General features: G+C 46.6%; 3 protein-coding genes across 8 annotated transcripts; 2 read left to right on the forward strand and 1 right to left on the reverse strand.

Annotated features, from left to right (window-relative positions):
* Window positions 1-2315: 2315 nt before the first annotated feature.
* Window positions 2316-31408, reverse strand: LOC119977325. 2 transcript variants are annotated; one of them, XM_038818104.1, is made up of 5 exons: window positions 31258-31408; window positions 17015-17193; window positions 16210-16293; window positions 8764-9020; window positions 2316-3472 (listed from the first exon to the last, which is right to left on the reverse strand). In XM_038818104.1, exons 4-5 carry the CDS (start codon window positions 8794-8796, stop codon window positions 2720-2722), a joined length of 786 nt encoding a protein of 261 aa, XP_038674032.1. In that variant the 5' UTR covers window positions 8797-9020; window positions 16210-16293; window positions 17015-17193; window positions 31258-31408; the 3' UTR covers window positions 2316-2719. The 2 variants fall into 2 exon arrangements, with proteins under 2 accessions (XP_038674032.1, XP_038674033.1); XM_038818105.1 differs by lacking the exon at window positions 16210-16293.
* Window positions 31409-45315: 13907 nt separating this feature from the next.
* spata13 (spermatogenesis associated 13) lies at window positions 45316-471092 on the forward strand. 5 transcript variants are annotated; one of them, XM_038818100.1, is made up of 15 exons: window positions 45316-45555; window positions 101925-101960; window positions 294423-296222; window positions 343076-343114; window positions 343853-344224; window positions 353191-353335; window positions 417499-417635; window positions 418070-418249; window positions 421832-422023; window positions 431757-431936; window positions 446043-446275; window positions 448134-448263; window positions 451871-452243; window positions 466316-466390; window positions 469996-471092. In XM_038818100.1, exons 1-15 carry the CDS (start codon window positions 45541-45543, stop codon window positions 470007-470009), a joined length of 3921 nt encoding a protein of 1306 aa, XP_038674028.1. In that variant the 5' UTR covers window positions 45316-45540; the 3' UTR covers window positions 470010-471092. The 5 variants fall into 5 exon arrangements, with proteins under 5 accessions (XP_038674028.1, XP_038674026.1, XP_038674027.1 ...); XM_038818098.1 differs by having other exon boundaries at window positions 45317-45555; window positions 469131-471092; XM_038818102.1 differs by lacking the exon at window positions 45316-45555 and adding an exon at window positions 72795-72911 and having other exon boundaries at window positions 469131-471092.
* A 26384-nt stretch (window positions 471093-497476) lies between these two features.
* Window positions 497477-505678, forward strand: c1qtnf9 (C1q and TNF related 9). Its single transcript, XM_038818554.1, has 4 exons — window positions 497477-497618; window positions 499065-499272; window positions 500892-500954; window positions 504866-505678. The coding sequence occupies exons 2-4, from the start codon at window positions 499107-499109 to the stop codon at window positions 505633-505635; spliced, it is 999 nt and encodes a 332-aa protein (XP_038674482.1). The 5' UTR covers window positions 497477-497618; window positions 499065-499106; the 3' UTR covers window positions 505636-505678.
* The last annotated feature ends 1779 nt before the right edge of the window (window positions 505679-507457 follow it).

Below are 507457 nucleotides of genomic sequence, written 5' to 3' on the forward strand. Positions count from 1 at the left end.
AGCGCTTAGGACTTCAAGGATCTGGAGGGGGCTGGTTCGGGGGGCGGGGGTAGCACCGGGTTTCCCTCTATGCGGATGATCTGCTGTTGTATATTTCGGACCCGCCAGAGGGGATGGGGGAGGTCATGCGGATCCTGGGGGACTTTGGGATCTTCTCAGGGTACAAGTTGAAAGTGGGGTAAAGTGAGTTGTTTGTAATCCATGCGAGGGGTCAGGAGGAGAGACTGGGGGAGCTCCCGCTCAAGATAGTGGAGAGGAGCTTTCAATATTTAGGTATACAGGTGGCTAGGAACTGGGATGCCCTAGACAGGCTCAATTTATCTCAGCTTGCAGAGCAGATGGAGGGAGACTTTAAAAGGTGGGACATGCTCCCACTTTCTCTGGCGGGAAGAGTGCAGACTGTGAAGATGACGGTTCTTCCCAGATTCCTGTTTGTTTTTCAGTGCTTCCCCATTTTCATCCCCAAATCCTTTTTCAAGCGGGTGAACAGGATTATCACGGGGTTTGTGTGGGCAAATAAAACCCCGCGAGTCAAAAGACTATTCTTGGAGCAAAGCCGGGGGGGATTGGCACTGCCAAACTTCTGTAGCTACTATTGGGCGGCTAATGTGGCCATGATTAGGAAATGGGTAATGGAGGAGGGGCTGGCGCGGGGGCAGCTAGAGGCAATGTCATGCAAAGGCACCAGTCTAGGGGCACTAGTTACGGCACCGCTGCCGTTCTCGTCGGCACGATACACCACAAGCCCGGTAGTGGCGGCGGCACTGAGGGTATGAGGTCAGTGGAGAAGACACAGGAAGGAGGAGGGGGCCTCAGTTTGTACCCCGATACGGAACAACCATAGATTTGCTCAGGGCAGGATAGACGGGGGGCTTCAAGGCTGGTATAGGGCAGGCATTAGAAGGATGGGGGATCTGTTTATAGACGGGACTTTCCCCAGCGTGCAGGCGCTGGAGGAGAAGTTCGGCCTGCCCCGGGAAATGCTTTCAGATACCTCCAGGTCCGGGACTTTCTGAAAAAACAGGTGGGGACATTTACACTGCTACCCCCTCGAAGGATACAGGACAGGGTTGTGTCTGGCATCTGGGTAGGAGAGGGGAAGGTGTCAGACATATATCAGGAGCTGCAGGAGGCGGAGGAAGCCTGAGTAGAAGAGCTGAAGGGCAAGTGGGAGGAGGAGCTAGGTGAGGTGCTAGAGGAGGGCCTGTGGGCTGATGCCTTGGGCAGGGTGAATTCGTCCGCATCATGTGCCAGGCTCAGTTTAATTCAGTTTAAGGTGGTGCACCGAGCTCACATGACGACGCTGAGAATGAGCAAGTTTTTTGGGGTAGAGGCCAGGTGCGCGAGATAGAACATAGAACAGTACAGCTCAGAACAGGCCCTTCGGCCCTCAATGTTGTGCCGAGCCATGATCACCCTACTCAAACCCACGTATCCACCCTATACCCGTAACCCAACAACCCCCCCTTAACCTTATTTTTTTATTAGGACACTACAGGCAATTTAGCATAGCCAATCCACCTAACCCGCACATCTTTGGACTGTGGGAGGAAACCGGAGCACCCGGAGGAAACCCACGCACACAGGGGGAGGACGTGCAGACTCCACACAGACAGTGACCCAGCCGGGAATCGAACCTGGGACCCTGGAGCTGTGAAGCATTTATGCTAACCACCATGCTACCCTGCTGCCCCAAGATGTGCAGGGAGTCCGACGAACCATGTCCATATGTTTTGGGCATGCCTGGCGCTTAAAGAATTCTGGCAGGGCTTTGCGAGGGCTATGTCCAGGGTTGTGGACATGCGGGTGAAGCCGAGTCCAACAATAGCGATCTTTGGGGTGTCGGAGGATCCGGGAGTGCAGGAAGCGAAAGAGGCCGAAGTGTTGGCCTTTGCCTCCCTGGTAGCCCGGAGACAGATCTTGTTAATGTGGAGGGACTCGAAACCCCCGAGCGTGGAGACCTGGGTTAGAGATATGGCTGGGTTCCTCAGCCTGGAGCGAATAAAGTCTGCCTTGAGAGGGTCCTTGATGGGGTTCAAGGAGGCAAGCAGCAGCAACAGCTGGCGGTGGCAAGCAGCAGCAACAGTGGGGGGGGGGGGGGGGCTCAGGTGGGGGGAACTGTTGATATAATGTGTATTTTCGTTTTGTATAATGATAGCAGCCACCTTGTTTTGTTAAATATTTTTCGTTTATTTTTTTTGTTATGTAAAAATTTTGGTTGAAAAAAGCTTTAATAAAAACAATTTTAAAAAGATTCAAATGGCAGAGATTTTACATGTTTCAGGTGTGAACTGTTTTGCTGGTGATCATTTTAATGTGACAATTATCCATTCCCCATGCTATGAATAGTGACCTCATCAGTGCCCACTCAATGCTCCTAAAACTTGATCCTCTGTGGTCTAATACTTCGTTGAGGCGTGTCCGCAGGATGCACATCAGAGGTGGAAACAGCTTGCTGTCTTCCGCACGCTGTGGCCTTTGATGCCCTAGGTGGTCATCCCCTAGAGGTGTCACAGGTGTTGCCCTGCCACCCTGCTTTGCCCGTTCCCCGTGAAATGCGCTGGTGTCAGGAGGGGGGAGTCAGAAGGGTTGTGGACTGCCTGAGTGTTCTGACTGGAAGTCCCCGGGATGAACTCCAACGCTTGCTGTAGGGCCCGTAGGGCCCTGGATGACTCCATGGGATGGAGGGAAAGCTGGAATGAGTCCAGAAGCCTCGGAGTCATCTGGCTCTACTAGTCCTGGAGGCCCCCCAGTGTCTGCACCATGGTGTCAAACCTTCAGCGATGGTCTTCTGTGGTTTGACAAGGCTCTGGAATGCCTCAGCAATGTCCACTTGTGTCTGGGACACATCCCTCAGCGAATCGGGCATGCCCCTCAGCGAATGGGAGAAGATGTTGAGGCCCTCAGCCATGGTCGTCAGAGACTGAGACATGCCTTGGACACCACCACTTATGGCTCGGGTGCCGTGCTCTCGGTTTTCCACTGTGGTCATCGCCCTAGCACTGTTGACCTGGATGCCACGCATTGCCAGCACCATATCCTGGGCCTGAAGACTTTGAGACTCCTCCAATTGGCCTTGCAGTCGCAGGAATGTCACGGAAATCCCCTCCTGAATCTCATGGCCCTGGCTTACCATCTGCAGCAGCTCAGGGAGGCTTGGCATCTGGAGGCTTGTCCAAAGGCTTGGCATCTGGAGCCCATTGAGTCCTGGGATCCAGCAGACCCCTGTTGTCTCCCATTGATGTTCCTGCCTCCACCTGATGTGCATCAGCAGCGATGTGGTGCTCACCAGATAGTGCACCCGAAGCCTGTCTACCCATGGTATCCACTGAGGTGTCTGTCTCTGTGTGAAAGGTGCAGGTGATAGCCATAACGTATCTCCGGTGTTCTCCTCAGAGCTCTCCACCAAGGTGGTCTCTTGGGTGGGAGGGGAGCAGCATATCTGGATGGCCCGACTCATTAACTGGTGATCCTGTAACACAATGGAAATGGGTTTAGTGAAAGGGAAGGATAAGTCTGTGACATCAACAACTAACTTGACACAGGTCAACTGGATGAAGGAGCAATGGATTTTCATTTCTTTGGTGCAGGCCAACCTTGCTGTCAGTCACTGCTTTCTCCTCAGGCAACCCCGTGATCTCCAGGGTCTTTTCCTCATAGGGGGTGAAAACTCTGGGCCGGGATTCTCCCCTACCCAGCGGGTCGGGGGGTCCCGGCGTAGCGGAGTGGCGGGAACCACTCGGGCTTCGGGCCTCCCCAAAGGTGCGGAATTCTCCGCACCTTTAGGGGCTAGGCCCGAGTAGGATTGGCTCCCGCTCCCCCAACTGGCGCCAACAGCCTTTGGCGCCATGCCGACAGGCGTCGGGGCTGGCCGAAAGGCCTTCGCCGGTCGGCATGAGTCCGCGCATGCGCCGGAGCGTCAGTGGCTGCTGACGTCACCCCGGCGCATGCGCGGTGGAGGGGGTCTCTTCCGCCTCCGCCATGGTGGAGGCCGTGGCGGCGGCGGAAGAAAAAGAGTGCCCACGGCACAGGCCCGCCCGCCGATCAGTGGGCCCCAATCGGGGGCCAGGCCACAGTGGGGGCACCCCCGGGGTCAGATCGCCCTGCGCCCCCCCAGGGCCCCGGGGCCCGCTCGTGCCGCCTGCTCCCGCCGGCACCAGAGGTGGTTTAAACCATGTCGGCGGGAGAGGCCTGACAGCGGCAGGACTTCAGCCCAGAGAATCGCCGCGGGGGCCCTGCCATCCGGCGGGGAGCGATTCCCGCCCCTGCCGATTCCCGGGTGGTGGAGAATTCCGGCCACGGCAGGGGCGGGATTTACGCCGGCCACGGGCGATTCCCCGACCCTGCGGAGCGTCAGAGAATTCCGCCCCTGATGTCTGGGATTCCGCCTCCCGTCTTTTCCGTTTCTTTCCTATTATGGGCGATCTTCTCCTGCGAGTACAAAGAGAGAACATTGTGAGCCTCACGCTTGATGGGTCGGGGTCCATAGCAGGTGGCATGTGTGGGCACAGCACCTTGACATTAAGAGGTTGTGATGGTGAGTGCCAGGTGATACTGAGGAAAAGCTTGGAGTCGAATGTTAGTTGCAAGGTGGCAGCTGGTGGATTGGGCGGTGGGGGGTCGGGTGGGGGTAAAATGTTCGGGAATTGAAGTGTCGCAGGAAAGACTGATGCCAGGAAGAGAGATGTGGTAACTTACCCTTGCAACTCACAGGAGATGGTTCACTGCCTTCCTACATTGGACGGTGGTCTTCCTGGTCATGCTGCTTGCACTAATTGCAGCAGCCATTGCCTCCCAGGAGGCATTTGTTACTGTTCTGTTGGTTCTCCTACACCCTTGGCAGCACAGGGACCTAACCTCTCTTTCCCAGAATCCAGAAGCCTGGCCAGATTGGCATCCCCGAATCGAGGAGCTTGGTCTCCATTCTGCCATCCTCCAGCCTTGACTGGGAGTGAGTGATGAGGGACCATTTAAATGATGCTCCCCCTGTTAGCTGTGAGCAGTTGAGGTGAGTCGGGCGAATCAGACGCCTGGGGACACAAGCATAGCGAGTTTCACATGGGAACTTAATCTTTCCACTGAGTATGAATGAATACCTATCTCAGTCGTGCCATTACAGGTGGCTCAATTCACCCTGCAAATCCCGCCAAAAATTACTCTCAGTCATTTTTCGAGTACATTGCACCATTGGGTGGAATCCTACCACAATTTGCCAAAGTGTCAGGCTCAAGCAGGAAAGTGTTGTATAACTCTCCAGTTGCACAGACCAGCTTTCTCACGGAGCCAAAAAATGATAAATGGGCATGGTTTACGCCCCCACGCTGCTGGGCGGGACCTTGAGCTGGGAACTGGATCGAAAGAAATCAGGGCAACATCTTTAAAGAGCGCCCCAATTGGCACTGCAGTATAACAACCCCGGTCCCCATCAGGGAGGTATCGGGGGCTCTCCCCACACTGATATTCATCGATGGCAACCCCCCCCACATTCATCACCGGCAAACAGCCCCCCCAGTACTCGCTGCCATTCCCCCTCTGCCTCAGTGTCTGTCTCTCCCCTGCCCATCACACAGCAAGCACCATCCCCATAGGGCTCCCAGTGGGGTCTACACCTGAACAGGTTGGCACCAACCTGGCAGTGCCGACATGTGTTGAGTGAAGTGCCAGAAAAGTGCCCAAGCATGTCTCTCTACCTCCCGGCGGGGGGGGGGGGGGGGGGGGGGGGGGGGCTATCCTTACCCCTGCGCACTCGGAGGGATCCCCTTCACTGCCTCACGTCTGGCCAGACCGGCGGGAATTGCGTTTCCCGATTTTCACAACATTTCCCCCCCTGTGCCACCGATCCCATGGATGGGGAATGCTGGCTCAAGATCGGGTCCAATATAATTTCTTCCCCAATAAAGAAAATGTTTGTAACTCGCCTGTAACCACCAATGTCAGTCAACCATTTTTTAAAAATAAATTTAGAGTACCCAATTCATTTTTTTCCAATTAAGGGGCAATTTAGCGTGGCCAATCCACCTAGCCTGCACATCTTTGGGTTGTGGGGGTGAGAATCACACAGACATGGGGAGAATGTGCAAACTCCACATGGACAGTGAACCGAGGCTGGGATCGAACCTGGGTCCTCGGCACCATGAGGCAGCAATCGTCACCATTGCGCCACTGCGCCGCCCCTAATGTGAGTCAACCATGATGGGTGCCAGTACATGTAGCTCTCCAACTAAGCTAGCCTCAATAAATGACAGGGATGCACGTGGAAAAAGTGAAACCAATGTAATGGTTAATGTTTAAACAAGTAGGCCAGGGTTCTCCGCCGGCGGGATGCTCCATTTTGCCGGCACCTGGGGGTTTCCCGACGGCGTGGGGCTGCCCCACGATGGGAAACCCCATTGACCGGCCGGCACAACGGAGAATCCCGCCGGCTGGTCGGGGCAGAAATGTGGTGCGGCGGGGCGGAGAATCCAACCCGTGATATTTAAATCTGAGAGAGCACCTATACCACTTTTATGTTTTCAATAAGTTTTCTGTTAATGGTTATGGAGTTGGGCAGGGAAGTGGTGGCCATGTGCAGAGCCACCTGTCTATTCAGGATGCTCTTTTATAGCCCACCCATACCTGCTGCATTGTCAGCAGATGCTGGGTTTATTAGTGAAAAGCTTTCCCCACTGTGTGAGTGCCCATGACTTTTAAGCCCCGCTACCAACACTTTACATTTTAATTTGGAGTGTGTGGGAACTGACAAAATGGAAGGGAGTGGATATGCCGCCCACCTCCTGTCGTCAGAAATGGCGTGCCATGGATAAAATCCTGCCCATTTGTGGTATGGGACTTGTTAAGTTCGCTGTTTTGCAATTAATGCTTTTTTTTTCTTTTAGATCTCTTATTGCTGTCACTCCCCTAAAACTACTTCCTTTACTTACAGCGAACACAGTAATGGCCATAAACATTCACACAGCTTAAGGTGCTGTCATATTAAGATTAATCAATCAATGGAAACTGTTAATTTGCAAGATACATTATTAGCCTGTCTTTCCTTTCCCTACATTTCCACAATTTTTCCAACTGCATCCATAGACTCCAACTCATAGTAGGGTTTTACTGTCAGTCAGGATGGGAATTGAAACTCAGAACATTATGATTAGGAGTTCAAAAAATCTGACAGCATACAGTTGTATCCACATTTAAAAAAATGAAAGTACCCAATTATTTTTTTCCAGTTAAGGGGCAATCTACCATGGCCAAACCACCTAGCCTGCACATCTTTGGGTTGTGGGGGTGAAATCCCCACAAACACGGGGAGAATGTGGAAACTCCACACGGACAGTGACCCAGAGCTGGGATTGAACCTGGGACCTCGGTGCCGTGAGGCAACAGGGCTAACCCTCTGCACCACGGTGCTGCCCTTCCCACAACCCAAAGATGTGCAGATTAGGTGGATTGGCCACGCAAAATTTTTTTTAAAATTTAGAGTACCCAATTATTGTTTTCCAATTAAGGGGCAATATAGCGTGGCCAATCCACCTTACCTGCACATCTTTTGAGTTGTGGGGGTGAAACCCATGCAGAATTGGGGAGAATGTGCAAACTCCACACGGACAGTGACCCAGGGCTGGGACTTGAACCCGGGTCCTCAGCATCACAGTCCCACTGCTAACCCCTGCGCCACAAGCTGCCCTTGGCCACGCTAAATTGCCCCTTAATTGGAAAAAACATAATTGGGTACTCCAAATTTTAAAAAAAGAATTGTAGAGTCACACAACACAGAAAGAGGCTGTTTGACCCACTACTCTCATGTCAGCTCTTTTGAACAGCTGTTCAAATAGTCCCACTCCACTTTTCTTTCCCATAGCTCTGCAAATGTTTCTTGGTTAAAGTAGAATTGAAGTCAGAGTTAATGTTGATCACTCAAGTGTGTGTTTCATTTCACTCATACAATCATACTCTGTGATAAAGGCAGATAAATGAAAGAACTTTTCTAGGTATTTTTAAAAAACTCGACGTTGAACTTTAGTTATATATTAAATAGTTATTCATACATGTCACAGTGATAGTTTGATATATAAATAGTTTGTGAAACACTACACTCTAAATATCTTGGAACCACATTATCTTCCCAAGTTGAGGCTGAGTTTCATCCCTTCAGGCTTCACTACATACACACTGATGGACTTTATTTACCAGTAGTACATGGACAGGAATGCTGCCAGTCCTACTTAGTAAACTGATAGGTTAATACTGGATAGTTTGTTGAGAAAAATATTTTTCCTCCAGTATCCCTACCATGAAGCCATGAAGGCACTTCTGTGCTTCCAAGTTGGCAGATACTCCAGACTGTCTGCTGAGTCACGACAAGTGTCCCGGTTGAAATGGAAAGGAAAATATAAATACATATTTATATCAACTGGGCTATTCTGCAAATGTATCATTTTAATTTAAAAAATAGACAAGGCTTTACCTGTTTAGACTAGCCATGACTCATACCAGAGGAATTTTAACCTGTTTATTTATACCAAGAACTATCATGAAATTGCAGTGAATACAATTGAAGAATACTGGCTAATACCTACTACCCACTGTAACTGTCCCATCCTCTACCCAAATACACAAGACAGACAAACATGGAGGTGGGGAGGGGGCAGGGGTAAACATAATTAGGGTGAAGGTCAAAAGAAAAGAGTCTTTGCTTCAAATGATGATTCTTCAGCATGGTTGCCTCACAGCACACTTGTAAATCACAGTCTTTGTTTTGTAGCATGTACTCACAACTTTTTCAGAGAAGCTGTGTCCCTGCTTCATCAAACTTTGCTTTCATTTTGCGGCCAGTCTTCACCTCTGTAGTTTCAGGAATCCAATACCCACAGGCTTATTGGAGAGAGAGGTTGCTGACTCTTTCTGGAAAGAATTAGCAACAGCTTTCTGGAGAGAGTTAGCAGATTCTGGATTGTGCCTGCACAGCCTTTAATGATTATCCTGTAGTCAGATTCATCCAGGCTCTCTGCTCGTTCAGAAACACAGCCTTTCTGGAGAGAAATGGAGGGAAGGCAAAGAGTTGGTGTTCTCTCTAAGATGCCAGGAGTCAAACTAAAACCAAAATGAAATCCTTGGATCTCTAAAAAATATTCCAATGTGATCAGATGCAATCACTACCTGTTACCAGGCAGAGCACAGCCTTTTGGGCCAACTCATAGGCCACCAGCCAAATCAATCAAATTGAGTCCCAGCTAACCTCTGTCATTGGTGCCGGACAGTCTACAGTTCCAGTTTGAACCAGCACAGACTAACATAGTGGTCTCTCCTGCTGCTGGAATCCTCTGCATTGGCACAGGCCACTGCTTTCTTCTGCTTGAATTAGAGATACAGGCTAAATCATTCTGGGGTCAAAAATGTAATGGCAAAAGTAAAAGAATGGGGAAATACGGTAAGAAATCGGAAGGACCCTTACACTGCTCTTTACATTTCTAAATAAATATTCTGCCCACCAGACAAAGGCAGCTCTGTTTATGATTTCTAATATTCAATGTGAGTTAATGGCCTGGCCATTACCTGCTCCAAAACACAATGCTCTGGCACCCTGATGATGGCCCCCTGGGGAACCATTTCGAAATCTACATGCAGGATCGTCGACGTGGTGCTGAAAAATGACCCCAAAGATTTCTCCAACTTCAGGCAGGACCAGAACATGTGCACATGATTAGCTTTTCACAAGTATCCTCTACCCCTCAAACAGTCGACTCATTCTTTTAAAAAATAATATATTTAGAGTACCCAATTATCTTTTTCCAATTAAGGGGCAATTTAGCGTGGCCAATTCACCTAACCTGCATATCTTTGGGTTGTAGGGGTGAAACCCACGCAGACACGGGGCGAATGTGCAAACTCCACACAGATAGTGACCCAGGGCGGGGATTCAAACCCGGGTCCTCAGCGCCGTAGGCAGCAGTGCTCACAACTATACTCCTCAGCCAGCTCATTCTTGACTTCGCCTAATGTGCCCTCTGCACCACCTTCAACTGTATCAATCCCAGTCTCACGCATGAGGTTGAGGCATTCAGTGTCGCAGCAGCTTGGAAAAACCTTTCTAGCAAAGTCCTGCACCTGCATATACCAAAAACTCTCCTCATCGTGCAAACTTCCCCTCAACTCCTCCATGCTTGCGAACCACCCCTCCAAAAACAAATCATTCATCTCCTTCATTCTCTCATCCCCGAAACCTCGCATCCATCCTCCTGAGATCAAATCCATGATTCCCTCTGATCGGCATCAGCCTCGATCCCACTCCAGACCTAAAGTGCTGCTGAAATTGCCTCCAAATCTTCAACATGACAACCACCACAGCACTTGCCGAATACTTCCCTGGGGCAAACGGATGCGATGCCATCACCAGCGCCCACAACCCCGGCCCCCTACAAGAACCCGCCTCCAACCTCACCCTTAAATTCTCCAGCCCTGCACCTTCACCACGTTCGCTGCTCAATGATAAAACAAGTTCGGAAGGCCAGCCCCCAAACAGCCAGCCCATCTGAAGTGCCACCTTCCTTATCCTGGCCACCTTCCCTGCCCAAACAAACAACGAAACCAACCTGCTTAAACCCTTAATAAACAACTTCGGCAAAATGATTGCCAGGCACTGAAATAAGAATAAAAACCGAGGCAAAATGTTCATCTTAACTGCCTGCTCCCATCCTGCCAGCAACAGGGGAAGACTATCCCACCTCAAAAATTCCACTTTCATCACCCTCCCAACCAAACTCCCCCTCCCGCACACACACTATCCCCTTCCATAAATCCGAGCACCTCACCGGAACAGCCAAGGGTTCTATCGGCAGCGCAAACAGAAGGGGGGACATGGGGCATCGCTATCTCGTTCCCCGATGTGGAGAAAAATACCCTGAATTCATATCAGTCATTCTCACACATGCCATCGATTCCTTATATAACAATTTCAGCTATGCCACAAACTTAGGCTCAATCCCAAACTCCTCCACTCCAACCGATCAAATGCCTTCTCCGCATCCAACACTACCACCACCTCCAATTCCCTTTCGTCTGCTGCGAAAGTACCATATTCAGCAGTCACTGTACTTTCAATGACAATTGCCTACCCTTAACAAACCCCGTCTGATCCTCCCCAATCACTTTTGGAAGGCACTCACTCCCCCAAACTCAACGCCAACACCTTCGCCAATACCTTTAACAGAGATATGGGCCTATATGACCCAAACTCCACCGGATTCTTATCCATTTTAAGCAACAACGAAATGGATGCCTGACCCATCGCATCCTCAAACATTTCTACCAACAGCGACTCCAACTTATCCTGTTGGGAAAACCATCCAGCCCCAGTGCCTTACCTGTCTGCATCTTCCCGATCACTACTTGCACTTCTTCCATCCCCACTGGCTCCTCCAATCACCCCCTCTTCTCCTCTCCTACCAGTGTGGGGCCTGTGGGGGGCGGATCGGGGGTCGAGCACCACGACCGTGCTTGGGAGGGGACGGGCCCACGATCGGTGCCCACCAATCGTCGGGCCAGCGTCTCAAGGGGACGCACTCTTTCCCCTCCGCCGCCTCGCAAGATCAAGCTGCCACGTCTTGCGGGGCGGCTGAGGGGAAAGACGGCAACCGCGCATGCACGGGTTTGAGCTGTCCAACCCGCGCATGCGCGGCTGACGTCATTAGGCGCCGCCGCAGCGTCATTCTTGGCGCGCCGGGCCTTGAAGCCAGGGACAAGGCCCGGCGGCCGAGTTTCCCGGTACGGCCCTCCTATCCCCCCGGGGAGGGGAGAATAGGGGGCCGGGAGAGGCTTCCGACGCCGTCGTGAACCTCTCCGTGTTTCACGACGGCATCGGGCCTTGCGAAGAATTCCGCCCATACTATCTCCCTTGCTGCTACTTGCCTTCCCAGCTGGCCCACCAACATGTTGCTGGCCTTTCCCCAGTGCTCATAAATTACCTCACTTGCCCTTCTCACCTGCCAAACTGCCTTCCCCACAGACAGAAGACCCGAATTTAGGTCTTCCGCGTACCTCCAATCTACTTCCAAAATTGCTGTTCCTACCTCGCCTCCCTATCCACATGTGCCTTAAACAAAATAACCTTACTGCTCACTGCCTTCAATAACACTGACGATGAAACCTGCCCATTAAAATTAAACCCCACATAATCTTCGATCACCCACCCCAATCTTCAATCACCTTCCCATTTTCTTTTTTTTAAATAAATTTAGAGTACCCAATTAATTTTTTCCAATTAAGGGGCAATTTAGCATGGCCAATCCACCTATCCGGCACATTTTTCAGTTGTGGGGGTGAAACCCACGCAGACACGGGGAGAATGTGCAAACTCCACATGGACAGGATCCGAACTCGGGTTCTCAGCGCCGCCAGCAGCAATGCTAATCACTGTGCCACCGTGCTGCCACCTTCCCATTTTAATACAGAAATTCAGGTCTGCCAACAGTCCCACATTAATCTCCACACCGGCCTCTGAACTGACCTGTGGACTGACCACATCCACCCAATGTGGAGCATGGTCTGAGATCATAATCACTGAATACTCTGCCTTCCTCTGCACGGCTAATAGCAACTTCCCCATTACAAAAGTCGATCCTTGAGAACCCCTTGTGTACAGGTGAAAAAAAAACAAGTAATCCCTGTCCTGCGGATGCAAGAACCTCCATGGGTCCATCCCTCCCATCTCCCTCATAAAGCTAACCAACGCTTTTGCCCTGCCCCCCCCCCCCCCCCGACCTCTCTATGTCATCAAATATGGCTGGGACATGTCCACCTTCGGCGCCAACACTGTGTTCCAGTCCCCCCCCAATGAGTATCCAAATTCAGAATGGCAGCTAGCATTTTCTTCATAAACCCATCATCAGGGCGGCATGGTGGCACAGTGGTTAGCATTGCTGCCTACGGCGCTGAGGACCCGGGTTCGAATCCCGGCCCTGGGTCACTGTCCGTGAGGAGTTTGCACATTCTCCCCGTGTCTGCGTGGGTTTCACCCCCACAACCCAAAGATGTGCAGGATAGGTGGATTGGCTACGCTAAATTGCCCCTTAATTGGAAAAAATAATTGGGTACTCTAAATTTAAAAAAATAAAAAAAAATAAAAAAAATAAACCCATCATCATCCCAATTTGGGGCATATATGCCAACCAGCACCACCAACCTCACCTCCAACGCACCAGTTACTATCACATACCCATCCCCCTGATCCATCACCACCTTCTCCATTTGGAATCTCACTCTCTTTGCCACCAGAATTGCACTCCAGGTCCCTGCTGTCAAAGCCCGAGTGAAACCTGGCTCACCCAATCCTTCCTCAGTCCCATCTGGTCCTTCACCCTCAGGTGGGTCTCCTGTAGCAGCACCACATCAACTTTCAAACTCTTCAAGTGTGAGAAAATTCTTGTACTCTTCACCGGGCCCACCAGCCCTCGCACATCCACGTCACCTCCCTGAACACTGCGTGGGATGTGGTGGCAGAGATAGTCAGTGCTTCCAATCTCACCAGGAGGATACAGCTAGTGGTCTGGAGGGGTGGGTGTCACTGGTGAGCCCTCTGCTCTGAGAGGAGCAGAGAACCAGGAAGTGTTTCAAAGGCTCCAGTGCAGGTGGCCTCTGGTTGGGGTGAACTCTGCTAACCCCTGCAATAGGGCAGAGCTTCTGAGAAGTGCCTACACCTGTTGGGCTCCTGATTGAGCTTGGCCCTTGATGATACAGCTAGAGGATGAGGATGTTCAGAGAGGTGGCTTAGGTGAACTCCCAGATGAACAGAGGCCTTCTGAGCATTTAAAATTTAGAGTGCCCAGTTCATTTTTCCAATTAAGGGGCAATTTAGCCTGGCCAATCCACCTACCCTGCACATCTTTGGGTTGTGGAGGTGAAACCATGTCATGTTAATCACCCTGGGGTAACACGGACTGCAACTGGATGCAGTTGTACTTGAAAGTAGACTCCAAACTTTGATGTTAGTTCAATACGCTTTATTGAACTGGTTAAGCAGTGCACACAGTGCTGTGGGTTTGACACTCTAATAATCTAAGTGTGCTTACTATAACGAACTAGACCAGACTAGCTCTGAGCCACGTGTAGAAGGTGCTAACTGATATATACAGCCTGACTGTCACAACAGTTGTCACCAGTGGAAAGAGGCAGAGTGTTGATGCCTCGTGTGTTTTATAGTGCGAGACCACCTTCTAGTGTTCTGCCTGATGATTGGTTGTGTTCTGTCCTGTGTGTTGATTGGCTGTACTGGGTGTCTGTCGCTGCCTGTCTGTATCTCATTATGTGCATGAGTGCATATCATGACAAAATCCACGCAAACACGGGGAGAATGTGCAAACTCCACATAGACAGTGACCCAGGGCCGGGATTTAACCTTTTTGAGGGTTTTTTAGCCTCCCTCTCCCCCTCCGCAGCCATGGCAGCCAGTCCACATTTGTCAATACTTTTAGTAATTCACACCCGCGAAACTTCCACCTTACAGGGGCAGAGAAATGTGGAGACCCGGAGTATACTTCGTCAAATGCGCTAATGACATTTAAAGCACAGTGTTTAGCACTGTTGCTTCACAGCGCCAGGGTTCCAGATTTGATTCCCAGCTTAGGTCACTGTCTGTGCGGAGTCTGCACGTTCTCCTCATGTTTGCATGGGTTTCCTCCGGGTTCTCCGGTTTCCTCTCACAAGCACCGAAAGACGTGTTGTTAGGCGAATTGGACATTCTGAATTCTCCCTCAGTGTACCCAAACAAGTAGCCAGAGTGTGGCGACGAGGGAATTTTCACAGTAACTTCACTGCAGTGTTAATGTAAGCCTACTTGTGACAATAATAAAGATTATGGGCGGGATTCTCCGACCCCCCGCCGGGTCGGAGAATCGCCGGGGGTCGGCGTGAATCCTGCCCCCGCTGTCCTCCGCATTCTCTGGTCCCCCAAAAGTCGGCGAAGCGTGAATCACGCCGCCCACCTTGGAGAATGGCAGGGACCGGTGCAACTCAATGGGCCTCAGTGCTACCTGAATGCTCCGGCCGCGATGGACCGAGGTCCCGCTGGTTTTTTGCCGATCCCGCCGGCGTGGATCAGACTAGGTCCCTTACCGGCAGGACCTGGTGGCGTGGGCAGGCTCTGGGGTCCGGGGGGGGCGCGGGCCGATCTGGTCCCAGGGCGTGCCCCCACGGTGGCCTGGCCTGCTATCGGGGCCCACCGATGCGCGGGGGGGCCAGTGCCGTGGGGGCACTCTTTTCCTACGTGTCGACCGTGTCAGCCTCTGCGATGGCCGACGCGTAGGTGAACCCTCCCCCGCCCATGCGCGGGGATGATGTCAGCAGCCGCTGATGCTCCCGCGCATGCGCGGACTCTCGCCGGCCTGCGGAGTCCCTGAGGCCCCGGCTGCCGTGGCGCCAAAGGCCTTCCATGCCAGCCGGCGGGGCGCAAACCACTCTGGTGCCGGCCTAGCCCCTGAAGGTGCGGAGGATTCCGCACCTTTGGGGTGGTCTGACGCCAGAGTGGTTCACGCCTCTCCGTCCCGCCGGGACCCCCCGCCCCGCCGGGTACGGGAGAATCCTGCCCTAGATCATAAATGCATGCAAATGCTGGTTTTGCATGTCGCCATGGTCACGAACCTTGTTATCACCACCAGCGAGGGATCAGAGCCTGGTGTCAGATCCGACGCCGGGTGCAGACCTTGATTTTGGCTGGATGCCCGATTCTCCACCCGATCGCGGTTCGTGGTTCTAACGTCGCGAAGCACAGAAATTTGTCCCATGTTAATTGTGAAGTTTGTTTTAATATACCATATCCCTATTAGTGTGTAAAATCGCTGATGGAGCGCAGTATACTTTCCTCACCGCTTACAAATTAAATAAAACATTGGAGTTTCTGTCCGGTATTCTAGCAACTGTTGGGGTCTGATCCGCGATCGTAATAATGGATGCTCTGCTGAGGCTTAGAGGTTTACTTTGACTTTGAAATTGACTACAATAAGTGCAATAAATATGGTCTATCTTTCCTGACAGTTTGAAAAGCACTGTATGCTCATTACTATCATCCCTCAAGTGAATGAGCACAAAACAAACAAAACAAAGGGAGCACAAGAATTAAGAGCCCTGTTACTGGGATACATTAATCATTATCATATTTTATCATGTCTGTTGAGTTTATATCAAGTTCACTAAGTATACATGGCAGACATTTAGACTATTTTCACTGACCAGTGTGTACATTATACAGTGATGCGAGAAGCCATGGCATCTTATTGCTGAATTCTCTGTCTTGTGTCAAATTGTTTAGGTTGTCTGGATGAATTAGAGCATAAAAATACATTAATTTGGAGAGTCACGGATGATTACTAGAAGAGCAATAACTGCTTAGAGCAAGTAATATCCAACAGGAACCTTTCAATCTTGATAAAAATAGCAGAACGAATGAGTCACATCATGTAAATTAAATCAGACTAAAAACTGTCAAACAAGCTACAGTCCAGAGTGACGAACAATGACATACTATTATAAGGTTTTATCTTTACAGTTATTTTTGATCATCTGTCTGTTCTTAGGGAAGAAAAAATGTATTGTGAGAGCAGGCAGCAGTCACTGGTCTGTATGCCAATTTCACACCTCAACGACCAGGAACATTAATTTCCCATTGCACGAACTGCTATTTCAGGAGGGCTGCGAAATAAGTATAAAGCTATTTTTTTATTAATTGAATACCCAGTTTTTTATGAATCTTCAACATTTTCTTCTGAACTACGTCTGCAAATAAAAATTTTGCAACGCCAGTGATTTCTGCACTATGAGTGTCAATTGAGGTTAAAAATGTTGGGGGAGCTTCTCCTGACCAAGGCCCGTTTTAATTGCCATTTTGTGGAGGGCTGAAATTCTGTGAGTGTGCAGAGTGGGCAGTTTGTGAAGTCAGTCATGTGTCCAGCTGTACAAAGGACACCCCCACCACTAAAACTACTTGAAATCATCATCATCCAACTTGCAGATGAGTAGTTTTTAACTATTAACTTACAGTTGCAGTTTGTGGAAGTACTGGGTTGTTGGTGGAATTGTTAAAAGTTGGTTCAGTCAGCAGAGACGTTTGTAAGAATTTGTATGCTTCTAGAAGACTTTAGAGTACATCACTTCCTTCCATTCATGGATACTGTGGTTGCAGTTCCCCTTGGTCTGCAGCATCTCAGGGACATGAAGCTGAGGCAACAAAGAAATCAAGTTGTTCACTGAGGGAGCAGCAAATGAGCATTTAACAGGAGGCCTTTTCCCCTTGGGTCTTGGGGCAGCATGTCTCTTACCTGCGTACGGCAGGAGCAATGTTCTTGGTTGCTGCATTTCATTAAGGAACTGTAACCGTAGCTTCAGCCGCAGAGCAGACCAAGGACAGGGCTGCCAGTGACTGCCAACATGACCATTTGCCTGAATGTTTATGTCAGTCATTTCTTCCAGACTAGAACAGGTAGCATAGCCGTCATATTGTTAATCACCATCCATCACTGCTTCCAAGTGGCTACAGAGGCTTTATATGCCAGGGCAGAGGACTACATTTTATTCTCTCTCAACGGGTAAAAGCAGGAGGTGTGGGGACTTGGTTTTTCCAGTACGCCAGACTTCAAATGCACCCGTGACCTTGCAGGCACTGCATCTCAATGAAAGAAATACACCCAAACTGCAACTCACTCAACAAGCACCCATCTTACAGAGGGAAGAAGGGCAAAGGAGAAAGCAGCTGGCACATGCGCAGTCCAGACAGGATGTCGATGACTCTGTCATTGGACATGGCTTCCTCTAAACAAATCCCCAAATCTGCCTTGCTAAACACTTCGGCACCTTACAATCCCTCTGTAATGGACTATCACTCTCAGCCACAATAAAATACACCGAAGAACAATCATTTTTTAAAAATAAATTCAGAGTACCCAATTCATTTTTTCCAATTAAGGGGCAATTTAATGTGGCCAATTAACCTACCTTGCATATCTTTGGGTTGTGGGGGTGAAACCCACGCCAGCACGGGGATAATGTACAAACTCCACACGGACTGTGACCCAGAGCCGGGATTGAACCTGGGACCTTGGCGCCGTGAGGCAGCAATGCTAACCACTGCGCCACTGCGCTGCCCTACCGAAGAACAATCATTATCTAACAACTTTAACCAACAACACCTCAAATATGCCATAAAATATGCAATTAATTACTCTTCTGCATTGTTCAGTGCCTGTTTAGTGGGTGCCTTTGCCTGACCCATTGCTACTCAGCAGTGCTACCATTGGCTGCAGCACTGGTAGTAGGCTGCAGCCTCTCAATGGGGAAGACTGCAGGTGACCTTGCATGATGCCGTTGAACATTTTTGGACTGTAGTGTCTCAGCATGCACGGCAGCAGTCTAGGCTAGCTGGCTGAGAGGCAACAAGAAGATCGACTCTGGGAGTAACAGTAGTGGGAGCACAAATGCTGCCATCCCTAAAGAGGACAACAGGCTCATGCTCCAGAAAGCCATTGACAGTCGCAGCTATTATAATTTGGACTGCACGCTATTATTTGAATTTTGCTTGCTGCCTACATTGCCATGAACTAGCATTGATTAGCTATGTGCCTGTTTTCAGGCACAATCATTGTATCCCTCTTTATCATTTAAATCAATCCATATTCTCATCTTTCAATCTTGTATTTTGTCTAAATATTTATCCATAAATTAATTTTATCATGTTATGAATTACAATACTATTTTTGTGATGTACCTAATTTTGAATTATTCCTGATTTTAACAATTTTTTTAAAGAGTACACAATTTTTTTCCCCCAATTTAGTCGCAATTTAGCAATCCACCTAACCTGCACATCTTTGAGTTGTGGTAGTGAAACCCATGCAGACGCGGGAAGAATGTACAAACTCCACACGGGATTGAACCTCGGACCTCGGCGCCTTGAGACTGCAGTGCTACCACTGCCACCGTGCTGCCCTTATCTAAAACTTTTTAAAAAATAATAATAATCTGCCTTCCTATTTTTGCTGCCGAAGCGGATAACCTCACATTTATCCACATTATACTGCATCTGCCATGCAAATGCCCACTCACTCAGCCTGTCCAAACCCCACTGAAGCATCTCTGCATCCTCCTCATAGCTCCCCCCTACCCTTAATGCTCCTTCGGTGGAATAAAAATATGGTGGCACGTTGACATTGGATAATACAGAGGATAGACAAAGGGCTGGATTTCATGGAGGTAAATTGGACAGGCATCAATCCATACCTTCATAAAATATGACTGCACCAATTGGGAGTTTTATTTGCAATCTACGCATTCTTCACACCCAGACAACCTTTCTTTATAGCCGGAGTCATGCAAGATGTTGTGGATGCTGAATACCAACTTTTAGCCATGGCTCAAGTCCTAATCCAGTCCCCAATTGCCATACATTACACACTACCACTGCAAACCACTACGCCACCATGCAGCCCAGCCCTGCCCTGATCATGTGATTCACCAGGGAACCTGTTGATGGAACACTAATTGGCCGGCTGATGCTTCATTGCATCATAGATATCCATAGGATCATGAGTGAGTTGACCACGTGCTTCCCCTTCTTGCTTTCTGACCCTGCCAACCAATGCAAAACCTAGCCCAATATTGTACCACTGGTGATGTGTAACGTAATGACTTTCCTACATTTGGAACCTTGTTTGAGACACAAATAAGGACTAATCTCTGGAATTATTTGGCTCGGCCCACAGATGATGCTGATTGAAGGATCCCAATCGTTCTATAATTAGGCTGATCCCACACATTTGCATGAGGCTGACACACTGACGGTCAGGTGAAAGATTTCTATGCATGCTTGGTTGGGCATATACTCTCTTGGTAAACATAGACTATTGTGCGTAGTTACGTTTGTACAAATCATGAATGATAACCATTTTGATTTTCTCTGAAGGACATACAGCTACAACACAACATACAAACATAGAAAATAGACGCAGGAGGAGGCCATTTGGCCCTTCAAGCCTGCTCTGCCATTCATTATGATGATGGCTGATCATCAAGTTCAGGACCCTGCTTTCCCCCCATATCCCTTGATTCCCTTTAACTCCCAAGGGTTATATCTAATTCCTTCTTGAAACTACACAACATTTTGCCCTCAACTACTTTCTGTGGTAGCAAATTCCACAATTCACCACTCTCTGGGTGAAGAAATTTCTCCTCACCTTAGTCCTAAAAGGTTTAGTTACCCCATTTCCTTAAACTATGACCCCTAGTTCTGGACTCCCCCACCATAGGGGACATTCTTTCTGAATATACCTTGTCTAATCCTCTCACTCTTCTAAAGTCAAACAAATATAATCCTAGCCGATGTAAGCAAAGCAGCATTGTTCAGTGTACCTCCAGCAACTAAAGTAGTGCAATAGTAACATTCGGCAACCTAAAAACGTACTTTCCATTGGCCAGGGATTTGCCTTTTAAAAGATCTCACTCTCTCTTTCCCGTTAATAAATGAAAATTCTTTATTTCCCTATGGTATCTCCTGATCAAGAGTCCTTCTTTAGTTATTTTCAGCTTGGAAGTCAAATCTGTGCTCTTGAAAGGATATGGGCCAGGATTCTCTCAGCCCGGGGCTGGGTCGGAGAATCCCAGTGACAGTCGCGAATCACGCCACACAGCCCCGATGCAAGCATGCAATTCTCTGCAGAGCGGAGAATCAGCACCATTGGCAACGGCGTAGTTGGTGAGGTCGGAGGCTGCTCTATGTGGCCGGCCCGCCGATTCTCAGCCCGGGCTGGGCCGAGTGGCCGTCGTGAAAGTCCCGCTGGCGCCGTCCACACCTGCTGTCAGCCAGCGGGACCGCGGCGTTGAAGGGTCGGGGGGGGGGCGGCCTGTGCGGAGGGAGGAGTGGTCCGACCCCGGGGGGGCCTCCGATGTGGCCTGGCCCACGATCGGGGCCCACCGATCGGCGGGCTGGCTTCTCTGGCTGGGCGCCTCGTTGGGGCTGGCGCGTTGAAGGAAGGCATTGCGCATGTGCGTGTTGGCGCCGGCGCCACTGCACATGCGCGGATCCCGCGGTGCCTAGTTCACGCCGGGATCAGCAGCTGGAGCAGCGTGGTCTGCTCCAGTGCCGTGCTGGCCCCTTTTGCGGGGCGTTTACGACGGCGTGGACACTCTGCCGTGGGATTAGAGAATCCCACCCATGATTCTTTGTTCATGAAGTTGTAATACTTTTCCAACTTTGTTAAAAAAAAGCATTTGGATTTGATTTGTAATGTTGGACATGGAAAAAATTGTCAAAATAATTATTAATGTCCCAATTATATAATTAGCTTTTGAGAGAACTTCTCACTGTGCAATAGAAGATTTGTGTGATTGGGTTTCTGTGCCATCTTATGGTAAAATCCCTAAAAAAGTATTTAATTTAAAAAGTGAACTTTCTTTAAATTAAAATATACATTAAAATCAGGAATTAGGGCAGCACGGGGCACAGTGGTTAGCACTGCTGCCTACAGCGCTGGGGACCCGAGGTTTGATCCCAGCCCCAGGTCACTGCCGTGCGGAGCTTGCACATTCTCACAATGTTTGCGTGGGTTTTGCCCCCACAACTCAAAGATGTGCAGGCTAGGTGGATTGAACACGCTAAATTGCCCCTTAACTGGAAAAAATGAATTGGGTCCCCTAAATTTAAAAAAATATATTTTTTTAAATTAATTTTTTAGAGTACCCAATTCATTTTTCCAATTAAGGGGCAATTTAGCATGGCCAATCCACGTAGCCTACACATCTTTGGGTAGTGGGGGCGAACCCCACGCAAACATGTGGATAATGTGCAAACTCCATATGGACAGTGACCTCGAGCTGGGATCAAACCTGGGACCTCGGCGCCGTGAGGCTGCACTGCTACCCACTGCGCCACCGTGCTGTCCGTAAGGCAGATTATTATTTGAATGGGTGTAAATTAAGAGAGATCAGCAAGACCTTGGTATCCTCGTGCATAAGTCTCTGAAAGTAAGCATTCAGGTACAGCAGGCAGTAAAAAAGGCAAATGGTATATTGGCCTTCACAGTGTGAGGATTTGAGTATAGGGTTAGGGATGTTTTTCTGCAATTATATTGGGCATTAGTGGGGCCACACCTGGAGTATGGTGCAGAGTTTTTGGGCCCTCCTCTGAGGGAGGATATTTTGTTATGGAGGGAGGGCAGCAAAGGTTTACTAGGCTGAATCCTGGGATGGCGGGACTGTTGTATGAGGAGAGACTAAGTCGGTTAGCATTATATTCATTGGAGTTTAGAAGAGTGAGGGGGGATCGCATAGAATCTTATAAAATTCCAACAGGATTAGATACAGAAAGAATTTTTCCGATGGTGGGGGGGAGTCCAGAACTATGGGTCACAGTTTGAGGATAAGGGGTAAGATTTTTAGGACTGAGGTTTCTTCACCCAGAGAGTGGTGAATCTGTGGAATTCACTATCACAGAAAGTAGTTGAGGCCAAAATGCTGTGTAATTTTAAGAAGGAATTAGATATAGGGCGCGATTCTCCGCAAATGCGGAGAGTTGTGAAGGCTGCCGTGAAACTGGCCGTGTTTCACGGCAGCCTCCGCGCCCCCTCCCAGGACCCGATTCTGCTCCCCGGTCGGGGCTAGCAGCGGGGCCCCGTGAACCTCGGCATCGCAGGCTTAGCGAACTTCGCTAAGCCCGTGCGCCAAGGTTAACGGCGACTGACGCAAATTATGACATCAGCCGCGCATGCGCGGATTGGACAACTCCAAACCGCGCATGCACGGATGACGTCATCACGCATATGCGTGAAACCCGCGCATGCGTGGGCCGTTATGCCCCTCAGCCGCCCCGTGGACTGATCCAGCGGGGCGGCGGAGGAACAAAGAGTGCGCGGGGTTCGGACCCGCTGCCCGCGATTGGTGGGCACCGATCGCAGGCCCATGCCACCCTTGGCACGGCTGTGGTGTGCCGTGCCAATCGGTGGCATGGTTCTCCAGAACGGCACTTTGCGGCCATTTTCACGAACTGTGATAGCAGGTGTGTTGGAGTTCGTGAAAACGACCGTAAAGGCCTGGGAAATCGGCCCATCGGCTAGGGGAGAATCGCTGCTCGCCGTAAAAAAACGGCGAGCAGCGATTCGTGTCGTGGGGCGGCCGTGGGGGGGGGGGAGGGGAGAATAGCGGGAGGTCGGAAAAAATGTCAGGAAGGCCCTCCCGCTATTCTCTGACCCATCGTGGGGGGCGGAGAATCGTGCCCATAGCTCTTGGGGCTACAGGGATCAAGGGATGTGGGGGAAGGTGGGATCAGGGTATTGAACTTGATGATCAGCGATGATCATAATGAATGGCGGAGCAGGCTAAAGGGCGGAATGAAATCCTCCTGCTTCTATTTTTGATGTATCTATGTATATGTAGACACGTATGGTCTCACATTGTATCCACAATTTCTCCACTTGTGCTTGTTCAGCAGAAGTGGGATTGTGAAATAAAATGTTCGGATTGGCAATTAAAATGCCCATCACAGTAATACTAGTAATAGTCACTGAACCAGAAAACAGATTATTGGCAAGGATATTTTTGTCCTAGTGGAATTCCATTAATCCATTCTTATGTTTTTATTCAGTCACTATTAGTATATTGGATACATTTTCTTTAAATTAACTCAACCCTCATTCTTCTTGCATTCTTCACCAATGTGTAATTGCAACAGAATGTGTGAAGTCATTCTCCCTTCTCACTATTGAATTAAGTTTCTTTTCTGGGTCATTCTATTGGAACACAACACTTAAAGGATATGCTTCATTTTCCTAACCACAACTGAAACAAATGCAGATTTTGCCTTACAAACTGTACAATTCCTTTTGTTCAAATGACCACACCTATCAATACTATTCCTAAAAGGAGAGATTGAATGTAAGTCCATTATAAGAAAAAATTTTCAGTGGACCCACTGTATTTCATAATTCTTCATCAATGATAAACCCATAGGCCAATCTTGATGAGATCACCATCACTGAAATGCAGTGATTCAATTACCTCATTATACTCATGAGACTACTTTATTAGGGTCTTTCATTGTTTCATTATTGCTGCTGCATTTAAATCTTGTCTCCTAGCATTAATTTGCTCCAATAAACAATCCTGCCACGTTAACATGTTAATTAAATAACAGTGTGCTGCAAAGACGTCATCCATTTTCAACCTTTCAGATCCATGCAACTTAATAAATTTATTTAAACATTTTCCAATAAAATCTAATGGAAGTGACAAAACAGGAAGCAATTCATGTATCAGAATCTTTGCCATGGCTGAAATAATTTTGCTCATGTCAAAGCTCTGGTAAATCTCACAATTTTGGTTTAGCTCACTCAGCTAAATCGCTGGCTTTTAAAGCAGACCAAGCAGGCCAGCAGCACAGTTCGATTCCCGTACCAGCCTCTCCGGACAGGCGCTGGAATGTGGCGACTAGGGGCTTTTCACAGTAACTTAATTGAAGCCTACTCGTGACAATAAAGCGATTTTCATTTTTCATTTTCATTTGTATCATTGTCATTATGGGATAAATTCCTCAGGCGTCGCCTCCTGCACCACAGGCTTGTCAGAAATTCTATGTGAAAGTAAGGGAAAGCTGAAGCATCCACTCCCATGCCTAATTTTATCATGTTAAAAATTCTTATATGTAGCCATTTAATGCTGTGGAGACACAGTTCCATTTAAATTCACTTTAAATGAAACTTACTAAAAATAAAAAGGCAACATCCATCAGAGAAAAAAAAAATCAGTTGAAATAACACAAGCTCCAAGTATCCCTCACCTCCAATTTAGTGACAATACTTTAATCCTATTTGATCTACAGAAAGAGTTTAATGGCCTTTGTCTTCTGAGGAATGATGTTTATATGAACAAAAATAGCACGCTGTAACCATGATCAAGAGTATGTGAAGATATTCTAAGCCACAAAAGCAATCAGGGCCCAAGATTGTGTTACGATGTGTAATATACTCTTGCCATTGCTCATTTCATATGTGTCAATTAGCAACACACTTGCCTGTGGATCTAAAAGTTTTGGCTTTATGTATCATTGCAGAACTTAAGCACATAATAATTTTCATGGAGGTGTATATATTCTCTGAATGAGATGTTAAACTATTATCTTATTTGCTTATTAAAAGGAATATTAAAGATGAAATAAAAAGTACTTTCATTTATATTCTGCCTGGTGTCTTTCAGAAATGTTTTGAGGAATTTCACATGACAAAAACTGCATGAAAATACAATATTGCACAAACAAACCTGGCAACCATTTTCCTGAGAATAATATCTCAATAACATCTCATGGAAAGCCATGAGCAGAATGATGAGCAAATCTATCTTTGGTGGTCTTGGTTGAGCAAGAAAGGATTGGCCCAAAGAGTACATTTTACTTTTCAAGGAACTTTAACGCATCTTGAAGGGTTTCAAATTGATAAAGAAGCAATATTAGATAGGTTGTCTGCACTGTATCTCGTCTGGCCCGGGTGCCTTGTCAGCTTTGAGTAACCACAGTTTATCCAAAACCTCTTCCTCATCAATTTTAAACCCTTCTAGTAGCAAGAGTTTCTTTCTGTCACCATGTCCTGGGTAGCATCTTCTCCCTTGGTAAAGACATGCAAAGTATTCATTTAACACTGCAGCCATGCCCTTTGTCTCCATTTTTCCTGTCAATATTTGGCTCCTTTCCATCTGGTCCACCTCCATTCTTGCTCCTTTGAAGTCAGTTCTTCCCCCAGTTTACTATTCTTACTTTGAATTGTCCATTGTCCTTTTCTGTGGTCACCCTAAGCCTTGGGATACAACGATTACGGTCTCCTAAATGTTCCCCCACTGACACTTGATCCACCTGGCCCACCTCATTTCTAAGAAATGTCTCCTGCTTATTGCCAGTGTGTCATCTTCCCCAGGGTCATGTTGACTGGAGCGGCACCCCCTGTTTCTTGCTTATTCCTGTGAATTCTGAGCTTTCTTCCGTGCAAGGAGAGAAAGAGAGTTATGAGTGTGAGAAATTTAACTTGTTGAGAGGACAAAAATGCAGACTTTGTGGAGGGTCACAGTGGGGGACAGGTATGAAATGATAAAAAGATGAGGGTGAGTGTCTATGGTGGCTGATCAAATGTGCGGATGGCCTTGAAAGAAAGGAATGGACGCACCTGCAAGGTGTGCTGAGGAATGCTTGAGGTATGCTGTGCAGGAAAAGGCTGGGGAAGTCAGAGTGAGGGGATTTGCACTTGAATGTGGCATACCACTCACTCAGCTTTCCTACCTTGAGGAGCTCATTGGACCTATTGTGACATTTTATCTATGAATGACAGACCAGAGTTGTGCTGCTCACTTCCTCAGCCAATTCAGCTTCATTTCCAAAGCAGGATTCCTCCTCTTGTCTTCTGGAAGCAAAATGTCTCTGTGGTCTATTGTCTACAGAATGATGTCCAGAGATGCCTCAGAGAATGGTGGTACAACCTTGCCTCTTTGAAACTCCATTGTCTCATTGCTGTCTCATATATACCTGATGTAAAATGGTTCTATTTTGTGCCTTGCTGGGGCCCCTTTAACTATAGAAGCTTCAACAGGAGGATCTGTTTACCGAGGTAGTGTGGGCTGAAGTTAGAAATAGGAAAGGAGCGGTCACTTTGTTAGGAGTTTTCTATAGGCCCCCAAACAGTAACAGAGATGTGGAGGAAAAGATTGCAATGCAGATTTTGGATAGGTGCGGTAGTCACAGGGTAGTTGTCATGGGTGACTTTAACTTTCCAAATATTGATTGGAACCACTATAATTCGAATAGTTTGGATGGGGCTGTTTTTATCCAGTGTGTGCAGGAGGGTTTCCTCACACAATATGCGGATAGACCGTCAAGAGGCGGGGCCACATTGGATTTGGTATTGGGTAATGAACCGGGCCAAGTGTTAGATAGGTTGTGGGAGAGCACTTTGGAGATAGTGACCACAATTCGGTGACTTTCACTATAGCAATGGAGAGGGATAGAAACATACGGCAGGGCAAGGTTTATAACTGGGGGAAGGGTAATTACGATACGATTAGGCAAGAATTGGGGAGCATAAGATGGAAACAGGAACTGTCAGGGATAGGCACAATTGAGATGTGGAGCTTGTTCATGGAGAAAATACTGCGTATCCTTGATATGTATGTCCCTGTCAGGCAGGGAGGAAATGGTCGAGTGAGGGAACCATGGTTTACAAAAGAGGTTGAATGTCTTGTCAAGAGGAAGAAGGGGGCTTATGTAAGAATGAGAAAACAAGGTTCAGTTAGGGCACTTGAGGGATACAAGATAGCTAGGAAGGAGCTCAATAAAGGGTGTAGGAGAGCTAGGAGGGGGCATGAGAAGTCCTTGGCGGGTAGGATCAAGGAAAACCCCAAGGCTTTTTACACTTATGTGAGGAATAAAAGTATGACAAAGGTGATGTTAGGGCCAGTCAAGTGGGAACGTGTGCATGGAGTCTGAAGATATAGGAGAGGCCCTAAATGAATTATTTTCTTCAGTGTTCACAAAGGAGATGGGCCATGTGTTGAGGAGGATAGTGCGATACAGGCTGGTAGGCTGGAGGAGGTAGATATTCGGAAGGAAGATGTGTTCGAAATTTTGAGAAGCCTGAGGATAGATAAGTCCCCTAGGCCTGATGGGATATATCCTAGGATTCTTTGGGAGGTGAGGGATGAGATTGCAGGGCCTTTGGCTTTGATCTTTATGTCCTCACTGTCTGCAGGAATAGTGCCAGAAGACTGGAGAGAGGCGAATGTTGTCCCTTTGTTCAAGAAAAGGAATAAGTATAACCCTGAGAATTATAGGCCGATTAGTCTCACTTTGGTCATCGGTAAATTATTGGAAAGGGTCCTGAGGGATAGGATTTATGATCATTTGGAAAGATACAGCTTAATCCAGGATAGTCGGCACAGATTTGTGAGGGGTAAGTCTTGCCTCACAAGTTTGATTGTATTCTTTGAGGAGGTAACTAAGTACATAGATGAAGGTAGAGCAGTTGATGTCGTATACATGGATTTTAGTAAGATGTTTGATAAGGTGCCCCATGGTCGGCTCATGCAGAAAGTAAGGAGGCATGGCATAGAGGGAAATTTGGCCGATTGGATCAGTAACTGGCTATCACATCGAAGACAGAGGGTGGCGGTAGATAGTAAATTTTCAACTGGAGCCCAGTCACCAGCGGTGTACCACAGGGATCAGTGCTGGGTCCTCTGCTATTTGTGATTTTTATCAATGACTTGGATGATGGAGTTGAAGGTTGGGTTAGTAAATTTGCTGATGACACCAAGATTGGTGGAGTAGTGGATAATGTGGAGGGCTGTTGTAGGCTGTAAAGAGACATTGATAGGATGCAGAACTGGGCTGAAAAGTGGCAGATGGAGTTTAACCGTGATCAGTGTGAGGTAATTCATTTTGGTCGGACAAATTTGAATGCGGATTACAGGGTCAACAGTAGGGTTCTGAAGAATGTGGAGGAGCAGAGAGATCTTGGAGTTCATATCCATAGATCTCTGAAAGTTGCCACCAAAGAGATCCGTGAAGAAAGCTTATAGTGTGTTAGCATTTATTAACAGGGAGATTGAGTTTAAGAGCCGTGTGGTTATGCTGCAACTGTACAGGACCTTGGTTAGACCACATTTGGAGTATTGTGTGCAGTTCTGGTCACCTCATCATAGGAAGGATGTGGAAGCATTGGAATGGGTGCAAAGGAGATTTACCAGAATGCTGCCTGGATTGGTGGGTGGGTCTTATGAGGAAAGGTTGAGGGAGTTAGGGCTTTTCTCATTGGAGCGAAGGAGGATGAGAGGTGACTAAATTGAGGTGTATAAGATGATGAGAGGGATAGATAGAGTGGACGTTCAGCAACTTTTTCCTCGGGTGGATGCAGTTGTTACAAGGGGGCACAACTATAAAGTTCATGGTGGAAGATATAGGAGGGATGTCAGAGGTAGGTTCTTTACTCAGGGTGGTTGGGGCGTGGAACGCACTCCCAGCTATGGTAGTGGAGTCGGACACTTTAGAAACTTTCAAGCGGTTATTCGATCGGCATATGGAGTGCACTAGAATGATTGGGAGTAGGTTGATTTGATCTTAGTTTCAGACTAGTTCGGCACAACATTGTGGGCTGAAGGGCCTGTACTGTGCTGTACAGTTCTATGTTCTAACATCCAGGTGTGGGTGTCATTATGTCCACCCCACAACAAATGAACGAGAATTTCATCCCCACAACCCAAAAAATGTGCAGGTTAGGTGGATTGGCCATGCCAAATTGCCCCTTAATTGGAAAAAAATAATTGGTACTCTAAATTTATAATAACAAACAAATGAACGAGAGAACCTGAACTGGGATGTTAATGCAGTGGTTCAGTTAAAATGCACAGAAGAGAGAGTAGCACGGTGATGCAGTGGTTAGCACTGCTGCCTCAGGGCACCGACGTCCCAAGTTCGATCCCGGCTCTGGGTCACTGTCCTGTGTGGAGTCTGCACATTCTTCCCGTGACTGCGTGGGTTTCGCCCCCACAACCCAAAGATGTGGATTGGACACGCTAAATTGCCCCTGAATTGGAAAAATTAATTGGGCACTCTAGATTTATAAAACAAAAATGCACAGAAAAAGTGCCGCTGAAGTGTACAGATTTCAGTCATTCTGCTGGTATGTGCTACAATGGGTGGGATAAAACCATTAGAATTACGTCCATGGGCAGCACGGTGGCGCAGTGGGTTAGCCCTGCTGCCTCATGACGCCGAGGTCCCAGGTTCGATCCCGGCTCTGGGTCACTGTTCATGTGGAGTTTGCACATTCTCCCTGTGTTTGCGTAGGTTTCGCCTCCACAACCCAAAGATGTACAGGGTAGGTGGATTGGCCATGCTAAATTGCCCCTGAATTGGAAAAAATGAAATGAAATCAAAATTACGTCCATTATTTCAGTGCAATAGGAACAGAGGGCGGGATTCTCCCCTACCCGGCGGGACGGGCCGTACCAGCGCCGAGGAGTGGCGTGAGCCACTCTGGTGCGGAAGGGCTTGGTGCCACGCCAACTTGCACCGAAGGGCCTCCGCTGGCCGGCGCGAGTTGGCGCATGCGTGGGAGCGTCAGCATGTGCCGGCATCATCCTGGCCCATGTGCAGGGGGGATCTTCTCTCCGCCGGCCATGGCGGAGGTTGACAGCAGCCAGCGTGGAGGGAAAGAGTGCCCCCACGGTAGAGGCCCACCCACGGATCGGTGGGCATCGATCGCGGGCCAGGCCACCGCGGGGGCACCCCCGGGGCCAGATCCCCCCATACCCCCTCGAGGACTCTGCAGGCCGCCCGTAGAGCCAGGTCCTGCCGGTACGGACCTGGTTTGATTTACGCCGGCTGGACCGACCAAAAACGTACGGCCGCTCGGCCCATCGCAGGCCAGAGATTTGCCGAGGGGGGCCGCTGTCAGCGGCCGCCGACTGGCGTGGGGCGATTCCCGCCCCCGCCAAAACCCCGGCGTCTGAGAGTTCGGCAGCCGGCGGTGGGGCGGGATTCACGCTGCCCCCCCGGCGATTCTCCAACCCGGTGGGGGGGTCGGAGAATCCCGCCCAGACTCTCTAATAAGACAATGGAGGGAGACAGTATTGATTCATTCAGATGCAAATTGGTTTGATTTCTTTCAGAAAGAAATATTTTGTGATATGTTTTTTGAGTAATTTGAGACATGCCATATAGTAAATGTAGTTTGTTTGGGAGGAACAGGTGACTTTAAATCAATGGTTCCCAAAGCTCTCCACCACTGTTTTTTTTTTCCTGTCTCATGTCTGGGTCGATTGCAAACTCATTGATAGAGTTTGATTGCATTAATTAATCAATAACTTCATTACCATTGGGGTGGCACGTGGCGCAGTTGTTAACACTGGGACTACGGCACTGAGGACCTGGGTTCAAATCCCCACATGGGTCACTGTCCGTGTGAAGTTTGCACATTCTCCCCGTGTTTGTGTGGGTTTCACCCTCACAACCCAAAGATGTGTTAGGTGAATTGGCCACGCTAAATTGCCCCTTAATTGGAAAAAACAATAATTGGGTACTCTAAATTTTTTTTAAAAACTTCATTACCATTGCACCATGTGACTACCATGATAGCAGAAGACATTTTGGATGGACCTTGGTTTTCTTCCAGCTAGCAAATTCTAAGTTTATATGTGCAACGTTGCCCAAGCAGGTAGATCCAATTCACAAAAAATAAGATAAATCTAACCTGGCTAATTACCAACCTTTCAGGTTCCTCCAATCATCGTCAAAGTGATAGAAAGGGTCATCAATAATGCCATCAAGGGGGGCAGCACGGTGGCACAGTGGTTAGCATTGCTGCCTACGGCGCTGAGGACCCGAGTTCGATTCCCGGCCCTGGGTCACTGTCCGTGTGGAGTTTGCACGTTCTCCCGTTCCTGCGTGGGTTTCACCCCCACAATCCAAAGATGTGCAGGTTAGGTGGATTGGCCACGCTGAATTGCTCCTTAATTGGAAAAAAATAATTGGATACGCTAAATTTAAAAAAAAATAATAATGCCATCAAGCAAAATATGCGCATGGATATACTGCTCTTTGACATTATCCTGCTCATTGACAATCAGTTTGAGGTACACTTGGCTCCAGAAGTAGCATTCAAGTACATTGGCACCAAGGAGCACTGAAATCAGTAGGGATTAAAGGAAAAAAACCCGAGTGGCTATAGTTACACCTAATGGAAAGGAAAATGTTGTTGTTTGTCGATGCCACTCGCCATAGTCTCAGACCCATCACTTTCGGAGATCCTCAGGGAACTACCCTTAGCCCACTCACCTTCAGTGACTTCAAGAGTACATTTTCCTCCATCATATGGCCAGAAATAGGACTTGCAATCTGACAATGTTTAACTCCATTCAAAACTCTTCAAATAGTTAAGCAGCCAATGCCAGTCCACATCAGGGTCTTGATAACAACAAGGCTCGTGCTGACAAAAGGCAGGTAATATTTGAGCCGTGCCATAGTCAGGTAAAGACCATCTTGAATAAGAGAAAGCCTGGATCTGTGTCTTTGTTTGTCTGGAGTTGGTGGTTGGGTTGGGACTGCGGTTTGGGAGCTGCGTTGGGGGGGTGGGGCAGTGTGAAAGCGCGGGCTTTTCTCTGGTTTCCCGCGCTGCGGGACGAGGGGGTGGAGCTGGTGGCGAGGGGCGTGGCTATTAGACCGGGTTTCCCGCGCTGAAGCGGTGCCCAGGAGCTGATGCAGGGGAGGAGGGGGGACCTCATATCGGGAGGGGTCGGAGTTAGAGCGGGAGCTGCCGGGGTCAGCAGAAGTCAGCTGGCTCACAGGAGTACAGTGGAGGGAGAGTCGCGGCTAGGAGGGGTCCTAGCCTGTGGGGGGGATACCGGGTTGCTGCTGGATTGGCCAGGGAGGGGTTCGGGGGGGGTCGGGGTTCGGTTCTATCGCCATGGGAAACGGGCTGAATGGGTGATGGCCAGGGCGAGCAGTCGATGGGCTATGGCTAGTCGACGGGGGAGGGGGGCGGGGTGCCCCCTGATCCGGCTGATTACGTGGAACGTGAGGGGGTTGAATGGGCCGGTTAAGCGGGCCCGGGTGTTTTCGCATCTGAAGGGGCTGAAGGCGGACGTGGCCATGCTCCAGGAGACCCACCTGAAGGTGGCGGACCAGGTCCGTCTGAGGAAGGGGTGGGTGGGGCAGGTTTTCCACTCAGGGCTCGACTCGAAGAACCGGGGGGTGGCGATCCTGGTGGGGAAGAGGGTGGCGTTTGAGGCATCTGAGGTTGTGGCTGATAGTGGCGGCAGATATGTGATGGTGAGCGGTAAGCTGCAGGTGGAGAGGGTGGTGTTGGTGAATGTGTACGCCCCAAATTGGGATGATGCTGGTTTCATGAGGCGTATGTTGGGCCGCATTCCTGGCCTGGAGGTGGGGGGCTTGATCATGGGGGGGGGACTTCAATACGGTGCTGGATCCCCTACTGGATCGTTCTAGTTCAAGGACAGGCAGGAGGCCAGCGGCGGCCAAGGTATTGAGGGGGTTTATGGACTAGATGGGAGGAGTGGATCCCTGGAGGTTCGGGAGGCCGAGGGCTCGGGAGTACTCCTTTTTCTCCCATATGCGCAAGGTTTATTCCCGCATTGATTTCTTTGTTTTGAGCAGGGGACTGGTCCCGAGGGTGGAGGAGGCCGAATATTCGGCTATCGCGATTTCGGACCATGCTCCTCATTGGGTGGATCTGGAGATGGGGGAGGCGCGGGACCAGCGCCCGCTTTGGGGTCTGGACGTGGGGTTGTTGGCTGATGAGGAGGTGTGTAGGAGGGTTCGGGGATGTATCGAGAGGTACCTCGAGGTCAATGATACTGGGGAGGTTCAGGTGGGGATGGTGTGGGAGACTCTGAAGGCAGTGATTAGGGGGGGAGCTGATCTCCATCCGAGCCCATAGGGAGAGGGGGGAGAGGAGGGAGAGGGAGAGACTGGTGGAGGAGCTGTTGAGTGTGGATAGGAGGTACGCGGAGGCCCCGGAGGAGGGATTGCTGGGGGAACGGCGTAGCTTGCAGGCCAAGTTTGATTTATTGACCACCAGAAAGGCGGAGACACAGTGGAGGAAGGCGCAGGGAGCGGTCTATGAGTATGGAGAGAAGGCGAGCAGGATGGTGGCGCACCAGCTGCGTAAGCGGGACACGGCTAGAGAGATTGGTGGAGTGAAGGATAGAGATGGGACTGTGGTGCAGCAGGGGGCAGAGGTCAATGAGGTCTTTAGGGACTTCTATAGGGAACTGTACTGGTCGGAGCCGCCAGTGGTGGGAGGGGGAATGGAGAATTTTCTGGTCAGGCTCCGATTTCCAAAGGTGCAGGAGGAGCAGGTGGAGGGACTAGGGGCGCCGATCGAGTTGGAGGAGCTGGTCAGTGGGATTGGCCACATGCAGTCGGGGAAGGCGCCGGGACCGGATGGGTTCCCGGTTGAATTTTATAAGAAATATGCGGACCTGCTGGGCCCCCTGTTGGTCAGGACCTTTAACGAGGCATGGGAGGGGGGTGTTCTGCCCACGACGATGTCTCGGGCACTAATCTCCCTGATCCTGAAGCGCGATAAGGACCCCTTGCAGTGCGGTTCATAGAGGCCAATTTCACTGCTGAATGTAGACGCCACGTTGCTGGCGAAGATCTTGGCCACTAAAATAGAGGACTGTGTGCCGGGGGCGATACATGAAGATCAGATGGGTTTTGTGAAGGGGAGGCAGCTGAACACTAACGTGCGAAGGCTGCTAAATGTGATAATGATGCCGGCAGCAGAAGGAGAGGCGGAGATTGTGGTGGCATTGGATGCGGAGAAGGCCTTTGACAGGGTTGAGTGGGGGTACTTGTGGGAGGTGTTGGAGAGGTTCAGGTTTGGGGTGGGGTTTATTAAATGGGTGAGGTTGCTGTACGGGGCCCCGATGGCAAGTGTAGCGACAAATGGGAGGAGGTCCGAGTACTTCAGGCTCCACCGTGGGACGAGGCAGGGGTGCCCCCTGTCCACCTTGCTTTTTGCGCTGGCAATTGTGCCTCTTGCCATGGCTCTTAAGGAGTCGAGGGGGTGGAGGGGTTTGGTGCGAGGTGGGGAGGAGCACCGAGTGTCGCTGTATGCGGACGACTTGCTGTTATATGTAGCAGACCCGGTGGGGGGAATGCCGGAGGTGATGGAGATTCTTGCTGAGTTCGGGAGTTTCTCGGGATATAAATTGAACCTGGGCAAGAGTGAGCTGTTTGTTGTACACCCGGGAGATCAGGAGGAGGGGATTGGTAGGCTCCCGCTAAAGAGGACAGTGAGGAGTTTTAGGTACCTGGGGGTTCAGGTGGCTAGGAGCTGGGGGACTCTGCACAAGCTCAATTTTACTAGGTTAGTGGAGCAGATGGAGGAGGAATTTAAAAGGTGGGACATGCTGCCGTTGTCGTTGGCTGGTAGAGTACAGTCCGTTAAAATGACGGTGCTCCCGAGGTTTTTGTTTTTGTTTCAGGGCCTCCCCATTTTTGTTCCGAGGGCCTTTTTTAGGAGGGTGAACAGCAGCATTCTGGGATTTGTTTGGGCGCACGGGACTCCGAGGGTAAGGAGGGTCTTTTTGGAGCGGGGCAGGGATAGAGGGGGACTGGCGCTGCCCAACCTCTCTGGGTACTATTGGGCGGCTAATGTCTCGATGATACGCAAGTGGGTAATGGATGGGGAGGGGGAGGCATGGAAACGCCTCTTATTATTGGGGGAGGCACTCTTTCCACTCCGCCGCCCCGCAAGATCAAGCCACCACGTCTTGCGGGGCGGCTTAGGGGAAAGACGGGAACCGCGCATGCGCGGGTTTGAGCTGTCCAACCCGCGCATGCATGGCTGACGTCATTAGGCTCCGCCGCGGCGTCATTCTTGGTGCGCCGGGCCTTGAAGCCAGGGACAAGGCCCGGCGGCCGAGTTTCCCGGTACGGCCCTCCTATCCCCCCGGGGAGGGGAGAATAGGGGGCCGGGAGAGGCTTCCGACGCCGTCGTGAACCTCTCTGGGTTTCACGACGGCATCGGGCCTTGTGGAGAATTCCGCCCATGACTTTTTAAAAAGAGACGCATTTAAAGATCGGGGATCAGACAAGGTTCATAGAATTATCATAGAATTTACAGTGCAGAAGGAGGCCATTCGGCCCATCGAGTCTGCACCGGCTCTTGGAAAGAGCACCCTATCCAAGGTCAACACCTCCACCCTATCCCCATAACCCAGTAACCCCACCCAACACTAAGGGCAATTTATCATGGCCAATCCACCTAACCTGCACATCTTTGGACTGTGGGAGGAAACCGGAGCACCCGGAGGAAACCCACGCACACACGGGGAGGATGTGCAGACTCCACACAGACAGTGACCCAAACCGGAATCGAACCTGGGACCCTGGAGCTGTGAAGCGATTGTGCTATCCACAATGCTACCGTGCTGCCCACACAATGCTACCGTGCTGCCCACTTCCACCAACCACAAGCCCCTCCGCCAGGTCCTCCGCGACCTTAGGGTCCGTGCTGCAGGTTGAGGAAGGGTTGGGTAGGGCAGGTCTTCCATTCGGGATTGGATATGAAGACGAGGGGCATGGCGATGTTGGTAAACAAGCGGGTGGCATTCGATGTGGGGAACATTGTGGCAGGGGGAGGTTTCTGATGGTGAGTGGGAAGTTGGAAGGGAAGCCGATGGTTTTGGTAAATGTTTATGCCCCAAACTGGTACGACGTGGAGTTTATATGGCAGGTGCTGGGGAAGATCCCATATCTGGACTTGCACCGTTTGATTATTGGGGGGGATTTTAACACAGTAATTGAACCAGGCTTGGACCGGTCGAGCCCGGGGTCAGGGAGGGTGTAGGCAGTGGTGAAAGAGCTGAAAGGGTTTACGGAACACATGGTGGGGTGGTTTGACCCGTGGAAGTTTGGTAGGCCGAGGGCGGAATTGCGAGTAGACTGGGTGGATTTGCGAGTAGACTGGGGGGGGGGGGGGGGGGGGGGGGCGCGGTGGCCAGCGCCAGCAGTGGATGCTGGATGTGGGGTTGTTAGCAGATGAGGAGGTGTGCGAGTGAGTGAGGGCAGCCATCAGGGGGAATGTGGAAGTTAACAATACAGGGGAGGTTACGGCCACCACACTATGGAAGACGCTTAAGGTAGTGGTTGGGGTGGGGGGAGGTCATTTTGACCTGGGCACACAGGGAAAAAGAGGAATGAGCAGAAATGGCAAGACTGGTGGATGAGATTTTGAGGGTGGACAGGAGGTACTCGGAGGCCCCAAAGGCAGGATTGTTGAAGGAGAGGCAGATGCTCCAGATAGAGTTTGGGTTGGTGTCCACGGGGAAGGAAGTATGGCAGTTGCAGAGGACCGGAGGGACAGTGTTCGGGGAGAAGACAAGTATGATGCTGGCCCACCAACTTAAGAAGCAGGAGGTGGCGAGGGAGTTTGGAAGAGTGAAGGATGGGATGGGAAGGGTGGTACTGGACCCGGTGGGCGTGAATGGAGTATTCGAGGAATTATATAGTTAGCTACATGAGTTGGAGCCCCCGGCCGGGGGAAGGGAGGCAATGCTGCGTTTTTTGGATGGGTTGGAGTTTTCTAAGGTCGCGGAGGACCTGGCGGAGGGGCTTGTGGTTGGTGGAAGTGCTGGAGAGTATGGGGGAGATACATTTAAGGGAAGGCCCGGAGCTCGGATGGTTTCCCGGTGGAGTTTATAAGAAGTTAGGTGGGGACTTGGGACCTCTGCTGGTGAGGACATATAATGAGGCTAGTGAAAGGGGGGAGCTCTTTGGCATTGCCAAATATAATGAATTATTACTGGGCAGCTAACATTGTTATGATGAAGAAGTGGGTAGTGAGGGGCAGTTGGAGGCAGCTTCTTGCAGGGAAACAAATTTAGGGGCATTGTTGACGGCGCCTCTGCCGTTCCATCCAGCCAGGTACTCCACAGCTGTGTTGGTGTCAGCCTTGAGGGTATGGGGGCAGTGGCATCTGAGGCTGGAAGGTGCCTCGGTGTGGGCACAGGTTTGCACCGGGGGGGCTGGATGCGAGGTTTCAGAGGTGGCATGCAGGGATTGAGCGGTTGAGGACCTGTTTGTAGGGGGCAACTTTGCAAGGTTAGAGGACCTGGAGGAGGAATATGAGTTGCCCAGTGGGAATGGGTTTAGATACTTACAGGTCTGGGACTTTGTGAGGAGGCCTGTGCTGGCCTTTCCTGGGTTTCTGCCCTTGGGGTTGCAGGATAAGGTGCCATCGAGGGAGGGAGTAGGTGAGGGGAAGGTGTCCGAGATTTATAAGGAGCTGATGGACTGGGGGGAGCTGCAATAGGAGAAGTTAAACGGAAATGGGAGGAGGAGCTGGATGGGGAGGGGGAGGGGTTGGAGGTCAGGATGTGGGAGGAGGCCCCGAGGTGGTTTAATGCATCCTCGTTGTCTGCAAGGCTTAGCCTTATCCAGTTCAAAGTAGTTCATAGCGCACATAGGGCGACGCGGTAGCACAGTGGTTAGCATTGATGCTTCACAGCGCCAGGGACCCAGATTCGATTCCCAGCTTGGGTCACTGTCTGTACAGAGTCTGCACGTTCTCCCAGTGTCTGCGTGGGTTTCCTCCGTGTGCTCCGGGGGGGGTCGTGTTGATTATTTATTATGTTGTACCAGTTTGTTCTTGCTCTTATTTGTGTGTTGTTGTTTTTTTTAATACACATTTTATTGAGGTATTTTTGGTATGTTAACAACAAAATAAACAATACACATGAAACATTAAACATACTGCAAAAGCTATTTACCTTTCGTACAGGTCCCACCCTTATTACCCCCCTACTCTAACCTAAACAACTCCCCCCCACTCCCTTCTGCTGACGATTCATTTTCCGCAAAGAAGTCGACGAACGGTTGCCACCTCCGGGTGAACCCTAACAGTGAACCTCTCAAGGTGAACTTAATTTTCTCCATACAAAGAAAACTCGGCATGTCCGATCGCCAGGTCTCCGACTATGGGGGCTTTGAGTCCCTCCATGCCAATAGTATCTGTCTCCGGGCTACCACGGAAGCAAAGATCAGAACATCTGCCGCTTTTTCTCCTCCTGGATTCCTGGATCTTCCGACACCCCAAAAATTGCCACCTCTGGACTCAGCACCACCCTTGTTTTTAACACCGTGGACATGATGTCCGCAAACCCCTGCCAAAAACCCCTAAGCTATGGACATGTCCAAAACATGTGGACACGGTTCGCTGGTCTTCCCGCGCGCATTTTGTGCACCTGTCCTCCACCTCAAAGAATCTGCACATCCGGGCCACTGTCATGTGAGCCAGGTGAACAACCGTGAATTGTATCAGGCTGAGCCTGGCACATGTTGCGGACGCATTGACTCTGCTCAACGCGTCTGCCCATAGACCATCCTCTATCTCACCTCGCAGCTCCTCCTCCCACTTGCGCTTCAGCTCCTCGGTCTGCGTCTCCTCCGACCCCATAAACTCCTTATAGATGGCCGAGACGCGCCCCTCCCCTACCCACCCTCTGGAAATTACCCTGTCCTGAATCCCCCTTAGGGGTAAGAGCGGGAAGGTTGACACCTGTTTACGAAAGAAGTCCCGCACCTGCAGATACCTGAATTTGTTTCCCCTCGCCAACCCAAACTTTTCTTCCAACGCCCTTATACTCGGAAAGCTCCCCTCTATGAACATATCCCCCATCCTCTCAATCCCCGCTCTCCGCCATAACTGGAACCCCCCATCCATACTCCCTGGGACAAACTGGTGATTATCACAAATTGGGACCCAGACTGATGCTCCCACTGCTCCCACATGCTGCCTCCACTGGCCCCAAACTCTCAGGGCCGCCACCACCATGGGGCTGGTGGAGTACCATGCTGGCGGGAGCGGCAGCGGCGCAGTTACCAACGCCCCCAGACTGGTGCCCTTACAAGAAGCCGCCTCCAGACGCACCAATGCCGACCCCACCCCCCACTTCCTGATCATGGCTATATTAGCAGCCCAGTAATAGTTGCTCAAATTTGGCAGCACCAGCCCGCCCTCTCCTTGACTCCCCAGACGAAGCACGTGATTACTCTGTTGACCCGCTTAAAAAAGGACCGCGGAATAAAGATGGGGAGACACTGAAATACAAATAGGAATCTCGGGAGGACCGTCATCTTCACCGTTTGCACCCTCCCGGCCAGAGACAACGGAAGCGCGTCCCATCTCCGAAAATCGTCCTTCATTTGGTCCACTAGCTGGGCCAGATTCAATTTACGCAGCCGGTCCCATTCCCACGCCACTGGATGCCCAAGTACCTTCCCCCAACTGACCTAAACGGCAGTTCTCCCAGTCGCCCCTCCTGTCCCTTCGCCTGAGCCACAAACATCTCACTCTTTTCCATATTTAGCTTATACCCCGAAAACCGGCCGAATTCCCCTAGAATCTTCGTGATTTCTTCCATCCCCTCTACTGGGTCCGAAACGTAAATCATCTGCATAGAGCGAAACCCTGTCCGCCCCGCCACCGCCGGCGCATATTTGTGTGTCTATTATTTATATAAATGCTTTCATAAAATATTTTTAAAAAAGTAAACGTTTCTACAAATCCTGCTAACTCTGACACGAGTTAACAGCATTTAGGAAGGTAAAGGAAGGGGCAGCACAGTGGCCTAGTGGTTAGCACAACCGCCTCACGGCGCTGAGGTCCCAGGTTCGATCCCGGCTCTGGGTCACTGTCCGTGTGGAGTTTGCACATTCTCCCCGTGTCTGCGTGGGTTTCGCCCCCACAACCCAAAAATGTGCAGAGTAGGTGGATTGGCCACGCTAAATTGCCCCTTAATTGGAAAAAATAATTGGGTAATCTAAATTTTTAAAAAAAGGAAGGTAAAGGATATATTTGCCTTCATTGCAAGAGGATTTGAGTACAGGAGCAAGGATGCCTTATTGCAGCTATACAGGGCCTGGGTGAGACCACACCTGGAGTATGGCTTGCAGTTTTCGTCTCCTTAACTAAGAAACAATATACGTGATATAGAGGCAGTGTAGTGAAGGATTATCAGACTGTTTGTTGTGATGGCACGATTGTTGTATGAGGAAATGAAATGAAATGAAAATCGCTCATTAGTCACAAGTAGGCTTCAAATGAAGTTACTGTGAAAAGCCCCTAGTTGCCACATTCCGGCGCCTGTTCGGGGAGGCTGATACGGGAATTGAACCCGCGCTGCATGTCTGCATTGGTCTGCTTTAAAAACCAGCAATTTAGCCCTATGCTAAACCAGCCCCAGGAGAGATTGGATTGACTAGGTCTGTATTCACTGAGGTTTTGAATGATGAGAGAGAATCTGATTGAAATGTATAAAATTCTGACAGGGCTGGACAGACTGGTTGCAGAAATGATGTTCCTCTAGCTGCGGCGGGGCTCTCAAACAAGGGGTCATAATCCCAGGATACAGGTTAGGAAATTTAGGATTGAGATGAGGAGAAATTTCTTCACTCGAGTGGAAATAGCTACCACAGAAGACTGTGGCGGCCAAGTCACTGAATACATTTAAAAGATTTCTAGAAGGCAGCACAGTGGCGCAGTGGTTAGCACTGTTACCTCACAGCGCCGAGGACCTGGGTTCGATCCCGGCCCCGGGTCACTGTCCATGTGGAGTTGCACATTCTCCCCATGTCTGCGTGGGTCGCAGCCCCACAACCTAAAAAGATGTGCAGGGTTGGCGAATTGGCCACGCTAAATTGCCCCTAATTGGAAAAAAAGAATAGGGTACTCTAAATAAATTTATTTTAAAAAGATTTCTAGACTCTAAAGACTTCAAGGGGTACGGGGAGAGAGCAAGAATATGGCATTGAGATATATCAGCCATGATCATATTAAATGGCGTAGCATGCTTGAGGGGCCAAATGGCCTGCTCGTACTCCTATTTCCTATGTTTCTATGAGGAATATCAGGTATCATTGCCATTCTTAAAAATCAAACAGATTTGATGTCTAGTTTTGTGTTGATCTAATTGCTGTGATACAGGATAGAGGTGGAGCTGTTCCTGTTTGGAAGAGCAGAATGTGATGAGGGGAAGAAATAATCCAATGGTTCTACTCATGGTATTTGCTTTATTTTTATGATGCAGGTTGCCAGTACCATTGCTGTAAACTAACTTTATTGCTAACACATTTTTAGAACGTGAATACACAACTGCAATGCATCTGTTAATATCTCCTCTTACATGTGCTATGTGACCTTTGATCTCCAAGTCAGGTGACCCCCCATGCACTATGGAGAGTACCATATTATATCTAATACTGGAGTCCACTACCACAATCACCCTATTATCATATTACGGATCCCTGCTGTAACTGCGTTAAAGCAAATTCCAAATGAGGACAGCATTTAAATCGGTGGTGACATCCCCACAATCAAATAATCCATCACTGTCAAAGATAAATAACAGACACTTGGACATGGTATATTATATGAACATACGAAATAAGAGTAGAAGTAGGCCATTTGGCCCCCGAGCTGCTCAGACATTCATTAAGATCATGTCTGATCTGTCTGTGTTTCTAATTCTACATTTTCATCTACCCCGATAACCTTTGATTCCCTTGCCGAACAATCGAAAAGAAAGGTCTGAAGGTAGATAAATCACCTGGACCAGATGGACTACATCCCAGGCTCTAAAAGAGATAGCTGAAGAGATTGTAGAGGGATTGGTGGTAATTTTTCAGAAATCACTGGAGGCAGGAAGGGTTCCGGAGGACTGGAAAGTGGCTAATGTAACACCGCTGTTTAAGGGAGGGAGGCAGAAGACGGGGAATTATAGGCCGGTTAGCCTGACTTCAGTCGTTGGTAAGATTTTAGAGTCCATTATTAAAGATGAGACCACGGAGTACTTGGAAGTGCATGATAAAATAGGACTGAGTGAGCATGGCTTTGTCAAAGAGAGGTCATATCTGACAAATCTGTTAGAGTTCTGTGAAGAGGTAACAAGGAAGTTAGATAAAGGAGAATCAATGGATGTGATTTATTTAGATTTCCAGAAGGCCTGGACAAGGTGTCGCATAGGAGACTGTTAAATAAGTTAGGGGTCCTTGGTGTTAAGGGTAGGTTCCTGGCATGTATAGAGAATTGGCTGACTGGCAGAAGGCAGAGAGTGGGGATAAAGAAGGCAGCCAGTGATTAGTGGTGTACCTCAGGGGTCTGTGCTGGGACTACAACTTTTCAAAATATACATTAATGATCTGGAATAAGGAACTGAAGGCACTGTTGCTAAGTTTGCAGATGATACAAAGATCTGTAGAGGGACAGGTAGTATTGAGGAAGCAGCGAGGGCTGCAGAAGGATTTGGACAGTCTAGGAGAGTGGGCAAAGAAGTGGCAGATGGAATACAATGTGGAAAAGTGTCCGTGTGGCGTTTGCACATTCTCCTCGTGTCTGCATGGGTTGCACCCCCACAACCCAAAGATGTGCAGGGTAGGTGGATTGGCCACACTAAATTGGAAAAAAAATTGTACAATCTAAATTGATAAAAAGAACATTCAGGATCTTATATACATCAATCAAGTTATCCCTCACTCTCCTAAATTCCAGTGGAAGCAAGCTCAGCCTGTCCAACCTATCCTTAGTTGGAAACCCACTTATTTCCAGTATCAATCTAGTGAAACTCTTCTGAACTGCCTCCAATGCATTTATATTCTTCGTTAAATAACATACCAAAACTACACACAGTGTTAAGATGTAGCCTCAGCAATTCCCTGTACAACTAAAGCAAAACATCCTTACTTTTATGTTCAATTCCTCTCAGAACAAAGGATAGCATCCATTAGACTTCTTTTTTTAGAAAACATTTTATTAAGGCATTTGTAATTTTTTAACAACAATTTTAAAAGCAAACATTTTTTTATATAAATTTAGAATACCCAATTCATTTTTTCCAATTAAGGGGCAATTTAGTGTGGCCAATCCACTTACCCTGTACATCTTTTGGGTTGAGGGGGGCGAAACCCACGCAGACACGGGGAGAATGTGCAAACTCCACACAGACAGTGACCCAGAGCCGGGATCAAACCTGGGACCTCAATGCCGCGAGGCAGCATTCTAACCACTGTGCCACCGTACTGCCCTTTCAAAAACAAACATAACAGTGAATAGCACCCCCTCAACCAACAACCATACCCAACCAATATGGCTTACACACACAGTTCCCCAGTCCCCCCCCTCCACTCGCTGATCCCGCCGAAGCTATCTCCCCCTCCTCCACTCGCTGATCTCGCCTAAGCGATCTCCCCTACCGCCTCCCTAACTCCTTATCGTATCTGCCGACAGCTCAATTTTCTCCAAAGAAATGCATTAGAACACCTACATTCAACTGCACTTCTGAATTCTAGTCATTTTCCATTTAAGTAATCTGTTTTTTTAATCTTCCTGCCAAAGTGAACAACTTTGTATTTCCCCACATTGTACTCCGTCAGATTTTTTCCTACTCACTTAACATATCTTCGACCTCCTATGTCCTCTTCACAACATATTTTCCTACCTATCTTTGTGTCATTTGCAAATTGAACTACTGTGCCTTCACTCCCCTCATCTAAGTCACATTGTAAAATGTTGAAACCCCAGCACAGGCACCTGTAGGACTCCACATGATAAGTACTGCTAATCAGAAAAAGACCCATTTATGCATACTCTGTTCTCTACCAGGCAGCCAATCCCCTATCCATGCTAATTTATTATCTCCTACACCATGATCTTTTATTTTCCCCAATAACCTTTGATATGGCACTTTACCAAATGCCTTCTGGAAATCCAAGTACAATACGTCTAAAGGCTCCCCTTGATCCACAATGCATGTTACTCCTTCAAAGGAACTCCAATAAATTGGTTAAACGTAATTCCCTTTCATGAAACCATGCTGACTTTTGGGAAGCGTCTGGCAGGTGTGCAACTACCAAAGAGAATGACCAATTCTTACAGGAAGAAGAAAATCAGACATAACAAAACAAAGCTACTGGACTAGCAATTTTATAGAATCTTTGAAAGGTTGTGGTCTGACAAGGTAGGTTCTCGGTCTTGGCCTGCTGTTGACCTAGTATTCAGGGCAGGAACCTGTGCGTCCAGTGGCACAGTCAAAACAGCAGCTCCAATGATGCACTGTTCTGCTCCAACAGGTTCGGGATAGGGGACAACACTTCAAAAGTCACCCATCAGGGATAGGCTTACAACGTGGCCATCTCCCTCCACAACAGCTTACTGGACAAAAGCAAACTTGCAAGAGGCAGAAATCTGCAACAAATGGTAGCCCCACCCCACCTCGAGCTGACCAGAATTGTACCAGTTTCACTCTCCTCCCCCGCCCATCTGAATTTCTACCTTCTGATGGGGGGGGGGGGGGGGGAAAGAGAGAGAGAACAAACACAGTCAAAAAAAAAGTTCAATTCATACTATCAAGCAAAAATAAATTTGCTCAAACTCGGAAAAATTTAAGTATTCACATGACTGACTGAACATAAAGCAGTTTTTTTTAAATCTGGAAAACAGAAGGAGCAAAGATTAAATCTGCTCATTTCAATGTTATTTCCTCAATACAAAGAAGCAGATAACACTCGATCACCCTACACAACGATACTGATCACATTTCATACGGAAACATTGTCTCCACCCTCCGATGAAAAGCAGAGGGGGGGGGGGGGGGGGGGGGGATGTGATTGCTTTGAGGCAGGAGGTCATCTGATTTATCGTCAACTTACTAACAACCTGTCAATCGCATGCTTAAAAAAATAAAGCAGTTTGGTAGTTTTATTTGGGGGAAGGTGGGTACACAACAAGCAAAAGTGAGTGTTCCTGAAGTCCTTCGCCAGAGCAAACTTTTCACCCTGTAACATGCAAATGTAACAGCAGTGCCCAGGCTGACTCTCCACCCACCAGCGGGCGGCCCCCATTACCGAGCCGTGGGAATCGCCTTTTGAATCGCTTCAATTAAACCGCACGTGAAAGGAGGAAAAGACGGTCATGTGTGGCGGGGCGGGAAGAGCCGAGGATTGAGCCGAGTCCGCCCGCCTCCGGGATGTGGAGGCGCAAAGTAAGTTTATTTTGAGAGAATGATTGTGGTGAGTAATACCAGGGAGAAGGGAGTGATAAAAGAACAGGTGGATTAAGGGGATGTTCGGGTAGATCCGGGGGTGAGGTAAGGCGGACTGCCCTCAGCTGCCGGCTCGAGGCCTGCTCGGTGCCGGGTCGGGTCAGCCCCCCTCCCGCGGCTGGCGATCACCAGAGCCACTTTCACACCAGCTGCAAGGGCACTTTAACCGTCGGCTGTTCGTGTGCAACAAAGTTGTTATGGTTCCTGACGGCGGCTGTGGCTCCATCTCTCAAACTCACCTGCGGCCCTGAGACCGACTCGTTCCGTTAACGGTCACCATGGCAACGCCAACTGCCATTCCGGCTATGCGTCTGCTTAATTACAACAGCTAGTCTGATCGCTTGATCTAGACTTGTCTGTGTGTTTTAAAACCTGCGACAAACTCTCTGATATCAAAGGACTTGAATTCGATGGTGCAGTTTTTATCTGTTTTAAAAAGTCTTCAGTATTTTAGATTGTATAAATAAGGACATTGCAAACTTGGGGCATGCCTCCGTGAGCACAAACAATAAATCACAGCACAACACTTGGGATGAAGTTGTAGCGTGCCTTTTTAATGTAGAAAAACGGGGTGCTTCGGAGGTGCAAAAAGTGTTGGCAAGTCGAAGAGGGAGAGCTTGGTAGTATTGACTAAAAGATGGAAGAGGATGTTAAGTTTTAAGGAGAGAATTCCAGTGAGTGGGTGAATGTCCACGACTGTATTTGTTGTGATGCCATCATTGAAGGCTGTAATTAGAAAAAAAGAGGTATAGTTAGCCGGCAAGCTTGTTGGGCTGGAGGGAAGCGTGAAATAATGGAGGGATTTAAACACGAGGTTTAAGTGCTTTATTTTGAAGCATGGGGACAACTGCGCCGTTGTAGGTCAGTGAACACACAATAGACAACAGTTCGACTGCATTTGTTGTAGATAACAAAGTGAAACTGGCTTACAATCCATTCCCGGCATCCTATTTTGAACAAATATACCGTGCTTATTAAGGCTCTATGTTTTATGTTTGCTGTTTTTAGAATCAGTGTTTTGTGGAATGAAACCTAAAGAGAAAATGCTGGATTTATGCTCACACTGCTATTGACACATTGATGTTCATAATGTAGGTTGAGGAAGCTTCCCTTTTATAACTAAGCTTCAAAATAAGTGATGCATTATTAACATTTTGTTTTGGCACTAATAATATTACATTTTAATGTGGTTTTCATGTTTATAAATAATGGACTTCTGCTTGTGACCATGGAGTGATTGGTCACTTACAAGGCTGGTTTAGCACACTGGGCTAAATCGCTGGCTTTGAAAGCAGACCAAGCAGGCCAGCAAGCACGGTTCAATTCCCGTACCACCCTCCCCGAACAGACGCCGGAATGTGGCGACTAGGGGCTTTTCACAGTAACTTTATTTGAAGCCTACTCGTGACAATAAGCGATTTTCATTTTCATTCATTTTCAAAGTCACAGAAAAGGGCTCTTTTTACCCAGATCCGAGTGGAATGTTGATGAAAAAGCAGAGGTGAATGTTAGAGGAATAGTTTACCCCTGGAATCACCGGACCCGGCAGAAAACTGAGAGATTTGGCTGGTATGTTGAAACAGTCTTGTGCTTCACAGACAGTCTCTTCCAGCGTGCAGGCAGGGGAGGGGCAAGCTGTAAGGCCCCAGATACAGGAACTGATGACTTTTATCAAGGAGGAATTCCATAAACAGAGGAAAGAAATGCATGAAGATCATGCAACGGCCATTGCAGAAGCTGTGGCACCCCTGAAGAGTAATTTGGAGTGGACGGAGAGCTGTTTGGAGGTGCAGGGGTCACAGATTCGGGAGATCGAAGGAGTGATCTCGGACCACAGTGATTGTGTGGTGGCTCTGGAGGTGGAGTTGGGTCTCCTGGGAGACCTTTGTAAAACGCTGAGGGCAAAGGTTGAGGAGCAGGAGAATACCTCGAAGACAGAACCTGCGAATAGTGGGCCTGCCTGAAGGTGTGAGTGCCATGCGGTTCGTCTCAAGGATGCTGGCAGGACTGGTAACAGAAGGGTTGCTAGATACGGCACCTGAAGTGGACTGAGCATAGGTCTCTGAGGCAACAGCCTAGAGCTGGGGAGCCGCCTCGGGCGGTGATCGTGAGACTCCATAAATTTGTGGAGAAAGAAAGAATTCTACGGTGGGCCAGGGAGCAGTGTAGCTGTGACTGGGAGGGAAATAACGTCCGGATTTATCAGGACATCGGAGCCGAGTTGGCAAAACGGCGGACAAGTTTCAACAAGGCCAAGGCGGTGCTGCACCAGCGGCAGATCAGGTTTGGGGTGCTCTACCCGGCAAAATGATGGGTGACATTCGGAGGCCGGGAGTATTATTTTGAGGCCCCAGAAGTGGCCGAAGACTTCATTTAAGGAGCATAAACTGGGGGAGAACTGGCGCTTTCAGAACCCAGGGGGAAGGGAGTATTCCTTCTTTTCACATGTCTATAAGGTGTATTCGAGGATTGATCACTTTGTAGTGGGTCGGGAGATTTTGGTTGGGTTGGAGGGGGCAGAGTATGCAGGGATAGTTATCTCGGACCTTGCAACCCACTGGCTGGATATTCGGTTCAGTACGGGACGAGAGCAGAGGCCGGGGTGGAGGTTTGACTAGGGGTTGTTGGCGGATGGAGGTTTTTGTGATGAGGTGCAGTTGGCGATTACGGATTGTATGGAGTTCAATCAGAATGGGGAGGTATCAGCGGGGATTTTTTTGGGAAGCACTGAAGGCAGTGGTCTGGATTCATTTGCAGTTCGTGTGAATAAGGAAACGAGGACGGAACATGACCGTGTAGTGAGCGAGATAGTTGAGGTAGACAGGGAATATTTGAGAGTGCCCACCGTGGAGGGATTGGCGGGGAGGAAAAAGTTGCAGGGACAATTTGACAGGCTGACAACGGGGAGGGCGGTAGGGCAACTGCGTAGGGCAAGAGGGATGCAATAAGAGTATGGGGAGAAGGCGAGCCGCATGCTGGTGCACCAGCTGCGGAGGCGGGCTGCATCCAGGAAAATACTGAAGATCCGGGCTGGGGATGTGGTGTCAGAGCCAGGGAAGATAAATGAGGCATTTAGAGAGTATTACCAGGGACTTTGAGGCAGACCCAGGAGGAGAGGAGGGGGACATGGGGTGGTTTCTGGACGAGTTGGAATCCCCAGGTGGAGGAAGCAGAGAGGCAGGTGTTGGAGGGACCCCTGGGGCTGGGAATGGTGCTGGATAGTATCAGGGGTATGAAGTCGGGAAGGCCCCTGGGCCAGATGGGTACCCAGCAGAATCTTTAAGGAATTTGTGGCGGACCTCGCACCCCATCTGTTGGGGGCGTTTAGTGAAGCACTAGAGAAGGGGGAGTTGCCAGAGACGATGAAGCAGGCAGTAATCACACTAATCCCTAAAAAAGGGAAGGATCCGGTAGAATGTGGGTCATATGGTCCCATATCACGATTGAACACTGATGTGAAAGTATTGGCTCTATGGCTCTACAGTTGTTGTCGGGAAGGATGGAGGATTGTGTCCCGGGGGTGGTTGCAGAAGATCAAACGGGCTTCGTGAAGGACAGACCGCTCGCGAGTAATATAAGACGGCTGTTGAATGTGGTGATGAATCTGTTGAGAGCTCTGGTACCAGAGGTGTGGTGTCCATGGACGCGGAGAAAACATTTGATCGGGTGGAGTGGCGGTACTTGTTTGAAATTTTGGAAAGGTTTGGGCTGAGATTTGTGGCATGGGTGCGGTTGCTGTATGTGGCGCCAAGAGCGAGGGTGAGGACGAATGATATGAGCTCGTGAAGCTTTGACTTACACAGGGGTACAAGGCAGGGGTGCCCGCTGTCGCCGCTGCTGTTTGTGTTGGCCATAGAGCCATTTCCGATGGCTCTCGGGGTCAGCAGAGTGGCAGGGGATAATGAGGGGACAGAGGGAGCATCGGGTGTCGCTCTATGCTGATGACCCCTTGCTGTATGTTTCGGATCCGTTGGAGAGTATGGGAAGGATTATGGGCCTGTTGGGGAGGTTTGGAGGGTTCTCGGGATACAAGCTGAATGTAGGGAAAAGCGAGGTATTCCCGGTGAATGAGCTGGCACAGCGGGCTAATTTAGGAGGAAGCCATTTACGGTAGCGAGGGATAGGTTTAGTTACTTGGGCATTCGGGTATCGAGGGAATGGACGGGGCTCCCTAAGTGGAACTTAACGAAGCTGGTGGAGGAGGCCAGGGAGGATCTTAAGAGGTGGGATACACTGCACTTAATGTTGGCGGGGAGGGTCCAAGTGGTGAAAATTAATATTCTGCCGACATTCTTGTTTATCTTTCAGGCTCTCCTGACCTTTATACCAAAGGCCTTTTTTCGGAAAGTGGACACAATCATCTCGGACTTTATATGGGCGGGGAAGGTGCCGAGGGTGGGGAGGACCCTGCTGCGGAGGCAGCAGGGGGGCTGGCGTTGCTAAACTTGTTTCATTATTATTGGGCGGCGAATGTGGACAAGGTGCGACGGTGGTGGGAAGGAGAAGGGGTAGAGTGGGTTAGGATGGAGGGGGAATCTTGTGAGGGGTCTAGTTTGAGGGCTATGGTGATGGCAGTGTTGCCAATGGCTCAGAGTAGGTATTCGGGGAGCCCAGTGGTGCAGTCCACGGTGAAGATATGGAATCAGTTGAGGAGGCATTTTAGGGTGGAAGGAATGTCGGTGCTAACGCCACTGTGCGAGAATCATGGATTTGAGCGGGGGGGGGGGGGGGGGGGGGGGGGGGGGGGTGGAGAGTGTATACAGGAGGTGGAAGGAAGTGGGGCTGGTCAAGGTGAGGGATTTGTATTTGGAGGAAGTGTTCGCCAGTCTGGAGGAGCTAAGGGAGAGTGTAGAGCTGCCGAGGGGTAGTGAGTTCAGATATCTACAGGTTAGGGACTTTGTACGAAAGTTCTGGAAGGGGTTCCCTAGATTGCTGGGATACACCCTGCTGGAGCGACTGCTGCTTCCAGATGTGGAAGGGGAGGGAAGAATTGTGGATATTTACATGGCTGGGGGAGCAGGGAAGGGAGCGTGTGGTGAAGATCAAGGAGAAATGGGAAGCAGAGTTGGGAATGGAGGTCAATTGGGGAATATGGAGTGAGGCACTGTGTAGGATAAACGGGACCTCCTCTTGTGCAAGGATGAGCCTGATACAGTTTAAGGTGGTGCACAAGGTGCATATGACTCGGGTGAAAATTAGTGGGTTCTTTCAGAGGGTAGCAGATGAGTGTGAGAGGTGTGGACGGGGGCCAGCGAATCATGCGCACATGGTTTGGGGTTGTGAAAAATTGGGAAGATTCTGGGTGGGAGTGTTCGCGGTCTTAGCCAGGATAGTGGAGGACGGAGTGGACCCGGACCCTTTGGTGGCGATATTTTGGGTTTCAGAGAAGCCGGAGCTCCTGAAGAGGAGGAAGGCCGATGTCTAGGCCTTCGGTTCTCTGATTGCACGGCGACGAATTTTGCTGGAGTGGCGGTCGGCATCGCCACCGGGGGTAGCAGCATGGTTGGGTAACCTGTACGACTTCCTGCGGTTAAATAAGATAAAATGAGTTAAGGGGCTCAGCAGAGGAGTTTGAGAAAAGGTGGGGGCTGTTTGTGACCGTGTTTGAGGAGCTGTTCGTCGCAGGGGGGGTGGGGAGGTTGGGTGATGGGGAGGGGGTGGTTGGAAAAAGGAGAAAAATCTGTATACTGTAGTTGATTCTTGGGAAGAACGTTTCCCAGGGTGTTTATTTGCTCTAACCTACTTTGATGCAAGTTTGAATAAAATGCGTTAAAAAAAAAACAATGTTTATAAATAATGTAATTTGCATCAAAAATGCACACTACATGGCAAACGTTTTCAAGTGGCAATCATCAAGCATGGCCTCCTTTTAAAATCTTTTTTTTGGTGGTACCTTTTGTACTGTAATTATGGCAAGTTGAATCATTTGCTGTTAATTATTGAGGAAATTCTGTTGTTTGTATAAATATATATTAATGCTTCGTATTGAGTTACAAGTGAGTAATCAAATCTCAGATTCTGCAACACCATAACCTGCAAGAATGAAACTCAAGTGGGTTGTGACAAGTCATAAACCACTGGGGATTAAGTTACTTGTCTCCAATAAATTCATTGAGTATCTGTGAAATTATATTAAACATAGTTAAACGCTGCCAGAAGCTAAGGTAAATAATTGGATGAAAGCATAATAATCAGGATTATGTAGCTGAAAGAAATTAAATCATTTGACAATTTTATTAAATTATGTTGAGAACAGTTTACTGAAATTATATCATATAGTCTGTACACTACAGAGTTCCTGAACCAAGTCACTTGACATTCACTGTCAGTGAATATAATGCAGTACCCTTCTGCAACCTTTGATCTTATTGACAATACCATCGTCCCAGTCATTAGTCCCAGTCATTATCCAGATCAGTGAGCTATAGCTAGTTCCAAACTTATTTATCTGATCACAAGTTATTGCACCCCAGAAATTGCTTCTCGTCACTTCTTATGGAATCTATGGAATTTATAGATTACTTATGGAATCTATAAAACATACTCCGGATCTACCCTCTGCTCTCATCTCCAGTATAGGCTGCCTTTAGGTGAAAGCATCCATAAACATGGATCAACTTCCACATACGAGATGACACTCGCCACTATCTATTTCTCCATCTTTCTTGATCCTTCCATTGCCGATGCATTGTCAGACTACTTATCCAGCATTCCAATTTGGATGAGCCACAATTTCCCTCTGTTAAGCATTGGGAAGCTCAAAACCATTTTCAATAGCCCTGCCAGCAATTCCATCCATCTCGCCAAACGTTCTTGGCTGATTCAGACTGTTCACAACATTGATTCAGCAAAAATGACTTGGATTTAAAAAAATATATCAAATATTTTTATTCTCCTTTTTCACATTTCATCAAAATTTACACCCATCAACAAACAATAAGCAGTAATGAACACAATGTATTTTTAAAAAATCCTCTTATCCTCATTTTCATCGATAAACAAACAAATCAAACACAATATCAATCCCCCACACATACCGCCTCCTGCTCAATATACAGACCAAAACATGCAGCCGTACATTCAAGGTAATAAAAAACACAAATTAGCAATCCATAAAAAATTTAACCAAAGACAACAATACTGGCAGCCCCCCCACCCCCCACAATGTTCAATGGCAACAATTCCCGGTTAACCTCCACCCCACAGGACCCGCCTCCAGGCAAGCAGCGAGGCAAAGGCTAACACCTACCCCCGCCTGAGCCAGTCCAGTCTCCTCCTCCCCCCCCCCCCCGGGCCCTGGTTGCAAGAACATGAGCGCTCCAACAGACCCCTCACATTCCCTTAACTACCCTAACTGGGGATCTCTATTTTTTCCATTGTTACCATCGAGCTCCTCCACCCCCTCCCAGAATCCTCTTATTTACTTCCTCTCAAACACCTCACCCAATATCGGAACACTCCCCCAACTTTTCACACCTCCTAGGCCCATCGAAACCTGTTCTACAAGGCTCTGTTGGCTGCAGCCCCCCCTCTTCCCCCCCCCCCCCCCCCCCCAACCACACTCCCGTTCCTGCAGCATTGCTACGTCTGCCTTCAAGCTTTTAAGCTGCACAAGCACCCATGACGTCTTTACTGGACTTCCCAACCCCCATCACGTTCCACGTGACTATCCTAACTGGGGGTCTTCTCTCCTCCCCCCCCCCCCCCCCCCCCCCCCCCCCAACCATTCTTATCTACCATCATCATACCACCGAGCCGTGCCCAAAGAGCCTGACCCGCCCCTCTTGAAAAAACCTCACCCAGTATCGATTCTCCGTCCCTCCCCGCTCACCTTGTTGGCCCATTGTAATCTGCTAATCTGATAATTTGTAACAGAACATTAACAGCATTAATCAGGCTCCAAAGTCTGCAGCCCACCTTGCCTCCCGTTCAATAACCGACTTTAGTTCGCTAGTGCAAGGGCCCCCCTGCAAGTAAGTTACAATGAGCAGAAAGTCATAACATCTATACATTTTCCAGCTCCCCAATCACAGCCCATGACCTCTCTGCAGTTCCACTCCTTACTTCTTCTGTCCCAAGGCTTCTGCCTTCTCGAACGCCTCAGCCGCCTCCACAGTCTCAAAATAAAAATCTTTGGTGTTGTACATCACCCTAAGCTTTGCCGAGTACACCATACCAAATCGCACCCCAGTATTGTAGAGTGTTGTCTTTACTTGGCCGAACGCCACTCGTCTCTTCAAGTCCTGGTATATTTGAACTCCAGCACCAGCCCACTGCACCTCCCGGTTCTGCTTTGCCCAGCTTAACACCCTCTCCTTCATGTGGCATTTATGGAAGCAGATCATTACTGCTCTTGGTGGCTCAGTTACTTTTGGCTTTGGCCTTAACGACTGATGCGCTCAGTCCAGTTCACACCGGGAGGGCTTCTCACCCTCCCCCATCAACTCCGCCAGCATCTTAGCGAAGTTGGCCTCCAGCAAGCCCACAATCTTCAAATTGTGCTGCCTCGAGCGGTACACCAAATCTTCGGGCTTTGCTTGAAGCCCTCTGCGCTCCATCACCCTCCGCAGCTCGTTCTCCATCGAGGAGAGCTGGTCGCTGTGCTGTGACACGGACTCCTCCACTTCCTTCATCTTCTCGCCCTGCTCTTTCATCTCGGCTGATGTCTGCCGCAGCTATCCTCACCGGGGAAATTGCCTCCTCCACCAACGATTTCAGTGCGACCGCCATCTCCTTCCTTAAAAAATAAAAAAAATTTTTATTCAAATTTTCAAAAAATATCAAAAACAGAAAATACTAAGAACAGAAAGAACAAACCCCCCCCCCCCCCGCCATGTATACAAAAAAGAAGAAATAAATTAACGCCCGTCATTAGCAAAGAACATATATACACACGTCCCTTCAGCCTAAATGCTATCTCCTTCCTTAACGCCTCCATGTGCCTCGCAAACTGCTGTTTTGGCTCCACAGCCATCACGTCGGTCATCTTTTCTACCGTAAGCAGTGCAGTCCCACTATGTGGTCCAGCCTCCGCCATCTTGCCAGCCCTTTTGCTAGCCCTCTCACTCAATGGCGAACCCTTGTTTCCTCCCCTCTTCTCAACTGTTTCTTGCGGTCCTTTTCGCACCCTTTATCAAATTATTATCTCTCTTTCTTCAATCCTCCAAAAATTACCCCTGGGACAGGACTTCAAACCTCCTTAAAAATACATCTCAAGCGGGAGCCACCCAACCTATGACTTCCCCTCTACATGCCGTCACCGGAAGTTCAACGCTTGGATTTATATGGTATCTTTCACGTAATAAGATATCACCAGGCAGTTCACTGGATCATAACCAGACAAAATTGACACACAACCGGGGCAGCGCGGTAGAACATTGATCAGCACAGTTGCTTCACCGCTCCAGGGTTCCAAGTTCGATTCCCGGCTCGGTCACTGTCTGTGCAGAGTCTGCACGTTCTCCCCGTGTCTGCGTGGGTTTCCTCCCACAGTCCAGATGTGCAGGTTAGGTGGATTGGCCATGCTAAATTGCCCTTTGTGTCCAAAAAGGTTAAGTGGGGGATTACTGGGTTACAGGGATAGGGTAAATACGTCGGCTTGAGTAGGGTGCTCTTTGTAAGGGCCGGTGCAGACTCGATGGGCTGAATGGTCTCCTTCTGCACTGTAAATTCTATGAAATTTGATCAATCCATTTTAACCATATATAATGTAATTTTAGTGTGACTTTTGGAAGTTTAGATAAATATGACTTGTATCCATATAAGGGTTCAGTTTTCACTTTGGGCACGCTCTGCCAACTGAGCAAAAAGTAAAGTTATGGTTCAAATTTCTAAATAAACCTAATGTATTCCATTAACTGTTCAATTTGTCAACATAATAAAATATTGTAAGGCCCCCTTAGCATAACTGAGACAAGACAAAACGTGAGGGCTTAAGTGGGTCGGTGAAGGTTTGATGGGCCGAACTGCCTCCTTCTGCACTGTATGTTCTGTTACAAGTTATCAGAATTTCTAAAGTAAATGATTGAACAGAAATACTCAACCCTTGTTCCTTGAAGCTGTCTCTACGCAGGTGATGTTGTCTTTGTTCTCTTTTGATGCCTTCTATTATCTTGCTCTTCCTCCTTTGCTGCTGTGTGCATCGAGGTTTCTATTATCATACCCTCCCAAGGTAGCATGGTGGTGCAGTGGTTAGCACTGCTGCCTCAGGGCGCTGAGGATCTGGGTCCGATCCCGGACCTGGATCACAGTCCGCGTGGAGTTTGCACACTCCCCATGTCTCATGCGTCTCACCCCCACAACCTAAAGATGTGCAGGGTAGGTGGATTGACCATGCTAAATTGTCCCTTAATTGATGTGCAGTTCTGCATTTGGATAAACTATTTAGATTGACTTGGTAAGCTAGGAATGTGTGTGGATGTTTTGAAACATTAAGCTGAATAAAAATGTAACTATGAAACAGTCCTTTGAAATATGCTAAGGTAGCAGGTCAGGGAAGTAATGGGTGAAGGCCGTGAAGGGCATGTTAATATAAATGGGAGTAATTATTTATTTACAGAGTTGTCAGTTGGAATGGGTTGCCAGGAAAAGTGATCAAGGGCATGACACTGAATTCATTTACAACTACATAACCGGATTGGTATTCTGGAAAGATGAGTTCAAAGAGGATGAATGGCTTTCTTTCTTCAAACTTATTTAGCACAGTTTTAATTTTTATTTTAATATATTTTTATTATAAGTGCAATAAGGTAACAAAAGAAATCCGTGCAAAACAGGAACAGAACAGAAAACTAGCAATTGCAAGACACAATAAATTCAGGACATTATGCTTAAGCTCATTAGCACAGTTGCTTCACAGCTCTAGGGTCCCAGGTTCAATTTCCTGGATCACTGTCTGTGCGGAGTCTGCACGTTCTCCCCGTGTCTGCTTGGGTTTCCTCCGGTTTCCTCCCATAAGTCCCGAAAAGGCGTGCTTATTGGGTGTTAGGTGAATTGGACATTCTAAATTCTCCCTCTGTATACCTGAACAGGTGCCGGAATGTGGCGACTAGGGGCTTTTCGCACTAACTTCATTACAGTGTTAAAGTAAGCCTACTTTGTGTCAATAAAGATAAAAATTATAATAATTAAGGAACGTGTATCTCTAGTTTATATAATTGATTAATTCTACAACAGATTAACAAATTGAGCGTGGGGAAAAAGAACAGTTCAGCTCAAGATGCATGTCTTTATACATTGTGATATCAAGACAAATGAAATGAATTAGCTCATGCAAATCCCAACGGGGTTAAGTCAGCCAAAGTGGAGCCTATGAATTTAAGATAGAGGTTCCATACTTACAGAATGCATCAGACTTAGAACACCTGTTAAGAATTCCATAATTAGCCTATGCCAGTTTTTAATTGAGGAATATTTGCCACTAATCCAGAAGCATAGGATATTCTTGCGAGCTGCAATGGTCAGGATATTATAAAGCCTCTTTGTTAGAATCAGTAATTCACCCACCTGGAAGACCCAGAATCAGGATCACAGGATTAGGCTCTATTAAAAATCCTCTCCAGTTCCCTGAGTGCACCAGACCAATAGGATCACAGGTCCCTTAAGCAATGTATGTAATCACTCTTGACTACATGGCACAGCGGGGATGTAGCTGGATCAAACCTTTTCCCTACGTGTTGTTTGTTTGTGTAGATGGTGGGGGTAGTTGGGAAAGGGGTATTAAATAGTGCAGTTACATTTTTTGTCAATTTAATGATCCTGTATGCAATAAAAGGTCATTTGTGTTTTAAATTTTAAAAACTGGTGACTGTAGTTTGGTGCACTGAGTGCTGAATTTGGGTGCATTTGAGTGCTATAGTGAGAGTTTGGTGACTGAGGGATATTAAGGGTTTATTTTATTTTTATCTAAAGTCTAGTCTTTTACTTAGTTAATTAACTTAAAAGTTACTGTTTGGTTGAGAAGGTGAATTTTCAATCAGCTTTAAACAAAGGTTCTACTTGTAACTACTTGCAGCTGGAGCTTGTTAATTCGATTAGGCCAATTTTCAGAGGCTAGACTCAGTGTAAAGGTGAGCCAGCTTACAGTGCAGACTTTGTTTGCACTCAGTGCTGAATTTGGTGCATTTGAGTGCTATAGTGAGAGTTTGGTGACTGAGGGAGTAAGGTGCTCCTTTCATTTCATTTCCTACATTTCCTAAAAGAGCGTGAAGGGAGCCGGGAGTTTACAGAGAGTACAGCTGACTGGGAGCAGAGTCAGAGGGCGGAGTTCCAGTTGGTCCACAGTGCATCTGTATTCTGTAAGGTAAGAGGGGATGGAGGCTAGGGCAGCTGCATGCTCCTCTTGTAGGATGTGGGTGGTGAGGGATACCACCTTGTGTCCCCACTGACTATACCTGCGGGAAATGCACCCAACTTCAGCTCCTCGGAGACCGTGTTAGGGAGCTGGATGAACTTCGGATCATCCGGGAGGCAGAGGGGGTAATAGAGAAGAGTTACAGGGAGGTAGCCACACCCAAGGTGTACAGGACAAGAGTCAGGGGAAAGAAAACAAACGGGCAGACAGTGCAGGGATATCTCATGGCCGTTCCCCTTCAAAACAAGTATACCATTTTGGATGCTGTTGGGGGGGATGACCTACCGGAGGAAGGCCCTAGCGGCCAGGTCTCTGGCACAGAGTCTGGCTCTGGGGCTCAGAAGGGAAGGGGGGAGAACAGAAAAGCAATAGTGATTGGAGACTCGATGGTAAGAGGAATAGATGGAAGATTCTGTGGTCGCGAGCGAGACTCCTGCAAGGTATGTTGCCTCCCGGGTACCAGGGCCAGGGATGTCTCGGATCGTGTCTTCAGGATCCTTAAGGGGGAGGGTGAGCAACGAGAAGTGTGGTGCACATTGGTAACAACGACGTAGGTAGGAAAAGGGGTGTGAGTGCAATAAACGAACTTAGGGAGTTAGGCTGGAAGTTAAAAGCCAGGACAGACAGACAGTTGTCATCTCTGGTTTGTTGCCGGTGCCACGTGATAGCAAGGCTAGGAATAGGGAGAGAGTGCAGTTGAACATGTGGCTGCAAGAATGGTGTAGGAGGGGGGCTTCAGGTATTTGGATAATTGGAACGCATTCTGGGGAAATTGGGACCTGTACAAGCAGGACGGCTTGCATCCGAACCAGAGGGGCACCAATATCCTGGGAGGAAGGTTTTCTAGTACTCTTCGGGAGGGTTTAAACTAATTTGGCAGGGGAATGGGAACCAAACTTGTAGTCCAGCAACTAAGGTCGCCGATGTTCAGGACATAAAAGCGTGTAGTGAGGCAGTGGGGAAGGTAACACTGACAAAGGAGAGTACTTGCAGGCACAGAGATGGGTTGAAGTGTGTATACTTCAACGCAAGAAGCATCAGGAATAAGGTGGGTGAACTTAAGGCATGGATCGGTACTTGGGACTACGATGTGGTGGCCATCACGGAAACTTGGATTGAAGAGGGGCAGAAATGGTTGTTGGGGGTTCCTGGTTATAGATGTTTCAATAAGATTAGGGAGGGTGGTAAAAGAGGTGGGGGGGATTGCATTATTAATTAGAGATAGTATAACAGCTGCAGAAAGGCAGTTCGAGGAGAATCTGCCTACTGAGGTTGTATGGGTTGAAGTCAGAAATAGGAAAGGAGCAGTCACCTTGTTGGGAGTTTTCTATAGGCCCCCCCAAAAACAGCAGAGATGTGGAGGAACAGATTGGGGAACAGATTTTGGAAAGATGCAGAAGTCACAGGGTAGTAGTCATGGGTGACTTCAACTTCCCAAATATTGAGTGGAAACTCTTTAGATCAAATAGTTTGGATGGGGTGGTTTTTGTGCAGTGTGTCCAGGAAGCTTTTCTAACACAGTATGTAGATTGTCTGACCAGAAGGGAGGCCATATTGGATTTGGTACTTGGTAATGAACCAGGGCAAGTGATAGATTTGTTAGTGGGGGAGCATTTTAGAGATAGTGACCACAATTTTGTGACTTTCACTTTAGTAATGGAGAGGGATAGGTGTGTGCAACAGGACAAGGGTTACAATTGGGGGAAGGGTAAATACGATGCTGTCAGACAAGAACTGAAGTGCATAAGTTGGGAACATAGGCTGTCAAGGAAGGACACAATTGAAATGTGGAACTTGTTCAAGGAACAGATACTAGGTGTCCTTGATATGCATGTCCCTGTCACGCAGGGAAGAGATGGTCGAGTGAGGGAACCATGGTTAACAAGAGAGGTTGAATGTCTTGTTAAGAGGAAGAAGGATACTTATGTAAGGCTGAGGAAACAAGGTTCAGATAGGGCGCTGGAGGGATACAAGATAGCCAGGAGGGAACTGAAGAAAGGGATCAGGAGAGCGAAGAGAGGGCATGAAAAACCTTTTGGCGGGTAGAATCAAGGAAAACCCTCGAGGCCTTTTACACATATGTGAGAAATATGAGAATGACTAGAGCGAGGGTGGGTCCGATCGAGGACAGTAGCGGGAGATTGTTTATTGAGTCAGAAGAGATAGGAGAGGTCTTGAACGAGTACTTTGCTTCAGTATTTATGAATGAGAGGGGCCATATTGTTGGAGAGGACAGTGTGAAACAGACTGGTAAGCTCGAGGAGATACTTGTTAGGAAGGAAGATGTGTTGGGCATTTTGAAAAACTTGAGGATAGACCAGTCCCCCGGGCCTGACGGGATATATCCAAGGATTCTATGGGAAGCAAGAGATGATATTGCAGAGCCGTTGGCAATGATATTTTCGTCCTCACTGTCAACAGGGATGGTACCAGGGGATTGGAGAGTGGCGAATGTCATGCCCCTGTTCAAAAAAGGGAATAGGGATAACCCTGGGAATTACAGGCCAGTTAGTCTTACTTCGATGGTAGGCAAGTAATGGAAAGGGTACTGAGGGATAAGATATCTGAGCATCTGGAAAGATACTGCTTGATTAGGGATAGTCAGCATGGATTTGTGAGGAGTAGTTCTTGCCTCACAAGTCTTATTGAATTCTTTGAGGAGGTGACCAAGCACGTGGATGAAGGAAAAGCAGTGGATGTGGTGTACATTGATTTTAGTAAGGCAATTGATAAGGTTCCCCATGGTAGGCTTATGCAGAAAATAAGGAGGCATGGGATAGTGGGAAATTTGGCCAGTTGGATAATGAACTGGCTAACCAATAGAAGTCAGAATGGTGGTGGATGGCAAATATTCAGCCTGGAGCCCAGTTACCTGTGGCGTACCGCAGGGATCCGTTCTGGGCCCTCTGCTGTTTGTAATTTTCATTAATGTCTTGGATGAGGGAGTTGAAGGGTGGGTCAGTAAATTTGCAGACAATACGAAGATTGGTGGAGTTGTGGATGGTGAGGAGGGCTGTTGTCGGCTGCAAAGAGACATAGATAGGATGCAGAGCTGGGCTGAGAAGTGGCAGATGGGGTTTAACCCTGAAAAGTGTGAGGTTGTCCATTTTGGAAGGACGAATATGAATGCGGAATACAGGGTTAACGGTAGGGTTCTTGGCAATGTGGAGGAGCAGAGAGATCTTGAGGTCTATGTTCATAGATCTTTGAAAGTTACCACTCAAGTGGATAGAGCTATGAAGAAGGCCTATGGTGTGCTAGCGTCCATTAGCAGAGGGATTGAATTTAAGAGCCGTGAGGTGATGATGCAGCTGTACAAAACCTTGGTAAGGCCACATTTGGAGTACTGTGTGCAGTTTTGGTTGCCTCACTTTAGGAAGGATGTGGAAGCTTTGGAAAAGGTGCAAAGGAGATTTACCAGGATGTTGCCTGGAATGGAGAGTAGGTCTTACGAGGAAAGGTTGAGGGTACTCGGCCTTTTCTCATTCGAATGGAGAAGGATGAGGGGCGACTTGATAGAGGTTTATAAGATGATCAGGGGAATAGATAGAGTAGACAGTCAGTCTTTTTCCCCGGGTGGAACAAACCATTACAAGGGAACATAAATTTAAGGTGAATGGTGGAAAATATAGGGGGGATGTCAGAGGTAGGTTCTTTACCCAGAGAGTAGTGGGAGCATGGAAGGCACTGCTTGTGGAAGTAGTTGAGTCGGAAACATTAGGGACCTTCAATCGGCTATTGGATAGGTACATGGATTACGGTAGAATGATGGGGTGTAGATTAATTTGTTCTTAATCTGGGACAAAAGTTCGGCACAACATCGTGGGCCGAAGGGCCTGTTCTGTGCTGTATTTTTCTATGTTTTGTGTCTAAGACTAGGTGTTATATGCAGATGGTATGTTAGCATGAACTGGGTCTCCTTTATTTTATTACAAACCAAAGTTTTACCGGCATAGAATTACTACAGTGCAGAAGGAGGCCATTCGGTCCATCGAGTCTGCACCCACTCTCTGAAAGAGTATCCTACCTAGGCCCACTCCCCGCCCTATCCCCGTAACATATGTTGCACGTTTTACTATGGGCGTAAAACGCGTTTATTGGGGTGTATTAACTTCCAAGTGCTTAACACCGCTAGGCTCTGTTGTATGTATTTATTCAGCTTTAGGAGTCGCCAGTTGCCGTATAGACAACGTCACTAGTATTCCAAGGTCAAGTTCAAAGTAATAAAGACGATACACCGATTAGTAAGGTCCAAACGATAATATTTATTATACAGTAATAATAAATATTCATGCACACACTAAGAGACTAAGCTATGACTAAACTAAAGTAATCAGAATACTTATCTAACAGGAACAGGCAAGGTCAGGGAGCGAGGCCTTCGTCCTGGTCTTGGGGCTGCAACCTTCAGCAAGCGTTCTGGTCACTGGGGGTTCTAGCGGGCTTAGTTCGCGTAGCGAGCGTCGTACTGGCACTTACGGTTCGGCGGCTGGTGCTCAACGGCTGGAGTCAGTGGATCTTCAAAGTAGTGGTCAGAGCCGGAGCACGGAAAAACAGACCGGACAACACGAGGTCCCTATCTTTTATAGGGGTTCCATTGTCCTTCCCTCTTCTCGGGCGGGCTCTACCTATTGGATCAATTTCTTATCGATACTGGATTAATTCCCCAATGCGAGGGGGTCTCCGTGATGGAGGGGGCGTTTCTTATGTCCTTTTGTTTGGAGGTTTCTGGTGCCTCGATGTCTGGGCCTTGATTAGAATGTGTCCATTCAGAACCAAATGTATCTATTGTGTGGGTGTTCAAGTCTGATGGCCTCATTAGCATGCAAAGCGTTTTGCCATTTGCACCTAGCTAAGGTCTTCTCACCTGAGCCCAAACTGGTTTCTGCTGCTGCAGAATGCAAACTGCTCTTTGCAGACTGCTGTTCTGGCTAAACTGTCTGTTTCCCAGCAGTCTTAGCGGTTGACCTATTTTGTAGCTCAGCATCCATTTTAGGTGGCTACACATAACCTGCACGTCTTTGGACATTAGCATAGCCAATCTACCTAACCTGCACATCTTTCAACCATGTGAGGAAACCGGAGCACCATAGGAAACCCACACAGACAAGTGGAGAAAGTGAAAACTCCACACAGACAGTCACCCAAGGTTGGAATTGAACCTGGGTCCTTGGTGCTGTGAGGCAGCAGTGCTAACCACTGTGCCGTCCATAGTTCCATATATTACACCATGTTTCCTAATCAATATTGATTGCTCAATCCTTGCTAATGCAGGATGTAGAATTAAAAAAATTGTGGAACTTGCTAATTAATAGTTCGGGTGCCACAGAATTTAAGATTCTTTCCATTGGGGAAATTGAGGAGTCAAGACGCAAAGTTGTCATCTTAAGGACGAAGTCTCAAAAAAAAAGTGGTTTGGGATGTCAAATTGTTGACCGTTGCCCAAAGGATGATAAGGAAGCATTTCTGAACAAGTCTCCTAGCTTACAAATGCCTCTATCTCGCAAAAGTGTCAAATCCATAGTCAATTAGACAGGGTGGAATGTCGGGGCTGCCCTGCATAGGGGAGAGAGCAGAAGTCAGTTTAAATCTCCATTCTAATAAACGGACTAATCTCCATGTTCTAAGAGTGTTAATAATAATAGGATTATCACACTTGACAGAACCTGCCTTAAAGTAACCAAAGAACAAGGCCTGTAGATGCAGACGGTAAATGGACTGGTCTGCTTCAATATCGAGCCAAATAGCTGAAGGGTCTCGAGCCAGATAGGTGAAGGGGCCTTCTTAAACACAATCCCTTACTTTTATTATTTTTTTAAATTTAGAGTATCCAATTCATTTTTTCCAATTAAGGGGCAATTTACCGTGGCCAATCCACCTACCCTGCACATCTTTTGGGTTGTGGGGCAAAACCCATGCAAACATGGGGAGAATGTGCAAATTCCACACAGACAGTGACCCAGAACCGGGATCGAACCTGGGACCACAGCGCCGTGAGGCAACCATGCTAACCACTTGCGCCACCGTGCTGCCCAACACAATCCCTTATTAATCTTAAATGAGAGATCCAACTGATCTAGTCTAATACCCGGGTTACCCAAACCTCCCTTAATCCCTAGGAGCTGGATGGAGCTAAACAAATTTAAGGTGAGACTTCTTGTTCCAAACAAATGAACTATTGATTTCCTTAACAAATCTAGCAGACAGTGATATAGGCAGCATCTGCAGGGGATACAACAATCTAGGCATCATGTTCATTTTTATTAGGGCAGTTCTTTTCTGCCAAGAAACAGGCAGGGCTGACCAACGTGCAGAACTTCCTCTCTGCATCAGTGGTGCCATTGTAGTGAGAGGTTGAACAGTTTAGGCTTGTACTCTAGAGTTTAGAAGAATGAAAAGGAGGTCAAATTGAGGTATACAAGGTGATAAAAGGTGTGGATAAAATAGACATGGAATGGGTGCTTCCTCATGTGGGGCATTCTAGAATGAGAGATTATAGACTTGGGGTAAGAAGTAGCACATTTAAAACTGATTTGAGGAGAAACTACATCTCCCAAAGGGTTGTGAGTCTGTGGAATTCACTATCCCAGATTGCAGTGGATGCTGGGACAGCGAGTACATTTTAAGGAGGTGTTCGACAGATTTTAAATTGGCAATGAATTGAAGAGTTATGGAGAACAGGCAGGACGGTGAAGTTGAGGCTCGGATGAGATCAGCCATGATCAAATAGCGGAGCAGACTCGATGGACCAAATGGCCTAATTCTGCTCCTATACCTTTTGAACTTGTGGTGGAGAGGATTGACAAATTTCTAGGTGTAAACATCACCAACAATCTGTCGTGGTCCACCCATATTGATTCACATCAGAGCCTATACTTCCACAGGAAATTAAGGAAATTCCGCATGTCCACATTGACTCTAACCAATTTTTATAGATGCACCACAGAAAGTGTCCTATCTGGCAGCATCACAGCTTGGTATGGAAACTGTGTGGTCCAAAACTGTAAGAAATTACAGAGAGTTGTGACGACAGCCTGGCCCATCACGCCAACCCACCTCCCAGCCATTGACTCTGTGTACACCTCCCGCTGCCTTGGGAAAGGGGGCTGCATAATCAAAGACTCCCTTCCGGGCTATTGTCTCTTCCAACCTCTTCCATCGGGCAGAAGATACAAAAGTCTGAGAACACGCTCCAACAGATTAAAAAACAGCTTCTTCCCAGCTGTCACCAGACTCCTGAAAGGCCCTCTTATTAACTGAACTGATCTCTCTACGCATCTTCTCTACAGTTTCAGCACTATATTCTGTTGTAGCACTTCACCCGATGTTTATGTCTATGTTTTACATGTGTATTTATCGTATGTGCTATGTTTTTCATGTATGGAGCGATCTGCCTGGACTGCACGCACAACAATACTTTTCACTGTTCCTCCGTACACGTGACAAATCCAAATCAAATTCAAAGTCCCACCTAATAGATGCAAACAGGAGCAGCACGGTGGCACATTGGTTAACACTGCTGCCTCACAGCTCCAGGGACCCGGGTTCAATTCCGGCTTCGGGTGCCTGTCTGCATGGCGTTTGCACTTTCTTCCTGTGTCTGTGTGGGGTTAAGTAGGATGCTCTTTCCAAGGGCCGTTGCAGACCTGATGGGCCGAATGACCCTCTTCTGCACTGTACATTCTATGATTCTATGAACTGCCTCATAAAATATATTTAAAAAGTGTATTTAAGAAAAAATAATAAACGCTAGCAACCGAATTGTTCCCATATAGCTGCCTGAAGGAAAGAGTAATTGAAACACCCAGATACTTAAATCCCAAGGGGGGAGCATCTGAAAGGGAAATTAGCAAGAGGAGGAGGTTTACCTCGACTCACCCACCAGCATAGCCTCGGACTGAATAAAGTTGATCTTCTAACCAGGCACTATAGAGGGCACTAAATCTATCCACCACATCAATAATGGCAGGAACCAAGACACCCGGATCCGATACAAACACCAGCATGCTGTCTATATAAAGCATGATCTTGTCTTGCCTTCCCCCACATTCTAATCCTGACACTAGAGGGGCTTTTCTGAAAAACTCCACCAGTGGCTCAATAGCCAACGCAAACAACAAGGGGGGATAGAGGACACTCCTCTTTGGAGCCCAAAGTTCTTTGACTTGAAACCATTTTTGAGCACAGCCGCCACAGGTCTATGATCCAACATTTGAATCCACTTAATGTAATCCTCTCCTAACCTGAATCTAATGTATACATTAAATAGCTCCGTTCAACCTGGTCAAAAGCCTTTTCTGAATCCAGGAAGATCATCAACCCATCTAGTGCCCGCTTCTGAAAAGCCTGAATCACGTTCAGCAGTCTTCTAACATTATTACTGGAGAATCTCCTTTTAATTAAAAAAATAAAGAAATTTAGAGTATCCCTTTTTTTTTTCCAATTAAAGGGCAATTTAATGTGGCCAATCCGTCTACCCTGCACATCTTGGGGTTGTGGGGGTGAGACCCACTCCTACACGGGGAGAATGTGCAAACCCCACACACCAGGATCAAACTGGGTCCTCCGAGCCGTGAGGCAGCAGTGCTAACCACTGCACCAATGTGCCGCCCAAATCTCCCTTTAATAAACCCAGTCTTCCTGAACAACCGTTGGAAGGACATCTTCCAACCTTCTTGCCAGAACCTTCAAAAACAATTTTCAACATTCAGAAGAGAAATCAGCATTTACGAGGCACATTCTTCTGGGACTTTACCTGCTTTCAACATCAAAGACATATTAACCTCTCAAAATGTCGGCGGCAACAGCCCTTCCTCAAAAGGGCTGTTGTAGTTATTAGTAAGGATACAAGAAATTTTGACCCTGTTAAAATATTAAAATTCATACATTCACATCTCTTTATGGCCACACCTCTCCGCATGTCTGTAAACTCCTCCAGCCCTGCAACTCTCTGATATCTGCGCTCATCTAATTCTGGCTACTTGAGCATGCAGGTACAGCAAACAATTGAGAGAATGTTATTGTAGGGGGACTGAAATACAAGAATGAGAAAGTCTTGCTACAACTGAAAAGGGCTTTGGTGAGATAGATGGTCTGGAGTACTGTCTGCAGTTTTGGCCTTCCTTTTTTAAGGGACCTTACACTTGCAATGGAGGCAGGGTTGCAAACTGTGATTAAATGTATTACTGGTCTTCCAGTAGCGGTATGTAGGAGAAGGTTGCATTCTCGGTAGCTCCCGCCAGTGTATTTGGTTTTATTTGGGGGGGTCCTTATTTGCCCAGTTCCCGGGAAATTTTGGTGAACTCGCTAAAGGTTTAGTGAACCCGTCGACAAAATGCTGTTGAAAATTTGAAAAAGAGCTGGAGGAAAGAAACTTGCTTGGGGGGGGGGGGGGGGGGGGGGGGGTTGGGGTACCAATGTGGAAAAGGGGTAATGTTAAGGAAATGTCAATGGAAATACATGGCCCCTGGTGGGAATTTGAACATTGTAGGGGTGTTGGGTTTTGTTTTATTATGTGTAACAGGATGAGCATGGGAGCTTTTTTTCTCTTTGTTCCTTAATATGTACCCTGAGTGGGGGTGACGGAGCTAGCAGCTAGGCTTTTGCATGGTCGAATGGGAATGTTGTGGGGGGCTGGAGCCTGTTGGACCTGTTTAGCTGAGGTTCAGTAAGCCTAGCTTGTTGGTTTGGTGGTGATGGAGGTGGGTGGGGGGAGGAGAATGGGGATGGTGAGGAGAGAGCATTATTCTCAATTAAGGGGCAGTTTAGCATGGCCAATTCACCTACCCTGCACATCTTTTTGGGTTGTGGGGGTGAGACCCACGCAGACATGGGGGTAATGTGCAAACTCCACACGGACAGTGACCCGGGGCCGGGATTGAATCCGGGATCAAACCGTGGCACCGTGAGGCAGAAGTGGAGAGCATTGTTCTCCTAGAAGGTTGCCACCAGGTTATGTGGGGTTTGGGGGGGGGGGGGGGGGGGGGTGTGGTATTTATCTAATGGTCACTAGAGCTGTTTCTTTGTCTCAACTTTTGGGTGAAGCTGGCAGCCACCTTGGGTGGGCCTTGGGCTTAGGTATTTGGTGTGCGTGTGGCATAATTCTTTGTGGTATGGTTGGTTGATTTTGGTTTGGGGAGGGTGGGGAGACTACGATCAGGGTGGTCACATGGACTGTGCGGGGGTTGCGGGTGATCCAGTAAAGAGATGAGTTTTCTTCTCGCCTGAAGCATTTAAAGACCAACGTGGTACTTCTGCAGGAGACTCATTTGCGGGTAAGGGACCAGACCAGACACCGGAGGGGGTGGGTGAGTCAGGTATTTCACTTGGGCTTAGATAGTCGGGGCGGGGGCATTTTAAATTAACAAGCGGATGTGCTTTTTAAAGGTTGAAATGGTAGCAGACCTGGATGGCAGGTATGTGATTGTTCCTGGAGCATTGGTGGGAAGTATTGGAGAATGTCTATGCCCCAAATTGGGATAATGGGAACATTCCTGCCTGGCGATTGTCGCGCAATGTCCATTCATCCATTGTCGCAGTGTCTGCATGGTCTTGCCAATGTACCACGCTTCGCGACATGTTTTCCTGCAACGTATGAGGTAGACAACATTGGCCGAGTCGCACGAGTATGTACCGCGTACCTGGTGGGTGGTGTTCTCACGTGTAATGGTGGTCGATGATCTGGCACGTCTTGCAGAGATTGCGATGGCAGGATTGTGTGGTGTCGTGTTGTGGTGTCTGAGAACACTTCAGCAGTCAAGGGCATTCAGCCTCTGATCTCCGGGTAAGCATTCTCCAAGGCGGCCTTCAGGAAGCTCAACAACGCAGAATCGCCAAGCAGAATCTTATAGCCAAGTTCCGCACACATGAGTGCAGCCTCAACTGGCACCTTGGATTCATGTCGCATTACATTCATCCCCCACCATCTGGCCTGGGCTGCGAAATCCTACCAACTGTCCTGGTTTGAGACAATTCACACCTCTTTATGAAATGAAACTAAATGAAAATCGCTTATTGTCACGAGTAGGCTTCAAATGAAGTTACTGTGAAAAGCCTCTAGTCGCCACATTCCGGTGCCTGTTTGGGGAGGCTGGTACGGGAATTGAACCGTGCTGCTGGCCTGCCTTGGTCTGTTTAAAATCCAGCGATTTAGCCCAGTGTGCTAAACCAGCCCCTTTAACCTTTAACCTGGGATTTGCATTTGTATTGTCTTTAACCTGGGTTTACCCCTCTCTCTGGCTCTGTAAAGACTTAAATACCTGCAAATGTATGTGTGTGTGTATATATGTATATATATATATATATATATATATATATATATATATTTTAAAAATTCTGGAACTTGCCTCTTCATTCACCTGAGGAAGGAGCAGTGCTCCGAAAGCTAGTGATTTGAAACAAACCTGTTTGACTTTTAGGGCAGCACGGTGGCCTAGTGGTTAGCACAACCGTCTCACGGCGCTGAGGTCCCAGGTTCGATCCCGGCTCTGGGTCACTGTCCGTGTGGAGTTTGCACATTCTCCCCGTGTCTGTGTGGGTTTCGCCCCCACAACCCAAAAATGTGTAGAGTAGGTGGATTGGCGACGCTAAATTGCCCCTTAATTGGAAAAAATAATTGGGTAATCTGAATTTATTAAAAAAAAAACCTGTTTGACTTTTAACCTGGTGTTGTAAGACTTCTAACTGTGCTCACTCCAGTCCAATGCCGGCATCTCCGCAAAATGTTGAGGCCCACCAGTTCTTCCAAGGAACTCTGAGGTAATATCTGCACTTTTTTGGACAAATATTGCATGGTATTACCATAAAATAGGCAATCTCAATATTAGGCATTTTACAGCTTTCCAGACTCAACGTTGAATTCAGCGGGCAGCGATTGCCCTAATTTTGTTTGCCCCTTTTGAACTGAAGTAGTATGGTAGGGGAAATTGAAATGAAATGAAAATCTGTATGAAAATGAAAAATGAAAATTTGTAATTTCTTTAAAATGTCTATGAAATCTGCAATTGATTTTAACAGTATTTGGAAAGGCCTTTCAGGAGTTTGCATCAGTTTGAAAAGAGATCATTTTTAATTTTCTTGGGGTAATTTGAAATACTGGTCCATCTGACCTGGCGATCCTTGACCTGGAACTGGTGCCGACAGGAAGGTAGTTAAAATACGAAAGCCACAACAAGGAAGAGAAGCTACTGCAACTAACAAGAGTTGGAGGGGGCGAAGATGCTGATGCAAAGACAGAAAGCAGCAGAGACTGAAAGAGAAATACAGAAATGTTGGGAAACACATTTCTGTTTGGCAGAAAAGGAGACTAGCTCTTAGAGGCGCTGTGCAATCTGGCTAAATAGTCTGAAACCTGGGAAGGTGTGTGACTTGGCGTTGCTAAAGTACTGGATATTTTACCAGAAATTTGCAGACTGTGAGCTGGGGTGTTGGTTGGTTGAAAATGAATTTGTACCATCAGGACTGTCATGACCTGAGAGAGGGAGACAATGATACCTGTGAAACACTTTAGGGTGGTGCAGTGGTTAGCACAGCTGCATCACAGCGTCAAGGACCTAGGCCAATCCTGGCCCCGGATCACTGGCCGTGTGGAGTTTGCACATTCTCCCTGTGTCTGCGTGGGTCTCGCCTCCACAATCCAAAGATGTGCCTGGTAGGTGAATTGGACATGCTAAATTGCCCTTTAATTTGGGGGGAAAAAAGATTTGGTACTCAAAATTTATTTTAAAAACCTATGAAATTCTTTTTTTTTTTTTATAAATTTAGATTACCCAATTATTTTTTTCCAATTAAGGGGCAATTTAGCGTGGCCAATCCACCTACTCTGCACATTTTTGGGTTGTGGGGGCGAAACCCACGCAGACACGGGGAGAATATGCAAACTCCACACGGACAGTGACCCAGAGCCGGGATCGAACCTGGGACCTCAGCGCCGTGAGGCGGTTGTGCTAACCACTAGGCCACCGTGCTGCCCTACCTATGAAATTCTTGAGGTGAAAGCTGTTGTTGGACACGGCCCCTAATCAGCATGTTTTGGAACAGTGACAAGGCAGTGTCACATGTCTGCAGAGAGTGACGCCAATGCTTGTGGCCAAGTAAAAAGTATCTTTGTATCAACTTCTTCAAATATAAATATAAATTTCACTTGAAGTCATTTGCCTGTTCTTGTAATTTGCACTGGTTCAGATCGTGTTGAAGTAAAAGCTACAAAAAATGAATCCGGTTGGCAAATGTTTAATTTGGTAAATTTGAATTTTTTTGTTTACGATTCCCTCACTGGGATTGTGACAATTGCAGGTTTTTGTTTTTACTTTCGGACTGCAGCTGTTCATGATCATTCTACCACATTCACCTCTTCCTCTAGAAGCATCTTTTTGTTACTTATCCTGTTTCCTCTCCTCCTTTTGGCCTTTCAACACTTTTTTTTCCATTTAATCTATTTTGCCATCCACCCTGATGCAAATCTTTCCAAATTTTTGTTTTCCCAATTAACCACTATCTTTCCCCCCCACTCCCCTTCACTCGCTTAAGACCCATTAGAGTTCTAACTTTCCAGTTCTGATATGAAAGGTCACCTTTCTTCTTTCTCCTTTGAGGCAATGACCATCAGCGTTCTTTCGTAGGGCTCTGATGGGTAATTTATATTTCAGTTTAAGAAGGATAAGGTGGTTTCAGTTTCATTTGGATTGTTTGTTATGCTTAGTGTCTGAGAGTACAGGTAGGCTCGTGGCTAAATGATCATGTCTTTTGGGGTTGTTTGTGTATATGTACATTTTAACGAGGTTTTACAACCCGGGGCGGGCGGGGGAAAGGGGTGTCAATTGACAGACACAGAGAAAAAGACAAAAAAAAGGAAAGAATTCAGTGTGTGTCAGAGAGGGCAGGAATTCTAAGCTCTCTGATAATCAGGACCAAAAGACTACTGGGGACAATAGTTGACCGAGTAGTCAGTTTCTTGAACTCAGTACAGTGATCAGTTTAGCAGAGGTGCTACTGGAAGATTGAGGGTGGAATTTTCGAAGAAATTGACAAAAGTTGATGGGAGCGGGAAAAGTGGCGTGAGAAAGCTCACAGAGATTATGGGATTTTGTGCCATAGTGTATGGCATTTATTTAATTTGATTTATTGTCACGTACCGAAGTACAGTGAAAAGTATTTTTCTGCGGCCAAGGAAAGATGGAATTCGGCTGGATCGCTGGAGGCCGACCTCTCCTTTGCCCATCCCACCATGCATTAAAGGCTTTCCCAGTGCTCTCCAGACACTTCTCCTTGGTCAACGGCAACTGATGGCTGCAAGGAAGGCTGCCCCCAAGTTCTCTGACGCCTCCTTTCAAGACACTGCTGGATGTTGCGCCTTGATGTTCTGTACCCTCGTACAGGGAGGAGACCATTGAGCCGGGACACCAACCCAGCATGGCAGGCAGTGGTAAGTGCCAATGCTCTGCAGAGGAGGACAGGCATCCAGTGCCAGAAATGGATGAATAGCTCCTCTGTTCTGCCAGGGTAAGGCACTCTTCTCATTAATCTCCACTTTCTCATCAATCTCAACTTTTGCACTCGCATACCAATTGCAACTGCACAGGGAATGCACTCGCTGCCAGCTCTAGGGGGCCATCACTTGCTTTCCCACACAATCTCTCCTCTGGGTCATATCCTCGCCACCTCTGCTCCCACTCACCATCCACATGCTAGGCATCCTTAACTGTCCTAGCATATGTCCTGTTTACACTCGCTACATCTGTTTTCTTGCAGGGCAAGCTGGCATTTAATAAAAGGGAGAGATCCCAGACGGCAGAGGAATGCCTGAGATTAAAGTCCTTGCAGACTTCAAAGAAATAGCCCTCCAGCTGGCTGGGGAGGAAGTCGACCACCCTTTGCTGACGATGATGTGGGTGGCGATAAACCAAGTGAGGATCCAACACAGCATCTTCCATCACACAACACTGATGTGAGTCATGTGTCTTAATTCTAAAGGCCCCTGTCAAGCACTAATGAAATCTTCTTTCTTTCACAGGCACATCTGGGAAGCAGCCCAGGACATCCTCTAGCCTGCTCCAAGATAGTTCTTGAGACCATAGAATTTACAGTGCAGAAGGAGGCCACTCAGCCCATTGAGTCTGCACCGGGCCTTGGAAAGAGCACCTTACCTAAACCCACACATCTACCCTATCCCTGTAACCCCACCCAACCTTTTTTTGGACACTAAGGGCAATTTATCATGGTCAATTCACCTAACCTGCACATCTTTGGACTGTAGGAGGAAACCAGAGCACCCGGAGGAAACCCACGCAGACAAGGGGAGAAAGTGAAAACTCTGCACAGGCAGTGACCCAGCAGGGAATCAAACTGGGGACCCTGGACCTGTGAAGCAACTGTGCTAACCACTGTGCTACCGTACCCCCCAGCAAAGAAGATTTCGCCAACATCTAGATTGAAGTGCTTTCACCTTCGCCCTCTACCAGCGCACAATAGGACACCTTGGTGGGACCTAGTTTTAGCCTTGAAGTCAGAATCTGGTGAGCACCTCACTCTTTCTGATCTGGAGCAGGCAGAGGCAGGGATGACCCAGGGTGCTGGCACTCGGAGGATTACTGGTGGCCAGGAATCTGCTGGGCCATAGTGAGATGATGTGTTTCTGGACTCTTGTCATGCCTCAGTTGCTGAAGCTCCAAAGGTAAAGTTGGGAACATCAGGAAGGGGTGTCAGCTACAATCTGTATTGAAATGCAGAATGAATATTGCCTTCTGTCTGAGGAGGTACTGCCGACACTCCCAATACAATGAGGTAAAGGAAAGTGGGAGTGGCAGCCATCATGGAGACCCTGGTGCAAGACTTTGTCCTGCACTGCTATAGGACCTGCACTCCATGGTGCAGACATTTGTGGGGATCCAGTAGTGCCAAAGTCGGAGGATGTCAGGGCTTCTCGAGCTCACTCCAGCTGCCCCTCTATCCCAAGGAGTAAACCAGGGCCCTTGGACACCCATAGGAAGGAGGAGAAGCTGGTGCACTGCCTGGGGCCATCCAAATCCATTCTCCTGTGAGCGCCTCGGCTCCAACTTCACAGGCTGTGGAGAGTGGCACTACCACACAGCAGGATCCTGAAAGCAAGCCGGAGCCTCCAGGTTTTGACCCTCCGGAGGATGCCCACCAAGTAATCACAGAGAACAGGATGTGACAGACAGCAGGCTACCTCCATCTCCGCTGTGGGTATTGGGGATGAACCATGATGTAGCGGCAAGGTTAGAAAGGTGAAGAAGCTCCTGTTTCACAGTGTGGGCATGGGTATTAAGCACTTGTAGATAGCATTCACTTCTAAATAAACTGTCACTGATTTCACCCTTTCTAAGGGTCCTTCTTCTGTTGAGCTGTGTTCCTGTAGTCCCCACCTGAAAAATTGATTTCTGCACCAGAAAAAGGCAGGTTACTCAGTTCAAAGCTTCCCACATATGCTTTGTACAAGGCTTCCAGCACATTGATGGCATCCCTTATTAGTGAGAACACATAGTTGTGCCTGTTTCTTGTCGGGAATGAGGCTGTATCCCACAATGAACAGGACGAGCATCACTCATTTCAATCAATGTCCATGCATGCTCTCTGCCCATTTTGACCTGCTGCTGGCCCCATGTTCCATTTTCTTTAGCCTTCGGCTGAACTGAACCTCGGGGTACTTATCACCAAGGATAATGAGCTTGGATCAGGAGAGGTGAAACTACATGTAACATCACCATGATATGACCTAAGTCATGAAGAGTAAGTGAGTTGCCATCAGGCAGACAGGAATCAGACATTAATTGTAGCTCTTTGAGGATCTATGCACTGTTCCCACTGCAAGTCATCATCATTCTCTTGCAAAGTAAGGATTATGGGCAAACACTCCTTCTCTATGCTAGGAACCTTATCACTGGGCAGCACGGTGGCTCAGTGGGTTAGCACTGCAGTCTCACGGCGCTGAGGTCCCAGGTTCGATCCCGGCTCTGGGTCACTGTCCGTGTGGAGTTTGCACATTCTCCCCGTGTTTGCATGGGTTCCGCCCCCACAACCCAAAGATGTGCACGGTAGGTGGATTGAACACGCTAAATTGCCCCTTAATTGGAAAAAAATTAATTGGGTACTCTAAATTAAAAACATTTAGAGTATTTTAATTTTAAAGATGTGCACGGGTGTGCGCTGCCAGCTGAGTCAAGGAACAAAAGGATAATGTCCTCACTGGCTGTCCTCATCGTACTCCATACTTCATGAATCTGGTGGGGGCAGCACGGTGGCACAGTGGGTTAGCCCTGCTGCCTCACGGCGCCGAGGTCCCAGGTTCGATCCTGGCTCTGGGTCACTGTCTGTGTGGAGTTTGCACAGTCTCCCCATGTTTGCGTGGGTTTCGCCCCCACAACCCAAAGATGTGCAGGCTAGGTGGATTGGCCATGCTAAAATTGTCCCATAATTGGAAAAAATGAATTGGGTACTCTAAATTTAATAAATAAATAAATAAATAAAAGAATCTGGTGGCTGTGAGCGAGTTCCAAGCTCACCTGGCTATTGAATTACCTCATGACCGACATCCTCTTCCTCGAGGACCTCCTCATCTTGTCCAATTCGCCCTCTTCATCCAAGGATGTGCCACTTCCCCATCTCCTCGGGCAGTTCCTCTCCCGATTGTAGCATCAGATTATGCAGGGCACAGCAGATCACAACAATGCTTGACACCCCATATGGATTGTTCTGCAGGGCTCCACCAGCCTGGTCCAGGCACCAGAACCGCAACTTCAACATCCTTATAGTCTGCCCCATTAAACCGTGAGGAGCAGTATGAGCTTGATTCTATCTTGTCTCAGCTGCACTCTGTGGCCTCTTCACAGGCATTATTAGCCACGTCCTCAATGGATAACCATTGTCCCCGAGGAACCAGCCCAGTAGCTGCTGTGGACCCTCAAACATGTCCGGGATCTGAGCGGCTTGGAAAATAGGAGTCATGCACACTCTCAGGAAGCCAAGCACACACCTGGAGTATTTGCTTTGTGGGGTTTTAGTCCAGCTGAATGGAAGCCCCTGTGGTTGACGAAGTGCACCCCTTGATGCCCTGGGACTCTGCAAGCCACCCGAGTGCAGTCAATGGCACCCTGCACCTGTGGAAAGCCAAACACAAAGTCCATGGCTCTTGCATCCTGGCTTGCCTGATCCCAGTAGTCCACCACATGGACTGCAGCGGTTCAAGAAGGCTATTCACCACCACTTTCGCAAGGGCAATTAGGGATGGGCAACAAAGTCTGACCCAGCCAGTGAAGCCCACATCCTGTAAAAATGAATTAAAAAAAAAAAGTTGAACTGGACAAAACTGTGTCCTCGCCTGTCTCACTTGTGGAACCCTGGAAGGAGCCACTCACGTAAATGTTGAACACAGCTGTGACTTTCAGCACTACTGGCAATGGATGAGTCTGGTGCCAAATCGTGCAGAAGGTGGCATATGTGAGGAACCAGTTCCCTTGGCATGTGACTCCTTTGGTGACACTGTCAGTATTTGCAGGAATGTCAGGCACAGTCTGTACACTCTGGATCTAGAATGTCACCGAGGAGAAACCACTCTCTGGGTCCCTCCTCTGCCTGTGGAGCAGGCACTGCCACCCCTTCTTCCTCAGAGTTTTGTGCATGTCTCTGGTGAATCAGGCGCCTCTATTAATATCTTCTATTCGTGCTATAGCCAGGAAAATGATTGCCAGTTTTTCCGATTCAATTTCTCCATCCAACTCCTCATCGCAATATCAAAGTTAGAGACTTAACAGTTAGCATTTGTCTCCGAGGGCTCATTGTTTGCCAATCACCATCAGGAGCTATCACTTAACAGCCAGTGACTCGTGTCCAGGCCATCACATTGATGTCTATTCAGCAAGTAACTGAAGGATTGTCAAGACCCCACACCACCCTTGCCCCACTCAACGTAACTGCATGGCCACAGTTTTCATCAGGCGGGATCAGTAATGGCTGTTTAAAATATCGCGAGACCACTCTACTGCACCTTGAACTCTCCTCTCTGGCGCAGGCATTGTCCCAAACTTCACTCCAAGGATTTGTGCTCAACCCAGTCTATGGGGGGTCACTTGTCAAAACACACCACAGCACACAGTCATTGGGTGGGATTTCCAACGCAACCCGCTGCGTATTGTGCGGCTGCAGAGGTGGCCCATATTGACCAGCAATGGGATCTTCTGATCCTGCCGTTGTCAATGGTGTTCCCTGTTGAATTCACCCATTGCTGCTGGAAAACCTGCAGCAGGGGTGTGCCATCGGCAAGACCGGAAGATCCCACCTGGGTAAATGGCTGGAAAACTCCAGCCTATGGTTTGGTGTGCTCTCTTTGGGCATTGTGCCCTCGCCAACTGTTTTAAGGAGATGTATTTGCTTACTCAGTCAGCCAATAATGCAGGGAAACCAAAGCAGTTAGTGATTTTGGAGGTCAGCACGCCAAATGTTAAATACTGAGTGGCAATCAGTGACATTTGCACTCATCAGTGATGATATAATGGGCATATTGGGTGAACAGTAAAACTCCAGGCATGTAAATTTAATTATAGTAAATGATCTCTGCTACAATGGCATGATCATTACTGACTTGGCTTACCAGTAGACTTGCCCTTGTCAGTAATGAGCCTGCAGACCACCTCCACTCCCCACAACATTTTTTGAGCGGATGCCATCAGTCGATGATGTCTGGCCACTCGCCCACCACATTGGCCCCAGCTTCCCTTCCCTCTGAGGGCTACCCAAGAAGGCTGAGGCCCAACTGCAGAAGGCAGACTCTGGTAGGGTGATTTTAATAATAATCTTTATTGTCACAAGTAGGCTTGCATTAAATTATTGTGAAAAGCCCCTCGTCACCACATTCTGTCGCTTGTTCAGGTACGCAGAGGGTGAATTCCGGAGAACGTGCAGACACCGCACAGACAGTGACCCAAGCCGGGAATCGAACCTGGGACCCTGGCGCTGTGAAGCCATAGTGCTAACCACTATACTACTGTGCTGCCCACGATTTTGATACTTGACTGTTTTCTTCCAGTGGTTTGAAGTCCCCACCTCCGAACTCTCCTCTGCTCACCAGGTGCAAACCTTTTGAAAGCAGTCATGATTCGTGTTATTTAAATCATCCTGCCGTGACTGGAATTGTTGACTGGGAGAGGGAGATGATTCCTGCGTAAAGACCAGATGTAAATCTATGAAAATTAGGTTCCTGACAACACATGGCCCGCCACATATTAGGGAAGGGGACATCTCAGCCTGCTTTCCTGCAGAGGTAAAACTCCATTTGGGCCATCTCGCGATAATTTAAACTCCCATTACCAATCTCGCCTGATGAAAACTAGAGTGGAAAATTCAGGCATAAAATGAAAATCGCTTATTGTCACAAGTAGGCTTCAAATGAAGTTACTGTGAAAAGCCCCTAGTCGCCACATTCTGGCGCCTGTTCGGGGAGGCTGGTACGGGAGTTGAACCGTGCTGCTGGCCTGCCCTGGTCTGCTTTAAAAGCCAGCGATTTAGCCCAGTGTGCTAAACCAGCCCTGCGTTTAGGGAAATCATTACTTTGCATTTGAAGAAACAGAAACTTTGTGGATTTTGGCTGCCTGAGACAGAGAAACGAGTTGGGTGAAAAGCATTGAGTGAATATTCAGGAATTCACCAGAAGAAAACTTTGCTACTGTGCCAGTCCCAAGCACAGAGCTGCTGTGTCAAGCTAGTGGTAACTCTTCTTTGGTTTACGTATATGTAAAGATATTGCCTAGATAAAAGAATAGTGTAAAGAGCTTTGAACGAGCTGTTGGCTTAGGATTTTCTGTGTTTTTCTCTCTGCTTCTGGTATGCTATCTTTTTTTTGAAGGAGATCGTAGTGTTTATTTGGTTGTGCCTGATCCAGTGATCTTGGGTGGGTTTCTCCCAGTACTCTGAAGTCTATCAAACTCCTAAATGAATTCTTCAGTGTCCTTTTGTAAGGTTTCCTTTAACTGTTATGAGTTTGACCCCAGACTCGAGCTCTCTATAGAAGATCTGTCTTGGTAATAAAGTGCCAGGCATTCTGGTCACATGGCTATCACAACTTCATACACTCAATATGGTGTGGATGTTTAACATGCCAGCTTGGGTGAGCACCTCCATCTCTTTTGTCCTGCCATTTGATCTTCAGAAGCTTCTGAAGGCAGCTGAAGTGAAAGTGGTTGGGCTTCTTGGCATGGTGGTGGCACACAATTCAAGTCTCGCATGCATAGAGCACAGTGGGCATTGTGTATCTCTCTCACTCTCTCTACAATTGCTGCCTGATTTACTAAATATTTCCAGCATTTCTCTGTTTTTATTTCAGATGCACGGAATCCGCAATATTTTGCTTTTGCATTAATTTGCCTTTTCTTGTCACTGCATGCAGAAACACTGACGTTAATTGTAATACCCTTCATTGCTGTCACAGCTTTCACCTAACTCCTCAAACTGTCATTGAATCTTTTTTTAAATAAATTTAAGAGTGCCCACTTTTTTTTTCCACGTAAGGGGCAATTTAGCTTGGCCAATCCACCTACCCTGAACACCATTGTGTTGTGGGGGTGAGACGCAAGCAGACACACGGAGAATGTGCAAACTCCACACGGGCTGGGATGGAACTCCGATCCTTGGTGCTTTGAGGCAGCAGTGCTAATCACTGAGCCACCGTGCCACCCTACTGTCTGAAAACCTCCATGGATGATCTGAGCTACCACTATCACAATGGTTTTTGAAGGCATGCAACAAACGGCAAGGTAACAACATGAATGGGATTGAGCTCTTTTGCGAAGCAAACATTAGATGTCTCTGCTGGAGCAGATGTTCCCTTTACATTGGTTCTGAAGGTATAATATGAATCTGCCTCCTCTAATTTTTGTTACTTAATATTTGGAGGATCTATCTATTGGCATGAATTATATCTTATGATTCATTCTGTTCCAAGTTAGAGGTCTGATGATTTTGAAGGAAATGAGGGTGTATGGTGGGAAGAAAATAATTATGTCAGAATATGAAGGCTGCATTTGCAAAAAAAACATGTGGATTGGTTAGTGTGTGTGTATTTGGCAAGTGTGACAATGTGCTGGATTCATTTTTGGATTAAATGTGGCATATCAGGTTTTTACTTTTGGTCATTGGAAACCATAATATTGTATTCAGAATAGATTATGATCAATTTACATGAATATTGGCTCAGGTTGGTCAAAACAGTAGCTGTCTGTTTAACAAGTAAATTTTTGCCCGAGCACCAAACATTTACTAAGGCCTGAATTGATATGTCTGAGACTTGGAACATTTTGAGGCCAAGAGCAATATACATTTACATGTCTGCAGAATCTAAACACTACATTCAGACAAAAACTTCTTGCACGTTCTTGGAAAAATAATTTATGTATAAATCTGTAGCAGAAATCTTATGAAAGAATTTCCCCAAGTTTTTAATGACTTGACCATAAATTTATAAAGTGCCAAGGGCATGTGCAGACAAATCCATGAATGGGAATCTTATGTAGTTTTCTAACATCTCATGTCATTGTCTGTAGATAACATCATTCCAAAAGTAGATAACATCATTCCAAAAGTAAATCAAATAAAAAAAAAAATCTATTCCCAGGCAGCACGGTGGCGCAGTGGTTAGCCCTGCTGCCTCATGGCGCCGAGGTCCCAGGTTCGATCCCGGCTCTGGGTCACTGTCCATGTGGAGTTTGTACATTCTCCCCGTGTTTGCGTGGGTTTCGCCCCCACAACCTAATGATGTGCAGGTTAGGTGGATTGGCTACGATAAATTGCCCTTAATTGGAAAAAATGAATTGGGCACTCTAAATTTAAAATCTATTCCGGAGTGGTCACGTGTGTTTTGGGGGAAATGCAAACTGGATGGGTTGGAGTTTTCCCAGGGTGGACGAGGAGTTGGTGCAAGGTTTGGGGGCCGCTATTGGGTTGGGGAGGTGATGGAGAGAATGGGGGCAATGCAGGCATGGAAGGCCCTGGGCCCGGATGGGTTCCCGGTGGAGTTTTATGAAACGTGTGGGGTGGCACGGTAGCATATTGGTTAGCACTGTTGCTTCACAGTTCCAGGATCCCAGATTCGATTCCCGGCTTGGGTCACTATCTGTGCGGAGTCTGCACATTCTCCCGTGTCTGCGTGGGTTTCCGCTGGGTGTTCCGGTTTCCTCCCACAGTCCAACGATGTGCAGGTTAGGAGCATTGGCCATGCTAAATTGACCTTGGCGTCCAAAAAGGTTAGGCGGGGTTACAGGGTTACGGGAGTATGGTGGAGTTGTCGGCTTAAGTAGGGTGCTGTTTCCAAGGGCTGGTACAGACTCGATGGAGCGAATGGCCTCCTTCTTCACTGTAAACTCTTTGATTCTATGACCTGGGGCTGTTGCTGGTGAGGGCATACAACGAGACGAGGGAGAGGGGGGGAACTCTTTTTTTTTTTTATCCCCCCCCCCCCCACACCCGCATCAATCTCCCTGATACTGAAAAAAGAACAGTGTGGATCGTACCGTCTGATGTAGTTGCTGAATGTGGATGCTAAGTTGTTGGCGAACGTGTTGGCTTCGCGAATTGAAGTCTGTGACCCGGGGGTGATGGGTGAGGACCGACGGGGTTTGTGAAAGGTAGACAGTTGTCGGCAAATGTGAGGAGGTTGTTTAATGTGATTATGATGTCCCTGGAGGAACAGGGAGTGGTAGTGCCGATGGATGCGGAGAAGGCTTTCAACTGGGTGGAGTTGGAGTATCTGTGGGAGGTGCTGGGCAGGTTTGAGTTTGGGCAGGGCATTGTGGACTGGGTTCAGTTGCTGTACAAGGAACTGGTCGCAAGTGTGCGGATGAACCGGGTGAGTTTGGGATATTTTGGGTTGCACTGTGGGACAAGGCAGGGGTGCCCGCTCTCCCCGTTGCTTTTTGCCTTGGCTATAGAACCATTGGCAATGGCGCTTAGAGCGTCGAGGGATTGGCAGTGTGCGTGTGTGCGTGCGTGTGGTGGTTGAGCCATGTCGATGACCTGTTGTATATTTCGGATCCATTAGGAGGGCATTGGCAGCATTATGGGAATTTTGGAGGACTTGGTCGCTTCGCCGGGTACAAGTTGAACATGGGAAAGAGTGAGGTGTTCCCGATAAGACCAGAGGCCAGGAAAGGAGTTTCGGGAACTGCCGTTTAAGGTGGTGGGGGCGATCTTCAGGTATTTGGGCATCCAGGTGACGTGGGGTTAGGCACAGTTACGTAAGTTAAATTTGTCTTGGCTGGTGGAGCAGATGAAGGGGGATTTGAAGGGACGGGACATGCTGCCACTGTCGTTGGCGTGACGGATGCAGACAGTGAAGATGATGGTGCTTCCAAGGTTCCAGTTTATATTTCAGGACCTTCCGATCTTTGTCCCAACATTCTTTAAGAAGGTTAATGTGTTGATCTTGGTGGTTTGTATGGGCGGGGAAGACCCTATTGGTCAAGAGGCTTTTTTTGGAGCGGGGGGGGGGGGGGGGGGGGGGGCTGGTTGCCGCTGCCGAATATAATGAATTACTACCGGGTGGCTAATATCACTATGGTCAGTAAATGGGACGTGGTGGAGGGGTCGGTATGAAGGCGGCTTCTGGTAGGGGATGGAGCTTAAGGGTATTGTTCCTGGAGCGAGTAGAGGCCAGGTGTGGGCAGTGTGCGGGGAGGCCTGCGAATCATGGCCACATGTTTTGGGCATGTCTGAAACTGCAGGGGTCTGCAGACGTAATATCCAAGGTATTGGGGGTGAAGATGGCCCCCCAAGTCCAGAGGTAGCGATATTTGGGGTGTTGGAAGACCCAGGAGTCCAAGGGGCAAGAGAGGCCGATGTCTTGGCCTTTGCCTCCCTGATAGCTCGGAGACGGAATTTGCTTGGGTGGAGGGAGTTGGAGCCGCCAAAAGCGGGGGTGTGGGTGAGTAACCTGGTGGAATTCCTGAGGTTGGAGAGGATCAAGTTCGTCTTGAGGGGGTCGGTCGATGGGTTCGCTCGGTGGTGGAAGACGTTCATTGACTTCTCTCAGGAGGATTGAGGTGTCAGGAGAGGAGAGGGGGGTTAATCTGCCCCACATCACATAATTTAATGCTTTAAAATTTCCCAATTTTTCTATTTTATTAACTGACTCCCTGATCTTTAAATATCTGTTCTCACAATACAGTACCTCCTGCTTGCTCTCATAATTTAAAACTGACTTCCAAAAGGAATCTTTGTTTCACAAAACCCCTTCAAATTAATTTTATTAGCAGCTGGAAGTACCAATAGAACTGGGAGAGGTCATGTAGAATATCAACTCCATGCAGGCGGGGTAAGCGCCGGGATATCTCCTATGGGAGATGTTCGCAGATTTGCTAGCGAAGGGCACCTTGCCTCCAAAGCTGACACAGATCACCATATCGCTGATACCCAAAAATGACAAAGACCTGACGTCGCAGGGGACCAGACGGGCTTTGTCGAGGGTAGACAGCTAACTGCGAACATCAGCCGGCTGCCGAATGTGATACTGACCCCATCCGGGGAAAGAACACCAGAGGTGATCGTCTCCCTGCACACAGAAAAGGCCTTCGACAGAGTTGAATGGAAGCACCTCTTTGAGGTACTGGAGTGGTTTGTGCTCGGAACAGGGTTCACCTCATGCTGAAACTCCTGTACAAACACCCCCAAGGCAAGCGTTCAGACCAACACCACCAGCTCAGAATACTTCCAGTTGCACAGACAGCAGACACTGTCCCCACTCCTGTTAGCCCTGCCAATTGAACCCCTGGCGATCGCCGTGTGATACCCAAGAGGTTAGAAGGGTATGTCCAGAGGAGGCACAGATATAGAGTCTTGCTCTATGCGGATAACCTGCTCCTCTACATCTCGGATCCGCAAAACGGCATGAAATAAATCGTGAAGCTTCTGGAGAAGTTTGGGGCCTTCTCGGGCTACAGTGAAGTTTTCTCGGTGAACCCGAATGGGGGAAGGGCAGAGCTGGAAGGTCTCCCATTTAAAATAGCCCAAAACAAATAGCCCATGATTGGACATGGATCCACAAATGGAATCTGACCCAGTCTGGCAGAAGGAGTTAAAAATGACCTACAGAGATGGGATGCACTCCCGCTTTCTCTGGCTGGAAGGGTGCAGATGATCAAGATGAACGTACTGCCAAGGTTCTCTTGCTGTTTAGATCCATACTGATCTTCATCCCCAAGGCCTTTTTCCAAAAAAGTGTCTGTGTCCTATTAAGAGTATTCATTTAACATCCTAGAAATGATAGGCGTCTTCACGCAGATTGCCCCCTTGCTCTCCAATGGGCCCCACTCTTCCCCTGGTTAATCTCTTCCCTTAATGTATTTATAGAATATCTTTGGGTTCTTGGGAAGTCCTTTTACATGTCCCCTTTTTACTCTTGTAATTTCCTGTTAGGGTGGCACGGTGGCGCAATGTTTAGCACTGCTGCCTCATGGCGCCAAGATCCCGGGTTTGATCCCGGCTCTAGGTCACTGTCCGTGTGGAGTTTGCACTTTCTCCCCATGTCTGCATGGGTCTCACCCCCACAACCAAACATGTGCAGGGTAGGTGGATTAGCCACACTAAATTGCCCCTTAATTGGAAAAATAAAAAATTCTCCCTGTTATAGCCCAAGTTTAATCAACCAGCAGTCACTATCCACATTTGTACATCTATTGCCCAAAACGAAGGGCTCTGAACTGGCGCTCTTATTTGCTGATTTCTTGGTCCTTGTTTCCATCACAAAAAAGTACTTCTAAGATGTCATGGACTATTTCTCAGTTGCTTACAAGACGTTTGGCACCTCCACCAGTCTGATGACAATGCAAGTTTTAAAATATATATGCTACCCAATTTTGCCATTGAAGAGTGCTTGCTGTACATAATTACATCTATCTCGGAAGCACCATGTCATGTGATGTGAACCACAGGTTGGTTAAAACCTGTATGATCCCCATCGGTGTGTTGGCAATGCAGTTTGCCCACAATGTGGTGGCCACTAAGTGAAAATTAGAATGCAGACATGAATCTGAATTTTTGTATTGGGAATCTGAAGCTACCCTGGTGTGGTGAATATTAAGATACAGAAGCTGGATTGACCTCTGTGCAGAAAATGGTTGGCTGTGATGTTGCTCCACAGGCTGGAATGTTCACACATAGTCTGGCTGCTGACATGGTTCTTGGTGGAGGATACAATTTGGGAACAGGTTGAAGGAGTATTCCAAGTCAGCATATTCCAGTTGGAGAAATGGTGATTTAAGAGTGCTGTGTTTTCTGGGATCCAAGTCTTTTCATGCCCAATCTCTTTCAAGAATTTAAAACCCTGGAATTCTTTAAGAACCAGTCAGATTGTGAATGGGGTGGATGAGAAGGTGCCTGGCCTCGTTTCTTTTTTCTCTTGTCATGGTAGGCTTATAATGGTGTATTGCTGTAATTTTAAGCAGACCACAAAAAATTGAAATTTTAATGAAGGATAGGCTGGTTGAAGTCCTTGGAATAACCTGTGAGCTTAATATGTTTATGCAGTGCCGTTGTAATGAATACCTATGTCAATGGCAAATTTTTCCAATTTAGGAGGTTGTTGTCTCATAGTGTTAAGGGGTGGGGATCTGGTGGCACTTGTGTGCCCCATCCCTAATTGCCCTTGAGAATGTTGTGGTGAGCTGCCTTCTTAAACTGCCTTATAAAAATTCTATGATAAACTAGGGTTGTTTCGCTTGGAACTTAGAAGGTTAAAGGGTGATAAAAAGGGCAGCACGGTAGCATTGTGGATAGCACAATCGCTTCACAGCTCCAGGGTCCCAGGTTCGATTCCAGCTTGGGTCACTGTCTGTGCGGAGTCTGCACATCCTCCCCGTGTGTGCGTGGGTTTCCTCCGGGTGCTCCAGTTTCCCCCCCCCCCCCCAGTCAAAAAGATGTGCAGGTTAGGTGGATTGGCCATGATAAATTGCCCTTGGTGTCCAAAATTGCCCTTAGTGTTGGGTGGGGTTACTGGGTTATGGGGATAGGGTGGAGGTGTTGACCTTGGGTAGGGTGCTCTTTCCAAGAGCTGGTGCAGACTCGATGGGCCGAATGGCCTCCTTCTGCACTGTAAATTCTATGATAATCTATGATAAACCACTGCAGTCCCTGAGGCGTAGGTACACACAATGCTGTTGGGGACGGAGTTCCAGCATTTTGACCCAAATACAGTGAAGGAACGGTGCTATATTCCCAAGTCAGGATGGTGAGTGGCTTGGAGGGGAACTTCCAGGTGGTGGTGTTCCCAGGTATCTGCTGCCTTTGTCCTTTTAGGTGGTAGTGGTCATGGGTTGGAATGTGCTTCCTAAGGAACCTTGGTGAGTTCCTGCAGTGCATCATATAGATGGTAGACACTGCTGCCACTGTCCACTGGAGGGATTGAATGTGTGTGGAAGATGTACCAGTCAAGTGGGCTGCTTTGTCTTGGATGGTGTTGAGCTTCATCTGTGCTGATGGAGCTGCACTCATCAAGGCAAGTGGAGAGTTTTCCTCCACACTCCTGACTTCTACGTTGAAGATGATGGACAGACTTCGGGGAGTCAGGAGGTGAGTTACTCGCCGCAGTATTTGAGTCTCTGACCTGCTCTTGTAGCCACCGTATTTATATGGCTATTCTAGTTCAGTTTCTGATCAATGGCAACCCCTCGGATATTGATAGTGAGGGATTCTGTGATGGTGATGGCATTGAAGGTGTGGTGAATGAGATTCACACGGTATTATAAGTTCCCAATGTCACTCTGTTCTGACATGCCGATATTGTAATTGCAGTTGCACTACCTGACCACCAGGGGGAGTAGCTCTGGGAGTACTCGAGAGTTTGTACTGAGCTCCCCCGTGGCTCCGCCCAGAACTCCTCCCCCTGGAGCTGCTGTATAAAGATCTGTGCCACAGAGCCAGCCGACCAGTTCATCGGAAGTTCAACGGCGAACAGGCTGGCTCTGTTGTAAGTATATTAAAACCGCTATTCTAATCCTACAAGCACGTGTCTGTAGAATTGATGGTCCCATCAATTTAATATACTTACGAAACAGTCGAAGTAAATCATGGAAGCAGCCCTCAAGCCTGGATGTCTAGAACTTGACCCGCAGGATGCAGAGGCTAAAGATATTTTTTCCCACTGGCTGAGATGTTTTAAGGCCTACCTGGCAGAAGCCAGCACCTCTGAAACAACGGAGGAACAAAAGCTCAGCCTACTGCACGTGAGGGTAAGCCACAGAATCTCTACACAGCTAAATCCGGCCGGTTCTTACACCGCAGCGCTGGCGATATTGGACAAAATGTACGTTAGGCCCATTAACGAGGTTTATGCACGCCACGTGTTTACGACTCGGCGTCAGCGGCCTACAGAAACGCTAGCCGAATTTGTACGTGAACTGAACAATCTCTCTAATGACTGTAATTATCAGGCAGTTACAGCGGCTGAACGTAGGGAACATTTTCGTAGCGGGCCTTAGATGAAATGAAATGAAAATCGCTTATTGTCACAAGTAGGCTTCAAATGAGGTTACTGTGAAAAGCCCCTAGTCACCACATTCCGGCGCCTGTTCGGGGAGGCTGTTACGGGAATTGAACCATGCTGCTGGCCTGCCTTGGTCTGCTTTCAAAGCCAGCGATTTAGCCCAGTGTGCTAAACAGCCGAACTATGTGCGCCAAAGACTGCGAGAAAAGGGGGCCCAGGACTTAGATACTACTATGGAGGCTGCTACCACTATGGAAGTCTCCTTCCGCAGCCTCACCTCGTTTCCCACGGACCCCGTGACCTCATCGTGGGCCCCCGACCAACAACTCCCCCAGGCCTGTGCCGCACGGCCCCCCAGCTACTGCGCTGCCAAAGCCAGTCACTCTGCCGCCCCAGCCAGTCACTCTGCCGCCCCAGCCAGTCACTCTGCCGCCCCAGCCAGTCACTCTGCTGCCCCAGCCAGTCACTCTGCTGCCCCAGCCAGCTACTCAGCTGCCCCAGCCTGCCATTTTTGTGGACAAAGCCTGCACCCGCGGCAGCACTACCCAGCCCGATCCGCGACCTGCAGCAGCTGCAGGAAGAAAGGCCACTATGCCAGAGTGTGCCTCGCGAAAAGGGCCCCAGTTTCTAACTCCCCAGTAGAGAGAACAAATCGCTCCCAGCACCAGCGGGCCCGCGGGGCCCGAAACGCTGTGGCCTACGCCCTGACTCCGCCCCCTCCCACCACGTGCGATCCATGGGGGCCGCCATCTTGGCAAACCCCCACCATGCGGCCGGCCACGTGCGACTCATGGGGCCGCCATCTTGGACGCCATCTTCCTCGCCGCGATCCACGTGTGATCCACGGGCCCCATCTGCATCTCCATGCTCAGATACCTCATCAGAAGACTACGACTTCCCCGGGCACTCGTCACGCGGCCCGCAACTCAGCGCAGCGATCCTGCACCAAGCTCGCCAGAACGTACCGGCATCGACTCGACCGGACGTCCACTCGGAAGACTACGACTTTGCCGAGCACCCATCACGCGGCCCGCAACTCAACGCGGTCACCCTAGATCAATCCCACCCCAAGCACCTACGAAGTTCAATGGCGGAGGTCCAGATCAACAGGTACGGCACGCCATGCCTCTTTGACTCCGGGAGCACCGAGAGCTTTATACACCCAGAGCTGGTAAGACGCTGTTCGCTTACTATTTTTCTTGTGAGCCAAACTATCGCCCTCGCTTCGGGCTCCCACTCAGTCCAAATCCAAGGACGCACCGTTGCTACACTCACAATTCGAGGCGCTAGTTCTCGAAATTTAAATTTTATGTCCTGCTCGACCTCTGCGCGCCACTCTTTTATTAGGCCTGGATTTCCAGTGCAACCTCAAGAGCCTCACCCTCAGCTTCGGCGGGCCCCTGCCCCCACTCACTATCTGCAGCCTAGCCCCTCCTCTTCCCCCCCCCCCCCCCCTTCGCCAATCTCACTCCAGATTGCAAACCAGTAGTTACTTGCAGCAGGCGATACAGCCTACAGGATAGGGTCTTTATCCGATCGGAGGTCCGACGGCTGTTCAGTGAGGGGATCATAGAGGCCAGTAATAGTCCCTGGTGAGCTCAGGTGGTGGTCGTCAAGACCAGGAAAAAATTTTGCATGGTCGTCGACTATAGTCAGACCATAAATCGCTTTACGCTCCTAAACGCGTATCCCCTCTCCAGAATTGCAGACATGGTTAACCAGATCGCCCATATCGGCTATTTTCCACGGTGGATCTGAAGTCTGCATACCACCAGCTCCCAATCCGCCCGGAGGGCCGCCACTACACGGCGTTCGAGGCCAATGGCCGCCTCCTCCATTTCCTCCAGGTTCCCTTCGGCGTCACTAACGGGGTTTCGGTGTTCCAACGAGCAATGGACCGAATGGTAGACCAGTACGGGCTGCGGGCCACGTTTCCGTATCTGGACAATGTTACCATCTGCGGCTATGACCAGCAGGACCACGACACCAACCTCCACCATTTTCTCCAAACGGCACAGAAATTAAACCTCACTTATAACAAGGAGAAATGCGTTTTCCGCACAAACAGACTGGCCATCCTCGGCTATGTCGTGGAGAACGGAGTCCTGGGCCCAGACTCGGACCGCATGCTCTTAGAACTCCCCCTCCCTTATTGCCCCAAGGCCCTCAAACGGTGCTTGGGGTTCTTCTCATACTACGCCCAGTGGGTCCCTCAATATGTGGACAAAGCCTGCCCACTCTTTAAGGCCACACGATTTCCCCTGTCAGCTGAGGCGCGCCATGCCTTCAGCTGCATCAAGGAGGACATCGCCAAAGCAGGCATGCGGGCGGTGGATGAATCCACTCCCTTTCAGGTTGAGAGCGACGCCTCAGAGGTAGCTCTAGCAGCCACTTTAAATCAGGCAGGGAGGCCCGTTGCATTTTTCTCCTGTACCCTATCCGTTTCAGAACTCCGACACTCTTCAGTCAAGAAGGAAGCACAAGCCATCGTGGAGGCTGTTTGTCACTGGAGGCACTACCTTGCGGGTAGGAGGTTCACCCTCATCACCGACCAACGATCGATTGCCTTTATGTTTGACAACTCGCAAAGGGGCAAAATAAAAAAACGATAAAATCCTTCGGTGGAGGATCGAACTCTCCACCTATAGTTATGATATTAAATATCGACCGGGGAAGCTCAACGAGCCCTCGGATGCCCTATCCCGCGGGACATGCGCCAGCGCGCAGATCAGCCATCTGAAAGCCATCCACGATGACCTCTGCCATCCAGGGGTCACCCAGCTCGCCCACTACATCAGAGCCCGAAACCTGCCTTTCTCCAACGAGGAGGTAAAAGCGGTCACCAGGGACTGCCCGATTTGTGCAGAGTGCAAACCGTACTTCTATAGACCAGACGGGGCTCATCTGGTCAAGGCTTCTAGGCCCTTTGAACACCTTGATCGATTTCAAAGGGCCACTCCCCTCCACTAACAAGAACATTTATTTCCTCAACATCATAGACGAGTTCTCCCGATTCCCTTTTGCCATTCCATGCCCTGATATGACCTCCCACACAGTCATTAGGGCCCTGCATAGTGTCTGCACCCTGTTCGGTTTCCCCAGCTACGTGCACAGAGACCGGGGTTCGTCCTTTATGAGCGACGAGCTGCGTCAGTACCTGCTCGACAAGGGCATCGCCTCGAGCAGGACTACCAGCTACAACCCCAGGGGGAACGGGCAGGTGGAGAGGGAGAACGCGACGGTCTGGAAGACCGTCCTACTGTCCCTCCGGTCTAGAAAACTCCAAGTCTCCCAATGGCAAGAAGTCCTCCCCGACGTGCTCCACGCAATTAGATCCCTCCTCTGTACAGCGACCAATCAAACCCCTCACGAGCGGCTCTTCATTTTTTCTAGGGGCACTACCACGGGGGTCTCACTTCCGGCGTGGCTAAGGACACCAGGCCCAGTTCTCCTGAGGAAGCACGTCAGGGCGCACAAAACCGACCCCCTCGTTGAAACGGTGCGCCTCCTCAATTCCAACCCCCAGTATGCATTTGTGGAGTTCCCGAACGGTCGTCAGGACACAGTATCCCTTTGGGACCTGGCACCCGCTGGATCCAGCCCCCCCCCCCACCCCCACTGAGGAACCCCTTACCCCATTCCCTATGCTGCCGCCCCCTCACGCCCCCGATCCTGTAAGCTCGCCCCACCTGCTCCATGCGCCAGCACCAGCCCGCCCCCAGCGCCCCCAGTCTCCGGTCGAGCCAGAGGTGTATGAAGTTTGGACGAGACCCGCCCCGGAGTCTGCCATCGTACCCCAGCTCTCAACACCCACCCAGCCACCGCAAGAGGCTGCAACCCTGGTGCTCCGCAGATCGCAACGAACAATTTGTCCACCGGACAGACTAACTCTGTGAGCCACCACCCCCGCCGGACTTGATTTTTTCACATGGGGTGAATGTGGTGAATGAGATTCACATGGTATTATAAGTTACCAATGTCACTCTGTTCCCATTGTATATACGTACCGATATTGTAAGTGCAGTTGCACTATCTGACCACCAGGGGAGTAGCTCTGGGAGTACTCGAGAGTTTGTACTGGGCCCCCACTTGGCTCCGCCAAGAACTCCTCCCCCTGGAGCTGCTGTATAAAGATCCGTGCCACAGAGCCAGCCGGCCAGTTCACCGAAAGTTCAATGGCTAACCGGCTGGCTCTGTTGTGAGTATATTAAAACCACTATTCTAATCCTACAAGCACGTGTCCGTAGAATTGATGGTCCCATCAGAAGGTCAAGGGGCAATGTTTGAATCCGCTCTTATTGGAGATGGTCATTGCCTGGCACTTGTGCCACTTGTCAGCCCGAGCCTAGGTATTGTCCTAGTATTGTTGCATTTGGACATGAACTGCTTCAGTAATGAGGTTTAATGTTGAAGGGGCAACTAAACACTAGGTCTACAAGGCAATAGTTAGCACATTTTACACTATTTCTAGTGATTATGCAACAACTGGACTAATTACAGTTACTACGTCAAAACCTCAAATCATTTCAACTTAAGTTGCCTCTGAAGGATCATGAAATGTCAATAGTGATACAAGATTCTGGATAAGGCAGTCCTCAGAAGGAGAAATGTCGTAGATGCCAATATTGTGAAGATTGATTGATAACTTTGTTTGGTAGTATCATATAAGAAGTATAATATGAAACTACCTGATAACATGTTGAGTTGAAGGTTGGCAAATACTTTCACGAGGGTCAGCTCAAAAGGCATAAGGATCGGCTGCCGACCAATCCTAAACTGATATATGGGCACATGCTGTTTGTGGTGGTAATAAATCAAAGGCTGTCATAATTGACAATAATGGATAAACCATCATCATCAAACAGACAAAGAAAAGATAATTGTTCAGATGGACGCAGAAAAAACTGTTGGTGTTTTGTGTTGAATTACAATCTTCAGTTTGTCTGGCCAACAAAAAGGGGCATTGTATCCCTTTTGTCAACTGTTTGAATAACTGGCACCCTGCAATGATAACATTGCATTTAGAAAGAGTTTATTGTTTTCTGTATACTGCATGTTGTTTTCTTCTGTTATTTTTACAATCATAAAATTGCAGAGCTGTGCCTCTGAAGGAAAATACGACTAATTGTTAGTGTGAAAGCAACATAGTTTTTTTTTGAGATATGGATACAGTTGGTTATTGTCGCAACTTTCTCCAAACTAATACAAAGTTTCCATTAACTTTCATGGTGCAGGAAAAATGGCTCAGATAGCAAGAAATTAGTTGACATTCATGAGCTTAACAAAACTTAGTGTTTCACCAGTTAGGAAACTGGTTGGATGGTGGTTTATTTAACATACAGTTCAAACATGCTTGATAGAAATCCAAAACAATGTAACCATAATAAGACTATTTTGCATGTATGCCTTTAATTAGGTGTTGAGATTCATAATCTGCCTCAAATGTGTATTTTCTTTTGCCATAATGCCAACGAATGGTAATGCTGCAGAGTCGGGTCCAAGAGTGGACCCCGGCTTGTCAGAATCTAACTTTCTTTTGTTTTTATTTTTGTTTTAGAGACATGGGTGAACAGTCACAGGCCTATCAATTATCTTTTAAACAAAAGAATAAAACATTTATTAAACCAGAAAATATTACCTATCATACACTACTTCACCAAGCTCTATATTTACCGGTAAACACAAGAGTTGTAAGGTTAACACAAGTTACAAACCTACTCTAAATGTTTCAAGTAAGTACACAGTCCATGTAAACCATAGGTGAAATGTGGTCGTACACACCACACTCTGAAACCCAAGTAACAGATGCCACCCAATACAATGTGGATTTCTCCTCAGATCCCACCCCAGATGTTTGTCATGCTGTGAGCCAACTGGTCACACTGAAACTCTGACTTCGCCATGAGGGTTTCCACACTTTGAAATATTCTCTTACACAGGGTTTTTTTCCTATAGCCTTCACGAAGAACCCACTTCCAGAATTTTTTTTAAAAATAAACATTTTATTGAGGTATTTTTGGTATCGTAACAACAAAATAAACAATATACATGAAACCATAAACATAGTGCAAAAGCCATTTACCTCTCGTAAAGGTCCCACCCTTATTGACCCCCTACTCTAATCTAAACTACTTCCCCGCCCCCACCCCCTTCTGCTGACTATTAATTTCCCGCAAAGAAGTTGACGAGCGGTTGTCACCTCCGGGTGAACCCTAACAGTGACCCTCTCAAGGCGAACTTGATTTTCTCCAAACAGAGAAAGCTAGCCATGTCCGATAGCCAAGTCTCTGACTTTGGGGGCTTTGAGTCCCACCAAGCTAATAGTATCCGTCTCTGGGCTACCAGGGAAGCAAAGGCCAGAATGTCTGCCTCTTTCTCCTCCTGGATTCCCGGGTCTTCCGACACCCCAAAAATCGCCACCTCTGGACTCAGCGCCACCCTTGTTTTTAACACCGTGGACATGATGTCTGAAAACCCCTGCCAAAATCCCCTAAGCTATGGACATGTCCAAAACATGTGGACATGGTTCGCCAGCTCATCCGCACATTTTGCACACCTGCCTTCCACCCCAAAGAATCTGCTCATCCGGGCAACTGTCATGTGAGCCCGGTGAACAACCTTAAATTGTATCAGGCTGAGCCTGGCACATGTTGTGGGCGCGTTGACTCTACTCCACGCGTCTGCCCATAGACCATCCTCTATCTCACCTCCCAGCTCTTCCTCCCACTTGCGCTTCAGCTCCTCGGTCTGCGTCTCCGCCGACCCCATAAACTCCTTATAAATGTCTGAGACGCTCCCTTCTCCTACCCACCCTCTCGAAACTACCCTGTCCTGAATCCCCCTTAGCGGTAGGAGCGGGAAGGTTGACACCTGTTTACGAAGGAAGTCCCGCACCTGCAGATACCTGAATTTGTTTCCCCTCGCCAACCCAAACTTTTCTTCCAATGCCCTCCTACTCCGAAAGCTCCCCTCTATGAACATATCCCCCATCCTCTCAATCCCCGCTCTCCACCATAACCGGAAACTACCCCCATCCATACTCCCCGGGGCAAACTGGTGATTATCACAGATTGGGGCCCAGACCGATGCTCCCACATGACGCCTCAACTGGACTGGCGGAGTACTGTGCCGGCAGGAACAGCAGAGGCGCAGTTACCAACGCCCCCAAACTGGGTCCCTTACATGAAGCCGCCTCCATACGCACCCATGCCGAGCCCTCCCCCACCACCCACTTCCTGATCATGGCTCTATTAGCTGCCCAGTAATAGTTGCTAAAATTTGGCAGCGCCAAACCGCCCTCTCCCCGACTCCGCTCAAGCATTACCTTCCTTACTCGCGGGATCTTGCCCACCCAGACGAAGCACATGATCACCCTGTTGACCTGCTTAAAAAAGGACCGCGGAATAAAGATGGGAGATACTGAAATACAAATAGGAATCTCGGGAGGTCCGTCATCTTCACCGTTTGCACCCTCCCAGCCAGAGACAACGGAAACTTGTCACATCTCCGAAAATCGTCCTTCATTTGGCCCACCAACCGGGCCAGATTCAATTTATGCAGCCGGTCCCATTCCCGCACCACTTCCCAGTCGCCTCTCCTGTCCCCTCGCCTGGACCACAAACATATTACTCTTTCCCATATTAAGCTTATACCTTGAAAACCGGCCAAATTCCCCTCGAATCCTCATGATTACTTCCATCCCCTCTAATGGGTCCGAAACGTACAGAAGCAGGTCATCCGCACAGAGCGAAATTCTGTGCTCCACCCCCGGACCAGTCCTCTCCAGCCCCTCGAGGCTCTCAGAGCAATTCCCAACAGCTCTATAGCCAGCGCAAACAACAGTGGGGAGAGGGGGCATCCCTGTCTCGTCCCCCGGTGCTGTCTAGAATAGTCCGATGTTGTCCTATCTGTCCGTACACTTGCCACAGGAGCCTGATACAGTAACCTGACCCAGTCAATAAAGCCCCGCCCAAATCTGAACCGTCCCAGTATCTCCCACAGATAGTCCCATTCTACCCGACCAAAAGCCTTTTCTGCATCCATTGTGATCACTGCCTCCAGCCGCCCCCCCTCAACTTCCAGGGGCATCATGATCACATTTAACAGCCTTCTTACATTGGCCACCAACTGCCTGCCCTTAACAAACCCCGTCTGTTCCTGCCCAATAACGTCCGGAACACAATCCTCGATCCTGGAGGACAAGGTTTTGGCCAGCAACTTGGCATCTACATTCAACAGGGAGATCGGCCTGTAGGACCCACACAGCTCCGGGTTCTTGTCCCGCTTAAGAATCAGCGAAATCGTTGCCTGTGATATCGTCGGGGGCAACACCCCTCTTTCCCTTGCTTCATTGAACATCCTCAACAACACCGGCCCCAATATTCCCGCGAACGTTTTATAAAACCACTTCCAGAATTTTAACCTCTCAGTATTCCTCTGCCCTGGATTGCCAGATGCATTCAAGTTTCCATGCAATCTCTCAGGAAACCAACCACGGCAACAGAATGCCACTGCTTCATAGGTTATAATGACGGTGTCACTAAACTTCGAATTACTTCAGATGTCTTGCTTCTCGTTAGCTGACTTCTCCAGGTCTGCACCTTGGGAGTCTCTCTCTGTTCCTTTTAACTTCAGTGAACAGTATCTTGTTCAGATTCTTTGTTCTTTTGACTTCAGCCATCCTGCGACTTTCCTTGTTTTCCATTCCCTGGTTTGAATTTTGAGAATCCAAGTTGCTCATGCTCATCACTGACTGCGGAGAATCATGAAAAATACAACAGCACGATAGCATAATGGTTAGCATTATGGCTTCACAGTGCCAGGGTTCCAGGTCCGATTCCTGCTTGGGTCACTGTCTGTGCGGAGTCTGCACGTTCTCCCAGCGTCTGCGTGAGTTTCCTCCAGATGCTCTGATTTCCTCCTACAAGTCCCGATTGGACATTCTGAATTCTCCCTCTGTGTACCCGAACAGGCGCCGGAATGTGGCGACTAGGGGCTTTTCACAGTAACATAATTGCAGTGTTAATGGAAGCCTACTTGTGACGATAAAGGTTATTTATTTATTTAACTGTACCCGATTACCAAATACGTCAAGTATTTTACTACAGTGAATGTCAATGGGAGATATTTTCCTACTGGTCCCGCTGAGAGCGCAGCACTGCTGCAGGTTTCCGGTGGCAAGGGGTGCATTTACGAGAAATCCCGTTGATAATGCCGAGACCATGGGCCAATGTATTATGTATTCTCATGTATTTTCTTGAATTCTGTTCAATTCCCTTTTCTTCCCATGTACTGAATGATCTGTTGAGCTGCTTGCAGAAAAATACTTTTCACTGTACCTCGGTACACGTGACAATAAACAAATCCAATCCAATCCAATCCAATGGTAGGCCGCTTATCTATGACCTCTTGAAGTTTATAACCTTTTTTTTTGAAAAATATATCAAACACAACCAAAAAAGAAAAGCAAGCAAACAGAAATGCAAATAATCAAAACAAATAAAAACCTAACATCCCACCATCCCGCATCCTGCTCCCCAACCTTTTTCAACCACCCCCCCGCTAGCACACGAAGAGGATGTGTTCACCCGCCTCCTCCCACACCCCACCCTCCACCTCTCTCCCCAACGCTTCACTACCCCTATCTCTGCTCCCTCATAATCCATCAACTCCTTATAAATTTCCGACGTGCTACTCTCACCTACCCCTGTTTTTGACACCATCTTTTCCTGGGGCTGCAGGTGGGGCAAGGTCGGCACCTGCTTCAGGCTACACAAAATCCTTCACCAACCCCTCCAAGCTCGAAGTTACCCCCAACAAATGGATCCCCAAACCACTCAATCTCTGCCCATTACCATCCCTCAAACCCCCCATCCAGCCTCCCCGGAGCAAACCTATGATTCCCGCCAATCGGTGCCCAAATGAAGGCCCCCTCCAGCTTCAGGTGCTGTCGCCACTGACCCCACACCCTCAAGGCAGCCACCACTACCAGGCTTGGGGAGTACCTGGCCGGCGAGAACAGTAAAGGTGTTGTTAACAGTGCCCCTAAACTCGAGTCCTTACATAAAGCTGTCTCCATCTGCTTCCATACTGACCTCTCCCCCGCTACCCACTTCATAACCATGGCTATATGCCGCCCAATAATAATTCATCAAATTTGGAAGAGCTAATGCGCTCCCACCTCGACCCCGCTCCAGCAGCACCTTCTTAACCCGCGGGGCTTTACCCGCCCAAATAAAACCCCGATATCAGTGTGTTCACCCTCCTTGGGGGAGGGGGGGGGGGGACTTCGGAATGAAGATTGGAAGATTCTGGAACACAAATAAAAACCTCGGGCGAACCGTCATCTTCACCGATGGCACCCGTCCCGCAAGCGACAGCGGGAGCACATCCCATCTGGTGCAAACAACAATATCAACAGTCAAAGACAGAAAGAAAAAACACAACCCCCACAGAAGAACAAAGGACAATAGCCCCAGAGAATAAACAGAGCCCAATGCACTCAGACATGACTCTCCCTCATCCCACCCGCCTCCCCAGGGGATAAAAACCCAAGAAGAAAGAAAAGGGGGGGGGGGGGGTGAAGAGGGAGAACCAACCTCCCCAAACACCTCCAAAGTTCAATGTCCTCCTCTTTCTGCCAATCAATTGTCTCTCAAACTCCTTGCTTCCTCCGGCGTCCCAAAGCAATATTCCCAACCATTGTAAGTCACCCAGAAGTGGACCAGGTACAGTATCCCGAACGTCACCCCCTTAAAGAGGGTAACCTTCACTCTGCTGAAACCCGCTCTCTTGGCCAGCACCACACCGAGGTCCTGGTATGCTCGAAGTTCGCTGCCCTCCGAGGAACACCACCTTGTCTGCCTCGCCCACCTCAGGATCCATTCCTTATCAAGGAACCGGTGCAACCACACCACCATTGCCCTCAGTAGCTCGATGCCATCATGAGCTTCCTCATCAGGGTCCTGTGCGCCCGATCCACTTCCAGGAGCCGTTTGAAGACCCCCTCTCCCAGCAACGCCTCCAGCATCATGGCTACATATAGCCAGCGTCTGCTCCCTCAATGCCCTCTGGCAACCCCACAATCCTCCAGGTTCTGCCTCCGGGATCAGATCTCCAGATATTCCTCCTTCTGCTGAAGCTGCTTCTGGGTATCTCGGATAACCCCCATCTCGGCCGCCAACAAAGTAAGCTGCTCCTCATGCTCCCCCACCATCTCTTCCACCTTCTGGATTGCCTGGCAATGAGTCTTTAACCTTAGCTCCACGCAGTCGATCCCCGCATAAGCGGATCGACCGTTCTTGCCAGGTCCTCCAGAGACTCCTTTCTCTGCTGGGTGAACGTTTCGTTCAAGAAGCCCATCAGCTGCTCCATAGACCACTGAGATGGTAGGGACGATCCTTTACCCTCTGCCATCTGCCCCTGTGACGCAGGAAAAGTTTATCGCTCCGACAGCTCCTTTCGCCTAACACTACTTCTGGTCCACCGGTAGAATAAACTCTTCCTCCACCTTTTTCCATTAAAATATCCCCCCGTTAATTGGGGAAAGGGCCCGAAAACACCGCCACAAGCGGGAGCTGCCAAATGTGCGACCACGCGCACCATGGCTGTCACCAGAAGTCTCCTTTAAGTTTATTTCTATCCATCTCCGTTAACCGTATTTCAGTTTTTGAGTCATCTGCAAATTCAAAATTACCCCCTGCACATTGAAATCCTGGTTTTGAATAGCGATCAGGAGATGGCCTGTGATGTGAGATGCTCTGGAGGGTAAATGCCTCAACCTCGTGCAGGAAATTGGGGGCTGATGCAGTTGAAGGTCGTGTTTTGGACGAACCTCATGAGGGCAAGGGTGAGCCGAATCTTTGAGGGGGTGGAGTATGTATGTGAGCAGGGAGGGGCCCTGCAAACCATGTTCACATGTTTTGGTCCTGCCTGAAGCTGGAGGGGTATTGCAGGGAAGATTTTAAGGTTATCTCGGGGTGGTACATGTGAGTTTGGAACCAGGGTCCATGGAAGCCATTTTCGGGTTGTTGGACCAGCCTAGGTGGGTGCGGGGGTGAAGTTTTAGCCTTCGCCTCGCTGATCGCCCCGGAGGCGGGTCCTGCTGGGGTGGAGGTCAGCTTCTCCGGCCTCTGCTTCGGCTTGGCGGGGGGGGGGGGGGGGGGGGCCTGCTGGAATTTTGGATGCTTGAGAAGGTGATGTTTGAGCTGAAGGGGAGAATGGAAAGGCTCTAAAATTCATGGGCATTGTTTATCTTGCACTTTCAAGAATTGGATGCCATCGAACATTAGGGGGTGGTGCTATTGGGAGGGGGTTGAGCACATTGTTTATTATTTATGGGATGACCATTGATTCTCTTTTGGTCTTTTTGTTTTGTTGTATTTGGAATGTATGGGTGATGTTTTAGTTTGTATGTTGAAGGGGAAGCTGGTTGGAGGATTGATACTGTATTTGTTATTGTTGGTTATCTTTTATTGTGTATTTGATGAACATGTGGAAAATGAGGACAGTTTAAAAAAAAATGAATAGAGATCAAGAAAAGCAGTGATCCTACTACCAACCCTCTGGGAGCCCCACTGTGTACCTTCTTCCAGTCTGGATAAACATTCAGTTCAGCACCACTGTTTCCTGTCCTCAGCCAATTGTATATCCATGCTGCAAAAATCCCTTTTATGTCATGTGCTTTAGTTTTGTTGACAAACATGTTATGTGGCACTTTATCAAATGCCTTTTTGGAAGACCATGGTACATCACATCAGCTGCATTACCTCATTGGAAAAACTCAATCTGGTTAGTGAGCATTATTTCCAGAAGATTTCTCACCACTGAGGTGACCACTGACTGACTGGTCTAGTTGCTGGGTTTATTTCTGTCCTTTTTTTAACAAGGGTGTAACATTTGCAGTTTTCCAGCCCTCTGACACCAACCTCTTATCGAAGGAAATTAAGATTATAGCCAGTGCCTTCACAATTTCCACCCATGCTTTCTCATTATCCTTGGGCGTGTCTGCTCAGGTCCCTGGCAATTTACCAAGCTTTTGCTTTTGAAAGCGTTAGATTTTAGTTTGTAACAAAGGCATTGAAACTAATTTTCATATTAAAATCCCAACTGCTAGGATATTCTCCCATATCTGATCACATTTTTTTGCTTTTCTCCTTTATCAAGTCAAACAAAAATAACTTGTTCTCTAGAATGAGTTATTGGTGAAATAATAAATCATTAAATTATGTCATGCTTGTTTGTTTTGAGTTTTAAAATCCCTTCTCTTTCAATGAATGAAAAGCAGATATGTTATTATTGCTATTCTTGGATATATAAATGCTTCATATCTGTGAATAATGTGGACAAATGTGAGGTTAGCCACTTTGGTAGAAAAAACAGGATGGAGAAGGGAATGTGCAACGAGACCTGGGTCCTTGTACAACAGTCGCTGGTAAATAAGCATGCAGGTGCAGCAGGCAGTAAAGAAGGCAAATAGTATGCCAACCTTAGTGAGAGGAATCGAGCATAGGAGCAGAAATGTCTTGCTGCAATCATTCAGGGCCTTGGTGAGTCACACCTGGAATATTGTGTGCAGTTTTGGTCTCCTTATTTGAGGAAGGATGGTCTTGCTGTAGAGGGAGTGCAGATTCCTGAGATGACAGGACAGGCCTCACAATGCCAGGGACCCAGGTTTGATTCGATCTTGGGTGATTATCTGTGTGGAGTTTGCATGTTCTCCCCGTGTCAGCAAGGGTTTCTTCCAGGTGCTCCGGTTTTCTGCCACAGTCCAAGGATGTGCAGGTCAGGTGGGGTTACAGGATAGAGCGGGGCAGTGGGCATTGGTAGGGTGCTCTTCTGAGAGGTCAGTGTAGACTCGTGCCGAATGGCCTCATTCTGTAGGGATTCTATGGACGTATGAGGAGAGATTGATTCTGTTAAGATTATATTCACTGGAGTTTAATCGAATAAGGAGGGATCTCATTGAAACCAATAAAATTCTAACAAGACTAGACAGGGTAAGGTGCAGGAAGGATGTTCCCAATGGCGGGTGTGGCGGCGTGGGGGGGGGGGGGGGGGCAGAACCACGGGTCACAGTCTAAGGATATGGGATAAACCTTTAGGACTGAGATGAGGAGAACTGTATTCACCCAGAGAGTGGTGACCCCATGGAATTCTCTACCACTGAAAGCAGTTGGGGCCAAAGCATTGTTTGTTTTAAAGAAGAAGTTAGATATAGCTCTTGGGATCAAAAGTGGGGGAGAAGCAGTTGGATGATCAGCCATGATAATGAATGGCGGAACAGGCTTGAGGGGCTGAATGGCCTACTCCTATTTTCTCTGTTTGTACTTGGGCTCTCTGCAGGCCAATTTCATAGGTGAATTTATAGAGCTACTGTGACCACTTAATGCCTTTTTCAAATGTTCACCTCTAATCTGCATTTAATTTTTGTGCAACTAGACTTGATTCTGATCTAAAAAAATTACTTATTTTCATTTTCAGGGTTTCACTGGTCGTGCTGTCAGTGCTCCAGACTTGGTAAGGTGAACTTGAATTTGAGATTATTGACAACTAGGTACATATAATGGATCTGTTTTCCATTTTAAATCAGGGAAAACTGCTTTATCCAGTCTGTTTTATAATCCTCTTATTGTGGCTCACTTGATGGTTTTGTGTATAGAAATCTAGTTTTCCGATGTCATTTTAAATCAGTGGTACTAGCTGATTTCAACTGGCATAGGTTGGCATTCTACCCGACTGGCACAGGTTGGTATTCTATAATTTGGGCAAGAGAATCAACATTAGTATAGTCCTACTCCTGATGATTATTCACTGACACCCTCCTCCATCCAGCCTTGAAATATAAACATAGCGTGTGTAATGGGCATCAATATTAAGAAAAAAAATGTAAACTGCCCAATTCTTTTTTTCCAATTAAGGGGCAATTTAGCATGGCCAATCTACCTTCCCGGCACATCTTTGAGTTGTGGGTGTGAGACCCATGCAGACAAGGGGAGAATGTGCAAACTCCGCACTGACACAGTGACCCAAGGCCGGGATCGAACCCGGGTCCTTGGCGCCGTGTGGCAGCAGTGCTAACCATGGGTGCCGCCCATGGCCACCAATATTAACCGCATTGTTAAAATAGTTCATGCTTAATGGTCCCTTGGGCAATTTACTTGAATCTAAATATAGTTATATCAATTTATATTTGATACGATTTTGAATTGTATCAAAATATGATTCCTGTTCTGTCCTCATTCCCACTGAGTGGAAGAATGCATTATCCGCAGCCTCCATGCATTTGGAGGAGCGAATGGGAATACGTTTTGGCTTCCAGTTGTTTCCGCCATGTGTATGGCTAATTGCCCATTTTGCAAGCTGTTCAGGAGGTTTGAAAAATATCTCGGCACAATGCAAAAGAAAGTAACAATTAGCTGGTCACCTTAGTGTTCAATTAATCATACAGCACATGGCCTTTATTTGCCACTCTGTATTTCTATGTGTGTGACCCATGCCCCCAGTGGGTTTCAGTGATGAGCATATTTGTTTGAGTATAAGCTATCATAATGCTGTTTTCACACTTTTTTATTTAAAAATTGATGCATCTTTAACTGTAAATTACTTGTTGATGTATTGAATTGTAACAGTTTCGATTTCAGTTTACAAATCTCGCAAAATACTGATCCCTTTAAAGGTAACCACATTCTTTAAGTCTGCTCTACATTTTAAAAACATTTTCCTTGTTGACTCTGCATATCTCTGCTCAGTACTGCTCTACTAATTATTGAAGTAACCAAGGGCACCATTATTTGTCTTTCTGTGAGTAGCTGACTCAGGAAAATGTGTTACTCGGGGAGCTAATAAGTAACTTTGAAAAAAGGAAGCCAAAAGTTCGGTACACTGTTTTGGGTCTGGTCAGTTGCTTATTGACTTGCTTCAAGTATGGCAGCAAAGTGTTTCTAAGACTGCATTAAGGGAATGACTCGCTTGCATTAACATGTCCTCATCCGAATACAGGGATGAGTGCTTGTAGCAGCTGGTGGTGAGCTGATCTTACAAGTGAAGCAAACTACCCTGCTAAATAATTTGGTTGTCACATACATTGAAGTGACTGAAAACCTGAATAATGGAGCATGATAGGCTGAATGGCCCGTTTCTGTCTTGTGATTGTTGTGCGAACAAACGTGTTGTGTTTAAAGTTTAAATTTCCATTTTATTGTTTGAATTTTGGGGTGACAATCAAATCAGATTTAATTGAATGTCTTGCCACCTTAGGTGCCCGTAAAAGATCGGTTCAAGTTTGATTTCTGTAAGAATGGATTCTATAATTTAGGACCTCAGTTGTAAGTATTATTGCTGTTTTGAAGATTGGAACACTGAGATTTGGATCCCAAGGCTCCTTAGGGCAAATTTTTCTCTACTGTGATGAAATAGTTTGCTTCCCTTTTTATGCACCTCATGCTCTCTATTCCTAGTTCCATCACCTTATAACTAGTACCTTTTTTGAGTGGGTGCCTCTGGGTTGTGGTAAGTGTTTGAACACCCAAGATGCGATTTGTATTTATTCTTACTCTGGACTATCTGTTTAAATTTTTGTTACCTTGCGTGGCTATTAAATTTAATCTCTAATTTTCTTCTATATTTGAGTTATGCTGCAATTGTGTAAGGTGTTAGTGAGGCCACACCTGGAGTATTGTGTTCAGTTTTGGTCTCCTTACTTGCGAAAGGACTGGCACTGGAGGGTGTGCAGAGGAGATTCACTAGGTTAATCCCAGAGCTGAAGGGGTTGGATTACGAGGAGAGGTTGAGTAGACTGGGACTGTACTCATTGGAATTTAGAAGGATGAGGGGGGATCTTATAGAAACATATAAAATTATGAAGGGAATAGATAGGATAGATGTGGGTAGGTTGTTTCCACTGGCGGGTGAAAGCAGAACTAGGGGGCATAGCCTCAAAATAAGGGGAAGTAGATTTAGGACTGAGTTTAGGAGGAACTTCTTCACCCAAAGGGTTGTGAAACTATGGAATTCCTTGCCCAGTGAAGCAGTTGAGGCTCCTTCATTAAATGTTTTTAAGGTAAAGATAGTTTTTTGAAGAATAAAGGGATTAAGGGTTATGGTGTTGGGGCCGGAAAGTGGAGCTGAGTCCACAAAAGATCAGCCATGATCTCAATGAATGGTGGAGCAGGCTCGAGGGGCCAGATGGCCTACTCCTGCTCCTAGTTCTTATGTTCTTATGTGTGCGCCTCCAATTAGAGTTTGTGGTTATGTCAAGCAATTTATTAGGATTTAGTTTGTATTGGGAACAATTTATCTCATTCCAATGTTTGCTATAACAGAACAGCATAGGGTTTATCCATTCTAGAGATTCTAATGTACTTTTGTGTTAGCACATTTCTCCACAGACGCTGTGGATTTCCTACCAAAGTTGCAATGTTTTATTTGTTGAGTCATTTTGAATGCATGTAGAATGTACTGCAAGTGACTCCTAATTTTGGGGGGAATTACTTTAAAATATTCCTTTTAGAACAATGACACAAGTTGAATGATGAAGTAATTCTGCACCGGCATTATCACTCTAATTTTAAGAATAGCATGGATGGTCATCAACTTCAGGAAGCGTAGTGGGGAACATGCCCCCGTCTACATCAATGGGAATGAAGTAGAAAGAGTCGAGAGCTTCAAGTTTTTAGATGTCGAGATCGGCAGCAACCTGTCCTGGTCCCCCCCATGCCGACACTATAGCTTCGAAAGCCCACCAAAGAGAGGGGGCGGGGCCTGAGCTCAGAGTGGGTAGCAAGCACGTGGAGGCTCTCTACTACAATCAAAAATACAAATATTTTGAAAAGTTCAGAACTTGGCATAAGAAGGCACTTCTGGGGAAGGAAAAAAACAGGACTATTGGGTGAGCGACTAAGAATTTAAGAGAAGACAGTACCAGCATCGTGGGTGGCTCCCGCACTGGTGCCGGCAGTTTGGGCTGATCAAAGGAGAACCCTGTCTTTTTGGAGCTGTTTTCTTTCCTCTCTTGTTGTCTCCTCTCGTGGGTCTTTATTTTGGGCTCTCTCCCCTTGGTTCCCGTTTTATTTCTCTATCCATTTTCGTTGTACTTTGCCTCGTGGGTCTCTTTCTCCATTTCTCATTTTTTTTCGCCTTCCTCTCTCTCTCTCTCTCTCTCTCTCTCTCTCTCTCTCTCTCTCTCTCTCTCTGGGGTTGGGATGATTGCTGGCTACATTGTGGGTGGCCTCCCACGGGTGCTGGCACTTTGGGCTTATTAGCCCTTTCGGAGCAGAACTCCATTTTAGGCCAGCACGGTGGCGCAGTGGGTTAGCCCTGCTGCTTCATGGCGCCGAGGTCCCAAGTATGATCCTGGCTCTGGGTCACTGTGTGGAGTTTGCACATTCTTCCCGTGTTTGCGTGGGTTTCGCCCCCACAACCCAAAGATGTGCAGGTTAGGTGGATTGAACACACTAAAGTGCCCCTTTTTTGGAAAAAAATTAATTGGGTAGTCTAAATTTATAAATATAAAAAAAAGAACTCTGTTTTGTTTTCTCCTCGCGGGGTTCTTTTTAAACACGTGGTTTTTAAAAAAAAAGAAAATGTTATTTTTCAGTGGGGATTTTGATTTCTCGGTTCTCTTCTCCTTTTTTGCTTTTTTTTGGGGAGGAGGGCTTTTTTGTTTTCATCTTTTCTTCTTTTTTTTCTCTCTCCCTGGGGGGGGAGGTACCCTCTTTTTTTTTTTCTCGCTTTCCTCCCACAACACCATGAAACGATCACCCGTTTAAAAAAAAACTCGCCAAAACTTCCACCGATCTGTTCCCCGAACGTGAAGAGATGAAAGAAGGAGAAATAAAATGACGGGGAAAGGCCAGGCCAGAAGCTGCACGTGGACCAGACGTGCAAGGGATCTGGAGCGGAGGCAATTGGATGAGTGGACCAGCGCACAACGTAGCAGAGCGCAAATCTCACCGGAGCGAAAAAGGTGGAAAAACCAAGTACAAAGTCCTCCCTCACTGGGAGGGCACTGAACAGTGGCATCCTTCTCAGAGGCACTGAAAGACCACCGTCAAGAAATTAAAACGGACATACAGGCCGCGATGAAAGATGCATTTTCTGAAACTCTGGTGCAAATACAGATTGCTCTGAGGAGGGCTGAAAAGAAACTGGAGGCCCAGGAAGCCACCACCAAAAACCTTGAAAGAGTCGCAACCGACCCTGCAGATCGTGGGCCTACTAGAAGAAACCGAAGGCAGAGACCCCACTAACTACATGACCTAAATGCTGGGCAACCTGGTGGGCAGGGTGACCTTTCCTAACCCACCAGAAAAGGGGGAGGGGGTGGAGAAAAGAACCTTGCCCCTCCACCACCTCCCAACACAAACACAACCCGACTGATGAACTATGAACCACCACCCGAGGGCAACAGCAGAGAGAAGGTGGAGGAATAAGTGTCGGGCAAGATGGGAAAAGAACAGACAGAAACCACAGAGTGGGTGGGAGGATAGCGGGATAGTAACTCCCGGACCAACAGCGGGTTAGGAAGGGCTGGGTGGGACAGACTTGCCATTCCTGCTATGGTACGAGGGCCAGGGGTAGCGATTCTGTTAAATAAGAGAACGATGTTTAAGGTGATGAAGACAGTAACAGACCCAGGGGCATGGTATGTCATGGTCAGCGGTGGACTGGACGGGTACCAGTAGTACTTGACAATGTGTACGCTCCCAACTGGGACGACGCAAAATTCATTAAAAAGACCATGGCGGAAGTCCCCAACATAGCAATGCACCGACTGATCTTGGGGGGGGGGGGGGTCTTTAACTGTGTACAGGACCCGCGGACAGACGGGTCGAACCCCAGAACTGGGAAGACCTCAAACATGGCGAAGGAACTCGGTCACTTCATAGAATCATGGAATTTACAGGGCAAAAGGAGGCCATTCGGCCTATCGAGTCTGCACCGGCCCTCGGAAAGAGCACCCTACCTAAGCCTATCCCCGTAACCCAGTGACCCCACCTAACCTTTTTTGAGACTAAGGGAAATTTATCATGGCCAACCCACCTAACCTGCACATCTTTGGACTGTGGGAGAAAACCCACGCAGACACGGGGAGAACGTGCAGACTCCACACACAGTGACCCAAGCCGGGATTCGAACCTGGGACCTGGTGCTGTGAAGCTACTGTGCTTCATGGGGCAGATGGGGTCGGTGGACCATGGAGGATTCACCCACCCAGAAGTTCTCCTCCTTCACCCCAGTCCACAACGTATACTCGAAGATTGACTTCTTTGTGGTCGGAAAATCTGTGCTGCCAGGGCTGGTCAAGGCAGAGTACTCTGTAATCGTAATCTCCGACCACGCTCCACGTTATTTAGATGAGACCTTGGAGACGGGCAGTACCCAACGTCTCACATGGAGGTTGGACACGGCACTACTGGCCGACAAGGCCTTCAGCGAGAGGGTATCACCGGCCTTGGCGGAGTGCACGACAAACAACCAAATCTGGGAGGTCTCCCCCTCCACGTCTGAGAGGCACTAAAGACCGCGATTAGAGGGGAAATTATCACCTTTAAAGCAAGAAGGGATAGAGAGGACAGAATGGCTAAGCAGCAGCTGGTCGACTCCACACTGAAGGTAGGCTGCAAATACTCTTGAGGCCCTGACCGTGGAACACTTGGGTGGAGAGGAAAAAGCTACAAATGGATTTTGAACTGCTCTCCACGAGGGAAACGGTGCACGGGGGACCCTATACGAACACGGACAAAGCCAGCTGTCTGTAGGCGCAACAGCTGAGAAAGCAGGCAGCCACCAGAGATTGTGCAAATTAGGGACAATAGAGGCACGCTAGAAATGGACCCAGACAAGGTTAACAGTACCTTCGAGGACTTTTACCGGGGACTGTGCACCGCAGAGCCCCTAGCAGGGGACTCGGGGATGAAACAGTTCCTCGATGGACTGGACATGCCAGTCGTGGGGGAGGATGGAAAACGGTGCCTGGAAGCACCGCTAGAACTGGGAGAGATCATGGGAGAGGATAAGCTCCATGCAGGCGAGGAAGGCGCCGGGACCAGATGGGTTCCTGGCGGACTTCTACAAAACATTTGCGACAGCAGTGGCCCTGCACCTGCGGGAAATGTTCACAGACTCGCTGACAAGGGCCGCAGTGCCACCTATGCTAGCGCAAGCCTCAATCTTGCTAATACCTAAGAAAGACAAAGACCTGACTGAATGCGGTTCATACAGACCCATCTCGGTACTAAACGTAGATGCCCAAAATATTGGCCAAGATCCCAGCCAAAAGGCTAGAAGACTGCGTACCAGAGGTGGTCACAAAGGATCAAACGGGGCTTTGTCAAAGGTAGACATCTAACATCGAAAATCGGGTGCCTGCTGAACATGATCATGACCCCATCCGGGGATAGAGCACCTGAGGTGATCCTCTCCCTAGATGCAGAAACGGTCTTCGACAGAGTCGAGTGGATGTACCTTATAGAGGTGCTGGAGTCGTTCGGGCTCGGAAAAGGATTCACCTCATGGGTGAAACTCCTGTACAACGCTCCCTTGGCAAGCGTACGGACAAACAACACCAGCTCCCAGTACTTCCAGCTGCACAGCAGCACCAGGCAGGGATGCCTGCTGTCGCCGCAGCGACCGAATCATTAGCGATCGCTCTCAGAACAGCAAAGAAGAGGCAGAGAGCAGAGGGTTTCTACGCGGATGACCTGCTCCTCTACATCTCGGACCCACAAAGCAGCATGGAAGGAATCATCACGCTCCTGAAAGAGTTTGGTGCCTTCTCAGGCTACAAACTCAACATGAGCAAAAGTGAGATTTTCCTGGTGAACCCGCAAGGGGGCGGGGCAGCACTGGTAGGGCTGTCGTTTAAACAAGCCCAACACAAAATCATGAGGGATCCTAATCGCTCATGACTGAAAGGGGACCCACAAATGGAACCTGACCAGTCTGACAGAGGAAGTCACAAAGGACCTGCAGAGGTTGAACACACTCCCACTCTCCTTGCCAGGAGAGTGCAGACGATCAAAATGAACGTACTGCCCATGTACCTCTCCTACTAAGACCTATCCCGATCTATGTCCCCAAGGCCTTTTTCAACTCCCTGGACAAATTAATGATGGCATTTCTATGGGTGGGGAAAGAATGTTAGGATCACAAAGAAGGTCGTACAGAAAACAAAATCCAGGGGAGGACTAACCCTCCCAAACCTACAATTCTACCACTGGACAGTGACAGCGGAAAGAGTGATGGGATGGACAAAGGAGCCAGAAGGCGAGTGGGTGCGCTCATCTGCAATAACCACAGGTTCACACCAGCACTCACCGGTGCCAGCTTCAAAAGATGGAGACAGGGGGACATTGACAGTCAGGGACCTATACACTTTTTTTTTCTTTAAAAAAAAAAAAAAATTTAGAGTACCCAATTATTTTTTCCAATTAAGGGGCAATTTTAATGTGGCCAATCCACCTAACCTCCACATCTTTGGGTTGTGGGGGCGAAACCCATGCAGACACGGGGAGAATGTGCAAACTCCTCACGGACAGTGACCCAGGGCCGGGATTCGAACCCAGGTCCTCAGCGCCGTAGGCAGCGATGCTAACCACTGTGCCACAGGGATCTATACACTGATGGTAGGGTCACAACTTTGGAAGAACTGATGCAGAGATTCCGCTAGCTAAAGGCAACAAACTAAGATACCTGTAGCATAAAAATTTCCTACGGGAGGAGACAAGGGCAAACCCGCGACCACCACGACAGACACTATTAGAAGGGCTACTGGAAAGGGTATCACGGTGGCGCAGTGGTTAGCACTGGGACTACGGCGCTGAGGAGCCGGGTTCGAATCCTGGCCCCAGGTCACTGTCTGTGTGGAGTTTGCACCTTTTCCCCATGTCTGCGTGGGTTTCACCCCCACAATCCAAAGATGTGCTGGTTAGGTGGATTGGCCACACTAAATTGTCCCTTAATTGGGGGAAAAATAAAATTGGGTACTCTTAACATTTAAAAAAAGAGCTACTGGACGCAGACATCCTAGGCAGAGGGAACTGTAATGACATGTACAAACGACTGTTAGAGAGGGCCGACACCGAACTGGACGTGACAAGGTGGAAATGGGAGGAAGACTTGGGGTTCAAAATAGGGTGGATTCTGGAGCGAGCACTGCACAGGGGCAACTTAAGGGCAGCACGGTAGCATTGTGGATAGCACAATTGCTTCACAGCTCCAGGGTCCCAGGTTCGATTCCGGCTTGGGTCACTGTGCGGAGTCTGCACATCCTCCCCGTGTGTGCGTGGGTTTCCTCCGGGTGCTCCGGTTTCCTCCCACAGTCCAAAGATGTGCAGGTTAGGTGGATTGGCTATGATAAATTTCCCTTAGTGTACAAAATTGCCCTTAGTGTTGGGTAGGGTTACTGGGTTATGGGGATAGGGTGGAGGTGTTGACCTTGGGTAGCGTGCTCTTTCCAGGAGCCGGTGCAGACTCGATGGGCCAAATGGCCTCCTTCTGCACTGTAAATTCTATGAACTCTACCTCCACATGGGCAGCACGGTGGCTGCTTCATGGTGCTGAGGTCCCAGGTTCGATCCCGGCTCTGGGTCACTGTCCGTGTGGAGTTTGCACATTATCCCTGTGTTTGCGTGGGTTTCTCCCCCACAACCCAAAGATGTGCAGAGTAGGTAAATTGCCCCTTAATTGGAAAAAGAAATTGGGTACTGTAAATTTATTTTAAAAACTCTACCTCCACATGTGCGAGGCTCAACCTAATGCAGCTATAAATGGTACATAGAGCCCACTTGACCAGAACCCGGATGAGCAGGTTCTTCTGGAGGGGAGGATAGATGTGAACGGTACCAAGGAGGCCCGGCCAATCACGCCTACATTTTCTGGTCTTGCCCCAGAGTTGCTGGGCACTGGACAGCCTTCTTCGAGGTAATGTCCAAAGTTGTGAGGATGCGGGTGGAGCCATGCCCAAACGTGGCGTTCTTCGGGGTATCAGACCAGCCAGATCTCTTCATGGGGAGGAGGGCGGACGCCCTTGCCTTTGCCTCCCTGACCGCCTGCCGTTGAATTCTGCTCGGTTGGCAATCAGCAGCACCATCTAAAGCTGCAGACTGGCTGTCCGACCTATCGAAATTTCTCCAAATGGAGAAAATCAAATGCGCCATTCGTGGAAAACATGGGAGCCATTCACCCGACTGTTCCGAGACCTGTTTGTGGCCAACACATAAAGAAATAAATAGCCAGTAGCCAGGGGTAATAGCCAGGACAAGACAAAAAGAGGACAGCGAGGGATGACTGTGGGGTGGTTGGGGGGGTAGCAAGGTGAGATAGCAAAACCCAGCAAGAAAGAATGGGGGGAAGCAGTGAAGAACGGAGCAAGGGGGAGGGGGGGGGGATGGGGTTGTGTGGTCAGGGCGAGGAGCTGGGGGGGGGGGGGGGGGGGGGGGGGGTGCGGGGTGTAGGGAGGATTGTATGCTGAGCCAGATGGTGACAAACTGTAAATGGAGAAACCTAAGAAGAAACCTTTGTGACTGAAAACAAATGGCAATGTACATAATTTTGAAAATGCCAATAAAAAGATTGATTAAAAAAAATAACATGGATATTTTTCTTTACATGCTGCAATACTTGCGTAGTAAAAAAGGTTGGATAAAAGCATGGTCTCTGGTAATAGGACATGACAAAGGTGCAAAATATTTATAACACTTTGCATGCTATTGTGCTCTTTAATTCTGTCATCGAAGTCAAAATTTCCAGCTATATTAGCTCAGAACGTCAAGTGAGAAAAGAGTATAATGAGCAGGTCAAGTAGACAACAATATGAGGAAGAGAATGAATGCTACAGATGTGAGCAAACCAATGAACATAACAGATTTGATTCAGGGGAAAAGTGATGAACATTTAGCTTGAGACATATAAGAAAGAGGATACGCAATGTGCTTTCATTAAATCTTGTTCAGTACCAATTTCAAAGAAAAGTACAACATCTATAGTTTCATCAAAGCTTTTGAATTGGTAGTTTACTACTTATAAATGTAACAAATACATTTGATTTGATGCTCGGTGTGAAAACTCCCGAATTAAAGAAAAGTGAATGATGTGTAAAAGATGAAGCATTTTGTCTTGACGTTTAGTTTGGTATTGATTTCTTCAATGCTGTCATGGTGTAAAAGGGTTGAAGGAACAAATTAGGTGACTTATTTTGTGAGGCAGGATAAGGAGGTGACATATTCAAAAATGATGAAATAAATTAGGTAGAGGATGTCAGGGAATACATATGCATAAAACCCAGCTACTAAATGTAGCAACACAAGTTAATAAAGCCATGAAAAGAGGGGGTTCATGGCTGAAGGACTGAAATACAAACACGCTGAAGTAATGTTGAATACATAAACCACACTTGGAGTACTTCACATATTTGTGGTCTTCATACTACAAAAAGGGATATTGAAGCACAGTGCAGAAGAGATGTACCAGAATTGGGAGGTTGCCCTCAAGATTGAATAGGCTGCTAATCCTTACCTGGGAATGAGAGGACAAAGGAAATCTGATGGAGGCCTTTAAAGTTTTAAAGGGCTTCAATGTGAAAAAAACATTTTCACTGGTAGATTAATCCAGAACAAGGGGCATAATTATTAGATGGCCGCTGATGGATCAAATAAATAATTTAAGAGGATTTTTCTTTTTAAATTTAGAGTACCCAATTCATTTTTTTCCAATTAAGGGGCAATTTAGCATGGCCAATCTACCTACCCTGCACATCTTTAGGTTGTGAGGGTGAAACCCACACAGACACGGGGAGAATGTGCAGCTCCACACAGACAGTGACCCAGGTCCTGGACTTGAACCCTGGGTCCTCCGCGCTGTACGCAGCAGTGCTAACCACTGTGCCGCCGTGCTGCCCCAAGAGGAATTTTTTTACATGGATAGTGTGCAGAATGTGAAAATGGCGGTTGTAGCAAGCCCCTGCTGACAGCCTTCCATTTGCGTCAGATGAGTGTCATGTAGCAAATCCAATCCGTTTAGGACGGGGTAGTTGCAGCAGATCACATTGACATGTTTAAAGGAAAGTTTGATGCATACTACATGAGGCAAAAGGGATTAAGGGAATGGGGCAGGATGAAAAGACTTGAGTAGAAGATGGTTTACTGTGGTATAAACACTGGCATAGACTAGTTAGACCCAATGGCTTGTTTGTGCCATACATTCTATGTAAGGGAGGATTGTATGTCTGGAACTTCTGAAGAGAATTTATTGGCTAGATAACCTCTGTGGTCAATAAAAGGAAAAGAGATTAGTCAAAGCAATTTTTAAAAATATGTTTTTATTGAACTTTTAGCATTTTATATCAAAAAATTAACAAAACTGACACGAGTATCAAAAATTACAAACAATGATTGTAACCCCAGAAATACAACCCAAATCCATCCCCGTTCTATAACAGCTAATAGTTACCAATTCCTTAAAGTGCAATATGAAAGGCCGCCATCTATGGTAGAAACCTTCGAGCGACCCCCTCACTGTAAACTTGACTTTAAAAGGTGCAAAAACTCCCATCCAAGTCTAGCCATGTTGAGGCACAAGGTGACGTCACCCATCTCCAGCTCAGTCGAATTTGCCTTTGCATAATCAACGAGGCGAATGCCAGGGCATCGGCCTCTGCTCCGGCTGGTCCAACACCTTAAACTAGCGGAGCGGGCTGTAAATCAATTCTTAGGATTGCCAAAATGGTGCTGAATAAAGACACCCAAAAACCTACTAATTTGGGACAGGACCAGAACTTGTGTGTGTGGTTCACAGGCCCTCTCGAATATGGCTTGCACCTATCTTCAAATCCCGTAAAAGAAAAATCGACTCATTCTGGCCTTGGTAAGGTGCATCCTAAACACGACTTTGAGCTGGATAAAACTCAACCGTGCACAGGATGACGTAGCATTCACTCTGTGGAAAGGGCTCACTCCAACTCACCTTCTCCAATATGGGTCCCAGCTACCCTTTCTCACCTGGCCTTCACCTCTTTTTAAAAATAAATAAATTTAGAGTACCCAATTCATTTTTTCTAATTAAGGGGCAATTTAGCGTGGCCAATCTGCCTAGCCTTCACATCTTTGGGTTGTGGGGCGAAACCCACGCAAACACGGGGCCTTCACCTCTTCTACCAAGGTCAGTTCCTACCCCAAGATCCGTCCATATATCCTGGACGTGCTGCCCTCTTCAGACCCTGCGCAGGTGAGAATCCTCTCCAATAAAGTGGGCGGCAGTGTTGCGAGGAATGTCAGAAGTATCTGCCGAACAAAATCCTGTACCTGAATTTATCAGAACCCGCAAGTCCTGCTTTCTCTTTCAAACCTCCAAGCTGGCAAACCACCCCTCCAAAACCATATCCCTCACTCAAAGTCCCTTAACCTTTCCACCCCCTAAATACAGCATCCAATTTCGCTGGCTCAAACAAATGATTCCTGCAGATAGGAGCCCATCTTGACACTGTCCCCAGTTTAAAATGTTGACTAAGTTGCCGCCATATCTTCAAAGGTGAGGGACAACCACTGGGTTTGAACAAATTTTGCCAAAGCAAACGGCAGAGACCCTGTCACCAGTGCCTCCAAGTTATACCTGTTGCACGATCCTGATTCCATCCACAACCAGGTAGATTCCTGGTCACCACCCCACCCTAATACCTTCTCCACATTGGCCCAGTAATAAAACATCAAATTCGGCACCGCCAGCATCCCCCTTCCTGTTTATCCATCTGTTGGACCCCCCTCTGAATCCAAGGAGTTTTGCCCGCTCCTATAAAACTTGCTATGAGCCACTCTAACTGGTGGAAGAACGACTTGGGTTGAAAGACTGGGAAGCATAAATAAAAACCAGAATTGTGGCTAGATGTTCATTTTAATAGATTGAACCCGGCCCACCAACGACAATGGAAGGCTGTCCCCCCTCTGTAGATCCGCCCTAACCCTGCTTGCCAGGTGTAATTCAATTTGCGAAGCTGTACCAAATCCCACGACACCTAGACCCCCTGATTGCGGAAACTAGTCCCAGCTCCTCCCTTGAAAGACTAACCAAAAAGAAAATACTCTTCTTGAAATGTAACTTCTACCCAGAGAAGGTGCTAAACCTCTTCAATGTACCCATGATATCCCCATAACTGGCCCCGGTCCCTTGCATACATCTGCATACACGGACACCCGGTGTTCTACCCTGCCCTTCACAATTCCTCTCCACTTATTGGAGACCCTCAGAGCAATAGCCAATGGCTCAACCGCGAACATAAACTGGAGAGGAGACATAGGACACACTTGCCCCGTCCCCCTATGCACCCAAAACAACCCCAAACTCATGATGTCAGTGTAGTATGCATGCTGGCAGATGGAGCTTCGTACAACAGCCACACCCACGACACGAACCCAGCCCAAACTTTTTCAGAACCGCGAAAGATAGTTCCACTCAACCCTATTGAACACTTTTTTTCGAGTCCAGTGACACGATTATCTCAGTTCCTGTCCCACCACTAGGGTGAGAACTACATTGAATAGCCACCTCACATTGGACAACAGTTTTCTATCCTTCACAAAGCGTGCCTGATTCTCCCTCACTACCTCCGGGAGACTGGGTCCAACCTCAACACTTAGCTAAGAGCAGCGAAATTGGGTGGTACGACCCAATTTCTGTGGGGACCTTATCCTTCAGGAGGAGGGAGATAGACGCCTATCCCTAACATCTCTGGTAGAGAACCCCGTGCCAGTGAATTGTTAAAAGATCCCCAACACGAAAGGGGCCAACTGATCCACAAACTTATAAAATTCTACTGGGAACCCATCTAGCCCTGCGTATTCCCCATCTGCATCTTTCTAAAGATATTCAAACCTCCTCCAGCCTCATGGTGCATTCAGCTCCTCCTACAATTCTTCCCCCACCAGGAGGAACTCAAACCTCTGCCATCCCCCACTCATCCTCTGGCAGTTCCGATCTATAAAGCTCCTCATAAAAGGTTTGAAATTCCCCATTCACTTTTTCTGGGGCAGAGACCAACCTACTCCTTGGCCACCACACCTGCATAATCTCCCTAGCAGCTTCCTGTCACCTTAACTGGTGAGCCAAAAGGCGGCAAGCCTTCTCCCCATATTCATACACCATCCTCTTTAAGCGCCTCAGCTGACAGACCGTACAACCCGTGGACAACAGGTCGAACTGCATTTGCAGTTTCTTCCCGCGTGCCCATAACTCGAGCGTTGGGTCACTTGCATACTTACACATATTATGCTCGAATCTCATCCACAAGCTCCTGACGGTCCTTACTGGGCTCTCTATCCATGTATGCATCATACAAGGTGATCTCCCGCCCCTAATCTCTGCCTTTAATGCTTACCATAAAGTAGAGGGCGAGACCATCCCCTTCTCATTCAATTCCACATACTTCTTTATGGCCCTAGAGTACTTCTTGCAAAATCAGACAACAGTCCTACATCCAGCCTCCATCTTGTGCGCTGCATCTGGCCTGCCTCCAACACCAAGTCCACCAAGCGGGCCGCATGGTCAGAATTTAAAAAAAAAATTTAGTGTACCCAATTCATTTTTTTCCAAAGGGGCAATTTGGCGTTTCCAATCCACCTACCTTGCAAACACAGGGAGAACATGCAAACTCCACACGGACAGTGACCCAGAGCTGGGATCGAACCTGGGACCTCGGCGCCGTGAGGCAACAGGGCTAACCCACTGTGCCATCGTGGTGCCCACCGTGGTCAGAAATAACCACCACCAAATGCTCCACATTTTTTTTACCCCAAGGAGCAGGGTAAAAATTGTGCCTCGCCCAACTCCTCCCTTCCCACTCCACTCCTGTTCACTAGCCATTCCTTCCGCTAATGAGGGACCACTTCCAATACCCCCCTGAAAATCAACAACCACTCAATCCCTGCTGACCCACTCCCCACTCTAAGTGGCATGTCAGTCTCCCCTTATAGTCCCAACCTCCACGAAAACAAAATATAACAAAAAGAGGCATGAATACATTGTGCAAACACCAACAGTCCTCCTCAGGTTGGTCCCAGCTTCTTTCTGATGAAGGCCTCCACCAGCTCTGGCGTGTCGAAGAAATAATCTTTGAATCCATTGTGACCTGCAGTTGCACCGGGTACACCATCCCGAATCGCACCCCTTTACTATAAAACACTGCCTTTGCCTTGTTGAAGGCCGCATGCCTACACCTCTTCACCACCTCAGTCCCAATGTCCTGATATATCCGCTCAGTGTGCCCATCCAATCAATATTGCATTTCTTTAAGGGCGGCCTGTGACGCAGTGTTTAGCACGGTAGTGCCAATCCACCTGTCCTGCATATCTTTAGGTTGTGTGGGTGAAACCCACGCAGACACTGGGAGAATGTGCAAACTCCACATGGACAGTGACCCAGTGGCCATGATAAACTGACCCTTAATTGGAAAAAATTATTTCCAATTTAAAAAAAATATATAAATTGAGTACCCAATTATTATTTTTTTCCCCAATTAAGGGGCAATTTAGCGTGGCCAATCCACCTGTCCTGCACATCTTTGGGTTGTGGGGGTGAAACCCACACAGACACTGGGAGAATGTGCAAACTCCACACGGACAGTGACCCAGTGGCGCTGAGGATCCGGGTTCGAATCCCGGCCCTGGGTCACTGTCCGTTTGGAGTTTGCACATTCTCCCTGTTTTTGTATGGGTTTCACCCCCACAACCCAAAGATGCGCTGATTAGGTGGATTGCCCACGCTAAATTGTGCCTTAATTGGAAAAAGAAAAAAATAATTGCCTACTCTAAATTTATATTTTTAAATTGCATTTCTTTTTTGCCCACTCCAAGACCCTCTCCTTCCTCTGGTTGCTGTGAAAGCAGATAATCACTGCCTGAGGTGGCACATTTGACTGTGGCTTCTGCTGGAGCACCCGATGAGCTGTATATACTCAACGGCTGAGGAAACACAGCTCTGTGGAGCAGAGAATTCCAAAGATTGACAACCGACCGTGTGAAGAGATTTCAGTCCAAAATGCGTTCCTATTTTTCTCACTGAATTGTTCTTTGCTAATCCCCTCCCACCAGCCGAGGGAACCTGTCCGAAAAGTACTCGGTCGGGTTCGAGCCCTCCACTCCATCTGGCAGCCCATCATTCTGAGGTTCAACTGCCTCAACCTGTTCACCAGATTTTCCACTTTTAACCTCAGGCCCTTATTGCTCTCTGCCACGAGCAGCAACTCCACCTCACACAAATTGAACCACCCCTAATGCTGCAACAAGACCTCCTCCACACCCTTCACGTCTCACAACGTCTCTGTGCTTTCAACAAATTCAAGGTCTTTCCTAGCTGTTTGTGAATTGAGCCTCCTTGACAGCGGCATTAAATGATTCATTTTAAAATTTTAATTTTAAGTGCCCAATTATTTTTTTCCAATTAAGGGTCAGTTTATCATGGCCACTGGGCCACTGTCCGTGTGGAGTTTGCACAGTCTCCCAGTGTCTGCGTGGGTTTCACCCCCACAACCCAAAGATGTGCAGGGTAGGTGGATTGGCCACGCTAAATTGCCCCTTAATTGGGGAAAAAAAATAATTGGGTACTCAATTTATATATTTTTTAAAGTTTAGCATGGCCAATCCACCTACCCTGCACACCTTTGGGTTTATGGGGGTGAGACCCACGAAGACATGAGGAGAATGTGCAAACTCCACACGGACATTGGCCCGGGACTTGGATCGAACCCGAATCCTTGGCGCTGTGAGGCAGCAGTGCTAACCATTCCTTGCCCTGCCACCCGAACTGCCTGTCCATTTACTTGCTAAATTTTTCCAGCTGCTGCACTATCACCATAGCCAGTGTGTCTAATGCGATGGGTGCAGCAGCCATTTCCCCACCCTCCCCACCCTCCTGTCAGGTTTTTTTGACGAGCTACCCTCCTGGGCTTTCTAGACATTGGGCTTTTTCGTTTACTTTTTCGACATGCCTCCATTGGGAAAAAGTTCTCTAAATCAACTAACTGGGTTTGGATACCCAAATTCCCCCCAAAACTGGTTTAAAAAGTGTCAAAAACTCCTGCTGGGAGCCACCTTTCGTGTGACTTGCTTTCGCATGACGCCATCTGAAGTCTCAGTGCAATATTTTAGCTCCGTCAAAAACTATATTTTACTGAATTAGAAAATCTCAACTATTGTTGTAAAAATGTGTAAATTATTATTCCCCCTAATTGTGCATTCTAGTGCTGTTTGTTTAGTTGCCAAGAGCCCATTATTTTGATGAAGGGTCTGAATGAGAATTTTGATGAAAGGTCACTGACCTGGAATGTTAACTCTGCTTCTTTCTTCGCAGGTGCTGTCTGACCTCCTGTGTATTTTAGCATTTTCTGTTTTTTATTTCAGACTTTAAGCATTTTGCTTTTGCACTCGTTGGCCAGTTAAATCTAAACATGGCTGAGTACGGTGTCTGTTCCTCAGAATAGTTTAAATAAATTCAACTTAACTGTTTCGCTTTTCACAGATGCTGCCAGACCTTATATTTTTCTAGCACTTGCTTTTATTTCAGAACTTCAGCATCTGCAGTTCTTTAATTTTATTTGAGTATAGAGCTTTTCTGCTTCCAAAATGAGAAGGATCTATTGAGGGAACAAGCAGATGAAGTAATTTTAACAACAAAGAAGCTTTTTATTTTGAACATGTTGCAATATTTTAATCTGATCACAAGGCATTTGGATATACCCCTAAGGATGTAGGAGCTAGGTTTCTGAGACACAAATGAAAAATATCTACATAAGGGAAAAATAACCTGTTTTTCTATTGTCAGTATTCAGAGTTGATTGTTTAAATCTTGGTGTTTCTGATAGTGTGCATTTATTGCCTATTCTGAATTGCCTTGAGTCAATCATGGAGTGTGTGCTGGAGTAACTTGTAAATCAGACTCTGCAGGATGATGGGTTCATTTCCTTGAAGGTCATTAATCAACAAGATGCATTTTCACGCCTGACTAATAGTCAAATACTCAAATATAAGTATATACCAAACTAACAACTTGAAAATTGCTCTTGGTCCTTGCTCAGCACCAGATTTTTCAAAGCTATTATAACCTGAAGGGATCCTTTTTTTAAACTTGGGTCATGGAGATGGTATAACTGACAAATGCCTGTGTGATGCATATGGACAGAAGCTGCATTTGGAGATGTCTCATTTATTATATGTGTTGCTTAGTTGTAACGAGTGCATTAACCAAGTTGTATCAATATTTGTTTCAATCGAGCTTGACCATAATGGGATTTTCATGCTGATCTTTATAGAAAATGTAAAATGTTGTACAACTTGAACGTATGTACCTTGTCTGTTGTTTTTCCAATTAAAAGTAAAATGTAGCCCACATTATTGTCAGCTATGTTTATCTCTTTAATGTGTGAAAAGAACTATTAGGTTTCAAAAGCTCAGCCTTTCTTATAATTATAAGATCAATGTGGTTAAGGAAGGCCACCCTAACTCATTCATCCAGAAAGTTTGCAGTTTCCCATTACAGCTTCCAGCTGTAACTTAAATGATTCCAGGGTTTTTGTCTTTAATGTATCTGGAAGCTATTCAGTGTGCGGTTCCCTTTTTGTGTGAAGAAGTTTCTAAGATCAGTTTTAAAGTTTTCCCTCATCAGTTTGAGTCTTGGCCACCCCTATCGTCCCCAATCCTTCCTCTGAGTTTTAATTCTGGACAAACCTTTTTATATTTACCACTTAATATAGGGTATGCTTCTGAGGTTCTCTTGATCATCTCCTTTTCAACTTTCTCTCATTTTGCTTAAAGGCTCTTGCTTCAGAGCTTCAATCTTGAACAGAATTTGACACAGAACTCAAGCTAATGTCTGAGCAGATCACTCATCATGAATAAGTAATTTACAGAAGTGTCAGATGTTCCTTCACATCATGAAATACTGGAGTTAAAGAATTCTTGTCGCTGTCTTTTTCAAGGAGGCTAAGGTGGGGCAATAAATGCTGGCCTTGCAAATTATGCCCATATTCTGATAAGTTTATATCAATCATGTTTAATTATATATCAATTGTGTTTAGTCATATGCAGCCAAGGGCATTAATTTAGTGTTTCACTTGCGTTGATATAAAGAGATGCGCACTGAAACTGGGGTGTAGTTGAGTTAGAGGGGTATGCTTGTAATAGTTGACTGTTAAATAACAGACTGAATAAAGATTGGTTCTAGCACTATCCTTCACCAAGTGGCTTTCTTGAATCTTAACACTGAGGATAATTTTTTTTTTAAAGACTCACCACCAAAACTATTTGTCCTTCACTTGCAAATAAGACTTTCTAAAACAGATTGGTTACTATGCTATTGTATAACATAAGCTTCCCCTCCAGTTCTTCAAGACTGCAAGTGTTCTTTCTGCTTGTGCCATTTGTAAATAAATGATTCTCTGCGATGGCCAATTTGTTGTTGTTTGAACTAAAGAATTTCTGGGGGTGAAACTGATTAAATTCATACTGTTCGATACCAGTGGTTGTCCCTCACCTTTCATAAGTCCGGAAAGACGTGCTGTTAGGTGAATTGGATATCCTGAATTCTCCTTCCGTCTAGCCGAACAGGCGCCGAAATGTCGTGACTAGGGGCTTTTCATAGTAGCTTTATTGAAGTGTTAATGTAAGCCTACTTGTGACAATAAATATTATTATTATTATTATACGGTCACCCAACCAGGCCGAGGCACTAGGTGGAGTGGACACTGTCCATCCCAGCAGAACTCTCCCTTGGGCTAATAGTGAGGCAAAGGCGAGTACATCCATATTCGCACCAGTCCGCAGACCTGGTGAGTTTGATACCCGGAAAATGGCCACCAATGGACAAGGCTGTAGATCAATGTTAAGAACCGCAGACATGGTGTTAAAGAAGGAGGCCCAAAAGCTCACCATCTTTGGACAAGATCAGAACTTGTGTGTATGGTTACATAGATATATAGAAGAAAGGAGTAGGAGGAGGCCTTTGGACCTTCAAGCCTGCTCCGCCATTCATCATGATCATGCTGATCATCCAACTCAATAGTCTAATCCTGCTTTGGTGAACCCATGAGAACACCACTTGCACCTGTCCTTCACTCCATCAAAGAACCTGCTCATCCTACTTTTGTTTAGATGAGCTCTATGAGCCACCACAAATTGGATGAGGCTGAACTGCGCGCAGGATGAGGTGGAATTTACCCAATAGAGGGCCTCATTCCCCACATCCTCATTTAAGATGGGTCCCAACTCCATCTCCCATTTTGCCTTCACCTGATCAAACAATGAAGATTCCAGTGAGATAATTAATACTAATGTTTATTGTCACAAGTAGGCTTACATTGCAATGAAGTTACTGTGTCTTAGTCGCCACATTCAGGCACCTGTTCAGGTAAACAGAGGGAGAATTCAGAATGTCCAAATTACCTAACAGCACGTCTTTCGGGACTAATGGGAGGAAACCGGAACACCAGAAGGAAACCCACCCAGACACTGGGAGAACGTACAGACTCCGCACAGACTGTGACCAGCCGGGAATCTAACCTGGGACCCTGGCAGTGTGAAGCCACAGTGCTAACCACTGTGAGATGATTTGCTCGTAAATGTTCGCGATCCAGCAGCACCCCCCCCCCCCCCCCCCCAAATTCCTTGGCAACCATAAGATTTCACCCAACAGGGAAGGCTGTGATGCTAACGGAAATGCAGGACAAACTCTGTGGACTAAGTTGCGCAATTGAAAATATCGAAACAGGTGTGACGCTGATAGTTGGAGTTCCGCCGAGAACTCCTCCCAACTGGTGAACCGTCCACCTATAAACAGGTCTCTAAAGTATGGTGTCTGATTCTCTGTACGACCCCAACACCTCCACGTTGGCTGCCCAGTATACATGAGGTTGGGTGCTTAAAACCCCCCCCCCCCCCCCCCCCCCCCCCCAGTACACCCTGTGGATTCTCGGCGCCCTACCTGGCCATATAAAGGAATCCGCTAACTGGTTCACTCTAGCAAAGAACAATTCAGTGAGAAAAATAGGAAGGCAGGCACCTGGCGCTGCTTCCTGGTTGCAAACAGCTCTGTGGTAGGAGCTTCCGAATAGCAGCGATCGTTTTGCAGGAGCCAAAACTATTGCATGTTTAATGAGAGCTATTAAACAGATTTATATTTATTTAAACATCCAAAATGTTTAAACATTGCTACTGTAAAAGAACAGAGCGATGAGACATTAATCCAAGATTCATGTCAATAAATTTTAAACTGTGATGGATTTGACCGTGAACCTGTTTGAAAGGACAATTCATGTACTAGTGAGACCTGACTAATTTGTTTCATACTGCATTAAAGTTACAAGATCCCATTTTATTTCCCTTTGGCCTGGCACAAACTGTACATTGCATCTATAAAGAAAGTAAAAGTAACTCAAATAACTTGGCGCTCAATATGATTAGTTGTTATCTCCACTTTATTCTCTCCTAGTTCTAATTTTGGTTCAGTTGATAGCATTCTTGCCTCTAAATCAGAATCATGGAATTATAGAACTTGCAGTGCAGAAGGAGGCCATTTGGCCCATCGAGTCTGCACCGGCTCTTGGAAGAGCACTTCTTTTTAAAAATAAATTTTGTCTGGTAGCGGACGTTGAACTCGAACATGCTTTTGTGTTGCTGCAGTTGGCGATGGCCGTGACCGGGGTACCAAGGCCAAAAGAGAGCGAACATATGACAAACTCTTCCTTTATACTCGGGGAGGGGGGGGGGGGGAGGGGGTTGTGCTCTTTCGCGCAGTCCTTCGATTTGGGCCTTTCTAATTGGGTGATCCCTGATCACTCTGTTCGATTCCTTAGCCAATAAGTAGGCGGGGATATGGATGGCTGGGCGTGTCCTAAGAGGTCACTGACCGCGTTGTTTGCGTTTCCCTTGGACAGGGAGTGGTGCCGAAATGTCTGGGACTATCCAGGTTGCTGGAGTACCAGTCCTTTGTTTTGGGGGAGATGGGCCATCACCTGCTAATCGGCCTGATTAACATGCTAATGGGACGGAGTTTCAATGCCGTCTGGACTTTGCTGACAAATATACATTTCAGGCCCTGAGCCTGCCTGATTCTTGGCTTATTCATTTTACCCATCAGTCTTTGCGAGTTGCTCCTAGTTGGAAGTGGCCATCCCAGATGGCTACACCCTATGCAGCACTGTTGTGCTACAGTGCTGGAGGTGCTGACTTTCAATTGCAACATTAAACCAATCCTCCTAGCCTAATCTGTTCTTTCAGATGGACAGAAAAGGGGCGAGATTCTCCAGTGGCCATTGCCGAAATTGGAAAACGAGATTGTGCAAAGAATTGGTTCCGATGCCGAAATCGCAGTAGGCGCCGATTTGGCGCCAAATTGCAATTCTCTGTTGCGTCAACAGTAGCGTCAATGCATTACGGAGTGCATTACGGAGTAAACGTCGTTTGTATATCATTAGCGGGCCCGACCGGTATTCTCAGGTGACTGCACAAGGCCGCTGAATAACGGGAGAGACTGAAAATGAGAACCACGCCAAACACCAAATAGTTGGCGATGCAACCCGCCCGCTCCCGTAGACGAAATTGGGATCTCGCTGTAACGTGTGGGTGGGCCATGTAGCATGTGGGAGTCATTGCCTAGCATCCCAATCAGACCGTGATGCCTGGAAGCTGTGCCTGAATACTGCGGGAGGCAACATCACACACGCAGCAGCCAATATCCGAAGACCCAGGAGATGGGACATAGCTCTGGAGACCTGTCCACGGCTGGAGGGTAGGTAAGTGCTACGGGGAGGCGACCAGCACCTGGTCCAGGTGACGTTATGAGTGGGTGTCCAGGGTACAGGATCTGGGATCCTGTGAGGGTGGCGTGCTGCGGCCGGGTCTGCATTGGCAGATCATTCCGGGTGGGGGGGGCTATCACTGGGGGAATGGAGGAAAGCGCGTGCAGCAAGAGACTCCACAAGGAGGCGGTGCGGCACCTGTGCCATGTCCTCGCAGACCTGGCACCGCGTTGAAGAGGAGTACACCAGCTCCCTGTGGCCGTCAGGATTTCCGCTGCTTGAACTTTTGTGCCTCGTGATCTTTCCAGGGCTCAAGCGGGCACTTGTGTGGCATCTTACAGTCCACAGGTGCATCTGACAGGTCATGGATGCCCTGTTTGCCCGGGCGGAAATCTACATAATCTGTGACATGGATCAAGCCTAGCCAGGTACCTGGACAGCAGGTTTCTTTGCCATCGCCAGGATGCCCAGATGCAGGGGGTAATAGATGTCATGCATTTTGCCCTGCACTCACCGGGTTAATATAAAGGGGTTCTACTCCCTGACCATACAGCTCATGTGCAACCACCAGATCCGGGCTCGAAAGTCAGCTTGGGTCACTGTCTGTGTGGAGTCTGCAAGTTCTCCCGGTATCTGCATGATCCACCCACAAGTCCTGAAAGACGTGCTTGTTAGGTGATTTGGACATTCTGAATTCTCCTTCAGTGTACTCGAACATGCGCTGAAGTGTGGCGACTAGGAGATTTTCACAGAAACTTTATTGCAGCGTTAATGTAGGCCTACTTGTGACACTAATAAAGATTATTATCATCGCTCCAGCAGGAGCATGCAACCCAAAACACTCCCATCCTTCATCGACCCAAACCAATGCAAAACCAACATGTTCAAAAGATAACTGAACACTTACAAATATTGCATATACATATCACTCCATAAAAGAAGAAACAGGAAAGTTCCCACAAAAAGAAACCCAAAACTCTGAACCATCACCTCATCGACCCACCCCAATACAAAGCCAACAAGTGCAAAATAGAAAAAACATGTCAATTACCAAACTTTTAAAAAAATAAATAATTTAGAGTACCCAATTCATTTTTTCCAATTAAGGAACAATTTTAGTGTGGCCAATCCACCTAGCCTGCACATCTTTGGGTTGTGGGGGCGAAACCCACGCAAACACGGGGAGAATGTGCAAACTCCACACGGACAGTGACCCAAGCCGGGATCGAACCTGGGACCTCAGTGCCGTGAGGCCGCAGTGCTCAACCCACTGCGCCACCGCACTGCCGTCAATTACCAAACTTGTATATACATGAAAAGTCTCAAAAATGCTCCTTGACAAAGTTGTCCTCCACCTCTGGCGTCATAAAGTAATGTTCCCGTTGAAAGTCACCCAAGGTTTGGCCGGATATAGCACCCAAAACCAGACCTTGATCCAAAAGTGCGCCGTCTTGGCCTTATTAAACCCTGCCTGCTGTTTGGCTAGGTTAGCACCAGTGTATTGCTAAATCCGGCTCTGATTCCCTTCCCAGCTACAGTCTTGAATTGCCTTTGTCCACCTCAGAATCTTCACCTTCTCCTGGAACTTTTGCATATGCACAAGCACCGCCTGTGTCAGCTGTCCAGCTCTCGGCCTCGGTCACAGTGACCGATGAGCACAATCAACCTCTGGGGACTTCTGGAAGACCCCGGCCCTCAACCAGCTGCTCTCAAGTCTTTGAAACGTAGCCCGTGGCACTCGTTCCCTCAACACCTTCTGGCAGACCTACAATTCGCAAATTCTGCCGCCTGAACCGATTTTCCTGGTTGTCCTCCTTCATCCTCAGCCCTTGCAGGCCTCCCATAGCATTGCCATAACTGCCTCCAATGACAGGATCTGGTTGCTGTGGACTGACACTGTCTTTTCCACCTCTTGGATGGTAACACCTTGCGACTCCTGGTGCTTCTCCGCCCGATCCAAAGTCTTGTGAGAGGGGTTACAGCTCCCTCAATTGCCGAGGACTGGTCCTCCTGCATTTCTTTTTGCTGTTGCCGAAACTCTCCCTCAGCTGCTCCACAGGCAGTGTTGCAGACAACGCCAAAGTTTCCCCCTTCACCTTTTTCTGTTAGTGCTGCGTAACGCGTGTCCTCCAAATCGTGAGCTCGGACTCTTATCGGCTTTTGCCGGGTGTGATTACCAGCTGACATTGCACTCTGAGGGAGAAACCAACACCCTCCATTCACTTCGCACAAAAAACACCCATTAACTGGGTAGAAAGGGCCAAAATCAACTCCTTCAAGCAGGAGTCGCCTTGTGTGCTACCAATCAGCTTATGGCTGCCACCGGAAGTCCACAAAATATCTTGATTTATTAGTTAAAGGTGCTATATAAATATAACTTTGAAAATATTTTAATTAATTTTCTTTACTATTGTAATTGACATACTGCTAATTTTCAAATTGCAGTTATTGATCTGAATTTTATGTTGATATAAATAGGGAGTAAATTATTTATATCAACTTATTCATAAATAATGTGATCAAATATTCAGAAGTTTAGTGTTAAACATTGGCTAGCACGGCTAACTCACCTTACCAACGTTACCGGAGGCTTGCGCCTCCAATCCCCTCTACCGTCCGTCATCTTCCTCACTTAACTCCTGCCCCTTTAATTCCATTCTGTACCTAGCCCATCCCAGATAGCCCCTTTCGTCGCCCTTGACCATGTCATCTCTCAGCCCCTGCCACGTTGCAGAAACCCCCCCCCCCCACCCTTGCTTTTCCCCTTCCCCTTCTTCCCACTTCCCTTTTCCCCCGGCCACCCCTCTTGGCCTTCTCCCCCACCACCTCACTTCCGTTCACCAGCATAACCTGCTGTCGCGGCTGCCCCTGCCCAAAGGCACATCCTAATGACCCCCCTCCTCTCTCTCTCTCTCTTTCCCCCCCCCCCCCCCCCCCAAAATCCTCAGCTCAAAGAAGAAGGCCTCCTGTTGGCCTTACCCTCCGCCACCCAAACAAGGACTTCTGAACTCCAGGTAGCCTTCTCCAAAAGCAAACAAACAGATGTTAAACACAAACAGTCCCATAAAACAGGAGGGGGGATGAGAACATCCATCCCCAGATAAACGTTCCACCCCTACAGCTCCTTACAATCTCACCATTGAACAGAAACCCCCCCCCAACCACAAAAAAAGGCGCAAATCCCCCAATCCCTCCACACACTTCAAACATGCTCCCGACCTTTACATAGTGCCAGCACCCCCGGTTCCCAAGCATTGTCCATTCAGTTCTCCCCTAGTTTATGGTCCTTAATGAAGTCTTCGGCCGCCTCTGGGGCCTCGAAATAATACTGTACAGCACCGCCTTGGCCTTGTTGAAATCTGCTCGCCGTTTTGCTAACTCGGCTCCAATGTCCTGCTAAATCTGGACGTTATTTGCCTCTCAGTCATAGCTATGCTTCTCCCTGGCCCACCGTAGAATTTCTCTCTTTCTCCACAAATTCATGGAGTCTCACGATCACTGCCCGTGGCAGCTCCCCAGCTCTAGGCTTTTGCCTCAGAGACCTATGCGCTCGGTACACTTCAAGTGCCTTATCTAGTACCCCTTCTGTTACGAGTCCCGCCAGCGTCCTCAAGACGTACCTCATGGCACTCACGTCTTCCACTCCTTCAGTCAGGCACACTATTCGCAGGTTCTGTCTTCTCAACCTTTGACCTCAGCATTTTACAACGGTCTCCTAGGAGCCCCACCTCCGCCTCCAGAGCCACCACACAATCACTGTGGTCCGAGATCACTCCTTCAATTTCCCAAATCTGTGACCCCTGCACCTCCAAACAGCTCTCCATCCACTCCAAATACTCTTCAGGGGTTCCACTGCTTCTGCAATGGCCTTTGCATGATCCTATTGGGCAGCAGGGTAGCATGGTGGTTAGCATAAATGCTTCACAGCTCCAGGGTCCCAGGTTCGATTCCCGGCTGGGTCACTGTCTGTGTGGAGTCTGCACGTCCTCCCCCTGTGTGCGTGGGTTTCCTCCGGGTGCTCCGGTTTCCTCCCACAGTCCAAAGATGTGCGGGTTAGGTGGATTGGCCATGCTAAATTGCCCGTAGTGTCCTAATAAAAGTAAGGTTAAGGGGGGGTTGTTGGGTTACGGGTATAGGGTGGAAACGTGGGTTTGAGTAGGGTGATCATGGCTCGGCACAACATTGAGGGCCAAAGGGCCTGTTCTGTGCTGTACTGTTCTATGTTCTATGTTCCTCATGCATTACTTTCCTCTGTTTATGGAATTCCTCCTTGATAAAAATCATCAGTTCCTGTATCTGGGGCCTTACAGCATGCCCCTCCCCCGCCTACATGCTGGAAGAGACTGTCTGTGAAGCACAAGACTGTTTCAGCATACCAGCCAAATCTTTCACTGTTTTCTGCCGGGTCCGGTGATCAGAAGACATACCATTCCAGGGGTAAACTACTCCTCTAACATTCACCTACGCCTTTTCATCAAAATTCCACACGGATCTGGGTAACAAGAGCCCTTTTCTGTGACGTTGAACAGGAACAGCCCTTTGTGACCAATTACTCCATGGTCACAAGCGGAAGTCGATATATAATGGAGGAAATGAAGTGATCATTTAAAAAAAATATATATTTTTTCAACAAATTTTCAACATTTTCACAGTACAACACTCAAACAGCCCTAAGCAACCCCAAACAAATAAGACATCCCCCACCTCCCCCCAACAGTCAACGGTAACCAATTCCCGAAAGTGCATAATAAACAAACCCCAATACTCATAGAACCCTTCCTTCATTCCCCTCAGTTCGAACTTTACCTTTTCTCGTGTCAAAAACTCCAGTAAATCTGCCCGCCACACTGAGGCGCAGGGTGGAGGCTGATCTCCACCCCAAAAAACTGTTTTTCGAGTATCAATGAGGTGACGGTCTCTGCACCCGGCTGCAGCTAGAGCTGGTCCGATACCTCGAATGTAGCTTCTAGGGGACCGGGCTTCACATCCATATGGAGGAAGCCTGCTATTGTCCTGGATACCGACCTCCAAAAATGTTCTAGTTTCAGTCAGGTCCAAAACATGTGAACGTGATTTGCAGGGTCCCTCCCACAACACTCACAGGTATCCTCTACCCCCTCAAACAGCTGGCGCATCCTTTAAAAAAAAATTTAGAGTGCCCAATTATTTTTTTTTCCAATTAAGGGGCAATTTAGCATGACCAATCCACCAAACCTGCATATCTTTGGATTGTGGGGGTGAAACCCACGCAGACACGAGAAAAATGTGCAAACCTGACACTGACATTGACTCAGGGCCGGGATTCGAACCTGGATCCTCAGCGCCGTAGGCATCAGTACAAACCAATGTGCCACGTGCCGACCCAGTCGGCTCATCCTTGATTAAGTGAGGTGTGCCGTATACACTATCTTCAGCTGTATCAACCCCAACCTCGCACAAGATGTCGAGGCATTCACCCTCTGTAGCACCTCACACCACAGTCCCTCTTCAAGCACCATCCCCCATCTCCACTACCCATTTAATCTTGCCCTTGAAGAACAATTTAGGTAGAAAGACCGGCAGACTCTGGAACAGAAACATTTTCACAGCCTGTCCCCGGCCTGTCAATGACAAAGGGCGATTGTCCCACCTTGCCAAATCAGCCTTCGCCCTCCCCACCAAACTGTTAAAATTAAACTTCCGGAGCTGTACCCAGTCCCGAGCCACCTGCACCCCCGGACTTAAAGTGAGACGTCGCCAAGCGGAATAGCAACCCTCCCACCCTCGTCCCACTCCCAGTGGGGAGACCATGAAAACCTCACTTTTGTCTTGGTTTAACTTGTACCCCGAGAACTTCCCAAACCTCTGAAGCAGCTCCATTATACCCCCTATCAATACCTTCGGCTCTGAGATGTATAGGAGCAGACCATCTACATATAGGGACACTCTATGTTCTACCCCACCCCTCACTATCCCCTTCCACAACCCCAAGCTCCTTAGAGCAATAGCCAAGAGTTCTACAGCCGATGCAAACAAATGGAGGGGCAAAGGGCACCCCTGTCTCATACCCCGATGCAATGAGAAATACCCAGAGTTCGAATTAATTGTACGCGCACTTGCCTTTGGTTCCTTATATAGCAGGCGCACTAATGCCCCCAAACTTTGGCCTGATCCCAAACCTCTCCAGCACCGCCACCTGATAATCCCATTCTACCCGATCGAATGCCTTCTCTGCATCCCACACTCCACCGGGTCCTTATCTTTCTTTAGCAATAACGAGATGGAAACCTGTCCCATAGTTTGTGGCAAGACACCCCTGTCCATCGCATCCTCGAACATGTCCACCATCTGTGGAGCCAGCTTGTCTTTAAATTTCTTATTGAATTCAGCTGGGAAGCCCTCGGGCCCCGCATGCCTGCATCCTCCCAATTGCCTCCTTAACCTCTTGCACCATCACCGGCTCCTCCAAGCCTGCCCTATACTCCTCTCCCAACCTTGGGTACTCTAACCCATCCAAGAACTCACTCATCTCTCGTTCCTCATCTGGAGGATCCGACTTATATAGGTCTCTATAAAATTCTTCAAATACTTCATTCACCTGCTCCACCACCAACCAACTTCCCCGCCTTATTCAGAATTATCCCATCTACTTCCAAAATCTCCTCTATCAGTCTTTGGCATTTTCCCCTCTCCAACCTGTCTACCTTCGCCTAAAACAAAATCACCCCCCCCCCCACCAACTGCCCTCCACTCCTCCCAGACCACCGATTTGCAAGACTTCCCCCATACAATTAAACATCACATACTCCTCGATCACCTTTCCAATCTTCTCACAGAAGCGAGTAACATCCATTCTCCACCCAGCCTCTTGAGCTATCCCCTTTTACAGTACCACATCCATCCAGTGCTGGGCATGATCCAAAATCACGATTGCTGAGCACTCAGGTCTCTGAATCCCAGCCAATTGTGCCTTTCCCACCATGAAGAACTCCATTCTTGAGTACACCTTGTGTACTGGGGAGAAAAAAAAAATACTTCCATACCTCTGGATGTAGGAACCTTCATGGATCTACTCCTCTTAGGTTCCCATATGCCCAGCCAGTGCTTTTGCACCCCCCCTCACCCCAGTTTGGGATAGCGAGCGCAGCTGGGACTTGCTCAACCAGATTTCGACAGCCGGAGCCCCACCCCCCACCACACTCGCGTTCACTAGCCACGGCCCTACACGAACCCCCCTCCTCCCGTTCCCCTCTTCCATAGCCCAATCCCAGAAACAAAAAAAAAACCAACCCACCAACAACTCCTCTCTCCCCACCCCCCCAATGCCCGTCATCTATCCCCACCAAAGCTAGTGCACATATCCCAAAATACTTATAACAAACTCTAAACACAGGCAGGCTGCCCTCACACATTCAACCAACTCCAAGACCCCTATGTTCCCGCCACACAGTACGGAACTGTAAAATACCATATACGAAAAACAAAGCCCAGTCCCCTCTCCCTCAGGCCAGATCACATTTCCAGTACCGTCTTTCATTCAGTCCCAATCCTTCAGCCTTCACGAACTCCTCTGCTGTCTCCACTGTTCCGAAGTGGAGATCCTTCGAGTTGTATGTCACCCTCAACTTTGCTGGATAGACCATTCCAAACCGCACACCTTTGTTGTAGAGTGCTGCCTTCACCTGTCCGAAAGCCACCCGCCTTTTCGCCAAATCCATTGTCAAATCTTGGTAAATTTGTATACTGGCATCCTCCCATTTTACCTCTCGCAGTTACTTCACCCAGTTTAGGACCTTTTCCTTGGTACGATACGTGTGGAAGCGAAGTATAACTGCTCTTGGCGGCTCATTCGGCTTTGGTCTTAGCGACCTATGTACCCTGTCCAGCTCGTATCGAGAGGGTTCTTCTCCCTCCCCCATCAACTCTGCCAGCATCTTTGTGAAGTATTTGGTCGGCCTCGAGCCCTCCACCTTGTCCGCCAGACCCACGATTCAGAGATTTTGCCTCCTTCACCTGTTCTCCAGGTCCTCCACTTTAGCTTTGAGCCCTTTATTCGTCTCTGTCACCCTCCGCAACTCCTCACCCATCGAAGAGATCTGGTCACTGTGTTGTAACGTAGCCTCCTCCATCCCTTTCAACTTACCTCCTTGCTCTCTTATCTCAGCCACATTCTTCGACACAGCCACCTTTACCAGAGCCATCATGTCCTCCACCCAAGTTTTCATCACAGCCATCATTTCCCTTTGCATAATCTCCATATGCTTCTTGAATAGCCTTTCAAAATTCACTGGATATCACTTCGGTCAAATAATCCACCGTGAGGGGAGCGAGGCCACATTGTGCTCCTTCCCCCGCCATCTTTTTTTCCGCGTGAGGCGCGACTCCTCGATGATGGATTTCCGGTTGCCCCCTTCTTTCCGCCGGTCTTTTTCTGGGCCTTTGACATCGCATCCCTATCTAAAATCTTCAACACCAATTTATACAAAAATCGCCCCTAGGATCGGACTATAAAGATCGAAAAACCAAAACTTCAGGTAAGAGCCTCCCCACCCATGACCTCCACTTACATGACATCACTGGAAGTCTGGAGGAAAGATCATTAATGAAGCAGCTGAAGATAGATTATGTCCTGGTACTGAGATGGTTGACCCACCACAACATATTCCCTTTGTGCAATGTATGACTCCCAACAACGTAGTCCCTCTCCTCTCCCTCCCTCATTTCCCATTGACTCCAATTTTGCTAGGGCTCCTTGGTGTTACACTTGATCAAATACTGCCTTCATGTCAAGGGCAATTGTTCTCATCTCATTTCTGGAATTCAACTCTTTTGTCCATGTTTGAACCAAGGCTGTAATGAGGTCAGGAGCTGAGTGACCCTGGCGGAACTCAAAGTGAGAGTCAGTGAACAGGTTATTGCTAACCACATTGACTATTGATGACCTCTTTCATCACTTTACTGATGATTGAGAGCAGATTGATGGGGCGGCAGTTGGCTCGGTTGGATTTTCCCTGTTTTTTGTGGACAGGGCATACCTGGGCAACTTTCCACATTGCCATGCAGATGTCAGTATTTTAACCGCGCAGCTAGTTCTGGAGTAGAAGTGTTTAGAACTATTGCTGCATTGGTGTCGAGCCCATAGCATTTGCAATATCCAGTGCCAGTAACTATTTCTTGATATCACATGGAGTGAATCGAATTGGCTAATATCTGTGATGCTGCGGACCTCAGGAGGTCACAGAGATGGATCATCCACTTCTGACTGAAGATTGTTGCAACTGCTTCTGACTTGTCTTTTGTGTTAGGCTCCCTTATCATTGAGGATGGGGATATTTCTGGAGCTTCCTTCTCCTCCAGTTTGTTGTGTCATTGTCCAGCACCATTCATGACTGAGTGTTGCAAGACTGCAAAGCTTAGATCTGATTCTTTGGTTGTGAGTTTTCTTAACTCTGTCAATCACATGTTGCTTTTTCTGGCATGAAAGTGGTCCTGTATTTTAGCTTCACCAGGTTGGTGATTCATTTTCGTTATACCTGGTGCTGCTCCTGGCGTGTTGTCTTTATTGAACCAGGGTTTGTCCCTTGGCTTGGTAGTAATGGCAATAGGATGGGGATATATGTCAGGCCATGAGGTTACAGTGTTACATCTCAAACTTGCGGACAAAACACTCAAAACTCTTAAATAATTAACAATCTCCTTATATTGTACTGTACCAAGTTACCCCAAAAAGTATCAACACATCACTGTAAAGGGTATCAGAAGCTTTGTACACAGTATCATAGCTCTGTTCCACAAATGTTTTCAAAACCCGCAGCTTGGACATAAATATCACCTGTTAGGAGGCGCGATGATCAGACTCCCACTTGGTGGATCCTGATGTCCTTTTTGGGTCCTGACCTAGGGCACAGCTTCTTACGATGGTTATTCCTGCAAGTTAGCACTTCAGAAGTCTCTTTGTCTCTCCTTTTTATACAGGTCATGCTTCCCGTCACGTACTCTCAAGACGGCACTCAATCAGCCTTGAGATAGGGCGGCATGGAATGCAGTGGTTAGCCGATGACCCGGATTCAATTCTGGCCCTGGGACAGTGTTGGTGCGGAGTTTGCACGTTCTTCCCGTGTCCTTTTTAAAAATAAATTTAGAGTACCAATTCATTTTTACCCAATTAAGGGGTAATTTAGCGTAGCCAATGCACTTACCCTGCACATCTTTCGGGTTGCGGGGGAGAATGTGAAAACTCCACACGAACAGTGACCCGGGTTAGGGATCGAACCAAGTCCTCGGCGGCGTAGGCAGCAGTGCTAACCACTGTGATTCTCCCCATGTCTGCGTGGGTCTCATTCCCTTAATTGGAAAAATTAGGGTAGATGGATTGACCATGCAAAACTGCCCCGAATTGTAAAAATTTAAAGAATAACCAATGTCCTTGAGTAACAAATGTTCAGAGTTGTGACTCACCCGGGGGTCATATTTCTCTCCGGAACACCACACACATGAGTCTGTGTTCAATAAATTGTTTGTTCAAGGCGTAACAACAGCAACTCGCCAATCAACTCCTCTGCTCACTCCCTGGCTGTACATCCTGTTCTTCACTGCAGACTCACACTGTTTATGTTGCTTATGCTGGTATAGAGTTAGCCTTTTTAACCATTATTAGCCTTTGCTGGTGTCTTTACGAATACCCATCAGGCTAGAGCCTGATTGTATACATGGTTGTATACAATTTTGCTGCTGCTCATGGCCTAGTGCCTCATGTAGCAACTGAATTATATACAATTGTATATGATTGTACATGTTCTACCTACAGAGGGTCACAAAGAACAAGAGAGTTGGGAGGAATCATGAGAGTCTAAACTGGCTGGTTGGAATGTGAGTGCAATACCAATATTTACTCCAAGAGAAGTGTGTCTAAAATCAGTTTAAAACGGAGTCAGGCGGACCTGTCTGATGAAGTAGGTATTTCCATAGAGCCATATAGTTCCTACAGAAGGAGGCCATTTGGCCCATTGGATCTGCACCAACCCTTTTGATTGACGGTCAAGAGCAAAATAAGTATTCATTGGAGAAAACATCTCCGGCTCAGGCCAAGATAGTTCAAGCTCCCTCCTTAAGTTTTGAAAGTTTGGGTCAAGGATGGTCAGGAATAGGAAACAGGTAGTTAAATTGGATTTTTATACAAGTTGTACGGAATTTAAACTTTTGTGTAGCTTTTGCATTAAGGAGAGAATGGATGTGTGAGGTATCACAAGACTGACATTTTTGAGGTCAGATTATTGAGGAAGTTGCCCAGAAATGGCATGCAGATGTTAAATCAAAAGGGGACCAAGGATACGTGTCCTCAATGTGTTATGGGCCAGGGTTTAGAGAACACCAAAGTGTATCATGGACTTCACCTGACCCACAACTTTTAATAGATTTTGGTTATGGGGAGCACAAGGACCCAGTCTACAGGTGTGATGCAACAGAGAGCTAAAGTACTTTTAAAGCAAAACCGTGTTTATTCTATGAATCCAGTCAACATTTTATAAACACACAATAAACATCTCAGCAACTATCAATTCAAATACTTCCTCCAAAGAATACAGTACTCTATAAGTAACCCTTAATCTTTCCTAGCAACATCCATAAGACAAATGCCCTCTTTAACACAGACATCAGGTTTAAATTCTCTACTGAGAGCAGTCATCACTTTTAAATTAGCAAGTGATCTGAAGGCATTTTTTTCATATAGAGAGATCAAAATTACACCTTGTTTGGCTGGATGCAGCTCCAACTCCGAAAATGAAACCAAACACACACCCTAGCTGCCAGCTCAAATACAAAAGTGAAAAACAGTCAGCCCTGCTCCACCCTCACTCTGACATGACTGCAGCTATTTGATAAACACCCATTTCGTAAAGATACATCCACTACAGCTATTTGATAAACTCCCATTTCTTAAAGGTACTCTCACATGACAAATGGCAAGTATGAAGGTAACCAAGAAACTGTTAAAGGTAATTTAACTGTTGGGAGGATTAACCTTGGACTGAATTTTTGAGGCTAGCGTCAACAGATTTCTTTAGGCAAGTATATCAAGAGGTATAGATCAAATGCATGTCAATAGAGTGAGGCACATAATCAACCATGATCTAATTGAATGGTGAAGCAGGTTCGACAGAGTGAATGTACAACTCTCCTTCCTACTGGGCAGCACGGTGGTGCATTGGGTTAGCCCTGTTGCCTCACGGTGCCGGGGTCCCAGGTTCGATTCCGGCTCTGGGTCACTGTTGGTGTGGAGTTTGCACATTCTCCCTGTGTTTGCGTGGGTTTCGCCCCTACAACCCAAAAATGTGCAGGCTAGGTGGATTGGCCGCGCTAAATTGCCCCTTAATTGGAAAAAGCGAATTGGGTACTCTAAATGTATAAAAAAATCTCTCCTTCCTACGTTCCCTTACAGATTTTAGCACTGGTATAAAGAAAATCTGGGAAATGCAGAGGAAGCTAGAAAAATCCATTTTGCCCACAGATCAAAACTGATCAAGATAACATAATCACAGATTACCTAAAACACTTGCTAGAGTGATTAATGGCTAAATTTACTTGGTCCCCAATGCTATAGGTAAATGTGGATTTGTTTAGATGTTTAGGTTAGTTGTGGGTTACTTGGAATGTTTGTTGTGGAAATAAATATGTTTTATTTTGACACAAAATAGAATTAATCATATAGCTGCTAATAGGAATGATATGTTGAGTTGAAATTCTATTGTACTATGTCAAAACTGCATGGAAAACTGCATAACGTGGAGGGCCACTGATTTAACTTGGGAATGGTGAATTATCTACATGTGTCATTATAAATATTTTTGAAAATCTGATACCTTGAAAACTACTAAAAGTTCAGATTTTTAATAAATGTGTTACATATTCAGGATTTAGTTCAGTGATTTTAAACGTATGCAATTTAGCCTTGGGCTTTAACAAAGTGATGACTTTGTTCCATACAGCTGCAAAACATTTTTTAAAATGTAAATTTAAAGTACTAACCACTGTGCCACCTCGTGCAAAACTTTAACCGACAGAGACCAGCCAGACACACAATGGAACATAAAAACAGGAGTGCACCATACAGCTCTTGAGCCTTTTCTGACGATCTAGTAGGTTATGAGTTGATCTGTATCTCAATTCAATTTACTTGTCTTTGATCCATACCCCTTTGTCTTTGTCTAACATTGCACAACACAAGTGCCAGGCAATGACTCTTTCCAATAAAATGGAGTCTAATCACATTCCCCCATGATATTCAGCGTTATTACATAATTGAATCCTCCACTGTCAACATCCTAGGGTCACCATTTACTAGAACATTAACTGAGTCAGCAACAAAAGTGCTGGTTATAAGAGCAGATCTGAGGCTGGATGTTCTGCAGTGAGTAACTTGTCTCCTGACACTCTAAAGCCTATCCAGCACCTACAAGGCACTAGTCAGGAATGTAACGGAAACATTCTACATGTCTGGATGAATGCAACTCCAACAGCACTCGAGATGCTCAACCCTAACCAGAACAAAGCAGCCTGGTTCACTGACACTTCATCACCCACCATAAATAGTAATTCCCCCCACCACTGGTGCTTTTGTGTACACCATCTACAAGATATACCTACAGCAACTTGCCAAGGCTCCAACAACACCATGTAAACCTGCAACCCATACTGTGATGACATTGTTGCTTCCAGGTTGTCCTCCCAGGTTTCTCAATATCCTGATTTGAAAATGTATCATTATCCCTTCGTCGCAGCGTGAAATTTAAGGAAAACATTGCCTAACGGCATTGTGCACGTACCTTCGCCACACAGCCTACCGAGGTTCAAGGGAGTGGCTCACCACCACCTTTTCATATTGCCACTACTTGGTGGGTGCAGAAGGTCTTTCTGGTGCACAAGATTCTTTCTGGTTTTGCTCCTGAATGGCCTGGCTTAAATTTTTAAAAATATCCCCATATGTTCTGGATTGCCGACCAGGTATAATAGTTTCTTTGTGTCTGACCTGGCGAATGCCTTATTTTAAATACCTTGATTGGATCAGTTCCTCAACCTTCTAAACTCAAGGGAACTTATGAACCTACCATCATGATTTGATCCATTAAACCACAGTATCAACTTTTATTATTTTAACTTGATGGAATTTAGCCATTTTAATACATTTAATTTACTTTTTTTAGGTTACCTTGCACAGCTGGTATTTTGTTCTCTACCTCCACTGAGGGGCATTGAGTATTAAAATTGACAAGTCATGTTGCAGCTGTATAGAACCTTAGTTAGGCTACACTTGGAGCATAGTGTTCAATTCTGGTCCCCATACTACCAGAAGGATGTGGGGGCTTTGGAGATGGTGCAGAGGAGATTTACCAGGATGTTGCCTGGTATGGAGGGCATTAGCTATGAGGAGAGATTGAATAAACTTGGTTTGTTCTCACTGGAACGACGGAGGTTGAGGGGCGACCTGAGAGAGGTCTACAAAATTATGAGGGGCATAGACAGAGTGGATAGTCAGAGGCTTTTTCCCAGGGTAGAGGGGTCAATTATTAGGGGCATAGGTTTAAGGTGCGGGGTGCAAGGTTTAGAGGAGATGTATGAGGCAAGTATTTTACACAGAGGGTAGTGGGTGCCTGGAACTCGCTGCTGGAGAAGGTGGTGGAAGCAGGGACGATACTGACGTTTAAGGGGCATCGTGACATACTGAAAAAACTCTGGAAATTCTTGGATTGCATTTGTGGAGAGAAATAAGTTAGCATTTCAGATTGACGATCTTTCATGAAAAATGTAGGCCAGGATTTTCAGCTGGTGTTCGCCCCGGGTGAAAATGACACTGCCGGCGGAAAATCCCGTAAGACCACTGAAATGAGGATCTCCGCAGCGAGATCTCATTTTCTAATTTTCTCCACCCCTTACCGGTAACATAACCAGGTTCCTGCCTAGAAAGGTGAGTAACCACCTCATTTCCAAAAATTATCATTGAATTAAAGGGCTTCCTCATCATATGTTTTCCCCTCTCCGGTGTGAACACACGTGGGTGAGGTTTACATCTGCTTTTGTAAGACCAGAACCAGGCGAAGAGAGCCTACTGCGGGTGCACAGGTAAGTATAGCCCCCGGGGGAGAGGGACATGTCCGGCCATTGCCCTGGTACTGGGTCAATGGTAGCCATGATGTGGAGATGCCGGCATTGGACTAGGGTGAGCACAGTAAGAAGTCTTACAACATTATGGGCGGCACGGTAGCACAGTGGTTAACACTGTTGCTTCACAGCGCTAGGGTCCCATGTTCGATTCCCTGCTGGGTCACTGTCTATGCGGAGTCTGCACGTTCTCCCCATGTCTGCGTGGGTTTCCTCCGGGTGCACCGGTTTCCTCCCACAGTCCAAAGATGTGCAGGTTAGGTGGATTGGCCACGCTAAATTGCCCTTAGTGTGCAAAATGTTAGGAGGGGTCGGAGGGGTAGCAGAGGTTATGGGGATAGGGTGGAAGTGAGAGCTTAAGTGGGTCAGTGCAGACTCAATGGGCCGAATGGCCTCCTTCTGCACTGTATGTTCTATACTAGGTTAAAGTCCAACAGGTTTGTTTCAAATCACTGGCTTTCGGAGAACAGCGCCATCTTCACCTGAGGAAGGAGCTGTGCTCTGAAAGCCAGCGATTCAAAACAAACCTGTTGGACTTTAACCTGATGTTGTAAGACTTCTTACTGGTAGAGGGGTAGTGCCAAAGGGAAGATCCAGAGGGCCCCTTGGAGAGTTCCGTGCAGTTGGGGGGTGGGGGGGGGGGGGATGGGGAGGGACAAGCTCCCCTTTGTCTGTGCGGTTCCCGTTATCCCGGTGGGGGGGGGGGGGGGGGCGGCAGATTTTCTTTCACAATCTCCTCTATTAGACCCCAGCGTGACAGCGTCAGAGACCCCTGCAGCATTTCTTTGGCACTAAGTGCTGCATTATCTGGTGAGAAAAGCCAGGGAACTGCATGCTGGTTTTTCTCGCCAGAGCCAGCATTTCGAAAAGTCAGAAAATGTTGCCCAAAAAGTTATGTGAAATGGGATTTAAGCAAGTACAGAGGCATGGTAAGGAAGAGGGAAGGAAAACAATAACAGGGAAGGTCTCTGATTAATGGCAAAAATGGTTTGATGGTGCAAGGCAAAATGAGATAGTAAGAAACAAAAGATGGGTCTGCTGGAGGTATATGTAGGAAGAGCAGAATAATCACCATAGCTGCTTTCCAAAACAAAGAGGACAAAGGTTATGATGTCAAATAGTTGAACTTGGTGATTCTTGAGGGTTGTCAAGTGTACATTGAGAGATGTGGCTGAGCACTAGCTTATTTCTGGATACCCTGCAGCAATGAGGATGTACTCTGAGGGGAATGAGTGAAACAGCAGATCAAGAGGAGCAGGCAAGTAGTGCAGGACTACCCTGAAGGTATGCTGTTAATTTAGTGTACTAAATTTGCTGTTCACCATACAGTGTGCCCTACACTGGGCAAACCAAATTCAGATTGGATGTCTGCTTTGCAGAACACCTAGGTTCTGCCTGCAAGCACAACCCTGTACTTCTGATAGCTTTCCAATTTAATTCTCCACCCATTCATCTCTTTGTCCTTGCTCTTCTACATTTGTGCGTCACAAACTGTTTTCCAATAAGATCTCATTTTAAACTGTGAAAATATCTGAGGATGCGCTGCCTGAGTGTGGAGGGGCGACAAGTTCAGTCGAGATATTAAGAGGGAATTGGATTACTATCAGAAAAGGGAAAATGTCTGGGATTGTAAGGAGAAGGTATTGGGTGAATGGCATCAACTGCATTGCTTGTACGGACAGTTGGTGCAGGCACAGCAGGCTGAATGGCTTCCTTATGTGCTGCAATAATTCTGAATCTGACTCCATGCTTCCATTGCCACCGTTCCAAAAAGTGGCTCCAGGGAACTTCTAACATATTTAATCGACACATAGTTACATCAAAGTCCGCTTTTCAGCACCATCAGTACAATTCAAAGTGTCCAATTCCCAGAATTTGCCTTGAGATTGGTTACTTTCCACTTCCAGGACACTATAAGGGGACAGGAAATAATGTTGTTCTATTCATCACAACCCCATTCTCTGATTCACTTGTGTGGCACTAATGTTGCCTCTTATCAGCCCAAGCCTGAATGTTATCCAGGTCTTCCATATGGGTACAGGTTATTCAGTGTCTGAGGAGTTGTGAATGGGGCTGAACATTGTGCAATCGTCAGCAACATCCCTGGTTTGATCTTGTGATGGGGGCATGTCATGATGAAGCAGCTGGAAGGAGAGTGTGTGCAGTTCTAGATTTAGTCTTAGGAAATGGAGCTGAGCAAGGAGGCAGTTCCGGATGAAGTAGCAGGGAGGGACCATTTTGGAGATGGTGACCATAATGTAGTTGTTTAACATCATTATGGAAAGGGCAAAGATATAACAGGAGTAAAAGTTTTAAATTGGGGAAGACAAATTTTACAAAGTTGAGAGATGAACTGTAAAGAGTGGACTGGATGTAGTTATTAGAGGGAAAAACTCAAAGCAGTGGGAGACATTCAGTCGAAACTCTATGGGCACAGTGTAGGCATAACCCCACAAAGAAAAAGAGGGGTTCTGCTAAATCTAAAGCACTCTTGTTATCCAAAAGCATATAGGCCAAGATAAAGTAGAAGAAAGCTTATGATGGTAACAGAAGACATAATATGGTAGAACGCCAAGAGGAGTATAGAAAGTACAGGGGTGAAGTAAAAATGGAAATTAGGAAGCAAAGGGAGGATACAAAAAAATTGGCAGGTAAAATAAAAATCAAAAATCCTAAAATATTTTACAAATGCGTAAGAGCAAGAGAACAACTAAAGAAAAGGTAGGGCCTATCAGAGATGTTCATGGTAACTTGTGGGGTTAATTCAGAAGATATGGGGTTGGGTTCTCAAGTACGTTGTCTCTGTCTTCACTAAGGAGAGGGTTGATTCAGGCAATCTAGTTAAGAGGAAGGATGTTGGGGTGGCACATGGTGCAGTGGTTAGCACTGCTGCCTACAACACTGTCCATGTGAAGTTGCACATTCTCCCCGTGTCTGCGTGGGTTTCACCCCACAACCTAAAAATGTGCAGGTTAGGTGGATTGGCCATGCTCACTTGCCTCTTAATTGGAAAAAAAAAATAATTGGGTACTCTAAATTAAAAAAAAAGTGTGAAATATTAGACACAAAGAGAGGCAGTTCTGGAGAGACTGGCGTAATTGAAGGTGGATGAGTCACCAGGGCCTGATGGATTGCGTCCCAGGCTGTTGAAGGAAACCAGGGAGAGGAGGATCATTGTCCAATCCTCACTTGATATATATGAGGTACCAGAGGATTAGGGGTCTGCGAACATTTTACCGTTATTTTATAAGGTGCAAGGGATAGGCCAGAAAACCTATAGGTGCCAGTCTGACTTCAGTCGTGGGCAAATTATTAGAAACAATTTGAGAGAGCAGGATAACTGTCGCTTAGTGCCGCTTGATTTCACTGTTGAACAACACTTTCCCATCACTTTGCTGATGATCTAGAGTAGACTGATGGGGTGGTAAAGGCGGATTGGAGTTGCCCTGCTTTTTGTGGTAGGATATAAATGGACAATCGCCACTATGTCAAATAGACATAGAAATAGGTTGTAGCGTGGATAGAGCATGGCTTTGTACTGGGAACAAGCCTTCAGTAATATTGTCAGAATCATAGCCATTGAGTATCCAGTGCCTTCAGCAGTTTCTGATCTCACAAGGTGAGAATTGAATTGGCTGAAGACTGGCAACTGTGATGTTGGAGACCTTGGGAGGAGACCGAGATGCATCATCCCTTGACTCTTCTGGCTGAAGCTTGTTGAAAATGCTTCGCTTCCTCTTTTGCACTATGTGCTGCCCCCCCCCCCCCCATATTTAAGGTGTGGGATATTGTGGTGTCATGTGATTAATGTAAAAGTAGTTATATATCTCGTATGTCTGTTGCAGCAGTGTTTTTAAAAGCCTGGGTTATGTATATATTTGTTGCAGTAATATAATAATAATTAAAAACATTTTTTTATAGAATACCCAATTTTGCTTTCCCAATTAAGGAGCAATTTAGAGTGGCCAATCTACCTACCCTACACATCTTTGGGTTGTGGGGGTGAAACCCACGCAGACACGGGGAGAATGTGCAAACGCCACTCGGACAGTGACCCAGGGCCGAGATCGAACCCGGTTCCTCAGCGCCGTAGGCTGCATTGCTAACACTACACCGTAATATAATATTAATATTGTCACAAGTAGGTTTATTATTAAAAGATCCTTGGTTAAGGTATCCAAATTGTAACCTGAATTCTCTGGCCGTTCATTGGCGGCTGGATTCTCTGGTCCTTCTGGCAGCACACCCCTGCCGTGCACACCCCTGCCGTGATGGAATTTGAACCCGTGTCCTCCGATTCCAGATTCCCAGGTTTACGAGGACACGGGTTCAAATTCCATTATGGCAGCTGGTGGAATTTAAATTCTATGATTAAATCTGGAAGTAAAAGTGGATCTGAGGAATACTGACTATGAAACCATTGCCGTAAAAAAACATTTAGTTCACCTATACCTTTCGGGGAAGGGCAAGGAAATCTGCTGGTTACCACTTAGTGTCCAGTGACATTACCGCAATGTTCCACCTTCCCCATAAATTTCACCGTCTTCCGGCCTCCACATAAGTGTTTCCCCTGCTTATCCCACCACCTCTCCCTCCCTCATCGGTCATGGCGCCTGGTTCCCGATTTTTAAACTCACCGTCAGGAATTCTCCCCCCGGCGGAGGCGGAGCATCGTGGAAGCCCTGCAAATGATATGCAAACAGTGTTTACTGTACATTCTGAGTAGAGTGCTTTGATGCTGCTTTTGAGGCACCGGAGCATGGCATTCTGGCGTGTGCCCGGTGCCCGTCACAATTTTGGCATCATGATCGCCCAGTCGTATTTCACGATTCAGACGGCACTTGATGGAGAATCCCACGCATGTTATTTGATTTTTTTTTTTGATTTGATGAATTTATCTGGACAACTTTTACTGAGACCAGTTTTGATTTTTACACACTTTTAATTTTTAAAGTTTTCTTGTATTTATTTTATTCAGTTGAACCTATCTGCTGTGTAACCCTGTATGTATTGAAGTATTCTATTATTATATGATGCACCAATGGTATGGTACTCCTTTAATAGCATTATATAATAATGAAACAGAATCCTCCCAAACAGCAGTGGAATATATGGCTGAATTAATGGAAAGTAATTCTCCAGACTGAAAGTATTTGAACTCTGTCAACACAATAACTGAAACTTTTTTTGTGTGTATAAGTTGTCATCCGTAAAAAGTACACAGTACAAGATTGAGGTTGCATTTTGTTTTGGCAAACCGTACATCTGTTTTGGGTCAGGGTGAAGCAGAGAATGCAGCACATTCTTTAGATTAGAGAATCTTGGAATAATTTTGAGTCAATGTTAGGAATGCAGTAGTTTCAAATATAGTGGTTAATTGTAACTGTTCTCTTAATAGCAAGCCATTTATAATTTAGAACTTTTTCAATTGCACAGGCTGAAGGTGGAAGCTTTGAGACTGATTTAAAAGTCTTTACAAAAGAAGGAATGAATTAAACAAATATTTTTATTTTGAATTTATAAAATTCCTTTATGGGCTCAGTACATCTCAAAGTGCTTTAGAATCAATTAAGTACTTTTAATGCATTGTCACTGTTGTAATATAGGGAACGAGGCAACAAAATTGTGCAGAATGATCTCTCAAATAGCAGTCTGCTAATACCCTCATAATGTTGTTTGTATTGGTTGCAAGATAACTTGCCCAGGCAGCACGGTAGCATTGTGGATAGCACAATCGCTTCACAGCTCCAGGGTCCCAGGTTCGATTCCGGCTTGGGTCACTGTCTGTGCGGAGTCTGCACATCCTCCCCGTGTGTGCGTGGGTTTCCTCCAGGTGCTCTGGTTTCCTCCCACAGTCACAAAGATGTGCAGGTTAGGTGGATTGGCCATGATAAATTGCCCTTAGTGTCCAAAATTGCCCTTAGTGTTTGGTGGGGTTACTGGGTTATGGGGATAGGGTGGAGGTGTTGACCTTGGGTAGGGTGCTCTTTCCAAGAGCCGGTGCAGACTCGATGGGCCGAATGGCCTCCTTCTGCACTGTACATTCTATGATTCTATGACTTCAGGGGAACGCACCTATTTTTCTTCAGGTAGTGGAGTGAGATTTTTTTATGCCCACTTGGCAGGGGCAGAGAGACCTCAGTTTAGCTTCTTATCTGAATAATGGTAATTCTGACAGTGCAGCATTCATAGATTGATGGAACACTCAGAGGAAATTCAACCCATTATATTTGTGCTGGTTGAAAAAGAACTGTTCAGCCTAATGCTACTTTTCAGCTTTTGGTCTGCGGTACTGAGGTAAGTGCACATTTTTAAAATGCAAGTTTGTTTGAATCATAGAATACCGATAGTGCAGAAGGAGACCATTCAGCCTGCACCGATCCTCCAAAGGAGCACCCTACTGGGCCCACCCCTTTGCCCTATCCCCATAACCCACCTATCCTTTTGGACACTAAGGGGTAGGTCAGAGTGACCGATCCATGTAATCTGCACATCATTGGATTGTGGGAAGAAGCCGAAGCACCCGGAGGAAACCCACGCAGACACTGGAAGAATGTGCAAACTCCACACAGTCACCCACAACCGGAATCAAAATTGGGTCCCTGGTGCTGTGAGTCAGTGGTGCTAACCATTGTGCCACCCTGCTGCTGTTGCTCGTTCTGGTGAGTGTGCTTTACACTCAATTGGCTCTGTTTTATTACCTTGCTCTAGAGTCGCCAGGTATCCTTAGGATACCACCACGAGGTTCAAGTTCAAGTGCTGATCAATAACTCGGTACACCAATTAGTAAGGTTCAAATCAAAAAACGTTTATTATATACACAGTTAATCGCTACTCATGCATAAACACTACAAAACTAGACTATCTCTACCACTACAGGCCAATACTTATCTTTGTAAAAGAACCCACTGGGTCAGGGAACAATGGCCTCTTGTTCAATCCTGGGGCTGCGGGCTTCCAACTGGTACGGACTAAGGGTCAGGAGCGCCTATCTCGAAGCGTGCGTTGACTGGACACTTGTCGGTGTAGCTGTTAGCTAGGCCTCGCCTTCTCACAGTCAAGAGTTCTTCCAAGCCGCTAAGATGTTCTGCTGGGAGGGCCGGCTAAGAGACTGAATTGAACTTGGGACCTGTCTTTTTTAGGCCCCAGGGGCTTCGCGACCTTTCTGGCGGACCCCGCTCCTGTCTCCAATCGATTGGATCACGTACCAATCGATCGGTTTGAATTCCCCAATACTGGGGCTGTTCCCTGATCACTGGGCGTTAATTGGGTGCTCGTTGGGGCAGCAGGGTAGCATGGTGGTTAGCATAAATGCTTCACAGCTCCAGGGTCCCAGGTTCGATTCCCGGCTGGGTCACTGTCTGTGTGGAGTCTGCACGTCCTCCCCCTGTGTGCGTGGGTTTCCTCCGGGTGCTCCGGTTTCCTCCCACAGTCCAAAGATGTGCGGGTTAGGTGGATTGGCCATGCTAAATTGCCCGTAGTGTCCTAATAAAAGTAAGGTTAAGGGGGGGGGTTGTTGGGTTACGGGTATAGGGTGGATACGTGGGTTTGAGTAGGGTGATCATGGCTCGGCACAACATTGAGGGCCGAAGGGCCTGTTCTGTGCTGTACTGTTCTATGTTCTATGTTCTATGTTAGCCTCTTTTGTCTTGGACTCCTGCTGGAGCCGAGGAGTCTGACTTGTTATTGAGTATCTCAAATGTAGCTAATTGTTCCCTGGGATCGCTCATCAATATGCAGATTACTGCTGGTTTCAGTGCTGTCCGCTTTCTACAGACTGAATACACAAAGGAACTCTGCAAAACTGCTTGTTTTTGAATGCTGTCCATTTTTCCCTGCGTTCTTTGCGACTCTCCATTTTAAACTAGGGAAGTGGCCAACCCAAGTGGCTACACTGCCCAAAGGCAAGTGGTGAAAAGTATAGCGAGGTAGAGGCTTCGTCAAGGGGGGGGAGGGGGAGGAGGAAAAGTGTCATCACCCATCAGCCAATTTCTCTTCAAGACTACGATCAATACAGTCATCTACAGTAGAGTCATGGATGGCCTTGGTTGTAAGTGAATGGACATTCTGGGGGGAGTTGCAGAGGAAGCAATGATTGTGGACTCACTGTAAGAACACACAGGATTGCTATTGCAAAGAGTATGTGGGGAATGAAGATTGGTAAGATTAGTCACCAGTGGGCGAAGTGAATGGTTGATAGATTTGGAGAGGCATTTAAGTTATTATTTGTAAGGAGGCAGTGATCCGTATCATGATAGATCCTTCCGAGAATGCTGAGAGAGGCAGAGGGAAGTTATAGTCATTTTCAAGAGAGAGTCAAGCTTGGGACAGTGGCAAGAGATTAGAAGGTAGAAGAATATTTACATGCTGGGATGAGAATTTGGGAGGCCACAGTAACCAAGAGGGATCAGTTGAAAGGAGGCGTGTCTGGGGAAACGGGCCAAGAGGAATGAAGAGAAAGGAAAGAAAAGGACATAAGTAATTAGCTTGAATGGCAACCAACGATTCAAACAAAATTGGACTCAGCAGAATTAATGCCATGATGATGTGCCATGGTAGCGGTTCAGCAGAAAGATGCTTGAAACACTAAAATTATGGATTCTGAAACAATCTAAATTTTCTGCTTAAATAATGGGAATGATCAGGGCAGCACGATGTCTCAGTGCTTAGCACTGCTGTCTCAGTTGTTAGCACTGCTGTCTCATGGCGCCAGGGTCCCAGGTTCGATCCTGGCTCTGTGTCACTGTCCGAGTGGAATTTGTACATTCTCCTCGTGTTTGCATGGGTTTTGCCCCCACAGCCCAAAGATGTGCAGGGTAGGTGGATTGGCCACGCTAAATTGCCCCTTAATTGGAAAAACTCAATTGGGTTCTCTAAATTTATTTTTAAAATACTGGGAATGATTAGTTTAAAATCTTGCACGAGTAATACCCTTCCAAAAGCCTGTTCAATGAAGGCACAAGTCAGGAGTGCGATGGAATACTCTCCATTTGTCTGGACAAATGCTGCTCCAACAACTCAAGAAACCCAACACCATTCAGGCCAAAGCAGCCAGCTTGATTGCTCCTCCTTCCACAAACTTCAGTCCATCTACCACCGGCGAACAGAGGCAGCCGTGTTCACCACCTAAAAGATGCACTGCAGGAGCTCACTAATGTCCCTTTGGCAGCATCTTCCAAACTCACAACTGTACCATGCAGAAGGACAAGAGCAGAAGTTACCTGAAAACACTACCTGGAGGTTCCCTCCAAGTCACTCAACATCCTGGAATCCCCTCCCTAGCAGCGCTGTGGGCGTACCTTCACCTCAGGAACAGCAGCAATTCAAGAAGGCAGCTTACCAACACCTTCTGAAGGGCAACTAGGGATGGGCAATAAATGTTGGCCGATCCAGCGAAGTCCGCATCCCGTAAATGAAGAATGAAATGGACACTGGTACCAGTTCTGGGACAGCAAAGAGCTGTGCTAGTGGGGATGGGTTCCACCTGAACTGGGATGGGACCCATGTTCTGGCAGAAAGGGTAAATTGGGAATAGTTAAAAGCTTCAAACTAGTAAAGGGCGGGGGTGATGGGATGAAGGAGGAATCTGCAAGATATGTAAGCAGCCTAAATGTAAACCAAACAAGACAGGAGAACATACGAAAGAATAAAGTAAGGGAATCGATGGCAAGGAAATAAGTAAGAGTTATAGAATGTAAAGGTAGTTCAACGTAAAGTGAGACAAAATCCTAAAATAAATTAAAATGTACAGGAATTCCTTGCTTCCTTAATAAGAAGTTTTGTTAATAAAACAGGGAAGCTGGAGGCAATCATGTATTGGGAGGAATTGCATGCAAGGGATTTTTGAGATGTGGCTATAGAAAATTAGGACTGGGAATTAAACTTTGAAGGGTGTAACATAGGGCGGGATTTAACTAAATGTTAACAAAGTCCCAACGTGAGCACATTTAGCCGTATTTTTCCCGGCGAGTAATACAATGTTATAAAACGGCATCCACGTTAGATAGGGGGCCTCAGCAGGGAACACGTCGCCAAGGCCGCACATAGCCCCGTTTTGTGCACTGAGGAGCTCCACTTGCTGGAATACTGCCAATACTGAATGGCGCTTGCCTGAGGTCACTGTGGCGAAGGAGATAGAGATCCCAGTGCCTCTGGTACCTTGGGAAACTGCACATTAAAGTGAGACTGGCTGTCTCACTTTAATATGCAGATTTGCCAAAAAGTTATCCCGCCCACAATGGGTGCAGAAGGAGCCCATTCGGCCTGTCGAGTCTGCACCAACCATCTGAAAGACCTCCCTACACAGGCCAAACCTTGCCCTATTCCCATAACCCCACCCAATCTTTGAACACTTACGGGCAATTTAGCATGGCCAATCCACCTAGCCTGCACATCTTTGGACTGTAGGAGGAACCGGAGTACCTGGAGGAAACCCACACAGACATGGAGAGAATGTGCAAATTCCACACAGACAGTCCCCCGAAGTCAGAATTGTTAGATCTCGTGAAGTGTTGCAAGTCTGGTAGATCCCGGGAAAGAGGTCTCCCGGCTTCTATCAGCCACGCTGCACCCGTTTGGGCACAGCATGGCTGTTCAATCACGCCATGTTTAGAAAATGGAGGGGAAAGGGGAGTTGAAGAAACTACTTGTTCAGGATTTTGACAAGAAAACTGAAACTGAAGGTGGTTTTCCCAAATGTGGCAAATAACCTGGGCGTGGTAAAATAGCTTTGCTCACGTGATCTCTGGAAGGCCCTCCCAATCTAGTTTAGTTGAGGGAGGCCTTTGCAATACATTGTGAAGTTGTTAGTGGCGATTGAGTTTTCCAGGTCGTGTCTGGAAACATCAAAACAAGACTGAGTAGGCCTCCCAGCAGTCATGTGAGAAAAGTTATTTCAGGGACTGCACCCTTTTTTTATTCCATCCTTAAAGTTACAGAGTGGACAAGGCAAGCCCTTAATCCATCTAATTGCTTGCTCCAAAGAACAATTCAAATTTAATCCAATTGATAGTCTCCACAAGAGAGACTTACAAAATTCAAGCTGACAACAAAAGGCATTGCACCTCAACTTGGGCTTGATCTGATGGTTGATCCTAGCTGAAAGGCACCGTTATTACTCCCAAGCCCCAGTCAAACAAACTGCACATCATCAGACTCTAACTAGCTGCAAGTCATCAAACAGCCGAAGTACTTAAACTGTTCCAGTTTCAAAGTTAGCTTGTTCGCACATGTGAATTCCACAAACAGCTTTGAGGTACTCTCTCACCTCATATCCATATTTAATTAGATATTCACTTGAGTCCTGATGCCATCTGGTCTAAATGCTAAAATGTCATATGATTCGAGGCCACTGTAATGTTCTTGTCGGATGGCCTGATTTATATTACAAGAACACTTAGAACAGTACAGCACAGAACAGGCCCTTCGGCCCTCAATGTTGTGCCGAGCCATGATCACCCTACTCAAACCCACGTATCCACCCTATACCCGTACCCCAACAACCCCCCCTTAACCTTACTTTTATTAGGACACTACGGGCAATTTAGCATGGCCAATCCACCTAACCCGCACATCTTTGGACTGTGGGAGGAAACCGGAGCACCCGGAGGAAACCCACGCACACAGGGGGAGGACGTGCAGACTCCACACAGATAGTGACCCAGCCGGGAATCGAACCTGGGACCCTGGAGCTATGAAGCATTTATGCTAACCACCATGCTACCCTGCTGCCCCTTGTAGTTTAAGCTATAAATGATTTATTAACATTAACTGTGGGTCAACTATATACAAAACCAGCAAGTGGGAGAACTGTGAGTTGCGCATTTATCAGGACCTAGGAGCGGATTTGGCCAAGAGGCGAGCTGGGTTCAATCGGGCAAAAACGACCCTCTTTAAGAAGGGGCTGAAGTTCGGGATGCTGTACCCAGCCCACCTGTGGGTCACGCATGAGGAACGGGACTTGTACTTTGAAACGCCAGACTAAGTATGGACCTTTATTAAAGAAATGAAGCTGGAGGCAAATTAAAAGACACTTAAGCCTTGGAGAAGTACTGTGGCAGCGATTTGCCGTGCTGGATTGTAAAAATTTAAGTAGCTCTATGTGAAATAATGGGCTGTGTGGATGTTTAAAGGTTGATCTGTCTTGCAGGGACCTTGTTAGAGGGGGGATGGCTTTGAATTTAGTTCTGCTTTTTAGGTGACTTTTTAAAAAGTGATTGTTTCTTCACTGTTATTTTTCTGTTGCTTGTTTACTGGGGAATGTGATGCTTTTAAAATGTTTATTCATGAGGGGGGAGAGAGGAGAGTACAATAGGGAGACAGACTGCTTGGTGCCAGGGGCGGGAGCTATTAAGTCAGCATGGGTCAGCTGACGCTCAGAAGCGCAGTGGGGGGTGGACAGGTGTTAAGCTGGAGCTTGACTTGGGGGATTGGGTTTTTAGTGTTGTTGCTGGGGGGGGGGGGGGGAGCTGCTTTGCTGACAGGGGAGGAACTGTTACTAGGGGACAAATAGGAGGTCGGGAACGGCGACAGCCCGAGTGGGGACCAGAGGAAGCGGAGGGCGCGAGCTCGAGGCTGGCCTAAAAAGAGTGATGGCTAGTCGGTAGGGGGAGGGGGGGTGTTGGAAGCCCCCCGTCCAGGCTGATCACATGGAACGTGAGAGGACTGAATGGGCCGGTCAAAGGGGCTCCCCTTCAGGGAACTGAAGGCGGACATGGCAATGCTACAAGAGACACACCTAAAGGTTACAGACCAGACAAGATTGAGGAAAGGGTGGGTTAGCCAAATGTTCCACTCAGGGCTGGACTCAAAGACTAGGAGGGCAGCGATCTTGATCAGCAAACGAGTGGCTTTTGAGGCAGGGAGAATCATATCAGACAAGGGGAGCAGGTACATAATGGTGAGTCGGAAGCTGGAGGGGTACTTGCGAACATATATACTTCGAATTGGGACAACGTGGAATTTATGAGGCGGGTGTTAGGTAAGACCCCAGACTTGGAGTCACATAACCTGATCATGGGAGGGGACTTCAACTCAGTCATTGATCCAGAATTGGACCAGTCAAAATTCAGGACAGGGAGGAGGCCAACTGCGGCAAAGGAATTGAAGGATTTTATGGAACAGATGGGGGAGTAGACCCATGGAGGTTTGCACAGCCGAGGACAAAGGTGTTTTCCTTTTTTTCACATGTCCACAAGATATACTCTCGCATCGACTTTTTTGTTCTGAGCAGGACGCTAATACCGAAGGTGATGGATACTGAGTACTCGGCAATCGTAGTGTCGGACCATGCCCCGCACTGGGTGGATCTACGGGTTAATGTGGAGAGAGGGCAACGCCCGCTGTGGAGACTGGATGTGGGGTTGCTAGCAGACAAGACTGTCTGTGGCCGGTTAACAAGTCCATCCAGAACCACCTGGAAACAAATGATACGGGGGAGATCTCTGCAGCGATGGTCTGGGAAGCTTTGAAGGCAGTAGTCAGAGGGGAATTAATCTCGATACGGACCCACAGAGAAAAGGTGGCACGGGCTGAGAGGGATAGATTAGTGGAGGAGATACTCCAGGTGGACAGGAGATACTCGGAGGCCCCGGACGTGGGGCTACTGAGGGAGCGGCGGAGGTTACAGGTGGAGTTTGGGCTGTTGACCACAGGAAAAGCAGTGGAACAGTTGAGGAAGGCAAGGGGGCGATCTATGAGTATGGGGAAAAGGCAAGCAGAATGTTGGCGCACGAGCTCAGGAAAAGAGAGGCGGCCAGGGAGATAGATAAAGTAAAGAGTAGAGAACTTCTTGGTTCTCAAATGGTTTTGCATCTGATACTGGTAGTAGCGTGGAAATAAGATTGACATGCAGATCTACTTCTGCAGCAATTTCACTACTGATATTTTGTGTTACCACTCTCGATAATGCATCTGCAAAGAACAAATATTTGCCCGGCATGTAGATGAGATTGAAGTCATAGCATTGTAACTTCATCATGAACCTATGAATGTGCGGAGACATCTGGTTGAGATTTTTCTTGATGATAACCAAAGGATGATGATCTGTCTCAACTGTGAAAGTTGGAAACCCATAAACGTAGCTGTGGAATTTCGCCAAGTCTACAACTAAACCCAGGCATTCTTTTTTGATTTGAGCGTACCTCTGATCTGTTGTTGTCACGGATCATGATGCACATGCGACTGGTTTCCAATCGTCATGCTCGAGTTGCAGAAGATGTGTCCGTTGATACTTCAATCTGCTTAGATGGTCAAAAAAATGTGAGAACTGGCGTGGTGGTTAGTCAAGTCTTGAGCTTCTTCCACTCTTGCTCATGTTGCTCAGTCCAAGTGAAATCCGTTGTCTTGTGCAGGAGATCATGTAGATGTGTTGTTTTGCTGACTGGTTTGGAATGAATTGCCCTATAAAATTGCTTTAGTTGCCAGAAACCTTGAGATGCATCAAGTTATCTATTTTGGGGCAGCATGGTGGCGCAGTGGGTTAGCCCTGTTTCCTCACGGCGCCAGGTTCGATCCCGGCTCTGGGTCACTGTCTGTGTGGAGTTTGCGCATTCTCCCCGTGTTTGCGTGGGTTTCACCCCCACAACCCAAAGATGCGCAGAGTAGGTGGATTGGCCATGCTAAATTGCCCCTTAATTGGAAAAAATTAATTGGGTACTCTAAATTTATTTTAAAAAGTTATCTATTTTGATAATCTTATTAAGATCTTTCGGATTCATGCATATCCGAATATCGCCATTCTTTTTCTTTACACAGACCATGGCGTTTAGCCAATCGGTAGGTTCTTCTATCTTTCTGATTACTTTTAATTTTGTCATTTGTCCAGCTCCTTTTTGAGGCGATGCTGAAGAGGTGCTCCTCTTTGTGCCTGTATAACAGGTTTTGCATCCTCTTTGAGTTGTATCTTGTAGGTGAATGGTAGTGTAACAAAACCTGTCAACACATCGTTGAATTTGCTGATATTCTTCTCAGAATCGTTGTAGTGTTAATCCAATCCTTTGTGGATGTTATATACCAGTGGCACTAGACCTAATTCTTCACAGGACTGATCACCTAATAATGAATCCAAGCCCACGGATACAATACAGAATGGGACGGAATAAACTGTGTTCTTCACCACCACACTCGCGTCACGAGCACCATAACGTTTAATGCTTGAACCATTATAATCTCTCAGAGATGTTTTCTGATTTCTTCTAATCAGCTGAATTTTTAGGTTTTTGCAATCAGCCATGCTGATTCAATTGGCTGCAGCAGCCATTTGTCAACATCAACCACACTTATTTTAAATGGTGTATCAGGTCACATTTTTATAAGTGCTGGAGAATTTTTTGATGTCTCCAAAACATTATTCTTCTCTGTTATTACTCCAACAAACAATGGCGTTCATCACGGGAGAATGTGTCTTTCACTGTGCTGACTGATCTGCAGTTTAGCTTAGAGTAACAATTCTGAGCAAAGTGATTTTTTCCTTTACATCTGGAACAAAATTTGCCAAATGTTGGACACTGCCTTAGTTTGAACCTTTGACCACATCTTTTACATAGAAATACATTGTCCTGATCTTTAACATGTTTGTTGGTGTGCGAGGAGCTGCAGGAACTTTCCGTTTTGCACCTTTTTGGAAAAACGGCGTCTTTTCCTTCAAGAAGACGCCGCCATTACTGAGAAACATTTTAGAATTCTGTGCTGCTAGCTCATGAGCCTGACAAATCTTTACTGCTCGTTCCAGTTCTGATTCCCTCAGCAACCATTCCGTCAGCTTATTTTCATTCACATTAAACACAATCTGGTCCTGAATCATGGAAGATTCCAGTGCAGAAAATTACAGGTTATAACTTTTAATTTTAAATCAGTGATGTAATAATCTATGGACTCTTCTGTCTTTTGTAAACGTGATCAAAACATAGCGTTCAAAAATCTCATTCTTTCTGGAGGTGCAATGGGCATCAAATCTTCAAATTACTTCGCTCAAATTTTTATTATCTTCATTGTTTGCAAATTTAAACATATTAAACACAGCAATTGCTTCGGACTTGGCCACTGTTAGGAGCATTGCTACCGTATGCAAATCTGATTGATCTCCTACATTTACTGCGCAAGAAACAGATTAAATTGTTGTTTAAACACAGGCCAGTTGCTGTCCACATTACCATTAAATATGAGACTCATTGGTGGCTTCAGCGACTCCACATTGTTAATTCTGGCAATCTGCAAAATCTTCAAATCTCTTTGGACCTCATGGCAGGCTGATAGTTTTGTTTCTCAGTATTTAATACAATCGAGCCCTGGTACCATGTAATGTTCTTGTCGGATGGCCTTATTTATATTACACTTGCAGCTAAAGCTATAAATTATTTATTAACATTAACTGTGGGTCAACTATCTACAAAAAAACGGATGAGTAAAAGTATGATCATGCACAAGCAAACTCTCTCTTCCAGCTCTTCAGTCAGTCTGAGGTAACCTGGCTCTACCATTCACTTATATACTAATGAGACTCCTAGTGGCAGTCGGTGAATTAAAACACAACCATGATATCGCAACAGCTGCTACAGTAACAGCTTGTTTGTGTCCAATTATTAAAAGTATTGACTGCAAGTTCATAATATGATATGTCTTTACTGGGCATGACAATGCTTTGAAGAACTATAGGATGAATTCATCTGGTTTTGTCAGACATGTGAACAAGTTTTTTCTGATAATTTTGAGGGTGGTCACGTGGATGCTTATTTCTCACCAGAAATGTTTTGTAAATGTTATCACACACTGACTCAATTCCTAGGAATGCAAATGTTTATTTATAATGATAAGAAAATATGCTACCCAGACTTTAATTAGCTTTGTACAGTTTTCACAACAAGGTCTTGTTTTCATGACAGCTCAACAAGTTTATCTAGTAAATAGCTGATCCATGCTGACCACAGTGGTCCCAAATTAGCTGATCTTTATGCTGATGTTAGCAATGCTACAATTGGCCTCGGTGCCCCTGGTTTAAGGATGTGAAAACCAGCTGCGTTGCTGCTTGACAACATATCCAGGAATTTCTGGATGTCAGATTAGTGCAACATTGAGTCTGGCTGTGGTGTTTTATTTTACTCTCCTCTTATCCTCCTTACCGTCAGGCAACTTCCTATTTGTAGGGCGGCACAGTGGCGCTGTGGTTAACACTGCTGCCTACGTGGCGGAGGAACTGGGTTCGATCCGGCCCTGGGTCACTGTCTGTGTGGAGTTTGCACATTCTCCCGTGTCTGCGTGGGTTTCACTCCCACAACCCCAGGATGTGCAGGGTAGGTGGATTAAATTGCCCCTTAATTGGAAAAAATAATTGGGTACTCTAAATTAATTTTTTTAAAACTTCCTATTTGCAGAGTTATGATACTGGAGAGTACTTGTTGCTCGTGAAGCCATTCCCAGCAAGCAACTGATGCTTTTCGAGTAAGAAGGAAGGCAAAAAGATTTGAGTAATGATTCTCACAGATATCATGCTTGTTCAAAAATGTACACATTTTAATTATTTTGGTAAAAATGTAAGTACGTAAAACAAATTGAGGGTCAAGAAGGCTCAAGAAACCATGTACTGACCACATATAATCTGCTTTGACTCCACCCCACTTGTACAAACATACAATAAAGACAAACAACAAGGATATCAACCATTGCACCAGATCCATCATATTCAAGCCCCCCAAGCTTCCACACCACCCCAGTCGCTTAATAATAATCTTTATTAGTGCCACAAGTAGGCTCAGATTAACACTGCCATGAGGTTACTCCAAAAATCCCCTAGTCGGCCCATTCTGGTGCCTGCTCAGATACACTGAGGGAGATTTCAGAATGTCTAATTCGCCTAACCATCTTAGAGGAGATGTACAAGGTAAGTTTTTTTACACAGAGGGTAGTGGGTGCCGGAGGAGGTGGAAGCAGGGACGATAGTAACATTTAAGGGGCATCTTGACAAATACATGAATAGGATGGGAATAGAGAGATATGGACCCTGGAAGATTTTAGTTTAGATGGGCAGCATCATTGGCGCAGGCTTGGAGGGCCGAAGGGTCAGTTCCTGTCCTGTACTGTTCTTTTTTCTTTGTTCTTAACAGCACATCTTTGGACTGTGGGAGGAAATCGGAGAACCTGGAGGAAATCCATGCAGACACAGGGAGAACGTGCAGACTCCGCACAGATAGTGACCCAAGCTGGGAATCGAAACCGGGACCCTGACACTGTGAAGCAACAGTGCTACCCACAGTGCCACCATGCCGCCCCTGGCTCATTAGTTCTTCCACATTTGTACAAGTAATTAATTAAATAGGGAGAAAGGTGGATGAAAAGGAGTATGAAGTTAGGAAAGCGTGTAAAAATGCTTTTAAGAAGCTATAAATGAAAAATTCAATATAAGAAGGTATTCTTTAGGTAAATAAGTAACAAATACACAATTTAAAATGTGGGTGAGACCATAAAGGGGTGTGCAAAAGAAATCCACAGGGGATTATATTGAAATGGCGGGGATACTGAATAGATATATTGGGCGTGGTCTAACGGCCATGCTATGCCAGAAAAGCAGCTTGCCGTGGTGCGAGGTGGCCACTGAAAGCTGGGAGACCCTGCTGCCGGGATCTACCCAGCGCGCCACACCTCGCGAGATCTAACGCGATCTCACGAGATGGTGCAATGGGTGGGATAACTTTTTGGCAAATCTGCATATTAGACTGCATATCTGCACTTAGCCTCACTCTAATGTGCAGATTCCCAAGGTATCTGAGACTTTGGGATTCATCTCCTTTGCTTCAGACCTTGGGTGATGGCTGTTCAGCGCTGGTCCCGACAAATGGGGAGCAGAGAGAATGGCATACATGAGAGTCTCCCAGGGGATCGGAGGCCCCCAGCTGCATGCTCTTTGGGTAAGGTGGTGCACCAGCACTGGCTGGTGCCATCTGGAAATCCTGGCAGTGCCAACCTTGTGCTTTGGTGGTGCCATCTGGGTGCCAGTCTGGCACTGCTTGCTACCAGGTGCAATGTCAAGGTGCTAAGCTGATATTTTGTGCATGCACTATTGGGCAGGGAATACCCAGCATGGGTGTTGGGGTGGGGGGGGGGGGGGGGGGGGGGCATACTGCATGGTTGATGTTCACTCTCCATTGTTATGGGCCAGGATTTAGAGAACACCAAAGTGTATCATGGAGTTCACCTGACCCACAACTTTTAATAGATTGTGATTATGGGGAGCACATGGGCCTACTTTACAGGTGTCATGCAACAGAGCGTTAAAGTACTTTTAAATTAAAACAATATTTATTTATGAAACCAGTTAACACTTTATAAAACCACAGTAAACATCTTAACAACTATCAACACCAATCCTCCCCACAGATACAATATTCTTTCAGTAACCCATAATCTTTCCTTGCAACATCCATATGACAAAATATCCTTTTTAACACAGTGATCAGGTTTAAATTCTCTACTGAGAGTAGTTATAACTTTGAAATCACCCAAATGATCCGGAGACAGTCTTTAGATTGCAGAGAGATCCTTATACAGCTGCTTGCTTTTCCTACAGATATCCAGCTCTCAAAACAAAACTTAAAAACACCCTGTAGCTGCCTGTTCAAAAACAAAAGTGAAAGACAGACAGCACAGGTCCACCCTCTCTGACATCACTGCAGCTATCTGACAAACACCCATTTCTTAAATGTACTCGCACATGACACCATGTGCATCGCAATACATTGATCAAAATTTAATTTGGATCCAATTCCCTCATCACATCTAGATCCAAATGTAATCTTCCAGGCTTTGATACTGACAACTTGCATTTATTAAATGCCATTCAAAGCTCCAAAACCTAGGACTTGGCTCCTAGCTCTCCTCGACTTTCTAACCCACAGCCCACAATCAGTAAGAATAACCAACAACACCTCCTCCACAATAGTCCTCAATACCAGGGCCCCGCAAGGCTGCGTACTTAGCCCCTTACTATACTCCCTGTACACACACGACTGCGTGGCAAAATTTGGTTCCAACTCCATCTACATGTTTGCTGACGATACGACCATAGTGGGCCGGATCTCGAATAATGACGAGTCAGAATACAGGAGGGAGATTGAGAACCTAGTGGAGTGGTGCTGCGACAACAATCTATCCCTCAATGCCAGCAAAACTAAAGAGCTGGTCATTGACTTCAGAAAGCAAAGTACTGTACACACCCCTGTCAACATCAAAGGGGCTGAGGTGGAGATGGTTAGCAGTTTCAAATTCCTTGGGGTGCACAGCTCCAAAAATCTGTCCTGGTCCACCCACGTCGTCGCTACCACCAAGAGAGCACAACAGTGCCTATACTTCCTCAGGAAACTAAGGAAATTCGGCATGTCCAAATTAACTCTTACCAACTTTTACAGGTGCACCATAGAAAGCATCCTATCTGGCTGCATCATAGCCTGGTATGGCAACTGCTCGGCCCAAGACCGCAAGAAACTTCAGAGAGTCGTGAACACAGCCCAGTCCATCACACAAACTTGCCTCACATCCATTGACTCCATCTACACCTGCTGCTGCCTGGGGAAAGTGGGCAGCATAATCAAATACCCCTCTCACCTGGCTTGCTCACTCTTCCAACATCTTCCATTGGGGAAGAGATGCAAAAGTCTGAGAACACGCATGAACAGACTCAAAAACAGCTTCTTCCCCGCTGTTACCAGGCTCTGAAATGACTCTCTTATGGACTGACCTCATTAACACTACACCCCTGTATGCTTCACCCGATGCCAGTGTTATGAAGTTACATTATGTTCCCTGTGTTGCCCTATTATGTATTTTATTTTATTTCCTTTTCTTTTCATGTACTTAATGTTCCGTTGAGCTGCTCGCAGAAAAATACATTTTACTCTACCTTGGTACACGTGACAATAAACAAATCCAATCCAATGTAGAAAAGTATCTTGTGATGCTTTGCGGAAGTACTATTGAACAAAATTTGAGACTGGCCAATGTAAGGAAATATCAATGTTGAACCTGGTCAGAGATGTGCATTTTAAGGGGTGTCTTTAAGGAGGAAAGAAAGGTAGAGAAACCAAGGATTTTCAAGAGGTATTTCCAGCGATTAGAACTTGGGCAGCTGCAGGCACGGCTACCAGTGGCGGAACAATGAAAACCGGGGATGTGCAAGAGGTCAGAATTTGAATGAACCAAGTGATTAGAAAGTTAAAGGATTGGCGGAAGTTAGAGATGGGGGTAGTGGTTGGATTTGAAAACCAGGATGAAAATTTTACTATCAGTGGTGGTACTGGATTGGGAACTATTGTAGGTCAGCTGGCATAGTGGCGGATTGGTGAATGGAGCTTGATGCGGGGAATGATATAGACTGCAGAGTTTTAGATGCCCAAGTTTATGAGACTGGTCAGCAGTACATCAGAATATTCAAGCTGGAAGTAACAAAGGCAATAATGATTGTTGCTGAGGCAAGGTCGGAGCTGGCCGTTGTTACAGAGGTGGAAGAAGGTAGTCATGGTGATGGAGAGAAGTAAGGGCAGAGACTTGGATCAGATTCAAATAGAATGCCATGATCTGATTCACACTTGTGCACTATCGGCTTGTGGCAAGGATTTAAGATGATCTCTTTTGTATCCCCAATATTTTTCTGCTCAATATTTTTGTGCTACCTACGAATATGTAGATAGCATCTCCCATGCCATCATCCAAATCATTTAATGTATGTTATGAGGAGTAATGGCAAAAAATCGATTTTGTGGGTCCTCGCTTATAACTGGTATCCATGCAGAGGAAATTCTGCAGCGTAGCACAAGGCCATAGTAGTTTCATTCTTAAAATTCTCCAGCTGTTGCATGCCGATCAGATGCATATTGTTTCAGAATCAGGTGGAACAAAGCGCTCTTGTGGAGAACTTGAGCATCCCTGTTGTTATGTAGGCCTATAACCATTAACCAAACCCTTTAAATATTTTCTCTTTTTAGAAAATAATTATTGATGAGAATGTCTTGGAGGGTATACTTCATGTAGGAGCTACTAATACTCAGTGGCAAATCCATTTATCATTTACCAGGAAAGACATTATTATTTCTTTTCTCACTAACTTCAACCAACTTAACTAACTTAGATGGACTTGTCATTCCTTCCAGGTGTGAATTGTTCACGCTACGCTGGTCTTTCTGCATGTGATTGTCAATTATTGACAGATTACGAGTATTTTGCTCTATGAGCTTGTGCTCGTAAATAAATGAGTTGAGATGAACTAAGTTCATTTCATAGAGTCGCTTAAAACTGCCTTTGAATTGAGTTCAGAATGGAGATTACAGTTTGTTAGTCTAGTGTATCATTCCATAGAATTCCTAAAGTGCAAAAGGGGGCCATTCGGCCCATCAAGTCTGGAAGAACACCCTACCTAGGCTCCATGACCCAGCTCTATCTCCGCAACACCTCCTCACCTGCACATCTTTGGACATGAAGGGACAATTTAGCATGGCCAATCCAGCTAACCTGCACATCTTTGGACTGTGGGAGGGAACCGAAGCACTTGGTGGAAACCCACACAGACCCTGGGAGAAAGTGCAAACTCCACACAGTCATCCAAGGCTGAAATTGATCCCGGGTCCCTGGTACTGTGATGTACTGTCACTGTACTGCCCGTCACTGTACCATTTCAAAAAGTGAGTCCGGTATAGAATTCTTTCTCTAACTTAAAATTGTAAAATCCCTAAAGCTCCTACTGAAGTAATTTATTTTTGTTATCAAGAACATTTTATTAGAGCTTTAAATTCTTTTAATTCAAATTCAGAGTACCCAATTCTTTTTTTTTCCGAATTAAGGGGTACTTTATTGTGGCAAATTCACCTACCCTACGCATCATTTGGGTTGTGGGGGTGAGACCCACGCAGCCAGTGACCCGGGGCCGGGATCGAATCTGGGTCCTTGGCACCCACTGCCCCCTACTCCCTTCATACCACCCCCTTCTCCCATCCCACCTTCTCCATTTTAAACCCCTTACCCGACTCCTCAAACCGCCTTAAAGAAATCACTAAACGGCTTCTACCTCTGGGTGAACCCATCTGCCGACCCCCTCAAGAGGAACTTGACCTTCTCCAGCCTCAGGAATTCCGCCAGGTCGCTCACACATACCCCTGCTTTTGGCAGCTCTTGAGTCCTGCCACCTGAGCAAGATCGGTCTCCTATCAGCCTCAACCCCTGCAGAATCCTTTCAGCCGTGGGCACTCCTAGAACATGTGGACGTGATTCGCAGGCCTCCCTGCACACCATCCACACCTATCCTCCACCCCCTCAAAGAAACTGCACATCTGAGCTACTGACATATATACCCGATGTATTACCTTAAAACGAGATGAGCCTTGGCCTCGTACATGATGAGGATGCTGTTCACCCCTCCGGAGGGACATGGCCCACATCCTTAGGCTCCCACCTCCCCTCCCAGACGCCTCCTCCCACTTGCATATTATTCCCCCACCAGGGCTCCCTCCCAATCCATCTTCTCCTTGTAGACCTTGGACATCTTCCCCTCCCGTATCTCATCCCTCGTCAACATCTCGTCTTGCAACCCCAGGGCGGCATCCCAGGAAAGGACGGCACCGTCTCTCCTTATATATCCCGGACCTGCAGTACCTAAAACCGTTCCCTTTGGGTAGCTCATACTCTTCCTCCAGGTCCTCCAAATTTGCCCCCTTTTGTGAGGGCCACGAAGAATCCAGCACGAGTCCACTCCTCTCTCTCTCTGCTGGTTCCAAACTGGCCAGCTCTATTTATGCAGGGAGTCTGCAAAATGATTTCTCCGACCTCCCTCATTGGGGAAGCTCATACTCTCACAGGATTGTGGGATTGTCATTAGTCTCCAGCCAATGGTAAGCAGGCAGGTTATAACATCCTTCCCCCCAAAGTCCAAGGAATCCATCGAAGACCCTGGCGAAGGAGGGCGTCGGACTCGTTTTTCCGCAGGCCGGACCCCATTTGCACGAGGCGCTGGATCGGGCGGCGTGTAACGAGATGGAGACCGGCGCTTCTGTGATGAACGGCACAACGGTTGTCCATCCACTGCCTGTGGGCCTGAGGATTTCCCCTCTGAGGTGTCTTGTGTCTCCATCTTGGGGTCAGAGTCTGCTGCTTCCGTCATCTCGGCGTCTTTATCTCCACGCGGTTCTGTCACGACCTGCGCAGGCTTTGAGTGAGGCACCAGAGGAAGATTGTGAGGAATATTTTCCATTGTGTCTGGTCTCTGTGGCTGTAGAAATGAGCTCCTGGGGCGGGGGATCTTTGGAAGTGATAGTCTTCTGAACCGAACATGGTCTACATGTTTGCGCTGGAGCCGACCCTGGGCTTGCACCTGGTAAGAGATATGGCCAGTTTGGCAAAAGATTACGCCAGGGACCCACTGGGTACCACCAGAAAAATTCCGATCGAACACTGGGTCACCGGGCTTAAACTGCCGAATCGGCCGATGCCGAGAAAAACCATGTCCCTGCCATTCTTGTGTGCGGCATACTTTTACGCCAATGTCCGGGAAAACCATGCCAAGGCGGGTGCGAAGTCTCCGGCCATTAGGAGTTCTGCGGGAGCTACCCCAGTCACCGCATGGGGGGTGGTCCTATATGAAAACAAAAACCGAGCCAGTCTTGTGTCCATTGACCCGGAAGACTGCTTCTTGAGGCCTCGTTTGAATGTCTGCACTGCGTGCATTTGAACCCATTTGAAGCCGGGTGGTAAGGGGCAGTGCGAATGTGGCGTATGCCGTTCATCTTCATGAACCTCACAAACCCCTCACTTGTGAACGGAGTGCCGTTGTCCATGACCAGCACCTCGGGAGGCCATGCGTACTGAAAGACAACGCATCTTCTCAATTGTTGCGCAGGACGTTGTGCCTCCCATCTATGCACCTCTAGCCATTTAGACTGGGCGTCGATTAATAGCAGGAACATGGATCCTTGAAAAGGGCGGCGAAATTCCGCATGCAAGCACGTCCAAGGTGATGTAGGGGCGCAGATGCGCAGAAAGCTTCTCATGGCCTCCGGCAAATGGAGCAGTTTTGGACCACCTTCTCAATGTCGGTGTCGAGGCCTGGCCACCAGACATAACTCCGGCCAACATTTCATTTTGGTCACACCTGGATGCCCATTGTGCAAGTCCTCTCAGTATCCGCCTCCTGTTCTTTTTCCGGGACAATCACATGCGTCCCCCACAAAAGGATGCCGTCTTCCACGCTGAATTCGGACAGCTTGGAGGAACATGCCCGCAACTCCGCCTGGGAGCTGTCTATGCTGCCCACCATACGAGGACTATGGTGCCGAACCTTGACAGGACTGGCTCCGTCTGGGTCCATTCACAGATCTGTGATGCAGTGACAGGCAAGGTTGTCCATAAAATTTACGGGTTGGTAACCACTACACCGGGTCGTGGGGGTTGACATGGAGCCGGTATTGATAAAGGCCAATCGGCTCAGTTGCGTCCGGCATTCCCTATCTGGTTCCTGGTTTGTGCTCCAGAGAATACCGTATGCAGCGAGCAACAAAGCCCGCGCTGGATCCGTGCGGAAGCAATGGGCGGTATTGGCTTATCCTCTCTGAAAGTCCCAGCAGAGTCTTATGAGAAGTGACGATAGTGAAGTGGCTGCCATATACGTACTGGTGAAAACGTTTCACCGCAAGACCACGCCAGGCCCTCCTTCTCGATCTGCGTGTACTTTTTTTCCGCTGCAGTCAGTGGGCGGGGAGGCGAAAGCTTCGGCCGCTTGGCCCCGTTCTCCTCTTGTGGACAGGACGGCCCCCAGACCGTACGGGGATGCATCACATGTGACGAGCAAAGGCTTTCCAGGATCAGTAGTTGGGTAGTAACCAGACGACGACCCCCAATTATTGTTTTACCCGCCGGCAAAGCGGTTTCATGGTCTGGAGCCCCAAACACCAGGGTGATTCTTCTTTAGCAGAAGGTGCAACGGGGCCACGTCGTATTGCCAGATTGGGGAGGAACTTTCGTAATAGTTACGAGGGCGGGGCCCGAGGGAGAACGAAGATGCGAAGTGTCAGTCCGGGGCGGGGGCCTGTGAATTCGTGCGCACCTTCTCTGCGACGGGGTGCAAACCTTAGCTGGTCCACCGATAACCCAGGTAGACTACTTCCTTTCGCCTGAAAAACGCACTTTGTGCGACGCAAACGGACTCACCTCCGAAAAGCGTCTAGGACAGCCTCCAAATTTTCTCAAATGTTCCGCTCCGACGTCCCTGTGATCAAAACATCAATCCAAGTAGACAGCCACGCGGTAAACCTCTCAAAATGCCCTCCATAAAAATAGTGCAGGCAGAGGATACTCCAAAGGGCAAACGCGTATATTCATACAGGCTGTGTATTAATCGTTACATATGGCCGGGAGGCAGGGTCCAGCTCCAACTGCAGGTAGGCGTGACTCATATCTAATTTTGTGAACGAGAGTCCGCCTGCAAGCTTCGCGTAGAGTCCTCTATGCGAGGCATTGGGTTGGGTATCGGTCGAGTCGCCAAGCCGTATTCACTGTAAGTTTATAGTCGCCACACAAGCGAACTGTGGCATCTGGCTTCATTACAGGTACAATTGGTGCTGCCCAGTCAGCGAAACAGATGAGCTCCCCATCTACCTTCTCGAGCAAGGCGTAAGGCACCGGGCGCGCCCAGAAATAGTGCGGCATGGCTCCTGGTTCGACTTGGATACGGGCTACAGCCCCTTTTATTTTCCCCAAACCGGGCTGGAATACATCTGGGTATCGTCCTAGCACCTCAGTCAACCCTCCAGAAACTGTTTGGAGGATGTGCTGCCACTGCAACCGCAAAAGCGCAACCAGTCCCGACCCAACAGGCTGGGCCCATGGCCGCGCACCACGATAAATGGGAAACGCCCCTCCTGGCATCCATAAACAACAGGGGTCATCGTAGTTCCTGCAATGTCCAATGGTTCCCCCATGTAGGTGGCCAACCTGGCCTGTGTGTCGGTTAATGTAAGGGTCTGTATACCCTGCTTGATGCGGTCGAATGTCCTCTGGGCGATCACGGAGATCGCTGCGCCAGTGTCCAACTCCATCTCAAGCATGTGGCCATTGACCTGTACTGTCACTTTAATGGGGGGCCAGACGGGGAGCTGCCACACAATGCAGCTGCAGGCAGTCGTCCTCCGTCACCACGTCCTCGGGAGTAGTCGCTGCAGGTTCATTCAAATGAAAGGTACGGCCCCTGGGCTGGCCCCAGTTTCGGTCGGAACGACGGCGCCTCTGGCGCCCCCAGGACCGGTGTCTGCGACAGGGTCGGCGCCTACAAATCTGACACGGACATGGCTCCTCATCCATTGGTTTCTGGAGAAGCTCCCTTCGGGGAGGAATGTCTGACGGCCACTGGCGTGATACCGGACGTCGCCTTCGCCCAAGGTACTGCAGGGGTGCAGGGGGACACTTTTGGATGGAAGGGGTTGCGCCCCAAGGCATGCAACTCCATTCCCTGTAGCTCCTGCACTCCTCGTTCTGCGCTCCCTCGGGACAATTACTATTTGAATGGCCTGTTGTACAAGTCAAGTTGGCTCGGCTACAACATCTCTGGTGGCCACAGTGTTAATACCGCAAACCAAAAAACGGGTCGCGTAACGTTTTTGATAAAGTCTCACCATAGTCCACAGTACTCGCAATCCTGCGTAGCCTGGATAGAAAGTCGGCAAGGGATTCTCCTGGGGTCCTCTCAGCGGTTAAACGGTAACGGTTGGACTAGCGTGGATGGGTGTTCTGTTTAAAATGTTCTGCCCCACTAAGTTCACAAGATCAATCAAACGTTTTGGTGTCCGGCGCTGCTGGGTACGTAAGGCTCCTAATCACCCCAAACGTATGCGGGCCGTGCAGGCGGTGAGCAATATGACCCACCTGCCGCTCATGTTCGGTGATATTGTTTGCCCCAGAAATAGTAACGCATCCGTTGTGCTACTGGTTTCCAGCTTTCCAGAGCATAGCATCAAAAACATCCAAACGTCCATAGTGGTAATAGAAATCAACTTCCAACCTGTATCCAACAAAAATTCCAGGGAGGTGACTCAGCAGCTATTCACTTTAACCCTCGTCGCCAGTTTTGTGAGGGCCCACGAAGAATCCAGCACAAGTCTTCAGGATACAAGAAATAACATTATTTACAATAACATATTTATTTACAAATAACATGTGTGTACATATATACAACAGCAGCAACTTGCCTTGCAGCTCACTCCTCTCTCTCTCCGCTGGTTCCAAACATGGCCAGCTCTATTGATGCAGGAGTCTGCTAATGATTTCTCCGCCCCCCTCATTGGGGAAGCTCATACTCCCACAGGATTGTGGGATTGTCATTAGTCCCCAGCCAATGGTAAGCAGGCAGGTTATAACACCCCCTATGAACAGATCGCCAAATCAATCGATCCCTGCTTGCCGCCACCCCTGAAATCTCCCATCCAAACCTCCAGGCCTAAACCTATGGTTATCGCAGATTGGTGCCCACACCGAGACACCCTCTCGCCCCAAGCGCTGCATCCAGTGCCCCTACACCCTTGAGACCGACCCCACCACTGGAGTTATGGAGAGAACAGGGAGGTTCTGATAACGAAGCCCTCAAACCCATTTCCCAAGATGATGCTGCCTCCATTCGACCCCTCCCCCACAACCCATTACATAGCGATACACGCCGCCCAGTAATAGTTCTTCATGTTCAGCAGCACCAGCCTCCTTGCCCCCGCTCCAGAAAAAGCCTTCTAACCCGCTGGGTCTTCAACGCCACGTAACCCCCCCCAGAGATCGGCACATTAACCTTCTTGAAAAACAACTTTGGGATGAAAAGTTCTGGAACAAAAGCCTTGGCAATACCTGTTTTCACCCGCCCCGCCAGCAACAACGGCAGCACATCGCACCTCCTAAATTCTGCTTTCATCTGCTCCACCAGCCGAGCCAGGTTCAACTTGTGCAGCTGCGCCCAACCCCAAGTCACCTGGATGCCCAAATATCTAAAGCTCGCCCCCATCACCCTGAATGGCAGCTCCCCTTGCCTCCTCTCCTGCCCTCTCATCTCAATCGGGAACACCTTGCTCTTTCCCATATTCATCTTGTACCCAGAGAACCAGCCAAACTCTTCCAAAATCCCCATAATGTCTCCGATACTTCCCAACGGATCTGAGATATATAACAACAGGTCGACGGCACACAATGAGACCCTGTGCTCAATGCACCCCCACCCCCCCCCCCGCTCAATCCCTCTCCAGTCCCTTAGAGCCACTGGCAATGGCGCTTAGGGCTACATCACCAAGGGGAAAAGCAATAGGGAGAGTGGACACTCCTGCCTCATCCCCCGATGCAGCCCAAAATATTCCAAACTCACTTGATTTGTTCGCACACTTGCGACCGGTGCCTTGTACAGCAACTGGACCCAGTTCCCAAACCCCTGCCCGGACCAGAATTGACCAACACCTCCAGCAGATACTCACACTCTACCCGATTGAACGCCTTCTCCGCGTCCATCACTAGCACTACCTCCACCTCCTGCCCCATCGAAGGCATCATGATTACATTAAGTAGCCTCCTCACATCTGCTGCCAACTGCCTTCCATTCACAAACCCCGTTTGGTCTTTGCCTACCACACCTGAAACACAGTCATCGATTCGCAGGGCCAATATATTCACCAACAGCTTGGCGTCTACATTCAGTAACGACATTCACTGCTCCGGATCCTTGTCCTTTTGTAATATCAGGGATATGGAAACTTGCGACAATGTAGGGGGGAGATCCCCTCCTCTCCCTTGCTTCATCATATGCCCTCACCAGCAGTGGCCCCAGGTCCACCCGAAACATTTTATAAAACTCCACTAGTAACCCGTTCAGCCCCGCCTTCCCAGTCTGAAGGCGGATGTGGCCATTTTGCAGCAGACTCCCTTAAAGATAGGGGACCAGACAAGGTTGAGGAAAGGATGGGTGGGGCAGGTGTTCCACTCAGGACTGGGTATGAAGACGAGGGCGGTGGTGGTGTTAGTGAATAAGTGGGTGGTATTCGAGGTGGGGAACATTGTGGCTGATTCCAGGGGGTGGGTTCATGATGGTCAGTGGAAAGCTGGAGGGGATGCTCGTGGTTTTGATAAATGTTTATGCCCCAAATCTCTATAATGGCTTAGCAAGCCACTCGGTTTTCTTCGAGAAGTTGGTTCACTACCACTTTCAACAGCAATGAGTGATGGTCAGACAGTGACCCAAGCCGGGAATCGAACCTGGGACCCTGGAACTGTGAGGCAACAGTGCTACCCACTGAGCTACTGCGCTGGTTGCTCTCTTAGTGTTCAGTGCACATCTAACCTGATGCAATAGCTACATCCCTTCGCCTACAACTATGGCAATCTCTGGTGTGGTCCAGGGCTCTATCTTTGTTGCAATGCCTTTCCTTTTTCGTGTGCACCGCTACAGTGATATTGGGCAAGATTCTCTGGTCTCTCCGTGGTGTGTTTCTTGGCGGCCCGCCATTGGCCAGTGGCGGGTACTTCTGGTCTCGCCACTATCAGTGGAATTTCCCTCGAATCGACCTCATGACACCAGGAAACTCATGGTGGGGGTGCGCCGTCGGTGAGACCAGAACAGCTGGAAGATCTCACTCAGCATCTCCAAACATGTGGGTCAGCTAATTGTCGCTGTGAAACTTCCAATTCACACAGAACTGATTGTCTAGTACTCTGCTCTTGGTACATTGTTACTTATTCGGATATTTACGGCTTGTGCCCCCTGCTGCACATACATTCCTGTCCTTAAGTTTGAGGGATTGTAAACATGGCAACAATATGGGTTGGTAAGCATGGTTTTGCGTGAACAAGATTTGATGTGAATTAAGATGTGAACAATGAAGTTTTGGATGAAGAAGAATTTGAGTGCCAACCAGGATAGCATTGAACTAGTTGACTCTGGATGTAACAATTGGATAGAACAAAGAAAATTACAGCACAGGAACAGGCCCTTCGGCCCTCCCAGCCTGCGCCGATCCAGATCCTTTATCTAAACCTGTCTCCTATTTTCCAAGGTCTACTTCCCTCTGTTGCCGCCCGTTCATATACCTGTCTAGATGCCTCTTAAATTATGCTATCGTGCCCGCCTCTACCACCTCCGCTGGTAAAGCGTTCCAGGCATCCACCACCCTCTGTGTAAAAAACTTTCCACGCACATCTCCCTTAAACTTTCCCCCTCTCACCTTGAAATCGTGACCCCTTGTAACTGACACCCCCACTCTTGGAAAAAGCTTGTTGCTATCCACCCTGTCCATACCTCTCATAATTTTGTATACCTCAATCAGGTCCCCCCTCAACCTCCGTCTTTCCAACGAAAACAATCCTAATCTACTCAACCTTTCTTCATAGCTAGCACCCTCCATACCAGGTAACATCCTGGTGAACCTCCTCTGCACCCTCTCCAAAGCATCCACATCCTTCTGGTAATGTGGCGACCAGAACTGCATGCAGTATTCCAAATGTGGCCTAACCAAAGTCCTATACAACTGTAACATGACCTGCCTACTCTTGTACTCAATACCCCGTCCGATGAAGGCAAGCATGCTGTATGCCTTCTTGACCACTCTATCAACCTGCATTGCCACTTTCAGGGTACAATGGACCTGAACTCCCAGGTCTCTCTGTACATCAATTTTTCCCAGGACCCTTCCATTGACCATATAGTCCACTCTTGAATTTGATCTTTCAAAATGCATCACCTCGCATTTGCCTGGATTGAACTCCATCTGCCATTTGTCTGCCCAACTCTCCAATCTATCTGTATTTTGTTGCATTCTCTGACAGTCCTCGCTATCTGCAACTCCACCAATCTTAGTATCATCTGCAAACTTGCTAATCAGACCACCTATACCTTCCTCCATATCATTTATGTAGATCACAAACAGCAGTGGTCCGAGCACGGATCCCTGTGGAACACCACTAGTCACCCTTCTCCATTTTGAGACACTCCCTTCCACCACTACTCTCTGTCTCCTGTTGCCCAGCCAGTTCTTTATCCATCTAGCTAGTACACCCTGAACCCCATATGACTTCACTTTTGCCATCAACCTGCCATGGGCAACCTTATCAAACGCCTTACTAAAGTCCATGTATATGACATCTACAGCCCTTCCCTCATCAATTAACTTTGTCACTTCCTCAAAGAATTCTATTAGGTTTGTAAGACATGACCTTCCCTGCACAAAACCATGCTGCCTATCACTGATAAGTCTATTTTCTTCCAGATGTGAATAGATCATATCCCTCAGTATCTTCTCCAACAGTTTGCCTACCACTGACTTCAAGCTCACAGGTCTGTAATTCCCTGGATTTTCCCTGCTACCCTTCTTAAACAAAGGGACAACATTAGCAATTCTCCAGTCCTCAGGGACCCCACCCGTGCTCAAGGATGCTGCAAAGATATCTGTTAAGGCCCCAGCTATTTCGACCCTCGCTTCCCTCAGTAACCTGGGATAGATCCCATCCGGTCTTGGGGACTTGTCCACCTTAATGTCTTTTAGAATACCCAAAACTTCCCCTTTCCGTATGACAACTTGACCTAGAGTATTTAAACATCCATCCCTAGCCTCAACATCCGTCTTGTCCCTCTCCTTTGTGAATACCGATGCAAAGTACTCATTAAGAATCTCACCCATTTCCTCTGAGTCCACGCATAACATTCCCTCTCTTGTCTTTGAGTGGGCCAATCCTTTCCCTAGTTACCCTCTTGCTCCTTACATACAAATAAAAGGCTTTGGGATTTTCCTTAACCCTGTTAGCCAAAGATATTTCATGACCCCTTTTAGCCCTTTTTATTGCGCGTTTGAGATTCGTCCTACTTTCCCGATATTCCTCCAAAGCTTCATCAGTTTTGAGTCGCCTTGATCTTACATATGCTTCCTTTTTCATCTTAGCTAGTCTCACAATTTCACCCGTCATCCATGGTTCCCTAATCTTGCCATTTCTATCTTTCATTTTCACAGGAACATGTCTGTCCTGCACTCTAATCAACCTTTCCTTAAAAGACTCCCACATTTCAAATGTGGATTTACCCTTAAACAGCTGCTCCCAATCCACATTCCCTAGCTCCTGCCGAATTTTGTTATACTCTGCCTTTCCCGAATTTAGCACTCTTCCTTTCGGACCACTTTTGCCCATGAGTATTCTAAAACGTACGGAATTGTGATCGCTATTCCCAAAGTAATCACCGACTGAAACATCAACCACCTGGCCGGGATCATTCCCCAATACCAGGTCCAGTATGGCCCCTTCCCGAGTTGGACTATTTGCATACTGCTCTAAAAATCTCTCCTGGATGCTCCTTACAAACTCTGCTCCATCTACGCCTCCAACACTACACGAATCCCATTCAATGTTGGGGAAGTTAAAATCTCCCATCACAACCACCCTATTGCTCCTACATTTTTCTATAATCTGTCTGCATATTTGTACCTCTACTTCATGCTCACTTTTGGGAGGCCTGTAGTAAAGTCCCAACAATGTTACTGCACCCTTCCTATTTCTTAGCTCCACCCATATTGCCTCAGTGCTCGAATCCTCTATCGTGCCCTCCTTAATCACAGCTGGGATATCATCTCTGATGAGTAATGCAACTCCTCCACCCCTTCTACCTCCCTCTCTATTCCTCCTGAAGTATCTATACCCTGGGATATTCAGTTGCCAGTCCTGCCCTTCCCTCAATCAAGTCTCAGTAATACCAATAACATCATATTCCCAGGTACTGATCCAAGCCCTAAGTTCATATGCCTTACCTGCTACACTTCTCGCATTAAAACTAATGCACCTCAGACCACCTGTCCCTTTGCGGTCATCATCTCTTCCCTGTCAACTCTTCCCCTTAGTCACATGGAGTTTATTATCTCGTACCTTACCGGCTTTAGTTGCTGCTTCTTTACTGACCTCTAACTTCCTAATCTGGTTCCCATCCCCCTGCCACATTAGTTTAAAACCTCCCCAAAAGTGTTAGCAAAAGCACCCCCTAGGACATTGGTTCCAGTCCTGCCCAGGTGTAGACCATCCGGTTTGTAATGGTCCCACCGCCCCCAGAACCGGTTCCAATGTCCCAAAAATCTGAACCCCTCCCTCCTGCACCATCTCTCAAGCCACGTATTCATACTGACTATTCTTGAATTTCTACTCTGACTGCCCCTTGGCACTGGTAGCAATCCTGAGATTACTACCTTTGAGGTCCTACTTTTTAACTTATCTCCTAACTCCTTAAATTCTGATTGTAGGACCTCATCCCTTTTTTTACCTATATCGTTGGTGCCTATATGCACCACGACAACTGGCTGTTCACCCTCCCCCTTCAGTATGTCCTGCAGCCGATCGGAGACATCCCTGACACGAGCACCCGGGAGGCAACATAGCATTCGGGAGTCTCGTTGTCGACCACAGAAACGCCTGTCTACTCCCCTTACAATTGAATCCCCTATGACTATAGCCCTGCCAGTCTTTTTCCCTCCCTTCTGTGCAGCAGAGCCAGCCACGGTGCCATGAGCCTGGCTACTACTGCCTTCCCCTGGTGAGTCATCTCCCCAACAGTATCCAAAACGGTATACCTGTTTTGGAGGGAGATGACCGAAGGGGACACCTATTCTTGAATGAGCTGAAATTATGGCGTTTTGAATGATAACTCAAATAACACACAGCTAATGCATTTTAGACACCAAAGTCCGACAGCACAGGAGACCATTATCCCTTTGCTCGCTCTTAAGTGTTATCCAATTAATTAATTCCCCTGTCCACATAGCTGTGGAATTGCAATTTTTTCCTCTTCAAATATTTATCCAATTCCCTTTTTGGAAATTATTTTAACTGCTTCTAACACCCATTCCTGGTTATAATAAATCACTACATTAAAAGTAGTTTGCATCTTGGTCATTATGGCACAAATGGAAGTAATTCAGTCCATTGAATCCATGCGGGCTCTCTGTGGAGCTATGAAGTCGGTCTCTATTTACTTTCCTCAAGTGCCCATCCAATTTCCTTTCAGGAACAATGATCATATCAACACCCTAGTAGGCAGCTAACTCCAAGTTACTGTCACTTATTATAAAACAAAAGTTATTTCTTGATTATGCATTATTTTGTTACAGTTTTTCCTGTCAATCTTTGATTCCATTTTATCCTGGCTAGATCCAATCTCATCCCATTGAAGTGAACCTTTTTCTAGTTTAGAAGTTCAACTATAGATTATTCCTTGCCTCTGTTTCTTTGTACCAAATACTTTACATTTGTGTCCCTTGGGTATCAATCCATCTACTACTGGAAATAGAATAAATAAGGAGAAACTATTAAAACGCTTCATGCTTTTGAGTTAACAGGCCCAGCATGTCTAATCTCTCCATATACTGTTTTGCTGATGCTAATGTAGTAATTCTCCTCTATGCACTCTCCCTGAGGCTTTTAACATCCTTCCAAAGTTTTTGTTCCCTGAATTGGGCTCAAAACTACAACTGGAGCCTACCTAGTATTTGAGAAATCTTCCACATAGCTTCCTTGCTTTACTGATGAATGCCCCAATTTTTATTTATTTATTTTTTAAATTTAGAGTACCCAATTCATTTTTTTCCAATTAAGAGGCAATTTAGTGTGGCCAATTGACCTAGCCTGCGCTTGTTTGGGCTGTGGGGGCGTAACCTATGCAAACATGGGGAGAATGTACAGTTTGGTTTTGGGCCTTAGCTAGCCATCAAACCCCCATAATGAACCCGTAGCCCCCCCCCCCCCCCCCCCCCCCTCCCGGCTACTTCCCCCGATTCCCGTCCATTTTCCCCTGTTTCTTGGCCACCCGACTATTCTTCCTCTTGTTCGTTGGCCACAAACAGGTCCCGGAACAATTGCATGAATGGCTCCCACGTTCTGTGGAAGCCGTCGTCTGACCCTCGGATGGTGAATTTGATTTTCCTCCGTTTGGAGAGATTCCGAGAGGTCGGACAGCCAGTCTGCAGCTCTGGGTGGTGCTGCTGACCGCCAGCCAGACAGGATTCTACGGCGGGCGATCAGGGAGGCAAAGGCAAGGGTGTCCGCCCTCCTCCCCAGGAATAGATCTGACTGGTCTGAAACTCCGAAGACCGCCACTTTCGGGCATGGCTCCAACCTTCACCCCCACCACTTTGGACATAGCCTCGAAGAAGGCTGTCCAGTACTCCACAAGTCCGGGGCAAGACCAGAACATGTGGGCGTGGTTGGCCGGGCCTCTTTGGCACCGTTCACATCTGTCCTCCACCTCCGGGAAGAACCTACTCATATGGTTTCTTGTTAAGTGGGCTCTATGTACCACTTTTAGTTGCGTCAGGCTGAGCCTTGCGCACGTGGAGGTGGAGTTGACCCTATGCAGTGCTTCGCTCCAGAGTCCCCACCCTATCTCAATCCCCAGGTCGTCCTCCCATTTCATTCTTGTTGCGTCCAGTACGGTGTCATCCCTTTCTACCAGTCGGTCATACATGTCGCTACAGTTCCCTTTCTCTAGGATACTTGCGTCCAGTAGGTCTTCCAGTGGTGTCTGTCGTGGCGGTTGTGGGTACGTCCTTGTCTCCTTTCGTAGGAAGTTTTTGAGCTGCAGGTACCGTAGCTCGTTCCCCCCGGCTAGCCGAAATTTCTCTGTCAGTTCGTCCAGTGTTGCGATCCTGTCATCCGTGTATAGATCCCTGACTGTCAGTGTCCCCCCGTCCTGCCTCCACCTTTTGAAGGTGGCGTCAGTCAGTGCTGGTGTGAACCTATGGTTGTTGCAGATGGGAGCCTTGTCCGACATTTTGATCAGGCCAAATTGCTGCCGCAGTTGGTTCCAGGATTGGAAGGTGGCTGTCACCACCGGGCTGCTGGAGTGTTTTTTGGGTGGGGATGGGTGTTCTGCCGTGGCGAGGGCCCGGAGGGAGGTCCCCATGCAGGAGGCCCCCTCCGCACGCACCCACTCAGCTTCTGGCTCCTGGATCCATCCCCTTACTCGCTCGGCTGTTGCCGCCCAGTGGTAGAATTGTAGATTCGGGAGGGCTAGCCCCCCCCCTGGATTTTGTTTTTTGTAGGACCTTCTTTGGGATCCTAGCATTTTTACCCCCCATACGAACGCCATGATAAGTTTGTCCAGCACTTTGAAAAAGGCCTTGGGGATGTAGATCGGAATGGATCTAAACAGGAAGAGGAACCTGGGCAGTACGTTCATTTTGATCGTCTGGACTCTCCCCGCGAGGGAGAGTGGGAGTGTGTTCCATCTTTGCAGGTCCTTTTTTACTTCCTCCGTCAGGCTGGTGAGGTCCCATTTGTGGATCCCTTTCCAGTCATGGGCTATTTGGATCCCCAGGTAGTGGAATTTGTGTCGGGCTTGTTTGAACGGCAGCCCCTTTAGTGCTGCCCCCCCCCCCCCCCCCCCCCCCCCCCCCCCTTTGCGGGTGTACTGGGAAGATCTCGCTGTTGCTCATGTTGAGTTTGTAGCCCAAAAAGGCTCCAAACTCTTTCAGCAGTGCGATGATTCCGTCCATGCTGCTTTGTGGGTCCGAGATGTAGAGGAGCAGATCATCTGCATAGAGTGAGACTGTGCTCTCTTGTAGACACAATCTTAATGTTACCTCAGAAATTACTGTCAGAACTATTAGTAGCGAAACACAAAAATTTTAAACGACACTCTGCTTTTTAGTGGGATTGCGAAACCACTTAAAATACACAGAAGAATGTCTTACAAGTGTGTTAAGTGTGTGGCTGCTTGTATTGCCAACAGTAATTACTAGGCAGCTGTAGCTTGAGCAATTTATTTTAGCGGCAAAGCACTTGGTGGACTTCTTTTGATTATTGGTAAGATTTATTTTGATCATTTTTAATTGATAACCCATTAAAGAAATGTATCCGGCTATGTTGCAAAATTGACCATTAATGATTTATTTTGTTGCCAGTAGTTTATAGAATCATCAATACATAAAAACTGCTAGTAAAGCAATTCTGTCTATTGGTTTTTTAACTGTAGCGTGAATTGCTTTACATTAACTTTTCAGGGTTGATGTTGACTGTGACTTTGACTGGTTCATTTTTTACAAAACAAACCATTAATATGTTCCATGCAGTGTTGGAAGGAACCCATCATTAGATAGAGAAGTGGTATGTGAAGTAGTACAGATCTTAATGTTTACTAGCATGATGGAATGTTGTCTGAATCGACCTTTGGGTGGAGAAGGAAAGATGCATGCATGTTGTACTCAGAGGTTAAATGGCACATGGGAAGAGCCTTGTTTTGTGAGCAAACTTTACCCAAACTATTCGAAAAATGAAGCATTGTTTTATCTTTTAACAGCTAGAAGTATTTTTGTGCATAACTCAATCTCTGAGGAGTTATAAGACACGGGGTAGTGATTATAAATGGTAATTCATTGCAAACATTTTTCTCTCTCTAATTCCTTCTCCTCCTGGCTTAGTACTAAGGTATTTCAAGTTACTACCTTCCGACTTTCACTGGGAACGATTCTTCATCTGTGAATTAAAAATAGTAGCCATAAATTTGATGGTGCTATGATCTATGTGTTGAGATTAGTGTATGTGAGAGTTTGTCAACAGTAGTGTTTCACGTCTGCAAGAAATATTTTTGACTTATGACGCTCCACCTCCGTATCATTGACCTAGCAATTCTCCTGTTCTAGCTCTGACATTGAAAGGAAGAGGAAATAGTGCATAATTTACTCCAGAGTACCATCACATATCAGAGGTGCAAGAATGGGAGTGTGTGTCTCAGTTAGCTCAGGGGAATGTGGGCAGCACGGTGGCGCAGTGGTTAGCACTGCAGTCTTACGGCGCCGAGGTCCCAGGTTTGATCCCGGCTCTGGGTCACTGTCCGTGTGGAGTGTGCACATTCTCCCCGTGTTTGCGTGGATTTTGCCCCACAACCCAAAGATGTGCAAGGTAGGTGGATTGAACACGCTAAATTGCCCCTTAATTGGAAAAAATGGATTGGGTACTCTAAATTTATTAAAAAATAGCTAGGAGGGGTAGTAAAGGAGTTCTAGCACAGGGTTTTTCAAACTCAGCATTGTACCTGTGGGTTGGTCGTGGGTGGGTGACAGGAGTGTTGCTGAGCGATCGGTCCCGCCATTCCCACGGTGGTCCTAATCATGAGAGAAGTGCCAAGCAGCCGCTACCATCTTTTACATGGAGAATTGTGGTCACTATCACCTTTTAAATGGAGAGGCAGATTAGGCTGCTTGTGGAGTCTTCCAGCCAGAAGCAGCAGCAGAGAGTACGTCATATGAATTAACGTGAAGCACCGCCCAGAGATATACTTTTGGTGCCAGAGCAGGGAGCAGTGTTGCATCGATTTCCAGCTGTTGGCAAGCAAGGCAAGTGAACTGTGAAGATCAGTGGTTTTCTTAAAAGTAAGAAACGGCCAGAGACTCAAACAGGCAGTTTGTCTATTGGACAGGATCTTGCAACAGAATCCTCTGGAGATAGCGGTCCAGGACAGGACAGAGCAGTGATAGTGTTAAAGCTCCAGGACCTCTGGTTAACAGCCTTGAAAAAAGAAACTTAACTCAGAACAAAGAAGTACAAAGATTATTTCTTGACATCTGGTTTTGTCAATTGTGACAATGCAATTGAGGAGGCAAAGCCCATATGTGTTATATGCAGGGAAGTAATAGCGAATGAGAGAAGTTTCAGAATTTGAAAGAGAAGTGGTGGGTGAAAAATTCCTTTTGATGTTGAGAAAAATACTGGTCTTGCAGATACCGCTCCAGTCTAACAGCCATAAAATATCTGTGAGGACAAGGAGAAAGTTCAGCATAATGCTGACCAGGGAAACATGAAACAGGAGGCTGTCCAAGAGGAGGACTTGCAAAGTGGAAAAGTGTTCAATTAACCTGGCAGAATTCTTTGAAGAGATAACTGAAATAGCAGATGAGAGTAATGTAGTAGATGTCATACTTAGATTTCCAAATGCCTTTGATAAGATACCACACGATAGACATGTGAAATCAAGCAACAGGTAGCTTAAATGGATAGCAAATTGACTAAAAATAGAAAGCGGACAGTAAGGGGTAAAGAATAATTAATCACATGGATGAAAATAGAAACTGGTGTTTCACATGGATCAATGCATGGACCGTTGGTTATAATTTACATTAATAATTTGGACTGTGGTGCAAGCAACTCTAGTATAAAAATTAGCAGATAATACCAAACTGTGGGGTACAGTCAACACTGAGGAACAAAGCATAATACAATAAGACATTATAAAACTTGAACACTAGGCACTTAAATGGCAAATGAACTTTCTAACACAGAGAAACATGAGATGATGCACTTTGGTAGTAACACAGAGACATCACCTACACTTAAGAAACTAAACTGCATGGAAGTGTAAAGGTATCAAGGGACACAAGTGTACAGATCATTAAAAACAAAATTGTGGGTCAATGAAACAATTAAAAAAGCTAGCAAAGGGCAGCACGGTGGCGCAGAGGGTTAGCCCTGATGCCTCACCGCGCCGAGGTCCAAAGTTTGATCCCGGCTCTGGATGTGCAGGCTAGGTGGATTGGCCACACTAAATTGCCTCTTAAATGGAAAAAAAAATGAATTGGGTACTCTAAATTTATATTTTAAAAAAGCTAGCAAAGCACTGGGATTTGTTTCTAGAGGTATTGAATTCAAAGTAGTGAAAGTACATTAAACTAGTCAAGGACCGTGGTCAGCCTTCACTTGTAATCTATTCATTGTCTATTATGGTCTCCATACCATAATACTGGAGAAAGTGCAAATTGGATTTTCTATTTTTTATTCTCCTCATTTTCCACATTTTCATCAAATACACAACAAAAGAAAACCAACAATAACAAATACAGTATCAATCCCCCAAACAGCTTCCCCTTCAATATACAAACTCAAACATCACTCATACATTCCAAATAAAACAAAACAAAAAGACCAAAAGAAAATTAACGGTTATCCCATAAACAATGTACTTAACCTCACCAATAGCACCTCCCCACCCCCCAATGTTCGACATCCAATTCTTGAAAGTGGATGATAAACAATGCCCATGAATTGTAGAACCCTTCCATCCTCCCTATCAACTCAAACGTCACCTTCTAGGGTGTCAGAAATTCCAGCAGGTCCCCCCTCCGCCAACCGAGGCACAGGGCGGAGAGGCTGACCTCTACCCCAGCAGGACCCGCCTTCGGACAATCAGCGAGGCGAAGGCTAAAACATCTGCCCCCGCACCCGCTTGCAGCCTGGGCCAGTCTGACTATGTCTTCTCGGGGCCTGGCTCCGAACTCACATGTATTATCCCCGAGATGACTTTAAAAACCCCCTCTAATATACATCTCCAGCTTCAGGCAGGACCAAAACATGTGAACATGGTTTGCGGGGCTCCTCAGTCATATGAGCCCTGTGGACCATCTTGAATTGGATCAGGCTGAGCCTGGCACACGACGAGGGTGCGTTAACTCTCCGCAGGGCCTCCTCCCATAACCCAGCTTCCAACCGCCCCCCCCCCCCCCCCCCCCCAAACTCTCCTTCCCACTTTATCTTCACCTCCCCTATTGGGGCTCCCTCCCACCCCATCAGCTCTTTATAGATCTCTGAGACCTTCCCCATCCCAACTTCTGTTCTCAACATCACCTTATCCTGTAACCCCCTTTGCGGGAGGCGTGGAAAGCTCGAGACCTGCCTCCGTACAAAATCCCTCACTTGCAGGTACTGGAACCTGTTCCCACCTGCCAACTCAAACTCCTCCTCCAAACTCGGAAAACCCTCATCAGGAAAGAGATACCCAAATCTCTTTGTCCCTTCCACTCTGCCACCTCGGAAAGTCCCCATCCAGACCACCATCCCGAGTGAACCGATGGTTATCGCATATCGGTGCTTGATCCCTGCCCGCTGCCACCTCTGAAAGCCCCTGTCGAGCCCCCACCCCTGGCCAGGTCACCTCAAAGTATTCACTTTTTTCCAGGTTAATTTATACCCCCGAAAAGGACCCAAGTGTTTGGAGAAGCTCCAATATATCCCCCAATACCCCCCATCAACGCACTCGGCTCTGACACATACAGTAATGGATCATCCACGCACAAAGACACCCGATGGTCCACGCCCCCACCCTCACACTATCCCCTTCCACATCCCCAAGCTCCTCACCGCGATGGCCAAAGGCTCAATCTCTAGCGCAAATAACCGGGGCAGGCCCCCCGGTGCAGGGCAAAGTATTCTGAACTCGTATTGTTTGTGCGGGCACTCACCCGTGGTTCCTTATACAATAGCCGTACCCACTCCGTAAATCGCAGCCCATTCTAAAACCTCTCAAGAACTGCAATCAAATACTCCCACTCTACTCGATCAAATTACTTTTCCACATCCAGTGCAATCATCACCTCTGTCTCCTTTCCCTCAGCTGGCATCAAGACTACATTTAGCACCCTCCCTCTTAATATTTGAGAATAGCTGCCTCCCTTTCACGAACTCCATCTGGTCCTCCCCTATCACCTTCGGGAGGCACCCTTCCAACCTAGCCGCCAGAACCTTCGCCAATATCTTCACATCCACATTCAGTAACGACATAGGCCTGTATGACCCACTTTTCTTTCTTCAGCAACAGGGAGATTGAGGCCTGCCCCAAAGTTTGCGGCAGCACCCCGTCCCTATCGCATCCTCAAACATCCCCGCCATCAAGATGCCAACTTGTGCTTACATTTTAAAAAATACTCCACTGGGAACCCGTCTGGCCCTGCCAACTTCCTCGACTGCATCCTCCCAATTGCCTCCTTTATCTGCTCCTCCCCTACCGACCTCTCTTCCTCCCCCAAGCTCAGATACTCCAGCCGTCCAGGAATTCATGCATCCCCTGATCCTCTCCCGGTGGCTCCGACCCTACAAATTTTCATAGAACCCGTCAAACACCCTGTTAACCTGTTCCGGGACCGCCACCAATTTTCCCGTCCTATCCCCACCCCCCCATCTCAGCTGGCCTGCCAACATGCCTTCTCTCCATTCTGATAAACCGCTCCCCTCGCCTGTCTCAATTGGCACACCGCCTTCTCCGTGGATAACCAATTAAAACTAGCCTGCACGCTCCTATTTAAAAGTGCTGGATCTGCATCCCCGCATACCTCCTGTCCACCCCCAACATCTCATCTATCAGCCTTTGTTGCTCCACCCTCTCCTCTTTATCGTTCTTAGCCTTAAACAATATCACCTACCTCCTCACCACCACCTTCAGGGCCTGCGATACTTCCCCTTGCCAAAATGGATTTGCAAAGATGGCTCCAGAACTAAAATTTTAGCTGTTGGGGGAAATTATAGAAGCTGGGCCTTTTTTGTTTCGGAAAAGCCAAGACTTGGAGGAGACCCGTTGAGGTGTTTAAAATTGTGAATATATTTAGCAAGGTTTCTATGGCGAGAATGTTTCCACTTGTGGGAGAATCTAAAACTAGAGGCCCTAAATTCAAAATTGTTACTAATAAATTCAATAGAGAAATTAGAATTGTTCAACTCCATGCTTAGAATACGGAAATAGTTACGGCAGAAAGTGGTTGAAGCAAACAGATCAGATGTTGTCAAAAGAAACTGGCCACATGTTTTATTTGTTTATGGAATGTGGGCATTGCTGGTGAGCATTTATTATCCATCTTTAATTACTCTTGAGAAGCTTGTTGTGCTGCCTTTGTTCCACTACTCAGACCAGTCCCCAATTTATTTAGGAAACCAGACGAGACTCCAACAATTTTTCAATTTGTAAACTGTGAGGATAGGATACTTTGCTACATAAGTGGTTCCACTGAGAGCCACGGTTATTTTATATTAAAACAACTTTATTATTAACACTGGATTAACCCTATAACATTCAAGGGAAAAACAACTTTTCAATAAACAGTTCAACAATTCTTACAAAAAACTAAAGGGGCGGGTTTCTCCGATTGCTGATGCCGAAATCGCATTTGGCAATCGGCCGGAGAATCCCCATTCACGCCGGATTTGGGGACGGCGCCGTTTTTGTGACCCTTCGCCCACTCGAAAATGGTGTACTCGTGGAGGAATGGGGGGAATGGAGAGTCCCGGGCTGGAAGACACAGTTTTCAGTCTCAAACTCTTTCCCAATTCCTTACAGAGATTAAATGGTATGAACGATATCTTTGACCCCGTGGAAGCTGCCCTAGTAGTGCTGCTGGTAGGCCAGGCAGCCAGATAGCAGCACTGACAGAGGCTCAAGGTGGAGGCCCATGTGCAGGCCCCGCCCCACACCATGTGGACTTGGTTACCGAACAGGCCAGGGAGGGACCCAGAGGGGGAGACCTGTGATGGCTGCCTAAGGTGTACAGATGTCGCTGGTCTTTCAAACAAATAACGGGCAGTGCGTGCCGCAGGAGAATCCGCCTGAACAAGGGACAATGCCATGTTCTCGCACACTTTGTACCACGTGGAGGAGGAAGACCCACTCCCGGTGGCCGTCAAGGCGACCGCAGCCCTGAACGTCTATGCCTCAGGAGTATTCCAGGGCCCGAGTGGGGACTTGTGCGCATCTCACAAGCTATAGCCCATCAGTGCACCCGTGAAGTCATGGATGCCTGTTTGCCTGGGCAGCGAACTATCTAAACTTTGATATGGATCAAACCCAACAAGATGACCCAGCACATGATTCTCTGTCATTGGCAGGATGTCCCAGGCCCAGGGGCTAATAGATGGCACACATGACGCCTTGCGCGCACTGGGCCGTCTGGGAGTGCCCTTCATCAACATGAAAGGGTTCCACTCCCTGAATATCCACTTCTTATGCGACCACCATATGAAGATCAAGCACGTGTGTGCACGCTTCCCAGGCAGTGTGCATGATGGTGTAGTCGGACATTCCCGGCCTCTTCGAGGACTACCCCAGGATGTCCTGTTGGCTCTTAGGGGATAAGGGATACCCGATGAGGACCTGGCTAATGACGACAGAACAAAGGCCGGTGACTGAAGCGGCGTCTCGACACAAAGAGGCCCATGTAACTACCCGCATGTGATTGAGTGGTGCATTGGACTCCTCAAAATACGGTTGCGATGTCTCAGCCACTCTGGTGATGCACTGCAGTACATCCCGCAGAAGGTCGTCCACTTGTGATGGTCTGCCGTATCCTCCACAACCTGGCATAGCAGCAGGGCAACATGCCAGAGGTGGAGGAACCTATGGCCATGTCAGAGGAGGAGGACAAGGATGAGGAGGTGAGGGTCTGGAGGATGAGCCCAGAGTGGACCCGCAGGACCAGCCAGATGCAGGTGCATGGGTAAGCCTGGAGGGCAGGGAGGCCTATATCCTCGCCTGCTTCACAAAGGACGTTGCCTCGTCCGTCATTCTGCCTCTCCCTAACACCCTTCCTGCCCCCATCCCTCAGCCTTGTCCCCATTCTTCACCCCCTCCTTCACCCTCCCAGGGTCTGTGTAACGTCAATCGAGGGTGATGGGATTTTTTCGGCACAGTCAGCATCTTACTGACGAGTGGGCTGGGGGAGTGATGATAACCTGCTGAGAGCTGAGCGCCGGTTCTCCTTATTCAATACCCTAGTCAGACCCCTACCTGCTTGCTGGGGGAGGGCCTGGCTGTCTGCTTGTGGGGGGCGGGGAGGAAAGAGGCATCCAGGACCTCCATGTCCGTGGAGATGGGCATGGGATTGGTGCTCGCCCTGCATTGGATTGGATTGGATCTTGTTTATAGTCACGTGTACCGAGGTAGAGTGAAAAATATTTTTCTGCGAGCAGCTCAACAGATCATTAAGTACATGAAAATAAAAGAAAAGAAAATACATAATAGGGCAACACAGGGTACACAATATAGCTACATAAACACCGTCATTGGGTGAAGCATACAGGGGTGTAGTGTTAATCAGGTCAGTCCATAAGAGGAGACTAAGCAGTTTTTTGTGTCTGTTCATACGTGGTCTCAGACTTTTGTATCTCCTCCCCGATGGAAGAAGTTGGAAGAGTGAGGAAGGTGGGTGGGAGGAGTCGTTGATTGCGAAAGAATGTGCCAGAGGCGTCATATTGGTCGAAGTCAGTGGTTTTAAATAATTTACGTGTCCCCAATACCCTAATGGTGCCATCCAACCCCCCCCCCCCCAATCCCCCACAAAATGCACTCAAACCCCTCCTTCCAGAGTGCCCTCTCCGTTATCCTCGACCTTCTTAGACTTTCGTGCTCTACTGCTGCATCTAGGTGTGTCCCCAGGACGCACACCTGCTGCCTACTGCTTCCCATGGTCTTTGATGCCCCTGGCAGCTGTCCTCTGGGGCTGGTGGGCCCTGGCGCACTTGCTGTCGGTACGTGCCCCACCGTGCCACCATGTGCTGTGTGCTGACTCTGAGACGCGCCGTTGTCAGTGGGGTGGGTCTCTGGGGGGAGCGGTGGCCACATCACTCCATAGGGCGGCTCCAGGTTGGCACCAAGCATCCCCCTCCTCCTGGTCGGTGCCTAAAGGGCCCTGGGTTTCACCTCTGGATGGAAGGGAAGCAGGATCGAGCCCCGGCTGTCCCTGCATCATCTGGCTCTGCCAGCCCTGGTGGCTCCCCAATGTCTGCTGCACAGTGTCAATGCCCTCAGCGATGCTCCTCCATGACTGGGACATGCTCTGGAGTGCCCAGCAATGCCCACCTGCAACTGGGACAAATTCCCCAGCCACCGGGGTATGCCCTGCAGCGCCTGAGACTGGGACATGCCCCGCAATGTGGCATCAAGGTCCACCTCGTACTGCATCACATTATCCACTGACTGGGACACGCAGTCGAGGCGCTCAGTTATGGCTGTCACCAACTAAGAGCTACACCTTGGACACCTCCACTCATGCTGCCAACGTCATGCACCAGGCTCTCCACTGTGGTCACCACGCTAGAAGTGTTGGTCTCGTTGCCACACATTGCCAGTGCCATCCCATGAGTCTGTAGCCCCTGGGACTCCTCCAATCGGCTGTGGATCTGCTGGAAGGTCGCTGACAACCCTCTCTCAATCTCACGGCCGCACCCTAGCGTCTACATCAGCTCTAGGCAAACCTGGTCCAGAGGCAGCTGGATCCTGGGATCCAGCAGACCTCCGACTGCTGTCTGCCCTGTGCGTTCCTGCCTCCACCTGATCAGCAACTGTGTGGTGCTCATCAGAATGTGCCCCAAAACATGTCAACTACCCTTGGCCACCGATGTGTGTGTCTCTGCGCGAGTAGAAGGTAGAGATGACAGCTGTGTTGCATTGAATTCTCATCTGAGGTGTTCTTAATGGAGGTGGGTGAGGGTGACCACCCCGAATGGGCTGGCACTACCGGATGAGGATCCTGCGGGCAAATGGACATGTGATCAGTGGGAGGGATGGGTCATTCTGTATGGCATTAACAACTCGTGTGCGAGTTCATCTGGGTGGGTGCTTGTGTACCCTCACCTCTGTGCCGCATGCTGATCTTTACGTTGGTGACAGATTCTGTCCTTGGCCATCCCTATGACCTCCAGGGCCCGTTCCTCATAGTGGGTGAGGACTTTGATGTCTGTTACGTCGCTGCCCATCGGTTGTGGGGACACAGAAGAGGCATTGTTGGCCACACATGTCGTTCGTCACTGGGTTGGGATTAGGGGGCACGGGTGATGGGTGGGGGGGGGGAGGATTGTGGAGATGTATTTATCGGGGGGGGGGGAGGAGATGATGATTGGGAGGTAGGGTTGGAGAGTAGGAGTGGATTGGGAGTTGGGGGTTGCCCGGCCGGTGGACTCGATCAAGGCGGTGGTAGACCGCGTGGAGACAAAACTGGCCCAGGGTCAGGCGAACCAGAGGTTGGAGGAGCTGGCGGGGAGCATCGGGATCAGTCCACCTCGATGGCAGCAGAGATTGGGATGCTGTGTGACCAGCTGAAGCGGCTGCTGGAGAAAGTGGAGGACCTGGAGAACCATTCTCGGAGGCAGAATATTCTGATCGTGGGTCTGCCGGAGGGAATCAAAGGATCGAATGCCGGTGCATATGTGGGGAAGTTGTTGAAGAAGCTGCTTGGGGAAGGTGCATTTAATCGACCGCAGGAGGTGGATCGGGCCCACATGGCACTGATGCGCAAGCCCCAGGGGGGTGAGCCGCCGAGGGCGATGGTGGTGCGATTACTTCGGTTCCTGGACAATGAACGCATTCCGTGTCAATAATGGGTGGCGTTCGAGGTGGTGAATATAGAAGCGGACCTGGGGGGGGGGGGAAGATATGTTATGGTTAGTGGGAAGCTGAAGGGAATGGCCTGGGTATTGGTAAATATATATGCCCCAAAATGGGACGATGTTGAGTTTGTCAGACCGGTGCTGGTATCAGTGTCTCCCAATCTATATCCCAAGGCATTTTTTAGGAAAGTGAACGCGGCGATTTCGGGTTTTATACGGGCTGGGAAAGCCCCGAGGGAGAAGAAGGCCCTTCTTGAGCAGGGGCGCGGGGAGGGAGGCTTGACCCTTCTGAACTTTATTAACTACTTCTGGGCAACTAATATTTCAATGGTTAGGAAGTGGGTTGTGGGGGAGGGGTCGGTATGGGAGCGGGTAGAGGCGGAATCTTGTAAGGGCACAAGTCTAGAGGCTCTGTTAATGGCACCTCTGCCGTTCTCGCCGGCTCGGTATGCCACAAGCCCAGTGGTAGTGACAACCCTGTGAGTGTGGGGGCAATGGAGGCAGCATATGAGACTGGAGAGGGGGTCGGTGTGGCCACCAATCTGATAATCACAGGTTTGCTCCGGGGGCTGGATGGGTGCTGCCGGCAGGGATTGAGAGATTTGGGGATCTGTTCAATGAGGAGGGTTACCCGAGCCTGGAGGAGCTAGAGGAGGAGTTTGAGTTACCTGGTGGGAACAGATTCCGGTACCTGCAGGTACGGGATTTTGTCCGGAGGCAGGTTCCAAGCTTCCCTCGCCACCCTCTAAGGAGACTACAGGATAATGTGTTGTCTAAAACAGGGGTTGGGAAGGGGGAGGGGTCTTAGAAATATAGAAGGAATTGATGGAGTGGGAAGGGGTACCGAATCAGGAAGGTGAAGAGGAAGTGGAGGACAAGTTGGAAGAGAAGTTGGAACTCGGGCTATGGGAGAAGGCCCTGAAAAGAGTCAATGCAGTCTTGTCGTGTGCCAGGCTTAGCCTGATCCAGTTCGAGGTGGTCCACAGGGCTCATATGACTGTGGCTCGGATGAGTAGGTTTTTGAGGAGGTGGAGGGCAGTGCGGGGGAAGCCCGGCGAATCATGTACATATGTTCTGGGCATGTACGAAGCTTAGGGGATTTTGTCAGGGATTTACAGATGTCATGTCAGAGGTCCTGGAAGGGAGGGTGACTCAGAGTCCAGAAGTGGCAATATTTGGAGTGTCGGAAGATCCGGGAGCCCGGCGCGGGGGGGGGGGGGGGGGGGGGGGGGGGGGTTACAAGGCCGACGTTTTGGCCTTTGCCTCCCTGGTGGCCCGGAGACGGATTTTGTTGGGATGGAGGGACTCGGAGCCTCCAAAGTCGGGGATGTGGGTCAGTGACATGGCAGAGTTTCTCAGGCTAGAGAAGAGTAAGGTCGCCTTAAGGGGTTCATTACAGGGGTTCGCTCGGAGGTGACAGCCGTTCATCGACTTCTTTAAGGAAAACTGACCGTCAGCAGAAAGGGGGAGGTTGGCAGTGAATAATAGGGGCGGCATGGCAGTGAATAATAGGGACGGGGATTCTAAGGTGTGGGTAGCTAGGAGTTAGGGCGGGGGGAGGTTGGGTGTGTTACTGTGGGGTTTTTTCATGTATTGGACCACTGTGTTATTTAGAATGTTAATATGTTGAAATGTTAAAATTATATAAGCCTCAATTAAATGTTTTCAAAAAAAAAATTAATCTGTGGAGCTTTTGATGGTAAAGTGATAATGCTTTACCAAGCTACGGGGATAGGGTGGAACTGAGAGCTTACGTGGGTTGGTGCTCCTTCTGCACTGTATGTTTATGTTCTATAAGTTTCCAGAGAATTCCTGTTATAGGTACAAGGGAAACCTGGCCTCACTTTTGAAGTTATATCACAAACTCTTATATTTCATCAGTAGCTCTTGTCAAAATTGTCAATTTTCAACCCTTTGCTGCTATCCTCCCTATTATTTAATTTATTGTTATGAACACCATCAGTTCCATGTACTCACAAGTGAAAATGGTAATTTTCAGCATTCCAGAAGTGCAACTGTGCATGGTGACACAGTGGTTGGCACTGTTGCCTCACAGTGCCCAGGACCTGGGTTGATTCCAACCTTGGGTGACTGTGTGGAATTTACACATTTTCCCTGTGTCTGCATGGGTTTCTTCCGGGTGCTCTGGTTTCTTCTCACAGTCCAAAGACGAGCAGGTTAGGTGGATTGTCCATGCTAAATTGCCCCTTATTGTCCAACGGTTGGGCGGGATTATGGGGATAGGGCGGGGGTTGGGTCGAGGGAGGGTGCTCTTTCGAAGGGTTGGTGCAGACTCGATGGGCCAAATGGCCTCCATATTCATTGTAGGGATTCAATAAAATCAAGAATGTGGGCTGGGCCCAGTCAGTTTTCTGACCATTAAAATAAATGAATGTATAATGGCAAGAATAAACACTCAAATTTCTGAAATATGTTTCCTGTTTGTAAAGCTTTACGCTGCATGTATGTATGAATGTATTCAGTTTGTTTTCCAATTCTGTGTTCTATTCCATTGGCTTTGGATTGTACAATTTGACTATTCTATCTCCTAAATCTTAAAGTACAATTTCTCACTCCTCTTCCACACAATATCTGTGGCCACACAATATCTGTGATTGTTTTGCTATCTTTTCTACATTAGCAGTTATTGCTCTCTCATCTTCAGCTGACTGCATCGCAATGGCTTTCCAGAAGATAAAAGATAAAACAGCCATTCAAAGCTGCTGCTTGCTTGTGTGCCACCCACCACTGACTTCATGGAGTGCAGGCGGGATGTACAGACAGCTGTCACTTGGTTTCCTCAATCACTAGGGAGAAGTAGCATGTGAACAGTACATCGACAAATGAGAGGATGCCCTCTTCCCTTCTAGAGGCATAGTCTGAGAAAAGGCTTGAAGATGCAGTCACTTGTGGACTGAAAACGTTTTGAACTTTAAAAAATTGACTTCATTTATATAATTCAGGTTGAATATTTGCAATCGAACAAGCAATTTTGAGATGGGTTGCCCATCAATGGAGAGAAGCAGCAATTGTGTACTGTAGAGGTGTGCCTTTAGTAACATTCAAGTTGTGACTGTTTAGTTATATACGCTTCCCTTTTAATTTTTCTGTAGTACACAACCTTCAGGGGCGGACAGGCTGTACTTCAGTACTTTTACAAAAAGCTCTTTCCTTAGTTTTTGAATCTGTTCCAAGTTTAGTCAGGAGTAAAACATTTGTGTAAATTGGCGGTTGTGTTTCTTGGACCGATAGATTTTAAAATAATACAAGCGTGTGTCTATGTTTAAAATGCATGAAACTCCTTGACAACAGTATACCCCATTGATTTTTTTTATTGTTTTAAAAATAAACCTAGGAAATAGATTAGACTAATTTTAACTTGAGTCAAATGTACTTTTTACTAAATGGATATCCCATAGTACTTTAAGTAACAAACTGAAAATAAATATGTGATCAGAGTAAAGAAATATAATTGTGTGCCATGTGAACTGCATCACTTCCTGCCACAGTGACAACTCCGTACACACTCCAGAGATTAAAGACCTGTGAACAGAGTAGGTTTTGTATCTTCTAGCAGAATGTTTTTGGTTAAAGATTTTGTCGAGCTGTACTGGTTGCTATATAAACAAATATAATACATTGCTGAAGGAGAGTGAAGTGCTTTCGTAATACTAGTCCAAATGACTGAAGGAAAGTATGAAGCATGTTTCTGGTCTAAAGTGCTTTGACGTCCTGCAACGCCGCCCACCAGCAATGCGTGGGTGGAGTCATCAGTCTCATACTGCCAACATATCATCATAACAGTGTTTCTCAGTGTTGTGCAGCTTACTTGGGAGTATTACCGTGGATTTGAATAGGAGAATATGTTTGGATAACAAGTTGTTTGAAAATTCAGATTGAGTATGTGCTACCATTTTGCTTGGAAAACTGTGTACATTGAAAAAGATTTTGCTCAGATTTGGTGAGTTCATGTGAAGTAATTTGGATAATGCTTTAGTTTTATTGTGTAATATATATGTTAAATCTCTGGACTTTCAGAAACATTTTGTTTTTTTTGACTGTGCTACTTTCTAATGTAACTAATTGCTAGTTCATTTTCTGAATATTTTTCTGACCTCTAATTAGTGTGGAGTTTAATTAATTTATTCAAAGGGAGATGATGTGCTTTCAAAAGACTGGAGGATTTTATTACATTTCAAGAACTGATGAGACCAGTTTATTGAGAGTCCTAAGAATATGTGAGATGATGGACTACAGATAGTTGTAATTGGATGAAAGGGCTCGTCTTTGCGTTGTGCTATCACCTTGAGAAAATTATTTCCTTCATTTCCATAAAGATAAATGAACAGCCTAAACCATGCCAGTTATAAACAATAAAATTGATAAATAGTTCACCATCCCACATGAATTTAGTTGATTTATTCAACCTTGTATATCGTCTGCATCGTGTGTTGTTTATAAATTCCCAACCTTTCCAAGAGGTGTTGCCATCTTCCTGGGGCATTGGGTAGTACTGCTTCCATTTGAGCCTTGATGATTAGTGTTTTGAGATTATTTGACCAATAGGTCATCGCAGTTGAACCTGCTGTATCCTTTCCTTGATGTCTAATTTAATCAGGGATTGCTCGACAGCAGTCAAGAGCAGAAAATCTTGCAATTTATTTTCTCCTAATCCACAGCCCTACTTTGTTGAGATCAAATGTAAACTCCTAGCTATGCTCAATGTAGCTGAGCAAAAATGTAGGGCCAAATATAAACTTTCCTGATTTGTTTCCTCCGTCGATAATCTCTCTCAGCCTTCATGGAACTGCTTTTAAAAAAAAAACGCATATGGTTCTATTTGTCTTAATCAGATTGTGTATTGTTGTCCTTTCCAATAGTCTCACTGTACCAGTGCAATTTGAAACAAAGGAAAATTTTGGAAAGAATGAGAGTATTAGAAATTTTGTAAAATTTGGAAGGGAAGTCAGACAGTGCGGAAGGATGTTTGCAGGTTACAGAGGGACATAGATAAGCTGCAGAGCTGGGCTGAGAGGTGGCAAATGGAGTTTAATGTGGAGAAGTGTGAGGTGATTCACTTTGGAAAGAATAACAGGAATGCGGAATATTTGGCTAATGGTAAATTCTTGGTAGTGTGGATGAGCAGAGGGATCTCGGTGTCCATGTAATAGATCCCTGAAAGTTGCCACCCAGGTTGATAGAGTTGTGACGAAGGCCTATGGTGTGTTTGGCCTTTATTGGTAGAGGGATTGAGTTCCGGAGCCATGAGGTCTGATGCAGCTGTACCAAACTCTGGTACGGCCGCATTTGGAGTATTGCGTACAGTTCTGGTCGCCTCATTATAGGAAGGACGTGGAAGCTTTGGAACGGGTGCAGAGGAGATTTACCAGGATGTTGCCTGGTATGGAGGGAAAATCTTATGAGGAAAGGCTGATGGACTTGAGGTTGTTTCGTTAGAGAGAAGAAGGTTAAGAGGTGACTTAATAGAGGCATACAAAATGATCAGAGGGTTAGATAGGGTGGACAGCGAGAGCTTCTCCCGCGGATGGAGGTGGCTAGCACGAGGGGACATAGCCTTAAATTGAGGGGTAATAGATATAGGACAGAGGTCAGAGGTGGGTTTTTTACGCAAAGAGTGGTGAGGCCGTGGAATGCCCTACCTGCAACAGTAGTGAACTCGCCAACATTGAGGGCATTTAAAAAATTTATTGGATAAGCATATGGATGATAAGGGCATAGTGTAGGTTAGATGGCCTTTAGTTTTTTTTTTTCCATGTCGGTGCAACATCGAGGGCCGAAGGGCCTGTACTGCGCTGTATCGTTCTATGTTCTATGTTCTATGTCACAGAATTTACAGTGCAGAACGAGGCCATTCGGCCCATCGAGTCTGCACCGGCCCTTGGAAAGAGCACCCTACTTAAGCCCACACCTCCACCCTATCCCCGCAACCCAGTAACCCCACCTAATCTTTTTGGACACTAAGGGCAAATTAGCATGGTCAATCCACCTAACCTGCACATCTTTGGACTGTGGGAGGAAAACCGGAGCACCCGGAGGAAACCCACGCAAACAAGGGAGAATGTGGAGATTCAGCACAGACCGCGATCCAAGCCAGGAATCAAACCTGGGACCCTGGAGCTGTGAAGCAACAGGTGCAAACCACTGTGCAACCGTGCCGCCCATGCGGTGGCACAATGGTAAGGTCACTCCACTGTTACCCAGGTTAATGCTCAGGGAACATGAGTCTCCCCCACCACTATAGTTCTGAATCGAAAACTTGTCACAGTAATCGTGCCCATGAAACTCTCATTGATTCACGAAGTGAACAGAATGTGCCATCCTTTCCTGGTCTAACCTACATGTGTCTTCAGATCCATATCAATTGAGTGACTCTTGGAGCGGCGCAGTGGTTAGCACTGCCGCCTCATCGCACTGAGGTCCCAGGTTGGATTCCGGCTGTGGGTCACTGTCCATGTGGAGTTTGCACATTCTCCCTGTGTGTGCGTGGGTTTCTCCCCCACAACCCAAAGATGTGCAGGTTAGGTGGATTGGTCGTGCTAAAATTTCTCCTTAATTGGAAAAAAATGAATTGGGTACTCTATATTTTTTTAAAAATTGAGTGACTCTTAATTGCACTCTGAAATGGCCTAGCAAGCCACTCCGTTCAAGAGCGGGAGCGGCAATACATCTTGGTATTGCTATGATAACCACATTCCATGAAAGAATACAGGGAGAAAACTATTGTGTTCTTGCAAACAGCTCATCGAGAATGTGGCCTGGAAGGCAGTTGTGTAGAAGTTTATGTCTTCATCATTCTTCAGATACTCTTTAATGATGGATTAGGGAATGCCATGCAATATCTGCTTAGTGAAAAGTGTGATGTCCTCCTCGCTGATCGATTGGGATCAACATGTTCGAGAGGGGCTGGTTCATTTTCTCCACATTTCTTTCCTCTTATTTCATCCTCTGATTTCTCTCCTGAAGTTCTTTGTCACTTGGGGTACAGTTTCAAGCATTTTGACAATAGTCTGATACATTACCCAGCCATCAGTGTTAAACTTACCATCCATTTTATAATATTTACCTTCTAGCAGATGCCATTGAAAGGCTTTTGGGAGCAGAACATCACATCTTCTTCACTATGAAGCTTTGTGACCATTTGTAATCCTGCACTCGTTAACCAGGCTGAGGAGTTAACTAAACAGGGAGCAGGTGTCAAACCTGTGTGAATTGTAAGTGTGTAGTGTACACAGCCCAACCCTCTTATCAATGGAGGCAGCAACACGTTTCTGGTGTTGCTGTTTCACCCAGTGCCCCTGATCAAAACTGCTGATAATGACATATAAACAATGGTACTTGAGGCAGATAACTCCGTTTGGCTAAAACATTATATAATTATTTCAAACTGAATAAGAAAGCTGCTGTCTTGGGTACGAATGTGTATTTCAAGTAACTACTGGGCTGCTATGCATATGCACTCTAAAATATAAATACTTCAAGATAAGGCCTTGCCCTTGTGCATATTTGTTTTTAAAATACATCCCTTTTTTCAAATAATTACACAATCGGTAAGCCTCCCTCTGTTCCCACCCAGAGACTAGAGTATGAAGTGTGATTTGTTTTGTACAGCCTTGATGATCATTGCTTTAATCTTTTGAATGTACTGAGAAGATAATGACCTTGATCTTAAGGAGAATAACTGCAGTACATGGTAAAATGTAATTGACAGCTTTTTTTATTGCCGTACTATGTTTACTTGGAGAAACTTTAGCTACATTTAAGAACCCCTGTATTTCAGCCAGCTCTTACAAATTCTGATTAAATCTGCACTATTTTTCTCAGAGAAGCAAATTTTGGAACAAGTAAGGGGGAAAGTATGGGCCTGATCCAGGTAGAAATGCTGAGATTGAGAGAGAGGGATGCTTGGGATTTAATACATTATCTTGGGAGCAGGAGGAGCTTGGTAATTGAGGCCATCATAAGGTTGTGTGAAATCAGAAACATTTAGGCATTGAGGGCTAAAACTGGTGCCACACAATTTCTTCAGGGTCATTGTATTTTGGTTACTTAATTATATTGTATTCACCTCTCAATATGATTGTGACAGAGGTTTGGAATTCTGGAGCAGTTATTTGCTTCCGAATATCATGCTTCAATTGGAGAGAACGGACTGTGAACCACCAGTTACGGTGGAGCTCTGTAGATGTACTTGAGATTTGACTGGGTGAATTTGGGGTTGCGAAGGAAGGGAACTGTTTAAATCACAAGAAGTGAGATTGTTATGTTTCTGGACAATTTTCTTTTCTTGCATTGAATTATTTTTATTATTTAGGGGGTATACATAGGGTGCGATCTTCCCAAAAGGGGACAAAGTCCCCGAGCGTGCAGGTTTAGCCACGTGTTTCCCGACACTCGCAGTGCCGAGAAACACATGGCTATTCAACGCTACGTGCGTTGAATAAGGGGCCTAAACAGGGAATGCGCGGCCAAGGCCGCACATAGTCCTGTTTCTTACAACAGGGCGCTCCACTCGCCAGAAGTCCCCATTGTAGCATGAGATTGGTACACTATTTTAAAATGTTGTCCCGATCTCCGAGGCCCACAAAAAAGCCCCCGAACTCGCCCCAGCCCGAACGCAACATGGGAGGGTCTCCCACATCCGCCAACACCCACGGTGGGGAAACTCCAGCTCAATCGCGTACACAAAATGCCAACCTGGCATCATGGCAGTGTACCTGCCAGCTGGTAGTTCCAGAGTGCCACCCAGGTGGCACTGCCAGAGTACCCAGATGGCACCAGCAGTGCCAGGACGCCACCCTGCCCAAAGGGCTTGTTGCTGGGGGCCTCCGATCTCCTTGGAGACTCCCACGTGTGCCGTTTTGTCTGGTGCCTGTTTGTGCTTACTACCTCACTCTAATATGCAGATTTGCCAATATCTGATCCCACCCATTGTGGGTGGGATTCCCCTTGCAACGCCTTGCGCGATTGCGTTGAATCTTATGTGGCATTGCGAACCAGGTGGATCCCAGGAGCAGGGTCGTCTGGCTTTCACCGCCACGGCAAGATGCTTTTCCGGTGTAGCGTGGCTGGATGATCACGCCAATAGTCAGGCTGAATGTCATGATGAAGTTTTGGTGAAAAGTAACTGAGGAGAATAGCTTTGTGCAGTAGAATCATAGAAAGGTTACAGCACAGAAGGAGACCATTCAGCCCATCTTGTCCATGCCATCCCTAAGACACCTAGGTGCCCTTTCTAATCCCACCTTCCTGCACCCAGCCCATAAACCTATAGCTTGGGGCACTGAAGGTGTAGATTCAGGGGCAGCACGGTGGCGCAGTGGTTAGTACTGCTGCCTCATGGCGCCAAGGACCCGGGTTCGATCCACGCCCTGGGTCACGGTCCGTGTCAAGTTTGCACATTCTCTGTGGGGTCTCATCCCCATAAACCCAAAGCTGTGCAGCATGGGTTTATTGGCCATGCTACATTGCCCTTTAATTAGGGAAAAAATTAAATGGGTACTTAAATTTTTTTTTAAAAGGTGCAGATCCAGTTACCTTTTAAAAGAGTTTAGTGTCTCTGCCTCCATCACAAATTGGGCAGTGAATTCCAGACTCTCACTACCCTCTGCATAAATACGTTTTCCCGCTGTACACCTTCTGCCACTTATCCAGTATTATTGGAGTATAGTGTGAAAATAAACTGACTAGGAAATTAAAAACTGAAGAACTTTAACCATTTAAATCAACAGAATAGAAGTAAGTTTACAGCCTCTTGGTGTCATGATGAATTTGAATAATGCTATGTAAATTATTTACATATATTGATCATCAAATAATCAGTGAATCAATTCTATTTTTTTAATAGAATTATTTAAAGTGAAATTGAATTTGATTGGATGGATATTGCGTTTACTTTCATATGGCAGGATTGTGCTTCAAAGCTAAATTTACATCTAGTTTTAATTATTTTGCATATACAGTCAAAGCTGTCGTAATTTTCATTGAACTTTATTATATTGAACACTGAACGATTTCTGAGTCTGTAGAAAACTTGCATTTTAAAAACTGAATTGGTTGTTTTTAGGAAAAGCTGAGGTCAGGGCAGCACGGTGGCGCAGTGGTTAGCACCGCTGCCTACGGCACTGAGGACCAAGGTTCGAACCCGCCCCCAGGTCACTGTCCATGTGGAGTTTGCACGTTCTCCCCGTGTCTCACGTCAATAAACCAATGATGTGCAGGGAGGTGGATTGACCACGCTAAATTGCCCCTTAATTGAGAAAACTAAATTTAGAAAAAAAGGAAAAGCTGAGATGGCTGCTGTGCAGATCCACACACAGCAAGGTCAAAATTAAATTTAAAAAGCATTCAAATGGATAAGACAAATCTATCCATACAAACTAGAAAAGTTCCTCCGTGTATTTTGAACTCCTCTAGATTAGCCTACAAATAGTCAGATTTCCTTGTTCTGCTTCTAACCAGCAGCCCTTGTACACTGCATATTTGTAGATTGATTGAGGCTAGGATTAGGCTCAGCTGTAATATCCTCCTTTTATGTTGTTCATTACTTGAAGCCTTGCAAATGAATAATTATACTTGGGCCTGGCACTGCTGGATGACTAACCCCATTTTGTTGCTGTGGTTGTATTGTGTTTCAGTTTCTTGAGGGGTGTGTGGCCGAAAGGGAGTAGTGTGACTCCGTGTGTGGCAGGCAGCGAGGGTAGTCATGGCAGAAAGACTCCCTGTGCTCTCAGGGTGCATGACATATCAGTCAGTTAAAATTTTCACTAAAAGAATCCATTATTGCCAGCATGATTCTTCACATATGCTGAGAGTTTATTACTCTTGGAGTGGGCTATCTTTGAGAGCAGCAAGACATAGGCAGATTATGACAGTGCTGCTTGGTGCTGAAATGTAGGGGATAATTGTAACTGTTAAAAATAGGTAGCTTTGCATCAGCTGAGAAGTGAAAATGTAAAATTTCTTATAGGGGACAGCACGGTGGTACAGTGGATAGCACGGCTGCCTCACGGCGCCGAGGTCCCAGGTTCGATCCCGGCTCTGGGTCACTGTCCGTGTGGAGTTTGCACATTCTCCCCGTGTTTGCGTTGGTTTCACCCCCACAACCCAAAGATGTGCAGCGTAGGGGGATTGGCCACGTTAAATTGCCCCTTGATTGGAAAAATGAATTGGGTACTCTAAATTTATTTTGTAAAAAAAAGCTTTCCATGTACCTCAGGGAATCTTTGAAGATCATTTGAATCACTAATGCACCAGTGATGTACAAAGGGAAGGTCTGCCCCTGCTTGTTGTGGAAGGGCATGGACCCAGTCTGATCGGAAGAGACTGGTTTCAGAAGGTTAGGCTCAATTGGCTGGAAATTTTTTAAATATCCAATGGTGTCCCTTAGGAAGTCCTAAGAAGGTATGGAGATGTTTTTAACAAGGGACTAGGTTGGAATAAAGGCGTCAAAGCCAAAATCTATGTCATTTTGAATTCAATGTCCATGTTCTTCAGAGCTAGGGCAGCACCGTGACGCAGTGGGTTAGCCCTGTTGCCTCACGGCATCGAGGTCCCAGGTTCGATCCCGGCTCTGGGTCACTGTCTGTGTGGAGTTTGCACATTCTCCCCGCGTTTGCGTGGGTTTCGCCCCCACAACCCAAAGATGTGCAAGGTAGGTGGATTGAACATTCTAAATTGCCCCTTAATTGGAAAAAAAATAATTGGGTACACTAACTTTATATTTAAAAAAAAAAGTTCTTCAGAGCTAGCCCAGTGCCATATGCACTGCATCAGAAGATTGAAGCAGAGCTCAAGAGATTGGAAGAGCTGGGCATAATCAAGCAGGTTCAGTTTTCCGAGTGAGCAGCACCAATATTTGCTGTTCTTAACCAAATCGTTCAATAAGAATTTGTAGGGACTATAAACTAATTATAAATCAGGGTGCCTAGGTTGCTAGGTACCCGATTCCCCGAATCGAGGACCTCTATGCTAAGCTGGTGGGTACTCGCCTATTCAAAATTGGCTGCCTGCAACTAGAATTGGACAAATAGTCGCACAAAAGCCTCTTTCAGTATCATCTTGTATGCCTCAATTTGATCTCACCTCAATCTCCTCCAGGAAATTCCCAAGGTAGGTGGCGGTCTATCTTGACAACATGTGAGTCACCGGCACTACCCCTGAAGAACACCTGTCAAGCCTGAAGAATGCATTAAGAGGCTTTGAGATGCAGGGGGCCACCACAAATGCGAAAAGTACTTTCCAGGCCTCCGAAATAACGCACCTAGGATTTCATGTTGATGCGATGGGGTTGCAACTCCGAGAAGAAAAGGTCAAGGCTATATGTGAAGTCCCTGCTCCCAAAAACGTCTGAGTTCAAATCTTTCCACGGTATTGTAAATTATTCTGGAAGGTTTAATTCAAATTTAGCCACATTACACCAGCTACTAAAGAAGCACCAGCGGTAGCCAGCAACCTCTTGGTGCATTTTGACAGGGAAAGCTGATGTGATGTGTCCCTTTACAGTGTAAGGGCAGTTTTATCCCACAAAATGGGAGATGGTTCTGAGTGCTATTTACCTTGAGGACCCTTTCAGAAATTGAATGGAAGTATGCCCAGATTGAGAAGGAGGGCTGAGTAGTTATATGAAGAAAATCCACCAATATGGATCACTGGGTCACTGTGCGGAGTCTGCACGTCCTCCCCGTGTGTGCGTGGGTTTCCTCCGGGTGCTCTGGTTTCCTCCCACAGTCCAAAGATGTGCGGGTTAGGTGGATTGGCCAGGCTAAATTGCCCTTAGTGTCCTAAAAAATAAGGTTAATGGGGGTTGTTGGGTTACTGGTATAGGGTGGATACGTGGGCTTGAGTAGGGTGACCATTGCTCGGCACAACATCGAGGGCCGAAGGGCCTGTTCTGTGCTGTACTGTTCTAATTCTAATGTGTATGGACAGTGGTTTCACATAGTGATCGACCATAAGCCTTTTAAGAAAAGACGAGCCCATTCTGCCCATAGCCATGGTGAGGTGCAATTTTCATCCTTGCTGCTGGCAGCCTACAATTATGCTTTCTGCCACACAAATTGCCAATGCGGATGCATTAAGACACCTATTCCTTCCAAACAGTATTCTGCTGCCACCAGTACCCCAGGAGATCATACTGCCGTTGAACCTCCAAGACACTTTGCTAGTGTCTGCTGGACACATCCATTACTGGACCCAACGATTCAGACCTCAAAGTCTGAAAGGTGAAAAATGATTCCGTCTGGGTGGTACTATGAAAAATCTGAGCAACTAAGGCCCTACTTCACACCTCAGGACAGGTTGACATGTGAGGGTGGTGTGAATCTGTGGGGAGTAGTTGTTCTACCTTTAGCCAGGGGTCCCTCCCACAAGAGCTACATAGTGCCCACCCAGGGCAGACAAAGGTGAAGATGCTGGGATGCAGATATGTCTGGTGACCAGATAATGGCATAGATAAAGCCATTGAAGCATTAGTGGAACAGTGCCATCCTTGCCAAACACAGCAGCCTTTCCCTCTGCCTGTCGCCACTGCTCACCCTTAGAAATGGCCAGATCACCCATGGACCTGTGTCCACATTGACTATGTGCGCCCTTTGATGGACAAGATGTTTTAGTCCTGGTGGACGCCCACTCTTTGGTGCAAGAGATGGGGACTACGACCTTGGCAGCCATGGTGAGGTTGCCATTCGTCCACGTCTCAAATCCATCATGTCAGACAATGACATCCCTTTTACTGTTGGTGATTTCCAGGTTTTTGTACAAGCAGATGGCATTAAATACATGAGGGCAGCCCCGTACCACACAGTGTCTAACTGATTGGCTGAGTGGGCCGTTCAGACCTTCAAGAATGCAATGAGAAAGCAATCTGACAAACCACTTTGTGAGCTGTTGGCTAATTTGTTTTGTTGTACAACTCAACTTTTCACTCCACCACGGGGTCACACCCACCAAACAGCTCATGGGCCAGTGGTTGAGAACCCTTTTCGATCTTGTGTTTTCAAATTTGGCAGGGAGGGTGGAGGCACGTCAGGTCTCTCAGAAGAGTCAATGGTCAGAGAAGAGGTGCAACAGGTCGTTCAGGGTGGGAGACCCTGTTTTAGTCTGTAATTTTGCTTCAGATCTGGTTTGCTTAGCAGGAGAGATTGTGGCCTAATCGGGGCCAGTGTCATATGTGGTCAATGCAGAGGGGAAGATCATCAGACAGCACGTTGATCACTTGAGGAGTTAGGGTGTCGTCACTCCCGACTCAAGTCCCACCAGTTTTGTGAACACTCCCGTAACTCCAATGGCCAAGGCAAGTCTGGGCTCCTGAAACTACTCAACCAGCTGCATCTGTTGAGACCAGTTCATCTGTTTGTTTGGGTAGTGCCTCCTGAGATTACACTGACTGTTGACAATTCGATTAGCCAAAAGGCTGTCAAAACTGTGGCAGGTTGCAGAGGTCTGGGAGGATCCAGCGGTCTCTGGACTGATTGATTTTTTGATGGTCTATGCACTCTCTTTCCCCTGTTGTATCTTGTGACTTCTGTAATATAGTTCTTTGAGGTAGTTTGTAATAAATAGGGGGAGGGATGTGGTAGCGCTTCCCCTTTAAGAGGGTGGACCCAGCAGACCATGTGACCGGCTTGGGGCCAATTGCGTGGGAGCGTGCAAACCCCAGCCAATAGGGAGTTTGCGCAGAGTGCTGGGAGAACGTTCAGACTCCACACAGACAGTGACCCAAGCCAGGAATCGAACCTGGGCCCCTGGTGCTGTGAAGCAACAGTGCCACCCACTGTGCTACCGTGCAGCCATATCTATCACTGTAATCTCCTTTCATGTTTTGTAGTGTTGTAAGATGTATGAGATAGGATGATGTACAGACATTTAAGAACAAATGAGGCAGCACAGTGGCGCAGTGGTTAGCACTGCAGTCTCACAGCACTGAGGTCCCAGGTTCGACCCCAGCTCTGGGTCACTGTCCGAGTGGAGTTTGCACATTCTCTCCGTGTTTGCGTGGGTTTCACCCCTACAACACAAAGATGTGCAGGGTAGGTGGATTGGACACACTAAATTGCTCCTTAATTGGAAAAAATTAATTGGGTACTCTAAAATATAAAAAAAAGATTTACGAACAAATTACATTTTCCCCGAGTGGATTTGCACAATTGCGAAAGTAAAATACACATTCACTCCCCCCAGCACTGACACCCAGTGGTAGGCAGTATGTACAATCTGCAAGATTCATTGCAGCAACTCAGCAAGGCTCCTTTAACTGCATTTTCCAAATCCAAGGATAAGAGCAGCAGATGCATGGAAACACTGCCAGCTGAGAGTTTTTGGGGGCAGCCCAGTGGTTAGCACTGTTGCTTCACAGCGCCAGGGTCCCAGGTTTTATTCCCGGCTGGGGCCACTGTCTGTGCAGAGTCTGGACGTTCACCCCGTGTCTGCTTGGGTTTCCTCCGAGTGCTCCAGTTTCCTCCCACAGTCCAAAGATGTGCTGGTTAGGTGGATCAGCCATGTTAAATTGCACCATAGTGTCAAAAGAGTTAGGTGGGGTTCCTGGGTTAGCAGGGTAGGGTGGAGGTGTGGGCTTAAGTAGGGTGCTCTTTTCAAGGGCTGGTGCAGATTCGATGGGCCAAATGACCTCCTTCTGCACTGTAAATTATACGATTCTGTGATTCTTCTCCAAGTCACCGCTCCACCCCCTCCAACCCCCTGCCCTATCCTGTCCACGTATCTGACCCACCAAGACTGCCTCTTCTCATTTCTGTAATGTTGCTTGCCTGTCTCCATCCCTACCTCATTTCGTCCGTAAGAGATAGGAGCAGTTAGGCGATTCGACCCATCGCATCTGCTACTCCATTAGACCATGGCTGATATGTTCCTCATCCCCATTCTCCTGCCTTCTACCCATAACCCCTGATCCTCTTATTAATCAAGAAATCCTCTTATTAATCAAGCACATCAGATTTGTGCTCGAGGTGTTGTCACCTACAGGGCTATAGACCAAGAGCTGGAAGGTGGAATCAGTCCAAATAGTTATTTCTTAGAACATAAGAACTAGGACCAGGTGTAGGCAATTTAGCCTCTCGAGCCTGCTCTACCGTTCAGTACGATCATGGATGATCTCATCATGGCCTCAAATCCACCTTCCTGCCCGTCCTCCGTCCCCTTAAACCCATTACTAATTAAAAATCTGTCTAACTCCTCCTTAAATTTACTCACTATCCTAGATCCAACGCACTCTGGGCTAGCAAATTCCCCAGATTCACAATCCTTTGGAAGAAGTAGTTTCTCCTCAACTCTGTTTTAAATTTGCTACCCTTGAGACTATGACCTCTCACTACAAGAGGAAGCATCCACTCCACGTCTACTTTATCCGTAGCATTTATCATCTTGTATGCCTCAATTTGATCTCCCCTCATTCTTCTAAATTCTGTGGAGTACATACCTAAACTGTTCAAACTCTCTCAATAAGACAGATTCCACATCTCTGGAATCAATTTAGTGAACCTCCTCTGAACTGCATCCAATGCCACTATGTCTGTCCTCAAATAAGGGGACCAAAGCTGTGCACAATATTCCAGGTGTGGTCTCACCAATGGTTTGTACAGTTGCAACAACCCTTCCTTACATAAATGGCAACATTCCATTTGCTTTCTTTATTAGCTGCTGTACCTACATGCTAGTTTTCTGCGACTCATGCACGAGGACACCCAGCTCCCCCTGCACCGGACCACTCTAAAGTCTCTCCCCATTTAGGTAATAAGATGCCTTCCCATTTTTCTGACCAAAATCGATGACCTCACACTTATCCACGTTAAACTCCATCTGCCACTTTTGGCCCACTCACCTAACTAACCTATCCATATCCATTTGTAAGGTTCTTACTTCGTCACTGCAACTTGCTGTCCCCTAGTTTAGTGTCATCTGCAAATTTGGCTGTAGAACCTTCTATCCCTGTATCCAAGTCATTACTATAGATTGGAAATAGTTGGGGCCCAAGGACCGAATCCTGTGGCACCCCACTAGTTACATCTTGCATCCAGAAAAAGACCCATTTATCCCGACTCTTTGTTATCTGTCCGTCAGCCAGTCTTCTCTCCAAGCTAATAAATTACCCCTAACCCCATGTGATCTAACCTTGTGTATTAACCTTCTGTGCGGCATCTTATCAAACGCCTTCCGGAAATCCAGTTATACTACATCTACAGGATTCCCATTATCCATTTGGCTTGTTACATCTTCGAAGAACTCTGGCCAATTAGTCAAACATGATTTACCCTTCATAAACATGCTGACTGTGATGGATTGTGTTTTGACTTATCAAATGTCCTGATATTACTTCCTTAGTAATGGATTCTAACAATTTCCCAACAAGAGATGTTAAATTAACTGGCCTGCAATTTCCTATATTCTGCCTCCCTCCCTTTTTGAATAAGGACATTACATTAACATTTTTCCAATCCACTGGAATCTTTCCTGTGTCCAGGTAATTTTGGAATATTATAACCAATGCATCCACTATCTCCACTGCCACTTCCTTTAACATTCTAGGTTGCAGGCCATCTGGCCCTGGGGATTTATCTGCCCTCAATGCCAATAGTTTGTTGAGTCCTGTTTCCATACTGATTGTTCTTTTTTAAATATATTTTCTTATATTTAGAGTACCCAATTATTTTTTCCAATTAAGGGGTAATTTAGCATGGCCAATCTACCTATCCTGCACATCTTTGGGTTGTGGGGGTGAAACCCATGCAGACACGGGGAGAATGTGCAAACTCCACACGGAAGTAACCCAGGGCCAGGATTCGAACCCGGGTCCTCAGTGCCGTAGGCAGCAATGCTAGCCACTGTGCTGCCCATTCTGATTGTTCTCAGTACCACCCTTTCTATTACCTCTGAATTACTAGATGGTACTAGTGTTCTCCACCATAAAAACTGAGGCAAAATATTAATTTAGCATTTCTCCCATTTCTGTGTTCCCCGCTATTAACTCTCCAGTTTCATTTTCCAAGGGACCAACATTCACTTTAGTGACTCTCTTTCCCTTTTATGTACTTATAGAAGCTTTTGCTATCCGTTTTGATATTTTGTGCCAGCTTTCTTTTGTAATTTACCATTGCTTTTTAAGTAACCCATTGTTTATTTTTGAAAGTTTCCTAATCTTCCAGCCTGCCACTGGCCTTTGCAACATGGTAGTTTTTTACTTTGTATTGTCCTTAACCGCCTTGCATAGTCATGTATGTTTTTTACCCCTCTTACCATTTGACTTCCTCTCTGGAATATATTTTAGTTGTGAGGAGTTGAGTATCTCCTTAAACGACTGCTATTGCTCATCAGCTGTCCTACCTTTTAGCCTTCCTATCCACACTGCGCGGGCCAAATCTGTCCTCATGCCTATGTAATTATCTTTGTTTAATTCCAGAATGCTCTTTTGGACTCCACTTTCTCACCCCAAACTGAATCTTGAATTCTATCATACTATGGCCACTATTCCCTAGGATACTTAACTATAAGGTCATCAATTAATCCCTCCTCAGTTACACAATGCCAAATCCAGAGTAGCCTACTCCCTGGTTGGTTCCACAAGACATTAATCCAAGAAACAATCTCTAATGCATTCAATGAACTCTCCCTCGAGGCTATCCTTGCCAATTAATCCAGTCTACGTGCATATTAAAAACACCTATGATTATTGCAGTACCTTTCTTACAAGCCCATAGTATTTCTTGGTTTATACTGTGCCCCAATGCGGAACTACTGTTTGGGACCGATGGATTACTCCTACCGGGGACTTCATCCTTTTGCTATTTCTTATTCCTACCCAGACTGATTCCACATCTTGATCTCCAGTACTCATATCATTTCTCGTTACAGCACTGATCCCTTTTCGTCACCAGCAAACTACACCACCTCCTTTTCTTTTCAGCCTATCTTTCCGAAACACTGAGTACCCGTGGATATTCAATTATCAGAGCTGGTCTCCTTGAAACCATGTCTCAGTAATCAGCATCAAATGACATCCATTTGTCTCCATTTGCGTCTTTAACTCATTAATTTTGTTCCGAATGCTTCGTGCATTTAGATACAAAACTTTTAAATTTGTTCTATTGTCGAATTTCCCGACTATTTTGTAGTCCCTTGATGCAAAAAGACATTCGCCCATTCTGTCCCTCATCTATTTATTTTCTGATAACCATCTGTCACATCGCTAACCTGCACTCCTACCTCCTCCTTTAATTTTGGTTTTCTAATTTTCCCTGCAACCGAACCCTCCTCATCTTCCCCTTCACCTACCCCTTCCACAATTCAGTTTAAAGCCCTATCTACAGTCCTAGTTATGCGATTCGCCATGATTCTGGTCCCTACATGATTCAGATGAAAACCGTCCCATTGGAAAGGTCTCTCCTTTCACAGTACTGGTGCCAATATCCCATGAATTTGAACCCATTTCTCCCACACCAATCTTTAAACCACGCATTTACCTCCCTAATCTTTATTGACCCTGTGCCAATTACTTCGTGGCTCAGGCAGTAATCCAGAGATTATTACTTTCTTGGTTCTGCTATTTTATTTTATTTTATTTAAAAATTTTTTTTAGAGTACCCAATTTTTTTTTCCAATTAAGGGGCAATTTAACATGGCCAATCCACCTAACCTGCATATCTTTGGGTTGTGGGGGTGAAACCCACGCAGACATGGGGAGAATGTGCAAACTCCACATGGTCAGTGACCCAGGGCCAGGATTCAAACCCGGGTCCTCAGCGCCACAGTCCCCGTGCTAACCACTGGGCCACATGCTGCCCTTGGTTCTGCTTTTTAATTTGGCTCCTAGCTGTTCATATTCTCTTAACAGAACCTCTTCCTCATTCTATTTATGTTGTTGGTACCTACATGGACCACGAAAACTGGATCTTTACCCTCTCACTCCCAAGTTCCTCTGAAACCCAGATGAGATATCCTGAACCCTGGGACCAGGTAGGTAACATAACCTTTGGGATTCACAATCCTGGTCACAGAGAACAGAGTCTACGCTCCTAACTATACTATCCCCAATTACAACTACATTTCTCTTTTCTCCCCCCACTTGAATGGCTCCCTGTACATGGTGCTGTGGTCAGTTTGCTCATCCTCCCTGAAGTCCCTGTTCCCTTCCACACATGGAGCAAGAATATCAAACCTGTTGGACTGGGACAAGGGCTGAGGCTCCTGCAACCCTACCTCCTGGATCCCTCTACCTGCCTCACTTGCAGCCCCACCCTCCAGTTCCTTACCACTGGCCAAATTCCGGGTGGTTAGTCATAAGAGTGTGGCTGCCTCCTGAAACACAGCATCAAGGAAACTCTCCCCCTCCTTGATGTGTTGCAGCATCCGTAGGTCCTTGAGCAACCAACACTCCTACAGCTGTGGCCACTAGGAACCACAATGGGGTCCACCAGCTCCCCTACTGAAACCCTCTTTCAGGTTTCTGCTACTTTACTTTCCTGGCTGACCTCCCATCTTCCACCTAACATAAACTTCAATTTATCCAAAGTTTTGCTGCCTGCCCAAATACTAATTTACAGCAAGTCCAATTAGACCTCAGTTGAGCCAAACCTGTTAGGATAAGCGTTTTAACAGTTGTATCATGTAGAATTTGCAATGAAATTAGCAGTTGTTATCTTAATGAGTTTCTTAGAAGAACTGGTAAGCCTTGGGCTCATGTTTGATTCCTTCCAAAGAGTGCAGGAAAGTTTCACATGATTCCAGGAATGAGGAACTTCAGTTATGAAGATAAATTGGAAAAGGAAGACAATTTTCCTTGGAGAAAAGGAGACAGAGGAGATTTATTAGACATATTCAAAATCATGAGGGATCTGACAGAGTAGATGGGAGAAACTGTTCCTACTCGTGGAAGGATCTAGAATGAGAGGGCACAGATTTAAAGTAATTGAGAAAAGAAGCTAAACGACATGAAGGAAAACCTTTTCACATAGTGAGTGTAAGATCTGGAATGCACTGGCTGAGTGTGGTGAAGGCGGTTCAATGGAAGCATTGACAAGCAAATTAGATTGTTATCTGAAAAGGAAGAATGTGTAGGATTATAAAGAGGGGGTAGGAGAAGGAATTGCTGATTTTGAGAGCTTGTTCAGTGATGATGGGCCGAATGGCCGTCACCTGCGCTGTAACAACTCTCGGTGAATCTGTAGCAGTAAATGCAGAGACCAGCGAGGTACGGAGGAAGGATTCCATAATAATTGGGGTGATATAGGGTCATAGGCAGATAATAATGTGCAAGTAAATGATCTTGAAGGTGAAAGCAAATTACAGCGGATTCGGGAAATCTGTAATAAAGGCAGACAATGCTGGATAAACTAAGCAGACCTGGTGGCATCTATGGGGAGAGAAACAGAGATAACATTTGGAGTCTATATGACTCTTAAAGGTTTGAAGGTCAGCTCATGTTTGAACAAGATAGCAAGGTGGAGCAAAACAAGAAGGTGTGCAGGCTCAATTTAACCAAGGAGATGAATTTCACAATTAAGGAATGATGCTTCTGGTAGCTGCTCACCGGTTTAGATTTTAAAATCTCTGTTCTTTCCCGAGTAAGTAAATCGGTCTTGTTAAATGCTGCTTTAAACACATTCCATCGAAATACATAGATTTTCCCAGCTTCTCGTGGCCATTGAGTAATTCAAGTGAACAGCCGATTATCTCAAAGCATTTCACAACATTTAATTTGCAACAATCAGAGTTCACTGCTGCAGCTGAGCTTTCGATAAGCCTGAGTGTTCTTACCTGATTAATCATTCATTTGTTTTTTACTCCATTATTCTTGGGTGATTTAAATCAGACCCATTCACTTAACAGCTTTAAACTTGGGCCGCATATGCATGCATTTGGACAAGTAAGATGGTGATTGAAGGCACAAATAATTGTTTGGAACAAACAGCAAGCAGGTCAGGCAATATCATGCTTGTTTCATTTTTAGCTCTGCTGTATTTTACTTTTTAAGCAAGTGATTTTGAGCAGCTGAGTCCAATAATAATTCGATGTACAGTAAAAGGCTGTTTTAAAATTGTTTTATGGAACTTGAGCGTCGCTGGCCAGGGCTAATATTTATTCCCCATTCCTAATTGCCGTTGGAAATGTGATGCCTTCTTCAATCACTGCTATCCATGTAGTGTGGGTGCACCTACAGTGCTGTTAGGAAAGGAATTCCAGGTTTTAATTCCAGGTGACAATGAAGGAATGGGGATATGGTTCCATGTCAGGTTGGTGCATGCATTGGAGGAAACTTGTGGATGGTGTTCCCATGCATCTGCTGTCCTTGTCCTTCTAGGTGGTAGATGTCTCAGGGCGGCACAGTGGTTAGCACCGCTGTCTCACAGCAGCAGAGATGCTCGGGTTCAATTCCAGCCTTGGGTGATTACCTTTTGTGGAATCGGTTTCCTCCAGGTGCTGTGGTTTCTTACCACAGTCCAAAAAAGTGCAGATTAGGCGGATTGGGTATGCTGACTTGCCTCTCAGTGTCCAAAGATGTGTAGGTTAGGTGGGGTTACAGGGATTGGGCAGGGGAGTGGGCCTAGACAGGTACTCTTTTTCAAAGGGTTGGTGCAAGCTAGATGGGTCGAATGGCCTCCTTCTGCACTGTAGGGGTTCTATGGTTTACAAGGTGTTGTCTAAGAAGCCTTGGTGAGTTGCTGCAGTGCATCTTGCAGATAGCCTCTGATCGTCAGTGGCGGAGGGATTTAATGTTTGTTGAAGGCGTCCCAATCAAGCAGGCTGCTTTGTCCTGGATGGTGTCGAGCCTTCCGTGTTTGTTGGAGCTGCGCCCATCCAGGCAAGTGGATAGTATTCCATCACAATCCTGACTTGTACCTTGTAAATGGTGGATAGGCTTTGGGGAGTCAGGAGGTGAGTTATTCACTGCAGGATTCCTATCCTCTGACCTGCTCTTGTAGCCACAATATTTATATGGTTCTTCCAGTCAGTTTCTGGTCAATGGTAACCACCAGGATGTTTATAGTGGATGATTCAGCGATGGTGATGCCAGTGAATGCCGAGGAGCATTAACCATAAGATATAATGGAACATTTAGGCCATTCGGCCCATCTTCTCTGCTTCATCATTTGATTATGGCTTATATGTTTCTCATCACCATTCACCCACCTTCTCTCCATAGTCCCTGATCCCCTTATTAATCAAGAACCTACCAATCTCTGTCTTAAAGACACTCAGTGACTTGGCCTCCACAGCCTTCTGCGGCAATGAATTCCACAAATTCCCGACTCTCTGGCTGAAGAAACTCCTCCTCATATCTCAGTTGTAAAGAATCGTCCCGTAAGTCAGAGGCTGTCCCATAGGATTCTCGTCTCTCCTACTAGTGGAAACATCTCCATGCCCACTCTATCTCGGCCTCTCGGTATTCTCTAAGTTTCAATGAGATTCCCCCCATATCCTTCTAAACTCCAATGAGTACAGACCCAGAGTCCTCAGCCCCTCCTTATATGACAAGCCCTTCATTCCCGGGATCATTCTTGTGATCTCCTCTGAACCATCTCCAAGGCCAGCACATAGATGCTTAGATCGCCACATTGTATGCTTTCTCTTTTGCGTTTATCCTGTCCCTGACTTCCTTTGTCAGCAATGGTTGCCTCGTCCTCCCCTTAACATGTTTCCTCTTTCTTGGGATGAATTTCTGTTGTGCCTTCGGAATAACCCCCACAAATTCCTGCCATTGCTGTTCCACCGTTTTCCCTGCTAGGCTCCCCTTCTAATCAATTCTGGCCAGCTCCTCCCTCATGTCTTTGTAGTTACTGTTACTCATTGTTACATCTGATTCCAGCTTCTCCCCCTCAAACTGCAAGGTGAATTCTATCATATTCTGGTCACTGCCCCGAAGGGTTCCTTCACCTTAAGTTCCCTAATCAAGATTGCCTAATTATACATCACTGAATCTATATTACCTTTTTGGTTCTGCTTAGCTAAATTCTCTCTTGTTGCTGATGGTCATTTCCTGGCATTTGTGAGGGGCAATGTAACTTGCCACTTGTCAGCTCAATTCTGGATATTTGCCCAGTTCCTGCTATACATGGACTATTTCAGTATCTTTTGTAATATTGTTCTTAATTAAGGGGCAATTTAGCATGGCCAATCCACCTACCCTGCACATCTTTGGGTTGTGGGGGTGAGACCCACACAAACACTGGGACAAACTCCATATGGACAGTGACCCAGGGCTGGGAACGAATCCGAATCCTTGGCGTTATGAGGCAGTAGTGCTGACCACTGCGCCACCATGCCGCTCTTTTACCTCAGTGTCTGAGGAGTCATGAATGGTGCTGAACATTTGTGCGATTATCAGTGAACATTCCCACGTCTGATCTTCTGATGGAAGGAAGGTAATTGATGAAGCAGCTGAAGATGGTTGAGCATCGGCCACTACCTTGAGGAACTCTTGGAGTGATATCCTGGAACTGAGATGACTTGACTTCCAACAACAACCATATTCCTTTTGTGTTAGGTATGACTCCAACCAGCCGAGGGTTTTCTCCCTGTTTCCCATTGATCTTAGTTTTGCTAGGTCTCCTTGTTGCCGCATTCAGTCAAATGCTGCCTTAATGTCAAGGGCAGTCGCTCTCACCTCACCTTTGAAGATTGGCACGGTGGCACAGTGATTAGTACTGTTGCCTCTCACTGTCAGGGACCAGAGTTTGTTTCCGACCTTGAGTGACTGTCTGTGTGGAGTTTGTACGTTCTCCCCATGTCTGTGTGAGTTTCCTCTGGGTGTTCTGGTTTCCTCCCACAGTCCAAAGATGTGTAGGTTAAGTGGATTAACCATGCTAAATTACTCTTGGTGTCCAAAAGGTAAAGTGGGGTTACTAGATTATAAGACATAAGACATAGGAGCAGAATTAGGCCATTTGGCCCATCGAGTCTGACTTCCATCACTTTACGGATGATCAAGAGTAAACTGATGGGGGTGTTAATTGGCCAGGTTTTATTTGTCCTGCTTTTGGTGTACAGTACATACTTGGGCAATTTTCCACATTGCCAGTAAATGTCACTGATGTTCACTCAAACACATGCTTAAATTTCTTGCGGTACAAAATTCTTCTACCAGTTTGTGATGGCATCATGTATAATAGCATCATGCAAAAGCTGCTTTTATGTTTTTCCTTGGTTGCTGGACTGGAAATTTAGAGATTCACGAAGAATCAATGCTGAGTTAATCCCAGTATTTTGGGGGCAGCACGGTGGCACAGTGATGGTTAGCACTGCGGCCTCACGGCACCGAGGTCCCAGGTTCAATTCCGGCCCTGGGTCACTGTCCGTGTGGAGTTTTCACATTCTCCTTGTGTTTGTGTGGGTCTCACCTCCACAACCCAAAGATATGCAGGGTAGATGGATTGGCCATGCTAAATTGCCGTTTAATTAAATATACAACATTTATTTTTTTTAATTCCAGTATTTCGGATGTTAGGGGAAAGTCAGCCACCCTGCTGCTTAATGTGGCCACTGGTAGAGGCAGGAAATACTGGCCACAAAACATGCCCACTCCCCTAAATGAAAAATGAAATGAAATGAAAATCGCTTATTGTCACAAGTAGGCTTCAAATTAAGTTACTGTGAAAAGCCCCTAGTCACCACATTCCGGCGCCTATTCAGGGTGGCTGATACGGGAATTGAACCGTGCTGCTGGCCTGCTTTGGTCTGCTTTAAAAGCCTGCTCTTTAGCCCTGTGTTAAACCAGCCCCCACAACCCAAAGATGTGCAGGCTAGGTGGTTTGGCCACGCTAGATTGCCCCTTAATTGGAAAAAATGAATTGGATACTGTAAATTTATTTTTAAAAAGTTGCTGTCTAGTTTCTGAGAGAGTTTAATGGGTAAGAGTAGGCAAATTGGTATGCAGTGCTCTGCAAAACATGAGCTCTGTTGACGGTGGAATAGTTGCAGTTAAAAGGTTTCACGCTCCGAGATCTTGTTTGACCTGTCCACATTTGAGAATTTGGGATTTCACTGTGTAACTCATTCGTATAGCTAGGCTGTTAGATGTAGGGTACTGAGAATGCAAAGTAGTGTGATCAGCATTTCCCTTCTCTTCTATATCCGGAAATAGCTTACCAATAAGTTACAGATGCTCCGGTTTCCTCCCACAGGCCAAAGATGTTAGATTGCCCTTTCATGTCCAAGAGCGAAGGTTAGGTGGGATTACAGGGATGGAGCATTGGCCTGGGTGGGGTGCTTCTTCGAAGGGTCGGTGGAGGCTTGATGGGCCGATTGGCTTCCTTCTGCACTATAGGGATTCTATTCTTCACCCTGATATGAAATGGTATTTGCCAATGCAGTGGTGGGATATCATAGAATTTATGGTGCAGAAAGATGCCATTTGGCCCATCAAGTCTGCACTGGCTCTTGGAGTTAAGCCCATGCCTCCACCCTATCCCAGTAAACCCACCTAACTTCTGGATATAAGCAAATTACTACGATGCTTGAATCTGAAACGAAAGAGAAAATGCTGGAAAATCTCAGCAAGTCTGGCAGCATCTGACGGGAGAGAAAAGAGCTAACGTTTCGAATCTGATGACTCTGTCAAAACTAACAGACAGCTACTTGAAAATTGAAGGCTTTTCTGACAGCAAGTAATGTGGTCTTTATTATAGTATATAAAAGGCTGTGGTTTGCCATTGATGAACCTGAAAATAAGAAAAGCACAGTAAATTAAACCCGGCTTTCTTGAGTTTTTGCGTGCCTTATTTATTTGCTCATGCTATTCTTTTTAAATTCTTGTCCAAGATTATACACCAGAGTGGAGTCACAGCTGGTAAATGGATGGTGTAAAATCCCTTCAGCTGCACCATGGGCCGTTTCTCCTAGCCTAACCAACATTGTTTTTCAAATTTAGAGTACCCAATTCATTTTTTCCAATTAAGGGATAATTTAGCGTGTCCAATCCACCTAGCCTGCACATCTTTGGATTGTAGGGGTGAAAACCACGCAGACACGGAATGTGCAAACTCCACATAGACAGTAACCCGGGGCCGGGATTTGAACCTGGGTCCTCAGTTCCGCAGTCCCAGTATACGCCTGTATATTTTTGACCCGCTTGGTGGGGGTGTTGGGGGGGGGGGGGGGGGTGTGTGTGTGTGTGTGTGTTGAAGAGATTATGAGGATCCATGGGGAATTTGGCTGGTTTTTGGGGTATAAATTGAATATGGGTAAGAGTGAGGTCTTTGTGATCCAGGCGAGTGGACAGGAGAGGACATTGGGAAAGGAGGTGCTGTTCAAGGTGGTGGGAGGGTTTTCGATATTTGGGAATCCAGGTGGTGCGGGAGTGGGAGCAGCTACATAAATTAAATTTGGCTCAGTTAGTGGAACCGATGAAGGAGGACTTTCAAAGGTCGGATATGCTCCTGTTGTCACTGGCGTGGAGGGTACAGGCTGTAAAGAAGACGATTCTCCCGAGATTTTTGTTCATATTCCAGTGTCTCCCTATTTTTATTCCAACCGCCTTTTTTAAGAGGGTCAATGTGGTGATTTCTAGATTTGTGTGAGCGGGTAAAACCCCGCAAGGAACGAAGGTGGGGGCGGAGGGTGGGGGAGGCTGACCCTACCGAATTTTAGGAACTATTATTGGGGGGCAAATATAGATATGGTCAGGAAGTGAGTAGTGGGGGAGGGGTCGAAGTGGGAGCGGGTGTAGCGGTCTCACGTAAGGGCACAAGCTTGGGGGCACTGGTAACGGCTCCTCTGCCATTCTCGCCAGCTCGATACTCCACAAGCCTGGTGGTAGTCGCGGCTTTGAGGGTGTGGGGACAGTGGCGGAAGCATATGGGAGTGGAGGGAGCGTCAGTATGGACTCCAATTTGTGGTAGCCACTGGTTTGTGCCGGGGAGGCAAGATGGGGGTTTTCGGAGGTGGCAGCGAGCTGGGATTGAGCTGATAGGGGACCTGTTTATTGATGGCAGCCTTCCGTTCTTGGAGGACTTGGAGGGGGAGTTTGAGCTGTCAGGTGGAAATGGCTTCCGGTACCTGTTGGTGAGGGACGTTGCATGGAGGCAGGTTTTGACCTTTCCGCTTCAATTGGCTCAGGGGATACAGGACAAGTTAGTTTTGAAAGTGGGGGAAATATATAAAGAGCACATGGAAACCCAGATAGGGGAGGTAAAGCGTAAATGGGAGGATGAGTTGGGCAAGGAACGAGAGGCAGGTCTATGGGACGATGCTCTGAGTAGAGTCAACACGTCCTCATTGTGTGTCAGGCTCAGCCTGATACAATTTAAGGTGGTCCCCCGGGCACATATGACTGTGGCCATGATGAGCAGGTTCTTTGAAGGGGTGGAGGACAGGTGTGGGCAGTGTGTGGGAGGGTCCGTGAATCATGTCCACATGTTTTTGGCATGTTCGAAGCTTGGGGGATTCTGACAAGGATTTGCCGATGTCATAAGAACATAAGAACATAAGAACTAGGAGCAGGAGTAGGCCATCTGGCCCCTCGAGCCTGCTCCGCCATTCAATTAGATCATGGCTGATCTTTTGTGGACTCAGCTCCACTTTCCGGCCCGAACACCATAACCCTTAATCCCTTTATTCTTCAAAAAACTATCTATCTTTACCTTAAAAACATGTAATGAAGGAGCCTCAACTGCTTCACTGGGCAAGGAATTCCATAGATTCACAACCCTTTGGGTGAAGAAGTTCCTCCTAAACTCAGTCCTAAATCTACTTCCCCTTATTTTGAGGCTATGCCCCCTAGTTCTGCTGTCACCCGCCAGTGGAAACAACCTGCCCGCATCTATCCTATCTATTCCCTTCATAATTTTAAATGTTTCTATAAGATCCCCCCTCATCCTTCTAAATTCCAATGAGTACAGTCCCAGTCTACTCAACCTCTCCTCATAATCCAACCCCTTCAGCTCTGGGATTAACCTAGTGAATCTCCTCTGCACACCCTCCAGTGCCAGTACGTCCTTTCTCAAGTAAGGAGACCAAAACTGAACACAATACTCCAGGTGTAGCCGCACTAACACCTTATACAAGGTCATGACCACTGTACTAAAGACACAGTGTCACCAAGTCCAGAGGTGGCGATTTTTGGAGTGTTTTTGGAGTGTCGGAAGACCCGGGAGTCCAGGGGACTGACATTTTGGCCTTTGCCTCGGAGATGGATCTTACTGCCATGGAGGGACTCGGAGCCCCCGAAATCAGGGGCATGGGTCAGTGACATGACCTGGTTTCTCAGGCTTGAGAAGATCAAATTCGCTCTGAGTGGGTCGACGTTAGGGTTTGCCTGGAGGTGGCAGCCGTTTATCGACTTCTTTGGAGAAAATTAAGCTGTCAGCAGATACGGTGGGGGTGGGGTTAGGGGAGGGGATAGGGGGGAGATAGCTTAGGCGGGATCAGCGAGAGGAGGAGGGGTGACTGGGGAACTGTGAATGTAAGCCATGTTGGCTGGGTATGGTTGTTGGTTTGGGGGGGTGATATTTACTGTGTTATGTTTAAGTTCGAAATTATTGTTTTAAAAAGTCACAAATGCCTGAATAAAATGTTTTCTTAAAAAAAGAGTTACAAAGCCAATGCGTAGAGTGGCCAAGGCAAGTATAATCCATCTCCTTGATTGCTCCAAAAAACACTTCAAATTTGATCCAATTCACGATCCCCATAAAAGAGACATAGTTTATGTAAACTGACAAGAACAGGCATTACACCTGATATCGAACCTGATTCTCCGATTTGATCTTAGCCAAAGGTCGAAGGTTTTGCCTGCTTCAGGTGGGCACCTTTTGTTAACGTCTTGGACAAAATGGTGATAGGTGAAATAAAATGGTAACTGTAACACTCTGACTTTAGGGTCATACCTGCCTGTTCCTGCCAGGCTGACTGAGCTCAAATCAACCATTTGTTTCTTCGTGGTTTCAGTAAATGACTAACAATGGAACATTTTCTTTAATGTTTGATTTGTCATCAAGATGTTGTAATTGGCATACCAGTCAAACAGTTTGATTAACATAAATTATTGGTAAAGCACAAGTGAAAAGTTATTTTATTAGGTGACTTGTTCAACTTTGAAGAATGAAAAAGGATGACAAAATCCATTTGGAGAATTGCACTGAGAATCATTAACTTGCATCTTATTTGCTTATTACATTGATGTCCAGATTTAGTTACTATTTGATTGGGACATTTAACTTGGATGCTGATACTTGCCAATCTAAACACGAGTGCCTAGAATGTGGTAGAGGCTGAAGTTCACATTTCTGAGCTTGATATTTTACTGATCTTGTCTATACTTTGGACCGGTTGCTAGATAAATTATAAACCTCACTAATAATTTATGGTTTCTAATCTTGGTGGTTGGAGAACAAATTGAGGTACTATACTTTTTAATATGAATATTTTAAATATACTTCAAGTTCTTGTAAAGTTACATTGGCGAAGCGGCACGATGGCACAGTGGTTAGCACTGCTGCCTCACGGCGGCGAGGTCCCAGGTTCGATCCAGGCTCTGGGTCACTGTCCGTATGGAGTTTGTACATTCTCCCCGTGTTTGCGTGGGTTTCACCCCCACAACCCAAAGATGTGCAGGGTAGGTGGATTGGCCACACTAAATTGCCCCTTAATTGGAAAAAAATGAATTGGGTACTCTAAATTAAAAAAAACACTGCTGCCTCACAGCACTGAGGATCTGGGTTCGAACCCGGCCCCGGATAATTGCCATGTGTCTGTGTGGATCTCACCCCCGTAACCTAAAGATATGCAGGGTAGAGGTAGGTGGATTTCCCACACTAAATTGCGCCTTAATTGGAAAACAAATAATTGGACACTTTAAATTTAAAAAAAAGTTACTTTGGAAAGGCATTGTTGAATGTTTCTGTGCATAAGCTGATGTATAAGATATACTAGTAGGATTTTTTTTAAAAGCCCATGTTCTGGAAGGAAACAATATGGTGCATTTTTGCACCATAAAAGACCATCTTTACATCATTTACTTCAGTGAAAGCAAAAGAGGTCGGCCAAAATATGAACAGTTGACAACTTTATCTCACTATCTGCTGCACTTTTGAGCAAAGAATAATGCACAAAAGGTTAATTCCCATTATCTTGAGCTAACAGCTCTAAAACAGAATTAGGATTTCCTCCTATAGGGCATGACATGTGCTGTATGTTCCTGATCATATAATAATCTTTATTGTCACAAGTTTGATTTGATTTATTGTCACATGTACTGAAGTACAGTGAAAAGTATTTTTCTGCGGCCGAGGAACGTACACAGTATGTTCATAGTAGACACAAGAATAATCGGCAGAGAACATTGACAAATGGTACATCGACCAAACAGTGATTGGTTACAGTGTGGAACAAGGGGCCAAACAAAGCAAATACATGAGCAAGACCAGAATAGGGCATCGTGAGGAGTGTTCTTACAAGGAACAGATCAGTCCGAGGGGGAGTCGTTGAGGAGCAGGGAAGAAGCTGTTCCTATGTGTGAATGTGCGAGTCTTGAGACTTCTGTACCTTCTGCCTGATGGAAGGGTCTGGAAGAAGGCAATGCCTGGGTGGGAGGGGTCTCTGATAATGCTGTCTGCTTTCCTGAGGCAGCGGGAGGTGTATACAGAATCAATGTGGGGGTGGCAAGTTTGTGTGATGCGTTAGGCTGAGTTACCACAGTCTGCAGTTTCTTGCGATCTAGGACCGAGCAGTTGCCATACCAAGCTGTATGGTATGGTAGGAGGCTCTCTATCGCACATCTGTAGACGTTTGTGAGAGTCGATGCAGACATGCCAAATTTCTTTAGCTTCCGTAGGAAGTAGAGACGTTGTTGGGCTTTCTTGACTGTTGCATCAACATGCATCAGGACAGACTGTTGGTGATGGTGACCCCCAGGAACTTAAAGCTATCGACTATCTCCACTTCTGAGCCATTGATGCAGACGGGAGTGTTGTGTTGTGCTGCGCTTCCTGAAGTCGATGATCAGTTCCTTTGTCGTTCCAACATTTAGAGAGGTTGTTTTCGGTACACCATGCAACCAAGTGATTTATCTCCCTCCTGTAGTCTGATTCGTCATTATTTGAGATGCGGCCCACCACAGTTGTATCATCCGCAAACTTATAGTGGCTTACATTAATTCACACTGTTATGAAGTTACTGTGAAAAGCTCCCAGTCGCCACATTCCGGCACCTGTTCGGGTACACAGGGAGAATTCAATGTCTAAATTACCTAATAGCACCTCTTTTGGGACTTTTGGGAGGAAACTGGAGCATCCGGCGGAAACTCGCGCAGACATGGGGAGAACGTGCAGCCTCCGCACTGTGACCCAAGCCGGGAATCGAACCTGGGACCCTGGCGCAGTGAAGTCATCATGCTAACCACTATGCTACCTTGCTGCCCTGTATGTTTTGAGGGTTCAGTGATGCTTGGCAAGCAGAGTCCTGTGGCGTCTTGTGTTTTCCCCCATCAAGACCAGGACATTTCTAAGTGTTGCCTTCAATGTTTGAATGTGAAATAAAGGGAGCATTCAAAATTTAACTTGTTTATCAATGTGACATCAGTACGTTTTTCTACTTCTTTACTAATGCTGATCCTCTTAAACAATCTCCCAATGATGAGTTAATTGAAGATCAGCGAATCTCTCAAAAGTTCTCAAATGTGTTTCTGTGTCCATCCTTGCACTAAATGGAAGTAGATTTACCAAAAAAAACATCCGTTTTAATTGACTGATATTGACAGTTATATTCATTGGAGGCGTGAGGGGCAAAGGTTGCATGCACTAGTTAATGCATACAATCCCTTATGCATTAACATGTTCTGACCCCCTCCCCAAGCTGCTGGGACGTGCTGTTCACGGCTTCCACTGCTAAATTGGGATTTCATGACTAGTAACTGACTAGGAACCTGGAGTATGAATCCTGGCTGACTTTCCACTCCCTGGCCAAAGGACTGCTGTGGCTGACGGAAGTACTCCTGAATTTGACTTTTAACACCATCACTAATCATTTGATTGACATCCATGACTTTATATAGCTAGATGTTATCCCCTGACAACTATGACATTGTAAATCCAATTTTTCATCAATTCTCAATCTGCCATTGGAATATATGAACCAGATTTAGCAGTGAACCCACAACACCAGAAGAGTGCAACTTGTATTTTTATTGTACCTGTATACTCTGCAATATATGGCTTTTCATTTGGGGTTTAAACTACCGTTTGCTTGTGTTGTGTCTGAAGTTGAGGTGATAAATTGATCAATCTTGGTTGGGTAAACGTTAGGGACCACGTTTTCTTTCTTAAAAGGGAGTTTTTGCAAACATTCATGAAGTAGTAACATTGACATTAATGACTTCACCATTGAAATAGACTGTTGCCACTGTAGTTCGCTATGGGACAGCACAATATCCACCTCAAGTCACATTAAAGCAGTTCTGTGCAATTGACCACCAGACGATACTAATTAAAATTAAATTCAATTTGTCCTCTTGTCATATTAAATGCCACATTTTACAGATATTTTAAAAAGAATGATGGTGATCAAAAGACTGCTTGTATACTGGTTGATGCTTGTTAATGAATACATGGCAGACATTTTACCCTGATTAGACGGCTGGTCAAGCATTGTTATCGATTCAACACACCATTTAGTTAGATTGACGGATGTGCTGCTGATAGGTTAGTGTGGTTTGTATATATGGTAATGAATAGTAGAATACTGAACAAACTGACTGCTAGAAATAATCTGTCACTTTAAAAATATTTATATAGTGCATAGCTAAGTTTCAGGCAATTGGAACTCGGGAAGGGCTAGGTGATCCATATCAGTTTGTTGGTGGATGCCAAGAATTATACATTATTCTTGCTCATTCAGAATGAGATGTGAGTGTGTTCCATGATTCCATGCCTCTATGACCTGGCAGCATGACATTCATATTTTATATTGATTCCTGATTTGGGAGTTTCTGGACCAGTTTCAGTTTTGTCCCTGAAGCCATTCTGCAGATCACTATTGATCACTGATGAACCAGAACTTGGTTTCCAAAAATCAAAGACAATTGCCTTTGGAAACAATATGCACTGAAAATAGAAAAGTTATGGTTTCTAAGTAATCACATAAATAGAAGACTAATCATAGAATGACATCATCAAAATGGGCATTGAATAGATTCTGACTATTGTGATTGTATTAAAGGAATATTCACCCTAACTTTGAAATGCTACCATTAAATATATATGGGAACTTTTAACTAGAAATGTTTGGGCCTCAGTTAAATGCTGCAGCACTCACTCTTGTCTGATACTAGTTGAGGTGATGTGCAGAAACAAAATTAGGATAGACACCAAGGACATCAAACCTAAAGAATTTTGCTTCTTGTGTGTGTGTGTGCATGTGTGCATGCGAGATGGTGTGGTTCTGCAGCTGGGCGGGAGAGGCAAAAACGAGCCTGGAGAATTCCAGTGGTTCCTTGTAGGGCCCAGTGAAGTACCCCTGTTGGTCTTTACCCACAAGGAATCAGCAACAATAAATTTAAATGCATGGCTTATTTGGGTATATCTGCCAATTGCTGCCAGGGCCTTCTCTAAGGTTTGGCTGTGTAGAGGGTTCCAGTAATTTTGACTTAAAATCACCTTGCTGTAGTTGGGTGACTCACTTCTTGCATATTTGATGTGTGTGGTGGGTGGCTGTGTGAGATGGGAAAGAAGGGAACGCAATATAGTCACTAACTAGGTATTATTTTAAACTCCAATTTCACCAAGTGCTGGTTTAGCTCAGTGAGCTAGACAGCTGGTTTGTGATGCAGAACAAGGCCAGGAGCACGGGTTCAATTCCCGTACCAGTTTACCCGAACAGACGCCGGAATGTGGCGACCTGGGGAGCTTTTCACAGTAACTTCATATTTGTGCCAATTAAAGATTATTATTGTTTCCTTTTTTCCTTTGAGAAAACTGGGTCAAAATCAGTGTTTTATCACTGTCACATATTGATCGAGTCCACTGTGGTTGTCATCACAATTCATATGTCCATACAGATAAATCAGTATGAAAACTGCATCAGTGTTGTGTGAGTGCCTGCACATGTCTCACTTGGCTCACTTCAGCTGGCATATTTCTTGGAAAAATAGTTTTGAACGGAGACGTGAGAATGAAAATAGAAGAATTTGTTTGAATTAACAACCTTTTTTCTTTAAAAACAATTAAAAAAGAGTATTCAATTAATTTTTTCCAACTAAAGGGCAATTTACCGTGGCCAATCCACCTAACCTGCACATCTTTTGGGTTGTGGGGGCGAAACCCATGCAAACACGGGAAGAATGTGCAAACTCCACATGGACAGTGACCCAGAGCCGGGATCGAACCTGGAACCTTGGCTCCGTGAGGCAACTGTGCTAACCACTTGCACCCCGTGCTGCCCTCAACAACCTTTTTTCTAAGATAAGTCTCAGGATTACATTTTAAGGCGTTGCTTCATTTTGGAATTTCACAAAATCTAAAATAAGCTTGTACTGCCCAAGTTCTGGCACGCATTCAGTTCCACAGTATTTAATGTTTTTATTTCATTAATTGTATTATTTGAAGGATATGAGTTCTATCTTTTAATTAAACCTGGAATAAATATCAGAGTTACTGAATGCTAGGGCAGCCATGGTGGCGCAGATTTCAGCTCCGTGGTCCCAGTTTCGATCCCGGCTCTGGGTCTCTGTCTGTGTGGAGTTTGCAATTCTCCCCGTGTTTGCGTGGGTTTCGCCCCCACAACCCAAAGATGTGCAGGGTATTGAGGCAGCTCAATATTCCAGGATATAAGATCTTTAGGCGATACAGGGAAGGGGGGTCAAAGAGGAGGGGGGTGTTGCAATTTTGATCAGGCAATTACAGCTGCAGGGAGAGATGACATCTTAGGTTCTTCAAATTAAACCTTGTGTGTAGAACTTAAAGAACAAAAAGGAGCAATCACATTGCTGGAGTGTTCTATATGCCCCCTAACAGTCTGAGGGAAAAATAGGAGAGCGGGTATGCAGGTACAGAGAGATAACAGAGTAGTGATAGTCGGGTATTTCAACTTCCCCAACATTAACTAGGGCCATTCACCTGAGGAAGGAGCTGCGCTCCGAAGCTCATGTTTGAATCAAACCTGTTGGACTTTAACCTGGTGTTGTAAGACTTCTTACTGAACATTAACTAGGGTAGTCATAGTAGCAATGGTGAGGGACGGGAATTCTTAAAATGCATCCAGGAACATTTTGTAAGCCAGTACGGAGAAGGTGCTGCAAGAGAGGGTTGGTCCTGGACTTAATTTTAGGTAACAAAACCAAGCAGGTCGGGGGGGGGGGGGGGGGGGGGGGGGGGGGGGGGGGGGGGGGGGGGGGGGGGAGGGGGGGGGGGGGGGGGGGGGAAGAGGGGGGGGGGGGGGGGGGGGGGGGTGGGGGGGGGAGGGGGGGGGAGGGGGGGGGGGTGGCAGACGGCAGACAATGATCATGATTTGTTAGAGTTAAGATTGTTATGGAAAAGAGAGAAAAAGGACAAGTCTGGGCCTGAAATCAAGGCCTAATTTTGATAAGATCAGATACAATGTGCCAGAGTGGACTGGAGCAGACACCTTTAGGTAAATATTGACAGAACAATGGGACACATTCAAGAAGGAAATGGGGAGAGTACAGTGCCAACATGTTCCAATAAAGAAAAGAGGGTGGAACCAACAAATACAGTGAACCCTGCATACCTGGAGTATCGTGTGCAGTTTTGTCGTCTTATCTGAGGAAGGATGTTCTTGCTGTGGAGGGAGTGCTGCGAAGGTTTACCAGGCTGATTCTGTAATGGCGGGACTAAATCAGTTAGGATTACATTCATTGTAGTTTAGAAAAGTGAGAGGTGATCCCACAAAAATTTACATAATTCTAAAAGGATTTGACAAGGTAGATTCAGAAAGAATGCTTCCGATGGTGGGGGAACCTAGAACTAAGGTGTCATAATTTGAGGATAAGGGTTAAACCTTTTAGTACTCTTCACCCAGAGAGTGGCGATTCTGTGGAATTCGCTACCACATAACGTAGTTGAGGCCAAAATGTTGTGTAATTTATTTTCTTTAAATTTAGTGTACCCAATTCATTCTTTCCAATTAAAGGGCAATTCAGCGTGGCCAATCCACCCAGCCTGCACATCCCCGGGCCGCAGGGATGAAACCCACGCAAACACGGGGAGGATGCGCAAACTCCGCATGGATAGCGACCCAGAGCCGGGACCGAACCCGGGACCTCAGCGCCATGAGGCAGCAGAGCCAACCCACTGCGCCACCATGCTGTTCCTTGTTGTGTAATTTCAAGAAGGAATTAGATATGGCTCTTGGGGCTAAAGGGATCAAGAGATATGGGGGGAAGGCTGGATCAGGTATTGAACTTAATCAACCATGATCATAATGAATGGCGGAGCCGGCTTGAAGGGCCGAATGGCCGACCCCTCCAATTTTCTATTTTTCTATATCGAGGTGGATTCAGCATTGGATAAGTAGAAAAAGGGAGGCTTATGGCAGATATTGAGAGTTTACGAGAGCAGAAGCTCTCGTGGTGCATAGATTGTGCAAGAGGGAACTTAAAAAGGAAATTAGGAGAGCAAAAAAGGGACTTGAAAAGGTAAAATAAAGGAAAATCCTGAGTTGTTTTAAAAGTACATTAAGGGTGAAAGGATAACTATGGAAAGAGTAGGACCCGTTAAGGACAACGACCATAATTTTTGCGTATAGAGCCAGAGGACGTAGGTGGGGTTCTAAATGAATACGTTGCATCAGTGCTCACTCGTGAGAGGGGTGGTGAGGATATAGAAATTGGGGAGAAGGACTGTGGTAAATTAACATTGACAGAGAGGAGGGTCGGGATTCTGTTTTTTGGCAGCGTCAACACGGCCTCAGGATCAGCAATTCTGGCCCATACAGGGGACCAGCATGGCACTGGAGCAGACGAAAGGAGGCCACCAGCCAGAGAGGCCGGCCTGCTGATCAGTGGGCCCCGATCGTGGGCCAGGCCACATTGGAGGCCCCCACGGGGTCGGAGGCAGGAGGTTTGGAGGGGATATGAGGAAAAACCTTTTTATCCATAGGATGGTTGGAGTCTGGAATTCACTGCCTTAAAGGTGGTGGAGGCCGTGTCCCTCATAACTTTTAAGAAGTATGTAGATGTGCATTTGCAATGTCAAGCTATACAAGGTTATGGGACAAGAGTAGAATATTTTAGTGGTTATCTTTGACCGATGCAGACATTTAAAAAAAAATTTAGAGTACCCAATTATTTTTTCCAATTAAGGGGCAATTTAGAATGGCCAATCCGCCTACCCTGCACATCTTTTGGGTTGTGGGGGTGAAACCCACGCAAACACGGGGAGAATGTGCAAACTCCACACGGACAGTGACCCAGGGCCGGGATTCGAACCCAGGTCCTCAGCGCCGTAGGCAGCAATGCTAACTACTGTGCCACCGTGCTGCCCGAACGATGCAGACATGATAGGCACGAGGGTAGCATAAGTGGATAGCACTGTGGCTTCACAGCTCCAGAGTCCCAGGTTTGATTCCCCGCTGGGTCACTGTCTGTGTGGAGTCTGCATGTTCTCTCCGTGTCTGTGTGGATTTCCTCCGGGTGCTCCGGTTTCCTCCCACAGTCCAAAGACGTGGAGGTTAGATGGATTGGCCATGATAAATTACCCTTAGTGACCAAAACGGTTAGGAGGGGTTATTGGGTTACGGGGATAGGGTGGAAATGAGGGCTTAAGTGGGTCGGTGCAGACTCGATGGGCCGAATGGCCTCCTTCTGCACTGTATGTTCTATGATGGGCCGAAGGGCCTTTTCTGTACTGTAGACCTCTTGGGACTCTTATGACTATATGTGTACTGATGTAAAAAAAATCTAGGTGCAGAATAGATGTGAATATCAAGTGTTCTCTTGATCACCTGCCACGTGGAGATGCATTTGGTAGCTTGTGGATAAAAGACCAGTACCCAGCTGTGAGGCTGTCTAAGGTTCTGGTTCACTGATTTGATGGTCTGTGACCTTAGAGAAAGTTTCAGTGAGAAATGTACACTGCAGTTCTTTGGAATTTGATTCCGGCATCGTGACAGCAATTGTGACAACACACAACATGTAGACGATATGCATTAAAGCTGCCTGACCATGCCAGGTTGTACCATAAAAACCAAAGATGGTCATTACATATATTAGAAAATAAAAATCATGCTTAAAAGTGAGTTGAAATTTGAAGAGATTTATATTTTCATTTGTGATATTGCATTCTCATTAAAATTTTCTTTTTTGAATACATATTACTTTTTTTTCTAGGTTGGCATGATGGCACAGTTGTTAGTACTGCCGTTTTACAGCGCCAGGGACCCGGGATCCATTCCAGCCTTGGGTGACTGTGTGGAGTTTGTACATTCTCCCAGTGTCTGCCTTGGTTTCCTCCGGGTGCTCTGGTTTCTTCCCACAGTCCAAAGATGTACATGTTAGATGGATTGGCCATGATCAGTGCGTGGGGTTAAGGGAATAGGGCGGGGGAGTTGGCCCAGACAAAGTGCTCTTTCAGAGGGTCAGTGCAGACGTGATGTGCCAGGTGACGACCTTCTGCACTGTAGGAATTCAATGGATTGTCTGGATCTGCACCCACCCCCACCTCCCATCCTTCCTTCTGTCACATTTGAAGTCTTTGCTTTTTTAAAATAAAATAAATTTAGAGTAGCCAATCATTTTTTCCAATCAAAAGGGGCAATTTACTCTGCACATCTTTGGGTTGTGGGGGCGAAACCTACGCAAACACGTGGAGAATGTGCAAACTCCACACGGACAGTGACCCAGAGCCGGGATCGAACCTGGGACCTCGGTGCCGTATGACAGCAGTGCTAACCACTACGCCACCGTGCTGCCGAAGTCTTTGCTTTTTGATAAGTTGTCAATTTGTGCAATTTTATACATTTTGCTGGTGTTTTAAAAGTCTCAAGAAACCTATAAATGCCTTGACACAGCTAAGTGTGGAAACCTTTATATATTTTTCGGAGTTGCAAAGGGTTGAAGTGCAAAGATCAAAACTCATCTGAGTTGATCATAATTGGGTGGAGTCCAGCTTATTTTTAAACAAATACATGGAGTAAATTAACAGTGCTGATATTGCACATCTATACAAGAAAGAGCTGACCTTGACCAATAATTTGAGATCCATTAATTTAATTATTTTATTGCTGCACTGAGTTGGGAATTCAGGCGCCAGTTGTCAATCAAATGTTTCAGGCTGCCTGTTCGGTACTGGCAGAATTTGACAGCTTTGCAGGGAGGTCAAACGTCTTAGGGGGTGCCAGAGTATGCCAGGCATATGATTTAATTTTAAAAATTGGGTATTCTATTCAGTGTCCAGTCTAAATGGGTGCTGTGAAATTGGCTATCGTAATATGGCAACATGAGTCAGCCATTAAGCCTATTCAGCCTCCTCTGCCAATCAGTCAGATAATAGCTGATCTTTAACGCTACTACCTTCATTGAACATTGATCCCCATTCCTTTGCACTTGTCCCAACTTTTTAAAACGTCCATCTCGGTCTTGAAAATTCCAACCAACCCAGTAGCCACGGCATTTGAGGAAAAATGTTCCAGAGTTTCACCTTTGTGCCAAAAGTGCTTTCTGATTTTCAATCCCGAATTTCCTGGCTTGACTTTGAAGATTATGGCCCATGTTCTGGAGTCCATCGCCAGAGGAAATCATTTCTCTGGATCCAACCTATTGAACTTGTTATGGGTCAGGGTTTAGAGAACCCCAAAGTGTATCATGGAGTTCACCTGACCCACAACTTTTAATAGATTGTGGTATGGGGAGCACACGGTCCACTCGACAGGTGTGGTACAGCAGAAATGGAAAAGTATTTTTTAAAGCAAAATAATGTTTATTCTATGAACTCCAGTTAACCCTTTTAGAACATACAATGAACATCTTCGCAACCATTAATTCAAATACAATCCCCAAAGAATACAACACTAAGTAATCCTTTAAGCTTTCCATTTAACATCCATAAGACTTAAAACACCTTTTACCAGAAGCACATCAGGTTGAAGTCACTACTGTTATTAGTTTTAAATCACCAGGATCGATTTACAGTCTTTATATTACAGAGAGAGACGCAAATACACCTTCTGGCTGTGACTGCAGCTATCTAGAAGCTGACAGACATCCCAGCTCCACCCACTCTCTGACATCACTGCAGTAATAAACACCCATTTCTTAAAGGTACACTCACTACAGATATTTATATACACACCCATTTATAAACATCAATTTTGTAAAGGTACTGTCGCATGACAAACTCCTTTATCATTTTAAATAATTAGATTATTGTTGTACCGCCTGCAAAGCCAATCTATGTTTCTTGAGATGCTGTGCCCAAAACTGAACACAGTACTTAAAAAAAAAAAAAAAATTAGTGTACCCAATTATCTTTTTTACAATGAGGGGCAATTTAGTGTGACCAATCCACCTAACCTGCACATCTTTGGGTTGTTGGGGTGGAACCCACGCAGACACTGGGAGAATGTGCAAACGCCATATGGACAGTGACTCAGGGTCGGGATTCGAACCCGGGTCCTCAACGCTGTGATCCCAGTGCTACCACTACGCCACCGTGCTGCCCTCGACCTTTCAAGGTGAGAGGGGAAATTCAAGATAAGAGGGGAAAAGTTTAAGGGAGATATGCGTGGAAAGTTCTTTGTGCAGAGGGTGTTGGGTGCCTGGAACGCATTGCCGGCGGAGGTGGTAAAGGCGGGCACAATAGCGTCATTTAAGATGTATCTAGACAGATACATGAATGGGCAGGGAGCAGCGGGATACAGATCCTTAGAAAACAGGCAACAGTTTTAGATAGAGGATCTGGATCAGTGCAAGCTTGGAGGGCTAAAGGGCCTGTTCCTGTGCTGTAATTTTTCTTTGTTCTTTGAACACAGTACTTGAGAGTACTCAGAATTTAAAAGGATAAGGAGGGATCTTATTGAAATTTATAGGATACTGAGGGGCCTAGATAGAGTGAACGTGGAGAGGTTGCTTCCACTGGTAGGAAAAACTAGAACCCAAGGGCACAGCCTCAGACTGAAATGACAACCCTTTAAAACAGAGAGAAGGAGGAATCTCTTCAGCCAGAGGGTGGTGAATCTGTGGAACTCTTTGCTGCAGAAGTCTGTGTAGGCCAAATCACTGTGTCTTTAAGACCGAGATAGATAGGTTATTGTTTAATAAGGGGACGAGGAGTTGAGGAGAAGACTGGAGAATAGGGATGAGAAACATATCAGCCATGATTGACTGGCGGAACAGACTCAATGGGCCGAATGGTCTAATACTGCTCCTATGTCTTATTATGGTCTTATATGGTGTGATCAAGGCTCTGGACAACTAAAGCATAACTAATTTTGAACTCCAATGGGCGGCACAGTGGTGCAGTGGTTAGCATTGCTGCCCGGCACTGAGGCCTAAGGTTCGATCCTGGCCCCGGGTCACTGTCCGTGTGGCGTTTGCACATTCTCCCCGAGTCTGCATGGGTCTCACCCCACAACCCAAAGATGTGCAGGGTAAGTGGATTGGCCACTCTAAATTGTCCCTTAATTAGAAAAAGAAATTGTATTCCAACCTCCTTGAGATGAAGGCCAAAATTTCATGAGCTTATTTGAATATTTTATGGATATGTGCATTCATTTTTAGTTGTATGTGTGGATGGGCACCTAAAGCCATTTGCTGATCCACAGTTTCTGACCTCGTGTCATGATGGCTTCATGATGTAGATTCAGTGTGTTTGCTGCAGGAGCACACTTACCTCTTGGAAGTCTCACTCGGGACTTGAGAACGATATCTAGGTTAGAAGTCCGGTGCTGTACTGAGGGATTCCTTTCTTTCAGATGCGAAATTAAGCTGAGGCCCTTTTTGCCCCTTCAGGAAGACTTAAAAGGCTATTCTTCAAAAGCACTTCCTTGAATATGAAGCATTTTGGCATGTCATGAGATTGTGAAAGGCACTATACAAGTTCAATTCTTTTTTTTGGCAGCACGGCGGCACAGTGGTTAGCATTGCTGCCTACGGCGCTGAGGACCCGGGTTTGAATCCCGGTCCTGGGTCACTGTCCGTAAGGAGTTTGCCCATTCTCCTCGTGTCTGCGTTGGTTTCACCCCCACAACCCAAAAGATGTGCAGGACGGGTGGATTGGCCATGCTATATTGTCCCTTAATTGGAAAAAATAATTGGGTACTCTGAAATTTTAAATTAAAAAAAGTTCAATTTTTTAAATCCCCAAGTAGATGACTTTACTCCTCCCTAAACTGAAAGGCAGCAGCCAAAGTTTTACTTACTTGGGTAATCTGTCCATGTTACTTCCAGCCCAAACAATTTATTGCGCCTCCCGACTTAATGTCACCTGCAAACTTGAATATAAAAATCTTTTTCATATAATCTAGTAGCCAATGTAGGGGTGGAGGAAATGCATGGAGAATACTGCTGCATACATACCTTTACTTTGGTCTGAACGTGTGCCTGATTTATAATTGTTAATAGTTAGGTCTGCATTTTTAAGAAAAATAATTTGAGTACAAGCAGTCAACTTATTAAAAAGGGAATGTCACACTGTAAATTTCTCCTGAATGCTTCTCTCTAATTATCAGCGTAGCATCACAAAGGAATGGTGCAGCCTTTTGTTTTTTTTCATTTTGAAAAAAATAATTTTGAGGATCCAATTTTGTTTTCAAATTAAGGGAAAATTTAGCGTAGCCAATTCACCTAACCTGCACATCTTTTTGGATTGTGGGCGTGAGACCCCCACAGACACGGAGTATGTGTAAACTCCACACTGACAGTCACCCAGGGCTGGGATTGAACCCGGGTTCTCAGCCCGTGAGGCAGCAGTGCTAACCACTACGCCACTGTGCTGCCCGTACAGTCTTTCGTCTTTGAGTTGCTTGTCGGGCAGAGCGGGGGTGGGGAGGGGGGAAAACTGAGTTGAGAGCATCTGACTTTTAAATCAACTAATTTGTAACCGGGTTTCTGTTTGAGGATTTATCCATCAATGGGGCATCAAAGCAAATGATAGCCCCCTTTGAAATTCACCGAAGATGATAATCACAAGAACAAAAAGACTGGGGCGGGATTCTCCCGTACCCGGAGGGGCGGGGGGTCCCGGCGGGACCGAGTGGCATGAACCACTCCGGTGTTGGCCCGCCACAAAGGTGCGGAATCCTCCATACCTTCAGGGGCTAGGCCGGCGCCGGAGTTGTTTGCGCCCCGCTGGCTGGCGTGGAATGCTTTTGGTGCCATGCCAGCTGGGGCCGAAGGGACTCCGCTGGCCGGCGCGGGTCCGCGCAGGCGCGGGAGTGCCCGCGGCTGCTGGTGTCAGCCCCGCGCATGCGCAGGGGGGTTCACCTACGCGCCGGCCATCGCGGAGGCTGACATGGCCGATGCATAGGAAAAGAGTGCCCCCCCCCCGATTCTCTGACCCAGTGGGGGTCGGCGAATCCCTCCCTGGATGTTTGATGGACGCAATTTTGGCCGTATCAATATCACAAAGTATTTCCTGCTTGTGATGTCATTCATCTTTAGTTCCCTGCAGGTATCTCTAACACCTTTCTTCTGCGAACAATGGACGAAACCTTATATCATATTTTTTCAAAGTGTCAGGCACTGAAAAACAGTGTAGCTGTGTAGCTCCCCAGCTACTGAGTTTGAAAAAAGTGTGTGCCTGGTTTACAGTCGCTCTGGCAGAGTGGAGCCTGATAGAGCTGCGAAGGCCTGCTCCACGGAGATTGGGGTGCCAGCTTTAAAAGGCACTCTGATTAGCAATTGAAGTAGACCCCCACCACAACTATGGAAGTATTGCTGGCATTCCCCCCACTCCTACACATGCACTGCCCATTCCTGCCAACCTCCACACACACACACACACACACACACACGGAGCTATACTCATCGTACCTATATGTCCCCAGAAAGAGCCCCTCGGCTGGATCTGATTGGATTTGTTTATTGTCATGCATACTAAGGTACAGTGAAAAGTATTGTGCTGCATGCAGCTCAAACCAATCATTCCGGATATGAAAAGAAAATACATAATAGGGCAAACATAATATACACAATGTAAATACATAGACACAGGCGACGGGTGAAGCATACAGGAGTGCAGTACTATACGGTAGAGATCAGATCAGTCCATCAGGGCAGCACGGTAGCACAGTAGTTAGCACAGTTGCCTCACAACTCCAGGGTCCCCGGTTCAATTCCCGGCTTGAGTCACTGTCTGTGCGCAGTCTGCATGTTCTCCCTGCATCTGAGTGGGTGATAGAAATCTACTTTTCTTATAGGTAATAAAAGTTTAAAGGAAGAAATTATTTAGTGACATACTATTAAAAGTCATATATGAGCCATGACAGCAGAAAATGCTGAGAGCATGGGAAAAAATCAGATAAGGAAGTCAGTTTGAAAACTGACTACAGACTACAAGGCCATGCTGCAGAACAAACTCATTGTTATCATTACTTGGCAAAACTCGCAGTTCTAGAAAACATGGTGGGAAACAGCTGGTTTGATCACACCATATTATGCAAACATACAGAAATTCTCTCATGCCACATTGTCTCTTAAAACTTGATAGACAGACATTTTGGTCAAATTAGATGAATTATAATTATTTTAACCCAATCACAGTCAGAAAGGGGACAGAATCTTTTTTTATAAATGTTTTTATTCTCCATTTTCACATTTTCCTCCAAAATTTACACCCCACCCACAAACAGTAAACAGTAACAAATACAAAATCAATCCCCTTAACAATAACAACAATCCCATCCTCCCACCACCGCAAACAGCGGCCCACCTGTCAATATATGCATCCAATAAAACAAACCCTCCCACGGTGGAAACAAAAAGCAAAGGGGAAAAAGAAAAAAGGAGTCCGGGTCCGCCCATGGGAACCATAGAGTCCACTCCCCCCCCCCCCCCACTCAAGGCTGTCCAACCTCTGAAAGAGTGCCGTACATGATACCCAAGAGTTGTAAACCACCCCCCCCCCCCACTCCTTCCCAACTCCTCCCATCCACTACCTCTTGTAAAACTCCTTCCCCCAACCTCGGTTCCTTCCCCTCCAACTTTCCACCCCGGCTTAGACCGGCCAGCGTGGAGGCCCCTGCCCGGGTCCCTTTCCCCCTTGCCTGACCCTCGGAAAGCCCAGAAGTCCCCCTTTTAGCGCACAAACCCCGCATATCCACCTACACCCCAAAGAGCCCTCACTTCGAGTGAAAGTCCCATCACTTCTCTTGTCCAAATATATACAACACCAGCTCCTTTAGCCCATACACCCGCACGCAGTGAAACAAACAAACAAAAAAAAGAATGTCATGAGGTTATATCGGCACATGGCCATTTCTCAATTTCTCAGTGCTGCCACAGTCCTTCTGCCTTCGCAAACTCCTCCGCCGTACCAAAATAAAAGTCCTTGAGCTTGTAAGTTACTCTCAGCGTCGCTGGATATACAATGCCGCACTGCACCTTGCTAATGTACAGTGCCCTCTTCACCCGGTTGAAAGCAGCCCGCCTCCTCGCCAGCTCCACCGTAAAGTCCTGGTACACGTTTATACCAGCTCCAGCCCACTGCACCATCCGCTGCTGCTGAGCCCAGCACAGGACCTTCTCCTTCACACTGTACCTACGGAAGCACAGATTCACTCCCCTTGGCGGCTCACTCGCCTTTGGTACAGGCTTCCACGACCAATGAGCCCGATCCAGTTCATATCGGGAGGGATCCTCTCCCTCCCCCAATAGTTCCGCCAGCATCGCAGCAAAATACTCAGTCAGTCTCGGCCCTTCAACTCCTTCGGGCAGCCCCACAATCCTCACATTCTGTCGCCTGGACCTGTTTTCCAGGTCTTCCATTTTTCCTCGCAGATCCTTGTTAATCTCCATTACCTTCCGCATCTCCTTCTCCATCGACGTAAGTTGATCACCATGCTTCAATAATGCCTCCTCCACTTCCTTCAGCGCCTCCCCTTGCTCCCGCACCTCCACCACTGCACTCGCCACCGCCGTCATCACCGGGGAAATCGCCTCCTCCACCAGCACACTCAAAACCTCCCTCATCTCCTTCCTCATTGTCTCCATGTATTTTGTAAACTGCCTTTCGAATTCTGCAGCCATTACCGTAGTTATTTCTTCAGCCGTAAGCAATGTGGCCTCCCCTGATGCTCCAGCCTCCACTTTCCTTGGTGAACCCGCGGTGACCTTTCTACTCCCCAACGAACTTTCTGCTGTTTTCACAGCCGTTTTCTTACTGGACCTCGACATATCCCTTCCCTGTACTTTCTCCTGGCCTTCACCACCTTCGCTGCCCCTAGGACTGGGCGTCAATCCCCGACAATGCCGTTCCCGAACGGGAGCCTCCAACGCGCGGCTGCCTCCCGGCCGCCGTCTCCGGAAGTCAGCCGTCACCGCTTCTTCAATGGCCTTGGTGAGATCCTTTCACAGTTGTAGAAAGGGGACAGAATCTTAAAAGATTATGATTTCCTTAAGAGACTGGGAGAGAACCTTTTATGCTCTCTCTGTAATCATCTTTAACCTAACCGTTGAAATCTATTCTTTTTGCTTTAGCTTTGCAAACCACAGTTTCCTTTCGTTTCGTTTCTGTATTGTGCATTTTGATCTGAAGAAATGATCACAAACTGAATTGTATTTTGAATTCAACTCAACCATCTGTATTTGCGTTGGACAAACAAACTTTCTAGATTCTGTACTTGCATAAAATTTGACTTGATCAGTAGACTTTGAAACTGACACAAATAAAGCTATACTTTACTCCACCCAAGAAGCTCAGTCTCAAGTTCTGTCGATTAATATATAGTGCGGCGACACATAAATATATTAACAAAGTACAGATCCATCAGTGGGTTTCCTCCGGGTGCTCTGGTTCCTCCCACAGTTCAAAGATGTGCAAGTTAGGTGGATTGGCCATGCTAAATTACCCTTTGTCAGGAAAGTGTGACAGTCCTTCTCAGGACAAGAAATAGAAAAGCTACTGTGTCGCCTGCCAGGAACTGGATTCTGATGTGGACAAGGACAACCCAGCCTTGAATCCACAAGCGACCCTCTCTCAAGTGATGGAATGGCGGTACATTTTCAATGGCTACGAAGAGTCGCACTCCTCCCACTTGACTCCAGATCTTTACCCTGATGCCAGGATTCTACCCGCCCCTTTTTCCTGAGCTCCCTAAGCCAGCCCCTCTTTCCGGGACGACACAACCTCTGTCTGGGCAAGCAAACATGTGGAGTACAGCTTGCAGCTCTGCATCCCCTCTTTCCGAGGACGACACAACCTCTGTCTGGGCAAGCAAACATGTGGAGTACAGCTTGCAGCTCTGCATCCTGGTCAGGAACTGCAGCAACTCCCTGCATCGCCCCCCCCCCCCCCCCCCCCCCCCCCCAAACAAAGATGTGCAGGGTAGGTGGATTGGCCACACTAAATTGCCCCTTAATTGAAAAATCTGAATTAGGTACTCTAAATTTTTAAAATAAAACTCCCTGCATAGACTGGTGTAGTCATGCTTGAGGAGGAGGGGGTTGAGTTTTTGGGGTGGTCTCTGTTGGTGGATCCCACCTCTATCACATTGGACCCACCCTGAATCCGATAATGCAATTCCACACCAGGTTTGCACGAGGCACAGTCTGTTACATTGGCTTCTCCCTCTCTAGCTTGAAAAGTCAAGGCAATTGTAGTGCTCAATGTTATTCTTCCTGAGATGTAGTAACTGAGTATAGATTGAAAACTTAACCCTTAGCTATAGGTAGCCTTTTATTTAAAAATCACTTAGTCACATTGAAATTGAAAAATGTGCTTTTTTGGCTCACTTTGAAAATGTTTAAGTGTTAATGGTGTAATATTCAATTTACTTAGACATTTTAGACTGAATTTGTCAGTAACTCACCAACAATGGATAATGCATGTGGAATTTCCATTACCATGTAACCTATAAAGCTGAAGACCAAGAACTGGAAAGTGGGAGGAGGCTGGATTTGTACTTGTCGGCTAGTGCCAACATGATGACTCAAATGGCCTCCATCCATCCTGTTAAATTTCTTTTTATCCTCACTAAGGGAGTGAAAGCTATATTACGGAACATTTGTAGTTTCTGTTCCTCTTCCGACATTAAGCCTGCCTTTTTAAAAAACGATGTCCAATTAAGGGGCAATTTAGCATGGCCAATCCACCTAACCTGCACAGCATTAGGTTGTGGAGGTGAGATCCATGCAGACACGGGGAGAATGTGCAAATTCCGCATGGACAGTGACCCGGGGCCAGGATCGAACCACTGTGCCACCTACATTAAGCCTGCCTATGCAGTATCCTTTCTGTTATATTACGTGATTGTAATTCATCGTTACTCTTTTGCTTACTCCCAGAATGGTCTGATGGTTGTAGTTCAATGAAACTATCAGTCTTCAATTGAAAGCAAATAACATTTAATGAAAGCGAAGACAAATACTAATGAGTTTGTTAAGTCTTCCACAACTATAACTGAAGATAAAGTGAATCAGAAGAAGTATTATTAATGTTTAACTACATGTGCCAACTAAGCTATATCTTTCTAACACTCTGCCACCTAGTCACTCCTGGTTCGAACAAGCGGGAAGATCCTCTGAGTTCAGTTTATATACATGGATATGGTGCTGCCATCTAGTGGATGTCTAACATTACAATATAGTTGTTAACCCTTTACATACCAGCAAATATACAGATTGCTACAGTTTCCTTCTGTCTTTTTTTGATTTTTAATTATTTTCATTCATTCTGATGATCTGGCTGGGGTAACTCCTTCCAGCAGTTACCTGTACTACCTCTTCTGTCCACTGTTTTAGACCAAAATTAAAAATAATGGGCTGGATTCTCTGTTTGGGAGAATATATTCTCCCGCCAGACTGGAATTGCATGGAATTCGCGTTTCTGCTGGGAGCGCTGCTTGGTCAAAATTCAGGTGATGCAAATGGGCCAGCACTCTGCCCAAGTGAAATGCAAGCGATTCCCGGTTCTGCTGGCATCTAATTCACAGAATCACAGAATACTACAGTGCAGAAGAGCCCCTTTCGGCCCATCGAGTCTGCACCGGCGCATGGAAGGCCTGACCTGCCCAGCTAACCCCACTTGCCAGTACTTGGCCCATAGCCTTGACTGTTATGGCGTGCCGTACTCATCCAGGTACTTTTTAAAGGATGTGTGGCAGCGCACCTTTTACTACCCTTTGTTGAGCAGATAGATGTCCCCATGAATGAATTTGTTGAGCTAAGAGGGGCATCGGCTTGTGGTACCACTGATTTATCAGTTTGAACTTGTTTCCAAATATTATCATCATAGAACTGAATACCTGATTCTAACCATGTCCATTTTTCTGCCTGTGTACAAGCACGTTGCATTTCACGTAAATCCTGTAATAAGCAGGTTACTCCCAATTTGTAAACGTGATTGAATTCCTTATGCCATTGAGAGGCAGCTTCCCTTGCTGCTTGGTCCGCAAGAGCATTTCCTCTTGCTTCCATAGTGTCCTCATGAGTATGGGCTCTACATTTTAGAACTGATACTTCTTTTGGCAAGGCCATAGCTACCAGAAGATCTCGTGCTTCCTTTCCATTTCGGATAGGTGTACCTGCTGTTGTGAGAAATCCTCTTTTTCTCCCCAGATGGCCAAAATCATGTGCTACTCCAAAACCATATCTGGAGTCAGTATAGATGTTGCCAGTTTATCTCTTGCCACCTGACATGCTTCTGTTAGTGCTTTTAGCTCGGCCTGCTGAGCTTTTTGTTTTCTTTTTTTCTAAATTTAGAGTACCCAATTAATTTTTTCCAATTAAGGGACAATTTAGTGTGGCCAATCCACCTAGCCTGCACAACCTTTGGGTTGTGGAGGCAAAACCCATGCAAACACGGGGAGAATGTGCAAACTCCACACAGACAGTGACCCAGAGCCAGGATCGAACCTGGGACCTCAGCGCCATGAGGCATCAGGGCTAATCCACTGTGCCATGGTGCTGCCCATCGGCCTGCTGAGCTGATGTACCTGGGGGCAAACTTCCTTCTGCTAATACTTCATATGGGCTTGTGAATGCCCACCTAGCTTTTCTGATACCCTTGTCAATAAAAGAGGAACCATCTGTGAATAGGACTAAATCTGGGTTCTGTAGTGGCTCTTCTACAAAGCGTACTTCTTTCATTTCCTCTATTATTTTCACACAGACATGCCCTTCTTCCTCTCCTCCCTTTTGGTCCTCGGGAAGCAGGAGCAAAGGTGATGGGTTTACAGGACTGGCTCTGTGAAAATATAGGTTGGGTGCTTCCAAAACTGCTGTCCATCTAGCTGATGTAACTTGTGACATTCTGTTCATGGATAGGAGAGAATGGACTGAATGTGGACATTTAATGGTTGACTTTTGGTCTAGGACAAGGCCTAATGTTGCCATTACAGCTCGACATGTGGCTTCCAAGCTCGTAAACAGCTGCCAAATGCTAATACTACATTGTCAAGTTTAATGGAGTAGTGTCCAACTGGTCTTAACTGATCACCATGTTCTTGGGCTAGTACTGCAGTCATGTAACCATCTTTTTCATGAACAAACATGGTAAAAGGTTTTCTGTTGTTTGGAATACCTAAAGCTGGTGCTGAACATAGGGCCTTTCTCAAATTTAAGAATGATTCTTTTTCGAAAGGGAAAATGCTGGAAAATCTCAGCAAGTCTCAGACCATGCTTCCATGCCCACATATCTGTTCTTGGCCTGCTGCAATGTTCCAGTGAAGCGCAACGCAAACTGGAGGAACAACATCTCATCTTCCGGTTATGCACGCTACAGCCTTCCGGCCTGAACATCGAATTCAACAACTTCAGATGATCAGCCCCACCTTGACCCATTTGTTTTCATTTTATTTTAACTGTCTTTTACCATTGCTTTCTTTCTTTATATACATTTAATTCCCCCCCCCCCCCCCCCCAATCTTATCCACCTTTCCAGCACCTTTCTCCTCTTTGCTTCCCCTTCCCCTCCCCCCACACCTACAGTTCATCCTCTGATGTTAGTTTCCCTGCTGTTTGACCTTTTACATCTTTTGTCCTCTCTGGGGACTGCCATTAACACTCTTTCCCCTTTCCCCTTCCTCTGTGGCCATTAGCACCCAGTTTCCCTGGGTTTCTGTGGCTATGACTCATCTTTCATTCTCACTCCACAGTATAAATATTTCCCACTTTCTCTGTCTGTTAGTTTTGACAAAGAGTCATCGGACTCGAAACGTTAGCTCTTTTCTCTCCCTACAGATGCTGCCAGACTTGCTGAGATTTTCCAGCATTTTCCCTTTCGTTTCAGATTCCAGCATCCGCAGTAATTTGCTTTTATCCAATGATTCTTTTTGTTCTGAATTGAGTTTAACTGTGTCTTTTAATTTTCGGTTTCCTTTTAACAGATCATTCAATGGCTGAGCTATCTGAGTGTAAGAATCAATCCAATTGCTGTTAAAATTACACAGTCCCAAAAAAGATCTCACTTCCTGAACAGTTGAGGGTTCTTTAGCGGCTTTGATGGCAGCCGTCCTGTCCTGAGTAAGTTCCCTTTTGCCTTTGGATATTTTCTAACCAAAGTAAACAACTTCTTCCTGGGAAAGTTGTGCTTTGGTAAAGCTAGCTTTGTGTCCATTATCACTGAGGTGGTTCAAGACCACACGTAAATCTTTTTTGTGATCATCTTTATTGATGAAGGCTATCAGAATGTTATCTACATACTGGATAGTGGTGGAAGGCAGATCAGGCAGTTGCCTGAGATAGTTCTGTAGAGCCATGTGGTAAACAGTTGGGCTATTGTGAAAACCTTGTGGTGGTCTAGTCCATGTGTACTGTTGTTGATTGATGGTAAAATAAAACTATGGCTGTACATCCTTAGCTAGTGGTACTGACCAGAAACCATTTGCCATGTCAATGACTGAAAACCATTGCAGGTCAGGTGTTAAGGAGTTAAAGGTGGTAAATGGGTCTGCCACTAAAGGAGCTTTTCTGACAATGAATTGATTTGCTTTTCTATAGTCAATAGTTCGGCGCCATGTGCCATTAGCCTTTGTGACAGGCCATACAGGGCTGTTTGATGAGCTGTGAATGCGAACTAAGATTCCCCTTTCCTCAAGTTGTTTTATTATAGTTAGAATGCCTTGAATTGAAGTTTTGTTAATGGGGTATTGTTTGGTACAAGGTGGTGCAGATCCAATGAAGGTGACTGGTTCCATTTTAAGAATGGAACCCGTCACAATCATTTTTGTCATTGGCAAATTGGGTGATTTTGTATCTCGTTCTTTTTGATGTGTCTGATGGACAAGGTGATTCTTCCATTATTTAAATTAAGTGAAGAATTTAGTTGAGATAAGATGTCCATACCTCGAAGTGCTTGTGTAACCGGACCTACCCATATTGATGCAGTTGATGTGGTCCAAATTCTAACCGCATTGGATCAGTCTGTCGGAGGGTAAAAGAATCTCCTCCTGCTGCAAAAGCATTAATTTTTCCTGCATTTAGGGGAAATAAAGCAGCATAGTTTTGAGTAACACAGGTAAGTTCAGCTCCAGTGTCAAAAAGAAAATGGATATGAAAACCTCCCACTCTCAGCGAAATATATAGTCCATCCTTTTTCTGTTCCAGAAGTACATGTAAAGAAATATGAAAATAATCACCAAGAGTGGGGTCCATTAGTTTTTTTGCAGAATCAAACAGAGAACATCTTTGATCTGGAATTAAGCTGTTTAACATTCAATTCATTTCATTGTTGTCATTGCGTGTGTCCCTACGTGAGGACGGCTGGGAGGGTCTAGAATCCCTGTACGCAAGTCTGGGTGTGTCTTGTTGGAACATAACTCTGGGTGTGTCTTGTTGGAATGTAACTCTGTGTGTGTCCTGTTTGTATGTATTACATGGCTGGCCACGTATAGTTAAAAATGTGGAACCGTATTGTATGAGTCATTGGCACCTCACTATTATTTCTTGATTCAACCAATGTCATCCAATCCAATCATCCAATGTCCTAATTTGCCGCAAAAAAGACCGTGTGGAATTTTCTCTTAATGGAGCAAGGGTACATGTGGAACCCGATGCTTCTGGGGAGGTTGTAGCTAGTGCTGATATCCTTGCAGGGGCTGCAGCAGCTGCTGCTGGAGCGGCAGATGACACAGGCTGATTTTGACCAGCCGGAGTGTTATTGCTTGTCTGGTTATGCAAGCCGCGATTTATCTGAATACATCGGTCAACTGTTTCGAGGTATGTACCAGCTGTAGCCCAATTTGGTACAATCAGGCTTAAAGCACTAGATATTTCAGGTTTTATGCCGGTAACAAAAGCAGTTTTAATCGGCCCTAAAGTACTTTTATCCCAAGTATCTGTTTCATTTTGGAGTTTCATTCCTGAAAGTTCTATCCAGGTATGTAAAAATCTGTCTTCGAAATCTTGTATATCTTCGGTATTTTTTGTGAATACAAGATGTAATTTTAGACCAATCGGTTCTAGGAGGGCGAAATTTTAATAGCCAATTTTTCTAACCAGCCAACCAGCTTCTAAATTTTGTGAATCATCTCCAAGGGCAACGTCTACCTCGTCTGCAAGATGTTGACTGTTATTGGTGCCAACCATAATAGACAGAATTTGCACACCATCTAATGGGTGAAGATGATAAATGATTTGCAGTCTGTGGAGTTGTTCCCACGTGGTCAAACCACCCCTTTTTGGGCGATGAAGATCTTTAGACCATCTGTTTATTTTATCAGGGTCTGCGACCTCATGAACCCAATGTTGGCCATATTTTAGTGGTTATTACCTCATATTCTTTTATTTCTTTACTTCCAATTTTAACCCTTTTTTTAGTAATGGGGCTAAACAAATTACTTTTGTAGTTTGTGTTCTAGGTACACTTGATTCGTCACTGTCTTCACCTGATTCAATTGGTATTTGAATTCTAGGTTTTGATTTATTTCAAACACTTGATATTGGTAGTGGGATTGGAGTCGGTTGTGGGATTGGAGTCGAAGCTATATTGCTCAGAGTACTTTCTCTAGCTTTGGAACTGATATTAGGATTTGAACAAGGCTCGTTTGTTCTCTGATTCAAATTATGAGCTGCAAGATTGTCTGTTAAGATTTTGCAGTGTCGGACTTCCGGTTGCGGCTATGACCAGCTAAGTCGCACATTTGGCAGCTCCTGCGACAAATGTGTTTAAGGGCCGATTGGAGGGCCCCGACGGTACTGTAAAGACGAATCCCGGTGGGGGAAGGCTCCCTGAGGAGAGTGAGACCAACTTTATGGTCGGTACTCGGAGTGGGGCGACAAAAAAAGCGGCAGCAGCTCCCCGAAAAAAGCGGGGGAAGAGGACCAAAATGGCGGCCGGTGGCGCACTAGAAGATTGGAGAAAATGGGCGGAGGAGCAGCAGGCCGCTCTCCTCCGGTGTTTTACGGAGCTGAAAGTGGAACTCTTAGAGTCTATGAACGCGACGACCACAAGGCTGATGGGGGCCCAGGCGACCCAAGAGGCGTCGATAAGAGAGCTGCAGCAGGAGATGACTGCAAGGGAGGAGGAGGCCACGGTCCTCGTGGGAAAGGTGGAGGTGCACGAGGCACTCCACCTGAAATGGCAGAGCCGCTTTGAGGAGCTGGACACTCGAATGAGGCGGAAGAACTTGAGGATCCTGGGCCTAGCAGAAGGCCTGGAGGGGCCTGATCTCCCGAAATATGTAGCGGAGATGCTGAGCTCCCTGATGGGAGAGGGGGCCGGTCCATCGCCCCTGGAGCTGGAAGAAGCATATCGGGTCATGGCTAGGCGGCCTAGGGCGAACGAGCCCCCGAGGGCGGTGCTGGTGCGATTCCAGCGTTTCTGTGATCGGGAGAAAGTGCTGAGGTGGGCCAAGAGGGAGAAAAGCAGCAAATGGGAGAATTCGACGGTGCGGATATATCAGGACTGGAGTGCGGAGGTGGCAAAGCGGCGGGCCCGGTTTAACCGGACGAAGGCGGTGCTGCACGCAAAGAGGATCAAGTTCGGAATGCTGCAGCCAGCGCGCTTGTGGGTCACCTACAAGGACCAGCACCATTACTTTGAGACCCCAGAGGAGGCATGGACTTTTGTTCGGGAGGAAAAGCTGGACCTGAACTAGAACTTGGGAACGCCGGCGGTCGAGGCCGCCCGAGTACCCTTGACTGATCAAGTGGCCCATGTCTTTCTTAGGCCAGGTCGGAACTTGGTTAAAGTTGATGGATCGTTTGGTTTCTTTGAAACTTGTGTTATGGGGGGTTTCTTTGTTCCTTTTTGTGTGTCTCTTCCCGTTGCCAACTTCCCTTAATTATTGTTGTTGTAGGGGGGGGCTTTTTTTACTGTTTTTTGATCTGTTCTTTAAGGGTTATGGTTACTGTTCTGTTCGATGGAGGGTGATGGTTAAATACGTTATTATTGGGTAGTTATTTAGTTATGCAGGCATAGTTATGTATTTATGTATTTATTTGAGATTTGTTATTTATATTGTTATATTGTTAAGTTGGGGAGGCGGGACGGGGGGGGTGCAAGTTGGTTATGCGTGTTTTCTTTTTCTCTTTTTTCTTCCTCTCGTTTTAAGGGGGCTTTTTTAGGGGCTTGGATGGGGACGGGGGTGGAATTGAAGATGGCGGGGTAGGGTGTGGCCGGGCGAAAGCGCGGGCTTTCCCCTGTTTCCCGCGCGCGGGACGGAGGAAGGGGGAGGAGAGAAGAGTGGGGTGTGGCCAGCAATGGCGGCTTTTCCCGCGCTGAAGCGGGGTCAGAGAGGGATGGCAAGGGGGGGGGGGGAGGCCCCTCCCCCCCCACATCGGGAGGAGTCGGAGTGTGGCAGGGGCAGCCGGGTCAGCGAAAACCAGCTGACTCTCGGGAGTACGATGGTGGATACACCGCGGCTAGGAGGGGTCCTAGCCAGGGGGGGGGGTGGGGGGAAGGGGGGTTAGGGGGGGATACCGGGTTGCTGCTGGAAAGGCCGAGGACGGGAAGGGAAGAACGGGAGGAGAGAGGGGGGGGGGGCCATCGCCATGGGGAACGGGTCAGAAGGGGAGGGTCGGCCCGGGGCGAACAGGGGACAGGACATGGCTAATAGACAGGGGAAAGGGACGGGTCGCTCCGCGACCCGGTTGATTACTTGGAACGTGAGGGGGCTGAATGGGCCGGTCAAGAGATCAAGGGTTTTTTCACACCTAAAGGGACTGCAGGCGGATGTGGCAATGTTGCAGGAGACTCACTTGAGAGTAGTAGACCAGGTGCGCCTGAGAAGGGGGTGGGTGGGACAGGTGTTCCACTCAGGCTTGGACGCAAAGAACCGGGGGGTGGCGATTTTGGTGGGAAAGAGGGTGTCGTTCGTGGCGGCGCAGGTGGTAGCAGATAAGGAGGGTAGGTACGTGATGGTGAAGGGTAGGCTGCAGGGAGAGAATGTGGTGCTGGTGAATGTGTATGCCCCGAATTGGGATGACGCGGGTTTTATGAGGCGCCTGTTGGGCCTCATTCCGGGTCTGGAGGCAGGGGGCCTGATCATGGGGGGGGACTTCAATACAGTGCTCGACCCTGGGCTGGACAGATCGAGTTCCAGGACGAATAGGAGGCCGGCAGCGGCAGAGGTGCTAAGGGGGTTTATGGAGCAGATGGGGGGGGTAGACCCTTGGAGATTTGGCAGGCCAAGGGCGAGGGAGTATTCTTTTTTCTCCCACGTCCACAGGGTGTACTCCAGAATAGACTTTTTTGTACTGAGCAGGGGGCTGATTTCGAGAGTGCAGGACACGGAGTACTCGGCCATTGCGATTTCGGACCATGCACCACACTGGGTAGAGGTAGAACTGGGGGAAGCACGGGACCAGCGCCCGTTGTGGCGCCTGGATGTGGGGCTGCTGGCGGACGATGAGGTGTGCGGAAGGGTCCGGAAGGGCATTGAGAGATATCTGGGCACGAACGACACGGGCGAGGTGAAGGTGGGGGTAGTCTGGGAGGCCCTGAAAGCAGTGATCAGAGGAGAGCTGATCTCCATAAGGGCACACAGAGAAAGGAAGGAGAGGCAGGAGAGGGAGAGACTGGTGGGGGAACTTATAGAAGTGGACAGGAGATATGCGGAGACACCAGAGGAGGGGCTGTTGAGGGAGCGGCGCAGTTTACAGGCCCAGTTTGACCTACTGACCACTAGGAAGGCGGAGACGCAATGGAGAAGGGCACAGGGCGCGGTCTATGAGTACGGGGAAAAGGCGAGCAGGATGCTAGCACACCAGCTGCGCAAGCGAGATGCAGCCAGAGAGATTGGGGGAGTGAGAGAGAAGGGAGGGAACGTAGTGCAGGAGGGGCAAGAGGTGAACGGGGTCTTCAGGGATTTCTACAGGGAATTGTACCGGTCTGAGCCGCCCAGGAGGAGGGGGGGAATGGAGAACTTCCTCGATAGATTGAGGTTCCCAAAGGTCCAGGAGGAACGGGTGGAGGGGCTGGGGGCGCCGATAGAGCTGCAGGAGCTAGTTAAAGGGATAGGCCAGATGCAGGCGGGGAAGGCGCCGGGGCCGGATGGGTTCCCGGTGGAATTTTATAAGAAGTATGTGGACTTGGTGGGTCCAGTGCTGGTGCGAGCCTTCAATGAGGCGCGAGAGGGGGGGGGTTCTGCCCCCGACAATGTCACAGGCCCTGATCTCCTTGATCCTGAAGCGGGACAAAGACCCTGTACAGTGCGGGTCCTACAGGCCCATCTCCCTCTTGAATGTAGATGCCAAACTGTTGGCAAAGGTCCTGGCAACCAGAATAGAGGATTGTGTGCCAGGGGTAATCCATGAGGACCAGACGGGGTTCGTAAAGGGACGACAACTTAACACAAATGTCCGGAGACTGTTGAATGTGATTATGATGCCAGCAGTGGAGGGGGAGGCTGAGATAGTGGTAGCACTGGATGCGGAGAAGGCATTCGATAGGGTGGAGTGGGAATACCTGTGGGAGACGCTGGAACGGTTTGGGTTTGGGGAGGGATTTATCAAGTGGGTGAAGCTGTTGTATTCGGCCCCGATGGCGAGTGTGGTTACAAACGGGAGGAGGTCAGAGTATTTTGGGCTCCATCGAGGTACCAGGCAGGGATGCCCCCTATCCCCCTTACTATTTGCATTAGCGATCGAACCGTTGGCGATGGCACTGAGGGGTTCAGGGGGGTGGAGAGGACTGACAAGGGGAGGGGAGGAACATCGGGTATCACTCTATGCGGATGATTTGTTGTTATATGTGGCGGACCCGGAAGGGGGAATGCCGGAGGTAATGGAAATACTGGCGGAGTTTGGGGACTTTTCGGGATATAAATTAAATGTGGGTAAAAGTGAGGTCTTTGTGATACACCCAGGAGATCAGGGGGAGGGAATTGGGCGGCTCCCCTTTAAGAGAGCAGTAAAGAGCTTCAGGTACTTGGGGGTGCAGGTGGCAAGGAACTGGGGGACCCTCCACAAGCTGAACTTTTCAAGGCTGGTGGAGCAGATGGAGGAGGAGTTCAAGAGGTGGGACATGGTACCGCTGTCGCTAGCAGGGAGGGTGCAGTCAGTCAAAATGACGGTCCTCCCGAGGTTCTTGTTTCTGTTCCAGTGCTTGCCCATCTTTCTCCCCAGGGCCTTCTTCAAGAAGGTAACTAGCAGCATTATGGGCTATGTGTGGGCACATGGCACCCCTAGAGTGAGAAGGATTTTCTTGGAACGGAGTAGGGACAGTGGAGGATTAGCGCTACCCAATCTTTCCGGATACTACTGGGCGGCGAACGCATCGATGGTGCGCAAGTGGGTGATGGAGGGGGAGGGGGCAGCTTGGAAACGTATGGAGAGGGCGTCCTGCGGCAATACAAGCCTGGGGGCGCTAGTAACGGCACCATGGCCGTTCCCCCCCACAAGGTATACCACGAGTCCGGTAGTGGCGGCCACCCTTAAAATCTGGGGGCAGTGGAGGCGACACAGGGGGGAAGTGGGGGGTCTGATGGCGGCGCCACTGAGAGGGAACCACAGATTTGTCCCGGGGAACACTGGCGGGGGATTCCAGAGCTGGCACAGGGCGGGCATCAGGCAACTGAGGGACATGTTCATAGAGGGGAGGTTTGCGAGCCTGGGGGAGCTGGAGGAGAAATTTGAGCTCCCCCCGGGGAACACGTTTAGATACCTGCAGGTGAAGGCATTTGCCAGACGACAGGTGGAAGGATTTCCCTTGCTTCCCGATAGAGGGGCGAGTGATAGGGTGCTGTCAGGGGCCTGGGTCGGAGAAGGGAAGGTCTCGGACATCTACAGAATAATGCAGGAGGTGGAGGAGGTACCGATAGAGGAGCTGAAAGACAAGTGGGAAGCGGAGCTGGGAGAGCAGATAGAGGATGGGACATGGGCGGATGCCCTAGAGAGGGTCAATTCGTCGTCGTCGTGCGCAAGGTTGGGCCTCATCCAATTTAAGGTGCTGCACAGAGCCCATATGACGGGGACTAGGATGAGTCGGTTCTTCGGGGGTGAGGACAGGTGTGTCAGGTGTTCGGGAAGCCCTGCGAACCATGCACATATGTTCTGGATGTGTCCGGCACTGGAGGAGTTCTGGGAGGGGGTGGCGGGGACGGTATCGAGAGTGGTGGGAACCAGGGTCAAACCAGGGTGGGGGCTAGCGATTTTTGGGGTTGGGGTGGAGCCAGGAGTACAGGAGGCAAGGGAGGCCGGAATATTGGCCTTTGCGTCCTTGGTAGCTCGGAGAAGGATCTTGATTCAGTGGAGGGACACAAGGCCACCAAGGGTTAACACCTGGTTAAACGACATGGCAAGCTTCATCCAATTGGAAAGAATTAAATTCGCCCTGAGAGGGTCGGTACAGGGGTTCTTCCGGCGGTGGCAGCCCTTCCTTGACTTTCTGGATCAGAGATAGGAACTGGAGGCCGAAACAGCAGCAACCCGGGGAGAAAGGGGGGGGGGGGGGGGGGAGGGAGGGGGGGGGGATAGCAACGAAGGGAGCACGTCAGCGGGGGGTCGCGGGCAATGGCTGCCCGAGGCCATCGGCAGAAAGGGAAAAACGGTTTGGTTGCTAGACTGGTAGCGCGGGGGGGGGGAAAGAGGGTGGGGGGGTGCGCGCGGGGGAGGGCGGGGGGAGGATTTTCCAGGGGGGATTTGTTGTGTTATAATTTAAAATGTAGTAGGGGTAAATGTTTGTATCGAAAAATTTCAATAAAAATTATTTAAAAAAAAAAAAGATTTTGCAGTGTCCTTTTAAATTGTTCATTTAACCTTCCAAAACATATCTTTCCTCGAGTAACTGACAATTTTGACTTTTGATTTCATTAGTTTCTGTTTGTAACTGTTTGGACTCTGATTCATTGTTTTTACGTTATAATTCACCAATTTGAAATGATTGTTGTTGAACTTTAAAATGTTTTGATCTGGTCACATTTTTCAAGTTTAGATTTTGCATCTCGTAATTCTTCAACAACTGCCGCTAGTTGGACTTTAGTGGACTTAAGATCATGATCGTACTTAGTTTTTGCGATCGTCTCTTGCTGTCTACGGAGCTGTGCCATTACTGCAAAAGACCATTTCATACGTTTTCCTCTAGTTAAACGTCAGGGGGCGCGATTCTCCGCACTCCCGACGGTGCGGAGAATAGCGTGGCTCGTAAAATTTTACGGCCACGCTGTTCCGACGCCCTCCCGCTATTCCCCCCCCCCCCCACGCCCGACTCCCGATACGAATCGCTGCCGCCGTTTTTTTACGGCCGGCAGCGATTCTCAGCTGATGGATGGGCCGAGTTCACAGCCCTTTACGGCTGTTTTTACGAACGGCAAACACACCTGGGCTGGCCGTTCGTAAAAACGGCCGTAAACTGTCGATTTTTAAAACCATGGCACCGATTGGCACGGCAGTACCACGGCCGTGCCAAGGGTGCCATGGGCCCGCGATCGGTGGGCACCGATCGCGGGCCCGATGCCCGCGCACTCTTTGTCCTTCCGCCGCCCCGCAGTATCCATTCGCGGGGCGGCTGAGGGGCATCCCGGCCCGCGCATGCGCGGGTTTCGCGCAAATGCGCGATGACGTCATCCGCGTATGCGCGGGTTGGAGTCTTCCAATCCGCGCATGCGCGGCTGACGTCATATGACGCATCAGCCGGCGCTAACTCTGGCAAGCGGGCTTAACGAAATTCGTTAAGCCCGCGATGCCGGAGTTTACGGCGTCGGGATGCTAGCCCCGACCGGGGACCAGAATCGGTTCCCGGTCGGGAAGGGGGGGGGCTGGCGTCAAACCCGCCCGGATTTGACGCCAGCCCCCCCCTTTAGGGACGTTATATTTTGATTCAATTTGCATAGATACTTTAGACAGTCCAAAATGCCTCTAAATCTAAGATCAAAGATCTCCCAATATATCGTCAACAGAGACTTCCGGTCCAGCGTGACCTCCCTTAGAAGTTGTGGGAAGTAGTTCTAAGTATTCTACCATTTGAAGGTTCTGAATCTATTTTAGGATTTTTGTCCGCCATAAACTCAGCCTTACTCCCAATTTTTTGGTCGGCAACTATGTTATGTGCAATCTGATGATCACACCGCCGTGACTGTTTATTATTCAGTCCCGTTTTATTTAATTTCTACGACCGGCACCCGATTGATTAACACTTTCTGAAAAAGGTCCTTTCTAAGGGGTCGAAGCACTATTTGGTGCGGCTTTAAGACTTTTAATGGGTGAAAAAGATATTCTCTTACCCGAGTCAGCCATTTTTCTTTGAGCCTTCCGTCCTTCTGGGCTTTCGCTAACGGTACGATCTTCGGTCTTCCAATTTCCTCTGATTCTCTCCGATCATCTCCGACTCGTTTTGATTTTTTCCGATTCTCTCCGATTTTCTCCAATCGTTGACTCAGTGCTCCTCCCCTTTTGCCGACTGCGCCAATTGTAGAGATCTACCATGCGGTTCAAGTGCAGTCTCGCATACACTTTAAAACGCGGTAGAAATTTGCGTTACACTTCTCGGATGCGAAGTAACAATCTTTTATTGCCTCTACTGATTACAATTGAGAGAAACTTAAATCTATTCTCAATAAAGCCTTGCTAGCAAAAGACTTAAAGAGAAGTAATTCATAAAACAATTTTGACTTTCAAAAATAATACAGAAATGGTTTCTTGCATTAAGCAAAACAGCTTGCGTGAACTTCAAACGTTAGACTAGAAAAGTGAAAATACGAAAATAAGGATAGCAAGTAGTTCGATCAAAGTATAGAGTGATCCTGGATAGAAAATGGCTGTCGAACTCTCATGTTTTAAAATTATCAGTCTGAGGCTATCTGTCCCTACCTTTATGTCGTCCTAATTCGTTTTGGTGAGTTTCAAAGACATTTGATTGGATAGTTCATTGTCAATCCTCAATGTGCAACGTAAGTTTTAAATGTTTCATGTTTGAATATTTGTGTGCTATGGAATGTGATTTTGTGCTGTAATTGAGTCTGGTTCTTATTGGTTTTCTGCTGACTCTCATTTTATCCATATTCTGTGTGGTGATTGTAGATCTGAGTAGATGCAATACAACTGAGCAAGCACTAGAGGGAGCACAGGAGAGCTATAAATACACAGGGACAGGAAGTGAGGACACACTTCACGGAAGGCAGAACTCGTAGCAGGACACAGACACAGGCAGGCAGCATTTGAGGTAGCCGTAAGTTAAGCTCTGAAGAGAGAACAAATTCACAATAAATCATTTTCTCCACCTTTGAGACTACGAGCTTTATTAAGACACGAGGAACAACACATGGTACCAGGCGTTGCTTCAGACGCTTACTACAGGACAACTCGGCTGCAGACACAAAGAACAAAATGGCATGGAAATCTCCTACTGGACATTCGACTTGGCAAGACATCGCTTATTCGAGGATGTGGCTTGGAACCCCACCTCAGCTGGACATGACCGGCAATGTAAGAAATGTCTGGAAAATATTTAAACAAATGTTCGATTTTTATATCATAGCTAATGATGTAGCAGCAGCCTCAGACGAAATTAAAATAACAATGCTCATCGCAGGACATGAAGCTAGGAAAGTATATAATGGATTTAAATACTCAAAAGATGAAGACAGCAACAACTTACAAACAATACTAAACAAATTTAAAGAGTACTGTAAGGAATTTGAACAGCACGGTATGCTCAGAGGCCAAACTGCGCAGAGACTGAGTGATGCAAAACTCTACAAACAGAAAGGGTTCAGTCAAGAAATCGCGAGTGAAAAGTACAGATCAAAAAGAAGAAATAACTTGAATTTTTCACAAAGCCAAAACGGTGAAATCCAGTACAGATCGAAAGGAAAAGGCAACTTGCAACTTTCAGAAAGAAAAAACGCTGAAATCCGCGATAAAATGGCGTCGGAGCACATTTTACAGTCTCGGGGAGACAAAGAGCAAAAAACTGCGTCTGCGCATGCGCAGGAAACTGAAGCCGCGCATGTGCAGTTACAATCACCCGTTTTGTGTTGTGCGCATGCGCAAACTGCGCATGCGCAGTTAAAAAAAAGTTGTTGCTGCTGATCGTTATGCACATGCGCAAGCCGCGCATGCGCAGTCTCAAAACTTTTTGGTCGGGGATCGTTATGTGCATGCGCAAGCCGCGCATGCGCAGTGGACACAAAACCGCACAGTAAAGGAAGGCCGATTTGCGCATGTGCAATTGGTTCCTACGCATGACGTCACGAGCGTCATGACGTCTGAGCATCTGGACCACGCCTACTTAAAAGGGAAATGCCCGAAAATTGAAAACAAGATACTTAAAGCGGTGAAACCAAACTTTCTTGCCTCAGAAGACAAAAAAACGCCTGAACTTAAACCAGCAGTTGAAAACAACGTGCACAACACCCTGGAAAAAGCAGTCTGCACCACCCAAAGTGAAGAGAACAAAAAGAAATCCGAAACAAAAAAAGATGATTTGGTTTTCGAAGATTACTACTCAGATATGGCTGAGTTATTCGGATATGCTGATCACAGCATCAGCGACACGGTCGCAAAGCTCAACACGAATCTACTCGTGGTAGATGAATCCAACCAAGACGATTTGGTTTTCGAAGAATACTACTCAGACATGGCTGAGTTATTCGGATATGCTGATCACAGCATCAGCGACACGGTCGCAAAGCTCAACACGAATCTACTCGTGGGAGATGAATCCAACACCGTGGTGCCATGGCAGATCGTCGATACATTGGATGACAGCAATACCCAAGAAGAAGACGACGCCACACAGAGAGCACAGAAAGACTCCACAGAGAGAACGATGACAGACTCCACAGTGACAGTGATGAAAGACTCCAAAAGGGAAGCAAGCAAACACTCCCTGGCGAACACCATGCATGAACAAGACCATGAACGTCAACCCGCCGTATCTGAGCAACCGCAAGCAGACTATGAAAGTCTACCAAGCTCACATAAACAAGAAGAAGACAATGTACATCTACCCATTGCATGCAAAAACAGTGACAAGGTGACCACACTCGACATACAGGAGGTACAGGATCACAGCGAGACTGACAGTTCTCAGCTTGTCTGTACAGAAGCACAGAGTAGGGCCACCCAAGAGTCCAGAGAGACCACGCCAATAGAAACCATCCAGATTTTGACTCCAGAAGAGGAGCACCAAGAGTCCAGTGAGACCACGCCAATATAAACCATGCAGATTTTGACTCCAGAAGAGGAGCGCCAAGAGTCCAGAGAGACCATGTCAATTGAAATCATGAAGATTTTGACTCCGGAAGAGGAGCACCAAGAGTCCATAGAGACCGCGTCAAATGAAATCGTGAAGAATTTGACTCCAGAAGAGGAGCACCAAGAAAGCAAAGACGAGGAATCAAATCCACCACAAATGACTGATGTCACCAGCATCAAATCAACATCAGATCAGTCTCACCATTCTCGAGACGAAACATTCAATGCAACGATTCAATAAAGGACACTCGCACCAATAACTGTGACAATGACTCAAATTATCCACACGGGGCACTCATTGAGCATAACAAGAAAAACAAAAGCCAAAAGAAGCACAGCAGAAACGAGAACAACAACAGCAAGAACAAAAGCAACATGAAGCGCGACAAGAACAACAAAAATCGCAAGAAGCACTGCAGAAACAAGAACAACAACAGCGCCAACAAAAACTACAAGCACAACGACAAAACCAACAAGAAGCATAACAAAGATAGCGACAACAACAAAGACAGAAACGACAAAAACAGCAACAAGAACGGCAATGAAAACAACAAAGACAGGAACGACAGAACAACAGCAATGAAACAATGACTTGCACAAAATGGTACAACTCTGCACATGAAGGACAATGCCACAGCACACTGCAAAACAATGACAAGACTACAAACATGCCATGGGATGACAACGAATCGCACAAACTCACATCTGCTCCAGAACAAGCAAGCACACCAGCTTTCAAGGCAGATGACATAATAAATCGATACCACAAACAGAGAAAAAAGTCCATGTCAGTCAACATCAGTGGTTCGACCATGCAAACACCTCGGGATGACGCATTGGTTATTTAAAATAATAAGAACACCGACAACATTCACCACGCCAACAACAACAAAAGAAAAAACTCAGTGAACAAATTCATCAAGTTTGGACTCATAAATGTTTTTATTAAGAGTGGACTCATAAATATAAATTGGCTTTGTAAAATATGCAATAGCACCATCACTTGTATAGCTACAAATATCATAAGTAACTGTTTTGTACAATTTTCTTTAACGATGTACAGAAAATATGTAAAGAAAAAAAGGGGGATGTGGTGATTGTAGATCTGAGTAGATGCAATACAACTGAGCAAGCACTAGAGGGAGCACGGGAGAGCTATAAATACACAGGGACAGGAAGTGAGGACACACTTCATGGAAGGCAGAACTCGTAGCAGGACACAGACACAGGCAGGCAGCATTTGAGGTAGCTGTAAGTTAAGCTCTGAAGAGAGAACGAATTCACAATAAAGCATCTTCTCTACCTTTGAGACTACGAGCTTTATTAAGACATGAGGAACAACACATTCTGAACAATGGTGGCTTCATATTGCTATGGTGCTTATTTTGACCTTGATCTGATTACTGGTGCAGCTCATTTCTTAATATGAAATCTGTTCATTGGAACAATAATCAGTTCATATTGTCAGTAGAAATGTTGCCTTTATCTTCAACTAGTTTGTAAATGTGTCAAGCTTTGTACCTCATTTAAGTTTATGTGTTTTGTCATGACCTAAGGTTACGAATACTGAAATCTTTATTTTAAAATGGGTATTAAAGACTGGGCTTTAATATTTACGTTAAAATGGCATTTTACCTATCAGAAATAGCTGATCTCTTTCAGTGACCTTCATTGAATTGTTTCATTTGTTTCGAGTTAGACCGTAGATGTTTCAAATGTTTCAAATCCCTGCTTGCATTATTGCAAGCTGTACACTTTATAATCTGAAATTGTGTTTGCCGTCTTATGATAGAGTTCATTTTAAAAAGTGAATTTTGACATGGCTTTTGTATTTACATTAAATCGCTTAATCAATGACCCTTTTACCTATCAGAACTAACTGGTTCCCTTCACTTGAGCCCACTGATAGTTTCACTGGTGAGACTTCTTCTCTGGGATGGGTTCCAATGACCACGCTGCATGTGTCCTTTGGTTGGGGTGAGCCCTGCTTCCTCTGCTGTGGGGCTGCGCTTCTGAGGAGTGCATTGACGAGTGGAAACACTTGGGTGTGGTAACCAGTGAGCCATGCCCATCCTGTTAATGATACTGCTGGGGTATGAAGGTTTCCAGAGGAGTGGACTGTGTGGGTTCCCACATGACCAGAATCTCTCTGCGCATATACAGGACACAGTGAGCAGTCAGCAGTGTGAACAGCCTGCAAGTTGCAGCAAACATGTAGGTTTTTATCATAATATATACACACTGACAGACACGGACTGACACACTGAATGACCAATCAACACATGGAACACAGCAACCAATCACCAGACAGGACATGGACACTATAAAGCCAGAGGGCACTAGTTTTCCCGCTCTCTTGGGATGCAGCCTCTGAGACAGCCAGAGCCCGTGAGCAGCAACACAAATATCCACCATGTGCTAGCAGGATAGTCTGGTCAGGTTAGCCTCAGGTCTCCAGTCAACTCAGCATAGTGTCAATCCACAGTTCAGGTATGTTTAACAGCTCATAGTTCAATAAAATAGAGTTGCATTTCTACAAGTGTTAGAAGCCTGTGTCTCTCACTGCTATGGTAAACGCAGTCCTTGCAGACCCAGCATACCCAACACATCAGGTTTAAATGACATACTGTAGAAATGGTGGTCTGAGCTAGGCCTCCGCATCTCGAAGGGGATACCCTGAGTACATGGACTTGCCACCAAGTCATTCCCAGGTACTCCCTGCAGTCCAGGCAAACACCCCACAGCAAGGCCGGAATCTTTTGAGTGTTTTCTTAACTTCTTGCTCCGCCTCAATAACCATGGCAATTGGGCCTCGCTCAGAAATAGTTTATATATCAGAAATTATTCTTTTGGAGTGCAGTAATCTATAAAATATAAATACCAGGATAAAGGATTACAATAATACTTTATTGTCACAAGTAAGAAGTTACTGTGAAAAGACCCTAGTCTCCACATTCCGGCACCTGTTTTCGGGTACACAGGGAGAATTCAGAATTGTCAGCTGGTACGGGAATTGAACCCGCGCTGCTGGACTTGTTCTGCATCACAAACCAGCTGTCTAGCCCACTGAGCAAAACCAGCCCTATCTAGGTCAGATTGTAGCAGCTTCTGTTCAATATAGTTCTAAGATTCTGCTTATGATACCATCTAATATCTTTTTGAATTTACTATAATTTACCAAGCTGCTTCCTTTCACTGCAGTGCTCATTTAAATGTGAACAAATGGTGAATTTGATAGATGTGCTGGCATCTGGCATCAGTTTACTTTGTGATAACTGACTTTAATTGGTTGGCTAGTGAGTCACTGAAGTGCATTGTATTGTAATTTAACAATTATTGCCCAATGAGATTTTATTGAGATGTAATTTTTTCACAAAAATATCTATCCTATCAAGTAGTTGGGAGTGACGTCAAAACCAACATTGAACATATCCTTGAAATCTCTGAATTGATGTCGTAAAGTTGACATCTATGTTCAATGCTCACTGTTAGTCACCAATTAAATCGTTTTTTGTATTTATAAACTTTTTCCTTTCCAATGGCGATCATTCAATCTCGGATCAGATGTGATTAATTGCAGTGAAACTTACTGTTTTTCTTTTTAAAATAATCATCATTCCAATGTGGAATGGTGCTATACTGTACATAGCAAAGATTTTACTATGTTAAATCTCCAGGCTGTGCTGAGTTAAATTTCTCATCTGGAGTTGGGACACTATTTTGCCCTTGATGTCCTCGGGGTCAGAAGAGGAAAACCTCCAAATGTTGTATTTTTGAAAGTCTCCCAGGTAAAGAGTGTGTGTCAAAGGAATATAGGGCAGTCTTGATACGATGCAGTTTCTGGTCAAGCTGCCTATTACTTTAGCTTGTACATGAAGTGCACTAGACTTGGTACAAGAAGGTGACTTATCACCTCATCAATGTCTTAGGAGAGAAGGGGAAAACTTGAGAGAATACAATTCTTTAGAATGGAGTTGCCCAACCCTCTTTTGGATAATATGCAAATCTTAGTCCTGCCGGTCCAGCCCTCAAAACCCAGATGAGTCAGCCCTATTTGAGATTTCTGATTTACTAGTTTGTGGACCTGGAAGTCTGGCAAGAGCTGTTTTTAACTGGATGACTCACTCCCTAACAGATAAAGTCTCAAAACACACAAATTTGTTAGTCCAGTATGAACAACTTCAGATGCATGCAGGTTAATAAAAATATTGGGTACGATCTAACGGCCGCCTTGCGCCCGGTGCGGACCCAAGCGAGCTGGTTAGTTGCGGAAGAGGCCAAAATTGGAATTCACACAGGGTGCTGATTGGTGCCGATCAAACTGGCCCACTCCCATTGGCAAGATCCATATCCTGCCTGGACATAGCAAGAAACCAATAATCACCAATTCAGACCAATCTCCATATCATTAATGGGACGGACCCCCTATTTAACGGCCTCCCGTGATCTAACCGGCTCCCCGAGCCGTCATGCGGGAGTCTTTTAGCACAGCTATTTAAAAATGTGAAGCTAGCGCAATGGCTGCTGTGGGGATCGGAGAAGGTTAGTAGCCATCTTCAAAATCAGGCTTTCAGCCCAGACATTGGGGCTACTGCCCCAGTGCTCAGGGCTGGAGGAAGGGGCTGGTCAGTGGGGTCAACCGCCATTGGTGGGGGTGGGTGAGGGGCTCAGCGCCATGGGTCCAAAATGCCACACCCCCCTGGATAGTGTATACCCATAACAGGGGCAACTTCAGCTGCTGTCTGTCCGATCCAACCAAACACCCCCAGTTTAGAGCCCTGTCCATGGTAATAGCGTGCAGGTCACTTTAAACTCACTTTGATCACGACGGTCTCTGGCTGCACACCTGAAGGCTATTGCTAATAGCGAAATAGGTATTGCTAGTTATATGAGCATTTCACAGCTCCTTGTTGTGTTTGCTGCTTGCTCCTGCTGGTAGCTGCAGATGCCTGGAGGCTGCCGTTGTTGTTTCCATCCTTTCCCGTAGCCGGAAAGAAGAAGAATTTTTTCTCAGATACCTGGGTCCTGGAACACCTGGCTCAGGAGGACATATGAGTCCAGAAGGCAATGCGGTTTGAAACAAGAAGACACTTGGGACTGGTTTAGCACAGGGGTAAATCGCTGGCTTTTAAAGCAGACCAAGCAGGCCAGCAGCACGGTTCAATTCCCGTACCAGCCTCCCCGATCAGGCGCTGGAATGTGGCGACTAGGGGCTTTTCACAGTAACTTCATTTGAAGCCTTCTTGTGACAGGGGATTTTCATTCACTACTGGATCTGATGCATGACATTGTTCCAAATGGGCCACTTGCTAATGCCATTGAAGAATGCTTTTATAGATTACTGTTGCTTTTGTTGCTAGTGTAGTGAGTTCTGCATGTAACTGTCACGTCACTGGAGGTTAAAAAGCGCTGGAAGTCAAGAATGTTCAAGTGCTTCTAGAGCACCAGTGCAATATGTGGATGCCAGGATTTGGTTCCGGTGAGATTGGGCGGTGTGGGAGGGCCTGCACAGCTGCGGTACCTGGACAGAGAATGCCACTGATACGTGGAACACGTAGCTGATGATTGAGATGGCTGATCATTTCTACAACAAAGGTCTGGACATGATGACACATTCTCAAGCTTATCCTCTGTTTCTGTTGAGAAATCTGCAAGGGGTGACACCAAGGGCTTGATTCTCTGTTCTGGAGACTGTGAATGCTGATGCCAGCGTGGAATGTGTTGACTTTCATGAAAGGAATTTTGGTGCCGACCCTTCACTGATTCCGGTACCGGTGAGGGGCTAGCACCGGCGCCGTCTGAAACACCTGCTGCCCATGCCGAAAACGACCGGTGAATGGCCAGGTTCCAGGCCGCACATGCTGATGAACTGCACTGGTCGCACCATACAACATGGCGCCGGCTGTGCTCTAAACCTAACCTGCCAACCTTCCCACCCACCGGTCAACCTCCACCAGTCCCCCCCCCCCACCCCCAGCCCTGACATGGTGCCGCTGGACACAGTCCGCAACCATCGCGCTGGGTTCATGAATGCTGGTACCACACGTGTCCCCCGCCATCGGGATCTCGGCCTGTCGGGGGTGGAATATCGTGAGTGTGCTGTCCGATGAGGTGCCAACGGCATTGGTAACTGCGTACTGCGCTTCATGATGACGCTGACTTGGAGGGGACGGAAAATCGCAAACCACCGTAAAACTGACACCAGCCGTGTTTCCAGCATCAGAATCTATTCTCTACCCGATCGCAGATTACAATTTCGGTGTCAGGCAACGGAGAATCCCGCCCATTGTGTTTTGTGTTTCTTTGTGAAAATGAGCTGATATGTCTTTGTATTGGTACCAATATGGAACGGTGACATTTCCTTGTTGTTCAATGGTTTGTGCAATTTAAAAAAAATAAATTTAGATTACCTAATTCTTTTTTTCCCCCAATTAAGGGCAATTAGTGTGGCCAATCCACCTAGCCTGCACATCTTTTTGGGTTGTCGGGGTGAAGCCCACGCAGACATGGGTAGAATGTGCAAACTCCACACACTGACCCAGGGCCGGGATTCAAACCCGAGTCCTCAGCGCCATAGGCAGCAGTGCTAACCACTGTGCCATGTACGCCCTATGGTTTGTGCAGTTTAAAACGGCGCTGCTGACCGCCAGCCAAGCAGGATTCTTCGGCAGGCGATCAGGGAGACAGAGGCAGTGGCATCGGCCCTCCTCCCCATGAAGAGCCCCATGAAGAGAGTGTAACATGTTCTGATGGTATACAAATGTGGCGGCTGGCTTTGCCTCCATGTTCATAAAAGGTCCCCCTTGTCTGGTGGAGTTGGTGCACTGCTTTCCCAGGAGAGAGCAATTTAAATTCCAGTTGTAGCTTTTTCCTATCCGCCAGTAGTTCCACTATTGGAACCATGGAGTGTCGCCGATCCACCTCCAATATGGTGTCGATCAACTATTGCCTAGCCGCCCTGTCCTTCCTGTCCCTGAGTGTCCTCTATGCTAATATTTCCCCCCTTATCACCGCCTTCAATGCCTCCCAGAATGTGGAGAGTGAGACCATCCCATCTGGTTGCAGGATTTGCATCTGTCGATGGCCTGTGACATTCTTTCGCAGAACGCCTTGTAGCTGAGGAGGTGTGTGTCCAGCCTCCATTGGGGGGTGGGGGGAGCACTGGGCCAGGCCCATTTCCAAACTCTCATCCACGTAATGTGGTGCGTGGTCGGAGATTACTACTGTGGAGTATTCCACCCCTACTACCCCTGGAAGCATCAATTTACCCACTACAAAGAAGTCGATGCGGGAGTATATTTTGTGGACTTGCGAGAAGAAAGACAACTCCTTCTCCCTGGACTATCCTGTGTGGTCAGCGAAACTTACCGTGTGGACATGCCCCTGCAGGCCCTTTGTTTGTAGGCCATCAAAGATGGCCACTGATGTCTTCTTTGCTCTGGCTACCTCCATGCGAGACCTGTTATAACCTTCCGTACCCCCTTCCCCAACCTAATCTCTGATCTCCCTCACCGATCCCATCTGCCCTTGGTGCCCCCCCCCCCCTGATTTGCTGTCTTGTTCATCCCCTTTGCCAAGTGCTCCCTCCCCTTTCGTGTTGGGCCACGGCTCCATACTTGCTTCCATGCACTAGCATTCACCCCTCCGGAGCAGCACCCTCTGCTCCCCACCTTCCCCACTTTCTTGCTTTGGTGCCTTCTCCCCCCAGTTGTGCAAGTGTTCAGTCCATAAAACAAAGAGGGCGGGATTCTCTGCCACGCCACAATTTTGCCCTGACTGGCCAGTGGGATTCTCCCTTACGCCAGCCGGTCAATTGATTAACGGAGACTTATGCCGGTGGAGAATCCCGGCCCAGAACTTTGTTATTTGTCCTTGTATTTCCACCATTGCTGGCATCCCAGCCTGTTTTTCTGGATGAACCCATTGGCGTCCTCCGGCGTGTTAAAATAATGTTCCTTATTGCCGTATGTTATCCAGAGTCTTGCCGGGTATAGGAAACACTGGCTGACCCGCCGACCCCATAGGGTGGGGGGGATCAGGGTGTCCTGTCTGGACTCCACCAAGTCCAACAGTCTGGCCAGTTCGGCATCTACGAATTGTGGAGCGGGTCTGCACATTGGCATGGCTGCATGCTGTCAGGGGTTGCTCTGCAGAGTCGGTTTAAGAGCTGCTCCCTCTCATTATTGAGGAGCTGCCAGGCGAATCAGCTGGCGAGACAGCCATTTCTGACGTGAAGCCAGTGGGGCATCCGTACCTGCCCTAATTGGCATTAGTAGATACCGATCGCCATCTCGCCGGTAGCCGTCAGGAAGTGCCTGGCAATTCTCACTCGCTACTACACTTGGTGCTTCTCCTGTTAGATCGCGGCCATTGATTTGAAACTTTATGGCCTGGACTTTGTTCTGTTGTCCTGGTGCAAATTGAATCCAATCGCAGTGGTAGCATTAAGAAAATGAGGAAGTGAGGTTTGCCACTCCCTCCTTAATATGAACTGATTTTCTCCTTTCTTCCCCCTGAAGGTGGAGTCGCAGGTGGACAGGGTGGTGAAGAAGGCATTCAGCATGCCACATTTTATTGGTCAGAATATTGAATACAGGAGTTGGGATGTCTTGTTGAAGTTGTACAAGACTTTGGTAAGACCACACATGGAATGCTGTGTTCGGTTCTAGTCACCCTATTATAGGAAGGATATTGTTAAACTAGAAAGAGAGCAGAAGAGATTTACGAGGATGCTACCAGGACTTGGCCTGAGTTATAAGGAGTGGCTGGATAGGCTGGGACTTTTTTTCCCTGGAGCGTAGAAGGCTTAGGGATGATCTTATAGAGGTCTCTAAAATAATGAGGAGCATAGATAAGGTAGATAGTCAACATCTTTTCTCAAAGGTAGAGGAGTCTAGAACTAGAGGGCATAGGTTTAAGGTGAGAGGAGAAACATACAAAAGAAACCAGAGGAGAAATTTCTTCACACAGAGGGTGATGAGCATCTGGAACGGGCTGTCAGAGGCAGTGATAGAGGCGGGGACAATTTTGTCCTTTAAAAAACAGTTAGACAGTTACATAGGCAGGGTGGGTAATAATAATAATCGCTTATTGTCACAAGTAGGCTTCAGCGAAGTTACTATGAAAAGCCCCTAGTCGCCACATTCCGGCGCCTGTTCGGCAAGGCCAGTACGGGAATTGAACCCACGCTGCTAGCTATGTTCTGTATTAAAAGCCAGCTGTTTAGCCCACTGTGCTAAACCAGCCCCTATAGAGGGATATGGGCCAAATGCAGTCAGGTGGGACTAGCTTAGTGATAGAAACTGGACGGCATGGAGCAGCTGGGCTGATGGGCCTGTTTCCATGCTGTAAACATCTATGACTCTGACCTCCATCAAGATTGTTTGCATTTGTGCCAGCAAATGGCAGTGAAGCAGTTCTTGGCCACACCACTTCATTTCCATCCATGCCACTGTCACTCCCATTGACCTGCATTAAAGATTGGCAGTCAATGCGTAGTGGAAAAGCCTCTGATGCCCCTTTTCGAGAAAGCGGAATGTCTGGTTGACTTTGGCACGGCCTGCATAAACCCATCAGAGACTCTGAGAGACAATACCAGACTAAGCTAGAGTTACAGACTAATGGCACAGGCTCTATTCGGTTGCAGCAAGGTTTAAATAACATTACTAACAAAGCAAAGCCAAGTAGAATCTCCGGCAACAGCGTACCCCTCCCCGATGAACTTGATGCATTCTATGCTCGTTTTGAGCAGGAATCCAACAAACCGTTGTCAACTGCCCCAGTAGCCTTGGACACACCCAAACCTACCGTCACAACCTCTGAAGTCAGATTGCCCTTCTTGAAAGTGAACCCTCTGAAAGCAGTCCCTGGTCATGCACTCATATCCTGCGCAGACCAACTGGAGGCTGTGTTTGTGGACATTTTCAACATCTCCCTACTCTCTTCTGAAGTTCCCACCTGCTTCAAAAAGACCATGTTCATACCGATACTAAAGAAGAATCAGGCGACGTGCCTCAATGACTACCATCTGGTGAGCTTGACATTTATCATTATGAAGTGCTTCGAGTGGTTGGTCATGAGGCACATCAACTCCATACTCCCAGAATGTCTTGATCCACTGCAATTTGCATCCCGCCACAACTGGTCCATAGCAGATGCTATCTCCCTGGCCCTACACTCATCCCTGGAGCATCTCGACATCAAAGACTCCTATGTCAGACTCCTATTCATTGACTACAGCTCCATCTTCAACATCATAATCCCAGCCAAGCTCATATCAAAACTCCAAAACCTAGGACTTGGTTTCTCCCTCTGCAACTTGATTCTTGACTTCCTGACCTATGGACCACAATAGGATAAACAACAACACCTCCTCTATGATTTTCCTCAATACTGGGGCCATGCAAGGCTGAGTACTTAGCCCCTTTCTATATTCCCTATACACATACGACTGTGTGGAAAAACTTGGCTCCAACTCCATCTACAAGTTTGCTGATGGCACGATCACAGTGGGTCGGATCTCAAGCAACAATAAGTCAGAGTACAGGAGGGAGATTGAGAACCTAGTGGCATGGTATAATGACAACAATCTCTCCCTCAACATCAGCAAAACTAAGGAGCTTGCCATTGACTTCAATAAGCGAAATATCATACATACGCCTGTCTGCACCAATGGTGCTGAGGTGGAGATGGTTGCACAATCTGTCCTGGTCCATCCATATTGATGGTACAACCAACAGTGCCTATACTTCCTTAAGAAACTAAGGAAATTTGGCATGTCCACATTGTCTCTTACCAATTCTTACAGATGCAACATGGAAAGCTTCTGGTTGCATCACAGCCTGGTAGCAACTGCTCGGTCTTCGACCATAAGGAACTACAGAGAGCCGTAACACAGCCCAGTCTTTGATTGTCACTGGTGGTCCTTTTGACCTTTGATATATTGCTAATGTCTTTTCTTCCTCTTTTAAGTCAAGATGGCAATACCTGGCTTTCCTTGTAGGTTAGCTCAAGCAAGGCAGCACGGTGGTGCAGTGGTTATCACTGCTGCCTCAATGCGCTGGGGTCCCAGGTTCGATTCCAGCTCTGGGTCACTGTCCGTGTGGAGTTTGCACAATTTCCTCGTGTTTGCGTGGGTCTCACCCCCACAACCCAAAAGATGTGCAGGGTAGGTGGATTGGCCATGCTAACCTTTCACTTAATTGAAAAAAATGAATTGGGTATTCTAAATTAAAAAGGTTAGCTCAAGCACACAATTTTTAAAATTAAGGGGCAATTTAGCTTGGTCAATCCACCCACCCTGCATATCGTCGGGCCGCAGGAGCGTGACCCACACAGACACTGGGAGAATGCGCCAACTCCACACAGATAGTGAGTCAGGACTGAACCTGGTCCCTGACGCCGCAAGGCAGCAGCGCCAACCACTGCGCTGTCCCCTAGCTCAAGGAAACCTGATTGAACCAATGGTGATGTAATGTCATATTTAATCTCTATCCATTTTTCCATCTCATTTGCATCATTATTTCTGGTGGCTGCAGGAAGTACCTGCTGTATTTGCATGCAAATGTGATGCAGATTACGTATTTTTTTGCAACAGTTTTTCTCCCCCCATTTAAAACAAGTGTCCAAAGGTGAGCCAAATTAGGAAGATGTGAAAGTATTTTTCAGAAACTAGCATAAACATTGAGAGCATCAGTTTATACCGTATTACTTTTGCCACTGAAGGTGGGTTGAGGTGTCCCTGTCCGTTATATCTCACAAATGAATGGACGGATTTGAATGAAAAGTACATGACCCAAGGAAGAGCTGATTAGCTTTTGCCGAAGATGCATATCCAGATTCTAGAATTTAAAAAAAGGCTCTGTTAATATTTTAAGATATGGCAAATTGACTTTTATTTTAAAATGTTGGGTGTTATTTTGTTTAGAATGTTGTGGATCGTCGCAGTTGCTGTGATTCAATTTGTCAAACTTGTAAAAATGTAAGCAGAGTTTTCAGAGCAGGTTAGATGTGGATCGGCTTCAAACTTCCTCAATGAAATGGAAGCCCTTCGTAAAAATATTATTTTTTCCAGCTTTAGTTACAGAGCACCAACCAGGTAGAAAAAAGTCTCAAAGAAGTGCTGTGTAATTGTAATAGTATTGAGTTAACAGCGTGGTGGAGGTCTTTGTTGTTTGTTTGGTTTGGTCCATTTGCTGTGGACTGCCAATTTCCTCTCCACCATTTTACAAAATGATCAAGGGACCGGGAAATTCATACAGCTTATGGAGCCTCCAAGAAACTGCCATAGAGTTTGTGGGACATAATTTATCTATCGTTTGTGAATGCCCATAATACAATGAGGGTTAGTTATTGAGTGCTTTATCGCAGTCTCAAACTGAATGTCGATTTCTGGCGGGCATATAGACCCTCTTTATAAAGGGGTAATGGAACTGGCAGTTACTACCCTGACTCAATGCTTAAGAATATAATTTTTCTCTACTTTGTTTCCTGCAATAGCAATTTCGATGCTTCATTAGGGAACGTGAGCAGGTTCTGCCCTCTTGCTGACCTCAAACATTTTATAATTTCAGACCTTGTTTCTCTGAAGAAGAGAATTGATGATACCCGTCCCTTTAAGCTGTTTATTGTTAGTTGCTAAGGAGTAAATTTGGCACCTTTTCCTGGTCCATACATCTCTGTTCTAAGTCAGTTATTCATGGAACCACTTAATATATTCTAAAGATTTTTTTTTCATGATGAAATACTGTTGCCCTATTCCCCACGACAATTATGTGGAATATTGTGTTTTTTTTACATTGATATGAGTGAGATCTTGTGTAATATTGTCGGCTTAATATTTTGAATCACTGGCATCTTAACAATACAATCATAGAATCATACGCCACAGAAGGATATCATTCAGTCTATCAGGACAGTGCTGGCCCTTGGCCTTCACCATAACCATGCAATGTTTTCCGTTTCAATTTGTTTTAATTACAATGTGCAGAATCTTACCTCTGTGCACAGTGTGCTGACTGAAATGAGAAAACCAGCGTGCAGCTCTCCAACCGCTCAGCCGTGTTTTCTCTCTAGATTTTAGTGCACTCTATGCAAAGAAAGTCTGGGTGCGTGGTTTTTGCCATCCCCGGTGGGCGGGACCTGATGGGGCCAGCAACACCGGCTCCACAAGAGATCAGGGCACCATCTTAAAAGGGGGCTGTATGGTGGCACGTGGTGCAGTGGTTAGCACTGGGACTATGACCCAGGTTCGAATCCTGGCCCTGGGTCACAGTCCGTGTGGAGTTTGCACATTCTCCCCGTGTCTGCGTGGGTTTCACCCCCACAACCCAAAGATGTGCAGGCTAGGTGGATTGGCCACGCTAAATTGCACCTTAATTGGGAAAAAAAATAATTGGGTACTCTAAATTTATTTTTAAAAAGGCACCCTGATTGACGAGAAAAATACCTGCCCCCCACCTCTTGAGCATCGGCCCCCCTCTCCCAGCACACATAAGGGGAACTCTCCAGATGGTTGGCACTGCTTGGGCATGTCCTTCTCCCCCTGGGGGCTAAGTAGCTGGCACCCCTGGTGGGTTCTCCTCGACTGATTCAAGCTTTTCAAAACCTGTTGTGAACCTTGCCTCACGTTCGCGAGGTATGAATATTCAGGGTAGGGGAACATATTATAGAGAAGCCTTGTAATGTAAATTTATTGAAATTACATCACGTGGGAGGTCGTGGAAAATTGGGAAATGTGATTTTACCTTGCTGTCCAGAGTTAGTCACTGACGAGGGTCATGGAAAATCAGGAAATAAGATCTCGCCAGTTAGAATCTCATTTCTGGACTCTCGCGGGTGTTTTACCCACATCGCTGTTTACACTAACGTTAACGTGGGCTCAAAATTGCCCCTTTTTAATCTGTTTTCACCATGCTTTCAGGTAATGCATTCCAGATCTTTAATATTTGTATGTAAAAATAATCTCCTAATTTACTCACTGATTATTCTGCAAATTATTTTAAATCTGGAGATTTGAATTTCCTATTAGTGGAAGATGCCAAACCTCTTAATTTTAAAAAATATATTCCATTTCCAATTATCCTTCCCTGCTGTCAGGTGAACAATCCCAGTTGCTCAAGTGTCTCCTCATAAATGAAGTATCTTATCACTGCATATCAGCAGGATGTACAATAAATGTTCTTGATGGGATCATATAATTACAAAGCAAGGAGGACAAGCTTTGGCAGATGGAATTGAATGTGCGGAAAGTGTGAGGTCATTCACTTTGACATCAGAATATTTTCTTAACTGTGCAAGAACAGGAGTTGTGAATGAGCAATGGAGTTTAGATGTCTGCATGTAAATCGCCACCAATCTGTGCATGTGCAAAAAAAAATCAAACAGGATAATGAAATATTGTTCTTCGCAAGAGTTGGAATTAGAAAGTGAGAAAGTCGTGCTTCAGTTGCGTTGTTGCTCTGTTTCGGTCCCAACAGCGTCGCCAATACTGTGGTTATTTCTATTTATCTTAGTGAATCACAAGCCTTCCCTTATATCGATCAAATGACCACACAACCAGTTAGTTAGTTCAAAAAATGGTTTATTTACAAACACAAGAGTTATCTCAACATGCAAACACAATATCTATTATGAGTTAAACTACACCTATCGGCTACAATAACCTATACTTAACTTCAGGGTGACTGGCACTGTGCAAATGGATAAGACCTTTATCTGGATTTCACTTGGCTGATTCGAAGAAAGTGGCTCTGTCTCTGCTGGGCTCATCCATCAGGTATCGATCGTTGGTCTTGAACTTGGCTGGCTGTTCCTGCTACAATTGGGATGGCACAAGCCGGATCCAAAATTGTGCCCTCTTTTATCCCTCTGGGATTTCGTGCTCTTTGGGGCGGTCCTTAACCTTGGACCCAATAGTTCGACAGGGCTCTGATCATTGTCTTCGATTTCGGCCTATAAAGGGGTGAGTGCCTTGGTAGCTGGGCGGGTCCTTAGCGGTCATTGACCTTGGCAGTTGTGCTTTCTGAGCAAGGGGAATGGCGCCGATCAGTCTGTGGCTGTACCGGTTGCTTGATTTGAATTCTATTGTCTTGGGAGAATGGGCCATTAAAATGCAAACGAGCGGGGGTTTCGATCAGGTCTGGTTACCTGTGTTTTAGATACAACTAGGCTGTGTATCTGTTTGAATCTTGGGTTGGCCATAATTCCCATGGTCCTTTGCAGGTGGCCATCTTAGATGGCTACAGTTTGACCTTGATCAGATCACAATTGGAGTTATTGGGCTCGATTTAATGCCCAAATAAGAGTCCCGTTTTGGGCAAGTATAGTGGGATATTTCTCAGCACCTGTAGAGTGCCACGCCGAGACCGCACTTACCTAATTTCCTGCACTAGGCGAGCTCAGCTTGTCGATCTCCCTTCGGACCACCATCGCACGGCCTCCGGACACCCCTCCCCCGTCCCATCCCAACTTCCCCTTAAGGGAGTCCTTGAGCCCCCCCCTCATCCCACCTCTGAAGAGCAGGGCATCCCCAGGCCCGATCCCTGACAAAGGCAACCTGGCACCATGGCACTGCTAGCCTGACACCTTGGAACTGCCAGTGTGCCAAGCTGGCAGTGCCAAGATTCCAATCTAGCAGTGCCAAAATGCCCAGGTGCCAGGTTGCCCATGCCAAGAATTGGGCCTGGGGGGTGCCCAGGTCACCTGGTGGGGTGATATGTAGGCTCTTTTAGTGGTATATAAATACATTTAAATGTATTTAAATGAGGTTTCTGCCCTTTTGTGGGAGGGAATCGCGCTACGTCACTAGTGAGGGGTGGGGAAAATAAGATCTCATGGCGAGAATCACATTTCCCAACTCAACTTTGCGCTGACGTCGCTGTTCTCACGTGGACACAGAAACAGCCCCTCGGAATCCATCTTAACGTGAAAAGTATTAAATATATTTATCTTTCAAAATTCTTTTTTTAACATACATTTTATTAGGGTATTTGTAGTTTTTATAATAATAACGATAACAGGAACATAAACATAAAACGTTTCCATCCCTATCACGTTCTTTGCACCCCCAATAATGAAACAATAGCCTAACTATCCCCCGCTAGATTTCTGCCTCTGCTGACATTTTAATTTTCTCCGAGAAAGTCGACGAACGGCTGCCACCTCTGGACGAACCCTAACATTGACCCTCTAAGGGCGAACTTTATTTTCCCGAGACTGAGAAACCCAGCCATGTCACTAACCCAGATCTCTAATTTCGGGGGCTTCGAGTCCCTCCACATTAACAGAATCCGTCTCTGGGCTACCAGGGAGGCAAAGGCCAAAACATCAGCCTCTTTCACCCCTTGGACTCCCAGCTGTTCCAACACTCCAAAGGTCGCCACCTCTAGACTCGGCAACACCCATGTTTTCAGTATCGTGGACATACCCTTAGTAAAACCATGCCAAAACCCTCTAAGCTTCGGGCACGCCCAAAACATAGAACATACAGTGCGGAAGGAGGCCACCCGGCCCATCGAGTCCGCACCGACCCACGCAAGCTCGCACGTCCACCCTATTCGCACAACCCAATGACCCCTCCAACCTTTTTGGTCACTAAGGGCAATTTATCATGGCCAATCCACCTAATTTGAATGTCTTTGGACTGTGGGAGGAAACCGGAGCACCCGGAAGAAACCCACGCAGACACGTGGAGAACGTGCAGACTCCGCACAGGCAGTGACCCAGCGGGGAATCGAACCTGGGACCTTGGCGCTGTGAAGCCACAGTGCTATCCACTTGTGCTACCGTGCTGCCCTGGACATGTGGACATGATTTGCTGGACCTCCTGCGCACCTCGCACACCTGTCCTCAACCCCACAAAACTTGCTCATCCGGGTCACCGTCATGTGTGCCCAGTGGACTACCTTAAATTATATCAGGCTAAGCCTGGCATATGATGAGGATGTGGTAACCCTGCTTAAGGCATCCGGACACAGACAAGGCATCCGGACACAGACCCGCCTCTATTCCCCCCCCCCCCCCCCAGCACATCTTCCCACTTACCCTTTAGTTTCTCTATCTGAGTTTCCTTTGACTCCAATGAACCAAGAACAAAGAAAGGTACAGCACAGGAACACGACCTTCGGCCCTCCAAGCCTGTGCCGACCATGCTGCCCATCTAAACTAAAATCTTCTACACTTCCTGGGTCCGTATCCCTCTATTCCCATCCTATTCATGTATTTGTCAAGATGCCCCTTAAATGTCACTATCGTCCCTGCCTCCACTGCCACAATCCAAAGATGTGCAGGTTAGGTGGATTGGCCACGCTAAATTGCCCCTTAATTGGAAAAAAAAAATTGGCTACTCTAAATTTATTTAAAAAATAAACACTCATTCCAGACCACTCTGGGGGCTTCAACTTTAGCTGATTCACATCACAGCTTATGAAAATACATCCAACACATGAACTCCATGATGTCTTCAAGGTAAAATTATTTACCTTGAGCCACCGAACGAGGAAATTCTCAGGTATTATCCTCCGGCCTATTTTTGGCACATCTTTTTTGGGTTGTTGGGGTGAGACCCACACAGATACGGGGAGAATGTGCAAACTCCACATGGACAGTGACCCAGGGCGAGGATCGAACCTGGGTCCTTCGCGCCATGAAAGCAGGAGTTTTGCTAAGTGCTCAATTGCTCGATAGAAAGTTTGTGGATTTGAAGTGTGGCTTCTTCAGCCATAGTTAAAATGCTCTTCACTGTTTACATGTGCATCACCTTTCATAGTGGGTGTGCTGGCCCTTGTATAAGTGGTGTTCCGCATAGCGAAGAACGGCATACTTCTGCACTGTAAATTCTATGATTCTCTGTGGGACTGGAGAAACAGTATCCCCCCCACGTTGATGTATAGGACCACATGGACTAAGACTAAGGAGTTTGCATATTCTCCCCATGTCTGGGTGTGTCTCACTCTCACAACCCAAAAAAGATGTGCAGCCCACACTAAATTGTACCGTAATTGGGAAAATAAAATTGGGTATGTCATAATATACACACAAGTATATGATGGGTGCATCGACAGACACTGACTGACACACTGAATGACCAATCAACACACAGAACACAGCAGCCAATCACCAGACAGGACACGGCCACTATAAAGCCAGAGGGCACTAGTTTTCCCGCTCTCTTGGGATCCAGCCTCTGAGACAGCCAGAGCCCGTGATCAGCAACACGAACATCTACCATGTGCTAGCAATATAGTCTGGTCAGGTTAGCCTCAGGTCTCCAGTCAACTTAACATAGTGTCAACCCACAGTGCAAGTATGTTTAACAGCTCATAGTTAACTAAAATAGAGTTGTACTTCTACAAGTGTTGGTAGCTGTCTCTCTCACTGCTATGGTAAATGCAGTCCTCGCAGACCCAGCGTACCCAACACATCATGGTACTCTAAATTTATATTAAAAAAAGCAATACTTTTTTAATAATCTAATAATGATAATGTAATAGAAGTTAACAGCTCACAGTCTGAGCTGTTTTTGTACACATTATTTATACATATATAAGGGCAGAACTGTGGCGCAGTGGGTTAGCCCTGCTGCCTCACGACGCCGAGGTCCCAGGTTCGATCCCGGCTCTGGGTCACTGTCCGTGTGGAGTTTGCACATTCTCCCCGTGTTTGCGTGGGTTTCGCCCCCACAACCCAAAGATGTGCAGGCTAGGTGGATTGGCCACGCTAAATTGCCCCTTAATTGAAAAAAAAACTGAATTGGATACTCTAAATTTAAAAAAAAATTATACATATATATATATATATATATGTGTGTGTATATTACCAAAAAACACATTCAATCTTGTAAGTCTCTGAACTTCTTCATATGCCATTAACCCTTGCAACATTGATGTAATCTATTGTTTTTAGAGTAATCTACTGTCCTTAGAACCATAATTTACATGGGCTTAATTTCACTGCTGTAGGATTGGAGGAGGAACCTTCTAAGTGTGGCCTTCAGAAGCATAGGGGTATCCCAGGCGGGGCCACTGGCTCCAATAAAGGTAACAGGATTAAGTTTGTAAATCCAGAATTTGATGTATCTGTGTCCTGCTGGAGTTTGCGACTATTCCATTGTATTCCTGCTGGAATTTAGACTGAAATCTACAGGAACAGCTGATGAACAAATTATTATTTCTATTCTAAATGGAATTAATAAAAACAGGATTGTAATTGGAGAGATGGAATTCTGATTATATGGTAATTGCTAATTTGCAGGCTAAGAGAAATCCAAGTCTGTATTTACACTATTCATAGCACAACAGTGATAATTGCTGGTTAGACTAAATGCAAGTGCAGTCTAAGATTGTTGCATTTGTATCATGCTGACATTCTGCACCACAACACCAATGTTTCTCGCTTTAAAGCAAATGGTTGAGATTTCACAGCTGTTTGAATTATGTTATTAGTGTATAAATTCATAGAAGACCAGGTCAGTTTTTCTTTGATTTAAATTGACTTGAGTTTTAAGAATGAGCACTGATTTAACCCTTCAACCAGCCCCCCTCCAGAAATTATTGGTTCGCCGCACAAGAACAACAGGAATTCCTGCCATCATTATTTTGCTTCACTTTGCCAAAACATTCCGGACAAAGGCTTGCCCACTCCACATCTGCAATTCCTGCCCCCCCCACCCCTGCAAACCCATCTAGATTGTCTCGGGATAATGAGTGGTGTGTAGTTGCTAAACCTACAGTACAATAGCAGATGCTACCACCTGATGACTGACTGTCACTTGCATTTGCTGAGCTTAACTAATGGCTCAAGAATATTTATTTTTTTAAAATAATTTTTAATTGAAAAATTTTGAATTTATACAACAATAACGCACCATAGTAAAATACCAAAAATAACAATAATATTAACAATCATAAACATTCGCCCCACCTCCATGAATAACACAGCATTTTAACAACAACGCAAATTAACACAACATAAAGTTACAGAATAGACACTACAATAAGGAAACCCCCCCCCCCCCCCCCCCGGGTTGCTGCTGCTATTGACCAAGTTACCTATCTTTGAGCCAGGAAGTCCAGAAAAGGCTGCCATCGTTTATAGAACCCTTGTATTGATCCTCTCGGGGCAAATTTGACCCTTTCCAATTTTATAAATCCCGCCATGTCACTGATCCAGGTCTCCACACTTGGGGGCCTTGCATCCTTCCACTGTAGCAGAATCCTTCGTCGGGCTACTAGGGACGCAAAGGCCAGGACACCGGCCTCTTTCGCCTCCTGCACTTCCGGCTCTACCGCAACTCCAAAAATCGCGAGTCCCCACCCTGGTTTGACCCTGGATCCAACCACCCTCGACACCGTCCCCGCCACCCCCTTCCAGAATTCTTCCAGTGCTGGGCATGCCCAGAACATATGGGCGTGGTTCGCTGGACTCCCCGAACATCTGGTGCACCTGTCCTCACCCCCAAAGAACCTACTCATCCTAGTCCCGGACATGTGGGCCCGGTGCAGCACCTTAAATTGGATGAGACTAAGCCTCGCACATGAGGAGGAAGAGTTGACTCTCTCCAAGGCATCTGCCCAAGTCCCGTCCTCTATCTGCTCCCCAAGTTCCTCCTCCCATTTAGCCTTCAGCTCCTCCACTGACGACTCCTCCACCTCCTGCATTACCTTATAGATGTCAGACACCTTCCCCTCTCCGACCCACACCCCCGAAAGCACTCTGTCCATCTTCCCCCGCGACGGCAGCAGAGGGAATCCCTCTACCTGTCGCCTAGCAAACGCCTTTACCTGCAAGTATCTGAACATGTTCCCTTGGGGAAGGTCAAATTTATCTTCCAGTTCCCCCAGGCCCGCAAACCTCCCGCCAATAAACAGGTCCCTCAATTTGCTGATGCCCGCCCTTTGCCACCCCCTAAATCCCCCATCCTTGTTCCCCGGGATGAACCGATGGTTGCCACCCAGTGGAGCCTCCATCGAGCCCCCTGTTTCCCCCCAATGCCGTCTCCACTGTCCCCAGATTCTTAGGGTCGCCGCCACCAATGGCTCAAGAGTATTTAGAAATAAAGCCTGAGTTACAAATAAAACATTGTGTGGGTAGAATGGTTATAGCCTGGCAAACTATACTGATGCCAACTTGGTATTTTGTTTCAATGTTTGTATCAAGGTTTAAATGAGGGCAGATCTTTGAAATAAATTATTAAAACCTCCCTCTTTCCCCATTGCTTCTAGTAGCATCATGGCACTGTGCCCAAGAGACTATAACTTTTTTATTCCAACACTGCCAGGGTGATGTCCACTGGCCAGGAGGGTGTCACTGGTTGCCCTTGTATGTTAAACCAGATAGCACCGGTCCTACAGGTAGCACGATGTTCCTTGTTATTTTGAATCAGTAACACAAAATATGCAGGTGTTCCATCAGTCGAGCTAAATGCTGCATGCCACCATTTCTTTTGGCCACAGGTAGACTGACTGCTTAGGTCATCCACATAGGCTGGTAATTTTGTGTTCCTGTAATGAATGGACCTCCAACAACGAAAGTTGTGCATTTGTTTTTCAACTGTTACACTTAAAAGTTGTTTCCTCCGCCAATAACATTCTGTATTTCATGCTGCAATGTAAAGTGCATGCATTTAGAGTACCAAGGAGATTAAATGCAGGCAGCCATTATCAGTTTCTTTTATTGTGAGCTTGACCCATTTTGTACAGTAAGATGAATTGGCAACCAATAAGGAACTGCATGTAAAGAAAGTAAATAAATACAATATTGTGACTAATAAATCCAACAGGGAATTCAAGAGAAAATTATTTATTTAATGATCAGAATGTGTAACTCACTATCAAAATAGCACTGGGACCAGTGTACTGATGAATCATGTAGCTAGGGCTGTAATGAGTGCTTTAGACTACATATTGGGAAGGGTGGGGACATGTGAAGGGAGAGTTGGAAATAAGAGAAAGGACAATGGTTATCATTATCTGTATTACTATCCTGCACAATTGCAGAGTGTGGATATTGGAAGGGATACAGCATACAAATATAAGAGTGACCAGCAAATAAGGTCAGAGTAGGAAATATGGTAAAAAGATGAAGGGCCTGATTCTCCGGCCTTGTTAGGCTCTCGCTCAAGCGAGGCCGGTCTAGTGGGAGAGGCCAAAAACGAGAACCGTGCCCAGCGCCAAACAGTTTGCGATGCAACAGGCCGCTTCTATAGACAAAATCGGGATCTCGCCGTAGCATGGTGAGAAACCAATTATCATCACTTAAGGCCATTTGCAAACAATTAACGAGAGCCACCCCATATACAATGGCCTCCTGTCATTCAACAGCCTCCCCAGCAAGTAGTCCCGCTGGCGCCGATTAGTACTCCTTTAAAAAAACCTGAACCTGGCAGAAGGGCTTGTGTGTGGAGCCGAGGAGGTGAGTAGCATCCTTGCTCACAGGCAAAGAGCCCGGGGATGCTGGTATTGCCGTCCCTGTGCTCGGCGGGGGCTGGGGGACCCTTGGCTTGGGGACCCTCCGCAGCGGTGGACCGTCATACCCATGACCGTGCTGGGGGGGGGAAACCGAGGGGCAACTGCTCGTGGCAACACCATGCCAACCCCTGGATCATGTTTACCTGTTCCAAGGGCAACCGTTGTCCTTACCCATCTGCTCCAATGACCACCCATAACCCCCGCCAACTGCTGAGGCCTCTGGCCGAGCGGCTGAAGGCTGTCGCTAAAACGGAATTGGCAATCATGGTTAAGTGAGCATTTCAGAAATCCCAAGTTGATTCCCATGGGTAGACAGGCCATGTAGCATGTGGGAGTCATTGCCTAGCATCCCAATCACACCTTGGTGCCTGGACATCGTGCACTGCGGGAGGCAATAGCACACACGCAGCAGCCAACATCCCAACACCCAGGGGATGGGACACATCTCCGAGGACATGTCCACGGCCGGAGGGTGGATGGGTGTCACGGGAGGGGTAGATGCCTGGAGAGAAGGGTTAAGGGTTCAGAGGTCGGCTCACATTGTAGAAGAAAGTGACCGAGGCATCTTGCTGGTTGTGCACAAGGGTGTTTAATGTGCAATAAGTCTCCACACTCCCGATGGTGCCACCCTTAAATCCCTACCCTCCTCCCTTTATTCTTCAAAAAACTATCTATCTTTACCTTAAAAACATGTAATGAAGGAGCCTCAACTGCTTCACTGGGCAAGGAATTCCATAGATTCACAACCCTTTGGGTGAAGAAGTTCCTCCTAAACTCAGTCCTAAATCTACTTCCCCTTATTTTGAGGCTATGTCCCCTAGTTCTGCTTTCACCCGCCAGTGGAAACAACCTGCCCGCATCTATCCTATCTATTCCCTTCATAATTTTAAATGTTTCTATAAGATCCCCCCTCATCCTTCTAAATTCCAATGAGTACAGTCCCAGTCTACTCAACCTCTCCTCATAATCCAATCCCTTCAGCTCTGGGATTAACCTAGTGAATCTCCTCTGCACACCCTCCAGTGCCAGAACGTCCTTTCTCAAGTAAGGAGACCAAAACTGAACACAATACTCCAGGGGTGGCCTCACTAACACCTTATACAATTGCAACATAACCTCCCTAGTCTTAAACTCCATCCCTCTAGCAATGAAGGACAAAATTCCATTTGCCTTCTTAATCACCTGTTGCACCTGTAAACCAACCTTCTGTGACTCATGCACTAGCACACCCAAGTCTCTCTGCACAGCGGCATGCTTTAATATTTTATCGTTTAAATAAAAATCCCGTTTGCTGTTATTCCTACCAAAATGGATAACCTCACATTTGTCAACATTGTATTCCATCTGCCAGACTCTAGCCCATTCGTGAATAGATGCTAACTATGTTCACACAATGATAGTTGCTGGGTTTATTCTTTTAAAAAAAAAAATTAGAGTACCCAATTCATTTTTTCCAATAAGGGGCAATTTAGTGTGGACAAACCACCTATCCTGCACATCTTTGGGTTGTGGGGGCGAAACCCACAGAAACACGGGGAGTATGTGCAAACTCCACACAGACAATGGCCCAGAGCCGGGATAGAACCTGGGACCTCGGCGCCGTGAGGCTGCAGGGCTAACCCACTGTGCCACCGTGCTTCCCATAACCACAGTTTTCTTGAAGCTTATAAGAAATTGGGAGAACAATTTACAGACATGAGAGAGATGATCCATTAGTCTTTGTATTTAGTTTCTGGGGAGCAACTACTGTGATATCAGCGTAGATGAATTCTCTGGATCAAGACTTGCTGTTTTTTGTCTTCATTTCGACCCAAACTGAAGGTCTGAAAAGCATGTACAACCAGCATTCAAGAATTGTATTAAGCTCAAATGGCAATTGGAAAAGTTACGAGCTACATTTAGGAATTTACGTGACGATTAATAACCTGTTACAACATCAATGCAGAACAGTTATTATTAAAATAGATCAATGACAAAGTAATCAAGTTTATTAACTTCATGGAAAGTTTCTCCGTATGTTGACATATTGCCAAGTGGCAGATTGATTGCAATATTTTCTTTTTTGAAAATATTTTTATTCAAAATGTTCGACAATTTTCAACCAAACACTCCAAACAGAAAAAGAAGTAAAGCATAAAACAGGCAAAGATTATACATGGGATTTCCAGCAAAATATAATAACCCCCATTTAACAAATAAACACACCAGTAAGGAAAACGCTCCACTCTAATCTAAACCAAAAAAGCATCAGCACACAGTTCCTCATCCAGCTCCTCCCCAAGCTCCTCCTCCCACTTGCCCTTTAACTCCTCCACCGAGGCCTCCTCTTCTTCCTGTAGATCCTGATAGATCGCCGAGACCTTGCCTTCTCCAACCCATACGCCCAAAATCACCCTGTCCTGAATCCTTCGTGCTGGGAGCAGCAGAAGTTCCCTCACCTGCCGTCTCACAAATCCCCTCACTTGCATGTACCTAAAAGCATTCCCGGGAGGTAACCCAAATTTCTCTTCTAGCGCCCCTAAGCTCGCAAAAGTCACATCGATAAATAGGTCTCCCATTCTTTTAATCCCTGCCCGATGCCAGCTCAGAAACCCCCTATCCATCCTACCTGTGGTTCTCGCGTATCGGGGACCAGACCGAGGCCCCCACCTCACCCCTATGTCGCCTCCACTGCCCCCAAATCTTCAGAGTCGCCGTCACCACCGGACACGTGGTGTATCTTGTCGGCGGGAGCGGCAACGGTGGCCCCCAGACTCGTACCCACACACAGCGCCGCCTCTAGCCTATTCCACGCCGCCCCCTCCCCCTCCATTACCCACTTGCGGATCATCGCCACATTAGCTGCCCAATAATAGCCCACATAGATTCGGCAGCGCCAGCCCCCCTCTGTCCCTGCTACGCTCCAAAAACACCCTCTTCACCCTTAGGGTCTTATTCGCCCATATGAATCCCATAATACTCCTGCTTACCCGTTTAAAAAAAAAAAGCTTTGGGGATTAGGATGGGCTGGCACTAGAACACAAACAGGAACCTCGGGAGGACCGCCACCTTGACCGACTGCACCCTACCCGCCAGGGAGAGTGGGAACATATCCCATCTCTTGGAATCCTCCTCCATCTGTTCCACCAACCGTGTCAAATTGAGCTTATGCAGGCCCCCCCAGCTCCTAGCTACCAGGTAACGAAAGCGCCTCTCTGCCCTCTTCAAAGGTAACTTGTCTATCCCCCTTACCTGGTCCCCCGCATGCACACCACCCCCCCCCCCCCCCACCCCCGACCAATCCCCTCCAGTTCCTAAACTCCCTCAGTGCCATGGCCAGCGGCTCAATTGCTAGTGCAAACAACAAAGGGGATAAGGGACACCCCTGCCTCGTCCCACGGTACAGCCTAAAATACTCCGACCTCCGCCGATTCGTAGCCACACTCGCCATGGGGCCCTATATACCAACCTGACCCACCTGTGAACCCTTCCCCGAACCCAAACCTCCTAAGCACTTCCCAGAGATACTCCCACTCCACCCGATCAAAGGCATTCGCCGCGTCCATGGCCGCCACTACCTCCGCTTCCCCTCCACCGAGGGCATCATGATCACATTTAAGAGCTTCTGCACATTCGTATTTAACTGCCTGCCCTTCACAAACCCCGTCTGGTCCCCATGAATCACCCCTGGGACACAATCCTCAATCCTCGTGGCCAGAACCTTCGCCAGTAACTTAGCGTCTACATTGAGAAGCGAAATCGGCCTTTACGATCCACAATTCAATGGATCCTTGTTCAAAATCAGCGAGATCAGTGCCTGGGACATTGTCGTGGGCAGGAACCCCTCCTCCCTCGCCTCATTAAAAGTTCTCACCAGCAACGGGCCCAGCAGGTCCATATACTTTCTGTAAAATTCAACCGGAAACCCACCTGGTCCTGGGGCCTTCCCCACCTGGATGCTTCCCAATCCCTTAACCAGCTCCTCCAGCCCAATTGGCGCCCCAAACTAGCCACCTGCTCCTCCTCCACCCTCGGGAACCTCAGTTGATCTAAAAACCGCTGCATGCCCTCCCCCTCCTCCGGGTGCTCAGACCTATACAGATCCCCATAGAAGACACCTCATTTATTCTCACCGCACTTCGCACCGTATTCCCCCAATCTCCCTCGCTGCCTCCCTCTTACGAAGCTGATGTGCCAGCACCCGGCTCGCCTTTTCCCCATACTCATATACCGCCCCCTGCATTTTCCTCCACTGCACCTCTGCATTTCCCGTGGTCAGTAGGTCAAATTCCATTTGGAGACTTTGTCGCTCCCTAAGCAGCCTCTCCTCGGGGGGGCCTCTGCGTAGCTTCTGTCCACCCTTAATATCTCCCCCACCAATCTCTCCCTCCTCTCTCTATTCTCCCTATGGGCCCTATTGGAAATTAGCTCTCCACTAACCACCGCCTTCAAAGCCTCCCAGACTACCCCCACCTGCACCTCATTTTCATTGGCCTCCATGGATCCACCCGCACACCACCTCATCTGCCAACAGTCCCACATCGAGGCTCCACTCCTGGTCCACTCTCTACAGTGCTGGGGGAACCTTACTACAGTATCACCTTCCCACACTGGGAACCGTCGTACCAGTGCCACTGGGGCTCCTCAAAAGGGCCCAAAAGTCCGTTCTTGGTGGGAGCTGCCGAACGTGCAACCTAGCTACGCATAGCCGCAACTGGAAGTCCTGATTGCAATATTTTCATAGAATCCTGACAGTATGGAAGGAGTCCATTTTGCCCATAGAGTCTGCACCGACCCTCTGAAAGAGCACCTTATCTAAGCCCACTCCCTATCCCCATAACTCTGTAACCCCACCTAAATATTGGACACTAAGGGACAGTTTAGCATGGCCAATCCACCTAACCTGCACCTCTTAGGACAAGGTCTAAAACATTTTCTTATTGGATAGGAAGACTGCCTAGATTATTTTTACTGTATTAATCTAATACCCCAAAGCAAAAATAATAAATAATATTCAACAGAAGATTTAAATTCTAAATCTTGCATAATCGTGGCCTGTTTATGTCACCAGCATGACAAAATGAAGCGGGGAAAACCATTACGTTCCCATCAAGGCCCAGAAAAACCAACAGATTTGTAAATTAGCTGAGGTAGTATAAATGGAATTTCGACTCTTTCCATAATAAACTAATTTACTTCTGAGATATTTGCTATGGCTGAAGATAGAAGGGGTTGTGATATAGGTGGTTATAGTAGATTCTCAGGGTTGTAACTAACTGAACACAGGGGATCCATTGATGCAGTCTTTTACAATACATAATAGTGGCCATCTTGAATGAGATCATATAGACCCTGTGCCAGCCTACAAATCATGATTTCATTGGAACTAATCTGAGACTGGTAATTTAAAACAAAAAGAAAAATTGTTGACAGTGGAGTAAGAAAGCTTTACAACTACAGTTTTTTTGGCTTTGGTGTCAGGGTTGCAATTTCATCATTATAAGTTTCTAACATAGTATACTAAAAATCGTATACTTCTGGACTACTTGTATTCAGAAGATAATTTACTCCAAAAGAAAATATTGGGCAATTGACTTGAATTGAACTTAAAAGTAGTGCCTGATACAGAGGGTGTGCTGATCAAATATAAAACCGTTTGACTTATTTCAGTAATCCTTGCTTTTACGTGGTTCCCTTTAATGGATTTTTTATTGCCAAATTCTAATAATTTTAATAGGATTGTAGTTTTCAGAAGAGCAGGTATTTATCCAGTTTCTGAAAAGACAAATGATGTATTGTAGCCAATAGAGGGCATTCATACTAGATTTCATTTGAAGACTTTTGTCTTGGGAATACTGCAAGGTCACTATGTCAGGGGGAGTGACAAAGGGGAGAGTTTTTAATTATTTCCACACAGAAGACTCCTTGAGTTTGCTAGCTTGGTGGTACTTTAGCTTTTTTTTTCAATACTGAAAATTACTTCATTTTGTGCAAGGGACTTTTTTTCTCCTCCTCTTTTAAAATTAACAAGTATCTAGTTTATTCACCCATGAGTCAATGAGATGGCTACCATTGCAATCTCTTTTCTTTTTTCTCTCTCACTATATCCACTGAGTGAGGAAGACGTATTGTCTGTGTCAGGAACTTTCCAATGACAACTTTACACAGTGGATTAAAGGCGGAAACTAGCCCCAAGGGCCATACAGCTGTGATTTTGCTCTGTCTCTCTCTCTCCTCTATTGTTCTCTGGAGATGTGATCTGCCAAACAAACAAGCAGTTAGTCACTGGTAGTCCTTTGCTGGCAGTGCCTAGTGTTATTTTGCTTTCTGGCTGCTTGGTACTGATTTTTTTCTGTTTCTCAGTTTGCGTTTTACTCTTCAGAGTTTATTTTTCTCTCCAAAGAACTGATGAATTTTCAGTTGGTCTTTGAGACCTCTGTGAACTGCTGGCATTGTCTGCGGCTGGTCCAACTGGTTTGTGATTTGATCTGCTTGCCTGTACGAAAGAGCCACTGTTTAGCAGTCTAGAAGCGTGTATATATGTGTATGTCCTCTGTGCTCTTTCCCAGATCAGTCAGGTAAGATGCCTTATTATTTTCTTAAAGGTGTTCTTGCATGTTGTTGACTTGTCAGGGTTACAATATCTAATAAAGTATCATGACAGGCAACACGGGACTTAATTATTGGCAAATTTCCTAAAGTTACAACGGTCATAGTAAATAAACAAAGTTCCGTACAGCATTACTCATTTGATGTTAAAGTCAAGGATTGGCTTGGGGATATTTATTTTGATTGTTGCTCTAGGGCTTGTGGTTCATAACAAGATAAGCATAGCCTCCCCCCCCCCCCCCCCCCCCCCCTCAAACTGAGCTGCAATAAAATTGCCTTTTATTCTATTGCAGTAAAGTAATCATGGAGAATATTAAGAAAAAATGTGACAGCATTCTCTTTTGAGCCAAATTATAGATATCAGCAATGGTCAGCTGCAGCATAAGTTGAATTGAAAAGCCATGGCTTCCTACTTAAATGTCAAACATACCATTTTAGAACCTGACACCTGTATTCTTATGCTCCTTTGTCCAGGACTGACCAAGTATTCCTTTTTCTTCGCAAAGCAACTCGTGTCTAAGCTGTTGCTGTGGCCATTAATTGCAATGGTGTATTTCTGTATTGGGTGTAGATCCAACTTCAGTTCCACATTTCTCTCACTTGATTTTATTTTTAAAATGTCTTGATCTACAGTCCATTCATGGACCACCAATTTGTGTATATTGATTGCTTATATTTGGGGCTAAAGGGATCAAAGGTTATGGGGGGAAAAGCAGGAGCAGTTTACTGGGTTGGATGATCAGCCATAATAATGAATGGTGGAGCAGGCCCGAAGGGCTGAATGGCCTACTCCTATTTTCCATGTTTCTATGTTCGTATTTTTTTCCTCAACTTTGTACCTTTTGTCACTCACTTTATTTCATTTTCTATTTGTTTGATGGTTAAGATCTATTAAGTAGGAGTTGACTGCATTTATAAATCTGGGTGTAATCAACCTTTTGCTTTCCTGATAGAGGTAAAACCTGAAACATTGAAAATTGAGATTGGCATGCAAGGTCTGTTTACGTGTAACTCAAATGGTTTTAGGAATGATAAAAATTGCACCAACTATAAGCAGAAATCTAGCAATTGAATCATGCTAAACTTCTGTCCTATAAATGATAGCGCGCGATTCTCCGGTCTCGTTGCGCTCTTGCTCAAGCATAAAGATGCCGGTGAATAATGGGAGAGGCCAAAAACGAGATCCGCGCTGGGCGGCAAACAGTTTGCAATGCATAGGCAAAATGGGGATCTCGTCTTAGTATGGCGAGAAACCAATTATCACCACTTAAGCCACATTTCCATACAATCAATGAGCGCAACCGCATAACCAACGTCCTCCCGTCTTTCAACGGCCTCCTTGGCAAGTGTTCACGCTGACGCCGATGAGCACTCCTGTTGAAAACCGTGAAGTGGATGGGCCTCTGTGGTGAGCCGAGGAAGTGAGTAGCCATCTTTGCTCACAGACAAAGAGACCGGGGGTATTGAGATTGCCACCCAAGTGCTCGGTGGGTGGTGGGGAATGTGCGGAGGGGTGGGCCACCATGGGGGGTGTGGGAGCAAGGCGCTTGGCGGGGGCAACCGTTCGTGGTACCACTTTGCCAACCTCTGGATCCTAACTCCATTCCCGAGGCAACCCTTGTCCCTGCCTATCTGCCCCACCGATTACCCATAATCCCCACCAACCGCTGAGGCCTCTGGCCGTGTGGCTGAAGACCATCGCTAATAAGGAATTGGCAGTCGTGGTTAAGTGAGCATTTGAGATGTGCCAAGTGGATTCCTGTGGTGGATAGGCCATATAGCATGTGGGAGTCATTGCCTAGCATCTCAATCACACCTTGATATCTGAACAGTCTGCTTGAACACTATGGGAGGCAACACCACACCGCACCAGCCAATATCCGAACACCCAGGGGATGGGACCCAACTCCGCGGGACATGTCCACGGCCGGAGACTGGGTGAGCGCCATGGGGGGGGATGCGTGGAGAGATGGGCAAAGGGTCCGGATGTCAGCCTGCATTGTGGAAGAAAGTGACAGAGGCATCATAATGATTGTGCAAAAAGTTGTTTAATGTGCTGTACAATACCCCACTCCCGATGGTGCCGCCCCCCCCTTTGTTGGGGATGGGTCAGGCCTGGCACCCAGCGCTCCCTCCTCCCGATCGGTGCCCATAGGGCCCTGGGGTTCACCTTGCGATGGAGGTGAAGCTGATTCGAGCCTTAGCTGCCCTTGCATCATGTGGCTCTGCCAGCCCTGGTGGTTCACCATGGTCCACACCATTGTGTTGATGCCCTCAGTGATGCTCCTCAGTGACTGGGACATACTCTGCAGTGATTCGGCCATGCCCATCTGCGACTGGGAAAGTTCCGCAGTGCCTTGGACATGCCCATCTGGGAGCAGATCATGTCTCGCAGAACCTCATCAAAGGCGGCATGACATCACCCAGTGAGTCGGACATTCTGCCGAGGCCCTCAACCATGGCCTTCACCGACTGCACCACACCTTGGACACCTTCACTTATGGTGCCAATGTCATGCACCAGGCTCTTCACTGCGGTCGGCACCCTAGCAATGTTGGCCTCGGTGCCACTCATTGTGCCAGTAATCTCTGGGATTCCTCCAAGCGGCTATGGAATTGCTGGATGACGCTGATATCGCCCTCTGAACGTCCCAGTCATTCCCTATTGTCTCCATCAGCTCTGGGTAACCCACTTCCAGAGGCTCAGCATTAGGCTGGGACTCAGCTGGGTCCTAGGATCCAGCAGCCCTCTGACTGCTATCTCGCCTGGGAGTTCCGGGGGGGGGGGGGCTTTGGTGTCTATTCACTCGTGTTGCATAGTGTAGGTCGTTGACCTTCTTCCTGCACTGCTGACCAGTCCTCTTGATCACACTGTTGGAACTAACAGCTGCCGCCACCAGATCCCAGGCAGCACTGACTGTCTTGTGGCTCACCCTCCAGGACCCCCGGGGGAACAGGGCATCCATCCTGGTCTCTAGCATGTTCAGGTGCTTCCCCAGGTCGGCATCCCCAAATCTTGGAGCTGGTCTCCTCGCCGCCATTATTGTGAACTGGCTGGGGTTGGCAAGTGCAGTTTTAAAAAAAAAACGATTTGGAGTACCCAATTCATTTTTTTTCAATTAAGGGGCAATTTAGCGTGTCCAATCTGCCTACCCTGCCCATCTTTGCATTGTGGGGGCGAAACCCACGCAAACATGGGGAGACCCAGCTGGGATCGATCCTGGGACCTCGGCGCCGTGAGGCAGCAGTGCTAACCACTGTGCCAATGTACTGCCCTGGCAATACAGTTTAAGTGCTGCTTGACCTTGTTAGTGGGGATTGGCAACGGTTGTCCTGGCGAATCAGCTGGCGAGACTTTATTTGGGGCGAGAAGCTTGTGAGGCCTCGTTAAGTGGACTAATTAACGTTGCATTGTGTTGCTGGTTTCGCTGGGCCGAGCGCCGGGAACATTGTGGTGATTCCTGCTCACTACCACACTTGGAGATTTTTCCGGAGAATCGCGGCCCTAGTTTTTGCTTTATTATTCCGTATTCAAATAGGCTACCTTATCTCCAAGGGATATGCTTTTTTGAGATGTGTTCTTGGTCTTTCAAACAAGCTTTTCAAACCTGAGCAACATTATGCTTGGATGGCATCACTAATGTACATGTTTACTAATACCCTAGCATATCTTCAGATTATGCAGCCTCGCAATTCAGTTCAAACGGTAGAATTTGTTTGCATGATGTGTTTTTGTAATAGACAGGAGCAAACACTTGATTCTTTATTCACCCTGGAGTATTGCCAGGCAAATATTTATAAGATTTTAACTTGCCTTGTTGCAATATCCAAGGCCTTGAAGACTCGCTGCTTGCGCAAATGTTTCCGAGGTCAGGTTTACCACATGCATAGCTCCGTAACTACTAACTACAAGCTTATATTGAAATAAATGGTTTCGCCATATCAGTGTTTTTTTAGCAAATTTTTCTTGCAGCATTTTGTGCCATGATGTCTGACCCATATCAAAGTGCAGCATTCACTGAAGCTTTTGATAAAAATTGGTGACAATTGCATTAAACTCTAAGAAATTTGACCTTCTACTGTTCAGTTGATTGCTCAAATTGCTGGTAATGTGTGTCCTATTACCATGAGTCACATTAGCATAAACCTGCCAGTTTTCCTCACATTGGTGTCGAGGGAGTATTTTTTCTGCCTTCTTGGACCCTAGTAGTCTTACTGAGGCTAGAAAATGTGCTGCTGTGTGGGCAGCATTAGTCATACACGAACATTTCAATTATCTTTGTAGTGACATCATGTAGCAATTAACTACTTCATACATGCACCCTGACCAGAATGTCACTGCTAGCCTGCAGAAACATGAAATGTCGGGCACCAATACAACCAGATTTTCAGAAGATTGATTGCAGGTTCTACAAATGAAGAGACCACTTTAGAACCGGACATTCTCCACATTATTATAGTTGCAGTGGTTGCATCGCTCTTTCTTGAGGCTTTACTTACCTGGTTGATGCTCTGTAACTTCAGAACTGAAAAGAATATTTTTATTAAGAGCTTCCATCTCATTGAAGAAACTCAAAGTCGATCCACATTCAACAACCTCCTCTGAAACCTTTGCTCCTATTTTGACAACTGTGCCAAATTTAAGTGCTGCACACCCTTGTTGGCGGGGGGCTGGTGAGCGCAGTCCCGGTGAATCAGCTGGCGGGACCATTATTTGTGACATGAAGCCCATGGAGTCTTATTAAGTGGACCAATTAACGTTTTCTAGCTGTGACAGCCTCGCCAGGTCAAGCGTCAGGAAGCTCATGGCAGTTTCCACTCGCTACCACACTTAGAAACTTTTCTGTTAAATCATATTGTTTACAGACTAATGGGGAAAAACATTACCTCCGCCCACCTTCGATGGCAGAGGTAATAACTATACATAGATCATAGATCAATGAAGGTGGGAGGGCAGGTTAATAGGGTGGTGAAAAAGGCATATGGGACACTTGCCTTTATTAATCAAGGCATAGATTACAAAATGGAGGTCATGTTGGAGATGTATAGAACTTTGGTGAGGCCACAGCTGGAGTACTGTGTGCAATTCTGGTTGTCACATTATAGGAAGGAAGTGATTGCACTAGAGGGGGTAGATAAGGAGATTCACCAGGACATTGCCTGGGATGGAAATGTAAGTTATGAAAAGAGGTTGGATAGGCTTAGGTGGTTTTCGTTGGAGCAGAGAAGACTGAGGGCGACCTGACTGAGGTGTACAATATTATGAGGACCATGAACAAAGTGGATAGGGAGCAGCTGTTCCCCTTAGTTGAAGGGTCAGTTACGAGGGGACACAAGTTCAAGGTAAAGGACAGGAGGTTCAGGGGGGATGTGAGGAAAAACATTTGACCCAGAGGGTGGTGATGGTCTGGATTGCACTGCCTGGGAGGAGGGTGGTAGAGGCGGGTTGCCTCACAGTCTTTAAAAAGTACCTGGATGAGCATTTGGCACGTCATAACATTACAGGCTTTGGGCCAAGTGCTGCCAAATAGGATTAGGTAGGTAGCTCAGGTGTTTTTGATGTGTTGGTGCAAACTGGATATGCCAAGGGGCCTCTTCTGCACTATATTTTCTGTGATGATCATAATACTCAAGTTTTATACGGAGGGTTCTACAACTTGCGAAACTTGTGTTACCACACACTGGGTTAGTGCATGGGAAATTCTAGCCCCACATGACCCGGAGTCACAACATAAGTGAATTTAACCAATAATTCTTTCAAAAATACCCAAAGTCTTTGGCTTTTGGCTGCTCAATAGTCACAGTCATCAGGTTTGCAAGTTTAAACACCATTACAGTTTATTTATAACAAGGACTATCATGGAATATGCAGTAAGTACAACTGGTAAATTACAAACTAATACCTACTACCCACTTTAACTGTCCCACGCTCTACTCACACACACAAGAGAGGCAAACACAGAGGGGTGGCAGGGGTAAAAAAATAATAATGGATCAAGGTCAAAAGATAAGTGTCTTTGCTTCAGTTGGTGGTTCTTTAGTACCCTTTCTTCACAGCAAACTTGCTGATTGAAGCCTCTGGTTCACAGCCAGCAATGGTCGTCTTTATAGAGTCATTCGTTCAGGATCCCTGTAGTTTAGAGAATGCAATACTCACAGGCAGCAGGCTTTCTGGAGAGCCACCTTATTTCTCACCAAACTGAGCCTTCGACTTGAGGTTTGCATTCAAGCCACTATCTTTCTATAGAGACACTTTATTTCATATTAGATTATGCTTTCAGAACGTGGTTTTTATTCAGGTATCTGCAGTCTCAAGATAACAGCACCCAGACTTGTTGGAGAGAAAGCCAGCCTTCATAGTGGCCTCACGGAGAGAATTAGCTGGATAATGTTGGAGCAAGTTAGTTGCACCACCTCAGGCTGCCGGAAGCAAAATCGAAACCAAACTGGAACCACAGGACTCTGCAAGCCTTCCAGTGGAATAATATCCAATCACCAGCTGTTACTGGGCAGAGCACAACCCGCTGGGCCCATTCATTGACTAGCAGCCAAATCAATGAAACCAAGTCTTCACTGATACCGACCAGTCTGCAATCACCAGTTGAAACCAGCACAGCCTTCCAGATTCTTTTGTTTGAATGAAAGATACAGGCTTCTTGGCTTAAAGTGACATGGCCAATAGTTAGTACTGTTGCTTCACAGTGCCATGGTCCCAGGTTCGATTCCCGCTTGGGTCACTGTCTGTGCGGAGTCTGCACATCCTCCCCGTGTTTGCGTGGGTTTCCTCCTCACCTGAGGAAGGAGCTGCGCTCCGAAAGCTCGTGTTTGAAACAAACCTGTTGGACTTTAACCAGGTGTTGTAAGACTTCTTACTGTGCTCACTCCAGTCCAATGCTGGCATCTCCACATAATGGGAATGATATAAGGGTCTCCTGCAGCTCATAACAATAGTTTTAAAAATGAGCTTTGTTTTTGTGTGTTGTTTTGTTATTTGTAGGTGTTAGGTTAAGTTATTGTTCGCCACCTTTCCATTTGCTTTTGGGTGCGGTTATGCTCGACTGCTGGTGCCCTTGGGCAGGTAGGAGTGGGTGGGTTTTAGTGTTAGGTTAAGTTTGCAGAAGGTGTCTGCTGGTCTTTCTTTGTTGAAACTTCTGACTTGGCTCGGTGGCCAACTTGGGTGGATCTTGTTGCTTTGTTTTATCTTGTGTCCCTAGTTTAATATCCCTGCTTGGGAATGGCTGACTCCAGTTTGAGGAGTTGTGGGAGTCTCCAATCCGACTGTTTATCTAGAATGTTAGGGGTTTGAATGGCCTGTAAAACGGTAGAGAGCATGCGCTCATCTTAAGAGCCTAAACTCTGATATTGCCTTTTTGCAGCAACCCATTTACCTTTTAAGTATCAAATCCAGGCTACACAAAGGATGGGTTGGACAAATTTTTCATTCTAGTTTCAGGGGCACAACAATTTTAATTAATAAAAGAGTTCAATTTGCCTCATTGTGACTCCACTGATCGATATATAATTGCGGCTCCCTGTCCCAGCACCCCAGTAGTTCTGGTCAACATTTACGCCTCTAACTGGGATGATATGAGTTTCATTAACTCTGTTGGCTTCCCTACCGAACCTCGATTCACACCATCTTATTTTAGAAGGCAATCTGAACTATGTTCTGGAGCCTAAATTGGACCGCTCTAACCCCAAATCTTTGGTCCCACCAGGCACGACCAGGGCCTTGTCTTCTTTCATGGCCCAGAATGGGGGGTAGACCCCTGGTGTTTTTTGCACCTGAATGACAGAGATTTCTCATGTTCACAATGCATACTCCTGCAATTACTTTTTCATTTTAGATAGGGCACTCCTCCGACCAGTAGTGGCAGCTAAGTACCCAGCAATTGCAATCTCTGACCACACCTGCATCAGACAGATGTATTTTAAAATCTCACCGGGGTGTAACAGGGAGTCCAACTAACTGCTTTGACAGCTGGGAGAGGCAGGTTATCCAGAAAATGATCGACTTATCCGCAGGAGCCTCAGATTTATACAGGTCACAGTAATAGATTTAAAAGCCGCATTAACCTGGAGAGGGGCCGAAATGAGGTAGCTACTCAGATGGCTTTCCAATCCAATTTTATAAGAGGTTTTCGGAACAGCTCACAACTTTGTTGTTAGATATTTTTAATGACTCCCTATGCTGCGGTTCATTGCTTCCGTCCCTTACTTGTTGGTCTGTTGCTGGGGTTTAGCCCCACCCAACCTGCACCCTGGAGGTTAGACACTACTTGGCTCGCCGATTTAAAAAACAAAAGACATTTGCGAGTGCCTATCCTCCTCAATTGACGACTGCATTAAATTATAAGATAAATTTAAAGTACCCAATTCATTTTATTTCCAATTGGGGCAATTTAGCGTGGCCAATCCACCTACCCTATTTTGGGGGTGAGACACACACAGACGCAGGGAGAATGTGCAAACGCCACACGGACAATGAGCTTTTCACCTTGCTGTTGATCGGCTGACAATTATGGGAACGGCCTTAACACCTATTTCTCTTGCCTTACCTCAAACTATCAACCCTGAGGAAAATAAAAAATTATCCCTTGGGCCTCACCTTCAAACTCTCAACTCCCTATTACCTCATTAATGGCCTTGACCTGTTAGATATCTCCTTTAGACTCGAGGAACCATTCCATCTACTCCACAGTGTACACTTCTACTCTGGTATTTTGGAAATTAATCTGATAGGATGCTTAAAGCTCTGAAGAATCAGTTGTCCTTTGCACCTTCTGCTGCAGCACCGCTAGGGCCGCATTTGCCGTCTTCTACTTTTTACTTCCTCCTCAGTGCAGCTCTTTTTTAAGTTTGCGAGCCAACACCTAAGATCTGCACTTCAAATTGATTCGTGTCAATTAGCTACAGTGTTTTCACTTTTGAGTTTATGAACTGTGGAAACATTCTTTGGAAATAATTTGAGATTTAAAGCACCTTAGATTTCTGAGACCCTAGTGATCGAGAATGTACCTCAGATTGATTTTGTATTGAGGAAAACATGCAGCCATTTTCCCCTTCGATCCAAAAGGGTGGGTGGTTATTCCATCCTGTGGGGAATCAAGATGGTATACGTTTTAAGTTAGAGCTATGTCTTTGAGTGAAAGTAGGAAGCACAGCTTTTTGTGGGCTTGAAACCCTACTTTTGCAACAAGAATCACAATTTCTAGCATAAACTCAGGGTGCAGGCTGATGGACACCAGTCTCCCAGAATCCTGTTACAACAACAGCAAGTTTAGTGGTGCAACTCCAAATTTTCATTTTGCCAAACAAAAGCAAAGGTGCTGCTGAAATCAAAACAAAAGTGCTAGAGGTACTCCAGTGGGTCAGGCAGTATTTGTGGGAAGAGATACTGGCCTAGATCTTTTGAGCAGTGGCAATCAGATTGCTGCTGCACTCAAATTCCCGAACTCAAAGTTGTTGTGCATTTCTTCTGGGATCTTCCTGGGTTTCACAGAAATGCACAGCACGGTGCAATGTCATTTGAGGAAGCCGATCAGAAAAGAGTAGGGTTGGGGAAAACATAACATACCCCTTTAACCATAGAACTACAGAAATCCTACAGTGCCGAAGGAGGTCTGCGGCCCATCGCGTCTGCAGTCTTCACCGAACCTCTGAAAGTGCACCCCCCCCAGGCCCATACCCTCGCCCCAACCCCGTAGCCCCACCTAACCACATCTTTGGACTGTGGATGGAAACCAGAGCACCCGGAAGAAACCCACGCAGACTCTGGGATTAATTGCAAACTCCACACAGTCACCCAAGGTCGGAATTGAACCCGGGTCCCTGGCTTTGTGAGGCAACAGTGCCGCTATGCTGCCCCACGTGGCATTTTATAAGGCACTAGCTGACATATGGTAAATTTAAAGGTCCAATCTACATGTTAGTGAGTGAATGTGTGTGAGCGGAAGAATTAATGGGGCGGGGAGGGTGGGCGTGGGGGAGAGGGTTGATGAGATGGCTTAGTTGGTGGGGTGGTAATCGGGATAGTCCTGTTGGATTAGGGGAAGAGTCAATTATGTAGTTACCCAGATATTAGATTAGGTTTTCATTTGTCTAACATTTCCTGGGTAACTACCCACGTCAGTCCTATAGAACTGCTTCAAGTCTTTGACTCCTGAGTTGGACACTTTCCGCAGGGCCCCAAGGAATTTCCCATTGGAAGTTTTTTTTAAAATTTGGAGTACCCAATTTTTTTCCAATCAAGATGCAATTTTTTGTAGCTAATCAACCTACCTTTGAGTTGTGGGGGTGAGACCCACGGAGACACTGGGAGAATGTGCAAGCTCCACAAGGACAGTGACCCGGGTCCGGGATTGATCCTGGGTTCTCGGCGCCATGAGGCAGCAGTGGTAACCACTGTGCTCTGTGCTGCCCCAGCCCATCGGAACTTGATGATCAGAGAAAGAGAAGGAAGGGCAGTGATGAGGTAAGAACCAAAGAAAAGGGGCTGGATTCTACACTGGTGGGATTCTCTGTTGTGCCGGCAGTGCACCCATGTCTGGGGATTTCCGGATGGCGTGGGGCTGCCCACAATGGGAAACCCCATTGGCTGGCTGGCGAGACGGGGAATCTTGGCGAGGAGGTCACTGCACCAGAAAACTGGTGCGGCAGGACGGAGAACCCTGCCCAAGGTCTGTGGTAGGATGGAAGCCTGGAGAGAGTAAGTGACAGCAGTGATCACAAGAAGGGAAACAAAAGTAAATAATCTTTCTTTAGAATACTTTTGAATTTTGGTGAATGCATTTAAAGACATATTGATGATGTAAGTGCTATAAACATAAATAAATAATAATCTTTATTGTCACAAGTAGGTTTACATTAACACTGCAATGAAATTACTGTGAACAGCCCCTAATCGCCACAATCCTGTGCCTGTTCGGGTACACAGGGAGAATTCAGAATTCTCAGCTGGTACGGGAATTGAACCTGCCCTGCTGGCCTTGTTCTGCATCACAAACCAGCTGTCTAGCACACTGAGCTAAACCAGCCCTATGATGGGGTCTCACCAATCACATGACTGTTTATTGTTCAATTTATTATGTTCTCTATTTCTAGTTATACCTAAACTAGTGTTTCACCATTGCCAGTGAATATGAAAAGATTTGTTCAATCCTTTCTGTTTCCTCTCTGCAGGCACTCCAGTCCAGTGAAGTGGTAACCTCTCACAACATATATGAAGAAGCGAAGGAAGGTAGTGAAGCTGAGGTGGAGCCAGTAAATGAAAATATCAGCAACCTAGATCTTACCAGCATCTATAGTAATGGCAACACGAAATCTGTCCATAATGGATGGGGAAATACAAACATCTTGTATTCTGTAGATAATACTGATTCCAGAATGTTCCATAATTTATCACATCAGAATATAGGTAATGGTTACTGTGACCATAGTAACAACAATGAGCAGGAAATGGAAGAGAATAAATTGAGTTCGTCAAAAATCATGCATTTTTTTTCAAATCCTAAGAAGAACACTAATTATAACTCTGACAGTAGACCCCGTTCTGTGATATTGATGGGAAATTCCCCCACTTGGAATGCCTTAACATCTTTAAGGAAAATGGGTTCTTTCAAAAAGCTCAAATCCTCGGTTTTTCAAGGAATTCAAGCCAGAGGAAACTCCGAGGGTTTAAATGTGGAAAATTTTGAAAATGTGCACAAACATGTGCAAAATGGCCATGCTGTGCAAATGCGGAACAGGTGTTCTTACACAGGCACTTTACAGGATTTGTGTAGTTCTGTGGAGGATGTGGCTTCTGATGGCTCAGAAACTGAAGATGTTGATGAAGCCTTTTTGCGCCACACCCACCGATCACGGAGCATTAGACGTGCTTACAGGATTGGACGGATAAATTTATTGGATTGTGATAAATCCCCAATTGAAGAGGACTCTGTCAGGATTGTATCTCTTGGCGCTCAAGAATCAAACATTAGTGATCCAATAGTAACAAACTGTGAAAACCACAAAGCTATCTACAGAAGAAGCAAAAGCACTGACAATTTAAGTTTTTTCAAGAAAAGTTCATTTAAAAGGAAATCAACTTCTAACCTCACAGAGTTAAAAGTCCCCAATGAAAATGAAAGAATACGACGGACAGCAAGCACTTCGTCAGCAGATGAAAAAGTCAATGGCAATACTGAAAGGCGATCAAAACGCTGGAGGAGTCCGATTAGGGCTAAAGATTTTGACAGGATGCTAAGACTAGTGAGTAATGTTGCAGATGTTGCAAGGAGGCGAGAGAGTCAATCAAAGGAAAATTCACCTTCACATGAAAAAAGCGATCCAGCTCGACCTAACAGTAGGCTACATGATGATTATTCTCGAAGAGTTTCTAGCAGTGCTGACAATGAAAAACACAGATTTTCTACGCCTGACTGGAACCAACCATCTTCCTTTCTTGCATCCCCGAATTCATTAACTCCCACAAATACTCAGACTGCTACTGTACAGTTGGAAAAATCATTATCCTCACCAGAGCTTAAAACCACTCGGTCTTCTCAATGTTTGAGCTTAGCTGTAACAAAACCAAATAATCAATGTACCTTCTCTCCTGTTAGTCCCTCCACCAATGAAGTATTCTTTGATAATTCCAATGAAGACAAACATGCCAGTCAATTCACATTTGAAACTGAGCAGCCTAATATTCCAGTAAGACCAACTGCTCCTAAACCTCAAAGTCCTACCATTGAAAAGGTTAAACACAATATTACTTTCGACTGCCCAAATCAACATAGTACCTTGTCACTTAGTTCTATGGACAGTGATGGACGAACTGAAGGAACTATCTCAAAAGTTGAAAAATGTCCAGTATCATTTCAGGATCTGGTGCAAACCGTTTTCTATGATGATGGTAATGAAGACAGCGGGATAAGCAGCCATTCACAGCTTAGTCTGAATACAACAATTTCTGGAGTGGATGAGAAAAAGGAGGAGGTAGGATTTATGTACGGCTTATTTTTGCTATAAGAGACACATTTTGTTTGATTTATGTGAGGAGTTTGTGGGTTACATCTGTATATTGAATTTGCAATCTTGTGGGTGAGACAAGAATACTACTCAGAGCTGTGGCTGACTCATTATGCAGTATACATGACCATATACTTATGAAGATAATGATACATATGAGTAACAAATTATAAATGTATTTGATAGTTCTATTTATAGCATGAATACTTTAGCATTAATGATGCTGCAGCTGCAGAATTAGCAGCGATTGGGATGGGGAAGTGATGAGACTTTTCGTTAATGGTGTTGTAGATTATCTGTCCCAGCAACAACAGCGGTTAAAGAATAATTGGAACTGAAACTTTCCAGTGGTTGGAATTACTTTTCCTATTCATTATTTAGATTACAACTGATGATTTTTAAAATGTTGGGTATTGTTTTGGCTTCAATGAGGTGGGGAAAGTAGTAATAGAATTTTGAAGTCTAATTTCTGAAATGCTAGATCAATATTACATAAGCTTCTCTTATATTGATACCAGTTTTTTTTTGTGGGTCTACAATTCCACTGGTTAAGGAATTGGCTCGCTCATACTGGTCTCCTGCATTCGGAAGGAGATGCCATCAGTCATATTATGCTTATATCATTCAACTGTTCCTGCTGTGAATGACTGTGTACTTTGTGATGAATGTAGGGATTTCAGATTTATGTTGTATTATATGTATATGGTACAGTAATGGTTAAAAGCCTGGGTTGGTTTATGTATATACCTGCTGCAGTAAGATTTTTAAAAATCCTTGTTTAAAATAACGGCAGACACTCCAAACGATAATTAAGGCAGCATAAAAAATTAAATCATCCTTGTTTCAAATCATGTTTATGTTTAAAAGTACAAGCCGGGCAGCACGGTGGCGCAGTGGGTTAGCACTGCAGCCTCACGGCGCCGAGGCCCCAGGTTCGATCCCGGCTCTGGGTCACTGTCCATGTGGAGTTTTGATGTGGAGATGCCGGCGTTGGACTGGAGTGAGCACAGTAAGAAGTCTTACAATACCAGGTTAAAGTCCAACAGGTTTGTTTCAAACACGAGCTTTCGGAGCGCAGCTCCTTCCTCGGGTGAATGGAGAGGTATGTTCCAGAAACATTTATATAGACAAAGTCAGAGATGCTGGACAATGCTTGGAATGCGAGCATTTGCAGGTAATCAAATCATTACAGATCCAGAGATAGGGGGTGATCACAGGTTAAAGAGGTGTGAATTGTCTCAAGCCAGAACAGTTGGTAGGATTTTGCAAGTCCAGGCCAGATGGTGGGGGGTGGATGTAATGCAACATGAATCCAAGATCCCGGTTGAGGCCGCACTCATGCGTGCGGAACTTAGCTATAAGTTTTTGCTCAGCAATTCTGCGTTGTCGCATGTCCTGAAGACCGCCTTGGAGAACCCTAACCCGGAGATCAGAGGCTGAATGCCCTTGACTGCTGAAGTGTTCCCCGACTGGAAGGGAACATTCCTGCCTGGTGATTGTCGCACGATGCCCATTCATTTGTTGTCGCAGTGTCTACATGGTCTCGCCAATGTACCACGCTTCGGGACGTGGTAACACCACCCACCAGGTACGTGGCACATACTCGTGCGACTCGACCAATGTAGTCTACCTCTTACGCTGCAGGAAAGGATGTCCTGAAGCGTGGTACATTGAGATCACTCAGAAAACCAAATATTCATGCATTTTTGTAGCCTTCTGGAGCCTCAGTTACAGCACAAATTGAAATCCAAGGAAAAAGCATTTTACACGGGATTGATGAATATAATCTGCTCAACTGAGGACTGTGGTGAAAACGTGGGCACAACTGGTCATACCATGCATTGAATTATAGATCATAACTTCTAACATGGGTACATTTTCATCTTCACTGTGACTGAGGGTTTTCTGCCCATTGTGGAACCTGTCTAGTTTTTATCCTATTGAAGTTAATGATGAAAACAAAATAGGTGTGTTTTACAGCAGATTGTATGATATTATAAATATAAGATCTGCAATGGTTAATGAAATGTATAGAATAGCCACGAGATGGAGCTGGAGTTACAAATATATATGACAAGTGTATAAGAGTATAAGAAATAAAAGCTTTGTGGGGGAGAGAAGTAAAGGAGTTAGCCAGAGTACAGGCTGATGAAAAGATAGTGTGAGTAAGAGCAGATCATAGTTTATAATAGAATAGAGATTAGTTGTAGATGAGTGTAGATTACATGTTAATAATCTACCACGTATTATTTAGGAGTATATGTCGAATCCAAATTAGTAGTGTAAATAAATGTATAGCTTTGTTCAAGTTAAAGCTATTTTGTGGTCTTTGTGAACAGTACACCAACCATCCTGAATTTAGCAACACAAAGAACAGTTTGGTGTTCTGCTTTGCCAGATTACTACCCATATGGCAAAATGGACGGCCGCCTAGTATTTCAATAACCTGGAGTTATTTTATGTACACGCAGATTAAAAAAAAAAAATTTAGTGTACCTAATTCATTTTTGCCAATTAAGGGGCAATTTAGCATGGTCAGTCCAACTAACCTGCACATCTTTTGGGCTGTGGGGCAGAAACCCACGCAAACACGGGGAGAATGTGCAAACTCCACATGGACAGTGACCCAGAGACGGGATCAAACCTGAGGCCTCGGTGCCGTGAGACAGCAGTGCTAACCACTGCGCCACTGTACTGCCCATGCACATGCAAATATAACCCTACATAAAGGTGTTGGCTTCTGGCATGTATACTACAATTTTATCTGTGCACTTGTTCTTGATCCTTGCTACGTTTGTTCTATAAATGTCGATTCCCCTATAGTTTTCTCGAATTAATGGGCAATTTAGCGTGGCCAATCCACCTACCTTGTACATCTTTGTGTTGTGGGGCGAAACCCACGCAAACACGGGGAGACGGTGCAAAGTCCAGTCCGCTTTTGTCTGTGCCTCTGCAAAATGGCCCTCTTTACCCTCGGCAATTTCCCTGTCCATATGAACTCCGGAAACACTGTTTCCAACATCCGGAAGAAGGCCTTCGGGAGAAAGATCGGGACGGTCTGGAAAACAAACAGGAACCTTGGCAGCAAGTTCATCTTTATCACCTGCACCCTCCCTGTAATGTCAGGTGCAACATATCTCACCACTTAAAATCCCCCCAAATCTCCTCCACTTGCGTTGTCAAATTCCACCTGTCCATCGTAGCCCATTCTCACATCACGTGAATCCCCAAATATCTAAACCTTTCTCTCGCTATCTTGAATGGCAACACCTCCAAATTGCCCCTGCCACCCCGTCGCATTCACCGGAAACACCTCGGCCGGGATTTTCCAATAATGGAGCTGTGACCCCACGTCTGCGAAAAAACGCGCGCGAATCACTCTAGACTTCTGGATGGGCTAGCAGGGCCCCGGTACTCTTCGCAGCTCCGGCTGCTGATACGGGGCCTTGCACCTCCGGTCGGGGGTCCACGCACGGTGGCGGCCTGTGTCGGCCGCGCCGTGCCAATGTCCAACCCACACCGCAGATGGGCACCAAGAAGAATTGCCGTGGGAGGCTTTTTCAATGGTCCCAGACCGGCGCCGCATCGACTGCGCACGCCCGATTGGCAGCGATTCTCTGGAGACCGGAGGGTATCGGACCCGATCTCAGGTTTGATGCCCATTCTCTGCCCCCGCGCCGAGCACGATTTCAGCGCGAACGCTTGGAGAATCCCGCCTCTCACTCTTCCCAGCGTTTAGCTTATACTCGGCGAAGGCCCCAAACCTCTCCAATAATCCCATGAACCTACCCATACTCTCCAGCGGGTCTGACACAAAGAGCAACAGGCCGTCCATGTACAATGATACCTGGTGCTCCATGCTCCCCCTCACAATCCCCTACCATGCCACAGACCCCCAAAGGGCCATCGCCAAGGGCTCAATCACCGGTGTGAACAGCAGCGGCGATAATGGGAACCCCTGCCTCGTTACCCATGGCAGTCCAAAGCTTGGTGAACTCATTCAATTGGACATACACTTGCCACTGGGGATACATACAAAAGACGCACCCACACCACAAACTTCGGTTCAAACCCAAATCTTCCCAACATTTCAAATAAGTAACTCCACTCCACTCCACCAATCAAAAGCCTTCTCCACATCCATAGCAACAATAACCTCCGGTACCTACCCCACCTGAAAGAGTCATAACCACATTTAACAGACTCCTGATATTGCCCAAGAGCTATTGGTCCTTTACAAAACCTGTTTGATCCTCCGAAACCACCCCTGGCACACATCCTTCAATCCTCCCCCGCAAACAACTTAGCCAGTACTTCCACGTCCATACTCAACAACGAAAGGGGGTCTGTATGATCAACACTCCAGCGAGTCCTTCCCCTTCTTTGGGATTAGCGTAATCGATGCCTGTGTCATGGTTTCTGGCAACTCCCCCCTCCTCTTACCCCTTACTACTAAACATCCCCAACAAATGAGGTGCCGACTCTGCCACAAATGCCTTATAAAGCTCCGCCGGGAAACTGTCTGGTCCTGGGGCCTTTCCCGACTGCATTCCCCTGATACTATCTATCACCTTCCTCAGGTTGAGCTGCTCCTCAAATGCCTGCTTCTTCCCTTCCTCCAACGTTGGGAACTCCCAACCCATCCAAAAATCAGTCCCGTATCCCCTTCCTCTGCACCTCGCTTCGCCCTATACAGCTTCTCATAATACCCACTGAACACCTTGTTTATCCTCCCCAGCTCTGACACCACCTCCCTCTTCTCTGTCCTTTCCCTAACTGAAGGGCCAACATGCACCCTTAGAATTTCCCTAGCTGCCTCCGCAGCTGATGGGCCAACATGCAGCTTGTCTTCGTACTGCACCCCCCTCGGCTCCGTAACTGCCCCACCGCCTTTCCCGTTGTCAACCTATCGATCTGCCCCTGCAACCTCTTCCTCTCTGCCAACAACTCCTTAGTGGGAGCCCTTGAGTATCTCCTGTCCACCTCGACTGTCCCGTCCAGCAACTGTCCATGCTCCTCCCTCCTCCTCCTATCCCTGTGCGCCTTGAATGAGATAATCACCCCTCGAACCACCGCCTTCAATTCCTCCCAGAACGTAGCCGGCAACACCTCCCCGTTCAGATTAATCCCCAATCGCCAGCCTCACCTTTTTGCAAATCCCTTTATCTGCCAAAAGCCTCCATCCCGACCTCTGCACCTGCCCCGAGCTGAGCCTCACCTCGAGCCAATGTGGCGCATGATCCGAAATCGCAATTCCCGAATACTCCGACCCCACCACCCCATCAGCACTGCTCAACTCACCACAATAATCAATTCTAGAGTACACCTTATACATGTGTGAGAAGAAGGAATACAATACTCCCCCCCCCCCCCCCCCCCCCCCCCCCCCCCCCCGGGTACCTGAATATCCATGGATCAACCATTCCCATACTTTCCATAAACCCCTCCCAACTTATTCACTGTCCTCCTTCCCATTGACTTGGGGCTTTGCCTGTCAACCTTTAGCTCCCATCACACAATTAAAATCTCCACATAATCAGTTGGTGCGTATCCAAGTCCGGAATCGTTCCCACTAACCCCTTTATGAACCTTGCATCGTCTCAATTGGGCACATATATGTTGACTAGCATCACTGGCGTCCCCTCCAGCACCCCACTCACTATCACAAATCTTCCCCCTGGGTCCAGCACTTCCCTGGCCCCCACAAATTCCGTCCTTTTGTTCAACAAAATGGGCACCTCCATGACTTTGAATCAATCCCCAAGTGAAATACTTGTCCCACTCATCCCTTCCTCAACCTAACCTGACCTTTCACCCGGGCTGCGTCACCTGCAGAAAAATTACCTCCGCTTTCAAACTCCTCAGGTGTGCAAAAGCCCGGGACCTTTGAACCGGCCTATTTAGCCCCTGGATGTTCCATGTCACGACTCTTACCGGAGGCTTACGCCTCCATCCCCCACTACCTGCCATCATCCCCCACCAGTTCTATCTCTTTTAAACTACATCAAATGTGCAACCCTCAATGTCTCTCCTTTATACCATCAAAAACGTTTGTCAAGGTCTTCCGGTGGCGGCGATGCCTGAGTGAGCCGCACATTCGGTGGGCTCTCACTCCGGCGGGGCTTAGCAGCTGATTCCCCGCGATAGCGGGACCACGGGGGCGGCAAAAAGGCTGCCATGAAAGAAGAGGAGAGCGGGCTGCAGCTGATGGAATCGTGGGAGGCCAGCAGGTAGAAGAAGAAAGAGAGAGAGAGAGACGGAGGCAAGGAGGAAACTGACCTGAAGGGTAAGATGGCGGACCCACGGACCTTCCTTCCTCCAGGACAAGAAAAAAAAGTTTGGAGTCGCTGAAGAGGGACAGCTTGGACCCACTTCAGATGCCCAGAAGGTAAAATTTAAGGAGCTGGGCGAAGGAAGGCGGCAGCGAAGGTGCTGAGGAGCGGGCTGCGGCACATGGAACAGCGGGAGTCCAGAAGGCAGAAGAAGAAGGAGCAAAAGGGACAGAGACAAGGACCTGAAGAAAATTACCTGGGACCTAAGATGGCGGACACACGGACCCCGGACTCAACAATCCAGCAGGCGCTGAATAACATGCTCCAGGTAATGAAGTCCAGTTTTGAAGCGCTGAAGCGGGACAGCTTGGACCCAATCCAGAAAACGGTGGATCAGCTGAACCAGAGGCTGGATGCCCAGGATGTTAAAGTTAAGGAGCTGGGAGAGGCGGTGGAGGAGCAGGCGGATGCGCAAACGGTTGCAGCGCTAGAAGTTGACGGCCTGAAAGAGCGGCAGAGAAGACTGCTGGACAGAGTGGAGGAGCTGGAGAATAGAGTCCGCAGGAACAATCTGAGGATGGTCGGCCTCCCGGAGGGGGCTGAGGGAGCTGATGCTGCAGCGTTTGTAGCAGACCTGCTGAAGCAGCTGATGGGGGCCGAAGCCTTTCCGCGACCGCCGGAGCTGGAGGGGGCACACAGAGTGCAGGCAAGGCAGGGGCGGCCGGGCGGACCCCCCCGCCCGATGGTGATTAGGTTCCACAGGTTCGTGGACAAGGAGCGGGTGCTGCAGTGGGCAAAGAGCGCCAGGGGCAGCACGTGGAACAACAGTGTTCTCTGCATTTATCAGGACCTAAGCCAGGAGGTGGCTCGGCGGCGAGCAACCTTTAAGAATGTCAAGGAGGTGCTGTTCAAGAAGCACGTGAAGGTTGGTCTTCTGTTCCCAGCTCGGCTATGGGTCACGCACCAGGGTCAACACCACTACTTCTCCGAGCCCGAAGAAGCGATGGATTTTGTGAGGGACCTGGGGCTGGTCCTGAAAGGAGGCCCCAAGGACGCAAATTAGGGCCCGAGGATTTCTGTGGGAAGGAACGCGAATGTGCCTGGACTGCTGCTCAACGGTTTGCTGGGCCAAAGGGGCCAAGCGGAACATTTGGGACTCTTTCCTTTGTTCATGGACATTGGTTTGGGGGGTTAACCCCCCCCTTTCCCCCCCCCCCCTTTTTTGTTTTTGTTTTTTTGTGAACTCTCTTGTTTCTTATGGGGGGGGGGGGGGGTGGTTTGGGTATATATTTTTGTGTTTTTTCTCTTTTTTCTGTGTTTTTTTTTCCTGTTTGGGCTGGTTTGTGCTTTTTGTGCAGCTCGCGGAAGACACTGGAGCCGGCTTGCCCCAGTGGGTGGGAGAGGGTGATGGGGCGCCGGGGAGTGGGGAGGAGGACGGGGAAACAATGGGAATGAGACAGGAAGGCGCCGGAGTGTTGAGTCACCGGGCTAGCAGATTGGCTAGTCAAGGGAGTCAGATGGGGGGGGGGTTACAGCCAGTAGATGGCAGGGGTGGGGGTATCGGGGGATGGGGTTAGGGGAGGGGGGGGTTGTTCTGCTGATGGGAGAGAGACTTGAAATAGGCACTGGAAAGGAGGTCGAGGGTGGAGGCAGCCAAAGGGCGGGCCAGGAATGGCGCGACGCACAGGCCAGGGGCTGGCCCGAGAAAGGCTATGGCTGACCGGCGGGGTGGGGGGGGGGGAATGGGATGGGATGGGATGTGCCCCCCGACCAGGCTGATCACCTGGAACGTCAAAGGACTGAATGGGCCGGTTAAGAGGGCGCGGGTGTTCGCGCACTTGCGGGCCCTTAGGGCGGACGTAATTATGTTGCAGGAGACACATCTGAAAGTGTTGGACCAGACCAGGCTAAGGAAGGGCTGGATTAGCCAGGTCTTCCACTCGGACTTCGACTCGAAGTCCAGAGGGGTGGCAATCATGATCAACAAGCGCGTGCAATTTGAGGCAGAGGGCATATCCTCAGACAGGGGGGGCAGATACCTGATGGTACGGGGCAGACTGGAGGGGAGAAGAGTGGTGCTGGTGAATATATATGCCCTGAACTGGGATGACGTGGACTTCATTAAAAGAGTGCTGGGGAAGATCCCGGACCTGGATTCTCGCAGGCTAATAATGGGAGGGGACTTTAACATGGTCCTTGACCCGACTTTGGATCGGTCGTGTCCCAGAACGGGTAGACTCTCAGCAATGGCAAGGGAGGTGAAAGGGTTTATGGAGCAAATGGGGGCAGTGGACCCCTGGAGAGATAGACAGCCAACAGGAAGGGGCTACTCGTTTTACTCGCACGTCCATAAAGTATATTCCAGGATAGATTTCTTTGTACTAAGCAGGGACTGTATGGGGGAGGTAAAGAACACGGAATGCTCAGCAATTACCATTTCAGACCATGCCCCACATTGGGTGGACCTGCAGTTCGGGGGAGCGAGCTATCAACGCCCGCAATGGAGGCTAGATGTGGGACTGCTGTCGGAGGAGGGGATCTGCGAGAGGCTTCGGAAATGTATAAAAAATTACCTGCAGGTGAATGACACGGGGGAGGTCTCAGCGGCGACCCTGTGGGAGGCGCTAAAGGCAGTAGTGCGGGGGGAGCTGATTTCAATTGGGGCCCACAGAGCCAAGGCAGACCGGGCAGAGATGGATAGATTGGTCAGGGAAATGGGTCGGATAGATGAAGAGCACGCGGAGTCCCCGGGGGAGGTTTTACTCGGGGACAGGCAGAGAGGCAGAGACTACAGGTGGAACTGGGGGCACTATCCACGAGCAGGGCCGTGGAACAGCTTAGGAAGGCGAGGGGAGTGGTGTACGAGCATGGGGAAAAGGCTAGCAGACTGTTAGCGCAGCAACTTAGGAGGAGGGAGGCGGCCAGGGAAATAGGTAGAGTGAGGGACGAGGGGGGGGGGGGGGGGGGGGTCGCAAAATGGAGGACCCGGCAGAATTGAATAGGGTATTCCGGGACTTCTATCGTAAGCTGTATACTTCGGAGCCGCCGGAAGAACCGGAGGGGATGAAAAGGTTTCTGGATGGGTTAACATTCCCAACAGTTGGTGGGGGGCGAGTGGAAGAGCTGGGGGCCCCGCTTAGAGTAGAGGAGGTATTGGGGGGCCTTAAGGCTATGCAGTCGGGGAAGTCCCCGGGGCCGGATGGATACCCAGTAGAGTTTTATAGGAAGTTCTCTGAGCTGGTGGGCCCGGTCTTGGCGAGGGTTTTCAATGAGGCAAGGGACAGAAAGACCCTGCCGCCGACAATGTCACAAGCCACCATATCACTGATATTGAAGCGGGGTAAAGACCCGGTGGCGTGCGGGTCCTACAGGCTAATCTCCCTGATTAATGTAGACGCCAAGCTCCTGGCAAAGGTACTGGCGGGTAGAATGGAGGACTGTGTACCGGAGGTGATTGGGGAGGATCAAACGGGGTTCGTGAAAGGTAGGCAGCTGGCGGCCAATCTGAGGCGATTACTCAATGTGATAATGATGCCCCCGGCGGGTAGGGAGGTGGAGGTAGTGGTGGCAATGGACGCCGAGAAGGCCTTTGACCGGGTGGAGTGGGACTATCTATGGGAGGTGCTCGGACGGTTTGGGGAGGGATTGGTGGATTGGATCAAATTAGTATATCAGGCCCCGAGGGCCAGCGTCAGGACCAACAGAGAAGTGTCGGAGTACTTTAGGTTGTACCGAGGGACCAGACAGGGCTGCCTGCTCTCCCCGCTGCTGTTTGCGCTGGCCATAGAGCTGCTGGCGATTGCGCTGAGAGCCGCAGAGAGTTGGAAGGGGATGGTGAGGGGCGGGGTTGAACATAGGGTTTCTCTTTATGCAGACGACCTGCTCCTGTACGTGTCGGACCCAGTGGCCGGGATGGGAACTATACTGGGAATGCTGAGGAAGTTCGGCCAGTTCTCAGGATACAAATTAAATACGGTCAAGAGTGAAATGTTTGTGGTCCAGGCAAGGGGCCAGAAGAACAGATTGAGAGGGCTACCGTTTAGGCTGGTTGAGGAAAATTTCCGGTATTTGGGAATCCAGGTGGCACGAGACTGGGGCAGGCTGCATAAGTTAAATTTGGCCAGGGTGGTGGAGCAAATGAAGGGAGAGTTTCGGAGATGGGATGCACTCTCGCTGGCAGGGAGGGTGCAGACTGTAACGATGACAATCCTCCCTCGATTTTTGTTTATTTTTCAGTGCCTCCCGATCTTTATCCCACAGTCCTTCTTCAAAAGAGTTAACGGGGTGATCATGAGCTTTGTCTGGGCGGGAAAATCCCCGCGGGGAAGAAGGCGATATTGGAGAGGAACCGCAGCGAGGGAGGGCTGGCTTTGCCGAGTCTGATCAATTATTACTGGGCGGCCAACATCGCTATGATAAGGAAGTGGATGGTGGGTACGGGGTCTATTTGGGAGCGGGTGGAGGCGGCTTCGTGCAGGGGCTCCAGCTTGGAAGCCCTGGTCACGGCTCCTCTACCGCTGCCGCCGGCCAAGTACACCACCAGCCCGGTAGTGGTGGCGACCCTGCGGATATGGGGCCAGTGGAGGAGGCATGTGGGGGAGATGGGGGCATCTGTCTGGGCGCCAATCTGCGACAACCATCGGTTTGCCCCCGGCAGTATGGATGGGGGTTTCCGAGTGTGGCGGCGAGCAGGGGCGGGAAGGGTGGATGATATGTTCCTGGAAGGGAGCTTTGCGAGTTTGAGGAGCTTGGAGGAGAAATTTGGGTTGGTAAGGGGAAATGATTTTAGATACCTACAGTTGCGGGACTTTGTTCGTAGACAGGTCCCATCTTTCCCACGCCTCCCGCCAATGGGGATCCTCGACAGAATAGTCTCTAGGAGGGAAGAAGGGGAGGGCAGAGTCTCGGGTATATATAAGGTGCTCATGAGGGAGGAAGGGTCCCAGACAGAGGAACTGAAACTTAAATGGGAGGAGGAGCTTGCCGGGGAAATGGAGGATGGGCTGTGGGCAGAGGCCCTGAGTAGGGTAAATTCGACCGCGACATGTGCTAGGCTCGGGCTGATCCAATTTAAGGTCGTTCACCGGGCCCATATGACGGTGGCTCGGATGAGCAAATTTTTTGGGATAGAGGACAAATGCGCTAGGTGCGCGGGAGGACCAGCGAACCATGTTCACATGTTTTGGGCATGCCCTAAGCTGAGGGGGTACTGGGAGGGATTTGCGGGGGTCATGTCCCAGGTGCTAAAAACAAGGGTGGCGATGAGTCCAGGGGTGGCAATTTTTGGGGTTTCGGAAGACCCGGGCGTCCAGGGGGAGAAAGAGGCCGATGTTTTGGCCTTTGCTTCCCTGATAGCCTGGCGACGAATATTAGTGGCGTGGAGGGACTCAAAGCCCCCGAAGACTGAGTGGTGGCTTGCGGACATGTCGAGTTTCCTGGGGATGGAAAAAATTAAGTTCGCCTTGAGGGGATCTGTGCAGGGGTTCGCCCGGAGGTGGCCACCATTTATTGACTTCTTTGCGGGAGAGTGAGCGTCAGCAGGGGGGTGGGGGGGAGGGGGGGGGGGGTGTGGTAGAGTAGAGTAGGAGGGAAAATATGGCGGGTAGTACCAGTGGGAGGGGAGCGGGCTTGTGCAATATGTTACGATGGAAGTATTGAAAGTACGTGGATGTTTGCACATTTCTGCCTTTTTTGCTTTCTTTCTGATGATGTCTGTAACTGTTTATAAAGCCAAAAACTACCTCAATAAAATTGTTTATTTTTAAAAAAAATGTTTGTCAAGTTAGTCAGGTCCTTTCTTAACAAATCTGTGCTGCTTATTCTTGATTTATTTTTGCCTTTCTAATTGATTTCTACTACTGAGATTGTTTCTAATAATTTGCTCACCCCTGATGTAAGGCTGACTGTTTTGTAGTTACTTGGTCTATCCCTATTTTTCAAACAACAGTTTGGCATTAGTAGGCCTCCAGCACCATGCCTCCAACCATTAGAATGGCAAATGATGGTCAGAGCCTCTCTGTTGTATCCTGTCTTTTCTGAACAGCCTAGAATACATTTAGGCCGGAATTCTGCAGCCTTTTGCTAGTGGCACAATTCTCTGGTCCCGCTGGCAATGCCTGTCCCGGTTTCCCAGCGGCGTGGAGTGGCTTTGATGGGAGCAGAGAATCCTGCCGCTAGCGGATGACGTGCCGCCTTTCACCATCAAGAAACACGCAGCAGGGCTTATGAGGGAGATGGGGGAAGTGGAGCGGGGGCAGTGGACCCATGGAGATTCTTGCACCCAAGGGATCAGGAGTATTTATTTTTCTCCATGGTGCACAAGGTGTTTTCAAGGATTTACTTTTTTGTGGTGGGAAAGGCGCTGTTGGTTGGAGCTAAGCGGTCAGAGTACTCGGCTATTGTGACCTTGGATCACACTCCGCTTTGGGTGGATGTAGTATTGGAGAAGCAGGCAACCCAGAGGCTGGGTGGAGAATGGATGTAGTAGATGCGAGTTTCTCTGACAAGATAAGAAAGGTGATTGAGGACAATGTGGGGTTTAATTTCACAGAAGAGGTCTCCTGGCCGGTGGTCTGGTGGCTCTGAATGGCTCTGAGCTCTTTTAGAGATTTGGGACGTTTTCAGGATATAAATTGAATTTAGGGAAAAGTGAGTACTTCGTGGTCTCCCGACCGGGAGTGGGAATGGGGTGCCCCCCACTGCTATTTCGTCTGGCAGCATCTCATTTTAGGTATCTGGTGTTTCAGGTGGCCTGGGATTGGGCAGAGCTTCGGAATTTAATTCCACTAGCTTGGTGGGGAGGGTGAAGATGGGGAGGTGTTTTGCTGAGGTGGCACAATCTCCCTCTGTCATTGGCGGGCCAGGTGCAGGCAGTAAAGATTAATGTTTTGCCAGGATTCTTGTTTGTGTTTCAATGCCTGCCGTTCATTTTGCCTAAGGTGTTTTTTAGGGGGATGGACAGGCTGAAGTTGTTTGTTTTGGTGGGGAAGGTGGCAAGGATTAGGAAATTGATACTACAGAAGTGACAGCAGGCGCGGGGCTAGGTCTCCCAAAATTGATGTATTATTATTGGGCTTTGGTGTGTGAGGATGGAGTTGGGCTGTTGCAGGCGGTTGGAGTTATGGGCACTGGCAATAGCAATGGCACCGCGCCTGATGGCTCCAGGGAAGTATTTGGTCAGTCCGGTAGTGGTGGCCACGTTGAAGATCTGGAGGCACTTTAGGCAGCAGTTTAGGTTGGGAGCTGGTTCAGGGGGGGATGTGTATTAGGGGGAATCATGGGTTTGAGCTGGGAGGACGGATGCAAGGTTCCAGGGATGGGAAGAAAGGGGATTAAGGAAATTATGGATGTTTCTGGGAGAACGATTTGTGAGTTTGGAGGAGTTGGGCGAGACGTTTGGGTGGTGCGGGGCAAAATTTCTGGCATATGCAGGTGCTGGACTTTGTGAGGAAGGTCTTCCTGACCCTCCTGATAGCGCCCCATGGTGCTGAGGAGGACCTGTGGTGCGAGGTGCTGCAGAGAATAAGTGCCTTGACTTTATGCACGAGGCTGGGGCTGATACAGCTGAAGGAAATGTACAGGGCGCACCTCACAAAGTCTAAGATGAGCCGGATTTTCGAAGGGGTGGAGGATGTCTGTGGCAATGTGGGAGGGGTCCTATGAACCACATACATATGTTTCGGTCCTGCTCGAAGCTGAAAAGGTTTTGGTAGAATGTGTTCAGTAACATCTCGGGCTTTACATGTGGACATTGAGCCCGGTCCCCTAAAAGCCAGATTCGGAGTGTCAGACCAGTCAAGCTGCCAGCGGTGCGAGGGTAGATATTTTAGCCTTCACCTTGCTGATTGCTTGTCGGTGGATCTTGTTGGGGTGGAGGTTAGCTTCTGCACCATGTGCCTTGGCGTGTGGCGGTGGGGGACCTGCTGGAGATCTTGACCCTGCAAAAGGTGAAATTTGCTTAAAAGGAGTTGAGTCATGGGTTCTACAGTTGCTGGGGGTTTGTTCATCCTGCAATTTGGAGGGTTGGTTACCATTGAATATTGAGGGACTGGTTTCGGAGGGGGGGGGGGGGGGGGGGGGGGTAAAACTGTTGAAAATTTGTTGAATAAAAATACTTTTAAAAATAAAGTGCAACTGTGATTTAAAATGCACTAGTGTGGAACTTTATGCTGAAGTTTGACAGATCTGTGAACCGTTAAGGAAGACATTCTGCAATTTGATTATTGCCCTCTCTTGGTTGTTTTTGGTATTGCATTATTTAGCAAAAAAGGAGCAATTCACTATGGAAACAGTGCCCCACATTGGCTGTCATTGTGAGATGACATTGTTCGTTAAATTACAATACTGTTTGAGAGATAATCTTATTTTATTCATTTCCTATCCAAATCAAGCATAGTTACGATATTGAATTTGAAAAAGCATTCACTGACATTGTTCCAAGCACAATACAGTGAGTCACCTGATGAAGGAGCTCTGCTCCGAAAGCTGATGATTCGAAACAAACCTGTTGGACTTTAACCTGGTGTTGTCAGACTTCTTACTTTGAATAGATGGGTCATTCATGATTTCTAAAAAGATGATAAATAATATAATCTTTATTAGTGTCACAGGTAGGTTTACATGAACACTGCAATGAAGTTACTGTGAAAACCCTCTAGTCGCCACACTACAGCGCCTGTTCGGGTACATTGAGGGTGAATTCAGAATGTCCAATTCCCCTGACAAGCACGTCTTTTGGGTCTTGTGGAAGGAAACCGAAGCACCCGGAGGAAACCCACGCAGACGCTGAGAGAACGTGCAGATTACGCACAGACAGTGACCCAAGCCGGGAATTGAATACTGTTTTGTGAATTTTTAATTTGGTTACAGTGCAAATATTTAAGATGAGAATAATCAGTCCTGGCTTCTGCTTCTGATACTTTTGCTGGAAAATGGACCAGTTTTGAACAAAATATAAGGGAAAACTGAGCATCACTGTTATCCCCTGATTATGTAGCATGCTAATACTTACCAATGGTCCTCACCACTGAAGAACAGCTGCTTCGATGAAGAATTATTAATGAATATTATTCTTCAGCAATACAGTCAGGAAAGTAGAAAATTAGAGGAGGAAGAGAAGGAATTAAAATTGGTTGAGGAACACAATTATGACCTGTTTATCTTTTCTATTGAAAAGGGAGGGAGGGATAAACCAGGAAACTAAAGACCAGTCAGTCTAACTTCAGTGGTGGGGAAACTAGTGGAAGCAATTCTGAGAGACAGAAATAATCAGCATTTGGAGAGGTAGGGATTAATCAAGAACAGTCAGCATGGTTTTGTTAAGGGAAGATCATGTCTGACCAACTTGGTTGAGTTTTTCAAAGAGGTGACCAGGTGTGAAGATGAGGGAAATGCATTTGACGTAGTCTACTTAGACTTCCGCAAGGCTTTTGCTAAGGTCCCACATGGGAGACTGATAGTGAAGGTAAGAGCCCATGGGATCCAAGGAAATTTGGCAAATTGGACCCCAAATTGGGTGAGTAAGAAGCAGGACGCAGAAGGTGATGGTCGAGGGGGGGGGGGGTTCTCATTGGAACGCTGTGTCCAGTGGGGTCCCGCAGGGATCAGTTTTGAGGCTCTTTCTGTTTGTGGTTTATATAAATGATTTATATATGAATGTGGGAGGTTAATCAGTAAGTTTGCGGAGTTTGGAATTCGCAGCCTGAAAGAGTGGTGATGGTAGAGACCCTCATAACATTTAAGAGGTATTTAGATGTGCACTTTTAATCCCAAGGCATACAAGGCTATGGGCCAAGTGCTGGAAAATGGGATTAGAATAGTTAGGTGGCTGTTTTTGACCGGCGCAGATGTGATGGGCCAAAGGGCTTTTTCTGTGCTGTATGATTCTATGACTCTGTGACTGTAAAACTGGTTGATTTTCTTTTAAAGTAAGACTTATAACATATTTGCTTCATTTTTTGGTCTTTCTCCACATACCTTTGTCGTGTTTTCAGATCTTACAATAGAGCTAATCCGCTAAAGCCGGATTATTCTTAAAAAAAAAGATGTTGGTTTCCCAGTGATTGGCGCAAATAAATGCACAATATGATCTTGGCGTCTCAGGATTTATACTGTAACAACCAAACTAAAATCAACTTGGATGGGACATTACTTAGTGGGCAACTAATGCACTAAACTAGAGAAGGTATTTCCCTCATTAACTAAGTAACCAACCAGAAACCCCACACCACATTTATAAATTATACTGCTCCAATGTGCAACTTTCTGATGATTCAACAGACAGTTTTCTCCCTGCCCTACCAGGATGAGTCTTTCAGGGTCCTTTTATAAAAGCCTATTCGCTCAATATTGAGTATAGTCAAATTGATTTCCAGCAGAAGGCACCCTCTGACAGATCCTGAGTCTTTAGTTTTTTTTAAATTTAGAGTACCCAATTCATCTTTTTCCAATTAAGGGAAAATTTAGCGTGGCCAATCCACCTAACCTGCACATCTTTGGGTTGTGGGGGCGAAACCCACGCAAACACGGGGAGAATGTGCAAACTCCACACAGACAGTGACCCAGAGCTGGGATCAAACCTGGGACTTTGGCGCCTGAGGCAGCAATGCTAACCACCGTGCCACTGTGCTGCCCCTAGTCTTTAAATCTCTTCCTGACTCATCTGGTCAACAAAGAATCTATTCTCACCAGCATTCTGCTTGGTCATTAACACAAAACGGGCTTTCCTGATGCTGGGCACAACAACTGCTCTTGATCTGTCTTGGTGTCTGCCTCTCTCTCTCTCTCTCTCTCTCTCTCTCTCTCTCTCGCTCTCGCTCTCGCTCTCGCTCACTCCCCCCCCCTTCTCGGTCTCAGCCTCTCTCTCTCCCTCCCTTTGCTTTGTTTTGCCTCTCTTTCCTTTCTTCTCTCTCTCGCTCTCTTCCTGCCTCTGTCTCTCTCTCTCTCTCGGCCTTCTTTTCCTTGGTCTCAGCCCCTCTATCTAGACCTCGCATGCGCTTGGCCTTGCGCGTGCTAGCCCCGATCTTCTTCTCTCTCATGGGAAGTTCGTGTCTATAAGACCATAAGATAAAGGAGCAGAATTAGGCCATTTGTCCCGTCGAGTCTGCTCCACCATTTGATCATGGTTAATGTTTCTCATCTCCATTCTCCTGCCTTCTAACCGTAACCTCTGATCCCCTTATTAATCAAGAGCGTATATATCTCTGCCTGAAGGATACTCAGTGATTTGGCCTCCACAGCCTTTTGCAGCAATGAGTTCCACAGATCACTTCTCTCTGGCTGAAGGAATTCCTCCTCATCTCAGTTTTACAAAATCGCATCTTCAGTCTGAGGCTGTGCCCTTGGGTTCTAGTCTCTCCTACCAGTGTAAACATCTTCTCTATGTTCACTCTATCTAGGCCTCTCAGTATTCTTTTTTTAAAATTTAAAGTATCTAATTCATTCTTTCCAATTAAGGGGCAATTTAGTGTGGCCAATCCACCACCTGCACATCTTTGGGTTGTGGGGGCGAAACCCACTCAAATACGGGGAGAATGTGCAAACTCCAACCTCTCCGTATTCTGTAAGTTTCAATGAGATCCCCTCTCAATCTACTAAACTCCATCGGGTACAGACCCAAAGTGCTCAACCATTCCTCATATCACAAGTCCTTCATTACTGGGGTCATTCTTGACATCCGGACACCCTCCAAGGCCAGCACATAATTCCTTCAATATGGGGCCCAAAACAGCTCACAATATTCCAAATGGAGTCTGAGGAAAGCCTTATACAGCCTCATGCGTACATCCCTGCTCTTGAATTCTATCCCTCTCGAAATGAATGTTAACATTGCATTAGCTTTCTAAACTGCCAACAGAACCTGAATGTTAACCATAACATAATCCTGAACTAGGACTCCTAAGTCTCTTTGTGATTCAGATTGCCAAAACCGTTTCCCATTTAGAAAATAGTCTCTGCCTCTATTCTTCCTACCAAAGTGCATAACCTCACATTTTTCCACATTGTAGTCCACCTGCCACTTCTTTGTCCACTCTCCCAGCCTGTCCAAATCCTTTTGCAGCCTTCCACTTCCTTAACATTACCTATCATAGAATCCCTACAGTGCAGAATGAGGCTATTTGGTCCATCAAGTCTGGTCTTTGAAAATTTTGAGATCCTGAAAACCAACTTTGAGTCCTGTACTAATGTTATTTATGAACACTATGAATTCAATACCAGAGTTTAGGAAGAGGAGAGAATGTTGATCAATATGCACAGAGACATTGCCAATCTTGGGAGCTTGAGCAACTGAAAGAATTATTTCATCAAAGATAGGGCCAACAGAAAGAGGAAGGCCAAAGTACTGGATATAAATAGCGTAAAAGACACTCCATAAAAGGAAGCATGTCGGATGTGAGGAAATCAGTGTTCCAACTGCAAGAAGCTGAATCACTTGCATGCAAGTGTTATCCTGCAAATAAGAAAAGCTAGCCTATAAAGATATTGGAGAGACATTGGAAGAAATTCTGACAAATCATTCTACACCCTAGATGAGTGGAACAAATGTAAGCAAGAGTAGTCCCAGCAAACCAGATAACTGAAGAGGTGCCTTCGAGAAGATTGGTATGGTCAATGTTATCAAAGTTGCAGACAGGTTAGAGAAGGATGCGAGGAATAGTTTACCACAATCGTAGCCAGGTACAATGTAATTTGTGACTTTGAGGCCCCTACTATGATGGGGTGAAAACATGGTTAGAGGGAGATAGAAGGGACGTGAAATAGCAAATGAGAGATGCAAAGAGAAAGCATGAAAAGAGACTGGCAGCTAATATAAAAGGGAATCCCAAAGTCGTCTATAGGCATCTAAATAGTAAAAAGGTGGTAAAAGGAGTGATGGAGCCAGTTGGGGACCAAAAAGGGAATTTACACATGGAGGCGGGGCATAGCTGGGGTTTTACCAAGGAATGAAGTGCTGCCAATTCATGGAGGAAAAGAGGATAATTCAGACGCTAGAATGAGTTAAGATTAATAAGACAAGAGATATAAGGCAGCACAGTGATGCAGTGGTTAGCACTGCGGTCTCATGGCGCCGAGGTGCCAGGTTCGATCCCAGCTCTGGGTCACTGTCCGTGTGGAGTTTGCACATTCTCCCCATGTTTGCGTGGGTTTTGCTCCCACAACCCAAATATGTGCAGGGTAGGTTGATTGGCCATGCTAAATTTCCCCTTAATTGAAAAGAGAAGAATTGGGAACTCAGTCTTATTTTTAAAAAACATTTAGAGATATTGGATAGGCTTTCTATGTTTCAGTATCCAAGGATACTGAGGGAAGTACAAGTGGGAATTGTTTTTTTAAAATTCATGTTTACGGGATGTGGGCTTCGCTGGCTACAAGAACCAAAGAACAATACAGCACAAGAACAGGCCCTTCGGCCCTCCAAACCTGCGCCGATCATGTATCCTATCTAGACCAACCGACTGTATCCTTCTATACCCCGACTGTTCATGTGCCTATCCAGATAAGTCTTATCACTCCACCTCACTTGGCAGTGCATTCCAGGCCACCACCATCCTCTGTGTAAAAAAAATTCCCCCGCACATCTTCACTGAACCTTTCCCCCCTCACCATGAACCTGTGCTCCCTTGTAATTGTAATTCCCGCCCTGGGAAAAAGCCTCCAACTGTTTACCCTATTTATACACCTAATAATTTATAAACTCCTATCAGGTTGCCCCTCAGCCTCCATCTCTCTAGGGAGAACAGACCAGGCCTGTGTTTGTTGCCCATCCCTAGTTTCCCTTGAGAAGGTGGTGGTGAGCTTTCTTCTTGAACTGCTTGCAGTCCATGTGGTGTAGGTACATCCACAGTGTTGTTAGGGAGGGACTTACAGGAATTTGACCCAGCAACAGTAAAGGAATGGTTAAACTGAGATTAAACTGCATTTATTTCCAAGTCAGGGTGGGAGTGACTTGGAGGGGATCTTCCAGGTGGTGGTGTTCCTAGGTATCGGCTGTCCTTATCCTTCTAGATGGTATTGATTGTGGGCTTGGATCGTGCTGCCTGAGAAGCCGGTGAGTCTTGTGCTGTTGAGGAGGGTTTAAACTAATGTGGTAGGGGGATGGGATCTGATGCAGAAAGTCAGAGGGAATTAAAGTGGAAACAGAAACAAAAGGCAGTAAAGGGAAAAGTGAAAGGCAGAGAAGTCAAAGTCAAAAATCAAAAAGGGTCACAATGCAGAGTACAGAGACTGCGGAGAACTCAGTGAATGGATCCAGTAAGGCTAAGAAAAATAAAACACAGGGAGAGTGCTCAAAACATGATTGGACAAGAAAGCAGGTCAGAGAGCAAGGAAAGTCGAGATTAAACTGCATTTATTTCAATGCAAGAGGCCTGACGGACAAGGCAGATGAACTCAGGGCTTGGATGGGACTTGGAACGGGGATATTATAGCTATTACTGAAACATGGCTAAGGGAGGGGCAGGACTGGCAGCTCAGAGTTCCGGGGTACACATGCTATAGGAAAGATAGAACAGGAGGTCAGAGAGGAGGGGGAGTTGCATTTTTGATTAGGGAGAATAAAACGGCAGTACAGAGAGAGGATATATCTGAGGGTTCGCCCACTGAGTCTATATGGGTAGAACTGATAAATAAGAAGGGAGAGATCACTTTGATAGGATTGCACTACAGACCCCCAAATAGTCAGCAGGATATTGAGGAGCAAATATGTGAGGAGCTAACAGATAGCTGCAAGAAAAATAGGGTGGTAATAGTTGGGGACTTTACTTCCCCAACATTAACTGGGACAGCCATAACATTAGGGGCTTGGATGGAGAGAAATGTGTTGGCTGTATTCAGGAGGAATTTCTCATTCAGTATGTGGATGGCCAGACTAGAGAGGGGGCAAAACCTGACCTCCTCTTGGGGAATAAGGAAGGGCAGGTGACAGAAGTGTGAGTGACGCATCACTTTGGGACCAGTGACCATAATTCCACTAGTTTTAAGATAGCTATGGAGAATGATAGGTCTGGCCCAAATGTTAAAATTCTAAATTGGGGCAAGGCCAATTTTGATGGTATTAGGCTGGAACTTTCAAAAGTTGTTTGGGGGAGTCTGTTAGCAGGCAAAGGAATGACTGGTAAGTGGGAGGCTTTCAAAAGTGTGTTAACCAGGGTTCAGAGTAAGCACATTCTTTTTAGAGTGAAGGACAAGGCTGGGGGAAGTAGGGAACCCTGGAATACTCAGGATACTGAGGCCCTGGCCAAAAAGAAGGAGGCATATGGCATGCATAGGCAGCTGGGATCATGTGGATCCTTGAAGAGTTTGGAGGTTGTCGGAGTAGAGTTAAGCGAGAAATCAGGAGGGCAAAAAGGGGGCATGAGATTGCTTTGGCAGATAAAGCAAAGGAGAATCCAAAGAGCTTCTACAAATACATAAACGGGAAAAGACTAACGAGGGAGAGAGTAGGGCCTCTTAAGGATCTACAAGGTCATCTATGTATGAATCCACAAGAGATTGATGAGATCCTAAATGAATATTTCTCATCGGTATTTACTATTGAGAAAGGCATAGATGTTAGGGAACTTGGGGAAATAAATAGTGATATCTTGAGGAGTGTACATATTACAGTGAAGGAGGTGCTGGAAGTCGCGCGTCGAGGTAAATAAATCCCCGGGACCTGGTTAAATGTATCACAGGACATTGTGGGAGGCTAGGCAGGAAATTGTGGGTCCCCTAGCAACGATATTTGTTTGAATCATCGACAGCCACAGGTGAGGTGCCTGAAGATTGGAAGGTAGCGAAGGTTGTGCCTTTGTTTAAGAAGGGAAAAGCCTGGGAACTGCAGACCGGTGAGCCTAATGTCTGTGGTGGGTAAGTTATTCGAAGGTATTCTGAGAGTCAAGATCTACAGGCATTTAGAGTGGCAAGGACTGATTAGGGACAGTCAGCATGGCTTTGTGAATAGAAAATCATATCTCATGAATTTGATTGAGTTTTTTGAAGGGGCAACCAAGAAGTTAGATGATGACAGTGTAGTCAACATTGTCTATATGGACTTTAGCAAGGCCTTTGACAAGGTACCGCATGGTAGGTTGTTGCATAAGGTTAAATCTCACTGGATCCAAGTGAGGTAGCCAATTGGATACAAAATGGGCTTGACAACAGAAGACAAAGGGTGGTTGTAGAGGGTTGGTTTTCAAACTGGAGGCTGTGACCAGTCGTGTGCCTCAGGAATCAGTGCTGGGTCCACTGCTGTTGGTTATTTATATTAATAATTTGGATGAAAATTTAGGAGGCATGGTTAGTAAGTTTGTAGATGACACCAAGATTGGTGGCATAGTGGATAGTGAAGAAGGCTATCTAGGATTGCAACAGGATCTTGATCAATTGGGCCAGTGGGCCAATGAATGGCAGATGGAGTTTAATTTAGATAAATGTGAGGTGATGCATTTTGGTAGATCGAATTGGGGCAGGACCTACTCAGTTAATGGTAGGGAGTTGGGGAGAGTTACAGAACAACGAGATCTAGGAGTACAGGTTCATAGCTCCTTGAAAGTAAAGTCACAGGTGGACAGGGTGGTGAAGAAGGCATTCGACAGTTTGGTCTCATTGGAAAGGACATTGAATACAGGAGTTGGGACGACTTGCTGAAGTTGTGCAAGACATTAGTAAGGCCACACTTGGACTACTGTGTACAGTTCTGGTCACCCTATTATCGGAAGGATATTGTTAAACTAGAAAGAGAGCAGAAGAGATTTAAGAAGATGCTGCCGGGACTTGATGGTTTGAGTTATAAGGAGAGGCTGGATAGGCTGGGACTTTTTTCCCTGGAGAGTAGGAGGCTTAGGGTGATCTTATAGAGGTCTATAAAATAATGAGGGGCATAGATAAGGTAGATAGTCAACATCTTTTCCCAAAGGTAGGGGAGTCTAAAACCAGAGGGCATAGGTTTACAGTGAGAGGGGAGAGATACAAAAGGGTGCAGAGGGGCAATTATTTCACATAGTGGGTGGTGAGTGTCTGGAACGAGCTGCCAGAGGCAGTAGTAGAAGCGGGTACATAGAACATAACAGCACAGAACAGGCCCTTCGGCCCTCGATGTTGTACCGAGCAATGATCACCCTACTCAAACCCACATATCCACCCTATACCCGTAACCCAACAACCCCCCCCTTAACCTTACTTTTTAGGACACTACGGGCAATTTATCATGGCCAATCCACCTAACCCGCATATCTTTGGACTGTGGGAGGAAACCGGAGCACCCGGAGGAAACCCACGCACACACTGGGAGGACGTGCAGACTCCGCACAGACAGTGACCCAGCCGGGAATCGAACCTGGGACCCTGGAGCTGTGAAGCATTTATGCTAACCACCATGCTACTGTGCTGCCCCTTAGACAATTTTGTCTTTTATTGTGGTCTTGCCATGAACACCCTTTCTTTCCCTAATCCCTCTTTTAATATGATGTGGAGATGCCGGCGTTGGACTGGGGTGAGCACAGTAAGAAGTCTTACACCACCAGGTTAAAGTCCAACAGGTTTGTTTCAAACACGAGCTTTCGGAGCACAGCTCCTTCCTCAGGTGAATGGAGAGGTATGATCATTATTGAATGATTTTATTGAAAGAGCCCTCTTTTATTGAAAGAGTAAAAAGGGCTGAACATTTCAAAAGCCTTGTCCAGCGTTTTGTGTGTGTGTGAAATAAACCAACCCTTTTACTTTACCTTCTTCAAGTTTGCTGGAGATTATTCAGAAGACTCCAAACAAGGTTTGGGGAAAATACACCACTATTTATAAATGGAGAAACCAAGAACATCTTTCTGTTTACGGAGAGATAGTTAGAGAAGAATTCAGGGCTGTTTAAATTAATCCCACTTTTGTCTTACAGAAAGTAAAACTACTTTTTCCCCATTTAGTATTTGTGTTTAGCACTTGTATTTAGTTCCAGACAGAAAGTGGGAAAATTAGGTTGCAGGATAGATTGTGTTTTCCTTTGACCTAGATCTTTTACGGTTGACTTCAATGTGTTATTTGTAATGTGAATTGTGTGAATAATTAACTAACTCCTGTTCCACAGGTTCTGACACTTTCACTCAAGTTCAAACCCAGGTAATCTATTGGCAATAAATTTGAAGTTTGGAAGGAACATCAGATATGAGTTGTATTCTATCCTAACAACAGCAATGGCAGCTAATATCTCTTAATGTAATAAAATATCCCGAGATGCTTCCCAGGCACATATAAAACAAATATGACACCAGCTACATAAGATGTGACCAGATGACCAAGAGCTTGGTCATGAAGTAGATTATTTTTAAATATAAATTTAGAGTTGAAAATTATTTTTTTTCCTATAAAGGGGCAATTCAGCATGTCCAATCCATCTACCTGGTACATCTTTTGGTTGTGGGGTGAGGCCCACGCAGACACTGGGAAAATGTGGAAACTCCACACGCACAGCGACCCGAGGCCGGGACCGAACCCGGGTCCTCAGTGCCGAGAGGCAGCAGTGCTAACCACTGCGTCACCATGCCACCCAGAGGTGGATTTTAAGGAATCTCTTCGAGGTAGATGCATAGAGCTTTAGGGACAGAAAGCTAGAGCCCAGGACTTGGGAAACTGAAGTTAGGTGAATAATAATCTTTAGTAGTGTCGCTAGTAGGCTTACGTTAACACTGGGATGAAGTTACTGTGAAAATCCCCTAGTTGCCACATTACGGCGCCTGTTCGAGTACACTGAATTCAGAATGTCCAATTCACCTAACGAGCACATCTTTCGGGACTTGTGGGAGGAAACCGAGCACCCGGAGGAAACCCACAAAGACACAGGGAGAATGTGCAAACTCCGCACAGACCGTGACCCAAGCCGGGAATCGAACCTGAGACCTTGGAGCTGAACAAACACTGCTAACCACTGTGCTACCGTAATTGCCCCTTAGTGTGTGGCTGCAGGGATAGGGCGAGGGATTGGGCCTAGGTAGGATGGTCTTTCGAAGGGTCAGTGCACACTTGATGGCCAATTGGCCCCCTTCTGCACTGTAGGGATTCTATTTTATGGCCACCAAAAGTGGAACGATTAAAATCACGGATGCTCAAGAGGGCAGAATTAGATGAGCGTCATAATGTAAATGTTGGTGAAAGGCTAGGATCATAAATATCTGGATAAACAGAGGAAGGTCCTAGTAACCATTGCTTGTGAAATAGTAGTTACCAATGTTGTGAACAGGTGGTTGGCAGTGATTAAATATTAATCTATCTCATCTGTTGTGATAACATCAATTCTGTTAAACTTTAACTGGTTGAACTCTGGTAGTTGGATGTATTTATCATTTTTAAATGATGTACTGTCATATTTGCGTGGGTTTCGCCCCCACAACCCAAAGATTAGGGCAATAGCAAGTGGATAGCAGTATGGCTTCACAGTGCCAGGGCCCCAGGTTCGATTCCCCGCTGGGTCACTGTCTGTGTGGAGTCTGCATGTTATTCCCGTGTCTGTGTGGGTTTCCTCCGGGTGCTCCCATTTTCTCCCACAGTCCAAAGACGAGCAGGTTGGGTGGATTGGCCATGATAAATTGCCCTTGGTGACCAAAGCGTTAGGAGGTGTGGGGATAGGGTTGAAGTGAGGGCTTAAGTGGGTTGGTGCAGACTCGATGGGCCGTATGGCCTCCTTCTGCACTGTATGTTCTATGTGCAGGGTAGGTGGAGTGGCCTGTTGCTAAGTGTTGCTTTTACTTAATTGCTCTGTTTAATAACCTTTGCTCTAGAGTCGCCAGGTATCTTTCTGATACCACCACGAGGTTCAAAGCCAAGGGCTGATCAATAACTCAATACACCAGTTAGTAAGTTTCAAATCAAAACTGAACTTGGGGACTCTACTTTATAGTCCCCAGGGATTTTGCGCCCTTGTGGGCGGATCCCGGACTTGGTCCCAATTAATTGGACCATGTCCCAATCGTTTCTATCGATTTCTCCCAAAACTGGAGCTGTTCTCTGATCGTTGGGCGGGCCGCCGGGGAGTCTGTCTTGGTCCCGATTGATTAAATGTTTCTAATTGTTCCTGGGGATTGCTCATTAGTATGTAGATGGCTATTGGTTTTGGTTCTGTCTGAGTTCTGTAAATCTTAATACACAGGAAACCTTGCACCTGCTTGTTTTCCTGTGGCTGGCCAATTTTCCCTGTATTCTTTGCGGGCATCCATTTTGGAATCGGGACGTGGCCACCCCAGGTGGCTACATTCCCTCCTTGTGATCCTCAACGCGAAGCGTGAAGGATCACATTACTGCGGTATATTAATTCCCTGACCCAGCGGGCACTCCTACGTAGACTCTACACTATCCCTAACTTTTTTTTAAAATTTAGAGTGCCCAATTCATTATTTTTTTTGAATCAAGGGATAATTTAGCATGGCCAATCCACCTAGCCTGCACATCTTTGTGTTGTGGGGGTGAAACACACGGAAACACAGGGAGAATGTGCAAACTCCACATGGACAATGCCCCAGAGCCGGGATTGAACCTGGGACCTCGGCGCCATAAGGCAGCAGGGCTAACCCCCTGCGCCACCCTGCTGCCCGGCCACTATCCCTAACTATGCAATAAATTTATTAACTAACAATTTTACATACACATCATCAAAACTCTATGGGGGCGCTATGTCATTAAGGACATGCATTACCAAACAAAACTGGAACCTCTGACTATCCTCAATAAACTACTCTCACTTAAATCATTCAAACATACTAACTTCCTAACTACAAACAGCAGCATTCATGTTTTTCTCTGGTTTGGCAGTCAAACGCAGAGTTTTACAATCTTTAGTTCACAATAATTTCTCTATTTAGAAATGAAGACGCAGTCAGTGTCGCTGCTGCTGCTGTCTGTGGGCGTGGAGAGGTGGAGTCGGGAGTCAGGGGCGGAGTCGAGGTCGAGTCCGTGGACGGGCTGGACGGGCTGGGGGAGGGTAGGAATGCGTTTCCTGTCGGCGGGGCCTGGTTATCTGCTGCGGCAAGCATGACGTGATGTGCGTGGTTGGACTGCGAGCCATATGCCTTGAGCTGGTTAATATGAAACCACGCAGTCTTTCCGTTGGGGTACTTTATTTTATACACGGAGGGGCTTCCTTTGTCCGAAATGGAGTACGGACCTGAATACTTAGGTGACAGGAATGTGCTGGGGTTGTAACGGGATAGCATAACCTGCTGCCCTACTGCAAACTCAGTCGCATGCACTGTCTTGTCGAAACAAGCCTTGCTCTGTTCCTTTCTGGTGCCTAATCTTACTGCGGCTGCTAGCTGAACCATTTTAACGTTATCTACAAGCTGTCGCACAGCGTTCTCGTGGGTGAGGGCCGTTACCTCGGGGCTGGTCAAGTCTAGTCCCAATAAATATTCTGTGCCTTTCATGGGGCGTCCGGTCATGAGAGTGTGGGGGTGTATCCTGTGGATGTGGAAATCGTGTTTCTTAAAAACATCAATGCAAATGGGAGGACTGAGTCCCAAGTGCTGTTGTTCTGTTGAACCATTTTTCTGAGGGTGGCTTTTAGTGTCCGATTCATTCTCTCGACAATACCACATGACTGGGGGTGGTACGCAATGTGAAATTTTTGAGTAATGCCAAATATTGTCAGGACGTTTTTCATAACGCGTCCTGTAAAATGGGAGCCTTGATCAGACTCTATGCTGCGGGGGAGTCCCCATCTTGTAAAGATGTGGTGGGTCAGAATTTTGGCTTTGGTCTTCGCCGTATTAGTTCTGGATGGGAATGCCTCTACCCATTTTGTAAATGTGTCGATGACCACCAACACATATTTGTAACCATTTCTGCAAGGGGGTAAGGGTAGTATAAAATCAATCTGGAGGTTAGTCCAGGGGCAATTAACCTGGTGTGGCTAAGTTGAGCCTTTTTTGCATATCTGTCCGGATTGTTCTGGGCACAGATCAAGCAATACTCAACGTAGTGGGTGATGTCTGCTTTTAAATTTGGCCACCAACAGAGCTGCCTGAGGTGGGCTACAGTGGGCTCAATTCCCTGGTGTCCATGACTTTCATGGAACAAACAAATGAGTTGATTCCTGTCCTGCTCAGGAACTACATAGAGACTGTCTTTCAGGATCACACCGTCACGTGTGGTCAAGAGAGTTCCTAAATTTATCGTACGGTGCTGGGAAGTTTCCCTTTAAAATTTCCCTGAGCTTTTCGTCTTGTTTCTGGGCCTGCACTAAATCTTGGATATCGGTCTGTGAGACCTGAACTGCGTGTACTGGGGTGCTTTCGGGGGGGGGGTTCCAAAAATAACCATGCCTGGAACCTGCTTTAGCTGATGCGTCAGCTTTTACATTGCCAGGTGGGGAAGAATGGTGGTGACTTCGAACTTTTATGATTCCATATGTCCTGTCCTTGGCCTGTTTTAAGATATGATGGAGTAATGGGGCTGATAGTAGGGGATTTCCGTCTGCTGAAACAAATCCTCTTGCTTCCCACAGGAGTATGAATTCTGTCAAGCTGTTACAGACATACAGGCTGTCCGAGTATATGTCTGCTGGGCTGGGGAATCGGAGTGATCTACTATATAAGCAATGGCTGACAGTTCCGCTGCCTGCGAGCCTAAGTGTCCTGGCAGCTTTAAGGAGATTTCTTCTAGGGCGCGTCCCTGCGCGTTCTCTACATAAATTCCGCATCCTGTTATGCGTTTCCCATCTAATACAGTGGAAGAGCCATCCACATATATTCTCAGGGGTGTGCATGTGTCTGTGTGCTGGGGGCTCTGGGGTGAACTTCCTATCTTCTTGGGAGGTGTTTTAGCGATGAAGGGGCCTGTGTTGTGGTGTGTTGAGATAATCTCACATTCATGAGGGGTGCCTGGGTACTGTAAGTTGTCCGCAAGGAAAGTGTGGTTTTTTTGTCCTTTTAACAGTGATGTCCCATCCCTGTAAAAGAAGGGTCCAATGGGCTGCTCGGATTTGGCTGACTGTGCCATCTTTAAGTCGGCTGTCTAATAAAAGTTGTGTGGGGGTGTATTCTGTGAGGATGGTGATGGGGTTGCATCCTGTTATGTATGAAAAATACTGAATTGCCCAAAAAACTGCGAGCAGGTGCCTTTCACAGGCAGAAAATCCTTGTTCTACAGGATCTAAAACACTTGAGGCATATGCCATGGGTCTTAACTGTTCGTGCCGTTCCTGGAGGAGCACGGCCGAAAGGGTGCGGTCTGTGCTAGCTACCTCTATAGCGTAGGGGGAGAGTGCGTCTGGAACCTGTAGTGTGGGGGCTGCGATGAGTGCTCTTTTTAAAGCATCCACGGCATCTGTATGCTGCGGAAGCCATTCCCAAGGTGCCTTTTTCTTGAGAAGGTCGGACAGGGGTGCTGCTTTAGTGGCGGAACCGTCGATATAGTTTCGGCAGTAGCCAACCAGTCCTAAAAATGACCGGAGGGCTGAGACATTTTTGGGAAGGGGCAATTGGACAATCGAGTCGATCCTTTTGTGCTTGATCTCGCGTTTACCATGCGTGATAATTGTTCCCAAATATATCACCTTGTCTTCCAAAATTTGGGCCTTTTTGGGGTTAACTTTGCATCCAATCTCTTTCAGGAGTCCTAGGAGTTCTGCTAGAAGTGAGATGTGCCCTGCCTTTGTGTCTGTCTGCAGTAACAGGTCGTCTACGTACTGGACCAGACATTCGGGGCGGGAAAATCTAGATAAACCATTTGCCAGCTGTCTGTGGAAAATGGAGGGGGAGTTGTGGAATCCTTGTGGAACGCATGTCTACGTGTATTGCTGACCTTTTTAAGTGAATGCAAATTTATACTGGCACGCTTTTGCCAGTGGAATGGACCAGAATCCGTTGCAGATGGCCAAAACCGTAAAGTATCGTGAACGGAGTCCCTGTTTGAGCATGGTCTCGGGACTTGTGGCTACAGTGGGGGCTGTTGCCTGCTGCTGGGGTGACTTTGTTGAGTTCCCGGTAATCGGTGGTCGGTCACCATGATCCATCGGGTTTTCTTACTGGCCAAATCGGGGCATTATTAGTGGAGGCTACTGATCTTAGTACACCCTGTTCTAATAAGCTGTCTATTACCTTTGAGATTTCTCCCTCTGCTTCCTGGGGAAATCCGTATTGCTTCTGGGGTCTGGGGTCAGGTCCTGTAATCTGAACCGAGCCAGCCATCCTGCCACAGTCGTGTTTATGATGTGCAAATGCTGCTCTGTTTTCCTACAGAACTACCCTAACCTGCTTGTCTGTGTCAATTGTACTCAGGTCAAACCAGTATTCGCCGACTGCGCTGATCCTATTAGCATAATCTCCTACTGTGAGCGTTGCGGGGGCTCTTGCTGTCTTTGCCGTTCTCCAGACACATTTGTTTACTGGATGGAATGAAAGGTTGTGGGAGCTCATGAAATCAATTCCCAAAATGTGTTCTGCTGTGTGGGGTAGACCAACTAAAACTATGAGGTGTTTGGTCGTTATATTGCCAATCTGAATGGATACAGGGGCTGTGATGTGTCCCTGTTGTGAGTGGCCTGTAAAGCCGCTGAGGGTGATGGTGTCTGTGGTGGGCCATGTGTCTTTCTGAAACATGGTGAAGGAATTAAGTGTGGTGCGGGACCCTCCTGTGTCCCAAAGAAATTCAACGGGCTGACCACGCACTTTTGCTGCAACGACCGGTCGGCCGGACCTATCCCAAAGGGTGTCGCAGACCCAAGTTGGGGAGCCCGAACAGTCAGTCTGTGCCGTTCATGTCTATCTGGTCTGAACGGGCGCTAACACTATGAATAGGCTTTGTCCTATTCCTATTTAGGGTGCTTGTCTGGTGGGCTCTCTGTGCTTTCTGCGGGGCATTGCACTCTCATGCAAAGTGTCCTAATTGACCACAGTTGTAACATTCTTGCGATTTCTGGGGTGGGCTGTTCCTACCTTCATTTACCCATGCGGGGTTCTGGTGCTCTTTAACTGTATGCATATCTGCATCTGCCTGCTCTTCCTCGGGTTTCCTAAAATTGGTCTTGTTCTGAACGGATTGCTCCCAAGCGGGGACAATCTTTTTAAAACCCATTTCTCATTGTGGGCCTCATCTGAGGGGTCATAATTCGCACAAGCTCTCTGTCCTGCCTCTGTTGCATGGGAGATCAGTGTTATCTGCGGACAAATCGGCGCGGTTTAAGTCTCCGAAAACTGCTGTAAAATGGATCCACAAGCGTCCAGCAAACGCTGTGGGGTGCTCGGTCTTCTTTTGCCTGCATCTGTTCAGGCCTTCTACCGGGTCTCCTCGGTTATAGCCGATCGCATCTAGGATCGCTGTGTGCATCTCTGCTAGGGTGCCTCCTCCTACATTCTGTGGTCGGGAAGGGCTGCTACTACAGAAGGGTCTAGGCTCAAAACTGTGAGCTTCACTTGCTCTCACTCATCCAGGCCATACATGGTTGCCTGCAGCTTAACCTTTGCGAAGAATTGGTGGGGGTCTGCAGTGGGGAGGAACGGTGTGATTTTCTCGCATGCGTCCCGTAATTGGGTCACGGTTAAGGGGGTCGTATAAAGGAAATCAGTGTCTCCTTCTGGTGCGGCTCTGCGGTGGGTGGTTGCTGGATTCATGGGGGTGTGTTCTACCTGTTCTGTGGGGGGTTGGGGTGCTCTTCTTTTCTGGGGCTTCTCTTGTGCACATGTTCCATGTACATACCTATACGCTGTCTCATTTAACTCTTGCCGATCGGGGCCGATTTCCTGATCTAATTGGGACCCGAATGTGCTCTGAAAGCCATTCTGGACTGAAAGCAGAGATTGCAACTCTGCAATCTGCTGCCGGCACTTCGCGTGGTCTACGGAGCTCTGCCTTTGTTCCGTGGTGGAAGCATGGAGTGCTCGTAGAGCTGCCTTTAAATCGCTGCACTGCTTCTGCAATGCCTCTACCTGCTGTTCCGTTTCTTGTCGTACCAGGACTGTACTTTGTGTGTCCTGGTAGACTTTGTCGTATTGGGTCTGGAAGCTGCTTAAGTACGCCAGACAAGACCGGTGTGCCCTCTTTGCATCATCCACCTCTCTGTCCTTTGCTGCCAACCTCCCTTTTAACTCTCTGTTCTTCTCTATGACTTTACTCATTCTATTTCTCTTATCTATCTCTTTACGGAGCGTCCTAACGACCTCCTCTGTGCCTCGCAATTGTGCCAGACAGGACACGATTGCCATCGGCTTGTGAGCTTTTCCCAAGCTCTTCCTGTGAATCTCTGTCAGGTTCTGCCACCAAGTATGTCCTATACTCCAGGGACCTGTTTCTTCATTTGCACAAAATTCGCTCCAAAGGGGCCATCCTTTCCCTTTAAGGTACTTTCTAATCTCTTCTTCCCAAACGGGACATTGTCCTATCCTACTGGTCGCTGTGACCACGAATTCCTGCGGGTGCATAAGGCGTTCCATTGCCTTCATTGCCATTCATTCCTATCTGAGTCCTCTTTAAATTTGGAACAAGGGGTAATAAAGCAGTGCTGCAAACACGGGTACGGCTTTCGCTAATTTCCAGAATACAAACTCCCGACAGTTTTTCGCAACAAAATCCATCAGGTTTACCTTATATCCCTGTTAGTGCGCATGCATTAACACACTTCCGAATTCTGGAGGATTGATCAGAACTGCTTGAACACTTGTGGTTATTTCTGTTCCCAATTGGATTCTAATTCAAATTTTGGGTTCTCTCGGAGTGGGGGGGCCACTTCTAAGTCGAATCCCGTCAGGGTTCGCCAATAAATGTTGCTAAGTGTTGCTTTTACTTAATTGCTCTGTTTAATAACCTTTGCTCTAGAGTCGCCAGGTATCTTTCTGATACCACCACAAGTTTCAAAGCCAAGGGCTGATCAATAACTCAATACACCAGTTAGTAAGTTTCAAATCAAAACACATTTATTATACACACAGTCAATCACTACTCATGCATAAAACTCTACTTACTAGACTATCGCTATAACTAAAGGCCTATACTTAGCTTTCAAATGGCCCACCAGGTCAGAGGAACAATGGCCGTTGTCCGGTTCTGAATCTGCTGGCTTCAAACTGGTACGGAATAGTAGCTAGGAGCGTCTATCACGTAGCGTGCGTTGACTTGAGACTTACTTGGTTGATGCAGCTGCTAGGCAGGTCTCTCCTCGCTGAGAGTCACGGTCAAGAGTTCTTTGAGAGCTGCCAAGAGAGCAAACTGAACTTGGGGACTCTACTTTATAGTCCCCAGGGATTTTGCGCCCTTGTGGGTGGACTTGGTCCCAATTAATTGGACCATGTCCCAATCGTTTCATCGATTTCTCCAATACTGGAGCTGTTCCCTGATCGTTGGGCGGGCCCTATGTGTCCGTTGGCCTGCCTTTGTCCTGGCTCCTGCTGGCGCAGGGGAGTCTGTCTTGGTCCCGATTGATTCAATGTTACTAATTGTTCCTGGGGATTGCTCATTAGTATGTAGATGGCTATTGGTTTTGGTTCTGTCTGGGTTCTGTAAATCTTAATACACAGGAAACCTTGCACCTGCTTGTTTTTCTGTGGCTGGCCAATTTTCCCTGTATTTTTTGCGGGCATCCATTTTGGAATCGGGACGTGGCCACCCCAGGTGGCTACAGGCCACGCTAAAGTGCCCCTTAATTGGAAAAAATGAATTGGGTACTCTAATTTTTAAAAAAATGACAACAGTAAAAACGAATAATACACTATTAAGCTACATAACAGGAGGTGGAACGATAGCACAGTACATTGGAAGTCAAAAATGCTTTGTCACAAACTAGCAGCTTTTTTGACAAGCACTTTCCAGGAGACTCATCCGGAGTGAGACTCGTACAGAGTGGAGGATTGAAATTTGGTAATTTGGTGCAGTGAGTAAATCAGCAAAGGTAAGTGGAAAATCTAATTCTGCTGTTTTTCAGTTAAAAGTGCAGTGTGGAGCTTAGTGTCTGATTGGTTGAAGCTGCCCCCACCCTAATTGCTGAGAGGCAGTTATCTGGCAATCACTTGAGGCCTGTTGAGGCCTGTTTAGGGGCACATTGTATTCTTCTCTTTGAAGTTAAGGTATTTTTTTGAGTCATCGGTTAGCTGAGGTCTGTATAAAAGACAGAGAGACTGCGCACAAAGTAAGCAAGCACTTTCCAGGAGACTCATCCGGAGTGAGACTCGTACAGAGTGGAGGATTGAAATTTGGTAATTTGGTGCAGTGAGTAAATCGGTGCAGAGTGTGAGGAGGTGCTCTTTAACCCTGGTAAGTGACTGGTAAGTAGTCTCTCTTTTTCTTTTCATTGTCTAATTTATTTATTTTTATTTTGAAATTGTAGTTGTTTAAGTTTACCAAGGGTTTAAGACATGGCAGGAGATCCCAGACCCGTGTCATGCTCCTCGTGTGCGATGTGGGAGCTCAGGGACACGTCCACTGTCCCTGGCTCCTTCACGTGCAAGAAGTGTGTTCAGTTGCAGCTCTTGTTAGATCGCTTGATGGCTCTGGAGCTGCGGATGGACTCACTTTGGAGCATCCGCGATGCTGAGGAGGTCGTGGATAGCACGTTTAGCGAGTTGGTCACACCGCAGGTGAAGGTTACTGAGGGAGATAGAAAATGGGTGACCAAAAGAAAGAGCAAGAGTAGGAAGGCAGTGCAGGTGTCCCCTGCGGTCATCTCCCTGCAAAACAGATATACCGCTTTGGATACTGTTGAGGGAGATGGCTCACCAGGGGAAGGCAGCAGCAGCCAGGTTCATGGCACCGTGGCTGGCTCTGCTGCACAGCAGGGCAGGAAGAAAAATTGGCAGGGCTATAGTGATAGGGGACTCGATCGTAAGGGGAATAGACAGGCGGTTCTGTGGACGTAATCGAGACTCCAGGATGGTATGTTGCCTCCCTGGTGCAAGGGTCAAGGATGTCTCGGAGCGGCTGCAGGACATTCTAGGGGGGGAGGGTGAACAGCCAGCTGTCGTGGTGCACATAGGCACCAACGATATAGGTAAAAAACGGGATGAGGTCCTACAAGCGGAATTCAGGGAGTTTGGAGTTAAACTAAAAAGTAGGACCTCAAAGGTAATAATCTCAGGATTGCTACCAGTGCCACGAGCTAGTCAGAGTAGGAATGTCAGGATAGATAGGATGAATGCGTGGCTCGAGAGATGGTGCAAGAGGGAGGGATTCAAATTCCTGGGGCATTGGGACCGGTTCTGGGGGAGGTGGGACCAGTACAAACCGGACGGTCTGCACTTGGGCAGGACTGGAACCGATGTCCTAGGGGGGGGGTGTTTTCTAGAGCTGTTGGGGAGGGTTTAAACTAATGTGGCAGGGGGATGGGAACCAATGCTGGAAGTTGGAAGGTAGTAAAACAGGGACAGAAACAAAAGGAAGTAAGGGGAAAAGTGCAAGGCAGAGAAGACATAGTCAGAAATCCATAAGGGCGACAGTACAAGGTACAGTGACTGAGGGGAGCACAGTGAATAGGCCCAGTAATAACAAAAGGAATAAAACTGGAGATGTTAAGATTCAAAACAGAGGTAAAAAAACCAACATAAGTGTACTTTACCTGAATTCTCGTAGTATTCGGAATAAAGTAAATGAGTTGGTGGCACAAATCATCGTGAAGGACTATGATTTAGTGGCCATTACTGAAACATGGTTAAAGGATGGTCACGACTGGGAGTTAAATATCCGAGGGTATCAAACTATTCGGAAGGACAGAGTGGATGGTAAGGGAGGTGGTGTTGCTCTGTTATTTAAGGATGACATCCGGGCAATAGTAAGGGATGACATCGGTGCTATGGAGGATAAGGTTGAATCCATTTGGGTGGAAATCAGGAATAGTAAGGCGAAAAAGTCACTGATAGGAGTAGTCTATCGGCCACCAAATAGTAACGAGATGGTGGGGCAGGCAATAAACAAAGAAATAACTGATGCATGTAGAAATGGTACAGCAGTTATCATGGGGGATTTTAATCTACATGTCGATTGGTTTAACCAGGTCGGTCAAGGCAACCGTGAGGAGGAGTTTATAGAATGTATCCGCGATAGTTTCCTAGAACAGTATGTAATGGAACCTACGAGGGAACAAGCGGTCCTAGATCTTGTCCTGTGTAATGAGACAGGATTGATTCATGATCTCATAGTTAGGGATCCTCTCGGAAGGAGCGATCACAATATGGTGGAATTTAAAATACAGATGGAGGGTGAGAAAGTAAAATCAAATACTAGTGTTTTGTGTTTAAACAAAGGAGATTACAAGGGGATGAGAGAAGAACTAGCTAAGGTAGACTGGGAGCTAAAACTTTATGGTGGAACAGTTGAGGAACAGTGGAGAACCTTCCAAGCGATTTTTCACAGTGCTCAGCAAAGGTTTATACCAACAAAAAGGAAGGACGGAAGAAAGAGGGAAAATCGACCGTGGATATCTAAGGAAATAAGGGAGAGTATCAAATTGAAGGAAAAAGCATATAAAGTGGCAAAGATTGCTGGGAGATTAGAGGACTGGGAAATCTTTAGGGGGCAACAGAAAGCTACTAAAAAAGCTATAAAGAAGAGTAAGATAGAGTATGAGAGTAAACTTGCTCAGAATATAAAAACAGACAGTAAAAGTTTTTACAAATATATAAGACAAAAAAGAGTGGCTAAGGTAAATATTGGTCCTTTAGAGGATGAGAAGGGAGTTTTAATAATGGGAAATGAGGAAATGGCTGAGGAACTGAACAGGTTTTTTGGGTCGGTCTTCACAGTGGAAGACACAAATAACATGCCAGTGACTGATAGAAATGAGGCTATGACAGGTGAGGACCTTGAGACGATTGTTATCACTAAGGAGGGAGTGATGGGCAAGCTAATGGGGCTAAAGGTAGACAAGTCTCCTGGCCCTGATGGAATGCATCCCAGAGTGCTAAAAGAGATGGCTAGGGAAATTGCAGATGCACTAGTGATAATTTACCGAAATTCACTAGACTCTGGGGTGGTCCCGGTGGATTGGAAATTAGCAAACGTGACGCCACTGTTTAAAAAAGGAGGTAGGCAGAAAGCAGGAAATTATAGGCCAGTGAGTTTAACTTCGGTAATAGGGAAGATGCTGGAATCTATCATCAAGGAAGAAATTGCGAGGCATCTGGATAGAAATTGTCCCATTGGGCAGACGCAGCATGGGTTCGTAAAAGGCAGGTCGTGCCTAACTAATTTAGTGGAATTTTTTGAGGACATTACCAGTGCAGTAGATAACGGGGAGCCGATGGATGTGGTATATCTGGATTTCCAGAAAGCCTTTGACAAGGTGCCACACAAAAGGTTGCTGCATAAGATAAAGATGCATGGCATTAAGGGTAAAGTAGTAGCATGGATAGAGGATTGGTTAATTAATAGAAAGCAAAGAGTTGGGATAAATGGGTGTTTCTCTGGTTGGCAATCAGTAGCTAGTGGTGTCCCTCAGGGATCCGTGTTGGGCCCACAATTGTTCGCAATTTACATTGATGATTTGGAGTTGGGGACCAAGGGCAATGTGTCCAAGTTTGCAGATGACACTAAGATGAGTGGTAAAGCGAAAAGTGCAGAGGATACTGGAAGTCTGCAGAGGGATTTGGATAGGTTAAGTGAATGGGTTCGGGTCTGGCAGATGGAATACAATGTTGACAAATGTGAGGTTATCCATTTTGGTAGGAATAACAGCAAACGGGATTATTATTTAAACGATAAAATATTAAAGCATGCCGCTGTTCAGAGAGACTTGGGTGTGCTAGTGCATGAGTCACAGAAGGTTGGTTTACAAGTGCAACAGGTGATTAAGAAGGCAAATGGAATTTTGTCCTTCATTGCTAGAGGGATGGAGTTTAAGACTAGGGAGGTTATGTTGCAATTGTATAGGGTGTTAGTGCGGCCACACCTGGAGTATTGTGTTCAGTTTTGGTCTCCTTACTTGAGAAAGGACGTACTGGCGCTGGAGGGTGTGCAGAGGAGATTCACTAGGTTAATCCCAGAGCTGAAGGGGTTGGATTATGAGGAGAGGTTGAGTAGACTGGGACTGTACTCGTTGGAATTTAGAAGGATGAGGGGGGATCTTATAGAAACATTTAAAATTATGAAGGGAATAGATAGGATAGATGCGGGCAGGTTGTTTCCACTGGCGGGTGACAGCAGAACTAGGGGGCATAGCCTCAAAATAAGGGGAAGTAGATTTAGAACTGAGTTTAGGAGGAACTTCTTCACCCAAAGGGTTGTGAATCTATGGAATTCCTTGCCCAGTGAAGCAGTTGAGGCTCCTTCATTACATGTTTTTAAGGTAAAGATAGATAGTTTTTTGAAGAATAAAGGGATTAAGGGTTATGGTGTTCGGGCCGGAAAGTGGAGCTGAGTCCACAAAAGATCAGCCATGATCTCATTGAATGGCGGAGCAGGCTCGAGGGGCCAGATGGCCTACTCCTGCTCCTAGTTCTTATGTTCTTATGTTATGTTCTTATTATCATGTTATTGTACTTAATGTTGTTGGGAAGGTGCCTGTGGAATCCAAGTAGTTCATGAAGGGAGTGAAAATCAGCAGAAGGTTGTGTTTTCAGTGATTCCGTGCTGCTCTTGGATTGAAGGAATAATATTTGCTCTGTCTTGAATATTTTCATTCTCTCGCTATCATAGTGCACAATGTATAATGGGAGCTGCAGGGTCGATTAGCAAACTGAGTATTGTACAGAAAACCATTCAAGCAGAGGAACTAATAATCAGTTAGGGAAGAAAGGGTTATGGAGATGAGGCAAGGAAGTGGATTTTGAGGATTATCCTATCAGATCAATCATGATCTCACTGAATTGCAGAGCTGAATCAATGGGCTGAATGGCTTACTTCTCCTGTGCCTTATGGAATGTACTGGTATTAGGGGACAGTCTCTTTGGTGGAATAGGTTCAGTTCTTTGCAGCTGAGAGTGAGAGTGCAGAAATTAGTTTCCTGTTTTGTCAGGATTGAAGATATCAACTTGGGGTTGGAGAGGAACGTGCAGTGGGAGGGGAGGATCAGGTTGTCATGGTGTCAGTGACATCAGTAGAATTAGGAAGGAGGTTCTGCTGAGGGAATACGATCAGCTAGGGACTAAATTAATAAGCAGAACATTAACGGTAATAATATTACCTGAGCCACGAGCAAATTGGAACTAGGTAACTAAGATTTGGCTTTATGGGGTTTCACTTTATGGAGTACTGGCAGCAGTACAGGGGAAAGTGGAAGCTGGTAATGTAGTCTTCACCTTAAACATGCTGGGACCAGACTTCCGGGGGCGGCATGTAGGAGGAGGTTGCACGTTCGAGGCCTCCCGCTTGAGACATGATTTATTTTTGGAGTTTGATTCCTGGTCCCAGGGGCAATAAATAAGTGCAGGAAGACATAAAGAAGAAAGGTGTCCAAATCACCCCAAAAAACGGCCGTGAAAAAGGGGGCTAATGAAGATTCGCCGTCGAGTGGAAAGGTCGACCCAGGAACTGGAAAGAAGACAGAGGCTGGGTTGCTGGGTGAGGCCTCACTGTTCACGGCAGAAAGGATGACCGAGGCAATGGCCGTGGAACTTGAAAAACAATTCACAAAGCACATGGAAACGATAAGGAAAGAGATGGTGGTGGTATAGAAAGTACTGGTGGAGGAGGCGATTGCCCCGGTGAGGGCAGCGGTATCAAGAGCATCAGCCGAGGTGCGGGAGCAGGGTGAGACACTGAAGGAAGTGGAAGAGCCATTGTCGTAACATAGTGATCAACTCACCTCGATGGGTAAGGAGCTGCGGAGGGTGGTGGAGAGCAACAAGGGTCTGCGAGCCAAAATGGAGGAGCTGGAAAACAGATCCAGGCAGCAGAATCTGAGGTTCGTGGGTCTGCCCGAAGGGGTGGAGGGCCTGCGGCCGACGGAGTATCTTGCCATGGTGTTGGGGAGGGGGAAGATCCCTCTCGGTACGAACTGGATCGGGCACATAGGTTGTGGAGGCCTATACCAAAGGCGAGTGAGCCGCCACAAGTAGTGACTATTTGTTTCCGTAGGTGCCATGTGAAGGAGAAGGTCCTGTGTTGGGCAAGGCAGAAGCGGGAGGTGCAGTGGGCTGGAGCTGGTATACACATGTACCAGGACTTTACTGTGAAGTTGGCGAGGAGGCGGGAGGCCTTCGGCCGGGTAAACACAGCACTGTATAACAGCAAGGTGTGGTGCGGCATAGTGTACCGAGGTAAGTTAATTATGACCCACAAATCCAAAGACTTTTATTTTGAGATGGTGGAAGCAGCGGAGGTGTTTGTGAAGGCAGAAGGACTGTGGCAAAATTGAGAAATGGGACTGAGGATTGGTCTTATACTGAATAGGGGTTGGTTGGACAATATGTAGCTTTATTTTTTCATTGCATGTTATATGTACTAAATGAGTTGACGATGTCTATTTGGACAAGGTAAGAGTAGGGATTCTCTTTTGCAACGATGGTTCTTTGGGGCTTGTGTGTTTATGCTGGGGTTGTGTTAAAGGGGATTTCTTTGTTTCCCTGGACCAGGCAGGGGGAGGGGATGGGAGGGGAATGAGACCCGGGCAGGGGCCTCCACACTGGCTAGGTTAAGCCGGCAAGTGTACGGGAGTGAGGTGGGGGGAGGGGCTGTGGTCATCAGAGCCTGATAGAACAAGTTTCGATGGGCCTAGCCAGGGTGAAAAGTTGGGGAGGGGACCGATACTGGGTGAGGTGTTTTCGAGAGAAAGTGGAGGGGAGGAGTCTGGGAGGGGGGTGGGGAGGTTTACAATTCATGGGTGTCATTCATTGTACACTTTCAGCGATTGGATGGCCTTGAATATTAGTGGGGGCGGGGGGGAGGGTTGGGGGTGGACCAAATATGTTAATGGTGACTGGGTGATTCCTGATTCCTTTTTGGTTTTTTTTGTATTTGATGTTTATATTGTCATGTGGGCTGTTGGTTGGGGGTTGGTGGGAGGATGGGATCATTGTTGTTGATACGGGGATTGACATTGTATTCGTTACCGTTTACTGTTTGTTGGTGGGTGTAAAGTTTGAGGAAAATGTGAAAAAGGAGAATAAAAACATTAAAAAAAACATGCTGGGATCAGTGTCTGGTGCATTGTATAACTAGGGCGGTCGAGAAGGCTGTAAACTAAATAGTGGAGACAAGCGATCAAGTGAGGGAAGATGTGATCATTTACAGAGGACAAGGCAAGAGACCAAGGAGGCAATAAGGAAATTGATAAAGTGAATGCAACAGAAAAGGACAAAGTGTACAAAGTTTAAAAAAAACAAAAATTTAGAGTACCCAATTAATTTTTGCCAATTAAGGGGCAATTTTAGAGTGGCAAATCCACCTACCCTGCAGATCTTTGGGTTGTGGGGCGAAACCCACGCAAACACGGGGAGAATGTGGAAACTGTACACGGACAGTGACCCAGAGCCGGGATCAAACCTGGGACCTCGGCGCCATGAGGCAGCAGGGCTAACCCACTGCGCCACCGTGCTGCCCTAAAGTGTACAAAGTTAACAGGATGCCAGCTGTTCCTGCCAGAGATTGTGAAAATAATAGTAAGGCAGAATTAAATTCTATCTGAATGCTCACAAGTTTGATGAATTGACAGCACAATGGGAAGTAGACAGGTATGATCTAATTGCCATTACAGAAATATAGCTGTGGGGTGACAAAGACTGGGAACTGAACGTTCAAGCACATTCAACGTTTAGGAAGGATAAGCAAAAAGGAAGAGGCAGCGGGGTTAATAAAGGATGAGATCAGTACGTTAGTGAGAGAATCTTAAACTAGAATATGAAAATGCAGAATCAGATTGAGTGGAGCTAAGAAATGGCATGGTGCAGCAAATGTTGTTTCTAGGCCACCAAACAGGAGTGGTAATGTAGTGTACGAAATCAGTCGGGAAATTAGAGGCACATGAAACAAGGGAACTTTGTTTTACATGTAGGTTGGGTAAAACAGTTTAGTACTAATGCTGTGGAAGTCAAATTCCTGGAGTGTATGCAAGATGGCTTTCTACAACAGTATGATGATGAACCAACTGGAGAATGGTGCAATGAGGAAGAACTAATTAATAATATCATTGTAAATGAGCTTCCAATTCATAACTAGGATTTTAAATGTATCAAAGCAAACTATGGAGGTGTAAGGGCCAATTGGCTGTGGTAGTTTGGGAAACTACATCAAAAGGTGTGATTGTAACAGGCAATGGCTAGCATTTAAAGGAGGAATACATGGTTTGCAACAAATTCCTTTTGAGGCACAAAAAATAGGAATTAAAGTTATCCAACCATGGTAACCAAGAGATGTGTGAGCTTGTATTAGACCAAATGAAGGGGCTTATAAAGTTGCCCCAAAAAATTGTAAACCTGAGGATTGTCAGCATTTTAGAATTCCACAGAGGATCAAGAAATTGATGAAGGCAATAGAATATCAAGGCAAAAGCAAGAAAATTAAAAGTGGACTGTAAAAGTTTCCATACATATGTATAAAAGGAAAAGATTAGCAAAGGCAAATGTTGGCCCACTACAGGCAGAGACTGGAAAATTTATAATAGGAAATATGGAAATGGCAGTGAAACTAAACAAATACTTTGTCCGTCTTTATAGAGAAAGATGCGCAAAAAGCCTTGCAGGAATACTAGAAAACCAATGGACTGCTGAGAACAAGAAACTGAAAGAAATTAATATTAAGAAAAAAGTAGCACTGGAGAAATTAATGGGACTAAATGTTAATAAATCCCTTGAGCTGATGATTTACATCCAAGTATTGAAAGATGTGGCTGTGGAGATGGTGGATGCGCTGATAGTCATCTTCCAAATTTTTGTGGATTCAGGAATGGTTCCCGCAGAGTGGAAGGTAGCAAATGTTAGCCCCATTATTTAAGAAAGGAGGGAGAGAGAAAAATGGGGAATTACAAACCTGTTAGCTTGGCACCAGTAGTATCGAAAATGCTAGATTTTATTCGAAAGGGACACTTGTTAGGGATACTAACTGTACACTTAGGAAATAATGGTCCTATTGGTCAAAGTCAATGTGGATGTATAAAAGGGAAATCATGTTTTACAAACCATTTGGAGCTTTTGAGGACATAAACTAACAGAATAGATAAAGGGGAATTGGTGGATGTGGTGTACTTTCATTTTTTGAAAGCTTTTGGTAAGACCACACATGAGGTTAGTAATCAAAATTAGAGTACATGGGATTGGAGCAAATATACTGGTTAACGGGTAGTAAACAGTAAGAATAAATGAGTAATTCTCAGGTTGGTCGGCTGTGACTAGGATCAGTGTTAGGGTACCCTATCTATGTCAATGATTTGGATGTGAGGATTCATGACACAAGACAAGGTGGGAATATGAGTTGTGGGAGGATGTAGAGAGGTTTCAAAGAGATTTCAAAAGGCTAAGTGAATTGGAAGGAAATGGCAGATGGCATGTCAGGTTTTCCACTTTGATAGGTAAAACAGAAATGCAGAGTATTTCTTGAGATTGGGAAGTGTTGATGTCTAAGATGACCTGGGTGTCGTTGTTCATGAGTCACAAAGCTAACATGCAGGTGCAGCAATCAATTAGGAAGCTAAAGTGTATGTTCGCCTTATTTGCAAGAGAATTTGACATCAAGAACAAAGGTTCACCAGACTGATCCCTGGGATGGCAGCATTGGCATTTGAGGAGACTGGGTCTGCATTCTCTACATTTTAGAACAGGCTTGTCCAACCTTTTTGCCTGGAGTGGAGTGGGTGGGTGGTGAGGGGGGGGGGGGGGGGGGGCGGGGGGGGGGGGGGGGGGGGGGGGGGGGGGGGGGGGGGGGGGGGGGGGGGCGGGGGGGGGGGGGGGGCGGGGGGGGGATTTTGGCAAGGTAAAGTTCAACACAACATTACACATGAATTTTTAAAAAAGGTGTGAAACAAAACAACTTTCTGAGAAAAAACAAATCAGATGAGTAATAAATCAAATGAGTAGAGTGTAATGGGGTGAGAGTCTGTCCCCTGTCACTCTGTTTCAGGGTGCTCACTCACTTAACCTTACCCACTGGAAGAGAGTGCATGAGGGGGTGTATATGACGTTGAATTAAAACTCTGATACTGTGAGTGAACCAGGCCTATGGACCCACTCTGCCCCTGTGCGCGGGCCCTCTTTCCTCATCACACTATCTGGCTCTCTCACGTCCACTTGCGCGTGCCCTCACACTCACCATAAGATGTAGGAGGAAAAGTAGGCCATTGGGCCCATCAAGTCCGTTCAGATGTTCAATGAGATCATTACTGATCTGATATGATAGCCCTCAACTCCACTTTCCTGCCTTATCCCCATAACCATTGATTTCCTTATATATTTCCTTAAATAAGAGGGCAAAGCGTTTCAAGTATTCAAAGTGTGGTCTAACTAGTGCCTTGTATAGTTTTAGCAAGACTTCTTTATTTTTTTACTCCATTCCCTTTGAAATAAAGGCCAACATTCCATTTTTATTCCCTTTTACCTGCTGAACTTGCATGCTACCTTTTTGCGACAAGGATTTATGTACAAGGATCCCCAAATCCCTCTGTGCTGCAACTTTCTGCAGTCTGTCTCCATTTAAATATTATTCAGTTTCTTTATTCTTCCTACCAAAGTAGAACTCTGCGTTTTCCTACATTATATTCCATCTGCCAAGTTTTTGCACATTCACTTAACCTGTCAATATTCCTCTGTAAACTCTGTGTCACCCTCACTGTGTGCCTTCCTATCTATTTTGTGTCACTCATAAACATGACAATAATACATTCACTTCCCTCATCCAAGTCATTATTGTATTATAAATAATTGTGGCCTCAGCAACAATCCTTGTGGCACTCTGCTAGTTACAGGTTGCCAGCCTCTTATCCTAACTCTCTGCCTTCCATTAGTTAGCCATGCTCATATATTACCCTCAACACAATGGACTCTTACTAATTAGCCTTTTGTATGCTACCTTCTTGAATGCTTTTTGGAAATCCAAGTATATTACATTTATTGATTTCCCTTTAACTATCCTGCTGATTACCATTTCTAAGAATTCTAATAAATTTATCAGGCGTGATTTCCCCTTCATCAAGCCATGCTAACTCTGCTTGACTATATTATGTATTTCTTTTTTTCATAAATTTAGAGTACCCAATTTATTTGGGGTTGGTGGGGCTGGTTTAGCACACTGGGCTAAATCGCTGGCTTTTAAAGCAGACCAAGGCAGGTCAGCAGCACGGTTCAATTCCCGTACCAGCCTCCCCGAACAGGCGCCGAATGTGGCGACTAGGGGCTTTTCACAGTAACTTCATTGAAGCCTACTCGTGACAATAAGCGGTTTTCATTTTTTCATTCATTTTCATTTCATTTTTTCCAATTAAGGGGCAATTTAGCATAACCAATCCACCTACCCTGCACATCTTTGCGTTGTGGGGATGAAACCCACGCTAACACAGGGAGAATGTGCAAACTCCACACGGACAGTGACCCAGAGCCGAGATTGAACCTGGGACCTCAGCGCCGTGAGGCAGCAATGCTAACCACTGCGACATTGTGCTGCCCTGTAGGTTATGTATTTCTGAACGTTCTGCTATTATACCCTTCGTAGTGTATCTAACATTTTCTCAATAACAGATGTTAAGCTGACTGACCTATAGTTACCTGTTTTTTTTTCTCCCACCCTTTATGAATAAAGGTGTTATGTTGACGGATTTTCAATCCTCTGGGACTTTTTCAGAATTTAAGGATTTTTGGAAGATTACTACCAGTGCATCCACTATATAATTGAGTACTCTAAATTTATATAAAAACTAAGAAAATGCCTCGGTCACGTCCGGCTTAAGGGCCGGAGCTTGGACAAGCATAGTTTGGAGGAATGGGAGGTGATCTCATTGAAGTAAAATCCTTAGAGCCAAACAGGTTAGATGCAGGAAGTACAGAGTACTGTGGAGGCTCAGTCTAGAGTATGTTGAAAACCAAGATCAATAGATTTCTAAGTATTAAAGATATCAAGGGATATGGGGATAGTATGGGAAAATGGTATTGAGGTAGAATAGCAGCCATGATCTAGTTGAACGGTGGAGCAGACTTGACGAACTGAATGGCCTGTTCCTGTTCTTATTTCTAATTTTTTTATGACTGACTTAATTTAATTTACTAAGTATCAGTGATTATGGATAAGGATTCAATTTCATGAAATCTCATTGCTTCTGCTGCTACCAGAGGTATATGTGAAAAGCAGCACAAGAGTTATAAAAAACTATAGTCACAATCTCATTTAAGGATGATTTTATGGATAGCACAGAGATATTGTGTGTCTTGGTCTCTTAATGCACAGCCCTACTGTGCATTAATTGCAAGAGGTATGTTGCTGCAAACCTTTAATGCTTTAAATGTGTATCTTAATATGTGTGGTGCATTGTAGCTCTTGCACTGTTACCAGTGTGTAGTAGCTATCTGACTTTGAAAGCCTTGAACAGTGCAGAGGTAAAAGTACAGTCATGGGATCAGCACCATGAGTCACAACCTTCAGACCTCGCTCAGTGTAGCCGATGATTCCCAGAAAGGCTGTTGTGTTTTCATACAAAACAAAGGAAGCTGAAGAGCCAGGTGGATGACCACTATCGATAAGTACTGTGTTGTCTTTCAGTGCATGTGCAAGACACCAATAACTCTGTCTGACCATGAGGTAAGCACTACAATAAATAAGGTTGGTTTTGATCTTTTAAGTAGCTGTGTTTTTTTTTACTGCATCGTCTGCAATGATTAGTTACTAACTGCATTTAAAAGAAGTGAGTTGAAATGCAATGGTACAAAGGATTACAATAAAACATTTTTCTTCCGCAAATGTCCTTCAATTAATAGCTATTAAGTTGGTTCTGACATAATGAATGATATTATTTCTGTCTAGTTAGACATTTAACAAGTGACTGTCTCTTCTCACTGCAGTTAACTCTGGACCATCATGATTAGGTCAAAACGTCTTAAAGCTGAGGTTTTTGCCCATGAGCCACACAGATGCAGTAAATCCCTAGATACAATAACCACTCCTGCAGAGTCAGCTAATTTCAGCTGGCTGAATAGTAGGGGATTAAAGTTATCTCCAGCTCATATGGTTTAGGGCCTTGATAATCCATGAGCGTTCCCACCCCTATTCACTGGATCGTAACTCCACCAAAATATTGATCGTGGATTCTGTGGTACACATTTTCTCCGATCTGTAAACCTCGTAATATTTTTTAAGTTTAAATGTCTGTGCATAAATATGTCAAAAGTTCAACATTGAGATGTTATTACATCCAAAAAGAGAGATGATTTTATTTATTATTGTTATTAATATGCTGATGTGTGGAAACCCCAGAGCTTGTAACTTGGGGAAGAAGTAATGCTAATAAAGATGATGACACTTGGTGTTCACATTTGAAAGGTTTCTCCCGAAGACCAGTGGAGGAAGCCATTATCTTCCCAGGATGAAGAAAAGACAGATGCACAAAAGAATAGGCAACGATGGAACTCCTGGAAAGGCAGGCAGCGACAACGACCCCTTTCAGACTATGGTCAGTTTTCTAGCAGGAAGTTTTCTATCCCAGAGAATGGCTTTCCTATTCAACCTCAAAAAATTGATCTGGCCGAGAATGAAGATGCCACCGATGCCCCTTGTATTGACTCCCAGCCAGAGAAATGTGTCAGCGTTCCACGCCATAGAAACCAGAAAAGGAGACCGATCTCTGTAATTGGTGGGGTCAGTATCTATGGGAATAATCGCTCAGAGGAAATGGAGGACCTTCTTACAATACAAGTAAGGTGACACTCTTTGCTGCGTCTTCTACATCCAAATCAAACTTCCTGCTATGCCTGCTTCTCCATCTTTGGCTGAAATCTTTGCTTCAATTCTTCAAGAAACCATAGAAAAGAATTTGGGCTATATCCTGTGCTCCCTACTTCTGATTCAGGCATTGGTGTACTTTATATTTGCTTTTCTGACTTGCACGTGAATTTCTTGCCAATCTCTTACCTTTACTGTACTGTATTGCCAATATTTCCACTTTGAAAATTGCTGTGTCCATGAATCTGATGATTAATGTGCTTAAAATGATTGCAACAGGTATAGATTTCTTGCATTATGCCAGCTGGTGAATAAAAAGTAAATCCATTTCAGATATTTTAAAAATTAAGTCAAATGAAAGGTTATTTGATATAATAATCCTGAAGTATCCATAAAATCTCCCCTTCCAGAATGTGATATCAGTCAGCACAATACTTTCACTATTGTAAAAAGAATAGTGAAAGGCAAATTGTTGGTTTTAAATTATTGTCAGCATGGTGAAGATTTACATTGGTGATAATTGGAACTGTCTTTGAATATTGACAGTTTATTTCTACAGCAAAAGGAGATCTCCAAATGGTTATCAGTGGAGGCTGAGTTAGGCAAATGTTTGATAGACAAGGGAGTTGCGGGGCTCCTAATAAACAAAATGTATGGTGTCTTAATGTAAAGTAGCAATTGGCACAAATGTTCCTTCAGTAGTAGAAGAGAGAAGGGCAGCATGGCACAGTGGTTAGCACTGCTCGCTCACGGCGCCGAGGTCCCAGGTTCGATCCCGGCCCTGGGTCACTGTCCGTGTGGAATTTGCACACTCTCCCCGTGTTTGCGTGGGTTTCACCCCCACAACCCAAAGATGTGCAGGGTAGGTGGATTGGCCACGCTAAAATTGCCCCTTCATTGGAAAAAATGAATTGGGTACTCTAAATTTATAAAAAGTAGTAGAAGAGAGGAAAAGTTAATGGTGGAATATGTTACAGATTATCACATGGTAAAATGGGCATGAGTGCATGGTTGCGGCTGGTCATAAAATTAGTGCCAAGATCTCACTTGCTATATTGGGGGATTTTTATTATCCTCTTTTAATACTACAATTTGTTGTAGGGACAATGTGTACAAGCAAGCAAACTTATTGAAATCTTTCAAGAATCTATCCAGAAGGAACCCACAAGAGGGAGCTTTATTGGAATTTCTTGGTAAATAATGAAGTGGGAGTAATAAGCCAAATTAATGTTAGGAACCAATTGAGACCTCATGTTCACAAGTCATTTATTATGAATTGAAATGAGACTAGAACAGAAAATAAGTTTATCTAATAATTGGATTTTAGCAAAGATTGCCTAGTTGATAAATGCCATGTCCTATGTGGAACTGAGCCATTATGTGGTCAGGTTTATTCCTGTTTTGTGCTCAGTTAACAACTCTCAGCTAGGATGTTGGGAGAGCTAATAAAATTGGCCTCAAGGTCTTGGATTAGGAAGAAGACTGTAGGAAATAATTCCAGAGTAATTTCTATATTGTCAAGCCTGCTCAAAAATACGTGTGTGGACATAAAATGGCCAGGTTTAGATGGGAGTAAAGGCCTGCTAAGATGCACTGTTCTGTTTAAAATATGGTGTATGAACACTTAATAAGTGTACTGGGAAAGTGCAGCAATCTGTAAAGCTGCACCCCAGCCTCACCTGGAACTATTAAACAAAGGGAAGATGATTGATACAAAAGTATGGAAAAAGAAGCTTGTCTAATGGTTGAGTTGATAAATTAAGTATTCAGTATGTTTCGGAACCTTGCAGTTCAAAATCTCTGAAAAGAGATCTCCTGTCTAAGATGAGTAAACTACCTCAGTTGAGGCAGCAGTTCAGATGTTATATTTGGCTTCTGAATCCTTGGGTTGGAGGGGAAATACGCATATGATTCAGCTCTTGCTCACTGTCTGGTGATCTGCAGAAAAATATACAAGTGTGGATTTTAATGTGTTGCATTGCAGAGTTGAACATCCTGTTTTAGCTGGTAATAGGAAAATGATCAATTCAGTAAACTATTGGAGGGCAGCCAACGTACTTGAAGAGTATGCAGAATCATTTCCCTCAGGAGAGTCAAAGTGAATTTTGAGGGGTAGAGAAGGCTATCAAATTCCAAACCACACTGAACAAAATAAATGTGTTTTATTGGTTTAATTTCTAAAGGTCAGCATTTTTTTCTTTAAAGTCTTTTAAACACTACAGAGGTTTAAAAAGTGTCATGTTAACTTTAATTTGATTTCTGTTCAGATGGCTGGCTAAAAGCTTTCAGACATAGTAATCTTATTTTCAAAGTTGGAGGTTTTCAGCTGGTCAATAAACTCTCCAGGATGCAAAATTTCAATCTATTTGGTCTTAAGGAATTTAGAAGCTGATGCATCTGACAATATACAAAAACACTGCTGAGTAGAATTTATATGGTGTACCATAGCACTGTGTATGCGTCAAAGGCAGAATATACAGTGAGCCAAACCATGGTGAGGATTGTTGGAGCTGAATTATATGATTAATGCCGATGTAGTAATTTAATGGATTTGATGAAGAACTAGATATTTTTCCAAGTCTCTAAATGGTTTCAATTTGTTTGGTCTTTTTCTATAGGACATATAAGAGACCTTTGTTTGTAATTTAGATGTAATTGTAGTCCAATTTCAGAGCTTGCAAGGCATTTTTGACAGATTTCTCTGACAAAAGATAATTTGCAATTTTCTTGTCAAAATTTGATAACATTTGCATGATTTCAAAAATAAAAATGGATTCTATTTTGTGGCATACACAGCTAATGACACAATACTGTAATTTTAAAAATCCTGTGGTATCTTTCTATGATTTGTGTTTTCTGTGCACAAAGGAAGGATGGCCTTCTGGTCCTAATATTTTCCCGCTACTAAAATATCAGGTGTTAGGATAGTTACTTGAGACTGACCATTATTATGTCTCAATTATTACAATCTTCATGCCATTCTGTACTTTTTCTTAAAAGTTTAAATGATCTACTTGGTGAAATATAAATGTATTTCATTAATTGTATTTCCTAATTAATGAGATTAGCCAGATAGTAATTGATGCTATTTCCTTGTCTATGTTCTAACATTTATCCTTCGTTACCTACATTTCATATGTAGAAAACTTAAAAAAATTAACTTAGAGCAGAAATAACTATAGAGGAGCAGCATGGTGGCGCAGTGGTTAGCATTGCTGCCTCATGACGCCAAGGACCCAGGTTCGATTCCGGCCCCGGGTCTTTGAGTGGAGTTTGCACATTCTCCCCATGTCTGTGTGGGTCTCACTCCCACAACCAAAAAGATGTGCAGGGTAGATGGATTGGCCATGCTAAATTGCCCCTTAATTGGAAAAAAAAATTAGGTACATTAAATTTGTTTTTAAAAATAACTAGTACGTATGTTATGTTATGGGCCATCATTTTACCCTCAGCAATGTCTGCTATTTTGGTATGCCAACACAAAAGTGACCAAAAGTCAATTTTAAACATTTTAACACTATTTACAGCCCAACTACCAATTAATGATGTCAAACTGAAGAGCAAAATCAGCTTGCTTTAGTGTTTCACCCATAAATTAAATGGACTTCCAAGACCGAGTGGGCACTGTTAGTGGGCACTGGCACAATGTTGGGAGATTTTAGTGGTTTGTGTTTGTTTTCCAGAATGTTTTCCTGCTATGTTTTTGTAAACGTGAGGTTTACAAGATGATGTTTTAGAACTGGGTTTTTAATTTACTGTAAAAGGAATGTGGGGGTATATGTGATTTGTTCTGAAGTCTGCCTGAGTCTGCCTGACAGCAAGCCTGGGTGACGTGCTTGTTAAAGATTTAAAGGAGGCTCAGGTTGTATATTGGAAAGACTATGCAAGTTGTTCACATTTGAACATTTGCAGCTATATTTACATTTAAACTAGCTAGTTTCCAAGATTGCAGGAAAATGATACGAATGTAGGTTTGTAAGCAGTTGTGCTTTAAACCATTTACTTCAAAGAAAATAATTAGGGTCTCTAGCGAATCAGCATTTCTACCTTGGTACAAGGCCCATGCGACTCATGTTGATATGCAGATGGGCTTTGAGGGCGAAAGGTTTCTGAGATAACCCTGAAATTCTCAGACAGGAAGTCTGCCAGAATTCCGGAGAAAGGGAGCAACTTGAAGCCATAAGTATCTATGGTTCATCGTAGAGGGTGGGAGCTGACTGTGTGGATCCAAAAGACCAAATTCGTGAGGATTTGAAATGAGGCTGGAACATTAGCCTAGTTTGTGCAAGAGAGAGAGTTGCCAGGAAAATCTTTCACTGTGAAAGACAATTCTGGGGTTAAAGGTTACCACATTGGGAAAGGAAATAAACCAGAATAAAGCCTCAGACTTTGGACTGGGCCTGGGAGAATCGAATGAGTACTTAAGGAATAGTGCAGAGTAGATCTGCAAAGTGGATGTTTGGTTGTGTTGAGAATAAAATGGCAAAGTTCTGTTCAATAGAACAAAGAACAAAGAAAATTACAGCACAGGAATAGGCCCTTCGGCCCTCCCAGCCTGCGTCGATCCAGATCCTTTATCTAAACCTGTTGCCTATTTACCAAGGTTTACTTCTCTCTGTTCCCCACCCGTTCATATATCTGTCCAGATGCATCTTAAATGATGCTATCGTACCCACCACCCTCTGCGTAAAATACTTTCCACGCACATCTCCCTTAAACTTTCCCCCTCTCACCTTGAAATCATGACCCCTTGTAATTGACACCCCCACAATTGGAAAAAGCTTGTTGCTATCCACCCAGTCCATACCTCTCATAATTTTGTAGACCTCAATCAGGTCTTCCCTCAACCTCCGTCTTTCCAACGAAAACAATCCTAATCTACTCAACCTTTCTTCATAGCTAGCACCCTCCATACCAGGTAACATCCTGGTGAACCTCCTCTGCACCCTCTCCAAAGCATCCACATCCTTCTGGTAACGTGGCGACCAGAACTGCATGCAGTATTCCAAATGTGGCCTAACCAAAGTCCGATACAACTGTAACATGACCTGCTGACTCTTGTACTCAATATCCCGTCCGATGAGGGCAAGCATGCTGTATGCCTTCTTGACCACTCTATCAACCGGCATTGCCACCTTCAGGGTACAATGGACCTGAACTCCCAGATCTCTCTGGACATCAATTTTCCCCAGGACTCTTCCATTGACCATATAGTCTGCTCTTGAGTTAGATCTTCCAAAATGCATCACCTCACATTTGCCTGGATTGAACTCCATCTGCCATTTCTCTGCCCAACTCTCCAATCTATCTATATTTTGCTGTATTCTCTGACAGTCCGCCTCGCTATCTGCAACTCCACCAATCTTAGTATCATCTGCAAACATTCTCATCAGACCACTTATACCTTCGTCCAGATCATTTATGTATATCACAAACAACAGTGGTCCGAGCACGGATCCCTGTAGAACACCGCTAGTCACCTTTCTCCATTTTGAGACACTCCCTTCCACCACTACTCTCTGTTTCCTGTTGCCCAGCCAGTTCTTTATTCATCTAGCTAGTACACCCTGAACCCCATACGACTTCACTTTTTCCATCAACCTGCAATGGGAAACTTTATCAAATGCTTTACTGAAGTCCATGTATATGACATCTACAGCCCTTCCCTCATCAATTAACTTTGTCACTTCCTCAAAGAATTCTATTAGGTTTGTAAGACATGACCTTCCCTGCACAAAACCATGCTGCCTAACACTGATAAGTCTATTTTCTTCCAGATGTGAATAGATCCTATCCCTCAGTATCTTCTCCAACAGTTTGCCTACCACTGACGTCAAGCTCACAGGTCTATAATTCCCTGGATTATCCCTGATACCCTTCTTAAACAAAGGGACAACATTAGCAATTCTCCAGTCATAGAATTTACAGTACAGAATGAGGCCATTCGGCCCATCTAGTCTGTACTGGCTCCTGGAAAGAGCACCCTACCCAAGGTTAACACCTCCACCCTATCCCCATAACCCAGTAACCCCACCCAACACTAAGGGCAATTTTGGACACTAAGGGCAATTTATCATGGCCAATCCACCTAACCTGCACATCTTTGGACTGTGGGAGGAAACCGGAGCACCTCCGGGAGCATGTCTGGAGCAGTCCTCCAGGACCTCACCCGTGCTCAAGGATGCTGCAAAGATATATGTTAAGGCCCCAGCTATTTCGTCTGTCGCTTCCCTCAGTAACCTGGGATAGATCCTATCCGGTCCTGGGGACTTGTCCACCTTAATGCCTTTTAGAATACCCAAAACCTCCCCCTTCCTTATGCCAACATGAGCTAGAGTATTTAAACATCCATCCATAGCCTCAACATCCATCATGCCCCTCTCCTTGGTGAATACCGATGCAAGGTACTCATTAAGAAGCTCATTCATTTCCTCTGACTCCACGCATAAATTCCCTCTTTTGTCTTTGAGTGGGCCAATCCTTTCTCTAGTTACCCTCTTGCTCCTTATATATGAATAAAAGGCTTTGGGATTTTTCTTAACCCTGTTAGCCAAAGATATTTCATGACCCCTTTTAGCCCTCTTTATTGCGCTTTTGAGATTTGTCCTACTTTCCCGATATTCCTCCAAAGCTTCATCAGTTTTGAGTCGCCTCGATCTTACATATGCTTCCTTTTTCATCTTAGCTAGTCTCACAATTCCACCCGTCATCCATGGTTCCCTAATCTTGCCATTTCTATCTCTCATTTTCACAGGAACATGTCTGTCCTGCACTCTAATCAACCTTTCCTTAAAAGACTCCCACATTTCAAATGTGGATTTACCTTTAAACAGCTGCTCCCTGTCCACATTCCCGAGCTCCTGCCGAATTTTGTTATAGTTGGCCTTTCCCCAATTTAGCACTCTTCCTTTAGGGCCACTCTCGTCTTTGTCCATGAGTATTCTAAAACTTACAGAAATGTGATCGCTATTCCCAAAGTAATCGCCGACTGAAACGTCAACCACCTGGCCGGGATCATTCCCCCATACCAGGTCCAGTGTGCCCCCTTCACGAGTTGGACTATTTACATACTGCTCTAAAAAACTCTCCTGGATGCTCCTTACAAATTCTGCTCCATCTACGCCTCCAACACTACATGAGTCCCATTCAATGTTGGAGAAGTTAAAACCTCCCATCGCAACCACCTTATTGCTCCTACATTGTTCTATAATCTGTCTACATATTTGTACCTCTACTTCACGCTCGCTTTTGGAAGGCCTATAGTAAAGTCCTAACAATGTTACTGCACCCTTCCTATTTCTTAGCTCTGTCCATATTGCCTCAGTGCTCGAATCCTCCATCGTGCCCTCCTTAATCACAGTTGTGATATCATCTCTGACCAGTAATGCAACTCCTCCACCCCTTTTACCTCCCTCTCTATCCCTCCCGAAGCATCTATACCCTGGGATATTTAGTTGCCAGTCTTGCCCATCCTTCAACCAAGTCTCAGTAATATCAATAACATCATATTCCCAGGTACTAATCCAAGCCCTAAATTCACCTGCCTTACCTGCTACACTTCTCGCATTAAAACAAATGCACCTCAGACCACCTGTCCCTTTGCGATCATCATCTCTTCCCTGTCTACTCTTCCCCTTAGTCACATTGAGTTTATTATCCAGTACCTTACTGGCTTTAGTTGCTGCTTCTTTACTGACCTCTAACTTCCTAATCTGGTACCCATCCCCCTGTCACATTAGTTTAAAACCAAAAGCACCCCAGAGGACATTGGTCCAGTCCTGCCCAGGTGTAGACCATCCGATTCGTAATGGTCCCACCGCCCCCAGAACTGGTTCCAATGTCCCAAAAATCTGAACCCCTCCGTCCTGCACCATCTCTCAAGCCACGTATTCATTCTGACTATTCTTAAATTTCTACTCTGACTGTTTTGTGGCACTGGTAGCAATCCTGAGATTACTACCTTTGAGGTCCTACTTTTTAACTTATCTCCTAACTCCCTAAATTCTGATTGTAGGACCTCATCCCATTTTTTACATATATCGTTGGTGCCTATATGCTCCATGACAACTGGCTGTTCACCCTCCCCCTTCAGTATGTCCTTCAGCCGATCTGAGACATCCCTGACCCGTGCACCCGGGAGGCAACATACCATTCGGGAGTCTCGTTTTCGACCACAGAAACGTCTGTCTACTCCCCTTACAATTGAATCCCCTATGACTATAGCCCTGCCAGTCTTTTTCCCGCTCTTCTGTGCAGCAGAGCCAGCCACGGTGCCATGAGCCTGGCTACTACTGCCTTCCCCTGGTGAGTCATCTCCCCCAACAGTATCCAAAACGGTATACCTGTTTTGGAGGGAGATGACCGCAGGGGACACCTGCACTGCCTTCCTGCTCTTTCTCTGCCTTTTTTTGCCTTTTGGCCTATGGGTTGAAGTAAAAGCTGCTGACAAAAATTGTGTTTTGTTACTGTTGCTTTTCGTCTGGTTGTTGCAGTCAGTCTTAAAATCTGAAATCTGCAGACTCGATGGGCCGAATGGCCTCCTTCTGCACTGTAAATCCCATGATATGATATGATTGTCTTGTCATCCTTTCAACAATCAATGGAAGTTGAAATTTATTTTTAAAATTTGGCAGTCTCCACAGAGTGTACCCTGTAGGTTTCTTGGGAATTGTAAGTCCAATCCCCCATCCAGGAAGACTAAGACAAATCCTTTAACAGGAATCAGATTTACAATTTTCATTTGACAAGAAATAACATAAACCGATTGAAACCACTTCAAAATAACGTCACATGTATTGTGGAAACGTAGATGAAATGATGTATGAATGCAGATAAACATGTACTTTTAAAATTTATCTTATTTAGCTAAGTTATCTTCTCCTCATGAATAGCAATTTGTTTGTATCCAAAATGATATATTTTATTTTCTTTATTTTCAGCCAGTTGCTCGGCCACCTGTTCCTTCACATCAGGTACCACCATATAAAGCAGTGTCTGCCAGATTTCGACCTTTCGCTTTCTCCCAAAGCACACCTATTGGCTTAGATCGGGTTGGGCGCAGGCAGCAATTGAGAACATCAAATCGTAAGTAATATGCATCTAAATCAAACATGTAAGAATGTGATTGTTAGCATGCAGAAAAGTATTTCATAGATCATAGAATTTAAGGTGCAGAAGGAAACCGTTTATGTCTGTGATAGTCATACTTATTTTCTCCCAATGTCCTCACCATCTTGAATGCCAGCGTCCATTTTATTTGGTTGATTTCATGCAAGTTTCCAGGGCCTGAAGGGATCTCCCCTAGAATATTGAGGGAGGTAAGGGAGGAAATTACTGGGCCTTGACGGAAATCTTTTTATTCTCATTGGCTACGGGTGAGGTCCCAGAGGACTGGAGAATGGCCAATGTAGTTCCTTTGTTTAAGAAGGGTAGCAAGGATAATTTAGGAAATTACATGACGTGGGGATGCCGGCGTTGGACTGGGGTGAGCACAGTCAGAAGTCTTACAACACCAGGTTAAAGTCCAACAGGTTTGCTTCAAATCACTAGCTATCGGAGCACTGCTTCTTCCTCAGGTGAATGAAGAGGTAGGCTCCAGAAACATTTATATAGACAAAGTCAAAGATGCAAGACAATCCTTTGAATGCAAGCGTTTGCAGGTAATTAAGTCTTTGCAGAGCCAGAGAGAGGGGCAACCCCAGGTTAAAGAGGTGTGAATTGTCTCAAGCCAGGACGGTTGGTAGGTTTTCGCAAGCCCAGTCCAGATGGTGGGGGGTGAATGTAATGCAATATGAATCCAAGGTCCCGGTTGAAACCGTACTCATGTGTGCGGAACTTGGCTATAAATTTATGCTCGGCGATTACGCGTTGTCGCGCGTCCTGAATGCCCTCGACTGCTGAAGTGTTCGCCGAGTGGAAGGGAACATTCCTGCCTGCCGATTGGTAAGAATAAAACATTGATCAAATGAGAAAAATAATTACATTACACCAGACAAAAAGGTTGGAAAGATTTCCAAAAACACAAGAAAATGATTCAAAGTCACACCATTCCTTTTATCCCAGCAACAGTCTAACAGACACACAACCCAGTGAGGATTCACTAACACGAAAGCTTCATGCTTGGGCTGGCCCAGTTGCAAAGGTTTTCTACCAGCACAATTCTGAGCATTTACCAGATGTTTTTTCCCCAACTGGTCTCTTGTCCCGAGAAACCCAAAACCACAATTGCAAAGCAAACAGGAGTTCCCTAAACTCAGACCCCCAACAGGCTTTTGCAGTATTTCTTATTGCTAAACTCAGAACTCCTGTCTTCACTCTCTAACATATACACTCTGAACTTATTTTCTGTTTTTCTCTATCTCTGTATGTCAATGGACTCTTGGCGCTAGGCAACAGCACAGTTTTTTTTCTTCTTTGCGTTTTTCCCATCATTTCTAAACTTCCATTCATCATGGGTTAAAAAGAGGTTGTAAGATGTAATGCTTCATCACAGTGACTCTTTTTTCAGCAATACTTAAGTTCTCCACTGCCAAACAACTAGAAGTAATTTCCCCTCATCACAGTGCTAAATTATGGGCCCCTTATCTTGAGACTGTGCCCCCATGTTTTCCGACCAGCACAAACAATCTCTCGGCATCCACCCTATCTGGGAACATCAGCAAAATTGATAACTGACAATGGAGGAATTTACTAATGACAAGTTTAGAGACATATGAAAGATATGAACATTTTTCTCAAAACATTGCTGAGCAATGGACTATCCAGGGAGTCAATTTCTTTTTCATGGGCTCTTCTTGGCACTTTCTCGAGGGTAACCTTTGGATTTCGGAGACTCCTTATTCATTCTCATTAACTCTTTTATTAGGTGATGCAGTCATGTAGTAAATTTACCTTCGGTACTTGTGTTAACTTTTTTCAGGGCTTCCTTTAGGCAGATAACAGCACTGGCTGAATGTATATTACTAAATATTTTACCTAAGTAGCTGTAATAAGGTGTTTTTGCCAATTTATTGTAAATAATCTCCATTCTGTATCCAGAATGTAAATTCTAATTTATTGGCATGAAGTAACCTATGCAAATTAATCTCACATCTGCCACTACTCTTAAAAAAAATTAATTGCTAGCAATTAGCACTTTCCAGCATTCTTTGGCTTTGTTGTACCCACAATCCGTTCACTAGGTAGCCATTACTTCCTTACGATTATCTATTGCGTGACCTACTAATCATTGCCCTTTGTTTGATGCAGACAACTTTCCAAACATCTGTATTTTGGTCTATAGCTGTACTAGAATCATAGAAGCCCTGCAGTGCAAAAAGAGGCCATACGGCCCATCGAGTTTGCACGGCCCCTCCGAAAGAGCACCCTAACCTAGGCTCAATCCCCACTCTGTTTGTAACCCTACCTAGGGACAATTTAGCATATCCAATCCACCTAACCTGCACATCTTTGGACTGTGGGAGGAAACCGGAGCACCTGGAGGAAACCCACTCAGACATGGGCAGAATGTGCAAACTCCCCACAATCACCTTGATGAATTGAACCTGGGTCCCTGGTTGTGTGAGGCAACAGTGCTAACCACGGTGCCAACATGCCGCACTTACTGTGATTAGAGTCAAAATCAGTAGCTCCATTGTGAGCACCACTGCAGACCCAAGGTTTAGGTGTCTGGCAAATAATTTGAGAGGCAAATAGTAGAATTCATTCAGGAAGATGTTCCTCCATTTTTCCATTTCCCTGGCCAGTATCTGCTCCACCAGCATTCCTGACTCTGACCCATCCATCCCCCAAACCTGATTCCCAGGTTTGGAATCACCTTGGATGATTGAGTGTCACTAAGTGAACATAGGAAAATAGGAATTAGGAGCAGAAGTAGGCAATTCAGTCCTTTGAGTCTGCTCTGCCATTCATTCAGATCGTGGCTGATCTTTTTGTGGTCTCAAATCCACCCCTCACCTGTTCCCCATATTCCTTGAACCTGTTTTTTTATCAGAAGTATATCTATCTTCTTCTTGAAACTATTTAATGATTCAGACTCCACCGAACTATGAGGTAGCGATGTCCACAAATTCACCACCCTCTGCGAGAAGTAGTCACGCCTCATCTCAGTTTTAAATCTACCGCCTCTCAACCTATATCTGTGACCGCCTGTTCTAGATTGCGCCCCAAGGAGGAACATTTAGTCTACCTTTACTTGATCAATCTCTTTTAGTATTTTATATAACTCGATCAGATCCCCTCTCATTCTTCTAAACTCTAGCATGTATAGCCCAAACTGTTTAATCTCTCCTTATACGTCAACCCCTTCATCCCCGGAATCAATCTGGTGAACCTCCTCTGAACTGCTTCCAATGCCACCACATCCTTCCTCAAAGAAGGAGACCAAAACTGGACGCAATATTCCAGATGTGGTCTCACCGACACCCTATACAATTGAAACAACACTTCTCTACTTTTATACTCCAGTCTTTTTGCAAAATTCCATTTGCCTTTTTAATTACATGTTGTACCTGCATACCAACTTTCTGTGATTCATGAAAAAAGACACCCGGATCCCTCTGCCCAGAAGCATTTTGAATCTGCTTTCGATTTGGATACTAATTTGCTTTTCTATTTTTGTTGGCCAAAATGGATAACCTCACACATATCCACATTAAGCTTCATCTGCCAAGCCTATTTTAGTATCATCTGCAAATTTTGCTATGTTACACTCTGTTTCTGCTTACAGATCATTTATATAGATTGTAAACAGTTGAGCTCCGAGGACTGACCCCTGCAGCACCCTGCTAGTTACAGTTCGCCAGCCAGAGAAGGACCCGCTGCTTGTTGCTGTCTTTCCCTTGTCTGGGATCAGGCTCTGTGAGATGATGGCACAATCGCAACTTACGAACATAAGAATTAGGAGCTAGAGTAGAGCACTAGCCCCTCTCACCTGTTCCATCATTCAATAAGATCACCACTGATCTGATTGTAACCTCAACCTCACATTCCTGCCTATCCCTGATCACATTCCACCCCCTAGTGATCAGGATATTTAGCTGTGTCTTAAAAATATTAAAATATTCTACTTCCACTGCCTTTTGAGGAAGGGATTAGTAAGTTTGCGGATGGCACAAACAATGGTTGGTGGAAGTGCAGATAGTGATGAGGATTGTCAGAGGATGCAGCAGGATAGAAATCGGTTGGAGACTTGGGCGGAGACATGGTCGATGGAGTTTAATCCGGACAAATGTGAGGGAATGCATTTTGAAAGGATTAATACGTGGGAAATATACAGTAAATGGCAGAACCCTTAAGAGTATTGACAGATAGGGCAGCACGGTGGCACAGTGGGTTAGCCCTGCTGCCTCACGGCGCCGAGGTCCCAGGTTCGATCCTGGCTCTGGGTAACTGTCCGTGTAGAGTTTGCACGTTCTCCCCATGTTTGCGTGAGTTTCGCCCCCACAACCCAAAGGTGTGCAGGTTAGGTGAATTGGCCACTCTAAATTGCCCCTTACTTGGAAAAATAAATTGGGTACTCTAAATTTATTTTTAAAAACGAGTATTGACAGATAGAGGGATCTGGGTCTTTGCTCATGAATTGGAAATTCAGAGAGGCAGCATGGTGGCGCAGTGGTTAGCACTGCTGCCTTACAGTGCCGGGTTTCATCCCGGCCCCAGGTCACTGTTTGTGTGAAGTTTGCACATTATCCCCGTGTCTGCATGGGTCTCATCCCACAACCCAAAAGATGTGCAAGTAGGTGAAATGGCCACGTTAAATTGCTCTTTAATTGGGAAAACAAAAGAATTGGGTACTCTAAATTTATTTTTTAAAAAGATTGGAAGTCAGGCTTTGGTGGAGGGGTGAGGGGTGGCTTTAAATATACGGACACAATAGATAATGAGAATCATAGCTAGAAACTGTTACTCATATCCCAATAGATCATGTTAGGTTGTCACAGAAAGTTGATCTTGCATCTAAAAAAGAAACAACAGTTAAGGAGCTTGATTAGGTAATTGAATTGGTATACACTAAGACAAGACAGATGTCAGTTTCGATATATTGGAATTTAGTAGTATGATGAGCCACTCTATAATTGAAGATGTATTAAGGAAAATAAAAAATCACTGGAGTACACATTTCTCCATATTTTTCAGCCTTGGGGATCCAAAGGACATGATATTAGACCTTTTAAGTGACACTTAACCTTCTCCAATCTTCTGGAAGGGTATTGAAGTATAATTGGTTTTATAATATTCCTGATGGGTGAAAATGGGAACTGTTATCCCTTGGCCAGCAAATTATTTTTCAAAAGTGATTAAAAGCACTTTTAAGAACTAGAGACATGGAATAGGATTTTCCAACCCTTCCAACCTGGCAGTCGAACAGGCGAACCTTGCAGATTGCATTGATTTCGGCAGTTCTGGAAGATCCTGCTGGCCAATGGGAAGCTGCCTCCCTGTGGAAAATCCCCCCATGGGGAGGGTGCTGGAAAATTCCAGCCATGGAGTTTTACTTATCAAATACTTTTGGAAACAATTCTATACAAGGTGCATTTTGAGAATTGTTTGTCCATGACGTTCCCTGTAAAATAACTTGCGTTCAACAAATTGTGACTGAAAAATGTTAATGACTAAGTTTTGATATTGTAAAAGAGATGCCAAAAAGAAAATAAATTTCCACGGTAAGATGGGTCGATACAAGTCATCAACTATCGGACTGCTTTACGAAAGGAGGTCCTAGAAGAGAAATGAATGTATTGTATAGTGATGTAGTGTACAGAAAATGGAAAATCACTTTTTTCTTTTTGATTTGATTTGGAAACATTGTGTATTATAAAGAGGGGTATCTATATGTAAATTGTATTAAGGTTAAGGATACACAAGTAAAGGAGATTGGTTAAGCACCTCGAGTGTATATAAAAACTTACCTCTGAGACACTGGATTTGTTTTACATTTGTGGGCATCACTGACTAGGCCAGCGTTTATTGTCTTTGAGAAGGTGGTGGTGAGCTGTCGTCTTGGACCGCTGAAGTCCAGGTTGGGTTGGGAGGGGCAGACATTTGTAATGTTGTTTGTGACATAAATCTAGTATTAAGTGAAAGATTTGCATCTAGTTTCCTACTTCATATTGCTTCAGAGTGTAACATCAGGGACCACTACTTTTGGATTCAATGTATACACATTTACTGGCTGAACTCCATTCATGGGTAAGACACTAAAGCTGAAGATTTCCTTGAGTCTGCTGCCTTGACTTTGACGGAAGATATGTAGAAGGCCAGGATAGATACGTGAATAAAGGTTTCCAGTGATTTCACACAATCGTCACTTGTGTTCCTTAACATTATATAACAAAATAATTGTGTAGTAAATGTCCAAGGCAAGAAACTGGATGGTTATTGTGCTCAATCAGATCCAAATGGTTCAAATGGATTTGCACAACTCAGCATATGACTTTAGTTAGTGCATTGGTGACATCATATTCACAGAATGCTGTGATTGACTGACTGTCCTCATCAGTTTTAATGTGGAAGAAAATTGGACTTTTAGAAAAATAAAAATACATTGGTCAGGAGAACATGTTTCAGTGATATAGTGAATTTTTATTAACAGAACTTAGCTCAACTAGCCTGGACAAAAGCCTTCTAAATGAAGATCATTTCAATGTTGCTGGGTTGTACTTGAGTTTGTAATATGGCCCTGTACATGTTAGTTTTGAACTCTGACAATAGCTAAAGTGCGCAGCCTGCATTAAATAATCATCGGATAATAGAATCCCAACAGTGCAGAAGAAAACAATTTAGCCCGCCAAGTTCAAGCCGGCTCTGTACAAAAACAATTCAGTTACTCCCGCTGCCCAAGTCTGTCCCCTTAACAACTGCACTCTACTTTTTTTTAAAAATCAGTTCTTTTTATTTAAAGTGTTCAATTCTTTTTTCCTCCAATTATGGGGGCAATTTAGCATGGCCAATCCACCTACCCTGCAGATCTTTGGGTTGTGGGATGAGACCCACACAGACACGGGGCGAATGTGCAAACTCCAGAAGGGCAGTGGCCTGGGGCTGGGATCGAAGCGTGTTTCAGATGTTAACCATTTATTTTGCTTAAAGGTTTCTCATGTCAACTTTGGTTTATTTGGCAATTACCTTAAACCTGTGCCTCTGACTCTCAGTCCTCTGTCTTTTTAAAAAATAAATTTAAGAGAACCCAATTTATTTTCCAATTATGGGTTACTTAGCTTAGTCAATTCACCTACCCTGCACATCTTTTTGGGTTGTGAGGGTGAGACCCATGCAGACACAAGGAGAATGTGCATGAACAGTGGCCTGGGGCAGGATAACGAACCCGGGTCTTCGGCGCCGTGAGACAGCAATTTCAACCCTCTATCAAAGAAACGATTGCTCTCCATCTACTTTATCTAGGCCTGTTGTGATTTATTCCCCCTCTATTAAATCTCTTCTTTACTTTCTCATTAAGAAACCCAGCATCTCCAATCTATCCTTGGGAATTTATCATTGCTGAAACCATTTGTTAAGACCATAAGACATAGGAGCAAAATTAGGCCACTTGGCCCATCGATTCTGCTCTGCCATTCAATCATGGCTGATATTTTCTCATCCCCATTCTCCTGCCTTCTCCCCATAACCCCTGATCCCCGGATGGTCAATACTGGGTTGTTCCAAATCCCAGAAGGGAAACTTGAAACAATTGCCCTCAAATGTATTTTTGCAATTTTGTATAATGTGAGGAAAGGTTTGAAATCCACAGAATGATGTCCCAACTGTTTTGTGACTATTTTAAATAAAATAGATGTTTATTAGGAAACAAAATAAACAACGATAAAGCAAAAAAATCATCTTTATTATTGTCACAAATAGGCTTATGTTAACACCACAATGAAGTTACTATGAAAACCTCCTAGTCGCCACACTCCGGCACCTGTTCGGGTACACTGAGGGAGAATTCAGAATGTCCAATTCGCAGCATTGTCTTTCGGGTCATGTAGGAGGAAACCGGAGCACCCGGAGGAAACCCATGTAGACACGGGGAGAACATGTAGACTCCACTCAGACAATGACCCAAGCCAGGAATCGAACCCGGGTCCCTGGCACTGTGAAGCAATTATGCTAACCATTGTGCTCCTGTATGTAACCCTTATGTAAAGGTACCCTTATGATGATGGCTATACACAATCACTAATTTTAAACTTTTCCAAGCAATCTTAACTTAATTACCTTCAGATCTAACTCTCCCCAAATGGTTCGGCAACCCCTCATAGATTTTAAAATCTATAAAAACAAATCCAGTAATTTTTGCCATACAATGCAGTTACGTCTCTTTGGGGTGACTCAGGCTTTCTTCACAGACATTACTTTCTTAACATGCCCGACCACCTTCAATGGTCTGTTCACTAATACCCCTAGTTCTCTCTGTTCCTGCTCTCCCTTCAGAATTGTACATTTTAGTTTATATTGACCATTCTAGCCTTCCTACCAAAATGTATAATTTCATGTTTTTTTGCATTAAATTTCATCTGCCAGGTTCCCATCTGTTCCACCAGCTTGACTATGTCCTCTTGAAGTCTTTCTCAATCTTCCTCACAGTTCGCAGTACTTCCAAGTTTTGTGTTATCTGCAAGTTTTGAAATTCTTCCTGCCCATCTAAATCTAATTCATGAATATATGTAGTCCTAGAACTGATCACTGCAGAACATCACTGTCTCTCTTCCTCCAGTCCACTACTCCCTGTTTACTGTCACTCAGCCAACATCATATCCACACTGACACTTTTCCTTTTAAATCCACGGCTAAAATTTGTTGACAGGACTATTTTGTGGCACTTTCCCAGCCTTTCTAATACTACCTCTTTATTGTTTCTTGTGAGATTGTACCACAAGTGTAACCAAACTATCTCCTCTTTAAAGGTAGCTGATTGTTCACTTATATTTTGCCTGCCAATCTTTGCTTTCAATTTAGCCAGTATTGGTTTGTTCTCACCCCACTGAAATTGGTAGTCCCCCAATCAAGTACTTTTACTCTAGATTGCTGCTTGTCATTTTCCATAGCTAATCTAAATCTTATGATATGATGATCCCGACCCAAACTAGGTCCACCAAATTCCTTTTTTTTCCAATTAAGGGGCAATCTAGCGTGGCCAATACACCTACCCTGTACATCTTTGGGTTATAGAGGAGAGACCCACACAGACACGGGGAAAATGTGCAAGCTCCACACACACAGTGACCCGGGGCTGGGATCGGACCCGGTCCTTTTGTGAGGCAACAGTGCTAACAATTGGGCCACTGTACCGCCCCATACTAGATCCACTTGACACATCTCATTCCCCAGCACTGGATCCAGCAATGTCTCCTCCCTCTTTTGATCAAAGATGAACACACTTCGCTTCCCATTCACTATTCCTGTGACAGTTTGTTAGGATAATGTCCTCATAGAACATAGAACAGTACAGCACAGAACAGGCCCTTCGGCCCTCAATGTTGTGCCGAGCCATGATCACCCTACTCAAACCCACGTATCCATCCTATACCCGTAACCCAACAACCTCCCCTTAACCTTACTTTTATTAGGACACTACGGGCAATTTAGCATGGCCAATCCACCTAACCCGCACATCTTTGGACTGTGGGAGGAAACCGGAGTACCCGGAGGAAACCCACGCACACAGGGGGAGGACGTGCAGACTCCACACAGACAGTGACCCAGCCGGGAATCGAACCTGGGACCCTGGAGCTGTGAAGCATTTATGCTAACCACCATGCTACCCTGCTGCCCCAAATCATTATTCCCTAATTCTTGAACCTCTCGGTAATTTCTCTTAAAATTGCTCCTCTGTAGCTAATTAATGATCTATAGAATACATCCAGAAGAGTAATAGCACCTCCTATTGTTCCTTATTTCTCACCAAAGAGTTTCTCTTGAATGTTCCAAGACCTTCTTTCTCTCAAACACATATTCTCTGTTCTCCATGCTGTCTCCTTTCTTTCTTTCCTTCCTTATCTTTTCTGAACCTGGTACATACAGGGATATTTAGTATCCAGTCTTGCCCTGTTTGAGCCAGTTTTCCTTTATCATTTTCAAATAATATTCCCATGTAGCTATTTCCAGGTGCAACTCACCAGCCTTATTTTAACACACTTTGTCATGGAGTCTTAGAGGTCTACGTCATAGAAAAGGTAATTTGGCCCATCACATCTGCACCAGTCAAAAGCACCCACCTAATTATTTTAATCCCATTTTCCTGCATTTAGTCCATAGCCTTGTATGCCTTGGAATCACAAATGCAGGTCTAAATACTTCCTAAATATTCTGAGTATCTCTGCCTCCACCAACCCTTCAGATAGCGATTTACAGACACACACCACCCTCTGCGTCATTCATCCCTTCACCAAGGGGAAACATTTCTTTATGTCTCTTCTATCTGTGCCCCTCATGATTTTATACATCTCAATCAAGTCCCCCTCAGTCTCCTCTTATTCAAGGAAAACAACTCCAGTCTACCCAGTCTCTAAACAATCTTATAACAAAAACTCTCCAGCCCAGGCAGCACCCTGGTAAACCTCCTGTGCACCCTTCCGTGCTACCACATCCCTCATATAATGTGGGTTCTAAAACTGCACACACTACTCTAGCTGTAGCTATACTAACTTTTTGTATAGGTCCAGCATAATCTCCCTGCTCTTAAACTCTAGCTTTGGCTAATAAAGGCTAATATACCATATGCCTTCTTAACCACTGCATCCACCTGCTCTACTAGCTTAAGGGACTGGTGTACATGCACACCAAGGTCCCTCTTAACCTCAGTGTTTTCCAGTCTCCTGCCATTCATCATGTAACCTTGTCTGTTCTGCCATAGTGCATCACCTCACACTTATGTGAATTGCGTTCCATTTGTCATTGATCGTCTCATCTGATCAGCCCATCTATATCCTCCTGTAAGCGAAGGCTATCCTCCTCTCTTTTTGCCACCCCACAAATTTTTGTATCATCCGCAAACCTACTGATCAATCCTCCTACATTTAAGTCTAAATCATTTATATAAACCACAAACAGCAACAGTCCCCTGTAGGACCCCACTGGACACAGGCTTCCAGTCAGAAAAACACTCTTGGCCATCACTTTTGTTTCCTGCCACTCACCAATTTTGGATCCAATTTGCCAAATTTCCTTGGATCCCATGGGCTCTTACCTTCACTATCAGTCTCCCATGTGGCACCTTCTCAAAAGCCTTGCTGAAGTCTAAGTAGACTACGTCAAATGCATTTCCCTCATCTACACACCTGGTCACCTCTTTTAAAAGTTCAGTCAAGTTGGTCAGACATGACTTTCCCTTAACAAAACCATGCTGACTGTTCTTGATTAATCCCTACCTCTCCAAATGCTGATTATTTCTGTCTCTCAGAATTGCTTCCACTAGTTTCCCCACCACTGAGGTTAGACTGACTGGCCTACAGTTTCCTGGTTTATCTCTTCCTCCTTTCTTGAATAATGGTCCCACATTGGCTAACCTCCAGTTCTCCGGCACCTCTCCAGTGGCCATAGAGGAATTGAAAATTATTGCCAGCATCCTTGCTATTTCCTCCCTTGCCTCATTCAACACCTGGGATACATTTTACCTGTCCCTAGTTATTTATCTTTAAAACCTGCCAGACCACTCTGAGGACCCTCCCCCCACCCCCCTGGTCTATGTTAATTTCTTTAATTTTATCACAGTCTTTTTCTGAGATTTCTAATCCCACACTATCCCTCGCACTACTGAACACTGACACAAAGTATCCATTCAGAACCCTACTTGCGTCCTCCGGCTCCACACACAAATACCTTAGGTAGCACAGTAGCACAGTGGTTAGCACTGTGGCTTCATAGCGTCAGAGTCCGGGTTCGATTCCCAGCTTGGGTCACTGTCTGTGCAGAATCTGCACGTTCTCCCCGTGTCTGCGTGGTTTCCTCCGGGTGCTCCGGTTTCCTCCCACAAGTCCCGAAAGACACGCTGTTAGGTAAATTGGAAATTTTGAATTTTCCCTATGTGTACCCGAGCAGGCGACTGTTCCCCTAGTCTGGCGACTAGGGGATTTCCACAGTAACTTCATTGCGGTGTTAACGTAAGCCTACTTGTGACAATTTAAAAAAAAATTTAGTATACCCAATTATTTTTATTTTCCAATTAAGGAGCAATTTAGCGTGGCCAATCCACCTAACCAGCACATCTTTGGGTTCTGAGGGTGAAATCCATGAAGAATCGGGGAGAATGTGCAAACTCCACATGGACAATGACCCAGGGCTGGGATTCGAACCGGGTCCTCAGCGCCGCAGTCCCAGTGCTAACCACTGCACCACATGCCGCCCTATATGCCCTTAAGTTGACAACCTCCTGATATGCATTATCCACCAAACTATTCAACCTGGTGGATGCACCATGGTGATGCATAAGCTTTCGAGTGTGGGGCTCAAGCTGCATCAGCTAATGGCCTTGCCTGCACATGTGACTTTCCAGAACACAAGAGCGTCCTGGATTTCCCACTTGAATCAAAATGTGCACTACAAGGCTGGATTTTGCCAAGATTATCAGGACCTGACATCTGGCTCAATTACGGGTCAGGAACCTGGCAGTGGCCGTGGCAGGACTTTGATTGTGAGCTGCTTTAAGGTGACCAATTAAGAAATCTCTACTGGGCACTCCATCCAATTAAGAATGGTGGATGAAGCAGAGAACTGGCAGGCACAGTAGGGCAGCTCACCAGGTGAGGTGGGTGCTGCCGATGTAGATAGACCGACTCAAGATGAGTCCCCCTCTGAAGACACAGCTGTGAGGCAAAGCCTGTGGCTTTAATTGTGACCCTCTAACACTTGCAGCTCTGGAGGTGGGGATGACGGAAATTTATAGGAGGCCTCAGTGGCTTTCCACCCTGCCAGCACGAGACAAGTTTTGACTTTGGATGCATAGAGAGCCTGTCCACCATTGGGACATCACTAATTTAAGCAAGTGGGGACTTGCTACCAGTTGCAACTGGGTCAAAGCCCAGTACCGGTCAGACACTAGCTCAGGTAAGAATTCTCAGGAGGTGGGATTGCATTGGGAAACCACCCCAGTGCAAGATGCTCTAATTTTGCTCCCAGCCATGCCTCCAAACCCATCTCTGCAGGTCTGGAAAATGTCAACCCACTACCACCTCTTCTTTATCAGACTAAAAAAATAAAAATAAATATATACTTATTAAAGACTCGCACATTAAAATAAGTTTGCTAATTTATTAATTTCATAAAGTAATTGTATTTCAAATTCCTTGCTCTTGAGTTTGACACGCCTCCCTAGTTTTAAGAGCAAAAATAAAGCTGCAGCGCTCATCGAGAAATCACCTACTTGCTGTTCTTTGAAGCCATTCGTTGATTTATTTTCATTGATTTATGGCCCACTTTGTGAACCATTACCACTTATCACTGCTGCTTTTACAGCACTGTTTTTGGATCTTAATTTCTCTCTAGCGGTGCTCTGGACTCTGCTGTGTCTGCATCACACTTTTTATATCTTCAGTCTTGTCATGTGTTGCTTTAACGCCTGCGTCCATTTAGATCGTAAGAGAGGCCAAAATCGTAATCTCCAGTTGGCGACATGAGGATCCCACCGTGGCGTGGCGAGAAACCAATAATCACAATTAAATCCAATCTCCATACCTTTAACTGGAACAACCCCCTATCTAATGGTCTCCAGTGATTCAACCACCTCCTCAGTAAGTGCTCACATGGACGCCGATTAGTACACTTTTTTAAAAACGCGAAGCTGGCGAAGTACCTGTTGTGAGGATCTGAGGAGGTTAGTAGCCATCAGCGAATCCTGGGCAGTGAGCCCGTGATACTGGGTGATGCAACCATCAATTCACGCGAGACAGAGAGTTGAAGTGAACAGTGGCTTTAATCGACTAGAACAGTACCAGCCTGCGACTGCTCTGCTAGTGAGAGCCGCCTACAGGGCTACTGCTTTGTATACCTCACTTCAAGGGGGCGGAGCCCACAAGGGCACCAACATGATACATTCCGTGTAGTACAGTACAGTGGTCCATTGGTGGAGCCCACATTGGGTGATACAATGTAATACAGTGGTGAATGGTTAGTACAATGCGTTCACCATATTCACCCCCTGTTAAAAAATTGAAGTCCGGCGGGGGTGAAGGGCTCACAGGTTCAATCTGTCCGGTGCCCTGATCGTGCGCTGGGATCACCGGAGCTCTGGTATTGCAGCGGGCCCGGGTGTCGAACTCATCGGTGCGGGCATGGGTGGTGAACTCGTCGGTGTGGTCACAGGCGTGGACTCCGGGAGCGTGTCTTCAGGAGCTTCATTCCGGTGGGTCGGCGAAGGGGGGGAGGGAGTATAGGAGGGGGTGTGGAGGCCATGTAGGGGCGCTGGTCGGTGTAGGTTGGGGGGGGGAAGGGGTAGGTTGCGTTCAACAAATTGTGACTGAAAAATGTTAATGACTAAGTTTTGATATTGTAAAAGAGATGCCAAAAAGAAAATAAATTTCCACGGTAAGATGGGTCGATACAAGTCATCAACTATCGGACTGCTTTACGAAAGGAGGTCCTAGAAGAGAAATGAATGTATTGTATAGTGATGTAGTGTACAGAAAATGGAAAATCACTTTTTTCTTTTTGATTTGATTTGGAAACATTGTGTATTATAAAGAGGGGTATCTATATGTAAATTGTATTAAGGTTAAGGATACACAAGTAAAGGAGATTGGTTAAGCACCTCGAGTGTATATAAAAACTTACCTCTGAGACACTGGATTTGTTTTACATTTGTGGGCATCACTGACTAGGCCAGCGTTTATTGTCTTTGAGAAGGTGGTGGTGAGCTGTCGTCTTGGACCGCTGAAGTCCAGGTTGGGTTGGGAGGGGCAGACATTTGTAATGTTGTTTGTGACATAAATCTAGTATTAAGTGAAAGATTTGCATCTAGTTTCCTACTTCATATTGCTTCAGAGTGTAACATCAGGGACCACTACTTTTGGATTCAATGTATACACATTTACTGGCTGAACTCCATTCATGGGTAAGACACTAAAGCTGAAGATTTCCTTGAGTCTGCTGCCTTGACTTTGACGGAAGATATGTAGAAGGCCAGGATAGATACGTGAATAAAGGTTTCCAGTGATTTCACACAATCGTCACTTGTGTTCCTTAACATTATATAACAAAATAATTGTGTAGTAAATGTCCAAGGCAAGAAACTGGATGGTTATTGTGCTCAATCAGATCCAAATGGTTCAAATGGATTTGCACAACTCAGCATATGACTTTAGTTAGTGCATTGGTGACATCATATTCACAGAATGCTGTGATTGACTGACTGTCCTCATCAGTTTTAATGTGGAAGAAAATTGGACTTTTAGAAAAATAAAAATACATTGGTCAGGAGAACATGTTTCAGTGATATAGTGAATTTTTATTAACAGAACTTAGCTCAACTAGCCTGGACAAAAGCCTTCTAAATGAAGATCATTTCAATGTTGCTGGGTTGTACTTGAGTTTGTAATATGGCCCTGTACATGTTAGTTTTGAACTCTGACAATAGCTAAAGTGCGCAGCCTGCATTAAATAATCATCGGATAATAGAATCCCAACAGTGCAGAAGAAAACAATTTAGCCCGCCAAGTTCAAGCCGGCTCTGTACAAAAACAATTCAGTTACTCCCGCTGCCCAAGTCTGTCCCCTTAACAACTGCACTCTACTTTTTTTTAAAAATCAGTTCTTTTATTTAAAGTGTTCAATTCTTTTTTCCTCCAATTATGGGGGCAATTTAGCATGGCCAATCCACCTACCCTGCAGATCTTTGGGTTGTGGGATGAGACCCACACAGACACGGGGCGAATGTGCAAACTCCAGAAGGGCAGTGGCCTGGGGCTGGGATCGAAGCGTGTTTCAGATGTTAACCATTTATTTTGCTTAAAGGTTTCTCATGTCAACTTTGGTTTATTTGGCAATTACCTTAAACCTGTGCCTCTGACTCTCAGTCCTCTGTCTTTTTAAAAAATAAATTTAAGAGAACCCAATTTATTTTCCAATTATGGGTTACTTAGCTTAGTCAATTCACCTACCCTGCACATCTTTTTGGGTTGTGAGGGTGAGACCCATGCAGACACAAGGAGAATGTGCATGAACAGTGGCCTGGGGCAGGATAACGAACCCGGGTCTTCGGCGCCGTGAGACAGCAATTTCAACCCTCTATCAAAGAAACGATTGCTCTCCATCTACTTTATCTAGGCCTGTTGTGATTTATTCCCCCTCTATTAAATCTCTTCTTTACTTTCTCATTAAGAAACCCAGCATCTCCAATCTATCCTTGGGAATTTATCATTGCTGAAACCATTTGTTAAGACCATAAGACATAGGAGCAAAATTAGGCCACTTGGCCCATCGATTCTGCTCTGCCATTCAATCATGGCTGATATTTTCTCATCCCCATTCTCCTGCCTTCTCCCCATAACCCCTGATCCCCGGATGGTCAATACTGGGTTGTTCCAAATCCCAGAAGGGAAACTTGAAACAATTGCCCTCAAATGTATTTTTGCAATTTTGTATAATGTGAGGAAAGGTTTGAAATCCACAGAATGATGTCCCAACTGTTTTGTGACTATTTTAAATAAAATAGATGTTTATTAGGAAACAAAATAAACAACGATAAAGCAAAAAAATCATCTTTATTATTGTCACAAATAGGCTTATGTTAACACCACAATGAAGTTACTATGAAAACCTCCTAGTCGCCACACTCCGGCACCTGTTCGGGTACACTGAGGGAGAATTCAGAATGTCCAATTCGCAGCATTGTCTTTCGGGTCATGTAGGAGGAAACCGGAGCACCCGGAGGAAACCCATGTAGACACGGGGAGAACATGTAGACTCCACTCAGACAATGACCCAAGCCAGGAATCGAACCCGGGTCCCTGGCACTGTGAAGCAATTATGCTAACCATTGTGCTCCTGTATGTAACCCTTATGTAAAGGTACCCTTATGATGATGGCTATACACAATCACTAATTTTAAACTTTTCCAAGCAATCTTAACTTAATTACCTTCAGATCTAACTCTCCCCAAATGGTTCGGCAACCCCTCATAGATTTTAAAATCTATAAAAACAAATCCAGTAATTTTTGCCATACAATGCAGTTACGTCTCTTTGGGGTGACTCAGGCTTTCTTCACAGACATTACTTTCTTAACATGCCCGACCACCTTCAATGGTCTGTTCACTAATACCCCTAGTTCTCTCTGTTCCTGCTCTCCCTTCAGAATTGTACATTTTAGTTTATATTGACCATTCTAGCCTTCCTACCAAAATGTATAATTTCATGTTTTTTTGCATTAAATTTCATCTGCCAGGTTCCCATCTGTTCCACCAGCTTGACTATGTCCTCTTGAAGTCTTTCTCAATCTTCCTCACAGTTCGCAGTACTTCCAAGTTTTGTGTTATCTGCAAGTTTTGAAATTCTTCCTGCCCATCTAAATCTAATTCATGAATATATGTAGTCCTAGAACTGATCACTGCAGAACATCACTGTCTCTCTTCCTCCAGTCCACTACTCCCTGTTTACTGTCACTCAGCCAACATCATATCCACACTGACACTTTTCCTTTTAAATCCACGGCTAAAATTTGTTGACAGGACTATTTTGTGGCACTTTCCCAGCCTTTCTAATACTACCTCTTTATTGTTTCTTGTGAGATTGTACCACAAGTGTAACCAAACTATCTCCTCTTTAAAGGTAGCTGATTGTTCACTTATATTTTGCCTGCCAATCTTTGCTTTCAATTTAGCCAGTATTGGTTTGTTCTCACCCCACTGAAATTGGTAGTCCCCCAATCAAGTACTTTTACTCTAGATTGCTGCTTGTCATTTTCCATAGCTAATCTAAATCTTATGATATGATGATCCCGACCCAAACTAGGTCCACCAAATTCCTTTTTTTTTCCAATTAAGGGGCAATCTAGCGTGGCCAATACACCTACCCTGTACATCTTTGGGTTATAGAGGAGAGACCCACACAGACACGGGGAAAATGTGCAAGCTCCACACACACAGTGACCCGGGGCTGGGATCGGACCCGGTCCTTTTGTGAGGCAACAGTGCTAACAATTGGGCCACTGTACCGCCCCATACTAGATCCACTTGACACATCTCATTCCCCAGCACTGGATCCAGCAATGTCTCCTCCCTCTTTTGATCAAAGATGAACACACTTCGCTTCCCATTCACTATTCCTGTGACAGTTTGTTAGGATAATGTCCTCATAGAACATAGAACAGTACAGCACAGAACAGGCCCTTCGGCCCTCAATGTTGTGCCGAGCCATGATCACCCTACTCAAACCCACGTATCCATCCTATACCCGTAACCCAACAACCTCCCCTTAACCTTACTTTTATTAGGACACTACGGGCAATTTAGCATGGCCAATCCACCTAACCCGCACATCTTTGGACTGTGGGAGGAAACCGGAGTACCCGGAGGAAACCCACGCACACAGGGGGAGGACGTGCAGACTCCACACAGACAGTGACCCAGCCGGGAATCGAACCTGGGACCCTGGAGCTGTGAAGCATTTATGCTAACCACCATGCTACCCTGCTGCCCCAAATCATTATTCCCTAATTCTTGAACCTCTCGGTAATTTCTCTTAAAATTGCTCCTCTGTAGCTAATTAATGATCTATAGAATACATCCAGAAGAGTAATAGCACCTCCTATTGTTCCTTATTTCTCACCAAAGAGTTTCTCTTGAATGTTCCAAGACCTTCTTTCTCTCAAACACATATTCTCTGTTCTCCATGCTGTCTCCTTTCTTTCTTTCCTTCCTTATCTTTTCTGAACCTGGTACATACAGGGATATTTAGTATCCAGTCTTGCCCTGTTTGAGCCAGTTTTCCTTTATCATTTTCAAATAATATTCCCATGTAGCTATTTCCAGGTGCAACTCACCAGCCTTATTTTAACACACTTTGTCATGGAGTCTTAGAGGTCTACGTCATAGAAAAGGTAATTTGGCCCATCACATCTGCACCAGTCAAAAGCACCCACCTAATTATTTTAATCCCATTTTCCTGCATTTAGTCCATAGCCTTGTATGCCTTGGAATCACAAATGCAGGTCTAAATACTTCCTAAATATTCTGAGTATCTCTGCCTCCACCAACCCTTCAGATAGCGATTTACAGACACACACCACCCTCTGCGTCATTCATCCCTTCACCAAGGGGAAACATTTCTTTATGTCTCTTCTATCTGTGCCCCTCATGATTTTATACATCTCAATCAAGTCCCCCTCAGTCTCCTCTTATTCAAGGAAAACAACTCCAGTCTACCCAGTCTCTAAACAATCTTATAACAAAAACTCTCCAGCCCAGGCAGCACCCTGGTAAACCTCCTGTGCACCCTTCCGTGCTACCACATCCCTCATATAATGTGGGTTCTAAAACTGCACACACTACTCTAGCTGTAGCTATACTAACTTTTGTATAGGTCCAGCATAATCTCCCTGCTCTTAAACTCTAGCTTTGGCTAATAAAGGCTAATATACCATATGCCTTCTTAACCACTGCATCCACCTGCTCTACTAGCTTAAGGGACTGGTGTACATGCACACCAAGGTCCCTCTTAACCTCAGTGTTTTCCAGTCTCCTGCCATTCATCATGTAACCTTGTCTGTTCTGCCATAGTGCATCACCTCACACTTATGTGAATTGCGTTCCATTTGTCATTGATCGTCTCATCTGATCAGCCCATCTATATCCTCCTGTAAGCGAAGGCTATCCTCCTCTCTTTTTGCCACCCCACAAATTTTTGTATCATCCGCAAACCTACTGATCAATCCTCCTACATTTAAGTCTAAATCATTTATATAAACCACAAACAGCAACAGTCCCCTGTAGGACCCCACTGGACACAGGCTTCCAGTCAGAAAAACACTCTTGGCCATCACTTTTGTTTCCTGCCACTCACCAATTTTGGATCCAATTTGCCAAATTTCCTTGGATCCCATGGGCTCTTACCTTCACTATCAGTCTCCCATGTGGCACCTTCTCAAAAGCCTTGCTGAAGTCTAAGTAGACTACGTCAAATGCATTTCCCTCATCTACACACCTGGTCACCTCTTTTAAAAGTTCAGTCAAGTTGGTCAGACATGACTTTCCCTTAACAAAACCATGCTGACTGTTCTTGATTAATCCCTACCTCTCCAAATGCTGATTATTTCTGTCTCTCAGAATTGCTTCCACTAGTTTCCCCACCACTGAGGTTAGACTGACTGGCCTACAGTTTCCTGGTTTATCTCTTCCTCCTTTCTTGAATAATGGTCCCACATTGGCTAACCTCCAGTTCTCCGGCACCTCTCCAGTGGCCATAGAGGAATTGAAAATTATTGCCAGCATCCTTGCTATTTCCTCCCTTGCCTCATTCAACACCTGGGATACATTTTACCTGTCCCTAGTTATTTATCTTTAAAACCTGCCAGACCACTCTGAGGACCCTCCCCCCACCCCCCTGGTCTATGTTAATTTCTTTAATTTTATCACAGTCTTTTTCTGAGATTTCTAATCCCACACTATCCCTCGCACTACTGAACACTGACACAAAGTATCCATTCAGAACCCTACTTGCGTCCTCCGGCTCCACACACAAATACCTTAGGTAGCACAGTAGCACAGTGGTTAGCACTGTGGCTTCATAGCGTCAGAGTCCGGGTTCGATTCCCAGCTTGGGTCACTGTCTGTGCAGAATCTGCACGTTCTCCCCGTGTCTGCGTGGTTTCCTCCGGGTGCTCCGGTTTCCTCCCACAAGTCCCGAAAGACACGCTGTTAGGTAAATTGGAAATTTTGAATTTTCCCTATGTGTACCCGAGCAGGCGACTGTTCCCCTAGTCTGGCGACTAGGGGATTTCCACAGTAACTTCATTGCGGTGTTAACGTAAGCCTACTTGTGACAATTTAAAAAAAAATTTAGTATACCCAATTATTTTTATTTTCCAATTAAGGAGCAATTTAGCGTGGCCAATCCACCTAACCAGCACATCTTTGGGTTCTGAGGGTGAAATCCATGAAGAATCGGGGAGAATGTGCAAACTCCACATGGACAATGACCCAGGGCTGGGATTCGAACCGGGTCCTCAGCGCCGCAGTCCCAGTGCTAACCACTGCACCACATGCCGCCCTATATGCCCTTAAGTTGACAACCTCCTGATATGCATTATCCACCAAACTATTCAACCTGGTGGATGCACCATGGTGATGCATAAGCTTTCGAGTGTGGGGCTCAAGCTGCATCAGCTAATGGCCTTGCCTGCACATGTGACTTTCCAGAACACAAGAGCGTCCTGGATTTCCCACTTGAATCAAAATGTGCACTACAAGGCTGGATTTTGCCAAGATTATCAGGACCTGACATCTGGCTCAATTACGGGTCAGGAACCTGGCAGTGGCCGTGGCAGGACTTTGATTGTGAGCTGCTTTAAGGTGACCAATTAAGAAATCTCTACTGGGCACTCCATCCAATTAAGAATGGTGGATGAAGCAGAGAACTGGCAGGCACAGTAGGGCAGCTCACCAGGTGAGGTGGGTGCTGCCGATGTAGATAGACCGACTCAAGATGAGTCCCCCTCTGAAGACACAGCTGTGAGGCAAAGCCTGTGGCTTTAATTGTGACCCTCTAACACTTGCAGCTCTGGAGGTGGGGATGACGGAAATTTATAGGAGGCCTCAGTGGCTTTCCACCCTGCCAGCACGAGACAAGTTTTGACTTTGGATGCATAGAGAGCCTGTCCACCATTGGGACATCACTAATTTAAGCAAGTGGGGACTTGCTACCAGTTGCAACTGGGTCAAAGCCCAGTACCGGTCAGACACTAGCTCAGGTAAGAATTCTCAGGAGGTGGGATTGCATTGGGAAACCACCCCAGTGCAAGATGCTCTAATTTGCTCCCAGCCATGCCTCCAAACCCATCTCTGCAGGTCTGGAAAATGTCAACCCACTACCACCTCTTCTTTATCAGACTAAAAAAATAAAATAAATATATACTTATTAAAGACTCGCACATTAAAATAAGTTTGCTAATTTATTAATTTCATAAAGTAATTGTATTTCAAATTCCTTGCTCTTGAGTTTGACACGCCTCCCTAGTTTTAAGAGCAAAAATAAAGCTGCAGCGCTCATCGAGAAATCACCTACTTGCTGTTCTTTGAAGCCATTCGTTGATTTATTTTCATTGATTTATGGCCCACTTTGTGAACCATTACCACTTATCACTGCTGCTTTTACAGCACTGTTTTTGGATCTTAATTTCTCTCTAGCGGTGCTCTGGACTCTGCTGTGTCTGCATCACACTTTTTATATCTTCAGTCTTGTCATGTGTTGCTTTAACGCCTGCGTCCATTTAGATCGTAAGAGAGGCCAAAATCGTAATCTCCAGTTGGCGACATGAGGATCCCACCGTGGCGTGGCGAGAAACCAATAATCACAATTAAATCCAATCTCCATACCTTTAACTGGAACAACCCCCTATCTAATGGTCTCCAGTGATTCAACCACCTCCTCAGTAAGTGCTCACATGGACGCCGATTAGTACACTTTTTTAAAAACGCGAAGCTGGCGAAGTACCTGTTGTGAGGATCTGAGGAGGTTAGTAGCCATCAGCGAATCCTGGGCAGTGAGCCCGTGATACTGGGTGATGCAACCATCAATTCACGCGAGACAGAGAGTTGAAGTGAACAGTGGCTTTAATCGACTAGAACAGTACCAGCCTGCGACTGCTCTGCTAGTGAGAGCCGCCTACAGGGCTACTGCTTTGTATACCTCACTTCAAGGGGGCGGAGCCCACAAGGGCACCAACATGATACATTCCGTGTAGTACAGTACAGTGGTCCATTGGTGGAGCCCACATTGGGTGATACAATGTAATACAGTGGTGAATGGTTAGTACAATGCGTTCACCATATTCACCCCCTGTTAAAAAATTGAAGTCCGGCGGGGGTGAAGGGCTCACAGGTTCAATCTGTCCGGTGCCCTGATCGTGCGCTGGGATCACCGGAGCTCTGGTATTGCAGCGGGCCCGGGTGTCGAACTCATCGGTGCGGGCATGGGTGGTGAACTCGTCGGTGTGGTCACAGGCGTGGACTCCGGGAGCGTGTCTTCAGGAGCTTCATTCCGGTGGGTCGGCGAAGGGGGGGAGGGAGTATAGGAGGGGGTGTGGAGGCCATGTAGGGGCGCTGGTCGGTGTAGGTTGGGGGGGGGAAGGGGTAGGTTGGGGTGGTGGTAGGGGAACCTGCGGGTGCCAGGTCCCGGAGGGAAACCGTTTCCTGTCGGCCGTCAGGATGTTATACGTATGCGTACTGAGGGTTGGTGTGAAGGAGCTGGACCCTCTCGACCAGGGGGTTGGACTTATGGCTCCTTGCGTGTTTGCGGAGTAGGACGGGCCCCAGTGTCTTCAGCCAGGACGGAAGCGAGACCCCGGAGGTGGATTTCCTAGGGAACAGGCAGTCATGAGGGGTCTCGTTCGTGGCTGTGCAGAGGAGTGACCTAATGGAGTGGATCACGTCGGGGAGGACCTCCTGCCAGTGGGAAACTGGGAGATTCCTAGACCTTAGGGTCAGGTGGACGGCCTTCCATTCCGTCGCATTCTCCCTCTCCACCTGTCCATTTCCCCGGGGGTTGTAACTGGTAGTCCTGCTCGAGGCGATGCCCTTACCGAGCAGGTACTGACGCAGCTCATCACTCATAAACGAGGAGCCCCGGTCACTGTGGACGTAAGTGGGGAAACCGAACAAGGTAAAGATACTATGTCGGGCCTTAATGACGGTGGCCGCGGTCATGTCGGGGCAAGGGATTGCAAAGGGGAAGCGGGAAAACCCGTCAACGACGTTGAGGAAATACGTGTTGCAGTTGGTAGAGGGGAGCGGCCCTTTGAAGTCGATAGTGAGGCGCTCAAAGGGCTGGGATGCCTTCACCAGGTGGGCCTTATCCGGTCAATAGAAGTGCAGCATACACTCCACGCAGATTTGGCAGTTCCTGGTCATGGCCCTGACTACCTCGGTGGAGTAGGGCAGGTTGCGGGCCTCGATGTAGTGGAGAAGCCGGGTGACCCCGGGTGGCAGAGGGCATCGTGGATGGCCCGGAGTCGGTCATCTTGCACGCTGGCGCACCTGCCGCGGGACAGGGCCTCTGGGGGCTCGTTTAGCTTCCCAGGACGATATACTATATCGTAATTATAGGTGGAGAGTTTGATCCTCCACCTCAAGATCTTATTGTCCTTGACCTTGCCCCGCTGTGTATTATCGAACATGAAGGCTACCGACCGTTGGTCGGTGACGAGGGTGAACCTCCTACCAGCGAGGTAGTACCTCCAGTGCTGTACAGCTTCCATGATGGCTTAGGCTTCTTTATCGATTGAGGAGTGTCGAATTTTGGAGGCGTTGAGGGTACGGGAGAAAAATGCCACTGGCCTGCCTGCCTGATTGAGGGTGGCAGCGAGGGCGACCTCTGACGCTTCGCTCTCCAACTGGAAGGGGACGGACTCGTCCATCGCAGCTTTGGCAATATCTGCTTTGACGCGGCTGAAGGCCTGGTGGGCCTCAGCCGCCAGTGGGAAGATGGTAGCTTTGATCAGTGGACGCATAGTTGGGGACCCACTGGGCGTAATAGGAAAAGAACCCGAGGCACCTTTTCAGGGCCTTGGGGCAGTGGAGTTGCAGGATGGGGCGCATACGGTCAGGGTCGGGCCCTAGAACTCAGTTTTCCACAACGTAGCTGAGGATGGCTAGTCTGGTTGTGCGGAAAACGCATCTCTCCTTGTTATAAGTGAGGTTGAGGGCTTGGGCTGTTTGGAGAAATTTCTGGAGGTTGGCGTCGAGATCCTGCTGATTATGGCCGCAGATGATGATGTTGTCCTAGTACGGAAATGTGGCCCGCAGCCCGTACTGGTCCACCATTTGGTCCATCGTTCTTTGGAAGACCTAGACCCCGTTTGTGACGCCGAAGGGGACTCGGAGGAAGTGGAAGAGGCGGCCGTCTGCCTCAAAGGCCGTGTAGTGGCGGTCCTCCGGGCGGATTGGGAGCTGGTGTTATGCGGACTTCAGATCCACCGTGGAGAAGACTTGGAAGTGTGTAATCTGATTAACCATGTTCGCTATTCGGGGGAGGGAGTACGCATCGAGTTGCGTGTACCGGTTTATGGTTTGGCTGTAGTCTACACCCATCCGGTTCTTTTCCCCGGTCCTGACGACTACCACCTGAGCCCTCCAGGGGCTATTACTGGCCTCGATGATCCCTTCCTGCAAGAGTCGCTGGACCTCGGGCCTGAAAAAGACCTGTCCTGGATACTGTACCGCCTGCTTCTGGTGGCAACTGGCTTTCAGTCGGCGGTGAGATTTGCGAAGAGTGGGGGAGAGTCGACCTTTAGGGTCGCGAGGCTACATACGGTGAGTGGGGGTAGGGGCCCGCTGAACTTCAGGGTTAGGCTCCTGAGGTTGCACTGAAAGTCCAGTCCCAACAGGAGAGGAGCGCAGAGATCGGGGAGTACATATAGTTTAAAATTGACGTACTTGGCGTCCTGTATTGCGAGGTTCGCGACAGTGTACCCCTGGATCTGCACTGAGTGTGATCCGGAAGCGATGGAGATTGTTTGAAGTGCGGGGAAGCTTTGGAGCGAACAGTGCCTTACTGTGTCTGGGTGAATGAAGCTCTCTGTGCCCCTGGAGTCAAACAGGCACGGCGTTTCGTGTCCATGGACCCTGACGGTCATCATGGAGTTCCGGATGTGTTTTGGTCGTGACTGGTCGAGAGTGACTGCGCCGAGTTGCGGGTAACCGGCGTGGTCGGAGGTGATGGGGTGATCCCAAGATGGCAGACCCCGTCGTTCGCACATGTCGGGCGGCGAGAAAGATGACGGACAAGATGGCGGCCCCCATGAGTTGCATGTGGCAGGCCGCATGGGAGACGACGGCCAAGATGGCGGCCCCCGTGAATCACACGTGTGGAGTTGAAGATGGCTGCCCCCACGGACAGCACGAGGCAGATGACGCGTTCGGAGGAGGTGGGGCCGGCTGGCACGCAGCTACACTGCGGGGTCTGCAGGCCTGTGAGTCCGAGAGTCGGGCCTGCGATTTGGAGGATTTGGACCTGGCCAGGCAACCTTTGGCGAAGTGTCCCTTTTTACCTCAGTCGCTGCAGTTCGCGTTCTGAGTCGGGCAGTGCCGCCTGGGGTGCTGGTGCTGGCTGCAGAAATAGCAGGGTAGCCCCCCGGGTTGGGCGGGCAGCCGGGCGGCACAGGCCTGGGGTACTCTCTGGTCAGGAATCCACAAGCGGGTCGCGTGATCAGACGGGAACGCATTGAGGCTTTGGAACGCTACTTCTAGGAAGGTGGCTAGTTTTACCGTCTCTTCTAGGTCGAGGGCCCCTTTCTCGAGCAGGCGCTCTCTGACGTAGTTGGACCTGACTCCAGCCACGGAGGCGTCCCAGATGGCGAGTTCCATATGTTGAGAGGCTGTGACGCCCTGGTAATTGCAGCTTCGCGCGAGGACTTTGAGGTCGTGTAGGTACTCCTCCAGCGATTCCCCGGGGTGTTGGCAGTATGTGGAGGCTTCCTCGAGTTGTACAGAGATTCGGTGGCTCACCCGGGCATGGAGGAGGCTCAGCTTCTGTTCATCGGTGATGGAGGGCGAGGAAGAGGCGGCGAGGTAGGCCTCGAAACATCGGAGCCAGTGTGAAAAATCCCTTTGGCTTCCGCGGCCTGTGGGTCAAGTTCCAGTCGGTCAGGCTTGAGGGCTGCTTGCATAGCGATGTTGTAGTCGATTACATTGATGCGACCATCAATTCACGCAAGACAAAGAGTTGAAGTGAACAGTCACTTTAATCGACTAGAACAGTGCCTGCCTGCGACTGCTCTGCACGGAGAGCCGCCTACAGGGCAGCTGCTCTTTATACCTCCCCTCAAGGGGGCGGAGCCAGAGGCGGAGCCCACAAGGGCACCAACGTGATACATTCCGTGTGGTACAATACAATGGTCCATAGGTGGAGCCCACATGGGCAACAGCGAGATACAATGTAATACAATGGTGAATGGTTAGTACAATACGTTCACCACACTGGGGTCGCCGACCTAGGGTGGGGGATGCGGAGTAGACTGCCATCGGTGGTGGAATAGTGGGGGTGCGGAGGTCCCATTGCTCACATGTCTGTCATGTAACCCCCTGGATCGTCCGTATAGATGGGGTATAGACGGCACGCATGTTGCCTTGCCTGCACTGGGACATCAGAGTTTCCTTCTTCAGTAGGAATAATAATAATCTTTATTATTGTCACCAGTAGTCTTACATTAACACTACAATGAAGTACAAATCCCATAGTTGCCACATTCCGTTGCCTGGTCGGGTACACTGAGGGGGAATTCAGAATGTCCAAATTACCTAACGGCACGTCTTTCGGGACTTGTGGGAGGAAACCAGAGCACCCAAGGAAACCCACGCAGATACGGGGAGACCGTGCAGACTTCGCACCCAAGCCGGGAATCGAACCTGGGACCCTGGCGCTGTGAAGCAACCGTGCTAACCACTGTGCTACACTCCCACTTCCTGGAAGTTCAACTTGTGTGCACGATTCTCAGGGAGTGTGCACAACAGCTACATCCTGGGGCAGTCGGACATCCCTGGCAACTTCGCAGGACACCCCAGGGTGACCGGTTGCTCTTGGGAATAAGGGGGACCTGCTAAGGACCTGGCTATTAACGCCAGTGCAAGGGCCGGAGACCGATTTGGAGACCTGATATAACAAGGCCCAAGTGCTGTCATTGAGCAGTGCATTGGAATGTTTAAAACGCAGTTCAGATGTCTTGGCCTGGTTGTTCACTGCAGTACCCTCCCCCCTCCCCCGGAAGGTTGCCCGCTTTGTGGTAGTCTGCTGTGCCCTTCGTAACCTAGCACAGCAGTGAAACAGCATGGTGGAGGTGAGGGGGGAACATGCAGCCACCGAGGATGAGGAGAAGCTGAACAAGGAGGGGCTTGAGGATGAGCACTGGGAGGACCCGCAGGACCAGCTTCACATAAGACGTGGCTATGTCCGCCACCTCACCACCCCCTCTAAAACCGCCTTGTTCCACCTTGTGTTACATCAATCCAGGACAATGGGCCTGTGTTGGCACTGTCAGTGGGTCCATGTCAGGAGGGTGAAGATAACCTTCCATGAGCTGAGCACTGGCTCTCCTCACTCCTGTCTGTCTGCTAAGTGTGCGCTTTCGCCCATACTTGGTATGCCTTGGGTGGTGGGGTTGGGGTGGTGGTGGGGGGGATTGGAGGATGACTCGCATTGAGGAGTAACGTGCCAGAGGCTTCACATGTCTCGGGTCAACGTGCTTTATTATTGTACACGTGTGACCCCAACTGCGCCCCCCCCCTCCCCAATGAGGGGGAGCTCCACCTCCGCCACCTACTTCCTCCATTCTCCCTCCACCCACCTTCTCCCCGACTCCCCTTAACCACCACAGTGCCCTTTCTGTGATCCTCTACCTGCTTGGCATGTCGTGCTCTGCTGCTACATCTAGCTGTGTCCCCAAGATACACATCAGCGGTGGAGGCAGCCTGCTGCTTACCATGTGCCGTTGCCTTTGATGCCCCCGGCATGCATCCTTTGGGGGCCCTGGATCCGGCCGTCCCTGGCCCACCTGCCAACAGCACATGCTGTACCACCGTGTTCCAGACACTGACGCCCAGACATGCGGTTGTCGTGGGAGGTGGGGTGGGGATGTATTGGGGATGCAGGTGACTGTCTTTGCCATCCCATAGGGAGGCTCCAGGTTGGCATCCAGTGCTCCCTCCTCCCAATTGCTCATACGGCCCTGGGGGTCATTTTAGGATGGAGCGTCAGATGCATTAACCTCCGATGCATCTGGCTCTGTCAGCTCTGGCGGCTCCTCAATGTCTGCACCATGGTATTGATGCCCTCAGCCATGATCCTCTGTGAGCGGGCCATGCTCTGCACTGCCTTGCCAATGTTCACGTGCATCTGGGACATGGTCCTTAGCAACCGGGACATGCTCCGGAGCACCTCAGAAACATCCACCTGTGACTGGGACATGCTCCGCAGCGCCCCGACAAGATCCACCTGAGACTGGGACATGGCCACCAATGACTGAGACATTCTCCGCAGCACCTCGGCGAGATTGAGATTGGCATATGCTCCACATTTGCAGCATGAAGCCCATGGGGCCTTGTTAAGTGGACAAATTAATGTTAGATACCAGTGATGGCTTTGCCATTTTTAACTGCATGCCACTAATCAAAAATGATTGGTATTCCAAATGGAGATAATTCTTAATCTTATCCTTTTTCTAGGCAGAAGATACAGTGTTAGTACTCTATTTTAGATTTGTCAGGGCTCCAACTCTACCTGTGCTTGCATGTCTGCCAGACCAGGTGAGGTAACAACTTAAAACAGTATAAATAAAACTTGGTGACTTAATAAAATCAAATCACAATCTTAAACTTTAGAGATATATCATTTCAAGAATAGTTAAAACACACTTCAAAGCTATGTCATGGCAGAATGACAGGAATTTGGTTAAATTATTTACTTGTGTTTGTTATATTATTAGATCAACAGTAAGAAATGGCTTATTGCTTCCATCATAAGGATAACAGTAAAGTTTACGATAAGACCGTATTAGTGGATCTTGAATAAAAAGTATTCACTTCCATTTCAGTTAAATTGGAACTTTTTTTGCATGTTGTATGATTTCTCGGATTGTGAATCTTAACCTTTTTTAGTATGTGAATAAATAGCTCAGTGATGATTGTGCAACATAATGCAGCACTGAACGCTCCAAATCAGGAACACCTCGGAATTAATTTCTTACCTGTATTGTTGATTGATTTCAGCCAGAGTGGCACTGGGACAAAAAGAGAAAATGCTGGAAAATCTCAGCAGATCTGGCAGCATCTGTAGGGAGAGAAAAGAGCTCACGTTTTGAGTCCAGATGACCCTTTGTGAAAGCTGGAGTGGCACTGGGAATGCGCTCATCTTATTCTGGACTCTTGAGCACCCCCAATTTTAATTGCTCCACCTTTGGTAACCATGCCAAAGATCCTCATCTCTGGAATTCCCTTCCAGTTTCTATAGCTCTCTTTCCTCCTTTGAGATGTTTATTAAAACCCATCTCTTTGGTCAAGCTTTTTACCACCTGCCATAATATTGTCTTGTATGGCTTTGTGTCAAATTTTGCTCTATAACACTCCTGTGAAGCAACTTGGGATATCATTTCCCATCATTTTTTGAGGACATTACCAGTGCGATAGACAGTGGACAGCCAATGGATGTGGTATATCTGGATTTCCAGAAAGCTTTTGACACGGTGCCACACAAAAGGTTGCTACATAAGATAATGATACATGGCATTAAGGGTAAAGTAGTAGCATGGATAGAGGATTAGTTAGTTAATAGAAGGCAAAGAGTGGGGATTAATGGATGTTTTTCTGGTTGGCAATCAGTAACTAGTGGTGTCCCTCAGAGATCAGTGTTGGGCCCACAATTGTTCACAATTTACATAGACACTAAGATGAGTGGTAAAGCAAAAAGTTCAGAGGATACTGAAAGTCTGCAAAGGGATTTGGATAGGTTAAGTGAATGGGCTAGGGTCCGGCAGATGGAATGCAATGTTGACAAATGTGAGGTTATCCATTTTGGAAGTAATAACAGCAAAAGGGATTATTATTTAAATGATAAAATATTAAAGCATGCGGCAGTGCAGAGGGACCTGGGTATCCTCATGCATGAGTCGCAAAAAGTTGGTTTACAGGTACAACAGGTGATTAAGGCGGCGAATGGAGTTTTGTCCTTCATTGCGAGAGGGATGGAATTTAAGACTAGGGAGGTTATGCTGCAACTGTATAAGGTGTTCGTGAGGCCACACCTGGAGTATTGTGTTCAGCTTTGGTCTCCTTACCTGAGAAAGGCCTACTGGCGCTGGAGGGTGTGCAGAGGAGACTCACTAGGTTAATCCCAGAGTCGTTTTTTAATATTTTTTATTCTCCTTTTTCACATTTTCTCCCAAATGTACACCCAACAATAAACAGTAATCAATAACGAATGTAACATCAATCCTCCTATCAATAACAACGATCCCATCCTCCCACCAAGCCCCAGACATTAGCCCGCATATTAACATGATAATGTTATTATCATAACACAGGTGCTGTTTAGAATACTGGGCTAAATCGCTGGCTTTGAAAGCAGACCAAGGCAGGCCAGCAGCACGGTTCGATTCCCGTAACAGCCTCCCCGAACAGGCGCCGGAATGTGGCGACTAGGGGCTTTTCACAGTAACTTAATTGAAGCCTACTCGTGACAATAAGCGATTTTCATTTCATTTTTCATTTCATGAACAAATGACAAAAAGGAATCAAGAATCGCCCATAGCCACCATTACCCCTCCAACCCTCCCAAACCCCCCCGCCACTAATGTTCGATGTGATCCAATTCTTGAAAGTAAATAATGAATAACGCCCGTGAATTGTAGAACCCCTCCAGCCTTTCCCTCAGTTCAAATTTGACCTTTTCAAGCGTCAAGAATTCCAGCAGGTCCCCCCGCCACGCCAGGGCACAGGGTGGAGAGGTTGATCTCCACCCTAACAGGGGGTTAATCCCAAAGTTGAGGAGAGGTTGAGTAGACTGGGACTGCATTCGTTGGAATTAAGAAGGACGCGGGGGGAATCTTATAGAACCATATAAAATTATGAAGAGAATAGATAGGATAGATGCGGGGTGATTGTTTCCACTGGCGGGTAAAGCAGAACTCGAGGGCATAGCCTAAAATAAGGGGAAGTAGATTTAGGACTGAGTTTAGGAGGAACTTCTTCACCCAAAGGGTTGTGAATCTGTGGAATTCCATGCCAGTGAAGCAGTTGAGGCTCCTTCATTAAATGTTTTCAAGATAAAGATAGATAGCTTTTTGAAGAATAAAGGAATAAAGGGTTATGGTGATCGGGTGGGAAAGTGGAGCCAAGTCCACAAAAAATCAGCTATGATCTCATTGAATGGCGGAGCAGGCTCGAAGGGCCAGATGGCCTACTCCTGTTCCTGGTTCTTATGTTCTTATATTATCATGGCACACAAAGCACAATAGAAATATAAACTGTTGTTTCTGCATCTTTTAGATTTGTCTGCAGTGGCATTGGTTCAGGGATGTAGAGTGACCCAGCCTCATGACATCTTAGCATACCTTGTGTTAACAGATTGATGAGAGCAGAAGAATTTGAGAAATAGGAATAGACCTTACAGGCCACCATAAAGTACAGTGGTGGAAGTACTTGTGCCTCAACCTCACTTTCCTGTCAACACCTTATTTTCCTGGATTCCTTGAGACCAAAAATTGGTTTTGCCTTAAATATTTGCAAGGATAGAATATCCACAGCCAACTGTGGTTAAAAAATATTCCAAAGATTCAAAACTGTTTGAGTGAAGAAGTTTTTCCTTGTCTCAGTCCTAAAAGATTTATTCTGACACTCAGAATTGTGTTCATTTCAGTGTGATCATTGCTCATTCTTCTAAACTATAGAGAGTGTAGGCCAAGTTTACGCAAGCTCTCATCGTAGGTTCCTGGGATGAGAGGTTTAGGTTCCTGGGATGAGAGGTTGTACTATCTTGTGAACCTTCGCTGTACTACCTCCACTGCAGATATGTCCTTGTATGTGAAGACCAAAACTGCACACTGTGCTCCTGGTGCCATCTCTCAAAAGCCTTGTACAATATTAAGCATGATTTCATTTTTTGTATACTCTAGTCCTGTTGCAATAAAGGCTCACACCATTTGTCTCCCTAATTGCTTGCTGTATCTGCATGATAACTTTCTGCATTCCTTGTACAAGTATACCCAAGTCTCTCTCAACATCAACATTTTGAACTTTCACACCTTTTTAAAACATAATCTGCTTTTATGACCAAAGTGAATAACCTCACTCTTCTCCACATTCCCCACGCAACCTGCCACCATGCTGCTCATTTACTTAGCCAATCTCTTTGCAGCCTCTTTGTGCCCCCCTCACAGCTTACGTTCCCACATAGCTATGTGTTGTCGCAAACTTGGACATATCAATCTCTGAGTTGATGACACAAATATAGTTTGTAAATAGTGGAGGCCATGGCAGTGATCCCTATGGGAATCTATTATTTGCAGCCTGTCAGCTTGAAAATGCCCCATTTAACCTTGCTCACTGCTTTCTGTCTATGAACCAATCCACTATCCATGCTAGAATCTTGGAGAATCAGAATTTGGGAAATGATAACCAGTGTATCCACTATCTTTGCAGCTGCCTCTTTTAGAATCTTAGTTTGCAGGATATTAGGTTCTGAGAATTTGTCAGCTTTTAATTTCTTGAATTTTTACAATACTTTTTCTCTGCTGATATTAATTGCCTTAAGTTCCCCACTCTTATTATTCCCTTGGTTTCCCACTATTTATGGTATGCAATGTGTGTCTTCTACTACAAAGACATACACAAAATATTTCTTCAATGTCTCTGCCATTCTTTGTAACATGATGAACCTTTTAATCTAATACTATGCTTACACTTCCTTACTAAGTCATGGTGGGCCTTCCCATTTTTGTTTTTTAATGGGAGGTACTTTTGTTGAACATTTTAAATTGTTTCTTTAAATATTTCCCAGTGTTTATTTTCTGCTGTACCTATTGGTCTATTTGCCCAATTTCCCCTCACAACCATGTAACTAACTTTGCTAAAGTTCAATATTCTTGTTTGGTACTGGAATATGTTGCTCTCAAACCTATTATGCAATTGTGTTATATTTGGATCAATGGACAGATTCAACTTCTAGACTAACTTAGATAGTTTGATTGGTACGGTCTATAAGAAGATTAAAGAGCCCCATTAATATTTTAAAAAATAAATTTAGAGTACCCAATTCATTTTTTCCAATTAAGGGGCAATTTAGCGTGTTCAATCCACCTACCTTGCAAATCTTTGGGTTCTGGGGGTGAATTCACGTGGAGAATGTGCAAACTCCACACGGACAGTGACCCAGAGACAGTGATTGAACTTGGGAGCTCGGCACCGTGAGACTCCCCATTAATATTATATTGCCTTTGTTACCAGCTCCAATATTTTTCTTTTTAACACTCTATTCAATGGTATAACTACTGTTAAAGACCGTCAGTGTTTTTAGACTCATTGTTGTTCCTTATCTCAAGCAATACTGATTTTACTTCCGGATCTCCTGAGTTTAGATCCATTCTCACTATTGTGCTTATGTTCTTATGTTTTCCTTTACTAATAGGGCTTCTCATCCTCCTTTTCCATTCCATCTATCTTTCTGTCAATCTTTTCAAAATTTTGTCTAACCTGGAATACTTATTTTCTATCCTCACTGTGTCTCTGTAATGATTAGGTATAAAAGTGGGCAGCTCGGAGGCATAGTGGGTAGCACTGTTGCTTCACAGCTCCAGAGTCCAGATTCGATTCCCGGCTTGGGTGACTATCTGTGTGGAGTCTGCACGTTCTCCCTGTGTCTGTGTGGGTTTCCTGCAATTTCCTCCCACAAGTCTCAAAAGACGTGCTGTTAGGTAATTCGGACATTCTGAATTCTCCCTCTGTGTACCCGAACAGGCGGCAGAATGTGGCGGTGAGGGGCTTTTCACAGTAACATCATTGCAGTGTTAATAAAGCCTACTTGTGACAATAAAGATTATTATTATTACTTCTTTATCATTTTGAGTTGTAAATCTATTTTATTACAAATAGTTTGTGCATTCAGACATAGAGGGCATGATCTACCGGCCACCTTATGCCCAAACAGCAGCGGGGTATGCTGGTGGATGCCAGAAAATCCATCTTCCGGGATCTATCCGGCTTGTCACGCTTGCGAGATCTAACGCCATCTTGCGAGACGTCACAATGTGAACCCTGCGCATTGTGGGCAGATAACTGTTTAGCAAATCTGCATATTAGAGTGAGACAGCTAGTCTTACTCTCGTATGCACTCTTGCAATCTAACCAAGGCATTGGGATCTAACCCCTTCGCCTTTGAGAGCTCGGGTGAGCACAGCTCAGTGCTGGCCACCACAAACGGGGGGGGGATCAGACAGAACAGCACTTGTGGGGGTGTTCCAGGGGATCGGAGGCACCCAGGTGCTTGCCCTCTGGGCAGGGTGCCACCCTGGCACTGCTCATGCCACTCAGGCACCTTGGCACTGCCAGCCTGGCACTGACACCAAGGTGCCCAGGTGAGCTGATGGAGCACTGCAAGAGTGCCAGGCTGACAGTGATAAGGTGCCAAGCTGTCATTTCTCCTGCAACAGAAATTGGGCCGGGGTTACCCTGTGCAGGTGCAGTGGGGAGTGGGGGAGGACTGACGATCCCCTTAGAGGTGGGGCTTTGAGGGGTTTGGGCATCGTGTTGAGGGATCAGGACACTATTTAAAAGTGGCGCCCCAATCTCCTTCTGCATTGAGGAGTTCCGGCGAGCAGAGCTCCTCAGTGCAGAATCGTAGAATCCCTAAAGTGCACAAGGAGGCCATTCGGTCCATCGAGTCTGCACCGACCCTCTGAAAGAGCACGCCACCCAAACCCACTCACCCACTTTATCTCAATAACCCCTTCACCTAACCTACACATCTTTGGACAGACAATTTCACATTTCCAATTCACCTAACCTCAACACCCTTGGACTATGGGGGGGGGGGGAAACTGGAGCACCCGGAGGAAACCCACGCAGGCATGGGTTCCATCAAATCCCAACTTCCCGCTGCCAACTTCAATGACGTTCTGCAGCATGCTTTTACGGACGGTTTGACCTATCCACCCTGCAGACCTTGTTCTCATCTGTGCATTCGGCAAGTATTTTTTTACCCTTCTACCTGTTGGTCAAAGTTATAGTCCCTCCATCAGTACACACTGGATCCCCATATATGCCTGACTGTTGGTCACATCCTTCTGTTCTTCACCATTTACCATCATCGAACAGACGAATTAGGAGCAGGAGTAGGCCAACTCGGCCCCTTGAGCTTGCTCCACCATTCACTGAGATCATAGCTAATCTGATTGTAATATCAACCGCACATTCCTGCCTACTCCCGATGACCTTTCATCCCTTCAAAGTGCCATGGTAACTTTTCCCCCTCCCTGATGCCCCAGAATGTCATCAGCTCTGAATCCAGTTTAACAATTCTGAACACAAATTGCTTAAGCTGCAGACATTTACCACAGATCTGGTTGTTGAAAGGATGCTATCCATCAGTGAGTATTTTTCTTTGCATGCAGATATGTGGCACGTATGATCTAACATACTTAATTTAATATGAAGAATGACAGATTTAAACCGTTTGGAAAGTGATCTGCCTGAACAATGTAACTGCTCAAGCAATCTTTTAATAATCAGAAATTGACCTGAAACAATTAAGCGTCAAGGGGGCATCAAATTAGCATACATTAGCCATCAGTTCAACTACTTGTGCTATAATTATGTAATTAGTTTGAGTTAGAGGGGCTATTTTAACTGGCAAGGCGAAGTGCATTTTCAATTATACGGGTGTGAAAGTTTCTCCTCTTTCCTGTTGGCCCTGTGTTTTTGGACAGTGGATTGATTCAACATGTGCACACCTATTTGAGATATAGTTGCTGAAAAAAAATTAAGACATTTGTGTACAGAAAAACTTTCTTTCAGCGACAACTGAGTCAGTTTTATAGTGTTAAATATATTGGAACCTTGCAGTTTTTTCAAAAGTGATCCAAGTTGAGAATTGTTCCATTAAAGCATATTTTATCATCTGTAAGATTATGGAACTTTGTATAGACATGGTTAAATGCAATTGTACAAGGTCACAATCTGTTCCTGGGATGAATAAATTGGACCTTGGTGTATGTGAAGCATGTGTCGAGCAATTTTCTGTTTATATCACTGTCTCTAATCTCAAGGTGGCTGTGGGATATTAATTATGTGTGTGATGAAGCATCTACTAGAAACCTTTTGATAAACAAATTTGGAATACAGAATTTAAGTGGTTATATCTAGTTTTAACATTTGTTAACTATTGGAAGGAAAATTATATTTTTTGTAGGTTTATGCATTATGTGTGAAGACCACAGTTTGCTATAACTTATACTGTGAAGTTCTACTGTATGTAACTTGAAAGAAAGTCCTGCTCCAGTATGTTCTGTTTGAACCATAATTAGTTACTAAGTATTTGTCACCTTGGTGCAATTTTGGAACTAATGTTAAGAGAAATGTGAATTTGGACATCACTATGGTTTTTATTTTAGAATCATTGGAATTGTATGCTATGAAACATTATTAATAATGCAGTGTAGCATTTATCTGCTAATTCATATTCCGCTGCACTTCAATTTGTAGCAGTCAGATCTTTGCAGGGGGCTATCATGACTTCTTGTAGTGGGTGTTTAGAGGAGGAAGGGGGTTTCCGAGCATGTTGTGGTAGAAATTGGATTTTAGATTTTGGATTTACTGGTTTAAATAACTTAAAATTTACTTGAGCGGAGACTCTATTCTTACTTAAGATTTTGAAATTTTATATTTTCCTTAGTAACACAAATATTATCCAGTTTAAAAGTTTATGAACACTTTAAAAATTGAGCTACAAACTTTGAAATGTTTTGTTCCACATTTCCTTAGCTATATTTTTAACATGGCATAATTTTAAAATCTGTTTTCCATTGGCTACATCTTGGCTATTTCAGTACCTTTCTTCATTCAAAAACCTCCCTTGAGTTACCCCATGACATCAGAGGGAGAAAAAACCTGTAAGTAGTTGATGTATTGTGAGCAGTGGACTGTTGCTGTTGGATCGGTGTCTGGCCTGATGAAGCCGACTGACAATCGAGCCAATGAATGAACCATTGCAGAGATTCAAATACATTTGATGTGCAAGTAAGCAGCAGCAATGTCTGCAAACTAAATCAACTGCCGTACCATAAAATTGATAATGGTAGCAAGGGGAGAATTGACGAGATTTTGGAGTCTAGAGAGCCTGCAGCTTGGTATGTATCACAAAAAAATTACTGCTGATTTGCATAAAGCTGTGAAAATTAAAGCTAAAGGTCACACAGGGAAAGTATTTCACAATAAAAATGTAACACAGAAGAAAATGTGAAGAGTTGATTTAAGATATTGTGCTCTGAATGTAATCATTTAAAAGTGAAGGATCAGGGAATCCAAGGTGTGAGAATAGAAATTATGAAAAGTGTTCTGGATGTTTTACTCTTAAAAAGTGCCAATGACTAAGCATGAATGGATACCCAGTGGTATTTTGATTACAGTTTTGTTATTTTAAGAGAGAAATAACTATATCCACAATTTGTTAGAAAAATAAAGGTTTTATTTTTCATATTATTTATAATTACACTGAAATCCTTTAGATGTGAGGCTTTCAGCATACAGCAGTTCATACTTGTCGTTTTTTAGAAAGCACGCAGGCTGTGCAGTAACTACTAAGCGAACCATAAGATATTTTTTATTTGAGAACATTGCCTTCCTACTAAATCTGTGTTGTTGTATAGTATAGGAATATAATGACCGATATCTTGGAATATACACAAATTGTTTGTGGGAGACATAAGATGATAGCGTGAATAAATGGATAAATTAAATCCATTTTTTTCCAAGATATAGAGCATTCATTTTAAAGAGACAATGTATCTTTACCCAGGAAGTGAGAAGAGCTTTTATCGTGATGATATAATGTGCAGGATTATGCTTCCGTAATGTGCTGAGCAATGTATCAGTGTAATTTACTTAATAATTTAAGGAAATAGCTTGTGCAGAGATATTGGTCCTTTAAAAAGCCATATTACGGGTGTGCTCCTAAGATCGAATTTCCTTATTAAAGAAGAAAAAACGCATTGAATACAGTAACATTTGAAAGTGAAAATCTAAAATATTCTCAAAATTAATCAACTGCTGAAAAAACAATGAAGTGAACATAAGGCCTTGAAATTATGTTGTGAGTTACTAACATGTAAAGCTGAATTTTCATGTGGTATAGTGTGTGGGCTTGGGAGAGCAAAATTGACGGTATGTTGGGGAAACAGACTGATGCATTTGACACCTGCGTGTTGGACTGTCTGCATTTTGGGCTGTCTGTTCAGGAGAGGCAGGTTTTCAAATTCCATAAGCTAACTGCTCAATTAGAGCAATATTGACACTGCTTTTACAGATTTCCGGGACTTCTAGAAAATTAAAAAAAATGAATTTAAAGTGCCAATTCTTTTTTTCCCCCCAATTAAGGGGCAATTAAGCATGGCCAATCCACCTACCCTCCACATCGTTGGGTTGTGGAGATGAAACCCACGCAGACACGGGGAGAATGTGCAACTCCACACAGACAGTCACCCTGAACCAGGATCGAACCTGGGTTCTCGGCGCCATTAGGCACCAGTGCTAACCACTGCACCACCCTGCCACCCTGGACTTCCTGAAATTTCATCATAGAATCCCTGCAATGTAGAGGTGGCCATTTGGCCCATCGAGTCTGCACCAAACCTCTGAAAGGGCACCCTACCCAGGCCCGCTCTTCTGTAACCCCACCTAACCATTGGAGACTAAGGGGCTATTTAACATCAACCTAACCTGCACATCTTTGGACTCTGAAAGGAAACCGGAGCACCAAGAGGAAACTCATGCAGACATAGGGAGAATATGCAAACTCCATACAGATGGTCACCCACGGTTGAAATCGAACCTGGGTCCCTGCCAACGTGAGGCAGCAGTGCTAACCACTGTGCCACCGTTTCTCCCCCCCCCCCCCCCCCATGCTAATGAACTTCCTAATGAAACCAAGTCAACTGCACAGTGGCAATTGAGGGGCTAAAACAATCTCCGTTAACGATGCCAATAAATACTTCGTATTTAGACTTGCTTTCTTATCTATGAGTTGGAAAGGATTTGTTCACAGTGCTTGTGCAAAGAGGTTGTACAATTTCAAAGAACAAACAGTTGGGAACTTTCTACACATTGGATATTTTGCTTTGCCACATCAGGCTTCTAATTGGCTTTCACATCACTTGACTTTGTTACCTGCCATTTCACAGGTGAAGGATGCCATCGACTGCACATAATGCAATCCGGGCACTCACCAGGCATATTTGTCAACTATAAGGGTTTCCACTCCATCAGTGTGCAACCACAAAAAGGTTTTTCTGCAAGTGTGAAAAATGCCAGGGCAATTGTCACTGTGCTTTCATCCAGTGCCAGACCCAAGCTCCCTGATCTCTCTGCATCTGAAAGCAGACTTAAGGAGCAGCTTCTAGGTAACCAGAGTTGTGCACTATAAATTTGGTTCAAGATGCGCATCAGAAACTTGCCCATTGAAGTCCAACAAAACTAGAATGGCATATCATCGATTATGTGTGATTGAGGAGGCCATTGGCATACTGAGTATGTGCACCAGGTGCCTGGGCAGGTCTGGAGGAGCGGTTCAGTACGCAATGGCCATGGCCATGTTTGTTCTGCTCCACACAACATTGTACAACAGTGAGGCTTGGGCCTTCACGATGAACAAAAGCTATGACCCTCAGTGGGCTAAACAGCTGGCTTGTAATGCAGAACAAGGCAGCAGCGCGGGTTCAATTCCCGTACCGGCCTCCCCGAACAGGTGCCGGAATGTGGCAACTAGGGGCTTTTCACAGTAACTTCATTGAAGCCTACTTGTGACAATAAGTGTTGATTATTATTATTATCTTCCTCTGGTGATTTGAAGGGAGAGGAGCGTAAAAGGAGAGGAGCGGAAAAGCAGTGTGAGCAGTGCACCATAAGCTACTCCTATTTCTTCCAGGCATGCTCTTATTAATGCAATTAGGTTGCACCAATGTATCCATGCCAGCAGTAAATGCAGTGGCCACTCTTTTCCCCCATGCTACTGGCACAAGCTGCCCTGCAACCAAATAAATATCTACTCAGCAGCATGCTTCCATGTTCACCATCAAAACAAATTGGAAAGCAAGTACCACCCTGCACCCAAGAATGGCCATGGCTGGAAATTGGGAGAAAAAAATAACATTTATGTGATCTGAATACATTTTTTAAAAATCTTATGGCAATAGACATGAAAATAATTTAAAACTATGGGTTTGATTCAGCAACTGGGTTGTGCCCGGCGTGGATTGGGGAGGTGAGTGGCCATTTCCATTTTCCGTCATGGTTGGGCTTAGTCAGGGGCTGAAGCGTTCCAGGTTAGGGGTCACCCCTAGGCTGGGGGTGGGGGGTGAGGAGCTTTGCGGCTATGAGGTCTTCAAGCTATCTTTAAATATTGTGGAGACCCATAACAGGGGCAAGCACAGCTGCAGCCTTACTGTCCTACCAGACTCTTCCAGGATAGAGTCCTGCTGTGGCTCCTATCCTGAAATTCAATTTCACTCCGTTTGAATGTGAGCAGCCTCTAGCTTCACAGTTGAAGGCTATTTCAAATGAGGAATTTACCTTGTTTTTTAACAAGTATTTTTATTAATTTTCATTTGTATTTATTACAAAAAGAAAAGATAAGAAAACACAGGAAACATATACAGAAACACGAGGCATATTAATAGTAAAATCCAACTGATTGGTTACAACAACCATACCATTAACTATATGCATGCTACCCCATTGCATTAAAACATACTAGGGGTGTGATCGAGGCAACCAAGGCGTAACCTATTAGTTACTGTGGCAGCATCAGTTTTTTTTTTCTTCCCTCCCTGAGCACCCATTAATCTATATGTACTTGTTTCACTCGTATTCTGGGTGCTGCCTCCTTTCCTCCCTACCCCCCTTGTCATCAGCCCCCCCCCCCCTATCTTATCCCATGCCTCCTTTTTGCCTGCCTAGTTTTTCTCTTCGTACCTGCCCCCACCCCTTAGTTGCTGATCATGAACAGGTCCTGGAAGAGATTGGTGAATTGCCCCCATGTATTGTGGAAGCCTTCTTCCAGTCCCCTGATGGCGAATTTTATTTTCTCCAATTTGAGGAATTCCACCAGGTCAGAAAGCCAGTCCGCAGCATTGGGTGGAGCTGCTGATCACCAGCTGAGCAGGAGTCCTTGACAGGCCTAGAGGGAGGCAAAGACTAGGACACCTGCCCCTCTCCCCATGATGCGCTCTGACTGTTCCGACACCCCGAAGACTATCACCAGCGGGCATGGCTCCACCCTCACTCCCACAACCCTGGAAATGGCTTTTAAAAGCCGGTTAGGACTCAACAAGTTTGGGGTTTGACCAGAACATGTGGGTGTGGTTCACCAGGCCTCCTTGGCACCATTCACATTTGTCCTCCATCTCTAGGAAGAACCTGCTCATGCATGTCCTGGACAAGTGCACCCTGTGCACTACCTTTAGCTGTGTTCGGCTCAGCACTGCCATGAGGAGGTGGAGTTTGCCCAATGCAGTGCTTTCATCCAGAGTCCTCCCTATTTCTATGCCTAGCTCTTCCTCGCACCTTTTCTGTGTCTCATCCAGCGGAGACCTTACCTCCTCCAGCATTCGTCCGTACATGTCGGTGCAGTTATTCCCTAATTTGTCAATGCTAGTAGTTTGTCCAGTAGAGTGTGCTGGGTATCTGGAGGAAAGTTGCGGTCTCCTTGTGGAGGAAGTTCCTCAGTTCCAGGTATCAGAACTCATTACCCTTCGGGAGCTTTTCTGTTAGTTCCCCCAAGGTCTGCTGTCGATGTACAGGTGCCTTCGTCCTATCTCCATGTTTTGAAGGAGGTATCTATTGTTGCCGGGATGAATTTATGTTTTTTGCAGATGGGGGCCTTGGTGGGCATTGCACCAAGTTTGAAATGGTGCTTGAGGCCTGAGCTGCTTCCAGGTCCTTCGCATGATCACTACCACCGGGTTTATCGAGCATTTGGCTAGGAAAAATGGGAGTGGAGCCGTGGCCAGTGCTTGGAGTGATGTCCTCATACAGAAGGTCTCCTCCATTAGCACTCATTCCACCTGCAGCTCTCTCCCCTACCCCCATACCCTTTCTATGTTTGCGGCCTAGTTGTGGAATGGAAAGTTCAGCAGAGCCAAGCCCCACATATTCCTCCTTCTATGTAAGGCGCTTTTATTTCCTGGCCACACAAATGCCTTAATTAATTTGTCTACCTTGGTGAAGAAGGCCTTGGAGATGAAGATCAAGAAAGATCTGATTAGGAAGAGAAATCTTGGCAGCACGTTCATTTTTATTGTTTGCTCTCTTCCCACCAGAGAGAGTGTGAGCAAGTCCCACCTCCACAGGTCTCTCTTTACCTCTTCCACTGGACTTGACATGTTCCACATATGGATCCATGTCCAATTGTGGGAAATCTGGATCCCCAGGTATCAGAACTATGCCAGCCTGCCAATGCCACCTGGATCGCACACGTGCGTAATCGTGTGTGTGTGTGTGTGTGTGTGGTGCCCATAGTGCGTTTGGGCGAGGGGGGGGGCTCGGGGTAACTTCGGGGGCCTCGGAGATCAGGTCGCCATTCTTGCTACACTGTGGTGTTCCAGCGAGCGGAGATCCCCAGTGTACAAAGTGGGACTATGTGTTGCCTCGGCCACATGTTCCCCGCTGAGGCTCCTTGTACAACGTGAGTCGTGTTGTATAGCCATGTGATTCTTGACGCTACGAGTGCCAGAAAGACACAGCTAAACAAGCTCCCTATAGGACTTTGATCCCTATTAGTTGATATCCGTGCCCAGTTTAAGCTTGTTTAGCTATATTTGCATGAAATGGGTTTTTACCAAATCGTTTAAACAAATTTACAAGTTGAGCTAAAATTGTGTTTCTTAGACAAAAAACAAGAGGTGAACATGGTCATAAAATATTGAACCTTAGAGTCAATCCTCAAATAAAAGCTGATTTTGAAAAAAAGTTTCTTTAATTTTAAGCAAAAGCTATTCCGAAGCAATTAGACAACTGATTGGAGTTCCTCACTCATCTCTTGAGAGAATAATAGATTAATATTTCTAGAAAAATGAAATGTTAACAAAACACCATAATTAAAACACAAATTGAAGGGCAGCACAGTGGCGCAGTGTTTAGCCTTGCTGCCTCACGGCGCCGAGGTCCCATGTGCGATCCCAGCTCTGGGTCACTGTCTGTGTGGAGTTTCCACATTCTCCCCGTGTTTGTGAGTTTCGTTCCCACAACCCAAAGATGTGCAGGGTAGGTGGACTGGCCACGCTAAATTGCCCCTTAATTGTAAAAAATGATTGGGTACACTAAATTTATTTTAAACAAAGAAGAAAATTCACATGACAGCGGCCCGGATGAGCACATTCTTTGGGGTGGAAGACAGGTGTGCAAGATCTAAGGGGATTAAGACGCTAAAAGATTTGTTTCTTAGCGGTTGATTTGCAGGATTGAGGGAGCTGGAAGCGAAGTATGGGCTGGAGCAGGGGGAAATGTTTAGATACATGCAGGTTCGAGATTTTGCCAGGAAGGGGATACAGAGCTTCCCAGAGGAACTGGCCTCCACATTGCTGGAGGAGGTGCTGATGACTAGGGGACTGGAGAAGGGAGTAGTGTTAACGCTGTACGGAGCTATTTTGGAAGAGGATAAGGCACCACTGGAAGGGATCAAAGCAAAGTGGGAGGAAGAGTTAGAGAGGTTATAGAGGAGGGGGTCTGGTGTGAGGAGCTCCGGAGGTTGGTGCGAGGTTGGGGCTGATACAGCTGAAGGTGGTATACAGAGCATCTCACAAGGGCGAGGATGAGCCGATTATTTGAAGGAGCAGAAGATGTGTGTGAGCGTTGCGGTGGGGGGGGGGGGCACTAATGACATTCATATGTTTTGGTCCTGTCCTAAGCTAGAGAATTACTGGAAGGCGGATTTTAGGGTAATTTCAAAGGTGGTGCATGTGAAACTGGACCCGCGTCCCGGGAGGCCATATTCGGGATGTCGGACCAGCCAGGGTTTGAAACGGGTGCGGAGGCAGATATCGTAGTCTTCGCCTCATTGATCGCCCGAAGGCGGATCCTGCCGGGATGGAGAGCAGCCTCTCCACCCTGTGCCCTGCTGTGGCAGGGGGACCTGTTGGAATACTTGACCCTTGAGAAGGTTAAGTTTGAACTGAGGGGAAGGACGGAGGGGTTCCACAAGTCATGGGCATTATTCATTATGCACTTTCAAGAACTAGATAACATCGAACATTAGTTGGGGGGTGATGAGTGGAAGGGTTAGGGGGGGAAGGGGGCTGTGTGTATTAAGGGTGTCTATGGGTAATCCCTGATTCCTTTTTGTCATTTGTTTATGTAAACATGCGGGCTGATGTTTGGGGGTTGGTGGGAGGATGGGATCGTTGTTATTCTTATGGGGATTGACATATTTGTTGTTGCTTATTGTCTGTTGTTGGTGGGTGTAAATTCGGGAGAAAATGTGAAAAAGGAGGATAATAAAAATATTTTTTTAAAAAGGTGTGCAAGTTGTGCAGGAGGACCAGCGAACCATGTCGACGTGTTCTGGACATGTCCGAAGCTTAGGGGATTTTGGCAGGGGTTTGCAGATGTCATATCCACAATGTTAAAAACAAGGGTGGCACCGAGTCCACAGGTGGTGATTTTCAGGGTGTCGGAAGACCTGGGAATCCAGGAGGAGAAAGAGGCAGACGTTCTGGCCTTTGCTTCCCTGGTAGCCCGGAGACGGATGCTATTAGCTTGGAGAGACTCAAAGCCCCCGAAGTCAGAGACCTGGCTATCGGGCATGGCTAGCTTTCTCTGTTTGGAGTAAACCAAGTTCGCCTTGAGAGGGTCACCGTTAGGGTTTGCCCGGAGGTGGCAACCGCTCGTCAACGACTTCGCGGAAAATTAATCGTCAGCAGAGGGGGGAGGGAGAGGTGTCAGTTTAGCTTAGAGTAGGGGGTTAATAAAGGTGGGACCTGTAAGGAAGGGAGACGGCTTTTGCACTACGTTTATAGTTTCATGTACATTGTTTAATTTTTTTGTTGTTACAATACCAAAAATACCTCAATAAAATGTTTATTAAGAAAAAGGAGAAAAAACTCAAATTGACCTGCAAGCAATATTGAAGAGTTGCATATCTCCAGAACTTTCTGGTCGCTGCACATACACAAATGGTATCTAGCCCTTGGCATCCTATTATTTTAAAGAACTTGCTGGAATTGTATATTAATTGAGCATTAAACTTGTTGCAGCAAGTTAGAGCTCATAATTGATAACATAAGTACCCTTTAACAATGCAACATCAATCAATTTCTACTGCCCAAAACAATTCACAGTTCAAACTGAGTCACATTCCTGAAAATAGTAAAATTATTAGAAACTTGCATTTTGATTGTTTTCTATCTTCACATTTCTTCTTTCATAATCCAATCTTTATTTTCTTTTTCTGCACCTGATTTAACTCTAATTCATCCACCTTAGTTTACTTTCTTTTGCCATCATTCCACTATTTCTTTTCTCAGTCCTTAAATCCCGTTGGACTTTTGGTCCTGCCATTTGCCAGGTCCAAGGTACTCTGCAAACTCACTCTGCCATTACCAACTCACCCTTCCCCAAGTTGCATCGTAAAAACGTTTTGACCTGAAGGATGCAAGCGAAGGTCTAACTAGCAGCTCCTTGCATTAAACTCCCCCTCCAACAAGGTTTTGTCCATTTGAAACAAAAGAGTTTCTATTAGACCACCAGTTTAGAGCCAAACATTTGTTCTCTCCATTTGTGATACAAGCAAACCTACGGAATAGGAGCAGGAGTAGTTGACAATATTGTGTTACTGATGACATTCATTATGTCGTGGATTCAACTCCTTCTCCAACTTGAGTACATACTGTAAGCTGGGTAGGTTTATAACTTGAGATTTCCAGAACCTAGGGTGGCCAGCAAGTGACTACAAGATGTCTGTGAGGTCATCTGATTTTATCTAGTAGTCTTCAGATTTCTGCCCAGTCGTCATATTCTTGGGTTTGCTGGATATTTGCTGTTGGACACCTAAAAAAATGTTTTCTCCAATGATAACATCAATCATTCAAAAGAGAAAATATGGCTAACTCTCAGAAGAGTTCTTAGGAGTGTGGAATTATTTTGTAGAAGTTTAATCTAAGCCAGGTTACAGTCCAAGGTAGAACTGATGGAACACAGTATCATCAATGATGCTATCCTTCAAATAATTATGTTAAATCATTGACTCAAGTGTGTGTGGTTGCATGCAATTCTGACCAAGCAAGAAGTTCTCCCTGTTACCCAGCCAGCATTGTTCTGTTGCCCAATAACATTCAAAATAACGTCCAAGTCTGTTTGCTATTATGGACTATTGTACAAAATGGTTGTGGCTGCATGATCACAGTTAAAGCTCTCTATATACAATAACTTTGTCAGGATGTTTCCAAGAAACATGGTAAGATGTAAATAAATTCTTATAAATCGGTGAAAGCTTATCAACTGGGCTCCCTAATCGCTCTGGCAACTTATGCACCACATATGTTGGTAAGCTATAGGCCAGCATGATCCAATCCTTCTCCATGCAGTGAACTGACTTTTGGTGATTATCAGGTAAGAGATCCATAGTTGGTTTGACAGGTGCCAGGCTGTCTACTTGAGAATTAATTAAATACACCCCAAACTACATTAAGGCAGCTGTCTGTCTCATAAGACACTGGTTTGTGCTGGGATGGTCAACTCTGTGTTATGCACGGTGGGCTGAGAAGGTACAGGTTTCATGGGCTTGTTTTCACTTGGCCCTCTTCTCGACCAGCCTGGTTATTCTTTTCTGCTCACCTATTAACAATGTTGTTTCAAACAGTCAGCCTCCAGAGGTCATGGCTATCAGCAAGTGTCTTCCTGTTGATATTGTCAGTGTCCATCATCTTCACTAGTAGGTGTTCTTTTAGCAGAGGTCACGGTGCTAAGGAGGTTATGATCCAGTGGTGACCTCACCATGGGAAGGTCTTCGGGTATGCTAGGTGCACCAATGACCACTGGTTACAACATTGCCAGAGTATCCAGCTGTCTGCACAGTAGCACATGGTTAGCACTATTGCTACACAGCACCAGGGTTCCAGGTTCGAATCCCGACTTGGGTCACTATCTGTGTGGAGTCTGCCCGTTCTCCCCATGTCTGTGTGGGTTTCCTCCGGGTGTTCCAGTTTCCTCCCACAAGTCCCAAAAGACGTGCTGTTAGGTGAATTGGACATTCTGAATTCTCCCTCGGTGTACCTGAACAGGTTCCGGAGTGTGGCGACTAGGAGATTTTCACAGTAACTTCATTGCAGTGTTAATGTAAGCCTATTTGTGACAATAATGAATATTCTAATAAAGATTATGAAAGGTAGGGGCATGTATGAAAGGATCAGAAAGATAACAGATCCATCAGCAAAGAAAACAGTTTCACTGAAAACAAAGGCAAGGGAGATCATCACCGATTGTAATAAACAGTTGTACTCTAGGGAGAACACTATCATAGAGGAAGCTCTAGACCACCATAAAAAGCTTGCATGTTATTGCAGAGTTGGATATTGAACCCACAGTGGTGGACCTTAGCGAAGTCATTGGCTCATTTTGCCATGGGTAAGGCTCCAGGTGTTGATGTTATACCATCTGATTCCCGGCCCTGGGTCACTGTCCCTGTGGAGTTTGCCCATCCTCCCTCTGTCTATGTGAGTCTCACCCCCACAACCCAAAGATGTGCAGGGTATGTGGATTGGCCATTACAAATTGCCGCTTAAAATTTAAAAAAAAGTTACACCATCTGAAGTCAAACACGGGAAATCGGCACTCCTGCAGCGTCTGCACATAGTTCACTGCCTCTGTTGCAGGGAAGGTGCAGCCCCCTTGGATACATGTGATAAAAAGAGTGTGATGCTATACGAGAAAATGGCTATCGCACTGGTTGCATCAGCAATCAAGGCATTGTGGAAAAAGTATTTTCCCATGTTATCCTTATTAGACTGTGGTTCCTGGCTGAATGCATCTACCTCAAACCCCAGTGTGCTTTTAGAGTTGGAAGATCTATAATTGATGCAATCATCTCAGTCCGGCAGCTGCAAGGGAAATGACGTAACAAGGAAAACCATTATAGTGCCAGGGAAGAGAGTAAATTAGGTTTCTGTTCCTGCTCCTGTTTGCTGCTTCAGGTTAAAAGCATAATTGTATAATATGTGAGTAAAGACAAAATTGGGGCTTAATGGTGATATTAATTTAGTGAAATAGCTGACAATGTTTCAACATCCAAACTAATACATGATGAATAGCAAATGAATGAGGTACTGGAGGGTTTTGACATATGTGGAACCATGCTTGCAACATGAGCAGTACTTTCAGGAGAGGAAGGGTGAAAGCATTGAAAAGGGACCGGATTCTCCGTTTCTGAGTTGCTGACCCCAACGGAGAAACCGTGGACTTTCACGTCAGAAATATCGGCGCCACACCTGCATCGATTCTGCTAAGTGAGGGTCAGCACTGGTGCCGCATGGAACACCATCGAAACCCCCGAAAAACGGTGCGTGAATCGCGGGGTCCGTGATGGACACTCGCAGGGCTGACAAGCTGCAGCCGCGCTTCAACAACACTCTCCCCACACAGACACTGATCGGGGCCGAAAAGATGAGACAGGTTTTGCTGGAGCGCCCATACAGCTGATGGGTCGGCTGGGGCCTGAGGGCACCCAGGGGGTGCACCGGGGGGGTCACCTATATGACCCAGGGCACCAGGTTTAAAGCGGGCTGTCAGCGGCATGCGCAGCTGCATGGCTACCTTGCCTGCTGTGGTAATGACGCTCTATACCAGTCTACCCACTGGCCACCTCCCACTACTTCCCCACCCCCCACCCTCCAGCCCTGGCAGAAGCCCCCCCCCCCCCCCCCCCCCCCCCCCCCGTTGGCACCGTTTTCGAGTAGGCGAAGCATCGTGATTCGGCATCAAACCGGCAACTGCCACAATTTTGGCGCCAGCCAATGGAGAATCCCGCCCAAAGCTTTCTCTAGGGTCGCAATGGAAAGTGTTTTGGCGCATCTAATGGAAGTTATATGCACATTTGTTGCAGTTTTTCTTTCTCTTCACTAGATGGTTGCATGTTCTGTCCACTGGGTGTACATTTTATTCCGACCTTGGATAAATAAAATACAGCTATATAGCATTGTTTCCATTTGGTCAGGAATGACATGCCACTGTACTTATTGCTTTGCGTTTATTACAATGTTGCAGCAATTAGGACAACAACTTTTTTTGCATTGTCACTTTTATCAAAAATGTTTATGTTAGAACGTTACCCAAATTATAGTAATATGTTTAATGATCTTACACGTTTGGAAGAGTTACTACGTTCCCAATAAATAAATCTCGAAAATATTTCAAAAATTCCAGAATCAGTGTTTGACTATTAATAACGATAGGGAGTGTATTAATATAAAGTGAGGAGGTAAGGAGGTACTTCCTTTAGTAAACACCAAACTGACAAAGTCCTCAAGTTATGTAACTTGTATTTACTTAAGAATCACGTTATATTGTAATGGTGCAAGTGAGATGTAATGGTCAATTATCTTGATCACCACACACTCAATCACTCAAAATCTGACTATTTAGAGTTGCACTCGATCATCTTAGGCTATTTTGGTAAAAACAAATTGCATTTGTACCTGTACAGTGCCCTTTACATCCTCGAGATATACCAAAGTATCTTGCAACTAATAAAATGCTCTTTAAGTGTAGTCGGTGTTCTAATGTAGGGAAATTTGACAGCCAATTTGTACACCGTATGGTTCACCAATAGTAGTATGATGGCTGACCATATTATCTCTTTTTTTAAGGTTAATTGAGGCATAAATGTTATTCTCTCACCGAGAACTTCAAAATAAAAGCAAAATGCTGTGGATACTGAAAATCTTAATAAAAACAGAAAATACTTGTAAAACTCAGCAGGTCTAGCAGCACTGTGTTTCAAGTGCTATATGACTTCTTCAGAGCTGAGGAAGAGTCATAGGGACTCAAAATGTTAACTCTGTTTCTCTCTCCACGGATGCTGCCAGACCTGCTGAGTTTTTCCAGTATTTTCTGTTTTCAAACGAAAAGAATTTCCCTGCTCCACTTCAAAAGCTCCTGCTATCTTTGATGACCACCTTGATTCCTCAGTGCTGCACTGAGTATTGGTCTGGTTTACGGAGTTGGAGATGAACCTGTGAATTTCTAATTCATTAGTGAGACTGCTACTGCTTAGCTAAGCCAGTGCTTTGTATTCTTTGATCTGTCAGATAAAGCTATCATGGGGATACAAACCATTTGTCTAAATCTATTAAACGGCCTTCTTACATGGAAACCATTGTGATTTTCACCCCATCACTGGGTGCTAAGCAATGTTCCCTCTAAGATACATGGCCGGGCAACAATCTGAAATGTACTTGTGCATTGGCAGAAAAAGCCTCTCACAGCTTTGTCAGTTTGTTGGGAGAAATTTCTAGCTTAATTTAAATTGTAAACTGCCTATCAACAAAAGCATAGTACTCCGGGGAGTTTGTACAGTACAGCGACAAATTTACAATGAAATACACCGTACCGAGGCACAGGGCCTCCAAATGACAGGAGGCCCCAAAATGATCTGTGACTTTCTCTCAGTCAATACAGGACAGAACTAACCTAGGAATATAAGAACGAGGAGCAGGAGTAGGGAATTCAGCCCCTTGAGCCTGCTCCACCATTCAATACGATCATGGCTGTTCTTCTCTCAGCCTCAACTTAACTTTCCTGACCGTTCCCCATAATCTTTCAACCCATTATGGCACGGTGGCCCAATGGTAAGGACAAAGAAAATTACAGCACAGGAACAGGCCCTTCTGCCCTCCCAGCCTGCGCTGATCCAGATCCTCTATCTAAAACTGTCGCCTATTTTCTAAGGAACTGTATCCCTCTGCTCCCTGCCCATTCATGTATCTGTCTAGATACATCTTAAATGATGCTATCGTGCCCACGTCTACCACCTCTGCCGGCAATGCGTTCCAGGCCAGGCACCCACCACCCTCTGTGTAAAGTGTTTTCCATGCATATCTCCCTTAAACTTTCCCCCTCTCACCTTGAAATTGTGACCGCTTGTAATTGACACGCCCACTCTTGGAAAAAGTTTGTTGCTATCCACCCTGTCCATACCTCTCGTAATTTTGTAGACCTCAATTAGGTCCCCCCTCAACCTCCGTCTTTCCAACGAAAACAATCCTAATCTACTCAACCTTTCTTCATAGCTAGCACCCTCCATACCAGGCAACATCATGGTGAATCTCCTCTGCACCCACTCTAAAGCATCCACATCTTTCTGGTAATGTGGTGACCAGAACTGCATGCAGTATTCCAAATGTGGCCTAACCAAAGTCCTATACAACTGTAACATGACCTGCCGACTCTTGTACTCAATACCCCGTCCGATGAAGGCAAGCATGTTGTATGCCTTCTTGACCACTCTATCGACCTGCATTGCCACCTTCAGGGTTCAATGGACCTGAACTCCCAGATCTATCTATACATCAATTTTCCCCAGAACTGATCTTCCAAAATGCATCACCTCGCATTTGCCTGGATTGACCTCCATCTGCCATTTCTCTGCCCAACTCTCTGTGTAAAGAACTTTCCACGCTGCTGGCAAAGATCCTGGCCACTAGAATAGAGGATTGTGTGCCTGGGGTCATACATGAGGACCAGACGTGGTTTGTGAAGGGAAGGCAGCTGAACGCAAACGTGCGAAGGCTCCTCAATGTCATTATGATGCCGGCTATGGAAGGGGAGGCGGAGATAGTGGTGGCGTTAGGCGCGGAGAAGGCCTTCGATAGGGTTGAGTGGGAGTACTTGTGGGAGGTGTTGGAGAGGTTTGGGTTTGGGGAGGGGTTTATCCGGTGGGTGAGGCTGCTCTATGAGGCCCCGATGGCAAGTGTAGCCACGAATAGGAGGAGGTTGGAGTACTTTCGGATGCATCGGGGGACGAGACAGGGGTGCCCCCTGTCCCCCTTACTCTTCGCGTTGGCGATTAAGCCCCTGGCCATGGCACTGAGGGAGTCAGGGAACTGGAGAGGCCTGGTGCGGGGTGGGGAGGAGCATCGGGTGTCGCTGTACGCGGAGGACTTGTTGCTGTATGTGGCAGAACCGGTGGGGGAGATGCCGGAGGTGATGAGGATTCTTAGGGAATTCCGGGGTTTCTCGGGGTATAAGCTGAACCTGGGCAAAAGTGAGGTGTTTGTGGTGCATCCGGGGGAGCAAGAGGAGGGGATTGGTAGGCTCCCATTGAAGCAGGCAGGGACGAGTTTCAGGTACCTAGGGGTCCAGGTGGCGGGGAGCTGGGGGGACCTGCACAGGCTCAACCTCACCAGGTTGGTGGAGCAGATGGAGCAGGAGTTTAAGAGATGGGATATGTTACCGCTGTCACTGGCGGGGAGGGTGCAGTCCGTCAAGATGACGGTGCTCCCGAGGTTTTTGTTCCTGTTCCAGTGCCTCCCCATCCTTATCCCGAAGGCCTTTTTCAGGAGGGTCAACAGCAGTATCACGGGATTTGTGTGGGCGCATGGGACTCCGAGGGTTCGAAGTGTGTTCCTGGAGCGAGGCAGGGATGGGGGGGGGGCTGGCATTGCCCAACCTCTGTGGGTACTACTGGGCGGCCAACGCAGCGATGGTGCGTAAGTGGGTAACGGACGAGGAGGAGGCAGCGTGGAAGAGGATGGAGGTGGCGTCTTGTGTGGGCACGAGCCTGGAAGCGCTAGTAACGGCGCCGTTGCCGCTCCCTCCAACGAGGTATACCACGAGCCCGGTGGTGGCGACTACCCTCAAAATTTGGGGGCAATGGAGACGGCACAGGGGAGAAATGGGGGGCTCGATGGAGGCCCCGATACGGGGGAACCATCGGTTTGTCCCAGGGAGCATTGATGGCGGATTTCTGAGCTAGCACAGGGCAGGGGTTAGGAGGTTGAGGGACCTGTTTGTGGAGGGGAGGTTCGCGAGCTTGGGGGAGTTGGAGAGGAAGTTTGGGCTCCCCCCGGGGAGCATGTTTAGGTACATCCAGGTGAAGGCGTTTGCCAGGCAGCAGGTGGAGGGGTTCCCCTTGCTGTCCCCACGAGGGGTGCGGAATAGGGTGCTCTCGGGGGTGTGGGTCGGAGGAGGGAGGATCTCGGACATATACCGGGTAATTGAGGAGGTAGGCGAGGCCTCGGTGGAGGAACTGAAGGCGACGTGGGAAGAGGAGCTGGGGGAGGAGATTGAGGAGGGGACGTGGGCGGATGCCCTGGAGAGAGTGAATTCCTCCTCTTCCTGTGCGAGGCTTAGCCTCATACAGTTCAAGGTGCTGCATAGGGCCCACATGACTGGGTCGAGGATGAGCAGGTTTTTCGGGGGAGAGGACAGGTGTGCTAGGTGCTCGGGGAGCCCAGCGAACCACGCCCATATGTTTTGGGCGTGCCCAGCGTTGGGGGAGTTTTGGGAGGGGGTAGCAAAGACGGTGTCGAGGGTGGTGGGATCCAGGGTCGAGCCAGGCTGGGGACTCGCAATTTTTGGGGTTGCAGTGGAGCCGGGAGTGCAGGAGGCGATAGAGGCCGGGGTTCTGGCCTTTGCGTCCCTAGTCACCCGGCGGAGGATCTTGCTCCAATGGAAGTATGCCAGGCCCCCAAGCATCGAGGCCTGGATCTCGGATATGGCGGGGTTCATTAAATTGGAGAGGGTGAAATTTGCCCTGAGGGGATCAGTACAACGGTTTTTCAGGCGGTGGCAGCCTTTTCTGGACTTCTTGGCGGAACGGTAGGGAAATAGGCCGGCAGCAGCAGCCACCCGGGGGGGGGGGGGGGGGGGTGGGGGGGGGGGGGGGGGGGGGGGATTGGGGAGGATTGGGGGGAGGGAGAACTGTGCACATGGGTTTGTGGAGGGTGCTATCTCTCTCTTTTTTTTCTCTTTTGTTTTTCTCTTCTTTCTTTTTCTTTGTTTTTGTTCTTTCCTGTTGTTTGAAGTTGCTCTTGAAGCTGGGGGGGGGGGTACTGTTCATGGGGGGTTACCGCGGGTGTATGTTAACAAAGTTAAGATGTTTATATTTTGTATTTTGTAAAAATTTGAATAAAAATTATTTATAAAAAAAAACTTTCCACGCAAATCTCCCTTAAACTTTCTTCCCCTCACCTTGAAATCGTGACCCCTTGTAATTGACATACCCACTCATGGAAAAAGCTATCTATATTTTGCTGTATTCTCTGACAGTCCCCCTCGCTATCTGCAACTCCACCAATCTTAGTATCATCTGAAAACTTGCTAATCAGACCACCTATACCTTCGTCCAGATCATTTATGTATATCAAAAATGACAGTGGTCTGAGCACGGATCCCTGTGGAACACCACTAGTCACCCTTCTCCATTTTGAGACACTGCCTTCCACCACTACTCTCTGTCTCCTGTTGCCCAGCCAGTTCTTTATCCATCCAGCTAGTACACCTTGAACCCCACGTGACTTCACTTTTTCCATCAACCTGCCATGGAAAACTTTTGAAGTCCATGTATATGACATCTACAGCCCTTCCTTCATCAATTAACTTTGTCACTTCCTCAAGGAATTCTATTAGGTTTATAAGACATGATCTTCCCTGCACAAAGCTATGCTGCCTATCACTGATAAGCCCATTTTTTTCCAAACGTGAATAGATCGTATCCCTCAGTATCTTCTCCAACAGTTTGCCTACCACTGACGTCAAGCTCACAGGTCTATAATTCCCTGGATTATCCCTGCTACCCTTCTTAAACAAAGGGACAACATTAGCAATTCTCCAGTCCTCCGGGACTTCACCCGTGCTCAAGGATGCTGCAAAGATATCTGTTAAGGCCCCAGCTATTTCGTCCCTCACTTCCCTCAGTAACCTGGGATAGATCCCATCCGGTCCTGGGGACTTGACCACCTTAATGCCTTTTAGAATACCCAAAACCTCCCTGGGATAGATCCCATCCGGTCCTGGGGACTTGACCACCTTAATGCCTTTTAGAATACCCAAAACCTCCCCCTTCCTTATGCCGACATGACCTAGAGTATTTAAACATCCATCCCTAACCTCAACATCTTGTGTATGCTTCCTTTTTCATCTTAGCTCGTCTCACAATTCCACCCGTCATCCATGGTTCCCTAATCTTGCCATTTCTATCCCTCATTTTCACAGGGACATGTCTGTCCTTCACTCTAATCAACCTTTCCGTAAAAGACTCCCACATTTCAAATGTGGATTTACCCTTAAACAGCTGCTCCCAATCCACATTCCCTAGCTCCTGCCGAATTTTGTTATACTTGGCCTTTCCCCATATAACATAGAACATTACAGTGCAGTACAGGCCCTTCGGCCCTCGATGTTGCGCCGACCTGTGAAACCCCTCTAAAGCCCATCTACACTATTCCCTTATCGTCCATATGCCTATCCAATGACCATTTGAATGCGTTTAGTGTTGGCGAGTCCACTACTGTTGCAGGCAGGGCATTCCACGCCCTTGCTACTCACTGAGTAAAGAACCTACCTCTGACATCTGTCCTATATCTATCTCCCCTCAATTTAAAGCTATGTCCCCTCGTGCTAGACATCACCATCCGAGGAAAAAGGCTCTCACTGTCCACTCTTCCTTTAGGACCACTCTCATCTTTGTCCATGAGTATTCTAAAACTTATGGAATTGTGATTGCTATTCCCAAAGTAATCACCGACTGAAACTTCAACCACCTGGCCTGGATCATTCCCCAATACCAGGTCCCATCACGACTACCCTATTGCTCCTATATTTTTCTATAATCTGTCTACATATTTGTACCTCTACTTCACACTCGCTGTTGGGAGGCCTGTAGTAAAGTCCCAACAATGTTACTGCACCCTTTCTATTTCTTAGCTCTATCCATATTGCCTCAGTGCTCGAATCCCCCATAGTGCCCTCCTTAATCACAACTGTTATATCATCTCTGACCAGTAGTGCAACTCATCCACCCCTTTTACCTCCCCCTCTATCCCTCCTGAAGCATCTATACCCTGGGATATTTAGTTGCCAGTCTTGCCCTTCCCTCAACCAAGTCTCAGTAGTACCAATAACATCATATTCCCAGGTACTAATCCAAGCCCTAACTTCATCTGCCTTACCTGCTACACTTCTCGCATTAAAACAAATGCACCTCAGACCACCTGTCTCTTTGCGTTCATCATCTCTTCCCTGTCTACTCTTCCCCTTAGTCACAATGAGTTTATTATCTAGTACCGTACTGGCTTTAGTTGCTGCTTTACTGGCTTTACTGGGTGTGCCCACACGGTGGCCAGGGCCCACCGATCGGCCGGCGGGCCAGTGCCGTGGGGGCACTCTTTTTCTTCCGCTGCAGCCACGGCCTCCACCATGGCGGATGTGGAAGAGAATCCCCCAGCATGCATGCGCCAGTGGTGACGTCAGTGGCAGCTGATGCACCGGCGCATGCGCGAACCGGCGAAGGCCTTTCGGCCAGCCCGGGCGGCGGGCGTCAAAGGCCGTTGGCGCCGGTTTTGGTGCCAGTCGGCGTGGTGCCAACCACTCCGGCGCGGGCCTAGCCCCTCAATGTGAGGGCTTGGCCCCTAAAGGTGCGGAGAATTCCGCACCTTTGGGGAGGCCCGACGCCGGAGTGGTTGGCGCCACTCCGCTACGCCGGGACCCCCCGCCCCGCCAGGTAGGGGAGAATTCCGCCCCAGGTTCCCATCCCCTGCCACATTAGGTTAAAACCTCCACAACAGTGTGAGCAAAAGCACCCCCTAGGACATTGGTTCCAGTCCTGCCCAGGTGTAGACCATCTGATTAGTAATGGTCCCACCGCCCACAGAACCAGTTCCAATGTCCCAAAAATCTGAACCCGTCCCTCCTGCACCATCTCTCAAGCCACGTATTCTTAAGAACATAAGAACTAGGAGCAGCAGTAGGCCATATGGCCACTCGAGCCTGCTCCGGCATTCAAAGTGATCATGGCTGATCTTTTGTGGACTCAGCTCTACTTTCCGTCCCGAACACCATAACCCTTAATCCCTTTATTCTTCAAAAAACTATCTGTCCTTATCTTAAAATCATTTAATGAAGGAGTCTCAACTGCTTCACTGGGCAAGGAATTCCATAGATTCACAACCCTTTGGATGAAGAAGTTCCTCCTAAACTCAGTCCTAAATCTCCTTCCCCTTATTTTGAGGCTGTGCCCTCTAGTTCGGCTTTCACCCGCCAGTGGAAACAACTTGTCTGCATTTTTCCTCTCTATTCCCTTCATAATTTTATATGTTTCTATAAGATCCCCCTCATCCTTCTAAATTCCAACGAGTACAATCCCAGTCTACTCAACCTCCCCTTGTAATCCAACCCCTTCAGCTCTGGGATTAACCTAGTGAATCTCCTCTGCACACCCTCCAGCGCCAGTACGTCCTTTCTCGGGTAAGGAGACCAAAACTGAACACACTACTCCAGGTTTGGCCTCACTAACACCTTATACAATTGCAGCATAACCTCCCTAGTCTTAAACTCTATCCCTCTAGCAATGAAGGACAAAATTCCATTTGCTTTCTTAATCACCTGTTGCACCTGTAAACCAACTTTATGCGACTCATGCACGAACACACCCAGGTCTCTCTGCACAGCAGCATGTTTTAATATTTTATCATTTAAATAATAATCCCCTTTGCTGTTATTCCGACCAAAATGGATAACCTCACATTTGTCAACATTGTGTTCCATCTGCCGGACCCTAGCCCATTCACTTAACCTATCCAAATCCCTCTGCAGACTTCCGGTATCCTCTGCACTTTTTGCTTTACCACTCATCTTAGTGTCGTCCGCAAACTTGGACACATTGCCCTTGGTCCCCAACTCCAAATCATCTATGTAAATTGTGAGCCCAACACTGATCCCTGAGGGACACCACTAGCTACTGACCGCCAACCAGAGAAACACTCATTAATCCCCACTCTTTGCTTTCTATTAATTAGCCAATCCTCTATCCATGCTACTACTTTATCCTTAATGCCATGCATCTTTATCTTGTGCAGCAACCATTAATTCTGACTATTCTTGAATTTCTACTCTGACTGTCTCGTGGCACTGGTAGCAATTCTGACATTACTACCTTTGAGGTCCTACTTTTTAACTTATCTCCTAAGAGGCTGCTCTCCATCCCCCCGCAACGCTCACACATATCTTCTACTCCTTCAAAGAATTGGCTCATCTTCGCCCTCGTGAGGTGTGCTCTGTATACCACCTTCAGCTGCATCAGCCCCAACCACGCACATGAGGTGGAGGCATTTACTCTCCGGAGCACCTCACACCAGACCCCTCCTCTATAACCTCTCCCAACTCTTCCTCCCACTTTACTTTGATCCCTTCCAGTGGTGCCTTATCCTCTTCCAAAATAGCTCCATACACCACTGACACTGTCCCCTTCTCCAGTCCCCTTGTCGGCAGCACCTCCTCCAGCAATGTGGAGGCCGGTTCCTCCGGGAAGCTCTGTATCTCCTTCCTAGCAAAATCTCGAACCTGCGTGTAGCTAAACATTTCCCCCTGCTCCAGCCCATACTTTGCTTCCAGCTCCCTCAATCCTGCAAACTGACCCCTAAGAAACAAATCTTTTAGCGTCTTAATCTCCTTCTCTTCCCATTTCTGAAAACTTCCATCCCACCTCCCTGGCTCAAATCTGTGGTTCCCCCGAATCGGCATTTCCCTTGACCCTGCCCCCAACCCGAATTGTTGGCGAAACTGCCTCCAGATTTTCAATGAAGCTATTATGACCGGACTCCCCGAGTATTTCCCCGGAGCTATCGGGAGCAGCGCTGTGGCTAGTGCTTTCAGTCCCCACCCCCTGTACAAACCCTCCTCCATTCTGACCCACTGCGAATCAATCCCTCTGACCCAGTCCCGCACCTTCTCCACAATCGCTGCCCAGTAGTAATACATCAGGTTCGGCAGACCCAAACCCCCTGCCTGCCTTCCCCTCTGTAGCAGCACCTTTCTCACTCTGGCCACCTTCCCTCCTCATATGAACGAGGTAATCCTTCCCTCGCTCTCCCTGAAAAAAGCCTTTGGCAGGGAAATCGGTAGGCATTGAAAAATAAACAGAAATCGCAGCAACACATTCATTTTACCCGTCTGCACCCGACCTGCCAGTGACAGAGGGAGACCATCCCACCTTGCCAGATCGGCTTTCACTCTCACCACCAAACTAGTGATATTGTACCTGCGAAGCCTCCCCCACTCCCGGGCAACCTGCACCCCCAGATACCTAAAGTGAGTCCCTGCCCTACGGAATGGCAGCCCCCCCCCCCCCCCCCCCCCCCCCCCCACCCCTGCCCGAGACACCACAAAATACTCACTCCTGTCCAGGTTCAGCTTGTACCCCGAGAAAGACCCAAATACTCGCAGTAGCTCCAATATTCCCCCCTATCGACACACTCGGTTCTGACACATACAGGAGCAAATCATCGGCATATAAGGACACCCTATGCTCTATCCCCCCCGCGCTATTCCTTTCCATGTTCCCGAAATTCTTAATGCGATGGCCAATGGCTCAATAGCGAGTGCAAACACCAGTGGTGACATAGGACATCCCTGCCTTGTCCCACGGTGGAGATAAGTATCTTGAGCTTATATTGTTTGTGCGGACACTCGCCTTCAGCACCTTATATAATCGCTTTACCCAGTTCACAAATCTTGGTCCAATCACAAACCGCTCCAGAACTGCCATCAAGTACCATTCTACCCGGTCAAACGCCTTCTCGGCATCCAATACCACAGCCACCTCTGTTTCCTTCCTTTCCGCCGGTGCCATAACGACGTTGAAAACCCTCCTAATGTTCAAAAAAAGCTGCCTCCCTCTCACGAACCCTGTCCGATCCTCACCTATCACCTTCGGGAGGCACTCCTCCAGCCTACCCGCCAGTACCTTCGCCAATACTTTTGCGTCCGCATTCAGAAGTGATATGGGCCTATACGACCCACACTCCGTCGGATCCTTATCTTTTTTTAGCAACAAGTGAAATCGATGCCTGCCCCAAGGTTTGTGGCAACACCCACTTCCCTATCGCCTCCTCAAACATCCCCACCATCAGGGGTGCCAACTTATTCTTGAATTTTTTTATAATATTCCACCGGAAACCCATCCGGCCCTGCCACCTTTCCCGTCTGCATCCTCCCAATCGCATCCTTTATCTCCTGCTCCACTATTGCTTCTTCTAATGTAGCCCTGTCCCCCTCCCCTACCCTCGGGAATCCAACCCATCAAGAAATTCCTGCATCTCACGGTCTCCCCCAGGTGGCTCTGACCTGTACAACCTCTCATAAAACTCCTCAAAAACCTTGTTAATCAGTTCCGGGGCCACCACCAACTTCCCTGCCCTATCCCTCACCTGGAGAATTTTCCTTGCCGCTGCTTCCATCCGGAGCTGACCTGGTATTGCTGATATTGGAGCAGCTGGCCTTATCTCCATGTTCATAAACTGTACCCCTTGCTTGTCTCAGTTGGCGCACTGCCTTCCTGGTGGACAGACGGTCGAAGCTCGCCTGTAGTTCCTTCCTCTTTTCCAGCTTCGCTGGGTCCCCATCTTCTGCATAACTCCTTTCTACCTCCAAGATCTCATCTATTACCCTCTGCCGCTCCAACCTCTCCTCTTTGTCCACCCTGGCCTTAAATGAAATTACCTCACCCCTCACCACCGCCTTTCGAGCCTCCCAGATAACTGCCTTCGCCACCACACCTGTACAGTTGAAACCTACATATTCCTTAATTACCGTTTCAATTTTCTCACAGGACAATTGGTTCCCCAAAAGCCCCACATCTAATTTCCACCCTGGCCTCTGCGCTACCCCCTTCTCCAGTACCATATCCACCCAATGCGGAGCATGATCTGACACTGCAATTGCCGAGTATTCCAACCCCTTAATCCCAGCCAACAAAGCCTTCCCCGCCACGAAAAAATCGATCCGGTAGTATACCTTATGGACTGCTGAGAAAAACGAGTACTCCCGTTCCCTCGGGTGCAGAAACCTCCAAGGGTCCACCCCTTCCATTTCCGCCATTAGCCCAGCCAGTGCCTTTGCCCCCCCTGATGGGACCAGCGAGTGGGGCTGTGATCTGTCCAACCTTGGTTCCTGCACCAAGTTCCAGTCCCCCCTCCACAATCAGTTTGTGTGTGTCCAAGTCGGGGATGGCTCCGAACACCTTCTTTGCGAATCCCACATCGTCCCAATTGGGACCGTATACACTTAACAGCGCCACTAACCTCCCCTCCAGCGCCCCTGTCACAATCGCATATCTACCCCCCTGATCTGCCACCACCACCTCCACCTGGAAGCGAACCCTCCTGCAGCATCGCCACATCGGCTTTCAAACTTTTAAGATGCGCAAACACCCTTGTCCTCTTGACCGGTCCTCATAACCCTCTCATGTTCCACGTGACTATCCTAACTGGGGGTGTCTCACCCCCCCCCCCCCCCCCCACCCTTCTTATCCACCATCATCATACCACCCCATAAGCCTGACCCGCCCCTATCCATTATTGACATCGAACCCCCCCCCCCTCCCAAGAACCACCCCCCCCTACATTTCCTCTTGAAAAAACATCTCCCAGCATCAATCCCTTCCCCTCCCCTCCCCTCACTCGCCTCGTAGGCCCATTGAAACCCGCTAACCAGGCTCCAATGTCCGCAGTCCTTCTCTCACCTGACCTCCGTTCACTAGCCGACTTTAGTTAGCTAGGGCGGGTGGCTCCCCCCCGCCAAGATATATCGTCCCCTCCCATCCAGTCCCAGAGCAAGAAAAAACAAAAACAAGAATCCAACCCATACAATTAAGAATCTATCCATCTCAACCCTAAAAATGCACAAGGACTCAGCTCCATGCGGCAAGAGTTCCAAAGACACTTGGCTCGCCGAGAGAGGAAATTTCTCCCTGTCTCAGTCTTAAATTGGCACCCTTTATTGAAAGACTATGCCCTCTGGTCAGGGCCGGCTCAAGGCACCGGCAACTCGGGCGACTGCCCGGGGCGCCATGTGCTCGGGAGCGCCAGAGACTCGGGTCCCGCGCATGCGCAGTTGGGCCGGTGCCAACCAGCGCATGCGCGGTGGCTGCCCGCCCCCAGGGCGGCCCCCCGGCTCGGTCCGCCCCCCCCGCTCAGTCCCCCCCGCCCCGCCCTCGGGTCCGCCCCCCCCCTCGGCCTCGCCCCCCCGCCCCTCCTCGGCCTCGCCCCCCCCCCCCCCGCCCCTCCTCGGCCTCGCCCCCCCCGCCCCTCCCCGGCCCCCCCCCCCCGCCCCTCCTCGGCCTCGCCCCCCCCGCCCCTCCTCGGCCTCGCCCCCCCGCCCCTCCTCGGCCTCGCCCCCCTCCGCCCCTCCTCGGCCTCGCCCCCCCCGCCCCTCCTCGGCCTCGCCCCCCCGCCCCTCCCCGGCCCCGCCCCTCCCCGGCCCCGGCCCCCCGCCCCTCCCCGGCCCCGCCCCCCCCTCCCTCGGGGCCCCCCCCCTCGGCCCCCCCCCTCGGCCTCGGCCCCGCCCCCCCCCCCCCGCCCCCCCCCCTCGGCCCCCCCCCCTTGCCTCTGGTCCTCGACTCTCCCATGAGGGGAAACATTAGCCCCACCAATGACATAATGGGGATCCTACCATGAAAGCTCATGAACTCCATTAGCATACATTTTAATATCATTAGCTAGCTTCCCCACTCTATTAATCCCCCACATTTAGATTTCTTATGCTAAATCTTCAATTTAGATGAGGAAAGTTTGTTCACAATGAGTTGTGTGTTTATATAACCGTATGCGGGGCGGTTTTGCTGTGAATGTGATATACTTCTATTTAAATTGAGTAGCTTGGCTCCTTCCCTGGGTAATTGCTCAGAGAACATAAATTAACCAGCTTATGTAGCTTGAGAGTAGCATGTACAAGGAGTGGCCTTCAGCCCCAGATCTGGATCATTCTCCTTTGCACTGCATGCAACAGAACTTGTAATTAAACAATGATTTATCTTATCTACCACCATTGCAACGCCATCTTTAAAACTATTGTTGCATCCCCCCCCCCCCCCCCCCCCCCCCCCACTCCAGTAGCCTAATCAGAAAACCCTCTGGGTACTTTTTAATGTGTTAGGATTTTTTTGAAATCAGAGGGAAGAGTTTGATTATGTAATTTGGATGGGTAGGCTTTCTCAGCTGAATTCAGCTGAGTTGCTGGTAAAAGCGCATCCGCATCATGGCTGAATGTAATTTCATTTTCCATGCTTGCAAAACCTGAGTATAATGCAATTAAAATGCAGTATAAACTTTCTATATGTTTATCTTTAAATATTACATTTTTATCCTTTTAGTTTCTACAGATGGAGGCACAGGGTCTTCTGCACTAGTTGATGACAATGGCAGTGAGGAAGATTTTGCATATGAGGAAATACGCCATGCAAATCCTAGATACCTCCAGCCTGGTGGAGAACAACTTGCCATTAATGAGGTATTGATCTTTATGATAAATGCTTTTCTTTATTGGTGTAAGTTTTATTTCAAATTTGATTTTTATGATCCCCCCCCCCCCCCCCCCCCCCCCCCCCCCCGGAGGTCTCTGCCAGCTGCCCTCCAAGCCAGGTCCCGCTGGGATGGACCATGCTTATTTCACGCGGGTGGGACTGGCAAAAAATTGGTGGCCGCTTGGCCCATCGGGGCCCGGAGAATTGCTTTGGGGGGGTGGGGGGGCGCTGCCAACGGCCCCCAACCAGCGCGGCAGGATCCCCGCCCCCGCCCGAAAACCAGTGCCGGAGAATCCATTGGCGGGGCGGGTTTCACGCTGCCCCCTGGCGATTCTCCGACCCGATGGGGAGTTGGAGAATCCCACCCCTGGCTTTTGTTTATTGAGACTGTTGTAAACTGAAACTTTCTTTCTTTCTGTAGCTGATAAGCGATGGCCACGTTGTCTATGCAGAGGCATTATGGGATCATGTTACCATGGATGAGCAGGAACTTGGATTCAAAGCTGGAGAAGTCATCCGCGTACTTGATGCCTCCAATAAGGAATGGTGGTGGGGCATGATTGAAGACAAAGAAGCCTGGTTTCCTGCTAGCTTTGTCAGAGTATGTTTTTCAGTACAAACTGCAGAAATATGGTGATGATTTTCTCAGAGCAGGTTCACATTTTTACTTCATAAACCTTATTTTTAATTTGAGGGTAAGTCTCCTTTCCTTTTGTGCTCCCTTCCCCTCTCTCAGTTCCTAATCCCTGTGGAATCTGCTTCCTGCCCATTAACCAATCCTCCATCCATGTTAATATATTACTCTCAACATTGAGCCCCTTTTCTTGCTTTGGTATCTGAAAAAAAATAAAAGCTTTGGGGAGGATCCCTTGTAGAAAGGCATAACTTTAAAACTTCTGCCATAGATCCAATGCTCTTATGGGGTGTGTTGGAGGTTTAGTATGCAGGTGCATGTAGACTGCAGTTGTGCATCTCTGTTTTATCAGATGTAGAGAAACAATGGTAGAGGATAAAGGAACACAAATTTGAGAGGCAGCAACATGTTAAAGATCTGTAGAGATGAAGGAAGATTGGAAGTGGGTGATAATTTACAAGGACAGAGGGGATGCGGATTATTTTTTATAGCTAGTTTTATTTTGAGGAGAGGGATGATTATTAGTTTTTAAGGAGAGGGGATAGTACCTCAGGACAGAAAATGATTAACAATATCAGCTGATACACATACCGGAAGAGTGTTTCACCGATTGCCAATTTCGTGGAAATGGGGCCAAGGGAACAGGAAGGAAAGATGAGTCCAGGGCTTGAGCAGGGGGAGCATTCGAGGAAGTTTAGTCCAGTAGGCTGGAAGTAGCAGAGACAGCTATCAATTGCCCTCGATCTTTGTGACAAAGACATCTGAGCTTTTTGTACTTGGTGAAGTTAAATATGAACATATAAATTAGCAGCAGAAGTGGGTCACTTGGCTCCTCGAGCCTGCTCCGCCGTTCAATACAATCATGGCTGATCTGATTATAACCTCCATTCCACATCCCTGCCTACCCACATAAATTTTCATATCCTTGTGAATCAAGGATCTACTTTCTAAATATTCAAAGACTCTACTTCCACTGCCTTTTGAGGAAGAGTTCCAGAGACTCATAATCTTCTGAGAGAAAATATTTCTTCTCGTCTCTATCTTACATGAGTGACCCCTTATTTGTAACCTGAGTTTTAGATTCTCCGATGAGAGGAGACATCCTCCCCACATCCACCCTATCAAGATCCCTCAGGATCTTAAACGTTTCGATGAGCTTCTCTAAATTCTAATGGATATAAACCTAACCTCTCCAACTTTTCCTAATAAGACAGCCTGCCCATTCTTGGTATTAGTTTAATAAACCTTCTTTGAACTGCAATGCACTTACATCTTTCCTTAAATAAGGAGATCAGTACTGTACAGAATACTCCAGATGTGGTCTCATCAATGTGCAACAGAAGCATAACCTCCCTACTTTTGTAATCAATTCCCCTCACAAACTATAACATTATATTAGCTTTCCTAATTACTTGCTGTACCTTTATGATGAATGCACTTGGACGCACAGAGCCCTCTGCACCTCTGAGCTCTGCAGTCTCACCATTTAGATAATGAGCTTTTTTATCCTTCCTGAAATAATGGACACTATCACATTTGCCCACATAATACTCCATTTGCCAGATTTTGGCCCACTCTCTTAACCATCTATGTCCCATTGTAGTCTCCTTATGTCTTCACAATTTACTTTCCTACCTATCTTCGTGACCGTCAGAGGGAAAAGCAACTGGGATTATCCTAGCATTCCCGGATGTTTTTGTAAGAGTGAGCAGTTTTGGAAGATGAGAGCTGGATCCACTAATGCCAATGTGGTCCAACTGACCTGACAGTGAAGAGCTAAACCTGTCGGCTGCCATATCCATTCCAAGTTTGCATCCTTTCAATTTAAGAGATCAAAACTTTAATGGGGACTAAGATATTGTCAACTCGGGTGTGGCTCAGCAGAACCATAACTTCAGAAATCTTCTGCTGAACAAAGAACCGCAGGCCATTTGGGATTTTTGAAAGTGGTTTTAAGTGACTTTGTGGAGACGTTTTTTCCAAGTGTAGTCACGGAAAGTAAGATTTTGATGGGACTGGGGATGAGGGTGGAAGATACATGGAAGTGATCAGTGAGGTCCTTATGTGTAATTGTTGTGATAGAATCAGCGAGGCCATGTGTGGGAGCAAAGTCAAGTGGGTAACTGTGAACATTGGTCAGAACGGAAAGGAGGATAGGATGGCAGAGGATAGGATGAACTGAGATGGAGGTTGAAATTGCTGAGAAAGAGAAATTGCACAGCACAAAAGCTGAGGGACGAAAGCAATGAAGAGCTCTTAACTTATATGAAGCATTTAATGTAATAGTGTCCCAAGGTGCTTCATGGGAGCATGGAAAATATGATACTAAAGCATGTCAGATCACCAAAGGCTTGCTCAAAAAGAGAGGTTTTCAGGACTATCTTAAATGAGGAAAGCAGGATTGAGAGGTGGAAAGGTGTAGGGAGGGAATTCCAAAGCTTGGGTTCTAGGCAACTGAAGGCCCTGCCACCAATAGTGGAGCAATTAAAATAGGGGATGCACCTGAGGCTGAAATCAGCAGAGCACAGATATCTGAGGTTTGTGCAGCTGGATAAGATTATAGAGAAAGGGAGGATCAAGGAATTTGAAAACAAGGATGAGAATTATAAAATCAAGACGTTGCTTGACCAGGAGCTGATGAGATAAACTAAGATGTGATTTGGTGATGTGATTCACATTGCTACCACAACTGGCCTAGGCAGGGCAAGTGCTAGAAAGGAAAGCCAAATGTGGAGGCTTCATTTGGGGGAAAGAAGTCAACACTTTTGAGTCAGATTTCTAAGTTTATCATGTTGATGCAATCATCAATGAGCTTGTTCACACATGGATGAATACTCTGGAGGGAGATGTAGAAGGGGTGGTGATGGCTAATCTGCTCGCTAGCGCTACAGGATCAGCATTGGTTATAAACATAGATATATTCTTTAAAACTCATGCAACATTCGCTTATTTAAATGCACTTTTTTCAAACCATGCAGAAGGCCACGGTATTACACAAATTTCACCATGGATGAAAAATATCTAATTTTGTCTTTCATCTGTTCCTCAAATGTGCCCATCTTTATCAATTGTTCTGTCAGCAATCATTTTTTGCTACCAAAATGCTATATTGAGGTTTTAACAGAGGGATGTGCAGCACATTGGATTTACTTTCAAGGTGAAATTGGGGACAACCAATTTAATTTAATATGAAACATAGTGATTTATATCTTATTTTGTTAAAGTCAATATTCAAATATTCAGCAGCGGGATGACTTTCCCCTGTAATATAGAGTTATGGTACTTGTGACCTGTGAGTTGTTTAAAAATTGTTGCTATCTTACACTTACTGAGGGGTTATACTTAATAACACACTTAATGGCATGCTTAACAGCGATGAAACAATGTGTATGGTGCACAAAAGAATCTCTGCTTATATTTGTAAATTAGAATTTTTATTTTTGTTGCCCATAAGTAATACACTGCTTATAAGATGTGGAAGCTTTTCCAGTTTGCTTTTATGTTTCTATCGAAGCCAGATTTCCTAAATTTACTTTTTTACTTTAACAGCTACGGGTGAACCAGGAAGATGCAGTAGGTGAAGGCACTGGCAAATTTCCGAATGAGCAACTGGATGCCAGCTGCAGTAAACATCGCCTACTCAAAAATGCAGAGAACCAGGAGCAGATGCGAACAAATGTTATCCAAGAGATCATGAACACTGAACGGGTCTATATAAAGCACCTGAAAGACATCTGTGAGGTACTGAAAAAAATGCAGCTCTGAAACTGGATGAAGTTGCCATTATTTAACAACTGGGGCAGTTTTGGTAGATACAGTTTGTAACATTTATAGAATCATAGTAAATTTGCAACATGAAAGGAGACCTATCATGTTTATCTTGGCTATCTGCAAGAGCAACTCGGCTAGTCCCACTTTCCTGCCTTTACACGTAACCTTGTAAATTCTTTCTATTTGGATAATATAGAATCTTCTACCATTTTTCCGCAAATGGTTCAGGAAAAATAAACTGCTTCTTGATTTGTGTGTTGAGATGATGTGTAGGTTAAAATGCGAATACAAAACGTCCTAATCACTAAAAACAACAAACACCTCACACCCACTATTTTGGAAGGTCTGTTTTATCAGCATGAGATTTTGTAAATTTCCTTCCAGCTGTGGAAAAAAGGTAATCAAAATAGAGACGCACGCAGTGGTAGATGAATTCCAAATCTTCCCTCTCTTCACATCCCAAAAACAATTATTGAATTATAAACCAAGAGACTGGGAGTAGATTTTTCTTGACGTTGTCTGGGCAGTAATCTGGAAGAGCAGATTACCACTGAGACAGTGAAAGTGAGAAAAATAAAAATACTTTCATTTGTATAGTGCCTACCACAACCCTAAAATGTCCCAAAACTTTACAACTAATTAAGTACTTTTAAAAGTGTAGTCATTAATGTAAGAGATGGTACAACCAATAAGCATTCATCAACTCTGACAAAAAAACAATATGCTAATAACCACCATATCTTTTTAATGTTGCTTCAGAGGTAACTTGATCAAAATACCAGAGGAATTCCTCTGCTGTTTAAATTGTGCCAAGGCATCTTTTTTTTTTAGAAAAAATTTTATTGAAGCATTTGTAATTTTCACAATTTAACATATTGGCATTTCTAAAACAACCGTGCGGGTCGATGCACAAAATGCCCCCTAAAATAACAACAAACAATAAACTACATACCCCACTTCTCCTGCCCTGTCCCCAATTACCTGTATACTAAATTCCCTGTCCTTATTTAACATTACCATGCCTCCTATTTTCCTCCCGCCCCCTTTTCCCCTTTCCCCCTTTACTGCTGATGTTCAGTTTTTGTTAAAGAAATCAATGAATGGCTGCCAACTCCGAGCGAATCCCTGTATTGATCCTCTTAGAGCGAACTTGATTTTCTCCACAGTAAGAAGTCTTACAACACCAGGTTAAAGTCCAACATGTTTGTTTCAAACACTAGCTTTCTGAGCACTCAGGTGAGGAAGGAGCAGTGCTCCTAAAGCTAGTGTTTGAAACAAACATGTTGGACTTTAACCTGGTGTTGTAAGACTTATTACTGTGCTCACCCCAGTCCAACGCGGCATCTCCACATCTTGATTTTCTCCAGGCTGAGAAACTCTACCATATCGCTAACCCACACTCCTGATTTCAGGGGCTCCGAGTCCCTCCATCTCAGCAAGATCTGTCTCCGGGCTACATGGGGAGGAGAAGGCCAGGATATCGGACTCCCTCCCCCCCCTTTGCACCCGGATCTTCCGACACCCCAAATATTGCTAATTCTGGACTCGGAGTTACCCTACCTTCCAGGACTTCCAACATAACATCTGCAAATCCCTGCCAGAATTCCCTCAGTTTCGGACATGCGCAAAACATATGAACATGGTTGGCCTGGCTACCCCCACACCGCTCACATCTGTCCTCTACCTCCTTGAAGAACGTACTCATCCGGGCTGCCGTCATGTGGGCCCTGTGGACTACCTTGAACTGAATCAAGCTGAGTCCAGCACAGGACGAGGATGCATTTACCCTTTTCAAGGCTTTTTCCCACAGTTCAGTTTCCAGCTCCCCTCCCAGCTACTCTTCCCACTTCCTTTTCGCCTCTCTGACAGAGGCCCCTTCCCACTCTAACAATTCCCTGTATATGTCCGAACCCCTGTTCATGACAGCACTTTATCCTGCAGTCCCCTCAGGGGGAGGCGAGGAAAGCTTGGGACCTGTCTCCGTACAAAGTCCCACACTTGAAGGTACTGAAGGTACTTGAAGTTCCCACCTGGCAAATCAAACTCCTCCTGTAATGTCTCCAAGGTCGGGAAGCCCTCCTGGATGAATAGATCACCAAACCTCTCAATCCCTGCCCACTGCCATACCTTAAAGCCCCCCCCCCCCCTTCTCATTTGATCCACTGCTTTGCCCAAATTTAACTTGTGAAGCTGCCGCCAATCCTTGGCCACTTGAATCCCCAGATACCTAAAACTCCTCCCAACCCCTTTAAAAGGTAGTTCCATCAGCCTCCTTTCCTGCCCTCGTGCCTGAATCACGAACATCTCGTTCTCTCCCATATTTAACTTGTAGCCTGAAAATCGCCCAAATTCTCGTAATACCTTCATGATTTTGGTCATCCCCCCAACCAGGTCCGTGACATAAAGCAGCAAATCGTCCGCATAGAGAGAGACCCTGTGTTCCACCCACCCACCCCTCACTATACCCCTCCAGGTATTCGCTGCTCTCAGAGCCCTTGTTAAGGGTTCGATGGACATGGCAAACAGTGATGGGGAGAGCAGGCATCCCTGCCTTGTCCCCCGACATAGACTAAAGTATTCTGACCAAACTCGGTTAGTTCTTACATTTGCCACCGAGGCCTGGTACAATAGCCGGACCCACTCCACAAATCGCTGCCCAAACCCAAACCTGCCTAAAATATCCCATAGATACTTCCACTCCACTCAGTCGAAAGCCTTCTCCGCGTCCATGGCAACTACCACCTCAGCCTCGCACCCCTCCGCTGGCATCATAATTACATTAAGAAGCTGTCGAACGTTGGATGTCAGGTGCCTGCCCTTTATAAATCCCGTCTGATCCTCCCCAATTATCTCCGGGACACAATCCTCTATTCGAGTGGCCAGGATCTTTGCCAATAATTTGACATCTACATTCAAGAGGGAGATTGGCCTGTGCGATCCACAGCTCTCTGGATCCTTGACACGCTTCAGGATGAGAGAAATTGATGCCTGTGATAACGTTGGGGGGAGTACTCCCAGCTCCTTGGACTCGTTAAAAGCCTTAACCAGGAGCGGCCCCAGTAAACAGAGAACTTCGTATAAAATTCCACTGGGAATTCATCAGGTCCCGGGGCTTTACCCAATTGCATCGCCCCCAGTCCATCTATCACCTCCCCAAGCCCAATCGGGCTTCCCCGGGCCTCCACCAGCTCCTCATTTACCTTCGAGAACTCTAGCCTCCCCATGAATTGATTCATGCCCTCCTCCCCAACCGGGGGTTCCGACTTGTATAGCTGGCTATAAAATTCCAGGAACACTTCATTCACCACCCCCGGGTCCGTCACCGTCTTCCCCCTCAAATCCTTTATTTTCTCTATTTCTCTCACTGCCTCCTGTTTCCTCAGCTGATGCGTCAGCATCCTGCTAGCTTTCTCCCCATGTTCATATATTACTCCTTTTACCCTCCTCAGCTGACCCTCTGCCTTTCCTGCGGAAAGGAGCCCAAACTCCATTTGAAGTCTCTGACGCTCCTTCAGGAGCTCCTCATTTGAGGACTCCAAATATCTCCTGTCCACCTGTAAGATTTCTCCTATCAACCTGTCCAGCTCCAGTTTTATCCCTGTGGGCTCAAATCAAAATACATTCCCCTCTAATGACCGCTTTCAGTGTCTCCCAGACCACCCCAGCTGCAGTCTCTCCCGTGTCATTGATCTTTATGTCCCCCGAATGGCCTCTCTCACTCGCTCACAGATCTCCTCATCCGCTAACAGCCCCATATCTAGTCTCCACTGTGGGCGCTGGAAGATTCCTGTGTCTGCCCGTAGATCTATCCAGTGTGGTTCATGATCTGAGACCACAATTGCTGAGCGCTCAGTGTCCTCAACCCCTGCTAACAGTGTTTTATCTAGCACAAAGAAATCTATCCTGGAGTACATGGGAGTAGAATGAAAATTCCCTGCTCCTTGGTCTCTCAAATCTCCACGGAATCACCCCTCCCATGTGCTCCATGAACCCCCGCAGTTCCTTTGCCGTTGCTGATAGCTACCCCGACCTAGCACGCGACAGGTCCAACCTTGGGTCCAGGACCATATTAAAGTCACCCCCCCATGATCATCCGGTGCGAGTCAAGGTCTGGGATCTTCCCCAGCACCTTCCTGATAAACGCAACATCATCCCAGTTTGGGGCATATATATTCACCAGCAGCACTGCCATTCCCTCTAGCTTCCCACTAACCATAATAAATCTGCCTCCCCGGTTTACCTCTCTCCTCCCCGCCTCGAATGTCACCCTCTTATTAATCAGGATTGCCACCCGCCCTGTTTTAAAGTCCAGTCCTGAATGAAACACTTGTCCGACCCATCCCTTTAATCTAATTTGGTCTCCCAGCTTCAAGTGGGTTTCTTGTAACATAGCCACGTCCGCTTTTAACTGTCTCAGGTGTGCGAATACACGAGCTCTCTTAACCGGCCTATTCAGTCCACGAATGTTCCATGTAACCAGTCTGGTCGGGGGGGCTTTTGCCCTCCTCCCCTGTTAGTCAACCATGACCGTTCCTAGGCCAGTTCTTAGCCCGTGTTCCGCACCTCACTTGATCCGCCCCTCGGCGGCGACCGCCATCAGATCTCCATCTTCAGTCTCCTAACTGTCCCTTACCCGTCAGAAGCAACCCCCCCCCATCCCCCGTCCCTCACTTCATCTTTCCTCAGCTCTCCCCCCACCTTGCTCCTGTGAACCAGCTATCCAGCTAGCTCAGCATCTCCCACCCTCTGGCGTCAAAAAACCCGCTGACTGCCAGATTCTATCACACCTAACAATAACACAAGCACTCAACACGGTAACAACAATCCCAAAAAGCAAACAAACCATCCCCCAATTTGCAGGCAACGAGGCAAACCCCTCCCCCTCTAACCAATTCTTATCAGTCCCATCACCTTCAAACATAATTAAACACAACAGCAGAAGCTTCAAGCAGTTTAAGCAAAATTATGCCTGCAAGACTCAACCATCTTTCTAACAGAAAGGAAAACACCCGTTGCAACTTAAAAGTCTTTTCCTCTGTAATCCAGTCATAATGCAATAAATCAATTCAAATTACAAAGAAGAGGAAGAGAAAAAAACCTTTTCTTCCCCAACATCACGACTTAACTCACAGAATTAAAAAGACTGAAATTTTAAACAAGACAAAACAAAATACAGAACCATTTTTCTCTCCTCCCCGCCACCCTGTCCCTTCCCTCAAACTCAGTCCACCACAGTTTTAGTTTAAAAGTCATTAAACCAGATTGCCAGATTCCATCCTTCCCCCTTTGACCGATTCTTATCAGTCCCATCACCTTCAAACCGAATCAAACACAAAAGAAGAAGCTTCAAGCAGCTTAAGCAAAATTATGCATGCAAGAATCAACCATCTTTCTTGCAGAAACTAAAACACTCCATCGCATCATAAAAGTTCTTTCCTCTGTAATCCAGTACATAAAGCAATAAATCAGAATCAAATTACACAAGAAGAGAGAAAAGAAAAAAAATTTAAAACACCAAAACCCTTTTCTTCTCGAACATCGCAACTTAACTCACAGAATTAAAAGACTGAAATTTTAAACAAAGCAAAACACAGAACCATTTTTCTCACCTCCTCACCACTCTATCCCTTCCACCATACTCAGTCCACCACCGTTTGAGTTTAAGAGTCATCAAACCAGATTGCCAAATTCTATCCCTCCTCCTTTGACTGATTCCTATCAGTCCCATCATCTTCAAAGAGAATCAAACACAATAGAAGAAGCTTCAAGCAGCTTAAGCAAAATTATGCCTGCAAAAATCAATCATCTTTCTTACAGAAAATAACACACCCTCGTCACAACTTTGAAGTTCTTTCCTATGTAATCCAGTACATAAAGCAATAACTCAAAATCAAATTACACAAGAAGAGAGAAAAGAAAAAAAAGAAAACACCAAAACCCTTTTCTTCCCGAACATCGCAACTTAACTCACAGAATTAAAGACTGAAATTTTAAACAAGACAAAGCAAAACACAGAACCATTTTTCTCTCCTCCCCGCCACTCCATCCCTTCCTCCCCAAACTCAGTCCACCACAGTTAGAAATTAAAAGTCCTTAAGTCAGATTATTGGGCGCAATTCTCCGCACTCACGACGGTGCGGAGAATAGTGGGGTTCGTAAATTTTTACGGCCACGCTAGTCTGACGCCCTCCCGCTATTCTCCCCCCCCCCCCCCAACGCCCGACTCCCGACATGAATCGCTGCCACCGTTTTTTTACGGCCAGCAGCGATTCTCAGCTGGCCGATGGGCCGAATTCCAAGCCCTTTACGGCCGTTTTTACGAACGGCAAACACACCTGGTCTGGCCATTCGTAAAAACGGCCGTAAAGTCCCGATCTTGGCAACCATAGCACCGATTGGCACGGCAGTACCACGGCCGTGCCAAGGGTGCCATGGGCCCGCGATCGGTGGGCACCGATCACAGGCAGCGGGTCCGATTCCCGCGCACTCTTTGTCCTTCCGCCGCCCCACTGTATCAATTCACTGGGCAGCTGACGCGTCAGCCGGCGCAAACTCTGGCAAGCGGGCTTAACGAAATTCGTTAAGCCCGCGATGCCGGAGTTCACGGCCGCGGCATGCTAGCCCCGACCGGGGACCAGAATCGGTTCCCGGCCGGGGAGGGGGAGGCTGGCGTCAAACCCGCCCGGATTTGACGCCAGCCTTACGATTTTTCCCTGTCTGGGAGAATCGCGCCCATTGTCTTTCATAAAAGTAGCCACCTCTACCAGAGAATTAAAGTACAGCTCTTGGTTCTCGTAGGTCACCCAAAGACGCGCCGGGTATAACAGTCCAAATTTAATGTCTTTCGCAAACAGGGCCGCCTTAACTTTGTTGAAATGTGCTCTCTTCTTTGTGAGTTCTGGTCCCCAGTCTTGGTACACCCGTATCTCTGATTCTTCCCACATGTACTGTTTTGTCTGCCTGGCCCACTTCATGAAAAGCTCCTTGTCGAGGAATTGATGTAGCCTCACCACCATGGCCCTCGGGACTCACGACCCTGGGGCTTACGTACGAGCACCCTATGTGCCCAGTCCACCTCCAGCGGCATGTCAAACACATCGGCCCCAACCATCACCTGCAACTACTTCCCCACATACGCTCCCGCATCTGATCCCTCTTTTCCCTCTGGCAGCCTGACGATTCGGATATTTTGCCTGCATGACCAGTTCTCCAAACCCTTCCACTTTATGTAGCAGTCATTTCTGGCTGTCTTGTAGTATGCTAATTTCCAAAGCCATTGCAGTGGACTCCTCCTCTCGTTCAGTCGCCAGCTCCTGCAACTTTTGGATCTCCTGTCCCTGGGTCGTCGTTTTCTCCTCCACCGGGTCAACCACCTCCTTAATTAAGGCTATCGCCTGGGTTACGTCTTCTGTACACTCCTTGCGACATCGGGCAAACTTCTCATCCAGGTACTCATCCCATTGCTCCATCGACCAGTGAGCTGGCGTGGACGAGCTTTGTCACATTACCATTGAGCTCGATGACCTCTGGGTCTTGCTTTCACCCATCTTTTGGTTTCTCCTTTTTCGACTCTTATTTGGACACGGTTCCATAAATTGAGGGTCACCTCCTTTTCCTCTCACTTTGATCAACTTATGTCGAGACATTTTCTGAAAAATCCGGCTTAAAGACCATTTTAAAAAACCACTTAAGGGCGAGAGCTGCTGAATGTACGACCGTTTACTCTATGGCCACCACTGTAAGTCGCCAAGGCACCTTTACACCAACCTGAGAGGTAGATGATGTTTTGGTTCAACGTTTTCATCGAAAAGGCAGTACCTATAACTGTGCTGCATCCCTCTTGTGCTGCACTGAAGTAGTAGTCTAGCGTTATGTACTGAAGTCACTGAAGTGGGATTTGAACCCACAACTTTCTGATTCAGAGATGAGAATGTGACTATTATGCACACATTGAAAATTAATGGAAATAATATTGTGGTTTCTAATATTGTGGTTTTTAATGCACCCGCCAGATTATTGCCCGAATCCATCTGTGTGTTGACTCGCTGTTTCAGTTTGGGAAACATCACCAGTGTGAGAATTCTGGCCTCTTCAAACATCTACATTTTTCTAGTTGGATTGAATAGAAAAATTAATCCTTGGCTTTAATTTTCCATTGTCAAGTTTAGGGATTGGTTCAATTAAGTGCCTATTCTGAATGGCGCAGTTGTAGTAATAATAATCTTTATTAGTGTCACCAGTCGGCTTCCATTAACAAAGTTACTGTGAAAATCTCTTAGTTGGTACACCGAGGGAGAATTCAGAATGTCCAATTCACCTAACAAGCATGTCTTTCGGGTCTTGGGGGAGGAAACCGGAGCACCCGTAGGAAACCCATGCAGGCACTGGGAGAACGTGCAGACTCTGCACAGTGACCCAAGCCAGTAATCAAACTTGGGACCCAGGAGCTGTGAAGCAACAGTGATAACCATTGTGCTGCTCTGCCGCCCATATTGCAGTACCAAATAGGAAAGCCTTTACAAAGTGGTTGCAGTAATTATGTAAGTAGTTGATAAACTAGCAGTTTCTAATAAAGTGTGAATGTGTACCTTTCAAGTAAATATAACTGCCATCAAATTTAAGCCATATTACTGGGGCATATCACATTCAAGAGTAATAGTAAGTTGCATTTTTTTTAATGGACTTGAAGAATCTGATAGATACTTGACTGAACTTTTTTTAAAATTTAAAGTGCCCAATTTTTCCCCCCCAGTTAAGGGGCAATTTTGTTTGGCCAATTCAACTACCCTGCACATCTTTGGGTTGTGGGTGAGACCCACGCAAACACGAGAGAAATGTGCAAACCCCATGCAGACAGTAACCCATGGCCAGAATAAAACCCGGGTTCTCAGTGCTAACCACTGCACCACCTTTTGTCTGAAAATTTTTAATAGTGGAAAATAAACTTCTTCCTAAATTTTAAAATTTCAAATTGTATGTAGATATCATGGACTTTTTTTCTAGTGCAGAAGAAGGCCATTCAGACCATCGAGTCAACACCGGCCCTTTAAAGAGCACCCTACTTGAGCCCACACCACCGCTCTATCCCAGTAACCCCACCTAACATTTGGACACTAATACAATTTAGCATCGCCCATCCACCTAATCTGTACATCTTTGGATTGTGGGAGGAAACCGGAGCACCTGGAGGAAACCCAAGCAGACACTGGAAGAAAGTGCAAACTCCATACAGACAGTCACATGAGGCCGGATTTGAACCCGGGTTCCTGGAGCTGTGAGGCAGCAGTGCTAACCAATGTGCCACCATGCCGCCGCTATCTGAATATATCTTGTCAACTGAATGTCACATTAGTTTTACTGACTGTTTATGGACAATAAAAGTGTTATTAAGTTGTACTTTTGATAATTTCAAAATTGTCCTCGTGAATTCCAGCATGCTGTGATCCTGAATTATTTCCTTTAATTAAGCCCGCTTTAATAATTAATCTCCTCTGAAATATTTAAACATGCTGCAGGGTGCCTTTAACAGCTGGATATTTAGAAAGGGTACAAAGAGTGATTTTTGAATAATTGATAAAGGCTGACATTTGTGTAAAGTCAAACTGTCTTGCATGGAAGATCAAAAACATTTGTAACCACCATTTCAACCTTACTTGAACAAATTATGTGCACACAGATTTTTATCTTTTTTTGGACTTTTTAGGGATATATTCGTCAGTGTCGCAAACATACAGGGATGTTTTCTGAAGCACAATTAAATGTCATATTTGGGAACATTGAAGAGATTTACAAATTCCAAAGGAAATTTTTGAAGGACTTGGAGAAACTATTCAACAAAGATGAGCCTCAGCTGAGTAAAATCGGATCCTGCTTCCTTCAGCACGTACGTTAAATGCATAATTATACTGATTTAATGTGCATGATTTCTGATCAATTCCATCACTAGTACTCAAACTTCAGCTTTTCAACTAAAGAAATGAGATGCACAATTCACTTGAACCTATAATATGATTGCAGTAAACTTTGCACCAATATGCCCTCATATTCAAGGCATCTAGGGCACATCAGCAGAGGATTTATGTCCAATATGCCAACCTGTTTGGTCTAATTCTGATTTTGAGGGACATCACAATTTTTACATTAGATATTTTCTAGGTTTCAGCAGCACCAGCCGCTCCTACAAGTGGATCTTATATTTCCCATGCTGCAATGTACATCTTTTCTGCCTAATATCAAGTTAAAGCAGTTGCATACCTCATGAATCATAACAGAAATAAGTCCCCTATTGAAATATGTGAGATATCACATCAATTCTTCTCTCCTTACGAAAGATGAACTGAATACGGCACAACTTTGGACTGCTTTTTAAAAAAATAGTTTTATTCTCCTTTTTCCCAAATTTACACCCACCAACAATAATCAATAACAAATGCAATATCAATCCCCATATCAATAACAACAATCCCATCCTCCCACCAAACAGCCAAACAGCAGCCCGCATGTTAACATAAACAAATGACAAAAAAGGAATCAAGAATCACCTTTATTTATCATTAACACATGGAGTCCCCCTCCCCCAACCCTCCCAATCACCCCCCCGCTTAATGTTCGATGTAATCCAATTCATGAATGTGCATAATGAATAACGCCCATGAATTGTAGAACCCCTCCATCCTTACCCTCAATTCAAATTTGACCTTCTCAAGAGTCAAGCAGGTCCCCACACCGGGGCACAGGGTGGAGAGGTTGATTTCCATCCCAACAGGATCCGCCTTCGGGCGATCAACGAGGGGAAGGCTATAAACACCTGCCTCCGCGCCCGGTTCCAACCCCGACACCCCAAATATGGCCTCCCAAGGGCCCGGGTCCAGTTTCACGTGCATCACGTTAGAGATTACCCTAAAAACCTCCTTCCATTAATCCCCCAGCTTTGGACAGGACCAAAACATATGAACGTGGTTTGGGGGGCACCCCCTCGCAACGTTCACACACATCTTCTACCCCCTCAAAGAGCTGGCTCATCCTCTCCCTTGTGAGGTGTGCTCTATATACCACCTTTAGCTGCATTAGCCCCAACCTCGCGGACGAGGTGGAGGCATTCACCCTCCGATCACCTCAAACCAGCATTCCTCCTCCATACCCTCTCCCAACTCTTCCTCCCACTTTGCCTTGATCCCATCCAGCGGTGCCTTCTCCTCTTCCAAAAGAGCCCCGTAAACCGCTGACACTACCCCCTTCTCCAGTCCCCCTGTTGTCAGCACCTCCTCAAGCAGTGTGGAGGCCGGCACCACCGGGAAGCTCTATATCTCCTTTCTGGCAAAGTTTCGAACCTGCATGTATCTAAATATTTCCCCCCGCTCCAGCCCATACTTCGCTCCCAGCTCCTTCAATCCTGAAAACCGACCGCCAAGAAACAAATCTTTTTGTGTCCTAATTCCTTTCTTCTCCCATCTCCGAAAATTTCCATCCCACTTCCCTGGCTCAAATTTATGGTTCCCCCAAATTGGCATTTCCCTTGACCCTGCCCCCAAAACGAAGTGCTGGCAAAACTGCCTCCAAATTCTCAACAAAGTTATGACTACCTGACTCCCTGAGTATTTCCCTGGGGCCGTCAGAGCGGCGTTCTCTCCATGCTCGTAAACTGCACCCCTTGCTCCCCTAAATTGGCGTACCGCCTTCCTGGTAGAGAGTCGGTCAAAGCTCACCTCCAGTTAGAACATTGAACATAGATCAGTACAGCACAGTACAGGCCCTTAAGCCCACGATGTTGTGCCGACCATTTATCCTGATCTAAGATTAACCTAACCTACACCCCTTCAATTTACTGCTGTGCATGTGCCGGTTGAAGAGTCGCTTAAATGTCCCTAATCACTCTGACTCCACCATCTCTGCTGGCAGTGCATTCCACACACCCACCACTCTCTGTGTAAAGAACCTACCTCTGACATCTCCCCTATACCTTCCTCCAATCACCTTAAAATTATGTCCCCTTGTGACAGCCATTTCCACCCTGGGGAAAAGTCTCTGGCTATCCACTCTATCCATGCCTCTCATCACCTTGTACACCTCTATCAAGTCACCTCTCTGCCTTCTTCGCTCCAGTGGGAAAAGCCCTAGCTCCCTCAACCTGTCTTCACAGGACATGCCCTCCAGTCCAGGCAGCATCCTGGTAAATCTCCTCTGTACTCTCTCCAAAGCATCCGCATCCTTCCTATAATGAGGCGACCAGAACTAGACACAATATTCCAAGTGTAGTCTAACTAGGGTTTTATAAAGCTGCAGGAAAACCTTGCGGCTCTTAAACTCAATCCCTCTGTTAATGAAAGCCAACACACCGCACGCCTTATTAACAACCCTATCAACCTGGGTGGCAACTGTGAGAGATCTATGTACGTGGACCCCAAGATCCCTCTGTTCCTCCACACCTCCAAGAATCCTGCCTTTAACCCTGTATTCAGCATTCAAATTCGACCTTCCAAAATGAATCACTTCACATTTATCAAGGTTGAACTCCATCTGCCACTTCTCAGCCCAGCTTTGCATCCTGTCAATGTCCTATTGTAGGCTGCAACAACCCTCAACACTATCTACAACTCCCCCAACCTTCGTGTCATCAACAAACTTACTGGCCAACCCTTCCATTTTCTCATCCAAGTCATTTATAAAAACCACAAAGAGCAGAGGTCCCAGAACAGATCCTTGCGAGACACCACTGTTCCTTCCTATTTTCAAACTTCGTGGTTCCCCATCTTCTGCATGCCTCCTATATACTTCCAGAATCTCATCTGCTACCCTCTGACGCTCCAACCTCTCCTCTTTGTCCAGCCTAGTCTTTAGAGCCTTCGAGACAACCGCCTTCGACACCTCACCTGTGCAGTTGAAACCTACCTATTCCTCGATTACTTTTTCAATTTTGTCACAGAACCCTCGGTACCCCAACAGTCCCACATCTAATTTCCATCCCTGCCTATGTACTACCTCCTGCTCCAGTAGCATATCCACCCAATGCGGAGCATTATCTGATATTGCAATTGCCGAGTACTGCAACCCCTTAACCCTGCCAGCACGAAAATGTCGATCTGTGAGTTTACTTTATGGACCGCTGAGAAAAGAAAGTACCCCCGCTCCTTCAGGTGCAGAAACCTCCAAGGCTCCACCCCTCGCACTTCCACCATTAGCCCAGCCAATGCCTTTGCCCCCACCTCCCCCCTGACGGGACCAGCGAGTGCGGCCGTGACCTGTCCAACTTGGCTCCTGCATCAAGTTCCAGTCCCCCTCCACTGTCAGTTTGTGAGAGGCCAAGTTGGTGATGGCCCCACACACCTTCGCGAATCCCACATCATCCCAATGGGACCATATACACTTACCAGTGCCACTAGCCTCTCCTCCAGTGCCCCTGTCACAATCACGTATCTACCACACTGATCTGCAACCACCTTCTCCACCTGGAACCGTACCCTTTTGCTGACCATTACTGCTACCCCTCGAGCCCTTCCGTCAAATCCTGAGTGAAACACCTGGCTAACCCAGCCCTTTTTAAGTCTCACCTGGTCCTTCACCCTCAAATGAGTCTCCTGCAGCATTGCTACATTGGCCTTCAAACTTTTAAGATGCGCAAGCACCCTTGACCTCTTGACTGGACCTCCCAAACCCCTCATATTCCATGTGACTATCCTAACTGGGGGTCTCTCACCCCCACCTTCTTATCCACCATCATCGTACCACTGGGCCCTGCCCCATAAGCCTGTCCCACCCCTATCCATTATTAACATTGAACCCCCTCCCAGAATCCCCCTGCACTTCCCCTTGAAATAAACTCATCCAGTATCGATTCTCCCCCCCCCCCCCCCCCCCCCCCCACTTTGTTCACCTCGTAGGCCCATCGAAACCTGCTAACTAGGCTCCAATGTCGGCAGCCATCTCACCTCACCTTCGTTCACTAGCCGACTTTAGTTAGCTAGCGCGGGTGGCCCACACACCCCCAAGGCATACCGTCCCCTCCCACCCAGTCCCAGAAGAAAAAGAAAAAGAATCTAACCCATACAATTCAATAAAATAACATATAACCGTTGCAACAAAAATGCCAATCAAACCAAACAAAAACTTAAACTCTATACCAATGTGAAGTCAAGTAAGTTACAATACAGGTCAATGAAAAGAAAGTTATAACATTTATACATTTTCCAGTTCCCCAATCACAGTCCACGATCTCTCTTCGAGCTCCACTCCTCACTACTGTCCCAAGCCTTCTGCCTTCACGAACGCCTCAGCCACCTCCACCGTTTCAAAATAAAAATCTTTGGCATTGTACGTCACCCTTAGCTTTGCCGGGCATACCATACAAATCGCACCCCCCTTGTACAGTGCCGCCTTCACTCGGCCGAACGCCGCTCGTCTCTTCGCCAACTCCACCGTCAAGTCCTGGTAAATCTGAACTGTAGCGCCATCCCACTGCACTTCCCGCTTCTGCTTCGCCCAGTTTAATACCTTCTCCTTCATGTGGTATTTATGGAAGCAGATAATTACTGCTCTCGGCGACTCGCTTACTTTGGGTTTCGGCCTTAACGACCAATGTGCTTGGTTCAGTTCATACCGGGAGGGTCTTCACCCTCCCCCATCAATTCCGCCAGCATCTTAGCGAAGTGTACTGTTGGCTTTGAGCCCTCTACCCCTTTGGGAAAGCCCGCAATTCTCAGATTTTGCCGCCTCGAGCGGTTCTCCAAGTCCTCGAGCTTTGCTCGGAGTCCTCTGTTGACCTCCACCACCTTCCGCAGCTCGTCCCCCATCGAGGTGAGCTGGTCGCTGTGCTGCAACACGGCCTCCTTCACTTCCTTCATCTTTTCACCCTGTTCTCTCACCTCGGCTGATGTCTTTGCCACAGCTACCCTCACCGGGGCGATTGCCTCCTCTACCAATGATTTCAGTGCAACCACCATCTCCTTCCTCAACGCCTCCATGTGCCTCGCAGACTGCTTCTCCAGCTCCACAGCAATCATCTTGGTCATCTTTTCCACGAAAGTAGTGCTGCCCCACCATGCGGTCCTGGATCCGCCATCTTGTCAGCGCTTTTACTAGTCCTCTCATTCGCCGGCGAGCCTGTGCTTCCTCCCTTCTTCACAGCTGATTTGGCATCCTTTAACCACTTATTATTTTTCTCCCCCTTTCTTCAATCCTAAAATAAATAAATAATAATAAAAAAACATTTTTTAAAAAGCAAAAAAAAATCTCTTCCCCCGGGACCGGACTTCAAACTTCCCAAGCATCCATTTTTAGCGGGAGCCTCCCGATGTGCTCTACGCCTCCTCTACATCACGTTCTGGGTTCGGGCCTGCTGCCTCGACTGCCACACCTTGTGTCAAGCTCCGCCCCCACCGCTCACTTCAGGCTCGACGTCCCCCGCTCCTGACCCTGACAACTTTGGACTACTAACTGGTTTATCTGCATAAACTACATGAATTAGCAAAATGCGGTTTGACATAATTTGCACTTGTATTTTCTCATATTATATGTTATAAATGCACTGCCAGGAAGGGTGGTAGAGGCGGGTTGCCTCGCATCCTTTGAAATGTACCTGAATGAGCACTTGGCACATCATTACATTCAAGGCTATGGGCCAAATTCTGGCAAATGGGATTAGGTAGGTAGGTCACCTGTCGATGCAGGCTCAATAGGCTCTGAAGGGCCTCTTCTGCACTTTGTGATTCTATAAATAGGGACAAATTTTCTGTCTATATGTATAAAATGGAAGATTGCATTTTTTTAGTTTAATCTTTTAAAGTTAGGCTGGCTCTGACAAATTAGAAGCTGAATGGTGGTAAAACCAAAGGTATCCCTGTGACTAAACAATAGAGTGGTCATCCCTGCACACTACTTTGTCTTTGAATTACAGAGGATTCTAGATCAGGGTTGGCCTTTAGAACTGAGTGTGAGTAGACAATAACATGATTTAATTAATATAAAGGGTGGGATTCTCTGTTTCAGCGACTAAGTGCTGACTCCAGGACTGAATCGTGGGTGCTCTACAGTTCTGATGGTGGCCCCAGTCCCGGAGCCATTCAGGACATGCTAATGGGTCAGCACTGGCGCCACGTGGAATTAGTGAGATATCAATGCATGCCAGCATGTGATTCGCCGGGCTCAGGATTGGCACTCGAGAGCCTGACAATCTGGAATTGCATATACCTTCTCCACTACCCACACACTCTCATTCCAGCCACGAAGCTTCCACCCCAAAGTGCGGCACCGAGGTTTGCCGATGCAGAGCTGGAGCACTGCTGGATGTCATGGAAGAGAGGCGGGACATCCTGTTCCCCGGGGTGGGGATGTGGCTGCCACCCGCTGATGTCAACCTGGCCTGGGTGCAGGTGACAGAGGTTGTGAGTGCCATGGGCCCCACCTCCATGGTGGGTACTAGTGCAAGAAGAAGCTGCAGCTGCACAACCTCCTCAGGTCGGCCAGGGTGAGCCACCACCGTCCTCTCTGGCACCAAACCCTGTCCCACACTCCCCATACCTATCCCCCACCGCCCCAATGTGGCCCCAACACGCGGACCGAAAGGGCGCGCCGGGTGAGGCTGAGTAACTCCCCAGGTCACCCAGGGTGAGTCAGCACCATCACCATGCCCCTGGCACTAATCGCTGTCCCACACACGGTCAGCCAACCTCCTCCTACAGCAGCATTCTTCAAACTTTTTTTCCGGGGACCCATTTTTACCAACCGGCCGACCTTTGCAACCCACGCCGGCCGACCTGAGCGACCCACCATTTTCTCTTACCTTGTTTGCTGCTGATAAAAATGGAGGAAATGATTTTGGGTCCCTTTGGCCCTCGTACACGCTCCTCCAATGGAACCTGCTGGATGAAGGTGAAGCCTTCCGGTGTCGGAAAGTATGGAATTTCCTTCTGTCCAAAGTTCTGCATTTTTTTCCTGTAAAAGTTTAACAAACAAAACCCACCCGAACTTGTAAAAAAAATAAAATGAATAAAATAAATGAACAAAATAAAATTTAATGAATAAAATAAATGAATAAAAAACCCCATAACTTGTAAAACAAAAAGCTGCGACCGTTTAAAAAAAATAGTGGCCGCACTGCGCATGCGCGCCCGATCATCGGTGTGCATGCGCACAATTTTGTGCATGCGCGTCGATGATCGTGCATGCATGCGCAATGCAGCTGAATTTTTTTTACATGCTCGCGGCCATTTTAAAGGCTACTTGCATCCGCCGTTATTAATAGCTGGCTGCTGCGCGGGGATTTGCGCGATCGGGAGCACCGCGACCCGCCCGCGACCCACCTGCGGGTCATGCCCCAGAGTTTGAAGAACAGTGTCCTACAGGATGCATGAACCCCACCCGCCAGCAGTTCAATCGCACCCCACCCAGCACCACATGCCTACATCTTACCGCAGCCATGTCTGAGTGCTCAGCACATACAGCCACTGGCTGTGGACCTCCTGTGTTGCCCACATCTGAGTGTTTCATTCTGTGCATTATCTGTCCCCCCAGGAGAAGGTAGCCCACAGCTACAGGGAGAGAGAGAAGACTGGAGGGGGGCCACCCGAACTGCAGCCCCTCACCGTCGCAGAGCAGAGGGCATTGGACCTGGTTGGCAGGGTTGGAGAGCAGACAATCGGTGGGGCGGTCAGCATCGGAGATGCAAGTGAACCACCAATGAATTGCAATGTCCCTATGGCATTCTTTCCCCTCACACCATGCCTACCTGAGATCTAAGTATGTGTCTTGTCATTTCTTTAGCAGGATCACCTGGCAATGAGGCGGGTCCATCTGGAGTCCCTGCCCCCAGCTGCAACCCTGCGGCTCACATGGTGACGAGGGGAACCTGCTGGTGACCTGCAACCCCCTGCTCAACCCCGCAACATCATGTCAGGGGACAACACCGACTTATCGTCACTGCAGCCACCGGCACCCTCCACCATCCAGGAGACATTCACCTTGGTTGGGTACTATCTGGTACACTCCACACAAATACAGCGGTGCATCAGATAGAGGTAGGAACCCCCAAAGGTGGCCTGACCCCAGGAACTAGCTGCCGTCCAGACAGGTCTTGCACTTCTGGAAAGGGTGGTTGCATCAATGGAACTCTGCAGGAGCAGAGTTGAGGACTACAGGAGAGTATGTCAGCAAACATCCAGCGCCAGCAGGCGCAGATGGCGATGCCAAACATGCGAGCCACGCTGGCCAACACTGCACAGGTGCCGTCCGCGGTGGAGGCCTTGGGTGCGAAGGTACCATAGAATCAAAATAGTGCAGAAGGAGGCCATTTGGCTCATCGGGTCTGCACCGACCTTCCAAAAGAGCACCCCACTCCTGCGCCTTATCCCTGTAACCCCACTTAACATGTACATCCCTGGACACTAAGGGAAACTTTATCATGGCCAATCAGTAACCTGCACATCTTTGGACCTTGGGAGGGAACCGAAGGACACCCACGCAGGCATGGGGAGAAAGTGCAAACTCCAAACAAGACAGTCACCCAAGACAGGAATTGAACCCAGGTCACTTGTGCTGTGAGGCAGCAGTGCGAACCACTGTGCCGCCGTGCCACCCCAGCCATGGGTCAAGAACCTCGCCATGTACCAGGGCCACATGGAAATTGCAACGACACTCCTGTGTTTGGCCTAGTCACAACAGGTCATTCTTGGGTGATTGGGGGGGGGGGGGGGGGGGATGGGATGTTAGAGCTGCCGGTAGGAAGGCCCCCTAGTCAGTCGACCGATTCCTCCACCTCCAGTTGACCTGAGCCAGTCCCAGAGGGACCTGATATGGTCACTGAGTGAAGTGGCACAGTCCCAGAGGGATGTGGCCCAGTCCCTGTGCTCTATAGCCATGAGCATGGAGACCCTGGTCACGACAGGAGCAGGCCTCCAGGATTGGCAGCGCTAGGTGGCGGGGAGCCCAGCTCTTTCCAGTCACGTCTGCGTCCCAAAAAATAGTGCGGGGGGTATCGGGCACCCCGAGGGAGGAGGAGGTGACAGGACTCGTGTTGGAACGCCACTGTGCCTCTGAATTCCCCTCCCCCCCCCCCCCCCCCCTCCCCCGCCCACCTGTCCCTGGTGCATCTAATCGGCAGTGGGCAGAACAGGGTGGCACCACATTACCCATGACACCCGGAAGATTGCCGAGCCCATCTGGGCCTGGTCACTACAGACGACAGCCGCCAAAGGGAACTAACATCGCAGGGGAAGATAGGCAGCAGGCCACCTCCACTTCTAATATTCCGTCTGGGGGGCCAACTGGAAAGCTTTAGGACACCAGTTAAGTTGGCATGGGTGAAGCATTCAGGTTAACGATAGGGCTAGGGCACAATATTTGTATATATCACAATAAACACATGTTCACCAATGTTCCGAACTGCCTCGGTCTTCTGTCTGAAGGATATGAGGAATTGGCTGGGCTGGGCCAGGTGGGTTTGGGTGGGTGGGGGGGTGGGGTGGAATTTTGGAGGCGCACAGGCCAGCACCTCAGGGCAATCAGAGGCCACACCTGGGCCGCCGTGGAGGTGGCAGGAGATGGGTCCAGATATGTGGGGGTACCATGTGGTAGGGCTTTCCCAGTGAGTGGCCCATCACCGCACACTACCCCAATACCCAACCCCTCCCCATCCCTCCCCCCAGACCCTCGGCAGGATTCTCCGACCCGCCGCGCCAAAATCGCGCTCGGCGCGAAGGCAGAGAATTACGCAAATTAGGCTCCCACGCTGCACGCAATTCTCTGCCGACCGGAAAATCGTCGCGCGTGCGCGATCAACGCGGCGCCGCCAGTCAGCTGCCCCCGCAGCAATTCTCCGCGCTCAAGGGGTCGAGTGCCTGCCTAGTCCCGCTGCCGTCATTCGCATATGGTACCACCTGGTGGGACCTCGGCATCGCGGCTGCGGGGGCTGTCCTGGTGGGGAGATATGGGGATCTGACTCCGGGGGGAGCCTCCATGGTGGCCAGGCCCGCAGTCGGGGGCTACCGATCGGCGGGCGTACTCATTCTCGGGGGGGGGGGGGGGGGGGGGGGGGCGGAGAGACTATGTTCCTCCGCGCCGGGCCACTGTCGGGCTCCGCCATGTTGCAAACCCATGCCCGGATGTGCAGGGCCCCGTATCCGCAGCACAGCTACGGTGAACACGTCGGGGCCCTGCCAGCCTTAGAAGGGCGCAGAATCACTCCGGACTTTTCGAAAACATTCTGGAGTGATTTGCGGCATTTTCCGGCGGGTGCGGCGACATTGCCCCATTTTCGGAGAATCCCACCCCCTGTTTCCACCCCCACCACCCAAGGGTTTGATGGGACCATGAGATGGAATGGCCAGCACGCATGCAGGGATCACTCGGGTGAGTGGTAAAAAGTGCTAGGATAGAAATCGAACCTCATCAAATGATGCGGAGCACCAGAGCTCATCGCGGAGTGGGTCGTCATCATCCTTCATCCCATGGACCAGACCTGCTGATACTGCCAACCCAAGGCCAGCATCCTGTAGCAGAGCAGTGGAAAGCGGGGTGGGGTGGGGGGGGGGGGGGTGCAGGGAGGGGGCAATGTGCAGGGAGAGGAGACAGGGGAGTGGGAGGTTGGCCAGGGGGAGTGTTGGGTTAGGATGGGATGTTCAGGCTGCTGGTGGCCAAGCCGCCTAGTCGGTGGACCGGGAGGCGATTAGATTGTCCCATGCACAGCGGCCCTCTTCCGCATCCTCCTCGGACGAGGCCTGGCATTCTTAATAGAATAGAAAAGAATTTACAGTGCAGAAGGATGCCCGAAGGAAACCCATACAGACACGGAGAACATGCAGATTCCGCACCTTCAGTGATCCAAGCCGGGAATCAAACATAAGACACTGGAGCTGTGAAGCAACTGTGCTAATCATTGCACTACCCTGCTGCCCTGCTCCTCCTCCTCCAGCATGTTGCCCCTCTGCTGCGTGATGTGGAGGACGTAGCAGGCCACCACAATGTGGTCGACTTTCCTAAGGCAGGACTGGAGGACCCCACCAGAGTGGTCTAGGCATCTGAACCACATCTTCAGCACGCCTATTCACTGCTCGATTATGCTACTGGTCACTGCATGGGCATCGCTACAGCGGTTCTCCGCATTGGTCTGAGGCCTCTGGAAGGCGTCATTAGTCACGTATGCCACGGATAACCCCTGTCGCTCAGGAGTCAGCCCCTCGCCTCGAAGGCGTCGGGAACCTTTGAATGTGTCAGGATGGAGCCGTTGTGCACACTTCTTGGATATCGAGCGCAGACATGCATGATGTGCAGCTGGTGGTCACACACCAACTGCACATTGAGAGTGGAATCCCTTTTAGTTTGTGAAGAGCATCCCCTCATGTGGCGGTGCTCTGGGGGGGCATGCTCCCTGACAATGGCCCCCTGGACCTGGGCATCCCGACGGTGGTGGCAAATCCCACTGTCCGGTCAACCCGGTGGATCAGTCCATATTCACTGGGCACAGAGTGCTTCTGCTACGGCACGGCTGCACCTCTGCATGGAGGTCTGGGAGATGCCATTCAGGTCCCCACTCAGCGCCTGGAAGGACCCATGGCAAAAATGTTCAGGGCAACCGTCACCTTGATGGCCACCATGAGCTGGTGTCCTCCCACGGCTCCAGATGCACCATGATGTGGCAGATATGCCATGCTGTCTCCGAGGTCAGCCAGAGTTTTCAGCGACACGTTGAGTCTAGCAGGCCCTCAAATGACAGGTGCTGCCTGTATACACTAGGCCTGATGCAATGCCTTCTTCCCACCTCCTCGGCCTGTTGGGCAGCCGGTTCTCCAGCCTCACCGGTTGGCTCCTGCCCCTCTGGTACAGACTCTGTTTCTGCAGGCTCCTCCCCCAGCAACTCCTGCTTGTGCAGCTTATGGTTGCAACGGCTAGCAAATGCCAACCACTCCTGGGTCAATACCAAAATCCATTTTCTGCAGGGGGTAAAGGGCAGACATGTTGGGATAGTGAATACCTCCATGCCCAACCAGGTCCAACAGGCTGTACGGTTATCCTGTCTGGCATTACACCGCCCCGCTGGCCCTTTCAGTGCCTGGCACCAGGGGCACCTAATCGCGCCACCTGTCCCTGCTGGCAGGGATACATGCCTGTTTCCTGATTTTAAATACCATAAGTGAACCTCGCCATCGTCTTTTCCGCCTGGCAGAGGGGGAGCATCGCGGGAGTCCGGAGACTATCGGGTCAGGCTCAGTAATGGTATGCTAATGGCCGTAACTGCGCAATTTACATGCCAGCGTGCTGCATGGAACATGCTCACACCACTATTGAGGCACTGAAGCATTGTGTTCTGTTGGGAGCCCTGCACCAACCTCAATTTTAGCTGACAAACGATTCTCCACCCGTTCACGATTCCTGCGTCGCTGGACGGAAAACCCCACCCAAGATGTTTATTCATCAATGAAGGGATGAGGAACTGCAGTTACGTTGATAATTTGGAGAAGCTGGGGCTGCTCTCCATGGGGAAGAGGAAAGAGAAGAAGATCTGATGGAGGCATTCCAAATCATTAGTGTTCTGGACAGAGTAGATGCAGATAAACTGTTTCCATTGATAGAAGGATTGAGAATTGGAGGACAGCAATTTAAGGCGATAGCGAAAGAAACAACAGTAACATGAGGAAAATATTTTTTACGCAGTGAGTGGTTAGGATGTGGAAGGGCAGAATTCTGGGAGGGCAGAATTCCATGACGCTCTGTGGTGGGAACAAGGCTGGAAAATGCGACAAGCCATTCAAAAGTCCATTGACTTGAGCGAGACTGGGAAATCCCGCCAGCAGGAGGGGCCGTAAATTTTTTCCCAGAGTGTAGTGGAGGCAGATTCAATCATGGCCTTCAGAAAAACATTTAGATTTTTATCTGAAGATCAAACATTTGCAGGACTACAGGTAAAAGACAGAGGTGTGGCACTAGGTGAATTGCTTTTGCAAATAGCCGGCACCATCATGACTGTCTGAATGGTGTCCTTCTGTGTGAGGAAACCGACAATGAGACGGGGAGAATGTGCAAACTTCACACACAATTCACTCAAGGTTGGAATTGAACCTGGGTCCCTGGCGTTGCGAGGCAGCAGTGCTAACCACTACCACTGTGCTGCCCATTTCTATTATCAGCAAACTTGGAAATGTTACATTTGGCCCCCGCATCCAAATCATAGAATCATAGAATTCGGGCCATCGAGTCTGCACCGGCCCTTGGAAAGAGCACCCTACTTAAGCCCACACTACCACCCTATCCCCGTAACCCAGTAAACCACCTAGCCCTTTTGAACACTGAGGGCAATTTATCATGGCCAATTCACCTAACCAAATCATTGACATACATTGTGAATAGCTGGGTCCTTGCGGTACACTACCAGATTGCCACCCTGTGAATGATCTGTTTAGTCCTAATTTTGTTTCTGCCAGTATATTACACCTAAGGCACCAATGTTTTCTTAGTGTTCAGTTATCACAAACTATTACTGATGTCAGGCTAACCGGTTTATAATTCCTAGTTATTCCTCTCCTCTACTTCCTTAAATAATAGGGTTACATTTGGTAGCTGTCAGTATGCAAGAACCATACCAGAATCTATAAAATTTTGGAAAATCGCCACCATAGAATCCATTATCCCTACACCGCCTCTTTCTGCACTCTGGGATGTAGATCATCAGGTCCAGGGGATTTATCAACTTTCAGTCTCATTTCAGTGTAACATTTCTTAGCAGAAAAGGGGAGTTGACTTGCATGCTGAGTGTAGGCCTAAACATGAAAAGATGGGGTGATCTAACATGTTGGGAGGACTTTTGCGCTGCCATCTATGGCATACAATATCCAGTTCATATCATATTGGGATTAACTTTTGATATTGGTGCAGAAGAGGACATTTGTGAATATGATGTTAAGAAACATTAATTGCTGGTGATTTTCTTTTAGATTTTCACTGAGTCTGAGAAGCAGTTGGAAGTGTAATGATCAATTTTGTTCTTTTAACCATTGTTTCTTTACAGCAAGAAGGGTTTGGAATATACTCTGAATATTGCAACAATCACCCAAGTGCATGTGTTGAACTTGCCAAATTAATGAAACAGAGCAAATATCGACACTTCTTTGAGGCCTGTCGACTGCTTCAACAGATGATTGACATCGCCATTGATGGCTTTCTTCTTACTCCAGTCCAGAAGATCTGCAAATACCCACTACAGCTTGCTGAGTTGCTCAAATACACTACCCCAGATCACAGGTATGAGAATGAAGTCTCAAGGTATTGACAAACTGGCTGTAAAAAATATAAATAGAAAGTATATTCTTCTTCTCCCATTGCTTAAGTGTTTCTTGTGACAATCCATCATCCTTGATTGAAATTAGCATGACCCTGCATCAAAATTTAAGAGCAACTTCCAGCACAAAAATGTACACATAAAAACGTTTGAACAACCTGCCTGAATAATCCATTGCTCCCTATTGGGTACCTGTCTGCTGCTGGGTTAGGGGTTAAGAGTCTTTTGAATAATGCTAATTTTTGTTAAATTTGACTGCATGTTGATATTGGGAAGTTATATTTCCTTTGAACTCCAGATACTTCCAATAGTTAAGCATTGTGCTGCAGGTGGGTTTTTTTTGGGACCACAACTACTCCAAGATCTCTAGTAGTTGAGTCTTGTTGCAAATGAAAATAGAGTACACTAACAATACCTATTGTGTTGAATTCTGGACTTAGCTGGATTGTTGTGGTGATAAATGAGAAGAACCTTGTGCACCCTTTTGACACCATCATAGAGCATATGAAGAGAGGGGAGAACAGATAGAAATAACACTTATTTTACTGATTTCTGTACGAAACCTTTACAGATAGAAAATATTATTAGTACAGCACATGACACAGATTAACTTGTATAGCTATAAACAAAATTTGGAACCACATTTTATTTCATACACATTTAATACACATTCTAAAAATGTGTATGTTTGACCGAGTTAACTGTGCGGAGTCTGTACATCCTCCCCGTGTCTGCGTGTGTTTCCTCTGGGTGCTCCGGTTTCCTCCCACAGTCCAAAGATGTGCAGGTTAGGTGGATTGGCCATGATAAATTACCCTTAGTGTCCAAAATTGCCCTTAGTGTTGGGTGGGGTTACTGGGTTATGGGGATAGGGTGGAGGTGTTGACCTTGGGTAGGGTGCTCTTTCCAAGAGCCGGTGCAGACTCTATGGGCCGAATGGCCTCCTTCTGCACTGTAAATTTTATGATACCACTAAACAAGGAAAATGTTTCATTCCTCAAAATCAAATACAAAATCCACCCAAAAATTAAGAATTCAATTTAAAAGATCTTTTGATAACTTTCTTTCCTCCCCTCCTGAATTCACTGACCAGAGGACACAGCTCCAGAGATTTTTGCCACTTTTTGAGTGCAACCTAAAGGTAGGTGTGAGTTTGAATGATTAATGCTGATGGCCTCTCTTTATCATGGTGGCATCACACCTGTGCCAATTCCCACGTTTCCCTAACACCCATTACTAATGCACTCTTCTTGAGGTAGTCACAGGTTAGTGCTCATGAAAGATAACCTTGGTCAGTTGGCCATTACCCTGGTCCAGGGGACAAGGACCAATTATAATGTCCTTGCTGACACCAAGATCACTTAAATTCAGCTGAGAATGAGAGTTGAACCTGGAATCTTTCAAACCTGTTTGGCTCAGCTGGCCACGGCTTTAAGCACAGTAGGGAGTTTAAATTACCTTTTTAACAATTTTGAGCATGAAAAATGTTTTGCACATAGTATGGAACAGAAGCTTCTATTTAACCAAACATAGCAGAGATGGTGTATAGCTAGCTGATTGTAGTTGGAAATTTCAACGTGAGATGTAATTGGATGTATTTTGTTTGCTGTTATGTATATTACATCTGACATCAGACTTTAGAAATCAATGTTTCAAAATGTGGAAAACCAATTTTGTTACAGCATAGTCACTTTATATCCAGCTAGATTGATATATTGTTGCTCCTCTTGTAAATTGTATTTGATTGAAATCTAGAAACTTATATTATGGCAGTTGTTGAATAATGACAAAGATTAATCAGACTCTGTTGCGATTTCACAGTGATTACAAAAACATCAGTGCTGCATACGAAGCCATGAAGAATGTAGCACGTCTGATCAATGAACGCAAAAGACGATTAGAAAGTATAAACAAGATCGCACAGTGGCAAGTGTCCATTCTGAACTGGGAGGTACATTTTACATTTCTGTTCTGTAATTGGATTGCCTCAGTTTATATAAATCCTTCTGATATTTATATTAGATTTGGGCAAGCAAGCTCAACAGTTAATTGCTGAGATGTGCTGTTAATTACATCAAATCCTAATAGACGTGCATTACCGCAGAAAAAGTGGTGGGAAAAATATCTCTAATCCCTTGCATAGTATGTATTGCTTCACCCAACTTGTCTCTATTTCTGCACCCAAGAATATTAAAGTGCCAGTACTGGAGTAAGCCCTCTGATGGTTCTAGTGTCAAACCTGAAAATACAGTAGCCCTCATACAGAGATTTTACATCAAGCAAGGAAACTCGAATCACAAGCCATTGCAGTATTTTATGATACTACGATAGTTAGACACCCTTGCTTAATTTTTTTTTAAAAATCAAGATTCACAAATTAATATTGAAATCCTTAAATTAACTCTTCGTGACCAGGAAGGGAATGGCAGTTATGGTATTAACTAAAATTCCACCAATCACAGAACTTTTTCAGCACAGAAGGAGGACATTAAGCCTGCTTGTGCCTGCACCGACCCTCCGCCTTTTCCCGTAACCTTGAACATTCTTCCTTTTCAGATAACAACCTCATTCTCTTTTGAATACTTCGATTGAACCAGTCTCCACCAATTTTTCAGGCAGTTTATTCCAGACCTTAACCATTTGCTATGTGGGAAAGGTTTGCTCCCATATCATTTTTGCTTCTTTTGCAATTATTATAAATCTGTGCTCTCTTGTTCTTGGTCGTTACACAAGTTGGAGCACTTTTGCCCCCATCTACTCCTGCCTAGATTTTCCATGATCTTGAATATCTAGAATAACAACTTTTCCAATCTATTTTCATAGCTGGTTCCAAGGATGAGTAACTTCATCCTCCTGAATCTTTTATGCACTTTTTCCAATGCTTCCATATTGTTTCTGATGTGCAGTGGCCAGTACTGGGACGCAATACTCCAATTGAGGCCAAGTAGTGTCTTGCAGAAGATCAGCTTTACCTCCTTGTTCTTTGACTTTGCGTCCCTCTTAATAAAGCTTATGATACAGTATACTTTATTGACCTGTCCTGCCACCTTCTTTGACTTGTGTAAGTATACACCTAAGTCCCTCTGCTCTGCTCTATGTGGCACAATGGTTAAGCACTGCTGCCTCACAGCGTCAGGGACCCGGGTTCAATTCCGGCCTTGAGTGACTGTGGAGTTTGCACGTTTTCCCCGTGTCTGCGTGGGTTTCCTCAGGGTGCTCCAGTTTCCTCCCACAGTCCAACGATATGCAGGTTTGATGGATTGTCCATTCTAAATTGCCCCTTAGTGACCAGGGATGTGTAGGTTAAGTTAGGTTAAGGGGTCATTGGGATAGGGTAGGGAAGTGGGCTTGGGTGGAGTGCTCTTTCAAAGGGTCGGTGGAGACTTGATGGGCTGAATGGCCTCCATCAGCACTGTAGTGATTCTATGATTCTGTGGATGATATGGCCTGTTTACTCTCCCATTTCGCCCTCACCCCGACTAGTGGGGAGGGATCAGACAATATGTGGCCAAATAGGTTTGAGATAGACCCCCTGCCAAGCTGAGCTGAGGTAGAATCCTCTTCTGCAAGGAGGAAGGTGGTTCCAGAGAAAAAAAAGGGAAAGCCATATGAGAAAAACCACAAACTTAAAAGTAGCGAAAAAGACTAGAGTTTTTGGCTCTGCTTCGCTTTGGCATCTCCGAGAAGGAGAATTCTACACAAGCAGATTTCATGATTTTTTTTGAGAAAGGTAAAGACACATGGCGCTGGAAAAGGGGTTAAAAGGTCAGGTTCCAGATGAACCATGACTCTCATCAGTATTCAGTGAATACAGATTTGAGAAAGGGATACACTTTTAGGAGACGCTTGTACTTCCTGCCTATTCTTTTGTGACTGCCGATCATCCACTCCCTCTATCCAGCATATTCTAAAGCTGTGGAGTGGCCACATCTATAAACCTGCTATCCACAAAGCTCGCAGCCTCATGGAGGCGACTCAGTGACACCAGCTGCTGCTCATGTTCTGAAACCCAAGTTGCTGCAACTGACAAAACTTCCTGCACGAATGGTTATCCAGGACACAGGATGTTGGTCAAACCTGGCATTTTCTAGTTGTTTGTTAACTTAATGAACTATACAAATACACTTTACAGCTGTTAATAATGCTACCAATACAATAAGTTCTAGTAATACTTTCCAGTTGCACATATTTCGAGCAGTAATAAACCTTCAAACATAAAAGACAGGACTCATCAGCTCGTCACTTGTTATTTATTATTAATACTTCATATTTTTAGCGTTTTTAGTCTGCTTGTTGTATGAACTCAGTCCCGAATCAGCAATACACACCAGCCATTCAACTTAGGACATTCCTTTGATGTCACACCTTGATTTTTTTTTCTGAATGTGACTCTGAAGCTACAGTTTGTGTGAAACCTGGCCCCGCTCTCTGAACTCTGGCCCCACGCGCCTCTGAACTCTGGCCCCACACGCCTCTGAACTCTGGCCCCACGCGCCTCTGAACTCTGGCCCCATGCGCCTCTGAACTCTGGCCCCACTCTCCTCTGAACTCTTGCCCCGCTCTCTGAACTCTGGCCCCACTCTCCTCTGAACTCTGGCCCCACTCTCCCCTGAACTCTGGCCCCGCTCTCCCCTGAACTATGGCCCCGTTCTCCCCATGAACTCTGGCCCCACTCTCCTCTGAACTCTGGCCCCACTCTCCTCTGCACTCTGGCCCGACTCTCCCCTGAACTCTGGCCCCACTCTCCCCTGAACTCTGGCCCCACTCTCCCCTGAACTCTGGCCCCCCTGTCCCCTGAACTCTTGACCCGCTCTCCTCGGAACTCCCTGACCCCATCCTCCTCTCAACCTGTGCCCCACCCTCCTTTCAACCCATGCCCCACCCTCTTTTCAGCCTGTGCCCCATCCTCCTTTCAGCCCGTGCCGCACCCTCCTTTCAGCCTGTGCCCCATCCTCCTTTCAGCCCGTGCGCCGCCCTCCTTTCAACCTCTACCCCGCCCTCCTTTCAACCTGTACCCGCCCTCCTTTCAACCCGCCCCACCCTCATTTAAACCCATGCCCCGCCCTTTCAACCCGTGCCCTGCCCTCCTTTCAACCCATGCCCCGCCCTCCTTTCAACCTGTGGTCCGCCCACCTTTCAACCCATGCCCCGCCCTCTTCTGAACTCTTGCCCACTCTCCTCTGAACTCTGGCCCAATTCTCCTTGCAACCCATGCCCCACCCTCCTCCCAACATTGGCCCCGCCCTTATCACTATATTTGCTCTTTCTCTTGCACCAGTTTTTGCCCAAAATCGTCGACAAATATGCTTTCAGTTTTGTGCTGCTTTATATCGTCCTTTTGTAGATCCTGCTTTTGACCACTAGAGTGAACTCTGTTAGTGCATTGCAGGCACCTTGTGGTTTAACTGGTACTGCAGCATTAAAAGAAATGTCTTGACTTTGTTTGAAAAGTGTCAGGTCTTGATGTAATGCTTACTCACTTTCTACATTGACCAGATAACGCATTATATTGTTCGAGCGGCTTTATGTATCATGTCATTTACTTGTATATTTTTCAGGGGCAAGATGTTTTAACTAGAAGTTCAGAATTGATCCATTCTGGAGAGTTGACTAAAATCTCAGGTCAAGGAAAGAGCCAACAGAGAACATTTTTCCTTTTTGATCATCAATTGTTTTTCTGTAAAAAGGACTTGTTGAGACGTGACATGTTGTACTATAAAGGACATATTGACATGGATGAGATAAAAATACTGGACATAGAAGATGGTAAAGACAAGGATTTTAACATTAATGTAAAAAATGCCTTCAAATTGAGAAGTAAAGCAACAGAGGAAGTCTATCTATTCTGTGCCAAAAAGCCAGAAGACAAACAGCGATGGCTCCAAGCATGTACAGATGAAAGAAAAAGGGTAGAAGAAGACAAACAAATGGGTAAGTTTGATTTCTGAACATTACTCAAGGATAAATAGATGCAGCAATTGATTTCCTACCCTCCTGCGTGGGCAGTCATTCTTCATGGAAAACCTTGCCAGTGGAATTTTACAAATGATTCAACGAGAGGGATGTAGGAGGGGACATGGTAACCAAATGAAATTCAGCATTAAGCAACATTTACAAATTTCTAGCAGGGGTTTTAACCCTTACTGTCATTCTTCTTCTGCAACCAAGAGGTATGAAAGCCCAATTGATACACTTATTTAAGGTGAACTGATGTAGTGCACACTGGGGTGGAAATATGGACCACTTGCGAGAATAGCTTAGCTACGGATTGACTACTTTTGTTGGGGGTTTGGGGGGGCACTGTGGATCAGTTTGCAGTGAGATGTCATTTTTTTTCGTTACCACTTGATGCACTATCAATTGACCACAGAAGCGAAGTTGTAGTCCGAAACTGAAGGCTTTAATAGACAAAATGTTTCCCCAGCAGCTCAGGTACAGAAAGGAAGCTGTGAGGAACACACGGGCTCTTATACCCAGCCTTACAGGGCGGAGCTACCTTACACCTCTAACCATTGGGTGACTAGTGTTACATACCATTGGGCCAATGAGCAGCGAGGCTTGGCATTGCTAGTTACCGTAATACCTCTAGTCATACTACCACACCACTGTAGCAAAGTGGAAAGTGTAAAAGTAATGTACATGATATGTTGAACCTTTTACGTTTTTCCCTTAATTTGCTTCCCATAATCCCATAAATCAGGACTTTTCCCAAGAACATACCCTTATGTTCTAGTATAATGAATTGTAATTGCTTTTGAGAATCTATTTTAATTATTGTTAACCTTCAGATTAGATTGGCTGAGTGGCAGGAGCCTTGTCTCTGAGTCAAGAGGTTCTGGGTTTGAGGTTTAAACATCAGTTCACGACTTTGTGCTCATAATGTAGTCTGATACTTCATTCCATTAGGTAGGGAGTTCTGCATTGTCATAAGTGATGTCTTTGAGAAGGAGATGTTAAACCATAGACTAAACAGGCAGACTTAATAGATCCCATGGCACCTTGTTCAAAGAGAGCAGGGAATTCTCCTGTTGTCCTCGTCAATATTCATCTGTCAATCGGCCTCCTCATAAAAAAAAATGAATGGTCACCATAATGTCGAACAAGGGGCGGGATTCTCTGATCCTGAGGCGAAGTGTCGACGCCGTCGTAAACGCCGTCACGTTTCCCGACGGCGTCAACATGGCCTCGGGATCAGCAATTCTGGCCCCTACAGGGGGCCAGCATGGCACTGGAGTGACCCATGCCACTCCAGCTGCTGATCCTGGCATGAACTGGGCACCGCGAGGTCCGCGCATGTGCAGTGGCACTGGTGCCAATGCGCGCATGCGCGGTGATTCTCCGCTCTGTGGAGAATGGCGGTGATTCTCCGCTCTGTGGAGAATCGCGGCATGGTGCGATACGCGGCGGTCATGGGGATTCACTAGCCAGGCCCTGAGCTGAGAAAATCCCACACAAGGGACGGAATTCTCCGAACCCCCGCAGGGTCGGGGAATCGCCCGGGCCGGGTGTAAATCCTGCCCCCGCCGTGGCCGGAATTCTCCGCCACCCGGAAATTGGCGGGAGGGGGAATCGCGCCCCGCCAATCGGCGGGCCACCCCGCAATGGGCCGAAGTCCCGCCGCTGTCAGGCTTCTCCCGCCGACGTGGTTTAAACCACCTCTGTGCCGGCGGGATTGGCGGTGCGAACGGGACCCCGGGGTCCTGGGATCGGACCCCGGGGGGGTGCCCCCACAGTGGCCTGGCCCGCGATGGGGGCCCACCGATCGGCGGGCGGACCTGTGCCATGGGGGCACTCTTTTTCTTCCACCGCTGCCACGGCCTCCACCATGGCGGAGGCGGAAGAGACCCCCTCCACCGCGCATGCGCCGGTGGTGACATCAGCGGCCGCTGACGCTCTGGCGCATGCGCGGACTCACGCCAACCGGCGAAGGCCTTTCGGCCAGCCCCAACGTCAGGCGGCATGGCGCCAAAGGCAGTCAGCGGAGCGGGAGCCACTCCGGCGCGGGTCTAGCCCCTAAAGGTGTGGAATTCTCCGCATCTTTAGGGGCTAGGCCCGACGCCGGAGTGATGGTGCCACTCCGCTACGCCGGGACCCCCCACTCCGCCGGGTAGGGGAGAATTTCGCCCAAGGTTTTTCAAACTGCGGCTCGTGACTCGCGGGTGGGTGTCGGAAGGGTCACGCTGTTCCTGATCGTAGGAGAAGCGCCCAACGGCCACGACTGGCTTTTCAGTTGAGAATGCCAGTCCCGCTTGGCTTATAAATACGTATGATGCAGTCTTCCCGCCAGAAGCAGCGGCGGAGAGCAGGTCACACACCCAGCACATACACTGATGTCACACGCCTTGTATGTCCATGCTTTTGGCGTGATATCACGGATTCCACCATTTTCTAGCTGCAGGCAAGCAAGGCAACAGGACTGTGAAGAACTGAAGATGGATCATTTTATCATAAGGAAGAGAGGGCAAGAGATACAAACAGGCCAGGATCTCACAACTAAATTAGCTGGAGAGAGCTTCTCAGAAGAATCCACAGCAGGACAAAGCAGTGCTAGTGTGAGCTGCTCAGAAGAATCCACAGCAGGACAAAGCAGTGCTAGTGTGAGCTGCTCAGAAGAATCCACAGCAGGACAAAGCAGTGCTAGTGTGAGCTGCTCAGAAGAATCCACAGCAGGACAAAGCAGTGCTAGTGTGAGCTGCTGAGAAGAATCCACAGCAGGACAAAGCAGTGCTAGTGTGAGCTGTATACAGAACTCCAGGGTCTCTGGTGAACAGCTTACTAAGAAGAAAACTGAAATCCGGGACAAAGCAGTATAAAGATGAGATCTTGAGGTATAGCTCTGTTAATTATGCCAGTGCAAACCAGGATGCCAACCCAATGTGTGTGAAATGCAGTGAAGTACTGGCAAATTAATGTTTAAAACCCCCAAAACTTCAAAAGGCATTTGAAGACTAAGCATGATGAGGACAAATCTCTTGATTTTTTTCAAAGGATCCAGCGAGAACTTAAATCATCAGCTGAAGTCCTTAGCAGAAATGTAACATTCAATGATAAAGCAAGGGAGATTGTGAGGACTAGACAGGCTCACCTATTGCCAGAACGGTAAGCAGAAATTATGTGTCGCAAAGTTCGCCGACGTGGGTCACGAAGGTTAGCAGGTTGGTAAAAGTGGGTCCTGGGGAAAAAAGTTTGAAAAGCACAGTTTTAAAAGAGACTATCAAAAATAAATTGGCTGCTGAACAATCCTACAAAACAAAGTACTGTATTTCAAAAAAATTAATCACTGTCTCTGAAGCAGTTTGGGCAAAGCATTATACAAATAAAAATCCTTCTTTCCAGAGATGTTAAATTATTAAATGTCAAATCTCCAGGGGATCCTCGACCCAGTGTATATTAGTTGCTTTGTGACGGTGCTGTGCATGTCCGAATGAAGTGTCACTGTGTCTGTGTAAAGCTTTGGTGGCTCTAATGCTCCTCTTCTATGCTCATGATCTTAGTTGTTCTGTGGAAGAAAGAAGGAAAATCAGACATTTTGGCAATTGCCAACAAAGAGATTTCATATCCTTAAAAGTATAACAGTTCATTAACATGTCAAATTTGGTCCATATTGTACTCTGGAATTATGAGCATGTTAGGAAAGTGAATCAAAAGACGAAGGTGGCAAAGAGGAAATAATGCATAAAACCATCAAGAACATAAAAATAAATAGTATTGTTTTGTAAAAGCTTTAAATTCTTTTTGAAGAAATAGGAAAAACATTACATCAGGTTGGTTAAACATGATCCTTTTCGGCTTCTACATATTGGTCTGGATTTTTGTGGCGACTCCATGGGCTTCCAATGTGGCAGTTGAGATGTGATTCCGCCTCACCCGTTTCCAAAATCATATTTTCACCAGGATGGGGGTGGCGGGAAGAAAGCATGACGTGACTCAGATATGGGGCTCCTGAATTCAATAGGACTGTTTGAATTTGGTTCAATCAGGCTTCATTTATACTGGCCCAAGGGCCTTATGCCGCAGTGCAGATTTATGAATCTTTTGAGACATTATAACCACTCTTGAAGGACAGATAACCACTGTAGACCTTTAAATTGCCAGCCCTTTAAAAATGGAATTAAGAAACTTCCTATGTCTGAGAGAGTTTGGGGGAAAACCTTCTAAATAGCTGTTTGTTTACATTCCTCTACATGCAATCATTACAGCATTATTTATATTTGGCTGATTTCCACAATCTATCATTATTGGTTGTTTTTAATATAAATTTAGAGTACCCAATTCATTTTTTCCAATTAAGGGGCAATTTAGTTTGGCCAATCCATTTACCCTGCATATCTTTTGGGTTGTGGGGGCGAAACCCACGCAAATACGGGGAGAATGTGCAAACTCCACACGGACAGTGACCCAGAGCCGGGATAGAACCACGGACCTCAGAGCTGCGAGGAAGCAATGCTAATCAGTGCGCCACCGTGCTGCCCCAAAGTATCATTATCAAGTCGGGCTTTGTAAGTTCACAGTTGATTGACAAAGAGATAATTAAAAGAATTGATGGGCCCAATTCTCCCACAAAATTTCTAATTTAATTTGTAGTGGGTTTTCAGGTAGTTTTGATTCCCCACCGCTATTCAATGACACTTAGTCACTTTTTTGGGTCCTTGGGAGTTTCTCTCCGGTTTAGCCCACACTTCAGCGCCAGTACGTCCTTTCTCAGGTAAGGAGACCAAAACTGAACACAATACTCCAGGCGTGGCCTCACTAACACATTATACAATTGCAGCATAACCACCCTAGTCTTAAACTCCATCCCTCTAGCAATGAAGGACAAAATTCCATTCGCCTTCTTAATCACCTGTTGCACCTGTAAACCAACTTTTCGCGACTCATGCACTAGCACACCCAGGTCTCTCTGCACAGCAGCATGTTTTAATATTTGGCCATTTAAATAATAATCCCTTTTGCTGTTATTCCTACCAAAATGGAGAACCTCACATTTGTCAACATTGTATTCCATCTGCCCGATCCTAGCCCATTCACTTAACCTATCCAAATCCCTCTGCAGACTTCCAGTATCCTCTGCACTTTTTGCTTTACCACTCATCTTAGTGTCGTCTGCAAATTTGGACACATTGCCCTTGGTTCCCAACTCCAAATCATCTATGTAAATTGTGAGCAATTGTACGCCCAACACTGATCCCTGAGGGACACCACTAGCTACTGATTGCCAACCAGAGAAACACCCATTAATCCCCACTCTTTGCTTTCTATTAATTAACCAATCCTCTATCCATGCTACTACTTTACCCTTAATGCCATGCATCTTTATCTTATGCAGCAACCTTTTGGGGCTGTTTAGCACAGGGCTAAATCGCTGGCTTTGAAAGCAGGCCAGCAGCATGGTTCGATTCCCGTAACAGCCTCCCCGAACAGGCGCCGGAATGTGGCAACTAGGGGCTTTTCACAGTAACTTCATTTGAAGCCTACTCGTGACAATAAGCGATTTTCATTTCATTTTTTTCATTTTGTGTGGCACCTTCTTAAAAGCTTTCTGGAAATCCAGATATACCACATCCATTGGCTCCCCGTTATCTATCGCACTGGTAATGTCCTCAAAAAATACCACTAAATTAGTTAGGCACGACCTGCCCTTTATGAACCCATGCTGCGTCTTTCCAATGGGATAATTTCCATCCAGATGCCTCGCTATCTTGATGATAGATTCCAGCATCTTCCCTACTACCGAAGTTAAGCTCGCTGGCCTATAATTACCCGCTTTCTGCCTATCTCCTTTTTTTAAACAGTGGTGTCACGTTTGCTAATTTACAATCCACCGGGACCACCCCAGAGCCTAGTGAATTTTGGGAAATTATCACGTGCATTTGCAATTTCCCTAGCCATGTCTTTCAGCTCTCTGGGATGCACTCCATCAGGGCCAGGAGACTTGTCTACCTTTAGCCCCATTAGCTTGCCCATCACTACCTCCTTAGTGATAACAATCATCTCAAGGTCCTCACCTGTCAAAGCCTAATTTCTATCAGTCACTGGCATGTTATTTGTGTCTTCCACTGTGAAGACCGACCCAAAAACCTTGTTCAGCTCCTCAGCCATTTCCTCATCTCCCATTATTAAATCTCCCTTCTCATCCTCTAAAGGACCAATATTTACCTTAGCCACTCTTTTTTGTTTTATATATTTGTCGAAACTTTTACTATCTGTTTTTATATTCTGAGCAAGTTTACTCTCATAATCTATCTTACTCTTCTTTATAGCTTTTTTAGTAGCTTTCTGTTGCCCCCTAAAGATTTCCCAGTCCTCTGGTCTCCCACTAATCTTTGCTACTTTGTATGCTTTTTCCTTCAATTTGATACTCTCCCTTATTTCCTTGGATATGCACAGTCAATTTTCCCTCTTTCTACCGTCCTTCCTTTTTGTTGGTATAAACCTTTGCTGAGCACTGTGAAAAATCGCTTGGAAGGTTCTCCACTGTTCCTCAACTGTTTCAACATAAAGTCTTTGCTCCCAGTCTACCTTAGCTAGTTCTTCTCTCATCCCACTGTAATCTCCTTCGTTTAAGCACAAAACACTAGTGTTTGATGTTACCATCGCACCCTCCATCTGTATTTTAAATTCCACCATATTGTGATCACTCCTTCCGAGAGGATCCCTAACTATGAGATCATTAATCAATCCTGTCTCATCACACAGGACCCGATCTAGGAATGCTTGTTCCCTCGTAGGTTCCATTACATACTGTTTTGGGAAATTATCGCGGATACATTCTATAAACTCCTCCTCAAGGCTGCCTTGACCGACCTGGTTAAACCAATCGACATGTAGATTAAAATCCCCCATGATAACTGCTGTACCATTTCTACATGTATCAGTTATTTCTTTTTTTGCTGCCTGCCCCACCATAATGTTACTATTTGGTGGCCTATAGACTACTCCTATCAGCCCTGAGCCTCTGACAACACCTCCTTCCTTCCAGGACCACCATCCATCACCGTTCCAACCCCCAGAGGCCCCTACTTACCTGCCCTACAGTATTTATATGGCTGTTCCAGTTGAGTTTCTGGTCAATGGTAACTCTCTAGGATGTTAGTGGGGGATTTAGTGATGGGAATGCCATGGGGAGATGGTTAGATTATCTTGTTGGAGTTGATCATTGCCTGGCACTTCGTGGCGCAACTGTTACTTGCCACTTATCAGCTCAAGTCTTGCTCCATGTGGACACAAACTTCTTCAGTACCTGAGGAGTCGCAAATGGTGCTGACCATTGTACAATCATCCCCAAGCAAATGAAACAGATGAGGATGATTGAGCCCAGGGCGGTGTCCTGAGGAATTCCTGCGGCGATGACCCGCAACTGAGATGATTGACCTTCAACATTCACAACCATTGTCCTTTGTGCTAGGTATGACAGTGGAGAGTTTTTCCATCCCCTAATTTCCATTGACCTGCTAGGGCTCCTTGATGCCACTCTCAGTCAAATGCTGCCTTGATGTCATGAGCAGTCACTCGCAACTGACCTCTTGAGTTCAGTTCTTTTGTCCATGTTCGGACCAAAGCTGTAATGAGTTCAGGAGCTGAGTGATCATGTTGGAACTCAAACTGAGCATCATTGAGCAGGTTTTTGCTGAGTGAGTACCACTTGATAGCACTTGATAGTCGACAACGCTTCCCGTCTTGATGATCAAGAGTAGACTGGTGGGGCGATAATTGCCCATTTTGAATTTACCCACCTTGTTGTGGACATAATATAGCGGGCAATTTTCCACATTGCCGGGAGATGCTAGTGCTGTTGCTGTACTGTATCAGATTTGCTAAGGGTGCGGCTGGTTCTGGAGCACAAGTCTTTAGACTGCCGGAATGTTGTCAGGGGCCATAGCCTCTGCAGCATCTAGTGCCTTTGGCTGTTTTTTGATATTTCATGGAATTAATCGAATTGGCTGAAGACTGATAAATGTGATGCTTGGGTAGAAGCTGAGATGGATCATCCACTTAGCATTTCTGGCTGAAGATTGTTGCGAATGCTTCAGCACTGATAGTTGAGGATGGGGGTATTTGTGGACCCTCCTCCTACAGTAAGTCATTTTATTTTGCACCACCAGTCACAGCTCGATGTAATAGGACTGCAGAGCTTGGATCTCATCTGACCCGTTGGTTATGGAATGCTTAACCATGTCTATGGCATGCTGCTTCTGCTGTATGGCATGAAAGTGGTCCTGTGTTGTGTACCTTCACCAGGTTGGCACTTCAGTTTTTGTAATGCCTGGTGCTGCACCTGGCATGTTGCTCGTTCTGCTGTTAGTGTGATTAACACACCTCCATTTAAAGGACATGTGCTTAACACTGGTTTGGCTCTGTATCTGTATCTATGCTCAGGAGTCGCCAGGTGCCGTAAGAGACACCGTCACAAGTTATCAAGGTCAAGTTCAAAGCAATAAGTCTAAACACCGATCAGTAAGTCTAAACAATTAGTGTTTATTATAACAGATATAATAAATACTCATGCACACGCTAAAAGACATACTTATTTCTACTATTAAACGACTAAATACTTATCTAAGTAGGAACCAGCAAGGTCAGGGGACAAGGCCTTTGTTCCTTTCTGGTCTGCACCTTCTGTTCACTAATAGTCGGCAAGAGTATAAGCAATGCCTGGGTCACGTAGCGATCGTTGTTTTGGCACTTACTGATAGATGGCTGATGCTCAACGGCCGGTGATGAAAGACAGGACCTGGAGGCTGGGGTCGGAGTCAGGATGCAACAGCCTAGGCCGGAGTCAGGAAGCAACAGACCGAATCATGTGCTTGACCTTTTTATAGGTCCCAGGAGGTTCAGGCCCCCTTGGGGTGGTTCCCTCGTCAATTGGGTCTTTCCCGATCGATACGTTTTGAACTCCCCTATCCTGGAGTCGTTTCTCGATGGTTGGGGCGGTCCCTAGGGCTCATTGTCCTGGTTTCTCTGGCGCCATTCTGGCTGGGTAGCTATAGAAAGTATCGATTGATACTTAAAATGTTTCTATTGTATCTGGGACTGGGCCGGTATCATCTCATTAGTATGCAGATCGCTTTCCTATTTGCACCTTTGGCTGGGTTTCTGCAACTGCCTTGAAACCGGTTTTGTACGTGCAAAATGCTAAATGCTTCTGCAAGCTGTATGTCCTTACTATGGCTGTTTTTCCCTGTATTCCTTGCGGTTCTCCATTTTGTATACTGGTGTCCATTTTAGAGGGCTACAATGTCCTCCTGCATTCTTCACTTGAAACAGCGTTGAACCCCTGGTTTGATGGTAATGGAGGAGTGGGAAAAATGCTGAGCCATGAGCATTACAGATTGTAGTTGTGTACAATTCTGCTACTGCTGATGGCCCACAGTGCCTCATGGATGCCCAATTTTGAGTTGCCAAATTTGTTTGAAATTTATCCCATTTAGCATGGCGGTAGTGCCACACAATGCAAAGTGGAGTATTCTTAACGTGAAGGCCCAACTTAATCTTCACAAGGAGTGTGTGGTGGTCATTCCTACTGATACTGTCATGGGTGTACTACCAAGCTACTTTTGGTGATGGACATTGAAGTCCTCCACCCCAAGTATCTTCTGCACCCTTGCCATGCTCAGTGGTGTTCAACATGGAGGAGTGCTAATTTATGAGCTGAGGGAAGATAGTTGGTAACCAGCACCTTTTCTGGCCTATGTTTGACCTGATGCCGTGTGACTTCATGGGGTCCAGAGTTGATGTTGACTTCCAGAGCAATTCACTCATGACTGTATTCCTGTTGGTGGGATAGAACATTCCCAGGGATGGTGATTGTGATGGTGGTGTCTGTACGGTATCATTCTGCGAGTGCGTCTGTGGGATAACTCTCTCAATTCTGGTACAAACTCTCAGATATTAACAAGGAGCATTTTGCGGGGTTGAATGGGAATGACTGTGCCAGTGCTTTGGCGGATGCTGCTGTCCGCAGGTTTCATTCATTTCAGACTTTGTAGCAGTTTAATACAACTGAGTGGCTTACTGGGCCGTTTTAGAGATCATTTGAGTCAACCACATTGTTGTCGGTCTGGAGTCACATATAGCCAGACCAGTATGAATAGCAGATTTCCTAAAGAACATTAATGAATCAGATCGGTTTTTACAGCAATCGACTATGGTTTCATTAAACTAGCTTTTAATTCAAGATTTACTAGTTGAATTTAAATTTCACCATCTGCCAACATTGGATTTGAACCCACGACCCGAGGGCATCAGTCTGCGCCTCTGGATTACTATTCCAGTGACATTATCACTATGTTCTTACTTCCACACACCTGTATGGTAATTACTACCATCAAACTCTCCTATATGACTGAGTAAACTTTGTAGTGGATGAATCCAATGATAAACTGAAAGCTGAGTAGAATATTAGGAATATATATATATTTTTAAAAATAATTTTTATTCAGATTTTCAACAAATTTTAACCAACACAACAAAGAAAAACAGTAACCTCCCCCCCACCAAATACAAAAGCAATAAATTAACAACAACAAAAAAGCATAAAACCATGAAACCACACCCCCATAGCAAACACGTAGCTCCGCCAGGAAGTCTAGAAAGGGCTGCCACTGTTGGAAGAACCCTTGCACCGACCACCTCAGGGCAAACATGACCCTCTCCAGTTTGATGAACCCGGCCATGTCGTTGATCCAGGATTCCGGGCTCGGGGGCTTCGCATCTCTCCACTGTAAAAGAATCCTGCACCGGGCTACCAGGGACGCAAAAGCCAGAATACCGGCCTCTTTCGCCTCCTGCACTCCCGGCTCCGATGCTACCCCGAAAATTGTGAGCCCCCAGCCCGGCTCCACCCTGGAGCCAACCACCCTTGACAAGGTCCCAGCAACCCCCCTCCAAAAGCCCTCCAACGCCGGACACGCCCAGAACATGTGGGTGTGATTTTCTGGGCTCCCCGAACACCTGCCACACCTGTCCTCTCCCCCAAAGAACCGGCTCAGCTTGGTCCCAGTCATATGCACCCTATGCAGCACCTTTAGTTGGATTAAACTTAGCCCTGCACAAGAGGAGGAGGAATTCACCCTCCCCAGATCATCCGCCCACGTCCCCTCATCGATCTCCTCTCCTAGCTCCTCCTCCCACTTCGCTTTCAGCTCTTCCACCGAGGCCTCCACCCCCTCCTGCATCACTTGGTAGGTTGCCGAGATCCTCCCCTCACCGACCCACGTCACCGAGAGCACCCTGTCCTGAACCCCCCCTTGGCGGCAACAGTGGGAACTCTGCCACCTGCCGCCTAACAAACGCTCTAATCTGCATATACCTGAAGGTATTCCCTGTGGGGAGAACCCACCTCCCCTCCAACTCCTCTAAGGTCGCAAACTTCCCATCGAGAAAGAGGTCCCCCATCCGCCTGATACCTGCCCTGTGCCAGCTCAAAAACCCTCTGACCATCCTCCCTGGTACAAACCGGTGGTTCCCCCGTATCGGGGACCAAACTGAAGCCTTCATCTCCCCCTATGCCGCCTCCACTGCCCCCAGATTTTGAGGGTAGCCACCACTACCGGACTCGTAGAATACCTTGGTGGGGGGAGCGGCAACGGCGCCGTCACCAGCGCCTCTAGGCTCGTGCCCACACAGGATCCGCCTCCAACCTCTTCCATGCTGCCCCCTCCCCCTCCATCACCCACCTACGTATCATTGCCACGTTCGCAGCCCAGTAGTACCCACACAGGTTGGGCAGTGCCAACCCGCCCACTTCCCTGCCCCGCTCCAAGAATACCCTCCTCACCCTCAGGGTCTTCTGCGCCCACACAAACCCCGTAATACTCCTACTGACCCTCCTGAAAAAAGCCTTCGGGATCATGGTGGGTAGACACTGGAAGAGGAACAGAAACCTCGGGAGCACCGTCATTTTGACCGACTGGACCCTGCCCGCTAGGGAGAGTGGCAACACATCCCACCTCCTAAACTCCTCCTCCATTTGCTCCACCAGCTTCGTAAAGTTCAGCCTATGCAGGGCCCCCCAGCTCCTGGCTATCTGGACCCCCAGGTATCTGAAGTTCCTCTCTGCCCTTTTCAGCGGAAGCTCCCCTATCTCTCTCTCCTGGTCCCCCAAATGCACCACGAACAGCTCACTCTTCCCCCACGTTGAGCTTATACCCAGAGAAGTCCCCAAACTCCTATATTAGGAATATTAAGTGTGAATGACCACAATAGAACATGATCTGTTGCTGTTGTGCAGTGACAGGACCGTATATTCAAGCCTCCGCCCCTGTACAGAGTGCCTGGATTCATCTTGCTTCCCCAGCAACCGTTGATTTTGATTACAGGACAAGTGCATCTCTATTTGGGGTGTTAAAATGAAAACCATAAGATTTTGATAATACGACTAATTTTTTGGGTCTGTTAGTTTGTAACATCTATGGATTTTGTTCTTTAACCACATTTTAAATTAATTGGTTCAGGTTGAGTCACACTGGGTAGCAGTCAGCATCGCCTTGGAGCCAATTTCATACATTGACTGAAATTGGAAATTCACTGCTGTGACTGAGGAGCATGCATTCTGAGCAAGAACAGGAAAAAAATTGAATTCGAAAGAGATTCTTGTTATTTTTTTTAAAAATAATTTTTATTGGAATTTTTTACAGAAAATATAACAAAAAGTATAGCAAAAAGCAGTAATATGCAACTAACAGCCCCATAACACACACAATTCCCCCCATACCGTAACATCACATGTATCACATTCCCCCACCCCCCCCCAAACAAGAGAACTTAACCATAAATTAAAATTAGATAAATCAAATTTAAATAAAATAAGCTAACATAATCAACGTCCCCCCCCCACCCCCCCGGGTTGCTGCTGCTACTGTCCCAGTACCCTATCGTTGAGCCAGAAAGTCGAGGAAAGGTTGCCACCGTTTAAAGAACCCTTGCACCGCCCTCTCAGGTCGAATTTAACCTTCTCAAGCTTAATGAAGCCCGCCATGTCATTGATCCAGGTCTCCACGCTTGGGGGCGTCGCGTCCTTCCACTGTAGCAAAATCCTTCGCCGGGCTACTAGGGACGCAAAGGCCAGCACACCGGCCTCTTTCCCCACAGGACGCTCTCTCCATCCGTTTCCATGCTGCCCCCTCCCCCTCCATCACCCACTTACGCACCATCGACACGTTGGCCGCCCAGTAATACCCCGAGAGGTTGGGCAACGCCAGCCCCCCCCCATCCCTACTCCGCTCCAAGAAGACCCTCTTCACCCTCGGGGTGCCATGCGCCCAAACAAATCCCATGATGCTGCTGGTCACCCTTTTTAAAAAGGCCCTAGGGATAAAGATGGGCAAGCACTGGAAGAGGAACAAGAACCTCGGGAGAACCGTCATTTTGACGGATTGCACTCTGCCCGCCAGCGATAGCGGCACCATGTCCCACCTTTTAAATTCCTCCTCCATCTGTTCCACTAGTCTGGTGAAGTTAAGCTTATGAAGAGCCCCCCAACTCCTGGCCACCTGCACCCCCAGGTACCTGAAACTCTTCACTGCCCTCCTGAAGGGGAGCCTCCCAATTCCCTCCTCCTGATCTCCCGGGTGCACTACAAATACCTCGCTCTTTCCTAAGTTCAGCTTATAGCCCGAGAAGCCCCCAAATTCCGCTAACAGTTCCATCACCCCCGGCATTCCCCCCTCTAGGTCCGCCACATATAACAGCAGGTCGTCCGCATACAGCGATACCCGGTGCTCCTCCCCCCCCGCACCAGACCCCTCCACTTCCCTGACTCCCTCAACGCCATGGCCAGGGGTTCAATCGCCAGTGCAAAGAGCAGGGGGGACAGGGGACACCCCTGCCTGGTCCCACGATAAAGCCTAAAATACTCCGATCTGAGATTCTTGTTATTAACGATTTGCTTTTCTCCTCTGCAGTATCAAGCAAAATTCATATTTTTGCTTCAAGTAGATTATGGAGTGTGTTCAAAAGGGTTACGCATTAATGAAGAGTTTTCTTTTGCATTAATCTTCTTTCAGGATTTGTCATACCAGAAAACCAGAAGAAACAAGCAATGTTAAATGCCAAAAAATCAAGGCACGGGAAAATGAAGGGTAAGTAGAAAAAAATATTTAGAAGGTTTCCATTATGTAGTATGGTATAAAAGAAAAGGAAATCACACAGGCTTCAGATTTTGAGCAGATGATACTGGTGATTCTATAAATTAAATGATGGCAAACATATAGTATTTTAAAGACTTAAATTAAATGAATATCTCCTGGATTATTTTATGTACGTCCAAGGAAGTTAAAAAGGAATTTTATATATTTTTAAAATCCCTCTCACTGAGTTTTAGCTGTTTTATCATTTCTCCCAGGAGATGACAGGGTGGGTAGAGAGTGTACACATTGTTGATGCATAACATTACAGACTGTGTGGGAAGAGGTAGATGGACCAGTGGCTCATTTCCTGTTTGACATTCTGGTATATTTGCAGTACATAGCAATTAGCCAACTGCAACTTATTCATAGCAACCAAAATAGTTTTAATTTCCCCTGTGTAAAATGTTCAGGTAAACCTGATAATACGGTGTGTTATTGCGAGAGAAAGTACTAATTGTAAGCAAGAACGAAAATGTAATAAAACCGTAGCAAGTTACTTTTTTAAACATCTTGGGCAGGATTCTCCATTGGCACACGCCGGAATCACGAAACGCTATTGGGTATAGAATTGATTTTGATGCTGAAATCGTGGCTGGTCCCAGTTTCCTGCCAAATTGCAATTCTCCAGTACTCTGACAGCGGTGTCAATGCATTCCAGAATGCATGTACAGTAAACGCTGTTGGCATGTCATTACCAGGCCTGACCCGATGGTCTCCGGGGCCTCCGCGATTCTCCGTCTCCACTGGGACAAATTCCTTTTTTTATATAAAAAAATTAATCTTTTCCAATTAAGGGGCAATTTAGCATGGCTAATCCATCTAGCTTTGGGTTGTGGGGGCGAAACCCAAGCAGACTCGAGGAGAATGTGCAAACTCCAAACAGACGGTCACTGGGACGAATTCCTGAAAGCGAGGCTCACTTGTGCTTTTAAAAATTGTGAAGCAGGCGTTGTGGCTGCTGAGGGAGAGAGAGGGGTTATGGAAAGTGTCCAACATTTCCATAGTTTTCTGACAGCTGTGCCGCTGGCCTTGGAGCTTCTGCAAGGGCCGAAGGGGAGTAACGGAAGATGGCCAGGAGGTGGGCTGTGGGATTGGGGTGGAGGAGTACGTAACACCATTGCCGCAGCCTGCAGTGCAGCCATGCAGCTGCACACGCCGTTGACTGCCCACTGTGAACTTAAGGCCACAGGTCGTATGGGTGTCCCCTTAGACCACCCCGTTAGGTGCCCTCTGGCCGGCCGATCCATCAGCTGGATGGACGCGCTCCAACGCAACCAGTGCCATCTTGTTGACTGGGATGGTGTGTGTGGGGACTGAAGTGTATATATGCGGCTGCAGCTTGTCAGCCTCCGGAGTGTCAATCACGGATCCCGCGAATCCCACACCATTTCCCATTGGAATCAATTGTGTTCCACATGGCGCCAGTGCTAGCCCCTCAACAGTTGCTGAATCGGTCCAGGTGTGGCGCCTCGGTGTCAACATTTAGTCTCCGGAATGAAGAATCCAGCCGCCTGTACTTTATTCGGGGGCAGGGGAAAGAATGGTTACAGCCTGTACTTGCAGTAACTGAATAAATCAGATTCCCTTTTTATTACATACGATTCCCGGATTTCTGATTCTCCCATGAAAACAAAAATATTGTGACATCACAAGCTTGCTTTTGTTTCTGCAAATTTACTGGTGTCTTTTTACTGGATGTAACAAAATAGCAAAATATCCACTTGTGGTATGCATAGAATATAAAATACTGATCAATGAGATGTTGGCCAGAATTGTCTGGCCATTATGGCCAGTGGGATCTTCTGGTCCTGCCAATAGAGAGCCCCCACATAGAGCGGGAAACCCCATTGAAAGTCCCAACGGCGGCTGCCTCCACCGCCGTGAAACACACCACGGTGACAAGGAAAATCCTACCCCTTGAGTTAATCCTGCTCGAGATGATATGGTAACTCGTGTCTTTGCAACTTTCTCACTACCTGTCCTTTATGTATTCAGTAGGCTGAGTTAGGAAATCAAAATCTTTTGCGCAAAGCTGAAAATTTGGGTTAATCTCATGTATGACTTTCTTTTGGCAGTTCAAAGTTCTGCTTCACTTTGGTTGGGATTGGGGATGGAATATGTAGTGATCTGTACATCTGTACATACATCTGCACATACACCAGGGACTACAGACAGATGTAACAGCCACAGCATCACTAGAGGGCAGCATCTGAGACGGGTCCAGCCCAAGGGAGGATCCGCCTCTTTCAGAAGCACAGGGCTAGTGAGCAGCAGCAGAGACAGCTCAGCATCGGCAGCTTACCTTAGCTTCACTGGTCATACCTCTTGACTGTATTATATCTAGTTAAGTTCTGGAAACAGAACAAACCCATTGAATAAAGTATTTGTGTTAACGGGAAGTCTACAATCTTTATTCAGACTTAGAGAATAACATAGAAGACAAGCAGAAATCCTATTCTTTCTGATCTGATGCAGAATAGTTTTGGTAATTGTGGTCAAAAGTGTTGCTCTAATCACAGCATTGTTTAATTGAAAGGAATGATCTTGATGCAGAAGTAAAGTGACAAAAGACACGTTAATGTTATGTATGCATGAGTGCATACATATTTGTCTTGATACTCATTACATTGTTTGATTCTGATTAAATAGTTCATTAACAGCAATGTATGATTCTCTATTTTAACTGTCGTAGGGGTGAATTATGGTGGATTTACAGTTCCTCCTCCACATCAATCCCTGCATCCACTCCATCAGAGACACATCACTGTGCCTACCAGCCTTCCTCAGCAACAAGTATTTGCACTGGCTGAACCCAAACGTAAACCTTCTCCCTTCTGGCACAGCTTTACCAAGTTGACGCCCTTTAAGAAATGAAAGGACATGGTTACCATCAGGAGAAAAATCTAAACAAATCATTGTGGAGATCCAACGTTCTGGGAAAGCTTCCAGCTTTGAATAGTTGAACAATAAAGAGCCATCAATTCTGAATGTTACACTGTGCTTTTACTCACCACATAACACAACTAAGGCCTTTCTGACATCCACATCAGCCAGGCAGTGAAAATAATGGAACTGTATGCAAGCAGTTACAAAAGGCTGCAGTTGCAAAAGGTACTCTGGTGAACTCATAAGCCATTCTCACAGGTTATTTTACAGAGGATGAGTACATATCTTCAATAACTGTATGATGCTGTTATTGAGAACAGTTGCCAGTATCCCATGACATTGGGTCTTTTCATTCCTTTCTGTACATTCATATTAGATTTTTTAGTTAACCATTAACCCCTTTGCCTTGATATTTTATGGAACAGATTCAAAACTAAAATGTGCAAAAACCCAGTTGAGACGAAACAAAAACGTGATTCTATTACAAAGTTGTTCAAAAAAGCACACTATTGGATAAGAGATTAAACTGGTACATAGACATTTTAAGCAAATAAATGTTTTGAAACATGAAATGTGAGAATCACATTGCATATTTTGTGGTTAGAATTATAAGGTGTTCCATATTAATGAAAAAAGACAATAATAGTGTCTTGAATGTGCTTTAAATGCAGATGACTGCAGATGAATTCCTGCATTGCAACAGAAACACCATCTAGTGCTCAAAAGGGAAATCAAACTCTTTTTTCCGTCACATCAGTATTTTTATCTGCCAAGGCCTTAAAGTTCCTTGTTTACTTGTATTAGAAAAGGCACAATAGGACTACTTCTTTTCTGTGTGGCATTAAATCCACAGTGTTGCTGGAGAGTAAATTTAACTCTCACCATTCCAAATGAAGATTACCAAAACAAACTTACAGGACTTGGCGCTTTTGTTATTTTGGACCGTGAACACAAAAACCAAACTATTGTGTCACCAGTTTGAAGTAGAATGTTTCTTAATGAATGCAATAATTAATTATGGAATTGCTTCATGTTTCCAGGAATGGCATTCCGCCCTAAATAAGCATGGAGTCTTGTGAATGTGATTTTTCTTTTGCATCCATTTTAAGTCTTGCCTTTAAACTGTAATGTAAAATAACAGCAGCCTCTTTGTTTTGTCACTGTTGGGAAATTTGTATGAAAGATGTCATAAAATTAAATAGCATTTAAAAATGTTTATTTATAACCAAAATATTTTGGAAACAGCTACCTTTAAATTACAAAGGAAATCAGCTGTTGGGGAAATGTTACTGGCAAACTGCAGTGCAGGTTTTGTGAACCAAAGAGCACGAGCCATAGTAACTAGTGATTACTCAATATTGCATTACTCCCTAGTCATTTTGCAGGTTTTGAAAATATCCAGTCAATGGATATTTCCAAATTATCTGTAATACAAGAGTTGTATATAGGGCGGATCTGCCTGTCTTGATATTTTTACTGAGACCGATTTTTCTTTTATGACATTTACCATCTCAAATAATAGTGATGTCTGGTATATACTGTTACATTTCTGTGCAGTCTTATGAGCAGATGGCCGCTTCAAAACCATGTAATTGGCTGCTGTACAATATTGTTATCTCGAGCATAAATGTACATAATTAATGTAACTATTTTTTGTAGATTAGTTTTATTATGTTGCAGCAAATGAGTTATCTGCAGTTAATGTATGAAAACAATTGCTCAGAAGTCATTTATTTTGGTGAAATAAATATGATTTTCTCATTCTAAACAATGCTTGTTCATAATTAACACTGTCAGTATCATTAAAAAAAGCATCTTTTTATGCACTGTGTTCAAATAAAAGTACGTCTGCCTGCATCTCTTGGAAAAGGTGAGTCAACAGCTTAAGTCATATCTTGAGACATTGTAGGATTTTTGTTTTTTCCCTTATTCTATCCTTCTGTCCTGAAATGCTTGTTTCTTGCTGGATTAAGCACCAGCACCTCCATCGCTAGCTGTCACAAGTGGCCATTTCTGTATGGATCTACACTGGGAGTGTCAGCAAAGACTAAACAGAGATTTGTATTTTTTAAATGATTTGCAAACCCTGCAACTTCCCAAAGCACCTTACAGCCAGTGAAGAACTTTTGAAGTGTAGTCACTGTTGTAATGTAGGAAATGTAGCAGCCAATTTCCACACAGGAAACTCGCACAGACAGCAATACATTAAAGACAAGACGATCAGTTATTGTGATTTTGATTAAGGATAAATATTGACCAGATCACCAGGGATAACTCTCCTCTTCTTCAATGATCGTTTATGTTCATTTGAAAGGACAGATGGGTCTCGTTTTAACATCTCTTCCGAAAAGCGACTCTTCAGAGAGAGAAGCACTTCCTTGATTTTCCACGAAAGTGTTGGCCTAAATTTTCATGCTCAAGCCCCTGAAGCTGGACTTTGATCTCTGAGTCAGAAGGTTATGGGTTTAAGTGCTACAAACGGAACCATGGCTGGCATGTACATAACGGGTTGTATGACCGTGGAGGTTCACATACCAGTCCAATCCAATATTTACCAGAATTCCCACCAGGCCATTCAGAGGAGCCTTCAAAAACTTCCCAATGTGGTCCGAGCTGAATTTGGGATTGCCTCGTCTTATTTCCAGATTAGGCAATATATGCTGATTCACCCAATATGATGAAGTAAGATGCTCACAATACTGGAAGTATTTCATGTGTTTAGATGTTTAGATATTAATTCACAGTTTGCTAATTTATTTGGCTGGTATCCATGTACCTCTTTCTGTGATGTGGTCCTATTTGATGGTTTATAGTGAAAGTATATTGTTGGCTGACTCCAAATAAGAATATGGGGCGGGATTCTCCGCTGGCGGGTTTCTCCGTTTTGCTGGCGTTCTCCGTTTTGCCAGCGTCCATTGTTTCCCGACGGCGTGGAGCTGCCCCACAATGGGAAACCCCTTTAACCCATTCCGCCGGCGTATCGGGGCAGAAATGTGGTGCGGCGGGGCAGAGAATCCAGCCCACAGTCTCTAAAGTCCATGGTTTCTTACAATCTCCAAAGAGACCGATATAGGTCTGAATTTCTCTTTAAAAGTCGAGTTGAAAGAATGACATGGTATGATTTCACATTTTACAACTTTTACTGCAGCAACTAAGATAAATACTATTGACTAAGCACTGAAACGAAAGAGAAAATGCTGCAAAATCTCAGCAGGTCTGTCAGCATCCGTCGGGAGAGAAAAGAGGTAACGTTTCAAGTCTGATGACTCTTTGTCAAAGCTAACAGACAGAGACAGTGGGAAATATTTATACTGTGGAGTGAGAATGAAAGATGAGTCATAGCGACAGAAACCCAGGGAAACCGGGTGCTAAAGGCCACAGAAAGAGTGCTAATGGCAGTCCCCGGAGAGAACAAAAGATGTGAAAGGCCAAACAGCAGGGAAACTAACATCAGAGGATGAACTGTAGATGTGGGGGAAGGGGGAAGCAAAGAGGAGAAAGGTGAAATAAAGGTGGATAAGATTGGGGGGGGGGGGGTGGAAATTAAATATATATTAAAAATAAAGAAATGGTAAAAGACAGTTAAAATGAAATGAAAACAAATGGGTCCAGGTGGGATAGAGCTGATCATCCGAAGTTGTTGAATTTGATGTTCATGCCAGAAGGCTGTAGCATGCCTAACCAGAAGATGAGATGTTCCTCCTCCAGTTTGCGTTGAGCTTCACTGAAACATTGCACCAGGCCAGGAACAGACATGTGGGCATGGGAGTAGGGTCTTTTGTTAAGATGGCAAGCAACAGGAAGGTCAGGGTTCTGAATGCGCACAGACCGAAGATGCTCAGCAAAGAGCTCACCCAGTCTGCGTTTGGTCTCTCCGATATAGAGGAGACCACATTGGGAGCAGCGAATGCAGTAGATCAAATTGGAAGAGATGCAAGTGAAACGCTGCTTAACCTGGAATGAGTGTTTTGAGCCTGGGATGTTAAGCATGGAAGAGGTAAAGCGGCAGGTGTTACACCTACTGCAATTGCATAGGAAGGTGCCATGGGTGATGGGAGAGGTACTGGGTATGGTGGAGGAGTGGACTAGACTGTCTCGGAGGGAACCACCCACAAATCAATCCAATATGGCGCGTAGTCAGAACACGATCGCTGAATACCTAGTCGGCCACCCACATCACCAGTGTCTTGTCCATTATGGTAAATGTCAATCCGAAAATCCGGTGCACGTGGAGAAATATGAAAACTTCTTCGCTCGCGGTGAGTCAAAATAAACTCCTGATTCTGATGAGTCACCCACAAGCGGGCAGGGTATAACACCCAAACTTCACTCCCTTTTTGATGAGTGTAGCCTTTTCCCCGGTTGAACCCATCTCTCTTTGCCAACTCTGCACCCATTTCTTGGTAGACCTGCAGCTCACTCCATTCCCAGGTGCACCTCCTGGTCTGCCATGCCCATTTCCAAATCTTTTCCATGTCCAAAAAAAATGGTGCAACCTCACCACGATCACCCTCAATGGCTTTCCCATCTGCAGCCTCATCTTTAGCGCCCTGTGCACCCAATCCACCTCAAGGGCCCGATCAAAGGCCCCCTCCCCCAGCATTCTCACCTCTGCTCTCCCGATGCCCTTGGTCATCCCGACTATCCTCAAATTCTGACATCTGGAGCGATTCTCCAGGTCCTCTAACTTCTCTCTTAGCCTCTCCTGGCTGTCCACCACCATCCATAACTCTACAACCAGCGAGGCCATCTGCTCCTCGTGCACCCCCACCACCTCCTGCACTTTCTGTATCGCCAGGCCCTGAGCCTCTGCCCCACTTTCTCAATCGCTGCTCTAAGCGGGTCTACCAGGTCTTCCGAGGCCTCTTTCCTCTGCTGCTGGAATTTATTTTAAAACTCCACCAGCTGCTCCATCGACCACTGGGCAGGCAGTGCTGCCCCCTTGCCCTCTGCCATCTTAACCTCTGGCGCACCACGAAACCTGTCCTGATCCACCTGCTCTTTCTTTCTCGTGGCACTTCTTGTCATTTGATCCATACTCACCAGAGGAGTATTCTCTTCCCTGGGCACTCATGCTTTTTGCCCTCAAAACAACCCCCATACAGGTGGGGAAGGACCAACAAAATCCACATTGAGCAGGAGTCACCAAATGTGCGACCACTCATTCCATGGCCGCCACCGGAAGTCCCATTATCCTCAGTTTCTGATGGCTAGCTTCTTTTATACTTTCCAAGTCAGTTAATTTGTAATTCCAGAACTGCCTTTCACTAAAGGTTGCACTGTACACCCTTTCGCTCTAAGCTAGGCAAATCTTCCAGCCGCCTCTAAAGCCTCACAAAATTCAGTCTGATCAAGTTCTGCAAAGTGAACGATAGGCAACAATTTTCTCCTTCAGGTGCAGGCCTGGCTATTTCTATCCCTTGCTCTCCTCCTTGCAGATGATTATTGATCATGTAAGTATTCTGTGATATTGATTTGTAGAGAAGCCTGTGACCTGACTCAAAATTTGTTCCCACTGCCCTTTTTCCCCATGGTAAACACATTAGCATTTCTTCTTGGATACAAAGCCAATTAGTTATCTTTGGCCCCAACACCCTTTCATTTTAGAAAAAAATTGATCATTTACAGCACCATTTTTAACAAGCAAACACCTTTCTGGGAGTTGGCGATACTGGGGGTTCCACTCATGGGAGATGGTGGACTGGTAGTATAGAACTGTACCGTAGAACTATTGAAAATTTGTGACACATTCAGCCCATTGTCTCTGCGCCTGCCAGAAAAGAGAAGGGGGAAAAAAAAGAAACTATCTGCTCAGTTTAACCCTACTTTCCAACACATGATCAGGTTTCAGGACTTTGGGTGCAGATCCAGGTATTTTTTTCATGAGTTGAGAGTTTCAGCCTCAACCACTAATTCAAGCAGTGAATGATGGGCGCCCACCACTACCAACATCAGGCTGACTGGTCCCTTAGGATTTTCAGTCCCATTCATTTTCCCAATGCCACTTTTCTACTAATACCGATTTCCTTTGGTTCCTCCCTCTGATTAAACCCCGTGCTCACCAACATTTCTGGTATGTTATTTGTGTCCTCCTTTATGAAGACAGAACCAAAGTATGTATTTAGTTGATTAGTCATTCTTTGTTCCCCATTATAAATTCCCCTGTTTCTGACTGTAGGGGACCTACATTTGTCTTCACCAATCACCAGTCCAAAGATGTGCAGGTTAGGTGGATTGGCCATGCTAAATTGTCCAAAGGTTAGGTGGGGTTACAGATAGGGCAGAGGGATGGGTCAGTGCAGACTCGATGGGTCAAATGGCCTCCTTCTGCACTGTCGGGATTCTATGATTTTTCTCTGCACCTACCTGAAAAACCTTTACAGTCAGTTTTTATGTTTCCCACAAGCTTACTTTTGTGCTCTATTTTACCCTTCTTAATCAGTCTCTCTGTCCTCCTTTGCTGAATCTAAACTGCTCCCAGTCCTCAAGTCTGTTGTTTTCCCTGGCCAATCTGTACGCATCTTCCTCGGATCGAAAACTATCTCCAATAAGCCTTAAAGCTTATCTTTTTAATAATACTTGTCCCATTCTCATCATTGTCCACCATAGCCCTGTTTGATTATGGCCCTTGATTTCTCTGTCTTTCACTTTTCTTATTCTCCTTTCTGACATTTGTTCTTGTACTTGATTCCTCTTCCTCTGGCTCATTACATATGCTACCATCGCCCTGCCATTTTAGTTTAAATCCTCCCCAACCACTTTAGCAAATACTCCCCCTAGGACATCAGTCCCGGTCCTGCCCAGGTTCAACCCATCCAGTTTGTACTGGTCCCACCTCCCCCAGAACTGTCGCAACGTCCCAGCAATCTCCAGCCTTACTCACACCATCTCTTCAGCCACGTATTCATCCAATAATCCTGCGATTTCTACTCTGACTAGCACGTGCCACTGGTAGTAATCCTGAGATCACCACCTTTGAGATCCTACTTACTTCCTAACTCCATATATTCTGCTGTTAGGTGAAAAAAAAAAGGGACGGGTTCTATGTTGTTTGTACCAACGTGTACCGCGACCACTGGCTGTTCATCTCCCCCTCCAGAATGACTGCTCCGAGATATCCTTGACCTAACACCAGGGAAGCAACATACCAACCAGGAGTCTCGTTTGAAGCCACAGAAATGCCTATCTATTTCCCTTACAATTCAATCCCCCATTCCCATACTTTTTACTCCTCACCAGTGCAGCATAGCCAAATGTGGTGCAACGAATTTGGCTGCTTTCCCCTGAGAGGCCATGTCGGTCAACAGTATCCAAAGTGATATATCTGTTTTGCAGGGGAATGGCCACAGGAGATTCCTGCACTGCCTGCCTAGTCCTTTTGCACTGCCTGGTGGTCACCCATTCCCTTCCTGCCTTGGGAGTCTCAGCCTGGGATGTGATCACCTCTCTCTACATGCTATCCACGATACTCTCTGCCTTATGAATGCTCCACAGTGTCCCCAGCCACTGCCCTAGCTCCGAAACCCGAGACACTTACTGCACACTGTAGCCACCTAAAATGGACGCTGAGCTACAAAGTAAGCCAAGCGCTAAGACTGCAGGGAAACAGGCAGTTTAGCCAGAACAGCAGTCTGCAAAGAGAGCATTTTGCATTCTGCAAGTAGCAGAAACCAGTTTGGGCTCAGGTGAGAAGACCTTAGCTAGGTGCAAATGGCAAAACGCTTTGCATGCTAATGAGGCAATCAGACCTGAACACCCACACAATAGAAACATTTGATTCTGAATGGACACATTTGAATCAAGGCCCAGACATCGAGGCACCAGAAACCTCCAAACAAAAGGGCATAAGAAACGCCCCCCCCATCACGGAGACCCCCTCGCATTGGGGAATTAAAACAGTATCGATGAGGAATTGACCCAATAGATATCCAAAGGTTAAAGCCCGCCCAAGAAGAGGGAAGGACAATGGGATCCCTATAAAAGACAGGGACCTCGTGTTGTCCGGTCTGTTATTCCGTGCTCCGGCCCTGACCAAGACCTTGAAGATACACTCTGACTCCAGCCGTCGAGCATCAGCCGCCGAACCGTAAGTGCCAGTACGACGCTCGCTACGCGAACTAAGCCCGCTAGAACCCCAGTGACCAGAACGCTTGCTGAAGGTTGCAGCCCAAGACCAAGACGAAGGCCTCGCTCCCTGACCTTGCCTGTTCCTGTTAGATAAGTATTCTGATTACTTTAGTTTAGTCATAGCTTAGTCTCTTAGTGTGTGCATGAGTATTTATTATAACTGTATAATAAATATTATCGTTTGGACCTTACTAATCGGTGTATCGTCTTTATTACTTTGAACTTGACCTTGGAATACTCGTGACGGTGTCTATACGGCACCTGGCGACTCCTAAGCTGAATAAATACATAGAACAGAGCCTAGTGGTGTTAAGCACTTGGAAGTTAATACACCCCAATAAACGCGTTTTGCCCACATACCAAAACGTGCAACATTTAGTGGCGACATCCTGACGGGACACGGTTGTAAGTGGAAACCCCACACCGTCCAGGACCCTGAAATTTGAATTAGAACTCCAAATTACAGAGAAAGTAAGAAAGTAAAGAAAATCACGAGTATTCAAGGTGTTCAAACTAATAAGCGTAATTCGGAAGTGTGTTTAGTGCATGCGTACTAACAGGGCTGTAAGGTAAAACTGAAAGCATTTTTGTTGCGACAAACTTTCGGTAGTTTTGTGAACAGAACATAGTGTAAGCCGTACCCGTTTCTTGAAACACAACCCCAGCAACCCCCTGTTCCAAATTAACTAAAAGAGAGTCAGAGAAAATGGCCATGCAGGCAATGGAACGTCTGATGGATCCAGATAGGTTTGTGGTCGCAGCGACCAGCAGCAGTAGCAGGGTAGGTCAGTGTCCCACGTGGGAGCTGGAACTCCGCAAGTATCTGCAAGGAAAGGGATGGCCCCTTTGGAAAGAGTTTTGTTTGAATGAGGAGACAGGTCCCGGAAGTATAGGACATACTTGGTGGGAGAACCTCTCTCGAATTCACAAAAAGAACCTTAGTAAAGCACGTAAGCCGATGGCGATTGTGTCCTGTTTGGCACAATTGCGAGGCACAGAGGAGGTCGTCAGGACGCTCCGGGCAGATTTAGAAGAAAGGAACCGAATGAGTAAGGTCGATGTCAGGGACATTGAGAAGGAAAATCTGGATCTAAGAGGGAAGTTGGCAGAGAAAGGTAGAGAGGTGGATGATGCCAAGAGGGCACATCAGTCTTGTCTAGCCCATCTCAGCAGTTCCCAGACCCAGTACGAAAAGGCTTATCAGGACGTGCAACGTGCCGTTCTGATAAGAGAGGAATCAGACAAGCAGGTGGAGGCTTTGCAGAGGCAATGCTCTGATCTCAAAGCAGCTTTGAGAGCACTCCATGCTGCAACCACAGAGCAAAGGCAAAGTACTGTGGATCACGCGAAATGCAGGAAACAGATTGCAGAGCTGCAATCGCTGCTTTCGGTGCAAAATGGAGTTAGATGGAGAAAATGCCCCAGATTGGCAAGAATTAAGTGAGACAGCGCAGCGATATGTTCAGGGAACATGTGCGCCAGCAGCGCAACAGAAAAGGCAGGCACCCCCACCCCCCACAGATCAGATCATAACCGCACCCATGAATCCCGTAACCACGCAGAGAAAAGCTATAACAGAAGGCGCACCAGATATAACCTACACCACCCCCTTAACTGTAACCCAGCTCAGGGACGCATGTGAGAAGATCACTCCGTTCCTCCCCACCGCAGACCCCCACCAGTTTTTCGCTAAAGTGAAACAGCAGGCTACCATGTACGGCCTGGATGAGAGAGAGCAGGTTAAGCTCACCGTGCTGAGCTTAGACCAGTCAGTAGTAGCAGCCCTCCCCGACCCACAGAACGTTGCCGGAGGCACCCGAGAGGAGATGCACACCTTCATTTTAGATGCCATAGTGTATAATCGAGGTGACCCCGTAGAAGGACTGAATAAGTGCCGGCAGAAAAGATCCGAACACCCCACAGCATTTGCAGGAAGGCTGTGGATTCATTTCAACGCAGTTTTCGGCGATTTAAATAGAGCGCATTTGAACCGTGAAAACATGGTCAAATGGACGCGCACTATAATCTCACACGCGACAGAGGCAGGACAGAGCGCTTGCAACAGTTATGACCCCTCAGAAGAGGCCCATAATGAGAAATGGGTCCTGAAAAGGTTGTCCCGCGCATGGGAGCAATCAATTCAGGGAAAGAGTAAGGTTCAATCCCCAGAAGAGGCTCAGGCTGCCGCAGATATTCAGGCAGTGAGAGAGCACCAGAAACCAGAAACCAGAAACCAGAAATGGGTAAATGAAGGGAAGAGCAGCCCACAGCAGAAAGGACAGGAATGCTATAACTGTGGACAGTTAGGGCATTGGGCAAAAGAATGCCAAGCACCCCAGCGATCTCAGAGAGGCCAGCAGACAGGCACTCTGAACCGCAGTAAGGCAAAACCCATCCACAATATAGCAGTACAGTCAGGACCCACCAATGTGGACGAGACGAACTGACGGTGTTCGGGCTCCCCCACTTGGGTCTGTGACACACTATGGGATTCATCAGGGAGACCCATAGTCACAGCGAGAGTAAAAGGGAAGCCCATAGAGTTACTCTGGGACACAGGAGGCTCCCGCACCACCATTAACTCTACGACCACGGCACACGCAGACACGTGGCCGACCACATCCACCATTACACTTAGCGGGTTCACAGGACACTCGCAGCAGGGACATATCACAGCACCCGTAGCGATCCAGCTAGGGAACATCTCAACCAAACACCCCGTAGTTTTAGTAAATCTTCCCCGGACAGCAGAACACATCCTAGGGATAGACTTTATGAACGCTCATAGCTTGTCGTTCGACCCAGTAAACCAGTGTGTCTGGCGAATGGCTAGATCAGACAGAGCACCAGCCACCCTCACAGTAGGAGACTACGCTAATCGGATTAGCGCAGTGGGAGAGTACTCATTTGACCTGACTACACTCCACACCGACAGACAAATAAAAGCCCTACTGAACAAACACAGGACAGCATTTGCCAGTCACCGTCATGACTGTGGCAGAATGACTGGACCAGTTCACGTTACCGGACAGGACCCCCGACCACAGAAACAGTATAGATTTCCCATGGAAGCAGAGGTGGAAATAGAAAAGGTGATAGGAAGCTTATTGGAGCAAGGTGTGCTCAGAACGGTAGCCTCGACCAATAATGCCCCTATTTGGCCAGTGAGGAAGCCCGATGGATCATGGCGTCTGACCATCGATTATCGGGAACTCAACAAAGTAACCCCCGCAGTAGCCCCAACGGTAGCTACTAGTCCCGAGACCATGCTCAAGCAGGGACTCAACTCCAAATACTTCACGGTATTGGACATCAGTAACGGATTCTGGTCAATACCATTGGCAAAAGCGTGCCAGTACAAATTTGCCTTCACTTTCAAATCACAGCAGTATACGTGGACATGCCTCCCACAAGGATTCCACAATTCCCCCTCCATTTTCCACCGACAGTTGGCAAGTGGTTTAGAGAAATTCTCCCGCCCCGAATGTCTGGTACAGTATGTAGACGACCTACTACTGCAGACAGACACAAAGGCAGAGCACATTACGCTTCTGGCCGAACTCCTGGAACTGTTGACTTCAATTGGATGTAAAGTTAACCCAAGAAAGGCCCAGATTTTGGAAAATAAAGTGATGTATTTGGGAACAGTCATCACACACGGCAAACGCGAGATCGAATTCAAAAGAATTGATTCGATTGTCAAATTGCCCCTTCCCCAAAATGTTTCGGCCCTCCGGTCGTTTTTAGGACTGGTTGGCTATTGTCGGAACCACATCGACGGATTCGCGACAAAAGCCGCCCCACTCTCAGACCTCCTTAAGAAAGGAGCCCCCTGGGAATGGCTTCCGCAGCATACAGAGGCTGTGGAAGAGTTAAAACGAGCCCTTAGTGCAGCACCCAACTTTCCCCCTACGCAATAGAGGTAGCGAGCACCGATCTGACCCTCTCGGCCGTGTTGCTTCAGGAACGGCACGAGCAGCTAAGACCAGTGGCTTATGCCTCCCGACTGTTAGACCCGGTAGAACAAGGATTCTCTGCCTGTGAGAGGCACCTCCTTGCTGTCTTCTGGGCAGTACAATACTTCTCATACATTACCGGACTCAACCCCATTACTATTCTGACCGAACACACACCCACACAGCTACTCCTAGACGGTCGACTGAAGGACGGTTCAGTTAGCCAGATTAGGGCAGCTAGATGGACACTACTCTTACAAGGACGGGACATTTCAGTAAAACGGACCCGCACACACACATATTTAGCAGACAACCTCCAATACCCCGGACAGCCCCATGACTGTGAAATTGTAGCTCCCCTGCATAACACAGGACCCTTTATAACAAAAACACCCCCCAGGAAGATAGGGAACCCAAAACAAAGTCCCCAACCCACAGACACGTGTGGACCCCTGAGGATTTACGTGGACGGTTCATCCACAGTTTTAAATGGTGAGCGTATCACAGGATGCGGCATCTATGTAGAGGACGCGCAGGGGCGCGCTCTCGAAGAAATCGCTCTAAAACTACCAGGTCACTTAGGCGCGCAGGCAGCAGAGCTCGCGGCCATAGCGTATATAGTGGACCACCCCGCTTCTTTCCCCAGCCCAGCAGACATATATTCAGACAGCTTATATGTCTGTAACAGTTTAACCGATTTTCTGCCCCTGTGGAGGACACGAGGTTTTGTCTCCGCAGACGGGAAACCCCTTCCATCAGCCCCTCTACTCCAGCATATTTTAGAAAAAGCGAAGGACAGGACCTTCGGAATAATAAAAGTAAGAAGCCACCATAGGTCATCCCCCCCTGGGAATGTAAAGGCCGACGCACTGGCTAAGGCAGGTTCCAGGCGAGGACACTTATGGACCCCCCCAGCTAGCGCACCAGCTAGCGCCCCTGTGAGCGCAGTCCAAATCTCACAGACAGATATTAAAGATCTTGTAGCAGCACAGAAGCAGGATAAGGACCTCAGGGAGGTTTTTAAAGGCATCTTTGTGCCAGAGTACGAGAGATTTAAACACGCACTGACCACACATGAGGGTGTGATCATAAAGGAACAACTTTATGTGGTCCCGCAGCAGGACAGGAATGCAATGATTGCTTTATTCCATGATAACCACGGGCATCAGGGAATTGATGCAACAACGAGGCACCTCAGGCAACTCTGTTGGTGGCCTAATCTCAGGACTGATGTAACGCATTATATTGAGAATTGCCTTATTTGTGCTCAGAATAACCCGGAGAGGTATTCTAAGAAGGCACAACTTCGGCATACTCGCCCAGTTAACGGCCCCTGGACAAACCTCCAGATCGATTTTATAGGACCATTGCCCCCTTGTAGGAATGGCTATAAATACGTTCTGGTGGTCATCGATACCTTCACCAAATGGGTAGAGGCATTCCCCTCTAGAACAAATACAGCCAAGACAGCTGCAAAGATCCTGACCCACCACATCTTCACGAGATGGGGTTTACCCCGAAGTATTGATTCGGACCAGGGATCTCACTTTACAGGACGGGTCATGAAGAACGTCCTGACAATATTTGGAATAAAACAAAATTTTCATATTGCGTATCATCCACAGTCCAGCGGGATTGTGGAGCGCATGAATCGGACTCTAAAAACTACCCTTAGGAAAATGGTTCAGGAGAATAACTCCACATGGGATTCAGTGCTCCCATTTGCACTCATGTTCATAAGGAACACTGTTTCCACTTCCACAGGCTACACACCACACACACTCATGACCGGACGCCCTATGAAAGGGACAGAATTCCTTTTAGGACTGGACATGACCAGCCCCGAGGTGACGGCCCTCACACACGAAAAGACGGTTAAAGACTTGGTTGAGACTGTGAGGTCTGCACAGATTGCAGCTGCAGTTCAGCTAGGAAAACGCCGTCAACAACGCACAGCTTGTTTTAATAAGACCGTACACCCCACAGAATTCCAGGTTGGGCAACAGGTAATGTTATCTGTTTACAACCCCAGCAGTTTTTTGGCTCCAAAATATTCCGGTCCATACTCAATTTCCGATAAAATTAGCCCCTCAGTTTACAGGATAAAATATCCTAATGGGAAGACCGCGTGGTTTCATATTAACCAGCTTAAAGCATATGGAACACAGTCTAACCATGCTCATCATGTACTGCTAGATGCAGCAGAACACTTCACCCCGCCCACTAGAGACACTTTTTCACCATCCCCCTCACAGACCAGTTCACCAACGGACTCGCCCACGACTCCGCCCACAGACCACGACAGACCACGCCCCGAAACGCCCACAAGCTGCCACAGCAGAGACAGCAGGACAGACACTGACTCTGAGGACAGCGACAGCACACAGCCATACAGCCCACACTGCACCAACTACGACCCCGACTCCAGTGACCCCATGGAAGTCACTTACCTTAAAAACCCAGACCCACGACCCGACCCCGACTACCCCGACACCACACTTGACACAACACTATGGCACAGGGACAATTCATACAGACTTGTCCGCAATGATGAAAGTGACCCCCGGTCACACAATTCGAAAATATCATGCCTGATCCACACAAGGGTGTGGGATCCGGGAGAGCAGGACGACACGGTGTCTGAATCCCGACACGGCAACCCCTTTGTGACCCTGTTCACAGAGACAGAGGAAAAGTGAGGTGTCCAGATGATGTAAAATAGGAATCGTTTGAGGGAAACGGTGTCCTTTCTGATGGAACCTGCACGTATGTTTGTCTATCGTTTTATGTTTGTTTGTCTTTCAGAAATGTAAATGGTTCAGTTGGAGGATGGACATCTTCTTTTCAGCTGAAAAGATTGTGACCACCTTACATACACGTTAGCTTGTCCGCCGATACCTTTGAGAACTTCGGTTCCAAAAAACCAGTTTGATTGGAGATCTTTTCAAAGTTGTAAGGCTTGTGACCGCCTTACACACACAATAGTTTCTCTGCCGAAACCTCTGAGAACTTCTATGGTGAGCAGCTCACCGTATCGTCTGAAATGTCTGAAGCCCAGCTCATTTCCCAAAAGGAGCATCTTGGCTCCCTTGTTTTTAGGTGCCCCTCTATTCGGCGAATAGAGGCTGCAAGTCACGGTGAACACATTCGTACCCGTTTAATCCAGGTTACTCAGGCAGTGGACAACCGGCACTGAGGACCCGCCCTGTCTGAGAACCCACTTTGGTCAGCCAAGCTCGGGTATGGCACAGCACGCCCTACCCGGGGATCCCATCCAACTCGTACCCGTCGCGGCCCATACGCAACTAATTCGGACGTTTCTTTCAAAATTTTGTTTTCATTTTTCGTTAGGCAACCCTTAGGCCACCATCCCACATGCTATTTACATCCAGGAACATTCGGATGGTAAACTAGCAAAGCCTGCGAGACGGCTCGCAGGAGAAGGATTGTTAGGTGTATTCTGGTCTGCAAATTCGCTTTTGAAAAAAAAAAAAATGAGGGGAGTCACAGGGTGTGACTTGGCCAGTCATTTTTAAAGGGTCATTTGGAATTTAAAAGACAGATGCACTAACAGGTAAAGATCTTAAACTGTGTATTGACAGATACTGTGCTTGATCCCATAGCTTTCGAAGGAAGAGACAGGGATCGAAGCAAGGATTGTCCATACAGGAGGAAGAAAGAAGGAAAACCAAGTTGAAGATGATGGAAACTCACCTATTGCTTTTAACTGTTATATCTGTTTGTGTGGAAGCAAGACACGTTTCCCCCACAACCCCCACAGTAAATGTTTCCCTTACAACCACTCCCCAGTGCTCAGCTCTGATCAGTGAGGTTCAGACCTGGTGCACAAAATTTATGACATGGTACTCCATGTCATACGTAATCGAATCACTACTGGTGATTGCGATCCTCGTTATCCTTGTACAGACCCTCAGGTTGAGGAAGTGGAAGAGGAGAGCCTCCCGTTCCTGCCCTTCCGTCTATGGAGTTCGATCTCCTATTTTCCGATTTCATCAATCCCCTTTGCCCCATGATGAATAAAGCACTGTGTAATGAATAAAAAAAAATTCGACCCTGTATTGTATTGTCCTATACTCGACTGCCGAGTTAGGAAGTGTGATGTTGTGGTGTGAATGGTTACGGTTTTAGAGTGTGAGGAAATGTTTAAGTAAAGTTAAGGATAATTGTGATAGGTAGAGGTTCCCAGTTTATGGTAATGCATGTCCCCTTTGACATAGCGCCAAGTAGAGATGTAAGGTAAAAATTTTTTCTTCCCATAGTTTAAGATAGAGTAGCCCAGGAGCTGGCAAGAGGTCAGGGGACACAAAGAAGGCAACCCAGATGCACTCAAGGCAACGTACATTGTGATCCTTCACAATATTTGGATTGTGAGGATCACAAGGAGGGAATGTAGCCACCTAAAATGGACGCTGAGCTACAAAGTAAGCCAAGCGCTAAGACTGCAGGGAAACAGGCAGTTTAGCCAGAACAGCAGTCTGCAAAGAGAGCATTTTGCATTCTGCAAGTAGCAGAAACCAGTTTGGGCTCAGGTGAGAAGACCTTAGCTAGGTGCAAATGGCAAAACGCTTTGCATGCTAATGAGGCAATCAGACCTGAACACCCACACAATAGAAACATTTGATTCTGAATGGACACATTTGAATCAAGGCCCAGACATCGAGGCACCAGAAACCTCCAAACAAAAGGGCATAAGAAACGCCCCCCCCATCACGGAGACCCCCTCGCATTGGGGAATTAAAACAGTATCGATGAGGAATTGACCCAATAGATATCCAAAGGTTAAAGCCCGCCCAAGAAGAGGGAAGGACAATGGGATCCCTATAAAAGACAGGGACCTCGTGTTGTCCGGTCTGTTATTCCGTGCTCCGGCCCTGACCAAGACCTTGAAGATACACTCTGACTCCAGCCGTCGAGCACCAGCCGCCGAACCGTAAGTGCCAGTACGACGCTCGCTACGCGAACTAAGCCCGCTAGAACCCCAGTGACCAGAACGCTTGCTGAAGGTTGCAGCCCAAGACCAAGACGAAGGCCTCGCTCCCTGACCTTGCCTGTTCCTGTTAGATAAGTATTCTGATTACTTTAGTTTAGTCATAGCTTAGTCTCTTAGTGTGTGCATGAGTATTTATTATAACTATAATAAATATTATCGTTTGGACCTTACTAATCGGTGTATCGTCTTTATTACTTTGAACTTGACCTTGGAATACTCGTGACGGTGTCTATACGGCACCTGGCGACTCCTAAGCTGAATAAATACATAGAACAGAGCCTAGTGGTGTTAAGCACTTGGAAGTTAATACACCCCAATAAACGCGTTTTGCCCACATACCAAAACGTGCAACAACACATGCTGACCCAAGCACTGGAAATGTTCCCGGCTTCCCACGAGGAGCACACCATGGCTTCGATTTCTCCTGACTTACCCCTTTGAATCGAATGTCTTTATCCTGGTGAGGACTATATTTCTTCTGACTCTCCCTTGTCTAGAATGATTTTGGTTCTGCCTAGGGTCTGGTCTGGGTTTTAGTTGCTTTGTGTGGCATATACATAACTCCCTTTAGGACTGGGATTTTCATGCATTTTCTTTTGCTTTTGTAAGGATGAATCCACTCTTGGCTTCCACGTGGGTGAAGATGGGTCTGGTATCCAAAGAGAGGAGGCTGTGATGGGCCGGTGTTGTGCCTGGCACTGCTGGGCTCGAGGAGGATGTACATTGATGTGCACCCAACCATAGCGCATCTTGATTTTTGGCATTGATTGCGAGCCTGTGGACGTGGGAGAGAGTGCATCATTTTGTCTTGTGTTTATGACTTTATCCTGTCTATCCCTCAGTCTCTGATGGGGCTGTATGAGTATCTAATCCTGTTTAATGATTGTATTGAGCCGATTGTGATGTCATTCTCCTGTTCCACTCTGTAGTGGTGTTTATTAAGCTGGATTTTCCTTCTTCCTACTCATCGGGATGTATTATTTTGTAACTTTCTTGTGCAATTATTTAAAATGAAAAATCTCAATAAATGTATATTTTTTAAAAACAAATAAGGGGAACAACTACTTTCTATCCACCCTGTCCGTAACCCTCATAATCTTGCACACCTCAATCAAGTTCCCCCCACCGCCTTCTCTGCTCCAAAGAAAACAACCCGAGCCTATCCATCTTTCTCATAGTTGCAATTTTCTAGCCCTGGCAACATTTCTGTAAATCTCCTCTGCACTTTCTCCAGAACAATTATGTCCTGCCTGTAATGTGGTGACCAGAACTGTATACACAATTCTAGCTGTGGCCTCACCAGCATTTTACACAGTTCCATCATAACATCCCTGCTTTTGTATTCAATACCTCACCCAATATAGGAAAGCACGCCTTATGCTTTCTTTACCAGCTTATCCACCTCTCCTTCTGCCTTCAGGGACCTGTGGACATGCACTCTAAGGTCTCACACTTTCTCTATCCCTCTCAATATCCTCCCATTTATTGAGTATTGTCTTGCTTTGTTTGCCCTCCCTAAATGCATTACCTGACACTTCTCTGGATTAAATTGCATTTGCCACTTTTCTGCCCAATTAACTAAGCCAATGATATAATCTGGAGACAACAGCTATCCTCTTCACTATCGACTACACGTCCAATTTTTGTGTCATCTGCAAATTTCCCACTCATGCCTCCCATATATATGTCCAAATCATTAATATATCCAACAAACTGCAAGGGTCCCAACACTGAACGCTGTGGAACACCACTGGAAACTGTTTTCTGTTTTGCAAAAACTTTGACCATTACCCTTTGTTTCCAGTCACTGAACCAGTTTAGGATCCAACTCACAACCTTCCCCTGTACCCCATGCAATTTCACTTTTCTGACTAGTCTGCCATGTGGGACCTTGTCAAATGTCTTGCTGAAATCCATGTAGATAACATCCACTATCATCAATCCTTCTTGTTACCTCCCCAAAAAATGTGATAGTTGGTAAGACACGATCTAGAAATGAGCATTTTTAAGTATCTTCAACCAGAAGTGCTGAATGGATGATCCATCTCCTCCTGAGGCCCCCGTCAAAGTGAAGACACCAGCAAAGCCTGATGGTTGGAAAGGATAACTCTGTATCAACATAAGCAACATAAATGGTGAGGTCTGCAGTGAAGAACAGGATGTGCAGCCAGGGAGTGAGCACAGGAACTGATTGGGCAATGCCTGTTGCTATGCCTTGGACAGACAGTGATTGAACACAGACCCCTGTGTGCCATGTTCCTGAGAAGAAGTATGACCCCTGAGTGAGTCCCTACTCTGAACATTTGTTACTCAAGGACATTGATTGATTAATGCTGTCTTGACAGTATGTGACTGGAAGCATGACCTGTATAAAAAAAAGAGACAAAGAGACTTCTGAAGTTCTAACCTGTAGGAATAACCATTGTAAGAAGCCGTGCCCTGGATCCAGGAACCCGAGAGGACATCGGGATCCACCAAGAGGGAGTCTGACCATCACACCTCTTAAAGGGTGGTATTTAGGTCTAAACCGTGAGTTTTTATACATTTGCAGAACAGTTTTTACATTGAAAATAGTCTGCGCGATGTATAGGGAACTGAAATTGGCGCCTCAGTGTGAACCTGTTTAATACTATAAATCCATCAAAATGACATATTTACAACAATGTAAACCTGGAATATGGATCCTCCCTGAAGTTCCAAATTGTAAGTTACATTGAAATGATACATTAATTATGCGGGCGTCTTCTGGGGCTTGGATGGACCCGGCTGTTGCTCGGGTGTCCCAGGTGCCATGGTGCCATCTTGTTCTGCCCGCTTCCCTCCAGATGCACCAGGGACAGGAGGGGTGAGTCCGAGGTGCTCCGGTGTTCCGGCACCTCCCCTGTAGGAATCACCGGTAAGGGCCCGATCTCCTTCTCCTCCCTCGGGGTGTCTGATGGCTTTGGGCTACTCCATGGGACGGCGGTGCAAGCGGAGCTAGCCCCTAAGGCTGCCATGCCAGCTGGTGATGCCAGTCCAGGAGGCCCAATAATCTCGACATATGTCCGTATGCTGGCAGCTATGGAGCACAGGGAGTGGACCACCTCGTCTGCGTTTGCACCACTTCACAGTGACTGTGCTGCCACCTTCTGGGTCTGAGCTACATCAGCCAGTGACTGAGCCACCTCCATCTGTGTCTGGCCACGTAGGCCAGCACCTGGGCAATGCGTCCGATGCTCTCAGCCATGGCCCGCTGTGACTGTGCCATACTCTGGAGCAGCCTCCTTCCTGCCCACATCTCCTCCGTGGGGCCCAGCAAGGTTTCGAGTTCGGCATCTGTAAATTCAGGTGCCGCTCTTCTTACTGCCATTTTGTTGGCTGGGATGGTGTGTGTAGGGAGTGAAGTGTGTATGTGCGGCTGCATCTTGTCAGCCTCCTGAGTGCCAATCCCGAATCTGGCGAATCAGACCACTTCTCATTAGAATTGGTCGTGTTCCACATGGTGCCGGTGCTAGCCCCTTAACCATCGGTGAATTGGTCCAGGTGCTGCACCTGTTTTGCTCATAGAAGTCCATTAATCCTGTCCCAGCATCAACACCTAGTCTTGGGAACGGCGAATCCGGCCCAAGGTTACTTGCTGTACACTTGAATAGAGAATTTTTGGAAAGACTGCTTGAAGAGAGAGAGAGAAACCTTTCAGACACCAGCTGCACATCTTGCTGTCTTTGGGAGACTAAAACTAAAATTGCCGGCTACAGACCGTCTCCTGCCATTAATTACATCATCTTTCCCACTCTGATCCCCTGACCTGCTTACCTAAATCTAAATGCAATGTCTCAAATTATCTACTCTCCAGGAAATCTTCTCTCTATAAACAAAATTCCAGTAGGCCTCATTTTGTAAACAGATATATAGTTGGAATAATGGTGATCTCACTTTAATGACATCTTAATTGCACCGTTTTCAACCACAGAGTCTGGATACCTTAACCTAGATTCTTTAACAATATTACTGCAATGGATATATAGACATGAATTCAAGCTTTTAAAAACATTACAGCAACAGATATAAAATACAATGTATATAAGAAATTCCTACATTCACCACAACAGGAACCCAATTATCAGCCCACTGGAGGTCATTGCACTGTGACCATTGCCTACTGAATAACATTAAGTTGTAACTTTTAATGAAAACGTATATAAACTGTACTCATTTGAACCTTAATAGAGAAGCACCTTTATTGCCAAGCGTTTGCTCCCCGAATGCATAATAAGAACACCACTTGACTATTGCAACTGGACTCCATTTTATATTTTATAACAGAGTATTTCTCAGACCTTTAGCAACACAGGTATGATTCATTGATTGATTTATTGTCGCATGTACCGAAGTACAGTGAAAAGTATTTTTCAGCGGCCAAGGGAATGTACATAGTACGTACACAGTAGACAAAAAGAATAATCGAAAGAGTACATTGACAAATAGTACATCGACAAATAATGATTGGTTACAGTGCGGAACAAAGGTCAAACAAAGCAAATACATGAGCAAAAGCAGCATGGGGAGCATTATTAGTAATTATATATGAAGTGGAAAAGAGTTTAGTAGGTCAGAACGGTGATAAGAGATAAAAGAAAAGGGTCTGGTGAGCTCACTCGCAGAGAGTCACCATGCTCCGGAGCCATCTTGGATTTTGAGTCCAATGGCTTCATGCATCTGCAACCTGTGTGCAGATACTTGACTAGAGGTTCCTAGGGACCCCGAGGTTCACAGCCCATCACCAATTCTCCATCACCACAGGACTTGGCATGTGACTTTGTTTAATGTGGGGATTAGGGACACTCACATTGTCCATAAGATCCTAACAGGTTGGTGGTCAACTTTTGGTGGCATTTTGAGCCACGATGACTGGGACCACTTTGGTGCTTCTGCCTTCTTCCACCTGGTGAGATGCACAGTCTTCCTTTGCCTGTTCTGCCATTGAGGACCTTTTGGACCGCACTTTGTCAGGCATCTTCCTCTGTTCTTGCCACCATCGGTACCCCTACCAGGAGCATCGCTCAAGGGATTGTTGGAACACAGAAACTTCTTCACTATGTCAAGTAGGTGCAGGAGTAGGCCATTTGGCCCTTCAAGCCTGCACCACCATTCAATATGATTATGGCTGATCATGCAAATTCAGTACCCCACTCCCGCTTTCTCTCCATCCAGCTCCCTCTTGAATATATCCAACAAAATAACCCAAACATATTTTTGTGATGGAGAATTCCACAAGGTCACAACTCTGAGAGAAGAAGTTCTTCCTCATCTCAGTCCTGAATGGCTTATCCCTTATTCTCAGGCTATGACCCCTAGTTCTGGACGTCCCCAACATCAGGAACATTCTTCCGCATCTAGCCTGTTCAGTCCCATCAGGATTTTATATGTTTCTCTGAGATCCCCCCTCATTCTTCTCAACTCCAGTGAGTACAAGCCCAGTGGATCCAGTCTTTCTTCATATGTCAGTCCTGCCATCCCAGGAATTAGCCTGGAGAACCTTTGCTGGACACCCTCAGTAGCAAGAATGTCCTTCCTCAAATGAGGAGACCAGAACTGCACACAATACTCAAGGTGTGGTCTCAGCAAGGCTCTGTATAACTGCAGCAATCATCCCTCTTATACTCAAATCCTCTCACAATGAAGGCCTGCATGCCATTAGCCTTCCTCACCGCCAGCTGTACCTGTATGACAACCTTCAGTGACTGTTTCACCATGACACCTAGGTCTCGTTGCACTTGCCTTTTCCTAAATTGCCACCAATCAGATAATATTCTGCCTTTCTGTTTTTGCCACCAAAGTAGATAACCTTGCATATACCCACATTATACTGCATTTGCCAAGTATATGCCCACTCAGCCAGTCTGTCCAAATCACCCTGCAGCCTCTTTGCATCCTCCTCACAGCACACACCCCTCACCCTCCCTAACCACCCTCCCCTCACCCTCCCTGACCATCCTCCCCTCACCCTCCCTGACCATCCTCACCTCACACTCCCTGACCACTTGACCCTCATCTCACACTCCCTGCCCACCCTCACCTCACCCTCCCTGCCCACCCTCACCTCACCCTCCCTGCCCACCCTCACCTCACCCTCCCTGCCCACCCTCACCTCACCCTCCCTGCCCACCCTCACCTCACCCTCCCTGACCATCCTCACCTCACACTCCCTGACCACTTGACCCTCACCTCACACTCCCTGACTACTTGACTCTCACCTCATCCTCCCTGCCCACCCTCACCTCACCCTCCCTGCCCACCCTCACCTCGCCCTCCTTGCCCACCCTCACCTCACCCTCCCTGCCCACCCTCACCTCACCCTCCCTGCCCACCCTCACCTCACCCTCCCTGCCCACCCTCACCTCACCCTCCCTGCCCACCCTCACCTCGCCCTCCCTGCCCACCCTCACCTCGCCCTCCCTGCCCACCCTCACCTCGCCCTCCCTGCCCACCCTCACCTCACCCTCCCTGCCCACCCTCACCTCACCCTCCCTGCCCACCCTCACCTCACCCTCCCCGCCCACCCTCACCTCACCGCCCACCCTCACCTCACCGCCCACCCTCACCTCACCTCCCACCCTCACCTCACCTCACCCTCCCTGCCCATTCTCACCTCACCCTCCTTGCCATTCTTATTGCACCTTTCCAACCACTCCACTCTCACCCTCCCTGATCACTCCACTCTCACCTCACCCTTTCTGACCACTATCACCTCACCCGGCCTGATCACCCTCACCTCACTCTCCCTAACCACTATCACCCGACCCTCCTGTTTTACTGGTACTCAAAAGATTATAAAAGAGACCTATCATGCTATTTGTGTGAATAAACTAGTAACAAGGAAAGGGTGTGGAGGGAAAATGACTTTCATCTTCACCACCTGGTTGCTAATTTGGCCGTCAAATTAGTATCCTATTTGTTATAACCTGCCTGCTTACTGGGGACTAATGGTAATCCCACAATCCTTTGGGAGTATGAGCTTCCCCAATGTGTGTGTGGCGGGGGGGGGGGGGGGGGGGGGGGGGGGGGGTGCGGTGAAATCATTAGCAGATTCCCTGAATAAGAACCAGCTAGAGAGGAGTGAGCATCAAGGGAGTTGCTGCTGCTGTTGTCAAAACTTTTATTGAAAGTTTATATTCCATTGATTTCAGGCATGCGATGTAAATTGTGGGAATCCTGAGGGAAATGCAGCCTGGTGGAAATGGCCTGTGATCTGATGGATGGAGCAGACCCATCAAATTAAATAATTATTCTCATTTCATGATTTTGTTTCTGAGAATTCGCCTTTGTAATTATTAATCATTTATTAAAATTTCAGGTGTTCTTACCCAGATACCAGGGCTATGTTGGCACGCCAATGTTTCTCGTTAGTCTTTGATGGACTATATTTCTTAATAATTAATCTGGTTCACTAATTATGCTTGGAAAATATGTAATCTATAATGGAAAAGCTTTTCTGTGCTTTGAAGAGTGTCCATTCGGAGGGGGCATCTGGTGTGGTAAATTGGAAGTGTTTTAAGTTAATAAAGTAAACTTCACAATTTGCAATATTTTTCCACTTTAAATTCAATGGAATATAAACTTTGTGGATTCAATAAAAGGATACTGATTTTATGGCCAACTTACCAATGCTAAGTTGTCCCTTAATTGGAAAAAAATAATTGGGTACTCTAAATTTATTTTAAAAATTTAATTCAGACTTATATAAAGCTTACCTAATAAAAATCACAATTCACATTGCAGACTGGGTGATACATAAATTGGTCGATAGCGTTATGGTATTTTTTGTATTTTGGGGAGTAAAGTGGTTTCCGAGGGCTGGTGCAGACAGGATGGGCCGAATGGCCTCGTTCTGCACTGTAAATTCTATGATTTTATGATAACTTCTTCCAACATCAGACCAAATAAATGATTGCATTCATGTAACACCTTCCATGGCCACCAGGTGTCTTACAGCCCGTGAAGTACTTTTGAAGTGTAGTCACTGTTATAGTGTAGGAAACATGACAGCAATATTGTGGTCTGCAAACTTGCACTAAAAACAATATGATGATAACCAGATAATCTGTTTTAGTGTTATTGAATGCAGGATAAATATTGGCCAGGACATTGGGGATAATTTCTGCTCTTTGATCAAGTGTAATGGAATCTTCTACATCAACCTAATGTTGGTGTTACACTGGTGTTACCAGGTACGCGGTATATACCCGTGCGACTCGACCAACGTTGTTTACCTCATACGCTGCAGGGAAGAATGTCCCACAGCGTGGTACATTTGCGAGACCATGCAGACGCTGAATGGATGAACAACATCCCACAACAATCACCAGGCAGGAATGTTCCTTTCCAGTTGGGGAACACTTCAGCAGTCAAGGGCATTCAGCCTCTAATCTTCGGGTAAGCGTTCTCCAAGGCAGCCTTCAGGATGCGCGACAACGCAGAATCGCCGAGCACAAACTTATACCCAAGTTCCACACACATGAGTACGGCCTCAACCGGGACCTTGGATTCATTTCTTACTACATTCACCCCCCCCCTCCCCGCCATCATGTCTGGGCTTGCAAAATCCTACCAACTGTCCTGGCTTGAGACAATTCACACCTCTTTAACCTGTGATTATCCCTCTCTCCAGTCACACCGTCTGGACTGTAAAGACTTAATTACCTGCAAAAACTCACATTCAAAAGTATCATCTTGCATCATTGACTTTGTCGATATATGTGTTTGTGGAGCAGTGGAAGGAGCGGTGCTCCGAAAGCTAGTGATTCCAAACAAACCTGTTGGGCTTTAACCTGGTGTTGTATGTCGTCTTACTCAGCTCAGCTGATTCTTCTCAGTCTATTTGAATATTGAACTTGTATCTTCCATCTTTGTAATATCATTTGCCTCTACGATATCTTTGTAGGGTTGCTGAAATTCTAAATGTCTTTATTGCCTCCATTTGACTGTACTTTTTATTGTTGGCTGAACTGGTCCTTTGTCTAAAATTCATTCAGACTCCTCACCCACACAAAGCACTGAACACTGCCTGTCCTTCCGCAAGCTCACTCTTTCTCTATGTCTGGTGAATTGATTTCTCAGTCTCATCCTCATATTCACATCCTTCCGTGACCTTGCATCACTTTACCATATATCCCCCTACACACACGACTCCTCTGAAATACAGCAGCTGTTTGTCCTTTGAACTCTTGCCTCTGCCATTGGTGGCTGCTCTTACAGCCACTATACCTTTACTCTCTGGGAACTCATTCCCCAAATCTCTCGTCTTGTCATTTCCCTTCTAAAAAATCTAACTCCACCTTTAACTGGCCCTTACTTTTCCATTGTCACCTTTATCCTCCTGCCCACTGACCATTGTTTTGCTTTTACCCTGTGATGTCTTTCTAGATTGAGTAGATCTACGAAAATGTAAATTGTTGTCCAAAGAAGAGAGAAAGAAACAGAAATGAAGGGAACAAAAGTAGAACTGCAAAAACAGAGAGAGAGAGATACAAAAGGGAGAAACATATTTCTGCCATAACTTTCCTGGATCTGTGATGGAAAGATTCTAAATAGTTCGGAATCTGGTTATTTTCTATTTTCAAACAGCACTCTCCTCATTTCACAGTACCTGAAACGTACCACCATCTAGTTCATTCTCCACTAAAACATGTTATATCCTCCCATTTCCAAAGAGCAATGCTACAACAGATTCAGAACCAATTATGACTTGGACATGTACCATTTTCCTTTATTGCTGCTGTCTCAAAACTCTGTAACTCTCTCTCTGGCAGCAAAGCAGAAGCACTTTGTCTCACAGACTGCAGATATTCAAGAAGGAAGCCCATCACTGCCCCCCCCCCCCCCCCCCCCCCCATTGGACAACTCAAACACCAGCCATGCAGTGATGTCAAAACCCGTGAATGAATAATAAGAAATATATAAACTTTGGTACTGTGCCAGGGCACCACCTGCTCATAAATTGTTCCTAAGGTAAGCGATTTAAATACTTTGGGTATGTGTGCAAAAGGGACACACATTCAAGGGGTAGTATTCATTTATGGGATGTGAACGTCGCAGGCTGGGCCAGCATTTATTGCCTGTCCTTAATTGCTCTTGGGGCAGTTGAGAGTCAACCACGTTACTGTGGATCTGGAGTCACATGTAGACTAGACCGGGTAAGAACGGCAGATTTATCCTCCCCTAAAGGACATTAGTGAAGCAGATGGGCTTTTACGACAACGGTTGCATGATCATCATTAGCCTTTTAATTCAATTCAAATTTCACCATCTGCAGTGGGGGAGGGGGGGATTTGAACCTGGGTCCCCAGAGCATTACTGTCGACGAGTCCAGTGACCAATACCACTACACCACTGCCTCCCCATGGTGGTGAGGAGGGAGGTGCAGGATTGGAGGTTGCGGGAATACTATGACAGATTCAATTCACAGAAAATAAATTTCCACTTCAGGAAGCAGTAACTGAATATCATGTTGATATCATACATCTAGGAAACTGTTAGGCCCACTTTCACCAGAATGATGTCCTGACACACACATGTGGACAGTGTGTTAGGGGCCACTGAGATGGAACTGATGAACTTTAAAATTCCTGATTTCATCCCAGCGGTCCACCTTTCAGTTTCAGCATTAAAAAACACCTCTTCCCCCTTTTCAGTCAGGATCAAAAAAAACCTGGAGTACTTGAGGTGCTTGGTTCTGTCCCAAATTCCTACACCATACCCAGATGGCACTGTGAAGGAACAGGAATTTCTAGCCCAAATATGTTTACATTTTACAATATATAAAAGTTTAAATATTATAAAACATTTATATATTATATATCTATGCCATTTTATACCACTTTTTTAAATTCCATAAGCAATGCCATGATACGTTAAATTATTTTTAAGGCTATAAATTAGGTAATTTTTCTCCATTGTCCAGCAGAGGGCAGGAGGCTTCAATCTATCAGTCACAGAACTCAAAGAGAGAAAGCTGCCTGTCAGTGAATAAGTTTAACAGTGGAACATTTCTTTCACAACCGACATTTGGGACTCTTGGAGCCAGATGCATCACATTTTGTAATTTTGTTTCTTTAAAACATCATGGAGACCAGAACCAGCCACAATAACGAATAAACCAGCCAATTTTTCAGCAATCGTCATTTCCCTGTTGGATACAGCTTAAACCCAAAAGGTTTAGGTAAGCAAATAATCTAGGTTACTAATTACTTGTTAATAATTCAAGTGTTCTATAGCATTGAATGGCATAAACAAAGCATAGCAATTCATATAGAGTGCAAAGAAATATTTATATACTAAGTCATGAATAAACGTGCAATCAACTATCTGCTTATTGTGGGTTAGTTAAATATATATCTGACTGTGGGAGAGATTGTTGATGTAGACATGATGTTGGTAGTGTACTCCTGTTCTCTCTACTTGTACAGGTCTAAATTCTCTTTCCCCTCATCCTCCCTAAACCTCTCCCTCCATATAATTATCTACCTATGTCCATGGTCACCCTGTTCAGCTTCCCATATCCTATGGTTTCTCTACTCCTCTGGTTTAGATGCTAGACAAGAGCATCTTGTATCACTTCTGCGTGCCCCTCAAACCCACATCTCCCTACTCCCTTCCAATCTAATTTCCTTCTGATCTGCCCTGGTTAAATCTCCCCAAAGGTTATTTAGAACTGCATTTCCAATTCCCAACTTCCTTGATCTGCTTAACCATTCCTGCATATCCACCTTTGCCATCCTTATTAGGCTCTCCCAGTTGACCTACCTGGTTTGGCTTCCTGTTTTTAAATTCATTTCCATGGCGCACTGTGAGCTGGACCGAGTATTTATTGACCATCCTGAACTGCCCTCTATTTCAGAGGGCATTTCGGTGTCAACCACATTGCTGTAGATCTGGAGCCAGACCAGGTGAAAAGTGGCAGATTTCCTTTCCTAAAAGACACTAATGAACCAGATGGGTTTTTTATGACAATTGACAATGGTTTCTTTTGTGAGGGCCACGAAGAATCCAGCACGAGTTGAAGAATAGAAAGAAATAACATTTCTTTACAATTTATTTATTTATTTACAATAACATATATATATATATAACAGCAGCAACTCCCTTGCTGCTCACTCCTCTCTAGCTGGTTCCAAACTGGCCAGCTTTATTTATGCAGGGAATCTGCTAATGATTTCTCCGCCCCCCTCATTGGGGAAGCTCATACTCCCAAAGGATTGTGGGATTGCCATTTGTACCCAGCCAGTGGTAAGCAGGCAGGTTACAACAGTTTCATGGTCATTAGACTTAATTCCAGATTATCTTTTGCTGAAATCAAATTTCATCATCTGCCCTGGTGGGATTTGAACCTGGGATTTTGCTTGGGTCTCTGGATGACTAGTCCAGTGACAATACCACTACGCAACTGCTTCCCCATCCTCAGTGGTTTAACAAATGGTTTCGCCATCCATCACCAGGTTTGTGAAATATGTTTCAATATATCTCCATGCATTTCAGTAATCTCACAACAATCCTTTATTTGTAATTATTTAAAAAATAATTATGCAGTAATAATTTATCTTGAGTCTTTTGGTCCTTTCTGTAGATCCGTGCCCTCTAATGTGATTGTTCTGATTGTTATCATTAGATTTGTACTGTGAAGCCCTGATGTTGAGGATCTGAATCCAGAATGAAGATTTGGTCATTATTTCTTCTGATCACTCTGGTAAACACTGAGGTGCTTAAAAAGGAGGTGTGTATCAGTGGACATCCTGGAATTCCAGGAAACCCTGGTCACAATGGCATGCCGGGAAGGGATGGGAGAGATGGTTCCGTGGGTGACAAAGGAGATCCAGGTAGAGTTTTCTTAAAGCATTTCTTCGTGCCCACATTGTTTTTCCCTTCGGGGAATAGAGGTAGAAGGATTCCAGAGCTGATTATCAGCCCGTAGAAACATGTTATGACACTCCTTCCATGGCCAACATGTCATGGTGTTGGACTTGAACCTGGAGCTTCTGGTCCAGAGGTGCCACTGTGCCACAAGACCTCCTAGTGTAGGGAGGGTGATCTGTAAGCATGCCTTTACCATTTTTCACAGTTAGCAATACCGAGCTATAGACATTTCTTGACAATTAGTTATCTTAATATGAAACTTGAACACTACCTTAGTTGATAAATGACTCACTGTGTATTATATTTTACTGAGCTGCTTCTCAACTGAGAAGCCAGTGCTGGTTTTAATGTTGATATTGCATGCAGAATGACAGAATTCCTTTGGTCAATTCTAGCCATTATACGACAGACAATATTGTAATTTTAAGTCAGTACACCACATATCCAGTCATTATTACATACAATATTCAAAACAGTGAAAACCACCTACAGATACAAGAATCCTGAAAATCATGATGATACAGGACAACATTGCTAAGAATGCTCACCTCAGATCCATAATTTAGTTTATTTTTAACTTTTACAGTTAACAGTTGACTGAATATAAAGCTCAGTGCTCCATTCACACTAATGCATTGAATTTTCCATCTTTTTTTTTCTAAATTTAGAGTGCCCAATTAATTTTTTCCAATTAAGGGGCAATTTAGCGTGGCCAATCCACCTACCCTGCACATCTTTGGGTTGTGGGGATGAAACCAACGCAAACACAGGTAGAATGTGCAAACTCCACACAGACAGTGACCCAGAGCCTGGATCGAACCTGGGACCTCGGCGCGTGAGGCAGCTGTGCTAACCACTGCGCCATCGTGCTGCCCCGAATTTTCCATCTTGATCACATCAGTTAGCCATTCTACATTCTGGAATAGCATGCTGAAAAAGAAAGGGCTAAAATCATTGGGTGAAGGAATTTCAACATTTGAATACTTGTTTAAACACTGGATAGAATGTTCTAATAAAAGGACACTAAAATGCAAATCTATCTGCGGTTTTCATGATAAGAAGTCACAATAGTAGTCATCCTTACCGTATATGTGGTGATCTACTGGAGTGAATTGCTGGCCTGTTATAGAAACCATTACATTTTCATTCCAATCAGTTCCCTAGAATCTAGTTTTGTTTTATAATGGGGAACTGATCAGATAATGGTAAATCCTCCTATCAGCTTACTTTCAGCTGAACAAATGGACAGCAAATGTTGAGTAATGTCCACCATCACAGCCTGGATGGCAATCACATAGAGAAGACCGAGAGGGTCTACTGCTTGTTTTAGAAACTGTATACTTTTGAAATGAATAGACTGAAAATCAGATGGTTTCTATAAGAGGTGGACAATATGCTCCCTCAGGTTACTGACCAAGTGCTGAAGGTGGACATATACCCCTGTGTTAATATGGAGAAGGTTATTATTCTAAGCGCCACTAGAGTAACTTTTTAACTAATTGGAACAGATTCTTCAGTTTTGTGTGATGTCATGCAGAATTCTAACTTTTTCACTCACCTATATTCTGTGATCAAACAATAGGTGATATTGGGAAAGTTGGACCTCCAGGCCCTGAGGGATCGAAAGGCGAACAAGGAGAACCAGGCAAGAGTCTAATACTTTCCACAAAATTCCTGCCCCTTTGTTCACCTGTGGGGTGCCCAGGCATCGACCGCCATTATGGCAGCCACCTTGCTGCGCAGCCACTGGCCACCCACCCCAGTCCCTGAGTGCCCAGTTTGAGATATAGTTAGCTTAGAGAAGTTACCAATACTGTCTGTGCTTTACGATATTTTATTAGAATATGAATAGGAATATTTGGTTATAAGATAGAGTTAATGATTTATATTTACAAAAGATGTTACCAGAGTTAAGAATATTGACCCTACAAATGTTTTCTGCACTTTGAATTATTGAACCTAACACCAGATTCCTAAAAAGTGAATGTGAGTGCCTGAAATGACTCCTAATGACTGCAGCCTCAACTTGTACCAAGTTGTCAGTGTACAAAATCTAGCTGTAAACCAAAAATGATGGTGCAAGTGCATTGTGGCTTCAATGCATGGTGTCAGCTGCAGAGCATTTCTCCACCTATCCCGGAATAGATTTACCCAGCCTGGTGCACGGAAAGTCTGCCACAGATTAAGAAGCTGCGAACAATCCAGAAATAAGGAATTTGGAGAGTGCATTATCTCCCCTACTGAACCCACTGAACCTGCTGAACCTATCTGCAATTGGTGGATCACTATTAATGGAAGAAAGGCATCCCAGACCCTCTCAGAGGAACCTACATAAGCAAAGCACAAGCTGTTCATAATCTCTGCTGAGGGGAAGAAGGACAGACTCCACCAGGCTTTGTTTGTAATATTCAACTGCCTGAGGATCTGCAGTAGCAATGCTGGGTCACAGAGAGGAGTAGAATTCACTCACTGGTCAGAATTCATGTTACAAATCCCATCGTATCTGATAAAAAAGGATGTCAGAGTAAGTGTCCAATGTGACTAGCTCAGACTCGCACAGAGACAGTAAAATACATCTGTGGGCCAGATTGAAACAATTGCTCGCATCTTGCCCGAAGTGGCAAACATCGTTGGATTGACCCTCCACTCAGATTTTTCCAAACCTCTACATGTCTCACTAGGTCCTCCAATCCTGATTTCTCCAGAAATGCATCCCTCCGGAGAACTCCATTGCAGCCCTGTTGCATTAGGGTGATGGTAAGATATGCCCCCTCTTTAGGGAACTAGCTGCCATATGGCAAATTTACAAGTCCAGTATGAATGTTAGTGAATGGGTGAGTGGATGAATGAGTGCATGTGTGGCTTGGTGGGTGGACAGAATTGCAGGTGGATAGGGTAGCAGGTGGTTGAAGTGGAAGGTGGGGAGGGTGAGGCAGGTGGGTGAGGTGGCAGGTAAACAAGGTGGCAGGGTGATAGACTGACAGGGAGGTAATATATTAGTGGGTGAGGTGGCATATGGGAGAGGTGGCAAGTAAGTAGGTTGGCAGGCGGATGGGTTGGCATGTGGGCTGGGGAGTAATTGGGTCAGGAAGAGAGAGGTAGTCAGGTCGGGAGCTGGTCAGGTCTGGTTGGGTGGGTAGTCTGGTCTGGCCTGATGAATGTGTGGAACGAACTGCACAAAGAAGCCAGAGAAGCTGATAGTCTTGATAAATATAAGGGAGAGTTAATTAGTTTAGGTGGTCAGTGATTGAAGAATATTAGATGACTGCCCTGCAGAGTGGGTTAGGATCAGGGATCTCATGCAAAGTTGGAAAATGGCGTGTCAGGCTGGTTATTTGATGTGCTCTCACAGCTTATTTTGCTTGAGGCAGGGACAACATGGCGGAAGCTACCCGTCCAGAGGGTGAACCGAGGGAATGTTTACAGTGCCGCTGGCTATTTCTGATGGTGGAAAGATATCACTCCTATTGGGCTGCATTAGGAAGGTCGGCTGGCAGCCAGCTAATCGGCTGTACCACGCTGGGAGCAGGAAAAACCAGCTGAGATTGAGACTGAGACTTCCACCCCCTGAGTGGGAGGAAGTCCCACTCTCGCTAGCTGCCAATCCAATTGCTCAGTAGTGGATGCTGTTGGGACTGCAGGAAGGAACACAAATGAGAATGATGGCTATTGCTAAACGTTAAGTATAATATCCCGCACAGGATGTACGGGGTGGGAAAGATTATCTGCCCTGTGGTGCTCACAGAGTACGAGCTCCCTGCTGAGGGGAGAGAAACTCCATTTAGCATTGTATAAAAGGTCGGCCAGTGAGGCACGGACCAGGAAGAGATCCGGGAGCGGGATGTGTATATATTGTCATGTGAGTGTCCCTTTAAGAAAGGTTGAGCTCTCATCATGTGACTTGTAGCACATTGGGCTGTGAGGTGAGAGGTGGTTTCAGTTTCAGTTTGACTGCTCTGGACTGCAGAAGGAGAAAGACGTGTTTTGCCTGTTTTCCTATGTTTTCATATTAAAAGCTGTTCCAGTAAAACGTCCATTGGTTGTGGCTGAGTGCCTTGGTAATTTTAACGGTATAGTTGTTTTCCGGAAGGACTGTGAATCTGCAGTTTGGAATTGGATCAGAATTTCATGAAAAGGACCAGTCCCAGTCAAGTGAGAATACAGTGTGCTGGGCCACGCCCTTGAAAAGGGGCTTTGGTTTATTGGATTCTGTTATTGAATTAGAACAGATAAGAGGGAATTCATTTTTATGTACACAGATTACTGTAGCTGTGTGGTGTCTTTATGTTTGTAATTGATAAAAATTCTTGCTGTGTTTATTTATATATTAATTATATGTATGTATGTGTGTGTGTAGATATACATATATATGTGTTAACTACATTCTTCAAATAAACCTTGTTTTGATTAAAGTATTTAGGGGGTCTGATGAATCACACCTGCAGTGCTTATCCTAGCCAAATACAACATAAAGGTCGGAGGTCAGGTGAACTTCATAGTGCACTTTGGAGTTTCTAAGCCCTGGCCCATAACAAAATCATTATTGTAAATAAATCAAAGTTCTTTATTTTGCTCGGTGTGGACTCCCCATGTCCTTATTAAAGTAAGTCCTTGATGTTTCTAGTGGGAGAGAATGCAAGAGTCTAGGGAGTGTAAGAGGGCCATGGCGGACTGGGCTTTAGAGAGCTGAGGGCGAGGAAGGAAATGGGGGAACATTTTGTAGAGGTGTGTCCCTGCACATAAGGCAGCCCCCAAAAGAGGTGCTCCCAGTTCCTTCCTGCCCTTTTTTCTCAATGCCATAGAAAGTGTATTAATAAGGCTCGGAGAGTCCAAAGTGAGCAAACGTTTTGCATGAGTACCAGTCAAACCTTGATTTGGATTTGTTTATTGTCACGTGTAACGATGTACAGTGAAAAGTATTTTTCTGTGAGCAGCTCAAACTGCTCACTTAGTACATGACAATAAAATAAAAAGAAAATACATAAAAGACCAACAAAAGGTCCACAATGCACATTCATATACAGCGGCATCAGGTGAAGCATACAGGAGTGTAGTATTAATTTAAGTTCTACTATTTCAGTTCAAGAGTTGTATTTGTCCATCACAGAAACTGGACTGGTTGATTCTGGCAAGATTGTGATTCTGTTACTTTTTATTCCCGATTCCGGACTCAGAATCGAAGCCGATGTCCGGAAAGTGACCCAACCAGGAATATGCATACTGTTGTAAGCAACCCACTGTCTGTGAACTTTGATTTATTGTTGGTAATTACTTAGGAGTTTTAATGTTACCTAATTAGGAAATGTGTCAATCTGCATTAGTACTAATTAGCCACTTCCTACCTGTCAGGACTATCTTGAGATAGGAATTTGATTGGAAGAAACCTAGATGTATCAATGATGGACAAATACGACTCTTCAATTGAAATAGTAGAACTTCAATACTTATGTATAAAGGATGAAAATGTACTTTTTATTATCTGCGTATTGTTATATGTGAACATATAGACATGCAGAAAAGGCACATTAAAAAATGACATTATTTTTATGACTGCAGGGTCGTTGGGTGGATCTGGTGTAAAAGGAAGACGAGGTGAACAAGGAAGTAAAGGGACGCCTGGAAAATTAGGACCAAAAGGAATTCCTGGACCGCTGGGACACAAAGGCCAAAAGGGAGAATTAGGTTTGCAAGGACGCCAAGGGACAAAAGGGGATTTAGGACCCAGAGGTCCAAAAGGGGACAAAGGAGCTGTTGGACTTCAGGGGAATATTGGTTTACCAGGCCCCACAGGGTCGACTGGCCTCAGAGGACCTAAAGGAGAAGTAGGGGGCGTAGGCCCCAGGGGACATCCTGGAATTCAAGGTGAGAGAGGAAGGAAAGGAGATGTAGGGGAGAAAGGGAAGACTGGGGAGAATGCAGCAATAAGGAATAGTGCATTTAGTGTTGGATTGACAGGATCTTCCAAGTGGCCTCGCTCAGGCAGTCCAATCAAGTTTGAAAAGATCTTATATAACAACCAAAATCATTATGACCTCTCCACAGGAAAATTTACATGTGTATTTTCCGGGGTTTATTATTTTGTTTATCATATCACTGTCTATGTCAAACATGTAAGAGTTGCCCTGTACAAGAATGGAGCGCCGATTCTCAATACATTTGATAGTTATCAGAACAGTGAGGATCAGGCTTCGGGAGGCACTCTATTGCAATTACAAACTGGAGATCAAGTGTGGCTTCAAGTAATTGGTGGGGATTCTTATAATGGACTGTTTGCAGACCACGATGATGATACAGTTTTTACTGGGTTTCTATTGTTTACTGAATAAAAAAAATCAATAAACCGGATACACTTCATCGGAAGTGTAGCTATTCAGATTTTGAGTGAAGAGAATAAAGAACCAATTTAATTAAAAAACAGATTAACTGGTCATTGTTTAAGTGCTGATCAGGTGCCTTGTGTGAAAATTGGTCTGCTTTCAGGAGATTTAAAGTGCTGTTAGACTTGCCGACTGGCAGTCTCTCACCCTCCTCCCCCCCCCCCCCCCCCCCCCCAATCTGTCACCATCATAACTACATAACTACGGGCCCTGCCCTCTGGGCTTGGCCTTTCCTATCCCATTGTCGCCATCAACCCCCCCCCCCCCCCCCCCCCCCATCTACTTCCTCTCAAAAACACCTCACCCAGTATTGGTCCTCTCCCCCCCCATGTTTCACACCTCCTAGGCCCATCGAAACCTGTTCAACCAGGCTCCAATAGTTGCAGCCCCCCCCCCCCCCCCATACACTCCCATTCATTAGCCAGCTTGAGTTTGCTAATGTGGCCCCACTCCCCACCAATCCCCCCCCAACCCGGTCCCTGGAAAACAAATAAATTCCTTTCAAAAGCAAACCAGTGCAAACACGCAAACCCTAGAAAACCGTCATTACAAAAAATCCCAACTCCTACCTTAACCAAATAGGCAACTTCGCCCCAATTAACACCTATAACAACATGAAATAAAAAAATACAACGCTGTACAATCTTCCATCCCCCTACCCTCGGTCCAAGGCCAGTCCTCAGTCCCATTTCTCAATTCTGACCCAGTCCTTCTGCATTCACAAACACCTCCGTCGCTTCCCCTATCTCAAATTAAAAGTCTTTGTAGTTGTAGGTCACCCTCAACTTAGCTGGGTACATTATGTGGAACCGCACATCTTCACTTGGCCGAATGCTGCCTGCCTACTCGCCAACTCCACAGTAAAGTCCTGCTATATATGTATGCCAGCTCCAGCCCACTGCACCTCCCACTTCTGCTTCGCCCAACTCTGGACCTTCTGCTTCAAGTGGTACCTGTGGAAACAAATACTCACTGCTCTTGGCGGCTCATCCGTCTTCGGTTGAGGCCTCAATGACCGATGAGCCCGATCCAGTTCGCACTGGGAGGGATCTTCTCCCTCCCCTAACAGCTCTGCCAACATCTTGGCAAAGTACTCAGTCAGCCTCGGGCCTTCCACCCCTTCGGGCAGGCCCACGATTCTCAGATTCTGTTGCCAAGATCTGTTTTTCAGGTCCTCTACCTTCGCATGCAGACCTTTGTTGGCCTCCACCACCTTCTGCAGTCCTCACACATCGGCGTCAGATGATCGCTGCATTGTGACACAGGCCCCTCCACTCCCTTCAATTTCTCACCCTGCTACTATACCTCGGCCGATGTCGTCGACACCGCCGCCTTCACCAGGATAATCACCTCCTCCGCCAGCACGTTCAGTGCCATCATCATTCCCTTCCTCAACACCTCCATGTGCTTTGCAAACTGTTTCTCGAGATCCAATGTCATCACCTCGGTCATCTTTTCTGCCGTGAACAGTGAGGCCCCACCCAGCGACCCAGCCTCCGCAATCTTTCCAGTTGCCGGGCTGACCCTTTCACTTGACGGCGAACCTTCACTCGCCCCCCCCCCCCCCCCCCCCCCCCCCCCCCCCTCTTCACGGCAGCTTTCTTTTGGTTTTTAGACATTCCCTCCTTCCTGATGTCTTCCCGCACTTATTTATCGAAAAATTGCCCTTGGGACCAGGCATTAAATTCTAAAAAAAATCTAACCTCGAGCAGGAGCCACCCAACGTGTGACTTCCTTCTACATGCTGCCCCCGGAAATGATCCAATGAAGA

This window comes from Scyliorhinus canicula, chromosome 14, assembly GCF_902713615.1.
Source record: "Scyliorhinus canicula chromosome 14, sScyCan1.1, whole genome shotgun sequence".
Classification (NCBI taxonomy): domain Eukaryota; kingdom Metazoa; phylum Chordata; class Chondrichthyes; order Carcharhiniformes; family Scyliorhinidae; genus Scyliorhinus; species Scyliorhinus canicula.

Coding starts and splice junctions, on each gene's coding strand:
- spata13 (XM_038818098.1), top strand. Junction 344,225..353,190: donor AGGACCTTCTTACAATACAA/GTAAGGTGACAC, acceptor CTTTATTTTCAG/CCAGTTGCTCGGCCACCTGT. Junction 422,024..431,756: donor ACCTGAAAGACATCTGTGAG/GTACTGAAAAAA, acceptor TGGACTTTTTAG/GGATATATTCGTCAGTGTCG.
- c1qtnf9 (XM_038818554.1), top strand. CDS start 499,107: ATGAAGATTTGGTCATTATTTCTTCTGATCACTCTGGTAAACACTGAG. Junction 499,273..500,891: donor GGGTGACAAAGGAGATCCAG/GTAGAGTTTTCT, acceptor ATCAAACAATAG/GTGATATTGGGAAAGTTGGA. Junction 500,955..504,865: donor AGGCGAACAAGGAGAACCAG/GCAAGAGTCTAA, acceptor TTATGACTGCAG/GGTCGTTGGGTGGATCTGGT.
- LOC119977325 (XM_038818105.1), bottom strand. CDS start 8,796: ATGAAGCAGGGACACAGCTTCTCTGAAAAAGTT. Junction 3,473..8,763: donor ACAGCTTCTCTGAAAAAGTT/GTGAGTACATGC, acceptor ATTGTGTTACAG/GATCACCAGTTAATGAGTCG.